General features: G+C 40.4%; 4 protein-coding genes, 1 long non-coding RNA gene, 1 other non-coding gene and 2 pseudogenes across 9 annotated transcripts; 7 read left to right on the top strand and 1 right to left on the bottom strand.

Annotated features, from left to right (window-relative positions):
• Positions 1 to 7709: 7709 nt before the first annotated feature.
• Positions 7710 to 24259, top strand: LOC139436752 (uncharacterized). The gene is made up of 3 exons (XM_071208841.1): positions 7710 to 8603; positions 23442 to 23481; positions 24137 to 24259. Exons 1-3 carry the CDS (start codon positions 7828 to 7830, stop codon positions 24170 to 24172), a joined length of 852 nt encoding a protein of 283 aa, XP_071064942.1. The 5' UTR covers positions 7710 to 7827; the 3' UTR covers positions 24173 to 24259.
• A 15724-nt stretch (positions 24260 to 39983) lies between these two features.
• Positions 39984 to 40091, top strand: LOC111763154 (U6 spliceosomal RNA). The gene has a single exon (XR_002796073.1). It is a non-coding gene; the product is annotated as a U6 spliceosomal RNA (small nuclear RNA).
• Positions 40092 to 56157: 16066 nt separating this feature from the next.
• On the top strand, positions 56158 to 56328 carry LOC111763153 (U2 spliceosomal RNA; annotated as a pseudogene).
• Positions 56329 to 88163: 31835 nt separating this feature from the next.
• LOC101438247 (uncharacterized) lies at positions 88164 to 106040 on the top strand. The gene is made up of 3 exons (XR_188023.3): positions 88164 to 88242; positions 104927 to 105013; positions 105828 to 106040. It is a non-coding gene; the product is annotated as an uncharacterized lncRNA (long non-coding RNA).
• A 43514-nt stretch (positions 106041 to 149554) lies between these two features.
• RTN4 (reticulon 4) lies at positions 149555 to 228146 on the top strand. 3 transcript variants are annotated; one of them, XM_071208846.1, is made up of 10 exons: positions 150473 to 150524; positions 151171 to 151267; positions 177004 to 177060; positions 177746 to 180163; positions 211708 to 211915; positions 217222 to 217360; positions 225879 to 225948; positions 226444 to 226490; positions 226717 to 226775; positions 227147 to 228146. In XM_071208846.1, the coding sequence occupies exons 3-10, from the start codon at positions 177045 to 177047 to the stop codon at positions 227187 to 227189; spliced, it is 3000 nt and encodes a 999-aa protein (XP_071064947.1). In that variant the 5' UTR covers positions 150473 to 150524; positions 151171 to 151267; positions 177004 to 177044; the 3' UTR covers positions 227190 to 228146. The 3 variants fall into 3 exon arrangements, with proteins under 3 accessions (XP_004454280.2, XP_071064946.1, XP_071064947.1); XM_004454223.5 differs by lacking the exons at positions 150473 to 150524; positions 151171 to 151267 and adding an exon at positions 149555 to 150404; XM_071208845.1 differs by lacking the exon at positions 151171 to 151267 and having other exon boundaries at positions 150451 to 150717.
• Positions 228147 to 228318: 172 nt separating this feature from the next.
• On the bottom strand, positions 228319 to 527592 carry EML6 (EMAP like 6). 2 transcript variants are annotated; one of them, XM_058278574.2, is made up of 42 exons: positions 527363 to 527592; positions 384693 to 384852; positions 380271 to 380369; positions 377171 to 377239; positions 368700 to 368885; positions 365453 to 365588; positions 341202 to 341403; positions 338298 to 338435; positions 336393 to 336649; positions 334834 to 335046; positions 329213 to 329380; positions 327741 to 327847; positions 324877 to 324995; positions 322709 to 322895; positions 320253 to 320358; positions 312802 to 312895; positions 303051 to 303151; positions 301548 to 301750; positions 299622 to 299733; positions 299243 to 299370; positions 294648 to 294789; positions 292043 to 292195; positions 291742 to 291873; positions 284306 to 284394; positions 278316 to 278492; positions 271070 to 271271; positions 270823 to 270949; positions 248560 to 248638; positions 246307 to 246436; positions 244638 to 244736; positions 243981 to 244001; positions 243457 to 243630; positions 239527 to 239735; positions 238539 to 238696; positions 237786 to 237900; positions 236595 to 236783; positions 235277 to 235449; positions 234685 to 234847; positions 232965 to 233068; positions 232183 to 232336; positions 231685 to 231785; positions 228319 to 230156 (listed from the first exon to the last, which is right to left on the bottom strand). In XM_058278574.2, the coding sequence occupies exons 1-42, from the start codon at positions 527557 to 527559 to the stop codon at positions 230132 to 230134; spliced, it is 5898 nt and encodes a 1965-aa protein (XP_058134557.1). In that variant the 5' UTR covers positions 527560 to 527592; the 3' UTR covers positions 228319 to 230131. The 2 variants fall into 2 exon arrangements, with proteins under 2 accessions (XP_058134557.1, XP_058134558.1); XM_058278575.2 differs by lacking the exon at positions 243981 to 244001.
• LOC139436796 (succinate--CoA ligase [ADP-forming] subunit beta, mitochondrial-like) lies at positions 517260 to 518648 on the top strand (annotated as a pseudogene).
• Positions 527593 to 547095: 19503 nt separating the features above from the next.
• LOC101440826 (ubiquitin-conjugating enzyme E2 N-like) lies at positions 547096 to 547649 on the top strand. Its single transcript, XM_012523587.4, has one exon. The coding sequence runs from the start codon at positions 547103 to 547105 to the stop codon at positions 547559 to 547561; it is 459 nt and encodes a 152-aa protein (XP_012379041.1). The 5' UTR covers positions 547096 to 547102; the 3' UTR covers positions 547562 to 547649.
• The last annotated feature ends 23125 nt before the right edge of the window (positions 547650 to 570774 follow it).

The following is a 570774-nucleotide window of genomic DNA, read 5'->3' as shown; positions in this document are numbered from 1 at the left end:
TTGAACCTTTAATTCAAGGTCATTTTCTAGTTGCATCATCAGCTGGTACTTGGTAGTGATCCCTCAGTGCCAGAGAGGCTCATCCCCGGGTGTCATGTCCCACACTGGGGGGAATGCATTGCATTTACATGTTGAGTTTGGCTTCGAGACTGGCCACATTTGAGTAACATGAAGGCTGTCAGGAGGAAACTCCTAGGCACAGTGCTGCTCTAGGCCTTGTTCTTATTTCAGGCGTATAGGCTCACAAGCATAGTCATTAGTACCAGGGGCTCACTGTTGGACCCTCATTCCTTCCTGGTCCTTACTGTTGCACCTGGGGGACTGCCGCTGCTCCCCTAGGGACCACGACAGAGCACCCCCGGCCAGGAACCCAGTAGCCCCTCAGCTGTTGTTTTTATTGTTGCCACTATGAGTATATCCAAACATTACCATGCACCCTGGACATATGCCCTGTATAACTCCCTGTCAACCATATATCACCTGTCAGTAACATCCTATACCAGTATTCCTCCGCTGCCATTGATGAACCACTCTGTGATCCAAAACTTCCTGAAAAGTGAAGCCCAATATAATGTCAGGATCCCTTACTAGTAAAATGGAATATAGCAATGGGTTTAAAGGTTAGATATAGAATACGTATTGATTTGGAAAAATTCTACATCCTATCTTTTTCTTTTCTTTCTTCCTAATTATTGAGCTTCTCTTCACAAGAGCCTTAGATCACAGTAATTCATATATACAATATACAGTACTCCCACACATCCACCATAAAACCTTTTCCCTTCCACAGCAATATTCTTATAACTTATTCATATCATATTTACTTAAACTGATGTACAGACTCTGAGACAATAGCTTTCAAACAAGGTGACATCTGTGCTTACATTGTGGTCCATACTTTAGGATATACAGTTTTCTAAATTTTTAGTTATCCTATGTTTTACATTATGGTTTACATTATTAGTCTGTCATACCCTATATGTTTTTGGTATAATATTACATGTTTTATATCCATATTTGTGTACTCTGGCGGAACTCCTCTCTTACCCCCACATTTACCTTGGTTCCATCCATTCAACATTCATTTTCCCCTCCCCTTGGGGCCTACAGTGACAGCCAATCTCCATTTCCTGAGGAGCCACGTCCAGAGATACTTGCAACAGTGTTCAGGGCCTGACTTGCTCAACTGCCCTAATGCCCTGGGAGCCATCCTTTCTCTCGAGAGATACAGTTCCCTCTTTTTTGATGGCATTAGTCCTCCCCAGGATGTGGGTCCAACCTCACTCTCACTACTTGGGTCTCTATCCAATGGTACAACCCACCCTGGCAAAATAAGCATTGAGACATTCCCCAGGAGTCCGTCCCATGTCAGACCATCCCCTCTGAGCATCCTAAACAGGTAACCCTCTTAATTATATTTTGATACGGTTTTCTCAGCATTTTACTCTCAACCAACACCTGACACTCTCCTATGTTCGTATGCTGCCCCTCCCTCCCCCCAATTTTTGAGGCACTATTACCCATCCGCCCATCCCCATCCCCCCTCAAACCCGCAAAGCCCCACCCAAAGGCAACCCCTTGCCCCCATTTTATCTCTTTTTTGTGCTCATACTTACTGCCAGCTCATCATAGATTCCACCCCTGCAGACGTCGGCTCACATCCTTCCTCCACCCCCCGATTTCCTATAAGCCTATCTTCCAGTCTCTAGCTCTCTGAGGCAGCTTGCTTATTTCATATCATTGAGGTCATGTAGTATTTGTCGTTCAATGCCTGGGTTGCTTCACTCAGCATAAGGTTCTCAAGATTCATCCATGTTATCATGTGTGTTTGTAGTGTATTTGTTCTTAAAGCTGAGTAGTATTCCATTGTATGTATATACCACATTTTATTGATCCACTCATCTGTTGATGGGCATTTGGGTTGATTTCAGCTTTTGGCGATAGTGAACAATGCTGCTATGAACATTGGTGTGCATGTATCGGTTTGTGTCCTTGTTTTCAGTTCTGCTGGGTATATACCAAGCAGTGGTATTGCTGGGTCATATGGCAAATCTATGGTTAGTTTTTTGAGGAACCGCCAAACTGTCCTCCAGAATGGTTGTATCCTTCTGCATTCCCACCAGCAGTGGATGAGTGTTCCCATTTCTTCACATCCTCTCCAGCATTTGTATTCTTCTGTTTTTTTTCATAGCTGCCAATCTTATGGGAGTAAGATGGTATCTCATTGTAGTTTTGATTTGTATTTCCCTGATAGCTAGAGAATTTGGAGCATTTTTTCATGTGCTTTTTAGCCATTTGTATTTCTTCTTTGGAGAAGTGTCTGTTTAAATCTTTTTCCCATTTTTTAAATGGGTTGTTTATCTTTTTGTTTTCAAGATATATGAGTTCTTTATATATGCAAGTTATAAGTCTCTTATCAGATATATGGTTGCCAAATATTTTCTCCCATTGTGTGGGATCCTTTTTACTTTCTTGACAAACTCCTTTGAGGTGCAGAAGGCTTTAATTTTGAGGAAGTCCCATTTATCTATTAGTTCTTTTGCTGCTCGTGCTTTTGGTGTGATATTCATGAAGCCATTTCCTATTACAAGGTCCTGTAGATGTTTCCCTACACTGCTTTCCAAGGTCTTTATGGTCTTGGCTCTTATACTAGGTCTTTGATCCATGTTGAGTTGATCTTTGTATAAGGTGTGAGATGGTAATCCTCTTTCATTCTTCTACATATGGCTATCCAGTTCTCCAGGCACCATTTGTTGAATAGGCCATTCTCTCCCAGTTGAGAGGGTTTGGTGGCTTTATCGAATATTATATGGCTATATATATGAGGTTCTTTCAATTCAGAACTTTCAATTCAATTCCATTGGTCTGTGTGTCTCTTCTTATGCCAATACCATGCTGTTTTCACTACTGTAGCTTTGTAGTATGTTTTGAAGTCAGGTAGTGTGATTCCTCCAATTTCGTTTTTCTTTTTCAATATGTCTTTGGCTATTCGGGGCCTCTTTCCTTTCCAAATAAATTTCATAGTTAGTTTTTCTAGTTCCTTAAAGAAGGCTGTGTTGATTTTTATTGGGATTGCATTGAATGTGTAGATCAGTTTTGGTAGGATAGACATCTTAATAATATTTAGTCTTCCTATCCATGAACAAGGAATATTCTTCCATTTATTTAGGTCTTCTTTGATTTCCTTGAACAGTCTTGTATAGTTCTCAGTGTATACGTTTTTTACATCTTTAGTTAAATTTATTCCTAAATATTTGATTTTTTATTTACTATTATGAATGGTATTTGTTTCTTGATTTCCTCCTGATCTTGCTCATTATTGGTGTACAGAAATGCTACTGATTTTTGTGCATTGATCTTATAACCTGCGACTTTACTAAACTCATATATGAGTTCTAGAAGCTTTGTTGTAGATCTCTCAGGGTTTTCTATGTATAGGATCATGTCATCTGCAAATAATGAAATTTTGACTTCTTCCTTTCCAATTTGAATGCATTTTATCTCTGGTTCTTGTCTCAGTGCTCGAGCAAGTACTTCTAAGACAATGTTAAATAGAAGGGGAGACAATGGGCATCCTTGTCTTCTTCCTGACTTTAGAGGGAAGGATTTTAGGATTTCTCCATTGTAAACCATGTTGGCTGTAAGTTTTTCATATATACTTTTTATCATGTTCAAAAAATTTCCTTGTATTCCAATCTTTTGGAGTGTTTTTATCAAGAAAGGTGCTGTATTTTGTCAAATGCTTTTTCTGCATCTATAGATATAATCATGTGATTTTTTTTCTTTAATCTGTTTATGTGGTGTACTACATTGATTGATTTTCTTATGTTGAACCATCCTTGCATACCTGGAATGAATCCCACTTGGTCGTGGTGTATAATTCGTTTAATGTGTTGTTGAATATGATTAGCAAATATTTTGTTAAGTATTTTTGTGTCTAGGTTCATTAGAGAAATTGGTCTGTAATTTTCCTTTCTTGTGGTGTCTTTGTTTGGCTTTGGTACTAGGGTAATGTTGGCATCATAGAAGGAGTTAAGCAATGTTCCTTCTGTTTCGATGTTTTGGAAGAGTTTCAGCAGGACTGGTGTTAGTTCTTTCAGGAATGTTTTGTAGAATTCACCTGTGAAGCCGTCTGGCCCTGGGCTCCTCTTAGTTGGGAGATTTTTAATGATGGATTCTATCTCTTTACTTGTGATTGGTTTGTTGAGATCATCAGTTTCTTCTTTCGTCAATATGGGCTGCTTATGTGTTTCTGGGAATTTGTCCATTTCCTCAGAATTGTCATTTTTGTTGGAATATAGTTTTTCAAAGTATCCTCTTATGATAGTCTTTATTTCTGTGGGGTCAGTGGTGATATCTCCTTTCTCCTTTCTTATTTTGTGTATTTGCATCTTCTCTCTTTTTTTCTTTGTTAGTCTCGCTAAAGGTTTGTCAATTTTGTTGATCTTCTCAAAAAACCAGCTCTTGGTCTTGTTTATCTTTTCAAGTGCTTTCTTATTTTCTATTTCATTTAGTTCTGCTCTTATCTTTGTTATTTCCTTCCTTCTTCTTCCTGTTGGATTACTTTGTTGTTTTTTTTCCTAATTCCTCCAAATGTGCAGTTAGTTCTTCAATTTTTGCTTTCTTCTTTTTTGATAAATGAATTTATGGCTATAAATTTTCCTCTCAGTACTGCTTTTGCTACATCCCATAAATTTTGGTATGTTGTGTTATCATTATCATTTGTTTCAAGGTAGTTGTTGATTTCTTTTGAGATTTCCTCTTTGACCCACTGTTTTTCTAAGAGTGTGCTGTTTAATTTCCAAATCATGGTGTGAAATCTGGGCCTCTGACCCTTGCAAATTTCCAGCTTCACTCCACTGTGGTCAGAGATATTATTTTGTATGAATTCGATCTTTCTGAATTCATTAAGCCTTTCTTTGTGGCCTAGCATATGTTCTATCTTGGAGAATGATCCATGTGTGCTTGAGAAAAATGTATATCCTGCTGTGTTTGGGTGTAATGATCTATATATGTCTATTAGATCCAGCTCTTCTAATATACTGTTCAAATGTTTTGTTTCTTTAGTGATTCTCTTTTGAGATGTTCTGTCCAGAGTTGATAGTGGTGTATTAAAATCCCCCACTATAATTGTAGACACATCTATTCTTTCACTTAGTTTTTCCAGCGTTTGCCTCACGTATTTAGAGGCGCCCTTGTTAGGACCATAAATATTTATGATTGTTCGATCTTCTTGACAGATTGTCCCTTTCACTAAAATATAGTATCCTTCTTTGTCTCTCACGATTGTTTTGCATTTAAAGTCTATTTTGTCTGATATTAATATAGCTACTCCTGCCTTTTTTTGGTTATTGTTTGCTTGTATGATTGTTTTCCAACCATTCACTTTCAACCTCCATGAGTCTCTGGGTCTAAGATGTGTCTCTTGTAGATAGCATATAGATGGGTCATATTTCCTTATCCAATGTCCCAGTCTGAATCTTTTGATAGGTGAGTTTAATCCATTGACATTCAGTGTTATTACTTTCTAGGAATTATTTTTGTTAGCCATATTTTGATTGGACTTGTGTTTGTCATATTTTGTTTGCTTCCCCCCCCTTCTCTTTTTGTCTTTTTTGTTGCTCTTACACTCTCCTCCAACACTGCCTTTCCTGTTTTTTCCTTTCTTCCTGTAGAACTCCCTTTAGAATTTCTTGAAGGGGAGATTTCTTGTTGGCATACTCTTTCAGTTTCTGTTTATCTGTGAATATTTTGAACTCTCCATCATTTTTGAATGCTAGTTTAGCTGGATAGAGTATTCTTGGTTGGAAATTTTTTTCCTTTAGTACTTTGACTATATCATACCACTGCCTTCTTGCCTCCATGCTTTCAGATGAGAAATCAGCACTTAATCTTATGGAGCTTCCCTTGTATGTGATGGTTTTCTTTTCTCTTGCTGCTTTTAGAATTTTCTCTTTGTCTTGAGCATTGGATAATTTGACAAGTATATATCTTGGGGTGGACCTGTTGGGATTTATGATGATTGGGGTGTGCTGTGCTTCTTGGATATGTACTTCTGTCTCTTTCAGTAGATTTGGGAAGTTTTCAGCCATTATTTCCTGCAACACTCCTTCTGACCCCTTTCCCTTCTCTTCTCCTTCTGGAATGCCTATAATACATATGTTTGAGCGTTTTGCATTATCATTCAGGTCCCTAAGTCCTAGCTGGATTTTTTCTATCTTTTTATCGATCAATTCTAGTATCTGTTTGATTTCCGATGTACTATCTTCCACATCACTAATTCTCTGCTCTGCCTCTTCTAGTCTGCTGATATTTGCTGCAAGTGTATTTTTGATTTCTTGAACTGTGGTGTTCATTCCCATCATATCTGTTCTCTTTTTGTGTATGTCTGCAATTTCCCCTCCAAGTGTTGTCTTCATGTTGTTAACCTCTTCCCTTACTTCATTAAATTTGTCGGTGATAAATGTTCTGAGATCTTTCATTACTTGTGCGAAGTTCTGCTCCCCTTCCTGATTTTTAGTTTGTTCATTGGATTCAGCCATGTTTTCCTGATTACTGGTTTGGTTTGTAGATTTTTGTTGCTGTCTGGTCATCATTTTATCTTGACGGATTTAATCAGTTCCTTAGCTTCTTTGTCTAGTCTTGGGGATTAATTAGCTGTTGTTTTTGCGTAAGTGTTATATCTTCTCTTTGTCACTTTGTTCTTCTTATTCTAATTTCTTATTGCTGGTTGAGTTCACTTTAAAGGAAAGTATTAGAGCCAGGGAAAGGCAATTATGTAAGCAAGGAAAAAGTGTAAAGTAGTATTGGTGATAAATGTTAACAGAGCAACAGTATGAGATCTGGGAGGATGGATATTAGATTCATGTAAGTTGTGTAGAGTTATAGCAGTAGGTATAGTACCTATAATGAGGTAGTCAACTGAATATGGGAGGAATATGGTATGAATTAAAAAGCTAGTATTTTCGTGAGAGAGGGAAAGAGAAAAGAAAGGTAATAGTTTCAAGAGTGGATAACAGACAGAAAACAAAACAAAGGTATTAGAAATTAAGAGTTAGACACTTTGTGGATCAAAGAAAGGGAGGTGGAATATAGGAGAGACAGTAGATGATGGAGGATATCAAGATGTAGGGGAAAGGGGATAGTGTAGGTAGCCAAAATCAATTCACACAGAAATGAGGCAGTGGAGGATGAGGAAACCCAGCAAATGTGAGGTGTTCCCTGCAGCACCTATTGTATAATTAAGATAAAATAAAATAAGGAAATGAGGGACAAGAGAGAGAGAAAAACAGAAAAAAGAAGAAGAAAGGAAGAAAGAAAAAGGGGGTGGTAAAGGGTGGGGAACAGGTAGGGAAAAGAAAAAAAAGATATACACCAACCACAACAGCAACAACAACAACAACAACAACAAAACCCTAAATAACTGAAGGAAAAAAAAAGACTTTGGGGGATACACTGGGAGAAAAGACTAGGGGATAATGCAATGTTAGCAATCAGGACATTTAAAAAATAAAAAAGATAAAATGAAAATAAAAACAAAACAAAACAAAAAAGAAAAAACGCAAACGTTGAGGGCTAGGACATTCAAGGATCTCAGATGGACCTCAGGGCGTGATGGATTCAGGGATGGAAAGTCTGAGATATTGAAGACTCAAGAGGTGTGAGTCTCTGGGTTTTGGGCCACCAGGGTTTAGGGGACTCAGACCTGGCAACCTCAAATCTGGTCAACAGGGAGCCTGGGAGCACTGCAGTGTAACACAGCCTTCAGGGATCCCTGCAGCTGGGTGCCAGCCCTATGGGGGAAGTCAGATCCGCAAACTCTATCTTATGTGTCTGAACCCTGCAATTCACTCACTCACTGGGGTCTATTCTGTGGATGTATCATCAGTTTGGCTTCAGGACACCTCCCACCCTGTAAGCCCCCAGAACGGCCACCTGAGGGTGCCTCTACACTGTAGCCAATTTAATGACGCAGATCAGAAGCCAGGCCCGGGGGTGGGGCTCCAGCAGGAAACGCCAACAACAGAGTCCAAAACCGAAATTCCCAAGCTTCACAAAATATTCCCCCAATCGGCTTCCAGATGTGTCGTTTCCACCCCCCCCCCCAATACACACACCCTGAAACAGCCTCCCGGTTACGCCCTTTATTGCCAGCAATCTAAGTCTGCTGCAGATCGGCAGCTGGGCTTGGGGGGGGCAGGGCTCCAGGTGGAAGCGCTATTACTTGTGTCCGCAATCAAAAATTCCCTGCTTCGCCGCAAAACCCTGTTTGTCTCCCCAAATTGGTCTGCAAAGACGTCCCGTCCTGTCAACCCCCTAACAGCCCGCCCAGGGCTCGCAAATTCCCCAGTACTGCAGAGCCTCCAAAAAGCGCAGCCGCAGCGCCGGTTCCGCGGCTCCACCCACCCCAGGAGGGAGCGTCGCATGCAGCTCTCACCTCCATGCAATAGAGTTTCAATTATATCTTATAGACTAATCCTTTCCATTACCTTCCCACCAAATCGATGTCCAGACACCTCCTGCCCTGCAAAAATCCTGAAACAGCCTGGTCCCGGAGAACCTCCAACGCTGCCCAGCCGCTTCTTTGCAGGAGAGACCATCAGGTAAGCTCCCTCAGCCACCATCTTGCCCCGCCCTCCCTAGTTGCTGTTTTAAGTGAAAATTTTTTCTGACTTCCTCTTCAGATTGTGCATCAGTAGTGTATAGAAACACTACAGCTTTTGTGTATTAATCTTGTATCCCACCACTTTGCTGAATTCTACTAGTTATGGTAGCTTTGTTGTGTGTTTTCAGGATTTTTTAGATATAGGATCATATCATCAGTGAATGGAGCAAGTTTTACTTCTTCCTTTCCTATTTGGATGCCTTTTATTTCCTTCTTCTTTTTTTTTAAAGATTTATTTATTCCCTGCCCCCACCCCCTGCCATTGTTTTCGCTTGTTTTCTGTTCTCTCTGTCTGTTTGTTGTGGGCTTTCTATCTCTGCTCATCTTCTTTTTTTAGGAGGTACTGGGAACTGAACCCAGGACCTCCCATGTGGGAGGGAGGCATCCAACCACTTGAGCCACATCTGCTCCCTGCTTGTTGTGTCTCTCATTATGCCTTTTCGTTGTGTCTCCTTGTCACATCAGTTTATTGCATCAGCTTGCCATGCCAGCCCATCACATCAGCTCACACTGTCTTGCTCATCTTCTTTAGGAGGCACCAGGAACTGAACCTCGGACCTCCCATATGGGAGGTGGGCACCTAACTGTTGGAACCACATCCACTCCACTATTTCTTTATCTAGCCTAATTGCTCTAGCTGGAACTTCTATCACAAAATTGAATAACAGTGGTGACAGTTGGCATCCTGGTCTTGTTCCCTATCTCAGTGGGAAAGCTTTCAGTCTTTCACCGTTAAGTACAATGCTGGCTGTGGGGTTTTCATATATTGAGAAAGCTTCCTACTGTTCCTATTTCTTGGAGTGTTTTTATCAAGAAAGGATGCTAAAGGGAAAAGGATGTGGCTCAATCAATTGGGCTCCCATATACCATATAGGAGGTTCAGGCTTTGATGCCTCCTGGTGAGGGCAAGCTGGCACACACAGTGAGCTGGCCCATGTGGAATGCTGGCCCATATGGGAATGTGACCCTGCACAGGAGAGCCATGCTGTGTGGGAATGCTGCCTCACATGGGGTGTGGGGGGGTAGAAGTAAATAAAAATAAATCTTAAAAAAAAAAAAAAGGATTATGTATTTTGTCAAATGCCATTTCTGCATCAATTGAGAGGATCATGTGATTTTTCTTCTTCAATTTATTAATGTGATTTATTACATTAATTGATTTTCTTATGTTGAACCACCCTTGCATACCTGGAATAAAACCCACTTGATTGTGGTGTATAATTCTTTTAACGAGGTTTTGGATTCAGTTTGCAAGTATTTTGTTGAGGATTTTTGCCTCTATATTCATTAGATAAATTGTCCATAATTTTCTTTTTTCATATTATCTTCATTTGGCTTTGGTTTTAGGGTGATGTTGGCTTCATAGAATGAATTAGGCAGTGTTTCTTCCTTTTCAGTTTTTTGGAAGAGCTTGAGCAAGATTGGTATTAGATCATCTTTGAATGATTGGTAGAACACACCTATGAAGCCATCTGGTCCTGGGCTTTTCATTTTGGGGAATTTTTTATGACTGTTTCAGTCTCTTTCCTCATGACTTGTTTGTTGAGATCTTCTATTTCTTCTAGGGTCAGTGTAGGTTGTTCATGTATTTCTAGGAATTTGCCCATTTTTTTCTAGGTTGTCTAGTTTGTTGGTGTACAGATGTTCATAGGATCCTCTTATGATCTCTCTTATTTCTGCAGTCAGTGGTAATGTCCTTGCTCTCATTTCTGATTTTATTTGCTTCTTCTCTCTCTTTTTCTTTTCATTCTAGCTAAGGCTTTGTTGATTTTTTTGATCTCCTCAAAGAAACAACTTTTGGTTTTGTTGATTTTCTTTATTCTTTTTTTTGTTCTCAATTTCATTCATTTCTGCTCTGATCTTTATTATTTCTTTCCTTCAACTTGGTTTGGGATTAGTTTGCTGTTCTTTTTCTAGTTCCTCCAGGTGTGCAGTTAGTTATGTCTTTGATTTTAGCTCTTTTTTTTAAAATGTAAGCTTTGAGGGCTATAGATTTCTCTCTCAGGACTGCTTTTATTGTATCCCATAGATTTTGATGTGTTGTGTTCTTATTTTCATTCATCTGGAGATACTTACTGATTTCTCTTGCAATTTCATCTTTGATTCACTGGGTTTTTAAGAGTGTGTTATTTAATCTTCATGTGTTTGTGAATTTTCTCTTTTTCATCTGTTATTGATCTCCAGTTTCATTCCATTATGATAAGAGACAGTGCTTTGTATAATTTCAGTCTTTAAAAATTTGCTGAGACCTCTCTTGTGCCCCAACTTATGGTCTGCTCTGGAAAAGGATCCATGAGTACTTGAAAAGAATGTGTATCCTGCTGTTTGGTGGTATAGTGCTCTGTAAATGTTTGTTAGGTCTAATTCATTTATCAAATTCAATCTTTCTGTTTCCTTATTTATCCTCCGTCCAGATGTTCTATCCAGTGCTGAGAGTGATATATGGAAATCTCCAACTATTACTGCAAAGCTGTTTATTTCTCCTTTAGTTTTGCCAGTGTGTGCCTCATGTATCTTGGGGGTACCCAGATTAGGTGCATGAATACTTATTATAGTTATATCTTCTTGGTGAATTACCCCTTTTATCTGTGTCTTTTGATTGGGGAGTTCAGTCCATTAATGTTCAATGTTATTTTTGTAAAGGCAATACTTACTTTGTCCCTTTTATCCTTTGGCTTTCCATTATCATATCGTGCTATTGTCTGTCTTTTTACCCTTTAAATTACCACTACAGATAACTTTCATTTCTACACTCTTCTCCAGGTCTCTTGCCCTTGTATTTTCTTTTTGGGCTATAGCACTCCCTTTAGTATCTCTTGTAAATTTGGCCTTTTGGTAACAAACTCTCTTAGTTTTTGTCTGTGAAGAGTTTGAACTTACTCTCATTTTGAAGGGCAGTTTTTCTGGATAAAGAATTCTTGACTGGCAGTTTTTCTTTTTCAATACCTTTAATACCTCATACCACTTTCTTCTCCCATCCATGGTTTCTGATGAGAGATTGGCACTTAATCTTATTGAGGTTCTTAAGTCTTGTGTCTCATCAGGAGTTTTGGTTTTGCCTTTACTGGGCCATCTCTTTCTGTTTCTTAGTATATTAGTCTGCCAAAGGGGTGCTGATGCCAAGTACCAGAGAGTTATTGGCTTTTATAAAGGGTATTTATTTGGGATAAAAGCTAACAGTTACAAGACTCTAAAGAGTCCAACTCAAGGTAGCTTTCTCACCAAGGTCAGTTGCCACGTGTTGAAGCAAAATGGTCACTGATCTCTGCAAGGGTTCAGCCTTCCCCTCTGGGCTTTCTTCCTCTCAGCTTCAGGCTGGTATAGGGCTTGTCTCTCAGGGCTACGTCTCTCTCCTGGCATAGGGCTCATTTCTTTTCAGGCCTTCTCTGTCAGTCTTGACTCTCTTCCCAAGGTCAGCTGGAGACTATCAGGTGAATGGTTTATCTCTCCCCAGGACACCAGGATCAAAAATGACAGAGCTCTCTCTCTTCCTCTCTGTCTTCTTGTGTGAGTGTCCATTTATATTGGCCTGCCAAGGGGGCAGGGACTCAACCTGATTTACACCTTACTTACATAGCCCAATCAGAAGCCCTAGATGGATTGTATCAAGTAAACTTAATCAGAGGCCCCTCATTGAATTTAATACAATCAAAGGGTATCACACCCAGAGGAATAGATTCGTTTACAAACATAATCTTTTCCTTTTGGGGATTCACAAAAATAATCTCAAACTGTCACACTTAGTATGGCTTGTAATTTTTTGCTGATATCTAGGCATCTGAATATGTTGGTAAATTTACTCTGATGGTTGATTTCTCTCTCTTGCCTAGTGATTTTGTTTCATGGTTCTTCTTTGATTTTTTTGCTTCAAGTTTTTTTTTTAAGATTTATTTTATTTATTTATTCTGTCCCCATTGTTTATGCTCACTCTCTGCTCTCTGTGTCCATTTGCTGTGTGTTCTCTGTGTCTGCTTATCTTCTCTTTAGGAGGCACTGGGAACTGAAACCTGGACCTCCTGTGTGGGAGAGGGGTGCTCAATCACTTGAGCCACCTCAGCTCCCTGTTTTGTTGTATCTCTCATTGTTTTTCCTCTTTGTGTCTCTTTGTTGTGTCATCTTGTTCCATCAGCTTGCTGTGCATGCCTGTCATACCAGCTTGCTGTCTTGCTCATCTTCTCCAGGAGGCATCAGGATCTGAACCTGGGACCTCTCATTTGGTAGGCAGGAACTCAGTCACTTGAGCCATGTCCCTCGACTTATTTTTAAGTCTTTAAAATTGCCTAGCTTAAGTTATCAGATAGGGCCAGGGACTCCCTAATGGGGTGCAGATCCCATCGAAGGGTCTGAGATGAGAGACCCCTAAAAGCACTTTTTCTTCCTGCAGTTTCCTGGCCAGCCAGCAGATGGTGCTCATCAGTGAATTTTTCCACAGAGGTGTCTCTTTCAACTTCCACTTCCCTGTGATTCTGGTCTGGTTAGAGCCAAGATTCAAAATGGGCTCTGCTGGCCAAACTCAATGAAGAGAAATCACTCTTTGCCCTCCACCACACCCCCCATCTGCCCAGGAAGAAGATGTCTGTTCCCTTCTCATTGGCTGCTGTGAGCTGTGGGTTTTATCCAGGTTGTTTGCCTTGAGGGTGGGGGATGGGTGCTGTTCCCAGCTCTGGTGCTAGAAACTCAGTTTTTGTTTCTGCTTCTTTGTCTATCTCTTGCCCTCCTGGAGGATGCACAGCACTCTCCTGGTCTGCAGATTCCCAAAGCAACTCACTTGGCCAGGTTTTTACCCTTCCTCCATTGTTTCTATGAGAGTTGAACTCTGTCTACCTACTCCAATGCCATTTTCCCAGAAGTCCTCAGCCTTTATTTTAAAGATTTGAAAAACACTGCTACTCTCAGTGTTCTCAGGGCCTATCATCACCACTCATTATCTTCTGGCCATAGGATGGATTGGTGGCGAAGCTGTGAAAACCAACCTGTAATGAATATCACTTGGTCTTACATTCACTTTCAATTTCCTCACAGGAATATTAGCAGTAAAAATCTGAAGAGATTGTAATTGGGAACTGAATGATCAGTTGAGGTGCACAAGGCCCTGGTCGTGAAGGGAGCTGCCTCCAGCCATCCTCAGGATCTCTCCACCCAGCCTAATTTTTAAACATCAGCATCAACGACACATACTGAATACCTATTTTGTGTAGTTTCTGCTGACCACAACTTTAATCGGAACACACAGCATTTAAAAAAAAAATTCCTGCAATAATTCTTTGGTATTCTCTAATATCCGGTCCATATTCAAATTACACCAGTTGTTTTTTTTAAAGATTTATTTATTTAATTTCTCTCCCCTTCCCCCCCCCACCCCAGTTGTCTGTTCTCTGTGTCTATTTGCTGCATCTTCTTTGTCCGCTTCTGTTGTTGTCAGCGGCATGGGAATCTGTGTTTCTTTTTGTTGCATCATCTTGTGGTATCAGCTCTCCGTGTGTGTGGCACCATTCCTGGGCAGGCTGTACTTTCTTTAGTGCTGGGCGGCTCTCCGTATGGGGCGCACTCCTTGCGTGTGGGGCTCCCCTATGTGGGGGACACTCCTGCGTGGTAGGGCACTCACTGCGCGCATCAGCATTGCGCATAGACCAGCTCCACACGGGTCAAGGAGGCCCGGGGTTTGAACCGCGGACCTCCCATGTGATAGGCAGACGCCCTAACCACTGGGCCAAGTCTGCCGCCAACACCAGTTGTTTTAAAATGCTGTTTTGTAGTTTGAGTTTTTCTAATTAGAATCTAAACAAGGTTCACATGTTCTATTTGGTTGCTGTGTCTCTTATCTAGAACATAACTCCTCTCCTCTCCTTTTTTATTTTCTTGCCATTGACTCATTGGTTGGGGTTGGTTGCTTTAGGGAATGTTCCATACTCTGGATTTGCCCAGTTGTTTCCTTATGGTATTGCTTAAAATTTTCTTCTATTTTCCATATTTCCTATAAATGGAAGTTAGCTCTAAAGATTTGACTAGATTTTGATTAAACTATTTTGGCAAGTATGCTTTATAGGTGATGAGCACTTCACATTCCATTATATTATGAGGCCCAAAATGTTTGGATATTTCATCTTATTGCTTTTTGAGATAAAATTCAATATCCTTAACATGACCCAAGAAACCCTGCATAATCAGGATTCCAGCTACTTCCCTGGACTCATCTCCCACATTGTTCCTCACTTTCTTTGAACAAGACACTTGCCTTCTCTCTACTCCTCTCATAATGGACTTTAAAACATGCTATTTTTTCTGCTTGGAAGTCTCATCCCTTTCCTTTTTGTCTAGTTAATAACTCTTGTTCCTTCAGATCTCAGCTTAGTTAAAACATCCTCAGGTTATTATAAAGAGGTTGTGGTGTCTGCCTTGGCTACAAGTATATGTTCTCTCTCAGACCACTCACTCTGGGGAAGGCCAGCTGCCATGTCATGAGGCAGCCTCGTGGAGAGGTGCAAATGACAAGGAACTAAGGGAAACTTCCAGTCAATAGCCAGTGCAGAACAGAAGCCCTCAGTCCAACAGCACACAAGGAGCAGAGGCCCATATCATTGAGCTTGGCCCCATATTATCTCCCAGCTGAGTCTTTGGGGATGACAGCTTCACTGCAGCCTCATGAGAGACCTTGAGTCAGATGCACTTAGCTAAGCAGGGCCCAGATTCCAGACCTACAGAAAATGTGAGATAATACATATTTTTTTTTCTCCCCTTCCCTGCCACCCCTGCCCCCAGTTGTCTGCTCTTTGTGTCCATTCACTGTGTGTTCTTCTGTGTCCACTTGTATGCTTGTCAGCAGCACCTGGAATCTGTGTTTCTTTTTGTTGCATCATCTTGCTGCATCAGCTCTCGGTGTGTGCAGCACCATTCCTGGGTAGGCTGCCTTTTTTCACGCTGGGTGGCTCTCCTTACGGGGCTCACTTCTTGCGCGTGGGGCTCCCGTATGCGAGGGACACCCCTGCATGGCAGGACACTCCTTGCGTGCATCAGCACTGCGTGTGGTAGGCCAGCTCACCACACGGGTCAGGAGGCCCTGGGTTTAAACCCTGGACCTCCCATGTGGTAGGCGACACTCTATCTGTTAAGTCAAATCCGCTTCCCATATTTGTTGTTTTAAGCCATTGAAATTTACTCAGAGAAGTAAAATTTACACAATTTCTGTAGTTACTTCAGATACTTCCTTAATTATGCCAGTTTTCCCTTTCAAAGGCTGTCCTTTATTGTAGTTATCATCATTGTAGTCAGGGGCAGGACCTTTTGCTGAGGGCAGATCTTTTGAGTGTGTGGGGGAACAGGAGAGGGTTGCTATTTTATCACCAAAATCAAATATAGCACCTGGTATAAAGAAAATGTTCAATAAATAGTTGTTGAATGAGTAAATACCAGGTTGGCCCTGGTATCTTTCTATTTAAAGTCAGTTTTGTAAATTACCTTTATTCTTGCTTGATATTGATAAATAAACATATCTATACACAATTATATTATACATTTTGATAAATGCACAAATTATAATTTTAGAGCTCAAAGGCTTTTCACAAAGTGAACACATCTGTGTAACCAACCCCCAGGCAACACTGCTGGGATCCTGGAAACCTCCTCCTAATCGCGACTCCACTCCTCCCAAGGTAGCCACTCTCCTGACTTTTCATACCATACATGTGTCTGGCTTCTTTTGTGTTGTATTATTTTTGCGAGATTCTTCCGTGTTGTGTGTAGTTGTAGTTGTTCTTTCTCATTGCTGTGAATTATTCCAGTCCTACTAGAGATGGACATTTAAGTTGTTTCCAGGTTGGGACAAATACAAATAAGGCGTCCATGAATATTCTTGTACATGTCTTGTACATGAGCATATGTCTGCATTCCTGTTAGACTCCGGCTTTATTTTTTGGGTTGTATATCCAGAGGTGATATTTTTTGGGGTGTATATCCAGAGGTTATAAATTTATTAATTTTTTGGGGTGTATATCCAAAGGTTATAAATCAAACACTAATGTAATGATAACCCTGATAATTATAGCTGTAATTCATAGTTACATTAGTTATAATTTTCAGGGTTATCATTACATTAGTGTTTGATTTATAACATCATTCTCCTTTGATAGCTATAATGAGATAGCTGTAATAGGAATTCTGCATTGGATTATAATAGCCAAAATTAGCCATATTTTTATTTCCAAACTCATGGCTTTTCATTTTCATATGAGGCACCTTTTTGCTTCCCACATATGAAGGAAAAAAGAAAAAACAAACATTATTTTTAGCACTTTCTATGTTCCAGGCACTGGACTAGCCATTTTAATGTACATTCTTATTAATTGCTTACAACAATTCAGTGAAGTAGATTTTATCTCCATTTTTATAGGTGAAGAAAAAGGAGTTCAGAAGGTAAAGTAACAAGATCCTGTAGCAAGGGCTGTGATGATCTAAGGTCCTTTGACTTCAAGTTAGGTGTTCTTCCTTTTGTACCAGTGGATGAGAGGAAAAGGATTCTTTCAGTATCTGAAAGGTTTAATTGTATTAGTTATGTTTTTGTTTGAATTATTATAGTTAAACATTTATCTGAATGAATTTCCATTGATTTTATTCATTTGGAAATATTTAGAGGTGTTCTGAAACAGAAATTTAATCTAACGCAAACTTTTCCCTAACATTTAAGATTTTTGCTAAATCCTGGGTTATTTAAGAAATGACCATTATAATCAATCACTTTTTAAACCTAAAATGTGAAAAATTACAACTTTTTAAGTGCCTGTTGGATTGCTAAAGCATAACTTAAGTTAAAAATCAAAGTATATTCCCCTTTGGTTATTTTGTAAAATTTTTTCCATTTTATAGAAAACTTACAAATTTCTTCCACTGCTTCTTGGAAAACAGCATTTAGCAAAGTTAACCCACTATAGCTTATGAAGTTGTCAATTTGCTAGTAGTTAGGATTTGCTGTGTTCTTGAATAAAAAAATACATTATAAAGATATTTCTTATGTAGATATTTCCTTTTGTTTTTTGTTTTTGTTTTTGTTTTTAATTGTCAATTTTCTGCATGTACCCTTGTGGTGACTTACAGCTATGTATCCCAGTAAAACATGTTCTTAAACTTAATTCATTCCTGTGGGTATGGACTTGTTGTAAATAAGATCTCTTCAAGGCTTTTCTTCGTTCATTTATGGTGTAGCCCAAATGGGGTTGGGCTTTAGTCCAGATTACTGGAGTCCTTTATAAGTAGGGTGAAAGTCAGACAGAGAGAAAGCCAGAAGGACCAGCCAGAAGCTGGAAGTCACTGGAACCTGAAAAGGAAAGAAGCCAGGAGAAGCCGTCACGTGCATTTCCATGTGACTGAAAAGCCTAGGACCAAGGATAACTGACAGCCAGCCCCAGAATGCCACAGTCTTTTGGGGGAAAGCATCACCTTGATGATGCCTTGATCTGAACTTCCCCTAGCCTCAAAAACATGAACCACTAAATTCCCATTCTTTGTACCAACCAATTGCATGGTATTGCTTCAGCAACTAGGAAACTAAACCCTCTGTACCTTGAGTATCTGTGTCAATCTCTCTTTCATTTTCTTTTCCTAGTCTTCAAACTCCAGTATCTAGAGACCAAGCAGCTACTGTAAATGAGTGAACTGTATCCCAGTCAGGCACAGTGAAATCTGGAGACTTTTTGAAGGAAACAATTGTGATCAGTTCCAGCCAGTTTTTATCATTCAGGTTTATGGGCTTGGTATTACTCTATCAGAAGTTGAAAACTTAAGATTTGATGTGTGTAATCCAGTATGGAGGCCATATTGATTTCTAATGAGGAACTGGAAAGTGGCATGAATGTAATTTTTGTGTAGAAAGAGAAAAAGATACATCATTTTCCCGTAATTTTGACACCTTTTTTTTTCTCTCTCTAAATAATTATAAATAATTAATCTTTCAGTATCCTTCCCCAACTGTATTGCCATAAGGATGGTTAAGAAGCAGTAGTAAAATTTTTAAAAAGAAACTTCTAAGATGGATTTTGAAGATTTCTCTACATGAATCTTTGTCTCTATTCAGTTGGCTTTTTAGTGAAAATTCCATGTTGGCTGTAGTGGTTGCCATTATCATATTGTATCACCAAACTGCATGCAGGAATAATGAACACCAACTACTTTCAGTCCTCCATTGATTGCATAACTCTACCCTCAAGTTCCTATGTGCATTGTGTTAGGATCACTGAGGAGGATTGGCCTTCCCTCAAGGAACAGTTATATGGGAAGCAGACTTGGCCCAGTGGTTAGGGCATCCGTCTACCACATGGGAGGTCTGTGGTTCAAATCCCGGGCCTCCTTGACTCGTGTGCAGCTGGCCCATGCACAGTGCTGATGCGCGCACAGAGTACCATGTCACGCAGGGGTGTCCCTGCGTAGGGGAGCCCCACGCATAAGGAGAGCCACCCAGCGTGAAAGAAAGTTCAGCCTGCCCAGGAATGGTACCGCGCACATGGAGAGCTGACATAAGATGACGCAACAAAAAAAGAAACACAGATTCCCATGCCGCTGACAACAGAAGCGATCAAAGAAGAACACGCAGCAAGTAGACACAGAGAACAGACAACTGGGGGGGAAGGGGAGAGAAATAAAATAAATAAATCTTAAAAAAAAAAAAGTCTCAAATAAAAATTAAAAAAAAAAAAGGAACAGTTATATGAGCTAGATTCTGTTATCTTGTTTTCTTGGGTCAGATCATAAAAATGTTGTTGTAAGTAGGGCCTGCTTCAATTGGACTTGTGCTTACCATGGAGTGCATGCCACCCTCCAGCTCTTTGGTTGTTTACAGATTAAGATGTCTAATAATAATAAATCCCTATCCATTTCCTCACATTTCTGCTGTCACCACATACATGCTTACAAATTTTGAAAGGACAAAATCAGTGTGAGAATGTGTATTTGGGAAACAGTTCCCACCAGTGGGACTGAATCACCAAAGATCTCTGCCAAGTCACTTAAAGATCTAGGTGTTTATGGGTTAACCATTACAGGTTTTGAACCTGCAGTCCATGATGGATCCCAAGAGCAGTTTGTAAAGTCGGCCATAGCATGCTATTTTTGCCCAGCCTCTCTGAGGTGAGCAATTTTATTGATCAGTTCCTGAACACAACAACCAGAGACAATTGTGTACTAACACAAGGATCAATAATGAGGGTGGGGAAAACATTGGCAGAGAGATTCCAGGAGCATTGCCTTTTTCCAGATTGTAGTTCAAAGATCTTGCTTGCAAAGAATCCAAAGATTGGTAAGTGTTAACGTTGGTATCAGAGAATGTGATTCTCCCTGTCTTTCTGAGGGCATAAGGTCAGGGGATTGATTGCTAGGGTTGTTTCCTCTTTCCTTTACCCAGGTTGTTCCTTTTGGAGATGGAGAAAACTCCTTTATGCTTTTTGTGAATATAATTTTTCTCCAAGGTTCTCCTACTCTATGGTTTTTGCCTTTCCAGGTCTCAAATGAACATGGTGATTCTTTTTCTAATCTAAGAGATGATCTCCTATGGTTTTTGCCTTTCCAGGTCTCAAATGAACATGGTGATTCTTTTTCTAATCTAAGAGATGGTCTCCAAACTGAACATCTCCCTAAGGAAGGAGAGATCTTGAGGAGCTCATATTATCAGTTGTAGGTACTAGAAAAAGGCACTTATGTTAAACCAAGCGATGTATAAATTCAACATCCATAGGATTACAGCTACCTTCACACTGTGATACTTGAAAAATCGATCATAAAGTGAACATTTTGTAAATGGTATTTTGTTTTTGTTTTTTAAATTCTTTTTTATATAAATAAAATCTTACAACCAAGTTATAGTATCATTTAATAGTCATTTCGAAGTAATCTTCTTGGGAATGGTCTATGAAATGAATCACCAACTCCTAATTTGTCTGCCGGGTAAATGTTAAGGAATGTCTTTATAACCAAAGCAATAGCAGACACTACAAATACTTCAGTTATACTCAGATCTGCCTAAATGCTCATTAGAGCGTTGGAACTAGTTTTGAGGCTTCATATTAAGAAAAATTATTAAAAATTTTTGACATGTATAGATAATGAGGACAAAAAAGTTGAACAGGTTTGTTCAATTTGAGAAGGAAAGAACAAAGTACAATCACATCTCTGCTTTTGAGTGTGCAAAGACCCTCACATTGAGGAGACAATTAGCTTGTCATCTACCTGATATAAAGGACTAAAGAAATAATTTTTATTTGAGACAGAATAATTTGCTAAGTGTGAATTTTGTGAAGGCTGATAATGGGTGACTCAGGAAGGTTGTAGAAGGAGTGCTCTGAAGGCCATAAAAAAAAACTAGTTGTCCTTTGATATAATTATTGTAGCTTCTGGGTGTTAGAAGAGGAGTCCTTAAGAAAGATCCTCTGGGAAGTGGATGTGGCTCAACTGATAGAGTGTCTGTCTACCAAATGGAGGGTCCAGGGTTTGATCCCCAGGGCCTCCTGACCGTGTGGTAAGCAGGCCCATGTGCAGTGCTGCCATGTGCAAGGAGTGCCATGCCATGCAGAGGCACCCCTACATAGGGGTGCCCCGCACAAGGTGTGTGCTGTACAAGGAGAGCTGCCCCACGTGAAAAAAGCACAGCCCGCCCAGGAGTGGTGCTGCCCATACACAGCGCTGATGCAGCAAGGTGACGCAACAGAAAAGAGATACAGATTCCCAGTGCCGTCTGATAATGCAAGCGGATGCAGAAGAACACACAGCGAATGGACACAGAAAGCAGACAACGGATGGGTCGGGGGGGCAGGGGGGGAGAGAAGGGGAGAGAAATAAATAAAATAAAAAGAAAGATCCTTGAATCAAAGTCCCCTTTCAATGAGAGGAGGAGTGGGCATCACCATCCCAGAATCCTCAGGATTGGGGAATAAAATATGTACTAGAGTAGACTTACTGGTATTCTACTATAGACTTATTGGTATTCTAGCAATGGGAGAAATTATATCATTGATGTGGAGACAGTGGCCACTGGAGGTGCTCAGGGCAGGGAGAGGGGGAAAGAGGTATAATATGTGGGCATTTTCAGGACTTGGAATTGTCCTGAATGACATTGCAATGACAGATGCAGGCCATTATATCTTTTGCCACAACCTACAGAATTGAGTGGGAGAGAGTGTAAACTGTAATGTAGACAATAATCCATGCTATGTGGAAATGCCCCAAAATGTGTTCATCAGTTGCAATGAATGTACCACATTAATGAAAGAAGTTGTTAATGTGGGGAAAAGTGGGAGGTGTAGGGAGTGGGACATATGGGAATCCATTATATTTTTTTATGTAACATTTTAAGTAATCTAAGTATCTTTTAAAAATAAATTTAAAAATATATTTTTAAAAAAAGATCCTTGAATTGACCTTTCGGTCAAGCTCATGCAATACCTGAAATTACTTAATTCAATAATCATTTACTGATCACCCTCCAAGAGACGAATTAAACATCCATAAACCTTGCAGTCTAGAAGGAAAGATAATACCGTGATACCAAGTGATAAGAGAAAAGAATCATACACAGTACAAAGAGTCTTTGGTTAGGATTTACTAGACTACAGTGCCAACTTGATTCAGTAGGTGGCAGCAGAGGTGCCAGCAAGACCATTCAGCTCTGCTTCTGCTATTTGAATTGTTTTTATGGAGAAGAGGTGACACTGGGAGACACAAAAGGACAAATATTATATGATTTCACTGATGTGAAATAATTACAGTAAGCAATCCATAGAAACTTGAATATGGGTATCTAGAGGTGTTGTGGTGGGGACAAGGAATGCTTAATGTAATGCTTAATTTAATGCTTAAAGTTTATGGAGTTTCTATTTGAGGTGATGAAAAAGTTGTGGTAATGGATGGTGGTGATGGTTGCACAACACTGAGTGTAATTAACAGCACTGAATATATTTGAATGTGATTAAAAGGGGGAAATTTTAGGTGTATTGTTGTAGAATTTGAGAGAGGTTCAATTATTTGCGTACAGAAAAGCCAGGACTCAGGGATGATTTTGAGAAGGAAAAATGGTTTATTGACGGCTTGCAGGACTCAGGAGCTTCCTGTTGCAAACCCGAGCCCCGAACAAGAATTTTGAGTTCCTTTATACAGAGGAAGGGCTGAATCATTCTTTGTTTCAGTGCTCAATAGGTTTGAATTAGCATATATATCTTCCACATCCTAGGTAAGCTTTTAGCATGGACTTCATACATTCTAGATAAGCTTTTAGCACATTTGTTTTGCATTTTCCCTGAATATTTAAAGTTTATAGAGTTTGCATTGATAAACTGTTTGCTGGGACTGGAGTCGTTGCCATGGTTATCAAGGGCAGGGCTGCAGCCTCTCACCATCCCACACCCACAAGTCAGGACAGACGTCTTAGGTTAAGGTTATCTGCAGAGACAAAGAGCCTCCCACCCATAGCCCACATCAGTATATATTACTAGAATAAAAATTTAAAAGACAAAAACCATAGGACTGTATAATACAAACAGGGAACCTGAATGTCAATCATGTGCTATAGTTAATAGTACAATTATAATAATATTATTTCATCAGTTGTTAGTACCACGCTAATGTAAGGTGTTAATAATGGGGAATGGGGAGTGTTATATGGGAACTTGGTATTTTCTGCATGATGTTTCTATAAACCTACAACTTTTTTTTTTAAAGATTTATTTTTATTTATTTCCTCCCCTAGCCCTTGCCCCTTATTTGCGCTCGCTGTTCACTCATTATGTTTTCGTCTTCTTTTTAGGAGGCACCGAGAACTGATCCCAGGACCTCCCATGTGGGAGGTAGGCACCCAAAGGCTTGAGCTACTTCCACCCCCACTTGTTGTGTCTCTCATTGTGTTTCCTTGTTGTGTCTCTTCATTGTGTCATCTCGTTGCATCATCTTGTTGTGTCACCTTGCCACACCAGCCCCTCGTGTCAGCTCACTGTCTTGCTTATCTACTTTTAAGTGGCATCAAGAACAGAACCTGAGACCTCCCATGTGGTAGGCAGGCTCCCAACTGCTTGAGTCACATCCCATCCCTACAACGTCTTTGATTAAAAAAAAAAACAAGTGAGGCTTGCTGGTCCAGTTGTTGCTAGTCATATTTTAAAATACAACATTCTTGTTGAAAAGGTTGAAGACCATCATGGCAAGATTTATATTCTTAGGAAGATGGCCCTTTAAAGAAAAAGTTACTCTACATTAAAATGATTTAAAATACTAGAACTTTTTCTTTTTGAACTTCCTTTTGAGTGGAGGAATGAGGGTGGGGTGAGCAGGCTGAGTCAGTACTGAGGGACCAGGGCTTTGTTTCTGGACAGAGAATTTCTTTTCAAGGCACTTCAAAGGCCCTATTGTAGTAAGATCCTGCCTGCTCCTTATGCAGCGATCCCACACTGTTAGATGCTTAGCCACCTCGTGGCTTGGCTGACTTTTCTGTTTGTGTTGTTTCAGGCTGAAGCACAGGCGGACGCAAGAAGCTGTTGCTAATGCCATAATTGTACTTTAATTCTGCAATATCCAGTCTTTCTTCAGGAAAGTGAGAAATGCATACATAAAAATATCCCGAGCTAATCAGTTGAGTGCCAGATTGTGGGGAGTCTGTTTTCCAAAAATCGCTGAGATGGTTCAAAAAGTAATTGAAGAGGGTACCTGGTTATTCCTACACAGTGTCCAATTTCTGGCTCAAAGTGGGAAAATGACATTAGTACAGAGTTGAAAGCAAGAGGCATTCAGAACATGCCTCTGATTTAAGAAGTAATTCTGAAAAGTTCTTATTTTCTGAACAGGTCTGATAGTTCACTGATTCCCACATAACACCGGACTTTTGACAAAAGTCCAAGAGCCAAGGTCAAGCCTGCCCTTTCACCTCATAGTTGGAGTTTCACTTGTCCTCTTTCTTTCTCATCATTTCCTCCAGTAAAAACAAGACTGCAAGCATGTCAGCGGTGTTGAATATCTAGAGGAGGAAAAACAACAGTGTCTGAAGCTTCCAGAAGAGGTGAACATATTTAGGAGGACATGGAATTATGTGTAAATCAAAGTTTCTCAGCCTTAGCACTACTGACGTTTTGGACCAGATGATTCAGTTGTAGGGGGCTGTCTCGTGGATTGTAGACTATTCAGAAGCATCCCTGGCCTCTACCTACTAGACGCCAGCAGCATCCCCTCCTTTCCACCCCCAAGTCCTGTCAATCAAAAATGTCTCCAGACATTTTCAAATGTACCCTGTGGGCAAAATCATCCTTGGTTGAAAAATATACTGGTACAAGTTTTCTTGCTGGGCACAAAACTCTACCAGTCCAGGCCACTATTAAAAAGTTAGAAAAGTAAGTGTCGAAGAGGATGTGGAGAGACAGAAATGCTTACTCACTGTTGGTGGGAATGTAGAATGGTGCAGCCACTGTGGAGAATTGTCTGGCAGTTCCTAAGGAAGTTGAATATTGACTTGCCATGTTACCTGGCAATACCATTACTAGATATATACCCAGAAGAACTGAGAGCAGTGACGAACAGACATCTGTACACCAATATTCATGATATTATTCATGATAGCTGAAAGGTGAAAACAACCAAGGTGTCCATCAACTGAAGAATGGATAAACATACTGTGGTGTATATACGCCATGGAATATTAGGCAGCTGTAAGAAGAAATGAAGTTGTGAAGCATATGACAACATGGATGAACTTGGAGAGCATTATGTTGAGTGAAGCAAGTCAGACACAGAAGGGCAAAAACTGTATAATTGTGCCATTATGAACTAAATGTATGGTGTAAACTCATGGAGTTAATAATTAGAATTTAGGTCACCAGAAAATAGAATGAGGGTAGAGAATGGGAAGCTGAGGATTAATCTATACAGAATTGGTAAAAAGGTTGTTTGTAAATCTTAAATGAATAGAAATGGTGAAAGCACATCATAGTGTTTGTAACTAACAGAGCTATTAGATATGTATGACAATGGTTGAAAGAGTAAGTCTAAGGTCATATATATTACTAGAAGGAAAGCTAAAAAGTGTAACATGAGACTGTAGAGCATAGCAAAACATCATGTAAAATATGAATATGAGTGATATTGTATATATAAGACTTTTTATAAAATATAAATACAAATAAGCTAGAGAGACAGAAACAAAATAACAGCTATATACAGCAGGGGAAGCATAGAGAGATTGAAAAGTGAGGGAAGTGGACTTGGCCCAATGGATAGGGCGTCTGCCTACCACATGAGAGGTCCGTGGTTCAAACCCTGGGCCTCCTTGATCCGTGTGCAGCTGGCCCACGCACAGTGCTGATGCGCGCAAGGAGTGCTGTGCCACGCAGGGGTGCCCCCCACGTAGTGGAGCTCCATGCGCAAGGAATGTGCCCTGTAAGGAGAGCCGCCCAGCGCAAAAGAAAGTGCAGCCCGCCCAGGAATGGTGCCGCACACACAGAGAGCTGACACAACCCGATGTCGCAACAAAAAGAAACGCAGATTCCCGATGCTATTGATAAGGATAGAAGTGGTCACAGAAGAATACACAGCAAATGAACACAGAGAGCAGACAACTTGGGGGAGAGGAGAGAAAAATAAAAATTAAAAAAAAAAAGTGATAACTTTTGTTTATTATTATTATTATTATTATTATTATTGGAATCATGAAAATGCTGTAAAAATGATTGAAGTGATGAATGCGCAATCATGTGAATACTGAATACTACTGATTTTACACTTCGGATGGATTGTATGCTTTATCAATACGTATCAATAAAATTGATTTGTTAAAAACAAAAACAAAAAAACCTCTACCAGTCCACAGTTAAATGTAATTGTTGGGTGGTTCTTCTGCCAAGAGAGTCAAAGATAGTAAAATAAGTGAATGTACCTCCTTTATTTCTTGCTCCTTACTCATTGTAGAGGTTTGAAATTGTGTGTACCCCAGGAAGTCAAGTTCTTAAAACTAATCCATTCCCATGAGTGTACATCTATTGTAAGTAGGACTTTTTGAGTAGGTTACTTTAGTTAAGGCATGGCCCAGAGTAGGTCTTCTTACTGGATTCCTTCATAATATGGAGAGAGAAAAAGAGAAAGCCACAGAAGCAAGAGGCTTAAAGCAATGAAACCCAGAAGAGAAGGGAGAGATCAGCAGATGCTGCCATGTGCCTTGCCTTGTGACAGAGGAGTCCAGGATCGCTGGTAGAAGGTCTTCTGGAAGAAAACACTGTCCTGATGATACCTTGATTTGGACATTTTCACTTTCTCAAAACTGTAATTTTTTAGACTAATAAATTCCTGTTGTTAAAAGCCAACCCATTTTATGATATCTCCTTTGAGTAACATAGGAAACTAAAGCACTGATTATTCACTATGCAGATCCAGAAAGCTAAGTGCAGGGAAACAAACAAAATAGGGTTTATCTCACTTTCAACTCATCTCATAACTCAGGAGTCTAAGTATCTCAGGGATTCTTTTTTTAAAGATTTATTTATTTATTATTTCTCTCCTCTTCCTCCCCACCCCGGTTGTCTGTTCTCTGTGTCTATTTGCTGCATCTTCTTTGTCCGCTTCTGTTGTCAGCGGCACAGGAATCTGTGTTTCTTTTTGTTGTGTCATCTTGTTGTGTCAGCTCTCCATGTGGCACCATTCCTGGGCAGGCTGCACTTCTTTCACATGGGACAGCTCTCCTTGCAGGGTTCACTCCTTGTGTGTGGGGCTCCCCTACGCGGGGGACACCCCTGCATGGCACGGCACTCCTTGCGCACATCAGCACTGCGCGTGGGCCAGCTCCACATGGGTCAAGGAGGCCTGGGATTTGAACTGGACCTCCCATGTGGCAGGCGGACACCCTAACCACTGGGCCAAGTCCGCCGCCTTCTCAGGGATTCTTGACAAGAAAGAGCCAATGCACTGAGGTTTCTCTCCTTGGGATAAGCATATCAGTCCCAAACATGAACAGCCTGCCTATAGCCAAGCTCTGCAGAACACCCCCTTGCTCTCTGAAATCCAGTTTTCCTGATTACCATGCAGCCTCAGATTTAACCTTTCTTCCCACCTCCTGATGCCTTCCTAGGTCTTCATTTAGAAATCTCTTCAGGGTCTCCAGGCTCTGGGAATGCCTGCTTTGAAGAGTGGAAACCAAGGGAAGTGCCCTTGGTGGCTTGTAGGTGATTTGTTATTGCACATGATGCCATTTGCCACAGAAGATAATAAAGTTGGCTCTAGTTGGTGAGAAATTGAAATAGCCATTAAAGTGACCAACACTAGGAAATGGACTTGGCCTAGTGGTTAGGGCGTCCATCTACCACATGGGAGGTCCGCGCTTCAAACCCCAGGCCTCCTTGACCCGTGTGGAGCTGGCCCATGCGCAGCGCTGATGCGTGCAAGGAGTACCGTGCCACGCAAGGGTGTCCCCCGCGTAGGGGAGCCCCACGCGCAAGGAGTGCGCCCGTAAGGAGAGCCGCCCAGCGCGAAAGAAAGTGCAGCCTGCCTCAGGAATGGCACTGCCCACACTTCCCGTGCTGCTGAGGACAACAGAAGCGGACAAAGAAACAAGACGCAGCAAATAGACACAGAGAACAGACAACCGGGAAAGGGGGCAGAAATTAAAAATAAATAAATAAATAAATCTTAAACTGACCAACACTAAAACCAGGGTTTTAAAAGAGGCTCTTTTTTTGCCTTTACAGAAAACCACAGAGATGATAATAGGATTGAAAACATGACCTTTTAAAGAAAGGCCAGTGAAAAGTCACCTTAAAAAAAAGATTGAAGAGGAATCATAAAGGGTCACTAAACAGAAACTTAGAGATGTATTCTGTCTCCACTTAAGATAACAAAAGTAAGTTCACATGGGGCATGAGGAATTTAAGTTATTACAGGAGAATGTTTCTAATAGTTAGGGTTTATCAACTTTCAAGGGGTGTCACTGCCACTACCAAGGGAAGTTTTGGAATCTTCTTTAAAGGTCTTTAAGAACTGACTGAGGGAAGCGGATTTGGCTCAACTGATAGAACATCTGCCTACCACATGGGAGGTCCAGGGTTCAAACCCAGGGCCTCCTAACCCACGTGGTGAGCTGGCCCATGCAGTGCTGATGTGCTCAAGGAGTGCTGTGCCACGCAGGGGTGTCCCCAGCATAGGGGAGCCCCACATGCAAGGAGTGCGCCCCGCAAAGAGAGCCGCCCAACGTGAAAAAAGTGCAGCCTGCCCAGGAGTGGTGCGGCGCACACAAAGAGCTGACACAGCTAGATGACGCAACAATAAGAGACACAGATTCCTGGTGCCGCTGACAAGAATATAAGTTGACACAGAAGAACACACAGTGAATGAACATAGAGCGCAGACAATGGGGGGGGGGGGAAGGGGAGAGAAATAAAGAATTGACTAAACTTGTATCAGTCTGGCTGGTTAAGGTGGGATATGGACGAGCAAGGGAAGGAATGGCCTTTCAGTTCTACTGTCCTGGCCTTGGATGGCCCAATACACACATGGTGGCTGGCAGTGAGGTGACATCCCATCACCTAGACAGAGCTTTAACTTCATTCTCTAAATCAGAACTCAGCAATGTTCTGTACGAGTTATCAGACCAGGTTCAGTGGATGGAGGTCTTCTCTCTGTCTTCAGTGGAGCTCTGCACATTCACTCAGACAAGCAGTGTTACAGGTTGGGTTTCTCCAGAAGCTGACTCTGAGATGGAGATTTGTATGCAGACTGTTTATTAAGGAGTGCTTTTGGTATCAATACTGTGGAAGGCAGGGCAAGGAAGCACATTTTCACAGAGGGGAAAAAGCTGTGAAGCAGTCATAAGAAAACTCTCAGCTGACCCTATGGAAAGTTCTCAAGTGGGGATGCCCCTCAGAGGTGCAAGGGGGCCAGGCCTTTATACTCCTATGGGTGAATCATTGGATGAGGGCTGCCACCAGAAGGAGGTGGCACAGTTTTCTTCAGCCAGGGCACTTTGTGAAGAATGACCTTCTTCCAACAGCATGCCTACCATCTGGGGGAATAAGTGCATCACATTTAAAAGGGGATCTGGGTGGTGCATCATGTCTACCACAAGCAGCTTCCCCTGTCTTCTACTTGTGTCTAAGGCTTCTCTTCATTTATTTACAGAAGCATTTTCCCTCTTCCAGGAACATATTTCCCTTCCCCTTGTTCTCATTCAACCCCTTGCCATCCTAGTACGCAGGGTAAATGCCGTCACAGATTGTTTGTTCTGAAATTTATTCTTTCCTTCCTCTCTCCCTCCCTCCCTTCCTCACTTCCCTCCTTCAACTCTCATCAGGCAGTTTCATCTGCTTCCAATTTGAGCCTCGTGACAACCAAGCTAGATGGCAAGCTAAATGTCAAGCTGATTTCTTCCTCTTCGGAGTTTTTCCATTATTCCCTTAGTGGGTATGTATTCCCCCTCTGCCCTGTGCAAATACATTGTGGATGAATTCCCAGGGCAGCAGCGCAGCAGACAGAACATTGGACTGGAGCCTGGTTTAGCTCAGTCACCAGCTTGTGGGACTTTGAACAAAGCCTCTTTCCAATCTTAGCTCTCTAAAAGAGGTTGGGGGTTCTTAAAATGGAAAGGGGATATTAGACTAAATGATCTCCACCATCACTTCTAACATTCAATAACTTTTTGATTTGAAGGAATTTTGCAAAAGGAAATAGAGGGCTAGTGATTTAGGGAACAAAAAGGGATGCCAGAGTCCCTGTTTGGTCTTTGCTTCCTGTCTCACCCGTACAGTCTACCCAAGTCTCCTTCCCCAAATAAATTACTTATGGCATGTCCTAAAGTGTTTGGGGGAGTGGAGATTTAGAATATAATGTTTTGGAAACAAGACTGAATTGAAAGTGCAAAGTTCTTAGCAGCCCTTCTTGCAGCTGCACAGAACCCCTGTGTGTGAGGGTTTCCCATGAGGTGAGTGAGGGTGAATCAGGACCTGTGTTGGGCTGCAGTTTGGGAGGCCTTGGAAATGCCCAGGGAGGCCCACAGCAGCAAGCAAGATTTGTTTCATGCTACTGGCACTGCTCCTCTTTTCTTAATGTAAATGGACTTAGCCGGGAAGTGGATGTGGCTCAAGGGATAAGGCCTCTGCCCACCATATGGGAGGACCCAGGTTCGATCTCTGGGGCTTCCTGGTGAAAAAGAAGAGAAAAATACCTGCACAGCCAGCCAGTGCCCACGTGGAGAGCCAAGGGCCCACACAGTGAGCCAGTGCCCACGTGGCAGGCCCATGCCTACATGTTGAGCCAAGTGCCCACATGGTGAGCCAATGCCCGCGCAAGGGAGTCAAGCATCAGGATGATGACACAACAAAAGAGAGAAGAAGGGGAGGGTCAAGGTGAAGCGCAGCAGAGACCAGGAAGTGAGGTGGCGCAATGGACAGGGAACCTCTCTTCCCATCAGAGGTCCCCAGGATCAAATCCCGGGGAATCCTAGAGAAGAAAGATGAGAAGACAAAAAAAAAAGAGAGAGAGAAATAGATACAGAAGTCACACAGCAAATGGACACAGACAGCAAAAACAGCAGGGCGGGGGCGGGGAGGGGGGGAGGGGACGGGGGAGGAGGTGATGCGTAGGGGAGGGGGAGAGGGAGGAAAAAAATAAAACATTAAAAAATTTAAAAAATTAAATGGACTTAACCATCACTCTATCACTGAGGGATGAATGGTATATTCTTTTTTTTTTTTTTTTTATGAGACTGAACCAGAATCAACACTGGTCCTGGAAAAGAACGCAGCTCCGGGGAGACCAGGTAAAATCCTGTCAAATTGCCCTTTACTTTCCATTCACTAATGACTGGACTGTGGTAAATGAGATGCATAGAGTAAACACAACACAGAGGGTGGAAGCCTTAGAGAAAAGGCCTGTAGAAATGTGAACCTGAATGTTCAGAACACTGAGCTGAGCTTATTTGCATAGTAACTCAGGCACGGTTATTTATTGATGAAGCACATTTCCTCTGAGGTGTGGAAAATAGGCTAACTGGGAATCTGATGCCTGCTCTGAAATGCTCATGGTCAGGAGACCGAGCCCAGGGGGACTGTCCTGTCCCCCTGCCCCCTCCCCCATGTGCCGCTAATTCCCTGAAGGTCTGTTTATTTGTCTTCCCTCTCCACTAGACCGTAAGGTCATGGAGAGCAGGGACAATGGCTGGTCCATTGTCTCGGCTGTGCCTAGTGTAACACCTGGCACGAGGTGGGCCTTCAGTAAACGGGGGTGTTGAACAAGTGGGGTTCAAAGTAACCTGCTGCGGGACTTGGCAGTGAAGGGGGCAGCTACCTGCACATTGGAGGGAGGTAAATATAAAAGCAGAGAGGCCTTGAATTTCCCAAACTAGACACCCACCCTGAAGTGAGAGGAGGAAGAGGACGAAGACGTGTCAGAGACTGAGGGGCAGAAGAGCACCGTTTGAAGAAGGGGTCGGCCCTAAGCCTACCGCGGGAGAGAATCACAAGCTTGACGATCTTCCAAGGGCTTAGGTTTGACTGCTCCAGAATGAGGCAAAAACTAAATAAAAAAGGAATGCCTACCCCAAACAGCAATTCCCCCAGACTCTTAGTGGTGCCCTAGTTACACAGCAGAAAGAACAAAGAAGTGATTTAAGCATCTTGAAATTGAAATAGCTATTGCCAAACACCAGAGGATCAGCAGAATCATTAGATTCCAGAAAATGCAGGGCCTCTGAGGCCTCTGTATTCTTCCATCCTGATGTCAGATTGCTGGCAGCCCACGCCGAGCTGCTTGATAGAATGTGCAGCTAGGCCACTGCCTTGGGAGGATGAGGGGAGGAAGGCAGGGCAAGGGCGCCTGCCTGCATGCGGAAGCTCTGCACTGAAGGTGCCGAAGCCAGCCGAGCACACTGGGTCTTTCTGTTCCCAGGGATAAGTGGAGACGAGGCCGGCCCTTTCAGCTCGTTAGGCACAGGCGTGGATGTCTCTGATTATATCTGTCAGGGGCCTGGCAGAAAACAGAATTTATCCCCAATGGTTCAAATGGAGAGGCTTTAATAGAAGGATTATTAACAGAGATGTGGACGGGGTTAAGGGAACAAACAAGGAATGCTGAGGTACCCAGAGACTTGCATCAGTGGGAAGCCATCAGCTCCTGAGGCACAAAGGGCAAAGGGAGGAAGGAAATCGTGTCACCTGAACCAGAGAGAACTGGGGCCATGTAGCAAGGGCCTCCATGGGATCTGTAATGGCACAGGAACACTTCTACTGTGACTGCCGCCAGGAGGGAGGGGGGAAGAAACTCCGGCCAGCAAGGGCGCCCCAGATGACACATTCCTCGGGGTCAGCCTCCTGGGGGCTGAGAGCACGTGGAGGTGGGTCAAATGGAAGATAATCAGTATTCTGACAACTAACATGATGCCACACACCATATAGCTTTTTATGCATTTCTACTTTTTGGGAGGTACCAGGGATGGAAACCGGGACCTTGTGCATGGGAAGCAGGTGCTTGACTACTTGAGCTACATCCACTCCCTGTAGCTTTTGTTTGTTGAGGTCCCAGGAGCCTGGGATGGAACCCAGGACCTCGTACAAGGGAAGCCAGTGTTCAACCAGTGAGCCACATTGGCTCGCCCTCTATAGCTTTTTATATGTTATCTCATTTAATCCTCGAAATTACTCTGTCAAGCAGGTTGCGCCACGAGTCCCTAGAATACTAGAGGCTAATGAGCAGGGTGCACACGCGTGCTCTGATGGCATGCTCAAGCTTACGCGCCGACCAGAGGGCGAGTTTGTGGAAACCCGTCATCAGAAGAGGAGATGAGAGTCAGCTAGAAAGAGTCACTGGGACACTGACCACGAGCACTTTGTCCACTTCCTTAAGGCTTTATAACTTTCCCGTGTCGGTGCCCTGAACGTTGCCCAGTAGTAGGGAGCTTGTTCTCTGCTCAGCAGGCAGTCTTGTGGAGACAAAGCCTGTGGGGTTCTGTGGAAAGTGAGGGTGTCATGCAGCCAGAAGAGCAGGCTGAAGTCCCTGGTGCCATCACTGAGGAAGGAAAGGGAAGCAGAAAGTCCAGGAGCCAGATGTGCCTGAGAAGGCCGAGTGGGCTGGGTAGAATGGATGTGTGGCCTCTCCTTTGTGTCTCTGGCTCCTTGGAGGTACGAGTCTCATTTTGGTTGTTCTCTTTCCCTGACAGAGGGGCTGGGGGGAAGGGGTCCTCTGCGGCTCATGTAAAAGCTGGAGTGAGTGACCCGGCAGCCTTTGGGGGGTGGAGGCGGCAGACACTGCCCTCGGGTCTCCTTTACTGTAAGGTAATCCAGGCAAGAGCTGCCATTTGATCTGAAAGGCAAGGTCTTATCACCATATAAATATTTCACCGTTCGAGTCCCCACTGAGCAGAGGCATGGACAGGACTTTGGTGCATGCCCGAGTCTCCTGCCCTGGCTGCCAGATCTCCAGTGGCTCCTGCCTGGGAAGGGGGCGGAGGAGAGCCTGCGGCTGAGCCTCTGGAAGAGGTGGGAGAGAGGCAGAGCAGGAGGCTGCTGCAGCCGCTCCCTTCCAGTGACCTCCTCAGACATGCTGACTCACTCGGCCAAGGCACCTCTCTGCAAAATGGAAATGATTTCCTAGCCCATCTCTACCTCCCTTTTCTCACTGCAAAGAGCAAATGCGATAACACGTGAAAGCAATTTGAAAGGCCAAAATGACACACTAAACGTGCCAATGATTCCTACTGACCCTGACCGTGTCTTTTCAGAACAAGGGGCCTCAACCACAGTTGTGCTGCTTTTCTTCTTTCATTTATTCGTTTAACAGATACTTATTAGGCACCTGCCATGTGCCAGCAGCTTATTTTCTGCCTTGTGGACTGGCAGGGTTCTTTGTATATTCTTCTCTTCTTACAAGGCCTGTCCTTTAAGGGTTTTGTTTTAACCTCTACTCTCTAGGGTTGGCAGGGAAAATGAAAGGAAGTTGAATGCTTGTCGGGGGTGAGGAGGAATATATTGGCTGAAATGGGATTTCAACACCCCTGCTCACCAGCCCCAGCCTTATTGACATTCTGCCTTTTTGCCTAAGGAGTTGCAGGCTGGGCCCTCAGCGGCCCTGCAGGGTGCCATGGCAACCAGACAAGGCAGCCCCCGGGGAGCTCGCGTCAGGGTGGGCCTTGAAGCTTGTCATCTGCGGGCTTAGCAGAAAAGAAACCTTTTCCCATTTCGTGAGGTGGAGGAGAAGGGGAAAGAGGGGTGGGGGCAGTGGATGCCCCAGCTGGCAGCTGGGATGTATTCAGCAGAGCGACCTTCTCACTTGAGGGAGCCCCTGCTGGCTGGCAGCTGGGAGGCCTGGCTGCAGCACAGAGAAAGGGACAAATTGCCTGGCTCAGGCTGGTAAATGCTGGGGCACCCTCTCAGGACATCGGTCTCAGAGAAGGAGGCCCAGAAGCAGAGGGGTCAGGAATCCCTGCCTGTCCTCAGGGGGACCCTCCTGAGCTGATCCTAGACCCTGGCCCGATGGCGTGGGGCCCACGGCCTCTGGGTTTGCAGAATTGGTTGCTCCTTTCTTGAGCATTTACTAGCATTCATTTAGTAGGACATGTTGATGGGCATCTCATATGCCTGGATTATTTTATAAAACCAGCCCTGGTCCAGAATAAATTTATCTGCAAAGTATCATTGACTGCACCAAGCCCAAACAGAGTCCTTGCTGAAATAGAAAAGGAAAAGAAATATGGAAAAGAGTCTTGGAAACTTGGTGACCCCTGGTAGCTTTACAGTATGCTCCAACTCAAGGATCGCAGGGAAGGGGGTCACGGCGGGCGAGCTGACAGAGGCAAAACCCTTTATCGGGCCAGTCCCACCACTGTATACTTCCTGGCCAAAGGCCAGGGAACCAGAAAAGTCCAAAATATTTGGTAGTAGACTCCAGTCTGCTAGGAGTTGTGTTTATGCCTCTGCATCTCTCTTCTGTTATTCTTGCTTGTCATCCCCAAAACAACTTCTTTAAAGGAGTCCAGCTTCCGCATTTGCCTCATCTAGCCTCAGACCAAAGTAGCAGCTGCAGGCACAGCCCGAGACTGCGGAGCGGTGACCCCAAGTTAGGGCAGTCATTGCCGGAGGCAGAGGATGGTGAAGCTGCAACGCCCTCCTCCTCACCTCTGTCATTACCCAATCAGGGCCTTGATGGTGATGGTGGCTGATGGTCCTGCAGGGGATTGCTCTTCTTTGCTCTTCTCTTTGCACAGCTGCTTTAGGACTTTATAAAGAACTTCCCAGAGCTCTGGTGATTTTTCTGTCTTTATTTCTCAGACCCGAATCACTATTTTGGATTAGAAAGTTCACTTATTTGTGCTGCAGGGGAGGAAGGAGAGTGGTAGCTGCCAGACTCCTTGGGAGGAAGGGGTTGGCTGTTTTCATAGGTGCTGCGTTGGCTGCCGGTTCAGTATTGATTTTTAGATTGCTCTTGGTGATTACACTGCATTATGCTGCACTGGCCCAGGGCCTGTGCGGAGATTTTAACTTGAAATGTCTCCTGAAAAACCTCTCTCCTTTGACCGCCCTCATCAGGTCTGAAGGGGCCTACGACTTGCCATCCATATACTTCTTACTGTCTAGTTTGTAAAGATCTGAGAAGAGCAGGCGCGCATACTCTTAATTTGCTGGACACAGCAGTTTGGCTTCAGCTCTTGACAATGCTGTAGTCTTTAGGGAATGTATAGTGGGAGAGGCAGTCCAGGAACGGTCTTAAAGAAAAATAGCATCTGAAACCGGCAGAGGAAACCTATAAAACACCCAGGGGTGAGAAGAAATATACTGTATTTGGAAATAGAAATAAGAGTCAAGAGCCAGGTTTTCTTTGGCAAAATTAGCACCTCCTGCATACTGTTGGGGGTATTAGATGGACGCTGTGATGATTAAAGGAAAGGGGTTGCATGCAGGGGTGTATTTCTTTTTTCCACATTTCTAAAAATGCTGTGACAATCTCCCCTCTGTACCCCTACACCACCACCATCCTCAGGGCAATTTGTGCACTCTTGAGGAACACAGATTTGTAAAGGTCTCAGAAAAGTGCTGTGTATGCAGTAATGCTATGGAAGTGCTTGACAAAGAAATCATAGCTGAACTGAGGGCCAAAAATGGGGCTGAAGGAGCCATAAACAGGGATGTGCAACTGGAGTAGAGAAAAATATATTTGGGGATTTAGGGAAAGTTTTAACTGATGGTACAGAATAAGGTCCATGAGGGGCTAAGGTTACATGAGAATTCATGAACTGCTGCTGGCGGGGGAGGTGCACACAGTTTTAGTTGAATGCCCCTGTGCTTCATATGTATTATCTGATTCAATTGCCACAAAATTCTATGAAGTAGCTGTCACTTGTTTTTTTTTAACAGATGAGGGCATTGCTCAGGGTGACACAGCTATTGCCAGGACCCCTCCTTCCTCTCTAAGGAGAGAATTTGGGCCTGTTCACCCCCAGATATCTGTGAAGGGAATGGCCAGCACACCTCAACCCCTGCTCCAGTGGGCTCAGGGCCAGGCTGTGGGGCGCTGTCCAGGGGCCTCACTCTGTCGTGGTCTCAGAGGGGCGGAGGTCACCCTCTCCTTGGAGCCCTCGTGAATTCTCTAAAGCTGCCCCGGACTGCTTACTGTTCAGGGACAGGTTGGCCAGAGGCCCAGGCTCTGCTGTGTGACAAATTTCCTAAAATTGGAAGCCTCCTGACTCACCAGTCTCTCCCTTGAAGCTAGGTGGGCCTTCCTTGGTTTAAATCTCCATAGATTTGTTTCACCAGAAGCTTTGGCACGACCTGTTGAGCCTGGGGGTTAATGAGGAGAATAGGGCAGTCTGGGGGGTTGGAGAAGTCTTGTGCTCTCACTTCCTAATTAAGAAGGATGGAAGAAGCCCAAGGGCCTGCGCTGACTGCCCAGCTGAGTCCCTCTTCCTCCTGCAGGGGCCCAAGGCTGTGTGGTGCACGGCCTAGCTCTAGGCCTAGCTTTGGAGGCGCTAAATTCAAGTCCTGGTTATGCCTTTTTTCTAGCCAGAAGGACCTGGAGCGAATCTTGGTTTTCTCGTCTGTGTAAGGCATGTAATAGGCCCTGCTGTGCCTGCTCTATAGAGGCCAGGCTGGGTCCACTGCACTCCTAGAGCCCACAGGAGGCAAGCTTTTGGTAGCTCCAAGGTCATACCCATGCGGGGCCTGGAGCAGGAAGGCTGAGCCCAGGAGGGCCAGTCTGGGGAGAGAGCTTCTTCTCTGAGGTTGTGACTGCGTCAGCCTCCTTCTCTCTGAATCCTGACACTCTTTCCCGTACATGGTAAAAATAACCACACACCATCTTGGTTTTGCAGTTTGGATTTTGTCTGTCTGCTTTAATTTGCTCTTCTGCCTGATGGGCTTTTTTTCTCCTTCCACACTTAGTTGATCTGAAATTAGATTTCGCTTAATGGAACAGAAGTTCTCATTCTTTAATTTATGAGGCTTTTTCTTTATATTGTTTTTGTTTGTAAAGATTTATTTATTTATTTCTCTCCCCACCCACCCTCCATTATCTGCTCTCTGTGTGTTCTTCTGTGTCTGCTTGCATTCTCATCAGGTGGCACCGGGATGTGTCTCTTTTGTGTGTGTGTGTGTGTATGTGTGTGTGTGTGTGATCTTGCTGCATCAGCTCTCTGTGTGTGTGGCGCCACTCCTGGGCGGGCTGTGTTTTTTGTGCAGGGTGGCTCTCCTTGCGGAGCGCACTCCTTCCATGTGGGGCTCCCCTATGCAGTAGGCACCCCTGTGAGGCATGGCACTCCTTGCGCGTGGCAGCACTGTGCGTGGGCCAGCTCACCACACGGGTCAGGAGGCCCTGGGTACTGAACCCTGGACCTCCTGCATGGTAGGCGGATGCTCTATCAGTTGAGCCACATCTGCTTCCCTATATTGTTTTGAATTTACTGTTTAGAATTCACCTGATGGACTTAGCATTCCAATATCACATGTGTTAGAGGGAGAGGCCACAGGAAGAACTAGGGTAGGACAGTAACTTCCCCTTCCCCTCTGTGTGATTCTCCCTTGAAAAATGGTAAGTATGGAGGAGTGGCAGATCCAACTTCACAGGTGAGGTCATGTTAAGACCATGCCCATTCTTTGTTGAGTGCTACAGTTGTGAGTTTGGTGGGACTTGGACTGGGTCATAAACGTGGGCCTGGGGTGGGGCCCTGGCCACTCTGCTCATAGCAGAGCAGAATAATCAAGAGGGCACAGTTGGGTCCCTTTCCCTACATGAGCAGGGATCTGGAGGAAGGCCTGTTGGAGGGCTCTGTTCCTCTCCTGGCATGTTGGCTTTGAGTGTCTTTGATGGTATGGCACTTTGATATTATTTATAAATCCCAAAAAGAGACATTGATTATGGTTGTAAACTGGTCTGTTCCACTGGGAATGATTACTTTGATTGTATTAGATTCGGCTGAGACATCTGATTAAATTATGTGAAGATTAGGGCTTTAATTCAACCATGTCCTTAGAGTGCCTGCCCCCTTGGTGGACTGATAAAACAGACTCTAACATGGAAGTAGACACGCAGAGAAGAGGAACACAGAGGAAGAGAGACAGCCCATTAGGCATGGCAGAAGCCCCCGGAAGAGAGATGAGCCTGATAGTCTATAGCTGACCTTGTAAAGAGAACAGAGCAGCTGAGTTTGGAAAGAAATGAGCCTGGGGGATAGAGATGAGCCTAATGCCAGCCTACAGCTGAGATTGAAAGAAGCTGGGCCCATGGAGCCTTACGAGGAAGAGGAAGTCTGGATCCTCGCAAACATTGCCTGCCATCTTGCATCAACACATGGCTAATGACTTTGGGTAAGAAAGTACCTCTTATGGTATTACTTGGACTCTTGATGGCCTTGTAACTGTAAGATTTTACCCCAAATAAATACCCTTTATAAAAGCCAATAGATTTCTGATACTTTGTATCAGCACCCCTTTAGCTGACTAATACAGACGGGTAGAAAAAGAGATAATGATGGGAAGCAGAAGACAAAGGTAGAATGGCTAAACCAAGAGGAGTCCCAGTCACCATTGCTAAACTCTGGAAGTGGAGTCTTACCCAGAGCCCATTGGAGCAGAGCAATGAAATCCGCAGTGTCAACCTTGGAGGCTGGAGCCTGTGCTTATTCCTCACTGAGAGACACAAAGAGCAGGTGAAGTCCCTATACCTGAGGAACTCCAGATCTCCCAGAGAGATTAAAGCAATAGTACAAGCAAGAAAGTAATGGGGACTGTTACGAAACAACTGGGTGAGTGGGTGGGTATACATGAGTGGGTGTAAGGCTGAGAGTCTACCTGGGTTTGCTGTGCCCTTCTCAGCTGAGAGAGAGGAGTGGATTAAGAATATGCTTGTTACGCTCCCTTCATTAGCACATATGCTAAAATTGGAACGATAGAGAAGATTAGCATGGCCCCTGCGCAGCAATTATGACATGTAAATCCTCAAAGCATTCCATGTAAACCAAAACCCAAACCAAATAAAACAAGAATATGCTCGCCATTTGACTTCCAGTCTACTAACGCTCTCCAGGGTACCATTCCCTCTCACCCGGAATCTTTGAACAACTTGCAAAACCTGGCAGAGCCTCCGTCCTCAAAACTCCAGAAAGCAGTTAAAGGGTTGTAGTACCTGGGTGACTGCAGAATCAAGAAAACACAGCTTTCCACAACAGTAGAAGATCCTGGCCCACTTGCTGGCGCCTCCCCCCCCTTCCAGGTGTGGTGTGGAGCTGGCCTGTGCTCCCACGGTGGGTCCCTGGCCCTGTTCCCAGAGTAACCCCTATGCACACACCAACCCTAGGGGGCGGGGAAATCTGTATGGCTCCTCTGCTCCCTATGAAATAGACTTCCCTCTCTCCTCCAGGGTACTCTACTGTGTCTTACGAGGATGTGTACAGTACTTCAGTCTAATTGAGGAGGCAGGACCTAGAAACAGATATATATATTTAAAGGTGTGTTTATTGCCAAGAAGAGAACAAACTGGGTTCTGCAAGAGCTTGGAAGACTTGATTCTGGTCCTGAGAAAGTGTCAAGAGTTGCATAAGAGGAAAGGGGCAGGGAGTGCAAGGCTTCAGCAAGGGCTCAATGATTAATGATTTCAGTGAGCTATGAGCACACTGGTTTGCTAAAAATATGTATTGAGCACCTCCCACATGTGAGGCACATGCAGATACAGAAAAAAAAAAAAGGAAACAAGTGGTCTTTGTCCTCAAGAATTCTGTAGGTCTCTGACTCTCATATGCCCCCATCAGCACAGAAAAGCCTGGAGGCAGAAGTCTAAGGAATAAGGCTGGAGGCAAGAGTTAAAGGGGCAGGAAAGCCTCAGATTTGGATGACTAAACATGTGTGCTCAGGACATAATCTTAGTTAAGCTGCAGGTTATGTTTAAAGCAAACATTTATAAAGGGGATTGGTGTGTGGAATGTGTGGGGAAAGCGAGCAGTTCTGTGTTACAGAGCTTCCAAAATGCTTCAGTGGAATTAACCAGCAAAAGTGAAAAGGAAGGAAATCAGGGGTCAAGCACAAAAGCATTTTCATTGTCATTTCTCCAGGCTGATGCTCTTGATGTTACTTTGCTCTCGTCTTGGTGAGCATGTCGGCAAAGTCTTCAAGGACCTGGAGACCTGTACACGCTGGTGGATGCCTTGGCTTTTTGAACTTGTGAAAAGATGCTTTGGTTTCTTCTTCCTGAATACAGAGGAGTGCATGGGGTCATTGAAATAGAGAAAACAGCTGAAAAGGCTCTGAGTCATTTTAGCAGCAAAAATTACTGCGTCAGATACCTTTGGCCCTTACATTTGCCTTCCTGAGCATGCCCTGAATACAGCTCAATTCTAATGGGCTCTCTAAAGGAAATTAATCTGAATTTGCATTCATTTACGTTTCATCACTTGAATGTACAATTTTTAAAAAAAGATTTATTTATTTTGTATTTATTTCTCTCCCTTCCTCCCCCCCTCACCCCATCCCAGTTGTCTGCTCTCTGTGTCCATTCGCTGTATGTTCTTTTGTGTCTGCTTCTATTCTTGTCAGCGGCCTGGGAATCTGTATCTCTTTTTGTTGCGTCATCTTGCTGTGTCTGCTCTCCATATGTGCAGCGCCACTCCTGGGCAGGCTGGACTTTCTTTTGTGCTGGGCAGCTCTCCTTACGGGGCGCACTCCTTGCGCGTGGGGCTCCCCCCGGGGGACACCCCTGCGTGGCACGGCACTCCTTGCGCGCATCAGCACTGCACGTGGGCCAGCTCCACACGGATCAAGGAGGCCCGGGGTTTGAACTGTGGACCTCCCATGTGGTAGGCTGACGCTCTATCCATTGAGCCAAGTCCGCTTCCCTGAAGGTACAGTTTTTAAAATAGCACGACCTGAACTGAATGTAGGAGTGCCAATGATGGGCATTCATCCATTCAACGGGTATTTTTGTCCCTATTATGTTGAAGGCACTCTGCTAGGCACAAACCAAATGCCTATTTACAAAAGCCTCTCTTGCACTACCCTAAACTCGCAGGATCAGGGCACTAGCTGACTAAATAAATAGAGTTCCAGACTGGTTCTTCTAGTGGAAGATGGACATAGCGGGAAGCACACAGAGAGAACGGTGTCTTCCGTGGTCGCTGGAAGCACCTTTACGGGCTACCAAGTTTCTGAAGAAAAGGCCCTGTCCAGGGGTGGGTACTCAGGAGGCATTAGACCAAGAGGGCTGGGAAAATAGTCTCTGAAGTGGGGAACAAAAGGCAGTGTGAAGTCCTACAAAGTGGTAGAAAGTGGCTCACCTCAAATGAAGTGAGTCTCCTTTATGCCACAAGCAGAGGGGCTCTGCCTACCCTGGACCCCAGCCCAGCAAACCTACCCTGAATTAGTCTGCTGGGTGCACAGGCATGTTCCCAAGGGAGGGTGAGCTTGGTAGGAGCGCCAGGATTGGAGAGACAGCTGCCTGGAGGAGGCATGCTCCCCTGGGGGGCAGTGGGGCCTCTGCCCGCAGCGTCTAGAAGGCCCTGGGGAGGAAGGTGTGCCTGTGGGACTCAATCTGGGCTCCTCTGGCCCCTCGGTGGACCAGCTATAACCAAGAGAGGACGTGGGAAGCAGTACGGGGTGGGGAGGGGTGGGGAGGGGTGGGGAGGGCAGCCTGGGCTGCCAGAGGCCTGCCTGGGGCTAGGCAAGGGAACATCCAGATTGCCAGAAACCTAGGAATGGCCCCTGCAGGACTGAAGCTTTTGTCCTTGAGGTGTTTCTACTATCAGTCATTTGTTAAAACAGTTTGAGTGGTAAGTGTGGAGACTGTGATGCCTCTGGGCTTTATTCTGGGTGGTGCCTCTGACTCACTTGGAAAACCTTCATCTTTTGTACCTCAGTTTCTCCCACCTACAAAAACAGGATGAAACTTGCCTGCTCCAGGTCACAAGAGTGTGGGAAACTTGCTTAGAGGGAATAAAGAATATTTAGATACTCTCAACACTTTTGAGGAGAACAGGATTTTGATCTGATCAACATGTTCTGTTGGGGGTGTGGGGCTCATGGTTGTCTGAAAAATCTTCCTTTGAAGGGGAAGCCCATTTCATTGTTTGTGCCAATGTGTCTCTCTTCCTACTTGCCTTCTAATCTTTCCCACATAGTAACTGCCCCCATATGGTGGTTTATCAGTTACTACTAATAATAATTACTTCTGGGGAGTGGATGTAGCTCAAGTGGTTGAGCACCAGCTTCCCGTGTAGGAGGTCCCACATTCGATCCCCAGTATCTTCTGAAAACAAATAAATGGAAAAACCAACTCTCATTGGAGAGCAGATGTAGCTCAGTGGTTGAGCATCCACTTCCCATGTATGAAGTCCTAGGTTCAATTCCCCGTACCTCCTAAAAAAGAAAAAAATAGCTACTATCAGTCACTGATAAACTTTTTAGGTGCCTAGGGCTTTGCTGGATATATTACCGCTAACCTTAAAGAAGGCAGGAAAGATAGGTGTTGTTAGTCGCCCTTTATACTCGTGGACACAGAGACTTAGGGGAGTTAGTGGGAAGGCTCCCACTAATAAGGGGTCTCCACTCAGGTCCACCAGTTCCAAAGCCCTTGACACTGCACTGGCTGGCTCCTGACCATTCTCCTCAGATTTCTGAGGGCAAATGGATGGTATCTGCCCAGAGGAAGCAGCTTCTAGCAGAAAAGCTGACTGCAGAGCGTTTGGTGCTGAGCGCAGGTGCTGGCAGCTCTGAGGCCCAACCCCAGGACGTTTGCTCAGGCTGGTTGTGGCGGGCCCAGCCTTTCCTTTCCTTTCCTGTGCCTTGGGCTGAAATGCCACATGAAACTGAACCCACCCCAACATTTTGCTGGTTCCCAGCAGTGTGGAGGACAACGAAGCTCAGGAAGGAAGGAATTTTTGTCTGGGGCATGTTCTCGCCTTCAGACACATCAAACACCCAGATCCCTCTTCTCTCTTGCACTTTGAGGAGGCAGCAAGACCTCCACATTCCGCCCTGGTCCCTTTTTTAGAGGAATAAAGGCAGGTGGTCTCACGGGGCACTGAAGATTGGCTCTCTCTGGCTCCTTCCAGAAGGTACAGATTTCTGGCAACACCACTCACCAGGAGGATGGTAACTTTGCCCTAGTTCATTTTATTGCTTTGTGCTTAGCCTTTTTAAGATACCTTCAGACAATGGGTGTGGCAGCTGAGTTGAAACCTGTCGTAATTATGCAGCAGATCTCACTTTAGGAGTGTTGTTACTTGCTTAATGATAGCAGCTTGCAAAACAGTTTCCATGGCTCTCAGCACAGCCCAGCCAGGCCTGCTGTTGTCATACATCTGCTCCTGAAGAGCCCGTGCCATTTGAAAATGCAAGCACAATTATCCTAGTGCTCTCTGTCCTTCAAATGTCATTGTCTAGTGATCAGTATTGATTTTGGTAACTCCTTCAGTTGTTGGGCTATCAGCAACCCCTTTGGGGGATTGGGGCCTTTGACACTTGAGTAGCAGGGGCTGGTTTTATTGAAGCATTGCCAGGTCAAGAATTCCCCAGGGCCTCTCCGTAGCTCTGCAGAGGAGTTTTTGTACACAATGTCCAGAAGACTTGTGAAATCTCTGTATTATGTAATCACCACCAATCCTGCATATTTAAGAGTTAGTTTATTTTTCCATCTGTCATAACCACCACCTTGATGCTTAGTTATTTCGGCAAGGATGTGCAATAAGGCAGAAATTCAGAGCCAGTTCTTATATGCAATAACATCCTAATTGTGCAACTTTCTGACACACACAGGAATGAATTCTGAATAGTATATTATCTAGTATCTGATATTACCCCTTGAAGCAAAAAAATTTAAAGATTTGAAACTTTCGCAACATATCCTTGGTTTCTTAAATGTTAAATATTTAATGTAATATAACTTTTGTTTTAATGGCTTGGCACAATCAATACCTGAGATTGGACGAAGCTGCTGAAACTCAAATAAAGTCACGAGGTAGCTGAGATACATGGTGTTAACCCTTTGTCCCTTCACTAGCTATCTCCAAATGACTGTATGGTTAGCGGCCTTTATTTCCTGGGGCCTTTGGCATTTTTCACTTCCATTTCTCGTTGCTGCCAAGTGTTCCATTGCTTCTAATCTTCAGCCTCATTTCTTTTACACAGATGGAGAGAGGGCTTGAAGATGGCCTCGCTCTCCTTGAGAAGTTAAGCACCTGGGTTTTGTGACAGCAGCCAGTTGCTCAGAGGTCCTCTTCGTTTACTCCAGAATTCTCAGCTTTGTCCGAGATGGTGGAGTGTGGTTAAAGACAGAGCTAGAGCCTCCGAGGTCCATGCTGTTACTAGAGTTGACATTGAACACAGCCTGTTGCTGACTCATGATATGCATGAGAAGGCTCATGGAGCAAACTAAGCTTTTCTCTCTCCAGGGAAATGTGACCTGTTTTGCCTTCCGTCCTATCTCTTGGGTGGGCAGGAGATGCCAACATGATACCATAGCAAAGAACCAGCCACCCTAAAGTTGAATCTCTGACCTAAGCACTCCTGGGGGTCCTTTGGTAACCCTCAGCACACATGTAATTTCTTGTTTAGTGCCCATCTCCCCTGCTAGGCTGTGAACCAAGACAATAGGGACCACGTCTGTTCCCACTGTATCCCCAGCATGGTGCCTGCCACAGGTGGACACTGAGGAATAGGTGTTACAGCAAGTTACATCATTGGCTCTCTCATCTGAACTGCAGAATATTTAGTGGGCAGAGATAATTTTAGAACTAGGTGTTTGAGTTTGAAGAGAAGTTTTCAGGGTAGCAAAATTTGTGCCCTTTCTTGCAAGGCTGAAGGGACAGTCTGTACCACTTTCTGTTTTCTAGTCTGTGATTTCAGTCCAATCAGCAAGTATCTACCCTTTGCTCAGGAGGTTGTTGTGAGCGGGGAGGCCCATTGTGAGATTTCAAACTTGTGAAGAACAAGCTTATACTCTAGGTAGGGAGACAACAGCCATCCCATATATTAAGTATGTTAAGTGCTCTGAAGGCTTGTGGGATTCAGAGCAGACAGAGAGCTGGATGGAGGCCAGAGCAGCCCATGAAGGCTCCCTGCCCTGAGCCACATGGGGCCTGCTGGGGCTTTTGAAGGATGGGCAGGACCTGGATAAGTGTGCTTAATGAGGGGAAGGGCACAAGCAAGAGCATGGAGGTAGGGACAAGGAAGGTGTGGCCATAGCTCTTTTTTAGCAGCAAGTTAGGCATGAACTACTAAATGAGCAGGAGCCGTGCTGTGATCAGTTTAGAATTTGTGTAGGAGGATACTATGTAAATGGTCTCCTCCTTGGATCTGTGAGAAATATTAACCAGTTAAATATCATTGGGAAGCCCCACTGGATGGGGCGTCCACCTACCACATGGGAGCTCCGCGGTTCAAACCCCCGGCCTCCTTGACCCGTGTGCAGCTGGCCCATGTGCAGTGCTGATGCGAGCAAGGAGTGCCGTGCCACGCAGGGTGTCTCCCGCGTAGGGGAGCCCCACTCACAAGGAGTGCGCCCCGTAAGGAGAGCTGCCCAGCGCGAAAGAAAGTATAGGCTGCCCAGGAATGGCGCCGCACACACGGAGAGCTGGCACAACAAGATGACACAACCAAGGGAGGCGCAGATTCCCGGTGCCGCTGATAAGGATAGAAGTGGTCACAGAAGAACACACAGCGAATGGACACAAGAGCAGACAACTGGGGGTGGCGGGGGGGAAACGGGAGAGAAAAAAATCTTAAAAAAAAATCATCATTCAGCATTTACTGATTCTAAGTTTCATAAAGATTCTGAGGTGGGTAAGTTTCAAGCTTTCAGTAGCTACGAACACTTTCACTCATCCTGATTCACTCAGAGGAGCAGAATTACTTATTCATGTTGAGACTTCTTTTGATTTGACTGAATATATCCCTCCTCTCAATTGTCAAATTAGTAATGTTTCATTCATCCTTCCTACCACCTACCCAATCCATTCATCCAACCAATCTTCCATCCATCCATAAACTCATTCTTTGTTGTGCACCTGCCATGGCAAGGACTGTGCTAGGTTCAAGGGAAACCAACAAGAGGAGCAAGAGCTTCATATCCTCGTGGAACTCACAGTTTAGATTCTAGAAGGAATGTGACTGCTCTAAGCACACACTTTCAGGAGTCAATTGGGGAGCTTGCCAAAGCAAAGCAAGTGGTACCACCTTTGTCTTCCCTCACCTTCTCAGGCTGTTCTGTTGTGACTCCTTTTCCTTTTCATGAGCTTGTTCATTTTAACCAAATTTAATCTGCGTAAAGACCTTAGAGGAGAATAAGGACAACAAATCTCAGAAGATGCCCTTATTTGCCTCTTCCATTACCAGGGTGGTCTGGACCCCCGGTCTGCCACTGAACTGGACCTCTGATGTATCTTCCAAAGGATCCCTCAACTAACTGCTAAGATTAGGGCCCCACAGTGGATCCTACATTGTGATATTTGGGTCACATAGCCTCTTACCTCCTGCCTATCTGAAGGACAAAGTCATTTGTACAGAAATTCCAGATCATTTTCTTACATGTTTTAACTGAAACTTCTCAATCCTAAGCATCTCATTTTCCCATGTCTCCTATCTCATTTTTCCATGTCATTGTTTCCTTCTTCCAGTCCCAGTATACCAATTCTCTTCACATGCCCTTTCCCACCCTGCCATTCTCAGGCTTCCAGCCTTCCTTTCCCCCTCACTCCTATTGCCTCTCTTAACGTGTACTATCCAGGTAGAAGCCTGTTCACCTTTCCTTCTACTCACTTTTCCATACAAACTAACTTGCTCTATGGCTTTTCACTTCTGGGCTTTGCTTTGCATTTTCTGAGATGAAAGTAAATTATCTGATATATTTATTTGCTTGTCAAATATTTACCTTCTATGGTCCAAGTGCTGTGATAGGCATCTCAGAGAGGCAATGTAATGAAGATTCACCTCTGTAGGAACTGTAGGACATCAGAACAGACCACCAGCAAATATCTTTTCCTGAGATTCTTCTATGACAAAGGAACTTTGGGAATTAAGTTGACTTCAGAATTATAAAAATTTACTTTATATCCATAATTATAAATTAAGAGAGGAGATAATGGATGACCCTAACACCCTTGGTGGAGAAGGAACTTATTTTGAGGTAGGATAAAATGTACATTCCTATACATCCTGACCTTGGACCAAGCTCATGGTTGGTGGGAGTAAGGTAGTAGAAGGTATCATAAAATACCCCCCCTTTTTTTTAATCACCCCTTCATTGTTTGCTCTCTGTGTCCATTCGCTGTGTGTTCTTCTGTATCTGCTTGTCCTCTCTTTAGGCGGCCCCAGGAACCAATCCCACGACCTTCCAGAATAGGGGAGAGATGCTCAGTCTCCTGGACCACCTCACCTCCTTTGTCTGCTGCGCTTCCCATTGTCTCTCCTCTGTCTCTCTTTTTGTTATGTCATCTTGCTGCGCCAGCTCTCTGCTCGGGCCAGTTTGCTGTGTGGGCCAGCACTCCTGTGTGGGCCAGCACTCCACATGGGCCAGCTCTCTGCATGTGTCAGCTCACCACATGGGACAGCTTGCCTTTACCAGGAGGCCTCAGGATATGAACCTTGGACCTCCCATATGGTAGACGGGAGCCCAATTACTTAAGTCACATCCACCTCCTGCAATACCCTCTTGCCTAACTCTGGAAATATCTTACTTGTAGATAGAGCTGTAAACAAAGATTTTCAGATTTCCTTGGGAGGTGGGAGGAGTCTTATAAGAACTGTAATCACTGATGAAAAGACCTTCTGTGATGGGAGATGGAACAAAATCTGAGAGTGGACACATGGTGAGCAACAGGGTAAGGAGAGGTAGGATCCCAGTCCCTTGCTACCCACAGCAATGAGCTCTGTTGGTTTCTACTTCTCATCACTGGTAGCAGCCAAGAATTATAGAGGAGGATCTTCATCCTCCTGAGCAATAGAGCCATGGAACATGTTCGGGAATGGTGGGTACCCAATGGGGAGCTTGGGCTTCCAGGAATGACTTTGGGTGGAGAATCAAGAATCAAAGATATTGCAGTTTTACCCTTAATTGTTTCCTGAGGTTTAAGGGCCATAGAAAATAAGAATTAAGTAAAGAAGAACAAGCTATGGCCATTGCCCTAAGAGTCTGATGGGGTATTCGGGAAAACCAACACTTACATGCACAAATCAAGGGAGTGAACCAAGTTGGGGTGGTTAGTAGAAAGTGTTGAACGTGTGCTAAATATGGGACTGGCCAACCTGGTTAAATCCTTCTCTTACAAATTTCTTCCCATAAGTAGCTTCTCACAAAAGTATGGGCTCTTTGAATTGGTCAATTAAAGATGGTAAATGCACAGCTCTGATCACCTCAGTTTACTCTGGAAAATTGTCAGTGGCTGCTGGATGAATACAGCAGTGGTTTTCACAAGCATCATCATCACATGGGAACTTGGTAGAAGTGCAAATTCTTGGGCCCACCCCAGACTAGTGAATCAGAAACTCTGGGGTGGGCAATCAGTGCTTAATAACAAGCCCTTGAACGATTCTGATGCTCACTTAAGTCTGAGAAACACTGAATGACAGCAGTAAGTGTTCTCAGGTGTTGTCAGATCAAAGCCACCTGTCCAACCTGCTCCCTTGTGCACACCATGTGCTCTGGTTAAACAGAAGAGGTCCTTCATTTTTCATGCCTTCCTGTCTTTACTCAAACTGCTCCCTCTACCTGGAATGTTCTCTCCTTGCTTACCCCATATCTGTCTGCCCAAATCTTTACCTAAAAGCTTTGCTTTACCTTAAATCCAGCAGAAATGTTTCTGATGAAGGATGCTTTTTCAGTTTCAGAAGCAAATATGGCCATCTCCAATTATGCACTAAAACCCCAGCAACACTGAGGGTTTCTCCAGGTGACAGTTGGCAAGCACCCTCTAATCAGCACATAGGTTAACGTTTGCATGTTGTTTCCCTTCAGGGAGCCACTAAAGGCAAGTGTTGTGACAGAAGAGAGAATGATTCAGTCCAGGCCTGATGGGAAAACAGGATATAAAATCCAACACCACTAATGGGAGCAAGGAACAATAATGACAACCTATATTTAAATAACATGAGTCTTGATAATTATCTCCTGCAGTATCTATCCTCCCAAGCCAAATACATCCTCAGGATGTGAAACTCGTTCTAATAGGTAAGTGCTGGAAAATACTGGTAGGCTCATAAAAGGCAAATACTACAACTACATGATGTTCTGAGCAACTTCTTCACATTGGCCAGGTTCCATTTACCAAAATGATCGCTGTCATCACAACGACTCTAAACAAATTTTAACTAATGGTCCTAAACTCTTAGTTTCTGGTAGGGCAATGATCAAAGTGGTGTCTACCAATGTAAGCCCCACCCTCTTCGAGGTGTCACATATTAGGTCTGCAGTCATTTGGGTTTGAAATTACAAGCATCACCACTTACTAGTTTTGCAGTTGTGGGAGAAATCAGGCAACCTCTTATTGCACAGATAGATGATAATGACTAATGTGTTTTGTTTTCTTTCTGTTGTGGAGATTAAACTGGATCATGGATCCTTCTGTAAATGGTAATGATTAGTGTAAATATTAGTTATTATTATTATGTGATCAGCTGCTCCCAGCTGCCTACCTGAAAGCTAGAGCTCACTGTTTCTGTTAACAAACTGAAAAATCATTCTTCTTATATGTATGCAAAAAAATACTCAGTTATGGAGAAACAGGCTATCATTTTGAAAAAGTGGAGTTGGCAACATATTTGTTAAAAACTTGGACAAATCAGGAGAGGAAGTGACTCAAGCAGTTGAGTGCCCACCTCCCACATGTGAGGTCCTGGATTTGGTTCCTGGTGCCTCCTAAAGAAAAAAAAAATTGGCAAAGTCTATTGATAATGAAAAAAAATACTGAGTCTTGGCTCGTGATCCTGGATGGCTGGGGTTTGGTCGATAACCATGGCACTGGTTCTTAGTGAGATGTGATTACAATGCAGAAGGATTTGGAAAGAGCAAATTGGGTTTGGGGCACTTCTTTTCCCAGTGAGGTCCTCAGGCTTGTCTCTTTGCTCTTCCTTTTGGAGGGACCATAGAGGTGAGCTAGTCTAGCCGTTCATGTCTCTAGAGTTGGGTGCATCATTGTCTTAACAGCTCATTCCATTGTTAGATATTTTGAGTTGTTGGGATATTCTTTCAACTTTTGAGCCAAACTCTGCTTCCATTTTACTTTCAACTATGGGTCTTAGTGCTCTCGTCTGACACATCACAAAGAAAGCCACTTCTTTTTTGATATGGCAAGTCTTCCTGATGAAATAATATACAGCTAGCATTCTCTCGTGGGGTCTTCTCTGAATTAAATCTCGCCCAGTCTTGTAACTGTCCTTTGTTGATGTGGTTTCCAGAACCTCCTCACAGTCCTGCCTCTCTCCTCTGTATGAGGAGCATGAATGTTTATAATGTGGCCATTAGAGTAATAATAAATGGGAAGCCAGCAAATAGACCTTTGGTGGTATTGCAATAAGGCAGACTTTCTTGGACTGCTGCCCCCCACACTGTGCCCGTACCGCAGCATGCCACAACAAGATTCAAAATGGTACCCTGCAGTAACTGAACTTCCAACCTTGCAAGGTGCCAAGGAAATCAACGCAGCGACTTTGGGCTACAGGACCAACTGGATGCTGTTTCTGTTATGTAGAGTGAATTCACTTGGTACAACAGGGGCTCTTAAAAAGGAGTCTGTGAGCTTGAATTGAAATTCAAAAAAACTTGATTCTCATGGGGAAGTGTTGGTGCAGGTGTGATATATTTATTAAATAATACACAGTATGTGTGGACTTAGTAAGGGGTCCATGGTTTTCACCTGACTGGCAAAGGGGTCCATGGAACAAAAAAGGTTAAGAAACCCTGAATGGTCCCTGCTGATAATCTCTTTTCTAAAGTGGAAGAATCCTTCCTACTAATTCTATAGAAATATTGAAGCAGCAGACAGGATAGGAAGTTGGATGTGATGATCAAGTACACATATAGACAGATTGAAGTTCAGATATGGCTCTGCCACTTTGGCAACTTACTTTGTTTCCGAGTCTTCATTTTCTCCTCTATAAAATGAGAATGATCATTCCTACTTCACGAAGTTGATGTGAGAGCTAAATGGTATTTCCAAAATAGAGCCCAAATCACAGCAGATGCGCATGAGTGGACTCTGTGGGTCTTGGCATGTGGACTTTTGGTCAGGGGTTTTGCCCTCCTCTTCCCAGAGCAGTCCAGGTGAAGTGTCTGATGTGGTGATAAGAGCACTGAGGAGTAGGGAAGCGGACTTGGCCCAATGGATAGGGCGTCCGCCTACCACATAGGAGGTCCACAGTTCAAACCCCAGGCCTCCCTGATCTGTGTGGAGCTGGCCCATGCACAGTGCTGATGCGTGCAAGGAGTGCTGTGCCACGTGGGGGTGTCCCCCACGTTGGGGAGCCCCACGTGCAAGGAGTGTGCCCTGTAAGGAGAGCTGCCCAGCGCGAATGATACGCCTGCCCAGGAATGGTGCTGCACACAGGGAGAGCTGACACAACAAGATGATGCAACAAAAAGAAGCACAGATTCCCTGTGCCGCTGATAATGATAGAAGCGGTCACAGAAGAACACACAGCGAATGGACACAGAGAGTAGACAACAGGGGGGTTGGGGGGGAAGGGGAGAGAAATAAATTAAAAAAAGAAAAAGAGCACTAAGGAGTCTAAAGCAGGGGTGGGCAGACTCTTTTTTTTTTTGTAAAAGGCCAGACTGAATTTCTTTACATTTAAATTTTAATAGCCACATGTGTCTGGTGGCTACTGTCCTGAACAAAGCAACCTTAGAGTATGTGAATTAGAATTGTGGCAAATAATGCTGAACCCAGTCTGTGGACTGAGTGACAGAATAACAGGCAACAGGAAAACGTTTCAAATTTTCCAGCAGGAGAATATTAAAAACAGAAATGTGGAGAAGACCAAGATGACCGACAGCTGACCCCCTTGTGCAGGCTGGACAGGTATTTCAATTTTGTGGGCCGTACAGTCCCTACCACAACCACTCAGCTCTGCCCATCTCACAGTGCAAAACCAGTGTCAGGCAATAAGGAAATGAAAGTGTGGCGGTGTTCCAGGAAGGTTTTATTTACAAAGTCTTGTTTTCTATCTTAGCCCTTGGGCCTTGCTTCAGTTGCACATATCTTTCCCGCTTACAAAGAGCTTCTCTCCCTCCAGGAGAGGCTCTAGGGTCCCCTCAGGGTTCATCTGGACACATAGCCCCAAAACCTGTCCAAAGATTTGCTGCAAATACACGTGGTCTCTGGAGGGGCAGGGGCCGCCCTCCTCGGTCCTTGAGAAAGAGTGCGCCTGCGCGTGCTTGGTGAACCCTGCAGGGGAGACCCCTTGGTGGTTTCATCGTCACTGGGGGCAAAGTCCCCGGGTCCTGGGCTTCCGTTTTAATCATCTGTTAGGGGTTCAGAATCACCTGTTGTATACTTCCAGGACATTTCATACCTTTGCTTGGCAGGATTTAGCTCCACTCTAATTATTTGTATAAAATCCATTTAATCTCTCCCTTTCCCTATAACACCCCCACTCCCTGAATGAAAGCTCCATGAAGGCAAGGCTGGGTGTGAGTTGCTGTCTGTCCATGGTGGTATCCCTGGCATCTAGCAGTGACTGACACCCAGTATACACTCAACAGTTTCCTGCTAAATGAATGACTGTGCTTGAAGGCATCCACAGAACTTTTTCAGAACTCATTTGCCAGACTTCCTCTTTCTAACACTGTGGGAAAATTTTGCCTTTCAATGGTTAATGAATTCCAGGCTGAAAAACAAGTTGAGTTTTATAGGCGTGGCCTTGACCTAAGGCCCACCATCGCTGCCTCAGACGTTCTCTTGGTAATTCTCGCTGACACCCCTGCTCTGTTTATTTACTCCAGTTGGCAAGAGCTGCTTGGAGGAATGTGAACTTAAGAGCTTAACTTTTCCATTGAAATTTCAGGCTGGTGATTCATTCTTCCTTCTCTTCCTTAGAGAAAGGAAATTTTAGAAGTTTTGTACCTGGTTGATCTTTTCCTGACCCTTAAATTGGATTTTGTTAACTAAGAGTTTGAGTGCATGCTTTCCCTCTTCCTTCTGTTTTCCTTCTGTAAACATCAACAGCTGCAGAAGAAAGTTAAGTGCTGAATCCTGTGCAGACACACTGGTCCAGGAAGGGCAATCCCTGGGCAGTCTCAGGGGGTGAGTGACCTCCACAAAGAGGGCAGGAAAAGACCCAGGCCATTGGGCCACGGGCCGGCTTCCAGGGGCTCCACTCAGGAAGCTGCCTTCCTCATACCCCAAGGAGGGTCAAAAGCTCTGGGTTATCCTTAGGTCACCCAGCAGGGTGGGTGGGGATGGGGAGAAATTGATGACTTGATTTTTTCCCTGTGACGTTGTCATTCTAGCCACCTGGTACCCCTGTGGGCCTGAGTGGAGGGTGGACCCCAAGCTAGTGCCCCTTCCAGGACCCCCACTGCCCTTGCCACCAAATTCAGCTGGATAGCTCCGGTCCCCACTTTGCCTATGAATTCTCAAAGGTTTGAATAGAGGCTCAGTGTGGTTTTCTCATCTTCTCTCCTCCTCTTTGTTTGAGTAATATAGTGCGTTAAATAGTGGCCCCCAAAAAAGATGTGTCCAAGTCCTAACCTTTGGAAACTGTGAAGGTGACCTTATTTGGGAAAAGGGTCTTTGCAGATGTAATTAAGTTAAAGATCTCAGGATGAGACGGTCCTGGATTTAGGGCTTCTTTATAAGAAGAGGAGGGGAGCAGATGGGGCTCAGCCCATTGGGCACTCACCTTTCATGTGGGAGGTCCCAGATTCAGTTCCCGGTGCCTCAGGCAGACAAACAAACCATCTGGGGGATGGGGGCAATGAATTTTTTAATAAAGTAAATAAAAATAAATAAATTAAAAAATTTATTTTAAAGCTTCACACACACAAAAAAAGTCAGGTTTATCAGAATAGGAGAGGACACACAGACACAGAAGGACACACAGACACTGAAGAAAAGGCCATGTGAAGATCGAGGCAGAAATTGGAGGACAGTCCTAAGCCAAGCAGCCCTGAGGACTGCCAGCAGCCACCAAAAGCTAGGAAGGAGACAGGCAGCAGATTCTCCCTCAGGGCCTGCAGAGGGAGCCAACCCTACCAACCCCTAAGCTGTAAGAGAATGCACTTCTGTCATTTTAAGGCACCCAGATCATGGGAATTTGTACAGCGGCCCTAGGAAGCTAGTACAGGTGGGGATGTGAGTACAGTTTGTAAAAAGACTTTACGACCTGACTTATCATGCCCACATGATTATCTTTCCAACAGCATTGTCTTGGCTGATGCAGCCAGAGCTTGGAATTGCTGGGGCAACAGAGCTGGGTCCGGTGCTGGGCCTCTCCTGGGGTCTCTTCCCTAAAGCCAGGGCTGTCTGTGACAGACAGCACCTCTCAGGCTTAGCAACTGGGAAGACGTGAAAAGAACCACTTGGCCTTGTGACCTTCCAGCTGGGCAGGGAGGGGTAGAAAGGGCAGCTGGTCATGGGACACCCCACTTCTTTGCCTCTTAGCACATGAGCAGCCAATGGAAAGTGCTCCTGTTCACAACAGCAGCAGCCACTTAGACTACACACACAGTCCATCTTTCTAAATGATGGAATCTTCTCTAAAGGAGCAAAGTAAAGCAACCTTCAAAATTAGAAACCAGGAAATCCTTCTACCCTCTCTGCCCTCTTTGGTCTTTCAGTTTCCCAGGCAGCAGCTCTTTCTCCTGACTTTAGAGCAGTGTGGCTGGAAGCATAGACCAGGTGAAGCAGACACTGAGTACTGGGACATGCAGGCGAGAGCCTCTGGGGAAAGACCAAGGGTCAAGGAGGGAAATGGCTTGCTCTGGCTGCTTTTGGCTACTATAATTTCAAAAGGTTGGAAGTTCATTTTGATGTTAATGTGCACAAATCTTAATTTGTACTACTGATTGAAAAAAACAACGCAGTTGCTTCATTTAACAATAAAGAGACTGCTTCTTCATCTTTTGGCTGAGATTAAGTGTAGTATTTGTTATTGTCTACTTTATATCTGACATGCTTTCTCTGTGAAGATTGTATATTAAATTGATTTTTGAAACAAAAAAAAACAATAAAGAGATTATTCTTGGCATTCATTAGATGGTGCAGGGCTATAGCCTCCAATAAGACATTGCTGTTAATACATTTATGCCACTTATAATTGCTTTCATATATCTCATTTCATTTGAGCTTCCCAATGGCCCATGCAATAAGTAGAGCAGGGAGTATTATCCCATTTTAAAATGAGAAAACAGAGGCCCATGAGGCTAAGGGCATGTAGATGAACAGAGGGGAAACAGGAGGGAATTCCAAGCTTGGGGAGGAGATTGTGAGGGTTGTGTGGGGCGTGTGAAGGAGTCTGGAATAGTAAAGGAGTCCTCGAGCCTGGATGGCTGAGCAGTGGGGAGAGCACTATCATTCAAAGCAGTTTCTGGAGAGGCCCGGATGACTAGGGAGGCCAACCAGGAGGCAAGAGAACCAGGGACACCTGTGACCTGGAGCCTGAACATCCAACGAGAGGTGAATTGGGGTAAAGCTGTGTCTCCTCGCCCTCACGACAGCCTGACAGGGTGGTGCTTCCTGACAATACAGTGAATGAATCATCCTCTACTCTAAAGAGGAGAGGCTGGCATGGTAGCAAGCACTGCATCAGGGCCTGGCTGTTGAAAAGCCTCCCCCCACACACACACAAGGTGGCACTTTGGGAAGGTGGCCCCATTGGGCAGTGGCAGGCCAGGGCTGGCAGGTGTGCCCTCTGGGTTGTTATTCCCATGGGTGGTGAGAGGAGAAAGTTGGCGCCTCCCGCATCCCCATCGGGAGGGCTGTCCTTCACTGGTCTGACACATCACATTTGCTTTTTCATTTACCCACATAAAGTGAATCCCCCCAACAATCCTCTCCCCAGAGCCTCATCAGTTAGAACTGCTTTTGTCCTCAGCATCCCTTTGTCGACCAGTTTGGAAATTCGTTAGAAGGGAGAAGAAAGGGAAGTTGTCTTCGCAGGCAGTGGCCTGGAGAGCTGGCTGCTAATGAAGGAGCCATGAATGGGGCGATTGTGCTGCTGTTTATATAGTTTTTATTTTAATTTGCATCCGTACCAGGCTCGGATCCCAAGATTCATTTGGCTGTGTTTGGAGCTTTTATCTCCTTCCGTGCAGCCAAACCTGCCAGCTTATCATTTGTCTCGAGGAAATTAATGTGGATTCCCCCACCCCCCTTGCTTTTATCATGTGCTATTGAATTGTTTATACACCCAGGGAAAGAAAGAAAGACTCCGCAGCAGAACCACAGAAGGTTTCTTTCCTCACGTTGTTCGATCAACTGAGACTTAACTGTCTCATTAAAAGGCACCTAGAGCCAAGGTCTCAAAGAGCAAGGCCTGGGGTTGAGGCAAGGAGATGGGACACGGCACGACAGATCTGAAATGAGTCTCTTCCCTTTAGGAAGAAGTTAGAGAAACCGCACTCCGTGTCCTCTTTTCCTCTGCATAAGACGCATAGTCCTCATACATCATCTACTTTTCCTGAACACATCAGTGAAATTTGACTCAAAAACAAGGACACCAGCTTTACTGCCTTACTTCAGGATCTGCCTTACTTCAGGATCTGAAATAAGTTCCAGTTCCTCAGCTTGGCATTTAAGGTTCCACACAACTTAGTCCTTTTCTGTTACTGCCACTGGCTCAGGAGAATTCTCTGCTCCAGTTCATCTACTTCCTGTGCCTGTGGGTCTCCCCACCTGCGAGCCCCCATGTCCCTGCTCGGGCCATGACTCCTGAGCTGGACTGCCCTCACCAGCCTCCATTCAGTCCACGCCTGCCTTCCGGTCTCAGCTCGGCCACCGTTGTCTACTCAAAATGGGGCCCCAGTCCAGCTGTGTTGGCTCCACCTGGGAGGCTGTAAGAAATGCAGCATCCGAGCACCATCTCAGACCTGCGAGTCAGAGTCTGCGTTTTAACAAGCCCGCTGGGTAATTCCTGTGCACAGCGAAGTTTAGGGAGCCCTGATCCAGATTCCTACGACATGTATTAAGTGGTACCCCCCCACCTGGTGGTGATCGAGTTACTCTCACATGTCTTCATGCCAGTGGACCTTGTTTCCCCGGGAAGAGTGTCAACACCTGAAGATAAGGACAGAAGACTGAAGTTGATTTATAGTGTTTTTCGTAGCTCTAGGATGGTGCTGAGTAGACCATATGACCTGTAATTCCTGTGCAGATTTACCCTGTGATGTCACATGTTTGTTGTTCTTTGCAAATGTTTGATGTCCTTTTATGTATGCTTGTTCTATCTTCTCCATCTTAATTTTTAATGCATTAAGGGCAGGAACCCCCAGCTTTTTTTTTTTTTTTTTCTATCTCCACACGACTTTCTCCCTCTTGACAAAATAAGCCTCCAGTACTTTTCAGAGTAGAGAATAGAAGAGTAGCTATTTTATGTAGAGAGATCACCTCTCTCCCTCTTTCTGCACTGGGTTGAGTCAGAAATCCTGGTAGGTAAGGATTGTCTTTGGGGCTCTTCTCTCTTCCCTCTACATATTCTCCTTATCTCAGCTTTTCCAAGGCAATTACTGCCCACATCAGGTTACTCTCAATCTCTATTTCTAGCACTCAAGTTCCAAAAACGTAAAGGAGTCACGGCTCAGTGGGTGTGAAGTGGGTGTGAAGTGGGCTTGAGGCACACAGTGTGCCTCCGGGTGCCGGGGGAGGTGCTTGTGGGTCTAAAGGCCTGGGGAGGACTTCTGGAGAAGGGTGCCGGCCACCTTTGCCTGCAAGGGGAGGGCGGTTTGTGTTCAGTCTAGGCCAGGCCTGGTGGAGATGGACAGCCAGCGCGCTATTGCACTGTGTGTATTGGGAGGTGCAGGGGGCAGGGTGAGGGGGCGAGAAGGGTGATTGGACGCTGGCTAGCCCAGCTTCTCCTGGAGCTCTGTGCACCATGCAAAGGAAGCGAGATTTCATTCTAGAGGTGATGGGGACCACAGGGGCCAGTGAGCTGCTAGGAGATGGGTAAGGAGTTTAAAGCTCCCTGTGCCCCGAGCCGACTGGCATCCCTGGAAGCCATGGGTGACCCTGGAGTCATGCTCTACCCCAAGCCCCACGTCCGGTTTCGGTTGTCACTGTTTCTCACCCAGTCTGCTCTGAATCTCCAGGATTTAGGCTCTGCTGTCCATTTCCGCCGGCATTGCCTGGGTACTCATCACTCTTGCATGCACTCCCCATCCCCCAAGGCCCTGCTAAAGTGCACTCTGGTCTGTTCCCTGTTCCCTAGTATCATGGCTTCGAGGACAAGGTCTCACTCCCTGGGATCACCCTGACAAGCGCTGCAGTCCGGCCGGAGCCCCGTCTCTAGCCTGCTCTCCCGCACCCCAACCTCATGCCCTCCTCTGGCTCTCAGTTCCCACTTCTTGGAAACTGACTTGCTCTGTGAACTTCCAGTGTTTTCTCCAGCACTTAGAAATTCTCTGCCTAGTGAATCCTACTCAGTCTTCAAGACCTGGTTCAATTATCTTCTCCAGGAAACCTGCCCTAACTCCCTAGACAGAACTAAGTGCTTCCTGCCCGTCCAGGCCAGGAGCCTTTATGCATCTCTCACTGGCTTCCCCATTGAATTCTACATGGTCATTTATGCTTCTGCCTCCCCAGCCAGGCTGCCAGTCCTTAAGGCTGTACCTGGGGAATGGTAGGTCTGAGGAAAACAATGGGGGTATCAAGCACTTCCCTGGCCCTTCACCTCTGTAAAAACAGCTTCCTGCCCTGAACCTGACTCAGAGTACCAGTTTATTGAATTAAACTCAATTAAGTAGGTGGGCAGCCATGCCAGAAAAGTGGAAATCTAGGCATGCACTGTCCAATAGAAATATTAAAATGTGAGCCATATATGTAATTTATTTATTTATTTTTGGAATCTTTTTTTTTTTCCTCTCCCCCTCCCCAGTTGTCTGCTCTCTGTGTCCATTCACTGTGTGTTCATCTCTGTGTTTCTTTTTGTTGTGTCATCTTTCTGTGTCAGGTCTCCATGTGCGTGGCGCCATTCTTCGGCAGGCTGCACTTTCTTTCCCGCTGGGCGGCTCTCCTAACGGGGTGCACTCCTTGCATGTGGGGCTTCCCTACGTGGGGGACACCCCTGCGTGGCAGGGCACTCCTTGCGCGCATCAACATTGAGCATGGGCCAGCTCCACATTGGTCAAGGAGGCCTAGGGTTTGAACCGTGGACCTCCCATGTGGTAGGTGGACGCCCTATCCATTGGGCCAAGCCTGCTTCCCCATATATGTCATTTAAAATCTTCTAGTAGCCATGTTTTTAAAAAGTTAAAACAGGTAAATAAATGTTCACAGCAGCTTTATTTGCAATAGCACAAACCTGGAAACAACCCAAATGTCCGTCAAGAGATGAATAGATAAAAAACTGATGTAGTCATAGAGTAGATTACCACTCAATGATAAAAAGGAATAAACTACTGGTACATGCAACAAGATGAATCTACAAAGCAGTAAAAATATGTATATATATACTGTTTGATTCTACTTATATAAAATTGTAGAAAAATGAAAACTATTGTACAGCGACAGAAAGCAGACCATGGATTTCCTAGGGTTGGGGAGGGTAGCCTGGGAGAAGTAGGAAGGAGAAATTACAAAGGGGCATGACAAAACTTTTGGGGGTAATGAATATATTTAGTATCTTGAATGTGGCGATGGTTTCACAGGTATATACATATTTCAAAACCTATCAAACTGTAAATTTAAATATGTGTGGTTTATTTTACGTCAATTATACTTCAATAAAGCAGTAAAAAATGAAACAGGAAAAATTAATTTTGATAATATACTTAAGTCATATAGTCAAAATATTAAGATTTCAATGTATAATCAATATAAAATTATTAATAAGATATTTTACATTCATATTTTTGTATTAAGTCTTTGAAACTTACTCACTTTAGACTCACACGTTTCAAGTGCTTAAAAGTCACGCATGATTAGTGGTTACTGTATTGGACAGCAAAGCTCTAGACCAGGGGTTCCTAACCTTTTTTGTTCCTCGGACCCCTTACTAAGTCCACATATACTGTTTCTTATTTAATAAACATATCACACCCACACCAACACGTCCCCTCAAGCATGTGTTTTTGAACGTCAATTCAAGCTCATGGAGCCTTGTTAAGAACTCCTCCTTTAAGAGAACACCCCATTTCCCGTTTTGCAGTAGGGAGCAAACTCCCGCTTTGACTGTGTGCAGCGAGTTGGTACTGGGGTTAGGAGGTGGGGCCACCCCAAGCCAAGAAGGGCACCCACTGGGTACACGTCAGTCAGCCTCGGAGAGATGAGTGAGCCTGGGACCTGTATCTGGACTTTGGACCTGGGAGAATTCTGTCACAGAGTAGCCTCTCCAGGTTAAGGAGCTGCCCTCCCACCCTCTCAGCTCCCGCTGAGAGGAGCCCCTTCTCGTCGTGTGGGATGGAGGGAATGGGAGCTGCTGACGGTGGCATCAGCAGCCGGTAGTCGCCGGGTCTTGGGGGTTGTGGATCTTGAGAGCCATCTGTGGTTCTGCCACTAAACCAGCTCAGGAACCCTAACCGAGTTACCCATCTTCTCAGGGTCTTACTTTTCCCATCTGTAAAATGAAAGAATTGGGAGAGACAACCTCAAAGGCCCTGAAACTGCAGCTTTGTGAGGACCTGTGATTCCCACGGCATTAACTGAGCACGCACCGGTGCCAGCACAGTCCTGTGTGAGGAGGTTACAAGAAACACAGTTTTGCCTGTATTCATGGAAAGTGTATCTGGAGCACTCTGTATTGTTTGCAATTTTTTACAAATACTTGTTACTTTTGCAAGCAAAACAAGGTAGGGGGAGGGAACGAATAAACTATAAAAAAGTGAGGAGAGGAAAAACTACCCCCCGGGGCGATTATTACATTGATTTTTAAGTTTTTATTTGGAAGTTTCATGCATATACAAAAGTAGAGACGATAGTAGGAGGAACCCCGTGACCGTGGGCCAGCTTCAACAATGAGCATTCTGCCGTTCTTGTTTCCTCCATGTCTCCCCACCTCCACTGTGTTTTGCTGGAGGTTTTTAAAGCAAATTCCTGCGGTAATATAGCCTTCATCCCATAAGTACTTAAGTAGGTATCTCTAAGAGATAAGGACTTTGGGCAACACATAACACCATTCACCAAGGCCAACCCAATAAACAGTAATTTTTAAAATGTGCTATAATGTATCCAAGTTTCCTGATTGACTTAAAAAATATCTTGTTACCATTGGTTTATTTGAATCAGCAAAAGAAGACTTGGGGCTTTTAAACAACGACGCCCCAGGGAATGGGGAGGTATTGCCTAAGGGGGACGGGGCTAGGGGTTTCGGTTTGGGTGATGAAAACGTTCTGGAACTAGATAACAGTGACGGTTGCCCCACATTGTGAGTGTACTCAACGCCAGTGAGCTGTCCGCTTTAGAGTGGTAAATTTTATGTTTTACGTATTTTACCACAATCAACAAAGGTGCTGGGAAAAGTTGCTGTGGTTGTGGGCGTGAGCTGTGCTGCCTGCAGGTCATTTCCCGGGGGCGAGCCTGGGCCTGCTTTGTCGTGTATGCCAAGCTCCAGGACGCCAGAGGGCGAGGAGCAGCGGGGAGGAGGTGGAACCGAGGCCAGCTGCCAGCAGCCGAGGGGAAGGGACCCCCCCAACACACACCCCTCAAGATTCTTAAGGGAACGGGCTGCTTCAGAAATGCAGGCATCACCTCTGCTCTCCCCACCCCGTCTCTGCACCTTCCTCTGGGCAGGAACACAACACCCAGCACTTTCGCAATTGAATCTTAAGAGGAAGCTGCTGCTCTGGGGGGCTCAGGATGTCCTCAGGGACTAACAGGGGCCTGGGAGGCAGGTGGTGGGCGGGGGGAGCCTGTGTATTTGGCAAAGGGAGGCCTGCCTTTCTGCGCCCCTGCATCGTGGGAGAACAAAGAAGCCATGGACTACGTAAAAGGGGATGGCTGGGCAGAGGAGGGACGGGGGCTGGCAAAGTTCAAACCTGCACCCTGGTCAATAGACATACAATCCTGTATGTTTATTAGTATGCATTTATAATTTTTATCTATCATACTTCCATAAAAGATCGTGGGGGCTTTGGATAAAGAAAATAATAGACACATTTGTCATTAGAATAGGTTAAAGATTTGGCACATGGGCTGTCCTTTGCTCAGACTCACAGTCTTTTCTATAATAATATAACTTATTTAAAAGGCCTGCACATTGACTAATACAGGCTTTCTATTTTTAAACCATGTAGTGCCTCAAATTAGAGTAAGGATCAAAATAAACAAACACGGAGTACAAGTTTAAATAACATATCTTGTTTAGCTATTATAATCTTTCTTAGCTATATATTTTCTAAAAATCATGAACTATTTCAAAATAGAAGCAGTATTATTAGTCTCTCTACAAAAGGTAAAGTATTATAATGAATATCATTGTCCCCATCATCCAGCTTAAGAATTGGTACATTATAAATACAAATTGAAACCTCCTAAATGGTCCTTCCCACTCATTCCTCACCCCCCCATGTTTATCTCTTCTCTAGATGCCTTTGTATTTATACTAATTGGTTTAAGTTCATAAATAATATAAAGTCTTGTTTTATATATTTTAAAACTAGCTAAAAAATAGCATCTTATAATATGTAGGTGAAAAATGTTTTTCTTTCTACAAGTATTTATTCAGTGAGGACCCAGCACATTTGTGAGGCTCCTGGACATCTCTGTTCCAACCTACTAGTCAGAAGAATGGTGTTAAATACTTTCTTAATACCTCCCTGCTGTTGCTCTTATTTTTCTCTGTCCTGGCTAACTTTTTTCTCCAAGAGATATAGGGATTGAACCCACAACCTTGTATGTGGGAAGCAGATGCTCAACCACTGAGCTACATCTGCTCCCCAATGATAGTTGTTTTTTTCCGTTTGTTTGTTTGTTTTTAGGAGGTACTGGGGATTGAACCTGGGATCTCGTACATGGGGAGCAGTGCTCAACCACTTGAGCTACATTGCTCCCCCCCTTTTTTTAATGATTGATTTTTTATTTATTTCTCTCCCATTCCCCCCATTGTCTGTTCTCTGTGTCTATTCGCTGTGTGTTCTTTTGCATCCGCTTGCATTATCTGGTGGCACCGCGAAACTGCGTCTCTTTTTGTTGCGTCATCCTGCTGCGTCAGCTCTCTGCGTGTGTGGCACCACTCCTGGGTGGGCTGTGCTTTTTTCCACATGGGGCTGCTCTCCTTGTGGGGCACACTCCTTGTGCATGGGACTCCCCTACGCGGGGGACACCCCTGCGGGGCACAGCACTCCTTGCATGCAGCAGCACTGCGCATTGTCCAGCTCACCACACGGGTCAGGAGGCCCTGGGGATCAAACCCTAGACTGTCCATGTTGTAGATGGACGTTTTAGCAGTTGAGCCACGTCCGCTTCCCCCGCTAACCTTTTTGAGCTTTTATAAACCACCTCCTTCTAGGTGGTTCTGGAATCACCCAGACATGGACTGAATACTTTCTGTGTTACTTAGCTCTGTGAGTTCAGGGAAATTACTTTACCTCTCTGAGCTTCCATTTCCTCTTCTAAATAGAGAATAGCAGCATTCACCTCAGAGTCCTGGGATCTAAAGAAGACCATGCATGACAGGGACTTAGCTCTGGACCTGCCAGACAGTAAAATTTGGATAAATCAAAGATTTTCAGAGCACTATGTCCTGGTGAATTATTCCTTCATTTACCGATCTGACGTCTCGAAGGTATCAGATTCTTTTTTTCCCCCTTTTTCCTTTTCCCTAGAATGATTTAAACTGTCATATAAAAGTTAAGGTCTAAACAAGACTATTGAGGGAAGCGGACTTGGCCCAGTGGTTAGGGCGTCCGTCTACCACATGGGAGGTCCACAGTTCAAACCCCGGGCCTCCTTGACCCGTGTGGAGCTGGCCCATGCGCAATGCTGATGCATGCAGGGAGTGCGGTGCCACGCAGCGGTGGCCCCCGCGTAGGGGAGGCCCATGCACAAGAAGGGCGCCCCCTAAGGAGAGCCGCCCAGTGCAAAAGAAAGTACAGCCTGCCCAGGAATGGCGCCGCCCACACAGAGAGCTGATGCAGCAAGATGACACAACAAAAAGAAACACAGATTCCCGTGCCACTGACAACAACAGAAGCAGACAAAGAAGACGCAGCAAATAGACACAGAGAACAGACAATCGGGCCAGGGGGTGGGGGGGTGGGGGGGCGGGGGGGGGGGCGGGAGAAATAAATAAATAAATATTTTTTTAAAGAAAAGACTATTCAGGTTTCTTGACAGCTTGTGGGGAAAGAGCACATATGTCCTTTGTAAATTGGGATGGCATGAGAATAAATATTTCCATGCTGGTAACCATGGGTCCTTAACAGGCTCAGTGATTCGGGATGATGGTGGCAGCTGACACCCTACAGCAGGGGGCCTTAACACAGGGTCTGTGAGCTTGCATTAAAATTCAAAAAGACATTATTCTTGTGGGGATGTGTTGCTGCAGGTATGATATATTTATTAAATAATACACAGTGTAGTGTGGACTTAGTCAGAGGTCTGTGGTTCTCAACTGACTGGCAAAGGGGTCCATGGAACAAAAAAGTTTAAGAAGCCCTGGCCAGGGAAGTGGACTTGGCCCAGTGGTTAGGGCGTCCGTCTACCACATGGGAGGTCCACGGTTCAAACCTCGGGCCTCCTTGGCCCGTGTGCAGCTGGCCCATGCGCAGTGCTGATGCGCGCAAGGAGTGCTGATGCGCGCAAGGGGTGCCCCCTCACCCCCCCCAGCCCCCCCCCCCCTGTAGGGGAGCCCCATGTGCAGGGAGTGCGCTCTCCATAAAGAGAGCTGCCCAGCGTGAAAGAAAGTGCAGCCTGCCCAGGAATGCCGCCACACACACAGAGAGCTGACACAGCAAGATGACGCAACAAAAAGAGACACAGATTGCCATGCTGCTGACAACAACAGAAGTGGACAAAGAAGAACACACAGCAAATGGACACAGAGAACAGACAAGGGGGAGGGGATGGGGAGAGGAATAAATAAAATAAATCTTTAAAAAAAAAAAAGCCTAGCCGACAGCATGTGGACACTACACACAAGGGCTTGACCTAACGGGCTGACAGGATGAGAGCGGGAGTGGCCAGTGGGCCCAATGCCAGACAGCTGAGATGTTAGCAGCAGCACAAACTCAGTGTTCCTCTTTTCCGTCTCTTTACTTTCCAAGCAATGGACCTATTGTCCTGTGAATTACGCTCTTAGTTGATAATATAAAATATATAAACATACCATTATAACAAAATAGTATAAACTGAAATGAGATCATTGCAAGGACATTTAAACTCAAAACACCACTTTATATCTGTGGTTAAAGCATTTCCCCCTCAATAATTTATATATATTATTCTTCAAGCAAGGCTAAAGAGGGAGTTGCCACATGTGTGCCTGGGATGGAAAGCCTTGCCTTGGGTGTTCAATTCCATGCTTCCATTGTAGAGCGTTCAGTTTCTCCACCTGTAAAATGGAGACAAAAACTGTGTTCTCATTCCTCACTTTCTCCATCCCCACAGATGACTGCTCGCTGAGCTCCACATACGGATACATGGAGCACTTCCCAGATGCCAGTTTAGGGCCTCGGGGCTCACTCCCCCAGCTGCACCCATTCTAGTGGCTGAGGGCTCACAGCTGAGTCCTTCCCAGATCTCGTCCTCAGCTGAGGAGAATTGCTTTGGCGAAACTTATACACCCGTCCCCAGAGGCAGCCTGCATCGGGAACAGGTCGGTGTGGGGGTACAAAGGCTCAGCCCCTTGCCTTGACTTGGGGCCGCTCTGAAGGACGTCCTCAGCTCCAGAGCTGCCCTTGGGATCTGCTGAGGCCTTTGTTGTGACTGCCTGAGGCCCAGCTTCTCCCTCTGCCCAGTCCTGCGTTCTTCATTCCACCAGAGGTGTTGTTCCCACGAGCCCTGCTCAGTAAACCTGCAGTTCAGTCTCAGAGTCTGTTTCCCAGGGGATCTGAACTGAAGAGCAGCGGAAAATAGAATAACCTCTGTCAATTCTTGAAACTTATTAGAAGTAGGAATCCTCGTATACCAAGTAACTGACATGTTCCTTTCCAAGTCTACTTTTAAAAACTAATTTAAGGAATACAAAAGCAGAGAGAGAGACTGGCCTTATTCAAACAAATAAACATTGTTGAATCAAATTAGGAAAAGGAGAGAAGAGGCATGAAGGGGTTTCCAGGAAACGTCCAGGCAAGAGGGGTGACAGAAACTCAGAGAACCAGTTCAGCTTCTGGCTTGGGGCTCATTGCCCTGTGACCCCCTCCCCAGACCCTGGTCAGGCCACTCGGATTCGAGGAAGGGAAGGCAGAGCAAATATTCTGGTGTTTTTGTTTTTTGTTGTTTGTTTTTAATTTTTAAAATTAAAATTAATAGATCACAAGGAATGTTATATTAAAAAACATTTTAAAAAACATGAGGTTCCCATATAACCCACTCCCCACCACATCATTTTTCTAAATTGTATTTTTTTAAGATATTTACATCACAAAAAAACTGTTACACTAAAAAATATAAGAGGTTCCTGTATACCCCCCACCCCTCCAGCCCACTCCTCCCACACCAACAACCTCCCTCATCACTGCGGCACCCTCATCGCACTGGTGAACACATTTTGGGGCACTGCCGCACTACACAGATACGCTCTTCTTATAAAAATGTCAACCAGTAGACCAGTCAAAGCAAAATCCCTCCACTGCTGTGTCCCCAAGACCACTTCCTTCCTCAGAGAACACCATTACTGTCAGTTTGATGTGCATTTTTCCAGATATATTTCTATACATTTTTATACATATAAGCACATACAGAAATGTGGAGAAAGGAGAGTTAAAATATAAATAGATTATACCATGCATATTGTTAAACAATTTGATTTTTCCTCTTAATATGCCTTGGAAATCTTTTTCATGTCAGTGCTTTACTATATAACCTGTTTTTTTTTTAACTGCTTTGTAATGTTCCGTACTATGACTTCCATACTTTATGAAACCATGCCTCTACTAAAGGATGTTGAGATTGTTTCCAATTTTAGGCTTTTACAAGCAGTGTTGCAATTAACATTTTTTGCACATATTTCATGCACACACGCAGTTGTTTCTTAGGTTGGATGATGGGAGTGGAGGGCTGCAACACAGACTACATATGTTTTAAAATTTGACACAACATAATTATTCTCAAAAAAGGTTTATACATGTTTTCACTCCCAATACTGTATTTTAGTTTTTTTTTAAAGAATTATTTTATTTACTTCTCCCCCCCCACCCCCGTTTGGTTGTGATTGCTGTCTGCTTTCTGTGTCTGTTTGTTGTGTGCTGTGTCTACTTGTCTTCTTAGGAGGCACAGGGAAATGAACCCAGGACCTTCCATGTAGGAGGGATGCATCCAATCACTTGAGCCACATCTGCTTCATGCTTGTAGTGTCTCTCAGTCTCTCATTGTGTTTGCTCGTTGCATCGTCTTTGTTCCGTCATCTTGTTGTGTCAGCTTACCATGCCAGCCCATCACAGCAGCTCACTGCCTTGCTCCTCCTTTTTAGGAGGCACTGGGAACCAAACCTGGGACCTCCCATGTGGTAGGTAGGCACCCAACTGTTTGAGCCACATCTGCTTTCCATTTTTAGTCTTTTTAATGTTTACTAATCTGATGAGCAACCAATATTTCAGTATTTTAATTGTATTTCTCTGCCTAGAGTGAGACTTGCATATTTCCATTTTCCTTTGCTGCTGGCCATTTGTATTTCTTTTACTCTAAATTGCTTCTTTATACCCTTTGCTGCCTCCTCCCTAAAGTTGTTGGTTTTTCTCTTACTGATTTGTTGGAATGGTTGATATATTGAATATTATTCCTTTGGCAGTTAGATAAACTGCAGGATAATTTCTTTTAATCTATCGTTTTGTTTATAATATCTTTTATTGTTCCGAATTTTGAGTTATAATGTTGCCAGGTGTTCCATCTTTTCTCTTTACGGTTTTTGGGTTATTGTGCCTTCCTTTGGAGGGCTTTACTCCATGGTTCTAAACATATGAAAAGCATTTATTAAAGTTGCATTGAGTCCAGACCATCCTGGGCCCAGAATCTGCTTCATCTATGGCTTCAAGAGAAAAGCCTGTGTTGGGTAGGTGGGCTCTGGGGGCGTAGAAACCACATTTTCTTCTTATTGAGGAGAGCAGGGAAATTGGAGGATTAGCTGCATAGACGGTCACTGCTGCCATGAAGAGAGTCTCTAGGCAGAGGGCTTCAAGCTGCTGGAGAAGCCCACCCCTTCCCAGAAAGATGCAAAAAGTGCAGGCGGAAAAAAGTGCTGTTTAAAGTACTAAAATAGACTGCATAATTTATAGTAGTGGGGGACTGCGTTTATGCTCTCCCGTTAAAAAAAAAAGTACTAAAATAGAAAACATTTTCCTTTAAAAAGTACTTTGTTACTTATAAATATGTAATACGGATAATAGTGATACATGAGTAACAACATAACCTTACAAGTTCCAAACATTAATAATACTTTTTGCATCATAATCTTATGTAATACAATAAATAATAATTCTTTATTAATGTCTTATCTTGAGCATACATTTTTCCTGGCTTTTTTTTTTTGGGGGGGGGAGGTTAACATATTTTATTTTATTTTTATTATCAAATCAATTTTATTGGTATTATTAAAAAATCATAAATCCATTAAAATATATAATAATGATATTCAGTATATTCACATAGTTTTGCATTCTCCAATTAAATAATTTTACATCATTTTCATTATTCCAGTAAAATGTTTTTCTTTTTTTTATGTTTTTTTGAAGATACACAGATCATAAAAAATGCTACATTAAAAACTATAAGAGACCCAGCCCTCCCAGTTGGGGCAGACCAGTTTATTCAACAAATGGTGTTGGGAGAACTGGATATCCATAGCCAAAAGAAAGAAAGAAGACCCCTACCTCACAACTTATACAAAAATTAACTGAAAATGGATCAAAGACCTAAATATAAAAGGAAGTACAATAAAGCTCCTAGAAGAAAATGTAGGAAAACATCTTTAAGACCTGGTGGTAGGTGGTGATTCTTAAACCTTACACCAAAAGCACGAGCAACAAAAGAAAATATGGATAAAAGGGACCTCCTCAAACTTAAACATTTCTGTGATTCAAAGGACTTCATCAAGAAGGTGAAAAGGCAGTCTACTCGATGGGAGAAAATATTTGGAAACCACTTATCCAATAAGGTTTTGATTTCCTTTCTATATAAAGAGATCATACAACTCAACAATAAAAGAACAAGCAATCCAATTTAAAAATGGGCAAAAGATTTAAATAGACATTTCTCCAAAGAGGAAATACATATGGCCAAAAAGCACATGAAAAAAATGTTCCATATCACTAGCTATTAGGGAAATGCAAATTAAAACAACAATGAAGTATCATCTAACACCACATAGAATGGCCATTGTTAAAAAAAAGACAACAATAAGTGCTGGAGAGGATGTGGAGATGTAGGCACACTCCTTCACTGTTGGTGGGATTGTAAAATGGTGCAGCCTCTGTGGAAGACAGTTTGGCGGTTCCTCAGGAAGCTAAATATAGAACTGCCATATGATCCAACAATTCCTCTAGCAGGAATATATCCAGAAGAACTAATAACTATTATGCAAACAGACATCTGCACACCAATGTTCATAGCGATGTTGTTCACAATTGCCAAAAGATGAAAACAACCCAAGTGTCCATCCACCAATGAATGGATAAACAAAATGTGGTATATACATATGATGGAATACTATGCTGCAATAAGAAGAAATGAAATTGGGACATATGTGGTAACATGGATGAGTCTTGAAGTCATGATACTAAGCATAGTAAGCCAGACACAAAAGGACAAATATTGCATGGTCCCATTAATATGAACTAAATACAGATAAACACATTGAATTAAAACCTAGAATATAGGTTATAAGGAGATAATAGGAGGGATGAGAAGAACTATGGATACTTTTATGTACATAGAAGTTTTAATTAATTTGACTGTAAAAGTGTGGAGATGGATAGAGTTGATAGTAACACATTATAGTGAGTAACAACTGGTTTATAAATGAGATTGTGACTGAAAAAGGTAGTCTGGGGAAGTAAATGTCAGTAGAAAGTAAGCTAAAGAATAATCTAGGGACTGAATAACACAGTGAACCCAGAGGCGGTTAAGAATTGTGGTTAAGGGTACAAATGCAAGAGAGTCTTTATGTTAGCTAGAGCAGATGTACATCACTATTACAGGGTGATGGAAATATGGAGAAACATGGGAAAACTACAATTGTTGTGACCTGTAGACTGTGGTTAACAGCAATACTCTAATATTCTTGCATTAATGCCAAGCTATACTGATAAAGGAGGTGTATGGAAAAAGTGTGCCAAATGTATGCTATGGACCATGATTGCTGGTAATAGTCTGATGATATTATCTCATAATCTGTAACAAATGTTCCACCAGGGTGTGGAGTTGTATGGGAAATCTACACATCTGTATGGTTGTTTTGCAAGTTCACAATAGCTGTAAAAAAAAATACATTAAAAAAATAGTATGGGTTGGGGGAAAAATACACCAAATATAACATAAGGAATATAGATGGTAGTAATATTTTGACAATGCTCTTGTACAGTTTGTAACAAATGTTTCACACCACTGCAAAGAATTGGTGGAGGGGTGATGTATGAGACCCCTGTGTGATTTTATGTATGTTTATTTTGTAAGTTCACAATCTTTACTACACACTTATTGTTTATGTATGTTCATGTATGAATGATATACTTCAATAAAAAAATTTAAAAACCTATAAGAGGTTCCCACCTGCCGTCGGGCTGGAGGGCTTAGCCTCGCTCAGGCCCAAGAGTCGGGGGGGGGGCTCGCTCCTGCCGAACCGCCGGCGGGGGGTACTCCCGAAGGGAGCACCGGTTCTCCAGGCGTGGGGGACGCGCGGTTTGGGAAAAAACCACGGAGACCGCTTGAGCGCAAGAACAGGTCTGCTTTATTATGGAAGTGCACTAGGTTATATAGGGTTGAGAGGGAGGAGTAAGATGGAGGGAGGGCTAGCTACGGGGCAGTAGTGGACAGGCTGAAGCTGATGGACAGCCCCGAGGTAAGCAGTTACCGGGGAAGAGGGCAGATTGTACGTTGGCAATATGGGCGGGACTGGCGGGAAAGATAGCGACGGCTGGAAAGGGGAGGAGGGGTGGCGAGAGGCAGCAACACCCCCCCCACCCCACCCCCACTCCTCCCACATCAGCAACCTCCTTCATCACTGTGTCACATCCATTGCATTTGGTGAATACACCCTGGAGCACTGCTGCACCACATGGACCATAGTTCACATTGTAGTTCACACTCGGCCCCAGTACATCCAGTGGGTTATGGCAGGGTATGCAGTGTCCAGTATCTGTCCCTGCAATATCATTTAGGACAATCCAAGTCCTGAAAATGCCCCCATATCACATCTCTTCTTCCTTCTTGCCTTCAGCAACTACCATGGCCACTTTCTCCACATCAATTTCTTCCATTACTAGTGTTGCTGCTCCTACTCTGTGGTTCATTGGACTTGCCTAGGTCAGCTAACAGGGAGGTGAAGATGCTCATCCACCATAACAGGGAACTGAGAGTGCCTACAACTCCAAGCAGGAGAATCTCATCCATCAACCATGTGGGATCTAAGCCCCCTCTCAATATAAAGGTGGAGTGGACATCACCATCCCAGGGTTCCCAGGATGGAGGAATAAGATATGGATTAGAGTGGACTTACTGGTATTCCTGGCTTGTTTTTTCACTAGTTCATTTATTTGGCTATCAAAATGTATAGTTTTGGCAACTTCATTTTCAATCGATATAATTGAGAATGATATGTCTATTGGCAAATGCAAGATCTCAAATAAGTTTTGATAGTTTTTAATTTTAAGAAGAGTCTTTCAGCTGATGCAAATTCTACTGGAGCTGATAAGAGTATTTTACAGACTGGGACAACACCAAGGTAAATTTCTGATAAATTATTTCAAAGTATATTTTTCAGTAGCACTAGATGATTCTCATGAAACAACTTTTCTAAAAATAATTTAACTCTTCCTACAAATCAGTTTCATGTAAGTTTGAATTTAATTTTAATTGTAAGGTTTTACAATGGCATTTTAATGTTTCCTGACATTTCCTATAACCTGTTGGAGTCGTACAAGAAATCAAAAGTTTGGCTTCATGATTCGGAAGTGGCTCAAGTGATAGGGGCTCTGCCTACCATATGGGAGAACCCAAATTCAATCCCTGGGACCTCCTGGTGAAAAAGAAGAATAGAAAGCATGCCTGCATGGTGAGCCAGTGTCCACACAGTGAGCCAAGTGCCCGCGCAAGTGTCTGTGTGGTGAGCCAAGTGCCCACATGAGTGCCCGCATGATGAGCCAGTGCCTGCGCAAATGAGTCACACAGCAAGATGATGATGCATCAAAAAAGAGATGAAGGGGAGAGTCAAGGTGAAGCACAGCAGAGACCAGGAACTGAGGTAGCACAATTGAAGGGAATCTCTCTCCACATCAGAGGTCCTTAGGATTTAATCCAGGTGAATCCTAGAGGAGAAAGATGAGAAGAAAAAAAAAAAAAAAGAGAGAACTAGATACAGAATATCACACAGTGAATAGACACAAACAGTAAAAACAACAAGGGCGCAGGGAGGGGAAAGTCTTTTTTAAAAAAAGTGGCTTCATGATTTATATATAATTCAAAATACCTGTTGTACATTCTTTGCTGTATTGTCCATTATGAGGAAAAAATAGTTTTGAAATTCTTGTTCATAATAGATGTATCCAAAGTAACATGTGAAAATAGTGTCCTTTCTGTTGAATTTAATTTCTTAGAATTTAATTTCTATTTCTGAGTCTGTGGCTATTTGCTGCTGTGCTTTTCAAAACCAGAGATTTAAAATTCTTAGAATTCTAATAACTCTCAGATATGTTTTATTGCAAAGTCCAAAAGTACCTTTTTGTTTTTTTATAAATTACTGACAAAGTTTACTGCCTGAGCATTGGCAGTTCCTGTCCCAGCATTCAGTGGTCATCTGTGCAGATGTCTCAGGGCTCTGGGGATGGACGGGCCAGTGGCCTCCGGGCATTGCCTCCAAGTGGAGCCCTCTTCTCACCGGCCATGTGCGCGTGCAGCGGGGCTCAACATATCCCCTCTGCTCCCACGTGTGCTCCATTGTCCCATCGGACTTCCCGTACAAAACACGGGTTCAGCGGCAGTGACTGTAGAGCATGAAACCAGATGTGAAGCGCCTGCTTAGAGTTAGAGTCTGTGAGACCGCACAGGTGGTACGTCCGTGAGACTGGCCAGGTCCAGGGCACGAGTTCAAGCCTTGGTAGGGAAGCAGTAGTGTCTTTGTACTGCAAGTCAGAAAGTGCCTTCAATCAGGAGACTGGAACATCAAAATGAGGAGCACGTTGGAAAACCAGAAACCCAGCACACCGCAGTTGTCCAACATGCTGATAAATGTTTTTTTTTTTTTTTTAATATTTATTTATTATTATTATTTTTTAATTACATTAAAAAATATATATGAGGTCCCATTCAACCCCACCGCCCCCGCCCCCCACTGATAAATGGTTTGAAGGACTTATTTTCCCAGGGGAGAGAGGAAACCACAATTGAGTCACTAATGTCACTTACCCCCATCCCAAGGTCTGTTGTCTTGGGCCTAGTGAGAGGTCAGCTGAGCCTATGGGGTGATTGTGCCAGGTGTAGAGGTAGCAGGTCTCCACTGAACCTTAGCCATGGTCATGGCACCTACCCTGTCTGCTGAACAGCGTTGGGGAGCAGCAGGCAGCGTCCCGAGGGCAAGGAGATGAGTTAACACCGCTTGGAGAAATAGGAGACGGAGAAAACCAGCCCTGGCCTCATGTCTAGGCACGATGACGGGTGTTTGATTTGGCCCTCGAACACATGCTCTCTTTGGAATGACACTCCAGGGCTCTGAAGAGGAATGTGCGACTTATCTCCTCATAGGAATCCAAATATAAGACATGTTCAGTAGTTGAGCTGCTGCCTTGGGAAGTTTTTTTAAGCTCTTTTCTCATCGCAAAATCATTTTTAGAGAGAAGTTGACTTGGAAAATAAGGATAAGTACAAATAACAAATCCCACCTAGCGGAAATAATCACTGTTAAGACTTTGGCACAGCTCTTTCAGTCTCTCTTTTCCTTGTTCATTCTAGTTTTTTTTTCTGTATGCATTTCAGAAATAATGTAAATACAGGAAAGTATAGGGAATAACAACACACATCGCTGTACCCAATACCATTGTGAATAAATATTTACGTTTTGTCATATTTGCTTCAGGTGATTTTATATGAAAGAAATAAAAAGTTACTGATAAAGCTGATGTTTCCTTTGAACCCTACTCCAGTCGTATTCTCCTTTTCCTAGATGCAAACTCCTATCATGAATTTATGTATCCTTTCCAAACATATTTTTATAAATTTACTACACATGTGTATTCATAGAGTATTTTGTGAGGAATTAAAGACTTACCTAAATTGTACCATGTTGTACATATTTCCTGGAATGTTTTTTCTTCACTTGTTTTTAAGATTTATTCAAGTTGATGTATCTATATATAGATCTAATGAACTAATTTTAGTTGCTGAATAGCAGGGATCAGCAAACGATGGCCTGTGGGTATATCCAGACTGTGAGAAAATCTGGCTCTGTTTTTTTACAGCTAAGAATAATTTTTTACATTTTTTAAAGGGTTGTTAAAAATTAAAATTTTTTTTTTAAAAAAGAATATACAATACAGACAAATGCAGCCCACCTAGCCTAAAATATTTACAATCTGACTGCAAAAAGTTTACTCACCCTCTGCTGTCTAGTATTCCTTTTTGGATTATATAACTCTTCATCCCCCCCCTTAATGGACAGGTTGCTTCTGATGTTTTACAAACAAGACTGCTCTGAAGACCCTCAGACATGTCTTCCTATGCACACATGCAAGAACTTCTTCAGAACAAACAGAATTGCTGAGTTGAGCGATGTGTGCATTTCCTGTTTTACTGCCAAATTCTTCTCCACAATTCCTATTTGAATTCAGACTCCAACCAGTGGTAAATGAAAGGTCTAATTTTTTCCAAAGTTTAATCAACATTTAATTTTATCAGATCTTCAATTATTGCCAATCTAATGGAGGTGAGTGACTCATTGTTTTTGTTTATGTCTCCCTGTTTAGTAGGGAGGTTGGGCAGCTTTTCCTAAATGTATTGGCCTTTCAAGTTCCTTCAATTGTAAATTGTCTGTTTCCTTTACCCTCTCTTTCTACTGGGATTTATCTTTTTATTATTGAAGGAATTCTTTATATATTGTGAATTCTAATAGTTTTTGAAGCATATATGTTCCTACTCCAGTTTATTGTTTGCTTTTTTTTTTTTTTTCTTATAAGGAGGTACTGGGGATTGAACCTGGGACTTTGTACATACAAAGCAGGCACTCAACTGCTGAGCTACACTGGCTCCAAAATTGCTTACTTTTTAAACTTTGTTTATGGTAACTTTTGATGTATGGAGTTTTTATTTTTGTTGTAGTCAAATGTCAATCTTTTTGCATATAGTTTAAGCTTTTTGAATCTTATCTAAGAAAATCTTCCTTATCTTGAAATCATAAAGATAGTATCCTATATTATGATTTAAAGTTTTAAGTTTCCATTTTTTATACATAGGTATTTCCATCTAGAATTTGCTTTGCTGTATAGTGAGGGATTAAATTCTATTATTTTCTATCCGGAATGCCAAAAACTCCAACATCATTTATTGAAGTTCTTCCTTTCCTAACTAATTTATCATTCATTCATTCATCTACTTATGTATTCATTCATTTATTCAATAAAAATGTATTGCTCTTTGCTGTGCCGAGTGCTGTTCTAGGCACTATTGATAAAGTAGTAGGGGGCAAACAAAAGCCTTCTATACTCCAGGAGCATACATTCTAGTAGGAGAGACAAAGTATACAGTGTGTCAGGTGGTGATACTGTCTATGAAGAGAAATCAAGCAGGAATTATGGAGGAATGTTGCTATTTTAAATAGGGTGGCCCAGGAAGATGTCACTGATCAGGTGACTTGGAACATTGAAGGATTTTTGAATAGAGGTGGGGCATAATCTGACTTACATTTTTTTTTTAAGATTTATTTATTTATTTAATTCACCCCCCTCCCCCAGTTGTCTGTTCTCTGTGTCTATTTGCTGCGTCTTGTTTCTTTGTCCGCTTCTGTTGTTGTCAGCAGCACAGGAGGTGTGGGCGGTGCCATTCCTGGGCAGGCTGCACCTTCTTTCTCGCTGGTCGGCTCTCCTTGCGGGGCGCACTCCTTGCGTGTGGGGCTCCCCTACACGGGGGACACCCCTGCCTGGCAGGGCACTCCTTGCGCGCATCAGCACGGCACATGGGCCAGCACCACACGGGTCAAGGAGGCCCGGGGTTTGAACCCGGGACCTCCCATGTGGTAGACGGACATCCTAACCACTGAGCCAAGTCTGTTTCCCATTTGACTTACATTTTTAAAGATTCACACTAGATGCTGTGCTAAAGGAAATCAGTGAAACTTCTCATCACTTCACTTTTTCCTGCCTCCTCTTAGATTTTATGAGGCTGTTTTACAATGCCACAAAGGGCTGGGCTTCTTTGGGGAGGGGCTCATTGTCACAGGAAGGGTAATAATAATGGCAGATGATAATAGCATGATGATTATATTGATCTCAATGGATAAAGAAGGCTGTCATAGTACCCAGAGAATACTGGATACTTTGATGGATACGCTATGCTTATAATGATCTTTTCCCAAGGTTTTCTGTTCAGGAGACTGTTATGGAATAGAACACCAGTCAGATGGGTAGATATTAGTTAAGTTTAATTAGCTGAAGGAGAAAGAGCAGTGATGGCCTTAGGCTGCCTTCTCTTGAGACCCTAGTATCTTGAACAGTATCTTTTAGCGACAGTTTCCACCTCAAGGTAATTCCTGGTAGTGGATTTAGATTTCCCCTGCTATTGTACACTTGGCTCCCTGAATTTCTCCTATAAAATACTCATCAGGGAAGTGGACTTGGCCCAATGGATAGGGCATCTGCTTACCACATGTGAAGTCCACAGTTCCAACCCTGGGCCTCCTTGACCCGTGTGGAGCTGGCCCATGCGCAGTGCTGATGTGCGCAAGAAGTGCCCTGCCACGCAGGGGTGTCCCTCGTGTAGGGGAGCCCCACGCACAAGGAGTGCGCCCCGCAAGGAGAGCCGACCAGCGAGAAAGAAGGTGCAGCCTGCCCAGGAATGGCGCCGCACACATGGAAAGCTGACACAACAAGATGACGCAACAAAAAGAAACACAGATTCCCAGTGTCGCTGATAAGGATAGAAGCAGTCACAGAAGAACACACAGTGAATGGACACAGAGAGCAGACAACTGGGTGAGAGGCGGGGAAGGGGAGAGAAATAAATTTAAAAAATAAAACTTAAAACAAAATAAAATAAAATACTCATCAAATGATAATATTTACTTACAGGTAATTTCTAGCAGACTATTAACTCAGTGAAAGCAGGGATCGAATCAGTCTGGTTCACTGTTCTTTTCCTAGCGCTATATACATTTTGTTTGTCTGAGAAGGTGGATGATAAGTATTTGGTGAACAAAGAAATGAATGAATCCATGCAAGAAAAGCAATCTCGTCTGGAGCTAGTGTGTGGGATTCACAGTGGTTCTGGGTCTTCAAGTTGAATTTGTTGGCAAGGCATCGCATGCTGCACTTTTCTGGGGAGGAGTTTGGTTGGGTGACTCCATGGGAATTTCCCCAACTATCCTGGTGGCCTCCCGGGTTTCCTTGTTGGCCGAATGGAGACTCTGGGGACCCCCCTAGTTGGATGTAATGCCTGGAGCTGCCACTGCCTGCAGCTACGTGGGCGTGATCTGGAGACACACGCCTCTCTTAATCTCTGCGCCAGGCTGCTGACAATAAACAAACTTTCTTCCCAGCAGCTGTTGACAGTTGCCTCCCACACAGCCCACCCAGCCCTGCCCTGGGATGGCACGGCTCCCTCCCAGTTGCCCTAATAATAACAGCACTATCGCCTTAGCCAGAGCCCTGAGGGCTTCACTCAGATAGACATTTTTCACTTGCCTTGGAATGGGAGTCAGAGAGAGCACAGAAACACCGAAACCACTTTTAGGCATGTCTCTTCCAGTGAATTAGCTCAGGTTCAAGCTCTTTAATTTCTCTTGCTCATCTGGCTGCCGGGCAGTGGAAACGGGACAAGCCAGCGGTGGAGTAGGGGAGGCCCGGGGGCGGGCTCCAGGCAGCCGAGGAAGGCCCCTGGCGCCTGGGCTCTGGTTTCTCGGGGGCTCCCGCTGCCCACCCAGCAGTGACCTCCTGTCTGCGCCCACCCTGGTGAGCCGGGTCGGGGAAGGCCTGCTAAGGGGAACAGGACGGGCCGCCTCGCTCCTGAGAACCTTCTCGTCCTCGTGCCTCCGCCCCCGCCCGGGGTCGCTTCCCCCGGCTCTCGGCTGTGCTGCTCAGCCAAGCGCTGCCAGGCCAGGCCTGGGCGCCCCACGTAGGAGCGGGAATCACGCCTCACCCCGCCTCCGGGCGCCACGCCGGGCTGCGCCTCAACAGCCGCGCTGCGGGTTTCCTAGCCGCCCGCAGTGCTTGCACTGCCCCCTCCCCGGGTGTCAGGTCTTGAGAAGCAAACAGGCGCCCTGAGACTCCTATTCGCCGGCCACCAGCCTAGGAGAAAAGAGAAGCCGGAGCCGTCGGTGACCTGACTTCCACGCCCCTGCCTAATTCCTGGTTGGCAACACCGCCTTGTCATCTTCTCACCAGCCCTTGTGCCATGAGGCAGGAGGCAGCTGTGGAATCCACACGCCCCGGATCTTAGTCGTGCTCCACCTGCCGAGCAGTGAGCTGCCCAGGGAGAGTCCTGGGGCGGTGTTGACGTCTCTCCTTAGCTTTTTTTTTTTTTTCCCCCTTGTAAAGTGTCCACAGTTTTCACTCTGGCTAAATGAGACCCGGAGGCCAGCTGGTCACTTTGCCCAGAGGCTGCAGGAGTCACTGTAACTAGACTGCCCTGAGTTCTGTGAAGAAAAGGGCTCCAGCAATCTAAGGCGCTATTATATTTATTCCCACTTTAAGGCTTTTATACTCCTATCCAGCAAGTCTGTGTCCCTTAGTTGAGGGACTAGTCAGCCAGCTATTACACATGGACTCTGTTCTTTTAGTCAAGGCTTTGCTGAAAGCTTTGCAGATGGAGTCCTTTAAAACTGCAGCTTGCCTGACACTTTAAGAAATTCGTCATAGCCATCATCAGCCTGGCACTATTGAGACTATTACTGTCATGCACGGAGGCACAGATGATTGCCCCCAGTGTAGAAAATAAAACTTTATATTGGGTAATCACAGAAGACTTGACTGCAATTCACCACGAATGTATTTTGATGAATAAGGCAACAATTCATTTTAAAAAATTAGGTCAGGGTGCTTTTAGGGAAGTAAAAAAAAAAAAAAAAAAAAAATTCAGGAATCCTCTGCCTGTATAAAAATTGAGCAGTCCACCTAGACTCCAGACTCTGCACCCCCCACCCCCCTTGCCTTTCTAGTCCAAGTTTCTCTCGGGACAGCTGAGGAAGGAGCCCCAGGCAGCATCCCTCGGAATCTTTCCTCTGACATTTCTTTGTCTTCTCTCCACACAAAGCAGCCTCCCTAGCACCTCCGCTTCTAATTTTAGCCTCTGTTTTGCATTTTGTGTAGCATGCAAGAAATATAAAGCAGAACTTAGGAGAGCGCTCAGGTTGTTTGCCTCCTGATAAATTGGCAGGGACCTGTGTTTTCCTTGCTGAGGGCTGATAGTGATCAGCCTGGCAGGAGCAGCAGCCCCATATGGACATCACTAACCTTACTCCGGGCTTTGCGGAAAGTCCAACTTGACACAAGTATTTGATATTTTTGAGTGAGTGCATGTGTGTTTGTATGTGTTTGGGGGGTGGGGGATTGTTCCACAAAGACTCCTGAACTAGAGTCAATAATCTGTCAGGTCTAGAAGCTGGGTGGAGCTGCTTTACCATCTAGGCAGCGGACAATATTCCACGGATTACATCCTGTGGATGTTTTAAAGGTGGGGCAAAACTTTGGGGGCAGACCAGGTGAGTGCTAGTCAAAGTGTGTCGTCATCAGCATCACCTGGGGGCTCGGTAGGAATGGAGACTTTTAGGTTCCACACTTCCTACCAACTGAGTCCCAATCTCCAGCTGAGGCTCAGGAAGTGGTGTTCTAACACAGTCTCCAGGTGGCCCTTGGGCAGGCAAATCACTAGTTTGCAAATCACCAGACCAGAGAGATGATCTCTCAAAGTCTTTCCAGCCCAAGAGTTGGTTAGCTCCTATGCCTTTTTCTCTGTCTTTTCAAGGGCAGTTGCTGCAAATTTCATTAGTGAAACAAAACCAACAAAAACCAGACTTTTTATTCTTGTGACATATAACACATAGAGAAAAGTATATAAGTGAATTATATAAAGGTAACCTTGTATCATTTTCTCCAGGGCAAGAGTCAGGACACTGCCAACACCCCTGAAACCCCCTTCCTCACCCTCAAAAGTAGCCACTGTTCTGACTTCTCTGGTAATCACTTCCTTTCTCACCTTTATATTTTTACCATCTGAGAATGCTTCACTAAATAGCATGGGGTGGTTTTGCCTGCTTTTGATCTTCATCTAAATGGCATCACAGTATATAATCCTTTCTGTTGGATTTCTTTTGCTCGACATTTTGTCTGTGTGATTTTACTGTTTTCAATGCATCAATTCTTGCCCTTTATAGAGCTCCCATGCCTTCTCATTGTCTGAGTCCACAGCAATACCTCAGAAAGGCATAGATTTTTCCTCTCAAATGCAGCAAACTAAATTAATTTGGTTACTGAGAATTTCATGGAGGTCTAAGGTACTGGTTCTGCTGGTCTTTCCCCCTGGATTCTTGCTTTCCAGAGAGGCCAAGAGCAAAGCCATGGCCACTTAGCAGCTATATGACCTTGAACGTCCTCATCTTAGAAATGGAGATTATCATAGCACATACCCCATAGGGTTATTTTGATGATTAATTAAGAAATGCTTAAAAACTGCTTACGTAGCATCTGGTTAATTTAGTGAGGGCTTCCATTGAGCCAAATGCTGTAATCCTATATAACTGGCCCTATTCTTATGCTCAATTTCACACAAGGAAACTGAGGCATTGAGAAACTTGCCCTGGATTCTGTGGCTAGCTGGTGCTGGAGCTGGGATTTAAACCTAGACATCTACCACCAGAGTCTTTGCCAGAGATTTTGCTCTTAATCACCCTGTTGTATCACTTAATAACTGTTAGCTATTTTTAATATCATTTTATGTCTGGGCTTTGGCTTGATGAGTTTCTCCCATGATCCATTTCAAATCTCTCATATGGCTCCTAGCAAAGTCAGGCTAGTATCAGCTCCCCATCCCTGATCAGTCGGATGAAACAGTTAGAAATGAGGCTGCGCTTGGGACTCGAGAATGGGCCCATCTCCTTGTTATGTGATCCTCTTTAGGAGTTGTCCCTCACTACAGAAGCTGGTGACAACGAAGGCTGAGGCTGCCATGTTTGATTGGCCTGCAGAGGGTCTGTGCTGTCACTTTACAGAGTACTTTTTTTTTTAAATGATTTATTTATTTATTTCTCTCCCCTTCCCCCGACCCTGGTTGTCTGTTCTCTGTGTCTATTTGCTGCGTCTTCTTTGTCCTATTCTGTTGTTGTCAGCGGCACAGGAATCTGTGTTGCTTTTTGTTGCGTCATCTTGCTGTGTCAGCTCTCCGTGTGTGCGGCACCATTCCTGGGCAGGCTGCACTTTCTTTTGCGCTGGGCGGCTCTCCTTACGGGAGGCACTCCTTGCACATGGGGCTCCCCTGCGCGGGGCGGAACTCCTTGCGCGCATCAGCACTGCTCATGGGCCAGCTCCACATGGGTCAGGAGGCCAGGGGTTTGAACCGGGGACGTCCCCTGTGGTAGACGGGCGCCCTAACCACTGGGCCAAGTCTGCCGCCCAGAGTACTACCTGAATCCAGAGCCTCATGCCTCACTGAGTTGGGATTCTGCAGCAGTGAGCAGTCGAAACAGTTCAAAGGTTGGGAAATGGTCCCAAGAGGACGCTTAAAGGGTAGTTTGGTAGCAGCATCGTAGTGATTCTAACTTTGACTGAGACATGAAGGTTGACAGCTTTCCCTGCTCACATGGGATAGAAAAAGAAGCGGTTTATGATTCTGTAAGAGGAATGAACTTTACAGAACGTTTTTCTCCTGTTGGTGACTGGGTGGTCTTACTGCAACAGGCGAGCAGCCTGGGCCTTCCTGGGCAGGAGCACCAGCTGCTTGAGACAAGGGCTGGGCCTCTTTCCCCTCCTCTCCCACAATTTTGTGATAAGGACCTTACGGTAATTTGTTACAGTAGCCAGAGAAAACAAATATTCAGTTTAACCCACATAGAAAGAATATAATTTGGAAAATCATATGGATTGAGGTGGGGTGGGGTGGTGGGAGTGGGGGTGTGATTTCCTCTCCCCAGCCCTGGCTCCTATATCCTGAGTTCATAAGTAGAGATGAATTAGTGTGACGTGAACAGTGGTAGCTGGGAATAAGTCTCTCTCCTTCTTAAGCCCTCTTGCATGCTCTCTGACAGCTAGTTAAGCTCTGATGTCCCCTGGGGTTGACAGGCAAGTGGGGGTTGCTGCTCCTCACCTGTCACCCCCACCCTCCCCCGTGCCTGTGCGATCTGAGGAGGTGCTGAGGAGAAGCAGGGTAGGTGGGGTGGCTTTCCAAAGGCAAACACAAGGCAGCCTGAGGGCTTGATCACTTTCTGGAGTTGCCTTAATCAGGAGAAATCAATCATGGCCTGGACTTAGGGGCCTCCTTACCATCTTCCAGCTCCAGCCCATGAGTAGAAAAGAGAGTTTCTCCCCGTGCTGACTCATGTTTCAAGCTGCAAAGTGGAGCTGCAGCTTAATTCACAGGAAGAACAAACCAGTATAACCATGTGCAAAAGACCCGTCAAAGTCTCCAGATGAAAAGGGGACATCACAAAATGTTCTAAGTGTACCTGTCTTATTATAGAATCATGGAAAAACAGATAATTCCAAACCACTGACTGGAAAAGAGAAATCCAGCTGTATTTTTCTAGAAACTGTATATTTAGTACTTTCAAAAGAAAACAAAACTTTCAACAAGAAAATCGTTTGATTCCCCCCCCTCCCCATTTACAAAAGTTACATTGATTTAGAGTCACAATCAGGTGACTGACTCAATGAGGCTCAAGACCACAAAGAAACCATTCCTACTTCACTCCATTCTGAGTCCCAGGGCCGGGACCCAGATTGGCAGGTGCTGTCTGGGGCCCGTTCATAGGTCTACAAGTTAGGTCACCCTCAGCAGGTCCTTGATGTTGAAGTCATCTGGAACTCCTTTGAGTACTTGGTGTTTTAGTCTACTAGACTGCCAAATTCAATATACCAGAAATGGGTTGGCTTTTACAATGGGGATTTGAACCTGACAAGCTTACAGTTCTGAGGCCATGAAAATGTCCAAATTAAGGCCCTATGCTTTTTTCATCAGCTGCCGGTGACTTCTCTGTCACATGGCAAGGCAGGTGGCAGCATTTTCTGGTCTCTCCCTACTCTTCTGGGTTTCATTGCTTTCAGCTTTTTGCTTCCATAGTTTTCTCTCTCTTTCCATATTCATCCTGTTTATAAAGAACTCCAGTCAGAAGATTAATTCTCACCCTGGGCCATGCCTTACTTGAAATAAACTGACCAAAAGAGCCTTCTTACAATCGGTTTAAGCCCACCGAAAAGGCTTAGCTTTAAGAACATACTTTTCTGGGGTCCATACAGCATCAAACCATCACACTTGGTTAACCAGATTCATCAAGAAGCAGCCTAGAATATTGTCAGCTGACACCTCTGCAGACAGGGCATCCTCCGCACCCTGTGCCCCCATGCTCAGGGCATACTGGATGGAGCCGATGGCCAACATCTTGAAGGCCATTTCATGGGCTCAGTAGACCAAATGAGAGGAGTTGCTTGCGTAACCGACCTTGTGCTCAGGGCCCAGGTTCAGGGGCTGATACTCTGTTTTGCCCAAGGAGCGGCAGCTGAGAGTGTTCCCAGGGGCAGAACAGGCTTTGTGTTAGGCACCAGGCCACTAGGTAGGAGGCTCCTTGGCCTTTTGAGGCAGGCTGGACAGTCACCAGCCCCAGTCGCTTTGGGCTGGGGGTCTGCAGCATGATGTCACTTCTGCTTCACCTTTCTATAGGGAAGTAGGTACTCCTGGCAGCTCCCAGGCTGGGTTGGGGACAGCAGAGGTGGTGAAATCAGAGTGACAAGCCAACTTAACTGAAGTTGGGGCCCATGGATCTTGCAGATCAGGGGTGAGAAGTCATCTGCTGGTGGGAACTGTAGCAATTCCCCTCAGAGTAGCTGCCATCATCACCCCTGCCTCTCTTGCCCACTGTAGACAGACTGACAGAAGCTTCCCAGAGGAGGGCTGAGCATTCAGGGGCTGCTAAATGAGGGGTCAGGTAGCCACAGCCTCATCTGAGTAGCTACTCAGTTGTCAGTGAGTATCGGTGAGGCTTACGTTCAATTCCACACTGGCCCAAAGTGCCCAGGATGATAGACACCCCAGTACTATGGCCCTGAGGGATCCTCTTCTCTATAGGTAAGCAATGTTCTGACCAATGAAGAAGAAAACACATCTTCTCCCACCTCAAGGAGTCTTGGATGAAACCACTAGCTGTCCTCCCAGAAGAAAGGAGGGGGCTCATTTGGTTGAGCCTCTTATTTTTCTAGGTACAACACAGGGCATGGCCTTTCCTGCTGCGTCAGATAACACTCTTCCTTGTGCTCACTCTAGCCCTGAGATTTCCTCTGGGCTCTGGAAACACAGCTGTGACCAGAGTCTCCTGTCTATGGACCATCCCATCTATGGACCATCATGTCTATAGCAGTTTGATATTATTAATAAATTCCAAAAAGAAATATTGCATTATGTTTGTAAACTGGCCCTTTCCTCTGGGCATATTAGAGTGTTTTGGATTCAGATTTACTTGATTAAATAATGATTAAGTCTTTCCTGGGGCCACATCAGTAGGGTGTTGAGTCCCTGCCCTTTGGTGCATGGGGACTCACAGATAAAAGGCATGGCAAAGAACAGAGTTGGAGTTTTGATGTTGGAGTTTTGATGTTGGAGTTAGTTTTGAGCTGGAGCCCAGGAAGTGAACACAGAGGAGAAGAAGAAAAAGGAATAGAGACAGCTCCTTAGACATGGCAGAAGCCCTGGAGAGACAGAGCTGTTTTCCTGAAAGTCTAAAACTGGCCGTGTGGAGAGGCCAAGCCTAGAGAGCTCCATAATCTACGGCTGACCTTGTGGAGAAAACAGAGAAGCTGAGCCCAGAGAGAGGCAAGCCTAGGGAAGAGAGGAACCCAGAAAGCCTGAACCCTGGCAGATGTCGGCAGCTGTCTTGCTCCAACACAAGACAAAAGACTTTAGTGAGGGAAGTAACTTACACTTTATGGCCTAGTAACTGTAAGCTTCTACCCCAAATCAATACCCTTTGTAAAAACCAACCAAATTTTGCTATTTTGAATCAGTACCCCTTGGGCTGACTAATACATCGTCTATGAACCATCCCGTCTGTGGACCATTTGCTGAGCTCCTGGCTGCCCATGTTGTTCTGGCTGCAAGTTTTCAGTCGATGGCTGGTTCTCATGTGTCTAGAGACCAATTTCCATTTCTAGCTTTCTGCTATTTTATTGTTCCTCAAACTCCTTTTTAGGGTTAGCAGAAGAAATAAAACGAAGAAGCCAGACCAGTGAGCAGCTCTGATGAACTCTGTAGCAGAGGGAACCTTCAATTCCAGCATTAAATGAAAGTCGAGGATTATCTGTTCTTTTAATTACGCTTGCTGCTTCAATCCCCATTTACTCAGTTATAGGCATGCAGGCCTCTTTCCAAACCTCCAGGGTTTATCTGCTTGGAAATTTGTTTTCATAAAGACAGTCCAAACAGCACGACTGGGCTGGGAGCCAGGGGCAGCGTGGATGGTGCAGAGAACAGTGGGGTCAGGCTCCGGAAGGGCCTCTGGGGGCTGGGGCAGCTGCAGCCCCGGCAGCCTGGCTCCAAGTTGATTGGAGGAGTGGTGCCTGGGGAGATGCTACTCTAGGAAAAGTTCAGAGGTCGGTTTGGGGCTTCCCATCCCTTCCCCTGTCTGTGCTTAGATTTAGAAGATACTGGTATGGGTCGTGCAGCATTTCTAAAGGCCTAGACCTTTACCCCACAGGTCTGGCCTCAAATCCTGCTTCATCACCGTGTGACTTTAGGCTCTGTGCTCCCAGATTCCTCACTTGCCAAATGAGGATTTTGCTGTCTACCTCCAAGAAGTGGTGGTGGCGGCAGCTGCTGTGGTGACTGGGACAGTTATGCCGAGCACATAGCATATAACGAGCCTTTAGTCAGTGGTGGCTTTATTAGTATTATTTGTCACCTTCACCATCATCATAGCCCAATACACAGAAGCAAGCCAAAGTGGGTCTGATGGAACCCTGGGCTGGCTCACCCACAGGGCAGTTCCTCCGCCCCTGCCTCTGAGTTCGTTCCGGGAAGGGCACACTCTTCTTTGATGTCAGCTGCACTTAAGCAGAAGGTCCTGCCCTAGAGTTCATTTCCTTTTGAATCACACCATTGGATCAGGGGTCCCTGAGGCCGGTTGCCATCAGCTGCTGCTGGTAGAGCAGTTGTGAGAGCAACTCGCTGAGTCATACTGCAGGGTCGGCTGGTGGAGACTCAGCCAAAAGGCAGTTACTCAGACAAAAGGCAGGCAGCAGCCGGGAAGAGGAATGGCCACGGTGTACCGAACATATCTGTGAGTGGATTTTAGTGAACGCCTGGGTTTTATTTGGGTGGAGGAAGAGTGAGGTGGCTGTAAACATATAAGCGCTTACCACCCACCTGCCCTGAGAATGGGGCTTTGATTTCTTAAAAATAGATTTAATTTCCATTTTCAAGTTTCTACCTCTTTAAGTGTTTTTTTTTCCAGTTTTTTCTTTTCCTCCCCCTCTCCCAGCCTGCTGTTTTTGCTGTCTGTGTCTATTCACTGTGTGATCTTCTGTATTTGTTTCTCTTTTTTGTTTTCTCATCTTTCTCCTCCAGGATTCATGAGGATTCCATCCTGGGAACACCTGATGTGGAGAGAGATTCCCTGTCAATTGTGCCACCTCAGTTCCTCGTCTCTGCTACACTTCACCTTGACTCTCCCCTTGGTCTCTCTTTTGTTGGGTCATCATCTTGCTGTGTGACTCACTTGCCCAGGCACTGGCTCACTGTGTGGGCAATTGACTTGCCGTGCACGCACTTGGCTTGCCACGTGGGCACTGGCTCACTGCATAGGCACTGGCTCACCACACAGGCACTTATGTGGGCACTCGGCTCACCGCATGGACACTTGGCTCACCAGGCAGCACTCAGCTCACTAGACAGGCACTCGCATGGGCACTCGGTTCACCACCCACTTGGCTTGCCACGTGGGCACTCAGTTCACCACCCAGTTGGTTCGCCACTTGGGCACTTGGCTCACCATGCTCTTGGCTCACCACATGAGCTCTTTGCTCACCGCATGGGCTCTTGGCTCACTGTGCGGGCTCTCGGATAGCCACGTGGGCATTGGCTTGCCACACAGGCACGCTTTCTCTTCTTCTTTTTCACCAGGAGGCCCGAGGGGTCAAACCTGGGTCCTCCCATATGGTAGGCAGAGGCCCTATCACCTGAGCCACATCTGCTTCCCTGGGCTTTGATTTTTGAGCTCTACCCAAGCTACCCAGTGGGGACTTCCTCCTCTTAAACAGCTTCAGACTCTCTCCTGAGTGGTTCCTTGCAGGGAGTCCCTGACACCCGTGGAGGATGGGAGGTGGCTGTGGAAGGGAAAGCCTCAGCACCTAACTCAGGTGGGCCAGGGTGGTGGAGCCATCCCTGCTCCACTCCTCCCGCCCCCTTCTAGGAGTCAGGGGAACAAGAGTGCAGGGTTGCGCCAGGTGCCACAAAAGGAAGTGCCTTGCCCTAGGGGCTGTGAGAGGAGATGACTCTCTTTTCCACAGTTTCTATGGATATTTAGTTGTTTCTGTTAATACCACTGTCTAATAAAGCCTAGGATTTGATGATGCCTTTAAAAACAGCTTCATCATTGTCCCTGAACTCTCTGTTTCAAAATTTTTAACCTCACATCAGGTTAAAGTGAAGTGGCTTATTTCATGTAAGTATTGCAATGATCCTCCCTTGAAAAATTATTGGGCAATAAAAAGCAACTTTGCAACTTGCAAATTTCCCAAGGAATTTATAAGGCGAGCAAGTAAGAAGCAAGATGATTATTTATTTATAATTATAATCTGCATCTTTCCTGATTTGAGATTGACTTCAGATTTTATTTCTGGAATGAATATATTTGGCACTTATTTAAAGAAAGAGATGATAATGGTGAAAAGGGATTCAAATGAATATATATGTGTCCCGAGATAGATTGACATTGGTCTGCATTATTGATAAGTAATTACGAAATGTTTGGGAACATTGTTTTCTTTATCAGCAAGAATTTTTTGAGCCTTTATTGGTTCCACTATATCATACAATATTCCTTTTTGTTCTGTTATGTATATTATTGTAACCTTGAGTAAATATTGTAAGAAAATGGAAGGTGAGAAGGGATTCTGATGGTGATCTGACCCATCCCCCTGCCTCAATTTATAGCCACAATCGTGCTTTATATTGATGAGACAAACCTTCTGACATTGAGATTCCAGAATTTGTTGTTGTTGTTATCTGTTCTATTTAATATCCCTCCCATACCCAGTTTTCCTTTAAAAATAACTAGAACCCCTTATAAGTATAACCTCAATATCTTACTCTTTAATGAAGAGGAGAACAGTTGTTCCCCAGGAAATAAATAATATCCCTCCGCAGGGCTAGTATTTTTATTTGGGAAATTCCTCAGACTCCTCTTTCTTTGGCTGGGAGATTCTTATTTTCAAATATTTATAGAATATTTACTTAGTCTCCACCTGGGAGATCCTGTGTACTGCAGGGGCTCAGGCCATAACATGCTCTGAGTCACTACCTGTGTGCTGTTTTGTTCCCCTACCAACCCTTAATGTAGTACCTACAAAATAACACCCTTTTTCTCCAGAGCAAAATCTCCATCCTGCTCAATTTCTTCCTTTTCTGAAAGGTGTTTCAGGGGAGCTAGTGTGGCTTAGCGGTTGAGCACCAGCTTCCCACATGTGAGGTCCTGGGTTCAATCCCCGGCCCCAGTTACCTTAAAAAGAAGGTGTTTCAGCCCAATAGTTGTTGAATATCCATAATAAATAACTTTAGAGAGAAAAAACTCTGGGATAAAAGTTCTTATTAAAACTGAGGTTTTCAGGAAGTGGATGTGGCTCAAGTGATTAGGCCTCTACCTACCATATGGGTCCCAGGTTTGATTCCTGGGACCTCCTGGTGAAAAAGAAGGGAAAGCATTGCCTGCATGGTGAGCCAGTGCCCAGGCAGTGAGCCAAGTGCCCACGTGGTGAGCCAAATGCTCACGTGAGTGCCCACATGGTGAGCCAGTGCCCGTGCAAGTGAGTCATGCATCAGGATGATGACACAACAAAAGAGAGACGAAGGGCAGCGTCAAGGTGAGGCACAGCAGAGACCAGGAACTGAGGTGGTGCAATTGACAGGGAACTTCTCTCTACATCAGAGGTCCCCAGGATGGAATCCTGATGAATCCTAGAGGAGAAAGATGAGAAGAGAAAACAAAATAAAAGAGAAACAGATACAGAAGATCACACAGTGAATGGACATAGACAGCAAAGACAACAGGGCGAGGGCAGGGGTGAAGGCTGGGATGGGGGAGGGGAAAAATAAATAAATAAATCTTTAAAAAAAAACCTGAGTTATTTGGGAATAGATGTGGCTCAAGCAGTTAAATGCCTGCCTGAACCACAAGCCACATCAGCTTTGCTGAGTTGGTTTTTTCATTTGTTTTGCTTATTTTTTTTTTTTTTTTTCCCCTTGGACGCGTGGAGAACCAAACCCAGGACCTCCCATGTGGGAAGCAGGTGCTCAACTGCTTGAGCCACACACACTGCCAGGTATTTGCTTTTTAAAAGCACAGTTGATGGGAGCAGATGTAGCTCAGTGGTGAGTGCCTGCTTCCACATATGAGGTCCAGGGTTCAATCCCCAATGCCTCCTAAAAAAAAATCCTTAAAAGCAGAGTTGATACCAGAAGTTATCAGTGGAACAGGAATAGAAGCCACATTTGAGTCACCCTGAACAATTTATAAGCATTGCTGACACTTCCCTAACTTTCCATCTATTACTGAAGGGCTCCCGCTATGCAGGACCTTCTCCCAGGCTGGCAGACATCAGTGATTTGTTGGGTTTTGCATTATGAGTTATGATTTTGGACACATTTAGTTCTATTTAGTGCATTTTTATAGGAATTTAACACACTTTTAGAGTATAGCTGTGATGTTCTTTTTTTTCCAGGATTTTTTTCACAGTATCAGGAGCTTATAACTCTTTTAAGAGATGATGGCCGAAACATTTCACAAGTGAGTGTGTTTAAAAACAAAACAATAGTTCAATCCATAGATTTAAAACCACTCCACTTCTCATAATCCAGAAATGGTCCTTGGAGCAGTAGCAGCTGAGCCTGTAGTCACTGGAAAATGCTGTGGACTTCCAAGAGCTTCTAGGCCTTGACCTTCTCTTTCCCACAGAGTTTTCTTAGCGACGTGTTTAGCACAGAGCTCCAGGAAGTAAGCTGAGAGGAATGTTACTGTTGAAAGTTCCTATAGAGGCGAGCAGGTATAGCTCAGGGGTTGAGCCACCCAGGTTCAAATTCCCCGTCCCTCCTAAAAAAAAAAAGTTCCTGTAGATTCTCTATTGTAACTGTTTTCTGGGATTTTAGATATAGAAGTTGGTCTATGACCTCATCTTTATTTTTTTTGTGCAGGGTTCAGGGCAATAAGAGAGGAGAGGCAGGTGAGGATAGAGCCAAGGCCTAAGGGTTCTTTATTTCCAAATCTAGTCAACTTTTGTCATCATCTCCTCCCCGGTCCCTTTACTGGAACTGGAGTCATTCTTACTAGCACTTCCCCTTAAATTACTGTAAGAGATTCCCAACCCTAAGGCTAGCAAGGGGCCAATAAATCCCTAAAAAAATCCTCCATTCTCAATTTATCACTCACCTTTGGAGGAATTCCCGGCTCCTGCCCCACACCACAGCCCGCCTTACCCGCCTCCCTCTCCTCCCAGGCAGGAGATATGCACTCCAGTTGCTAAGTGCTCTGTAGCTTAGAATTTGGCCAATATTTTTGAATGCTTAATCACACTTCCCCAAAGCTGAATTTAACACAATAGGAAAAGTGTGTTTTCTAGTGAAAGCTGAGTCTCTAAGGTAGCCGAGGGCACCAGGAGGCTGTTCAGAATTTAGTACGTTTACTGGCACCCTATATGGCTTTTCCTGAGTCTCTTGGAAATAGCTCACAATTTCTGTTTTATAAGTATAATTGGGCAAAGGTGAGAAATCCTGCTTTGGGGTGGCTGTCCAGGGAGTGGCCTGTACTTTCCTGAAGCTCATGGCTAGGAGGCTGCCGGGAGCCCCAAGCCTGCAGGATGCCCTGGGCGCTCTCGACCTACCCAGAGCCTGGCGGGCATCTCTGCTCACGCTTGTGTGTACTCAGCCTGACATGCGTGACCTCGTTCTATAAATACCAGCCTGTTCAAGAGAGAGCTGCCTTGATCTCGCGTTCGCGGACACTACAAAATCCCCAGTCGCACAAGGCAGGCAGCCCTCGCGGCTCTGCCCTCCCTCGGCAAGAGGAACAGAGGCGCGGGCGGGGGCTGGGGCCGCCACTCGCCCTTTCTGTCTGCACACGTGGGAGGCCCTGAATGTGGCTCTCAAGGAGGTTAGAGTGTGGTTACAGAAGAAGAGCTATGCAGGATAATAACAGGAGAAAGAAAATCATGGGGAGGGGCCGTGAGCAAGGGCTCTCCTAACGGAGGGATCCAGAAAGCCTGGTGGAGCCCTGTGCGTTTGAGCTGAGATGGAAGATTCCGGAGGATTTGAACACAGGAAAATAGATGAACTATTTAGAAAAATGTTACTTGGATACCTAGCTTACACACCAAACTAAACTCCAAATTCTAACCAATTAACACAAACTACAACCTCAAATGAAGTAGAAAATAAAATTGGGTTTTTGTTACATTGAAATGGGGAAGTTCATTCTAACTGTAAGAAAAAATGAATAAGACAAAAGAAATGACTGTTTTTACTACAGTAACATTAACAATCATAAACGTCATACACAAAACGGAAGAGCAAGGGAGAATGGGGAAATATTTGTTACTAATATAAAAGGTAAATACCAATATAAAGAACTCTTATAAAACCAGTTAGAAAAATAAATATCCTAATAGAAAAATGGGCAAAAGGCAATGAGCAATTCACAAAAGAAATGTAAATGGCTTGTTAACACAGAAATATTCCACGTGAGTAGCAATCAAAGAATTTTTAGTGAAAACAATTATCTAGGCAAAGGTGTTTTTTGTTTGTTTGTTTGTTTTTTTAATGATTACCCCCTGATGTCCAGCAAGAGAAATAAGGAGGGCTGGACATCTCTTTCATTCAGAGCTCCCTTTTAAAACTCATCGTTTCTTCAATGTTTTATAAACTTGGTTTGAAAATGTGCTTTAGGATAATTTCTAGGATTAATGAACAGGTTCATTTTTTTTCAAAGCAACCTTATTAAGTTTTGCTTTTCAAATCTCTTGGATTCCCTTCCATCCTCCCTTCTCTAGAACCAGAACTAAAGAAAAGAAGCCGATTTTGAGCAGTTAGTGTATGTCTAGAGCAGGGGTTGTAAATCTGCAGCCACCCGTCAACAGCAGCCCTGCCACCATTTTTTGTAAGGTCTACCAGCAAAGAATGGATTTTGCATTTTTAAATGACTGAAAAAAATCAAAAGAAGGATACTACTTTGTGACATATGAACATAATATGACATTCAAATTTCAATGTCCATCAATGAAGCTTTAATGGAATACAGTCATGCCCATTTGTTTATTGCTGTCCAGAGCTGCTTTTGCACTACAGCACTTGGAGACCTTTAGCCAACATACCAAAAGTATTTACTATCAGGCCCTTCACAGCAAAAATTTGTTGACCCCTGGTCTGGGGTAATAGTGGATACAGTGTCTTCAAAGAATTTTAGTTCTACAAATACAAATTCAGATTGATTTCCCTTGACACTTCTATCCTCCTTTCCCTTTTACCCTAAATCTTCATCTCTTTCCCAAAAAGGACTAAAAATGTGGGCATTTTGACTGAAGGTTATGTAATAATACTATCTTGTCTCTAAGGAAGTTGGTGTTAGTGACTTGTAAAATAGACTTGCTAACTTTATCATTCAAAATAAGACCAGACAAGTGCAATGAATGTCCCATGATGATGGAGGAGGTTGTTGTTATGGGAGGAGTGGGGTGAGGGGTGTGGGGGGGTATTTGGAGACCTCATATTTTTTTAATGTAGCATTAAAAAATAAATACAAAGAAATTATAAATAAATAAATAAAAACAACAACAAAAACCAAAATAAGACCAGACCTTTTTTTTTTACCCCCCCCTTGTGACTTTTATTTGTGTGCTGTCTACTCTCTGTGTCCATTTGCTGTATTTATTTCTTTTTATTACCCCTCCATTCACTGTGGGCTCTTCTTTTTTTTTTTTTTTTAAGTTTTAAAAAATTTATTTCTCTCCCCTTTCCCCTGCCCCAGTTGTCTGTTCTCTGTGTCCATTTGCTGCATCTTCTTCTTTGTCTGCTTCCGTTGTTGTCAGCGGCATGGGAATCTGTATTTCTTTTTGTTGTGTCATCTTGCTGCTTCAGTTCTCCGTGTGTGCGGCACCATTCCTGGGCAGGCTGCACTTTCTTTCGCACTGGACGGCTCTCCTTACGGGGTGCACTCCTTGCGCGTGGGGCTCCCCTATGCAGGGACTCCCCTGCATGGCAGCGCACTCCTTGCGTGCATCAGCACTATGCGTGGGCCAGCTCTACATGGGTCAAGGAGGCCAGGGTTTTGAACCGGACCTCCCATGTGGTAGACGGACGCCCTATCTACTGGGCCAAGTCCACTTCCCACTGTGGGCTCTTCTGTGTTCTCACTCGTCTCCCTTTCTCTTGCGTCACCTTGCTGAGTCAGCTCTCTGTGGCATCTATGGGCAGGGCTGTGCTCTGTGGTGCTTGCAGACAAGCCTGCCTTCACAAGGAGGCCTTGGGAAGTGAACCGAGGGCGTGAACTGAGGGCCTCCCATGTGGTAGATGGGAGCTCATCTGATTGAGCCACAGCTGCAGCACACTTTTTTAAATAAAATGTCTTTAGGATCCAGACATCATAACTAAAACTGAAATTCTGTAGGAAACAATAATAAACTTTCTCATCTACGCTTTCTTTTTTTTTTATTTTACATTTTATTTAGGGGTGTCAGGATATATATCCAAGGTGAATGAAAATTTGGTAAAATTTAAAAATGCTGATGAAATAGACAATAGTTTCATTTATGAAGTCACTTAGCTCTTATCAAAGGAAAATTCGTGTTAGTAATGAAAATTTGAACAGAAGCAAAATTAAATTATTCAATTATTATTTAATCCCATGCAGTAATTCTTCTAATAAACTGTTGATATACTCCAGGTTATACATAGGGCTGGTTTATATCATAAAGTGAGGAAAGAAACCGGATCATCATATAATTAGCATTTATACACCTAGAACATTGTCTGTATGAGAAATATATATTTAATGAATGATGTTTGTTTTAAAGAAAAAAATTTAAATTCTATTTAGTTTTGTGTATTTAAAAATATACTTAAATCATTTTTGATTCAATGAGGACTGGGTACACTGATTTTCAGTGTCACTTATTGTATTCATAACTTCTATATTCATAGAAACTAATATACAACTCACTAGAGAAGCTTCCATGAGAAATATCACTAAAATTATTACAATTGATTATGTACTCTTTCACTATTCTGAACAAATTATAATGCTGATTTTCCAAAAAGTATATATTTTCTGATTGCAAAGTAATACATATTCTGAAGAAATTCAGAGACTATAGAAATATATAGTAAAAGTTAATTATGGAGAAACAGATGTGGCTCAAGCGACTGTGCTCCCGCCTACCACAAGGGAGGGCCGTGGATAGGTTCCCAGTGCCTCCTAAAGAAGACAGCAAGCTGGAGCGACAGGCAGGCATGGCAAGCTGACACAGCAAGATGATGCAACAAAGAGACACAAGAAGAAAAACATAATGAGAGACCCAACAAAGGAGGGAGCATAGGTTCCTGGAGCCTCCTAAAGAAGATGAGCAAGACAGCAGGCTTACATGATGGGAAGGTGCAGCAGGCTAATGCAGCAAGATGATGCAACAAAGAAACACAAGAAGAAAAACATAATGAGAGACACAATAAAAGCAGGGAATGGAAATGGCTTAAGTGATTAGGCGCTTCCCTGCCACATGGGACATCCCAGGTTCAGTTCTTGGTGCCTCCTAAAGAACCAAGGAGGAAGAATAGACACAGCAAGTACAAACAACAGGGGGTGGGAAGAAATAAATAAGATAAATCTTAAATGAAGAAAAGTCAATTATAATTTTACCTCTGGAAATGATCCCTATTAACAAACTGGGCTATATTTTTACAAACTTTTTTCTATGCATGTTCTAACTTGTATAATAATTATTATTTTACTAAATAATGATCCTGCCATACATACTGTTTTTAAATTTGCTTTCGTTCTCTCAAAATCAATTTTTTTTAAGCTTTTAAAATTGAAGTTTATCAATCATACATGAATATCCATAAACAATAAGTGTATAGTAAAAGTTGTGAACTAACAAAACAAACATGCATATCATCACATGGGGCTCCCATACATCACCCCACCACCAACACCTTGCATTGTTGCGAAACAATTGTTACGAACTATGAAAGAGCAACGTCAAAACATTATTACTACCTGTAGCCAATATTTTACATTTGGTACATTTTTCTCCCAACTCACTCGGTTATTGACACCCTGTATTAGTATGATATACTTGTTATAGTTCATGAGAAAAAGTTCTCATATTTGTTCATTTAACCACAGTCCATCTGGCACCGGATTCATTGTATTATACAGTCCCATGCTTTGTACAAATCATTCAAAGTGTACACTCGGTGTCTCTAATTTGCATCACAGAGTTGTGCTGTCATCACCTCAGTCAATTTTAGAATCCCATAACCCCTTGTACCCCTTTACTGTTGTCCCTTGGAATTGATATATCTTCTTGCTATTGCTGCAAAAATATTACAGTATTACTGTTAACTATAATCTGTGAGTTACATTAGTTGTAATTTTCCTGTGTATCACCATATTCTTAACGCTCAAACTTTTCATCGTATGAATATAACATTATTTATCCATTCTCTTCCTTAAGGACAAACATTTAGATGACTATTATTAAAGTGCCTTAAGTGTCATTAAGTGTGAGTCATCTTAATGACAATTACTTAAGAAGAAAACAAACAATAAATCCCAAGAGTGCTGTCGACACATAAAGAAAATGAAAAGCAAAACAAGTGAGTCGAACATTTTGATTAAGCAGTGGTACACTTAGTGCACCCTGGGAATTTCTAGCCCAGGAGCTACAGACAACTCTTCATCGCTGATGCAAGGACCGTGCAACTGTAATCCGTGATACAAGTATGTCAAAATGCAAGTGAATGCCTTTGTTTTAAAGAACTCATGGCATAAGCACTTTAAAGACTGTTCCTATTAGAGCTCTGCAGGCTTTTCAGGTTTAGAGAGAAAGTACCTTGAGGCTTTGTTGGAATCTAATGACCACTAAGGAAGCCGCCCTCAGTGGTCATTAGAGCTGCTGCTTTCTTCTCAGAATCTTAATTCTAGGCTAGTTCAGTGACAACAGCCCTGAAATTTCTGAATTCCTCAAACCTGAAGAAAGAGTTATGTTGCAAAGGACTGAATGGATCAAGATATGATGACATTGATGGGCTTCCCAACAGGACCTGCGCTAAGACTGGTGTGATCAGGGTTATGTCTTGCAGCTCTACCAGTCTGCTTAGCAAGGGAGCTAGAAGGCGTTGAGGAATGCCACCCCAATAGTACCTGTGTTCAACTAGGAGAGAATGTACCTTGGCAGCGACCCCCATACAAAGACCTTAATTCCCTGGGTGGACCACACCCTGCCAGGCTACTGCCAATATGCCCCCTTTCCAGACAAATATAAAAAAGCAGGAAGTATGCTGGAACTTGGTGACCTATGCATGCCATTAGCTTTGTTCAATTTGGATTGCTTTAAAGGAAATGTTCTAATATGTATGAATGTTGCATCGTTTAGAGCAGCACATTAGCTGGACAAGTGTTCTAAGTGGAACTTTAGAATCACTTTTTAAAATAAACCAATGTGTCACTGGATATGAGTAAAATGTGAGTCTGTGTTGCCTGTCAGATGACACAGGGTGAGTAGACAACAATGACAAGGCTGGAAAGAGACTAGTAATAAGAATAATAATAGCCAACACTTACATGCCTAAGTGCCAGGCCCTGTTCTAAACACCTCATGGGAACTACCTCAGTTAAATCTCACCAGAACCATAAGTTGAGGTGCTGTTGTTTTCGTTTTACAACTGAGGAAACTAAGGCACAGATAAATCAATTAACTGGCCCGATGTGATGTATCTAATAAGTAGTTGAGCTGCTCAAACCCAGGCAGTCTGCCTCCAGCGCCTACACTCCTAGCCCCTAATAGGACTGTGAAACCCAGAACCTCTAATTCAGTGTCTAACCAACCCAGGAGCAGTGAGCACCCTGGCAACTCAAACCAAGGTCTTGAAATACTATTACCCATGAAAATGAACCATGATCTTTGAGAAAATGCTGATTCCAGGTCTGGGGCAGCAAATGTGCAAGAGAAGCCTGAAACATCTTGTCAAATAGATAGCAAAGAAGCTATCAAAGACTATTAGGATTGTTCCAAAGAACTTGAGAGCCAACTTAAAGAAGCTCCCACTGGCCAAAGATGTGACAGTTTGGGCATCATCAGGGGTAACAACTGCAATGGATTGACACATTAGATAGGCTTAAATTTATGGTTTCTTAATGATGCTTTAAAAAAAAGAAGTGGTCTCATTCCAAAGATCATTGGGAAGAAGTTCATTGTTTGAAAACCAGTAAAAAAAATTCTAGCAGTTATTCTGCCTTTCTATATGAACTGTATCCCTGAGTGGCTAAATAGTACATGAAGTATTCCATAAGTATTCCTGCTGCTAAATGAAGAATGAATGATCATTCTGCAACCCAAATGAACTAATGGACCTAGACATTGAGCATCAGTGGTTACGAACTTAACAGAAAGAGGGACAACCCAATGAGATGGGCCTCCTGATGGAAGGAGGAAGAATACACCACCATCCAGGAAGAAGTCTTGCCAAAAAGGCAAACCTGAATCTCATGAGGCTTCTAATTGCAATTATTAATTTCAGAAAAGACAGGGGACAGAGGGAATTACTCTGTGGGAATGTAAACAGGAAAAAAAACAAAACAAAAACAAAAAAACCCCGACCAGATTGTGGGAAACCCTATAGGAAAAATGACCCAATTTCCTCAATAAATGATATGCAAGGGAGGAAAAAAGGAGGGTGAAAGCTATGAATTAAAAGATATGTAAAGGACACATCAGAAATGTTAGCTTGTATATATGTTATTAGAATAAAAATTTTAAAAATCCATGGAACTGCATAACACAGACCCCTAAGTTAAACCATGGCCTGTAGTTAATAGTACAATTATAAAAATATGCTTTCATCAATTGTAAAAATGTTCCACACCAATGCAAGGTGTTAATAACAGGGTAGTATATGGGAATCTTGTATTTTATGCATGATTGCTCAGTGTAAACCCAAAATTTCTCTAATAAAAAAGACATATCAAGCTATTACAATGTGCAGACCTTAACTGGATTTTAACTTTTTTTTAACTGTAAAAAAGTTTACACTGGGGAAGCGGATTTGGCCCAACAGATAGGGCATCCACCTACCACATGGGAGGTTGAAGGTTCAAATCCAGAGCCTCCTGACCTGTGTGGTGAGCTGGCCCATGTACAAGGAGTGCGCCCCGTAAGGAGAGCTGCCCAGTGGGAAAAAAGTGCAGCCTGCCCAGGAATGGCGCCACACACCATGGAGAGCTGACACAGCAAGATGACGCAAGAAAAACGAGACACAGATTCTGGGTGCTGCTGACAAGAATACAAACGGACACAGAGGAACACAGAGCGAATGGACACAGAGAGCAGACAACTGGGGGGCGGGGCAGGGAAAGGGAGAAAAATAAATTAAAAAAAAAAAACTACTTTACACTGATGGGAAAAATGATCATTTGAATGCTGACTAGATGTTTAATAATGTTAAGAAATTGCTAACTTTTTAGGTGGGTAATATTATGAATAATTTTTAAAATTCTCTCTTTTTCAGATGAAATGATATACTGTCTGGGATTTGCCTCAAAATAATATGTAAAGTAGGGGGTAGAGATGGAACGAAGTTGGCCCTGAGTTGAGAATTATTGAAGTTGTGGGATGAGTATATGGAGGTTTAGTACTATTATTTCTACCCTTGTATATTAGAAAATTGCCATATAACGAAGCTTTTTTTAAAAATTAAATACCTAATTTTGAGGTTTCACAAGTTTTTTCTGATCAAAGAATACATGAGTAATTGGGTTTATGACACTTTAGCTACTATGATGTAATGCACCTTATTCTATCACCCATGACTTTAATATATGCGCTTTCTGTGCTTGCTATGTTATGCAATGGCACGAAAAGATGCATATGAGTAGCTATTCTTAAAATAAAATATGAGAACCTGAGATAGACTTAGGAAGACAAAATATCATCAGCAAATAATTTATATAGCTTAGAATTTATAGTTACTCTTTGAGTTGGCTCAGTTATACTCGTAAACACTAGAATTATAAGTCCAAATTAATGAATTATCCTTAAATCTTCACTAAAAGGAAACAAACATTTATTGAGCATCTACTCTATGGTAGGTGCTGGGAATCTAAACAGGAGAAAAAGGAAAATGGGAAAATGCCAAAGCTAATCCAAAATGATAGGAGATGTGTTTGAGGAGAGCACAAAGGCAAACTGTAGCACAGCCCTGAGGTTAATTCCTTCTGGGCTAGTGAGAGTTGAGGAAGATGGTCTTTGATAAGATTCTGTTAGGCAGAAAAAGGAATTGGAGAAAAGGCCATCTCAGGCATACAGGCCCTGCTGTGTCATCCTTGGACCTTCAGATTCCACCTGTTTCCAGAGGGGTTTCATTTTTCATGTGTTCACCTACATGTTGAAGACTCAGAAATCCTTATCTCCAGCCCTTACCTCTGTCCTGAGCTCCAGAGTTGTAGGTCCAAATGTCTAACCTTCATTATGGATTTTACCTCTAATTCAACAGGTCCAAAAATCAAATGCAATATCTTTGCCCCTCTTCTTATTTCTTCCATATTCCCAATAGCCACAGAGGTAGGTACTCAACACCCCAACCTTCGAAGACTTGACAGCCCTGGGTCCCGCACCTCCACACCTGACAATCTGCCTCCTGAGTGTCTCCTAAAGTTGCCACCGCCTCCTTTTTTTCACCAACAGTGGTAAGTCATGTTGACTTACCCTTTTAGGGTGTAATGAGAATGGAACTTTACCTCTGTGGTCTTCCTCCCTAAAATCCATCACCCCAGTCTGATCCATGAGAAAACATCAGACAAATCCCAGCTAAGGGATGCTCTACAAAATGCCTGACTAATACCCCTCCAAACTGTCAAGGTCATCAAAAACAAAGTCTGAAAAACTGTCACAGCCAAGAGGAGCCAAAGGAAACATGATGACTAAATATATAATGGACATTAGGTAAAAACTAAGGAAATGTAAATGAAGTATGCACTTTGGTTAATAATAACACATTAACGCTGGCTCACTAAGTATAACAAAATACCATATTAATGTAAGATATTAATTAACAAAAATTAATCTAAAATATGGCCTGGAGGTAGATGATAATGTGATTAACTAAAATAGGAACTACCAGGGGAGAATATGCGTAGAATAGGCAATCATTATGAAATTATTGTTATTTCAGTAGTATTCAAATTTTAAAGCTCTTCTTGTGAATTTTCTTACTAGTATACCTTACTTTCACTTCTGGGTGTTAATACTCAACTCTCCCTCAAGTCCACTCCATGCTTTGCTTGACCCAATTCAGGCAACTACCAGTTCTTAAATAGGGGTGATGCTTGCACCCCAGTTCCCTGTACCTGGAAGGCTGTTCCCAGTTGGTTCCTTTTTGTCACTCAGCTCAGATGTGCCCTCCCCAGAAAACCTCCCTTGACTACCAAATCTGAAGTGGCCCTTCTCCAATCACCCTATATCACATGGCCCTGCTCTTTCTTCACGACTCTCATCACTATCCAAAATGTGCGTTGTTTACTCCCTTGTTCATTGTCTGTGGCCGATTCCCCCCAACTAGAAGCTAAGTTGCACAAAAGCAGAATCTCATCCAATTTATTCACTGTTCTAGTCACAGCACCAGGATGGTGCTTGGAACACTGGAGATGCTCCGGAGATATCTGCTAAATGAATTCATGTAAAACACCATTATAGGGAGATAATGCAGAACTGGTGTAGGGTTTTTGTTTGGGGTTATGGAAAAGTTCTAGTAGCAGGTGATGTGAGGATAGCGCAACATTGTGAATGTGATTAATCCCACTGAATTCTATGTTTGGGAGTAGTTGAGATGAAGTTGTATGTTGTATATATGCTTCCATAATTAAAATAAAAAAGAGGCTAAAACCAAAACAAGTCTAGATCATCATCTGTCTTTTACACACACACTGAGGGCTATTAGAACTCTGTAAGCAACATTAAATTGATAAAGGAAAATGTGAATTATTCAATCATTGAGATTAGAAGCTAAAAGTCAAACAAAAAGGTTACACACCTTGGGAAAATGTCTATGAAGTGAAAAGTGGTTAAGTGCAGAACATTTCAATGAGGTTATATAAAGGGACAAAAATAACTACTTTGGAATAATGAAACTTTCCTCTTGACTTTCTCTAGGGCATCTGCCAACTCTAGTGAGACTGTTTTTTTCCAAGGATGCCCCAAAACCCAAACCTGAAAAGGGTATCTGTGTGTATATGTGGTCCATTTTTACCCAAATTAGAAGTAATAGTTGAATGGCAGAACTTTGAGTGAGGTTTTAACTGGATGGCAATTTGGCTTGGCATTTGGTAGATGGGAAACAGGAAACAAGTGAAACCAGATACATTCGTTCTATAAATTTTTACTTAGTGCTATTCTGTGTCAGGCACTCTTTTCCCCTCATGGAACTTATTTTCTAATGGGGTGGGGTGGGAGGGAAATGAAAAACGTGATCAAGTAACAAAAAACTACAACAAAGAAATAAAACAAGGTAAAGGATAGTGAGTGACTAGGGGTAGAAGTTTGGGGACTGGACAGCCAGGCAAAAATTTAGGGGAGAAGTATTCTAATCAGAAGAATAGCGATTACAAAGGCACAAGAAGTTCCATGGGGAAGGGGGTGTGGAGAAAGGTGTCTAGTGTGGTTGGTGCCCTATGAATAGGGGGAAGATGGAAGGAAACAAAGTCAGAGAGGTAAGCAGGACCCAGGTCATGTGGGATCTGAAGGCCATGAAGAGGACTTTGGATTGCAATGGAAAACTATGGATAGTTTTAAACAGTGGAGTGATACCCAATTCATACTTGTACACATGCACACCCATGCATACATGCCCACACACACACCTATCTAGATGTTACATCTACGCAGAAAAAAGACCATTGGGGACCAAAGTAGAGGCAGGGCTACTGGTTAGGAGATTCTTGCATAGTCCAGTTGAGTGATAGTGATAGCAACTTGACTGGGATCAGTTGGAGAAGGTGAGAACTGCCTGGGCTTGAGGTATGTTTTGGAGGTTGGAACTGAGAAGTCCTGCTGATATGAGAGAAAGAGAGGAATCAGGGAGGACTCATAGGTTTGCAGGTTGAGCAACTGCGTGAGTATTGGTTGTTAACTGAGGTGAGTAGCATTTTAGAGGGTGCAGTCAAGAGTTTGGTTTTGACCATTTTTAATTGGAGTTACTAATTAGACAACTAAGAGGAGAGATTAAGTAGGAAATTGGGCCCAAGGTCAGTGCTGGAGAGGTCTTTGGCAATCACCAGGATGTAGATGGCAACTGCAGGCTTCCTGTCCCAGGAAGGGCTTAAAACCCTACTCCACATTTAATGGAACTCCAAAGACCTCTTGATTTTGGTGTAATTCAGGTGGACAGAGAAAAGGAAGGCACTTACATTCTCATTGTCGTTTCTAGTTCCAAGCTTCCACCTCTGCTGAATTTGTGCAGTTGATGGACTATCCCTTCTTCTTCTTCTGCAGCACTGTACTCCAGAGAAGGAACCAAGCTGCTTCCAGTCAAGTTACCGCATGGCAGGGGATTGTGTTAAAGATTTGCTGGAGGCAGAGGTAAGCGTGTGTGTTGGGGTATGGGGGTGGGGATGATACTATAGCAATACAAATAATTTTAAATGGAATATTTGCCCTCCCTGTGTTTAAAATGCCTTGAGCTGCTCTACTCAAAGGCTATTTGGACTATTCCTCTGGCCTAATCATCCCCCACATTACTGGCCACTGGGCCACTGAGGAATTCAGCTCTTTCCAACCCTATTTCATACAACCCTAAAACAACTTCAGACCCAATTTTACAAATTCAAATCTGCCAAGGGCTCAGCTCTACAAATAAAAGCCTTTCATTGAACAAATCTTCTCTCCTTCAAAAATATTTACTGTTTGTAAAAACTCAGGCTTTCTCAACTTTAACAATCCCTGAAGAGCCTTGACCCCTGGTACCTACTTGGACATTCAGACAGCTTCTCAGCGTAGGGAGCAGGGAAGGGAGCTCAGTCTAGCCGCCCACTCCCCATCACTGTTCTTGGTAATGGGGAAAGTATCACAAGCCCCATGTGTACCAGGAGGCAACTTTTTACTCTGTACCTGGAGAGGCCAGTGTGGCAAGAAAGAGAATAAACCCCCTTCCCTCAGCGCCAGGAAAGACCCCAGTACCTTGCACAAGAGCAGTCACCAGTGGAAAACAATTTTGCAGAATGGCCTTTGTGCTGATTTGAGTCTTATAAGGACTCCAGAAAATCAGGTTCTTAAAGTGAACCCATCCCTGTGCCTGTAAACCCATTGATTAGATCACTTCGGTTAAGGGCTTTGATTAGAATGTGGGACCCAGGGTGGGTCTTAATCCTCTTCCTGGAATTCTTTATACACCGAGGACTAAGAAGCTGCAGACATACAGGAAAAAGCCCTCAGAGACAGAAAGAAGCCAGAGGAGACAAGCTGACACCACCTTTATGCCTTGCCATGTGCTGATCATCCTCATATGAGCTCGGGAAGAAAGTGAGCCTAGAGAAGGCAGAGACCATCAGAGCCACCATTACATCTTGCCACGTGGCAGGAGTCCAGGATCACCAGCAGCTGACCTGTGGTGAGACAGCATCTCTGATGATGCCTTGATTTTGGACATTTTCATAGCCTCAGAACTGTAAGTTTTAACCTAATAAAACTCCTTTATAAAAGCCAATACATTTCTGGTATATTGCTCCCAGCAGCCTTTAGCAAACTAAAACAAGCTTACTTTAGAGGAGAGTTTGTTCCTCAAGCACTTCTGCTTTTCACAGATTTAGGAACTGACAACTAGAAACAGAAATAGCTAAAGCACTAGACATACAGTTGATAACATTTACTTGGTTGAAGCAGAACATCTCTGTTCTTCAGACACTGAATTTTAAGCACACACAGACAGAGACTGAGATTTTTCTGCAATTGGTATATCATTTAATGGAGATAATGCTAGAAAGTGACCCATAGGATGGTACAGCACAGTGAACCCTAATGTAAACTATGGACTACAGTTCCTAACATAGTTACAATAATATTCTTTCATCAATTGTAACAAAGCAGCCATACTAATGCCAAGTATTTAATAATAGGGAAAATCATGAGTATGAGGGGGGTATATGGAAACTCTGTATTTTGCACATGATTTTTCTGTAAACCTACAACTCTAAAAAAACACAAAACAATTTATAGAATATTTTCAGTATGGTACCATTTATATGAAGTTTTAAAAACATGCAAAGCAATGCCATATATTTTTATGGATATATCCATATATTGTAAAAGCAAAAAATTGAAAAGATAATAACAAGTGCTAATAAGTGTACGGAGTAACTGGAAATCTTATAAACAGTTGGTAGTTGTGCAAACTGGTACAACCACTTTGGAAAACTAGGAGTTCTCCAAAATTGAATGTATGTAGACCTCATGACCCAGAAATTCCACTTCTAGGTATATTCTGAACAGAAATGCCTACATAGATGTGCCACAACTCACATATACAAATGTTCATAGCAGCATTGTTGACAGAAGCCCAAATTGGAAACAATTCAGATTGTTGGTTGGAAAATTGAAGGAAAAAATCGTGTGGTCCATTCCTACAATGGAATCTGTACAGAGTATTAATATCATAATCAATGTTGAGCAAAAGAAGCCAGACACCAAAAAGCGTGTACAGTTCAATTCCACTTATATATATATATAAAGTTGAAAAGCAGGAGCAGTTGGTTGATGGCAATGGACATCTGGGTGGTGGTGACCTCTGTGGGGAAGATGGTGGCTGGGACAGGGTCCCCTGATTTTGGTGGCAATTACATGGGGATATTAATTTTGTGACAATTCATTGAGTGTAAACTTACGATCTGAGTAGCATGCTATACTTCAATAAAAAAATTTTAAGATTTATTTATTCATTTCTCCCCCATCCCTCATTGTTTTTGTGCTTGCTGTCTGCTCTCTGTTCATCTTTTTTTCTAAAGAGGCACCAGGAACCATATCTGGGACCTCTCATGTAGGAGGGAAGCACCCAATCACTTGAGCTACCTCTGCTCTCTGCTTGTTGTGTCTCTTATTGTGTTTCCTCATTGCATCATCTTGCTGCGTCATCTTGTTGTGTCAGCTCACCACACCAGCCCATTGTCTCACTCATCTTCTTTTTTTTTTTTTTTTTTTTTAATTTTTTTATTTTTTATTGACTTTGTAATAATATTACATTAAAAATATATATGTGAGGTCCCATTCAACCCCACCCCCCCCACCCCCCCTCTCCCCCCCCCCCCCAACAACACTCGTTCCCATCATCATGACACATCCATTGGATTTGGTAAGTACATCTTTGGGCACCTCTGCACCTCATATACATTGGTTCACATCATGGCCCATACTCTCCTCTATTCCATCATGTAGGCCCTGTGAGGATTTACAATGTCCGGTGATTACCTCTGAAGCACCATCCAGGGCAGCTCCATGTCCCGAAGACGCCTCCACCTCTCATCTCTTCCTGCCTTTCCCCATACCCTTTGTCCATTATGTCCACTTTTCCCAATCCAATGCCACCTCTTCTATGTGGACACTGGATTGGTTGTGTCCATTGCACCTTTATGTCAAGAGGAGGCTCAGATTCCACCTGGATGCTGGATGCAATCCTCCCATTTTCAGTTGTAATCACTCTAGGCTCCATGGTGTGGTGGTTGTCCTTCACCTCCATCTTAGCTGTCACTCATCTTCTTTAGGAGGCACTGGGAACTGAACTTGGCACCTCCTGTGTGGTAGGTAGGCACCCAACTCCCTGAGCCACATCCGCTTCCCTTCAATAAAATTTTTACTTAAAAATAGCAACAATAGCAACAAACAATCCTATTTGTGGACAGTGATAAATTCCTGAATTTGTTATTCCAGCTTTAATCTCTAATCCTGGGGAATCTGTATGCTTTCAATGCAGATGAATTGGGAAATAATAAAACAGCTGTATCCTTGAAAACCTGTGACACTTGAGTCCATGGCATTTGTTTGAGGAACAAGGGCTTGAAGTCAGCAAAGCTTACTCTTCTTGGTTCTGCCAGATATTAGCTCTGCAATCTTCCATGTGCATCGTATCCTCTCTGGCCTTATATTTGGTCAGATGGTGTTGTGGATTGACTAGTGTCCTTCAAAAAGAGATGTCGAAGTTCTAATACCTAGTTCTTGAGAACGTGACCTTATTTGGAAAAAGAGTCATTACCGATGGATTTAGGGAAGTTAAAATGAGGTCATGCTGGAGTAGGGTGGTTCTCATGACTGATGTACTTATAAGAAGGAGAGAGGAGACAGACAGAGGGGAGAACACCATGGATTGCCAGAAAGCCACTGCCAGAAGCGAGGAGAGCAGCATGGGTCAATGTCTTCCCTACAGAATTCAAAGGAAGCAGGACCCTGCCGACACCTTGATTTTAGACTTCTGGTCCTCAGACGTGTGAGACAATAACTTTCTGCTGTTTTAAACCTCCCAGTTTGTGGTTCTTTCTTATAACAACCCTAGGAAACTAAAACAAAAGGAGACCACAATAATGGGGTGTTGTTGGGGAGTGGAAGTGGCTAAAGCAGTTGAGCGCCTGCTTCCTGCGTGGGAGGTCCTGGGTTTGGTTCCTGGTGCCTCCTAAAAACAAAAACAAACGACATACAAACAAATGGAAAAAACATTTCAGGGGAGCCAGTGTGGCTCAGTGATTGAGCACCAGCTTCCCAATGAGGTCCTGGGTTCAATCCATGGCCCTAGTAACACCCCCCCCCCAAAAAAAGGCTTATTGTGAAGATTATACAAGGAGCATGCATGAAAATATTTTGTAAACCATAAGGAGCTACAAATTTAGTTTATTATGGGCCAACAAATCTGCAGTGAGATGCTATTTGGGTCTCAAAATGCCTACTGTTAGGCAGGGCTAGGGCCTTTTGTAATATGCATCAAGTGGTGGAGAAAGTCTGGGCAGGATCCCCAGTTACAAATTCTTTTTTTTCTTTCTGTGTTGATTGAGGTAGTGTTAGGTGAAGAAAAAAGAATAGAAGTTTGAAGGGAAAGGAGAATCTAGTGCCCATTTTAAAAAGTGAATTCTGCAGGTTTGGGTGGACTCTTTTTTTCTGGATTACATTTAAAGCATTTGTCCTTTCACTATTCCTTTTAATTTTGTCTAGTTTAAATGTAAGATGGAAGAAGGTTTTCATATTAAAAAGCATGCATACATACATATTTATATACATATGTATTTCCTTCTAGTATATATGAATTTTTGGCATAGTTTATATCATACTGCATATACAGATACGAATCTCACTTTTGTTTGTTATATTTATACACAGGCATTTTTCTGTGTTGTGACAAGCTGTCATAGACACCACTTTTAACAATCACATATTTAACCCACTGATACTAATTTATTTACTCATTCTTCTACTGTTGATATTTAATGGTTGTCGAGGTGGTTGTTTTAAATAAATAATGTAGCAAGTTTTAGTGGGCAGAACACAAAATTTGGAGACCTGTAGACCTAGATTTGAATCTCAGAACCACTATTCCCTAGCTGTGAGACCTAGAGCAAGTTACTCAGCCACTAGAGTGAGAAACATGGGTGATTGTTCTTAGATGTATAGACTGAGATGATCCAGGGAGATAACACATACAAATTGCCTAGTAGAGAACCTGACACAGGGTGGGCATTCAGTAATGGTAAATATAAAATTTCCAGTCCATAGTAAAATTCCCAGGGGCAAGCAATGATTTATTATTTCCCAGGCCTAACCCAGTTCATGATGCAGTTTTCAGTACAGCATGTATTTGCTGCACTGTTGATGACTTTAATGAGCTTTGCTGAAATTAACGATTGTTTTGTTTAATGGAATTACTGTGTCAAAGGGCAGAGACAGGAAATACTCTTGAAACATGTCATAGTTTGGGCTTCTGAAAGGTTTATATCCGTTTAAGAGGTTTTTATGCAACCAGGGAGTGCATTTATGCATTAAAGCAGCTGGCTTCATCTGCCATGAATCATGACTGTCGCAACCAGGGGGCTTGGCTTTGAGGCCGGCTGGCACCAACGCCGTTCTGTCCTGTGGGGAGGGGAACAGACACCAGCCAGGGGTGAGTGAAACTGAGTCAGTCATGAGACCTGAGACGGGGCTTGCTAGGGCAGCCAGACGGGATTGGTTGCCTGTTTGAAGGCCATATTTGGGAGGGCAGTGGCTTGGTTTTGGTGGTTGCTCCTGATTGGGCTGTTCTTGAATCCCTGACTTTTTGAGGATACATATATCTCCATTAACTTTTTAAAAAGCTTTTTAATTTGAAATAATTTCAAATCTACAGGAAAGTTGCAAAAATTCCATTAATATTTTAAGTCTGATGTGACTTCCAAGTATGTCAAATAATCGAAGTGATTATTTATTTGTTTGTTTGCTTATAGGAGGTACCAGGGATTGAACTCAGGACCTTATACATGGAAAGCAGGTGCTCAACCACTGAGCTATATCCACTCCCCAGTGAGAGTAGTTTTTGTTTTGATTTTAGGAGGTACCAGATATTGAACTACATCAACTCCCCTATATTTTTGTTTTGTTTTGTTTTAACAGAAAACCAAAAAACACAAAGGCATCAAGTGACCACACAGCTCCATCAGCCGGTCCTGTGCTCTATACCAAGAAATTGTAGAGCCAGTGAGAAATAGTCTCAAAAGTTTGAGGTGCTTAATAGATAGAAATGATTGTACAATTATGTTCAATGATGACACCAATTTATGAAATTCAATTTATGCCTCTACCAAGTAATGTACCCATCTACTGGGAAGAATAAAATGGCTGTAGTTTTTAAAGCAGCATGAGGAAAAGGCAGAGTGAAAGTGTGTGGAGGCTTCCTTTTCCTGAAACTTGATAAAATTGAATGTGCAGTCTTGATTAGCTGAAAGGCAGAGGGGCACACCAATTTTCTCTATCCCTGGGATGAAATACACAAACCCTTATTTGAACCTTGGATTTGCTTTGTCAGTAAGCCATTAGTATGATAATCAGAAGTGTCTAATATTCAAAATGTTATTTGTGCATTTATATGCTGTTTTGCAAATAATCCATTTAAATTCGACAAAGTGAGTTTTGGGTTGATTTTCTTGTATGTAGCAGTTCAAAAGAGGGTGAAGATAGTGTGTCCTTTTGTGAGATCTGAATATAGAAAAAAAAAGTCTAATGTCACTTCTTTTGAAAAGACATTTTTTTTTCTTTTTAAGACCTAAAGATTTTCAAAAGATAAAACGTTGCATATTCTCTATGTAGTGTAAATTAGTTAAAATCAGTTTAAATTAAGCCTGACTAAAGAGATCCTGTCAACAGCACAATTTATGCTTATGTGTTATGTGTATATGAATATACAAAAACACTTCAATATATTGGCTATTTATAAAATACAGAAGAAGAGCCGTATGTCCAATAAGCTAAAAAAGATAGGATCTTTTAAAAGAAGATTAAAAAAGAAAAACTTTTCCTGGTAGAAAGGTAGTTTCAAAATACTTGATTTTTCCTACCCTTTCCTCAGTTCGCTCATCACTGAAAACTTCTCAAAGAGGAGTATGAGCATAATCATGCTGAAATAAGACAAGCTCTATTCTTGGTATGAATAATATTGAGGAATGTGATATTAAAAGAAGGCATTAAAGAAGGGTATGAAAACTATAAGTCTGACATAGGAGATGGAGAAAAATATTATGATGGGTATGAAATATGTCAGGAGAATCACGTTAACTAGTAGGGATTTGCTGTTTAGACACTTTTTGTTGTTGTTGTTATCTGTGTCCATTCACTGTGTGATCTTCTGTATCTATTTCTATTTGTCTTCTCTTCTCATTTTTACTCCTCTGGGATTCACCAGAATTTGATTCTGGGGACTCTGATATGGAGAGAGGTTCCCTGTCACCTGCGCCATCTCAATTCCTGGTCTTTGCTGCGCTTAACCTTGACTCTCCCCTTTGTCTCTCTTTTGTTGTGTCATCATCTTGCCACATGACTCACTTGTGTGGGGACTGGCTCACCATGCGGGCACTCAGCTCGCCACGCAGGCACTGGGTCACTCTGTAGGCACGCTTTCTCTTTTTTTCCTTTTTTACCAGGAGGCCCTAGGGATTGAACCTGGGTCCTCCCATATGGTAGGGAGAAGCCCTCTCACTTGAGCCACATCCACTTCCCTCTTTAGACACTTTTGACACTCTTTCATTGTGAAATGAACTTTGGCTCAGCATCTCTACTCACCCAATGTGACTGGAAATCCAGTTTCAGTCATTTTGCAATAGTCCCTTCCTTTTCCTTTGAGATTAAACAAAAATAATGTTTAAAAAATAATGTTTTATTAAACCAAAATAAGCAAATGTTTACATAGAAGTCACTCTGTGCCAAGTGCTATCCCAGCATACTAATTCATCTTATTATCACAGTAATTTTATGAGGAAGTTCATATTATTTTACCCATTTTAAAATTGAGGAAACCATGGTACAGAGAGGAGCTTGCACTAGATCACCTGGCTGGTAAGGGGCCAGGATCTGGACCCAGGCAATCCGATTTGGGAGCCTGTGTTCTTAACCTCTGTTTTGTCCATATTGCTGGAAAACTGGCACAGGGCTATTGGCCCCTCCAGTCCTAGGCACCATCCCTCTGCAGTAGAGTCCAGAGCTATTGTTCTATGATCTGAGACCCAAAGTCAAAAACCGGTAGCCTGTGGTCAGATCTGATCTGCAGACATGTTTTGTTCAATGAGTACAGTGTTTTATACCACTGAATTAATTGCCAACATTTAAGATACAGAGATTTCATATTAAATGGTCAAGATTCCCAGCTATTGTTGAAAGCTCAGAAGATTCAGGAACACTGCCAACATCCCAGTGAACCATGTCTGGAGCTCATTTTCCTCTGCTCTTTTGCACAGGCATTTGCTCTCAGTTGTCCTCCTTGCTTTTATACTCAGTCTCTTCATTCTTCTAGGTTTACCTGACGGTCTCATTGTAAGTAGATTTGAAAAAAACAAATGAAAAACAAAGCTTTCTTACCTCTCCTCTGAGGCAAAGAAGCCTAGGTTTCCAGGATACCTGTCTGCCCTCCCAAGAGGTGAAAGAAGAGATACCACTTGTTCCTTACTGATTAATCAACCACCCAGACACAATTTCTCGCTGGCATTGAGAATTGAAGACTTGGCAATATCTTTGTCTCTTCCCTTTGTCTCTTCCTTACAGATCAATCAGCAGCCAAATTCTAGATTCTGCCACTGACTCTTGTGCCCACAACCTCCCTGTAGTCTCCATGCCAACCTCAAAGACACCACATTAACCCAGGCTCTCCCTGCCTCTTTCCTGGACTGTCCTAATTTGTAACAGGTTTACTTGTTCCATTTATCTTTTCTAATCTGTTTTCTATTTCCAATCTCTCATCCTTATTCCCAGTGGTCAGATGAACTCAACTTCTCTTTTCCCCAATACCTGCCCTGGGTTTTTCTACTTCCATGATCATTCCATTCTCTCAGTCTAAATTCCCTACCTTTCACCCCTTCCATGTGTCCAATTTCTATCTCTTTTTCAGTTGTCTCAGATTTTATTAATATTTTCTCCACAAATCTTTCCATGGTCCCAACTGTAAGTAATTTCTCCCTCCTTTGTATTCCCACAGCGCTTTACATTTACCTCCTTTAAAGCAATGACTACTTTTACTTTGTGTTTACAAATATTTCTTTCATACTAGACAGTAAATCTTTTAAAAGTAGTATCCAATTTTGAGTTATTTTTTGCATGCTCACAACTTCTAGCAAGTTTTTTGGCAGGTTCTCAATATTTGTTGAAGAAAAGAAAGAAGACAAGTTGAAGACTTCTACAAAGTAGAAAAGCATTTAATAATAGAAAATGTTTCTTTTTTATTAGTTTTCTTTCCTCTGTAATATAAAAGAACTGGGATATCATTTCTAAATCTACGCTATTCAGTTTAAGAATGCTATGAAAAAACCATTTCCTTTTTTTTCAAAGATTTATTTTTATTTATCCTACTCCCCCACCCCGTTATTTGTGGTTGTTGTGTGCTCTCTGTGTCTGCTTGTCTTCTCTTTAAGAAGCACCAGGAACCAAATCTGGGACCTCCAACGTGGGAGAGAGGCGTTCAATCACTTGAGCCACCTCCGCTCCCTGCTTTGTTGTGTCTCTCATTATCATTACTCCTTGTGTCTTCTTGTTGAGTCAGCTCGCTATGCCAGCCCATTGAGCCAGCTCTCTGTCTTGCTTGTCTTCTCCAGGAGGCCTCAGGAACCGAACCTGGGACCTCCCATGTGGTAAGCGGGAACTCAATCACTTGAGCCACATCTGCTTCCTAAAACCATTATTTCTATATTGGTGTTTCATTATTCATTATTTTATGACATTTATCCATGAGCTAACTTTATAGTCACTGCCAATATCTTCACAATATCCCACAAAGCAAGTGAATTACTGAAGCGCATCACCTTTGAGAACATGAGTAGCTGAGAGAGGGATTTAAAACTTACATCAAGGGTAGACTGTGCTTCCTTAGATGCCACCTAATTTCATTGATTGGGTTAGGTATGTGAGCCATTTTTTGGATATGCTGTGGCTTTGGTTGAACTTGAGACTTAGCTTAATCCTGTGGTGTGAACGGGGTGGGTGGCCCCAGGGCAGTCTGGCAATGGGGGTGGCGCCAGAGACTGAGGCCCAGGCCCAGAATGAAGGAACCCGACAGGTTCTTTGCCTTTAAGTGAAGAAAACTGTGCTTTTTCTCTAAAGTTCTTTTTAGTTTTCAACATCCGTGACTAGACCATTAGATTATAATTTTTGGTGCTTAGAAACAACATATATACCCAGAAAGCTAGTGATGAGAACAATCTGAAGACAAATGGGGGTTCTGGGGACTATTTTTACGTGGCACCTGATAGATCCCTGAAATTTTGCACACTGACATAATGATATAACGACATACATTGTTATGTACTAGCATTTCTGTTGCAATCCCTAGAATTCTTCCTGGTAGATACTTACGCAGTCATCAGTCATTCCATTAAGTATGCAAATTCCCTTTTCTCCTTCTACTTTCACTCCTGTGGACAACACACGGAAGTTAAACTACTGTTGCTATTTCTTCTAATAGTCACAATCAAATGTTTTGCTACTGCATATTTTACATTGTTTATAAAACTTTGTAAATATTAATAGTAAAATACGGTAGGACTCAGATCAGATGATAAAATTAATATTCTTGGTTGTTTGATATTTATGGAAATAAATAAATAATGAGATTGAGTTGAAAGTTATCCTCAGCAGGAAATATAAATGTCATCTAAGCTTACACATAGCAATGAATTCTATTTAAAAATGGTTTCTGCAAGAAACACGGCTAGTTAGAACTGACTTGTTTTTTTTGTTGTTGTATAATATGTATAGTAAAACTTTTCTTTATAATTTATTTTGAAATATGTAAAACTTAGCCTGGTCTCTTCAGAGAATTGCCTAATAAAATTGCAGAAATAAATAATTGTATAGTGAAATGGAAAATAGAAGAGACATTTGAATAAGATTAAGAAAAAAAAGTTAGGAATAGCAACTGAAGATTGTAAAGTGGATAGAGGTGCAAAATGAGCACTTTAACAATTTCTCTTTTGATTGACTGAAATAAATGTGGCACATTTAAAGATGTATGGAGCACAAACAGTAATACTGAAAAAGAAGACAAAGAATGGTTATAATTATGATCTTTATATTTAGATTTTCCAAATGTGAAAATCATATAAACATTCCTTTAGATTATTTCAAAAATTAGAATGTATATCAACTATCTTTCGACACATGCTCAAACCCTAAGTGGTACAGCAATATACCAGAAAAGTAATATGGTACCATGATAATTAAAGAAAAGGAATTTCTAAAAACAAAACAAAACACAAACCTCATTATCAAAGATGAAAGCTTAAAAAGTGTACACCTCTTGATCTAGAAACTTCATAGCCAAGAATGTTTCCTAAGGAAATACTTATAGATACACATAATGCATTTCTTTGGCAGTATTTACTCCAACTTTATCTGCAATTATAAAGAGGAAAGAAAGATTAGAAACAACTCACATTTCCATCAAGAAAGGATAATTTACATAAATTATGGTACACCCATACAACAGATTCTGTGCCCATACCAATTTCTATACTCAGAGCAATAATGATATGGGGTAGTACTGGGGGCCATTTAGTGATGGAAGCTGAGAGAGAAAGAGAGTGAATATTTCTTTCTTTTCTTTTTTTACTTAGGTACCAGGGCTGGGGATTGAACCTGGGGTCTCGTCTGTAGGAAGCTGCCACTTAACCTCTCAGCCACATCAGCTTCCCTGAGTTGGTTTTTATGTTTGTTTACTTGTTGTTGGTTTTTAAGAGGTAGCAGGAACTGAACCCAGGACCTCCCCTGTGGGAGGTAGGTGCTCAACCACTTGAGCCACATCTGTTCCCAGACAGTGAATATTTTTACTTGTACTCTGGAAAGTCCTCCCTGTTCTTGGCACCTCTTTCTTTTGGACCCTAAAATCCTCAAGATAATCAGTCACTATAATGCCCCTATGTCACAAAGCAATTTGGACTCAGCTATTGTAAACAGTTTATGATTTTTATAACTTCTTCTCTTTCTTCACTAATAAATCCATAGACTCTCTAAAAGATTCTGGTTGGTTGGTTGGTTATGGCAGCAGTGCAGGAGACTGCAGTGAGGAGTATGTGCTATGATGTAAAAAGAGATGATCTATAAATTGGATGTCAGGAGTCAGTGATTGCCTGTAGTATTTTCATAGAAGCAGAATCACATTTGTTCTCTGTACTAGCAGTAGCAAATGGTTCCACTCCTACACTGGCAAGACATATGACATTTGGTTAAAGTAGAAAAGGGCATCAAACACTGTAAAGTCACTTGTTAGTGTACTTCTGGGTTTTTAAAAAATATATATTTATTTATTTACTACCCCCAACCCCGCCCCGTCTATTTGCTGTGTCTTCTTTGTCCGCTTCTGTTGTTGTCAGCAGCACAGGAATCTGTGTCTCTCTTTGTTGCGTCATCTTGTTGTGTCAGCTCTCCATGTGTGTGGCACCATTCCTGGGCAGGCTGCATTTTCTTTCCCGCTGGGCGGCTCTCCTTATGGGGCGCACTCCTTGTGCGTGGGGCTCCCCTATGCGGGGGACACCCCTGCGTGGCCTGTCACTCCTTGCGCGCATCAGCACTGTGCATGGGCCAGCTGCACACGGGTCAAGGAGGTCCGGGGTTTGAACCGCGGACCTCCCATGTGGTAGATGGACGCCCTAACCACTGGGCCAAGTCTGCCGCCCCTTCTGGGTTTTTTTGTTGTTGCTTTTTCTTTTCCCAAAGGCTGTGTTGGCGTAATTATGTGTGGTTATATTTTCTCTTACCTTTTCAAAACACTTTCACATCTCCTTTCATTGTAACCTTATAATCACCTTGTCGAGAAAGTAGACAAGGTCCTATTGCTCCCATTTGAGAAATGATGAAACAGAGACACTAGGAGTTCATTGCAGAGTAGTAATAAATCCCAGGGTGACTGACTGTGAGCTGGACATTTTATCTTCTAGATCACAAGCAGGATCTCCATGATAGCCAGTAAATTATTACTGTCAAAGCTAGGCAGAATTTGAAACCATTCCCAGGAACTCAACCTGGGCTTGGAGTTTTAAAGTTCCATTAAAAAAAAAAAATCACAGCTGCTGTTTGTCCTTGAAAGGAGCAGAGAGTTTTATATGCTGAAATAATAATGCATCTAGGCCAGTGGTTTTCAGCCATGGGCAATTTTGCCCCTTCCCCTCTGTCGGGGACATGTGGCGTTGTCTGGAAACAGTTTTGGTTGGGGACAGTGTTGGTCGAGGGGGCTACAGGCATCTAGTGGGTGACGCCAGAGATGCTGCTGAACACCCTACAATGCGCAGCCGGCCTCCCACAGCAACTGCATGAAATCCCAGTCACGCTGAGGTGGAGACATCCTGCTCAAGGCAGCCTTTCTGCTGCTTTGCCTTGGTTAATGGTCATTGGCACACTTGCAATTAATCATACGTACAGTCTGTGCCGTTGGAATTACATGAACTACAATACGTGAAGCATCTGAATAAGGGAGCAGGATCATGTGTCGCCTCTCTTCCCCATATGTGGTGTTTCCTCTTAATTCTTCCTTCTGTCGCTCAGTCCCTGCTCCCCAGTTATCGCCTCCTCCCCTGGCCGTGATCTGGCTTCATTCATTGTCCTGTTTTCCTTTTAACCTTTTCCTCTTCTCAAACTGACACAGCTCAGCTCCAGCCTGGTTCCTTTGTCTTGCTCTCTGACCTGGAACGCTGAGCCCGGCGGGCCGAGGCTGCCTGATGGGTGGAGCTGCAGGCCCTTGGGCGTCTCCGGAAGTGTCCTTGGGGCTCTCTTGGGGACTGCCTATCGCAAAGAGTCAGCTGTTATTTTTGGAAGAATGGTTGGGTGGAGGCGGCAGGACCCTGCCCTGCATGCCTTAGAGAAATCCCATGTGCTGCTTTTCCTTGAAGTAAGCTTCTCTACTTCTGGAAGGAGGATAAATCATTACCCTCTACGATGGCCAGCCTGTTATAACTGTTTAGCAGCAGTGAATTCTGTGGATAGTAGTCTCTGGTCTTGCAGATATATTCATTTGTCTCTTAGATAACGGGCAGAGTTGAATGTATTAGGAGGAGCTCTTAGAATCTTGGAGGGACTTTATGAATTTCCGTGGGGAGGGAAGAACAGAGGACCGAGTAGTTTGGGTATTTTATTTTCCAGAAGAATGCTGACATGGATAAGAGCATTCTCTGCATCTCAGTGATAAACATTAGTACTATATATCCTAAATAATTGATTTCTTGGACGTGATTGGGCTAACCATGACTATTATAATCATTCTAATTAGGGTCTGCTGTGACTTAGGTGAACTTGAACATCTTCAGTTGAATACTCATCCAGATCTGCAGTTCTCACTGTGTGTTCTGCAGAGTCCTGGGTGCCCCCAGGACTCTTAGAAATAAGAGTCCTCAAGGTCCAAGCGTTCTTCATAATGATAGTAAGAGAGTATTTGCCTTTTTTTCTGTTTCTGTGCCACTTTTCTCACTAATTTTGCAATGATGGTGGAAAAGCAAGGGCAGTTATAACTGCCTTGGCATATATCAAAGCCCTGGCACTAAAATGTACTAGAACTCACTACCACACACCTATAGCAAAAAGAAAAGTCAACGTCACTTAAAAAAGTTCCTGATGAAGTAGTGCAGATTACTAATTAAATCTTGGCCCTTGAGTACCCTTCTCTTTTAATATTCTGTGTGACAAAATGGGAAGTCCACTGTTGCTGCGTACCAAAGTACAAAAGTATGGTGGTTTTCTTGAGGAAAAACATTTTTGCAATTGTTTGAGCTGCAAGCCAAACTACCCTCTTTTTTTCTTGTCTTCAGAGAGCACCATTTTTACTTGAAAGAACATGTTGGAGAAAATACGGCTCTTACTGGGACACGGAGACTGACCATAAGCTAAGAATTTACTGAGAAGCTCTCCCAATGGAGAGGGTCTGAAGAACAGACTTCAGTTCCTCCACCAGCATGGCGGGGGTCTAAAGAGAGACTCAGCCCACTTCTGGAAGGGGGGACTTGAATTTATACAGAACTTTCCCAGGTGGAGAAATGATAGTTAGTGGGAGGGGGGCTGAGGGTCCAGGTGAGATAGTGGGAGGGGGTTGACGGAGTTTATGATTTCTTGGAATTCTGCAGGAGCAGATGTTTCTTTTCATCTGTAGGGATTAAATGATATGTAAATAGTGAAGGTTTCCATCTCAGTTTCCCTCTGATATGCAGGTAGAGGTAGTAAAGATCTCCATCTCCTTCTGATATGGAGATGGTGAAGATTTCTATCTCCCTTTATTCTGGTCTATGGGAAAGTGCCATGCCATGTCCTCAGACACAGGGGAGGGGGTTTGCGTTTTCCCAATGCTTATCAGGGGAAACTGAGGTACACTTGTTAATTATTGCAAACCTCTAACAGAACATCTGACAGATACACTATGGTTATTCAAATTTGGGTGTTGGGCAGGAGGTTTCTCAAAAATGAATGAAGCAAATATTATCATTTCAAGGAAAAAACCTCACAGTATTTGTTGCTAAAGATAAAATTTGAGTTTTCAAGCAAAAAATAGAATTTTGGAGAACTTGTGTCTGCCACTGTGAGCTTGACAGCTTCCCAGTACTAAAATACTTTTCAGATTAGATGAGTGATGATATTAATGAATGAAACTTTTTAGTATTGTGTAATGAAATTAGCCAACATTTGGGTGAACTGAATAACTTGGTGTACTATATTTTCAATAAGATCAATGAATGACATTACCAAATCATGCATGGATAAAAGGTCCATTCAGAGTGGAAAATAAACCAAGGGATTTAAATGTGAAAAATGGGAATAGTTTTGATATGGTATCAAATTCCACATTGCAAGTGACTTTTAGGAACCTACCATGTACTGGATTTTGATATAGTATCAAGTAACAATAGCAATAATCATCTGAAAAGGCTATTTATATACTCTTACTTTTTCCAACTATATATCTGTGTAAGGATAAATTTTCTTCATATATGTCAACTAAACATATTACAACAAATTTAATCCAGAAGCAGATATGATAATCCAAATGTTTTGTTATAAACTGGACTTCAGAGAAATTTGTAAAAATGTAAAACAATTCCTCTTTTCACTAATTATTCTATTTTAGAAAATATGGCCATTTATCAAAAAATGTTATTTATATATACATATTTATACATATGATGGACCTATCAATGTTATTTTTAATAAATAAAATATTTTTACATTTCTTAGTTTTAATTTGTAGTATAGTAAATATTAATAGCTAAGTATAAAAGGATCCTGAGATCAAAAGGTTTGAGAACTTACTGATTTAGAAGATAATCATAAATTGCAATATAGGTACTGCAAACTTGATCTCTTCAAAGCAAATATGGGATATGCTCTTTCCTCATTGAAAAACATTAATGATTACATTTGGTTGGTGCTTTGTACTTTTCAAACACTTTTATATGCATCAGCAACTTGAGCAACCTATAGGTCATGTGTTATTTTCTCTTTATTACACTAAAGAAAATTGAAATCCAGAGCAATCAAGCAGCTTGACCTAGGCCAGAGAACCCGTGACAATGCTGGGATCTGACCCAAGATTTTCCAATTTCCAATTTTACCATATCTCTGTAATACGCCTTCATACATTTTGAAACAATTGGAAATTAAGTGGTATGTGAGCAGTTCAAATTATAAACAATTTTAGAAAACGGTTTACTAAGTTACTTTTGGATAATAAACATTTAAAATCAAGTATAGACTCACATCATATTGGGTTTGAGTTTTGCTGTTCATGTTGAATATGCAAATTATTTAAAATTGAATTAGTAATGTCTAAATGAATACTTTTATATAACCTCATTATGACTTCATTTTATTAGGCTGAACTGTCTGAAACTGTCAAGATTCTATCATTTTTTTGATCTACAAAAACTACAATTTCATTTGGCTCAATCCAATACAATTAAAAAAAAAACACAGAAAAGATTAATGGACTCTATTAATTTACGTTAAAATTTATATAAACAGTTTGGAAAGATAAACCAAAAAATACAAGTCCTTGTGCAAATCCCAACTCTTAGTATCAAACTTGTGAAGTAACTACTATTAACAATTTCCTGTCTATCCATCCAGTTTGTGCATTCACACACAATTCATATATGAATTAAAACACACACATACAGTAATTATACAAAACAAATTACTTTGCAAAATTTCCTCTTTCCCTTAATATGTTTGGATACCATTTCATTCAATTTATATAGTTCTATTCTTTTTGTTGTTCCATAAGTCTGTTATAGGATATACCATAGTTTATTACTGAATTAAAATAATTCATTAGAGTACAACACACATGTAATAAAGTACATGAATCTTAAACTTTAATTCTTTTCAACATGTGTGTATATGTGTCCATGCATATATTTCTACACATGTATGTACTTGAGTAATCACCATCCAGATCAAGGTATATGTTGCTGCCTTTCTCCACCCCTCCTCCCCTTCCAGCCCCCACCGTCCTTCCCGCCAGTCCCGCCCATATTGCCAACCCACAATCTGCCCTCTTCCCCAGTAACTGCAGGTCTATCCATCAGCTTCAGCCTGTCCACAGCCGCCCCTTAGCCAGCCCTCCCTTCATCACGCCCCTCCCTCTACCCAACCCTATATAGCTAAGTGTACTTCCGCAATAAAGCAGACCTGTTCCTGCGCTCAGGCGGTCTCCGTGGTTCCTTTCTAACCACGCGTCCCCCACGCCTGGAAGAACTGGTGCTCCTTTCAGGAGTACCTCCCGCCGGTGGATAGGCAGGAGCGAGCCCCCCCTGACTCTTGGGCATAAGCGAGGCCGAGCCCTCGTACGAGACAACAGGTATAGAACATTTTTAGTATCTTAGAAGGCTCTATCAAGCCGCTTCCCAGTCAATAACATTCCTCCTCACTCAGCAACCATTGTTTTGATTTCTGTCACCACAGATCAGTGTAGCCTGTTCTTGAACTTCATGTGAATGGAATCATACTATATGCATTCCTTGTGCTTTCTTTCCTTTGCTCATTATCAGTTCTCTGAGATTGGTTCATATTGTGAGCAGCAGTAGCTTGTTCTTTATTTATTTTTTGCTGTGTAGTATTCCATCACAGAAATTTACTTATCCACTTTACTGTTGATAGACATTAAGTTTTATTTTTAAAGTTTTTAGGAATTAGTAACATAATCATTATGAATAAAACTACAATGAACATTCTTTACGTGACTTTGGTGGACATATCTATTCATTTCAATTGATACATTCTTCCCTGATTTCATTTTGGTTTAAATGTGAGAATATGCATTTAAAGGCAACATTTACAAAGAAAATAGAAAATACCTATCACACCAGCAAATAGTGCTGGAAGGCAGGTGGGAAACTACAGAAGTTATGAGGGAGATTTAAGAAAATATCTTTTAGTTTTAGAAATGTAAAGAAAATGTGGTATAAATAAAAATGAATGCTCTATTAAAATGATATTTATATTAGCTGGATATTAATGAAGCAGTGTATTCTTCTATGCAGAAACTCTGGATTGGGAAGACATTCTATGATTAAGAGAGCCACCAGTGTCTTTTTTTAGGCTAAAGATACCAAACAATAGTATCCTGGCTAAACTTATCTCTTTGATTTCATTTGCATTCTTTCCATCTTATGGTTACTGACTTATTTTGAGTATACTATTTAAATTCATATACTATACTAGATACATTCTAAGTAGAAAAATTAAAGCTGTTAACCAATAATAGATTAATATTATTCTAATTTGGTTGAGTAACTTCAGATAAGTGATTCTTAGTAAAGAAAGAAAATTATATTAAGAAATAATTTCTGTATTTATGTAAATGAGGCTTTCATTTTCAATTATGTTTTACTTAAGGAATTTTATATTAAATAATTAATTGAATTTCTTACTAAAGATTAATCAGAAAACCCTTTTATGTCTCTCTTATGAGCATCTTTTAAGTTAATTAGTGCACTTTTCCAGTCTTAGTATTTTGTCCTAGGAATCAAGTTTATTCTTTGATGATTTAAGATTTTTTGTTACCACTTTAAAGATCAATGATCATTGCAACAGTGTTGTAGATGGTCTATATCCAGGATGCCTCTGGAAGCTACCTTTAACAATGTATTTCTACTATCATGTGTTTTCTTACCATTTACAACTTTTTTCTAACTGTAGACTACTAAAAAATATAGTTATTTGAGAGTTCTAGTTAGGTGATTAATCAATATTTTACCTAATTCAGATCTTTAAAATCAGATATTAATTAAAATTTCATGTAGCACATCATAAATAAAATAAAATTTGAAAGTACTATATCACTTCATTTTACCAAAATGGCACTCAGTGGTAATTCTTAGCAAATTATTTTTTTGTTTAAATTTTTAAACTAAAGAACATGTTCTTAACATTGAAACCATTCTGACATTATTACAACTGTTTCTTTTTTGAAAATAATGTTATTTTATTTTTTAAAAGCTACTTAGATTACATAAATATTACACAGAAAATACAGGGATTTGCATATGCCCCACTCGCCACACCTCCCACGCCCTTCCACATGAACAACATCCTTTTCGTTAGTGGGGCACATTCATTGCAATTGATAAACACATCCTGGGACATTGCCAGGGGGCATGGACCATAGTTCACATTGTAGTTTACACTCTCTCTCACACAATTCTGCATGTTATGGAAAGATATAAAATGGCCTATATTTATTATTGCAATGTCATTCAGGACAATTCCCAAGTCCCGAAAGAGCCCCCTTGTTATACCTCTTTTCCCCTCTCCCTGCTCCCATAGTCTTCAGTGGCCACTGCCTCCACATCAATGTTGTAATTTCTTCCACTGCTAGAATCACAATAAGTCTATAGTAGAATACCAGTAAGTCCACTCTAGTCCATAGTTCATTCCCCAATCCTTAGGATTCTGGGGTGGTGATGGCCACTCCACCTCTGATTGAGACGGGGCTTTGATTCCATACAGCCGATGGATGGGACTCTCTTGCTTGCTGTTGCAGGCTCTCTCATTTCCTTGGTATGGTGATTGTCAATCCTCACCTCCTTATTAGTTGGCCTGGGTGAGTCCAATAAACTGGAGAGTAGGTGTTGCAACTCCACTAAGGCTCAGGGCCAGCCGCCACGTGGACAGCCCAAAGATTCCAGTCTCTTGGTGCCACAAACTCCAGCCCCAAGTACAGGTTTAAATAGAAGGGACAGATGAGCCATGTGTAGGGAAGCCATAACTGAGTCCAGCTCTGTTACTCTCAGGAGCACAAACTCCAAAGTAGGGACCACTGGCAAAGCACCAAACTCTGGAGCTATCTGCCCTGACCATAGGACCTGAGTGTCTCCAGAGCCCTCAGGAGCCCCACTATATGGGGTAGTATCCACTTTGGCAGTTTATGAGATCCTACTGAGATGTGTATAAGTGTTACCTCTGGGATGATCTCATGACTCACTTTGAAGTCTCTCAGCCATATAAACTCGTTTGTCTTTACCTTTTCCCCCTTTTATTTGAGGTCTTTTCCAGTTACATTGCTAGTTGGTGCTTGGTAGTAATCCTTCCTATTACCACTGTTTCTAAACACAAATACAATTCTATTTTTTCATTGCTCTAAACGATTATTAATAAACTTTAAATGATTGGAAATGGGGTTATTAGTGTGGTTTCTTTCTTTTGAATAAGTATTGAATGCCCAAAGTGTGTGTGTGTGTGTGTGTGTGTTTGCCGTAAACAATGGGAATTTAGTTCTTGGCTCACAGTTTCAGAGGCCAGAAGTCCAAATCAAGGCCTTGGCAAGAACATGCTTGTCTCCCAGGGTTGGCAAACAATCTGGTGCTGGCTGCTGGCAATCTCCGGGGTCCCTTGGTTTGGATCTCTGCCTCCGGATGTCCTTTCCAGCATCTGTGACTTCCGGTACTCTTTATAAAGCCTCCAGTCATCTAGATTAAGGCCCAGCCCTTCAGTTGGACCACACCTTAACCAAAAATAACATTTACAAGAGGTCCTATGTGGGTTCACACCCACAGGAGAGCAGATTATGATTAGGAACATGTTTTCTTCTAGTACATAATAATCTACCACAGAGGAAGTAAATGACGGGCAGGAGTGAACCATCTACTCCTTCATTCAGCACATGCAACAAGCACAAACTAGGTGTCAACGCAAGGGATGCAGCCACAGAGAAAGCCGAAGGGGTCTCTCATCTGGTGGAAATGGTGCTCCAGCCATAATGCCTTCCTTCTCTTCCTCATAGAGCCCATAGGCTCTGATGGCTCCTTCTACTTTAGCCTCCAGCCACTCTGGAATCCTGGTTGTCCCTTACTCACAGCAGGCCCTTTCCTGCTGCAGGACCTTGGCAGAGGTGCTTTCTCTGCCTGCAACAGTCTGCCCCTGGAAATCTTCCTTCAGGACCTGTGCACTTGCGGTTCCAGCTGCCTGGGATGCCCTCACCCCACTCCCATGCCGTGTTCATAGGCAGGCTTCTTCCCAGCTGCCAGTCCCTCCTGCTACTCCCTATCACACACTGCCCTTGTTTGTAGCCGGTATCATCAACGGAATTTTACTTCCCAAAGTATATTTTTTATTTATTTGTAAAGATTTATTTTTTATTTCTTTCTCTCCCCTTCCCCCCCCTCCCCCCCCCCCGCCCCAGTTGTCTGCTCTCTGTGTCCATTCGCTGTGTGTTCTTCTGTGATCCCTTTTATCCTTATCAGCGGCACTGGGAATCTGTGTATCGTTTCGTTGCGTCATCTTGTTGTGTCAGCTCTCCATGTATGTGCGGTGCCATTCCTGGGCAGGCTGCGCTTTCTTTCGCGCTGGGCAGTTCTCCTTACAGGGCGCACTCCTTGTGCATGGGGCTCCCCTACGTGGGGACACCCCTATGTGGCAGGGCACTCCTTGAGTGCATCAGTCCTGCACGTGGGCCAGCTCCACACAGGTCAAGGAGGCCCGGGGTTTGAAGCACGGACCTCCCATGTGGTAGATGGACGCCGTAACCACTGGGCCAAGTCCGCTTCCCCCAAAGTATATTTTTAAAATAAAGTATCACCTATGGTGATTTCTAAGTGAGGAATTATTTAAAGTGCTAGAAACCATACTTGAAACCTCCTCTTCAACATCAGGAACTCAACGTGTCTAAAATGAAACCCAGACCCCTGCCCCTTTCTGTTGTCACTCTCCACTCGCCACGTCCCACCTGATCGTCTCAGTCTTCCTCACTACAGGGAGGCACACCCACCTACCCACTTGGTTAAGCCAGAATCCCAAGCTTTATCTCTGATTCCTCTCTCTTCCCATTCATCAGCACATTCTGTCAATTCTCCCTCCTAATGGTATCTCATTTGTTCTCTCCCCATCCCCACTGCAACCACAGTAGCCAGGCCTCTATCTTCTCTTGCCCAGACAGCCACAAAACCTCCTTCCTGGTGACAGTTCTTGTATTTTATACTCCTTCTATCTGTTCTCCACACACCAGAGTAATCTTTTAAAAACATAAACCAGATAGTGTTATTCCTTTACAACCCTTACAATTACATTTCAAAAAAAATTCATTAATTACCGTGGCTGGCTAATCCTGTACGATGTGGTTCTGCTAATCTCTCCTTCACCGTTCGGTGCCCTTAAGCTCTAGCTACATGGCCTCCTTATAATTCCTGATTATGCCAAGCCAGGTCTTTCTTACCTTACCACTTTCTATGTGCAGTTTCCTCTGCTTAGAATATATTCACATGGTTTGTTTTTTCTTAGCATTCAACGTTCAATTTAATTTTTTTTTTAGGAGGTATGGGGGATTGAACCCAGGAGCTTGTACATGGGAAGCAGGAGCTCAACCACTGAACTACATCTATTGCCAGATTTTCTCTATGTTCTTGGCTATGTTTCAAAAAAGAATTGAAGTACATGCCAGTTTAGTTAGGCCAGTAGTTTATTAAGAAAATGGGAGAAGAGAAAGAAAATAACAGATTATAGGTCCCAGGTATACTTGTGGGCTGGTCCAGGCAAAGAGAGGAAAACAGGTGAAAAAAGGGCCAAAAAAGGGCTGATTTACAGATTATAAATCCCCATTAGACATTACAAATTCCCCTTACAGATTACAACTCCTCAGGTATACTCGTATGCTGGCCCAGACAGAGAAAGGACAAAACAGGATAAAAAAAAAAGGGATGGTTTAACTTCTGTGCTTGCTTTTTAAACCATTAATTACCTCTCTCCTTGTTAATGTTTGGGGAAGGAGTCCCAGCTGTTTGCAGTTTTGATTGGTTACCCCACCCATCACTTCTCCTGGAGGAGCCCAATGGCAAGTCCCCTTGAGAATATCTGGGGCTTTTCCTTGATCCTGGACAATAACCCGTTCCAAATGGGGATTTCTCTCAAGGTTCTTCCAGCAGCCATCTTGTGGGGGGTCCTTCCCTTGGGGAGGGTCCCCATGGGCATGTGTTTCATAGCCACGGTTTTCTGCCAGGTCCCAGATTTGTCTTTTCATTTCCTAAACTAGCCTGGTACCCATCTGCTCCCCAATGAGAGTTGGATTTTTCGTTTGTTTGTTTTTCTGGAGATACTGGGGGATCGAACCCGGGAACTCATACATGGAAAGCAGGTGCTCAACAACTTAAGCTACATCTGTCCCCCTCCACGTTCAATTTAAACGTAACTGCCTCAGAGAGGCCTTCCTTCATTTTCTGCCTTAAGTAGCCCACAATCTTCTATTCCTGTACTCTATTTTTAAAAAATACTAGCATTTACCAAATATTGTAATTATATATTTGCTCATTTTCTTGTTTATATTCTTTCCCATAGAAAAAAAGCTAGGAATTCCTTCAACTGCCAAAAACCAAAAATACAGTGGCTGAAAAAAGACATTAGTTCATTTTTCTCTTATCTGAAAAGGTTTGGAGGTAGGTAGACCAGGGTTAGTAGACCAGCTTCAAGATCATTGGAGACATGGGTTCCTTGTGTCTACCTACTCCACCAATCAGCCTGTGGCTTCCACCTAACCTTTCAATTAATTAGTTGCTTAAGCTCAGGCCATCATGCTTTTCATCTACCCCGCAGGAAACAGGAAGGTAAATGTAGTCTTTATTCAAGGTGGGGATGAGGGAAGTTATGTACATGTTTAAAAATTCTGTGTTCCCTAATGAATTGATTGATCCACAGAGGATTATCCATTGGTATTAAAACCATTATGTGGGGAAGTGGATATTGCTCAAGCGATTGGGCTCCCGTCTACCATACGGGACGCCCTGGGTTCAATTCCCGGGGCCTCCTGGTGAAGGCAAGCTGGCCCACACCCACCAAGAGCTGAAAGCCTGAGCCACAGAGAGCTGGTGCAGCAAGATGACACACCAAAGGGAGATGCAGAGGAGAAACAATAAGAGATGCAGCAGACCAGGGAGATGAGGTGGTTCAAGCAGTTGAACACCTCTTTCCCACACTGGAAGTCCCAGAATCGGTTCCTGGTGCCTCTTAAAAAGAAAAGACAAGAAGAAAAGACAAACAGGACATGGAAAGAACACACAGCAAGTGGACACAGAGAGCAGACAGTGAGCTCAAACAACACGGGTGGGAGGGGGGTAAATAAATAAATCTTTAAAACAAAACAAAACAGAAGAACCATTAGGTAAATGGCTGAGAACAGAACATTCAGAAGGTGCCAAAGAAACTCTGCACATATTACTTTTTGATCATGAGGAGAAAAAAGTAGCTTCATAAGTGCAGGAGTCAGGATGTCATAACCTTAATCCAGTGGTCAAATTTAGCATCATTAATGGTGATGCAAATAAATACTCTGTGTTTCCTAATGTGACGTGATGTGAGGTATACCATACTATTCTTGCCAAAAATATGGAATTTGAATTTAATTGGACCTTTAGCTCTAACTTCCAGTTTTACAGGAATTACAAGGGATAAGGAAAGAAACTAAACATTACCTTGAGGAGGCAATCAGATATTCTACAGGACAATTGATCCTATCTCTTTAACATTCAGTATCATGAATAAAGGGACTGCTCTATTTTCTGTCTCTACTCAATTTATTTATTTATTTTTTAAAAATTTATTAATTTTATTTCAAATTCACAAAAATAAAAGAACAGAAAAAGGCAGGTCAACAATTTATGGAAACATTACTCCTTAAAAAGTTCTTTTTCAGGAACTTTTATCTCATCAAATTCCAGTTGCTAACTCAGTTGTTCCTCTAGTGTTCAGAGAGATACACAGCTGAACGTAGATTAGCTAAATGACATAGTCAAGGTCTCCTTATTAATGGGAAAAAACAATCATATTCAGATCTCACAAACCAAACCCCATATTACCCGTATTCTTTTTTTTTTTTTTTTTTTTAATATTGAGAAGACATAACAACCAAGTGTGATTTGTGGTCCTTAGTTGGATCCTAGTTTGGACAAACTATTCATAAAAGACATTGCATGGGGAAGCAGATGTTGCTCAAGCAATTGGGCTCCCATCTACCATATCGGAGGGCCAGGGTTCGATTCCCAGGGTCTCCTAGTGAAGGCAAGCTGGCCTGTGTGGAGTACTGGCCCACGCAGAGTGCTGGCCTGCACAGAGAGCTGGTGCAGCAAGATGAAGCAAAAATAGACACAGAGGAGAGACAATAAGAGATGCTGCAGACCAGGGAGCTGAAGTGGCATGAGATATTGAGGGTCTCTCTCCCACTCCAGAAGGTCCCAAGATCAGTTCTGGATGATACCTAAAGGGAAGACAAGCAGACACAGAAGAGCATACAGCAAATGGACACAAAGAGCTGACAGCGAGCGCAAAACAACAGGGCAGAAATAAATAAATCTTTTTTTAAAAAAGACATTGTGTGGACAACTGGGGAAATTTCAATATGAATGTGTATAATGACATGCTATTAAGAAATTTATTTTTATAATAATATTGTTGTGATTATGTTGTTTTGGCTGGGTAGGAAAATGTTCTTATTTTTAAAAGATACGTATTAAAATTTAAGGGAAGAATGTCACATGATTTCTTAATATTCTTCAGCACAACAAATTGGGAGTCTAATTGTATGGAAGAGAGGTATGAAGGATGTTGGAGGCCAACATGAAGTCTTTGACACACTCCACCACTAGAACGTAAGCTGAGTGAGAGCAGGGACTGTGTCTATTTTGCTCAATCAGTGCCTAGCACTCCATATATACTTGTTAAATGAATAAATATATGAGAATGAGAAGGGAATGTAGAAGTTACCCATGACTTCCACTGACATTGAGAATTCAGCAGACATCACTCAAGAGATTATTGCATTTGAAATAGGTGCAAATGAACTATAACAATCATGCACTGTAATTATGACCTAAAGAAGAAGAAAACTAAGAAACTGCAAAGAAACAAATTAAAGGTAGAAAACATTAAAATAGTAAGATAATAATTAGCAGGGTTCTGTTATTAATTTTGCTGCCTCATACCCATTCCTTTTGGAGTTCAGAGCATTGAATTGACCTTTTATAATAAGGGAAAAATAACCAAATATAAAAACTAAATTTTGTGTTTTTTAGGATATTGTTAGAAATATCAGTCACTTTCTTTCTCCTCCTCACTCCCCATCTTTTTTCTTCTCCTACTGTAAGATACTTTATTCCAAGTAAATATTTTTTTAAAAGGAAAAAAAAAAAGATACTTTCTTCTACTACTTATAAGATAACAAGGCATCCATTTGCTGACTATAGTTCCAACCTATAGCCAAAAGCATTCCACAAGGAAAGTTTTCTCTTTGCCAACATCTCAAATTAATCAAAAAGCATTAATTAAATCCTATTGTATGTGTTAAGTACTTTTAAAAAAAGAGGGGTGGGAAGCAGCTATGGCTCAAGCAATTGAGCTCCCATTTACTATATGGAGGACCCGGGTCCAAACCCAGGGACCTCCTGTGGAAAATAAAAAGGAAAAGAAAGAAAACCAGTTAAGCATAAATCATAGACCTTGTCCTCCAGAGTCGAGATCAACACATACAAAACAAAAATAAATATCCCAGTAATACATTATCTTTCTATGGTGCTTTACATTTACAAAGAGTTTTGATCACAAAGTTTCATTTTTTTCCCTTGCAGTAGACATGGTACAGTATCAATAGATGATTTGTCTTGCTCAAGGTCATCTCCATTCTTAGACATCAGTCTGGTGTTAGAACCCACGTGTTCTGACTCCTTGTCCTATGCTCTTTATACATTGCACTACCTTCTGAGAAGCAAAACTTAAACCAGTATTACATTTTTGATTGTAGAGTGTGCAAGGACAACTAACTGAGCTATCATGTGATAGGCTGAAATAAACCTTGGTTGCAAGGATGGTTTCTAAGACTTTCTGTCATTTTGGTTATTTTTTCCCATTTCTCTTAGTAACCAAGAAGTACTATTAATACTTTATTTTTCCTCTTCCTTCCTCTGAGCTCTAGCAGCAGCAGATCCAGTATAAGCTTCTGATCAACAAGGGGGAAAGAAAATCTCCAAATATCCCCAGTCGCACTTAACACTGTAAGAGGTGGTTTGGGATTCTTCTTCGAGAACCTCTTCTCAAATTTCACGTACAGAGCAGGAGCTGTGAAAAGCATAGACAAGGCTGAAAGTGGCTGGTGAGCTGGCATGTATACCATGGAAATTCTGTATGGTAAAAAGTGAATCTGATACTGTGTGTACATTTAACATTATCACCACCCACGCATTCAGTTAAAAGCTGTTCATAGCTGAGTAGAAACCCCTGATTCCCTCCTACGTCACATCTCAGCTTAGTTTTGGTGTAAGCCATGGGCAGCTTCATCGAGAATATTTGTATCCTTTACCCCAGACAAGCATGCCAATAGTGTAACACTTGTAGAATCTATAAAGTAGATTAATTTATAATATTTCATAATAAGTAAATAATTTTTAAAATCATGAAAAATATTTTCTCTGACTCTTCCCTCACTTTATTCCCTATATAACCCTAATCAGTTCCTGAGGCCCATCCATTTTTTAAACATTTATTTTTATTTATTACCCCTCCTTGCTGTTTGTGCTCACTGTTTGCTCTCTGCTCATCTTTTTTTTTTTAGGAGGCCAGGACCTCCCATGTGGGAGGGAGGCACCCAATCACTTGATCCACCTCTGTTCCCTGCTCATTGTGTCTCTCATTGTGTTTCCTCGCTGTGTCATCTTGTTGCGTCAGCTTGCCATGGCAGCCTGTTGCCGCAGTTCCCTGTCTTGCTGGTCTTCTTTAGGAGGTACTGGGAACCAAACATGGGACCTTTCATGTGGTAGGGGGGGCCCAGCTGCTTGAGCCACATCCACTTCCCATCCCCTCTTTTTTAAAGTAGTGTAGTACTTTGTCAGAATTGTCCATGGATTTTATTTCCTGAAATTCTTATATTACTGCATAAGATATCCTCAATAATATTTGTGAACTCAAACTAACCTGTGCAGAGGACTTCTGTTTGCCAGACACTGTTGTATTTTATATGATTATTTGCTAATCCTCAAAACAACCCTATGAGGTGACCACTATCATTATTCTGTTTTACAGATGCGGAATGAGCCACAGAGAAGATAACTGCTCAAAGACACAAAGCTAATAAGTAGCAGTATGAGGATTAAGACCTAAGAAGTTTGACTCCATAATCTATGGTTTTAATTCTGTGTGTTCCCTGTGTCACAGGGAAGGCACTTCAAAATGGTGATTATCAAAATTTTTAGCATATGTTTTAGAATATGTGATATTGGCATACTTGATGGATTGACAAACCTACTGATGAGGCGTCTTTGCAAGGACACAGAGCTGAGGGTGTCAGTTTCATTATCTCCCTAGTCAATTCTTTAGGGTTTTTCTTTAATGAATGCCACCTTTCTCATGAGTATTAGATTTTGGAACTATCCAAACATCCACTCATGAATAAAAAATTTAAGAGGATATAGCTCCAAACGGACATACTATTTTTTTTCCCTTCCCTGCTATTATTAGTATAGTATTAGTACTCATTTGAATGCCCCTAAACTGCTAGGCAGTTGTCACCATGCTAGATATAATGGTAGAGCTCTGCTTGGAACTGGCAAAGGAGATGAAAATAAACTTGATAACTAACCTTGGATGAGATTTCAGAATGGGCTAGAACAAGATGGGTCATGGCTTTGGAGAAGTCTTGATCTAAGTATGGAGAGTGATTACGAACAGCCTGTAAAGCTTTGAAGATACAGCATAACCCAGTAAAGCAAAAGTCAGAAAAGACGGCCTTGAAGTAGTGTCATGCTTGAATCTTAATCTAACAGTTAACAGCCCTCAGAGCCTGTGACTCCCTAAAAATTCTGTTACAGACATTTCCAGTAAAATACATAGTGTGTGATTGTTGGGCAGCATTAGGGATGTGCCTGAGGTTAGTGCTCATGGTAAAGTCAGACTGGTCAACACGCTTGTGAGCTTTTCTCTAGTCATATTCAGCTATGATGGTGCAAGAAGAGAGAAAGCAGAGTTGGCTATAAGTGCGGTTGTGGTTTCACCAAGCTAGATAGGGGCAAGTGAGTTGAGGATGTTTGGTTGTCTCAACCATTTGTCCTTTGCATTTTCCAGAAACATCTTGCCAAGTTCCAAGTAAAACTCTTTTGAATTTTATTTCAATTCCCTTGATCATATTGATCAATTTGGGAATAATCATCTCATTTATGATGATTAGTCTTCTTATCCCTAAAAGTATATCTCTATTTCTTTAGTCTTCATCTTTCAGTAAAGCTTAGTTTTCTCTGAAAAATGAAATTATGTTCAGATACTGAACAGACATGAAAAAATGATGAGTCTCTTACATTCCTTGTTCAGTGTTTTCATATATAAAATTGTCTTGTGAAAATTTTACATTTAGGTTTCATCATAAAGTTCTGAAATAAATTATTACTGCTGTCAAATTCTTAATTTGACACGCATCCTTTTTAGTAAATAGCAAATGCTATTACTTGGCTCCCTAATTAGAAATAGTTCTCTTGTAGCTGTTTTCCTTTGAGTCTTTGTCCCATGAGTAGGCTGTCTTGTCGCAGTCGAGGATATTGTATATTTCTTCCCTGGAAAAATATGCCTTTTCTTTCTTTATCAGCTTAATTACCTTATACTACAAAAAAAAAAAAAAAAAGATTGCCTAAGTGTTATAAATCATCACGCATTCTTATAATTAATTACTCAAGTTCACACCTCTGATTTTGATGATTACAGATCTTTAGAAATCCAACCATTTGGTTAAAATGCCATTTCTCTTTCCATGGGTTTTAAGGGGTGTTTGTGTAATATTTGGGCATATATCTAATTATTTGCTGAGAGGTGCCATGTAAGTTTTTAGGAATATAGGTATATTCATTAAGAAATGTAACTTAACTGATTCAACTCTTTTATTTGAAGTAGGAAAAGAGACAAATTAAATAATATACTATTAAAATATCTGTGGTGATAAAGTTGTGTATGTCAACCAGGCATTTTGGAGAATTCTTCATCTCTGGCTTCAATGAAAGCTCTGCAGGCAATATTATTTATTTTCTTATTAAGAGATTTGGCTGAGTCACTGACTTTAATATAGTTTTCTTGAATATATTGCCAAGTCTATTCAGCTTTCCATATAGTTTTCATTTTTGCTTTAGAAGTGAGAAAGTCAGAGAAAGAAGCTCATCTAAGTTAACATGCTATGTGACTATCTTCTTTCCTTTCCCTTTATTTTGTAATTTGAAATGTGTAAAAGGAAACCATCTTCTTTCAAGAAGGGCTCTAAAGAAGCTCATTACATTTAAAAAAATAATTTAAAAAATATAATTTAAAAGATACTTAGATTATACAAAATGTTACACACAAAAATATAAGGGATTCCCATTGGCCCCACTTCCCCACATTAACAACTTCTTTCATTAGTGTGGTATATTCATTGCAATTGATGAACACATCTGGAGCACTGCCACTAAGCATGGATTATAGTTTACCTTGTAGTTTACACTCTCTCCCACTCAATTCTGTAGGTTAGGCAGGATATATCATAGCCTGTATCAATCATTGCAACGCCATTCAGGACAATTCCAAGTCCCAAAAATGCCCCCATATTACACTTCTTTTTCCCTCTCCCTGCCTTCAGCACCTCCTGTGACCACTGTCTCCACATCAATGATATAATTTCTTTAATTGCTAGAATACCAGTAAGTCTACAGTAGAATATCAGTAAGTCCATTCTAGTCCAATTTATTCCCCAATCCTGAGGATTCTGAGATGGTGATACTCACTCCACCTCTAATTGAGAGGGGCCTTGATCCCATATGGCTGATGGGATCCCATATGACTCTCTTGCTTGCAGATGTAGACTCTCTCAGTTCCTTAGTATGGTTGATAGACCATCCTCACCTTCTTGTTAGTTGTTCTGGGTGAGTCCAATGAACTGCAGGTGTTGCAATTCTGCTGAGGTTCAGGGCCCAGCTGGCACATAGCCAGCCCAAAGATTCAAGTCTCTTGGACATACAGCTACCAACTCCAGCACCAACCATAGGTGCAAATAGAAGGGACAGTAGAGGCATGTGGAGAGAAGTCACATCTGAGTCCAACTCTGTCACACTCAGGAGCACAAACTCTGAAGTAGAGCTGACTGGTGAAGCACCAAACTCCAGAGAAGCTCATTACATTTATAAGGCATTTAGAATGCCACAATAAATCTGCCAGTACCATCTCTAATCCAGAGCATAGTTGCAACTGCCCTACTGTAAATTATATTTTTCTGCTTATCCCAGTTGTGTTGGTGCTAAAGAAGCAAAAGGTTAAAGGCAAAAAAATAAAGGTAATGATCTTGAAGGTAGCTCAGATCTAAGGACTTGAACAGTTAACTAGTTTAAACTTCTGATTTACAGATGAGGATATTGTGGCCCAGAGGTTACTAAAGGGCATCAAGCAAGGTCATGAAAAAATTGGAACTAGAATTTTGGTCCACCGATTCATAATTCTATAGTCTTTCTTCCATATCTTATTCAAAGAGTTGTATAAAAGATGTATGGCAGGCATTGAATTGTACACTTTAAGTGCATGAATTGTATAATATATGGACTTTATCTCATAAAGCCTTAGAAAAAAATGAATGGCTGGTTTTAGAGGAACAACAATGAAAGTACAATGTACTTACAAAATAAAATATTTACTTAAAATAGTAGATTTTCTTTTCTTTTTTTTGAAATTGCAAAAAAGTACACAGTCACCTGGAAACAGCAATTTGTACCAGTTCTAAGATCTAAATATCTACTTAGTCTAGGTTTCAATTTTATTTTCAGCACTATGAATATCATAGAAATAGAGGGAAATTTAGAGAAGGAAAATTGCTAAAAGAACTAACCTTGGAACATTTTTTGACACTTAAGAAATTCTGCACACATTTAGACGACTGAGTTAAAGTGTAAACTCTTAAATAATGCCCTGCCATGGATCATTGAGTTCTAGTCTGTAAATTCACTTTTCTAGAGGACAGATTAGAGTAACAGGAAACAGTGTTTCTCTTTTTTGGGCTTTCTCATTAAAGACACACATATTCCTTGGCAGTTTTGGCTTTTTAGGAATATCACATAAACAGAGTCATATAGTAGGTAGACTTCTGTGCCTTGCTTCTTTGACTTTACAGAATGCTTTTGAGTTTTACCCATGTTGTCATGTTTGTCAATAGTTTGTTCCTCTTTATTGCTTTTTATTTCATAACCACAGTATGTTTCTGTTCATCAGTTGATGGAACTCTTCGGTTATTTCCAGTTTTGTACACAAATGTTTCTATTTCTCTTGGATAAATAGTAAAGTAGAATTGCTGGGTCAATGGTTAGTGAATGTTTACCTTTATAAGAAACTGCCAAATGATTTTCCAAAGTTGTCATAACATTTTATTCTTAGAACAGCATCATCAGAGTTCAATTGCTTTATGTCCTTGCGGAGATCTATTCTAGGTTTTCTTCAAGAAATTTTATAGCGTCGGCAGTTATATTTTGGTCCATGGTCTATTTTGAGTTACTTTTTATATAGTACGTGAGGTAAGGATCAAAGTACTTTTTTTTTTTTTGTAAATGCATGCCTACTTGTTCCAGCACCATTTGTTGAAAACCCTGTCTTTCCCCCCATTGAGATACCTTGGCAACTTTGTTAAAAATTGACCATATATGTGTGGGTCTATATCTGGACTCTGTTCTTCTACTTTCTGCTTTTCATATTTGTCTACCTTTATGCCAATACTATATTTTGATTATTATAGCTTTATAATAAATCTTGAAATCAAGTTTAAGTCCTTCAACTTTGTTCATTTTAATTTTTTTCAAAGTAGTTTTTGCTCTTCTAAATCATATGAATTGTAGAATCAGATTTTCAATTTTGAAAAAAGTACCTACTGGGATTTTTTATTGAAATTACATTGAATGTACAGATCAATTTGGGGAGTCTTGGCATCTTAAAAATCGAGTCTTTCGATCCATACATATAGTACATCTCTCTATTTATTTAGGTCTTCTTTAATTTCTCTCAGGAATGTTTGTGGTTTTCAGTGTAATGGTCTTATGCATGTTTTGTTAAATCATTCCTGACATATGTCATGTTTTCTGATGTTTTTGTAAATGGTATTTTTTTTAACAAATGAATTTTATCGATTCATATTAATAGAGCATAAATGCATCCAAAGTGTACAATCAATGGTATTCAATATAATCATATGATTGTGCATCCATCACTTCAATCATTTTTAGAGCATTTGCATCATTCCAATAATAATAATAATAAAAAACAAAATCAACCAACCAAACAAACTCATCAGCTCTCAATCTCTCTGTGCTTCTCCTGCCATACCATAGCTATTTTTCTGTTTCTTTCTCTCTAGTTTATTGTATTTATAATATGTAAAAACAGTCTAACATATGCAATATCACCCATATTTGTATTTTACATGAGGTTTCACTGTCATACAGTCCCTTGTTGCATTTTTAGCTTTCCTTTTAGTAATATACATGTCCCTAGACTTTCCCTTTCAGTCACTGTCATACCTGAATAATAACTCTGCTAGTCACAAAAACTATGATGTGCTCTCACCATTTCCATTCCTTTCTAAAGATTTACAAACAACCTTTAAACCAATTCTGCACAGATTAACCCTCACTTTCCATTCTCTATCTTCATTCTATTTTCTGGTGACCTGTATCCTAAATATTAATTCCATGAGTTTACACAATATATTTAGTTCATAATAGCACAATCATACAGAATTTATCCTTTTGTGTCTGGCTTGCTTCGCTCAACATTATGTCCTCCAGGTTCATCCATGAGCTTCATTACTTCATTTCTTCTTTTTTTTAAAGATTTAGTTTTTATTTATTTTTCTTCCCTCCCCCCGCCTCCTCCCCCCCATCCACTGTTGTCTGCTCTCTGTGTCCATTCGCTGTGTGTTCTTCTGTGTCTGCCTGCATTCTTGTCAGCGGTACTGGGAATCTTTGTCTTTTTTTGTTGGTCACATTGCTGCGTCAGCTCTCCATGTGTGCGGTGCCACTCATGAGTAGGCTGCATTTTTTTCACATGGGGTGACTCTCCTTGCAGGGTGCAATCCTTGTGTGTGGAGCTCCCCTACTCAGGGGACACCCCTGCGTGGCACAGCACTCCTTGAGCACATAAGCACTGCACGTGGGCCAGGTCACCACCTGGGTCAGGAGGCCCTGGGTTTGAACCTTGGACTTCCTATATAGTAGGTGGACCCTCAATCAGTTGAGCCAAATCCACTTCCCACTTCATTTCTTCTTACTGCTGCATAATATTCCATTGTGTGCATTCATTTTACAATTTATCCATTCATCAGTTGATGGACACCTGGGTTGTTTCCAACTTTTGACTATTGTGAATAATGCTGCTATGAACATTGGTGTGAAGATGTCTGCTTGTGTCACTGCTCTCAGTTCTTCTGGGTATATACTCAGCTATGGTATTGGAGGGTCACATGGCAAGTCTATATTCATCTTCCTTAGGAACTGTCAAACAGCCCTCCACAGTGGCTCTACCATTCTACATTCTCATCAACAGAGAATAAGCATTCCTATCTCTCCACATTATCTCGAACACTTACAGTTTCCTGACTTTTTAATAGGAGCCAGTTTAAAACTTGTGAAATGATATCTCATTGTAGTTTGGATTTGCATTTCCCTAATAGCTAGTGATGTTGAACATTTTTCATGTGTTTCTTTGCCATTTGTATTTCTTCTTTGGACAATTGTCTTTTCAAGTCTTTTGCCCATTTTTAAAATTAGGTAATTTGTCTTTTTAGTGTTGAGTTGTATCTCTTTATATATTATGGATATTAAACATTTATCGAATATGTGATTGCCAAATATATTCTCTCACTGAGTCAGCTGCCTTTTCACCCTTTTGACAAAGTCCTTTGAGGTGCAAAAGTGTTTAATTTTGAGGAAGTCCTATTTATCTATTTTTTCTTTTGTTGCTCATGCTTTGGGTTTAAGAGTTAAGGAACTACACCTACCACAAGATCTTGATGATTTTTTTTTTCTTTTTAAACTTCAATCCACAATTATTAGCAGCTACTAGGTTTCTTTTTTTCTTTTTCTTTTTTCTATTTCCCAGAAGGTTGGCTCTTCAACTTTATCTCCCAAGTCTTTTATTGTTAAAAATTGAAATTGGTTTTAAACTTATGAACACTTTGTTGTTCTCTGAGATTTTGCATTTCAAATACTTCTGGTCTTGTTTCATGGAAGCAATATCTTTTTTGTGTGTGTTCTAATAAAACCTTCATTTATGGATGCTGACATTTGCATTTCATATCGTTTTTGTGAACCATAAAATATCAATATCGTCTTTTATCTTTCTTTGGATATTGATTATAATTTTTCAAGTTTTCTTCTGTTCTTTGTGTTGTCTCTGTTCCCTCATGGTTTCTTTTCCTGTTTGCATTGATTTCTGTCTTTCATTTGAGGTTTTTGTTAATTGTCTGTTGGCTCTTGCTTTTTGTTTCATGTTTAAAAGTGAGGAACTATTAAAAGCTGACTACCTGCCTACCACATTTGAGGTCCTAGGTTTGGTTCCTGGTTCCTCCTAGAGAAAACAAGTGAGCGAGTGAGCTGGCACAGCAAGCTGGTGCAATAAGATGATGCAACAAGGTGACACAACTAGAAACACAAGGAGGAAACACATGAGAGACACAACAAAGCAGGAAGCAGAGGCAGCTCAATTACATGCCTCCCTCCCCCCCCAGGAGGTCCCAGGTTCGGTTCTTGATGCCTCCTAAAAGGAAGATGACAACAAACAGATATGGTAAATGCAAACAATGAGGGTTGGAGAGAAATAAATCTAAAAAAAAAAAAAAGCTGACTGGGGAGAAGGGGACACATTAGTCAGCATCACTGAAGCGTGAGTAGGCATTTTTACTGGGGTACTCCAAATGCCATTATTTTGAGGAATTTTCTCTGGAGCCATTTTGATGCTTCACAAAATAATTCTCCATTTTCCTCTCTAGGGGAGTATTGAATGGTGGGGGCTGGGGACCAAGGGCAGTAAAGGAGGGGTGGCAGGGGTACGTATAAGCCTTGCTCCAGGCTTTCTGGGAACAGTGTAGGGGCATGGAAACCAAGGATCCCACTTTTACTTAACTCACTTGTTTTCCATCTTGGTACTTCCAAGGGCTGAGCCTTTTAGGAGTTGTGTGGCACAAAATGACTTGCTTCTAGTTTATTGCCTCTTGGGAGGTTTTTAGGTTGTAATTTCATCCACTCTGCTAAATCAGTCATTGGTCCTCCATCCGCCTTTTGTTTTAAAAAATGTGTTGAAATATTTTATCCACTGTTGTCTCCTCTCTTATTCTCTTGGCCTTTGTTGCTAATACCATTTTTATTGCTTTATTGGCATTTTAATGTGGTTGGGGAATGAAGAGGAAATGAATACATGATATGCCATGTTTAACTCATTAGAGTAAAGAGCATTTATTATTCATAGATGATTAAAAATCATCTGACAGGAAAAATTTCCATCCAGGATGTTAAATATAACTAAATAAAATGGAAATGGGGAAGTGGATTTGGCCCAATGGATAGGGCGTCTACCTACTACATGGGAGGTCCAAGGTTCAAACCCAGGGCCTCCTGATCCGTGTGACGAGCTGGCCCACGCACAGTGCTGATGTACGCAAGGAGTGCCATGCCACGCAGGGGCGTCCCCCGTGTAGGGGAGTCCCCATGTGCAAGGAGTACGCCCTGTAAGGAGAGCCACCCAGCACGAAAAATGTGCAGCCTGCCCAGGAATGACGTTGCACACATGAAGAGCTGATGCAGCAAGATGACGCAACAAAACAAGACACAGATTCCGGGTGCTGCTGCCACAAGTGGACACAGAAGAATGCACAGCAAATGGACACAGAGAGCAGACAACTGGGGTAGGGGGTGGGGTGGTGGGCAGGGAAGGAAAGAGAAATAAATAAAAAGTAAATCTTTAAAAAAAATGAAAATAATAGGTCATGATAATTTTTTAGTGATAAAACAAAACGAATTAAAAAAAGAACACACAAGCAGACAGTTTACTATAGCAATTCCAATGATGAGTGTGTCCTGGGTTCTATGGAAAAATAAAACAAACTGAATATGAGCAATATAGATCCGTTGATTTTTTAAAAATAACTTATAATTCATAAATACAAGTAGTACACAAATCGTTTATTGTCTAATAATATAATTTAATGGTGCTTGCTTAATCTTATTGCTTTTCTTTCACCCATTCCCGTTCTCTTTAGCTCTTTAGTATCTTCATTAGTGATGAGTTATAGGAAGAGGCAAAATTCCATTAGGCAATTCTACTACTTATTATCAGCTAAGAGACTGGAGTTAGTAAGGGTTTAAGGATTATCTGTGGGCTGAATTATCTGTGCTGTTTCTATTACCATAGATTGCATAGTGTTAGCTATAATTAGACTGAGCACTTACAGGAATACTATTTTGAGGTTTGAGTTTAATATTTAAGGTGCATGGAGAAGAGAAAAAAACTAAAGACTTGTACCTAACAAGAAAAGCTAAAGGAAGTTTTTTTTTTCTATTTTTATTATTTTTTTTGTTTCTTTTTTAAACTTTTTCAGTTTTTATTGTTTCTTTTGTGTTCTTTTTTTTTTTTTTTTCCGCTAAAGGAAGTTTTGTTTTGTTTGGTTTTTCTTGGAAAAGGAAAGGTTAAGTAGAGATAACTTTCAAGTATTTCCAGAATTGCTATCCATTGATGTTCCCCAGGGTTACATAATAGGCCTTCTTTGGGTAGCAGACAGTACCCATCAATCTACTTGCCCATCCCTTCTCACCACTCCACTGTTTTCCCTAACCTTGCCCCATGAAACTTCATGAATAGGTTTAGGTACCTGCTCTCCAGCCTAGATCTCTATCTTAAGCTCCAACCCTGGTTTTCCAGCAGCTTCTTGATTATTTCTATTAGGAATAGAATTATTTCTATGACAATGTTCTGCAGTCAATTCATGTTCAAGGCATCTAAACCTCAGGTCATTACATTCCCCCCAGCATCACTCACCTAACCCGTTCTCCTTCTCCTGACTTTTTTGATAATGGCAGCACCAATTTACCTTGTTAATTAAGTTTAAACTATAGAATCACCTTTTCCCCCCCTCCTTTTCCATTAGCCCTTCCATTCCATTAGCCATTAAATTCTATCACTTGTTTTTCAATTTTATCTTCTCAATTTCCAGTGCTATTCATTTAGACTCTCATCAACTTTTGCCTGAACTATAGCAATAATTTTGTTTCACTTTAACCATAGTAGCTGTAATAAAGTTTTTGGGCAAAGAGTACCTAAAATTTTGTAATTGCATCTTAAATATTCTCCATTTCCTTACTCTAGCATCCATAATCCATCCTCTATCCATGTTAGTTTTCTAAATTTCTAATCGGATCATCCACCCATTCTGCTCAAAGACCTTTAGTAACTCTTAACTAATAGAATAATGCTTCAGTTCTTTAGCATGGCATTTGAGGCCCTTCACAGCCTTTACTCAGCTTACTCTTCTGGTCTTACCTATTTTAGCTATAGCAGTTAATTTTCTATGCCTTTAATCTCTGCTGGAATTTTACTCCTCTCTACCTCTGTGAATGTCATTCCTTCTTCTTTGGATGTCTCTCCTTCTTTCCCTACCTTTAAAAAGATCAGTACTGCTTCCTTTTATGAAGTCATTCTCAGGTCCTGCTGGAATATGTGTGTGGTATTCATGTGTGTATATTTACATCTACATCTGTAGATACAGGTATTCCTATGTAAATTAGACTAAATTTTTTGACATTAGGAAATGTGTTTTATTCACTCTTATAACCAGAGCCTAGATGCTCAATAGATGTTAGGTGAATACATAAATGTTTATTCTAAAGATAGTGACCACATGGTTTCTCTCTTTACTGAAGATAAAAGATAAATTATACTTCAATCTTTAGGCATTAGGAAGAATGGGTTATATACTAGAAAGAATTATTTAGGTAATTTTTGGACACTTCTCCATAGTTTTGTGTGTGTGAAGACTGATCTTTTTGTACAGAATGCTTTAGGAATTGCTGTACTTGGATTTGTGCTGCTAGGTCAAAACTGATTTTTTTAAATTAGAGAACTGAGCATTTTTAAGATTAATTTTCTGCTGGATCAAAGTGATGTTTCTGTTATATCAAAATAAATTTCACCAGTGAAATGAAGCATATTGAAATAGTATAAGGAATGGAGTATTAATTCAGAGGACACAAGAAGACTAAAGGAGAAAGATCAGGTTCAATTTCAATTATGCTTTTCAATGGTCTATTAAGTGATTTCTTTTTAGGACTTAAACATTTTGTTTTAGATCCAATACTAATTGTCAGTGCTTAACTAGCATGGCTGAAGAAGTTGATCTTATCATATTTATATTTCTATTTTTTTTAGAGAATGAATTTAGTGTAAATCACGATATTAACCAGAACCATGAACTGCGTTTCACAAAAAAACACATTTCATGAAACTTAAAATCACAGCTAACTAACTGGAAAATGACCTTATACGGAAGGTTCAATGCGGAGCGGCAGAATATCCATGTCTACATAAAATACCATGACTTTAAAATGCTGTTTGACCTAAAGTAAGGGGGAAATGGAAAGGAGAAATGAGTTTATATGGCTACGAGTTTCTAAAAAAGAGTCTGGAGGCTGGCAGAAGGATTGCCCTCATGCACAACTGAGCAGAGTCAGAGAGACAGATAAAGCAGATACAACCCCCAGATATTGGTTCCTGTGAGGGCTAAAGAGACCCATGGGAGTTATGGTCATGGCCGATGGGGTTAACTACCAGGTCAGATGGCCCCTCTTTGGAAATGGTGTTTATGTGTGATGAATCTGGACTCAGATGGGATCTCCCTTCATAAGACTTTCATGCTAATGTGCTGGAGGTGCAGTTAATGTTGGGGTTTAAGATATATTTAGGGGATTTGAATCTCTGGACTGACAATGTGATAGCCAGGTCCTGAGCCTCAACAGACTCCAGCACCTACAATCTGATCTATTGGACTTACCACACTCAGCTAAGATGGAGTTGAAGAAGGACAACCACCACACCATGGAGCCTAGAGTGATTACAACTGAAAATGGGAGGATTGCATCCAGCATCCATGTGGAATCTGAGCCTCCTCTTGACATAGAGGTGCAATGGACACAACCAATCCAATGTCCACATAGAAGAGGTGGCATTAGATTGGGAAAAGTGGACATGGTGGACGATGGGAATGGGGAAAGGCAGGAAGAGATGAGAGGTGGAGGCGTCTTTGGGACATGGAGCTGCCCTGGATGGTGCTTCAGAGGTAATCACCGGACATTGTAAATCCTCACAGGGCCCACTGGATGGAATGGAGGAGAGTATGGGCCATGATGTGGACCATTGACTATGAGGTGCAGAGGTACCCAAAGATGTACTTACCAAATCCAATGGATGTGTCATGATGATGGGAACGAGTGTTGTTGGGGGGGGAGAGGGGGGGGTGGGGGGTGGGGCTGAATGGGACCTCACATATATATTTTTAATGTAATATTATTACAAAGTCAATAAAAAAAAAAAAAGAAATGTTTAAAATAAACATCAGTCCCATAAGAGGAAAGCTTGCAAAAAAAAAAAAAAAAATTCCCAGCTAACTGGTAGGGAAAACAAAATAGCGAGCTGTTAGTTGTGCACCTTTGTGCTTAAGAGTACCCAAATTATGTTCCAGTCTTTTTCCTAAATAAAAGAATTGAATATAATTCAATGATTCTCTTGAACCTAGGCAAGTCATTTTCAGTAGGCAAAAAATCTATGGTTCATGCTTGTTTCAAAGTTGGTCTGGAATTCAATTCCCATCTTTCTCTATGATTGCTGAATCCACTGTGGAGTCCACATTTCAATGTGTGAAGACAAGAGCATTCCCATTCCATGTAAGGACAATTAACCTGTTCTACATATACCAGATTAGCTATCAGTTCAGCATTTTCTGCAAAGTAAAATCCTTTAGAAATGGAATAAATGGGCTATTTCTCTAAGTAGTGAGTCTCCTTTTACTGAAAACGTTCAAGCACATTTGTGTCTGTTTTGTTCAGTGGTGTATCCTGAGGGCCTTGAACAGTGCCTGACACATGGTAAACATGAAATAAGTGTCTTGTATGAATGAATCAAGCATAAAATGGAAACACAAATGGATGATGTTTTAACTAGCTTTTGCTGTATAAGTAGCCAGCCTGAAAGATAGTAGCTTAAAACAATGATTCATTATTTTTTCATGATTCTGTGGGTTGGCTGCAGGATCTTAGATAGCCTCACATTCTGGGACCTCTGCTGAATGGCCAGGTCAGTAGGCCTGTCTCTCCTTGTGGTCTCTCCCAGGCTTCCAGAATGAGTAGCCCCGGCTTTTTCCCAAGGCCTCAGCGTCCCAAGGGGACGCTGGAAGCTGTAAAGCCTCTAGCTGTTAGGTGTGGAACTCACTCCCAGGGCATTTTATTGGTCAAGTAAGCCAACAATGCCAATTCAGAGATCAAAATAGACAATCCCTGTTGATGAGAGTTGCCGCAAAGAGATTGTGACCATTTTTAATCTACTACAGATGACCAGCTTTAAAAAATTTCTTCAGGGAATTCTTGTAATGGGAGAGAGGTCGTTTAAACTGACCTCAAGGAGTCCTTACATCTCTGAGATTCTATGATTCTACCAGGCTGAATGGATCTTGTGCAATATTCCAAGAATGGTTACTAATCAGTGGATGTCTGGAGAATTTAATCACATACACTTCTGGAGAAATAATTTCAAAGATAATTCACTGAATAATTATTTTCAAACCATTAACATGACCTAGAATTTCTATTCTTATTCTTAATATTCCAAATGTCCATTAGAATTCTCTTGTAATGAACTCTTTATAATCCTGGTATAGCAACCACATTCTCCTTTCTTTATGCTTTGCTAACCAATCTGGAAACACTGGGTAAACACCTCACTCTTATACATCCATCAAATACTTGATTTTTTAAAGGGTCATTTAGAGGAATAATACAAAATTTTAGTTTTCCTCCTGTATCAGAGAGTGTTTATACCATTGCCTCAGAGACTATCTGAATGCAGAAATATATAAGCAATTTACAGGTGACATACGGAAACCCTGTGAAGCTTCTTCCCATTTAGGTGTTTCAGAATAATCATAGCAGGAAAAGCAATATGGGGATAGCTCAAATTAACAGAAAAAATTCATACCATAAAAATGATATACTTTTATCTGTGTGCATTTAGTTGAAAATCATATATATTTTTGACCAATACTTGAAACATGACTACTTTAGAGGTATATTTTAGTTATTACATGAGTTTCGTTTTAAAATTTTAATTTGGCATTCATTTATTAGCAAAATAAGCCTACTCTTTCCAATTCCTTTAAAGAAAAGCTCAAAACATTGAATCATTTTGTAGAAATAAAGCCAATTCATCTTTGTGGAATTAATGTGCTACATCTTGTTAATTAACCTGATCAGGTAACATTGCCAGGAAATCCTCTCCTACCTCTCCTTTTCAATACCCTATTTTGGCCTATGTTAAAAAAATTAATTAATTGGAGTTAGGAATTTGTTGAAATAACCAGTGTTCGCCATGAATCTAGACTAGAGTTGTTCAATCAAAATATGTGAGCCATATTTAAAATTTTCTAGTATCTGCATTACAAAAGTAAAAAACAAATGAAGTTAATGTTCTACTTACTCCAATATCCAAAATAAAATGTTTTAACATATAACCTTATATAAAAATTTGAGATATTCTACATTCTTTTCGTTTGGTAGTAATTCTTTGAAACCAACTGTGCATTTTACACTTATAGCACATCTCAATTTGGACTAGCCATACTTCAAGTGCTCAGTAGCTTCAAGTAGCCAGCTACTGGATACTGGACAGCGCAGCAACTACTAGGCTGTGAACACCTTGAAAGCAGATGATCTTCCCCTCCAGGGCCTATCTAGGCCTAGAAAGATAAAAGAGCTTTCTAAATCTCGGATAATGATTCTTATGTTCAGCAAGAATTTTCTTTAAACTCTCCATTCTCATTCCCGCATATCAAAAGAATGAGTATTGGGCTTTCTGGCTCGCAGAAAGCCTGCATTATCTGCAAAGTTGACTTAGGAGCCTAAGGTGACTGAAAATGTAATGTTAACCAAATTTGTCCTCCAAAGCATCTTTCTGGTCTCCACTTTCCTTCTATCCCCTCTCCCTCCCTCTCTCTGGGTCACTTATCCTCCCGCCTGTGAGAATCCAGCAGCAGAGAGAGCCTAAAACGTTTTTTGAAGGAAACAGTCGGTCCTGGGTCCCCAGCTCGTCTTTCCCAGCTGTTTTGCCTACCTCATGCTGGCGCCTGCAGTTTACACTGGGAGTGATCTTAAAACTACCAAAATTTTGAGGTGGCTTGGGAATTTGGGTTTGAAAAGGCACAGTCTTGTATTTCAATCTCTTAATGTATACTTAAATTATAAAGGTCTTCACCGTCCCGTTACTACCTGTCCCCACTCTGGGTTTTTCCTTTCCTGGTAGGAAAGTTTCCACTCCGCCTGTCTCCACCCCTCACCCCCCGATAACGCCCTTCCGGTGGCGCTCCAGGAACCTCTCCAACCCCTCACAATCCGCAGCCCTCTCTCCTAGCGGTCGACTCCAACGACAAAACTGACCTCGAACTGCCCGGCCAAGGCCGAGACCCCACCCGGACCCACATCCACCCGAGGCGGAGGGTGGGGCTTCCAGTTCCGAAGTCCCGTCCACCGAACCCAGCCCCAGCCCGTAAGAGAGAGGAAGTGCAGTAAACCCCGCCTCCCCTCAGCCCTTTCCCTTTCCGTTGGTACGGCTGGTTGTCATCCTCTCCCTCGCGTAGCCGATTGGCTCCCTCCCTCCCGCGCCAGGCAGGGCCTCTCGGACCGAGGAGCGTGAGTCACGCCAAACTGGGCGGGGAGTCAGCTGGCCTCTCTCCGTCGTCGTCTGTCTGGGCGGCGGCGGCTGCAAGTGGGGACGGGGCGGGTGGCGCATCACGGGCGCGGAGGCAGGAGGAGCAGCCTCATTGTTCCGGGAGCCGTCGCCACTGCAGGTCCGTCGGCTCGGTCTGCCCGGCCCCTCTCAGCCCTTCCCAACCCCCACAACCGCCCGCAGCTGTGAGAGAGAAGCGGCTCGCGTAGCAGCTGCAGCAGCATCCGCGACCCGCCGGCCATGGAAGACCTGGACCAGTCGCCGCTGGTCTCGTCCTCGGACAGCCCGCCGCGGCCTCAGCCCCAGTTCAAGTACCAGTTTGTGAGGGAGCCCGAGGAAGAGGAAGACGAGGAGGAGGAAGACGAGGAGGACGAGGACGAGGACCTCGAGGAGCTGGAGGTGCTGGAGAGGAAGCCCGCCGCCGCCCTGTCTGCGGCCCCAGTGCCCGCAGCCCCCCTGTCGACGGCCCCAGTGCCCGCCGACCCCGCTCCCCTTCTGGACTTAGGAAGTGACTTCGTTCCCCCGGCGCCCCGGGGACCCCTGCCGGCAGCGCCCCTCACCGCCCCGGAGCGGCAGCCGACCCGGGACCCGAGCCCCGCGGCGTCCACTGTGCCCGCGCCGTCCCCGCCCACCGCTGCCGCAGCTTCGCCCTCCAAGCTCCCCGAGGACGACGAGCCCCCGGCCCGGCCTCCGCCTCCTCCCCCGGCCCCCTTGAGCCCCGAGGCCGAGCCCGCGTGGACCCCTCCCGCCTCGGCCCCCGCCGCACCCCCGTCCACTCCGGCCGCGCCCAAGCGGAGGAGCTCCGCGGGCTCCGTGGGTGAGTGCCGCGCGCTCCCGCCCCGCGCCGCGCGCCCCTCCCTCTTTTGTGTGCGGCGCTGAAAGCTCGGGCCCTGCCCCTCCCCTCCGCCCCGAGGGGGCTTTGTCTGCTGTCGCGGGGGTGAGGGCGCTTCCCCACCCCGAGGGAGGCGCGGGGAGAAGGGTGGGGTGGACCGGGGAGACCGCGCTTGTTCTTTTTTGTTAGTCTCGGTTTCGGGGAACACGTGCATCCCCACAGGCTCCCGCTGTTCCTCCCTCGGGTCCCCCTTCCACTGCCTCCCGGTGGTCGGCCCGGGACCCGTAGCTGGCGCTGGGTGTGTATCGAAGAACTGGGATTCTGTGTTCTTTGGGCTGGCTGGGTTTCTCGTTAAGGAGGGCCCGGCCTTGGCGCCCTAAGCGTTTAGGAGGGGCTTTTGTCTGCCCTTCTGGGTTGCTCGTCTAGGGAAAGGTGCGCTTTCACTGCCCTTTCATTGTAGTTCAGCCCTGAATCCCTGCCTGCTCCCTCCTGGGTGGGGGTGGCCCCTATACGCTTCACTTCCCCCGCCCCATTTGCGCCTGGGGGAGCTGGCCCCCTGGCCGCCGTCCACAGTGACCCAGCCGCAGTGAAGGGAGAGCGCCTCCAGTGGTGTGGCGTGTGGAGAATTGTGGCCAAGTCCTGCCACCGCCCAGATTACCCGGGTTGGGATGTGGCGACTCCCCACAAGCTGAAGCAAGCCAGGGAAGCAGGATCTGGGCATTGTGTTCCATGGGGGCGCGGTTCTGCTTAGGTCTTCAACTGCAGGGTTACAGGAATTAACTGTTAGGCGTGAAGGGGTTCAGCTTCTTAATGCATCTTAATTGAATCTTGGAGAAAACAAAGAAACGGTAAGATGGTTGACATTCTTAAAGAAGAGCAAACCTGTGGATTCCTTGCTGGGAAATCGGCCAGTTGAACTTGTGACATATTAACCGTGAGACTTGGTGAAATGTTTTGAGACAGACGTTTTCATATATTGGTTAGACATACTATTTTCTTAGAAGTGTGCTTTAGGTCTACAGAGACAAATCTATGGTTTGGAAAATGATTTTCGAATCTGTTCATTCACATGACTATCTGATTTTATGGTTTTCAGGAACGTTTTTATTACTTTTCATCTTGGGAAATATTTATTTTAGAAGAGAAGAAATTTTAGAGATTGAGAAATTTTTAGATGCATTCATTAGTAACTCTGCTTTTGGGACAGACCCCATTAATCAGTAGGACCTTTCTTTATAGGTCAGGAATCAGGTAACCTGCTGAGAAATGCTCATAGCCTTGTAGAATTTTAGAGTGCTTTGTTTTCTGGAAAAAGAAAATCAGCCTGAGAACATATTATTTTATTTCCTTCATTGGTGCTCTACAAAGGGGAAATAAACTAATTGTGATGACACTTCTGAATAACATTTTGATACTGACATATCACAAAGCACTGCTCAAAACATTTATCAATACACAAAAGGTCTTAGACGATGCAGAGGAACTCAGCCATTTCTTTTTTTTGTATGAAAAAGACTCCTATAAGGGAAAGTGAGGTGTGGTAGAAAAATGTAAAGTAATAAGAAATGTGCAAAAAGGAAATTGAAATTAGCGATTGACAAAAACATGTTAACTTGTTTTGGGTCCCTGCATGGGAACAGTAGGGATTCAGGAGGTGACAGCATTCTCTTGGCATCTTGACTGTTGGAATCCTAAATTTAGAAGATAAAGGAGAGAGAATTTTGCCTATTCAGGGATCTTGTTTTTACATAGCTTCTAATTCTTTACGTATTGGAAAGTATTAGTTCCTTCGGTAAACTAGGAACATTGCAGTTATGGTCATGGGTCATGGATAATTAAAACCATTTCTTTCGAGTCCAGGTTTGTTAAGTTTGTTCATTCAGCAAATTACTGTTTACCTACTAAGAGATACACACTGTTCTAGGCTCTAAGGGTATAGCAGTAAACAAGACACATGTACGTGTATGCCCTATTTTGGGGGTACAAATAGTAAGTACATAAATAAATAAGCAACTCAGAATAGTGGTAAGTGCTATGAGGAAAGTAAATGGTGATGGAGAATGATTGAGATGTGTGGGAGCTCTTTTAGATAGGCTGACACTGAGAAAGTCCTTTTTGAGGGGGTGGGATTTGAGCTGCAGAGATCAAAAATGTTCCAAGCAGCAGCTTAGGCTAAGTAAGGCCCTGACACAGGAATGATCTGATTGCATGTTTGAGATTCTGGAGGGTGACTATTGAGAAAAACTAGGGAGAAAGTGGTATAAGATGAGGGTGAAGAAGAGGTGGACTTCCCCCAACCATTTGGCGTCTCTAACAGGCCATGGTAAGAAGAGTTTTTTGTGTTTTTGTTTTTTCCCCCCAATATAGTTTCAGAAATATGTCCTCAAAGATTTTTATTGTCATTTTAGAGCTAAAATATAATATTGAAGATTTAGTGTGAGAGAACCAAATGAGTAAAGACAAAGGAAGTGAGAAATGTGCAGAGTGTGGTCAGGGACATAGATCAGCTTAGCTGGAAGAGGATTTATGTTACTGAGTATAGTAGCTTCCTGACATTTATGCATTTAACATTACTGCTTACACTGTGTTATCGTAAGCTTTAATTTCCATCATGTGGTAAATTGTAATTTTGCTGCTTCCAGTGTGCCTGGAGCATCCCCATTGCATTGCAGTAATTGAAGTGAGACTAAAATCTCTCAGTTGATGACCCCATGGAGAAATGTGAAAAGATGAACCTAACCTAGGCTTTGAGGAGGTGCAGAGAAATTCTGGATAGAAATTGATTTGAGGAAAGTGTAAACATTACCATTAAAAATTACTTTGATCTGCTCCCTGGGCGAGTTCCAAACCAGTGTTAAGACTGAAAATTTGTGGTGGGTCTGGATTCTCAAGAGTGTTGAATGCCAAATTCAGGAATTTGGATTTTATCATCCAGCTTTTAATCCATGTTCTGTTCACAGTTGACCTTTTGTAGTAGGAAACGTTTTTATTTTTTCCAAGATATAGTTTAATTCTGTAGTTTTCACCCCTCTCCTGAATTACTGCTTTAGGTATTGGGAAGTCTATGAAAATGAATTGAACTGAGGCATGACATGATAAAAGCAGTGTTAGAAAAACGAATTGGTGACAGTATTCAAGATAAGATGGAAAGAAAACCAGATGAACTATTTAGAAAACTTTTGCCATAGGTCTTAGATAAAGAGGGCTTTGAACTATTTAATTCACTACTAGTTCATTCCGTGAAAATGGAATAGAAGGGAGGAATATAAGCATGATTAATTGGCTGTGGATCTCTATTTTTATAGTTAGGTTACAAAGAGGCTTTATGAAAGAAGAATTGATAGCACCTGGAGGCTATGGCTATAAACACAAGAAAAGAATGTTAGTGTTTATTAAATCAGTTTCAGAAACTCCAAAATTGCTAATTGCAATGGAAATTTGTATAGAATTGGATATTGCTTATAAGTGTAGATTATGGCTTGGGGCTTAAAAATTATTAGTTTTTTCCCCCTAATAAAGGCATTTATCATTCATATTGGCATAGGGGTACATACTAGAAATTTTAAAAGATTTTTTTTTCCCCTTTAAACATTTATTTTTATTTCTCTCCCCTTCCCTCCCCCACCACCCCAGTTGTCTGTCCTCTGTGTCTGTTTGCTGTGTGTTCTTTGTCTGCTTCTGTTGTCAGCAGCTGGGGAATCTGTGTTTTTTTTTTATTGCATCATCTTGTTGTGTCAGCTCTCCGTGTGGGCGGTGCCATTCTTAGGCAGGCTGCGCTTTCTTTCGCGCTGGGCGGCTCTCCTTAGGGGGTGCATTCCTCGTGCGCGTGGGGCTCCCCTATGCGGGGGCACCCCTGCGTGGCAGGGCACTTCTTGCGTGCATAAACACTGCGCATGGGCCCGCTCCACATGGGTCAAGGAGGTCCGGGTTTGAACTGCGGACCTCCCACGTTGTAGATGGACGCCCTAACCACTGGGCCAAGTCTGCTTCCCTAAAAGATTTTGCGTGGTACATAGTTTAAATCTTAAGTATCAGTTCTTAATATAAAGCCTGAGTGATATGACACTCCCAGGAAGTAGACACCTCTAAAGAAAGGAATGTCACACCAAATGTATTCCCCACTACCCTTTCATTTTTTTTCATTTTTATCTAGAAAAGGATAGTAAGGAATTGACGTGAATTTAGAGATTCTAAATAATTTCTCTTATTCAGTCATTTCTGATTTTCTGAGTAGGAAAAATTGGGAAACAAGCTCTGTGTTCCTTATGGACAAAGTGAATTGTTTCAGATAGGCTCCTAGGAAACTCAGCCTTAAATTTGTGGCCCTTTTTTGTAACTCGCAAGCTTCCTCAAATCCTTTTTAAAAAGAGGCAATGAATGTATGTGGAAACTTTTGATAAAAATCTAACCATGTAGAACAGGCTATATCACTGTAATCTTAGACCATTTCCTCTATTTCACTTCTACTACATCAAAATTTTTCACCTCCCAAGGGAGAAAACCCTAAATACCATCCAGTTACTGAATCCAGCCCAGATTCTATTATTTCCACCACATCTGGATATGAATCCCTATGAATTGACCATTTATTGATAAACAAGGTATTTGCTCCTCCCACACCAATAACGGAATGATTGGTGGAGCAGGGACAACATAGCTGGGGGGAAAAAAAAGAAGCTAGGAGAATATGTATCATAGTAATGGCACACTTCACCACCACTATCCAATTGGCAGAAAAGGAACAACAGAAGAACAGAGAAACGGTGTATTAGACAACTAGAAGTCAAATTTAAAGATATTACTGTATTAGATAGATATAAAATATTTCTTAAAAAGGAGAATATCTGTTGTCCAATGATTGACTGTTTTATGTGTAATTATTTTCACAGCTACCTGAAAGTAATTTATTTGAAACACTGCTAATTCAGGACCCCAATTTAAATGGCGTATTTTTAAAGGTACTTTATTGGCCCAGGATAAAGGGATCAACAAAATGAATAATGATTTTTCTCCTGATCCTTCCCTGGAACCTCTAGTTAGATGGAAGTATTGCATATATACTATATTTATAGCATATTCTTTGGGCCTTTTTATTCCTGTTTATAAATACAGACTTTGGAAGGGTCAGTCTGGGGGTGATGGCATCAGGGATGGGAACTGTAAACAAAACAACTTGATAAAAATTTTGTTAGATTCTTTTGCATATGTAGAGATGGGTTATGAAAATTAGAATTTAGAATTCAAGTAATTATTTCATTTTATATTTTATAGGCCATATATGCTACATCTGCTATAAGGATTAGGGCTTTAAGACAACATTTTTGAACAAGCACTGAAAAATTGCCACCCATCGACATTCTTTCTCAATGACATGGTTTTGTTCCAACCAATATTTTATTATCTATCTCCCTTATTAACATTTTGTTAATGAAATTTTTAAAGTTTATTTTTTTAATTAGAGAAGTATGAGCTTAGAAAACAGTCATATATAATGTGCAGAATTACCATACATTACCTGTCCACCAGTACCTTACATTGTTGTGGAACATTTGTTACAGAGTATGAAAAACATGGTAAGACTATTACCGATAACTGTGGTCCATAGTGTAAAAACTTAGTATATTTTTTCCATACATACCTTTTTGTTAATGAAGTTTATGTTGGAGGAGTTTAGTATTAATAGAATCAGACATGAATATTTGAAGGGTTGTGGGTAAAATTGGCTAAATTGCTTCAATATAGTAGGAATTTAATATGCTTACATTACCTTATCTATATTTTGGAAGAGATTTAAAATTTACTTTTGCCTGTTATCATGGAAAGTTTCCAAAACATAATCAAAGGAAAACAATAGTGTATGAATCCTTGCTTAATCAACACTGAGCCCCAGCAGCCATCAACCCATGACCAATCCTGCCAAACCCATACCCTCATAAAGATTTCATTATGTGTCTTGGGAACTGTAGGTACTCCTTTTTAAAACATTACCACAATATCCTTAATTAAATATTTCTTTAAAATATTTAACAATAGTTAATATCAAATGTTCATATTTCCAATTAGTGTCATAGAGAGTTGGGTTTTTTTTTTTTTTACACACAAAAATTGAGAGTCCAAATAAGGTCCATGTATTATGGAAGATTTGTGTTTCGTTTTGTTTTTAATTTTTAAAAATATCTGTTAATCTGTCTATGGCAGGGGTTCTTAACCTTTTTTATTACATGGACACCTTTGCCAGTCAGGTAAAAACCATGGACCCCTTACTAAGTCTCCTCTGTACTGTGTATTATTTAATAAATATATCACACTTGCACTAACACGTCCCTACAAGAATAATGTTTTTAATTTCAGTTCAAGCTCACGAACCCATTGTTAAGAACCCCTGGTCTATGGGTTCTTCCTTGTTTGCTCTTGCTGAAATTTGTTGGTTGAAGAGTACCCATAGATTCTTTTTATTCATATCATTTACATACAGTGAAATGTGTAGATCCTAGATCCTAAGTGTTAACTGTTTTATGTTTTGACAAATGCATATACTCATTTAACCCACCCCACACCCCTGTCAAGAAATAGAACCTTTTCATCATCCTAGGAAGATCTCTTGGGTCTTTAATCCTTCAATTCCTGCCCTGTAACCCTCTACCAAACCCCCTCCCACGCAACCACTGTTCTGGTTTCTTTCACCCTAGATTATTTTTGCCTCTTATAGAGCATTTTGTGTCTTCCTACTTGCATTCAAACAGTGTTTTTGAGATTTATCAATTGTGTTATAAGAATCAAAATTTTTTTCCTTTTTGTTGATAAAATATTCCCTGATATGAATATACCACAATTTAGTTTTTTGTTCATTTATATGTAGACATTTGGATTATTTGTAGTTTTGGTTATTATGAATAAAAGTACTGTGAACATTCTTGTATAAGCCTTTATGTGGACATATTTTTTCATTTTTCACTTGGGTAAATGCCTAAAGAGTGGAATTACTGGGTCATAGGGTAGGGTATGTATTTAACTTTAAAAGAAATGGCTAAACTCTTCTCTGAAGTGGTTCTGCTTCTACCAGGAATTTATGAGAGTTCTGGTAGGCCCTCATTTTCAGCAACATTTGATGTCATCAGTTTTAAAATTTTAGCTATTTTAAGGGGCTTGCAATTGTTTCTCATTGGCTACTTGTTTTCTTTTGTGATGTGTCTGTTCAAATCATTTGCCCATTTTTAAATTGGATTGCATGCCTTATTGATTTATAGGAGTTTTTTATATATTCTGGATCTAGTCTTGTTAGATACATGTATTATGAATATATTCATCTAGTCTGTAGCTTGCCTATTAATATTATTTATGGTTTCTTTTGATGCATATAGGTTTTTAATTGTCAGGAAGTTCTACCTTACCAATCTTCTTTTGTGGTTGGTATTTTCTGTATCCTGTCTTAAGACATCTCTGCTTCATGGTTATGGAGACATTCTGTGTTTTCTTCTGGAAGCTTTGTAGCTTTAGCTTTTATGTTTAAATCTATGATCCATCTTGCATTAATTTTTTTTCATTTAAAAAAATTATTGAATTATATCACTTACACATAAACATATGTAAACAATCAGTGTATAATAATAGTTGTGAACTTAACATATACAGCATCATACAGGGCTCATAACCTACCACCAATATCTTGCATTGTTGTTAAACATTGTAAACTAATGATTACAGAACATTGTCAAAATACCTTACTACTAGCCAAAGTATTTTCCCCCAACCCACCCTGTTATTATGATCTTTATATCGCTTATATATGAACATACATAAACAATAAGTATATACTAAAAGTTGTGGACTTATAAAGCAAACATGTATAACATTATACAGGGGTCCCATACATCAACCCTCCACCAACACTTTGCATTGTCATGAGACATTTGTTACAGATTATGAAAGAATATTGTCAAACTCTTACTACTAATTACAGTACTTATCTTACATTTGGTGTATTTTTCCTTCAACATACCCTATTATTATTTATTTATTTATTTTTTAATGACAGGAGTTGTAAACATATAAAACAATGATGCACATGTGCAGAATTCCCAAACAACATCCATCTATCAGCATACCACAGTGGGGGAACATTGGTTACAGATAAAATAATATCATCTGATTGTTACCATGTCTGTAGTGTACATTTGGTGCACATTCTCCACCCTAACTCATTATCAACACAGTACATCTTTGGCATAGATGCAAGCATATTACATTATTACTGCTAACCACAGTCCATGGGTCACTCCAGTTGTATTTTTCCCATGCTTCTCCACATTCCCACTGCCCTACAGTAGTGATGTACCATTTGCTCTAGCTCACAAAGGCACTCTTGCATCTGTACCATCAACCACAGTTCTCATATACCTCTTGGTTTACTGTGCTGTTCAATTCCTAGATTATTCTCTAGCATTCTGTCAGTTGGCATTTGCATACCTAGACTACCATTTTCAGCCACATCCCCATTTATAAAGTAACTGTTAATCACTATTTGTTACCATCCACTCTATGCACTTCCACACTTTTACACTAAAGCTAATAAAAACTTCTCCATACATTAAACATCAGTAGCCCATCTCAGTCCTCCTCTTATTTCCTTTAAGAATCCACCACCTACCACCAGGGCTTGAAGCTATTTTCCTACAGTTTCTTCTAGAAGCTTTATTGTTCTTGCCTTTATATTTAGGTTTTTGATCCATTTTGAGTTAATTTTTGGATAAGGTGTGAGATAGGGGTGCTCTTTCCTCCTTTTTGCTATGGATATCCAGTTCTTTCAGCACCATTTGTTGAATGGACTGTTCTGCCTGAGCTGTGTGAGTTTGACAGGCTAGTCAAAAATCACTTGGCCATACATGTGAGGGTCTTTTTCTGAAACATCATTTTGGTTCCATTGGTCTATGTGTCTGTCTGTATGCCAGTACCATACTGTTTTACTACTGTAGTTAGGTAATATAATTTAAAGTCTAGAGAGTTTGCTTTTCCTTTTTAAGATGTTTCTGACTATTCAGGACCCCTTACTCTTTCAAATAAATGTGATAATTATGTTTTCAATTTTAAAAAATGCTGGTGGAATTTTTATCAGGATTGCATTGAATCTGTATATCATTTAGAGTAGAATTGACATCTTTATGATATTTAGTCTTTCAATTCATGAGCATGGAATGTTCTTCCAGTTATTTAGGCTGTTTTTTTTTTTTTTTTTTTTTAAAGATTTATTTTTATTTATTTCTCTCCTCTTCCCCCCCACCCCCCACCTCAGTTGTCTGTCCAATTGCTTTGTGTTCTTCTGTGTTCGCTTCAATTCTTGTCAGTGGCAACGGGAATATGTGTCTCTTTGTTGTGTTGTCTTGCTGCATCAGCTTTCCGTGTGTGTGGTGCCACTCCTGGGCAGGCTGAACTTCCTTTTGTGGTGGGTGGCTCTCTTTACGGGGCCCACTCCTTGTGCATGGGGCTTCCCTACGCCAGGGTCACCCCTGCATGGCACAGCACTCCTTGTGCGCATCAGCACTGTGCGTGGGCCAGGTACACACAGGTTAAGGAGGCCCTGGATTTCAACCATAGACCTCCCATGTGGTAGGCGGATACTCTATCCATTGAGCCAAGTTCGCTTCCCTAGGCCTTTTTTGATTTCTTTTAACATTGAGTTGCAGTATTCGGAATACAGGTGCTTTACATCATTGGTTAAGTTTATTCCTATTTGAGTTTTATCTGTCATATTTTATTTTCACCACTCTTTTGACCCTTTTGGTTACTTTTTGATACAGTTTTCATTTCTAGACTCTCTTCCAGGCCTCTCTCTCCTGTCTTCTTTTTAGGCTCTAGCACACCCTTTAACATTTTCCTGAAAATATGGTCTCTTGGTTAGAAATTCTCTCTTTTTCTATTTATCTGTGAATATTCTAAACTTGTCCTCACTTTTTAAAGAAGATCTTGCTGGATAGAAGATTCTTGGCTGGAAGTTTTTCTCTTATAGTATCTTAAATGTATCATACCACTGTCTTCTTGCCTCCATCGTTTCTGGTAAGAAATCAGCACTTAATCTTATTGGGTAACCCTTATACATTATGCATTGCTTTTCTCTTGCTGTTTTCAGAATTCTCTTTGTCCTTGGCATTTGACATTCTGATGAGTATGTGTCTTGGAGTTGGTCTATTCGGACTTTTTCTGATGGGAGTATGTTGTGCTTCTTGGACATGGATATCTGTGTCCTTCAGTGGGGTTGGGGAATTTTCTACCATTATTTCTTCAAATACTCATTTTGCCTCTTTTCCCTTCTCCTTCTGGGACACCCATGACATATATGTTTGCATGTCTTTTGCTGTCTTTAAGTTCCCTGAGAACTTGTTCAATTTTTTCCATTCTTATCTGTTCTTTTTTTATGTTCACATTCAGAGGGCATTTCTTCAGCCTCACCAATCCTTTCTTCTGCCTCCTCAAATCTGCTATTATATGATTCCAGTGTTTTTAAAATTTCATTTATTGTGCCTTTCATTCTATTATTCAGTCTGTGCCAGCCAAATGTACCTGTAGTTACCTGGATAGGCTGGTACAGGACCCTCACCAGAGGCTGGGATGAAGCTTAGTCTAGGGCTGCAGGCCGATCTGGATGAAAGAAACTGATTCCTACCGTTGTTGTGATTTTTGGTCCTGGCTTCCCTTCAGGCTGGGGATGGAGTCAATATGGTGGCTACTGACCTCTTTCGGACTTGGACAGATTCACACTCTCATTCCTAGGGTTATTCCTTAGCCAGCCGAGTCTGCTAATCAGTAGCCAAAATCAGTGGCCAACTGTCTCCTCCTTCCCTGTTTTTGGGAAATGGAGCTCCAGTTCCAGCCCAGACTAGCTTCTGGAGCAGCTTGTACTGCCAAAGTAGGACAATCACTGGCCTCCACGGCTTTGCCAGTAATTTCCTGGAGAGACTGGTGCTGGTGCCCCAGCTTTCTCCCTCCCAGATGTGGGGCTGCCTGGGGCTTAGGCTAGACCTGCAATCTGATCTGGATGGAAAGAAGCCAGTCCCTATCAGCACTGTGATTTTTCATTCTGTCCCGCTTGCCCTTGTTCCAGGCACAGAGTTAAGATGGCGTCTCCGGGCCTCTTTCTGGCTTGGACAGGCTCAAACTTTAGCTGTTCTTGAGATTATACTTTAGCCTGCTGTATTTATTTATTCCGCAGTAGTCGAAGTTGGTGCCCGACTGTCTCTTCCTCCCCCGTTTTTGGGAAGTAGAGCTTTTTTTTTTTTTTTTTTTAAATGAAGATCGTGAAGATATTGACTGCCTTTATCTTCACAGAGATTTTTTTTTTTTTTAAGATTTATTTTATTTCTCCTCCTCCCTCACTCCCCATGTTTCCCCTGTTGTCTGCTCTCTCTCTCTGTCCCTTTGCTAGGTGTTCTTCTGTGTTTGCTTATATTCTCATTAGGTGGCTTTGGAAACCGATACTGGGGCCTTCTGGAGTGGGAGAGAGGCAATCATTCTCTTGCGCTACCTCAGTTCCCCTGTTCTGCTACGTATTCTTATTTTCTCTCCTCTGTGTCTCTTGCTGTGTCATCTTGTCACACCAGCTCTCTGTGTCGGCTGGCACTCCTGTGTGAGGCGGCTTTCCCGCGCAGGGCAGCTCTCCTGCGTGGGCTGCATTCCCACATGGGTCAGCACTCTGCGTGGGCCAGCTTGCCCTCACTAGGAGGCCCTGGGCATTGAACCTTGGGCCTCCTGTATGATAGACCGGAGCCCAGTTGGTTGACCCACATCGTTTCCCATTGGAAAGTGGAGCTTTCAATTCCAGCCGCGGAACAGCTCCAGAGGCAGCTTGTGCCTCCACTGGAGGATGGGAACTGGCCTCTGTGGCATGGAGAGATCTACTTATGAATCTTCTCTGCAGATGGGTAGTCTCCTCCCTCCATTCCTTCAAGGATGTGGCAGGATGCTCTTTTGGTCTCCTGGAGTCCCCATACAGGTACTTCAGCCAGCTCCAGATAGCTCTGGGTGTTTACTGATTGCCCTGTAGCAGGAGCTTGACTGTAGGAGCTTCTTACTCTGCCACCATCTTGCTGGTTCTCCATCTTGCATCAATTTTATGTATGGTATTAGTCCAGATTTACTTCTTCCATTTAGAGATCCAGTTGTCCCAGCACAAGTTTTTTGGAAGAATTTTTCTTTCCCTATTGAATTGCTTTGGTGCCTTTGTCGAAAATCAATTAACTATATTAGTATATCTGCTTATGTACTTCTATTTTGTTTATTGATCTCTATGTCGTTCCTTATGGCAAAACCATACTGTTTGAGTACTGTAGCTGTACATTAAATCTTAAAATCAAGTAGCGTGACTCCAAGTTTTATCTTCTTTTTCAAAATCATTTTGCCTCTTCTAAGTCTTTTGCATTTCCATATGTTTTATAATCAGCTTGTTAATATCTATAAACTCTCTGCTGGGAATTTGATGGGTATTGCATTGACTCTATAGATCAATATAGGAAGCATTAACATCTTAGGGCCTGAAATTTTACCCTACTTGCAAGCTAACAAGTTAGTGTGCCATAGTTTCATAAATGCTGGTAGAAGGCGCAACTTGCTTGGGCCAGAGACAAAGGACATTATTGCCAGCTGCAATGCCAGTAGCCAGAGTGCCCATTCCCCCACAAAGGTGGCCAGGTAAATATCCGGTCTGCATTTGCAGTGAGTTGCATTGCAGGAGAGAAATTCAAGAGTTCATGAACCCTGAATCTTCCTTATGGTATAATAAGCATGCCTGTCTATTGTTCTAGAGGGAAGCACTATCTCTATTTTCCAAGGCATCTTTGAAACGTGGGAACAAAAGTAGTCATTGCCTTTGCTTACAGGATGTGGGAATGTCTCCTGACTCTTAACAGTGTTATGTCTTCCAATCCATGGATTGTGATACAGCTTTCCATTGTTTAGGTCTTTTAATTTCTCTCACTTTGGTAGTTTTCATTGTAGAGTTTTTGTACATTTTTTTTTCGTTAAAATTTACCTCAATTGTGTGGAAATATAATTTGATTTTTGTTTACTGTCTTTGTGTCCATCCTGCAATCTTGCTAATTTGACATACTAGCTTTGCTAGGGTTTTTATTTTTATTTAATCTTTAGGATTTTCTAATTACACAGTCCTGTTTTCTGTAAGTTAAAATAGTTTTACTTTTCCCCTGTGATCTTTATGCTATAGATAGCTGTGAAAGTGGATTCCTTGCCTTATTATGGATCTTGTGTAATAAATATATTTAGTCTTTCATCAAGTTTGTTGTTAGCTGTATGTTTTCCCTAGGTGCCCTGAACCTTAGATTGCAAAAGTTTCCTTCTATTCCTAGTTTACTGAGAATTTTTATGATAGAGGTTGTTGAATTTTGTCAAATGCCTTTTTTTAAAACGTTAAAATGTTACATTCAAAAAATATAAGTGGTTCCCATATACCCCCCACCCCTCTCACCCCACTCCTCCCACATTAACAACTTCTTTCATCATTGTGGGACATTCTTACTGATATTGTACTATGGAACTATTGTGATTAGTAATGGAAGAAATTGTAGCATTGATGTGGAGAAAGTGGCCACAGTAGCTGCTGAGGGTAGGGAGCAGAAGGAGAGAGATGATGTGGGGCCATTTTCAAATGCCTTTTTGGTATCTATTGAGATTATTATAATATGTTTTTCTTTGAGGCTGTTAATGTGGTGAATTTCATTGTTTGAATTTGATTTTTGAGCCAATCTTGTATTCCTGGGATAAACCGCATTTGGTGATGATTATGCTTTTTAAGAATTGCTGGGTCTAATTTGCTAATATTTTGTTTAAGATTTTTGAATGCATGCTGTGAGGGATAGACTGTAAATTTTTCTTGTAAATCAGACAAGGGTCTGATTTTGGTACCAATGCATATGTCTATAAAAAGTTCTGGGAATTGTTCATTCTTCCTTTATATCCTGAAAGAGTTTGTATACATTTGGTACTATTTCTTCCTTAGATGTTTTATAGAATTCACTAGTGAAGCCATCTGGGCCTGGAGTTTTCTTTGTGGAGAAGTTTTAAATTACAAATATACTTTAGATGATATAGAGCTATTCAGATTTTCTGTTTCTGCTTATATAACTTTTGGAATTGTATGTTTCAAGGAATTTGTCCACTAATCTAAGTTGTTGAATTTTGTGGCGTTAAGTTGTTCATAATATTCTCTTATGTTTTTAATTTAGGACCTGTAGCGATATTCCCTCTTTTGTTTTAATACTTGTTTCTCTCTCTCTTTTTCCCCCCTTGGTCATTTTGGGAAACTGTCAATTCTGTTGATCTTTTCAAGGAACCAACTTTTTGTTTGTTGATTTTTCTCTATTTTTATCCATTTTCTGTAGTTATTGTTCATTGATTTCTGCTCTTATTTTTTAAGTCATTTTTAAATTTATTTGAGTTTGCTTTTCTTTTTTTAGTTTCTTAGGTAGAAACTATGAAGTTTGATTTTAAGCTGTCTAAAAGCATTAAAAAATATAAATTTCTCTCAATTGCTTTAGCTATATCCCATAAATTATCATTTTTGTTTGATTCAAAATATTCCTTAATTTTTCCTTTATCTTCTTTGATAATTTTCAAACATTTGGAAATTTTCTAGATATTTTTGTGTTGCTGATTTTGATTTAATTCACTTTTGCCAAACAACAAACACTGCCTGATTTCAGTCCTTTTGAATTTATTGAGACTTGTTTTAAAGTGCAAAAAGTGGTTTGTCTTGGTGAATGGTCCCTGTGTACTTGGAAAGAATGTGTATTGTATTGTTGTTTTCTATAAAACCTGATTAAGTTTCGTTCATTGCAGATGTTCAGTTCATCTATAACATTATTGTGGTTCTATTCTATAAATTAACTGAGTTGGGTGTTAAAATTTTGAAATAAAATTTTCGGATTTTTGGATCTCCCTTTAGGTTTTGCTTTATGTATTTTGATATAGCTTTAGTGTTGCTATGTGTGTTTAGTGTTAGGACTGTTGAATGACATTTGATCATTGTCAAATGTCCCTCCTTATCTCTTTCCTTTTAGTCCTTTTTGCTTGACATTAATATAGTCACTCCAGATTTCATAGGGTAAGCCCTTGGATGGCATATCGTTTACTTTTTACCCTATCTGTGTTATTATATTTAAAGTGTTTGTCTCAAATAGTATATACTATACTAGGATTTTTATCTAGTCTGAAAATTTCTGCCTTTTAATTGGGCATTTTCCTATTGACAATTTTTGTAATTATTAATATGGTTGGTTTGAGTCTTTGTTTTCTCTTTGTCCTATGTACTTTAAAAAAATGTTCTCCTTTCCTGTCTTCTTTTGGATTGAGTATTTTTTAAATATTCAGATTGATCTCCTCTGGGTTTTTAGTGATACTTCATTTTATTTTAGTTTTTTAAAATCAATTTTACTGAAACATATTCATAAACCATACAGTCCATCCAAAGTGTTCAGTCTGTGCCATTGGTATAATTACCGAGTTGTGCATTTATTACTTCCATCAATATTACAGCATTTTACGTATTCCAAATAATAATAATAAAAAGCAACAAAGAAAATCTACTCCTTAGTAGTCATCTCTCAATATCTCTATCCTTCCCTTTCCATACGTAACTGCTGATCCCATTTTATCATTTTATTTTTTTAAGAGGTTGCTCTGAGGATTACGGAATGCATTCTTTTTCTACACCCCCCCCTCCCTGAAATGGCTCCCTTGTCTGTTTTGCTTGTTGTTTTTTCTTATCTGTTTGTTTTTTCTTTAGGAGTCAGGGGGAACCAAACCTGGGCCCTCCTTTGTGGGAGGCGGTCACTCAACTGCTTGAACCATAGCCACTCCCCCCAAGAATGCATTCTTTTTTTTTTAAGATGTATTTTATTTATCCACCCCCCCGCCCCTTGCTGCTTGCTTGCTGTCTGCTCTCTGTGTCCATTCACTGCACGTTCTTCTGTGTCTGCTTGTCTCCCCTTGTTGCATCATATTGCTCTGCCAGCTCTCCCTGGGCATGGGCCTTCAGCTCTCTGTGGGCGCAGGCCAGCTTGCCTCCACAAGGAAGCCCTGGAAACTGAACCCAGGGCCTCCCATATGGTAGAGGGGAGCCTAATCAGTTGAGGCACATCTCATTCCCAAAGAATGCATTCTTAACTGGTCATGATCTACAGAGAATTAATGCCTGTAATATAAGGGCTTTTCACATGTAATATAGCAACATTATACTTCCATATATGCTACCCATCCTTTATACTTAAGTTGTTATCTATTTTGCTTCTTTATATACATATAAACGCCACAGTATATTATAATACTCTTCAAATAATCATTTATTCTTTAATGAAATTAAGATGAGAAAAAATGTTTTATATTTATTATATTTTTACCATTTCTGCCTTTGTTGATTTTTTCATGGAAATCCAAGTTTTCATCTGTATCATTTTTCTTCAGTCTGAAGATCTTCATTTAACGTTTCTCTCAGTTGAAGAAACTTGATTTACCATTTTTTGGTAGTGCAGTTCTGTTGGTGATTTATTTATCTGAAAACGTCTTTACTCATCTTAATTTTTGCAGGATATTTGCGGTGAATTTATTATTATAGGTTGTCAGTTTTTCATCACTTCAAAGATATTCCATTATCTTTTGGATTACAGTGTTTCTGATGTCAGGTCACTTTTTTCCAGCTTTGTTACATTCTGATCAGAGAAGGTGCTTTATGTAATTGAGTCTTAAACGTATTGAGAGCTATGTTGTGGCCCAACATGTGTGTCCTGGAGAAAAATCCATGAGCACTGAGAAGAATGTATAACCTGCTGATTTGGGGTATTCTGTTTATGTCTCTCAGGTCCAGCTTGTTAATCATATCGTTCAGGTTCTCTGTTTCCTTGTTGATCGTCTGTCTAGTTCTGTCCATTTATGAGAGTGGCATGTTGGCATCTCCAAACATTATTGTAGAGACGTTTATTTCTCCTTTCAGTTTTGCCAGAGTTTGCCTCGTGTATTTGGGGCACCTTGGTTAGATGCATAGATGCTTGTGACTGTTATTTTTCCTGGTGGATTGTTCCTTTTATTACTATATAATGGCCTTCTGCATCTCATCACTTTTTTTGCATTTAAAGTCTGTTTGTCTGATACCAGTATAGCTATCCCTGCTCTCTTTTGGTTACTATTTGTGTGAAATACCTTTTTCCAACCTTTCACTTTCAGTGTTTTTACATCCTTGGTTCTAAGGTGAGTCTTCTGCAGACAGCATATAGATGGCTCATGTTTTCTTATCCATTCTGTCAGCCTATGTCTTTTGATTGGAGAGTTTAATCCATTAACATTTAGTGTTACTATGATAAAGGCATTACTTCAACCATTTTATCCTCTGGCCTTCATATGTTGTATTTTAATTCAGTCTTTTTACCTTTTCTGATAGTCTTCACTTTTACACTGTCCTCTAAGACTCTCCCTCATGTCTTTTCTGGCTGTAGAACTTCTTTTAGAGTTTCCTGTGAACTGGATTCTTGTTTATGAAGTCTCTTAGTTTCTTATTATCTGTGAATATTTAAAATTCACTGTCATATTGAAAGAGTTTTGCTGGATTTGTTCCTTTGCCTGAGTCATGTCCTTCTTTTGCTTATTATGGCTTATGATTTTTTGCTGATTCTTAGGCATCTGAACATGATGCTGAGTTTGCTCTGATGGTCAGTTTCTCTCGCCTAGGGATTTACTGTTAAGTAGCTATGTGCTACCACTCTTTTTTTTCTTTTTTAAGATTTATTTTTTATTTATTTCTCTCCCCTTATCCCTTCCCCCCCGTTGTCTCTTCTCTGTGTCCATTCGCTGTGTGTTCTTCTGTGACCGCTTTTATCCTTATCAGCGGTATCAGAAATCTGTGTATCTTTTTGTTGAGTTATCTTGTGTCAGCTCTCCAAGTATGCGGCACCTTTCCTGGGCAGGCTGCACTTTCTCTCGCTGGGCGGCTCTTATGGGGCACATTCCTTGCGCGTGGGGCTCCCTTATGCGGGGGACACCCCTGCGTGGCATGGGACTCCTTGCGCGCATCAACACTGAGCTTGGGCCAGCTCCACACGGGTCAAGGAGGCCTGGGGTTCGAACCGCGGACCTCCCATGTAGTAGGCGGACACCCTATCCATTGGGCCAAGTCTGCTTCCCTACCACTGTTTTTTGACTCTTGGTTCAATTTGTTATAGAGTTGCCCCTTTTAACTGCTTAAACCAGGGCTAAGGACCTAGTCATGGGGTGCAGGCCAGTTTCCAACTTCCTTGGTGAGGGGCGTAGTAAAGGCACCTGATCGCCTCTATTATTTTTCCTTTCTTTCCATGCACTTTTCTGGTCTGCCAGCAGATGGTGCTCTTTCTCAGACTCCAGCTCAGACCCCAGGTGCTAGCGGGTACTGCTTGAATGCATTCAGTATAACCTGCAGGTGGTGCAGAAGCAGTGTCCTCAGGGCTAGTCAAGCCTCACAAACTAACTTTCTCAGAAGCTGTTCCCCTTTTTCTGCCTCCTCAGCAACCTGCCTCGGGCAGGTTGGGGAGGGTGTTTGAGAAGGCAAATTATCTTTAGCTCCCTGTAGACTTTCAGGGCAAACAGTTATGGCCTCTCCAGCCTGGAAGTGTGCAACCCCTCCAGTGCAGCAGACCATATTTGCTGGCCAAAATCTGAATTTGCTTTAGGACTCCTGCAGTCCCTTCAATCTGCAGCCCCTGCAATACACAGCTGCTGTGGTCTACAGACTGCTGTTTGTTCCAAGGATGGCGAGATGGGCACTAGCTGCTGCTACTGAAACTTTACTCATGGAATTTTTCAGCCAGCTGAGACTCCTTTCCTTTGCTTCTCTCTGTTTTGGATGGTGTCTCACCTTCCTCTGGTGTCCTGAACCCTAGAGCAGCCTTCAGCTATTTTTTTCTGGGAGAGAAGTGATCCCTCTCTGCCTCTGTAATCTTCCATCTTACCAGAAGTTCCAAGTCAGGTATTTTGGTGGTTGTTTACCTACTTTTTTTCTCTGACAGTTTATAAGATTTTCTATATCTTTGGTTTTCAACTATTTGACCTATAGTGTGCCTAGGTATATTTTCTTGGTGTTTATCCTGTTTGGGGTTCATTGAGCTTCTTTTTTTTTTTTTTTTAAAAGATTTATTTATTTATTTAATTCCCCCCCTTTCCCCGGTTGTCTGTTCTCTGTGTCTATTTGCTGCGTCTTGTTTCTTTTGTCCGCTTCTGTTGTTGTCAGCGGCACAGGAAGTGTGGGCGGTGCCATTCCTGGGCAGACTGCACTTTCTTTCGTGCTGGGCGGCTTTCCTTACGGGTGCACTCCTTGCGCGTGGGGCTCCCCTATGCGGGGGACACCCCTGCGTGGCAGGGCACTCCTTGCACGCATCAGCACTGCGCATGGGCCAGCTGCACACGGGTCAAGGAGGCCCGGGGCTTGAACCACGGACCTCCCATGTGGTAGACGGATGCTCTAACCACTGGGCCAAGTTCGTTTTTTTTTTTTTTTTTTAAGATTTATTTTTATGTATTTAATTCCCCTCCCCTCCCCCGGTTGTCTGTTTTCTGTGTCTTTTTGCTGCGTTTTGTTTCTTTGTCTGCTTCTGTTGTCAGCGGCACGGAAGTGTGGGCGGCGCCATTTCTCGGCAGGCTGCTCCCTCCTTCGCGCTGGGTGGCTCTCCTTATGGGTGCACTCCTTGCGCGTGGGGCTCCCCTACGCGGGGGACACCCCTGGTGGCACGGCACTTCTTGCGCGCATCAGCACTGTGCATGAGCCAGCTCCACACGGGTCAAGGAGGTCCGGGGCTTGAACCGCGGGCCTCCCATGTGGTAGACGGACGCCCTCACCACTGGGCCAAAGTCCGTTTCCCCCTCATTGAGCTTCTTGATCTGAGTTGGTATTTTCCAAATTTTAGGCTGTTATAGATAGCTCCAAATTTTTTTCTGCTTTAGTCACTGTTGCCTTTTCTTAGGACTCTAGTTAACATATATTTTTTACAGATTTATTTTATTTATTTTTCCCCATCCCCCACCCTCATTGTTTGAGGTTGCTGTCTGCTTTCTGTGTCCATTTGTTGTGTGCTCCTGTGTCTGCTCATCTTCTTTTAAGGAAGCACTGGGAACTGAACCTGGAACTTCCCATGTGGGAGAGAGGCACTCAATTGCTTAAGCCTCCTCAGCTCCCTGGTTTGTTGTGTCTCTCATTGTTTTTTTCCTCTTTGTGTGTCTTTGTTACATCATCTTGTTGTGTCAGTGCTCCTTTCCAGGAGGCACTGGGAACTGAACCCAGGACTTCCCGCGTGATAGGCAGAAGCCCAATTGCTTGAGCCACATCCGCTTCCCTAGTTACATATATTTTGACTACTTGAGACTGTCACAGGTCACTGAAGCTTAAAAAATTTTTTTTTCCTAGCATTTTTTCCTCCTGGTACACATCAGTTTGGATGGTTTATTTTTTATTTTTAAAGAAGTTTTAGATTACATAAATGTTACATTAAAAATATAGGGGATTCCCATATATTGCCAATCCCCGTTCCCCACTTTTCCCATTAACATCTTTCATGAATGTGGTACATTTGTTACAATTGATGAACACATATTGAAGCATTGTTACTAACCATGGTCTGTAGTTTACATTATAATTTATACTTTGCATTACACAGTTTTATAGGTTTTGTTAAAATGTATAATGGCCTGTAACTGTCATTGCAGTGTCATGCAAGATAATTCACTGTCCCCAAAATGCCTCATGTTACACCTATTCTTCCTTCTTCTCCCCTCAGAACTTCTGGTGGCCACTGCCTTTATGATATAATAAGTTCTTCCATTCCTGGAATAATAACAAGTATACTTTAGTCTATAGTTGCATTTCCCCCTTAAACATGTTTGTTCATTCCTTAGTCTTGAGGATTTGGGGATGGTGATTCCCACTCTGTTTCTGATTGAGAGGGGGCTTTGATCCCAGGGGGAAGATTGTTATCCTTTCTTAAAATCTATTTTTCCTTCTGCATTGTCCAGTCTTCTATTGAATTTTCTTTAGTTAATGTAATTTTCAGTTCTAGAATTTCCATTTGTTTCTTTTTTATTTCTCAAGCAAGAGTCCCTGTCTGTGCACTCATTATGTCGTCTTTTTCTATACATAAACATTTTAATACCTTATTTTAGTTTACATTTTATTGTTTGTTAACCCAGCATCTCCATTACTTCTGAGTTTGTTTATATTGCTGTTTGTTACTATTATTTACGGGTCATATTGAGGCAGGTTAGTTTAAGAAGAGGGAAGGCAAGTCTTAGAGCTGGCGGAAAAACGTGGCCATGGAACCCTGCCCGGAAACTCCTTGAGGGAAAGACCACCACCAAGAATAAAGCCAGAAAGGTCCCGTGAGATCCCTCCACAAGATCCCATCTGGAATGAGATTCTGTCCCGGGTTGGGGAAGCCTGGGATATTCTCAACGGGCCTCACCATTGGACCCCTCCCCCAACATCAGGAAAGGGAGGAGCAAATAATAGCTTAAGGTAGCCCACAAGCCCAAAATGCTCTCTCTGCCTAGAAGAGCCCTTATCTAAATGTCTAGATGCATAATCCTTTTCTCTTCTCCCATTTCTCAATAAACTACTGGCCTAACCAAACTGGCATGCTCTTAAATTCTTTTATGTAACATAGACAAGCACCTAGAGGAATCCATCATCCCCTGACTTCAATATTTTCTTCTTTGCATGCCCAGTTTTCATTTTATATTGGATGTGTGGGTGCAGTGTTGTTAGTTTTGTTCTGGCAGGCAGTTAATTTGCTGGCAAATCAGTTTGAGCCTTTAGAGTCTAGATTTTAAAGTTAGGGTGGGTCTAGAATAGGGATTAGCAATCTTTTTCTTAAAGGACCAAATAGTAAATATTTTAGGCTGTGGACCATTCAGCTTCTCTTTACTACTCATCTCTGCCCTTGTCCTGCGAATGGGTGTGGCTGTGTTCAGCTAAAACTTTGACCCACCAACAGAAGTTTGCTGATCCTTGGTCTTGAGTATTCCTTACTCTAGGGTTAGTGTAGTTCTACTCTTAGGGTGTGACCTTCCTGAATTGTCATTTGTATGGTGGGGTGTTCAGCAGTTCCGCTCCACTCAGGCGGGTTAAAACCCTTAAGTCTTTGAGCATTAAATATCCATGCAGTTCATAGCTCTCCCATTTGTTCATCTGTTGGCCTTGCTAAATCTTTTGCTGTGTATTTAACCATAGATTTAAAGGGGATCCCTGTCCAGATTTCTGGAGCTCCTGCTCTGTGTAGTTTTCTGTTACCCTGCCTTGCAAATTCCAGACAACTCAGAACTAGGAACATTATAGGCTGCCTCCTCCCCTCAGCTGGAGTCCAGTGCTCCAGGTGGGCCCTTCCTCCCAGTGCTGTAGACCAGAAAGTGCCTGCAGGCAGGAAACCATGGCATTCACCTGCTCTCAGGAATCATACTCCTCTGACGCCTGTTTCCTAATGTCTCTAGACAGCTACTTCATATATTTTGTCCAGTTTCATGGTTTTTTTATATTGGAAAGTTTAGTCTGATGTAATTACTTGCAGAGCCAGAAGTAGAAATCCTTCATTAGGTTTTAAAGTAAAATTTACTTTCCTTGATTTATAATTAGATGTGATTTTCTGCTGGCCAGTAACATTTTTGGTTGATAAAGAGTTTTTCAAATGAACATGTCAAGGAGATTACTCAGCATAGGAGTGTGTTGACATTGGAGAGATTGTGATAGCATATACATTTTTGAATTTGCTTGTAATTGCAGGCTTAAAAATTGATACACCACTTTTACTTAAAAAAAATCTCTTTAGTGAACTTTAATTTTGAAACCAAGTCTTGTGTGATATAAGTAATTAGAATTCAAAGCACGTTAGATAGAGGAAGTTGTAATTTAAATTTACACCCTTGGGTCCAGGCTTAGGTGAGGAAGTAAATCCAGTGTTAGGGCCAACATGAGGAATAGATCATTTGGAAAAAGTCGTTTTGTGGAAGAAACTCATACTTCACACTCGTTACACAGTTTAATGATTCTGTTCATTTTACTGAGGGTGGTAAAGAATTAAGTCAATATCTGATTATAGTGACAGTTAAATTTTAATTTTCTGTTAGCTATGTGACTTTGAATAAGTTACTTCTCTGAGCTTAGGTAACTGGAAATGTGGCAGAGTATTAAAGGAAAGATGAGTGTTTTAGAAAGAAAGCTAGCTTGAATATGGTGAATTTGAGGTTTAGTAGATGTCAGCATTCAGATATGCAGGATGAGAAGCATTGGGCACGGTTAGGAAGCGTTATGTTTGGTTAGTATAGATGACATTTGAGGGGTTGTTAAGGAGAGTTTAGACAGTTAAATTGGGACCAAATAAGGAAGGGAATTATTTATCAGTCTATGAGTTTTAGGTATAATTCGGCGGGTAATTGGGGGCTTTTTAAATGTTTTGGGTAAGGGAATATATAGAATTGTTCATTTAGGAATATTAATTTGATGGCAGTAGAGTGAAGAGACTTACTGGAAAAGTTTTGGCTTTTCCTTTGCCTATTATTTACTGAAAACTTTGTTTTGGTACTAAGCTGCTATGCTTTTAGTTATTGTGGACATAATTAAATCTTCAGTATTTATTATATATTTTAGCTACACAATATATAATAGCACAAAAGAGAATGATGAACATTTACATTTCATTCATTAGCTTAGAATTTGGCACTATTAGATCTTAGAAAGAGGGGGTTTATGTGTACTTTTTTGTAAACTCGATAATATAACTGCATGTGTAAACACTTTTTTGTTTCATATAGTATCCCTGAGATAAAGTAGTTTATTCATTTGTGAATGCCAGGGTCTTTTACAGAAAAATACTAATCTAAGATCAGTATTTTTTTTAAAAACAAGAAATAAATTTCAGGTGTCTTTAGCTTTAAAATTTCAAAGCTTATGGTATATACTAAGTGTTTAAATCATAATTTCTTTTAACATCTTCAGTTGTACTTACCAGTCATTTAAAAATTCTAAATGCATATGTAAAGTTCAGAAAAAGGGTTGCAGAGTGCTTAAAGAAAAGAGCATGGATTTATGAAGTCTAGTTTCAGATCTCAGGTTCTTATCTTTATGGTTAAAGCATATTGAGAGGTAGACTTTTTAAATCCTGGCCTTCTGTCTCTGGCCTCCTAGTTCTGAGATGTTTGTAGGGCAAGTTGTTGTTATTTTTTTCTTTACTTCTCCTTCCCTCACAACATTTTGAGGTAGGTGTTATTGTTATATTTATTTTAGAAATGAGGAAATGAACTTTTCTCAGAGACATATAGTTGTAAGTGACAGATCTGGAATTTGAATCTAGGCACTTTGGTTCCATGATCCATTATTGTTTTAGTAGCGATCTGAGCAGTTCTTCCTGAAGGTCTAAATGGTAGTGACTTCTGGATTTTTCTCTAGGTGCTTTTAGAAATATATAGAAAGATTTTGTGGTTAACTGTGGAATGAATCCTTTTTTACAAAATGAAGAAAATTTTTTTTTTTTTTAGAATCAGTTTGTAAACTCTCACTTGCCCCAAGTGCAGGAAATACAGTTTTAAGTATAGGAGAGATTCTGGTACTAAATAGGAATAAGGATGCATTTTTAAAAATACTTTACATTTTTGGCACAATTTTAGATGTCCTTCCCCAGCTAATTTTAACAGTAATACATGTTTCTAGTTTCTAGTTCATTTTCCAAGTAGACTGGCCTCTGAATTTTTGGCCTTTAACTATTATCTACATGAAAAAGAACCATTTTGTCTTAACTTGCTCAGTTTTATAAAGCTTTTAATTAATTTTTACCTGAAAAGAATTTTTCTCATTTTACATATGGGGAAACTAAGAACACATAGCAAGCCATATTTAAAAAGTGTGTACACAGAAGAGTATACTTTGAAATTCTGTGAAGTCTTACTGTCTTTCTGGTTTAGAGGGGTAGCCCATCTGACTTAATATTCTAGGTCATAGGAATCCCTTTTAAACGTATCATGGATTTCCTCTCATCCACCCTATCCAAGAATTTGTAAGTATGAGTATCATGCCCAAAATGGATTTATCTAAAATTTATATGACATTGGAATTTAGCGCTCCTCTTCAGTATGGACAAGTCCATATTTATGATTGCTACATCTCGTTGCTTTTTATCTATTTTACTCAGCCCTGTCTAGCTTGTCCTTGCATACAGAAGTGTCCAAATTTTTTTATTTCAGATTGTTTTTTACTAGAGGCTTTCTCTAGTCTAAACCACAGTTGCTCAGCATCTTCCAACTGCAGGTAGCAAATGATACTGTACAAGGTTATTCTACTAGTATACAGCATATAGTACTTAAGAAAATGGGCTCTGGATTTGAGTTTGAATTGCCTGAGACCCCACCTGCTAGTTTTTTATACTTGAGTGACTCAGGTATTTTTTGTTTGTTTGTTTTTGTATCTGTTAAATAAGGAATATTGACAATACTTATAAGAAATAGGTTGGAAGGCATAAAATGAATTCTTGGCATGTAAAGCAGTTATTATAAAATGCTATATTCTATAGCAAGCCCTCAATGTTAATTTTAAACAGAACATATCTTCATTTATTTATTTATTTATTTATTTATTTAATTCCCCCCCCCTCCCCTGGCTGTCTGTTCCTGGTGTCCATTGCTGCGTCTTGTTTCCCCGTCCGCTTCTGTTGTCGTCAGCGGCACGGGAAGCGAGGGCGGCGCCATTCCTGGGCAGGCTGCTCCTTCTTTTCACGCTGGGCGGCTCTCCCCACGGGCGCACTCCCCGCGCGTGGGACTCCCCCACGCGGGGGACACCCCCGCGTGCACCAGCACCGCGCATGGCCAGCTCCACACGGGTCAAGGAGGCCCGGGGTTTGAACCGCGGACCTCCCATATGGTAGACGGACGCCCCAACCACAGGGCCAAAGTCCGTCTCCCTAGAACATACATTCTTAATGATAGTCTTTTCTTAGTATTATGGACTCCCTTTGGCATTTGGACAATGGCATATAGGACTTAAGTCTTTAAAGAACAATGTACAATGACTATTAGAATCTTTTTAAGGCTGGACAACCTGGAGTGTAAGGGAAAAACATTTACTTTCTTGAAAGCTTTCTTCTGAAATGAGCATATGCCAATTAAAAAAAGTTAAATAAAAGTAGTTATTAATTTTGTTCAAATTCATCTTCTTAATTTTTGGCTTGAATAAACAAGACAAACCTCTCTGAAAATGTGAGTAAAAGCTTTGGATGCATTATTGTAAATGGGAAGAAGAGTATCTTGTAGCCATATTTGGTTTATGAAGTTTCTTTAATATAGACATGTTGCTTACCTTTTGAAAATGATTAGGTTCTATGGATAGCATTTAGTTAACTATATAATACATATGATGGCAATCTGGATTAATAGTACTACCTTTTCTAACTGCCTTTCATCTTGGCTTTTTCTCTATAGGTAAAGTTCTGTGTTAACTCATTACAAACTGAACCCCTGCTTGTTCCTCTTATCTTTAGTCTCCTTCCAACTCTGTCTTTATTTCTGCTGAGGTTATATTCTATTTGTTTTTCAGATGAGACACTTTTTGCTCTTCCTGCTACATCTGAGCCTGTGATGCACTCCTCTGCAGGCAAGTTCTTTCTGCTAGTCTTTTATCCTCTCTGTATTCTAATTTTGACTCTTTACTTTTGTTAACTCTGCAGATTAGCTTGTTTACTAAAAATTAGCATGGTTCCAAGAATGTTTGTGTACTGAAAAACTTTAAATTTGTATTTTATGTGCTATGTCCAAAGAAGAAATGGGCAGAGCTTGATTATTAATTGGCAATATGTAAGGAATTCTTGGGCCCTTGGTTTACAATTACATACTGACCATTCCTTTTTTTCCCCTGAATACAGTTTACTTGCTTATAGCTCAAAGGCTTTTATTTAAATAAATGCCAGTCTATGGCATTTAATTACCCAATATTCTTTCTTTAACTTACTGTCAGTTAATCTCTTCTTAAATCCTCTTCCCTTTCTCTAATATTAAAGTAGCTTTTCTCAGTTGATAACACTTGAGATTTTTCTCAAAGACTTGATTTATGTCTTTACAAAGCTTATAATTGCCTTTGTAGTCATACACGTTTTATTGACATTTTAATTCTTTCAGTAATGATTTCAAATCTACTCAATTACTTTTTATTAGTTAGGTGCTGTTAACATTTCATTTTAGTTAAGAGTATTTACTAACACTATTTTGTATCTGTCATAAAACTTGCATTAACTCTGAGAATACTGGGATTCTCTAACTTTCCTTTCTGTCCATGGTCACAGAAAAAATTATGGACTTGAAGGAGCAGTCAGGTAACACTGTTTCGGCTGGTCAAGAAGATTTCCCATCTGTTCTGCTTGAAACTGCTGCTTCTCTTCCTTCTCTATCTCCTCTCTCAACTGCTTCTTTTAAAGAAAATGAATATCTTGGTAATTTACCAGCAGTATTACCCACCAAAGGAGCATTTCAAGAAACTTCAAATGAAGCTTCTAAAGAGTTCTCAGAGAAGGCAGAAAATCCATTCGTAGGTAGAGATTTAACAGAGTTTTCAGAATTGGAATATTCAGAAATGGGATCATCATTCATTGGCTCTCCAAAAGCAGAATCTGCCATAATAGTAGCAAACCCTAAGGCAGAAATAATTGTGAAGAATAAAGATGAAGAGGCTGTAGGTAGCAATAACATCCTTTGTAATCAACAAGAGCTACCTATAGGTCTCACTAAATTGGTTAAACAAGAGGACAAAGTAATGTCTCCAGAAAAAGCAAAGGACAGTTTTAATGAAAAGGGAGTTGCAGTTGTTTTAAAAGAAGCTCCTATGAGAGAGGAATATGCAGACTTTAAACCATTTGAGCGAGTTTGGGAAGTAAAAGACACTTCCAATGATGATAGACTTGTGGTGGCTGCTGGAGGTAACATAGAGAGCCAGTTGGAAAGCAAAGTGGATAAGAAATATTTTGCAGATAGCCTTGAGCAAACAAACCTTGAAAAAGATAGTGAAAGCAGTAATGATGATATTTCTTTTCCCAGTTCACCAGAGGCTATAAAAGATGGTTCAGAAGCATATATTACATGTGCTCGCTTTAATCCAACAGCATCTGAGAGCATTGCAACAAATATGTTTCCTTTGCTGGAAGATCATACGTCAGAAAATAAGACAGATGAAAAAAAAATAGAAGAAAAAAAGGCCCAAATTGTGACAGAGAAGAATATCAGCATCAAAACATTAAACCCTTTCCTTGTAGCAACACAGGATTCTGAGACAGATTATGTCACAACAGACCATTTATCAAAAGTGACTGAGGAAACAGTGGCAAACATGCCTGAAGGTCTAACCCCAGATTTAGTACAGGAAGCATGTGAAAGTGAGTTGAATGAAACTACAGGCACAAAGGTAGCTTATGAAACAAAAATGGACCTAGTCCAAACATCAGAAGCTATGCAGGAGTCACTATACCCTGTAGCACAGCTTTGCCCATCATTTGAAGAATCTGAAGCTACACCTTCACCAGTTTTGCCTGACATTGTTATGGAAGCACCATTAAATTCTGTACTTCCTGGTGCTGGTACTTCTGCAGTGCAGCCCAGTTCATCACCAGTAGAAATTCCTCCTTCAGTAAATTATGAAAACATACAACTTGAATCTGAAAATCCCCCACCATATGAAGAGGCCATGAGTATATCACTAAAAAAAGTATCAGGAATAAAGGAAGAAATTAAAGAGCCTGAAAGTACAAATGCAGCTGTTCAAGAAACAGAAGCCTCTTACATATCTATTGCATGTGATTTAATTAAAGAAACAAAGCTCTCTACTGAACCAGCTCCAGATTTCTCTAATTATTCAGAAGTAGCAAAAGTTGCACAGCCAGTGCCTGATCATTCTGAGGTAGCTGAAGATTCCTCACCTGATTCTGAGCCAGTTGACTTATTTAGTGATGATTCAATACCTGAAGTTCCTCAAAGACAAGATGAAGCTGTGATGCTTGTGAAAGAAAATCTCACTGAAACTTCACCTGAGTCAGTAATAGAATGTAAAAGTCAGGAACAATTCAGTGGTTCACCACCTGAGGGGGGAAAGCTGTATTTGGAATCTTTTCAGCCTAAATTAGATACCATAAAAGGTATCATAACACCTGATGAAATTTCAACCTTAAACAAAAAGGAGAAAATTCCTTTGCAGATGGAGGAGCTCAGTACTGCAGTTTATTCAAATGAAGGCTTATCTGTTTCTGAGGAAGCAAAAATAAGAGAAAGTGAAACATTTTCAGATTCATCTCCAATTGAGATTATAGATGAGTTCCCTACATTTGTCGCTAATATAGCTGATTCTTCTCCTAATTTGGCCAGGCAATACACGGGCCTAGAAGTATCCCAGAGAAGTGAAATTGCTCACGCCCAGGATGGAGCTGAGTCATTGCCTTGCTCAGAATTACCCCATGACTTAGCTGTCAAGAATGTACAACCTAAAGATGAAGATAAAATCCCCATCTCAGATGGATTCTCCAGAGATGGGTCTGATACAGCAAAGGTACCTTTCCTGCCTGTAGGTATTTCTCCTTTGGCTGCTCAAACAGAGATAGAAAGTATAGTCAAACCTAAAGTTGTTGTGCAAGAAGCAGAGAAAAAATGCCCTTCTGATACAGAGAAAGAGAACAGACCACCATCTGCTCTATTTTCAACAGAGCTGAGTAAAACTTCAGGTAATTAATACCTTGTTTTGTGCTTTCTAATCTCCTTTTGACTTATGAAACATTCTACTACATTTTGTGTAATATATTACTTTTACGGTTTCTAATTGTTACATTGATACGAATTCTTTCCACTGTCTCAGTGGAAGGTTTTAGTGCTTTTTTCTACCCCTCTTGCACTCTTATTCCTAACTTTTATATACAATTATTCGTTGTTTCCTTTTTTATCATACCATCAAACTAGAAAATGTTTTTAATTGGAATTGGCTTCATTGTCTGTTTCTTTTCTTTTTTTGCTTCAGTGTTTCTTGATAGCAAGAAATACTTCTTGATTATTAAATATTAAGAAATACTTAATACTTCTTGATTACAAGAAGTATTAAAACTATTTTCAGATGTGTTTTTGTTTTCTCAAATTATTTTTAATTTTTAAAGAAAGAACATTTCTGTAACATTTTTTCTCATACTTTAATATAGTGCAGTATTTTCCAGGGATAAGTATAAGTTTAGGCATATTTAGTAGACATTTTGTTTAAAAACGTAATTGAGATGTGCTATTATGAATTCTTTGAAAAATGCTAATTCTATTTTTTCTTTTGACTACGTTTCCTGCATACTTGATCTGCACGTTTTTTTATTTAGCATTCTAATTTAGCTGTATTTGCTATAAAAATATGTAGTGATTACTGTGTATTTACTGGATATATTTATTATCTGTTAAGAGATGGGTAGCACTGGTGACAGGGAGACTGATTTTGAGATTGTTACTGTAATCTAAGAAAGAAGAGATTAAGGCAGTGAATGGGGTGAACATGGAGACAGGACTTGGTGTTTGGTTGGATATGGAAATGAAGAATAAGGGGAGGAGTCAAAGATGATTGATTCCAGATAACCCAGGTTCCTGGCCCGTGGTAGGACAAACTAAGATAAGGAACATTAGAGTTTGAGAAGTGAAGATAAAGAATTCAGGTTTGAACATGATATTGTACTATGAGATATCCAAGACATTTTTTTAAAGTAATAACTTCAAACTTAATAGTTGCAAAAATAAAAATTATTTGAAGAATGTCTTGTGTACTCTAGATTAACCTGATAAACGTTTTACCCCATTTAATTTTTCATTTATGTGATCTTTCTTTCTGTAGACAACTGTATATGGATTCATAAATTATCCTTTTTTTTCCTGAGTCATTTGAGAGTAAGTTGCATACATTCTGGCCATTTACCCCTAAATAGTTCAGATATGAATTTCCTATCATAACCTCAATACAGCTAACTTTATAAATTTACATTGATACAATACTGTTTGCTAATCTACCATCCATATTTCAGTTTTGTTAGTTGATCTAATCAGGTCCTTTCGAACATATTTTCCCCATCCTAGTACAACATATACTCTGGGGTCAGGTATTATATTTAATTGTGTCTCTTGCTTTTTTAACCTGAAACATTTTCACAGTCTATCTTTTATGACATTAAATATTTGAAGAGCACAGATGCTCCCTCTACCTCCTTTTTAAAAAACAGAACAATCCTTATTTTGGGTTTTGGGTTTGTCTGATGATTAGATAGAGGTTACGAAATCATGGCCAAAATACTGTGTAGGTGATAATAGTGCCCTTTTTGTGGTATCACATCTGGAGGTACCCTCTGTCCGTCAGTCTCTCACTGGTGATGTAAGTTTTGATCATCTGACTTTCTAAGAAGAGTTGAAGATTTGTTTAAAAATCCTTCCCACCCCAAGGCTGAATTTACATAGTCAAAATAGTCGAATAACCTTGATGACAAGTTATTTCAGTTAGTTTCTTCTTTTCTCTTATTCCCTCTCCAGCCTTCAGTGAGGTTATAATATTTATTGGAAATACTGTTAGGTTTATGTTTCAGTTTAATCTCAGTTTTAGGTTTCTTCCCATTTAGGAGTTTTAAAAGAAGACACATATATAAGAGAAGTTGTAGGTTAACAGAAAAATCATGCAGAAAACGGAGAGTTCCCTTATACCCCTCCCTCCACAGTTTTCCCTATTATTAACACTTTGCCTTGGTGTGGTACTTCTGTTACAATTAATGAAAGAATATTATGATTGCACTGTTAACTATAGTGCATAGTTTAAATTAGGGTTCACTGTTAGGAGGTTTTTTAATTGAAAATTTTGAAAGGCTGAGAGAGAAGTAACTGAATTCTCCTTTTATGCAGAAAAGGAAGACTCATTTATAGAAAATCTGAGTACACTGTTATGTATTTATCTCATTTCATCCTCATGATAGTCTCTGAGAGAATGAACCATTTTATAGATGATGAAACCTAAGTTCAGCGATGTTAAGTAACTTTCCTAAGGTTATATAGCTAATTATGTAATCAGAACAGTGCTTTTGAGCTATGTTCCAGACATTGGGCTCAGTATCTTTATATTATCTCATCCAATTTTATAAGGAAGGTTTTATATCTAACAGATGAGGAACTGGCATTCTAACCCATGTTTTGTCCTTTGTCAGTTGTTCCCCCCATTTTAGAATGAGACTTTATTCTAAATTGAGCATACAACCAAGGTGCTTCTGCTTTAGTTACATATCTGTTTTGTTGGGACCATTAACCAATGATGAAATTTTTTGAAAAATAAAAGTCTGGAAAGTTGGTTACCATCCACATTTTCTCACCTTGTCTTCCATATGTAGAGATATCAGAAATAGGGTAGAATTCTTTTGCTATCATGTGGAGACTGAATAACCTATTTTGGTGGACAACGTTTATGTTTTTGGTGGCCATTGGTAAAAGTGCTAATGTCTTCCATCTAAACTACTAAGATCTTGCCTTACTGATAGTGATGGCTTAATATATATATTTTGGTTGCTAGGTTTGCCACTAATGCACAGAATATTTTCATTTTATAGTTAGAGATTATTTCTTTTGACCTGTTGGAACTTCCAGTGAGTAAAGTACAAGCCAGTCACAGGTTGATTATTTATTCATTATACTTAAACTATGTGATACCCAAGTTTAACCAAGTTGCATTTTCATAATAAAGCAGTCTATAAATGGTCCTTTTATCTAGGTAAAGAATTGGAAATTGTACCTTGCAAATTTATATATGCTTCTTAAATGTTTTGAAGAATTTTTTTATATTATATATGACTTAAAACATTTTTCTTATATTAAAAATTTTTACTTTATAGCATTTGAGCTTTCTGACTAAAGGATTGTAGATACTAAAGCTTGGTGTTTTGGTTACAATATATTTTTAGTGAGCATATTTAGAACACTTTTTGACAATTATTTGTTGGACTCATTATGACAGTGAGCAATTATCTGATAAAAGTACAAAATTTAAGTACCCCCAAAAATCAATCTCATAAAAAGTTGAGTAATACCTTTACCTGGCAGGCTATTATTAAATGTATACAGTGTAGCTGGATTAAAACTTTATTGTTGTTAATAAGGAAATTGATTATGTTTACTCAAATGGGATGTTGTCAGATCAGTGAAAATTTATAATTAAGTGCTTACTTTGGGCTCAATACAGATTAAAAATAAATATGAAATATGTATCATAGAAGACATATACTGTTAATAATAACAGATGGTTGAAAGAACTTCATTTTAGAACCTGAGTCTTATTACAGGCTTTATCATTTATTAGCTCTGTGACCTTTGGCAAATTTTTAAATCTGTCTGAGCATCATTTTAGTACTGAGACTTTTTCTCAAGATCTGTTAACCGTTAGTGAAGTCAGGATAACAGTACGGAAAGCATTTTGAAACAATATATTCTCATTTGAGAAATGAGAAACACAGAAAAACACTGAGATGAAAAAACTTCATTTGTTAATCATTTTGCCCAGACATAATCATTGTTAATATTTTAAAATATATTCTAGTTTGTTTTCTGAGCATATGTGTACTTTATGAATACAGTAAAAAATGTCATCACATTGGGTCTATACGCTTTTAAATTTAGCACTATCTTATGTAATGCAAACATTTCTGTGTCTTTAAATATTTTTCATTGACATGTTTTTTTATTGCTTAGTGTTCTGTGGTATGGATATATTATAATTTAACCATTCAGTTCTCTCTCATTGGACACTTAGGTTGTTTCTCACTTTTTAAAATCTTTAAAATAATGCTTTTGGTTAACCTCATCATATTTAAATGTTTTGCATATATCTGAATTATTCTTTTCCGTAAATTACTAGAAGTAGAAATTGAGTCATTGGGTATGAGTATTTTTGAGTGTCAGCAAAAATGAGTGACCAGTGAAGTTGTACCGATTTGTATTCCCATACATGAAAGAAAACACCAGTTTCTCTACCATCTCCATCCCTTGATACTATTTATATTTTTGGAGAAATTATTTTTACATTGTACAAAATTTAAAAAGTACAATGACGGTGAGTCTTTTTCCTGCCTTGATTTTTAGCCACCTAGTGTTCCTTCCCAGAGTCACCCACCATAACTTACTTTGTATGTATTCTTTCGGACATACTCTGTATTAAAACCCTTTACAAGTTTGATAGGTGAAAATGGTAACTTGCTGTTTTCTTTGATTACTAGTGACTATTAACATGTTCCATATATATTTTTTGTCATTTTTTGCAGTTCTTTTATGAATTGCCTGTTCATACTCTTTGCTCATTTTTAAATTTAGGTATTCACCTTTTCCAAACTGATTTTATGAGTTTTCTATTTATTAAAGATGTAAATTCTTGCAGTGTGTTACATCCCCCCCCCCACGGTTTTCTAAAAGTTTTTTGTTTTATTTAACATATTTTAGTCGACATTTTCAGTCTTCACATAGAAAAATTTATAAAGTTTTATTCTTATATATAGTTTCATTTTTACGTTTAATTTTGATCTATTTAAAATTGATTTTAGATTCTGGTCAGAGATCATTTTATTCCAAATGTCTTTTTGATGGTGGTGGTGGTGATGGTGTGGGATTGTTTTCCAAGTCTCATCATACTCTAATCTTGTTTTTTAGTAATCAGGGTACGATTTTAGGGAAGAGCCAGAAAATTAAGAACAAACAGCCTTTGCCAGATTTTCAAAGATTGGGAATCCAACCATACACTATGGGTGTTGGTGCCACCTAGTGTTGTATGTGGAGCACTATAATTAATTGACGGTATGGGCAGAGAATTTAATGAATTGTAGGCATTTGTTTCTCACTAACAAATGATGACTTTTAAACACCTGCTGAATAAAGAAATGCTTAAGTCATGCTATTGATGATATGAACATTACCATATGACTTGAAAGATACTCCCAAACCTATGTACTTAAGTGAAAACCTAAAACATTTTAAAAGGTCTGTTCAAAGCCTAATGAGTATTAATGTTGAATTATGAATTTTAAAATGTTTACAATCTTTTGAATATATATATTTTTTAGATTTTAATGCAAGGGGTCAGCATTATTTAGCTCTGTTGAATAGTGTACTTTTACTTTCTTTCCCAATATATTTTAATACTCATTTCTAGCAGCTTATTGAAGTTGTTTATAGACTTTAAAATGTCCATTATTTTTTGCCATTTTAATCTGTTATCATTCATTTTCTAGACTAAAGTCATTTTCCATGCCTTAAGTTTAATTCAGTAGTTAATGTTGAAGTGCTATAATCTAGTCCATAGAGGGCATTATATTACAGCATATGATAGGGTTTTAAAATTGTTTAATACCTTTCAGTAATGAGATGTATGTTCAGTTTTATACTTTTGTGTAGCTTAAATAAATTTTGAAATAAGTTTTGAAATAACTAGTTACAATTATTTTTTTATTGAAAAAAATAGAGGAATGCAGGAAAATAGAAAATATTTTCTCTATCAAGAATAGTATACAAGTAGTAGTCCCAAACCCAAAGAGAAGAGCAAAAACTTGAGTTTTTCTTGGGTTCAGAAGTAGAGGAAAGAAGGAAATGGAAAACGAGGAATATCTTAAGAGAGCTGGTAGGGGCCTACACGCTGGTAGGGGCCTACATGCTACTGCCTATTCTAAAATAACTTTCTCTGCTATCTGAAGCCTTGCCATTTAGATATGAGTGCACGCACACACACACACAGTTTCTGAGAGGTAGGAATTTATGTAATTATGCAATTTTCCTAATAATGAGATAAATACATTAGTATACAGTCTTAGTTTGCCAGGGCTGCCATGACAGATACCTCACAGTGAGTTGGGTCAATAAATAGGACTTTATTGTATCTCACAGATGTGGAGGCCTGAAGGACAATATCAAGATATTGACAGGGCTTGCTTTCTCCGAGCCTGCAGCATTCTGGCAGTCTGTATCATGTGATCTCTCTCCCCTTATGTCTGCTTCTTTTATTTTTACTAACTTCTGATTTATTTTGACTGACTGTATCTGGATATCCTTTGCTTTTAAGTACTCCAGTCTTAATCCAGGGTGAATTAAGGCCCCTGATTTGAGTTTGGCCACATCTAAATAGGATCTTCAGAGAATCCTATTCACAAATGAGTCCACACCATAACTGATATCACCTTCAAGTTCCTATTTACAAGTAGATTCACACCCACAGCACTTGGGACAAGGACTTGAATATGTCTTTTGTGTGTGTGTGTGTGTGGGGGGACACATGAATGTGTCTCAAATGTGTACTAAGAAAATGAGTTTTGATTTGGGATGTGAAGAGAAAAAAAGAGTTTAGATGACTTTAAGAACATGGTACCCTTTGGAAAAGAGTTCAGGACATGTTTGGGGAGGTTTTTGCCATTGGGTTTCATTTTGCTTAGGGGATAGAATCTGGGAATAGGACATTGAAAAGTGGGAAATTGCCAGACATGAACTTTTAACAGTTTATTTCAGAAGTTCTGTACAAGGCTGATTTTAAGTTTAGGCAAAGGGGACTTCCTACACCATCCCCACTCCTCCTTGCAGGCATGTGAGTGTACGCACATACACACACACAAATACAACAGAACTTAGAATTCAGACCGCATTTTTACTTACTGCATCATAAATGAAGAAGGCTTCTGTGACCTCTCCTTCGGAAGCCTTTGGGTCATTTATAGCATCGTCTTTTAAAGCAAAATAGATGTCTTTCCCAAATAAAATGCCATTTTGGAAGTTGGAACATATCTGCTGTATTTGAAAATTGTTCTGGAAAGAATTTTTCTTTTTTTTCTGCACAAAGTGTTAAGTATTTGAAAGAAAAAATAAGTGAATATAAGTTTTTAACAAATCGATGTCCTTTGATACATTAAGTTGGTATTTAATATGAACTAGCATCTATAAACCACGCATACATACATTTTCTCAGCTGGAGAATAATAGAACTGTACTGGAAAGCACAATATGTGTGTGTTTAGAATTGAATGGCTTAATATATGAACTTTCTTAGATTTGTCTTACATGGCTTGTTACAGTTTGGCTGCTATTTTTAGCATAATAACATTAAATAGCTAGTGCTTGTAGTACCCCTTTTTTTTGCCAGGCACTGTGCTATGGCCTTTTGCATTACACTTACTTACATGATCCTCACAATAAACATAGTCCATATGGCTTTACATTCTTAACAAATTTGTCTCATACCAAATTTTCAAATTTAAAGCACTTTCTTTTGGCTTAGATTATCAAACTTAAAACAACTCTATTTTTAAAACTTTATAAGGAGTAGGCAAAATGTCAGCTGATTTCCATGAGCTAGTTTTTCCCATAAACATAGTAGTCTAAATTGCAAAGACCGTAAAAATTAAAAGAGTTGGATGTTACTATGTAAAGTAGAAATGCTAGCTTAACTTCAAGGTTCCTGTTTTTGGGTTTTTAATCTGCCAAGGGAGCTATCAATTAATGCTTAGGTGAGTGGTATGTTTAGATAATTAGGTTTTCTTGCCACTCTCAGACTATATTGTTATTTTTAACTAGTTAAATGAAACTAAGTACCACAGAAGATGTGAGTAGAATAATTGCTAAATACCTTTGTCTCAAAAAAATTTTTCTTAATTACTCCTATTAGTAGTAATCTCTGACTTAAAGATAGTGGGTACTGTTCTTGAGTAAATTTATTTTAATGGTAAAGTATTTATTGGCTTTCGGTTTTAAGGGTTTCATTATTAGGAAATACTGTCTTTGAAATTTGGTACTTACTGAATAGTTTGGAATTCCGAACTATTGCTTGGAAAGGCCAGACATTTTCAACTATGATGACTTGATGACAGGATTCGCAAGTACCACATTATATAAGGGTTCAGTGAATAAAACGTTAAATATTGTTCTTCAGCTGGAAACACTGGACTTTTCCTTCTAATCTTTTGGCTTTATGTAAGCGAGGTGTTAGGAAGACGGGGTAAGAAATGAGTCACTGGTATTCAAACCACTGGTGATATTAAGGATTTTGCAGCCCACACAGTTTTAAAGCAAGTTCCAGATAATATTCTGATTTCAGTGTAACTATACAATCTTAAGAAGTATATACTTTTGTACATAGGGTATATACCCCATATTACCTAGTCATATTGTGTATTTTTAGATATTTCAACTGATTTGTCATTATTTATTGCCTTTTCTAGATGTTTCTTAGATGTTAGTATCAGGTAAACCAGTTATGGAACATTAGTAAAGACATGATTTTCTGTAGTGGAATGAATGCCAAAAGCTTATTTTAGAAATGCTGTACATATATTTATTTTTGTACTTATCAGTAAAAATTTAATTTGCTCTTATATCATTTTCCTAAGACAAGTAATATAATTAGCCATGAATATTTCTTCCCAAGCCAAGCACCTATTAATGGTACCTGTGCTGGTGTCTAATAAATGTATTTATTGAGTGGGAATAGGTAATGATTATGAAAAAGTATGTATTTGTAAGTCTCTGAATTTCCATAATTATAAAAAAAGAACATTGCACTAGAAGAAAAGATTGCCAAAATTGAATAAAAACATTTTCTTTTGACTTTGTGATTCTTCTCTTACACCCTCATAAGGGTACAAACTGCTGAATGCTTAAAACCTCCGTAAACTTAGAAGTAAGAGGAGACTCAGCATCTTGAAATTTAAACCATAACCCCTCTTTGGATCAGTTCATTTTAATCTTATCAGGTAACCACTGATTTTAGAGTTTTAAATGAAACGAGAAACCAGCAGCATAATGCAACTATTGGTCACCCCTCCCCCCCCAAAAAAAACCAAAAAACTGCACAAGGTTTTAAGTGCATTTTAAGTATATTCAGTGCAGCACTGTTGAAAGAACAACCCTCTTTTTCTTTCTTTTGGTAGTCTCTTACCCCTACAAATTTAGCTTCATTTGGTATAAGCAGCAAGCAAATAACTAGAACAATAAACAGAATGAAGGCATTAGTCCCTGAGTATTAGTAGCCTAGTTACAGATTGCACTGCGTCAGACTGCTCCACACCCAGAGCAGGTCAGGTGACTTCAGTCCTGCTGCAGTTGTATAGCAGAGGAGACTGCAGACTTCGGTTGAGGAAACAAGATTATTTCATGTCTCAGGGTGTAGCTTTTTGCAGTTATAGCTTTTCTGTTGGTATGCATAATTGATAATTACAGCTCCAGTACAGATCGTGACGAGATGGATGGTCAGAAGAAAAATTGGAAGGACAAGGGTATATTTGCTTTTTAATCTTCTATTTCTTATTTTTGTATGTGACCAGTAATACCTTACACTGAAAAAAGTTTTGTAATTTTTATATATTGTGGACTGAAAATGAAGGATATGAAAGACTTAAGAATAAAGGATTAAAACAGCTATGCATATGTTTTTACATTTGGCTGTGTACTAGAGAATGGTATGCTATTCGGTTTCACTGGAATCTTTGTAGTCCTATGGTTGTTTAAGGTTCAGTTCTTTAATCTTGCACATTGTATCAGGGTAGTTCTAATTTATTTCATTTGTTGTTCACTTTGGTGTGTGAAGTCTTAGCTATTTTTGTCTTCCATATTGACATATTTTCTGTGACTAAGTATTAAAAAAGCTGATACGGTGTAGTTGAAATTCTCTCCAAAGGTTTGTAGGTAGCAAGACACTGCATTTGCGTGCAGTAAGTCTGTTTCTTTTTCTTTTAAAATCTGACTGGAGCCTTAAAAATGATTACCAGACACCTTTTAATCAGATTATATTTTTGTATATTTTACAATCGTTAAAATGTATACATAGTTGTTTTAAATGCATGTCTACATTTAAGTAGATAACCTCTGTCCTTGTAATAACCAATCAGTGATCTTGATCCCTTTTCCTCCCCCTTGAGAGCCCAGGTTTTTTCAAGTCTCAGTGGATCATTCATTGTGTAAGAGCTTAAGCCCATAAGTGGTAAAATATTGGTTGTCATGAATATTTTAAAGATATGTATTATGTTGATAGTTAAATGTATCACTTAAAAAAAAAAGAAGGTGGTAGGCTATATGTCTGACCATTTAAGTAAATAGTCATAAAAATGATTAGCTGTTTTTAAGAAGTCCTGATAGACATTCTACATAAGCAAAAACTTTTCTGGATATAACCAAGTTTTATAATTCTGTTTAAATGCCATTTCCTATTAAAGCAAATTGTTAGCAGGATTAATGTTAATGTTTCTAAAAACAATATACTGAGCTAATTACAATAATTTTCACAGCATTCTTTCAAGAATGCTCAATAAAGAAAGGTGAGTTTTATATTGAGTTCATATTGAAACATTGGAAAGGTTTTTTTTAAAGATTTATTTATTTATCCCCCCCCCCTCGGTTGTCTGTCTCTGTGTTTGTCCGCTGGGTCTTCTTTGTCCGCTTCTGTTGTCGTCAGCGGCACAGGAGAGGTTTTATAGTTACAATTTAAAGAATAGGAAACAATTGAGTTTTGGATTGTTACCCTCATGGTTCCTTTACTAGGAATTTAATGAAGAGAAAGATTTTTATTTCTTCATCTTTCTAGTTATTTGTCTTACAAAATAAAAGGTAAACTGATTTCGCTGTCATTTTTTATCAGTAGGAATGAATAGTAATAACAATACAATAAATATAGAGTTTAAAAATAGGTAAAAAGTCATAGGTGAAAAGTCAGATCAGGGCCCACTGTTCAACTATTAAGGTTGTGTATTAATAATTTAAATCTTAGACCATTTAATACGTTCTTTGATGGATTAATTTAGGGATATTTTAACAAAAGACAAATTAAAATCCAGTATAATACATATTAGACCAGAGATTTATTTTTATTGATTATTATTAGGTGCTAAATATAAAATCAGATCTTCTCTTGACTATCTCTGGGAAACCTCACTTTGTAAGTAAGTGGAATAGTCCAGTATTTTTAGTACTTGTTGTTAGTTTTCCTATTCAGTAAGACTGACTTTACCTATTTTTCTAATTCATTGGTAAAGTTGTATTTTAGTATTTTCTTTATCAGCACCTAATTCTAATATAGATTATAGAGTAAATTTTAAATTGGGAACTGAGAAGTAGAAGCGGAATGAGATTTTCTCATTTTCTGATGAGACATGAGAGGAAAGTACCCAATCTAGGTTCTGCATAGATTAAAAAAAAATACTTAGGCCCATACATTTTCTACTGCCTTCTCTTCCCCTATTTTAAGTACCATAGTTAGAAAACAACTAATGATGGTGAAGTATAACAGAAGTGAGAGATGTTCTTAATTCAATGTTAAGAAAAAAGTATTATTTTACTGATTAACTGGTATTTTTACTGATTAACTGATATTTAAGGGATTTTATTTCTTTCAGGCTAAGACCAATATTAATTCCTATTCTTTATATATTCTTCATCTTGGATTTTCTGTTGTTGCTATGTGATTGAAGATAATATTTGTCCATAGCAGAGATGCTTATAATAAATGAAACCTATCTAGTATTTGATTATTGGGGTTCTATGGAGAGCATTAATTCAAAGAGTCAAAAGATTGTGAAGAGCTAAAATAGGAATTTGTGGGTTTGGGGTTTAGCTCAGGGTGGGAGCATGGTGTAACCACTGAACAGGTTTAAACTGCGGCAGTGAGTAGAGCTTTCAGAGTAGAAAAGAATGCTTATATAGGACAATAGTTGGAAGATAAGATTGGTTTAGTTAAAGGAGTAGAAGATGTAGAAGATATAGGTCAGGTTTCCTCAAACTTCCCTGAAGATGAGAAATCATTTAGTGCTTCTGAAAAATAGATTCCTGGTCTCCTATGCAGACATACCACATCAGGGTTTATATTGGAGGGGCCTGGCAATCTGTATATTAAGCATCCTATTAAAATTGGGCAAATTCCACAAACATGGATCCAGGTTTTTAGCTTGGTTCTGGTACTGTTTTGATTTTGGCCAGAGTGAGAAATTTATATTTTTGGGTCCTTAGTTTCCTCCTTTGTATAATTTCTAGGCTACCGTCCAGCTTTAAGGTTCTCCAGTTTTATGAAAAGATACCTTGGGCCAGATTGCAGAAGACATTGGATTTTGGACTTTTATCGTAAAGGAAATAAAAAGCGTTTGGAAGTTTTCAGGTAGAAGGTGATAAAACAGTAGCAGTGTTTGAAAGATTCATTTGTGGGCACTAAGAAAAATTGGAAGAGATAGAATGTAGAGGCAGACCAGTTAGGATGATTGTAGTTGTGTCCTCCTGTAAAGCAAATAGTTCCTTAACTTGGCCTGAAATAGGAATGAAAAGGAAGTGGCAGATTTAATAAACTCAAGAAAGGAATTACTTAGCATTTGGCATAGATTTGGTGAAGGGTGAAGGAGGGTCTTAAAGGACAAGATGAAGTTTCAGGCCAGAGCGAAGCTTTGACATTGATAGTACTATAATACTGGCAGAAACAGCTGAAGTAGATGGAAAAGATCCCAAGTTAGGTTTTAGACACTTTAAATTTGAAGTGATAGAACTTCTCTGAAACTCAGAGAAATGATAGGTTTAGTAAGAAAGAATTGGGAATTCAGTGCAGTGTGAGACAGATGAATATTGTGAGGAAATTTGCATAGAAAAACTGAAGACTTCAGGAAGGAAAGCCTAAAACTTACATTTTGGGGGTATGAGGCACCAGAAAGAAGATCCAGAAGTTATAGTAAGAGCAGTAGAAGAAGCAGGATAGTATAATTTCACTGATAATAAGTTAAGGAAGAAGAGAATTTTCAAGAAGGAATAGATGGTTAATTGCTACATAGAGGCCAGTTAATATGGAGACTGAAAAACGGTTGTGGACCCTGTTGGAAATTTTGAGTACATGCAAAACTGTCCCTTAATTATTGTTATTGTTTCTTTAATTTGGAAGTTAATATGTCATAGGTGACCATAGAGAGGTGTTTCTATAAGATAGGGACAGAACTGTTCCTAGCATTAACATTTAATTTGATGTTCCTCAAGACAAGCTGGCTTTGGGTAATTTCTGGAGCATAATTCTTGCAGAGATTTTTTAGGGCTTCCTGATCTTTACCTGTGATAAGCCACTTTCAATTTCTTTGTAAAAGATTACTGAGTTTGTGGGTATAGGTATATGCATATATATTTAAGTAGGAAGGAAGAGGGATTTTGCTGCTTCAAATGCCTTCCTTCCCTCTGGGAATACCAGAAAATGCCCGAGAAGGGAACTTTGGCATTAACCAATTGTGAGATCTACTGATTGGAGGAAGACCCTTGCTTTCAATTTTAAACCATCTGAAGCCCACCCTATGTTTAGACGTAAATTAGATATTCTAAATCTTGGTTTAATAGTGTTACAGAAAATATTTGTTGTAAGAAATTTAGAAGATATATATATATAAAGTGTGTAGGCATGTAGAAAAATAGAAATTACTCTCACCTCACAGAGAATGGCTTTGGTGTATTTTTTTTTATTGAAGTATATCATTCATACCTGAACATACATGAACAATAAGTGTATAGTAAAAGTTGTGAACTTAACGAAACAAACGTGTAACCTCATACACAGACCCTGTACATTAACCCATCACCAACACCTATCATTGTTGTGAGACATTTGTTACAAATTATGAAAGAATATCATCAAAATCTTACTATTAACTGTAGTCCATATCTTATATTTGGTATATTCCCCCCCCCCCAACCCACCTATTATTTTTTAAACACTTTTTATTACAGAAGTTGTAAACTTAATCACGCAAATGTGTAGAATTTGCATTTAACACCCCTTCACCAACACTCCACACTGTGGTGGAATATTTGTTACAGTTTATGAGATAATAACATCAGACTATTACTAACAACCATGGTCCATAGCATATATTTGGCATCCTTTTTCCATATTCCCCCATCATCAACACAGTACATCAATGGCATAGATGCATGAATATTACAGTATTGCTGTTGACCACAGTTCATAGATCACACCAGTTGTATTTTTCTCATGTTTCTCCACTTTCCCACCAGGCTTTGGTGTATATTTTTAATGATGTGCGTGTGTGTGGCCATTAAATACTCTACATTGTTTTTTAATGGTTACATTATTCTAGTGTGTATACTATTAATCCAATGTAGTTAAATATTCAAGTTATTCCTAAAGTTTTTGCAATTGTAAACTGTTAAAATGAATATAATTGAATTCAAATCTGTGTTCTTAGCATATAATTGAATTCAAATCTGTTTTCTTAGCTGTGACTCTTTTCAGGTTGCTGGTTTATAATATTTAGGCTTTTGGTGTATTGCAGAATATCTCTCCAGAAAGATTGTACAGATTTTTATTTTGATCAGTGACAGTAATGATGACAATATCCTCTGTTTTCTTTCTTTACCCAAGTTGGAGACTACTAATCCCTCACTAGGACTCCAACTGTTCTTTCTACTAGGTCCCATTTGTCACAGTCAAATCTTCCTGAAGTGTGGCTCTAACATCATGGCTAGAGGATTTCCTTTTACTTTCCAGACTAAGTTTATAGTCTGTCTTGGACATTTAAAAGCCATTCCATGACCTTGTCCCAACCTTTATAATTTCAATATTCCCTCTCTCCATCCAACTTTAAGGACTTGTTCCTGAAACATGCCCTGTTATTTACCTTTGCCCTTCTTTTTCTCACTGCCTAGAATGCCCTTTCTTCCCATATCATTTTGCCCAAGTCTGTGGCGTTCACTAATCCTTCCAGGTGGAGGAAATCCCGTGCTCCTCAGAAATCCCATTCTCTTAGTTTTCACTTTGTGCCTTCTATTACAGATGTATATCTTGGTTCTTTTTTTAGCCCTTAAATTCCATAAAGATAGGAACAGTGGTAGTTGCATCTTTGGGTCTTCTTGTGGCTCTGCACAGCTTCTAAATAAGTGAGAGGTTGAGAGCTCTGATGTTCGGTCACACTCCTGGCCTTGAACCCCATGGATACATTTTTGGAAAAATGTAAAATACTTCCGTAAGTGGGAAAAACTAGGAAAGCTATGATTTACCTTCATCCTTTTTAAAGGAAGAATTATGTAACTTTTAAGCAACTTTTTGTTTTTTATTATATTTTTGTATTTTTTAAAAGGTACTTAGATCACACAAAATGTTACACAAAAAATGTAAGGGACTCCTATGTACACACTCCGCATTCCTCCCACCCCTCTCCACATTAATAACTTCTTTCATTAGTATGGTATATCCATTTCAATTGATGAACACATTTTGGAGCATTGCCACTAAGCACGGATCATAGTTTTTTGCATAGTAGTTTACACTCTTTCCCACTCAACTCTGCAGGCCATAGCAGGACATATAATGGCCTGTATTCGTCACATTAAGCAAATTTTTTTAATTCAAAAATTTAGATTATAACTAAAGACATCTTATTAGTCAATTATTCTAATTTTCTCATTTTACAGATAAGGATACCACGAATTCTTGAGATAAAATTACTTGTTCATGACCACACAGCTGATGGCATGGGGTCTTATTTTCATCTAACAATTTATATTTGTACTTGAACAACTGAAGATAGAAAAAAAATAAAACGAAAATGATTCATGTTTTGATATTTTGTTTATGCTTATTCTAACTTTAGTATCTTGTTGAATGTGGTATGCATTTCTTTCTGTATGGGCTGTCTATTCATAGAAGTTTGGCGCGCTAGCCATGCGTGGATGAAGAGAGATGTGTGTGGTTGGTTGGTTAGTATTGTTAAAGGTTAAATCTAGTGGGAACTCCTTGGGCCAGACTATAATTTTTTTCTTCTTAAGGATTAGATTACATGCTTGGATGTAGGAAAAATGTTAAGCAGAGTATGGGTGTCCCCTGGATACCCCTTTTATTTATTCACTTGATCTCATCTCTTGCTAGAATTTGGGCTAAAGGATGTTACTTGTTCAATTAAAGGATCATTGGTTGCTTAGGAGTAAATGTCTCTCCTTGCATTCTGTAGGCAGTGTTGTGAGCCAAATTTTCTGTTTCCCTGTTTCACTATGGAACTTGCTGACTTATATATGTATAATCTGCATGACTTCCAAATTTTAAAAATCTAATTTAGGCACTTGTGTAAGGTATAGACAAATACTTTTGTGTTATCTACCCCCATCTTAAATTTATTGTATATAGCATTTATTTGTATTTATTCTATGTAACATTTACTTAAGGAGCACAAAGCACTTTAAATATAAAAATTTATCAAAAACTAATGTCATTTAGGAATTTCTACGCTCATATTTGGTTCATCTGACTGCAAACTTGCTAAAACTGATTTTCCATAAGAATGTAAGGAATTGCAGCTGATCTTTGGTGTATGCATACATTTTCAAATTTTTTTTCCACCTAAATCTTCTAAAATCATTTTGAATAGGTTATTCTCATCCCGGTATGACTACTGTAGCTTGTTTCATTTGTTTGCAATATTGGACATTTATTCAGTGAGCATTTATATTGAGTGTGTATGATGGATATGTGCGGTTCTGAAACTATAACGATAACTAGTTGACCTACTTGTGAAGTTCATTTTATTTTTCTAGATTTGTAATATGCTTTGAGCTCACCACCCCCCAACCCCCTGTATATTAAGCTCTGTCAAGTTTCTAGAGTTAAGGAACAGGATGTTTTCCATTTAGTTTTCATTACTAGAAAATAGGGTTTTGAATAGTGATTTCCTTTTTCTAAGACTTGGTGTTATTTCTTTTAATGCTTGGATGCCAACAAGAGGTAAAATTTAAACTATTGTAAGTTATACATAGAACCAGTGTATTTTATAATTTTATATGTCTGTATAGAAGTTTTGATCAGTTTCAGTAATTTAAAATAGCCATGTGCTTATGAAATATTAGAAATATAGAATTTCTAAAGGAAGAGAACTTATTGATATAAATGATAACACTCTTTACAACAGGAGATTTTAAAGCTTTATGCAGGTAGGGAGGTTTGGAATATGTATTCACAAAATGCTTAGAAGATATTTATTTAGCTTCATATTTGAGAAAATAAAATGAGAACTGTATTGATTTTCCTGTGAAGGGAGAATTTTTCATATGGTTAAGCAAAATTGGAAGCAGGAAATTAGAATTATTTTGTGTTCTCTTTTCCTTCTAATAAAGCTGGAAAGAGTATGGGATTAAAGGAAGTACTGGAAGCTCCATGAACTGATTAAGTACAATTGGTGAATTTAGTTAATTTATAAATGAGCCATGTGTGGTTGTGGGGGGCTTAATTCTTCTCTATCTCAGAAATTTGATTATCTTTAGAAGGCAGCAACCATAGTTGGTCTTTACTCTCCTATAATACAGGGTTCAAACATGTTCTACTTGAAGGTACTTAGTATAGTAAGAAAAAGACCACTATAAAAATTAAACCCAAATTTCATAGCAAATACTGTAGGGAAAAAGATTTACAACTTTATCTTGAGGAAAAAAAACCAACAATTATGAAAAGTTTATTTTAGTTTATATTCTTACTATTTAGGTTGCAGTCACAGCTATGCATAAGTTCTTAGAATGAGCCCAGTATGAATCAAGTTTTGGGACCTTTTGGGGGTGTGATTTTTGCCACAAAATTGTATGGTAGGGCAGAATGGCACTTTTCACTTCATGGTTGACTTTCACAGTGGGTCATATATACTGCCCCTTTACAAAAAATGTTCACGTGTTTAATTGACTTTATTAAGAGCTTCTATTCATTAATTTGTTTTTTTTTAAGGAGGTACTGGTAATTATTGAACCCAGGACTCTCATATGTGGGAAGCAGGCACTCAACCACTGAGCTCCATTCGTTCCCCAATAAGAGTTGGTTTTTTCATTTGTTTGTTTTTAGGAGGTACCTGGGGATCGGACCTTGGACCTCGTACATAGGAAGCAAGTGCTCAGCTACTTGAGCTATATTTACTCCCCTCTCTTAGTATTTTGAGGTCAGATATTCTGCTTTGAAGTGCCTATTGGATTGTCACCTTTTTTGAAGCAATTCTTCAACATTACTCTCATCAGCCATATCATTTTGCATTGCTGTTGATTTGGGTTGTCGTATCTGGCAAGACATTTAGGTGGTAATCCTGGAGGATGAAGTTAAACAGGATATTGAACTTAGATTAATTTCTAAGTGGTTGGTTGATTAGTGGATATTTTCTAATTTATGATTTGTTTTCCTTTGCAACTGCATAAATGTAGGAACTTATTTAACTGTTAAACTTGGGTAAAAGAATCCCACTATACTTCTCAAATACTGTTGGTTACTAGAGAACTAGAAATAATTAAAAACAAAAAATAGAAACCACCTTTCAATCCTAGTGTGTGGGGAAAGGAGTATGTGTGTGAAAATTCACTCATTGTTGAAAACAGTTGTCAGGGATACTATTCAAGTTCTAACCCTGTTGTGTACAGTATTAGTTTTTGTGAAGTGAAATTGGACACTGACTTAATTTTACTCCTTAATGTTTGGCATCTTTTTACTAGGGCTTATTTTTTTTTGAAATGGCATTTCTGTTTTTCAGTTGCCTAACTTGTTCAAATCTATTGATTAACTCACCTCTCTTTTATGTATTTCCTTTCTTTTGGTTAGTTTAATAGTTTCAATTTTATTTTAAAGTTGGGCACAATTTAGATTGTTTCTAGGAAAAAATTTGCAATTTAAACAAAACCTGACTTATTTTGTTATTGAATCTCAATTACTGGAATTTATTGGTCTGTGTATAACTGTTCATATTGTAAGTTGCTTTTCTCTTTTAAATTATTGAAACTGAGGTTGAAACACTATTTGGCACCCTCAAGTAGCATAAAAAGTATACTTGAGTATTGATATGTTCACTTAAATACAAGATGTGGTATGATGGAAAGAGGAGACCTTATGGTCAGACCTGAGTTTCCATTCGTTATGATGCACAATTTATTGGATATTACTGCCAAGCCTCAGTTCTCATCTATAAAATGAGAACTGAAGCTCATAAGGGATAGTAAATACCTATGTACTTATTATGATTAGAGATAATATAAAGTACTCAGCACAGTGACTGGCTCAGAATAGAGGATTACTAAATTATTCTAGAAAATGTGATTATAGAAATTATGCTAATTTTATGTGAAATATTTTTCCTTGGTGTGTGGGGTTGAAATTGGCCAAAGCACTGTAGTATTATCAGAAGTAAGGCGGGAAAGAGTGTTAAAAGAACTTTGCTATGTATCTTTCAAAAACTCTAATTAGTGGAAGAGAAGATAGTGGAGAGGTGCTGGTTTGCCAAGTATTTAGGTGAGATACTTAGTAGCAGTATGAGGTGCACATCAGCTTGAGACTTGCTATCTGAAACCAAGTTACAGGCCTTTCAGATGAAAATTGAATTCACGTTTTAAAAACCAGGGCTTAGTTAAGAATTGCACTTTGATTGTCCTGCTTAACCTTATCTCTAGAAGTGTTACCTTTGCCCTGTCACCAAGTATTTCCATGAATGAAATCACTTTTCAGCTTCAAGTAACTTGTTAGGTAATTGTCATTAATCTAATTTTCCACACGAGGAATATGGAGAGGTTAAAGGCCATACTCAGGGTTATACTGATGGTAAATTGAATGAACAAGTAGGACTCAGGTTCCTCTTAACTGTCTTTGCCAAACGAAGTAAGCTCCTGCTCTGCACAGATCTTTTTCTGATTCTAGACCTGTCATTTATTGGCAAGGTGAATGCTTAATATATGAAGATGAAAGCTGCTTTGTGGTGCTGAGTAGTTAGCTCTGCATACTAGTCACTTTTCCTGACAGATGGGAAGAATTATGATTAAGAATTGTGGTTCTTAATACATCCATAATTATTCATTAAAACTACAATTAAAGTTGTATAAAGTACTTGACTTAAATTTTAATATCATCTTAATATATGTATATTCATTTGTTTATTAATTTTCTGTCATTGCCTTTTTTCATTCTTCACCCAACTTTTTAAAGAGAACTTCATATTTGCCCTTACTTCAAAAATAGGTATTTTCCTGCCAGTCGCTCCCCATCCCCTAGTATTTTTAGGACCAGCTAGTTCGGATTTTTCTCTTTCCAAGCAAGAGACTTAAAATTGAAACCTGATTTTAGGTTATTCAAAGACGAGCTTTAGTAAGAATTTGATTTGAGGGGAAATGTAATTGGATTCCTTCTGCATGTAAGGCATACCAGCTGACCCTATTTTTAGCTACAGCAGATGACAGTTTGTGATTACCAAATGTAGGCAACTCTTATTCTGCAATAGGCAAGAAGTTTTTATTTTGAAGAAAAAATTGCAATGCGCTGTTATTTTTTTAATTAAAATTTTAGTTTGACAAACCTCTTTTCCCTGTGTATTGCACAAAACAAAATCAAAATAAAGATTTTCCACATTTTTATTTTGAAAACACAAAAGGACTGCACAAAAGACAAGGACTGCAGGAAGAAATTATGTTTTTTTTCTCAATTAGTTTGTTGAAATTCATCAGCATTATTTTAGGAATCATAAGCATTTTTCACTGTTAAAAGAATGAAGGCATTGTTAAATCTTAAATTTTTTTTAAAAGACGATGTTTCATAAACATTTTATATGAGTAAAGTTGAGGCCACACAGTGATTAACACTTTATTCTGCACTTTTTAGAAGGAGACTTGAGAAGCTATGAAAGATTAAACTTTCCTGTACAAACTCTTAATTTTTTATTATTATCATTTTATTTTTTATTTATTTTATTATTTTATTTTATTTATATTATTTTATTTATTATTATTTATTTTATTATTATTAGGAGGTACCAGGGATTGAACCCAGGATCTCATACATGGGAAGCAGGTGCTCAACCACTTGAACTATAATACATCTGCTTCCCCAAACCCTTTATCTTAATTTTAGTTTCTTAAGGATGGAAAAGGTCATTAAACTCGTCACTTACAAACAGAACTAATAAAGTGATTACAGAGGAATCTAAAATGAGCATTTTGGTGTCCTTATAGTTCTTATTGTAGCCGTCTTTTTTTTTTTTTTTAACTTGAAAATATTATAGCCTTTAATTAAAATGTTTCTATTCCTAAAAATAATGTGGCTGTTGTTCAGACAGTATAGCAGACATTAATGAAGCAAGTAATGGGAATATAAAGATGAAAGGATTATACTTATTCTTTAGGGCCTTGTTAGGGGAGAAAAACCTGCAAAAAACAATTTTTGTTGTTTTATAAATTATCTGAAGACAGTGCTGTTTGTTATTTAATAAATGTAGACATCTGAAAACAGTTTGAATAAACTAAATGTTAAGTCCAAAGAATAGAAATATTTTTCAAATAAAATAATTAGAATTAGTGCATGTTTTAAACCTGCATAAAGTATGTGTTCATTCTAAATTAGTCAACAATATTTGTTAAATATTCAGTTACTTTAGGTGTTGTGCTCAGCTCTGGAGATACGGTAGTTAATGAGACAGACTTAGTCCCCTCCCTTGTGGCGCTTACAACATAGCAGAGAAAAACAGATGTTAAAACAAGAATATTTTCATCACTCCCTAAAGAACCACCATACCCATTTGTAGTCACACCTTATTCCTCTCTTCTCCCAGCCTCTGGCAACCTAATCTACTTTTTCTCTATAGATTTTCCCATTTTAGACGTTTCATATGAACAGAAGCATAGAATATATGACCTTTTGTATCTGGTTTCTTTCACTTACCGTAATGTTTTCATGGTTCATCCATGTTGTATGTATGTATGACCCAATAATCCTTGTATGGATATACTGTATTTAGTTTTTTGTTTTTCTTTTTCAAAGATTTATTCCCCCTCCCCCCCCCCCCCACCCCTCCCCGTTGTCTGCTCTCTCTGTCCATGTGACTGCTTCTGTCCTTATCAGCGGCATTGGGAATCTGTGGTTCTTTTTGTTGCGGCAGCTCTCCGTGTGTGTAGTGCCATTCTTGGGCACGCTGCACTTTCACTTGCGCTGGGCGGCTCTCCTTATGGGGCGCAGTCCTTGTGCGTGGGGCTCCCCTACGCCAGGGACACCCCTGCATGGCACGGCACTCCTTGCACGCATCAGCACTGCGCATGGGCCAGCTCCACACGGGTCAAGGAGGCCCGGGGTTTGAACCGCGGACCTCCCATGTGGTAGGTGGACGCCCTATCCATTGGGCCAAGTCCGCTTCCTCCATATTTAGTTTTATCTGTTCATCAGTTTATGGACATTTAGGTTGTTTCCTCTCTTTGGCTATTATGAATAATGCTGCGGTGACCATTTGTGTACAAGTTATGTGTGGATATAGATTCCTGGATCATAGGTAAAACTTTTTGAGGAACTGCAAAATTGTGTCCCTCAGTGATTACATTTTATCTTCCACCTGCTATGTATAAAGATTCCAGTCCTTGCTACAAATTTGCCAACAATTGTTATTGTCCATCTTTTTATTGTAACTATAGTTGTGGGTATGAAGTAGTATCTCGTTATTTTGACTTTTATTTCCCTAATGACTAACAGTGTTGAACATCTTTTTATGTACTTATTGGCCGTTTGTATATCTTTTATTAAAATCTTTGCCCTTTTTTTTTAAAGATTTATTTTTTAAAATTTATTTCTCTCCCCTCCCCCCTGCCCAGTTGTCTGTTCTTTGTGTTCATTTGCTGTGTGTTCTTCTGTGTCCGCTTCTATTCCTGTCAGTGGCACCGGGAATCTGTGTCTCTCTTTGTTGCGTCATCTTGCTGTGTCAGCTCTCCGTGTTTGTGGCGCCATTCCTAGGCAGGCTGCACTTTCTTTCACGCTGGTTGGCTCTCCTTACAGGGCACACCCCTTGCGCGTGGGGCTCCCCTACATGGGGACACTTCTGCGTGGCATGGCACTCCTTGCGCACATCAACACTGTGTGTAGGCCAGCTCCACAAGGGTCAAGGAGGCCTGGGGTTTGAACCGCCGACCTCCCATGTGGTAGGCGGACGCCCTATCTGTTGGGCCAAGTCTGCTTCCCTTCCTTTGCCCATTCTTTAATTGGGCTATTTGTCTTTTTCTTGTGGAGTTGTAAGGGTTCTTTATATATTCTGGATGCAAGTCCCTTATGTATTTGATTAGCAAATATAGTCTTCAATTCTGTGGGTTGTCTTTTCACTTTCTTGATGATACTCTTTGAAGTGCAAGTGTTTCATTTTGATAAAGTCTAATTTATCTTTTTTTTTTTCTTTCTTTTAAGAACTTTAACAGTTTTAGCTCTTACATTTAGGTCTTTGATCCATTCTGAGTTAATTTTTGTTTATGGTATAAGGTTAAAGGTCCAGTTTCATTCTTGTGCCTATGAATAATATCCAGTTGTCCCAGTACTTTTGTTGAAAAGACTATTCTTTCTCTATTGAATTGCCTGGGAACCCTTGACAAAAATCATTTGACCATAAATGTAAGGGTTTATTTCTGGACTCTCAATTTTATTCCATTGATCTGTGTATCTTTTTGCCACTACCACACACTGTAGCTTTGTAGTAAGATTTGAAATTGGGAAGTGTGAGCCTTCTAACTTGGTTCTTATTTTTCAAGATTGTTCTGGCTCTTCTGGATTCCTTGCATTTCCATATGAATTTATGGTTAGCCTATCAGTTTCTGCAAAACAGACAGGTGAGATTTTGATAGGGATTGCATTGAAGCTCTAGATTAGTTTGGAGAGTATTGCCATCTTACCAGTAAGTTTTCAAACCCATGAACATGGAATGTTTTTCCATTTATTTAGGTTTAATTTCTTTCAACTATGTTTTCTAGTTTTTCTGTTTATAAGTCTTACATTTCACTTGTTAACTATGTTTTCTAGTTTTTCTGTTTATAAGTCTTACATTTCACTTGTTAACTTTATTCCAAAATATTTTGTTCTTTTTGATGCTATTGTAAATAAAATTGTTTTCTAAAATTCATATCCAGATTGTTCATGGCTGGTATGTAGAAATCCAATTGATTTTTTTGCATATAGTATTAATCTTGTATCCTGTAACCTTGCTGAACTCATTTATTCTAGATGTTTTTTTTGTGTGTAGATTTCTTAAGGTTTTCTATATACAGATCATATTATCTGTGATTAGAGATAGTTAATTTCTTCCTTTCCAATCTGGATGCCTTTGATTTCTCTTTGTTGCCTGATTGCCCTGCCTAGTGTGTACTACTGTAGTACAATGTCACATAGAAGTGGTGATAGTGTATTTATCCTTCTGTTATTCCTCAATTTTTTGTCTTGATATAGGGTGTTGAATTTTGTCAGATACTTTTTCTGTCTATTGCGATCATGTGGCTTTGTCCTTTATTCTATTTATATGGTGTATTACATTGATTGAGCTTTTTTGTATGTTGAACCAGTCTTGCATTCCTGAAAGAAATCCTACTTGATCATGATGTATATATATAGTCCTGTTCCTGGATTCAGTTTGCTAATATTTTATAAAGGATCATTATATCTATATTCTTACTAGATATTGGTCTGCAGTTTTCTTACGATATCTTTTCCTGGTTTGATAGTAGGGTTGAGCAAACATTTAAATTAACTAATGGGTAGTTACCTCTTGATGAACATTAAAAGAGACAGTATTTGAATATTTCTTAAGAGAAAAGGGTTTTAATAAAATTTTATTACCCCACCCATGAGATTCAAAGATCCTAGATAAACTTAATCTTCTAAAAGTTTTTTTTATTAAAACCAGGTGAAAGAATCTCTGAGAAACTAGAAATATTATTGGCTGATGACAGTGTAGACAACAACCCTGTTTGCTAGAAACTAATATTTTTTCCATCTTTGTAGTTTGACTGACATTTTCTTAAACTTCTTTACTTTACAAAAAGCTTGCTTTGCACAGTGACTTTGCAAGCAGTATAAATTCCCTCTCAGATCTTCCTATTCTAGGTTATATTAATTTTGTCTTATGTGATTGTCAGTGCCTCGTTTTCTTATCTCTTGGTTCTTTTCCCCTCCTTCAGTGTCTGATGGTGATGGCGGCCCTACCATAGCATCCCCAGGGCTTTTCTGAACTGGTTTCTCATGGTATCTGCTTTGAGTACCCTTATGTAGCTCTTAACATATATGTACATATACATACACATACAATGTGTATGGGCTTGCATATGTAATTTTCAGAGCTCTTCTGTAATATTTATTGAAAAGTCATAGGAACCATATGATAGAAGGGAAGGAAGCAGTAGGTTAAGGTTTTTACTGTACTTTTATGTAGTTAAATTTATTTTAAGCGAATTGGTCACTGAGTATTGCTGGTCCTTAAACATGACTATTCCAGTATGATCAACTTTGGGAAAATTGACTTGATTCAACCCAAAGTAACAGCATTATCTATTAGTTATATTCTGTTAGAGAGTTTCTCTTTCCAATGAAAAGCCTATTTGTAAAATCAAATTCAAATTATATCATTGTTTTATGATACTGAACAGGAATAAAAGAGTGATTTTATTTTTTTCTGATTATAGTAACATATGCTTGCTATTGGTGGGAGACAATTTCAGATGATACAAAAAGGAATAAAGCATCAGGTTAAACTCATCAATAATTCCTCTACCCAGAGATGAACAATGTGTAATCTTTTTAGACTTGATAATTAGACATAATTTTTTAAAAAATGTGATTATACTATATTAGTGTTTTTGTACCATCAACATCCTGTTTTCATTGATCAGTATGGACATTTCTGTGAAAATACAGCTTGTATTAGTCAGCCAAAGGGGTGCTGATGCAAAATACCCAGAAATTGGTTGGTTTTATAAAGGGTATTTATTTGGGGCAGGAGCTGACAGTTACCAGGCCATAAAGCATAAGTTACTTCCCTCACCTAAGTCTATTTCCTCATGTTGGAGCAAGATGGCTGCTGACATCTGCGAGGGTTCAGGCTTCCTGGATTTCTCTCTTACCAGGACTTGCTTCTCTCTGGGTTCAGGGTTCCTTTCTTCTCAGGGCTTGCTTCTTTCTGGGCTCAGGGTTCCTCTCTTCCTGGGGCTTGCTTGTTTCCTCTGTGAGCTTACTTCCCAGGGCTCCAGCTTAAGGCTTCAGCATCAAATTCCAACATCAAAACTCCAACATCAAAAACCGGCAGCTCTATCCTTTGCCATGTCTTTTATCTGTGAGACCTACCCCTTGACTCAACACCTTAATGATGTGGCCCAATCAAATCCCTAATCATAACTTAATCATGCCCAGGTACAGAGCAGATTACAAACATAATCCAGTATCTATTTTTGGAATTCAATAACCATATCAGACTGTTACACAGCTTTATGCCACTGTCTTTAATGGCCACATAATATTCTTTTGCCTAGATGTACCCTAATTTTATTTAATCAGATTCATGTGGTTTTTAAAAGACCTTTTCAACAACCTAATTACAGTTTTCTACTCTAAGAAAATACCTGTCAAATATACTGGATAATAGTTCTTTTCTCCTTTTTGGATCTAACTGTCGGTGAAATATTCACATTAAAATTCATTTGCCCCTTGTTAATTTGTTAATTTCACTTGAAGACACTTTCTTCTTGATCTTTGATTCATCTCACATGTAATAATCTACCTTTGCTCTGCCTATTTGTTACGCATGCAAATGTGTAACATTTTGAAGCTCTTTAAAGTGTAGAGCCATCATCTGGCACCATACTTGGAGAATGAATTTTATTGATAGGAAACCTGTGTTCAAATCGTGTTCTGCTACTTAGTAATATGATCTGGATCAAGTCATGTAAAACTTTCTTTTCTGAAAACCTACCTTTCATTGGGTTTTTTAAAGATTTATTTTATTTATTTCTGCCTCCCCCCCTCCCCCCGCCCCCATTGTCTGCTTGCACCCTTGGTGGCAGCGGGAAACTGCATCTCTTTTTTGTTGCGTCATCTTGCTGCGTCAGCTCTCCATGTGTGTGGCACCACTCCTGGGCAGGCTGTACTTTTTTCATGCAGGGTGGCTCTCCTTACAGGGTGTACTCCTTGCATGTGGGGCACCCCCATGCAGGGGCGCACCTGCATGGCACAGCACTCCTTGCGCACGGCAGCTGTGTGCATGGGCCAGCTCACCACACAGGTCAGGAGGCCCTGGGTATCGAACCCTGGACTCTCCCAAATGGTAGGCTGACACTTTGTCAGTTGAGCCACGTCTCCTTCCCTCATTGGGTTTTTAATAGTTGAAGGATACAGTGTGCGGGTTCCAAATAGTATTTAGCATAGTGTAAGTACCCAGTAACTGTTTTGTTTCATCTTTTTTTTCTTTTTTGAAATAATCCCCCAACCCCCCATGACTCCCTGTTTGTCTCTGCTCGTTGTGTCCATTCATTGTCTGCTTCTACTTTAGGAGGCACCAGAACCAAACCTGAGATCTCCTGTGTGGGAGGCAGGTGCTCAGTCACTTGAGCCACATCCGCTCCCTACTCATTGTGTCTGTTCATTATATCTGCTGTCTTCTTTAGGACGCACCGGGAACCAAACCTGGGACCTCCACTGTGGGAGGTGGGCACTCAACTTTTTGAGTCACATCCATTCCCCTCATCAAGTTTTACAGAGTAGTTTTTAATAATGGTAAGGAATAATGAAGACATCTGCACTTGTTTTAGCACTTTGAGAATTAGACGTTTCTATGAGGGAGTTTATGTTTATATAAAAAATATACTGGAGGTGTACCTTATGTGCTCATTGTTATAGGCTATCAACTTTTGTTTAACCTGTAATGGTGAAAAATTTTTAAAACCCTTTCCCACATGATTTATAAAGTAATGTTTGCAGTATAACCCAGGAGTATAGTTTATTAACTTTAAAAGTTAGAAATTTCCTTTTCTTCCTTCTTTATATATTCACTATTTAAACATCTACATGAAAGAGTTGATGGTGATTGTGGTGGTATTAATAATAACAAAAAAGAGCCCTGACATTTACTAAGAACTTGTATGCTAAGTGCTTTATATTAATTACCTCACTTAGTCTAACATCTCAGTGAAATCATTCCTATTACATACACATTTTATAAAGAAAATGAAATTTTAGAGGGTCTTAGTGGTTTTTCTGAGATCACATAGCTAGTAAGTTATGGAGCCGTAGTTTAGTTCATCCAACTCCAGAGTGAATTGTTTGATATCTTATATAAAAGCCACTTATGTGGAGGCTGGAAGGAGCCTCACAGGAAAGAGTTATCTTACTATGGGTTATTTATATTGTAGTTTCCCCTACCATCTCACTGTACCCATTAAAGCATAACATAAATTAAAAGAACCCTTGGTAGCAGAAAGAGACTTAAAACTAGGCCTGCATCTTTAGCTTTTTTAGATCCCACCTGTTCTTCAAGACCCAGCTCAGTTTGTCTCTTTTACAAACCTCTCTCCACATCAGAGGTCTCCAGGATCAAATCCAGGTGAATCCTAGAGGAGAAAGGTGAGATGAGAAGACAAAAAGAGAAATAGAGAGAGATGATCACACAGCGAATGGACACAGCCAAAACAGCATGGCAGGGGAAGGGCAGGAGAAGGGAAAAAACATAAAGCTGTAAATCATATATAAAGTGTTAAATTAATAGCATTCAAACCATATCATATTTAGGAGAATGGAACAGATGTTTGATCCCCACTGTGTGACAGGCACTGTGTGATGGGTACTTAAAACATTTTAAATCAATACTCATATGATGTATTCTAACAGGAATTAAAGTTTCCTAATAATTTCTAGCATTTTACTGTTCACACACACAGTTTTCTACACAGAAGAATCCTTAACCATAAAGGAAAGTCATTAATATCTCAGGGGATCTGGGAGTCAAGACCAAATTAGCTAATAGAAATGTCATTTTCTTTGAAGTCACTTTGAAAAGTAACAGGGATTTTAAATCCTACTTAAGAGTATACCCATGTTTACTTTACTATAAAAATGTTTTTCTTCCCATTGTTGGATTCCAGAGCCTTTTGCAGAGTTCTTCTTGGGTAGTGCATAACTGGATCTGGAAACCATAGACCTGTGGTTATTTGATTCTCATGGAGTCCTCTGACCATAGAATGAGAGCACGTTTGCTAACTTGGGTTTTGTTTGACTACTTAATATTAATAAACATTATACAACAGTGCGACACATTTAGTTTTCCTTTTTCCTCTGATGCTAAATTTTTATATCATAATTATCTACTCTTAGAGGAAGGTAACGTTCCAGGTAATCTGAAGGCAATTTCCCTGTCTTCGGTTTTATAGGAAATTTTTGTTTCAGAAATGGCCAGCTTAGGTTATGGTTTTGTTGAATTTCTCAGAGCTTTCTTAAAAGGAGAGTTAGAACACTTATATGTACTTGCTAAGAAAATTCTAATTTCTCAACATATTTTGAATTAGTGGTTTTCTATAGATGAATATATTTTTTGTGTCACAGAAGTATCTTCATTTAGTGACTATGTGTTGAGTAAGGTTTGTTTTTATCATTTGAATATATAGCATGCTTTGTATGAAGACAAAAACCTGCAAGATTTTTTTAAAGTACCCTTTTGCTTTGGATTGAAAGCCTACTGGTCTTGGATAGTAAATAATCTTATATAGCCAGAATGATTCGGACATGTAAGAGATAGATTTTTTTTTTTTTTAATTTTTTTATTTTTTATTGACTTTGTAATAATATTACATTAAAAATATATATGTGAGGTCCCATTCAACCCCATCCCCCCACCCCCCCTCTCCCCCCCCCCTCTCCCCCCCCCCCAACAACACTCGTTCCCATCATCATGACACATCCATTGGATTTGGTAAGTACATCTTTGGGCACCTCTGCACCTCATATACATTGGTTCACATCATGGCCCATACTCTCCTCTATTCCATCAAGTGGGCCCTGTGAGGATTTACAATGTCCGGTGATTACCTCTGAAGCACCATCCAGGGCAGCTCCATGTCCCAAAGACGCCTCCACCTCTCATCTCTTCCTGCCTTTCCCCATACCCTTTGTCCATTATGTCCACTTTTCCCAATCCAATGCCACCTCTTCTATGTGGACATTGGATTGGTTGTGTCCATTGCACCTCTATGTCAAGAGGACGGTCAGATTCCACCTGGATGCTGGATGCAATCCTCCCATTTTCAGTTGTAATCACTCTAGGCTCCATGGTGTGGTGGTTGTCCTTCTTCAACTCCATCTTAGCTGAGTGTGGTAAGTCCAATAGATCAGATTGTAGGTGCTGGAGTCTGTTGAGGCTCAGGACCTGGCTATCACATTGTCAGTCCAGAGATTCAAATCCCCTAAATATATCTTAAACCCCAACATTAACTGCACCTCCAGCACATTAGCATGAAAGTCTTATGAAGGGAGATCCCATCTGAGTCCAGATTCATCACACATAAACACCATTTCCAAAGAGGGGCCATCTGCCCTGGTAGTTAACCCCATCGGCCATGACCATAACTCCCATGGGTCTCTTTAGCCCTCAAAGGAACCAATATCTGGGGGTTGTATCTGCTTTATCTGTCTCTCTGACTCTGCTCAGTTGTGCATGAGGGCAAACCTTTTGCCAGCCTCCAGACTCTTTTTTAGAAACTCGTAGCCATATAAACTCATTTCTCCTTTCCATTTCCCCCTTACTTTAGGTCAAACAGCATTTCAAAGTCATGGTATTTTATGTAGACATGGATATTCTGCTGATCCGCATTGAACCTTCCGTATAAGGTCATTTTCCAGTTGCATCATCAGTTGGTAGTTGATAGTGGTCCCTCGTTGCCAGGGAGGCTCATCCCCGGGTGTCATGTCCCGCGCTGGGGGGAAGGCATTGCATTTACATGCTGAGTTTGGCTTCGAGACTGGCCACATTTGAGTAACATGAAGGCTGACAGAAGGAAATTCCCAGGCACAAAATTGCTCTAGGCCTTGTTCTTATTTTGGGTTTATCAGCTCACAAGCATAGTCATTAGCATCTGGGGCTCACTGTTGAACCCTCACTCCCTCCCGGTCCCCACCACTGTACCTGGGAGACTGTCGCTGCTCCCCTAGGGACCACGACAGAGCACCACTGGCCAGGAACCCAGTACCCCCCCTACTGTGGTTTTTAATTGTTGCCACTATGAGTATAAAGAGATAGATTTGAGTGAAAAACACTCTATGGTTAAAAATAGAAATGGATCGAGGTAATATAGTAATATGTAACTTGAGATAGGTTTAAACTCTTTCTTATAAAATTAGTTTTTCTTGAATATTTTAGGTTTTGATTTTTACCTTATTAAGTGACCTTTTAATTTTTGTAGATGGAGCAAATCCTACAAATGAATGAAATCATGTTCTAATTTCAGGTATCTTCTCACTTTTCAGTTGTTGACCTCCTCTACTGGAGAGACATTAAGAAGACAGGGGTAGTGTTTGGTGCCAGCTTGTTCCTGCTGCTTTCATTGACAGTGTTCAGCATCGTGAGCGTAATGGCCTACATCGCCTTGGCCCTGCTTTCTGTGACCATTATCTTTCGGATATATAAGGGTGTCATCCAGGCGATCCAGAAATCAGATGAAGGCCACCCATTCAGGTGAGATGTCTGGACACAAGGTACACATTGGCAACAGTGTAAACAGAGTTTGAACTGAGACTTAATTCTTCTATGTGTAGAGTTACAGGCCTGTGTTTTTTACTGTTTCAAGATAATTGCACATTTGTTGCTAAAAAGCTATACCAAAAGTATCTGCTTTTTGAGATTTCCTAAAGGCTCATGATGGCACAGACTTGGTTTATGTATTTGTTAGTAAAATTAATTTCTTAAAAGTAGGTGTTATCTAATTTTGCTTTAATGAAAGTTATCTTTTGAACATGGTTAGTATTGGTAGGTTTATATTCTCTTCTGCTTAGTAATTATATATTGATAGCATAAACTATCTGATATTAGAAAGACCTTTCTTTCTAATAGCATGTTTATGGTTTCCTGTCATGCTTTTCCTTCATGCCTATTTCTTTTACCATTTCATGTATTATCCTTTAGAGAGCTTATTTCAGTATCTCCCAGTCTCTTGACTGTCATTTTCTGCCCTTATTTTACAGATATGCTTTAGCATTATCTTTTTAGTTACTTTTATTTAGTTTTTGTTTGTTCTTCTTTAAAGAAAGGTTTTTGTTGTTTTTTTGTTTCGTTATCTAGTTACTAATAGGACACATCTCACCTTGGGTCTTTTGTCCTCATTTCATAACGTATTTTTGTTTCCCACTTTAAAAAATTAAGATATAATTCACATACTATAAAATTCCACGTCTTAAAGTTATGCAACCATCACCACCATCTAACTCGAGAACACTTTCATTACCCACAAAAGAAACTTTTGTACCCCTTAATAGTCACTCTCTGTCCAGTCACCCTGAGCCCAGTCCCTGACTACCACTAATGCATTAGGTCTTTAAATGAACTTTTTCCTCAGTAGCACCACTATCAACCCAGTTTTCTGATCTTGATGTTACCTATGTTCCTTTCCATCTCATGTAAAGAAAATCACTAAATTCTTTTGTTTCCCACTGCCGCCTTAGTCTAGACCACAGATCAGTAAACTATAGCCAGTGGGCCAAATCCAGTTTGCCACCTGCTTTTTTGTTTTTTTTAAGGCAATTTTATTGAGAGATATATTCACATACCATAGAATCCATCTAAAGTGTACATTCAGTGGCTTTTGATATAATCACAGAGTTGTGCATTCATCACTGCAATCAATTTTAGAACATTTTCATTACTCCAAAAAAAAAAACCCCACTTACCCTTTACTAGTTACCTTTCAATCCCCCTCTCCTTCCCTTGCCATACATAACTGAATCCACATCAGGGTTTACCATGCCTCTAGCTTTCCTTCTAGTGTCATACATGACCCTAAACTTCCCCTTCAACCACAATCACACCCACATATCAGCACTGTTAATTACACTCACTATAATATGCTACCATCACTTCTATCCATTTCCAAACATTTACAATCAACCTTACTACAAATTCGGCACAAATCAAGTATCAGCTCCCTATTCTATGCCCTCATTCTATCTTACAGTGATCTGTATTCTAGCTATTAACTTTGTGAGTTTGCTCATATTTAGTTCATACAGTATTTGTCCTTTTATGTATGACTGACTTTACTCAATATAATGCCCTCAAGATTCTTCCATGTTGTTGCATGCATCAAGACTTCATTTCTTCTTACAGCTGAATAAAATTCCATTGTATGTATATGCCATATTTTGTTTATCCATACATTGGTTGATGGGTACTTGGGTTGTTTCCATCTTTTCTGCCACTTTTTTTTTTTTTTTTAAGTTACTGGGGTGGGGGATTAAACCCAGGACCTTGCATGCCTTGCATATGGGAAGCTGGTGCTCAAACACTGAGTCACATCAGCACCCCTGAGTTGGTTATTTTGTTTGCTTGTTGTTTGTTTGTTTTTTGCGTGGCATTGGGAACTGAACCTGGGACCTCCCATGTAGGAAGCAGACACTCAACTGCTTGAGCCACATCCGTTCCCCTGCCACTTGCTTTCGTAAACAAATTTTATTAGAACAGCCACTTATTTAGCTGCTTTCACACTGTAATAGCAGGTTGAATAGTTGTGACAGAGTCTATATGGATTTCAAAGTCTAAAATATTTACTTTCTGCCCTTTGACTGAAAAAGTTTGCCTACCACTGGTATAGATTCTAATCATAAGGACTTTCATTTATTACGAAATAGGGTTTTGATTACCTCATATTATTTCAGCTTTTACATATATTTTGAGATGAGTTTAGAAAAATACTACTTTTGTCATTACTTTTATGCACAGGAGCTCTCTGTTCATTATAGGAGGAAAGCTAAATAACTTTGTCTTACCTCCCGTTTAATCCATCAAGAGTCTTGTGCCTATTCTGTGCTGCTTTTCTCAGCTCCACAGATGTGTTGTGTTTTTTTTTATTGTATTTGTGTTTGATTCAAGACCCAGCTCTTACAAGGCAGCTTCTCTGATCTGACACTGGCTTAATGTGATCTGAGAATTCCTTTCCTTTTGCACTAACTTTGACTTTGAAATATTCTTTAATTTTTTTTTTACATGGACACTCTATTTGTCTAAATAGATTGTGATCATTTAAAACTAATTTGGTGAGGCAAGTATCTTCTTGTGCATGAATGACTATGTGCTTACCTAGAACACTAATACTAGTGGGTAAACTTGATCCTCTGATCTTCACAATAAGAGACCTACTAAATTATTGTGTTTATTATAAACATTGGTGATTTGTTTCTCTAGCTTTCTTTACATATCAGTGAAATTGCATTAGTTTGGTAGAGTGACCACATTTATTGATGGTCTGGTCTTTTATGTACATACTTAATTTTTATGACATGTGTATGAGCTAGGTGGTATTACTACATTTTATAGCTGGTAGGGAGAACATATCTAGAATTCAGTAACTTGAAATTGCATCTTTAAATTGGCAAAGCCATATCATGCCACAAATTTTTAAAAATGTATGATTAATTAAGTTGAAATTCATAAAAACCATCAAGCCAGAGTTTCTGTATTATCTAGACATCATTTAATTTTAGAGCAGACTTTTGGAAGAGACTAATGACTTCTTTATTCTTTACTTCCTTCTTGGAAACACTTTATTCTGAAGTCCTTGTTGGCATTAGGAAGCAAATGCCAGTTTAAGCTTACTAAGACAGTTGTCCTAGTTCCCCAGTCATACTAGGGAAAATGTATCATACAGTTTTTATCTAATTCCTGGGGTCACTGGAAAAGAATGATGAACATTGCTGGCATTGCATTAATATCACATATGCCAGTTGGATTAATATAAATATCCATAGGATATCATTGGTGGAGAATGCCATCTTTGTGCCTACTGGTCAGGCATCTTGACTTCAAGAACTAGCAGTGGTGATCTGAGGAAGGAAGCGAAATACCAAATAAGGTTCTATCAGAGAAACGCCTGTGCCTTAAGCAATTGAGCTCCCATTTACCATGTGGAGGACCCGAGTTCAATCTCTGAGAATTCCTGGTGAAAAAAAAGAAAAAGTTGTCCCAGACCTGTGCAGTGTGATGCACCAAAATGATGTTGACACAGCCAGATTAAAAAAAAAAAAAAAGTTCCATCAGCTACTTTTCTCGGTTTCTCAAAGCTGCATAATTAAAAATATTGAATAGATGTGAATCTTTGAGCATTTTTTTTTAACGTGATTTTAACAATTTGGTATTGGGTAGTTAATATAACAACGGTCTAATAAGTGTGCTAGACTGTTGTACTAGTAAGGCTATATTCCTGGTCCTTAGTAGTTTACACACTAGTAGGAAAAGTATAGAAGTATACACATGTCTGTATTCAGGGTTGGGTATGATGATTGTTGTAAGAACAATACAAAAGGAAGTGTTGCTAGAGATACCCAGAGTAAGAGATTACATTGTATGTTAGGAAAGAGAGAGGGAGATCAGAAGAGATTTCATGATGGGTGGTATTTGAGATGAAGCTGACTAACTGGATAAGCTGTCTCCAGTGGTGGGAGGAGTGCATGTGGACTGGGAAAACAGCCTGGTGAACAAAGGTGTTAAGGTTAAGATGTGTTTGGTGACTTGCTGATTTCTGGCTGCTGAATAGTGGGAAATAAGGTTGGCATGATTTGGGAGGGCTCTCTCGTTGAAGAATTGGAACCATATTAGAGCATTTAGGAAGGACTTTTTCTCTAACTTACTGTGTTGGAACCATGACCCAGAGAAATGTAATGTGTTTTGCAAGGTTGTATAGCTGAGTAGTGGCAGGTCTTCTAACTCCTACCCGAATTTCAACTTAGATACCCCTAAGCAGACTAATCTGATACTGGGTGAGGAATGGATCAGGGCACAAGCTGGTTTGAAGACTGATAGAATATTCCAGCTTGTAGGTAATGAAGGCTTCAACTAGAATGATGACAGTGTGAGTAAAGCTGAGAAGCATATTTGGGACATATTGTAGAGGTAGAGATTTGAGACAAGGAGTTGTTGAAGAGGACTGTTATTTCCAGTCTAAGTAACTGTGGAGTGGTCCACAGACATCGGAAGTAATGAGGAGGGACTGAGTAATGGACTATGTCAATAGCTATGAGAGAACTCTTGCCATTTCTGGTTTGGTTCTCCTCTGCCCAAAAAAAAAAAAGGTTTATTTGAAACAATAACTAATGAAACAATTTCTTGCATTCTTGCGGGCTTGGTTTTTTTCCCAGTTAAAATTGTCATCCGAAATTTAACAAATTGCAGTCATCTCAGTATAGATCACGGTATCTAAAATGGACAATATTCTGTTTTACTGGGATTGCCACTATATGACAGCCACTTTACAATCTGATGTTAGACATACTGGTTGGTTTCCCCTAAAGATTAGGTTTAGAAAGTGTAAGATTTGGGAATATAACAACTTGAGGAGACTCCATGATAACTTAAAGAGAAAAATTCAGATCTTTTATATTGCGTGCTTCTTTGTGCCATGATTGTGTTGTGCACTTTACTCATTGAATTCTCATGAAAATTTCCATTTTATAAATGAGGAAATCGATTTAGAGGGAACACTAAATAATTTCCCCAAAGGGTACACAGCCAGGTAAGATGCAAAGCTTAAAAGATTGAAGCTCAAATCAGTCTGCCTCAAAGCCAGTGTGCTTTTTTCCCATGCTAGTCTGCTGACATTGCCTATGAATAAAGTACCTCTTGCTTGGGGAATTTCTGCATTGTGCTTAACTTGGAAACAGTAGGCTCTTATAGTGTAAACTTACTAATCGCTTCATTTTATAGATAAGTAATTGCTGATTGACATTTAGGAAAAACCTCTCCAATCAATGATGATTTTGATGTATTTTGTTTTCTAGGGCCTATTTGGAATCTGAAGTTGCCATATCTGAGGAGTTGGTTCAGAAATACAGTAATTCTGCTCTTGGTCATGTGAACTGCACTATGAAAGAACTTAGACGCCTCTTTTTAGTTGATGATCTAGTTGATTCTCTGAAGGTAAGTTTATTTTGCTTTTCATTTTTGACATACTCAGAATTTAACATCAAAAGAGTTGTATAAAATTAAATTTTAATATTCAAATAAATGATAACAATGAAATCAGATTACTATAAATTTGTGTTTCAAAAATTTGGAACTCAATAATCAAATTTTTTTTAAAGATTTATTTTTTCTCCCCCCCCCCCAGTTGTCTGCTCTCTCTGTCCATTCGCTGTATGTTCTTCTGTGACTGCTTTGATCCTTATCAGCAGCACCAGGAATCTGTGTTTTTTTTTTTTGTTGCGTCATCTTGTTGTGTCAGCTCTCTGTGCATGCAGCGCCATTCCTGGGTGGGCTGCACTTTCTTTTGCGCTGGGCGGCTCTCCTTATGGGGTGCACTCCTTGCGCGTGGGGCTCCCCTACGTGGGGTGTCCAACACCCCTACGTGGCAGGGCACTCCTTTTGCGCATCAGCACTGCACATGGGCCAGCTCCATATGGGTCAAGGAGGCCCGGGGTTTGAACCACGGACCTCCCATGTGGTAGGTGGACACCCTATCCATTGAGCCAAGTCCACTTCCTAATAATCAAATATTTAGGATGGAAGAAAATGCTATTCTTTTATAAAGGAAAATAGTTATAAATTCATACTTCTGAAAAGCATAAAGATTGAAAGTGAGAGAAAATAAAATGGAATTTTGACAGTAAGAATAGAGATTATCTAATGGATTTAATACCAGATGTGATTTAATCTGCTATGCTTTGTTTTTAGAGTCTAGTGCTTAATTTCTTAGTTTGTATATAATTAATACACAAATATAAGCTATTTTATATCTTGGACTCTTATAGTGTTTGTTCTGGAAAAGCTTTAATACTCTGAAAAATCTCAACTAATCTTTTAAAGCTTTCTTTAGTTCTTGGATCTTGCTCTGTTGCAGCTGTTAATCTCACCTTGCAAATAAACTCCCCAAATTTAGACTGACTGAAGCCAAGCATTAAGCCAAGGCATGTAATTTGAGCCCCAAACACTGGAACTTTAGTGCTTTTCTTTTACATAGCACTTGTGCATTTGTGTTTTATATGCTATTGCCTATGACTCTGCTTAATACAAAGAGACTTGTTTCCTTTCTAAGCTTGGGTAGAAATGTGGTATGATAATTCTAATTTTTGTTTTCCAAGAGATGTGTGCTATTTGCTATTTATTGTGTAAGCCACAGATATGAGGATATCATGGCAATAAGATGAGAGTAAGTGAAGTAGAACTTTGTACACATGGGTCCTAGAAGAAACAAGTTCATATCTATTGAAGTGATACACACAAAGTCCATGACTGCTCAGGTAGAACATAGTGAAAAACCATTGAGAAGCTGGTGCTAGTGCAGCTCAGGATGGAGAACAGATGGGTGGGTATTGATTGGGAAGAAATGCTATCTATAAATAGTGACACAAAACTTCACACAGCAAAGGGCCATCTCTGAATTTATTAGTCAGTGATGGGAAGGTGGGAGGGTGTGAGTTCAAAGGCATGGACCATGTTGGGGAGAGAGAATCATTGTTTTTACAGACTCAACAAAAGTGGCTACAGATATAAACCAAAAGTCACTCTTCTTGTTTGTACAGTATAGGAGTGAAGGCAACTGTATGTCTCTTAAAAGTTCTCTTGGGAGAAGAAACATTCTTGAAGAGATTGGTTTTAAAAACAAAATTAATTTGGCCTGAGAATGATTTGTTATGTTCCAGTTTTACAAGCTTGAGATTAAAGTTTCCACTTGACTTTAATCAAAAGATAGTTTTTTGTCTTTTTGTTTTACCCCATCCATACGCAGTCCTATCTGAAGACAGTTATGTAGGGATAGAAATATTTGTCAAGGGCTAAAGGAGCATGAAAATTTCAGGGGAGGTCTGATTGGATATGTAAGAAAACGTTAGCTCTCTGTTTTGCAGAGATATTGAAAAACAGGATAGGAAATTTTATGAATAAACTACTTTTATGAGATAAGAATTTGTTTGCTGTTAATATTTTTCTAATTTCTTTTGAAAATTACCTTAGATTTTTTCTTTAAAGCAGTGATGTTATTTGTGGGGAAGTTAGAATAAATGAATGAGAGAAACTGAACTTCATGAATTCTTGCCTTTTTTTTTTTTTTAAAGATACATAGATCACAAAAACTGTTACCCCACAACACCCCCACCCCCACACCTCCCACATCAGCAACCTCTTTAATCATTGTGGCACATTCATTGCATTTGGTGAAAACATTTTGGAGCACTGCTGGAGTGCATGGATTATAGTTTACATTGTAGTAAACAACCCCCAGTCCATTCGATGGGTTGTGGCAGGATATATAATGTCCAGCATCTGTCCCTGTAATATCATTTCAGACAACTCAAAGTCCTGAAAGCCCCCACATCATTGAGCGACTTTCCTAATTTGAAAGTTACAGAAGGTGACACAATGAGATTTACTTTTGTAAACACTTCATTTTTAGGAAGTTTTTAAAACATTTTTGTTTTTCAATATTTTTTTAAAAAAAGAAAGGTGCATTAGAATTATAATTTGCTAGAATTTTCTCCCTAAATATTAAGTTTACATTTGAAAAGAAAAATAATGAAAAGAAAAAAGTAACTTACCTGATTGACTCTCCCAGATGTCAGTTCATTCAAGCCTGGCTCTAAATAAATAAGTCGCTTCAAACATGTTAACATATAAAATGAATTTTGCATTTAGGTCTCAAATATCTGTTGATAGTAAGAAGCAGACAAATTTGGCAGAGTATCTGTCTTTTTCTCTCCATGGCAAGGTGTTGGATATGAAGCACTTGGTAATTCAGGTGTTCACTCTGTTAACACCCTTCAAAGGTCTTCCTTGATAAACCTTTGGTCCTGCTACAAAGGAACTTAGTTAAACCTTTCCTTAATGTCATTGTATGTAAGTAGAACAGAGTCCATCTGTTTGTTTCCACTGGATAAGGGAACTATATAAATAAAGAATAATTGCTTGAAATGTCTTACTAAAAAAAAAGCTGATAAGAATTTTTAAATAACTCTTGGTTCTTTATAAAATGATTGGTCATATCCTCTTTCTAGAGAGAGTTCCTTGAGCATTTGCTTCCTATTTATGACACTTTCATCCTTCACAATTGTAATTTATATGGAGAGTATTGAAAATAGAAAATGAGGTGGCGGACTTGGCCCAGTGGTTAGGGCGTCTGTCTAACACACGGGAGGTCCACCGTTCAAACCCCGGGCTTCCTTGACCCGTGTGGAGCTGGCCCATGAGCAGTGCTGATGCGCGCAAGGAGTGCCGTGCCACGTGGGGGTGTCTGCCGCGTAGGGAAGCCCCATATGCAAGGAGTGCGCCCCGAAAGGAGAGCCACCCAGCGTGAAAGAAAGTGCAGCCTGCCCAGAAATGGTGCCGCACACACGGAGAGCTGACACAACAAGATGACGCAGCAAAAAGAAACATAGATTCCCGTGCTGCTGACAACAACAGAAGCGGGCAAAGAAGACGACGCAGCAAATAGACACAGAGAGCAGACAACTGGGGTGGGGGGGGAGGCGCCGGAAGGGGAGAGAAATAAATAAATAAATCTTTTTTTTAAAAAATGATCTTCTTTTTAACCACAGCAACTGGTAAGAGAAGTCATTCCCTCAAAAAATATTCTTTCAGTTCTGATTCCTTTTAAGATTTTTTCAGCATAAAGGAAAAGTCAGTTTGCTCTGTTAGATGGATTTTTCTTTTCTTCCTCTTATTCAGATTTTAAGTCTGTGGAAAGTTTGCTAATAGCTCTATTCTCTCCAATTTTTAGATGAATCTGTGATCTTGTTAAATAACACTGAGTTTTAAACAATTTATAGAAACTAGATTTTGATTGGAGTTACTTTGCTTTTGTATGATTCATAGCAAGGAATATTGTAATCTGAAGAAAATACAGTGAAATATTACTCATGATTTTTTGTCAAGGAAATGGACATATATTGAGCTTTGAGGCTTAAAAATTAATATTTTTTAACAGTTTTTAAAACAGTTTTGTCTGTTACCTGTCTTCTTCTGCAACATGTATTTGGTGCCATCATATATATATAATCTACATTTCTAGATTCTGAGCCATAAGTACACTGGTAAAAGGAAGTTGAGAGAGCTATGTGTTTATCCCTTTTCTTGAGGAGTCTAGTGTATGTTAGTTTATTAAAATCTGAGAAGTCCCATGGAAGGAGACTGAAGTAACTTTATTCAACCCAATGATATTTGTCAACCTTGTTTTAAATAACATCTACTGACCTACAAAACTAGTGTATTAGGGAGAACACTAGAAAGACTTAAAGTAGTGACTCTAGTTTTAAAACAGAGGTTCTCAATCTTGCCTGCACATTGGAATCACCTGAGGATCAGTAAAACTTACCAATAACCTCTTGGGGGTGAATGGGGATGGGGGAGTCCATCCCTCAAAATTTTGATTTTTTTTTCTGGGGTACTACCTGAAGAACCACTGTTTTTAAAAGTTGTGTCATTATGCTATAAACCCTGGGCTATAGTTTTTTTTTTCCCCCTCCTGATTATAAAAGAAACACATATGACAGACCCTGCTGGGCTCAGATTTGAGGATTCCTGAATAACATTTTAGCTTTATTATTAGAGGTTCCTGCCTTTCAAAATCCCAAATCTCAAGAAGACTAACAATTTTTCTTACTAAATAGAGGTTATTTTCCTGCAGTATGCCTTTGAGGTGATAGAGATTCTGTGACAGTAGTTCTGTAACTTTCAGTGAAAGATTTTTATATTAAAATTGTAAGATGTCTAACTGTATTTCCTTGAACACCAGGGAGGCATAATATTCCAGAACACAATTTCAAATTTGAAAGTGAACAAAACAGGCAAGACCTACAGAAATAGCTGACCCAAAAGAGCATTAAAATCTAGCCCATAGGCTCTTCTGCATTTAACATAAACACTGTCACAGTTTCCTTTCACGTTTCTTTGACTCACAGAGAAAGAAGGGAAATAGGCTGGAGAAAATGTAGACTACAGTTAGTAGATACTAATAATTCTAGAGGCATCAGTAAAGGTCAAATGATTTCCATTGTTTAGGAATGCAGAAAAGTTTTGAAATCGTCAGAGTTGCTGAAGCAATTTTTGAAATGCTAAGTGTCCCTCTCTGTTTTCCTTCACAAAGCCCCCCTCCCCAAATAAGACATTATCTAATACACATCTCCACAGCTGGTTAATAAGATGTGTGATAAATTTAAATTTAGTTCCCTGCTTCCCATGGAAAAAAGACAAAACATGCCCTTGCCCTCTTCAGTAAGTATTGATTAAACCTTTCATTACACTTTGATCCTTTCTTCCTATCCTCATTACTGCCCAAGGGAGCAGGGAGCAGTGAGCTTTGACTTACACAGTTAGTATGCAGTGGCTTTAATGTTGCAAAGTAAGTATTTGCCATGGAATAGCATACATAGAATTTTAGTTCTATGGGAACTGCCCATTGGCTTCTTGAAAGTAGTGTTGATGTCCTTTCTTCTTCCTCAGGATACCTACTGGATAATGTACACATTTGTGACAACTTCTCATTAATAATAGTTGCTCTTTTGGTGGCTTTCCAGGATAGCAGAGCAGGCTCTAGAGTCAGATAAACCGGAGATCAATCACTTGCTAGTTGTGTGACCTCTAGTCTGGCAACTTATTTAATCTTTATATGTCTTGGTTTCCTCTTCTATAGCAATGCTAATGGTAGTTAAGTTTAGGTGTTATTGAGAATTAACTGGCTGAGTACATATAAAGCACGACAACTGTCATATAGTAAATGTTCAAAAAAAGCTGTTACAGTTGTTATTTAACAGTTCCAGTAATTGTGCAATTGTTATAATAAAATGCTGGTTCTTACTGCAGCCTCTTTCTTTTCTGATGGTATGTTTTGTTTTGGTTTGGTTTTTGAAATCCTTACCTAGCACTTTGGTTTTGGGCCCCCAATGTGTTAACTTTTCTCCAAACTTAGCTACAACATTTATAAATTCTGTGTCAGCACATAAAAGTGTGAATTTTTAATTTTCCTTTAAAATGGGAAAATTTGGCAATGTTGACCTGGAATACTTGCCTGCTAACAGTCTGTGGAGCTGGTTTGTGGGTGCCTTTTTGAGAGGATATATATATCTCTTTGCCCCTAGCCACCCTCTGTCATGCATTTATGTCACCTGCCTGGTCCCACCGACCTTGTGGCTTCCTTCTCTATTCTTTTTGCTTTTGGATAGCCTGGCTTTTGCAAAGTGTATTTTCCAAGACACAAGTGACATCTGAGTCCCTTCAGTGGTCCAGGTGTGAATTCTTGGGCTTCTCTCCTTGTGGATTTGGAGTGCTGCATTGTCAGTGACTGTGTAGTGACCAAATTAGGGCTGTTTTTGTTTTTGTTTTCTAAAGCTATATGTTAATGTCTGAATTCTTTCCTGGTAAGGTTGTTTATATTGCTAAAGCAATTTCTTGTACAGGAAAAGGTTAACTCTTTTCCTTTAGACATGTGGATGATGATGGATGAAAATAGCTTTGTTGCTCTATAGTAAACTGCTCAAGTGTAGAAGTTATATTTAGCTTTTGCAATAGGAGTCTATAAAACTATATGCGGGACAAGACTTGCTAACTGGAATCATGCTTCAGACCTTTCCACCAGTGGTTCCTTCTATGTTGCTAAGAACAAGGCATTTAGATTTTGATTTTCAGTTGACAGGTGTTAAGGATGCCTGACATTTATTCACTTGAACATTAGTTCAGTTGTAGGGCTAACCAGAGTGTTGCTATTTGTGGACCTGACAGTTGGTAGAAGAATCCAATGTGTCCTAACCAAAGTGCTTGTTAGAGTTTGAATACCTTAGTACTTAGTACCAAGCTCACAGACTTTCAGTCAGATTTTGAATGAATACATGAAAGATCAAGAGCAAGCAACCTATTGCCCATTTGAACTGTGGCCTGTTTTTTGTATAGCCTGGGAGCTAAGAATGGATCTTACATTTTTAAAGGGTAGTGTAAAACAAATATAAGGTAGAGAGGCCCTGTGTGGCCCACAGAACCTAAAATATTTACTCTTGGCCCTTAAAAAGTTTGCCAGTCCCTGCTTTAGATAATTGAGGTGCTTACTCCACTCTGCTCTCCTCCTTTTCGATGATAGGCACCTAAATAATCAGCATAGATCACTGTAGGTGACATCATAGTGATATGTTTGTTACCTGTAAATAGGGTAGAGCCGTTGTGGACATATGAAGGCTTTGAATAGCAGACAGAGGAATTGCTGCTGATGTGTATTAAAATCCAGGCTGATTTTGTGCTTTTAAGCATTAAAGAACTGTTTTGAACATAATTCATTGAGCCTTTATACTATGTGATGTCTAGAAGTTTTAGAACAGGAAGAAACCTTAGAAATCCTCTTGTTCAGCCATCTCATGCATAAGCAAAAGTGTAGAGGGGAAATAAGGACTTTCCTAAAATAAAATCACATTTTAGAAGCAAAGCCTTTCCCAAATTATTTCGAGGCCAGGAGTACTCAAATAGGAGAGTTTGTCTGTTCCCTGTGGTTCCCTGCCCAAGGAGGAGACAGTGAAATCTATAGTTGCTGTAATCTGACTACAAAACCTCTATTCTTTCATGCCTGCATCTGCTATGGTAATGATAAGTGTATCAATCTCTTAAGGTTATTAAAAAGATTAAATTTAGAGTTCATATTTGTAAAGTATTTAAAACCACACCTGGCACATAATCATGAAATTAGTGGTTTAAGTACATAAAGAACACAGTGGCTAAAGAATAATAATCGTCAGATTTATTACACAGGTATAAAAGTTTGAGGAGTCTGTTATTCCTGGGGTTTATTGAGGATATTAAAACATGTATCACAGTGCTTCTAATTGTTAAAATGGTAGACGTGATGTTTTTGGTATCTGAAACCTAGATTCTCTGCTCTTGTTACTGCTTGTCCAGATGTCTAAGATTTTAATCCCTGAATGATTTATTTAACCCATATATATTTTCAAGTACTTGTACTTTTAAATCAGGGGTCCATGAGCTTGAATTGAAATTCAAAAAAAACATTATTCTTGTGGGGATGTGTTGGTACAGGTGTGATATGTTTATTAGATAATACACAGTATGATGTGGACTTAGTAAGGGGTCCATGAAACAAAAAAGTTAAGAACTCCTGTTTTAAATCAGTCTTTTAAAACTAATTATCATAATACCTTTTCATTCGGCCCTTTTTAGAGCTAAATGATATCAGAGCTGGAGAGGGATAAGGTATACTTTTGGAACTTCTTTTTGATATCAGAGAAAACAATCAGTAACTTGGTGGTGTTAGAGAAAACATCAAATTTATCATGTTTTAATTTAGGGTTCTTAAATTTTGAATTGAGCCTGTGGCTTAGAAATGATACATATTATATAACTGTACCATGACTCCAAGATATGTATGCCTCTAGTAGATAGGCTAGTTTTATTTGAAAGCTTAATTAAGAAACTTAAATTTTATTTTTAATAGGCTAATGTTGTTTTCTTGCAGTTTGCTGTGTTGATGTGGGTATTTACCTATGTTGGTGCCTTGTTCAATGGTCTGACACTGCTGATTTTGGGTAAGTCTACAAAACCAATGGAGTGAAAAATTGCAGAAAAAGATTATATGCAAGGAGATTAGAGGGATTTGAGTGGTAAATATTCTTCTGTTGTAAGAAAAGTAGAGGATGGAAGTTTGAGGTTGTGATTTCTCTGAATTAAATTGCTGATACTGATAGACACTTGGTTTATCGAAATCCTACTTTAGTTCCTGAAGACTGCTTCAACTAACAGGGATAAGCTAACAGGGATAAACCAGATAAACTGTCACTTTGTCTGATAATGTTAGTCATGAATTTAACCAGGTGCCTATACTTTATACAATCTGTGTGTTGTGATTTGAAGTCAGGAATGGTTCCTGCAGCCTTAAGTGGTTAATCCATTCTTCTGGAATGACTCCTCATAGCAGATGGAGCCAGTAGATCTTGTTTGGTGTTGGTAGTTTGATGGTTTTAGTGTTTGTTCCTAAAACTTATCAGTTTTTTTCCCCCCATCTATTTGTTTCCTTTTTTCAGCTCTGATTTCACTCTTCAGTGTTCCTGTTATTTATGAACGGCATCAGGTAATTTCTTTTAATTTTTTAAATTTATATATATATTTTTAGGCAATTTCTTAACTACAGATTTTAGAATACAGCGCTTACTCTGTGGGGTTTACAGTTGTGTCAGTGCCAGTTTCCAAAGCCTTATAAAAATGAGAAATGTGATGATGTGGTGGAACATAGTAATTGGTTCCTAAGATTCTTTTTACCAGTAATATTCCAATAACTTTTTTTACTTCTCTTTCAGGCTCAGATAGATCATTATCTAGGACTTGTGAATAAGAATGTTAAAGATGCTTTGGCTAAGTAAGTATTTAAAATCTGCAACATTTTTTTCTGAAGGATAAGGTCTGCAGGACTTAGAGAACAATATCATATTTTCTTATTACAGGCATAATGAGTAGCAGCTCTTTATCAGACTGTGACATCAGAGTTGCCAGAAGGCTTTTTTCTGTCATGTAGACCATTAATTTCTAGGTTTACTGCATGTATTTAAGGCTTTGTTTAAATCTAATTTGTGAAGCCAAGGTGGCAAATTATGTGTAGTTTGACAACTTTAGTATTTCATTTCTTGTATAAACTGAGGAGTTTGCACATAGTTATTGAAGGATGGCATTTTATGAAGCAGAAAACAAAAATACTTACATTGACATTTTCTCCCTCCTTTTCATTTGTAGAATCCAAGCAAAAATCCCTGGATTAAAGCGCAAAGCTGAATGAAAAAGCCCAAAATAATTAATAGGAATTCATCTTAAAGGGGGATATTCATTTGATTACATGGGGGAGGGTCAGGGAAGAATGAAGCCTTGACATTGCAGTGCAGTTTCATAGATCTTTATTTTTAGCAATGCAGTGTTTGAGGAAAAATTACCTGTCTTGACTGCCATGTGTTCATCATCGTAAGTATTGTAAGCTGCTATGTATGGATTTAAACCATTATCATACTTGTTTTTCCTGTGTGAGGCACTGGCAAATAAAAAATGATCTGAGAAAGCTGTATATTACACTTCATTGCAAGTAGTCTTGCTGTATTTTGGGAGATTACAGAGAAGGTGGTGATGAAAAAAATAACCCTTTTCACAGTTTGTGCACTATGTATGGTCTGTGTAGAACGATGCAGATTTTCTGAAATGCAATGTTTAGATGAGATCATACCACTAAAGCAGGAATGAAAAATCTGCCTTTCCTGGTATGTTCTAGGTGTATGTGAATTTTACTATTATATTAATTGCCAATATAAGTAAATATAGAGTATATATCTATCTATAGTGTTTCACAAAGCTTAGACCTTTACCTTCCAGCTGCCCCACAGTGCTTGGATATTTCAGAGAGTTGTTGGGTATATGTGTATAGTTTCAGAGCACATAAGCTAGCAAAAAAAAAAATGTATTTCTAGGAGCACTATCCTGTTTTCAACATGAAGCAATGCCATGCACATAGAACTCAACATAAACTTCATTGCGCAAACTTACTGTAGTTAATTTTGTCACGAACTCTGAATTTATGGACTGAGTCAAATGCTTCCAAAAACGTTGTTTGCAAATATCAAACATTGTTGTGTAAGAAATTATAAATTGAAGATTTATACAATTGTGGTTTAAGCTGTACTGAACTAAATCTGTGGAATGCATTGTGAACTGTAAAAGCAAAGTATCAATAAAGCTTATAGACTTAAAATATGTTCGGTATTTTGATTTCATGAAATTAGCAGATTAGAACTACACATAAAGGGTCTATTTTGCTTTAACCAGTCAGTGGTGGTTTGTACTTCTAGGAAGGTTTTCAGCTCTTGTGTAAACTGTGTTTCCTTTGGAAAGAAAAGTTGAAAAATTTTTGACACATACCAAAATCTTTTTAAGTTATGTATTTTGCTTACACCTTGATAACGGAAAATAAACTCATGCACCAATATTAACATATACTAGAATACAGTGCAGGATTTATGAACATACATAAAATCATACCATATAAATGTTTATAAATATCATTTAAAACATTTTCCTGACACAGACACTTTTGCTCTTTAAATACAGTTGTACATACACCATTGCTTAATTTATTGTACTTCCACATGGTTATTTCAATGCAAGATCCAGTGAGTATGAAAGGTCAGTAGTACAGCATAGGCAGACATGGTAACAGGAAACAGAATTAGGACTGCATAGGGACTCTTACTGTGGGCCAACAGCCTATCAGTAGACTAATGTAAGGCATTAATAAATTGGCATAAAAAATAGCTTAATGAGTGATCTAATCCATTTAGAATGTGAAGCACTTCTGTGGTACATGTTAACCTATTCTTTAATTGAAATGCTTCATTTCACCTTTTCTCTAGGCTGACACCTGCAAATAGCTAATAACATCCAGAATTTTAGTTGAGTGACTGGAAGGACTCATTGGTTTATCTGTGCTAAGCATCACCAGTCCCTCACCAACCTTCCTTCAGTGTGTGCTGTCGGCCCCGTCCTGTGATAGGCTAAGTGTGATGTGTGATTGAGGTGGTTGAAGGAGGTCCAAGTCACTCACATTCTATCATACAGCAAAGTCTGAGGAACTCTATAAATTGTTTTATAATTTTGATATATCCAAAATTGCTTGGTCTTAAGAATTTGTTCTGCAGATTTTTAAAAAAATTCAAACTATAAATTCACCTGATGCAAATCAATGGAGTCAAATCAGCCCCACTCTAGGGACGGTAAACCACGGTATAGCCTCAATAAAGCACATCCTCCTGGATTCAACTTGCACACTTCTCGCCCCCCACCCCCCATCACCATTTTGTAGTAGTTTGTTTTGTTGGAATTCTGTTCTGGATTTTGCAGATTTGGCACTAAACTTAATGAAAAGCCAATCTAGCCTCCTCTTCCTGAACTTAAGTTCCTTTGCTGCTTACCTTCCTATACTTGCGATTTCCCAAGCAGGTAAACTGTCCTTCATTTAGGAAGCCTTGACATAAACACAGGACATGGGTGATAGACTATATCTGCTAGGGTCCTGTAGCCCTCTTCAATTTTGAAGTTTTAGCACCATATATAGAAAGCAGATAATTTGTGGAAGGTGAGACAGCAGCCCACACAACTGGAAACTTTGAAAGGCACTTAATGGATATAAAACTCTGCAAATGAAACATTAAAAAATTAAGTTTCTCAACTTGTTTATACATGGCTCATTTGGTTTTTGAAAGCTAAATGTGGAGAATGGAGCTATCAATAGTACTTCAGTGATTTTTAATTTAGGCTGTCTTTTTAACTTATTTGTAAAAAGATGAACATTCTTAAGGAAATAGAAACATAAAACATCTTTTGTAAAAGTTTTTGATGGAAATTAAAAGCTACATAGTGTTAGGATAACTGAGGCTTTAAATTTTGTCAGTGGGCTACATTATCAGATAAGATTTTTTGTCAGTGTAGTTAGTATGTATAGTCTCAGGAACAGAGGCAAGCAGTCTTAACATTTTAGAACTTGACCTTTCTTCTTGGCATCACAGTTTTGGAGATTCCAGATTATGGGAGTAGTCATAGAACTTCACTAGCATTTTGAGCTTGCGCGTCAGGCAGTATCGCAGGCATTTCCCAGCAGCTAGTGGCAAGGAGGCACCTGGTCACTGCCTCATACGTAGGTGCTGGGTGGTAGCAGCAGCAATAATGTAAGGTTTCTGGCATTTACAGACATCGCCACACAAAGACACTATAAAAGACAGACCAAACAGTCATTTTGCGTGGCTGGACATCATACTTTTTGTCAAGTGCAAAAAAAACAATCTTGCCACTTTCTCAAGAATCAAGCACAGGTGATATATGGAACATTATGACTTCAAAAAGCAAACCCATGATCTTGCCACCAAGTTAATGTCTACTGCTATCTGGGTTTTTCGTTTTGCTGTCGTTGCTTTGGTTCTTTGAGCAGCCTGAGCATATGTCCTGAATGTGGTCAGTGAGGATTTTTGGCAACCTGCCTTCACATACTCTTTCTTGTTAATACTGAAAAGGCTTTATCAACTCCACTTGAATAGAAGAGCCTTTTGTAGTGTTTAGCATCAGAGCCAGGGATCAGACTACACTCTTTTGCCTACAAAGGCCTAGGGGCCCTGTATTTTTCAGGTTTCTTCTAAACCTGTTAGAATAATCTGAAGCTACCTCTTATCTCTTGTACTGGGCCTGGTTTTGCTTATGTCTCTTATCCCTAACTTGTTCACAGTTTGGCTGGTGCTGCTTTGAGTGGGTGTTTATGCTGTGCAGGGCACTGCTTTGGTACTGTGTTGACGGCTTGAGGTGTCCAGCAATTGGCACAGCAGGCCAGAGGTGAGCGCCCCCATCAAAGCATCCTTGGGGCCTTTTTTTACACAGTGCTTTTGGGTTGGAAGTGGGTTGAAAGTCTGTACAGGTATCTTTTTTACAACCTAATTCAGGACACCAAAAATTATCAAAAATTATCTGAATGCATGTATTAGTTCATCCCCCTGCATACCCCTCCCCCAAGTTCTTGCTTGGGCTGAACAGAAACCGATATTCCTGCTGCAACAAAGCCCTACAGTGAACTACGTCAGAAGTAGAGATGTTGAATGAGTTAGAATGACCTAATCTTGTTCCTCCACATTCCAAATAAGAAACGCCCTTGGTGGTAGGACAGAAGAGAGCTGACTGCTCAGAAATGCTGGAGATTGGCTTCATCTCTAGAGCAGGCTGATAGAAGTTCTGTAAAGTAGGGGTAGGAGTTGACCTCTTTGTTTCTCAGGGTGATTGAAGATTATTTTTGATATTTTTAAACCTCTCTTGAATGTGCATTAGTCTTCCATCTTAAGAACTCTGGTGGTGATCAGTTGGGAGTTCGTAGAAGGACATACAGATCAAGACCATTCTAACTGCTTGATTATGAGCAGGTCCTCTTTGTACCAGTAGCTACTACTGACATCAGCCGACTGGGGTGTCTCAGCCTCTGCCTGCCCTCTCCTGGCCATGCTCAGAGTAACTCTTCATCTCTAGTTGGGACATAGGCCCACTGATATCTGGGTTCTGGCATCTCCAGAGATGAAATAACTCACACTTGGCAGGCCTTTCTTTATTTGGACACAGTGAATTCCCAGTCTCCTATCTCGGGCAGCCCCTCGCTGTTTCCCCTGGAGGGGCTGTCACGGGGACCCTCAAGGAGGGGTTGGGGAGGGGGGCAGAGAGAAAGCCAAGGCCTAGGGAATCAGAGCCATAGGAAACATCGGTACCTGCAGTCGTCTCCTCCAGTGCTGACCACATACTTGTCATCATGAGAGAAACGGATGTTTGTCACATGAGCTGAGTGACCAAAGTATCGCTTATGTTTAGCCTGTGAGTATAAGTGAATGGAGACAACTATGAGGCCCTAGTCTTCTGAGCAACCACAGACCACTTCTCAGACTCAGCACCCCCCCCCCCCAAACCTTCCTTTTCTCATGGGATTTCCATTAGGTCTGGAAGTCCCTATTGGCCAGCCTTTCACTGGTCCCCCCTACCCCTCTTCTCTCATTCTTTGTTTTATTCACCCTCTGTCTCCTTTCCCCCATCTTCCAGGATTTCTCTCCATGTGGAGATGGAAGAGGTAGTCATTGGCAGTTCTCCACAGAATGGGGGCAGGATTGCTCTGTATCTCAGAAAAGGCCAACTAGATGTGGCAACTCTCCTCAGATAGCAGAAGAATAAAGCAAACAGAGGCAGTGCAGGAGGTTACTAGAAAACAGACTCACAAATTTTTCTGTGCATGGAAAATCAAAGAGCTTCACCAGCCCAAAGTCATCTCCTGTGGCAATGTTCAGGCCAGCATGGGTCACACATGCACAGTTGACGTCAGCCTTGTCTGCATTTCTTGGCCAGATTCCAATGACTTCGTCTCCTAGAATGCTTTTCCAACAGGGAAGAAGTGTTAGAAGGGAAAGGTGGGAAAAGGCCTGCCTGCAGCCCATCGTCTCCCAGGGATCAGAGAGGGAGAGAGTGATAGTTTGCATTGTCATGTGATTTTTTTGTTCCTGTACCCTCATCCCATCTCTTACTGTTCTCCTCTCCTATACCCAAAAAGGAAATGTCCCGCCATCCTTGGTTCTCCCCCTCTCCTTTAGTACCTCTGAGTATATGTATGTTTGGGAGAGGAGGAAGGGGGGGCTTCTTCACGCTTATAGATGGAATGAAGCTGGTTGTAAGGGCCTCTTCCCTGGAATTGGCAAGGCATCATTTCTTATCCTGCTAAATGGTGGTCCTAGCCCCCATTCACTTCCCCAGGTGACTGAGGAGGTGGGAGATGGTTTCCTTCTGAACTTGCTAGATGGGGTTGGGGACTTGCAGAATAGATTACACAAAGAGAGGGATCTTGCATATCAAAAGCCAAGGTCAGATTAAAGCCAGATGGACCAAGACACCTCCCATCCCCAAAAGGAAAGATGGCACCATCTCTGAGCTTTGACATTTGTTCTCTGGGTACACACAAACTTGGAGGCTGAGCCTGGGACCTCAGCAAGTGTTTTCCTCTAGTCACCTTGTCCAGGAGGCCCAGGTGATCTTCTCAATGACCATGGCATCGGTTACCTGCTTCCCCAGGGGGACCTCATGCACCTGGCGCTTGTAGGCTCCTGTTGACACCTGAAAGTGAAGGGTGACTCAATGTTTACCACCTTTCTTTCTCAGTCCAAAGGGGTCCCCTTTTGGTTTGCCATTTCCCAGAATACTGGCCCAGCCTCTACCCCCAGGGCTTTCCTCCAAACCCAAACTTGCTCCAGACTGCAAAGCCTGAGGCCAGCCCATGGCCAGGGTTCTGATACAAGGCTTAGAAGAACCCATTCGTAGAACAGTTCACATGAGCAAGGCATTTTTCCATCTATGTCTTGCTGTTCTCCGAAATCTAAGGCAGTGGTTCTCAAAGTAGTCCTCTGACCAGCACCATCAGCATCATCTGGGGACTTGTTAGAAATACCAATTCCTGGGCCCCACCCACTCCAGCCCGTCAAATCAGAAACAGAATGGAGCTGGAAATCTGTATCAACAAGCTCCAAAGGTGACTGATAACACACTCAAATTTGGGACCCACTGTTCTCAGGGAACTAAGATCCTTTGATAGAGAGATAAGACAAGTTTTCTCATGGACAACAGGTGATGTAGGTAATTTTTGAAACATCCAGAATTTTTTTCTCTGGGAGTCTTATAGGGGAACCTGTCCACTTCCTGCTGACAAGGACAGCTACCAGAAATATCTACATCTCTGGCCTCTCCCTTCTTGAAGATTCCTCTGCCTAGTCACCCTGGCTTTTCTTCTGGTTACCAAATGAGATCTTTTCTACTTCAGGGCTTTAAGCAGATGGGCTGAAATGATGTTCCTTGCCCCGCTTTGTTGGCTGACTCCTACACATCCTTCAGACCTCAGCTTAAATGTCACTTGCTCAGAGAGGAAGTGAATCTAAATTCAGCGCCTTATTAACATGCTCTTGAAGCACCCTGTACTTTTCCTTTGCAACACTTAAAGTTTGTAATTATATGTATATATTGCGATTATCTCTTTAATGGTTGTCCTTCCTGTACAGTGAAAGCTCCAAGAGAACAGGAACTGTGTCTATTTCTGTCCATCCAAAAGCTTAGCATAGTGCCAGGTTCAGTAACTATTTGATAAGTGGATAGATGAATGAGTGAATGAATGAATGCTGTCCTCCCCTCTTTCACAATGGCTCTCCAAGTCCAGGCCAGCTCACAAATACATAGTTTGTGCAGAGTGCTGGAAGAACAGTTTTTCTATTTTTAGTCTAAGTCTCTGGGCTTTTATCCCTCGCTATTTGTACGTTCCCTCATGACCCTCTGAGGAGCTCTAGCTCCAGGTCCATTGTTTAGAGTCTAGTTGTCAGGTGTGGAGAGGCCAGAAACAAAATGAACAAGTATAAGAAGTGACTCAAGGCTAAGGTACCCCTAGAGAACTAGAAATTAGAAAACTTTGGGGGGGAGTGCATGAGGGGAGGATTAAGATGATTAGGGTTTTTGTTTCCTGCTTTTTTTTACTGAAGAATAACTTTACTATTTTAAATTCTGTTTCTTCAGCTTTCTCAAATTCTCCAAGCCTGTTTCTTCATTTATTAGATAGGGAAAAGTAGCAATACTTGAAGGGTTTCTGTGAAAAAGTAAATTATCACAGTGCCAAAATGCAAGCACTCAATTAATATAAGCTATTGTTGTTACTATTGGTAGTCCCAGATATCAGTAAATGTGAAACATACCTGGATGTGTTTGCTATCTGCAGAAAAATCCATCTGGATGACAAAGCTTGGGATATCTTTGCAGTAGCCAATGCGGTTCAGGCTCGTGCCCTGGGTGAGGTCATAGAAGTCAACTGTGTGTTCAGAAGAACCAACAGCCAAGAATCTGTTGTCTGGGCTGATTCTAGGAAAAGCAGTCCAAGAGCATGGTCCATGAGGACGGCTGTTTGCAGCTAATCTTGAGTATAAAATCAAGCACAGGGTCTGCTGTGGGACAGGACTCCAAAGGCAATGAGATCACACCTGGTGACTCACGTGGTTCACGTCTCCCTACAGTCCATAGAATTCAAAAATTTCTCTGGCATCAAATCCCATGAGTAAGGAAATGAGTATGCAGCCTTTTCTAGAATGGCATTTTACGTAGCCCATACTTGTATGGATATTAGAAAAGACTTATTTGAAAAGGCATGTTCAGTGTGTGAGAGGGTATACTTTCCTGGTTGGCTGGTGGAAAGTGGTCCTCTGACTGCTGGGCCCCTCATTCTGCAAGGGGAGCCACTGGTCAGGAGAATGCCTGCCTTTTTCCTCCCTGCCCAGACCACCTGGAACGTACCTTATATCTTGGATGGCAGATTTCCGGTCTCGCTTTTTCCCCCAAACTTTCAAGCTGTTCACCAACAAGATGACAAACTCTCCATTCCTCATGCCAATGGCCACCATCTCCCCGTCAGGACTGTAAGCTGCACACCTGGCTGCGTGGCCCAAGTTCACCTTGCTGAGCAGCTTCTATATTGGAACAAAGCAAGAGCACCTGAGACCTTGGCGCCTCAGCCTGTCTCCAGGGGAAATCGTGCCTGCAGGCTAGGGCTGGCAGGCTGCCTACGCTACTCCCATCAGCCACCAAACTTCTCGCTTTCCCTTCCAGTAAATGTCCCTGAGCAGCTGAGCTGGATAGTGTTTTGATTAGAGCAGCTTGGGGGATGACATGGCTGGCGTTTGGCAACTTTTTCTGTAAAGGGTCAGGTAGTAAATATTTTAGGCTTTGCAGGCCACAGGGTCTTTGCTGCAGCTACTCAACTCTGCTGCTATGGCATGAAAGCAGCCTTATACAATAGTTAAATAAATAAGGATGGCTTAATTTATAGAAGCAGTCAGTTGGCCAGATACAGCGTCTTGTTTAGAGGAGTTTGAGTTTCAGTTTCTGTCAGCTCAAATGCTGAATCGTGGCTTGCTATCTAGGCATATTTGGGGAATTTTCTTCTTTCCTTCCCCATTTATAAAGAAAATATTAATATTGGCCTTGCAAGGTCGTTGGGAATTAGTGAGAGTGTCTAGGAAGCCCCTAGTCTGCAGTAGGTATTCAGCAAATGATAGATAGCTGTTAACAATAAACAATGAATAATTATAAAACTAAGAAGTGTAACTACCATGCTGATGCTTTTGCATATCTGTTCTTTGATCCTTACCCTAAAAACTGAACTATTTACTAGCTATTTTGAAATGACGCCAAGTTTTTAAATTGTAACATACATGTTTTAATAGCTGGCGAGGCTTGGCAACATTTTTTTCTCCTCCCAGATTATTCTTTGCTATTGCATATTTTTACCCCAGATAAACTTTAAGGTTGTTTTGCCAAGCTCAAAGAGAAATCTTGCTTTTGACTGAAATTACATCAACCCGTTTGGGAACTTTTGGCATTTAAAATCTTTTTTAGTCTTCCTATCCTGGAACATGATTTGTCTGAGTTTTGTGGCTTCTTTCATTATAGCTTATGACAAAAGAATGATCGTTCTTGGTTAAATTATTTCTGTACTATAAATATATATTTAGATGGGTCTATGTATCTACATTGGGTGGATGTGAATGGGACTTCCTTTATTATTAAATTTCCTATCTTCATTGCTAGTGACTGGGCAGAGCCGGCCACTCACCTTGTCAGCCAGGTCCCAGATCCGGGCTGTGCCATCATTGCTGGCAGAGATGAAGATGTCCTTGGAAGGGTGTGTGGCCAGGCCCCAGATCTCACCTTCCATGTGCCCATCAATCAGGATGTTTGAAGCAGCATTTTTTTCACCAACTTCAATTATTTCTCCATCTTTGGTTCCCACTAAAATTTTTCCCTGTTAAAATAAAAAAAACTATTAGAGCAACTTGGGAAAATGCCTTCATTGGCACTGGTATTAAAATTGGAAGAGCTGAGGATTGTTTTATTGTTAAAAATGAAATCACTGATCCTCAGATGATCTCCACTTTCTTACCTTGCCCTTCTCCATCAACTAACTACCTTTGCTGAGAGTGTCAGCACAGAGGTGTCCATCCAGCTTTGAGCATTCCTAGTGACTTCAGGTTCACACAGAGCAAGGCAGACACTTATTTTTTCTTTTTCAGGTATGGGGGGCCAGGGATTGAACCCGGGACCTTCTATGTGGGAAGCCAGTGCTCGACCACTGAGCCATGTCAGCTCCCTTGAGTTGTTTTTTTTCGTTTGTTTTGCTTGTTGTTCTGCCCCCTGGCCCCAGTCCCAGGAGGCACCAGGAACCAAACCCAGAACTTCTCTTGTGGAAGGTGGGTGCTCAACTGCTTGAGCCACATCTGCTCCCCAGACATATTTTCAAAAGGCTCCCTACATGTTTTTGATATGCAGCCAAGGTATGACTTAAAAACCAACAGCTTTGAGTCAGACTGTTTGGTGACCCTTACTTTCCCCTTTACTGGCCATGTAATCTTGGGCAAGTTATTTAATAGCTCTAGGCCAATGCTAATATTATCTATAATGATAGTAGTTAGCATCTTTTGAATGCACAATGCAAAGTGCAATGTATAATGCACGCGATCCTCGATCCTCTCAACTGTACACAGAAAGGTTACGTGGCACACCAAGGTCACAGCCCTGTACTGGTGAGGTCACAGTTTGGACTCAGGTCTGACTCCACCAATCTACCCTCAGGCCTTGGAGGCTTGTTATAAGGATTTCACAAACCAGCAGTCCTAGGGAGAGTGCCTGGCTGGAAAGGTGCTGAGCACACCTTCTCTTGCCCCTCCCCCCACCTTCCCAGACCCAGCCTGGGGGGCGGCCCGGCCCCACTTCTGCCTGGGGCTGCTGCGCAGGCGTCTGCGCTTACCTTGCCACGGCACACGGAGCGAACGCACTCCACCAGCTGTCCTGTCTCCAGCTGGAAGGCCCGGCAGCGCTTCATCTCCTGGTCCCACAGCTTTACAGCACCTCCTTCCTTGGTCCTAAAGGAGATCACGAGCATGCAGCATGTTAGCCCGCATCCTAGGGCCTCCCTAAGACCCTCCACTCCCTCTGCTCCCAGTCATCTCATCCAGGCAGGACGGACCCCTCCAGAGTGGCCCCATCTTAACCCCTGTTGATGAGCGATCACACACCCCCGAATGCAGATTTCCTAAAATGCCTCCAAATGCTACTATCTCGGGAGGAAAGAGAATGGTAATGAATGGTAATCTAGAAAAGCTGACTGTTTTTGTTTTATCAAAACGCAAAGGGAAATGTTTCTTCTGTCTTTATGCTTCATTTCCGTACCTTTCATGTCCCTGCTGAAACTTCTGCCCTCTTCTCCTCTCTCTCCTCTCTCCCAAAGAGCTACTGAGAGCAACATTTCGTGAACAGCAAAGTCATTCTGCTTTAGTCAAGAATACGTTTCGGGTTTTTAACTACCATTAAACCAACTCTACTTCTGCCTCTTTTTAAATTTTTAATCATGGGCCCTCTTGGAGAGGTCGTAGACTGACTTCCTAATGCACACACTGTAGGAGAAGGAAACTGCATTTTCTCTAAACTGGAGATTTCTTTTGTCAGTCTCTCTCAAGACAATAACAGAGGCTGAGTTCTTCCCAGAAGAGGGTCAGCTTACGGTCTCTCTTTTCCACCGGTCACTATCAGCCCATCGCGCAGGGTCGTGTACATGGTGAAGACAGGGCCTGTGTGGGCCTTGGCCACCAGCCGGATCAGGAAGTGCTCCTTCCAGACGTAGACGTCCCCATTGATGGCGCCCGTGAACGTGAGGTTGTTCTGTAAACAAAGGGGCATCTTCCACTGCAGGAACACTCAAGCAGCGCTCAAAGGGACCCCTCCCGCAGACCCACTGCTGCTAGCAAACCAGAGGGAATAGGGCAAGAAAATTCTAGGACACAGGCAGTTTGCTCCTGTGTGCTAAGAATGACAGTAAAACTTGCAGAACTACTACAAAGAGGGTATAATAAGGAAATCCTGGCTTTGAAATTCACTCTATATTGCTTGTTTTGGCGTTTTTACATCTGCATGGAGCCTGGATCCCTGTGTACTCCAGTGACAGCAGGGGAAGGGGCGGCACTCCAGCCTGGGAGGGAGACTTCCTATGAAGTGGATAAATCCACGCCTGGAGGGCCCGGAGGTAACTGTACGCCAAAATGTTTGCAAATAGGGGATTTTTTGTTTTTGTTTCTGTTTTTGTCTGAGGGTACTGCACAACCCCCTTAAGGGTGGTATTTGGGGATGGGCTTTGTGGCACAAGAGGGCAGGGAAGAAAGGGGCTCGAAGTGGTGGGAATCGTCCCAGCCTGCTCAGCAGCTGCTGGACCCACAGCTCTGGGAGGGTTTGCATCTGTCTCTTGAATGAGGAACCTCCCCCCTGGGTGGGGTGTTCTACATTTTCTCAGGAACACTTTGAGGGGGAAAAAAAAGCGGAGGATGGGGGAGACATCCATCTGTGCTAAGGGAAAGGAGTAGCGGTTGCAAATAAGCTAACAGAGGAGATGATATAGAAATGGCCCTCTTGGTTTCTGTAGCTTCTTTTGCCCCACCCCAGTGTTCATGCCCAGGGGTCAGGGCCCCCCCTCTTGGGAAGCATCTGCTGGAACTCACAGCACCGAAGGCCACAGAGAGCATCGTCTGCATCTTGGCAGCCTCCATGGACCCGATGACCCCTTTCTTATAAAGCAGAGCGCTGCCTGCCAGGGTCCAGAACTTCATATGTTTGACCCCAACAGACACGAACTGCGTGTCTGAGTCGGGGCGAAACTCCACCACAAATATGCGCTCCAGGTGCCCTCCTCGGCTGGCAACCTTGGTACCTGTGTGGGTGAGAGGGTCTGGTGAGGCTGGGGGGGGGGGCGAGGCTGGGTGAGGGGTGAGGTGGGGGTGAGGCGGGGGTGAGGGGTAAGGGGAAGAGGAGGGGGTGAGGGGGCGAGGCTGGGGGGGGGGTTAGGAGGAGGGTGGGGGGGGTAAGGGGGGCCCTCTGCTGGGGAAACTGCAGCTGAGAGCGCCTTTCCATTCCAGCAGCCCAGCACTCTTTCGTGCTCCTCCTTTTGGTTTGGCAGCACCCCCACCTTCAGACACCACCCCCACCTTCAGACACCACCCCCAAGGTGAGACAGAGTGTTGGGAATTTCCAGAGCTGCAGGTGCTGCTAACTACCCCCCAACCCATGCTCAGCCAGGCATTCCATGGACACGAAAGGAAAGGATGGTCCCAGAGCGGGACGCTTCCAGACCAGAGGAAAGGGCAAGTGGCTGAAGGGCACCCCCATCTCTCCACCTCCACACTCCAAGTTACCACAGGACTCATCCCACCGGAAGCGGAACCCTCCCCGAACATCACCAGGGACTCACACTCCTTTAGACAGTTTTCCATTTTTGATTTCTTGACAAGATTCCCTGCTTTTATTTTCTTTAAAAAAAAAAAATTCCCCCTATTCCTTTGCATTTTGTGGTATTTAGTTAAAAAATATTTACCTTTCATATAATTACTTGCTTTTTTTCTCAGCCCCATTTATTAACATTTTTGCCATCTCCTTTTCAATCAAATCCCAACTCCACCATTTACCTGTGGAAAAACTCTGGACAAGTTTTATAAACCTCCTTGTCCTCAGGTTCCTCCTCTATAATTTGGGGATAAAAATAGTTCCTGTTTTATAAGCCGAGGTGGACTGTGAGACAATAAATTTCTGTTGTTTAAGCCAACCAGTTTGGGGTATTTGTCATAGTTGCCCTGGCAAACTAAGAGATAAACCGTTGCGAGGATTAAAAGAATTGATGTAAGTGAATCCTTTAGAACAATGCTGAATGCAGTAAGAATTCTCTCATCAGTCTTTGGCTTCTTTTTAAATCTCTATGCTTCTAGTCATTTTAAAACTCATCTATTTTTATCTCATTATTTCCAGCCCTTAAGTTTTAAATTTTTATTTTACATTTCTATTAGCCTTCCTTTCAACTTTCTTTTACTTACTCTTAATGTTTGAGTTCTAATTTCCTCTTAATTGTCTCCACTCTATTTATTCAACTATATTTTTTTCTTTTCTGCACCTTCATCACTTACTTTACATTTATGTTTTTATAATGGCTTTCTAGTAGAGGGAAGTTCTTAGCCCAGCTGGCCTCAGACGCGCCCTAAAGGAATCCCTTTCCAGGGAGGCTGGGGAGACCCCCAGGTTACCTCCGCTGGCTGGGATCCTCTCTCTGTAGATAGAGAACTTGACTTACTGTAACGGCTATCTACAGTTCAGAGATTTTAAATCCATAGTCTCCAAGGACACCACGGAAAGAGGTAAAAGACAAACTGCACATTGGGAGAAAACATTTGCAACATTTACAGGAGGTAAAGGGTTAATTTTTATAATAATAAATAAAGAACTACAAATCATAAATAAAAGACAAACACCCTCCTCCCCAGCAGAAAAAGGATTTGAACAGGTGAATTACAGGAAAAAAAAAGGTTATAAACAGCCAACAAAGAGATGGAAAGTGGCTCAATCTCACTAGTCAAGGGGGAAATGCAAAATAAAATAACAGCATGATAAACATTTCTTCTAAGCAACTTGTTTTTTCCTTGTTTTAATCAAAGAAGTGTCTGGGACCTAACAAAATGTATTTTATATAATAAGTTAGTTTTTCACAACATTTTAATTTGTTCATTCTTAAACACACACAGGAGTGACACAAAATGATCCTCTAACAAAGGAGGGGTAAATAATATGTTCTCTACTGATGATAAAAATGTGTATAGGGAGCAGTTAGAGCTCAGTTGTTGAGAACCTGCTTCCCACATACAAGGTCCTGGGTTCAATCTCTGGTACCTCCTTAAAAAAATTATATAAACCTCCTGCAAACATATATTTTTTATCTGTAAGTCAGACTTGAATGAAGGAAAAACCACACTGGAGAAATAAGGGAGGAGAGACATCTCTTCCTTATTTCTCTGGTGTGGTTGAGAAGAGGTGGTTGGTGACAGGCTGTTAAATGTTCGTACTGACTCAGAACCCTTCTGTATAGACATAGCACTGGCTTCAACAGTGACAATGGGAAAAAGTTACCCATTTCCTCTTCTCCCTGGAAGCTTGTCTAAAAGCCCTGCCTCTGCTAATCCTTGGGAGGCCAGAAGGGGCCCAGGATGAGCAAGAGCAGGGTCGGGCAGGAGCAAGCGCTGCCCAGAGGGGCAGATGGAGAAAGTGAGGAGAGTAAGCTTGAGCGAAAAAGACAAGGCTGTGCTGGGAGGGCTGCTAGGAGAACTCTCCCAAGGAGCCAGGAATGGACTTGGTTTTGGCTACTGTGGGGAACAGGCCTAGTATTGCAGGAGAAAGATATCATGAAGCAACTTATGCCCTACATAAGAAAGGACTTTATAGTAAGAGCTTTCCAGCAGTGGGCGGAGGGGCCCTGTGAAGTGATGAGGGCTGCCTCCTGAAAGTTTTCAGGCAAAGGATGGAGCTCAGCTTGGAGGAGTTGCTCCATGGGATGGGTCCTGATTGCACAGGATGACTTCTCTAGTCCTTCTAATGCTAAGATGATTCTATCATTTAGGAGCTTCTAATAAACTGGCCTCTTGTTATCACAGGGAATGAAAATGCATCCCCAAGACATCAATCATGGGCCTTTTAGAAACAAGAAAATAAGAAAATGGTTTCCTAGAAATACTCTGGATACAGCTACCTCCTAATGGAATGCAATAAATGCATCTCATCAGAAAAGTCTGGGATACCAACCTCTTTTTCTTCTGTGGGGGGCTCAGGAGAGATTGGAACTTTCCTCCCAGTGGGCTCACCTCTTTACAGCCCCCTCTCACTGCTCCCTCCATGGGAAGAGGTAGAGGGACTCTAGAGACCCTAGATTGGAGAAGTGCCAGCTCTGTGCATGCCTGGCTCAGCGTGCCCCAGATACAGGCTGCGGCCAGACCTCATTAATGTTCTAACTAATTGGATCTTCTTTTATCAGAGCAGTACCAGGCCTGAGAATATACTTGGAAGGTCATAAATCTATGATTCTAAGATGACCATAAATTTAGTATCTCTCTGTCTCTCTCTCTCTTTCTCTCTGTGTATATGTTGGGGGAGGATAAGAAAGAAATTCTGCTACATTAAATGTAAACCTTGATCATAAGATGAATCTCAATTTCAGAAAAGTTAAAATGTAAAAAGAAAACATGTGCTTTTGACCCTATGGTGGTAAACCTTGTCCCAATTCCTATACTAAGTTGTCCAAAGGGATAAGGCTATAGTCACCAGAAGGAACACCAAGGACAAGGAAGGTTAGGCAGCAAGGGGGTGAGGGCAGAAATGGAGGGGCTGCTGCCTTCTGAGTAGGGAGGCTGCCGACATGGGGCACTTTCCCAAAGGGCCTAAAGACCCCTCGCTGACCGCCCAGGGCCTCCCTGACAGCCTTCTCCTGGCCATGGGGCAGCACCTGAGGAATGGCTTCCCAGGACCCAGGAGCCCTGGTGGACTTGGGGGGGGCAGATCCGGTTCAAGTCCAGGCCGGGCCGCAAGCCAGCCCCTGCCCAGGAAAGCCCAGCTCCATTTACCTTCCTGCCAGCGCCAGACAGTGATGGTGTGCTCGGGGTCCACTCCTACCGACACCAGGAGCTTCCCCGTGGCGCTGAAGTTGACGTAATTCACCCCCTTTGAGTGGAAGCACCGCAGCATGGAGAGGGTGTGTTTGGCCATGGCGTCCCAAACGTGGATTGATGGTGTTGTTCCTGAGCGCGGGGGAGGCATGACAAAGAGCTGAGGCTGAAGAACCGCCAAGCAGTGGCAAAACTTATGTACATTTAAAACCTTTTAAAGAAAAGGTCTTGGGGCAATTACAGATACTGGGCATAACGGGGTCTGGCCACAGGTAAAAGACCGTGGGAAACATCTGCTGTCCTTTTGCAGGAAGACGTTATATCCAACACACACACATGTGCAGGCTTTTATACAAAGGAAACTGGAGGTCAATGATTTGTATCTGCAATTCAACCAGATACAACCAGCAAACATGATATACATTGACATGATTTTGTTTTGCTGTGCAGATTCAAACTACTCACGGATGAAACAGCCTTACCTGGGGTTTCCGTAATATCACCTGCATTGGGTGGGCAATGGCAATGAGAAAGCGTCAAGGGAAAACAATAGCTAAAATAAGTTATGTTTCTAATAGTGAAGCACTCAACACCAGCATCAGAAAATTCCAAATTAAATTTTAAAAATGGGCATGGGTTCAATGAAAACAAGCAGGAAGATATGTTTATAAAAATTGCTTTTGAGATGACAAAGAAAAAAAAAAAAGCCTTTCGCAAATGTGAATCTGTTCACATTTGTCATTGGCAGTTTCCTAGGGTAACAGAGGAGCCAGGCGCACACATTCAGGGGAGGTTCAGAAAGCCCCGTTACACAGTGTCAAATCATCATGTTCTCCTTGCCAGTGCAATCACCAGGCCTTCCGATGTGGGGCTCTTCATTGACAACTAGCGTCTGAGAGATTATTCCCACAAGTCCACAGAGGGCCATCCATTTATTTGGATTGTCAGGCTCTCGTCTGACTTTTACATTCCATCCATCAGAATCACCGCTCACTGCACGCGTCCACTCAGGCAACACAGATACCTTCAGGACTCAAACATGAACAGCGACCCACCCACTTCCTCTCCCAGTAATTACTAATAAGTCCATGTTCTTGCTCATCTGGGAGAACCGCTGAGCTGCTTCAAGACACCCCTACCTATCTGGCTGGTGGCCACCACATTTCTGTACTTGGGGTGCTGGTTCACCGTGAGGCAGAGGATGTCGTCCGTGTGCTCCAGGTAGAAGCTCTGGCTCCCTAGGAGAGAGGGGTCATGGAGGGTGGAGAGTGGAACCCAAACACTGCTCAGGGCAACCCCAAAGCTTCATGTGGAGTCCTCAGAAATATGGGTGCTTAAAGCCCTAAACTGTCACTTTCAGAATGATCCTGGGGGAGGTGGGAGATCATTTTTCAAAATTTCCAAATTTTGAAAATTTTGTAAATGGGAGTTTACAATTTCTGGAAAGGGAGAAGAATTTCTGGTGTCAGGGTGTAGTACACATAGACTCTATTTCAACCCTTCCGGTTGTCTTAGGTAGGTCCAAAGTACAGTCCAAGTGCAGGGGCTTGGAGCCCCAAATGAAGAAGTCGAGATTTCCTGCCCTCCCCGCCCCTGCACTCCCCAAGGCAGAGGGCTAATGGTTCCTCAGTACTGGTCTCTGGGCAGGGTGGGGGTAGAGGGCCTGGAGATGATGCTCTAATGGGCAAAATGGCACACTGACTCCTCAGAAAGGGAAGACTGCAGAATAGGAAATTGGTCTACTTGGGGGAAGTCCCTTTCAATCATTTACCAAAGTGCCAATCTACTTGTGGCCTGGAGGGAACAGGTGAGAGCATCACCCTCAAGGACCTAACTCCTGTAGGTTAGAGACAGTGAAAGAAAGCACAAGAAATATCACCATAGATTGCAGCAAGCAGGTGTGCTGACTTCCAAAGGGCCCCTGAAATCCCACCCATATGCCCAAGAACTGAGAGGTGAACAACAGTGTTGATACACAAGGGAAGAGCACATTGCTACAAAAACTGAAAATAGGTAGCTAGAGATTTGAGGAAATGCACAGAAAATGTCAAGTCTCCTTCTCTCCCTAAAATACACAAATCAGTATATGCCCGGTGGTTTCACTGTCAGCATCTATGCTTGAATAACTATACACAGTTGAGAAGGAGAATAAAAATTTGAAAAAAAGTTTAAGATAAGAAGAAAATAAGACCATATGTTAATGTATTTAAACCTGGTAGTGAAGATATGGATGTCTATTAATTTCTGAATGTTTCTTTTTGCTTGAAAGTCTTGTTTTAAATGTAAGTTGTTCTATGGTTAAGGGACATTTGGAGTATTTTTATTGTTTAATTGTTGCCATTCTCATAAAAATGGCTAAATAATCAAGACAAATCAAGCTTAAAAATTAAGGTGGTGAAAAAGATGATTATTGGTAAATATTAATCAGAATAAATGGTTCCCTTATGCTCTGTTCTTGATAACGGTCTCTTGGGAATTTCTCTACTCCCCACACCCTTTTTCTAGTCTTTCCCATCCCTCTCGGCCCCAGAGGAGCTGAGGTGAACATGAAACTCTCAATGGCACTCTCTTCCAAGGTCTACAACAAGATGAGGTCGCACAGAGGCCAGAGAGAATGAAGGTTTTGATTCTTTGAACGTGGGTCTGAGCATTTCCTAGAGCTAAATGGTTGAGTCTGGAACTGAGTAGAATGGCCCCAAAGGGAAGGGAAATACTTAAGCTTTGGGGCAGCTGACGAGTGGGACAGTAAACTAAAGGTCTAAAGATCGAAAGCTGCACTGGGCAGCTGGTTCCCTTGCCCACTGTTACCTGTGGAGAGGTTCTGAACGACGCCCGCGGCTGCTGTGTGGAAGATGATGTCGGCGCCTTCGTTAAGGTAATGGAGGTTATTGCGACAGTCAAATCCTCTGTAGCCAAACACATGGTCTAAAGCCAGCTCCTGCATTGACACACAAGACAGAGCAGGCCCTCAGAAGAACCACGGCGGGGGTGAAAACCAGCGTAGGGTCAACAGCTCCGTGTGCCGATGGAACTATTCGGCTGTTGGTACTAAAAACATTTCGTTCTTGACCAGATAAGGATAAAATAAAACCCTTTTTTTTAGTTCCTGAAATGCTAGGGGTAACATTGCTAGATCCCAGAATTATAGTGAGTTTCCTGAAGTCATTTACTTCTTGAGTCCTCAGGAATCAGTGTTCTGATTTGATGCCCTATAAAGGTTACTTGGAAGTTTTATGCCTGTGCCTTGGCAAGCACTCTTTAGGTGAGCTGAATAGTGGCTCAGAGATTTGCTCTGATAGACTCCCATACATGCAACTGGGACCAGCAGAGCAGAAAACTGAGGCAAATGCCACACTTACTTACCCTAAAAAGTTTCTACAAATTTCCCTTTCTTTTTTTTTAAACAGCTAGATACTGTTCTGGGTTTCCAGTTCATTCTTCCTGTCTCATCTTTCATGACAAAGAGCAGTGGCTGATCCAATCAATTCTTTATTCACCAGACATGTGCTGGGCACCTACTCTGGGCCACGGGCATGCTTGCTGGTGGGCTAGAAGGTGTGGGTCTGCATTCTCTAGTTTTTTTGATTCTACCCTTTTTTCCCTCCAAAGCACAGCAGTGGGCTATATCGAGAAACCCACCTAAAATATCACTCCTCCTCCTTATAGGAAAGCATTCGGTTCTCTCATTGTCTGTGGGATGAACCCACACTCCTAGCACCTTCCACACCTTTGACTCCACCTCAGCACTCCTTGGTTGGCTACTAGGTCCCCATGTATAGATATGTAGATAGCTTCCCTTTCTGTATGGTTTTGCTCTTTTTATCTCACTCATCTGCAAAGCCCTTCTCCTTTCAACTTAGTGTTTGCTGGCAGAAGAGGGGAGCCATCTTGGCATAAGACGGCTTTGCAGCTCCTGTCTTACCTGACACTTGGGTATTTCTTGACCTGTGCTGTGTTCCATGATAAATCCTCCTAATACATCCCTCCATTCCAATAAATAAAACCTTTGAAGATGGGTTTCCAGCCTCAGTGAGCTTACAGTCTAGTGGGGTTGACAGACGAGTAAGAAATAATGGCAGTAGAGTATGTGACAAGGAGTCTTGGGGCAGGGGGAGGCGGGAGGGTTTAGAAAGAGGAGCATCAAGGAAGCTTGCACAGAGAAGAGGTTGGAAGGGCCAGGGTGGGGAAGGGGGAGGAGGGCCTTCTGGGCAGAAGCAGGAGCTTGGAATTCCAAGGTAGATTCAGAGAACACTAAGTGGTGGGCTTGAGGGTGGAGATTGGAGTTGCAGGGGAGAATTGTAGGAGATGAGCTTGGAAGGTGGCTCTGGGTAAGGCTGTGAAGTCATGAACTTGAATCCTCTTGGTGATGTGGGAGTCTCCTGGGTCTTAAGGCTGGGGGCAACAGGGCATGTGTCAGGGAGGGAAGGGAGAGTCAGAGGGCAGGAAGAACAGGTAGGGCACTGCTCTTTGAAAACAGGTTTACCAGAGCTCAACCACAGAGTTCAAACCTGTCTCCACTTATTGGCTTGATGAACTGGGCACAAGACCCAACAAGCCACTTAACTTCCCCAAGCCACAGTGTAAAATGGAAACAATGATAGTGCTGACCTCAGAGCTTGTAAAGAATTGTGTGAAACACTTCACGGGAAGTACGGAGCCCAGCACCTGGCTCACCATGAGTGCTCAAGCAGCATTCTAGACGGTGTATAAACATTCTTTCTCTCCTCTTTCTTGTCCATGTAAGGCATGCCGAGGGCCCAAGTGGTACAGGGTATAGGGAAAAGAGGCCAGGTCTGAGGGATATGTCAGTTAGTGCCAATAAGACCCAGTGGAAGGGCTGGGGCGTGGGGAGGAAGGAAGAGGAGGGACATGACCCAGTGGATGAGGTTCTGCTGATGGGGGACACAGTGCTATATGGAAGGAAGAGGGGACAAGAAAGAGCCCACGGATCCATTTGGGCTGACTTGAAGGTATCTGTGGGACATCCAGATGGTGATGTCTGCTAGGCAGATATTAGAACACTGACATAAGATTAAGGGCAAAATAGTTTAACCTCCTCACCTCAACCAGTTTCTTTTTTTTGGTGATGTTGTTCTTCTGGAGTTTCTCAGGCTGGGGAGCTGCTCGGCTAACGGGTGGTCTGGAACAGAGGGCAGCCGGAAGCACGGGGTTGAATAGAAGGCAGCAAGGTGGCTTGCCTGGCACTTTCCACTAAGGCCAGTGCCAGGCTCCAGTCTCTCTTCTTCCCAATCCAGAGGACCCTCCATCTGGGTTTGTCTGTCCCACCAACCCCAGACAAAGCAGCTTCTGACACGAAGGTGCTGCATGACCAGGCCTGGACCGCCAGGCCCCGAGTCGGGCTTCCCAGTCCCTCCATTCCTCCCTCCACCCAGCAGGGACCTGGGGTCCAGGAGGAAGAACGCAAGTGCCAGTGGGGCTCAGTTAAAAACTGGAGGCGAAGAGGCCACAACTGCCTGAGCCCACTGACCTCTTCTGTCAGGATGTGGAAACTGTTTGGGTGTGGTGCGGGCTGGGGTCTACAAGCCAGGCCTTGGGACAGGCCCTGGCGGCTGCACACAGAGTGCTGAGGTCAGTCTCACCACACACCAGGGCAAGTAGGAAGCGAGGGGTAAAGACAGGAGAAGCAGCGCTCCCCCTCGCCCTTGTACCTCAGGGCAGCCGTCTACATTCCGCACTGAAGGTTGTTTTCCCCTTATCCATTTTGGGGATTTGGGTCCCCCAAATTTAATTAAGAGCTTTTATATGGGGCTGAACCCTTTGGGCTCCTATATAAACAGGTCAATTCTTGGTAAGGTGGGGTTCTTGTAAACGGGACTTCTCTAAAGCCGGGGGTGGGTGGCAGGAGACATACGCCAGCTCCAACCGTGTGTTCCAAATCCATTAGTTATTGCTCTTGGGTATGCAAAGAGAAAGGATTACCTTGATCCCCTTGTAAGCAGCAAACAAAGCCAAGTAAGAAACTTAGTACAGTTTAGAGTAGCATTAGCAACCACCTGATTCATGCACAAGCATTTTCCAAGTGAACAGACATTCCTGAGTGTCACAAACCATGCTTCCCGAGCATGCCAGCGAAGAACTAAAACAGAAATGAAAGAGTGCACCAGTCTACAAATTCAGAAAGCTCATACCCTGGCGTCTCTGGGCAAACTCTGCACTAAAGCGCCTACGGAATAGGGAGAAAAAAGGAAGCCTTGTCAATGCTTCCCGCCCACTCTCCGGGACTTGACAAATGTGCCTGGGGACTCTGCTCGTTTTGGAGTGTGCTGGGCAGAAACTTGTCAGTAAAACAATAACATCCTCCTGAATGTCACTGGGAGTTAGGCACAGTGGATGCTTTGTTTCCAAATCAAGTTCAACTCGTAATTTAGCCTAATAATTCCTAGAGTTTCTTGCTAGGTAACTGGCCTGCTGGAATGGCTTGCATTTTTGTGCTGGGGAAAAACAAGGTACCTTTATTTTCTCAAAAACTCTTCAATCAAAACATGTTATATAATCATAAGTGATAATTGGACCAAATGGTATTACAATCACCACCAAAGAATGTGCAGAGAACACACTGCTGCAAAATGACCCCCTGGCTGATGTCATCGCTGCCAAACTGAGCAAAAGTGGAAGGTTGGGCATGCCAGGTCTCACAATTAGACACTTCCTTCACATTAATTACCACTTCCCAAGACATCTGCTCTTTCTTCTGTTTTAGTGGGACTTTCAAATGAAATCCATGGGTTTCTTCCTTTACCAAAAAATGTTTAATTGTATGACAAAAGCAAGCCAGGGTCTGTGACAGGAGCAAGGGGACACTAGAGCTATGGCATGGTTCATAGGCATAATTTGAGATTGAATACAGGGCTCATTTCTGGGGCACAGACAGGTTGTATAATATGTAATATATTATACAGTGTATAGAGAGTATGCATATACGCACAAATGCTGTGTATTTATATATACATGAGACTGTATATATATACACGTAGAAGCAGTCCAATGCTTTTTTTTTTCACCTTGATTTTCAGTAAAAAAAAAAACAACTGAAAAGTAAAGCAAACTCCAAATGTTTCTTATTTCACAAGCTTATGTTTACAGCTGTATTGCTTCAAAACGGAAGGTGAGAGGGGCAATGGGAAGAAACCTGCATTGTGGCAAATTCAGCGCATTGTAGTATTGCCCCTCAGTGGCTGTGGATTCTGCATGAACACTTAGAGCTGAAAGCTCACTGAACACCTGTGCTTTTCCAGAGTTGTGTGAATACTTACTTGACAATTCCCTGCCTCCAAAGGAAAGCAAGTTAAAACACAATACAAGTATTAAAGGCTTCTTTCCAGGTATCCATAAACAGTGCTCTTAACATCCAATGTAGGAGAAGGTGCCAAAACCTTTAAACACAGCCAAACACTGGAGGTTTAGCCTTTTCCAGTGGATCTAGATCCTGCCAGATTCAGATTCCATCGGACATGTGACTCTGAACAGCTCTGCTGAGGTTGGAAAGAGCAGAGTGCCTGAGGACATCCACTTGCTTTTCAGTCCAATAAGCTCTTTATGACTGGTTGCTCCTGGCTGGCACACAGGATGGGAGAGCCAGGAAAGCAGTACGTGCCGTAGCGGATTGGCAGGGAAACCAGGAAGGTTAAGAGCTGGAAGGTGAGGGCACCGGGAAGGGAGGCAGGAAGAGCAGAGGCACAGAGGGTCTTGTAGGGCAGGCAGGGCTCTGAAGTGACTCAGGGAAACAAAGGAGAAAGAGAGCTTAAAGAAATTTAAGGCGGGAGCCTGGCAAGAGAGCAAACAAATTGGGTAATCAGGAAAGAGGATGAGCTCTGTAGAGAACAGGAGAGAAGCTCTGTCCAGGAATGGGGTGGGATGGGGGCACAGAGGAAACCCAAAGAGAGGCCCATGGACTTGGGCATGTGACTTGCTGTAGAGGAACGAGGCAGCCCTGTTCTTGCCCACTGTTAGAAGGTGCAGGTTGCTGGAGATCCAGCCCACACCCATGGTAGAGTCATGACCTCGTGACCCCAGGAACCCTGCTGAAAGAGATGGCATATTCTGTGGGCAAGGCAGGACCTTGGGCAAAGCAATTCCAGCTACAATTCCATCATCTGGCAGCAGAGCTGCTAAAGAGAAAGCTGAGACTCACTTGGATATGTGTGGAGAGTTTCTCTGACACAGGCTCTTACCTCACAAAGGCCCTTCAAGAGCGTTGGTCCCTCCTTATCTCCTCCCTGGTGCTGGACTGGCAAAGTGAGGGATGGAGCCAAGCACACCTAGACCTGAGAGGTGTAGGAGATGGTTCCCAACCCAGATGAGCACAACGTGAGGGCCAGCTGGGAGTGAGGCTCAGAGAGCCTGAGAGAAACAAAGTCCTTCCAATCAGTCTGTATAAAGAGAGGTATGGGAAACTCAGCTCTATTAGCCAAGAAACGCAAGTTTGAAATTGATTTTATTTTATTTTTATTTTTTAAAAATTTATTTATTTATTTCTCTCCCCTCCCTCCTCTGCCCCAGTTGTCTGTTCTCTGTATCTATTTGCTGTGTCGTCATCTTTTGTCCACTTCTGTTGTTGTCAGCAGCACGGGAATCTGTGTTTCTTTTTGTTGTGTCATCTTGTTGTGTCACCTCTCCATGTGTGCAGCACCATTCCTGCGCAGGCTGCACTTTCTTTTGTGCTGGGCAGCTCTCCTTACAGGGTGTACTCCTTGCGCATGGGGCTCCCCTACGTGCACATCAGCACTGCGCATGGGCCAGCTGCACACGGGTCAAGGAAGCCCGGGGTTTGAACCGCGGACCTCCCATGTGGTAGACGGATGCCCTAACCACTGGGCCAAGTCTGCTTCCCTGAAATTGATTTTAGTGTTGCTAGTCAGTCCATGTTCAGTGGCCTTGGAGGATTCTTCAGTTCCTAAAATGTGCCATAAAATGCTCTTTCAAAATGTCTTGTGGAAAACCAACTACTCTTGATCCTGGCTTCAGGTAGGAATCAGTATATGACCTAAAAACCATTTAAGAACCATTTAAGTCCTTCAACAAGTTCTATCACGACAAGGATGGGTCAGGGGGTCTGTGAACCCCTGGACACTGATACAAAACTATATCTGCATCTATGCATTTTTCTGGGGCAAGGAGGCATCATTTATCATGTTTGCAAAGATAACTGTGATTAAAGAGAGAGAGAAAGAGAATGATTAAGAACTACCGCTCTTGGATGAGCCCAGGTTTAAGAAAAGTCTCAAAAGCCATGGGGCTCTCTGTTACCTCAACAAAAGGAACCAGGTTCTGTTAAATGTTTTCCTTTGGCTTCCAGAACTATTTGCAGGGCTTCTTGGTGGTTAGTGGAGTTGAGAGAAGGCAGGCAGGAAAACCAGGGATGCTCTGAGAGAAGTCTGCCATCTTGAAATGCTCTTGACTGAGGCCCATATAACAGCCTTATTATTTTTAAAATGGGAATATAGTATCAGACATGATCATTTTAGGTGAGTATAAAATTATTTGGGTAAAAGATGGAGGGTATGAAGGGTAGAATGGAGGGAACTAAGAGTGAAGAAGGGCAGACTACTGAAGAAGCTACTGCAATAATCCAAGGATAGGGTAATGAAGATCTGGACTAATGCAGTGGTTGTGGGGATAAAAACAAGTGCACACTTAAAAGAAATATTGGGGAAGTGGACTTCACAGGACTTGCAATTGATTGGCTTGAGGAAGTGAAGGGGGAAGAGCAATCCAAGTTGACCATCAGTTTTTTGGCTTGAGTGTCTGGGTGGATGGCAGTACCCCTGACAGAGAGAGAAGAAGACAATTCATGGGGCAAGGTGATGAATGCAGTTTTGGCATGTGGAGCTCTAGACATCTGTTAGATGGCTATACTACTTGGTAGTTCAGCTGAGAAACTGGAGTTGGAGATATGACCCTGGGAATCATCAGCCAATGGGTGGGATGTATGAGATCAATCAGGATGAGAGTGTAGAATGAAATCCTGAGACCTAAAGTATGTGAGGGGGTATGGTCAGAGAGTATGAGGAAAGCCAGGCAAAATTGTTTCAAAAAGGTGACTGAGAGATGCCTAAAACTGCAATGTCCCATATGTTAGTCACTGACCATATGTGGTTATTGAGCACGTGAAGTGTGGCTAGTTCAAATTAAGATATGCTATAGTTGTAAAATACTCATTGAATTTTGAAGAAGCAAAAATAATTTTTAAAAAGGATGTAAAATAACTCAGTGATGGGAAGTGGATTTGGCCCAATGGATAGGGCATCTGCCTACCACATGGGAGGTCCAAGGTTCAAACCCAGGGCCTCCTAACCCGTGTGATGAGCTGGCCCACGTGCAGTGCTGATGTGCCATGCCATGCAGGGGTGTCCCCTGTGTAGGGGAGCCCCACGCACAAGGAGTGCACCCCATAAGAACAGCCACCCATGTGAAAAAAGCGCAGCATGCTAAGGTGGGGCACCACACATGTGGAGAGCTGACACAGCAAGATGACGCAACAGAAAAACACAGATGCCGGGTGCTGCTGACAAGAATGCAAGCGGATGCAGAAGAACACACAGTGATTGGACACAGAGAGCAGACAATGGGGAGGAGGGGGGAAGGGGAGAGAAATAAACTAAAAAAAAAAAACAAAAACACAATGATTTTTATGTTGAAATAATATTTTAGACATACTGGGTTAAACAAAACATTATTAAAGTTATTTTACCATCTCTCTTAACTTTTTTAAAGTGGCTATTAGAAAAATTAAATATCACATATGTGGCTTGCATTGTATTTCTTTTGGACAGCAGTACTCTAGAAGAAACAAGTTCTTCCTTCTAGCCAGACCAAGATAGAAAATAATCTATTGAGTTTGAGAATTAGGAAGTTGCCATGTCAACAGAATGGTGAGGGCAGAAGATAAATGGGGTAGGCTAAAGAATGAATCTGAAAACGGGAAGCCTGGATGACAAGGGAAAGAGGCAGGATGAGGGCAGGAATATGTGAATGAGTGTGGATTAGTGAAAGGATTTGTTTTTCCTGAGTAGGGATAGGGGTGGGAGAGACTGGAATACGTTTCTTGGCTGAGGACACGGATTCAGCTACGGGGGAGAGATTAGACACCTGGAGAGGGGGAAGGTAATGAAGGAATACAGTTGGATAGAAGGTCAGGCAGGGTCCAAGCACAAGCTGAAGGACCAATTTTCAATAGGAGGAGGGACTCATTCCTCTGAGAAGAGACGGAAGGTGAGAATAGTTTATGTGGAATGGGGGGATGGGAAAAAAGGCAGAGGAGTGAGAAAGAAGTGCCAGGATGGAGTTAGTGCCTGATGGCTTCAATTTTCTCAGTGGAGAAGGTTAGAAGAGCCATCTGCCAAGAGTGCAGGGAGTAGGAGTTGGGGAGAAGGTTGAGAAGGGGGCAAAGCTTGGCTGACAGCTGAGAAGGTGGCAGAGGAAATTGACCAATGACAAGAATAAGGACTAAGAATTAGAGAAGAGGGCCTAAGTGCAGTTGGCAGCCGACTTTCCATGGCACCAACATGATGTTTTCCCCAGCAGCACTTACACTGGAGAGGTAGATTATAGGAGGAATACAGGGTTGAAGGTATAAGGGACTGGGAGAGAGTTCAGGCAAGCAACAAAGCAAGGCCAGGAGTGGGGTTATGAACCTGGAAACAGTGGACATTGAGACATCTAGGCACCTGCTGTCATGAGGATGAAGTGCAGGTGTTTTGGGAGTGAGAAATCTAGAGGAGGGAAGGTTAAGTCACTGAGGGAGAGAGGAGTTTCGGATGATCAGGTGACCTGGAGCGGGTTGACAGTTGACTGTTTGCCAGATTCAGAGACAAGAAGTTGATAAACGCCTGGAACAAGTTGAGGTAGAAAATGGCAGAGCATGCTGTAAACGTCAAAGGAGTGCGGTGAGGCTGGTTAAAGAGCACGGTCCACACACATTACACACACGCACAGCAGCACCCTGCTCCTTCACACCAAGAGCCCCCTAAACCTCACGCTTCAAGGCACACGGATCACGTATTCGGACAACTGCTTCTGCAAATACCTCCCCAAATACCACATTGTGACCACACAGCAGCAGAAAGAGGAGGGTAAACACCCCTGGCAGCATCCATTCCCTCCAAATGGAGTATCTGGGGGATTTTCAGAGATGTCATTAAAATGAACAGATCCAACTCTGCAACAGTCTTCTCAGAATGATGTATGCACCCTTTCAATAGAACATTGCTTACCTATTTGTGATGCATTCCTTTATCTCCATAAGTGAGGAGGTGTCTGTCAGCTGGTTACACTGTAGGAGTGTGATTTCCTAGGTGTATTAATCTTATTTTTTAATCAATAGTTTTATAGCACTTTATCTCTGGATTTTTATGCCCTGGCACACTCTGTGATAAAAGGAAACAAACTATTCTATAATGAATGTCAGGTTTAATTCCTAAAATTATCAGTTATATAGAAGTCATCATTGCCTTTAAATAATACAGGAAAATCAAGAGATTTGAATAAGGAAAATTATCTAATAACTAAAGGTAGCATTAAATTCCTTCCTCTATGAAATCAACTAAGTATTGAGCTTTTAGCAGTGTTAACTACCTAGACAATGAGCCTTTGAAATGATTAATTTCAGCATTTTGAGTTTAATAGATGTCCTCCAGTCCTCCTTCCATCTGTCTAAAGAACAGGAATCTAGCTACATTCTACTTACTTAATTAAAGCAGCTCAGATTGCAGAACTCTCACAGATTTAAGGGGCAGAAGGAAGAAGGATCATTTAGCTGAAAGAGAAATGCTCTGGAATGGCCAAGAAGCTCCTTGCCTGGCTGCCCCCCACGTGGGCAATCATTCTCCCACTGCAGGGTTGGAGCTTAGCTTTTAGGCAACATATATGCAACAGAAGTCTCTGTACTAACTCTTGGGCTTTTCCCAGTCACTCCATCATCACAAATAGGACAGAAGTGCAGAATGAGAGGCTCCCCTCTATATGTTAGACCAAGTTTAAAGATTTAGCAGTTTTGAAAGATCTCAGTCTGGTAAATTTGGCAGTGCTTGGGTAGCAGGACTGTCAGTTCTTAACAATTCTTATGATACAAACCCACAAAGCAGCTATTTGTTGATCAATGATGACAAAAGGCCTCTGTCAGGCCCATGGAGCAGAGGCCAAGGCCAGGAGGGCAGGGCCATGGAGGGGAGCACTGTCCCTCTTCTCATGCTCCTCATGTCTCAGCCTACCTTGAAACTGGATTCACTGATTAAATAAAGCATAGTGAAAAATTGGGGGCAAGTTCTCCCAAAAGATTTCTGCCCCCAAAATAGCACAAAAGGTTAGAGGAAAACTGGGGTTACCTACATACAGTGGATAGTGTTAATGCAGGGAAATCTGCCTAAATCTTTTTTACTTTTTAAACATTTTTCCACTTGTGAACATTCTTTGTTTCAGTGGAAATCCACTAAAAAACAAACTTTACATGTAAAATAGATGTGAGGCCTACAAATGATAATTTTTGTTTTTCATTTCCTTTTGCCTAGGTTCATCCATTTAAACCAAATAAACATTTTGATTTCCTATGAACAGATGGTGTGAAGATGAAAAAACATTTAACTCTGAGCAGTCACATGGCCTGTCAGGGCATCATCGGATTCCCCATGGGTCACATCATTTTCTACAAAGACCAGACTACCCATAGGTGGTTACAAAAATGAAGGTGAAAGTATGACAACCTTCTCTTCTTTGGTCTCTGACAAAGAATGGACTAGCAGACCATTCTGAGAACAGATTAATTCATTTAAATATTAAGAGAAGCAGTCTACGAAAATTTATCCTAAATTTTAAAAAAAAGCACAACACAAAAAATCTGGACCCGGTAAGGAGAGACTTTATACAGAAGGATTACTGCAAAGGGGGAACGTGGTTATTGCGTTATGCAGAAGGGACTATTGCAACAGGTAGAATGCTCTGACCATAGATAGGTCTGCAAGTGTCTCAAAAGTTAGGCAAAATGGTTTTTCTTTAGTAGAAAGGAAAGAACTGGGTGTAGGGGGGTGGGATGAAAGGTTGGTGTAATCAGATAATAGATTTGAGACTATTTTATGCTGAAGCAGCCTATTTTCTGGGGGCACACTTAAAGTTTAAGGTCTGGAGGAAGGAGAGAAGCTTAACAAACGTTTGCTTAACAAGAATTTTGTTCTGATAAATTAGTGGGGATAGGCAGTTCAGCTAATTGTTTATAAAGCAAAGAATGGGGGTGTGGAGAGTCTGTGTCTGGCCTTGTCATAGGTAAACAACAGGCATCCGTGAGTCTTATCTACATCACATGGGGAAAGGTGCTTCTTTGCAGTATGTGGTTTTATAGAATATAAAGGGTGGGGAATTTCTCAACCTTTGCTGTTTTCCAGGATCACAAGTCTTGAGCAAAACTTAATATTGTTGATCCATTCTACTCATTCAACAAATATTCGTTTAATATGGACTATGTATGAGACACTGTGTCAGGCATATAGTGCTAACCATGGAAGACACAGTGCCAACCTGTAGAGAACTGAGAGTCTTGCAGACAATGTTTACAATCCAGTGGAACTTGAAATATCTTGATGCCATAGACCCATAAAAGAAGGTTATTAATTTGGGACCAAAAAAAAACACAAAAGAAATAAAATCACCTGCAACATTTCTTTACAGATTCATGGTGCACAGCTTTTCTATAAGACTTCTTTTTGCTTAAGTTCATTAATCTATTCAAATAGATTCAGAAAGGATATTAGGTATTAGAAGAAGATAAATTTTAGGGTCTTACCCATTCAGCCCTAAGCATAGGAAAAGGTTGGAACACCCTAGTGCTAGGGTGGAATTTGAGGTCATTTGGTAATAGCACCCATCAGTTCATAGATGAGGTTACCCCATCATTTAGAAAAAGCTCAGAATCTGCTTCTAATCTTGGTTTGGTAAAAATTAAAATGATTCCTTGGTTTCCTAGGAAACAGATGGCATAGAATGAGAGTGAATATGTGCCAGAAGGACTAAAATATTAATGTAAGAGTAGTCACAGACTCCTTCTTTGTACTCTCCTGCTACGGATAATTCTGGCACCTCAGTGTTTCTTCATGCTGGGCAGTGGAGATGGAATGGCAAGTGAAGTTGTTTTGTGGGGGAAGGCAACTTGTAGAATGGAAACTGCTCCTTTCTTTTTCCTTATCCTCCCTATGGAGGGTTGGGAGAGGGATTCCATCCCCCCAAATACAAGTCTGAAGGTACCTAAACCAGCCTTCCCCCACAACCAGGGATCATCTCTTGTCTGAAAGTTTTAGCTCTTGCTGTTGCTGGGGAGTGGAGGAAGGTCAGGAGAGAGCTAGCAGAGCCCAAGAAGGGCACTGCAGTGAGGGGGAAGAAAAGAACCACCCTCTTCTAGAAATGTAGTATCATGATTTGTCTGCAGATTACAGATGAGGGTTGTTGAGGGATAATGAGATGCTGACAGTTAGGGATCAGCCAAATGGGGGGGGGGGGAGGTTTTCAAGGGGCCACTAGTGTTGGAAAATGAGCCCCTGGTCTGGAGACTACTGGAGTCACCTCTCATACATCCACGTGGACGGAAACTTAGAGCAGATATAGCTGAGACATGTGTCAAAATCAGGGATCTGATTTCCTAGATCCCTCTAAACATGTACTGTCACTCACTCCCTGTCAGACAAAGACTGAGATGCAGCCTGGGAGCAAGGGCCTTGCCACGCCAGGCTGTTGTTTGAAATTATCAAAAGGCAGACGCCAGACAGTGACTGAAAACTGAGGGCCAGAAGGACGGCCAGGGGTGCCAAATGCTAAGAGGAAAAATTTTCTGGGCTCAATTATGGTTTTGGAGACAAGATCTCAACAACATCTCAGACTTTGATCTTTAATCAATGCAGACTAGTAGCTAGAAATAATCATAAATCTTATTAAGTTGTTAAGGATTTTATTTATTCATCAGCAAATATTTCCTGAGTGCACTATTCTCAATTCTAGAGATAAAGTAATGCATAAACAAATTTTTTTTGCTTTCAAAGAGTTGACATCTTAGTGGTCTGTGTGGATTTATGAGAAACTGAAATCTGGCAAACTAAAAGAGCTAATGATTGTTCAACTCTTAAGGCAAACTTCAGGCTCTAACCAACAAAAGTAACATAATAAAGAAGTGACGCTCCCATAAAGGTCATCCTCCTCATTGCCAATATCATATTTGGCAAGAGAGGGCAAGGACAAACAAAGAAGATCTCAAAGAACAGAGTAGGGGAAGCTAGAGGGATGACCAAGAAACATCTTCCACTTGCTGGAGAGAACCGTAGGCAGCCTGAAGCCTGCGCCTGCAAAAGCATGCTCCTAGTGAAGCCAAAGTCACTTTTCCCTAATATCGTGGTAAACATATTGGAGTGTGTTAGAACTGTTTTGGATTAGTTATGCATACCTCCTGAGCTGGTCGGTGTGTAGTCAGTCTCCTAAACATTTGGGTGTGTGTTCACAGAAGACATAAGAGGTAGAAAAGTATAGAATAAAACCTCAGGAAAATGATAATGGAAGCCTCTTATGCCTGGAAATAGCTTCATAAGCATTGCTGTATGTCTCATTGGGGCACTCTGGGGACTTGGGAAGCCCTAACACTGCCTGAAGAAATGCTGCTAGCTCTACCTTATGTAACCATCTCTATAGCGTTCCATATCTTCTAGAATTAAAGAAACTTTATAGTCTCTAACTTTTGTTACATTGCCACCTTTCTATCATTCACATCTCTGTCCTTTGTGATGACGAAGCAGATCGGTGTCAGAATTGGGATTAATGCAAAAGACCCCCTCAAGCCCTTACCAGAATGAAACCAGCTGGATACTTCTTGGGGTTTTAGACATAAGAGGAAATCTAAAGGGAACTTTCAGACCCAAGAGGAAATCTAAATGGAGCTGCATTTTGCTTTGACTCTCATTGAGCCAACTCATCTTGTAGAAATCAGATTTCAGAACTGAAAGACAAAGGGAATTAAAAGATGCTGAAAGTTTTAAGTGTTGGGGAGGTAATGGTAGTAATATCAAAGTTGATATGAAATTCTATCATTAACTGACCTTTGTTTAAAAAAAAAATTGGCCAAGAAGGAGACTGATTTCAAGTTCAAAATTTTAACTGTAAATAATTCTACTTTACTAAGTATTTCCCCTTACAGACATTTGGGTCTTACAACTCTGCCATTTAGAATGAAATTTTAAAGATGGTGTTCAGAGGACAGAAATTAAAAAATGATTATCTAATTGGATTAGGGGCCCCCTCAGTGGAAAATAAGTAGCATTTAAGAAACAAAGCTTTACTGATGATAAATATGAATAAAAAGCAATTGCTTCACAAAACTTCTTTCTAAAAGATGAGATGACTGTGTTACCTAACCAAGTTAAACTGCTAAATATCTCATCTAAGTATATATAAGTTGGTAGCTAAAACTATAAATTTCATAGTTATTCATAATATTTAAGTAAACTACATTAAACTGGTGCTAAGACAATACAATCTAAGTTTTAAAAACTAACTTTTCTATTTCAGATTTTTTAAAAGGGAAAGTTGACCTCCCTGGCCTGAGGTAAGCGGGAGAGGTTGGCAGTGAGTCCAAGGCATTTCTGAGGAAGGGAAAATTATGCTTTATGTCACTTGGAATTTTTATTTATGGCCATAAGTTATACAACTTCTGACGTGAGAAGATGGGAGATGGGAAGAGGTTAAACCTTTCCTTTCTTTAGTAAAAGGTGGAAAACGCTTTAACAAATAAAATAATGCTATAAAAGATGGTTTGGACACAGATTACATTAGATCCCATATTCTTTTATTCATCCCTGGATAGATAGCCAAACGCTACAAGCTTCAGCAATTGTCCATAAAGGATCTTGAAAAAATATAGACTATAGGTGCTTTGGAGAAACAATGCTGGTGTGAACTGTTGGATCCACTTATAAGAATGAAGGTTAGCAAATATTAAAGGCCAATTTCCATGAAAATAGTTCAATTTGTATTTATTCTATATCTTGTCATCCTAAAGTCTGAATGTAGGGTTCTATACCAAATGTATCAAGTAAAAATCTCTATTATTACAGCACCCATTCAGATGGCCAATTAAGCAGTTAGGTGATGGGGAGGTGGGGATGCCTGTGACAAACAGTAGACATTTAAAAGTTTAAAAATAAATTACTAAAAAAGAAACCAAAAAAATAAAATAAATAAATAAATAAATTACTGAACCTGGCCCCACCAGGTGTCAGTAGGAAAATAAATGCCTGGTTAGGTTCATTTGGACTTGAGTCAAGTCATATCCCTTGGGGACATTTTTAGACCCTATCTATAAATTATCAATAAAATGTTTTTGTGATCCATTCTGGTGATCATGCAGTTACCACAAAATTGGGGTTGCATGATAATCTGATCTATACAGAAATTTGGATGTGGGCACTAAATATTTCTATATTAGTAACTTTCTAACCTCCAGTTTCTATGGTGTTTTTTTTTTTAATTGCGAAAATTAAGACCTCTGGAAATGGGCCAAAGATGTTTAAACATTATTTAAATATATATTTTGGAATCTCAAAATGTAATCTGAATATAATTACAATTTTCAAAGTCATAATCCTAAGTATACTGTTTTTATAAGTTGATTCCTATGGCATCCCCAAGCAGTGTTATAAAAACTATGACCCACTGGAATTGTTCCACTTAAATTACATAAAGTTTTAAAAGTCTTTAATGATTCTTGAAATTGACTTGGTTGTATTTACTGGCATCCTTAATTGATTTTTTTAAACGAGATTCTGGGAATTGGACCTGAGACCTCCTACATGGGAAGGAGGTGCTCAACCACAGAGCTACATCTGCTCCCCTTTAATTGATTCTTAAAAATTTATATGGAGATGTTACTGGGTAATAAATATCTTTATATATACAAAAGTGTTTACAAATGATAATAATAGACTGAGGTTCTCTTCTGCAATAATAACACTAGTTTTTTCATTAGAAAAAAATTGGAAGGCGAATGAGCTGGATATTTTCCATGTGCTCCTCTAGATCTACTCTCCACCCTTTTCCATCCTACTCTGTGCCTGGACAGGATGGCCTTCATAGACTATATCAATAGGTTCTCTTGACCTTTAGCTTCTGACTAGCTTTGGCTAAAGGGAGGTACCAAAAGATCAGAGGGTGAGAGGAAAATGTGGTGGTGGCATTTATTCCCTTGATATCACCTTGCTGGAATTCAGGTGGGCTACCTTCAACCTTCTTCCTCAGCTTGTCAGGCTGCCCTCTCCTACAGCTACATTCTCCAGGTCTGGTGAGACTTTTGTCCCAAAGCCCCTTCAGGCCTGGTAATGGCTCGCAGGTTTTGCTGTTCCCAAGGTGCTTCTCCATCTCTCCTTGCTCTTCTTAACCCTGCCCACACCTCCACTAAAAGTCCCATTATTAGCTCCCCTCAATTACCCTCTTTCAGAGTACTCTCTTTTTACTACTAGGCTATATCTGACATAGATAGTTAAGGTCAAACTTCCCTTTCTACCAATTTCATGAGACTGTATTTAAAATACTAGATGTCGTAATTTTTTGTTTTTTATAATCCAATTTTAGGGAAATTGAACCAAGAAAAGAAAAAGAAAGATTTAAAAAGTTTTGGACAACACTATATAATACAGTATTTAGAAATTTAATGTTACAACATATAAAACGGAATGTCAAAGAGATAAAATGGCTCAGATTAAACAAGGCAAAAAAAAAAAAAGGACCAAAATTTAAAATATCAGCATGATCTTTAAAAAAAGTATAATTTTTCTACAATTACTTAAGCAATGTCTATTAATGTGAAACAAACTAAGACATGCTTATAGAGCCCAGATTCCATCTTTGGGATAGGAAAACTAAAGATGAGTGTGGAAGATTTTGTTAAAAACAATGTTGATTGGGAACGGATGTGGCTCAAGCAATTGGGCTCCCATCCACCATCTAGGAAGTCCAGGGTTCGATTCTCTGGGCCTCCTGATGAAGGCAAGTTGGCCCACATGGACAGCTGACCCACGCAGAGTGCTGGCTGGCATGGGAGTGTTAGCCAGAGTGGAGACCTGGCACAGCTAGATGATGCAACAAAAAGAGACACAGAGAGCTGAGGTGGTGAAGGAGATTAAGCACCTCTCTCCCACTCAAGAAGATCCCAGATCAGTTCCAGGTGACGTCTAAAGAGAAGACAAGCAGATACAGAAGAGCACACAGCGAATGGACACAGAGGGCAGACAATGGTGATGGGGGAGGGGCAATAAATAAATCAATAAATCTTTAAAAAAAAAACCAATGTTGATTTTAGAGGCACATGAAGATATTGCTAAAAAAAAAAAGGCATATGCCAACCCAAAGAAATGTCTCCTAAAGACCAAAATAGTGACAACTTAAAACATGAAACAACAATAATGAGAAAATTATTAATTAAAATCAGTTGAGGGAAGTGCACATGGCTCAATTGATAGAGTGTGTGCCCACCATATGGAGGGTCCAGGGTTCTATACTCAGGGCCTCCTGACCTGTGTGGTGAGCTGGCCCACACGCAGTGATGTTACGTGCAAGGAGTGCCGTGCCACACAGGGGCACCCCTGCGTAGGGGAGCCCCATGTGCAAGGAGTGTGCCCCACAAGGAGCGCCACCGTGTGTGAAAAAAGCACAGCCCAGGAGTGGCACCACATACACAGAGATGATGCAGCAAGATGACACAACAAAAAAGAGACCCAGTTTCCCAGTGCCACCTGATAATACAAGTGGACGCAGAACACACAGTGAATGGACACAGCAGAAAATGGGGGGTGGGGGGTGGGGTGGCAAGGGGAGAGAAATAAATAAATAAAATAAATCTTTAAAAAAATAAAATAAAATCAGTTGTATCTTAAAAAAAAGGCTATATTAATAAACTTAAAAAAAAAAGGGATATCAACAGTAGTCCATTACTTGGTGCTCACCCAAAAATGAGAGTAGGAAGAGTAACAAATGATTTTTTGAATTAAAAAAGAAAGACACAAATTTGTTTAATTGATATACTTTCCCTTTCTTAAAAATTCAAGTAGTTATAAGTCTGGAACAGAAAAAATATTTTTTCTGGAATTTAGAATGACCTGAAACTTGGCCTCCCAGGATATGTTTTTAAAAGTTGAGCTTCCCCTTCTCCAGTCTCCTACCTTCTCTACACTGTCATCTGCATTTGGGGTGTGGGTGAGCAGAGTTTCCTGAAGAGTCAGGGAGGAGTTCACAGGAAAGGCGCGGGATATGACTCCCACGAGAATGACCAAAAAACTTCTCATGCCTGGCAAAATCCTTACTCCACAGGGGTCTTGCTTATGTCCCTAGAGAAATTTGGGGAACTTGGGAGGGTATACCTCTAAGTTACCTCCTGTCTAGTTCTACCTCCTACTTTATCTTTTCACCTCCATATGTGTCTGCATCTTTTGTCATAACATAACCTCCACATCCTCTGACTGTTGGCACCCTTCCAACATTCATATCACTGTCTAGTTGTGCAAAACACATGCCCCATGAGAGAAGCAGTCCTGGATAGTCCTTTCAGCAGAGTATAACGTGACTGTTGCATTTTGTGTCTCATTCTCCTTCCTTCAAAGTAGTGATTTAAACATTATAATTTTTGTTCTGTCCCCTCTTTGCCACTATCTGGCTTGCTCTGGTGGTTCATGTTGTCATTAGCCATAGGACTGTGGGAGCTTTTTCTGGACCTGGGTGAGAAGACTTCACGACATCCTGAGACCCTGGACTTGGGGCTGGATGCAGTAACTGGTTGAGACTTTGGGATGTCTCTGGTGAGGAGGTCATCTCATACGTGGGCAAGTTAAAAAATGAAGCCAGTTTTGAAAGTGTAGGTATGACAAGAAAAGAGTAGAATGTAGTGGACATTTGATATTTTGAGTCTATCCAGAAACCAATCACTCTAATTCTCATAACAGCTCTGGAATTTTGTTTGGGGATCCATCTCTCCCCCAATTCTTAGTCCATGTGGCTGTGGTGGATGATGCTAGTCTCTGGGTGGCATGTGACTTACTTAGGAATAGCCAATCAGAGGCTCAGATTTCCCAGGTCATAGTGATTGGTTCAGGGGCAGTCATGTGACCCACCAGAGCCAATGAAGCATCACAAGACCTTTATGGGGACTTATGAATCAGAGGCAGTTCTTCCCTTCTGTTTTTGTACTGCAGAGGCTGTAAGGTCTAGACCAGGGGTTCTTAACCTTTTTTGTTCCACGGACCCCTTTGCCAGTCAGGTGAAAACCACAGGCCCCTTACTAAGTCCACACTATACTGTGTATTATTTAATAAATATATCATACCCGCACAAACACATCCCCACAAGAATAATGTTTTTTTTGAAATTCAATTCAAGCTCATGGACCACCAGTTAAGAACCCCTGGTCTAGGGGAACTGCAACCATCTTGCTACACGAAAAACTGCAACCACTCAGAAGCAGCACAACTAGAGAGAACAGAGTCCTGGTGGCAAGATTTAAGTTCCTATGTCAAGTGACACCTGAAGTTGCCCTCTCCCAGCATTTTCATTTTCAGGTGTGTAAGCCAATAAATTCTCTTTTGCTTAGACCAGTTTGGGTTGGCTGACCCCTTTGAAAGTCCTGCCTTAGAAACCAAGAAACAATATATAAACTGTGTGATATTTATAATAAGGTGAAAGGAATTCCTTTATTTACAGGCAACTTTAGTGATTTGGAACTGAAGAAACTTCAGGGATTTTATAACTGTTAAGTTTGGGAGGAGAATTCTGTTTTAGCCCGGAGTCAAAATAGAGGATTTTGGTACCAACCCTTTTGCTGTGCTGACAATCAGCAATTCGTAATTTAACTTGCTCTGAAAAACCATGATTTACCCTCTTCCCTTCTTTTTAAAAGTTTTTTTTCCCCAAAGGAACTTAACATTTTAAATTATCTATTAAATAATTAGGTTTGCAGATGGACAAAACAGATATTACGTTCTGAGAAAACACGGTAAAGTAAGAGATGAGGTCAAAAGTTGAGGGCAAGGGACCTTGTCAGGCTGGAGTCGGGGCTTGAGAGAGGGGTTCTGGAAAGGGTGCCCTAGACCAGCCTTAGCTGCATGTCAGCAGGGGATGGAGGAAAGCCCAGTGGGGCAGCACTGAGTGTCCAGATGAGGTCTGAAAGCCTGGATTTCCAGAATCTGAAAAGTCTCCATGACTTTCCTCAGTCACATGCCACACATGGCAAGTGAGTGCAGAATTACCCAAAGGCTCACCCGAGGTTGGCAACTGGCTAGACAAGTGTGGCTGGGTCAAGGAGGCACATCATCCTGGCAGGCTAGGGCAAAGCTGAAGCGGGCAGGAAGGCTACTGGATGGCCACCAGCCAGGTACTATACATTTGGAATATACAGCCCAGTATTCTGAGAGCAACTTTAAAATTTCTCTCATCTTTCTAACCCCTCGAAAGATTAAAACTGGGGAAAGGATGTAGCTCAGTGGTTGAGTGCCTGCCTCCCACATACGAGGTCCCAGGTTCAATCCCTGGAAAGATAAGAACTCACAGTGTGTTTGATATTGTACAAAGAAGCATGACCCAAAGTCAAACTGCTATTTTAAATTCAAAATACTGAATCTAATTAGAAATAGCCTATAATTATTTTAAAAATTAGGAATTAGGAACTCAGTTGCTTAAAAAATGATGGATGCATAATATGCAGCTGCTTCAAGGCATTTTTTTCTCAATGTGACATGTTGACCTTATCTCACAATTTCTAACTGCTTTTTGAGAAGGTGCAAAGGGATTTAAACTGGAGATAGAGCTGCCTGAAACATTGGTAAGTGGCAAAACAGGTCCCTGCACTGAGTGGTGTTTTGAGTTTACCTGGTGACCCTCAAGTATTTGTCTCCCATTAGATAAGAATTTTTGATGCATGTCTTGGCCCTGGTGTTTGGAAAAGACACCCAGGTATATGTAGATATGCATAGGAGGGGACGATGAAGGGAAGGTCAAAGAGAGCTCAAATCAGCAGGGTTTGAAGTAGTCAGAGGGAGCAATGCCAGACTCTATGACTGACAGTCCGAATATTCCCAGGGAGAAGCTGAGCCCTGCCTAGCACCATGGTCCTGTGTCCAAGGTACCCAGCATTTCTGGTTCTGTCCCTCTCTCATTCTCAGGGCATCTGAGTCCTTGGAGCAGACTTTGTACCCCAGCTGAGCACTAAGGTTTGGCTGCCGGACTTTGTCATGAGTTCCCCAACCCCCAACTTTTCATTTCTTATCCTTCTTTCTCACAGATTCTCTGAATGCCTTGTCTTGCTTGGCACCCCTTTCTCCCTTCTGCAATTTAGAAGGTACCTAGGGTCCTATTTCGGAGGTTCGGGTAACCCTAAAGTCATGGACAAGGATTGACCCAGATGCTTGTTCTTGGTTCTGATCATGATTTGCCCCCATGGAGCTGAGATATGAGACTCCACTTACCCCTCCTTACTAACTTGTCTCTTCCTGGTGTGGGCCTGCTTTGCTCCCAGCATGCTGTGCAGCTGGCATTGTGCTCTCTGGTTACAGCCCTTTCTGGGAGCTAACACTGTCAAGGCTTTTTAAGTCTTCAAGGAAGTTGCTTTCTATAGAAGAGGCTTGATTATTCCTCTGGACCCTATATTTATCTTAAAATTGTCTTTTTTTTTTCCACTACATGTTTTCTTAACAACATCCTGGTGTGAATTATTTTTTTAAAATGCCAGTGAAATGTCTACCACTTTATCTCATAATACTAAGACTTACTTTTTTCTTTTTGTAAAAAGCACCATAATTTATGCTCCCCAGTGTGACAGAGTTAGACTCAGCAGTGGTTTCCCTATGCAAGACCCTTCTGTCCTTCTGCTCGAACCTCTAATTAGTAATAGCATTGGTAAGTGTACATCCAAGAGACTTAAATCTTTGGACTGTCCATGTGCCAACTGAGCCCCAAATCTCAATGGAGTTGCAACACCTACTCTCCAGTTCAATGGACTCACCCAGGACAACTAATGAGGAGGAGATGATTGACAAACAATATATCAAGGAACCAAGAGTGCCTACAGCTGCAAGCAAGAGAGTCCCATCTATCGGATGTAAGGGATCGAAGCCCCCCTCAAGTAATGGTGGAGTGGGCATCATCATCCCAGAGTCCTCAGGATTGGGAAACAAACTACAGACTAAAATAAACTTACTAGTCTTCTACTATAGACTACCTGTGATTCTAACAATGGAAGAAATACCATTGTGGAGGCAGTGACCCATAGATGTTCCGGGGTTAGGGAGAGAGAAAAACAGGTGCAATAGGGGGCCATTTTCAGGACTTGAGAATCACCTGATTGATATTACAATGACAGATACAGGCCATTATATATCTGGGCCATAATGTACAGAGTTGAATAGGAGAGAGTGTAAACTATAATGTAAACTATAATCCATGTTTAGTGGCAATACTCCAAAATGTGCTTATTAATTGCAATGAATGTACCACACTAATGAAAGATGTTGCTAATGTGGGAAAATGCAGAGGTGTGGGAAGCGGGGCATATGGGAATCCCCTATATATTCTCTGCAACATTTATGTAATTGAAGTATTTTTTGAAAAATAAAAAAAGAAGGAAAAAAAAGCAATCATAAAAAGTCAATCCTGTATATGTTAATGTACTAATACAAAACATTTCTAACCTGGCAAGATCAATAAAATGAGGTAGCTTCAAAAATTCTGAATTTTAATACAGAAAATTTTTCTTACAGTCCTCTCTGCTCCCAGCTGTCATGTTTGGGAACTAGGAATTTGGTTGGATGGCTGTTTCTTAGCAGCCCATCCTGATCTCAACATGATGCACCACTCCACTGTGGAAATCAGCCAGGAACAACCTTGGAATAATAGTCAAGTCAACTCATTTCATGACATTATGTGAAAACTGAAAAGTTCGGTAATATTTTATCTGGAAGAATGTTTAATTTAGGCCAAAAGATTGTGAGAGTGGATTAGTTAGGAGAGAAGCCTATTCTTGTACTTTTTTGCATATGGTTCTTTTTTCCCCTCTTAATTCTTAGAATTAGGTCCTTTCAAATTTTCTTCCCTCCATGAAAAAACCCATACTGCAAGCAGAACAAACCATATACTTCACAGACCATTGCGGATAAATCTCTATAAATTTTTTTAAATAAAAAGAAACTTGCACTTTCATATTAACATCTAATGAAGATGAGAGGGAGGAATAAGGGAATCTTCCCCATCAGATGCAATCCTCTTGCCAGTAGCACACCCACCATTTTATCACATTTATTTTAACATCTGGCACTAAACTGGGGTGGGAAGGAAAATGATACTTTATTCTTTGATTCTAAATTTCAACTTAACAGTAGGAGGTTATGGATCAGATTTATTAAATAGTTATTATTAAGCAGAAAGCCAGGAAAAATACAAAATGCAAAAAAACAAAAACAAAAAATCATCCAAAACTTGCAGTCTCATCAATTATACATAATGGGAGCCATACACTTTTGAGCCCACTGCAAAGTGAAGAGCCCACAGAAAAAAATCTAAAACATCATTGAGGTCCAAGAAATTCTCTTTAGCTATAAGAGGTTTTATTCAATATTTATCCTCCTTTAGTATGAACATGGTAAAGTGATTATAGTAATTATGAGCTCTTTGGGTTTTTTAAAAGAAATGTTAAAGTGTTTACCAATTTATCTTCTCAATAACACATCAGCAAGATCTAAAGTAATATCAGAAACCTTCTTTCAATACAGAGTATTCAAGGCAACAAAATCGAATTGGTTAGGCCTGGAATCACCAATCGCCCATGAATAAATTTGGGCAGGTTAAAGACACGGTAAGACAAGGTACACTAAAAACACAACCTAGTGCACAGGCTCTGGTTAGAATGGAAGTTTGCTTTGCACAGCCCCACAAATATTCCTCCACGACCTTAGAAGCCTGTGCTTCTGCCCTCCCTCCCTCCCTGACCAGCAGGCTCTCCTGCCTGCTGACAAGCACACTCAGGACAGCTTGGGGGCTATGCTGACATCCTCTCTGAGCAAGGCAGAACCAAATCCAACAAAATCTCCTGTCCCATTCAAGTCAAATTCCACAACCAACATCCACAACGTGTCGCACACTGAGGGCAGGGGGCAATTGTACTCCGCTTTAGCCTGTGTGCGGCTTAAGACTCGACATAAACAGAGAAGACTTGCTTAAGGAGCAGCTTTGGGGACAAAGAGAATGCACTCTGGTTTAGATAGCTTCTTGCCCTCGGATATAAGAATGCCAATAAACCTCTCAACACCATACCTTTCTTCCATAGAAACTTCTTTCAGCTGCTGGTGTGGCTTGGTGCCTTCCATTTCCCTGATGCTGACGGCATAGATCTTGGTGGTGTAATCAATGGCCTTTTCTCTAGCAACGTCACTGTCATAGCCTCAAGCAACAGAAAGAGACAGGAGAGTGGAGTTGGTTTGAAGTGGCACAGGAGGGGAGTGGGGAGAAGGTGGGAGGAGGTGCAGTTGGAGTGAGAGGCACTTGGTGGCTTGGAGCTCACCTCCATCCTCTTCTGCGTCCGTGTCCGACTCCTCGCTGTCCACCAGCTTGCTCTCCTGTGTCCCCACAAACTCCCTGGTCCAGATCATCAAGGCTGTGTCAGCGCCCCCTACCGTGAGCAGCACAGAGTCGTTGTGCAGCCATCGGACGTTGGTGACATGCGCGCTATGCCCCACGTACTTCTTGAATCTGGCATGCTGACCCTGGAAGGCAAGAAACCGGCTGTCACCCCGCCTGCTGCTCGTTATTCCTGTCCCTGGACTATTTCTTCCATGCTGTTTTCTAGGGTGGCTTCTCATGGATACAAATAATTTCACTTCTGCAGCAATTTCCCCATATTTCTCTAGAAAGGAAGCTCCAGGAGAGCAGGGCCTGGTTCTCTTTTTTCCTAAAACAGTGCTTATGCATAACAGTTCCTCAGTAAATACTTTTTGAAGAAATGAATGAAATGTGAGACCATGAAAGCTATTTCTGGGAGCCTAAGGTAGGGTAAAAAGCTTGTTCCTGTTTCTCTCAAGAGTGACATCCCCAAGGTCCTCTGTGTAAACTCCTGACTGGGAGTCTGGCTGACACGTGAGGACAAAAGCCTCTTCCCGGTCATTCCCCATGGTGGCTTTTGTGCTGCAGCCCAGGCTAGGAAAGGAGAATGAGGGACCTCTTATAATCCTGGAGCCTCGGGTATGATTTAAAGCAAACACAACAGGATCTGCCAGAGACAATGGAAATAATCTCTCACTAGAAATATGCACTTTTTTTTTTTTTAAGTACTGGGGCCGAGGATTGAACCCGGGATCTTGTTCGTGGGAATCCGGCGCTCAACCACTAAGCCACATCTGCTTCCCTGAGTTGGTTTTCTTGTGCGTTTGCTTGTCCTTAGGAGGCACCAGGAACTGAACCTGGGACCTCCCATGTGAGAAGCAGGTGCTCAACTGCTTGAGCCACAACCGTATCCCTGCAATCGATTTGAAAAGGAAGTAAGCTCCTTTTCAACAAGCACAACCAAGAAGTAAAACTCAATTTACTGGTGATCACTGAAAGCTTTTCAGAGTGGTGTGCCCAGGCCAGCAGGCGTTTATCCCCATGTGAGCCAGTCATAACCGCAGGGCAGTCCCGACCAGCGGTGGGAGCAGCTGGCAGCAAGCACCAGTTTCCAGTTTGGGCTCATGAGCTACAGCCTGGCCTGGCAAAAACTGCTTTAGTGGGAGTCACTTAAAGAGGTAATTTTCCATCCTCTCTGTGACTCCCAGGGAATACCTTAAGCAATGTGGGGAGCTGCATGAACTCGCTGAAGTCATGCGTGGGCCGTCGGTGTCCAGGTGAAAACTTTGTTAAGTAATTGACAAGAGGCTTCCTGAGGGTTTTCTACTGTCATGGAGAAGTGAAACTGGTGCTTACATGTGGCAGGAAAGAGGTGCGGGAGAGTGAGTGACTTTGAAACGTTCCTGGTCACGGGCAACTGACCCCTACCTGACAGCACGGTGGGACCGCCCACTCAGCGGAGGACTGGAGCCTAGAAAGACTGCTGAGGCCAACATGCAGGCAGCGTTTCAGGAAGCCCTCCAGAGTCTCTGGTGCTCAAGTAAGTGGCAGAGCAAAACGAGGATTTCTGCGGGAGGCCTCAGAGGACTTTACGACAACATGAGACCAAGAAGGCGTGGAAACCACGAGGACAGCCATGGTGTCCTGTAACAGGGTGCCCTGCTGGCCTTCCTGCTGAAGGTGGACCCCACCTACTATTTCTACTACGAGAGCAAGCTGGCTTCTGTAGAGAAGGAGAAAATAAACGAGTTGAAAAAGGCTTCGCTCTACCCAGGGCTTCTAGACAGGCTGGAAAAGAGAATCTAAAGAAAGGTTCAGGGGAAAAAAAATTCAAAGAGGCAGAATGAATTTAGGATCAGGTTGCAGAGGGAAAGAAAGTGACACAGAGGAGAAAGGGAACTATTCTGGGCTATTGAAGTTACTTAACACAGCTGAGGTCCTTCCAGCAGAGGGTGAGTCAAGATTCTTAGAATAGGAAACAAAATCACTGCTCCAAAGAATAGAGAGAATCACAGGTACTAGAAAGTGCCAGGAAACCAGCTGCTGGTTTCCTGGAGGAGGAGGCTGGCAGGGATGTTTGGTGGTTCCCCTTGGGGCCTATGGAAGTTGCCTAATGCTGCCCTGGCAACCAAACCAGGCAATTCTGTTGTACCCATTAGGACTCACTAATTCACCACAGCTCTCCTCTTTCACCCAGCCGGGAAAGAATGGATGACAGAGCCAGAAGAATCTGGAACGTGTAGCTAGAGTGGTTATTAACCCCTCTTAAGTGAGAGACTGCTGAGAATATGATGAAAGCTATGTACCCTCTCCCCACATTCAAAACATTCCACACAGTTTCTCTGTAAAATTTTTTATACGAGGTATTTCTACCAAGACTCCTTCTCTAGAGCCTTTGAAGTTCAAGTAAAGGACTTGAAGGCATGGAATTTATTTTTATTTTTTTAAAAGATTTATTTATTTCTCCCCACCCCTAATGGTTAGCGCTCACTATCTGTTTGTCTTCCTTTCAGGAGGCACTGGGAACAGAACTTGGGACCTCCCATGTGGAAGGGAGGTACCTAACCATTTGAGCCACCTCTGCTCCCTGCATTGTTGGGCCTCTCATTATGTTTTCCTCCTTGTGTCTCTTGTTGCGTTATCTTGTTGCATCAGTTCACCACATCAGCCCATCATGTCTCCTTGCTGTCTCGCTTGTCTTTTTTAGGAGGCACTGGAAACTGAACCCAGGACCTCCCATGTGGTAGGCAGGAGCTCAATTGCTTGAGCCACATCTGCTTCCCTATTTTTCTTTATTTTTTAAGTGTAAATGGCATGGCAGTATTTTAACCTCTCTTTCTAGTGAAAAGCAAAGGTTTGGAAGGGAAGGGAGGCTATGGGAAGCAATTGGTAGCTATAGAGATGATGTCGAAGAACAGAACTTTGCTTTTTGGTTTGTGGTTTAAGGTACTGGAAAACTGGGTGGGCTCTGGCAAAGGGCAGAGTTTATCTCATGGTGGCTAGGAACAGTGTGATTGTAAGGAGATGACATCATTGAGAAGGCTTTAAACTATAAAACTGAACATTATAAGGACATGTTTGTCATGGGAAGAAAAATGCCTGGAAGAGATAACCTAGTAATTTATGGGAAAGGAGAAGGAAAAGGGTCAAGAACAAGACGTATGATTCTAGATGTCTTACAAATGGATCTTGAATTCTAGACATAGAGCTGAGTGGTGATAATAAGATGTCATAGATATCTTCAAGACTTGATGACATGGAACTCAGTGCTAGAATGCAGCATTGGGATGGTGGGCTTTGCTCAGGAGACCCAGAGCAGTGGGAGGAATGACGTACAGTTAGGAATAGTCATCTCCATGGGGTCCATGTTTGGGGGAGGGCAAGTATGCTGGAAAAATCAGATAAAAAATCAAGAGTGGGAAGAGAAGTTGATGCTGTCAGAGTTTGCACTGGTCTGTGGTTTTCTAATATTTTTAAGCTATGAAATGATTTCTTCAATCAAAATCTTACATAGTAAAATTCAAAAATAAACACTTTACAAGTAAAGATAAACAAATGGCTAATAAGCACATGAAAAAATGCTTAGTATCATTAGTCATCAGGGAAAAGAAAAGTAAAAACACGTAATAGCTCTAGCTACTCCCCAGGACAGCAAAAATTTATGTGATAGTTCTATCTACTCCCCAGGACAGCTAAAATGTACAAGTCTGACAACCCTGAATGTTGGCAACTGGAACTCTGTTACATTTTTGGTGGGAATGCAAATGGGATAACTACTTTGGAAAAAGATCTGGCAGTTTCTTAAAAAGTTAAACATATACTTTCCTCTCTGACCTAGAAATTCCAGTCCTATATATTTGCTTGAAAGAAATAAAGTATATGCCCACAAAAACTTGTACAAAAACATCCATAGCAGCTTTTCTGTAACCCCAAACTGTTGTATTCACAAATGGAATTCCACTCAGCTTTAAAAAGGAACTGACTACTGATATACACAACAACACGGATGGATCTCAGAAACAGGACGTGTGCGAAAGAAGCCAGACACAAAAGAGTATCTACTTTATGATTTCATTTATGCGAAGTTCTGGAAGAAAACAAATCTATGATGAAAAACATTGGAATGATGAGATGAGTGGGGACTGACCCGGAAGGGACATGGAGAAACTTCCTGGGAATGTGGGTTACACATGGGAATGTGGGTTACATAAGTATGCAAGTGTCAAAACTCATCAAATAGAATGCATAAATTTGTGCATTTCACTGTGTATAAATTTTACTTTGAAAAAAAAAAAAAGACCATTGTGGAGCAGGTGTAGCTTAGTGACTAAGCACACATTTCACATGTATGAGATTCCGGTTTAATCCCCGGTACCTCCTAAAAAAACAAAACAAAACAAGAAAACCCCATAAGCAAATGTTGAACTGTAGGTGATGATGTCTACTTTGAAACATTTAGGGGTAAGTATTCTGGGGTCTACAATTAACTTTGTTTTTTTTTAGGAAGCATTGGGGGTTTGAACTCAGGACCTCATACATGGGAAACAGGCACTCAACCAACTGAGCTACATCTGCTCTCCTACAATTTACTTTTAATTATAGAATCTAGGTGGTGGCTTTCTAGGAGTTCATTGTATCATTCTTTCACCTCCTCTGTTTGCTCAAACATTTTCATAAAGAAATCTTACATAGAAGCTCAATGCATAAACTACAAAATATAGAGCAACTCTGGTTTAAGAAGGCATGGGGTCCCAGAGTGCTTCTACTTGACCCGGCTTTCCTCCTTGGGATGGCCTGAAGCACTTCTCTAGAACTCCTGTGAGTCTAGGGAACACAGATGGAAATTCCTGCTGTGGACAGCTGCGCTGGTCAGGCTGGTGGTATGGATGATAAAGTCCCAGAACCGAGAATAAAACTGGCACAGGGGCAAAATGCAATAGTCTTAGAGTAGTTCCAACTACTAAATATCTGTGGAAACCTGTCTTCTAAAATCAGAGCATCCCTAACTTCTTGGCTTGTCCTCCTACCAATTTCATTTCAAAGAAGTAGAAGCAGCAACAAGGAAATCTGCTACTTAGAACTGAATTCTGATCAAATCAGATGGGCTGGTAAAGGAGGAGAAGTGATGGATCCTTGGGAGAAGGTCACCAGTTTTTCTCAGAATTTGGGATGGACAGTGCAGGGAACACTGAACATAGTTAGATGTGTGCCTTAGGAAAGATTCCCAAAATGATAACCTGGCATGATATTAACTAATGAGGCCTCTGAAGAAGAAAAGAGAAAGGTCTATAAAGAAACAAAAGTGGCCTCAGAGGGACTAGTGTGTTCAGGTTTTAAAACTAGTGGGTTTTAAATATACTTGTTCAAATGACAGAAGGATGAATACATAACCCTAAGTATAATTTCAGGAATGCTAAAGTAAAAAACTAGGACTACTGAGAAGAATTTTAAGGATATATAGGGATAGGAGAGACATAGAGAAAAGTTAGGAACACCTCTTGGATCACATGGTTTAATAGAACAAAAAGTAGATACACTTAAACTCCTCTGTCAAAGAGAATGTTCTTCGAAGTAGAAAGGACAAAAGGAGCTAATTTACATGAATACAAGTGCCTTCAAATGTGACCACGGAAATAATGTAACAGCTGAGGGGTTTAGAAAACAGGAGATAGGGCATCAAATATACAAATGTTCCTATATCCAAAAGGAAAAACAAGTAGACTGGTAAATATTGATTCATGAGGTGATGTAATTCCAGGAAAATTCTAGGATAAATTATTACACAGAAGGTCGATAAGCATTTAGAAGTAGTGATTACTAGGTGGTAACAGGTTCATTGTGAACTAATCGCATATCTTTTAAATGTTAGGTGTACTAGAGATTAGGGATGTCAGAGATACAAGTTGCCAAGTCTTTAACGGTGATTGGACCAGGTACGGAAATGTGAGCTGCATGATTGCAGAGGCAGATAGATTTAAATGTTATTCATTGAAGAACTGTAATTAAATACATGGATTAATATTAATAAATGGAATGTCAAATTGAATGGAGAGAGGTACACCCTGGTGGTGGTTTTGGTTGTTCTATTTTTTCCCCCTACTCTCAGTGATTTAGAACTTACGCTTGTGAAATCAAAGAATGACATGATGCTCAATGGGAAAGTAAATACTTTGAAGAGGTATTTAAACAATATCAGCAGGTTGGGAAAATGAGATCAAATAAACAAGATAAAATTTATTTGTACAAATATAAAATTTGCACTCAAATTTTATAAAATCAATTTTATAACTGCATAATGGGAATAGGAGATAACCTGAACATTTCTGGGAACAATATCTATGATTCAATTATGTAATAAGGCAGCCAAAAGAGTTGATGCAATTTTAGTTGAATACAAACGCAAGATCAAAAACAAGAAGGTAACAGTCCTACTGTACTCTGAGGTACAGATTCTATTTGAAGTGCTGAATTCAGTTTTAGATAAGACAATTTAACATGGCATTTATAGGGGAACCTCATATTTTTTAATGTAACATTTTGTGTGTTTTATGTATCTTTAAAAAAAAGACAATAAAATTTTGATTAATAAAAAAGATGGAATTTATAAAATGGAATGTGCTCAGAGGGAGGGGCAAATGGTAAAGAATCAGGAAACCATGGCTGAAGGAGTAGAGTGTTTAGGCTGGAGAAAACAAGACTTCATGAGTCAAACACAACCTTCTTATATATAAAAGTCTGTTACAGGACAGGGACTTTTCAATGATGTTTCAGAAGGCATAACTATGATTAAAGAGATACGACTTCAGCTTAAGATAGAGCAAAACATTTTAACATTTAGAGCTGATTAAAAATGGATTGGGCTGCTTTATGAGGCAGTAAGTTCCCCCTCACTGGAAGTCTGAGAGTACAAGTTAGAAGGGCTCTAGTCTGAATTGTTGTAAAGAAGATTCTGACTTTGTAGTTTGTGAGATGCTGGATTAGATGGCTGCTAAAGACCCTTCAAGGAGGAATTTTGTGCCATGAGGAATCTGATTCAAATTTGTCAACATGAAGTCAGGGAGATTTTTATATAGCATAAATAACAGTGATGCTATAAATAATATTATTGATTGATATCCTTGCAAAATTTTAAAATCCACTTAGATATAATAGATTATGGATTATTAATGGGACCTGAGCAAGTATATACAATAAACATGCAAAATTACCTTGACAGGATATGAAAATAGCTTAACGAAACCAAAATCATCTCCAGTGGCTAAGAGGGAACAGTCTTTGGTGAGACTGGCAGCATTTACATCGGTCACATCACTGTGTGCTGGCCAGATACCCTCACAGGTGGGGCCCAGGACACAGGTCCACGAGTCCCACTCTATCTTCTCAATCTTAAAAAAAGAAAGAAAGAAAATTAATATATTTTTGAACAATAGAGATTTTTAAATTAAGAGAAATAGAGATTTTAAATTAAAAGAAACAATGGAAGGCTGAGGAGTTCTCAATAATGACTTTGTAACAGCAAGTTATGTGTGTTGTATGCTAAGGCAGAATGATATCTGCCTCAATAAAGCAATACTGTAGTGAAATATCCAGATAGTTTTCTCTAGATATAATGAACATTTCAGAATTCTGACAATAATAAAATAAAGTTTTTTCAGTTCTAACCTAGATATTTATCATTTTATAACCCATAAGTTAGATCAGAGTTTCTCAACCTTGGCCCTATTGACATTTTGGGCCAGTTAATTATTTGTCGTGGGGGGACTTCCCTTTGTATTGTAGGATGTTTAGAGCAACCTGGCCTCTACTCACGAGATACCAGGAGCAACCCTTCTAGTCATGACAACCAAAAGTGTCCTCAGACAATGCCATATGTCCCCCAGGGGACAAAATTGTCCCCAGTTGAGAATCACTGATGGATCAAAGGGATGGCCATTAGGAAACTCTTTATTTTAAAAAGTTGCAAGGCAGACAAGCATTTACTATCCAGAATAAAGATTGATGACTCAACAAAAAAACCTCAATTTTAAAATGGGCAAAGGATTTGAATGGACGTCTCTCTCTCTCTCTCCAAAGAAGATAAACAAATGGCCAATAAACACATGAAAGGGTGCTCAACATCATCAGCCATTAGAGAAATGCAAATCAAAACTACGACGACATACCACTTCATGTCCACTTGAATAGCTATTATTTTAAACAAATAGACAAAAACAGAAAGTAAAAGTTGGCAAGGATGTGGAGAAATAGGAACTCTTATATATTGTTGGTGGGAATGTGAATGGTAAGGCCACTGTGGAAAAGAGTTTGGGAGTTCCTCAGAAAGCTGAATACAGAATTAGCACAGGACTCGCAACTCCACTTCGAACGTATATATTAAAAAGAATTGAAAACAGGGACCCCAAACAGATATTTGTATACAAATGTTCATAGCGGCCTTATTCATAATAGCCAAAAGGTAGAAAAAGCCCAAGCATCCATCAACAGATAATGAATAAAGAGCATGTGGTATATACATGCAATGGAATACTATTCAGCCATAAAAAGATATGAAATGCTAGTGCCTGCTACAACATGGATGAACCTTGAAGACAGCATGTTGGATGAAACAAGTTACACACAGAAGGACAAATGCTGTATGACTTCTCTTATATGAAATACTTAGAATAAACAAACTCATAGTGACAAAAGAGCAAAATAGTTGTCACCAGGGGCTGGGAGAAGGGGGAAATGGGGAGTTACTGCTTTGTGTGTACAAGTTTATTTGGATTGATGAGGAAATAAGTAGTGGTGAAAGTTATACAACAGGGAATTGGATGTGGCTCAAGCCGTTGGGTGCCTGCCTAACACACGGGAGGTCCCAGGTTCAGTTCCTGGTGCCTCCTAAAGAAGACAAGCAAGAAAGTGAGCTGAAATGATGGGCTGGCATGGCGAGGTGACACAATGAGAAGGCAATGAGGAAACACAATAAAAGACACAAGAAGCAGGGAGCAGATGTGGCTCAAGTGATTGGGCGCCTCCCTCCCACACGAGAGATCCCAGGTTTGGTTCCCAGTGATTCCTAAAAAGAAGATGAGCACACAACGAACAGACATGGAGATCAGACAGAAGCACAAACAACAAGGGGATGTGTGAAATAAATAAATCTTAAAAAAAAAAAAGTTATACAACACTGTCAATATATTTAAATGTCACAGAATTGTATACTTAAAAATGGTTAAACGATTTTTGTGTCATGTATATTTTACCACAAAAAAAATGAAAAAAGTTATAAGACAATTAAAAAATAATAATTAATTCCTCTGAGGAGCAAGTAATAAGACTGTGGCTTTTCAATCACTGACTCCCTCCAGGTTCCACGTTCCTTTTCTGAGACCTTCCATCCCACTCCAAAGCTGCCCTGGGCTTTTAAGGGCAGGAAAGGGGGTGAGTTGGTATTTTGCTCACTCTGACAGAACCCCTAACAGAACATCCTTGGTCAGATCTGGACACGGTGCTCTCCTGGGGAAGCAAATGTCTAACTTGTTGGAAGTCACAACAACTGCATTTAAAACAGAGCACTATGAATGATCGCTGTTACTCACAAAACCTAACAGGGTTAAATAACCTTGTTACATACACTAGTCCTCGAAGGGGCTGTCTCCTCAGGCAGATAGGTCATTTCTCACCTCCATTTTGCAGAGAAGGCCTGAAGCCCACAGGTTAAGTCATTTCAATCCCTGCCCACTTGGGAAGAAGAGGGGAATCTGAATGGGAGAGTTTGCTCCTTTATCTACACCATGCTGTGGCAGATGGAATTTGAAGGGCATTTTAAGATTTATCATATTTAACAATTTTCTAGGTAAGCTTTGCATTAGTTTCACCATAGCTGTTTCTTGAAAAAAAAAAATCCTTTTAAAAAGGAGACTTTCAAAGTCCTCCATTGAAAGGACTGATGATATTGGCGACTGAAATAATGGGCCACCTCTTTGTTGCTCTTTGTACTGGTGACACTAGGGCTGGTAGGACGAGGAAACATCTGTTGGAGGGAATCCCCAACTAATAGCAATGGAATCAGTCTCTGGAATTAGAAATGTGCAGCCCCAGGTGACAAGTTAACTCTTTAGAGCAAGAGCATGCCATCTTGGAAAGACTTACAAAGAGAATTTCCCTCCCATGCATATTCTTTTTGTTCTTTCAATTGTGCTAACATATATAGAGCATAAACCTTGCCATTCTAACCATTTTTAAGTATATGTTTCAGTTATATTAAATATTTTTACAATGTGTAATGCAACCATTACCACCATCCATTACTAAAACTTTGTTATCATCCCAAACAGAAACTCTCTACCTTTAAACAATAACTCCCTTCCCTTACCCCAATGCTACCCCAGCCGCTGGTAACCACTAACCTGCTTTCTGTCTCAAAGCTTTTGCTTATTCTTGATATTCCATATAAGTGGAATATGCAATATTTGTCCTTTTGCGTCAAGCGTTTTCAATGTTCATCTATGTTGTAGTATGTAACAACACTGCCTTTCTTTCTATGGCTGAGTGATACTCCACTGCATGTATAGACCACATGTTGCTTATCCATTCATCTGTTGATGGACACTTGATTGTCTCTACCAATTGGCTATTGTGAATAATGCTGTTATGAACATCAGTGTACAAATTTAGATTTGAGTCCCAGTTTTCAATTCTTTGGGTACATATTGAAGAGTGGAATTGCTGGTTCATTTGAAATTCTATGTTTTACTTTGTGAGGAACCACCAAACTGTTTCCTATAGAAGCTTGCTGATATATTCCTATCAGTAATGCATGAGAGTTCCAATTTCTCCATATCCTGGTCAACACTTGTTATTTTCTTTTTTTGTTTTTTGTTTTTATAATAACCATCTTAGTTGGTATGAAGTGGTATCTCATTGTGATTTTGATTTGTATTTCTTTAATGGCCAATGATGTTGAGAATCTTTTCAGATGTTTGTTGGCCATTTGAATATTTTCTTTGGGGAAATATCTATTCAAGTCCTTTGCCCATTTTTAATTGGGTTATCTTTTTGTTGGTGGGTTTTAAGAGTTCTTTATATATTCTGGATATTAAACCCTTGACCAATATATGATTTCCAAATATTTACACCCATTCTACAGGTTGTCTTTTCACTTTCTTGATAATGCCTTGTGATGCACAAATGTTTTACATTTTAATAAAGTCCAATTTATCTTTTCATTTTGTTGTGTGTGCTTTTGGTGTCATTTCTAGCACGCATATTCTTTTATGTAATAATTATGCACCTGTTCCAAGTTGGTCTCGCTTCCTCCACCATTTGGTTAAATTGCATTTTACTTCATTATAGTCATTTTGGGGCACTAAAACAGGAAGGGGAAAATACAGGTGAAGTAATGTAAAGTGATGCTGAAACATACAGGAGAAATCAGAGGCCACTTTGTCTAGGTTGTGGAGTCACATGGACCCATCTAGATGGGGATCACAGCTCCATTGTTCTCTTACTCTCTTGGAGCCTTAATTCCTTTACCTTTAAAAATGAGATTGACAACTACCATGCAAGGCTGTTGTGAAGATTAAAAATAGGTATATAAAATGCCTGACACATTCAACAAATATTCAGTGAATGAATGATATAATTAAAAATATGCCTTTACTCAAAGCTATAAAAGTTTCTCTACAAAAATAAAGAGAAGACTGATCAGAGAGAAATAAATGGGAACTAGGGAGTGAGACCAACTGGTCAGTAAACAATTTCCATTAGTACAACACCATCATCTATAAAACTTTAAGCTTCTTAAATTACTGCACATACATCACCTTTACAAACATTGAAACATTATGCACATGCACGTGGCCAAATGTCTCTGGGAGCACTCATAATACTGGGATAGTTTTAACTGGCAAACTGAAGCTAGGGGAGAGGGTGACTCTATTTTCTTCCAATAAACTGTCAGTTGAGGGCTCATCCCCTAGAGGCATATTCTTAACGTCTTTTCCTCTAAAGAAACAATATTTCTTTTTCTCTCTTCAAAGGTCACATAGCAAATGATGAGTCAGATTGTCTCCAAGGACCAAAAAGACTTCCTTAGGCCTTAGTCAGGCAATTTCCCTGCTTTGGTCATCCCAGGTCAGAATGTGGAAGCACTGTGCCTAGCCTGGAAGAGGGCCTGGCTCACAAAGGGACTTAGCTTTGATGAAACCATTAATTCATGGATTCAAAAATTTTATCTAGGCTCTGATTTTAACAATTTAAATATTATGTATGTGCCTCAGGACATGAGGAAACCATGGATAAAAACAGTTTGGGGGAAGCAGATGTGGCTCAACTGGATAGAGCGTCCGCCTACCATATAGGAGGTCCAGGGTTCGATACACAGGGCCTCCTAGCCCATGTGGTAAGCTGGCCCATGTGCAGTGCTGCCATGAGCAATGAGTGCTGTGCCACGCAGGGGTGCCCCCCATGTAGGGGTGCCCCACATGCAAGGAATGTGCCCACAAGGAGAGTGGCCCCATGTGCAAAAAGTGTGGCCTGCCCAAAAGTGGCACTGTACACATGGAGAGCTGACGCAGCAAGATGATGCAACAAAAGGAGACACAGATTCCCGGTGCTGCCTGACAAGAATACAAGTGGACACAGAAGAACACACAGCAAATGAACAGAGAGAGCAGACAACTGGGGTGGGGGCATGCGGGGGAGCGGGGGGGGGGGGGGGGCGGTGGGAAGGGGAAATAAATAAAATAAATCTTTTAAAAAACCAAAAACCAAAACAGTTTAATATATTAGGATGGCCAGATTGTTGATAGTTTTTGTTTGGAAAAACAATTTCTTTTGTAGAATTTCAAATAATAAACTCTGAGAACCTATGTTTCAAAAATTTATATTCACAAAGAGCTTTGCATAAAAAGCCATGGTGAGCGGGAAAAATAATATGTAGCATTTGAATTCTTAGCTTAGTCATTGTCTTTAGGCAGAGAAAAATTAAGCAGAACGCCAACTAGATATCACTACATCAGTGTCATAGTAAATCCATAGATCCTCAGAAATTAGGAAACCAGATTCAGCAATCAGATTTAAGAAATGATCAAGCTTAGCTTAAAGGTACATGAAATATAACCCACATTAATGGTTAAAAGCTGAAATGTTTTATTAAAATGCACTTACTAAATCTTCATGAAATAGTAAAAAACGCTTTGTGTATGTTGATTACCTCTGAAGGTCTTATTATATGCCGTTTGCCTCTTGGAGCTTCAAAAAAGAGCTGTTCTTTGGCACCCGAATTAACTTGCAATAATTTTCCTGTTCATGATAGAATGAAGTAGAAAATTAAACTCCGAAGTTACCTTTTTATTACAAAAAATATATATCATTAAATGATATAACCATTATAATAACTATATTATAAAATGATAAGCATGGCTACAACTATTAATATTTTGATTTATATATCATGATTCAATATATATTGAATTATTCTGAAAGGCATGTTAAGGCAATTACATGAGATGTTACAAACTCCAAAGCTATGATGTTTTAGAATGTGGACCTCATAAAAGCTTACCTTGACCATCCTTAAATAAAGAGATGAATCAAGTTGCTGTGTGTTTTATTCTATCCATTGTACTGAAAGTAGCTGCAGTTTCCCAAAGTCTGATAAAGTTTATTTCTTGCTTTTTTCCCCCTATTGACTCCTAGCACACAGATGAAGTAAAAGCAAACTGCTTTGGCAAGAATTATGTATCAGAAGAAAGATCCATGTTGTGAACATTCTTATTTACTCAAGACCGAATGCTAAATTTGACCTTTAAAGTTGATAAATAGAAAGATAAGGACACAAATGCTCATTCCATTTTACTATAAAAATTTCAAAGAATTACAAGACTTTCCCCAAATAAATGTTGAATAAAAATAACCTTTTAGTCTGATGTAAAATTACCATTTTAGTGGATGAAAGGGAAAATATAAGGTCATGTATATTACTAGAAGGAAAGTGAAGCAGTTTGATCTTATTTATGAATTCCAAAAAAGATACTGTTTGTAAACTGGTCTGTTCCTCTGGGCGTGATACCCTTTGATTGTATTAAATTCAAAGGTTTTATGTTTATGTGATTAAATCAAGATTAGGGCTTCGATTTGACTACCTCAGTTGGGCATGACTCAAGGTCAAGTCCCCACCCCTTTGGGGGGCTGTTAGAAACACTCACTCAAGAAGACACACAGAAGATAAACATAGGAATAGAGAACTTTGTCAGCTTTGATCCTGCAGCCCCAAGAAGAGATGAGCTATTTGCCTGATAGATTGCAGCTGGGGAGAACAGAGCAGCTGAGCTGAGGAATCCCAGAAAGTAACAAATCTTATCCCAGCCCACAAGTGAGATCAGAAGAAGGGTGGGCGGTGCATGAAGCCTTAAGAGGAAGAAGGAAGGCGAGACCAGGCCCGCCATCTTATTTCAACACGTGGCAACTGACTTGGATGAGGAAGTACCTCTTAAGGTACCTTGAGTTGGACTCTTTAGGGCCTTCTAACTGTAAGCTTTTACCCCAAATACACACCTTTTTAAAAAGCCAACAGATTTCTGGTACTTTACATCAGCACCCCTTTTGATGAATAATACAGAAAGCTAAAAACTATAACATGGGACTATATAAGACAATAAAACCTCATGTAAAACATGAATATGGGTGACATTGCATATATAAGACTTTTTATAAAATATAAATACAAATATACTAGAAAGAAGGGGAAAAAAATATCAGCTATGTATGACAGGGGAAGCATCCAGAGATTGAGAAGTGATGAGTTTTGTTTTTGTTTATATTAATATTGGAATTATGAAGGTGCTCTAAGAATGAATTAAGTGATGAATGCACAAATATGCAATTATACCAAATACCATTAACTGTACAATTTGGATGGATTTATGATTTATTAATATGTATCAATAAAATTGATTTGTTAAAAAAAGTATCATCTTAGATTGATTTTGATTAATGTTGTTAAAGACTCATTACATTTCCTAGTCCCCTCCTATCATGGCAACAATCCTTCAGGACTTGAAATTTAAATGACTCAAGGTGGATACATTCTGGTATTTTTTCATCATTTTTAAATTATGGAACAACTTCAAACATAAATGAGAGAAAGTAGAAGAGCATAAAGAATCCCTTTGTGCCCACTGTCCAGCCTCAGTTTTAATACCTAGCTAACCCTGACTCATGAACCCGCACCTAATCCAGATTATTTGGAAGCAAATCTCAAATCTAATACTTTATCTGTAAATAATTTAGTATACATATCTCTAAAGGATAAAGGTCTCTCCCCATGCCTACTCTTTACATATAAATATATATATAACTACATACATCTAATAATCCTGAAATGCCCTTCTTGGAAAAATAATACCAAAATAACAACTATGTGGCTGGTGTATCACATTCAATAGCTTTAAGGTTTAAATGAGCATCTCCGAGGTCTGAAATCAAACTTGCCTAACCTTAAGGAGATCCCAGTCCAGTTTGAAGTGACAAATTAAAAACTAGGCCCTCTCATTTCTTAACTGAAAACCTAAATCATTTCTCATTTGGTGAGTTATAGCACAGTGATACATGGGCTTTGCTTTTTGCTCTAAGGAGCATGTAAATTTGGAAAAAGACACATTTTCCTGACTTTATGGCTGAATGTGCACAAATGAGAAAAGGAAAAAGGGAGCTAAATTAACTTTGGCTATATAGCATTATAAGAAAATCAATACTTTTCCAATGAAATCAATATATCTGCAAAGTAATTCTACTTTTAGGACCCTCAGGAGTGACTGAAAATTACAAACGATGTGGAAAAAGGATCAAAAGATTCAAGGAAAACATCCATTGAATATGACTGATTTTAGGTGATTCTCGACCATGAGATGATACTAAGAGAACTAGGATTATAATTCAAACAACTCACTTAACACCACAGTTTAAAGAATTGTATTCACTTAAAAAAATACAAACAAAAACTATGAAAATAGTGAGGTACTTTATGACTACAATAATATTACAAAATGTAAACATGTAGAAGGCACCAGAAGTGCTGCACAGTGTCCCCAGCTTGCAGGGCACCTACCTAGCCCATGCCCCATCCCTGAGAACTGCCCCCCCATCAAGGGCTGCACCTTGTGGTCACGTTTGCACTCCAAAGGTGGACACTGACCCAGGAGGAACTCAGCTGGAATAGGGCTGGGCGATCAAATTCTCTCCTGGGAACCTGGAATCTAGGAGGCGGAGAGAATCACAGGGTGTGTGGCTTGGATGAGATATGTACTTTGGGGTGAGGGTAGTATTTCTGGGACAGCTGAGATTCGGCCATATGAGAATGAATTGGGGGAAAACCTGCCTGTGCAGAGAGAGGGGCAAAGAGCAGACACCAGACAAGGAAGAGAAGTGGAGGCAGAGAGTGGGAGAGAGTGGGAGAGGAACTGCCTGCTGGGTTTCTGAGTGTTTTCCAGTTCGTTCCTCAAGCTGGCTCCTCTGGAGGTGCTACTTCCTGCTCTTGAATTCCTGTATCTCTCTGTACATCTATATCTACCCCTCGGTCTCTTTCCAATAAGCTCATCCTTTATGATTATTATTATTTTAAAATTTATTTTTCTTCATTTTCTTTTAAATGTTACATTAAAAAAATATGAAGTCCCCATATACCCCCCACCCCCTCACCCTTTATGATTATTTATTGAACTTAAGCAGGTTTGAGTGGGTTTCTGTTCCTTGCTACCAAGCAAAAATGAAGAAATAAAAATCTACTCGTGTCAGGGTGGTGGAAATATGGATGTTTTCTCCCCCAAACTGTCTTTTCAGCTGTTATTACACCGTCATTTTTTTTTAAGTGTAGAGTGATTTAGGTCACTGTTCATTTTTTCCCCTGCCTGCGGTTCAAAATATATAATGTCCAAAATTTTCTAAGGAGAAGAGCAAAACGTCTGTATAATCCATATATAATTGCTCCTGAATAACAGTAGCCTTTCAAAATCATTACATTTTTCTTCACTAGAAATGTCTCCTCACACAGAATAAGACTTGAAAGAGCCAGATGTCCTCATTACTAAGCAGATACGGAAAATCACACATCTTGCAGGTACATAAAGCTTTATATTCCACAAAGTGATTTCACATACACATCTCAGTTGATATATAATTTACAAGCTAGAGTAATTCCAAAATTGGTACTAAATTTTACCAAACATATCAGATGGTTTGCAATAAAGCTGGAATGAAATGTCCTATTATAACCCAAACAATTAGTTGGTTAAAAGCTCTTACTGTTCTGCGATCTCTAGGAAAGAACTAATAGCAGCTGGAAAATACCCTTCCATGTTTTCTCTCCCTTCCCCTGCCCCTCCCTTTCTCTCCCTCTCTCCCTCTCTCCCTTCTCAAGCATTCTACGCAGGAGCTTCCATTCAGGGATGGCTGGGGTTCCTGCAAAAGGCGATGTTCTCTTCGGTTTTCCCAGGAGCTGCAGTTGCTATGGGCACGCGAGGCTGGCAGCTGGGTCATTCCCCACCCCCGAATAGCCAGCTGGCTCTGGCAGATGCGTTCAATATTTTTGACACGATCAAAGGAATAAAACAGATCCCTGCTCCTAAATTCAGCTCCCTACCTGCCAGGTTTTAGGGGCCCTTGCTGTGAAAAGCCAGGCTGATCTCTAAGGCAGCATATACCTGAGGTCAGGCATTTTGGGAAGTGGGATATTAGGAGCACCAGAATATCTGTATGACTCACATCTCATAGCTAATGAAACTGGAGTTAAGCCAGGGAAGATTCATGGGCACACCTGCTCTTATTCTCTAGATGATACAAGCCTTCCCTTAAAATCAAAAGTATTCTATTTTAGTCTCCTTCTGAAAGGAACCACAGAAATCACGTGGCCCAACCCAGTCAGCTGACTGAACGGGCCACTGAGAAGAGGTGAGATGGGTTTTTCAAAGCTCCAAATAGGGGGCTAGAGGCTCCTCCCATGCCCTGAGCGCTAGTTGGACCACTGAGGCAGGCCTCAGGCAGAATTATGGAAATCCTGAGGGCTGCTTCTCTCCTCACAAAGTGATGACTCCACCTTGAAGGTCTTTATTCAGTCCTTTCCCCAGGCGCCTCCATGGAGGAGCCCACTGACCCTGACCGAGGTTTTGCTCTGTCTGGGATTTAGTCCTTTATACATTCCTAGCATCCAACACGGGGCCTACGCATTTGCTGAAGAAAAAAATCCTCCCTATCAAAATTACTTTTCCCGTGTCTCATTTTCTTTTGGCCTTCTCTCCCTAACATGTAAATTATCATGGGTTTTAACCCCTACCTGTCATGGCTACGGGGGGATTTCATGTACTGTGTCAGGTTTCGAGTGTGCGGTAGATTCCAAATAAAACTCACCTTACTCTATTGTACCTACACAGGAGGCTGAACCTGACTGGTCTAAACCTTTCTCCCAAAGGAGCCTATCTAGGTCTGTTGGCTAGAGAATAAATAGGAGAAAATCTCTCTTTCTCTCCCTTTCTCTCTGCCCCCCTCCCTCCCTTACATTTTTAAAAACAAAGCAAAGAACATAAAAGAAAGCATTCAAGAAGCAGCTGCTTCTATCTACACCCCCCACCCCCGCCCAGCCTCACTGGCTTCTAGAATCTCATGAGGTCGGTGTCCCACTTGATGGTGAACACCATTCAGTATCATGTCGGGCACTGCCTTGACATCAAAGTGAGAGAAACTTATCTGCTCTCTCTCGGCCCTTGTTAAGACTTATATGTCTTACAATAAATCACATGCTTTCTTCCCACAGGTTGTGCTGTAGAAACCCCCTGCAGGTTGTAAAGCCTAAATAAAAACCAAATCCCAGGTAAGCAAGGAGAGTCACAACTGAATACCTACCTGGCAGAAAGGTCACCCACCCCCAGTCTATGGCCACTACTTCAAGAATTCCTTGAAATGAGATACTCTGGCATCTCTTCTAACCTCTTTTTGGTTAAGCCCCTCATCATCTCTCTTCTGTTTTATTTCAGTGGCTCCCCAGCTCCAGGCTCACTCACCCTCCCCAAGGTGGTGGGGCACCCCTGTGCTAAATCCTCTGGAGTTAACTAATGCCCACAGGATCAAGTCCAGTTTTAAACTTCCTAGTAGGACACACACGTTCCTTCACATGGGTCTCCGGCCTGCCTCTCCACAATCGTCCCCTTTGCCCGCTTCCACACTCAGTCCCTCAGCACCACCCACTATTTCTTAATCACCCCACATTCTTCCTGGTCTTTGCATCCCCTGTTCCTTTTGCCTGGACTGTTCATCCTCGACTTCATCTGGTGAATTTCTGCTCATCTTTTAAGATCCATCTCAAAGCTCACCCCTATGAAGGCTTCCCCACTCCCCTGGGAGCCTTCTCCTCAGAGCACACATTTGGCCTGGTGGTTTCCTACCACAGCAGACTTCAACTGCCCTGAAAGCAGCGACCCTGCCTATCCCTAAATGCCTGCTCTGGACTCTGATGTCAGCCAAGGACTGAACAGGGCCCCAGACTACAGCACATGGTTCTACCGGGTTCTTTTTTTTTTTTAAGATTTGTTTTTTAAATTTATTTAATTCCCCTCCCCTCCCCCCGTTGTCTGTTCTCTGTGTCTATTTGCTGTGTCTTGTTTCTTTGTCGGCTTCTGTTGTCAGCGGCACGGGAAGTGTGGGTGGCGCCATTCGTGGCAGGTTGCACTTTCTTTCACGCTGGGCGCCTCTCCTTGCGGGGCACACTCCTTGCGCATGGGGCTCCCCTATGCGGGGACACCCCTGTGTGGCAGGGCACTCCTTGCGCGCATCAGCACTGTGCATGGGCCAGCTCCACACGGGTCAAGGAGGCCCGGGGTTTGAACCGCAGACCTCCCATGTGACTACCGGGTTCTTAATACTGACCTGGCCCCTCCTGAGTCCTCACTCAGGGCTTCCCCTAAGACTCAACATTTCTTACTGTCATGCCCTACCCCATTGTGTGCCTTTGTATTATTTAATTATGAGTATGTCTTCATCACTAAATTACAAATGGTGAGAAGGAAAGGTGTCTTACTCACTTTTGGGTCTCCCACATTTCCTGTCTTAAGACTTCACATATGGTAGAATCTAAAATTATTTAACAAATAAATGAGCAAATCCCCATGGCGTCTGTGGGCATGACTTGGAGGAGGAAAGGGAGAGGTTGGGAATTTTGGAGAGTAGAGAATCTTTAGGTGAACAGAATACAGCTCTCTTTCCCCTACAAGGATGGAAATTGCTTGAGACCTCTTGTATAGTTCCCTATGATGTAGAGTTTAGGTAGGAAAAGGGAAAGCAGAAAGGGGAAGAGGCAGGGCAAGGACATAGAATGCTGAGCTCAAAGGTGAGGCAATGATTACTATGGTAACAGAAGGCATCAGATATCTTCAATAGTCTAAATCCTCAATGGCTTGAATTAATAATAATAAAATATGGAAAAATACCCAAATGTTAACAGCAGTCGTCACTGGTTTGTAAAATTACAGCCATTTATATTCTTGGTCCCCCACCCCCTAATTTCTCTAAACTGCAACTGCCACTCTCTCTGGAAAGAATACAGGAATTGACACATTTTTTAAAAAACAAAAATTATATTAAAAAAACCACAATATACTTTACCTCTTGAGTCCCAGTCAATATGTGTAACATAGCTGGAAGCACCCTTACAGATGCCAACTCTTTTGCTTGTAAGTACATTGTAAATATCCACAAAGTTATCATGGGATGCCACAGCAAGATATTTTCCTGTATCTATAAAGAAAAATATTTAGTTAACACCAAAAGATTCCATATGGTTTTATCTGAGGAACTTAATATTTTTAAATGAGGAGAAGGTCAGTGAAATATTTAAAATTGTTTCTGCTTGTATTTTTTATTCCAAGACTGTGGAATTTTAAAAAGAAAATTCTGCCACCTTCACCTTTTGAAAATTTAATATCAGAGATCATTTCTTTTCTGTGATGGAAGGAGACCATGTCTTCAACAGTGTCAGCATTCACGACAAGGAAACTCCCATCATTCAAACCTACTGCTAAGGCTTTCCCATCGGGAGAGAAGGCACAGCATCTTCCACCTACAAAATAATTTGCAGAGTTTTATTATCCAGGACTTTACTGTCAACCAAACCAAATGAAGAGAAGGAGAGATTAGCATAGGAACATATGGCTATACCTTTCACATATGAGAAGAACTAAAACCTCATAATTTAAAATACATCTTCCCCCTAAACCCAAGGAAAATGATAATGTCCAAAATATGTTTTCAATTTCTATTGGGTTTATCCATTCACTTCTTAGCTCTGAATCCTTGGGGTTTTCAGAAGGCAAGTGGAGCGCATGGAGAAAGGGGTGAAGGATCAATATAACAGGCATCTTTGCTTTCAAGGAAAGAGGTGCTATTTAAAAAGAAGGGTTCTGTAATACAATTTCCAGAAACCATTTTTTTCCATGACTTCTATACAAAATTTTCTGGAGAGAACACAGTAGTTCTACTCATAGTTATTCCAATTCTCTGACACATGGATCATAATGCATAACCCTGGAGACGAAAGGTGCTGTTCATGGAAAGAACGGAATAGGGACAACATTCAATCACCGCATGAGCAGTGGTCTCTACTGCTTTGCAGGGGCATGAGGAGCCATTTCTGAATGAAGAGTAAGAACTTTGTGCGGACATGTTTAATAGGAATCTTATTTAAGAATATGCTTTTTACGCCTCAATTTCTGCTGTCAAGACATGGTTAAGCACAGCCCAGGGATGGGACAGTAATGCAATTTTGTGCTAAGACATTATAGACCACTAAGCTTTTTTTAATGAAAACTTCTTCAGTGTTTATGGTATGTGGAATGTGCTTTTTTTTAAAATTTTAATTAATTTTTAAATTATTGTCTTCTTTTTTTTAAAGATCAATAGCTCACACAAAATGGAATGTGCTTTTCATACCAGTAACTTTAAACTGGCTTATCTAAATTATATCTTCACTCATTCATTCACTCAGCAAACCTTTATTTACCTACTATGAGTTAGACCTGGTGCTAATGCTGAGAGAATAAAAAGACGAACCTGTTCTTGAGGTTACAGTAGCCATATAGTTTATTGGCCAAACCAGGGCAATTTTGAGAGCAAAAGAAAGAACTATTAATAACTGCCTCTGGGCCACAGCCATAAACCAGGATGTGGTCATGCTATCTAAGTTATGTCAGTAGTTGTTCTTGTGAGCTAATTTTTAACCTAGTGATTAAAGTCCATTGCCTGCATTTGAGTCTTTTACAATGAGGAGTTGGTCTATCGTTTCCCCAGTATAAATTAGGCCCAAATGACTCAAACTTGTAGTGTATAAGAGCTCTGGAGTCAGAGCTAGTTTGAATCCTGGCTCTATCAAGTATGAAGGCCAGGAAGTCCAGTGTAAAAAGAAGCAAAATGGTGGAGGGAGGCAGTGTCACGCAGTGGCCACAGCTGTGTTCTCTGGAGCCACAAAGCTTGGCTGTAAATTTGGTTCCATAGTTGCTAACTGTGCCACTTTGGGCAAGCTACTTAAATTCCCTGTGCCTTAGTTCCTTACCTGTAGGTGGTAATAATAAGCACCTTACTCATTGGGTTGCATGAAGACTAGCATGAAGGAGGGAAGACAAGGAGGTATTTATTGCCCCAGCTACTGCCCTGTGGGATCGCTGCATGCTGGCTGAGATTCTTGGCTGAAGGTCACAGTTCCTGTTGGGCTACCATCTCACACAGCTCTCACTTTGAAGATGCTAGCAAGTGCTTCCTCTTCTTGCCTCTTCAGGTCCAGGGCTGGTAATGGTACTGCCAGTTACTAGCTGTACAGCGCTGCACTATCCCTGCCATTTCCCTACATCCTACCTACCCCTTTATAAAGAATCCCCTTTTTAGACTCTCTTCAAGCTACCCAATTTGAATGGGTCATCTGTTTCTGGGACTCTGTTCAAATCTTGTCCATCTCTGACACTACAAATGAGACTATTCATCTTGGTATCCCTGGTGCCCCATACATAGAAGCTACTCAATAAATGTTTTCTGAATTTATCTCTTGATATACCACTTAATTCTAGTGCTTATAGGTGTTGAACACATATTTACTCATTTCTTGATATTAAATATTTATTTTGTTTCTATATAGCTGACCTTTGATTTTCAGCAATAAAATAAGTCCTGGAGACTGAAAAACATAAAGATACACAGCATTCTCTATAAGCTGATATGTTTCAACTTACTCCCACATGTCTCAGTGAGAAAAAGAAGGGCACGTTGCCACAGGTGGTAAACATCTGTTGAGTGTAAGGAAAATGAACAGCTGGGGAACCACTGGATCAGACCATCCTTCTAGAATAAGCTACTTTGTTATAACTCTGTAGCAACAAACAATGAATTGCCATTGTCTAGTGTACTTTTTTTATGGCCTGCATGGAACAGGCAGGCTTAGGAAATATTGGTTAATGAATCAATGAATCCAACACACCCTGTTACTCGTAAATACTTTTACAGATGCATAGGCTGATATCATTTACCTTTTTTGAGTTTCCGTACTGCCAGCATGCGGTGCTGGGAAGATAATTCCCAGATCCGAAGTGTTTTATCATCACTTACTGTGGCACAGATGGGCAGGAGAGGGTGCGCTGCCAGACCCCAAACTTCTCCTTCCATGTGCCCCTGTGGGAGAAGAAACAGGGCAACATAAGCTTGATTCATGCTTCTTGGCTAGAACTTCTTCAGCCTGGTGCAGTCCACTCAGCCCGAGAATATACCAAACAGGTGCAAATGTGAATAAACACAGACTGGGCTTCCTTGGGCCAAGCAATTGCACTGAATAACTTTTCATTTGAACTTGATCTAAAGCTGGGCCTACACAATGGCACAGCATTTGTCGGAAAGTTAATCATGGGTTCTTTGCTTATAGTTTCATTTATATGATGCCAAACATAATGAAATGCTTCATTTATTCTGTTTGTCACAGAAAAACAACAACAACCTGTCTATATGCATCTCCTAAACAGCTTGATTACAATGATATAAACTACCTCCTTCAATAAAACCACATTCTAAAAGATACAGATGCCACTATCTTTGTGGAATTAGACAGCAATATTTTGGTTAATTTAATGTAATTTTAGTCATTTGAATGCACAGCATTTAGCAGAGCAGAAATGCAAAAAGCGAAATTTTCCTTTCAAGTATGCTGGGTATAGGTCTGGTTCAACATTTGTTTATAAATTAGTCTAGCCATGTGTGAACAGTGAAAGGTGCTTACTATGCATTGAAATAATTCCACATAACTACATCTTATCACAAACACACTTAACTGCCTTAGAATATTAACTGAGAGAAAACCATATTTTTGTAAATGAACAATTATCAGGGAGAAAATGAATTTGATTCCCACAATTTATCACCCATCAAAGCAGTATAAAGAATAGATTAGTGGAAACACACCAGATTAATTGCTCACCAGAGTTCGTTTTTATTGGCTAATTATAAAAAGGCTCTGCTTAGTAAAACCAAAAGGGAGACCATATATAGGCCTATGAAAGGTATTTGTAGCTGGAACAGGTGGCTTTCCAAAGAGAAAGTGGATGATTTGGATTGAACTGGGAAGCTGTGAGAGCAAAACAGTAATTTGGCAGAAAATGGAAAGTTCCAGATATTGTTGACATTCAAATACCAGAGAAAATGAGGGGTCAAATGGTATAGACATTATTTTTAAAGTTTTGGATTGGGGAGTGCCCTACGTCCTTAGCTTCCTCACTCTTCTCTTTAGAAGCCCCTGGCCCCAGGGTCATGGTCAGAAGATGGATCTAGTGTCAACCCCCTTCCTCCAGCCTGGCCCTGCTGGGAGCTTTTATAGACTGGGCATCTTGGGAACATTTTTCCTGTGAACAGGGTTCAGGGGCTCTGAGACCCATGCAAACCTCTGCCTCATACACGAATTTCAAAACTATATTTCCTTAATCTAATCTGATTATTGAGTTACTACACAACACAGGAATGGGCAGTGAGCCACGCAGGCTGGAAGTACACTGAATGGCATGTAGGTCACTCATACAGCCCACAACAAACAACTGCATAACTGAGAGTTGTTTATATTCAAAGTACACACAACAGGAACTTTCATAGCCCACCCTGTGCCTTTTTCTCCCCTCTCTCAACCTAGCTTCCTTTTACTTAAAAAACAAGCAATCTATTCCACGTGCGACTGGACTGCCATGCCACCAAAAGGGGGAAAGTGGTACTGACAGCTTCCCGACAGCAGGGTCTTAACCACATGCTGCCTCTACTCGTCCCTAACTTTCTCTGGCTTCCTTTTCCCTCAGGATAGGACAGTGACCCTGAGCACCCAGAAAGCACAGACTCTACCATGCTCAGCACCTAGCAGAGGGCAGGCCTCAGCAGGGCGCAACAAACACTGACTGAGTTGAATTGCTGAGTTCTGCCCAGGAGGACAGAGAGAAGAAAGAGATAGTGAGAAAAAGAGGAATGGTACAAGTGAAAGGTGAGGAAATGGTGGCAACAGACTTGCTTGTCTCCAGCTCCACCAGCTCTACCACCCGCCCCGAAGCTGCTGCACAGCTTTCCTGCAGTAATGTCCACACATCGGAGGCATTTGGAGTAGTGGAAAAACAGGTTCTGGTATCTGACAAACCTTGGTTTGGATCTCAGTTCTGCCTGTTATTAGCCAATGGCTGTGGGCAATTGACTGAGCTTTGATCCCCTAATCTATAATACAGTTTCAACTGAGCAAGTCTGTTGTAGAGGTGACAGTCAAACTTGGTACAACAGAATGGCCTGACACAGAGCAGGTACTCAATAAGTGGAAGCTGTGGTTGTTTTTTATTAGAACAATGGAAGCAAATACAGGAAAGAATAGAATTGTAGAGAACCTAAAAGTGAAAAAGCCTTTATTTTCAAGTTTAAAACACATTTAAACAAAATTAGCTTGATTCTATATGATACTTTTTAAAATTAGATATCTTGGCAGTTAAATCTCATACTATTGGGAAGAAGTTGTGGCTCAACTGATAGAGCATCCAACTACCATATGGGAGGTCCAGAGTTCAAACCCAGGGCCTCCTGACCCATGTGGTAAGCTGGCCTGCGCGCAGTGCTGCTGCACACAAGGAGTGCCATGCCATGCAGGGGTGCCCCCCAAGTAAGGTGCCCCACGCACAAGGAATGCACCCCGCAAGGAGAGCTGCCCCATGCGGAAAAAGCACAGTCTGCCCAGGAGTGGCACCACACACACGGAGAGCTGACACAGCAAGGTGATGCAACAAAGAGACACAGATTCCTGGTACCACCTGAAAAGAAGAATGCAAGTGGACACAGAACACACAGTGAAAAGACAAAGAGAGCAGACAATGGGGGGCGGGGGGTGAGGGATGGAGAAGGGGGGAGAGAAGTAAAAAAATTAAAAACTAAATCTCATACTATTATTTAAATCATATTATAGTTTGAAGTCATATAAAAACTTTAGCAACATAAAATGTATAGAAACAATTTCAAATCTCAAACACTGGGGGATTAAAAAGAAATCAACACTTGCTTTTCAATAAAAGTCAGGAAGATGTTGTGGCCAGAAAGAAATTAGGTTGGAAGGAAACAACTAAAGTAAGAACAGCTAGAGAACACACCTCAAGGATGAATCTCCACCATGGTTCTCCATCCTGGCTGCCTGGCAGAATCAGCTATCAAGACTTTTGAGTGTTGTTTTAAATACAGATTTTTTGTTTATAATCACAGATTCGGATTCGGGGTACTCAGGGTGGGGCTTGAGCACATGCATTTTAAAACCTTGCAGTGTCCCGAGCCATGACATGTGTGCCATATCTGTTCCCAGGGAAACAAAGCAGAGGGAGCTTCTTGGGGGGATTTTGAGTCCATCCCTAATATAGGGAGGCTGCAGGCATGGATCAGGTCAGGGGAAGGAGGTGACACCCCCCTACTGGACCACAAAAGTCCTGAAGCTCATATAATCCATGCATATTCTTTTCCTTCCAACTTCTGAACACAACCCTCGCCCCTCACCACGGTTCCTTCTGTCTATAAGGAAGGTTTGTATAATGTTAGAAGAGATTTTTACACTTCTTTGCTATCTGAAGACGCTGATGGTGTTTATTTTAATCAGGTTTTACCAAAACAGAATTCTTGAAGGGTAGGGAGTACGTAATGTGTTTTTGTGAATCAAGGCTGAGACTAGAGTGAGGCACAAATTCTCAGGAGGCACTCGCTTTCAGGGTCATGCCAATACTGGTATGTTTGACGTGTAGGGAACAGATAACTTGTCTTTTTAATTTTACAGATTGATAGGTCCAGAGGAATTACACTCAAGGAGCCTTATCTGCACCTAGATCTGATTTAGATTATGAGATTCTGGACTTTGAGCAGATATTGGATGAGGCTTTTTGGGGACCATGGGAGGAGAGAATGTATTTTGTATGTGATAAGGACATGAATCACTGGGGGCCAGAGGGTGGACTGTGGTGGACAGACCCAGGACGTGACCTCAGCGATCCTGCTGGTATTCACATCCCTGCACAATCACTTCCCCTTGAGTGTGGCATGACAGTGCCTTGCTTCTAACCAACAGAAAGTGGCAACAGTAAAAGTGATTACATGTATGTGATAACATAATTACGTTACATAAGATTCTCTCTCATTTGCAGGCTTTGAGTAAGGAAGCAGCCATGCTGGGGAGCCCCACGTGGCAAAGACAGCGACCTCTAGCTGACAGTCAGTCAGAAATGTAAGACTCCAGTCCTATAACTGCCATGAACTGGATCCTACCAACTTGAATGAGCTTAGAAGCAGATCCTTCCAGAATCTAGCCTCAGATGAGAATGCAGCCCTGGCTAATGCCTTGACTGCAGCTTTGTGGAACCCTACAAAGAGGACCTAGCTAAGCTGTGCCCAGAGTCCCGACCCACAGAAATTGTGAGATAATAAGTGTGTGTTGTTTTAAGCTGTTACACAACAATAGGTCACTAATGCAGCACTTGCATCACCCTGAGGGTGAGTGGCTCCCTAAATTTTGTACCCTAAGTGCTTCCCTTGCCTCACCTTAGTCCTAACCCCTATGAATTGTGGTTTAGAATGTGTACAAACACAATACCTGAACAAGCAGAGTCATCGGCCCACTCTTATCAATTTCTAGAATCTCTCCATTTTTTGTTCCCACCAAGATATGTCCATGTCCCAAAGTAATGGCACGAATTGAAGGATTATCTTCCAAAAGCAAGCCTGAGGGAGAAAACATTATATTTAATAGAACAAAAAATAAAAAGGCTATGACTATTGATTTTAATTATTTTTATTAAGTTCCAAACTACTAGGTACTAGGCAATCATCCTTGCCTTTTCTACCAGGGACTGAGAGCGCTGAGTGTGGAATAATAAAGTAATTGATTTGGAACTGATTTTCCAGGAAATTTAGTACTATCTTCTCCATTCCTATGAACAGAAATATTTCTATTGCATATTCTGGAGTGGCACCTTTTGAGCTAGTTGACAATGCTGCTCTTTTAATGGCATAGGTCTTCAAGCATCTTTCAAACATATCATCCCAGAGTTCCACGATGCCATCCTTTCCACCTGTCACAAAACCCTATGAAGGCACAAACGTGAAGTATTATATATGCATCAAAATGACCAACTACCCACCCAACCCCAACATGGCTCCCCCTTGGGTGAGGCAGCTCTGTGTGTGTTTTCTTCCTAAGTATACAACACATACAATATTTTCTGGAAGCATCCCTGCCCCGCTTCCCTAACAGGCTAAAGTGCATCCTCATTGTGCATCTGTTGCACTTTCCTCAGATCATGGACAGTTGTTTCTGTGTCCAATCCCCAGGCTAGAATAGGAGTTCCCTTGGGGCAGGACCAGTCCCATTCATCTCTGACTACCAATGCCTAGCAGAGTTTCTAGAATCTCATATGCTCCTAGGGAATGGATCTGAATTAACAACACAAACAATTTTTAAAAGATTGACAGTTACTCCCAGGAGAAATCAACATTATTTATTAAGGGTAACTTAGGTACCTCATGTAAGGTTAAGTTTCCTGTTATTTTGTTCAATAGGCATCAATATCTACAATAGTTAAAGTTCAGATCAATTTTTACAAAATATGGAGAGTAAAAAACTTAACATATTGGATTTTTTTTTTTTTTTTTTTTTTTTTACTAAACAATGATCTTTATTTTTTGTGTAAGCTTATGTGATTTCTTGGATTTACTAGTTTTCCTTTTTTGGCAAATTCTCATACTTACCAACTGTTCCTATTCAGAAAAGTCATTTTTTTAAACAAAAAGTCTGAATAATTCATGATGCTTTCTTAGAAACTTTTAATGTAATGCAGTTCAATTAAATTCACAAAAAATAATATTCTGAAATGTATTATATTAAGTACCTTCATTCTCATTATAGAATTTGCACCTAGGGAGATTCAAACTCTAAATAAAATTAAAATACAGCATGTGTATATTATGATATTCTTGTCTTTTTCCATGACTTTGCAACTTAACTTCCCAAGCAATGAAAGAGTCTAAACAAATTATTTCACATCAACTTCTGGGCTTTCCTAACACTTGCAGTCTAACCCAAACAAATTTGCCAACAAAAATCAACTTAGCCACTAAAATAGTCATCATAGTTCATCTAACAACACCCTACTTTTGTGATGGGATCAACACATTGCCTGGGGGCAGGTAAATGAAAAAATGAGCTGGGTGTGCCGGGTGGCTCAGACTGGGCACAAATGAACTGGCCACCAGCAAACTGGTAGTGATTGCGAAGTCTGTATTCACCGGCAGATTGATTGAGGGAATGTTTCAAAAGCACTGGAGGTGATTTTTGTATAGCAGCACTGTAAGTCAGGTGGGCAGCTGGACAGATTGGGACAAAGATGAGCTCAAGTGGAATTATAGCTGGTGGAAAGACTTCACTCTGGTGGTCTTGTTAAAGTTGAACCTGTCTACACAGGAGCACAAAAGTTATGAACATAATGTTTGGTCAAATTGGTGTGTGGGATAATAATCTAACTACTTGGTACTTTCAGGTTTCTGCCTGTTGTGCCACTGATGAAGAAGACAATGCTCAAATATTTTTTAGGACTCTGGGGCTACATTTATCCACACACTTCTGACAGGGCTCTTAGTTGTGAGAACCAGAAAGAGCAAGTGTGAAAAAAGTGGCAAGAAATTGCCCAAAGAACAATATTTATAAACGAGAGAGGAATTACCAGGATATATACTTGTGCTCCCCTTCCCCCTTCTCTAGGCTGGTGGTTCATGACAGCTACTTCCTAACCCAGATAGTACTCTCTTTTGGAGGCAGGCAACCTCTTGGTGCGCCTTCCTAAGAGTACCTTAGAGTTTTAAAAAGATGATGAGGAAAATGAGTTCTGAAAGATATACCACACCTTATCCAATGCATACATAGCAAACACAGGCCCGTCATGAGCTTTCACTGTCTTCAGGAGCAGAATATCTTTCCAAATATAAATATCTCCAGTAGCTGCTCCTGAGAACACTAGATCTTCCATTCGCCCATATGAAACACACATCATTGTTTCCAATTTTCCGGCACTTCCAAAAATTCCTCTTTTAGAAGTGAAGCCCCCACCTAGAGTAGCCCAAGAATATTCATTATTTTTAAAACAATTGGTACCTTATATGAGCATATAGAATGACTTTTTTTTCCCATGAAAAAAACCCAGCATGTCTACATTAAGATTTTACAAAAGATGTATAAAAATGGTAGAAAACATCATAGCCAAAATGATTATCAAGAGGGCTTCTCATTCATTCATTCAATGTTTATTGAATCTCGACTTTGTGGTAGGCACAGTACTCAATGCTGGGGAGATAAAGATGTAAAGAAAAACTTCCTGCCTTCAAGGAACATAGGGTCTAGGTGGCGAGAGGACTCAGTATTCATCACAGTCCAGTTGGACATGCATCTAACGAAGGTTCAGAGCAAGCTGTGTACTGTCCAAAGGAGGAGGTTGTGACTAAGTGCCTGGGTAGCTAGGAAATGTGTCACAAAGGCTGACCAAAAAGAATAAAAACTGTACTGACCGTGAATGCACATACTACACATGTTCTGCCCCCATTTGGAGGCGTGTCAGTAAGAAAAAATAATCATTGTTTGGAAAGGGAAGGATACTGGGACAAACTGACAGATTTTATTCTTAGATGTCCATATTCTCCTATACTCCCTGGCTGCCACTGAGAAACTCACATCCATTCATGACATCTCTGCAAAGGCTGGCTCTCCAGACAGGTTGGGTGCCATTATTCTGTTTTGTAAAACAGAAAATGCTGGCATGGTAGTAGCTTATTCATATTTTGTCTAGTGTAAGATTTAGCTGGGTACCAAAGCTGATACTAAGAATTCAGAGACAATTGCAATAATAGATTTCACTTATTAATAAGAATAAGATATGTTTCCATGTTTTTTTATACTTATTTACTCATCATTATTATCAACATTATAGCCACAAATATCCATTAGTCACCTACAATAAGCAAACGGTCTGGGTTTAATTCATGTGCTAAATTCAGTGATAAAATAAAGGAACCTTCAAAACTTTGGAAGTTTTATTCACCCAACCAAAGTGATTAACTTATTTCCTGCTCACTAGTTCAATATAATTACAGCTTTCAGAACAGGTGACTAAATAGAAAAGTAATTATTTCCACAGCAGAATATTTTCCAAAGCTTTCTAGACATTGATGAATATGCATGGCATCACATAGGGTGTTCTAAGTTTCACAGCGTAGACATTAAGCAATCCAAAATGAATTTGGGAGGAAATCCCTTTTAGGCACATTGTAACTGTATATTGCAGAGACAGCCAGCTAGTGGCTGAGCTGGGGTGAAACTCTGTGATCATATAAAAGATAAACCCAAACAACAGTACCTGCTTGCTGCCAGAATTTGATGTGCTTCATCCCAACCGTAACTAGTTTGTCAACGTAGTGTGGGTTACACTTTACCACAAATATCTTATCTTTATGCCCTCTGAAAGAGACAAATAGCGAGAATTCCTACTCTGCATGGAAGCAGTGATACAGAGTTTTATTGAAAGCATACATTTGATCTAACTTTCATTAAGCACAACCAAGAGAATACCTAAGTTATAAGAGAATTTAAAATACACATGGGGTCTACACTAAAATAATGACCTTTGACTTTCTTTGCAGGTTTCAGCCATCTCTTCTTACTCTAATATTGCTACCAATGTCTACTTAGGTATGCTTTAAATAAATTAATAGAAATATTTTAAATGGATCAGAATAGGACTGTGAGAAATTCCAAGGGTACATAGATCTTGTACAGAAGGAGGGAGAGGACACTACATGGATATTAATGAGAAGCTGCAAATGTAACACTCTTGCTGTGCAGGAAACCACTTTTGATTTCAGTTAGACATGTATTCACTGGAAATCGAAGCCCCTCACCCCTAGCCATGGAGAGACAAAGGACATCACATACTGATCCAAGGCACTGGAGAATCCCGTGCATTCAGAAATGTAAGGTTTATATCACCCAAAGGGCAGAACCAGAAATATAAAAGTGAGGACTGGTTGTAGACTTTGAGCTGAGGATCTGACATTCCACAGGCCTGGGACATTTCTGCTTTAGAGTCCAGAGACATTACAATAGAATCTAAGAATTTCCTGATCTCAGTGGACTATCAGATGGTCTTCGCTGGTATACAATTTTCATTATGTAAAAGAAAAGCAATTAACAAAACTACTATAGACCAATCTCTCTTATGAATGTAGATACAAAAATTTTAAATAAAATATTAGCTTATAGAACCCAAGAGGGCATTAAAAAACAATGGAAGAGTACTTTGCTATTAGGGAATTAAATAATACAATTCATAATATTAATAGGAATAAGAAGAAAAATCATATTATAGTTTTAAGAGAGGTTAAAAAGGCATTTGACAAAAATCTTACACTCATTCATGATTTTTAAAAAACCATTCAATACCCAGTGAAACAGGAGCTAACGGGTCCTTCAGATAGTTTGCTTAGATGTTCACATTTCCCTGCACTCCCTGACTATCACTGAGAAACCTAAATTCCTTCAAGAAAACTGAACACTGTCTTCAGACATGTGTGCCTTTATCCTTTCTTTAAATACAAAATGTAGGAACCATAGCTTATTCATGGTGCATGTGTGCATATGTGCATGCATTTGTATGTGTGTATGTGTGTGTGTGTCAACCCAGAAGTCAGCTTTTCACTTAATGGTAGTCCCAAAGTCAGAAACAAGACTATTTTCCACTATCATTTAACCCTGTATTGAACATATTAACCAATGCAATTAGATAAGATGAAAAAATTACAGGCATAAGGGCTGAAACAGAAGCCGTAAAACTATTTCCATTTGTACACGATATAACTGTATGCCTAGAAAAGCTAAAATGAAATAATGTAAAAAAACACATGGTAATTTGGTAGAGAACAGTATATAAAATTAACATAAAGAATCAATGGGGGAAGTGGATGTGGCTCAAGTGATTGGGTTCCCATCTACCATATGGGAGGTCTATGGTTCAATTCTCAGGGCCTCCTGGTGAAGGCAAGCTGCTGGCCCATGCACAAGCTGGCCTGAGCAGAGAGCTGACCCACATGGAGCGCTGGCCTGCACATGAGTACTGGCCCACACAGGAGTGCTGGCCTGAGCAGAGATCTGGTGCAGAAAGATGACACAACAAAAAGAGACAAAGAGAAGAGACAATAAGAGACACAGCAGACCAGGGAGCAGGTGCTGCAAGAAATTGAGTGCCTCTCTCCCACTCAGGAAGGTCCCAGGATCAGTCCCCAGTGCTGTCTAAAGAGAAGACAAGCTGACACAAAAGAATGCTCAGTGAATGGACAGAGAGAGCAGACAATGGTAGTGCTGGTGGTGGGGGGAATAAATAAATAAATCTTAAAAGAGGAGAAAAGAATCAATGGCCTTCATATATGCAACAATCAGTTAGAAGATATAACAAAAGAGAGGACTCTATTTATAAGCAAAAACAAAAATGTCAAGGCAAAAACCTAACAAGTAATTTGCAAAGTTTATGTGAGGAAAACAAACAAACCAAAACCCTAGAACTTAAGTAAATGAAAACATATACCATGTTCTTGGTTAGTAAGACTCAATATGAAGATGTTAATTTTTCCTGACTTAATTTATAGATTCAACATGATTCCAATGAAAAGGTCATCAGTGTTTTCTTTTTCTAAATCTGAAGCATGATACCTTGATTTAAAAGTTCTTATGGGAAGTGGATGTGGCTCAAGCAATTGGGATCCCATCTACCAGGTAGGATGTCCAGGGTTCAGTACCCAGGGCCTCCTGGTTAGCGCAGGCTGGCCTGTGTGGCGAGTTGGCCCACGCAGAGTGCTGCTCTGTGCAAGGAGCATTGCCCCGTGCAGGGAGGGCTGCCCTGTGTGGAGAGCTGACGCAGTGGGATGGTGCAGCAAGAAGAGACACAGGGGAGAGACAATGGGAGATGTGGCAGACCGGAGAGCTGAGGTGACATGGGAGAGTGATCACCTCTCTTCTGCTCTGGAGGGCCCCAGGATTGGTTCCTGGAGCCACCTAATGAGAATACAAACAGACCCAGAAGAATGCATGGCAGGTGAACACAGAGAGCAGACAATGGAGGGAAGGGGGAGAAATAAATAAATCTTAAAAAAAAAATTCTTTGGAAGAATAAACAAGCAAGAATGACTAGGAAAGATGAGCAAAGTGGAGGCCCACTTCCCCAAGATATAAAACAATTTATAAAGTTCCATAATTAAAACAGTGTGGTATTGATGCACAAATTTGCTGACAAACCAGTGGCAGAATAGAAAATCTAGAAAGAGATCCAAATGAATATAAATATACACTATATAATAAAGACAGGGTCTCAAATCAGTGGGAAAAAGAGAAACTTTAAAAATAAATGGTATAGAAATGTAATGAATGTGCCACAATGATGAAAGAGTTTGTTGATATGGGAGGAGGGGGTGGGGTGGGGTGTGGGGTATATGGGAACCTCTTATATTTTTTAATGTAACATTTTTTTTGTGATCTATGTATCTTTTTAAAAAAAGACAATTAAATTAAAAAAATTTAAAAAGTAAAGAAAATAAAAAATAAATGGTATGGAAGCAGATGTGGCTCAAACAGTTGGGTACCTGTCTCCTACATGCGAGGTGTTGGGTTTGGTTCATAGTGCCTCCTAAAAAAGATGAGCTGATGTGGCGAGCTGACATAATAAGCTGACACTAAGAGCTGATGTCATGAGCAGGGAGTAGATGTGGTTCAAGCAGTTGGGCACCTGCCTCCCAGATGGGAGGTCATGGATTCAGTTTCTGGTGCCTCCTAAATAAGATGAGCAGACACAACAAGCAGACAGATGAGGGAACCTTCTTGGAGTGGGGTAGGGAATGGTGTTTGGGATACCTGGATGGCCATATGAAAAAAGGACAAAATTGGATCTATTTCTCATTTTAGACACCAGGATAAATTGCAAATGGTTTAGAGATCAAAATATAAAAGATGAATCTCCTAAGAATAAAAGAAGTTTATTTCCTTTTAACTTGAGATTGGATAAAACTTTCCTAACTATGACTCAAAACCCTGAAATGGTTAAAGAAAAGACTGATAAATGTAACCACATAAAAATAAAACCTTTGCATGATGAAAGACTTCATGGCAAATTCAAAAGACAAATGACAAACTGGGAAATATCTGCTAGTTTTAGACAAAAGACAAATAATGCTAAAATTTAAATAATTGTGTGAATTTTATCTTAGAGAAATCAGATAGTTTATGAAGGGAAATTCATATTTATAGAAGAAATCTAGTTAATATGAAGACTGCTAGAATTAGAAAATTACCATTTACAAACCCAAATTAATTGATTTAGGCCATAGTCGTCAATGGATGCTACAACCATCAAATAACATATTGATAGGAAGGTTTGTAATGGGACAAGCCCATAATACCTGAACCTACCAAACATTGTGAATATCACTAAGAGTGGGACAACCACACATTTTGCACAGTGATGTAAAATATGGTTGGTGCTAGGAGAGGTGGGGAAAGTCCCATAGCCAACATTGTTTAGAATTAGAAGTTCATGTGATAATAAAAAGCAGAATGACCTTTAGCTGGTTTTATTATTGTTTTTCTAATTCTCTACAGATAAAACATGCCTTAGCATTTGTACCAGGAAATCCTACTCCCATTTTTCCCTGTCTCATGTTTTCACTGATTAAGTCTCATGGTGTGATACAACAGGAAGTCACCTATGAAGTACTCTTGTCTAAAAAATTATACATGAGAGAAAACATTTGCAAATCATGTATCTGATAAGGAATTTGTGCCCAGAATACATAAAAAGCCATTACAACTCAATAATAAAAAGATATAATTTTTAAAATGGGCAAAAGATTTGAATAGATATTTCTCCAAAGAAGATATAAAAATGGCCAATAAGCACATGAAAAAATGTTCAATATTATTAACCATTGGGGAAATGCAAATCAAAACCACAATGTCCCTTATAATTTTAAGTAACATTTTCTGTTATCTAAATATCTTTTAAAAATAAATAATAAACATATTTTTAAAATAAACAGAAAAACCACAGTGGATACCACTTTATACTCATGGGGACAGCTAGAATAAAAAAGATGGAAAATAACAAGTGCTGTCAAAGATGAGGAGAAATTGGAACATTCAGACACTGTTGCTGAAATGTAAAATGATATAGCTGCTTTGGAAAACAATTTAGCTGTTTCCCAAAATGTTAAACACAGAATTTTATGTTTTACTACATAACTCAGCAATTCTATTTCCAGGTATATATCCAAGAGAAATGAAAACATATGGCCTTGCATAAACTTGTACACTTGTACAAAATATTCACAGCAGCATAATTCATAATAGCCAAAAAGTAGAAACAACTCAAATGTACATCAACTGATGAATGGATAAACAGAATGTGGTATATCCATACAATGGAATATTATTCAACCATAAAAAATGAACTGATACATGCTACAACATGGATGAACCTTGAAAACATTAAGTGAAAGAAGCCAGTCACAAAGGACCTCATGTTGTATGGTTTCATTTATATGAAATGTCCAGAACAAGCAAATCTACAGAGACAGAAAGTAGACTAGTCTTTGCCCAGGTTTGGGAGTGTTGGGGGCTTGGAGGAAAGTGGAGAGGGACTGCTAAGAGGATTGGGGTTTCTTTTCAGGTGAAAAAATACCCTGGAATTAGTGATGATGGTTGCATAATTCTGTAAATACACTTTAAACCACTGAATTGTATACTTTATAGGGGTGAATTGTATGGTATGTGAATTACTTTTCCATGAAGACCTTTAAAAAAAATGAACATGAATCTAATCAAACCTGTGGATCTAACATTACCAGGGGAATGCAGGAAATGTTTCTACAAGGAAGTAAATACAGAACGTAAAACATTCTGCAACTCAAACCACCATGTTCCTTGAATGCATCCATGGCACAAAAATGGAGGGAAGGGGGACTGCTATAGAATCAGAGGGTCCTACAGCCATTTGCAATGCTTGAGCTTTGTTTGGAACCTGATTTGAGGAGAGCGATTCTCATCTTTGAAACAACCAGAAATGGTTGATTATGAATTGGGTAATAGATGATAGAAATAAATTGCTGTTGCTGTTTTTAAAATATATACGCCTTTCCTGTTCTTGAATTTGCTTAAAATACTCCAGAAAAAAAAAAAAAAAAAAAAAGGAAAAAAGAAAAGAAATGGGGGAGGAGAGTCTGTTTGATTTGTGGGATGTTGATAATGGTTGCAGCTATATAATGGGTACATCCTACTAGTCCCTACACTTCTATGTAACTTCTAAATTTTCCACAAGAAAAGTTGAAAGAAAAGAACAAAATTCAGCATTTCTGGATCCATTATGGCTACATGAATGAGGACACTGAGGTAAGAAGCAGGGAGAAAAGACTGAATTGATTTTTGTGCTTCTCTTTGACAGAGCCAAGATGCATTACTAGACGTATCACAACTGGGGCAGAGAGTAAGTTTAGATAAAAAGAAAGAGAAATTCTGCTTAGCACAAACAGGGAGAAATGAACCAGATAACCATAAAATAAGCTTCCAAATATTTCTTAATGGATAGAAAACCCCCACAGAATCTAAATCATTAATATAGATTTTAGAGGGAAGAGGATAGAGAAAACCAAAATGAAACTTGAAAATAAATAACAAATTACATTTCCTAGAGAGAAACGAACATTGTTCTATTAGTGTCTCTCTATAAAATGTCAAACATCTCGACAGTCAGAAAAATATTTTTCAGTTCCTCCTGGGTAACTTGGAATCCAAGTTTTCATTCAGAATCCTTTCATTTGAGTCCTACGTGTGGTTTTGTTTTCTCTTTTTATGAAGGAAGCCCATCATAGGAAGACTGAATGAATATTTGACTTATACCCCATCTCCAAAAACAGATTTTAAATGGCTTACTTGGATGTATAGAATAATCTAGATAACACAAATTGGATGACACTGAGATGATATATGGGTGAGTGAAATAAAAAAGGCAGTTACAGAGCAGTATATACAGTTAAATCCCATCTATGAATAAAGACACTAGAAGATTATGTCCTAAATATATACTAAAAAATGTTAACCATGGCTATGTCTGGGTAGTGAAATTAGGGATGGTTTTCACTTTCTTCTTGGTGCTTTTCAGAGCTTTCTAATTTTTCTATAATGGTCATGTATTATTTTGAAAACAAAAGAATAATAAATGTTATTTTCAAGAAGAGATGGAATTTTTTTAAAAGGAGGTGAAAAAAATTTGCCAATTCGTTTTCCCAGGAGACTGTCATATTCACTAAATGTATGTAAGGGTAGGGACCTAAAATAGATGAAGCAGTGAAGAAACCAGTACAGAAATGCATTCTCTGAAGTTCTATATACCTGCAATAGGTGGGCCAACATTTTGTCCTAAGCTTTCCACTGGCTGTCTGAATTAACACTGGAGGTGTTCTTGTTAGGCACCTTGATGATTGTTACTTTTTGCCTAAGACACCCCTATTCAAACTTCTGAGCTGAAACACATCAATAGTAATTAGTCCTTTACATCATAGTCACGTTTTACAGTGCAATACAAATCTAAGTAAAGGCCCTTAGAGGCACCTGATTAATTATCTCATTATTCTACCTTGATTGATACTGATGTCAGGCCATTTAAATACTGCCTGTAAGAGGCAGACCTTGGTTTTTAATGGTATATTAAATTGTATATTGGAATAAAGACAAAAAATTTAAAAACAAACAAACAAAAAAATTGTATATTGGACGATTACTGTATAGTTTTAACAGCCAAAGTAAGAGAGGAAGAAAAAGTTCAGAAAATACAATTGTAATAGAGGCGACTGAAATCATTCATAGAAAATGGAAATGATAAAAAGAAATTCCTCAAATAGATTAAATTAGATCTCACAGAGATCTTGTTACTAGATCTTTATATTCCAATTCTGAATTTCTCTAATTTTTCTGAGCGGATAAAGAATGGATTCATCTCAACATTTTCACAAAGGAGGGGACGGTCATACTTTTAGAGTGCAGCACTGTACACTGGACATACTTTAGCCCTGGGCCCAGCTGCAATGTCAGTGACGCCATCACAGCGACTGACTGTGCTTCTTCCCCCCACAGAAATCTCCCATCCTGGGAGACAGCACTGCTGTAGAACAACCACCCCTGAGGAGAAGCAGGGCTTACTGCCGGTTGGAAGCAGATTTATTGTTAAGTCTTGCTAGCAGCACCACTGGCAATGTCTGAGCCCCGGAAGTGTAAAGCAAGGCGTGTCATTCAATCAGCCATTCTCCGAGAGTAAATTAGGCCCTCTCAGGAGCTAAAAAGACTTCCGGAAGCCAGTAAGATACCATTTAGTAAATTATCACTGCTTTTTCTCTGTCACTTCTTTTCATGCCCCTCTTTTAAAAATTTCTATCTACTTAAACACCCTAATCTTAGTGCCACAAATAGAATTTTTATTTTCTTGCCTATTTATTATTTTTCCATCTAGTGTTCTCCCCAAGAACTTTAACAGTCCTTGACATTCTTCCTTAGAAAGAGCATTGGTTAATGCCACATTTGCAAAAATGCTCTCTGACGGTGATTCTGCAGGTATCCTGTTTTGGGAATATGACATAGGGTTTGGGAGCAATTTCAAATATAAATTGTGTAATATTATGGTGTTAAGTTGTTTATGTTAATTAAAAATTAAATAGGAGAAATAACAGTGCCCAGCAAGTGTATTAAATATATGCATTTTTCATATTAAGAAATGTTTCTTCCATTTCTGTTATTGTTTCTGGTAAACAACTGGTGAGCCACCCATAGCTACAGAGGATTTCTAGCAGGAAAGTTATATTCTTATTGTTTTTGAGATACAGACAAGAGCCTTCCCTGAAATTATCTGTAAATACAGCTGGTATGTTATCAGAGATATTAGGCTGAAATTCAGAATATTAAGCTAGGGAGAAAGCAGAGTATGCTCAGGAGCTGAATCCCAGTTCTTGAGGGGAATGCTACAGCAATCAGAAATACTAAAAGGAGAGATCAAAAGAAAAATCACTTGGGCAGGGAGATTTATGAGCTGTCATTTGCTGCCAAGAATTCCATCTCAGTAGCAGTGACAAGAAGAGCTGCTTTCCCCGCCCCCACGACAGTAGGCTGGAGTCTTCAAGGCGCTATCTTCTCCTCAGTCTCCAGCAATTTACAGCTCTTCATTCATTAAATCAAATTGTCAAAAATTTTTTTCCTATATAATATTGTGGGGGAAATATTAATGTATAAAGTGAGCGCTGGGGTTCAAAGTCATTAACTTCAACATGTATTGCGAGATAGAAAAGAAGCTGGTTAATGAGGGGAAGATCTAGTAGAGAAGTAAATGGACACCGTGCCTTAGGCAACAGATTGTATGGCTGGGCCTTGGCTGCCAACTATTTTTGACCTATGACCACGTTGGGCACACAGCTAAGCTGACTGTAAGTAGGAGTGGAAAGTAATGTTCAGACTTAGCGCTGATTCAGCAGGGAGCAAGGCTGGGGTAAGGGAGGACAGGTGGTCTATAAACAGCAGTCGATCTTGAAAAGTCTATTTATAAGTTGGGGAGATTAGGGAAACAATTTGCCTGCTTTGAAAGCAAGTGGCAGATGCACACGATGGGGTCTCCTTTCTAGCATGCTGCTGCCCCATGACAAATGGTGCTTCTGACTCCAGTGACATTGACCCTTCACCAGAGGCTAAGGCGATGGAAAAACAAGGGGGCAAGACACACGCCTCAGAAAAGTGGCTTTTTATCACTGGTAAAAAGCTTTGATATAGATAGTACATATATTACTAAAAGCAAAGTGATGAATAATTGTCTGGAAAGGATTTCAGAAATTTCCATGTCTCTGCAACAAACATTAACTGCTCTAAGTCAGGTCTGGCACTATGAAATATTACAACATGTTTTCACTTAGGTGTTAAGCTTTCTACGTAAATTTCATCTGAGTTTGACAATGAAATGGTGTAAGAAAGTGAAAACCATAAACCTTTACTGAACATTTACAGCAACAGGACACATTAAGGTTTCTACAGCTTCTTACCTTGTTGTGGCTATCTTTTCTCCCTTTTTCCAGTCCCAAAATACGATACTGTGAAAATCATCTAAACCAATGGACACCAGAAATTTTCCATCGGCTGTATGGAAATAACACAAATGTCAAGTAACTCATTTCTTCAGTGACAAATGAGAACGCTATGTACACTCAAAAGAGGAACAAGAAACTGACCATAAGATTCTTTAGGCTCAAATATTTTAGAAATATCATATACAAAAGGCATTTTATTGAATGGCATGCAGGCCTCAGAGTGGGCTGTTAAAGAAACCCAGCACTAGAGTCTGAGGTGCAGGACTATGAGGGAGCCCTCAGGTGAGTCACTAAAACCATGGTTATTTTGTGGCAGACAAATCTCATGACACTTACTGGAAGAGCTATTTGGCTTTGTGACCCTATGTCTATTTTCAGGACTAAAAAAATTGGGTTCAGTTTAATCCTCTAAGATAAGAGCATTATAGAAACTTTCAAAAGATGATTGTACAATTAAATAAGGAATTTTTAACCCCCCTATTTCAAAAGTAGTATACTTGTTATAGAACATTTAAAAAATATAAAGAAAAGAATATTTTAAAACACCCAAATATCTGAGCCTACATTTGCTATATATATCCACCAGATTTATTTTTCTGAACATAAATTTGCTTTTGAAAAACAAAACAGGGTCATACTTAACAATCTATCATCTAATCTTTTTTTCACTTATATTTTCCTCAGTAAATATTCTTTTACAATATTATCAATGATGGGAAATGGATGTGGCTCAAACAATTGGGCTCCTGTCTACCATACAGGAGGTCCAGGGTTCAATGCCCAAGGCCTCCTGGTGAGGGTGAGTTGGCCCACACCGAGGGCTGGTCCATGCAGGGGTGCTGGCCTGAGCAGAGAGCTAGCTCGGTGAGATGATGCAACAAAAAGAGACACAGAGGAGAGACAATAAGAGACACAGTAGACCAGGTAGCTGAGGTGGTACAAGAGACTGAGTATCTCTCTCCCACTCAGGAAGGTCCCAGGATCAGTTCCCAGTGCTGCCTAAAGAGAAGACAAGCAGACACAGAAGAATACATAGCGAATGGACACAGAGAGCAGACAGCGAGCACAAAATGGGGTCGGGGGCGGGGAGGGGGTAAATAATTAAATCTTTAAAAAAATATATCAATGACTTCTATAATTTTTTCATCCATTTCTCTACTATCAGACATTTAGATGGTCTTCAAAGAAATTAAAAATATATATTGCATGCCATACAAAATTTGAAATGAAAACAATTATAATAATATGCCTCATCCTTTCAAAACATAAGAAGAGGTATGTCAATCAGTCTTTGCTGCCTCCTTACACACCCAGATTTAAAGAAGCATCTCTGGGGAAACGGACTTGGCCCAGTGGTTAGGGCGTCCGTCTACCACACGGGAGGTCTGCAGTTCAAACCCCGGGCCTCCTTGACCTGTGTGCAGCTGGCCCATGCGCAGTGCTGATGCGCGCAAGGAGTGCCCTGCCACGTAGGGGTGTCCCCGCGTGCGTAGGGGAGCCCCACGCGCAAGGACTGCGCCCCGTAAGGAGAGCCGCCCAGCGTGAAAAGAAAGTGCAGCCTGCCCAGGAATGGTGCCGCCCACACTTCCCGTGCCGCTGACAACAGCAGAAGCGGACAAAGAAACAAGACGCAGCAAACAGACACAGAGAACAGACAACTGGGGGAGTGGGGGAAATTAAAGAAATAAATAAATCTTTAAAAATAAATAAATAAATAAAGAAGCATCTCTAGTCAGTAATTCTACCCTAGCTGCACAGTTGCTAGGAGACAGGCTGTGAGCATGTTCGTCTGTCAGTTCAGTGGGGTCTCTGCTCTGATTATGAAGGGCCATCCATGAAGGTAAAGAAACACAAGAATGTGATAAACTGCTCCCCCAAGCCCACTTGGGCTCTCAAATGCTGCTTTCAAAGGCAGACCTGAGATAGACATCAAATTAGGGTTGCCAGATGAAAGAAAGCCCAGTTAAATGGGAATTTCAGAAAAGCAAAAAATAGTTTCATAGTACAAGTGTGACCCGAGCAATATTTGTACATATACTGCATGCTTATACTAAAAATTATTCATTGTTTATTTGAAATTCAATATAACTAGGCCTCCTGTATTTTTATTTGTGAAATCTGGCAACCTTACCCCAAATGCTCACTGATGCCCAATGCTGAGTGCCCTAACTTGGTACAGAGATCCTCCCCAACTGGCTGGGAAAGGTGGTCTGTTCCTTTCCTGGAGGAAGGAAGGGAGAAAGGGAAAGGAGTAACCTGGTTTAAAGCAAATCCTTCCCAATCCTCAGTTATTACTGAGTATGAGTCAACAATTTGCAAGTTGGTAACCCTTTTAGGCTACTGGGTTACAGTATTAGATGAAGACATTAACACTTTCCTAGAGGGTTAAATCACCACCAGGCAATTATTGTAAAGAAATCATATCTTTTGAGAATCACAATTAATGATAGCGATTATGCTTAAATGTTACCAAACTTTAAATTGGGCAGTCTCTTTTTTGTGTGTGTGTGTGTGCATTTGGGAGAATGGACTGGTAATGCCTTCCTATTTATTACCAAAATGATTTCTTTTACATATCTCTTGTTTTGGACTGGTTATGTTTCTATATTAATATGATTCTGTACTTGGTGATTTTATTTTTATTGGTGTTTTCTCTCTTTCTTTTTAGAAAACAAGCCCTTTCCAGGCAGTAATGATACCATGTTTACTTTGTGATGCTCCCATTGAGCTGGTTTTCAGTGGATGTTGAAGATCCATTGAGGAGGAGGAGGAAGATAAAGATGGAATATCCCTATGGATGGTATGAAGGGAAAAGGAATGCACTATCTGATAAAGCTATAAAAATTCTAACTAAATTTTTAAATTTTATTTAATTTTACTTATCAGTCCTTTCTAAAACACTACACACACATGCAATGTCTCTTTTTTGCATTCATTAATCCTCTATTTTATATTTGCTTTGGAATTGACATAGCTATATTAGTATGTCCTTCTTGGAATGTAAGCATCCACACATTTTTAAAATGATAGTTTTTAAAGTTTTGCATTTTAAAGAAAGACCTTAGAGTATACGGATTTTTTTTTTTTTTTTTTTTGCTTCTTTACACTAGAATTTCTGCACAGTCCCATCAGCTTGTTCTCACAATTAGACCATCTTTCTGCTCCCAGTAAGAGTGACTGTGAGTAGCAAAGGAAGAGGAAGTACAAAACTAGGGGCACCTTAGCAACCATAATGCTTCCTAGGGATGGTGACTTTTTCTTGAATTCCACAGATATACACTATTTCTGCATGTCACACCTTTTGGAAATGTAATTGGGAACATTTTAATTTTTTCCCAGTTTTCATTTCCCCTATAGAGAAGCTTGACCTCAATTTGGAAAAGTCATTGTTTCCTGACCAATTAGGTGGACTTTCTGATTTTCAGTTGTTTAGAATCTAGGTAATGTCCTTTTAAATCTTTCCAGTCACAGTGTATATTAATAATGGATGTTTTGTGACATAGTACAGAAATAATTCTAAGGCATTTAATGTCAACAGTAAAGGGCAAATTAGAAAGAGAAAATTTTTACTCAGGCAATTACTGATCCCCTATTCAGGGTTCATAAAAAATGAATAGGTTTTCTGAGTTAAACACATTAATCAAGTTAGTCTTAGAGGTGCCCTTGTGGAAATTAGTATAATTCCATCAAGGTTTTTAAGAAACAAGTAGGTAATATTTAGATCAGAAAATATTTATATGGCTGAACTTTTCTCTATTTATGTGGAAGCAATTTCCTTACTGCAAGCACAAACAAAAAGATGACTCCATTTTCACAAAGTTAAAGTACTGGTCAATTAAGTGAGATAATATAAATCCATTCCTTCTTGTCTGCATAATCCAGAGTTATGGCTCATGTTGTGAGAAATGTTTTTGATTAGCAATCTTCTTTTTGCTTTTAGAAAAGTGGCAGGAATAGATTGATACAAATCCCTATATATAATTGTTTTTTTGTTGTCTAATTTGCACATCATTCGTCTACTTTATATTTCCAGGATAATTTCTATGTCTCTAATAAGAGGTAAGTGTACTATTAGTAGGAGTCCATGATGCTCCCCCACAGTGAGTGGATTCTTAGGAGACAGGTGGGCCTGGGGCTGCTGAGGGACACAGACGGGGTGCTGAGGAACACCAACTAGAGAGCAGCCAGCCCCTGTTTAGAGGGTTGAACAGGGAGCTCGAAACGGGGATTTTGTCTTAAATATACTCACTTTTCTATCAGTTTCCAATTGGAAGCTATAGTAAAATAGCTCCTGCTGCTACTTTAGATAAGCGAGTGCTTCAGGGCTGTTCTGGACACGGATCTATTTTCTTTGGGGCCTGTTCCACGGGGCAGCCTCCACACACCACCACACCCACTCCTCATTTATACTGGAGAACGAGAGGGACAGCTGGAGGGAGTGGGGAGGTAGGCAAGCATGACGAGTGGTACAGCTATGATTCTCCTGGGCAAAGTTCCCACGGAACTCATGGGGGGGCAGGAGCAGAGAAGGCACGAGCCCCTGGGACAGACTGCTCCCAGCACACCTCCTGCCAGCTCAGCAGCCCTCGCTGAGTGGCTAAACCCCTGGACGAAGGGCTGGGAGTCCTGACTTCTAGCCCTGGATCTGCCATTGTGACTTTAAATCCGGAACATACCATTGTTCTTGGTCTATAAAGCAGTGCAGAGGTTTGTCTAAGACCAGTTATTGTATTATTAAAGTACTATGAATAGAAATTAAGCAAAAGTGGCCTCAGCTCACACCTTCAGGACACACCATAGGGACCACAAAGATAATCAACCATCACAACTCATCTGTATGGATTCATGTCAAACACAATAGATTTTAGTGACAGTTTTCCATAAAAGGTCCTTAATCTTAATGTTTTCTAAAACTATCAGCTAGATTCCTGAGATAAAATGTAATTTTCCACAATCAAAAAATAACATATTTAGCTGAAATGGACTCTTTCCTAGTGATTGTTATCTGAAGGATAGAGAATGTATTAAAACTGAAATGCCCTTCTTATACAGAAAATACCTCACATCTGAGAACTTCTTTATTTGCCCAAGATGGAAATGGAAAGCAATAACAGAATCAGCTTCCCCACCTCTTCCTAAAGTATCTGTTTTTACCATCCCAGCAATGATCCGAAGGGCTGTCTTGCCTGGGAAAGATTTCTATACTCACTTAACTAAAAAGCCCAGAAGAGATGTGAGCTCTCTGGAATGCAGAGAATAGATTATTGGATACCAATTTATTGCTACCAGCTTCTCTCCTAATTAATGCTTTTGCCTAACACTCTGCCAATCCATTCCTCTAAAAGTATTTAAATAACATGAGTTAATTCTTTGGATTCTTCTAAATTTGAAAACCATTTTATATTTGGATATTTATATTTATATATTTCTATTTTACCCTGCCACACTATTTACATGCTGAAATACATATAAAGATTTTCAGCCAAAATCAGGGAATAGATGCTATCTTGGGTTTTATATTTTCTCTTTTTCTTAGCTTGATACATAGAGATGTGTAGGAAATACTCATACTCCATATACTTGTGATTTTGAATTAAAGCTTTACTATACATTACCTAATTGTTTGCTAGAATTATTGACTCAATTGTCAATGTCCCCCAAAATATGGGTATATTGGATTCTCCATAATCCTGTAAACATTTAGGTTTTATTATTTCTATTTATTTTTGCTACTTTAATGACTTTCTTACCACTCTTCTAAAACATACATATTAATATAATTTCTACATTAAGTATCCTTACACGTATTTGTTAGCAAATGTAATTTTAAGAAAAGAGTATTTCAGCCACTGAGTGGAACAATGAAAAAAAAAAAGCCCAAATGAAATGCATCGACATCTTTGGGACAGAACCATATTTGAGCTTAAAACATAGTTTCCTTTTAAACTTACTGCTTTATCAAGACACATGGCCACCTTTTTAAACATTACATGAACTTTAGGACCTTGCATTCACTGTTTATCGGGCTTCCAACTCGCACATGCTAAGACAAGCAGTTCTCTGTCTCTTGACACTAGCGCCTTCTCCTACCCCCGTCCCCACCAGGGTAAGGTTTGTACTTTTAGTGTTGGTTATTACTAATTCAATACCTTTTAACACGTATATAACAACTCACATTTGCACAGTAATTTACAGTATGTGAGAATGTGCATGTTACCGAAAAATAAACAAATAAAACCTGCACCATGTTATCTTGATCAGGGAATAGATAAAGGCAATTTTCACCTAAGCATGGATTACAACGGGAAATTCTTGTAGTAACAGAGAGAGGCGAGACATAGTGCATTAAGCAAAGCCTCATTCATTCATTCAACAGTCTGTGAGTAGCTTCCATGTGCACAGCACTTAGTCCGTGCAGCAGGGAACACAGATGGGCTCTACTGCCCACCAAGGTTACTGAATGTGAGGGCATATGAGCTGATGACAAAACTCTAGTACCATATGGGCTCTTACCGGTACCATGACGCAATGATAATAAGGGATGAAGGGAGGCAGAAGAAGGGGAAGTATAAGAGGGAAGGACATATGAGAGAGACTGGAGTTGTAGAGTCATGGGGTTTAGTGATACTATTATACTCACTGCACAAATTAAACATGTATATGGAATTTAGAAAAAGGAAGTTATAGAATCTGCTCTCTGCAGAAAGTTTAGGACTCTTCTTTCTGCAGATCTAATTCCCAAAGTGTGGATTATTAAATATTTCTAGGAGAAACACCTTTTGTGATAGGTCCTCACTCTCAACTTCTAGCTTAAACTTCTAGCTTAAAGAAACAGCCTTCCTCTAAAGAAAATGATGTCCATCAGCTAGCATTTTTTTAGTGTTGGGTTCTAATTTTAAGTTAGGGAGTTGAACACTTTGGTTCTATTTTTCAATATGAAATTTATTTTCAAACACCAATGTTGTCAAGCGACCCTTCACAGAGACTGTGGCTTTCCCTCTGGTTGTTTATATTTTAAATTGGAAGTGATGTGCTTCCACTTATTTGGAGAGATGAAAATTGATGTTCTGAGTCACTGGTAGACATTTGCAACTAAGTCTTTCAACAGCAACAGCTGCTCTGGATTTCAAATTGCTCAAGCAAATGCAGAACTCAGTGTGAGCTCTGGTAATGACTTGGGAAGAGGAAATGAGGAGGATGAGGAAAGGAGATATAATTGAAAGGCCACATTTTTTAATGAGACGGTCACATACGTAATTGCCAGTCTAAGATTGGGAAGCTGACATACACAGAACTTACCTCATTACAAACAGAACTCAGCAAAACACGAGCAAGTTAAAAGGACAAAAACCCTAACTAAAGGCAGAGCCATCTGTCAATGACTCCAGCGAAAAGGAAGAGCATACCTGAAAAATCAAGTGCACACACTCCTCTCTGATGTTGTCCTTTCAATAATGATAAACATTTTAGAGTTTGGGTGTCCCACACATGAATAGCAGCATCTCTTCCAACCTTAAATAACAGAGTGAGTGTTATTCAACACATATAAATATAATGAGGATGCTTTTGTTCCTTAGAATCAAGCACTGCACAGAATCAAACACACATTATTTGGAGAGCAGGAAGAGCCCTCAAACCATTTAATTCAACTCCATTATTTTCCAGATGAGGGAACTGAGGCACAAAGAGCATGGCTGCCAGTTAAGGGACTTTTAAGACTAATTCAAACATCTACTGAGCTTTGTTTTTGTCTGTTATTTCTACCTTTCCATTCCCCGCCTTCTCAACTCCAACATGATTTCACTTCTCAGGCAAGAAAGCCACCCGTATGTGTCATAGCATCATCTGCAGAGTTCTTGTCTCCATGTCAATTATTTTACCCAACTCAGGAGGGCCTGGCCCTACTCCTCCCCCAAGGAAATGACAGTTTTATGGCTTAACTATCTGTCAAAAAGGTGGATTCTTCTCAAAGGGCACTCTACCACACTAATTCTGGACAATATGGAAAATCATAATAGCAAATGGTTCTTCTCATTTAGAGAACACATAGGAAAAAGTCATTGGGCATGATGCCTCTACCAGGGATATAAAGCCATGTGCAAACTGAGTGGAGCCTGGCCAATCCCTGTGCAGGTCCATGGAGGCCCAGCTACCCTTGGAGTGGCTTTGGCATACTGGTTTGTCATCAGTTTGCCTTTCATCAATTATGGCATACAGTACAGTGTCTCCTCAGGTGTTTATGCAAAGAAACACTCTCTAGTTTTTCTTTCAAAGGAAGGTTATTAAATAGCCATTAACCAAGCATTATTTGCTTTTAAGAAAGACAAAAAAATAAGGGCAAGTGAAAAGGCTAAGTGATGATCAATTACACATAAAACTACATGGTCTAATTTGCTGTAGAGTGGCAGAAAACCAGTGTATTAGCCAGTGGCACTTACCTTTTGGGGGACTATAATCCTTTTACAAATGTATATAAGCTATGAACCCTTCTACCTCAAAATGCACATTTCTGGGAGTTGGCTTCCTTTATGCCATTGATTTCATCCATTGATCCCACATACCTCAGATTATAAACCCCATTCAAAGGCTTCTACCACCTGTATGTTGCATCCCAGAAAGAGTCAGGGTTTAGTTGTGTCATGTTAACCTATGAACCTCATGCTAAAACAGTTTTTCTTGTATTTTGCCACACAGATATTGAGCATGATTTGAAGTACTACATGCAGTTAAAAAACCCACGATACGGAAGCGGACTTGGCCCAGTGGTTAGGGCGTCCGTCTACCACACGGTTCAAACCGTGGGCCTCCTTGACCCATGTGGAGCTGGCCCATGCGCAACGCTGATGTGCACAAGGAGTACAAAGGTGTCTCTGCGTAGGGGAGTCCCACAGGCAAGGAGTGCACCCCGTAAGGAGAGCTGCCCAGCACGAAAGAAAGTGCAGCCTGCCTAAGAATGGCGCCCCTCACACAGAGAGCTGACACAACAAGATGACACAACAAAAAGAAAGACAGATTCCCGTGCCGCGGACAAAGAAGACAACGCAGCAAATAGACACAGAGAACAGACAACTGGGGTGGCTGGGCGGTGGGGGTGGGGGTGGGGAGAAATAAATAAATAAATCTTAAAAAAAAAATCCATGATAAAATGGAAAAAATTATAAGAAAACAGTATAAAGTTGAAAAAAAGTTTTGCAAATAAGAAAATAAACCTGAGTTTAACAGATTCTTTCTTCACTAACAAGGTCTTTATCCCTTTCTTCTTATCATCTCCAAATGACTGAGCAGAGGGTCTCTACTCTGTATTGGGTAGTTTTTAAATTATAGACTCAATCTAAAGTCTAGACATTCCTAAAAGTGTTCAAATAAAATTTAGTTTCTTTTCAAGGCTAAAATATAAGATAATAAAATAGTCAAAATTCACATGACTTTAGTTTTTACAAAAATACTGTACACTAGATGCTATATTTGTATTTTAAAAAATGGTTCATTCAATAAACATTTACTGAGTACCTAGGATGCATGAAGCAATGGTTTTAGAGTGATTTGGAAAATATATAAAGACTTGCATTACTTTAATTTTAGCTAGTTCCATTTACAGATCTCATCATTTCAAGATAAGAATTCTTCCGGTTTCCCAATAGTGCTAGAAGACATTGGTTCATTCTCCCATCATGAAACAATCCAGTATTCACTGAATCTTCAGCTTCCTGCCTCACCTTTACTTCTACTGAGTCTTCTTAAATTTCTAATATGTAAACTGGATTAAAAATTAAATGCTCCCTGCTTTCTCTTTGGCTATGCCAAGAGAGATACATACCTGCCCAGTGGCCACGTGATCCTTGTAGGAGAGAGAGAAACATACCTGTCCGGTGGCCACGTAATCCTTTACTGGATGGATGGTCAGGCTAAGAATGTCATCATCGTGCCCCAGGTACAGCCTCTGGGAGTGTTGCTGCCTGTTGTACACAACAGCAACTGCGGCAATGTGGTAGACTACTTCTCCAGCTTGTGTGTAGAACAGATTGTTTCTACAGTCGTAGCCTCTATAACTGAAGCACAGGTCCATGAAACACAGCAGTTGAAAAGAGAGAGAATGAGTAGAGAGGGAATGAAGCTACCATGTTGACATGGAAGTGCACAGGTCAAACCTAAGACTCTCCATAGTCACCTAGAACAGGGATCTTCTCCAAGCCACAAGGACCTCGGAGGGCATGTGCTGCATCTCCACGGGGCACACAACACTGATAATTTTAACAGACTCTGTTTCCAGCTCCTCAACTACTCCTACATGCCCCGTCTTAAAAACCATCAGTCAGAACTTTCTGTGATGAGGTACTGGTTCTCCTTTTCCACTGCTCTTTTCACAATCACTTCCTCCCACTTTAGGAAGGCATTCCTCTTTGCCTGGAATCTTACTGTAGTGTATTACCCTGGGTTGTAAAACTGTCCAGGTTCAAAACAGAGGGACAGTTCAAAACACAAGTATGGATACTGAAAGTGAAAAACTCTAATGGTTGGGTAAGGAATCCTTTGCAAATCAGTAATTTCCAATTCTTTGCCTTTAATAAAACTGGAAACTTAATTATCCAGTTGATAGATTATTAAACTATCTTTTTTTGATTATATCAAAGTCAAAATGTGTTTTCTTTTGGTCTGTAACTCAGAAGGAGTTTGAATAATTGCATAATATTGCTATAACAAAACTGATTCCATTCTCAGGTACTAACTTATGGGAATACTCTTTCTCAGTGCTTTCATCTATAAAAAAATGGAAAATGGGAATAGACATGATGCTAAATTCTGCCACATTCTAGCAATAGTAATACTCATTAAAAAAAATCCACTTTATTAAAAGAATTTCCAAGAAAATTTTTCTATGGTTAATAATTGTTTATCCAAATTTATAATATATTTATGTTGATTTGGTCAATTGTGTGCTACTAATAAATTGTCACAAAGATTTGATCTACAAATATAGTGCAAGCCACATAGGTAATTTAAATTTTTCTATTGTCACATTAAAAAAAGAAATAAATGAAACTTACTTTAATAACATTTTAACACAAGATATCTAAAATATGTTCATTTCAATAAGTAATCAATGGAAAACATTTTAATGAGATACTTTATATTCTTTTTTTCACTCTAAGTCTTCAAGATTTGGCATGCATTTTATACCAACAGGATATATTAATTCGGACTAAGCACATTTGTATGTACAACAGTTACTGTATTGGACAGTGCAGAGTTAGAGCCTTACAGCCACAAATTTAACCTGAACTTAGAGACATATTTTTACTTGCAGAAGGTATGGTAGGGTGATCAATAGAAGATTTTGCAGCAAAAATAATTATGTTAGGGTAACACTCTGTAAGAGAAGTATAATGAAAATACAAGTTCAAGGTTGATGATGTAAAATGACCTACTGTTATAAAAGTGCTTAGTCATGTATTTTTTAAATGGATGATAGTGGGAATCAAATCTCTATGGCATTTAGGTTCAACTGAATCCATTTAAATGACTGATGCAAGGATTTATCATATACCAGATATTATGTACTTTGCAATAAATTAAACTTTTGGTGAAAACTTTTAGATGTCAACATAAAATGTGCAAGCATGTATATGATTTTATAAAATTCAAAATTATTTTTGGCATATGTGAGCAAAAATTTTGAAGAAAGCTAGAGAACAGAGCAAGGTTTGGAGGGAAAGACGAAGCAGAGATGGTGAGAATGGAATGAGATAGCAAAGCCACGAGCAGCAGTACCATATATATCAGGGAAGTACATGAAATATGAAAAATCTAGAAACAATCACAGTGTGACAGCCACAGAGCATTCATTGAGAAAGCTGGGTGGAGAATCACAGTTAAAATATTAACTGCAGATAAGTAAGTGCACACTGGAGAGAAGCGCCAGCCTGCAGGCCAAGTACCAGAGGAGGCAACCACATTGGCCCGGCGACGGGGCTGGTGGCAAGGTGGGCTCAGTCAGAGAAGACGTGCGAGGTCCTGGGGCAGGCCACCCACCCGTGTATGAACTGGAGTTTCAAGCTGTCCTCAGGAGCCTTTTCTCGTTTGAGGAAGGGCACTGCCTGGTTTTTCTCTTTACTTTGTTGCTTTAGCTGAGGTAGATCTTCTTTGTAAACCTTAAAAGAACAACGGAAACAGTTAGAGACTCCTTTCTTCAGGTTTCAAAAACACCAATATCTTTTTTTTTTTTAATCTCTCTCCCCTCCCCCCCAGTTGTCTGCTCTCTGTGTCCATTCGCTGTCGGTTCTTCTGTGACTGCTTCTATCCTTATCAGCGGCACCAGGAATCTGAGTTTCTTTTTGTTGTGTTATCTTGTTGTGTTAGCTCTCCGTGTGGGCAGCGCCATTCTTGGGCAGGTTGCACTTTCTTTCGTGCTGGGTGGCTCTCCTTCAGGGGTGTACTCCTACTCAGGGGACACCCCTGCGTGGCACGGCACTCCTTGAACGCATCAGAACTGCACATGGGCCAGCTCCACACAGGTCAAGGAGGCCGGGGGTTTGAAATGTGGGCCTCCTATGTGGTAGGTGCACGCCCTATCCATTGGGCCAAGTCCACTTCCCAAAAAAAACACACCAATATCTTGGCATTTCCAGAAAATCTTTCATTGCTTTAGTATGTTTTTGAGAACGTAAGACAAGGGATTGAATTTTACTTTCTTCTAGTGAGCAAAACTCACATCAAACATCTCTTAAATCTTGGGATTTCAAATAATTTTCTTCTTTTATAAAATTTGCTATTATGTTTCTTAGGTAATTTATATCCAGAAAACATGACATTAAGTTGCTGGTAAAAAAGGAAATTATTTAAATTATCAATAAAAATATAAACAAATATTTTGTTATAGTTTATTTGAAGGCAAGACATCTCTTGATGATTCTGACATTTGTAAAATGTGAAGCTCATGAATAGTGATGATTTTTTCTAGAACTGCTCTTTGGAATTATCTTCCTTTCATTGTCTCATGTGTCTTGATGGAAGCTTGGAATATCATTGCTGATTGAGAGGACATTTCCTACAATTTAATTTAAATGTACATAAAAATCAGTCTTTTGCATACCATATATTTATGCCCTATCAGGAGATGACAGTTTAACACACTGAAATACAATTTATTAATAATTTCTCATCTCCACGAAGGAAAGTTTTTATTTGATCAAACTATAGTACTAAAAAATCATGAAACATCATTATACTAAGGTCCTTGTTTAGGATTTGACATCTATATGTATACCTACATAGACACATATATCTCAATCATTTACTTGACAGCACTGGATTCTAGCCTCAGCATTTCTACTGTTATTTGAACTGGTCTTATAATTTCTGTGGGCCTCCTAGTCCCATCTGAGAGTGGGTGCCTGAGAAGGGGTAACAATCCCCTCAAGAATAACTCAGGAGTATATGAAAAGTTTTGAGTTAAGTCATCAGAGAGAACAGATTCCTTTATTAATATGATTTTATTAATGAAAAACTTTCCAATTAAAGAAACTTGCTATTTCCTCCCTAAATTTTGTTTTGCTTAGATTGTGTTTCTCCTTGCTATCAGGGTAAAAAATAATTATGTCAGTGTAGAAATGATATTTCCAAATTAACAATTTCCTTCCAAGGTATTATTTTTAGTAGCTGTATTAAATAATATATTGTATCAATAAACAGTCAAGCTAATTTAGCCACAAAATTGATGCAAATCATCAGTGTGACTACTTTTGTACTAGTCCCATTTTCTAAATACTGAATCAATGAGTAACAAGTATGGGCTGAAAAAAAATGTAATCACCTGAAAAGCAGTAAATTCAGTGTTTTCATATAGAGGCAAAGCCAAACGGTGCATACAGCATGTGCTTTGGAGAGAAATCCAGATCTGCATTCTTTTTGTAATACTGCAGGCTGCGTGGATATGGGCACAGTATTTAACCTCTCAGAGTTATTAGGGGCTGGACTGTGTGCAACTGCAGGATCTGGCCCATAGAGACACAATACACAGTAGCTGCCATAGGCCAACACTGCAAGTCTACATGGGCAACACTGACAGTTGATGTGTCTGAATTCTGAAACCCTGTCACCCGGTGCCCATGAACAGAATCTGCTTTACATAGCTATGTTAAATGACAAGGAAGAAAACACAACCCCTGTTGTTACTGCAATAACTATGCAATATGTGTCGATTCCTCTGAACAATTGCTCTCTTTTTCTCACACAATTTTTTTTTTAAGGTGCTATTGGGGATCGAACCTGAGACCTCGTATATGGGAAGCAGGCACTCAACTACTTACTTGTGCTATATCCACTCCCTCACATTCACAAATGCTAAAATGAAAAGTGCTTTTTAAAAAATTGAACCCAGTTTGTATGTAATTGCTCAGCTTTTCCACTAGAGATGATTTCTGACTGAAGAGATAGTGTACAATGTATTGAGGATTTAATTAAATGGATAGTGGTCATGAGAAGTTTAGAGAGAAACCAGAGAATAGCTCACAGGCAAACTATCATGTCTCCCAGTTCTAGTCTATCTGTCTTATAAAAAAACAAAGAGTATGTGTTTTAATGATCTGCTAAGAAAATGAAAAATCTTGTCACTTACTTGCACAAGATAACTGCAAAAAGTTTAGAAGCTCTAGCGAGGCAGAAACCCCCCAAAATGTCACTGGTTCAGTTTTGAAACCCTGCTACTTTATTTAAAAATTGAAGGCAAATGCTTTATTTTTAACCTGTATTTAAAAGCAGAAACGGACAATTTTCTTTATTTTTCTATTGATATTCCTCTGTAAAAGTAGCAGCCATTTTTAGTGTAATGTCCAAATCTAATAAGATACCTAGGTGGCTGGGTTATGACCCATTTGCTTTATTCCCCTGTTACTGACCTGGCGATCATAATTGATTTGAGTTTCTTGCTCAATATCAGAGTCCAACTCTGGCACATCAGATAAATCTGAATCAGATTCTTCACTGTAGGAATCAGTGCCACCTTCTGCAGAAACACAACCCAAAAGAAATAAGCAAAAATTCTGTGCCCCAATAGCATTTCAGGCTAAAAATAAGTATTTTTTCTATCCTATCAAAGTAAACAAAAAATAAACAACATTGGGTTTTTCATTTAATACTGATTCTTAAAACATCTTTTGTTCTCCCCCTTTCATCTTTTGGTTAAAGTTGAGCCCATTCTCAACGCTGTTCAGGAACATTAACAGACAAGGACAATTTCCCCCCAATGGACTGAACTTATTTCCATATTTCAAAATAGATAACAGATACCTAGGTTTTAAACTTTGCTTTGAAAAATGTAAAAAGGGCAAGTTTTACCAAAATGAAGTTTAAGGCAAGAGGAAATCCAATTCCTCTTTAGCCTTTTAACATGCCACCAAATGCTAGTAATTGTCATGGTCCAAACCTCTGTAGAACCTGCCCTATTAAAAACATTTACTCATGTAGTTTTTCATTTTATCACCTGATCATTCCCACAGACATCACAATGGATGTACATAAAAAGAATGCATATCCATTGATCTAGAACATGGGCCCAATCGTGGACCATTCTTGGAACTCCATTCTGGAGGCAACTTCCATTCCAAAGGCCACCCTGTCATGCTGCAGCCTGACCAACAGATTGACTGTCTCTTGCAGTAGTCCTAAGGGGGCCAAAATGTATACTTTCAGGATATCTTCAAAGGTGAATTCTTAATTTAGGTTGTACCTTTAATTTGTAGCTGGTAGAAACCAAATCCTTTTGAAGGAAATCAGCCAACTGACTCATATTAATTAGTCTCAAAAGGTTTTCTTTTCTTCTTTTAAAATTCACCCCTGCCCCCTACCATGCTGTGTGTGTGCTGGCTTGGAGTTACGTAACCCCAGAAAAACACGTTCTTAATCTCAATTCATTCCTGTGGGTGTGAATCCTCCATAAACAGGACCTTTGGATGGGGTTACTTCAGTTGAGGTGTGGCCCAACTGGATCAGGATGGGTCTCAATCCCATTACTGAAGGCCTTATAAAGAAGGCCACAGACAGAGAAGCCATGGAGAGCCCCTAGAAGGTATTGCCATGTGCTAGGAAAGCCAGGAACCCCAAAGATTGTTGGCCAGTGAGAAGACATAGATCCTGGGAGGAAGCATGACTTGTAGCCTCTGAAACTGTGAGCTGTAAGTTCCTGTTATTAAGCCAACCTATTGTATGACATTTTTTTCACAGCTAGGAAACTAAAACACTGGTTTTACTTTTGTAGGAATGAATTTTTCAAAACTGCTTTAATTCTTTGCCTCCAGAATAGATGCTAAAGCATTCTTTGAAATTTTTATAGAAAAATAAACAGAGGTTGAACAATTATTATTGACTTTACCCTGGGGTGTGGTTTCTAGCATGCCGTTAGTGACACCTTCTGGAATAAATCTCCACTGGAAAACTGAGTGGTCAGCCCCTCCTGTACTTAATACCCACTGAAAGTCATGGGACCAGCGGACGTTTGTAACGTGTGCAGAATGGCCCACATATTTTCTAAATTTGGCTCCTGAAAAGATATTTTTGAAGAGAAAACTAGTTATGCCAAAAATAGCATTCATTCTATTTCATCTCTTTTCATGTTGAGGAATAAAATCTTTACATTAGAAAGCAATCTTCAGTCTTATACATCATAGTAAATAAGGCAAGTGCGCTGAAAGATTCCTCAATGATCCCAGTATGGATAAAGCTAAAAACAGGTCTTAAAATCTTTAGGACTGAACCTTTTCCAAACAACACCCACTGCTTCACTGCTTCTGAAAATAAATGCTAAAGAACAAACGTTTTACACGTTCATATTTGAATACAACATAAAACAGGCAGGACTTTAAAATAGGGAAACAGAAAATTCTAAGGGGAAAAATTGTCGAATTATTGTTTGGGGTCCTGTAGAGGTAGAACTGGGAGGATGATTTCTTTTTTCTCCCTTAAAGTGACTGCTTTATTCAGTAAACACCACCCTGCAGGGAATGGATGCAAAAGGAAAAGCTATTTGGAGTTATATTTGTGGTTGAACATCCCATTCAAGTTGTCAGTGCAGTGTGGCACACAGCCGAATACAGGCAGAGTCAGAAGCAGGGTCCACCTCCTGGAGGCTCACGTGCCAAAGTCTATGAGAGATTAAAGCAGAGTTCTTAACCTTTTTTGTTCCGCAGACCCCTTTGCCAGTTGGGTGAAAACCATGGACCCCTTACTAAGGCCACACTCTACTGCACAATATTTAATGAATATATCATACCTGCACCAACACATCTCCACAAAATTAATTTTTTTAAAAATTCAATTCAAGGTCACAGACTCCTGGTTAAGAACCCCCGGATTAAAGGGAGCCACAAAGCACTTCATTTCCCCCTTCAAAGGCACTTAGACTTCTTAACAGTTTCTCTAAATGAAATTCTTTTCATGCAGTGGGAAAAGGCCATCTGTTCAGCTACTACATGTTTAAAATTCAAATACCCACTAGAGAGATGATGATTTAAATATGAGGTGAAAATGGCTGTTACGTGACTTTCCTGAGTGTGCTCTGACCAGGGAAAGGCCCTATTACATCAGGGCCACCAAAAAGATTCAGGGACACTGCCATAGAGGAGGAAGGAAAGATGCCTTGGCTCCCAGAAAGCAACCTTGCCTGTTTCAAAGGGTTGGCTACATGAGTGTTGGTAATAAAGTCAAGCTTATTCCAACTGGTCAGTTAGAAATGCTAGATGATGATAATTCAGTAATTGGGGAATAGGGTATACGCTATCTACGTGTCCTATAGCTCCTATAGTTTCAGATATCCTTTGCTGTCCCTGACCTTTATACCCTCTTCAGAGTATTTGACTTGTCTTTCTGTAGTTGTTTAAGAACACATCCATGATTTCTTTGAAAACTTGAAACAAACTGACATGGCAGAAGAAAGGTGTGTGACATCCAAGAGTAAGTATACTAATAAAGGGACTGTAGGTTCCTCCTTGTGTGCTCTCTCTCTCACTCCCTGATCTTTCACTCTGGGGAATCTACCATGCTGTAAGGACACCGAAGCAACCTATGGAGAGGCTCACATGGAGAGGAACTGAGGCCTCCTGCCAAGAGCCAAGTGAGGGAACCATCTTGAACATGAATCTTCTGCTTCTCAATCTAGACTGTAGATAACTCCAGCCTTAACTGACATCTTGGCTGTAATCTTATGAAAGACCTTGAACTAGAACCATTCAGCTAAGCTGCCGCTGAATCTGTGACTCCCAGAATCCGTAGAGAATAAATATTTGTTGTTTTAAGCTGCTAAACTTTGGGGATATTTGTTATGCAATGATAGATATCTAGCACATCCTTGGCAAGCTGGAACTAGGACCTGAAAAAGCTTTAGAGTCATTAACATTTAGGCCTTAAAGCTATGATCTTTTCTCCTGCCCTCACTTTCCCTCACTTACTCTGTTCTAGGCACATGGGGCTCTTCGCTATTTCTTAAGCATTCCAGGCATTCTTCTGCCTTTATACTTGCTGTTCCCTCTGCCTGGAAGGCCCTTTTCCTGAATAACTTAATGGCTGGTGCCTTCACCTCCTTCAGGTTTCTAGTCAAGGCCCTTCCTTGACCACCCTATTTAACACAGCAACGTTATGCTGCCCGCCTCAGCACTGTCTACACCCCTTGTTGGCTTTATATTTCTCCATAGTACTTCTCACCATCCAATTGTCCCTCTTTTCTTGTTTATTGACTGTTTGTCCCTCCATTCTCAGGATGTTTTATTCATTAACATATCTCCAGGCCCTAGAACATCACTCAACAAATATTTGTTGACTAAATGAATGCCATTAATTACTGCCAAGGCTTTCCTTAGGACACTGAGTAATTAGTAACTTCACAAGGCCTCCCTTTGTTCTCTGCACTACAGAGAAGGCTAAGGCCTCGGCCCTCATCTCTTCTCTATTGACCTTCTCTCCCATGGCTTTCAATAAGGTCATTGTGCCAGTGATGGTCAAACGTCCACCCACAGCCCTGAACTCTCCCTGGAGTGCTGACAATACTTGTGCCTTGTCCACTTGGATGTCTAACAGGTGCCTCAAACCTGTCACAAACGAAACAGACTGAGGAGTTCCCCTTCTCCTCGCTCTCCTACTTACCTTCGTAAAATACCCACCCACAGACAAAATCTTTTCCTTTCTTATTTCCCTATCTCTGTAAGTGAATGGCACTCGACCCCACTGCTCAAGACCAAAACTTAGGAGTCATCCTTGATTCTGCTCTTTACCTCTATTCAAACATCTGACCCACCAGCATGACATTCTGTTCTACTTTGAAACCGTTTCCTGAACCTAACACACTTCTCTTCAAGTCTCTTCTTAACACCTTGGCCCAAGACACATCATCTCACACCTGGACTCATGCAATAATCTCTCTGCTTGAAGCCTCAGCTTCCCCAACCCATTCCCCCATTCCATACAGCATCAACGTAGTCTTTTAAAAACATACAATGGTCATGTAACAACCCCCCTCCCCCCATTTAAAACTCTCAATAGTTTTCCATTGCCCTTAGAATAAGGTCCAAACTAGCAGTGGCTTACAAAGCCAGTCGTGCCGTGATCTCTGTCCCTTCTCCAGTCTCACAGTCCACAACTTTCCCACTCATTCATTACGCTCAGGCTACACAGGCCCTTCTGCTCCTGCACTGCAATGAACTCATTCGGGCTATACTGAAGGCCAATGTTTACTCTTCCAAGGTCCAGGGCTCTGCAACTCAAGTCTTAAAACATCCAGGTCTCCTCCTCTGGGAGGAAGTTGTTCTAGGCCTTGTATACGTGTGTGTCTGGAAAGGATTCATGGATGGGAGCACAGGGGTAAAATATGCAGATCCTCAGCCACTGAGATTCCCCCTTGGGGTAAGGGTGGATATCAGGGGAATTAAGGCATGGCAAATGTCAATGAGCAAGGCTTTGGATTTTACCTCATGGGAGAGTCTGTGGGGTGAGGGTCAAACAGGATGTAGTCTAAGTGGCATCGGAGAAAGCTGTCAGTATTGATCCTAATTATTTTAAGATTTGGAAACTATCAAAATGAGGAATGCAAATTGGTTTGGCTATGAAAAAAATAAAAGTGGTTGTAGTCATTTTCATTAACTACATAACATTTATGTCTAATCACTGTGCATAGACTACTACACGTATATAATCATAAATGTGTCAGATCAACTGACACATTGATTGTGGGTTTTATTTAATCACAATGAAAATTATAATATTTGTTCATTCTCCACATTTACTCATGGTCATCAGCCCTGCTCATATTTGGGTATTAACATACTCAAAAGTTAGGGAGCACTGGTACCCTGGGTTATGCAGAGACAAGCTCCACTGACTCTTGTTATTCCCATCAACAATTCTCACTCTGTTTTATAAACTTGCCTACCAATAATTTTGGTATAAAAAGGCCACACAAGCTTGAATATCACTGAGGAAAACTGCAGTATTTACAAATCCAGTGTCATGTAAAGTAGAACAAGTCAATTTATTCTGGGGATGTGGATACTTTTACAGATATCTCAGGTGGGTTTTACCACCAGCCACTCTGGCTCTTTCCCTCTCCTTGTTCTGATGACCTCTGGGTTCCCCTGCTTCGTTTTCACAGAAGGGTACACCACTCCTGTGTTCTCATCAACAAACCCAAGGCCCATAATTCCATTACAATTTTCTAGACCCAAGTCCCACCCTACAAGGCTGTGTGATACATAGGAGATACCAACTCTCACTGAGTTAACTTTATTCTCAAGTTATGACACTTGAGACCAGGAATACTGCTTCTGACTCCAATAATGTTTCCTCTGAGTTCTGAACTCCCAGATTGCCTTCTGGTTGCCTAACTTGACTTGTGCAAATACATTACTCGATCCAACAAGATATGCCCTATTAGTCTAAAGACCCATTAGGGAGAGAGAAGAGTTTTGAATTTGGCACAGTGAGGTAATTCTGTGCCTCAAGCATCTTAAATTGATGGCCATTTTGTCAAATTTAAGTGATAGTGGTTTTGCTACACATTTTATGTTCAATTTTATACTGCAATTGTCACTGCTTTAAAACTGCCAGATAACTGAAAATGACTTTTTGATTACATTTTCAATCCCTTCCCTTGCTTAATCTAAAAATCGCTCAAGTGAAAGAGTTTTTAGGCAGCAGCATGTCCCTACTGATTACTTTTCTAAGATCAGATATTCACAGTGACTCAGATCACAGTCCAGGAGTCTCAGGAAAACCTGTCTATGGGTTCTGCCTAAACTTGCAAAGGAAGGAGACAATGGGATCATTACATGGTTAATTAAGTCAAATTCTTCAAAACCTGTAGCCACCTGTAAGTGAAATATCAGGGTTTTAACGACAATGAAACAAAACAAAACTACAATAAAGTGTGGCGATGGGGAGGGCTGTTTTAAATCAAACTTCTCTCTCAAAAATTTTAACCAGTCATGTTAATCTGGCTTGCAAAATTACTGTTATGACAAGGGGTCCACAAACTGTATTATCACTGGAATAATCACTTAAAGATTTTATTTGAAATTATGTCTGAAAGGATTCATTTTTACTTTTCTATGCATAAGCACAACTAGCTGTGAAGCTCAAAAGAATTTTAATTAGAATACTTTATGTAATATTACATTATAATTTAAATTATGAATATTTATGTATATAAATATAAATAAAATTAAATAAGGCTTATTTGGAAAGTGAAACATGAAATGAGGTTTATGACTCATGAAGTGGTGAATGATAACCCTATTAATACTTAAATTTTAAAAACCATATATAGTTTAGGGTATTCAAAATAGAAGAAATCAATACCACATTCTACTTAAAAATTTAAAGAGTAAATATGAATATCCATGATATAGTTAAAGTCTGAAGGAAGAGACAACAAGAAAATAAGCCTTAATTATACTGCATATATTTTCTAGATTAAATCTTTATTCAATGAAACATCTCTTTTGGTGTTACCTTTCTTGAGACAAGGAAACTTAAACAATTTAACCAGTCCAAAATCATCTCCAGACACCAGCACTGAGCTGTTGTAATTTGCATCCACTGAGTTGACGTCGGTGACATCAGTGTATTTTGGCCAAATTCCACTGACTTCTGGACCTTTCACACAGGTCCAGGAGGCCCAGGGAATCCCTTTGATTTCTTCTTTACTTGTTAGAGGCTTCCCAGCTGAAAATAAATAAATGTTAATAAAACACTACATTTAAGTAAAAAGCACGCCCCAATCTATTTCATTCATTTTTCTCCTCTGATAGAGGCCTAGAAGTTCCAGTTTTTAAAAAACTCTATAAAAATTTAAAAATTCCATAAACCAAGGAAATGACAGACTTTAATCTCTTTACCTAGTTTGACTCTTCCCCCTCCCCAAAGCATGGTCTAACGAAAGCAAATACTCTAAACTCAGACACAAGGAAAAAGAAAATAGTCTTTGTACTAAATGCAATGTCTCAAACTACTAATATTTACTTGACCTTTATTATTTAGATACAGGCATTATTATGCTTTGTATTATTAATGAAATGACTTTTATTAAATTATATATTATATTTAATTACATTTGCCATATTTTAAAATACTTGACTAAGTTTATTCTAAACTATTTTTCACAATTCAAGGATGCTTAGAAAGTGATTTTTAAAAATTCATGCTCAATACATTAGTGAAAAATTAACAGATTAGGTATATATCATTTTGTATATATCATTCTGCAACTTTCTTTTGTTTGCTACATTTTTGAGATCTAACCATGTTGACAGTAGCTCTAGCTTAAGTTCAAATAGCTCTGGTTTAAGTTATAAGTGCTATACATTACTCCATTACATGACTGCTCTGCATTTAATTAAGCTATCCTCTTGCTGAAAAACATTTAGACCCTAGGTCTCATTTCCAGCAATTACAAACTATGCTACAATGAACATTCTTGTGCACAGACCCTTGTGCGTGCTCCTGCTGGCAGCCTACATGGTTTCCATTTCCTCTTTTCTCACTATTTAATATTAGCAGACATTTGCCAGTCTAAATAGGGTAAAAGGGCGTCATTTCCCTGATTGTTGCTTCAATCATATGTTGGTCATGTGAGCTTTGCCCATTTTTTTCTGGTTTGCTTTTTTTCCCCTTTACTTACTTCTGGGCATTCTTTATATATATATATATATATATATATATATATATATATATATATATATATATATTTATGTGTGTGTGTATATATATATATATATATATATATATATATATATTCTAGATATTAGTCCTTTGTCTGTTATAAAAACTGCAAATATTTATGCCCAGTCTGTGACATGTTTTCCTTTTATTTATGGTCTCTTTTGTGCATTTTTAAAAATTTATTTTAAAGTGTCCCAATGTATGTATTAATCTTTGCATTGAGGGTTGGTGATTTTGAGGTCTTGTTTCAGAAAACATTCCTTGTGCTGAGGTCATACATTTTCATGTATTTTCTTCATGTGGTCCAAAACTTTTGCTTTTCACAAGCATCCATTGCCTACATGACTTACATGGCATTTTGTAGAACAGTCGCTCTCCTGCACCATCATTAGTTTGCAAGTATTTACTATCCAAAGACCAGTCAATATGAGTAATGAAACTAAGGGATTTGTTGCATTCTCCAATTTTCTTATACCGCTGGGCAACGGCATAGACATCTACTGGGCCATCATTGGATCCCACTGCAAGGTAAGAACCATCTGGAGAAAATTTCATTTCATGAATGACTTCTTTTCGATCTTTGATATGAACCACTTCTGTCATATCTCTGTAAAAATATAAAGTAAAGTGATAAGCAGCAAAATCTAGAAGTAGAAAACCCATGCCAAGCTTTAAAGTATCTATGTGTCAGAAAAAAAACATTTTGAAAGGGAGAGAAAACCTATAGGAATTAAAGAATTAACTTTTGAGGAAAGATGTAAAGTGATTTTACTTAAAATTTATAGCCAATTTAGGTAAATTAAGAAATAATTTTAAAATTTTGAGCTTCCAAAGTAGAAACAAAAGATACTCTAAAACAAAAATGCATATTTGCTTAATCGTTCAACTAGGCATTATTTGGAATTTGTAAAATTGTTTTAAAAATATGCCATGGGAAAAGGTAAACTATACCAAAGTTAGCAATAATAATCACCATCTCACTTATAATTTCAGAACTAGAAACCAGTGGCTGTTAAGCCTGATGCTTACTGTTGCAAAAAGAATAAATCAGAAAAGCAGAAGAGTGTAATAAATTATTTAATTTTCATTCTGAGAAGTCAATGATAAATACAATGAATCACCTGAATATTTTTTATCCTTTCTGGTCAGATTTTCATAAGAATTTCTGCTCTTACCTGAGAATTTAGGAAAGTTGTTTTTTCTACTACTACAAGACAGGATTATGACTGGCAGGTCCCCTGAGTCACGACAGATGCTTTCATCAACTCTCAAACAAACTGGATGCATAAAAAATGCCAAATATTTGCTTCTACATAATAATTTTTCACACCTACTATCATTCATGAATAGCACTATATTTTATGTCATGCTATCGAGGTGAGTGAGAATAACTTTTGCTTGAGAAATCCAGCAAAAAGGAAATCTGACGATTAACCCTATCACCCTTTCACACACCACTGAGAATAAATGTTGCACACCAATTCTGTAATGAGTTACGTGTGGTTGGTAATGAGAATTTAGTACAATAAACTGTGCCAAGAGCACTTTTCAACACCGCATAGAACGTTCTACAGGTAAAACACGCAGCATTTAATCTCCTGCTGCATTTCCTTTCTGTAATCACAAAATGTGTAAATCAAGAGAACAGCAAATGCCTTCAGAAGATGCATAAGGGTGGGTCATCATTTTTGCCCTGTAAAATAATACAGAATATTAAATTGGAAATAATCCATTTATTGTAGATTATGGGTAGAAATCTTTTATTCAAGTTTACCTCTAAAAATCTGGTGCTATTGGAAGCTGCTTTCTTTTTACTTCTTTTCTTGGTTACTTCAAGCCCACAATCTCTTATCCAAAAAAAACCCCTTGGGGACAGATATGCTTGGTGATTCATTATTCAATGGTTTTTAGAAAGATTCATATACCGAATTTTACTTAACATCCCCAATGGGGACTGGGGCAACTCTCTGTATTAAACCCATTAATATTTTTGCAGCAAAACACATGATTATTCCTACAATCAACAGTCTTGCATCAGTTTATTGGGTCAGGCTGTGATGCCAAATAATTACTAAAGAGCTCTGGATTTTCAGTGTCTTGGATTTCTGAATTACAGATGGGAGATTGTGGACTTGGGGTATTCTTATCTGAAGGAGTAAATTCATTTTCTTAAGATCATGGCATACATTATGACCAGGAGAATCTTAATTTTAACAGAGGGCACCCATAATGCCATTTTCAATATAGGTACATGCCTGACTCGGAGAACAATGAAAGAGCCGTCCTTCATGCCAAGGGCTAACTGAGTGCCGTCGGGACTGAAAGCAACACTGCGAACCGCTTCCTCCATGTTACAGCGGGCGATGAGGGCGTGGTCGGCCAGGCTCCACAGCCTAAGTGCAAGCACAAAGTCAGAAACAAACTTCTCACAGCCAGGGGCCGCCCGAGGAAGACCACGCTGTGATAACAAGACACGACACAGTCCTTTCACACCAGCGTCCTTCATCACCACCTGTCAGGGAAGCTGGGAAGCCGTTTAGTCCATCTTTGGGTCATATTCACCATTTGAAATATCCAGTAAGAAATATAACATGAGAAAACATTTCAACGATTTTGAGATTCACAGAATGATGACATTTTAAACACTACTTCCAATAAAATCTTACATTTGACATGGTTCTTTATACCAATGGTTGTTAATAATACTTGCAGGGTAAGAAGTACTGCTAGATGTTTTGGTTGTTAGTGGTTTTTAAAAATATATTACTACATGCGTGGTTGAAACCCCACCCCCCTCAAATTCATGTCCATTCAGAGCCTCAGAATTGGCAAAATGAAGATGAAGCCATACTAGATTCCAATATGACTGGTGGCTTTGTAAGAAGAGGGAAACTTGGACACAAAGTCACAGGCACAGAGAAATGGCAGGCATGTAGAGACAGAGACGAGAGGTGATGCTGCCACAAGCCAAGGCATGCCAGGGCCACCCAAAGCAGTAAAGGCAAGCAGAGTCCTCCCCTAGAGGCTTTGCAGGGAACATGGCCTGCGGACTCCTGGCTTTCAGGTTTCTGGCCTCCAAACTTCGAGAATATGTTTGTTGTTTTAAACCACTGAATTTGAGGTAATTTGTAACAGCAGCCACAGCAAACTAGTAATAGTGTTATTTAAGCTCAGAGTGATTGAAATGCACACTACCTTTGTTGGACTTCTAGAAGGAAAATGTGTTTGAGATGGAGAAGAGGGAATGATACCTGTCTCCAGGATGGTTCCAAAGTTGGGGTAAACAGCCAGGTGTTGTCATTACCCATAAGCATCCCAGGGCTGGGCTCTATAGGAACCCCATCTCCGATGCGCCCCTCTTGGTGGGTCAGTTACTTCACACTGCTCCTGGCTAATAAGCGTGGAGAACAGGGGGCAAGTGCCACTAAGGTGGAGCTTTTAGTGCCTGGGCTTCAGGTGTTCCCAGCTCCAGGAACCTACACTGAGAGAGCCTGAACTCATCAAGGTACAAAGGAGGGTTTCCAGGTTAGCTCCATTGTGGTATCTGACCTCTACCTGTTAGCACTCTTCTGAAAATTCTTAACAGACAAACGACAATACCTGCAAGGGATCCCAAGAATCCTGAGTCCTGCGATGGAGGGGCAAGAAGTCTCATGCGCGGTGCAGGTTTTCTAAACGCCTCTGCCATCACGAGGGACGAGGCCCACCCCTGACAGTGCAGACCTGCACAGCGAGTAGCTCGCTGAGCCCTTCGCAGCCTGTGCTGTTCAACCTAAAGCTTGTGGCACTCTCTCCATACCTCGTCCATTATTCATAGCCCTTTGCTATTTTTAGCCTACTATTTTAAGGAATGTAAGTGCTGTTTTACTAGCATCAAGAAACCATCACTGCTCAAGATGTGACAACTTATACCCTTCCTAAATTTCAACACTCAGTGTAAAAATATATTTAAAAAGTTAGTCAGATTAATGGGTCAAGGGACTAAGACAGATTGTGGCAGCCAGGGCTCCTCAGGGATGCTTGCAATTTTGAGACTCAGCACAGTTCTTAAAATCCAAAAGTCAGGGATTTTCTAGATGTGGTTTCTTTCTTGATGGATATGGATCAAATTTCATGGGTGTATGAATAAACATAAGGCCACTACTTTGGGTGCTCTTGGAAAAGTTTGAGTAAAGAAGGGAAGAGGAAGAGATGAGAAGGAAGTGCATAAAGGGAAGCAAAAGCCAAACAAACATTTATGTCACAAGAGAGCAGAACTGTAGATGTTTTTACTGGTTTTGAGACTGATAAGCCTTTAGGGTTTCGTAGTGACTGAAAAATGGATTAAAGGAGTGCACTGGTTGTACCTTGATTAGATTTACAAACATGCACAATGGGGAGGGAAGCAGTAATTAATCAATTTATCAAGCAGTCACTTCCTCTTCCTCTCACACTATCTCTTTTTGACCTGTTTGGTGTTGAGCACATTTGAAGTTCAGTAATAAATACTCAAATACTGAATTGTAAGTTTTCATAACAAACTTTTAAACCATATGATCATTCAATATGGACACATATTCATTTGGCCATTTTACCCAGTTTTGTGCAAAGAACAAAAAATGATCCATAGCAAGACCCCTTGAAGCCCTAATGAAAATTGTACATTTTCTCAGGAACCAGCACTCTCCTTTGAGTTGATGACAATGTTCAAACTTGCATCTGAGAATTTACAAAGAAATAATTATTTACTCATGTGCTATAGACAACTTTGAAAATAAGAATTTCAGTCTCAGTGATGATGAACGAGGGTCTCTGCCTCAACTGTAAAACCACTGAGACGCCCCCTGTAGAGAGAGAGGACCAAAGGTGTGAGGAAGTATGGCCTTATCCCAAACGAGTGAACTGAACTCGCATCTTCAACTAGAAACAGATACCAAGTGGTATCAGCATATTTTCACTTCTAATAATATTCCCATGCCTAAGATGGAGAAAAATAACAACAAAATGCCATGAGACAGCTGCTGCTGAGCCGAATGTCTTAGCATTCCAATTGGGAATTGTGTGGTTGTGCACTAGGGTTTATCCTTCCCTTAAGGAAGAAGTAAATTTGGACCAAAAAAAAAGTAGTCTGCTTTCTCCAGGAAGTCAGGGAGGTGACAGTGGCCACGTGAGGGCCTTACCTGACAGAGCGGTCGTCGCTGCCTGTCACAGCCAGCGGCTTCTTGGGGTGCAAGGCCAGAGCCCAGAGCTCACCCTCACAATGACCCTGCAGGATCAGCATAGGCTTGTCTCGTTCTCGCACGATGACTTCAAATATCTCACTGTCCTGGGTCCCTGCTAGAAGGCGGTCTGCTTTCCAGCACACGCTCCGGATAGAGAGGCCTAAAAATAGGCAAATAGTTAAATAAATAAAATACAAGCACATCTTAACACCATTTACCAATAAAAGGAAAATGTGTAAAGTAAATACCCTTTTACTAAAGTAACATCTAATGAACACATCATAAAAATTCCTGGCAATTCCACACACTATTCTCTGCTATTTACCTCTTCCTGGCACATGTTGGACATTCCCCCTCCCCTTGTGATCTGTTTTGCCAAAAAGTAACCTACTCTTTCTGGTCTCACATAGGATAGTTATTATCTTTATATCAGGATATATTTTAAACACTGTATTTTAAAATGAATGTAAGAGGAGAAATTGGCCTTCATGAAAATCTAACCCTCTCGAAAGTAACCTCCAACAATCACTTCAATCTTTAGGGTGTTAACAATGTATTTAAATTACACGTGGGTGATACCACTGAACAGTTAATTACCATATTAGGCAAGTTTAGCACGTATTTTATGAGAACCTTGACTCATTCTGCTGGATAAACAGATGTACTATGTCCCAGAAATATGCAAATGAAACTATAATTTCAGTCTCAAAATACCATCAAACATTTGTCAGTGAAGATGTTTTTCTTCACAGAATTATCAATTTATATACAAGTCCAACCTTCTAGTTCCACAGGATTTCATTCTCACGAGGTGGGTCTTCGCTAGCCCGCCTGAGCTGTAAACTCTTGGACTTGTTGCGCTCTGTTCCTTAATGGTTGGCTGAAAGCCTGTTATTTATTTACTTACACAGGAAATTTTTCATGTCTAAATTAGAAATTCAGAAACGATTCCACTTTCGTCTATTTTAAAACAAGGTAAGGGCGTGACAAGCTTTGCGAGCCGAGCTGCCTCCCAGCAGGCTTTGCGCCTGTGGTGCCGAGCGCGGGAAGCGCGAGGACCTGGGCTCGACCTGTCCACGCCTGCTGGGGAGCCGCTCAGGAGAGCGCCCCCTCCTCTCGAGGGTTCAGTTTCCCCCTATAAAACGTAGACAGTAATTATGGTGACGGTGTATTTATCATCCAAATTGGGACACCTCCGGAAGTAAAAAGGGGCACTAAAAATAATTTTTTGAAATACTTATATTCTGAACAGTATTCATTATGTTGAAAGGTTTATTAAATAGCTATTTATTAATAGTTCTATAGTTCAAATACAAAATGCTAACACTTCATTATAAAATGAAAACTCCATGTCAAATACAAAGTCTGATGGGATGCTGGGACAACAGGGATCAGTGGGGGCACACGGACACCCTGACTGTAACCCCCATCTTAAACCTCCTCACTGTTGCCTTGGAAGACGAAAATGAGAAAATGCATTCCTTCATGAAAAAAAAAGTTTTTTTTAAGGCACGAGACTATTTTTACACAAGATAACTCTCCTTTGCTTTGCTCTAAACGCACTGTTCTATGTCTTGAAATGGAAGGAAGATGCACACAGGCGGCTCCACTATTCCTGCCTTGAGTAGGGATACCTTGGCAACAGCTAGTTCAGGGTCAATCACTCAAAATCCTTGACTACAAATAACATATTCCTGCTTCCTTCCTTGCTTTTTTTTTTAAGCTTCTACAGGGAGTTGACAGACAGGGGTAATTAGTTGCCTCTTCAGCAGGCTTTGCATCATGTATAATTTTATTACAGAAAGGGTGTAACACTTTGCTATTCAGACTGCAGGAAGTAAAAAGAAAGTAATTATATTCCAACATCAGCAAAAAATACACATTTGTTATATTTACATTGTATGCTTTTTCTTACTAGAATGGCAAGTCCATGCAGACAAGAATTTTAGCTGTTTTGTTCACTGCTGTATTCTCAGGACCTAAAATAATGCCTGGCATATCATAGTCAATAAAAACTGAATGAATGAAATAAAATAAAATATCAATATCACAAACATTTCTTGAATGCCTGTAGATACCAAGAAATAAAAGATGCTTCTTTGTCCTCAATGAGGAGAACATTCAAGAAGGAGAGATATAGTCATTCACTCAAAAATTTTTATCAAGCACCTCTTATGTGCCCAACACTAGAGTTATAACTGTGAATAAGTCCGGCTCCTGCCCTCTTGCAGTTTACAGTCTAAAGGAGGAGCCAGATCTTTGTGAGTAGACATCTATGCAGCTGTAAATCATATATGTAATACACATATATATTACTTTATATCTCAGCAGTGTCATATTTTAGCTGTTACCTATTTAATCCAGTCTTTTTTTTTTAGATTTTTTATTTATTTCTCTCCCCTTCTCTGCCCTCCCCCCGCCCCCCGCCCTGCCCCATTGTCTGCTCTCGTGTCCCTTTTTTGTGTGTTCTTCTGTGTCTGCTTGCATTCTCAGTGGCACCGGGAATCTGTGTTTCTTTTTGTTGTGTCATCCTTCTGCATCAGCTCTGTGTGTGTGTGCAGTACCACTCATGAGTGGGTTGTGCTTTTTTCTTTTTTGGTTGGGGTGGCTCTCCTTGTGGGATGCACTCCTTGCGTGTGGGGCTCCCTGATGCGGGGGACACCCCGGGTGGCATGGCACTCCCTGTGCATCAGCACTGCACATGGGCCAGCTCACCATACAGGTCAGGACGCCCTGGGTTTGAACCCTGGACCTCCTATGTGGTAGGCAATCGCTCTATCAGTTGAGCCACATACATTTCCAAATCCATAGTCTCTCTCTCTCTTTTTTTTTAAAGATTGATTTATTTTCTCTACCATTCCCCCCCCCCCGCCCCCCGCCCCCCGTTGTCTGTTCTCTGTGTCTATTTGCTGCATCTTCTTTGTCCGTTTCTGTTGTTGTCAGAGGCACGGGAATTTGTGTTTCTTTTCATTGCGTCATCTTGTTGTGTCAGCTCTCCGTGTGTTCGGCGCCATTCCTGAGCAGGCTGCACTTTCTTTTCGTGCTGGGCAGCTCTCCTTACGGGGCGCACTCCTTACACGGGGACACCCCTGCATGGCAGGGCACTCCTTGTGCACATCAGCACTATGCATGGGCCAGCTCCACACGGGTCAAGGAGGCCCGGGGTTTGAACTGCAGACCTCCCATGTGGTAGACGGACGCCCTATCCACTGGCCCAAGTCCACTGCCCATAGTCTCTTTATAATACTGATTGTTTTAAAGACTCTGCCCTTTCCAGACAGGCCTGGAATCTGTAGTTCCACCATAAGCATGAGCATCCCGATTCTCCCCATATCTTCCAACAGTGTGTTCAGGGCAAATGGCTTGAAAACAGAAACTTCTCCCAAGGATCCAGTGTACAAACACTTATTCTCTCTACCATTCCTGCTTCTTTTTACCCTCTTGTTTTTTGAAAAAGTTAGAAAGTTACAAATAATATAACAAACCCAGAACTAATGACTGCTAGCACTTTTCCAAATATTTGCTTTGTCTATCTTTTTTTTTTTTTTAGAGGCATAGGAACCACCTTTCAACTTGGCCAAGACTGATGAGTCAGTTACATCCCAGAGCACCCAGCATTTTCAGAGTTCTTGGGTTCCTCCCAGGAGCCCCAGGGACTCCAGGAAGAAGTTGGGGAAATGGGAGGCCAGGGGGCAGGGGTTTGCAGACACCACTCCTGCTTTACACTCAGCATCTCCCAGGCTGTGTTTTATAGATTTCATTAGGAAAAAAAAGTTCCACTGAACTAAACAATATACAGAGGAAGCCCTTATACAGCAAAGGCAATGAGGGTGAACTGATAGGGATTATTTCTGGGTGAATAGTGGGAGGGGGAGGGGAGTAAGAATGCGTGAAAGAGCTGTTACATTTTCATTGTTTTAACCTAAGCTTAATAAGGTGTGAACAATATCTGTCTGGCTCTCCATAAACACTCAGTTCTTCAAACATAAATTGTATTTTGTCACATTGGACAAATCAACCCCAGGGATCTAGCCACAAAGTGAGAGATTTGACACTGGCAAATTCTCTTCCAAGTCAACCATTTTAAATAGGAATTACTTCCTGAAGACATATCAATAGGTAGAGAAACTGTAATCAAGTTTCTTAATAATGTCCCATTTTCAACATCTCTAAATTGAATTGCTCTTCTGCATACAGGAATGGTAGAGAGAATCACCTGGTCTTTGCTGGGATGAGCTGGAGAGGCCCTGGTGAGTGGCAGATTCCCAGTGAGGTTCTGACGGCATTCCTTTTCTCTTGTCTGAGACTTGGTTTTAACTACTCTGTCACAAATGCAGAGAGCAGAAGTATAACCTTGATTTCCTAGCTGGGGTTGCTGAGGCGGCCATTGCTCTGGGACATAATTAAGCTGGCTCTGCTGCTATATCTTCTATCCTGGGAGTTGGAAAAATATAAGGTCTTATTTAAAACTGGGTATAAATCTATTAGTGAACAGGCAGGTAAAAGCCTAATTGTTTAGAACCACAGAAATGCTTTTTCTGGAAAAATGAACACTGCAGATGCCTTTGGTAGTATGAATCGAAGGCATTTCACTGAATTGATGAAGTGTCCACATTTTGGACACCGTGGCCTTCTCGGCCACGCCCCGATGAGGAATGTGGCACTCTGGCTTGTACTTGGTAAAAACAGCCAGCAGATGGCAGTGGAGAGCAAGAACACATTCAAACTTAAAAACCCTCTAAGGCTAAGACCAAACTTTTATAGCCCGTTAGCCCTTGTTTTATATTCAGACTAGAGAGTAGAAACTCAACAACATCCTTCTAATCATCATTGTTACAGTCCCAAAATCTGGGCATGGGTAGGTCTAGTCCATTAGTATCAAAACAGACCTCCTCATGAAAGGGCATGGTTAAGTACACAGACTGGATTTCTATCCCAGCCCCACTCCCTCCTAGCAGTCTGACAAGGCAAGCTATTTAATTTTTCAAATCTTCAGTTTCCCCATCTGTAAAGCAGAGATAATATGAGCACTTGCACTTCGTAGCGTTCTGTGAGGATTCAATGCAATAACGTATTCAGATACTCCACCCAGTGCCTGGCGCGCAGGACATTAACAAATACGGGCTATTTTAACGAGCAGGTTTTGTGCTTTGTTGGGTCTTTTTTACTAGGTTCACATCTCAATGAGGTCAGACTCCAGGTAGCCACTGTGGCAGGTCAGCTTGAGAATCTGCACAGATACTGTCCTATATGCCTTCTTGTGAGTCTCCCAGTTACTTCCTTGAGTTATAACTTATTTGTTGCTGCTGTTTCTTGTGATCATTTTGAAGTGCTAGCACTACAAACTCTCAGAAGGAAAGGCTATGGCCCCATATACAAAGATGGAACTATTCTGGCACTAAAACGGCCTTTTCCCCAAATACTCTCTGGGTCATAAGAGGGATATTTTTAAAGGAAAAGAGTGAGTCTGAACACATTTACTGACAAGAGTGCATAATAACTTAGCCATAAGTAGCACTAAAAGTCATTGTTTTAATCAGCCAAAGGGGTGCTGATGCAAAATACCAGAAATCTCCTGGGCATAATAAAGGGTATTTATTTGGGGTAGGAGCTTACAGATACCAGGCCATAAAGCATAAGTTACTTCCCTCACCAATGTCTATTTTCATGTGTTGGAGCAAGATGGCTGCCAACGACTGTGAGAGTTCAGGCTTTCTGGGTTCCTCTGGGCTCAGCTCCTCTGTTTCCTCCACAAGGTCAGCTGTAGACAGTGAGGCTCTCTAGGCTTTGCCTCTCTCCACAAGGTCAACTGTAGACTACGAGGCTCTCTAGGCTTTGCCTCTTTCCACAAAGTCAGCTGTAGAATATTAGGTGAATGGCTCTAGCTCTCTCCCTGGGGCTCCAGTTTCAGCATCAAACTCCAACATCAAAACTCTAACATTAAAAGCCTTTGCATCAAAAGCTCCAACTCTGTCCTTCACCATGCCTTTTATCTGTGAGTCACCACCCACCAAGGGGTGGGGACTCAACGCCCTAATGATGTGGCCCAATCAAAGCCCTAACCATAACTCAATCATGCCAATATCTATTTTTTAAATTCATAACTATATGAAACTGCTACAGTAATTTTATCCTTTAAGCCCAGAAATTCTGCTTTCTAGGAGTTTATTCTGGGAAAATAATTTGAAATTTCAAGGAAGCTCTTATACAAAAAATATTCAAAATAGCAAAACCTAAATGCCTAAGAGAGGAAAATTTCTGCTCATATTATCATATTATTTGTACAATAAGATCATTAAAATCATGGTTAAAAATTCAAAGCAAATGGGAAAAACAAAAACAGGATAAAATAGTCTCCTTGGCTTAATCTCAGAGATTTTTTTAAAGAAAAAAAGCCAAGAAAATATACCAACATCTTAAAGATTATTGACTGTAAACTGATCAAAGAACCCACTTTGGAAATACATGAAATATATGTATATATCTAGTGGGGATTAATAAATTACTAAATCATTCAAATCTGTTAATGAGTTCACAGGAGCTTTCAGAATCTGCTGATTGAGGAAATATATAAATATTTTATATCATTTATACATTGTTGATAAAAAGAAAGTTCTTGGTACATATGTGTCATGTTCCCTGCCCAGAACCCATAGTACACTTGAGGGCACATGAAAATATTTTCATTTATTTTAAAATCAGAATAGTAAAAAAAAGAATGCTTAGGATAGAGGAAATGTTTTAATATATTAATATTTTCATTATTATACCAATGCAGTTGTAGAATATATTTTTAAATATTTTTTTATGGAAGAAGGGGCCCACAAAAGTCCTACATGGCCCTAATTGAAGCCTTTTCTCTCCATCCAAACTGCTGTTGTCTTAAGTTTGCACCTCAGAGTTTGTCCTGTGGATTACTGCACCAGCCTTCTAATTATTCTCCCATCCTTGACCTTGCCAGGGCATCTCCCACATTGCTTCTGAAGATTTCCCTAATGCCTATAGGAAAAAGTTAATGTTCATTAACAAGCTCTTTAGCAAGGCCCTCTACAACCTGACCCCTGAATTATCTGTGGTTGTGGCTCTGCCCACTTGAAATCCTGCTTCCCACTATACCAACTGCTCGCAGCTGTCCAAATAGGATCTTATTCCCCATCTCTGGACCCTTGCTGACTCAGCTCAGTCGGCCGGGAACACCCTCCCACCCTGCCCACTTAAAAATCCTGTGCATCTTTCAAGAGACAAGTCAGGCTTCAGCTCCATGAAGCCTTTCCTGTCCCTGGGTCCCCCAAAATTATCCTTGCTTCATTGCTCCCAATGCCCTCCAGTCACCTAAACTCTTTTTATCCACTTAATTACATACAGCTTAGTTTGGATTCTTTCAGAAGTAGACATTTCTTTCAGAGGCCATTCCAGAAAGTACCAGTGGAGAAGCAGAGCAGTGAGACAGGGAAAGGAAGTGAGCTGCCAAGTGCACCTTAGGGAGCAGGTGACAACTGTGGGCAACTGAGGCTCAGTCCTGCCCTGGAGCCCTGGGGGACATCCCTCAGGGCTACTTCACTGCCAGGCTGGGAAATTCCCTCCCTGCTGAAGACAACCCCCGGGGCATTAGCTCCCTGGCACTTGTGGCTTGCCTGCATGGGTCAAGAGACTGTCACCACTTGAGGGGAAGGATATTTTTTTGTTCAGTGCTGTACCAGAGCTTAGCACAGTGCCCAGCACGAGACCCTAAACATTTTTTCTTCATGTAAAGAAAATTCTTGAAGTATATCATTCATACATGAACATCCATAAACAATAAGTGTAAGGTAAAAGTTGTAAACCTACAAAACAAACATGCATATCATACAGGGCTCCCATACATCACCCCACCACCAACACCTTGCATTGCTGCAAACATTTGTTACAAACTATAAAAGAGCATCCTCAAAATAGGACTATTAACTATAATCAACATCTTATATTTGGTGTATTTTTCACCCAATCTACCTGATTATTAACATCCCGTATTAGTATTATATATTTGATATTGTTGATGAGAGAACATTCTCATATTTGTCCTGTTAACTACAGTCCATCTTCCACTGTGCAATTCCCTGTTATACAGTCACATGCCTTGTACAATCCATTCCAAGTGTACACTCAGTGGCTCTAATTTTCATCACAGAATTGTCCTTTCATCACCTCAGTCAATTTTAGAATGCTTTTATTACTCTGAAAGGAAAAATTCCATACCTCTTATACCTCCCTATTCTTGTCCCTTAGAATTGATACATCTTTTTTGCCATTGCTGCAAAACTATTACACTATTACTTTTAACTATTGTCCATAAGCTATATTAGTTATAATTTTCCCATGTATCACCAAAATCTTAACACTTTGTAAAAGAACATTCTTATTTTTATACTATTTACCACAATCTTCATCCACCACTGAAATCAGTTATACATTCCCTACACTATGTCAATATGTCAATAGACATTTATGTTCACAGATTGCCCCTTTCAGCCACAATCACATTTATAAATCAGCAGTACTCACTATAATGTGGTTTCATCAACTCTATTCATTTCCACACTTTTACAATAAACCTTATTAATAATGCTACATACATTAAACAATAGCTCCCATTCTCAAGCCACATTCTATCTCCTAGTAATCCATACTCTTGAGTTTACCTCCATGGGTTTACTCACTGTATTTAGTTCATGTTAGTGAGACCATACAATACTTGTCCTTTTGTGTCTGGCTTATTTCATTCAACACAATGTCCTCAGGATTCATCCATGATGTCTTATGCATCCCAATTTCATTTCTTCTTCTTACACCTGAATAGTATTTCATTGTATGCATATACTACATTTTGTTTATGCATTCAACGGTTGATGGACATGGGCTGGTTCCAAATTTTAGCAATTGTGAATAATGCTGCTATGAACATCAGTGTGCAAATGTCAGTTCACACGCTTGCTTTCAATTCTTCTAAGTATACCCCTAGTAATGGGATTGCTGGATTATATGGTAGTTCTATATTCAGCTTCTTGAGGTGCCATCAAATTGTCTTCCACAGAGGCTGCACTACTCTACATTTCCAGCAACAGCGAAGCAGTGTTTCTATTTCTCCACATCCTTTCCAGCACTTGTAGTTTACTATTTTTCAAATAAGGGGCATTCTATAAGGTGTGAAATGGTATTTCACTATAGTTTTGATCTGTATTTCTCTGCTAGTGATGCTGAACATTTTTTCATGTGCTTTTTTAGCCATTTGTATTTCTTCTTTGAAAAAATGTCTCAAGTCTTTTGCCCATTTTTAAGTTGGTTGCTTGTCTTTTTATGTTAAGTTGTATGAGCTCTTTATATAACATGGATATCAAACCCTTATTGGATTTGTGGTTTTCCCAAATATTTTCCCCAATTGAGTAGGCTGCCTTTTAAGTTTCTTGACAAAGTCTTTTGAAGGAAAAAATGTTTAGTTTTTTTCTTCTGTTTCTTGTGCTTTGGGTGTAAGGTTTAAGAAACTACTGCCTACCAAAAGAGCTTGAAGATGTTTCCCTACATTTTCTTTTAGGAGTTTTATGGCTGTAGCTCTTGTATTTAGGTCCTTGATCCATTATGAGTTAATTTTTGTAAAAGGTGTGAGATAGGGGGTTCTCTTTCTTTCTTATGGATTTGGCTATCCAGTTTTCCCAGCACCATTTGTTGAATAGACTGTTCTGGCCCAGTTAGGAGGGCTTGATATGTCAAAAATCACTCGACTGTAGATATGAGGGTCTATTTCTCAGTTCTTGAATTGCTTCTATTAGCCAATCTGTCTGACTTTATGCCAGTATCATTCTGTTTTTAGCACTGGAGCTAAGTAATATACTTTAAAGTCTGGAAGTGAGAGTCCTCCAACTTCATTCTTTTAAAAGACATTTTTGGCTATTTGGAGCCCCTTCCCTTTCCAAATAAAGTTGATAATTAGGTTTTCCATTTGTGCAAAAGAGGCTGTTGTGATTTTTATTGGGATTGTGTTGAGTCTGTAAATCAGTTTGGGTAGAACTGACACCTTAACTGATATTTAATTTTCCAGTCCATGAACACAGAATGTCCTTCCATTTCTTTAGGTCTTCTTTCGTTGTTTTGTTTTTTTAAAGCAATGTTTCACAGTTTTCTGCATGTAGGTCCTTTATGTCCTGGTTAAGTTTACTCCTAAATATTTGATACTCTTGTTACTATAGATGGATTTTTTTCTGATTTCCTCCTCAGATTGCTCATCACTAGCGCATAGAAACGTTATGGATTTTTGCATATTAATCTTGTATCCCGCCACTTTGCTGAACTTTTCTATTAGTTCTAGTAGCTTTGTTGTGAAATTTTCAGGATTTTCTAGACATAGGATTATATCATCAGTAAATAGTGAAGGTTTTACTTCTTCCTTTCCTATTTGCTTGCCTTTTATTTCTTTATCTAGCCTAATTGTTCTGGCTAGAATTTCTAACACAGTACCGAGTAACAGTGGTCACACTGAACATTCTTGTCTCGTCCCTGATCTCCATGGGAAAGCTTTAGTCTTTCAGTTGAGTACAATGCTAGCTGTAGGTTTTTCATATACACACTTAACCATATTGGGAAAGCTTCCTTCTATTCCTACCTTTTAGATTGCTTTAATCAAGAAAGGATGCTGTATTTTGTCAATCGCCTTTTCTATATCAATTGACAGAGTCATGTGATTATTTTTCTTCGGTTTATTAATGTGGTTTATTATAGTAATTGATTTTCTTGTGTGTGAACCACAACTGCATACCTGGGATAAAGCCCACTTGATTGTGGTGTATAATTCTTTTAATGTGCTTTTGGATTCAGTTTGCAAGTATTTTGTTGAGGATTTTTGCACTATTTTCATTAGGGGAATTTGTAATTTTATTTTACTATCTTTATCTGGTTTTAGTATTAGGGTGATGTTGGTTTCATAGAGTGAGTTTGGTAGTGTTCTTTCCTGTTCAATTTTTTGGAAGAGCTTGAGCAAGACTGTATTAGACTGTCTTTGAGAGATTGGTAGAATTCACCTGTGCAGTCACCTGGTCCTGGACTTTTCACCTTTGGGACGTTTTTGATGACTGTTTCAATCTCTTTACTTGTGACTGGTTTGTTGAGGTCTTTTATTTCTTTTAGTGTCAGAGTAGATCATTCGTGTGTTTCTAGGAATTTGTCCATCTCATCTACATTGTCTAGTTTTTTCACACACAGTTGTTCACAGGATCCTCTTATGATCTTATTTCTGTGTAACGTCCCCCCTCTCATTTCTTATTTTGTCTATAGCATCATTTCTTTTCCTTTGTCAGTCTAGCTAAGGGTTTGTCTATTTTGTTGGATCTTCTCAAAGAATCAACTTTTGGTTTTGTTGATTCTATTGTTTTCTTTGTTCTTGATTTATTACTGCTCTGATCTTTACTAATTCTTTCCTTTGGCTTGGTTTGAGATTAGTTTACTGTTCTTCTAGTTCCTCCAGGTGTGCTATTTGTTCTTCAGTTTTAACTTCCTTCTTTTTTTAATGTAAGCACTGAGGGGTATAAATATCCCTTGCAGCACTGCCTTTGTCGTTTTGATATGTTGTGTTTGATAGGTTTTGATATGTTGTGTTCTCATTTTCATTCATCTCAAGATATTTACTGAATTCTCTTGCAATTTCTTCAATTCACTGATTATTTAAGAGTGTGTTAATTTCCATATTTTAATTTACCCCTTTTCCATCCATTATTGATTTCCTGCTTCATTCTGTTTTGATCAGAGAAAGTGTTTTGTATAATACAATTTCAATCTTTTAAAATTTGTTGACCCTACATATGGTCTATCCTGGATAAGGATCCATGAGCACTTGGAAAGAATGTATAGCCTGCTGTTTTGGGGTGTAGTGTTCTACAAATGTCTGTCAGGTCAAGTTCATTTATATTATTCAAGCTGTTTCTTTATCCTCTTTCCAGATGTTCTATCCAATACTGAGAGTGGTGCACTGAAGTCTCCAACTATTATTGTAGAGGCATCTATTTCTCCCTTCAGTTTTGCTAGTGTGTGCCTCATGTATCTTGGGGCACTCAGGTTTGGTGAATAAATATTTAGTATAGCTATTTCTTCTTGGTGAATTGTCCCTTTTACTAATATATAGTGACTTTCATCCCTTATAACAGTTTTGCATTTAAAATCTATTTTGTCCTATATTAGTATTGCTACTACAGCTCTTTTTTGATTACTACTTGGATACTTTTTTTCCCAACCTTTCACTTTCAACCTTACATCTGAGGTGAGTCTCTTGTAGATAGCACCTGTATGGCTCCTCTTTTTTTATCCCTTCTATTAGTCTATGTTTTTTGATTGGGGAGTTCAAGCTATTAACATTCAATGTCATTACTGTAAAGAATTATTTACTTCATCCACATTATGCTTTGGCTTTCCATTATCACATCTTACCATTGTCTGTGTTCTTTACACTTTAATTTACCCTTCCAAATAATCTTCATTTCTACACTCTTCTCCAAGTTTCTTGTCCTTGTTATTTTCCTTTCAGGCTGGGCAATAGCACTCCCTTTAATATCTCTTATAATTCTGGTCTTTTGGTAACATAGTCTATCAGTTTTTGTTTTTCTGTGAAGATGTTAAACTCACCCTCATTTCTGAAGGACAGTTTTGCTAGATACAAAATTCGTGGCTGGCAGCTTTTCTCTTTCAGTGCCTTAAATACATCATACCACTTTCTTCTCACCTCCATGGTTTCTGATGAGAGATTGGCACTTAGTCTTAATGAGGTTACCTTGTGAAGCAGTTTGGTATTATTTATGAATTCCAAAATAGATATTGGCTTATGTTTGTAAACTGATCTGTATCTGGACATGACTAAATTATGATTAGGGCTTTGATTGGGCCACGTCAGTAGGATTCACAGAGAAAACTAGAGGCAGAACATAGGAGTTAGCTGGAGTTTTGGTATGGGAGTTTTTGAACTGGAGCCCAAGAAGTAAGCACACAGAGGAGCTGAGTAGCTGAGCCCAGAGAGAATCAAGCCCCAGAGAGAGAGACAGAGCCAATTGCCGGACCTTGTGGAAAGGCAAAGCCTAAAGAGTCTCATAGTCTACAGCTGACCTTGTGGAGAAAAACAGGAGCTGAGCCCAGAGAGAAATGAGCCCCGGGAAGAGAGGAAGCCTGAACCCTGGCAGACACTGGAAGCCATCTTGCTTCAATATGTGATAGACTTTGGTGAAGGAAGTAACTTACACTTTATGGCCTGGTAACTGTAAGCCTCTACCCCCAATAAATACCCTTTATAAAAACCAACTGATTTCTGGTATTTTGCATCAGCACTCCTTTGGCTGTTTAATATACCTTGTAAGTGATGAACTGCTTTTCTCTGGCTGCTTTCAGAATCTTCTCTTTATCTTTGGTATTTGTCATTCACAATAGTATGCATCTTGAAGTAGGTCTATTCAGATTTATTCTGTTTGGGATACATTGTCTTTTTTGGATATTGATATTTATGTCTTTCTAAGTGTTGGGAAATTTTTGATCATTGTTTACTCAAATATCCTTTCTGCCCCTTTTCTGTTCTTTTCTTCTGGGACACCAATAATGCAGGTTAGTGTGCCTCACATTGTCATTCAATTCCCTGTGACCCTGTGCTATTTTTTCCATTTTTTCTCAGTTTTCCTGTCTTTTCAAGTTCAGGTGCTCAGTCCTCCAATTCACTAATTCTGTCCTCCACCAATTCAAATCTGCTGATTCTAATGTATTTTTATTCTCATTCATTCTTTCATTCCCATAAGGTCTGTTCTTTTCTTTGCAGGCTTTCAAAATCTTTATGTTGACCCAGTATCTTCTTAATACCCTTATCTCGTTAGTCAGATTTTCCTTCAACTTCTTGAATTGATTTAGGAGATTAGTAAGATTGTTATTGATTTAGTTTTCTTAAACCCTGTCTCACCAGGATTTTTGCTTTATTCCTTGGGCTGGTTCCATCTCTTCCTGATTCTTAGTATGGTTTTACGTTTTCATTGATGTTTAGGCATCTGAATACGTTGGTAAATTTACTCTGATAGCCAATTTCTCTCTTGCCTCATGATTTTGTTTCATAGTTCTTTGATTTTTTCTTTCACTTATTCTAAGTCTTCAAATTGCCCAGCTTAAGTTATCAAAACAGGGCCAGGAACTCACTAATGGGGTGCAAGACCAGATCAAGGGGTCTGGGCCATGAGAGACGCAATGAAGTGTTTTTTCTCCTTGCAATTTCCCAGCTGGTCACCAGATGGAGTTCATAATGAATATATATTTTTTAAAGATTTATTTTTATTTATTTCTCCCCAGCCCCTCATGTTTGCATATGCTGTTCATTGTGTGCTTGTCTTCCTTTTAGAAGGTGCTGGGAACCGAACCCAGAAACTCCCATGTGAGGGAGGCAGCTAGTCACTTGAACCACCTATGCTCCCTGCTTTGTTGCATCTCTTATTATGTTTTCCCTTCTTGTATCTCTTGTTGTGTCATCTTGTTGCATCAGCTTGCCACACCAGCCCATTGCATCAGCTTGCTGTCTTGCTTGTCTTAAGAGGCACCAGGAACTGAACCCAGGAGTCCCATGTGGTAGGTGGGAGCTCTCTTGCTCGAGCCACATCCATTTCCCTCATCATGAATATTTTTAAGGAGGTGTCTCTTTCACCATCCACTTGCCTGTGATTCTGGTCTGGCCAGAGCTGATATCCACTGGCCAAACTCTCTGAAGAGAAACCATTCTCCACCCTCTGCCACATCCTCCCTCTTCCTAGGGAGGAAGATGACTGTTCCCCTCACAGCTGGCTGCAGTGAGCCATGGGTTTTATCCAGGCTGTTCACCTTCGGGGGTGAGGTGGGTGCTGTTTCCAGCTGTGGGTGCTAGTAATACACAGTTTACACTTTGGCCTCTTCGTCTCTCTGTCCCTTGCCCTCCTAGAGGATTTATGGCACTGTCCTGGTCTGCAGCTCCTTCAGACAGCCTTCTGCCCCTCCTCTATTGTTTTTGTGAAAGAGTTGAGCCCTGACTACCTACTCCAATGCCATCTTCCCAGAATTCAGACTCTCACTAATTTCTGATGAATGAATAAGTGAACACTCAGGTAGGTGACAAAAAAATATCCTAGAAGTAACATAAAGTACAGCTTCTGGGTATTTGGCCTTTAACGATGCTCAGCAATCCCAATAGAAAGCCATCAGAGAGGGATCATAACACAGTATCTAGAGCTCTGTAGGAGTCACAAGTCCCCAGTCTCAACCCAACTCTGCCATGGAAATCTGCCCTTTCCAGATCACGAAGTCATTTGTGACAAATGAGGCATTGGGTAAGCACTTCATAAACCATGAAGAACTCTGAGAATATAAGGTGCCATCAGTAATCCAAAGAGTAATCAGGACCCACCAACTGGCCAGTTGCCAAGGCACAGCCTCTGCACCAGCTTTTCCTGCTTGACCACTTGCTGGGGTCAGCCACAGAGAGGGAGAGGGGTGGGCAAGTGCAGCGTAAGGGAGAGGGGTGAAGCAGGGATGATTATGGCAGGGAAAGGGTGGCACTTGACAGTGTAATCAGATCTGGGACTCCAAGGCCTGACAAATGGTAAAAGGCCAAGAGCACTCCTTCCCAACCCTCAATGTGCCTCAGAATCTATGTAGAACATGTTGAAAAAAATCAGATGCCTGAACCCCACCAAGAGACTCACTCTCAATTGGTCTGGAGTGTCGTAATTATTTTTAGCTCCTTAGGTGACTTGCAGCACATCTAGGATTGAGAACTATTTACCTAGCAAGCTGTCCAGCTAGTGTGTCTCTGACTTTAGTCAGAAGGTCACAAATTCAGATTTCCAGGTGGCATCACTAGGTGATGGTAATGCAATGGTTTCTTGGCCACATGTTGGAAAACTTCCTTGCAGATTAGAAAGCCTGGGACCTGCCCTTAGTGGCAGATGACAAAAGAAAATGTAACTTTGGGAATGCAATTCTGAGTTAAACACACAAACCATGTGTGGTGGTTTGGAGCTGCATATACCCCAGAAAAACATATTCTTAAACTTAACCCATTCATGTGGGTGTGAACCCATTGTAAGTAGGACCATTTGATAAGGTTACTTCAGTTAAGGTATGTTCCACCTCAATCAGGGTGGGTCTGAATCCTATTACTAGAGTCCTTTATAACTGGAATAAAATTCAGACACAGGAAAAGAAAGCCTCAGAAGCAAGAAGTTGAAGGTCAAGAGAAACCAGAAAAGAAGATATGCAGGAGAGGCCACCATGAGCATCGCCGTGTTACAGAGGAGCCCGGGACCAAGGATCACCAGCAGCCAGCTTAGAACACCAGTCTTCAGAAAAAAAAATTGCCTTGATGATGCCTAAATATGGAGTTTCTCTTAGCCTCAAAACTATGAGCTAGTAAATTCCCATTGTTTAAGCTAATCTATTCCAAGGTATTTGCGTGGGTAGCCCAGGAAACAAGAACACTATGTGAGTGAACAGTAATGACTCTCACCAACATGGACCAGATCTTCATCCAGGCGCCCACTGAATGCTCACAATCAGGGAGGGAGGTATTATCTTTATCCCCAGAGACAGTGCCAGACTCTAGAGGATACCAGTAAAGATCTGCTGAATAAATGAAGAAATTAAGGTACAGGAAAGTTATATTACTTGCCCAAAGTCATACGGCCAGCAAGTAATGAAGATTCAGGCAGCTGCAGTCTGGAGTACATACACTTCCCAGAAAAATATTTCCCATCCCTGTGAACTTGGGCCCAGTACATGGTACAAAAGATTAAACTAGACAAGGTGGTAGCTATTTCTTATAAACACCTAGCCTTATTACAGATGCAATTCTGTATTGTATGTATAAGGATAGCCTGATGGGAGCAGGGAGGGTAAAAAGGTAGTAATAAAAGAAGATTTCACTTAGATGATGAGAAAGAGTGTGCTGATGGAGGATGTGGGCACCATATAACCCCCTCTATTAGTCAGGGTTCTCTATGGAAACAGAATCAACAGGAGATATCTGTCAGTAGTATGAGATTTTATAAGATTCTCTCACGTGACCGTGGGGATGCACAGGTCCAGGTTCCCCAGGCAGGCTGTGAACCAGGGGCTCTGATGAAAGTCCATTGAAGGTCCTTGATGAGTTTCTAGGAGATGTTGGCTGTCCAAAGAGGAGCTGGGAAATTCTTCCTGAATGCTGGAATCACTTCCCCTTCTAAGGCATTCAACTGATTGGATAAAACGTCATTGCTCAGGGTAATCTCCCTGATTGATTGCAGATGTAATCAGCCATCTGTGCAGTAAACTCACTGATGACTAAAGCCCATAAATGTTCTTGTATTACAACTAGCCCAGTGCTTGCTTGACCTAACAACTGGGCACAATCACCTGGTCAGGATCACACATTAGCCTAACTATCACACACCCCTTCTTCCCCTCAGGAGGGAATGGACAAGGCCACCTAGGGAGGCTGGAGCCTGGACCTAGTGGCTCCTGGCCTTACCAACATTTCTGGTTCCCAAGAAGTGAAGCTGAGGGCAGAGCTTCCGGACCTAATAGAAACAAGAGGGAAGGAAGACATGCATCTCCCAGGGATTCATCCGCACAGATGACTAGGGGACAGGACCAGCCTCATGATTTGCAGGGTTCAGTACAAAATGAAAATGAGGGGCTCTTTGTTCAAAAATTAAGTATTTCAAGGTGGTGACAGCAGAGCATTAAACTGGGGCCCCTGTGAGAGCAGACTTCTGAATAATTGCTCAGGTTACAGCCTATGGAGCAGGCCCTGCCTGGGGACCCCCCAGGGTTGTTTGAGGATAAAATGGGATCTGTATGTGGAGGGCCAGTGTTCAGTACTGGGAGCTGCTGTGAACAGCTCTGGTGCCTTTCCACGGGCAGAGCAGGACCTGGTCCTAACGATCTGCAGGTCATCAGCAGCATGTGCTGCCTGTGGCCTGCTGACCCTATTTACAAGGTGTTTCTGCCTGAAAATTTCCAGTGGAATTCATATTGAATGTTACACTTTAAAACACCCCTGGTTACTTCAAAACCCACTCCATAGGGTCCTAAATCCTACAGCCACAAGAACTCCAAAAGATCCACAGAGCCTAAGGGCACTTTACAAGAATCAAACCCACCACCAAACCCAGCACCTCCCACCCCAGGAAAGAAGACCCAGGTTGGTTTTCACATGAGGCTGCTCAGAAAGAGCATTTACAGAGGAGTTACTGTAAGGTCGAACCAGATGTCAGCTCTCTGCTGGTCCCTACCATGTTCCTTGTGGAGTCTGGACAAGCAACACCGCCTGTGTCTCCTCACCTCAACCCTTACTCTCCCCAGCTCCTGCACACCTTCCTCTGCAGCCTTCACTTTCTCAGCAGAACCAACCAGGTGTGCGAGAGACTCAGGAGGGCATGGCCCCAAGCAAAATGGCAGGCAGGACAGGGAGAGGGCCCGCAGAGGTGCTGGGGAGTGGGCAGGGGAATAACGAAGCACCCCGAGCCACCAGGGGAACAATCAATGTGCCTGATTTGCTTCTTGTGTAAACAAGGGGGCGCCTACATTTGACACTTGTCATTTGGGGTCAGATACTTTTGTGGTGGGGAGCTGTCCTGAGCAGGGTAGGTGCTTAGCAGCACCCCTGGCCTCTACTGGATGCCAGCAGCACTCCCACCCCCAGGCGTGATGACCGAAAGTGCCTCCAGACATTGCCAACTGTCCCTGGGGGGCACAATCACCCTCCATTGAGAACCGCTGGACTGCATGACCCTCTGCGTCCTCTGAGGAAGAAAAGCAGCTTTGAGGGGAAGGAACAGGGGAAGAGTAGCCTGGTGCCCCATCCAGTCCTGCCCACCCAGTCTGCTCTCTGCTCGAGCAGGGAGCCACCACACCACTCACCTCTGTAAACCTGGCCCAGGACCTCTTAGCGCTGGCCCTTGGGGGGATCAAGCTTGAACGCAGTGGCTTGGCACAAAGTAATGGAATTAGCCATCCCTCCCTCCACCACCTCCTCACTCAACCTCCCACCCAAGGCTCTGAACTCCAGGCAACGATGAGTTCTTCATCCATCCATTCGACATCTGTTTTCAGGGCGCCTGCTTGTGTCTGGCCCTGTTCAAAGCACTTGGGATATGTCAGCAAAGACATCCCATCCCTTGTGGAAACAGACAATAGCCATAAACATAATAAACAGGTAAATTAAACTCCCTGTCACAAGGTGACAAGTCAAAGGGGATGAGGAGTACCCAGGCGTGCTGCAGGTGGAGCCAGTGGCAATTTAAACAAGGCTACCAGGGCAGGCTTCCTAGGAGCTTGAAGGAGGGGCGGGAAGGAGCTGCACAGACTCCTGGGGAGAGGGGCAGGCGGGGGGAGCAGCCGCTGAGGGAGGGCCTGGAGGGTGGCAGGGAGCCCAGCCAGAGGAGAATCAGCCAGAGCAGCGCCAGGAGAGGAGATCTGAGGGCCACAGGCTGCTGGGCCAGCCTAAGAACTTGAACTGGAGAGAAATGAGGGATCAATGCAGGCTTTTGAGGGAAGGAGCCATGTGATCCAGCTCAAGTAAATTTCAAACACTCCCTCTAGCAGCTGTGCTGAGGACAAGGGCGGCAACAGGGAGGCAAGTTAGGAAGCGACTGCAGTAATCTACGTGGAGGCGGTGGAGACAGTGAGTCTAAGAAGAGATCTCTGCCTGAGAATTGTGCATCCTGGGGACCCTGGCTCCACGCCGAGGGTTAGGCTGCTCGACCTAATGCAGGCTATTTCTGGACTTGAAGTTTATAGTTCTTTGGACATATGGACAATTCAGCAAATGTACTGGTGGTTAAAGAAACATATACACGATTTCCCGCCCCCCAAGAAACCAAATCGATAAAAACTGATGCCCAAAGCATGCTTTTTAGTGCTGCCCATCCAGTTCCTAAGCACATATCCGGTGCTTAGTTAATGCTTAACACATATTTATTAAATGGATAAATAAATGAATAATACATCCTACACTGTGTGAATAATTACTGTATTCCTTTAGACATAATCATTTAAAACTATTAACCATAAGTGTTTTATCACCATAGATAGACTTCATTTTGGTTGATTTGCTTTAAGAATTATTTTTGGCTTTTCTTGCCACCACTGTAAGTACTTAAGCTTCATTATTTTACCCAGACCATAATGTTGCTTAAAAAATGATCAGATTCAAATGCACTGTGAATAGGTTTGGTGTGAGCTCTGAGTTGGAGCCCTAATCCCACAGCTAGCTCCATGTGGGTGACCCTGAGCCTCGGTCTACTCATCCGTAAGGCAAGAGTTCCACTTGCTCACATCCAATGTCTCTTTTAGCTTAAAAGTCCCAGAATTTGATATCAGCTAAAAAGTGTACTAGAGGTCCACCATGCCATTTATCCAAAATCCTTGGGGTCGGGTGCATTTTGAAAATCAGAAGATTTTGGATTTTAGACCTAACAATATGTGAAATGTCTGATGGGGTCTGGGACAGCACTCTGAAATCAAACATCTTGATATTTCTGCAGCAAAACGTATATAAACAGACATAAATAGGCTCGTATCAGTGCAGGTCAGGTTTGGTTGCCAAATTAGTTTGTTTTTTAAAAATCTCTTGGCTTTCCAAGCTTTGTGGCTTTTAGAATTGCAGGTAAGAGACTGTGGGCCTGGATGAAGTCTGTTGTTGGTTTATATCATCATGTTCAGTTGTCACTAGAGAAAACGCCTTTGCACACTCACTGGTCAGCAACAACCTGGCAACTCACAAATGATACCCAAGTCACTGGAGTACTAAAACCTGGCAATTGCCCTGACTCAAGAATGGTTCCCATTCCTGTGTGAAGGCCGTGCTCTTTGACTCAGCCTTGGGGAGGGCGGAGGTGCCCAGAGAGCCAAATCAGCTCTGGCTCTACCGATTCCTGTTGATGTGAGCACGACCCATCTCAGGCTGGATCACCCTTAATCTAAAGCAGGGCTAATTGTTTTCACTGGAAGTCAAATGCCTTAATTAGCTTAAGCTTGACTACAAAAATGTAAGAGAATTGATTAAACAGTATCTATAATAAAGCTATATTTCAATTTTTTTCTGAGCTTGCTATGTTCATCTCAAAACTGTTGTCTCTCTCAATGTTCAATAGTTAATAATTAGTAGAAGATGCAAGCGTATGCAAATCTTATTGAATAAAACAACTTGGGAATTGCCAGAATCATTTTGTAAACCTTTTAGAGGAAGGCTCCAGGCTCTAGAGGTCTTTACAGGTAGCATACTAAGGAAGTGTGATCTTTATAGACTTTGGTTCCCAAATGCCAGGAAGTAACAGTTTTTAAAGTTTAAATAATATTTTTAAATTTAAGGAACACAGAAAATGATCGGTGCCGTGTCATGGAAATTAGGACATGGCCATGATTAATTCTCTTGTTAAATCTGTTGAGAAAAGCTGTTTGGGTAAATGAGAAATTGTTACATTTCCATGGAAATGAATTTAAAAGTCACTGTTACACAAACAGCAAAAGTACGGAAGATAGCTAATTTATACCAAGAAATTCTTTTAAGAGTAAAACCATTCATACATTTAACTTCACAACCAAACTGAGAGCATGGACATTCTATAGTCAAGCATGTGGGTATCTGGTGAGACTGATTAAAGATGGAAAGTGACCCTGGTTCAGGAGTTGGTCACGGACTTAGCTGTGTGCAATCAATACAGCCCTTCAGTTGTATCGATGTTCTTTCAGAAACTGTTCCCGGACTCTCCTTTGAGAGCCAAGGTTAAGGGCTGGATATCAGGGAGAAAAGCATAGCAGGATAAATATGGCTTCTGCCCTGTTCCTTACACCTTAAAATTTATACCTTAAATATAAGGCATGACCTTTTATTTGTAATTGGCAAAATAGTTGTTAAATATACATGCCAGGGACTTAAATCTTTGGTCTGTTCATACACCGGTTGAGTCCTGAATCTCAGCAGAGTTGCAACACCTACTCACTGGACTCACCCAGGACAAAAACGAAAGGATGATGATGGACAACACCCATTCTAAAAAAACAGAGTATCTTATAACTGCAAGCAAGACAGTTCCATCCATCTGCCCCATGGGATCTAAGCCCCATCTCAATTAGAGGTGGAGTGGACATCACCATCCCCAAATCCTCTAGACTGAGGAATGAACACACATAAGGGGGGATTGTATCTATGGACTAAAGTAGACCTCTTATTATTCTTGCAATGGAAAAACTTGTATCACTGGTATAATGGCAGTGGCCACCAGAGGTTCTAAGGGGAGGGAGAAGGAAGAATAGGTATAACATGGGGACATTTGGCAGGGGGGGGGGGCATTGGAATTGTCCTGCATGATATTGCAATGACAGATACAGGTCATTATACATTTTGTCAAAACCCTATAAAATTGTGCGAGACAAAGTGTAAACTATAGTGTAAACTAGAGTCCATGGTTAGTAGCAATGCCTCAATAAGCATTCATCAATTGTAACAAATGTACCACACTAATGAAGGATGTTGTTAATGTGGGAAAGTGTGGAGGGGGAAAGGATGGAGTATATGGGAATCCCCCTATATTTCTAATGTGTCATTTACGTAATCTAAATTTTCTTTAAAAATTAAAGAATTAAAAAAAACAAATAGAAGGCATTGGCAAGCTGGATGAAGTCACTGCTAAAAAAAAGCTGTCATTTCTGGTTGATGCTCCCCAACACAAGGCCAGTCTATGGTCAATAATCTCATTACTGATTATAATAGGATGTTTTTTATACCCAGTTTACCTTGAAGTTCACCAAAAAGTTTCATGATTTAAGATCGGACATTTATGGCTGCTTTCCAACCCTGTTACCTTGCTCTCCTGGTTGCTTGTTTGCTTGTATCTGTTTTTTCAGGATAGTTACATTGGCCCACACTGTACAGCAGAGAAGTTAAGGACCTTGACCATCTCCTAGTTGATGCATTGAAATGGACACCTGGTTCTACAACTTCTCTTGCTCACCCCTGTGCCTGGTGTTCAGAAATGTAAATACAACAGGAACCCGAGCTTCCATAAGAAGATAGTCCCACCCCTAGATTGGCTGACTGGAGATAGCCTTTTTTTCAATTTAACAAATATATAGAGAAAATGAACTCTGTATTCATATAGGAAGTATAGTATCCAACTCAATTCTCTCATGCTCAATCTTTAAAAAAATTTGGCTGACAACAGTGCTATTTAAGGAAGAGCCTGAAGATGATATGCAGTCCATGCATTCTCTCGGCCCTCTGAAGTCTACCCCAGGCCAGCAGACAGCTGGCCACAAGACGTGGCCAGTGGAAGAGCTGTGTGGCCACGTGACCATCAGCCCACATCCAGGGCTTCATGACACATGACCCAAAGAGTAACGGATCACTTCAAGTCCTTGAGCACTGGGAGCCTCATGTCACAGGGGCCTCTCCAGGAAGACTGTTGGGAAATTTCTCTCTCATCTCAACACTGACTGATTCCCCTTCACTGGCTTACAGACGCTGTGACTGGTAAACCCTCCCTCACTGGCTAGAGACCCTTATGTGGTGCACTTGTAGCGAAGGACAGAACCTCCCACATGCTGTAGTGTACTGACATCCCTTGTAGCATCATCTTTTCTTTCCTATTTACATTTTCCACTTTAATCTCTCTGAGCCTCAAATTCTTTGTTAGTAAAAAAGGGATAATAGGTCTATCATGAGAATTTAAAAAGATGTATATACACTGCTTTTATTCCCTAGTGTTCACAATAAATAAGTTGTAATAAAAACTAATATTTATTGAGTGCTCACATGTACCACAAGTTACTCTAAGCATTCTGCAAATATATTTAATCCTCATACAACTCTATGAGGCTAGAGTATTAAGAAATTTAACCAAGGTCTCAAAGCTATCTTAGGTAGAAATTTGGATTTGAATCCTTGCCCCCTTACCCTGAGCCCATATTTTGAACTACTATTACTATGGTTGCTATTACTCTAAAAACTATTTTTAAAAAATAATTATCCTGGTCTCATTTTTCCTATTCATTTATTCTTAACATACTTTTAATCTTGTATTATATTTTGTATATATTTCTGGAAGCTGCCTGAAATCCTTTATGGAACAAGGTGGGGTACAAAGGCAACAATATATAATAAATATAGATCTTTGCATTGCACTTAACACTCTTGGAGTTTTGAGTATTAAGACATATATTACCTTTATATCCTTGTTCTGTCTCCCTGAGATCAATTTTGGTTATTGGTTTGAAATCAGTGTCCCATAATCGTATACATCCATCTCGCCCACCAGTGGCAAAACCTTCTTCACAGGCATACATGCTAAAGATTCCAGCCTGTTAATTAAAAGCAGATAAAACTCAATATTGCAATCATTCTAAATAACCCTTACAGTTGAATCCTGATGATTAAAAAACAAAACAAAGCCAAAAAAACTCCACAAAAGTACAAAACAAAACCTTATTCTCTATTGAAATCCTGGCAATAGACCAAGTAATCATTTATAATATCCTTCATCTCAGCTAGATTAAAAATAATGACAATAACCTCCAAAGCAAACTAATTCAAGTGCTCCTTTACAATTACTAACTAATGGAAGACTGGGAAAAAACATTCAGGAATACATTTATTAAAGCAGATACAGAAAATTGTAAATTACTTTATGTGTCATCTGACCCTAATAAGGAAAATTAAGACAAAAACAGAGCTCCCTCATGTAAGTTGCTGTCCAAGATAATCAAAGACAAATGAACTAGGAACATAAACATGTTTACAGGTACAAAGTTGCTTGACATGCATCTCAACTAGCTGAAGTGGCATCACCTGAATATAAATGAAAGTGTAAACTGAATTTGTATTGTTTTGTTAAGCATATCATTTAAAGATGCATAAAACAACTGAAATAATTTCATAACTTAAAGATGCTCTTTCACAGGAAAATACTCTCTTTGGTGGGTTTGAAGGTGCTCCAAGAGAAGCGGATGTGGCTCAAGTGATTGGGCTCCCATCTACCATGTAGGAGGTCCAGGGATTAATTCCTGGGGCCTCCTGATGAAGGCAAGCTGGCCCACATGGCAAGCTGACCCAAGTGGAGAGCTGACCCATGCAGGAGTGCTGGTGCAGCAAGATGACACAGCAAAAAGAGACACAGAGGAAAGAATAAGAGACTCAGCAGACCAGGGAGCTGAGGTGGTGCAAGAGATTGAGCACCTCTCTCCTACTCTGGAAGGTCCCAGGGTTGGTTCTCAGAGCTGCCTAAAAGAGAAGACAAGCAGACACAGGAGAACACACAGTGACTAGATACAGAAAGCAGACAGCAAGTGTAAAACAATGACGGGGGAATAAATAAATCTTAAAAAAATACGCTATAAGAGTAGAATGCTGATATAAGATCAGCATAAAAATGCCAGCTGAAGATGCAACTAGAAAATGACCTTGAATTAAAGGTTCAATGCAGTTCAGCAGAATAGCCCTGTCTACATATAATAACATGACTTTAAAATGCTGTTTGACCTAATGTAAGGGGGAAATGGAAAGGAGAAATGGGTTTATATGGCTACGAGTCTCTAAAAAGAGTAGGAGGTTGTCAGAAGGATTGCCCTTATGCACACCTGAGCAGAGTCTCAGAGACAGATAAAGTAGATACAACCCCAGGTATTGGTTCTTTTGAGGGATAAAGAGACTCACGGGTTCTATGGTCATGGCAGATGGGGTTCACTGCCATGTCAGATGGCCCTTCTTTGGAGCTGGTGTTTCTGCGTGATGGAACTGGACTCAGATGGGATCTCTTTTCACAAGACTTTCATGCTACTTTACTGGAATTGTAGTTGGTGTTGGGGTTTAAGATATATTTAGGGGATTTGAATCTCTGGACTGACAATATGATAGCCAGGCCCTGAGCCTCAACAGACATCAACTCCTACACTCTGATTTATTGGACTTACCCCACTCAGCTAACATGGAGTTGAAGAAGGTCAACCACCACACCATGGAGCCTAGAGTGCCTACAACTGAAAGCAGGAGGATTGCATCCAGTATCCATGCGGAATCTAAGCCCCCAATTGACATAGATGTGCAATGGACACAACCAATCCAATGTCCACAGAGAAAATGTGGCATTGGTGTGGGAAGGGCGGCCATGGTGGCTGCTGGGTGCGGGGAATGGGAGGAAGAGATGAGATGGGGAGGCGTTTTCGGGACTTGGAGTTGTCCAGGGTGGTGCTTCACGGACAACTACAGGACATTGTAGATCCCCCCAGGGCCCACTGGATGAAATGTGGGAGAATGTGGGCTATGATGTGGACCATTGACTATGGGGTGCAGCGATGCCCAGAGATGTACTTACCAGGTGCAATGGATGTGTCATGATGATGGGAGAGAGTGTTGCTGTGGGGGGTGTGGGGGGTGGGGGCAGTGGGGTTGAATGGGACTTCATATTTTTTTAATGTAATATATTTTTTTAAATGAATAAAAAAATAAAATAAAATAAATCAGCATAAATGAGAAATTAGGTTACTGAGTCAGCTGCTTTTATGAATGAGTACAAACCTAAGTTCTTCCTTGTTTTAAGAGCTACTTCATGATTAGTGAATCAGGAAAATTGGCCTTCAACATAGAAGGTAATGAAAATCTGAAATTTCATATATTTTTTACTAAGAGTTGATTAAATTTTTCTTCACATGAAGAATAATGGGAAATGAGCTTGGAGGCAATAAGATAAAGGTGTACCAAATTTCCAATAAGATTTTATCAAACTTCTCTTTATTGTAATAGGCTTTACCACCTTTCCCCTCTTCTCTGGACATTTCCATGTTATCTGTAGCTATGGCAATGGGACTATTTTTATATATGTCAAAAGAGAGCAGAGTGGTAAGAAGTTTGACCTTCTTAAGAGCAGACCATCAAAAGAGAGAACTTGATCATTGGGTTCCGTTGGCATTTTCAGAGCCAATGACACACTCTGATGTGGAGGAGACATTCTGAGGAAAAACGTCCCTGCCACCAGCATAAAAGTGATAGTAGACTACACCTTTCCTATTCAAACTGTGGTCTAAGGCCAGGCAAGAGCAATCACAGGCCAAACCTGCTGAGTCAGAATCTGCATTTTAACAAGATCCCCAGGAGATTCGCAGGCACATTCAAGTTTGAGAAGTGCTGGTCTAGAAGATGAAACTGATGATGAAATGGTTCTAGTCTTCTGTCAAGCTATTGCTGATGAACAACAAGACTGATTTAGCTAATCAATAATTAGGTGAAGGCTGATTAAGTTGCTATGCTTTTGAAATATATTTTTCTTTTAGATGAACAAAAATAATTGGTGCTATCTCTTTGAGTTTTTAGGGAATAGTCAGCAGTCCTCTGGTCCTAAAGCAGCAGGGAAAAAAACACAGGCATTTGTAATCTTAATTTAGTAAATCATCTTCAAATTTCCACATCATAATGCTTACACTGTGTGCTCCTTGAATAGTGCGGACTAAATTGAGCCCTTTCCAGACGTAGATATCGCCATTTAAAGCACCAGAGTAGGTGATGTCTTCTTTGGCACATGCAAGGCAAAGGATGGTCTGAAGATCCCCCGTTTTGCCAAATATCCCTCTCTTTGCAGTCAGGGCATTTCCACATAGTGTCCAAAACTAGAAAGTAAATGGTAAAATAAATACATCCAAAAACACAAAAAGCGTTTTCTGATGCATCATATTATTGGTATCATTTGCTTATGTTTCAGTATATTTTACACAATATAAACTGTTATATATGAATTATGCACAAATAATTTAACTTGTTTCACTGTGAGAGAGAACCATAAAACATTTTAGCCAACTACTAGCAGCATAAAAACCTACACCATATTTTTTAACCTTCAAAGTTTCAGAATTTCAAAACTTTGCTTATTTGTTCCATGGTGATTGAATAGAAAATGACAATGTTCTCAGAGCTGGAATAAAGTAAATAAATCATCACACTTGTGTTTAACTTTCGTCAAATTATAAAACTAATATAGGGGAAGCGGATGTGGCTCAACTGATAGAGCATCCATCTACTACATGGAGGGTCCAGGGTTTGATCCCCAGGGCCTCCTGGCCTGTGTGGTGAGCTGGCCTATGCACAGTGCTGCTGTGAGCAAGGAGTACTGTGCCATGCAGGGGCGCCCCCACGTAGGAGTGCCCCACAGGCAAGGAGTGCACCCCACAAGGAGAGCAGCCCTGCACGAAAAAAAAAAAGCACAGCCCTCCCAGGAGTGGTACCGCACGCACAGAGAGCTGATGCAGCAAAGATCACGCAACAAAAAAGAGATGCAGTTTCCCTGTGCTGCCGGATAATGCAAGCAGATGCAGAAGGACACACAGCAAGTGGACACAGAAAGCAGACGGGGGGGGGGGGGGGGGGGGAGAAATAAATAAATAATAAATCTTAAAAATAAATAAATAAAACCAATATAGGCTCATTGCAGAGAAGTCTAAAAACACACAAGTGCATAAAAAAGAAAACTGAAATTATACACAGTCTATTGTTAGTTAACATGTGGATAAATCTTCAAGGCATTTTTAAAATTAATTAATTAATTAATCACATTCAGAAAATATGAGGTCCCATATACCCCACACCCCCCTCACCCCACTCCTCCCCCCATAACAACAATCTCCTGGAAATAATTCTTTCTAAGAAAGTTATAAATTTTCACTGTAGGAATGTTACTCAGAAATATGTTTCTAAATATGAGTTATATTTCCGTAACCCAAATATTTTCAGTGTTAGTTAGATAATTTATCCTGTGGAAGACCATATCCATGGAACCTGAACCACTTTATAAGGCAGCAGCAGGGAGACTCCCAAGGTTGTGTAGAAAAAAATATTTTTGCTTTGATAAAGTTTTTGTAAATACATGAACTGGGATAACCTCACTGTCACTTATGCAGCCCTCACAGTTTATAAAGGTTCTTCACATATTAAGTTATTTGATTCTCATTATACTCTTGAGAACTAGGCAAGGGTCGATTTTATGCCCCCTTGGAAGTAGGAAAGGCGGCATGAGTGACCCATGCCAGGTGAGGGTCTACTAGAGGGTTATATTTTTAAAAATACTGGAATCTTGATCTTTGCCTTGAGATGTTTAAATTTAATGGGGAAGGAACACAAAACAGTGTGAAACAATTTTTAGACAGTATATTCAGACTATACATAGTGGAAAGGAAATTCAAAGGCAGAGAAGCACACTGAATTACCTGGAATGAACACATGGAGGATTTGGATTAGTGATGAGGAAGAAACTGCACCTGTTTCCGAAGAGACTTCACCAAATCCAGGCCCCAGGATTGTGTGGGGAGAAATCAGTGACAACCCTAACATTTTGTGGCTCCAGAAAAGGAAAGACCACCCTTTCAGAGTAGTTGGGTATTTTTTTATAGAAGCAGTTCTGGGATGGTTGTGCCACCAAGGAAGGCCAGGATGCAGGCAGGGGACTTCTGTGCCGGGCTGAGAGGCTGAGAGGCAGATGGGCTACCACACGCAGGCACCTCTTCTCACAAAGGAGGGAAGCACCAACTCTGGTGACTTGTCTCTTTGGGTGTTATTATTTTTATGAGAATAAACAGATCTGGGGAAAAGCCAGGTATAAGCTATGTAAAACCTTTAACATTTAAGGTTTGACTGAACGTGAATGAACTTGAACGTAAACAACCCTTGATTACACAAAAATGCCCAAGAACTTGCTGTTCTTTGGTGATACTTAAGGCAGACATTTTTCTTTCCCACTAAGTCTCCCCATGTATGAAGATTAGAAGGAAAGTAATTATTTTGACTTTTAAGTTGGGCGTGCACCTCTGACCTGAGTTATTTAAACATTTCTAAAGGGACAACCACAAAAAAGAGAATGAGCAGTATCCTCAGACCTCATCAACACAAAAGTTTTCTGACAAAATCACTCAGATGGTAAAATGGCTTCATGAAATATTTCAAATAGAGAAATGATTCTCCAAAATGGAATATAAAGTATAATGTCAGGATAGTTGCCAAGTTTTTAGCAGAAACCTTGATATTCCTGAAATGTTTTCTCTTCTTGAGAACCACTTTCTGTTTGGAAAATTCCAGTGTCAGTTTAGGATAGCAAGGCATCGCTGACTCCACATCAAGTAAAGGGACAATGTTTATCTTCTTCAATTTCCATTCACAGATTGTAATGCAAATTTGGTTAGAACTGGCAGGTACCTGGGAATCTGGTTCCAGGTAATTTCCAAGGTCCCTTCTGTCTCCAACTAGAGACTGGAGAGGGCTCACAATATCCATAAAGCTGGTAAGCTTATTTGCTGTAAAACCAATGAAGCAGAATGATGCACACCTGTTACTGTTTTTCAGGCATTCATTTCGAAGTATAGCCTGCCTATTTGCTAAACATTAGAGATTTGGAAAACAAGTTACAAAACTTTTACCTAACAATATTTTATTGGTATGCACAGATTTTTGCATTCAACATGTGGCTGGACTCTTCAATTTGATATTAAGGCAGGTTTTGAAAAAAAAAGGTGGGGATACTAGAATTGGATATAGAAAGTAGAGGGCAAAATATAATTTGTTGAAAGCTACTGAAATTTGTTGTGAATATTTTTCCAAACAACAACAAAAAAAGGATGGCAGATCTTTCCATTTAAGGTAAAGATTCTGTTTTTGCTTAGAAAAAATGCATAAGTCTGCTAAAACACAGTTAAATTTAATAGGATAATCAGCTTAATGTTTTCAGATGAAGTTCCAGGGTTTTCTGTGGTTTCACTTTTCGAATTAGCTGATTAAATGTCAGCATTAAGAGTGATGTCATCAACATGGTGAAGTAAGACATCGCCTGAAAAAAATCTTCACAGAGATTCAGCAAATATAAGGATAAATTCCATTTCCTTAGCACACCACAGAGACAGGAGGAGGACTCCACAAATGCTGAATTGAAGGAGGAGACAAATACTAGGTAGGAAACTCCTGGCCTGGATTGGCGGGTCTCTCCCCTTCCCCTCACTTGGCCTGGCACAGTTTGGAATTTTCCAGAGGCAGTGGCTAGGGTCCCTTCCACCAGGGACACAGACTATAGAGGAATTCACAGCAGTGAGTCAGAACTCCATACATATCCTGGCACAGGGACCCAAGTCTACAGAGACCACAGGCAGACCACTACCTGCTGAGGAATGCTGCACACAAAAGGGCCTCAGGGGGGTGGAGTGGGGGTGGGGGAGAGAAACCACTGTAGAATGGCTGCCAAGGGCTGCACTCACTCAAGCCAGTTACTGTGGGCAGGATTCCCTACATGCAAGAGAATTTTATGGAGTGATCCACTTTTCTGGATTGACCCCATCTGGTTCCTATGGTGGGATACCCTAACAAGGCAGAAAACAGAGGCAGAAGAGCCTCATAGAGAAAAAATATTTTTTTTAAAAAAAGGAGGTTAAACTGAAGTGGTGTAAGACTATAGGAAAATGGGACATTGAGCAATAGAGAGAATTTAAACAAATATAGGAGCTGGGAGGAAAACTCAGCACAAAATAAACAACAGGTCAAGATTGCTGGAGAAGGAAAAAAGGAAAAGAAGCTTTTTCCTGGAGGTGAAACAATTACACAAAAGTGCAATCTTTAAAATTGTGCCATATATCCAGGGCAAGAATCAGACAAAGAAAAAAATCTGATCAGTTAAACTTGGACTATTCTAAAGATTCAGGATAAGTTGGACCAAGCATCAAAGAAGAACCTTAACATAAAATTAATGAACAATAAAAGCCTAGACAGGAAGAGGTGACTCAGTCAAGGGAACAATTTAAAAATTCAGAGACAAAGGATTTGGAACAACTAAAGAAGTTCAAACAAATCTTCTATATCAATTCAAGGAGGTGAAGGAAAATATACATAAAGAGATAAAGAGTATTAAGAAGATGGGAAATGGACTTTGGCCCAGTGGTTAGGGCGTCCGTCTACCATATGGGAGGTCCGCGGTTCAAACCCCGGGCCTCCTTGACCCGTGTGGAGCTGGCCAGGCACAGTGCTGATGCATGCAAGGAGTGCCGGTGCCACGCAACGGTGTCCCCTGCGTGGGGGAGCCCCACGCGCAAGGAGTGCGCCCGTGAGGAAAGCCGCCCAGCGTGAAAAGAAAGAGCAGCTTGCCCAGGAATGGCGCCGCCCACACTTCCCATGCTGCTGACAACAACAGAGGCGGACAAAGAAACAAGACGCAGCAAATAGACACCAAGAACAGACAACCAGGGGAGGGGGGAATTAAATAAATAAATAAATCTTTAAAAAAAAAAAAAAAGAGTATTAAGAAGAAATGTATGGGCAAAAAGAAGAATTTGAAAGTGTTGGGAGAAACATAATAGAAATTATGGGGATGAAAGGCACAATAGTAGACATTAAAAATACACTAGAGGCACACAACAACAGATTTGAACAGGCAGAAGAAAGAATCAGCAAACTAGAAGATAGGGCAATCAAAATTATACAGTCAGGAGAACAGAGAAAAAAATAGAAAAAAATTGAGCAGTGCTCAGGGATTTAAGTGACAGCACGAAGAACACAAACAAATGCATCATGGGTGTTCCATAAGGAGAAGAGAAGGGAAAAGGGGCAAAAAGAAGTGAGGAAATAATGGCTGAAAGTTCCCCAACTCTTATGAAGACATAAATATACATGCCCAAAATGCACAACATATACCAGAGAAATCCTAATAGACCTACCCCAGGATACATACTAACCATAATGTCAAATGCCAAAGATAAAGAGAGAATTCTGAAAGCAAGAGAAAAGTGACAAGGGATCCTCATAAAAAGATCAAATACAAGGGAGCCTCAATAAGAATAAGTACCAGCTTCTCATCAGAAACCACCGAGGTGAGAAGGCAGTAGTATCATATATTTAAGGCAGTGAAAGAGAAAAATTGCCAGCTCCCAATTCTTCATCCAGCAAAATTGTCCTTCAAAATAGAGGGAGAGTTTAAAATATTCACAGATAAACAGAAACTAAGAGCTTGTCAACAAAAGGCCTACCTTACAAGAATTACAAAAGGGAGCTCTGCAGGTAGAAAGGAAAAGACAGAAAAGAGTGACATGGAGTAGTATGAAAAAATGAAGATTCAGAGAATATTTATACTACTGAAGCTAAGCCAGTATCTTTTCTAATTAGTAGGTTATAGATGTAGGCTGTGCAATACAAACCCCAAGTAACCACAAAAAAAGTATTTTAAAAATACAGAAACAGAAATGAGAAAGGGATCAGTCAGATATATCACAAGCCCCAAGGTGTCAGCACAGTTTCTAATACCTTTGAGTAGTGGAACTTATTTCTAATTTTTCTTTTTTTTTTCCCCCATTATTTTTTATTTTGGAAATACCACGTCATTGTAAAAGAATTTAAAACTAAAGAAAATAATTTTTTAAAAATTTAAATCATCCATCAACTTACTACCCAGAGATAACTGTTTAAGATTTGGGATATCCTTATAATTTATTTCTTATGCAAAAATATTATTTTAAAGTAAAAAAAAAAAAGAAAGAAAGAAATCAAAGCCCCAAATCAACTTCTCCCAGTAGTAGGCACTGTGAACTTCCCCACTTAAGAGATCTTGAACATTTCCCAACATCATTAAACATTCATCTAAAACATGAATTATATAGACTGCACAATATTTTATCATATGAATATATTTTTAATTTAACTGTCTGGGGTATTTAGGTAGTTTCAGATTTTGTTTGGATTGGTTTTATTTGCTGTTGATAAATTATCCAGCAGTGAATAAGCAGTTGGTTCACACCCCTGACAATTTCCTTGGGATAAATTCCAAGATACGCAATTACAGGATCAAAGAGGATCAACATCTGTTTTTTTTTTAGGATTTGTTTGTTTGTTTATTTATTTCTCTAGCCTTACCCCTACCCCCCCAACCCCCCGGCAGTTGTCTTCGTTCTGTATCCATTCACTGTGTGAATTCTTCTGTGTCTGCTTATATTCTTGTCAGAGGCACTGGGAATTTGTGTCTCTTTTTGTTGCATCATCATACTGTGTCAGCCCTCTGTGTGTGCGGGGCCACTCCTGGGCAGGCTGCACTTTTTTTGTGCTGGGCAGCTATTCTTACGGGGTGCACTCTTTGCACGTGGGGCTCTCCTATGCGAGGGACACTCCTCTGTAGCATGGCACTCCTTGCATGCATCAGCACTACATGTGGGCCAGCTCATCACACGGGTCAGGAGGCCCCAGGTTTGAATCCTGGACCTCCCATGTGGTAGGCAGATGCTCTATCCATCGAGCCAAATACACTTCCCAGGATCAACAACTTTAAGGCTATTGATAGATACTGCCAAATTTTGGGACTGGAAGATCATATATCCATTTATCACACCACAAGCAGGGTTTGCAAGGGCTCATTCACTAAAACCTGGTTAGCATTGCATATATTTAATCATGTTTTGATAAATAAAAAATGTATTGTTATTTTAAAATTTGTATTTCTTGATTATAATAAGATTGAATATTTTCTTATCTCTATTGGCCAACAATGTTTCTATTTTTGTCTAATGTCTATTTATATTCTTTGCCCATCCTACACTATTTCTTATGCTTATTGCTTGTATTTTTCTGTTTGTGGTTTATCTCTTAATTTTGTTTATTGAGGAGGTATATATCACATTTTAATATTTATGAAGTTGAATCTATCAATCTTACCCTTTATGATTTTTTTCTTTGCTTTTACATTTAGAAAGGTCTTTCCCCATATTGAAAACAGATGAACATTTATCTATACAGTCCTCTAATTACCGTGTAATATTTTTACATTTAACTCTTTAACCCACACAGAATTTATTTTAGAATATGGTATGATATAAGTACATAACTTTTCCCTCCAAAGAGGTAAAAAATTGTTCTGAGTTGTCATATATATTAAGGTCTGTTTCTCAGCTTTCTTTTTAAAAAATATATTGGTTTACTTATTCTTATCCCAGTCCAATACCATTTTAATATTGTAATACTCACACATTTATTAATGCACTGTAACTTACATTATCTACAAACTTTATAGACAGAAGATCCTGGTTCTGTCACCCTCTGCTTGACTCTGGGCAAGTTATTCTGAATTTCTTCCTCTCCAAAAAAACATATGGGATCACTGCCTCCTGAATTTAAGAGAGTTATATGACACAGAGTATGGAACCAGTAGGGGCACAACCAGTGTTAATTTCTATCCCCCTTCCTAAGATCACAAAAATAGTGGGAGATAAGACTTAAACTCAGTCTCCGGCTCCCAATGTTAAACTGTGTCCAAGGGTCCAGGAGAAATTTTTGTGACATCAGAGCAAAGAATGTTGACAGTGTTAATTCTACCACCTGCGTAACAAAACAGAAATAAGCAAACGTCTGCCTAGGTCAGAGGCAGGTCCTCGGCTACTAATAGTAGCTCAGGCTATGTAGTCTAGAGGAAGACAGGCGTGATGTTGAAAAACCAGTGGCCCAGGTTGGTTTGTATTGTGGATCCTTCTGTCTCCACGTTGAATACAACCTTTCTTCTGAGAGAACATGCGAAAATGCCAAAATAAGTTTTGACATGCAATATAAATATAAAATTCCTCATAATGTAAAAATAAGTCAAAATTAAAATAAAAACTGTGTTAAAACATGCAATCCTATGAGTACTATGAGTTTGCAGTTTAGTATTTAATTAACAAATTTTCCTTTTCAGCTGCCTGTTGAGCCCTTGACTTGTTAGTAGTTACTTTTCATTTCAGAAAGGGAGGTCATCACCAGATGTGAGAGCTTCAGGGTAAGAGGAAGGGCAACAGGGTTCTAAATTTAAGGGAAAAAAAATTTAAGCAGTTTCTCTACACCAAATTATCTAAATGAAGACCAAAATTCTTTTCACACAAGGCACCAAAATGGAAAAAAAAAAAAAGAATGACTTTACCTTTATATGTTTTACTCCACAGCTAACCACTCTATTTGGCTGATATGGATCCCAGGAAATATCAAAAATCTGTTAAAAAAGTAAAAATTACTGTATTTGTCATTCAGGTATTTTGCCCAGGCACCATGCAATTACAAAGACTCTATTCTAACACTTAGAATACAAGAGCTGCACAGAAGGTAAAATGGAGGATTTGTTTCTGGGAATGATGAGTTAGGAACACCTAACTCATGCTTCATTTACTGTTTCTTGTCTACTTACCCTAGGTTTGAGTAGAGAGGTATTTAACCATAATCATTAGGAACAAACTGGTGTCATATTTTTAATTTTGTCCATCTGGGATAAACAAATTTTTATGACTAAGGATAATTTCTGATTAAATATTTTATAACTCTCAACATGGTACTAAAACACTTTGGAGATACTTTTTGGTAAAAATGCAAAGAATTATAAAATGTTTCATTTTAACCAGTAAAATGTTTAATTGTCAACCACAGTTCAACATAGCCAACAGATTCTGGTAATCATAGAGGCACAGGGGCATTTATCTGACACTGATTTAGCCCAACTAAAACAGTTTGTTAGGCCATGTTTTAATTTGACCAAAATACTATTATATTAATATCTGAAAACATATTTGCTAACTCAACTTCTCATTCTATAAGATAGCTCTATTTCCATTTGGGAGACAGGGAATAGAAGATTCTGTGTCAAACTTGAGAGTCAAATTCACCCATAGCTAATGTTTAAAATGCATATTCCCAGTGTGCACCTGAGAGATTCTGATTTTGTGGTTCTGAAACCGGGTCCAGGAATCTGCATTATTAAACAAACCCCAGGAGGTTCTGATGCAGAGAGTCCATGGACCGTATTCTGTAAAGAGCTGATAGATATGGAAGAACCATCATCAAGGCCACAGTCTGGACCAAAGAAAGAAACTGGTTGCTAACTCTTCTTCACAAAGAAAGCAGCAAATACAACATGCTCATCAGGGACTGAGCCTGGACCACTAACCTGTGGTTGGATAGAAAGGAACAATTATGCACCACAGAAAAAGCGTGCGTTTTTTCCCCACAGAAAGAAGGGTTGAGTCAGATAGCCAGTTCCAAGCACCAAGTACCAATTGGACCCAAATACCCATTTTAGCTATGCTTCCTCAGGCAAGTCGTAGCATCTCTAACTTTAACCTTCTTTTCTCTAAAATGAGTGACACCACCTCAGTTTTGTCAGGAGGTCAATTAAGATAATGTATGTGAAATCATTTTGCAGGCTATAAAGCCCTCTAATACACAAATGTAAGGGATTAAGTATTTTGGCAATTTAAATAATCTTGAAGATAATCATTTGTCCTTAAGCAGTCAGAACTAATTCATATTGGCATCAGTAATAAAAACAAAACTATGTGTAATACAGATTGTGGCGTCTGGGAGAACAGTATCCTAAAAGAACAGTATTTCACTAAAATATTGTAGGCTCTTAAAATTAGAGACTTCTCACTAGAGTAGATTGCACTTTTATAATCTATCCCAACTAGAATATGTACAATACATTAACAAAGCAACAGGACAAAATCATTGAAATCAGATAGGCAGGTCACATGATATTCAGTAGGAATTTAATAGCAACAACAACGCAACCCTTTTTATAACTAAGATGATTGCATTAGGCCATTTTCTAAATTAGGGTGTCTTCCTGGTTGAAAGTGTTCATAATTTAACTTTTCTACATTTTGCCAGGCAACAGGTCCCAAATTTTGACATGTAGTATACTAATTCAGATCAGGCTATATAGAAATGATTCAGAAATAGGAGTAGGAATTACAGAATAATGTAGACAAAAATATTATATATGTGAGTTTGTTCTCAGTAGACTTAGTATGGCATCTCAATCGTGTATACTGGGTCTCAAGTTCATCTTTTGGGTCACTGGAAATTCACACATTGATCCAGTCCAACCTAATTTACTTTATAGGTATGATGAGATCACAGCATAATCAGAAATAACAATATCTAAAACTCAGGCATCACAAATGTTTTCAACCTAAATAGTTCACAAAGTACTAAGTTAATACCAGTAAATTAGAAACCTTGGGTATAGAGCCCAAGTGGTGGTGGCTATAAAATCTCCCTGTGGGACTTTTATGTGCAGCCAGAGGTGGGAGAAGGGGACGCACTGAACCATAGCGGACCAGCCTTTTCCAATACTGAAGTTCTATGGCTGGTCACTTGCGGACTTTCTGAGTACTTGAGAATTTGCCCAAATGTGCAGTGACAACTGTGGGGTCCCCTTGCAATCACAATCCACCATAAATGAATGTGCCATTCATGTAAAAATTTTGTGTAAAGTTCATACAAAGCCTGAAACAGTGAATTTAATGCTGAATTAGGGTCTCATTCTACATAGATATTTATATAGTGCAGAAATATGAAACAACCAAGAATCAATGTAAGACAGCCATTCAAATTCACCTTCCTTTTAAGCTGAATGAGACAATAAAGCAGTCAAAATATTTCAATTACATAAGACACTGGAGAAACAGATTTCTGACCATATTCATATGCCTGTTTCATTCCCTACCTTGCCAGCTATGAGTACATGGGAATTATCTTTTCTGATCACACTGATTTCAATGTAAATAATAAGCAGGCCACAGTTTACATTCAAGTTTCTCAAATACAAAGAGTCACAAAGCTGACTTTACATTAATTTGAAATTGAATGCACACTCTTATAAACTATATTTTATGAACATTTTCTAACAACTCTTTCCATTTCTAAAATAACACATCTAAATTATACTATAATTTCAAATTCAATTCTATTTTGATTTTGTGAAGCTAAGTGACAGTATTAAAAATTTGCTTTGCCTCTGAAGAGCAATAACAATTCAAATAAAGCATTTGATCGCTAGAAGAGGACTACCAGCACAGTTAGCTATCAACTGCAAATTAATAAAAGAAATAGTAAGTTTCTAAATTGAATATTTAGGAAATACCTATACATGGCAAATTTACCTTAACATTTTTTTAAAGTCTGAGAAACAATATCACAATTCCCCCAATGCAGTGAAATTTGTGTGGCTTGACACAAGGTCGTCTTACCCGGTCAGAATGGCCAGTGGCTGAGGCCAGCAGTTTTCCCTTCCTCCAGTCCCAAATGCAGACTGTGTTTTTGGCATCCAATCCCACAGAGGCTAAACGCTAAGAATAAGAACAACAATATAATACCAGAAAGTGATAGGGAGATTTCCTATTATTCACACCTTCTTGCCTTCTTTAGCTAGTAGTTATTGATTACATACTATGTGCCAGGCTATGAATTTCTTACTAACGAAGTGATTTCTCAAAATCTGTCTTAAACCCCAAATTAGAGATATCACAGTAGATGACTCCATTAGTATATGATGAAATTTCAAAAACTCTAAAAGCTATAGCCCACTCACCCGTCTTAAAATATAGGAGAGGTAAGTGCCAAATCTCAGGAAGCCTCTGATAAAATCAGTGGAAATCACAGGAGCAAACTTGAAATCAAGGTTTTAAATTTTTAACTTAAATTTAATTTAAAATTGTAATGTGAGATTTAAGAGTCTAGAATTCTATAGTCTAAAAGTCTTTCCACACCACTAAAATTAAAGGGTTTGACAAAAACAGAAAAGAAATCATGTAAATGAACATTTACTTTCCCTTAAATTTTCTGTAATTTTACAAAAGGTAACTAAAGAAGGACATACAGGGCAGCGGACTTGGCCCAGTGGTTAGGGTGTTCGTCTACCACATGGGAGGTCCACGGTTCAAACCCTGGGCCTCCTTGACCCGTGTGGAGCTGGTCCACGCGCAGTGCTGATGCACGCAAGGAGTGCCCTGCCACACAGGGGTGTCCCCCGCATAGGGGAGCCCCACGCACAAGGAGTGCACCCCGTAAGGAGAGCCACCCAGCACAAAAGAAAGTGCAGCCTGCCCAGGAATGGTGCCGCACACACAGAGAGCTGACACAACAAGATGACGCAACAAAAAGAAACACAGATTCCTGTGCCACTGACAACAACAGAAGTGGACAAAGAAGACACAGCAAATAGACACAGAGAACAGACAGTGGGGGTGGGAGGGGGAGGGGAGAGATAAATAAATAAATCTTTAAAAAAAAAAAAAAGGACATATAATTTTAGTAAAACTAATCGGGCACTTCATCTCCTGCCTAATGTCTTTGAGTTCAGATCAGAACTTGTCCTCAAACAGAAAAAAATTCAACACATATGATTATATACTAAATTAAAAGTGTTAAAAACAAATATTAGGAACTCCAAAATTGGAGATTATTTAACAGGATACCATTTATAAAGAGACTGGACTGGGGGTAAGTAGATTTGGCTTCTCTTTTGACTTTATGAGTAGCCAGACATGAGACTCTGGGAAAATTAATATCCTTAAAATCAGTTTTCTCACCTGTAAAGTGGGTCTAAAAATATCTATTCTGTCTACCTTGTAAGTATTGTGGTATGGATCAAGTGAAGCAATCTAAACTTAAAAAAAGAGTATCTGAATTTAAGTTATCTCACCATATAGGTTTGAGTGTGTGTTTCTGTGTACACAGTACATACATGTGCTATGTGTAGGGCATGATAGCCTCATGTGGCTAAATGTATATATTTGCTATTATGCAGGTAGTATTCAGATTCCTTCACTAAAGATGACTTCCATTAGGAATATTTAGAGTAAAAACATATAGATGGAGATTCAAAACTGTGCCCTTATTAAAAGGAGTCTTTATTGTAATTTTAATTAAAGATTCCAGCAATGGAAATGATTAAAACACATAGTTATATTTTCATCTGAAAGTATTTCCATATAAGAAATTTCGAAATGAGTGAATTCCATTCAACTTTTTCTTTCTTTTTTAATAGAAAAAGCAGCTAATACAACATGGGCACTAAAGTAAAACACATACTTCTTGATTGAGGGAAAGCCAAAGGAAATCTATTTTGTTCATTTATGGTAACAGGCCCCATAGTCATCCAAAAAGGATTTCTGTTGCCTTTAATTTATTATAAGATGATGGGCCATTTTTCATTTCCTGAATATCACTCAATTCCAGGGAACTCTGCCCTGAGAATAAGGCAAACCTGAAATTATCAACAAACCATGAAATCCATGGCAAACGAAAAGGAGGTAGTATTTCTCAAGTGACAGTAAAGAGCCATGCAGTTCACCCCCATCCTGCGTCTTCAAAGTGGAACCTAAAAGAGAATAGCTAGGATTCTGACACAAAACAACATGGGCAAAGAACTGAAAATTAAAGCTGGATTTCCCTCTGCTGAATTACATTTTCCTGTAACATATCAGAACAATTTTTAAAAAGAATGTGTACTAGAACAAAATCAGCTTAAAGAATGTGCATATGCATCTAAATGCACATATAAGCTTACATTTACATTTGTTCATGCATATGCATTCTGACATATTCAATTTCATCAAGAACTTGGAAGACTGAACAAATGCCATTATCCAGCTGTTTCTATTTAGACATATATATGCGCAATCCTAACTAAACTAGAGGAGATTGCAGGGTGATAAGATCAAAAACATATATACCAGAGGTTTATATTTATATATGTAGTGAATCTGGTTCTAGCTAGAAAATCAAACAGTTAACAATCATTATGCTCTCAAAATGGGAGAATACACCAAGTAAATGTTAACTGTTTAAAAACACATACAAAACTAGGTAGCTTAAACCAAGTCAACTCCTATAAGTCACTGAATTTCCCAAAAACTCTCAGTTCAGTCAAATCTGCAGGAATAATTTCACAGATCTTTCCAAGGCACCAACTTACAGAATTAACCCTGAAATTTCCCCAAAACTGGATTGAAGGTATTAACTGGCAGAAATATGGACGGTGAAAGAGACCGAGGAAGAGTAGTGTGGAACACGAAGACCAGTCAAAGAAAGGCAGGGCCCTAGTGAGGAGTGAATCAGGTGGGGGACTGGAGTGATCTCTCTCTGTTTCCACTCCCTATTCTATAACACATGAACATATCTTTTTTGCCAAGTATTTCTGGAAGTCAAAAGAAGGAGAGAAAACTTTGTTAGGGGTTGGGAAGGCTTCATGAAGACCTTTGAAGTGTTTTCAAAGAATGAGTCTCTTCAAAGGGCAGAGAGGAGAGTAGGGCACTTCAGATGGAGAAGATAGCAGGAGAATGGGCACCAAGGGGCAAGAGCCCAAGGGCTGATGGGAGAACTCACTATGCTGTTCCGTCAGACTTTTAGGGGGTAGTGGGTATAAGGAGAGAAAAGCTGTTCAGCCCAGAACGCCTAGCTACAAAGTGTGGGCTTCATTCAATGGGTACCCCAGGCGTTTTTTGTTTTTAGAAAGTGCCTTGACACTTTTTTCAGTTGGTGAAATATATTAAGAAGAAAATGACTGTGGAGAGACCAGTTAAGAAGTTGAGTTACTTAACTAAGGCATGGGACTAATTTGGAACTTAAAGGCTGGTGACAGAGAAAATGGAAAGGAGAGGATGAATGTTAGAGTTATTGTAAAGAAAATAATAAATGAACAGGAGTTGGTGTCTGCTTAAATTGGGAGGGATGGGGAGAAGAAGGAGTGAGAAGTGACCTCAAGGGAAAAAGTCAAAGAAAATAGTCTCAGTGAATTATTACAAGGTAATATTCTTTTCTGAAAGCAAGGAGTACCAGGAAAATGGTCAAGGTTAATAATGGTTGTCAGTGGAATTGCTAAGCAATGGCTGACCTGGTCAGCATTTGTTTATGACTTCCCTTACAGTGGCTTTTTAACCAAATGGTTGAAACTGGGGAAACCAAAAGTGAGGCCTATCCAGAGCTGGGTGCTTATCCTTCAAGCTTGGAAAAAGGTCAAGTAGGAGGGAAATTCTAGGAGGCCGATAAAGGGGAGCCAGCCAGGACGGACAGACAATCTGAGCCTATAGGTTGTTTGTATGATAATTTGAGGTGACGTGTAAGAAATCATTTTTAAAAAACTGGATAACAGTTTTTAAAAAATAGTAAAAGAGGAAATGGATATGGCTCAAGCAATTGGGCTTCCACTTACCATATAGGAGGTCCAGGGTTCAATGCCCAAGACCACCTGGTGAAGGCAAGCTGGTCCATGCACCAAGCTGGCCCACGCAGAATGCCAGTCTACGCGGGAGTGCTGCCCCACATAGGAGTGCCACCCTATGGAGGAGTGTCAGCCCATATGTGGAGAGCTGGTGCAGCAAGATGACACAACAAGAGACACAGAGGAAAGACAATAAGAAGACGTAGCAGAACAGGGAGCTGGGGTGGCGCAAGAGAATGAGCACCTCTCTCCCACTCTGTAAGGTCCCAGGATCAATTCCCAGAGCCACCTAATGAGAATACAAGCAGACACAGAAAGAACACAGAGCGAATGGACACGGAGAGCAGACAACAGGGGGGTTGGGGGGGTGGGGAGGAGAAATAAAATAAATAAATCTTTAAAAAACAAAATAAAATGAAATGATATAAAAATAGAAAAAGATACACACCTGTCCATCTGAGTCGAAAGCCAGGCAGGCGACTCCATGTGTATGGACATCTTTAAGAATAGACACCGTTTGCACGTTATAGGAGTCCCATATGCATATATATGGTTCCTTCCCAACTTGGCCAGTTGCAACAAGAGTTTTATCTGGATGTAAGGCAAGGCTGAAAAAGAAAAAAGATCTCTTTTCACATCTTCCAGCTAAGCAAAGTTAACAAAAACATCGATCATATTATATGCAAATTTATTTCTCATTTTAATGATCTAAACAATATCATCTCAAGTGTAAGAACTTCACTTGTCCTCAAAGTAATTATCTGATTGGTCTAAATTGAAATGTTCACATTTGGCAAAGAAAGGTTTAGCAGAGTTTAACATTAAGAACATTTTGTTAGCTCTTATTCACTTATCTTGAAAATCAGACATTATTATAATTCTGATTAGAAAATCTTTGTTATGATTCTATAATTGCTTTATCTGATGATATTTACTTATTAAATGTGAAAATATTACTCAGGTTTCAAACTAGCTTTTGGCTTTAATTTGAGGGAAAAAAATGCTTTTGCTAGGAGAAAGTTCTCTTCTCTGCTTATAGAAGCTTCGGATACTACCCTCATTAGGATTTCAGAGCATGGAGGTGTCCCCAAGACGAGTGCTGCTTCTCTGTCTGCTGCCATAGATAATGCATCTTAAATGAAACTTTCTATTTTACATAAAATCACTGTTACACTTAGAGGACTGTTAATTACTATGCTTGTGGTTTGTGTAGCAATTTTCCTCTGTAGTCCAAGCAAAATAAAACAGTGTCAAATATCAACCAGTATCTCAAGCAGTCTGTAGCAGTCAAGAGATAGAATTGTTATTATTCCTAGATGAGAACTCACTCTAATGTTTCAAATCCATTGTGTAAAGAAGTTGTGCTTTGTTAAAGATAGGTGTTAGGAGTCTAAAAGAAATGAGCACATTACCTAAGTGAAAAACTAGTAGATGACTCTGTTTACACAGTAAATAGAAGTAGAACTTTTTATTTCCTTTTTAATTTCCAGCAGGGTATTAATAAAAGTATATGCTCTGGAATCAGACAACTGGATTTATACAATGGCATCTTAGTAGTTTTAGTTCCCTGGACACATTACTTGATCTGATTTGCATCACTTTCCTCATCTATAAAATGGGGATAATATATAAAAATAGCTAATATATTGAATATAGAGCATTTTAGCACAGTGAAAGTACTCAATTCAAGTTTTATCATCATCATCTCTCAACAAGCAGCATATAGATACTACCAACATATACATGTCTGTGTGGATACAGTTTGCCTTTGAAAAACACAAACTACTTTAAATAACAGTGCTTGTTGGAAACATATCTTCAGGAATATTTATAAGAAAGTGATATAAAAAGATAACACATATAAAAAGGAATCTTTTTTTTTTACAATAGGTAAGTGCTACAGGCTTTCAAACTTTTTAAGGTATGGAACACTTTTCAGCATTCAGAGTTAGTGTAGAAGTTAGAAATAACGAAAAAAATATCAAAGGACCCTTCCAATCTCAGTTTTGCTGGGATATACCTGGTATTTGATGATATCTTGATGTCTAAAATTGCAAGAAGATTATGGAATGCCATGCTTGTCTCATTAATCTAAGTGGGCAGAAGTAGTCTATGGAAACTCTATCCATGACAGATTGGTATATAAACTCATTCATTCATTCAACAAACCTTTTTTAAGGACCTATGATACTTCAGGTATAGTGCTATAGATACATAAATAGAAAATACTCTGTCCCTCCTTCAAGGAACAATCCTTAAGAGGAAGAACAGACAGGTGAAAAAACAGTGACCAAATATCAAGATGTGTACACAGCGAAAGATGGGAATGGAGTGGCTGTCTGCCTAGGATGACATGAGGTCATGTGACCAACAAGATACCAAAGACAATGCTCACAGTTAAAGTCTTCCAGAGGAAGGCAGAAAAGGAGATGGCTCAGGCAGGCAAGGGCAGCTCACGAAAGCCTTTTTAACCAGGCTAAGAAGTTGGGGCACTGCTAACAAGTTTTGGCAGGACACGATATGACCAGTTTTATATTTTATAAGCTGTATTTTCTATATACTTACATATTTTATAAGATTTTATATTTTAAGCACAGTGGAAAGGAGCGATCCCTGAGGACTACAAGAGCTGACAGGAAGGCCAGGTGGGCGACAGGGTGGGCTTGAGGTAGGGCAGGCGGACAGGGAATGGAGAGCATGTGTCAAGGGAAATTTAAGGCAAAGAAGGAAAGGCTGTGGAGGGTGGAAACTAAGGAAAGGCTTGGGCTTTTCTGTCAAAATTGACAAAAAGCTTTTGGCTTGACCACTGGGTTTATAACTCACAGGTTGACAGCATTAGAGCTTGAGGCCTGAGAGCCTTATCCAGGAAAAAGATGACTTCGCTCTTAGTGAGGAATCTTTACTGGGGAAACCAAGGAGCCTCCTCAGGTTAGCGCCAGGCCTGGAGTCCTGAGGGCCTCCTGTCTGTTCCACAGGGCAAGGCCTGGCTTTGCATCACTCTAACCCCCGTTGCTGGAACACATGGCAGAATAAGCATTAATAAAATGCTTGCTGAAGAGGGAGTGAACAAAGCTAACAATGATAAGCTGGCCGCCACACCGCCTCTTTCCCCATTGCTTTAGGCAACAGGTTCTACCCACGGACTGCAAAATAAAAGAGAATGACCATATTTTCTCTGGATGATCAGAGACACCTTCAGGAGACATAAACTCTTTTGATGTGATTGCAGCTTCTGTTCTAAAATGCTTGAGATTCTTGGTAGATTTCCAAGATTCTGAGGCACCCAATACAAAAAAAAAAACCAAAACTGCTGTTCAACTCAGCCATTTTTGCTCAATTTCATAATTCCTGATTTTTCTCAGATAATTCCTTGTGTGAGGAGGTAAATGAAATAAGCAGCTTTAAACAAATCTTCAAAGAGGCCTTCAAAATAATTTATCAATCCAATTTGCTCAATTAGCGGCATCGCACCAAATCATACCATTGTGGATTTGAAATATTTCTTCTGTATTTTTCTTGTATTGGTCTTTTCATGCACATTAAAGCCTATGAATTTATTACATTTATAACAGAAGTTCACATTGGAATTCCATTTTTCTTTCTTGCCAGAGTTCCTTTATGCTGTTCCTTAAATCATCTCTTCCCAGCCTGCCATACCCAGTGTATGCAGGTTCCTCCTTTGCCATTTGAGTACATTAGGAAAGTTAGCTTTTCTCCTTTATAAGCCAAAGTCCCTCTGACCTCACTTCTCTGGCTTGCATGCAACATGATTACTTAGAGTGACTCATCTTGTTACTATTTATCCACATCCACCTCAAGAATAGGAAGCCTGGAGAACAACCCTTATTAAATTTGCCGTTTGTTATTTTCCCACTGCCTTTCCAGAAACCTACTTTTTCCATGTGGGTGACAGACGAATAGCATCCCTGTATCTTCCACAGCATATCCAAGTGGCATTTAATTTTATTTTATATTTGTCTATCATTCCAACAGCATTTTTTTTTTTTTTTTTTTTTTGAGTTACCAGGGGCCAGGGATTGACTTTAGGACCTCATAAATTGGAAACAGGCACTCAACGGCCAAGCCACATCAGCTTTCCTGACTTGGTTTTCTCATTTGACTTTTGCTTGTTTTCATTTTTGCTTTTTCAGGAGGCCCCTGAAACTGAACCCAGGACCTCCCATGTGGGAGGTGGGAGCTCAACGGTTTGAGGCACCATCACTTTTTAAACCTCGTAAAAGAAAAAATACTCAAACTTTAATTACTGAATTTGAAAGAGCATAATATAAGGTATCAATAATGGTGGCATTGCAGAAACATCTATTAATAAAGAACGTTTTAAGCCACCATTAAGGTATCCCCTTCTTCCCACATCTTTGCATTTAGGAATTCAAGAATTTCATGAAGAGTCATTCTGAGCAAACTCTGCTTTGACCTAATCTCAAAACATCTTTGGAATTTTAGTTCTGAAGCATTTTAAGTGACAGGAGCATATATATGTATCTATGTATTTTCCTCATATAAAACTAAATCCATCTCTTACTGCATTCTTCAAAATTGCTCTTTGGTCCTTCCACAGAGGGGACATGAGTCTAAGAAGCCACCCTTAGAGCAAATCCTGTAGACCAACCAGCAGATTGGAGATGGTTGGGGCTCCTTATGCAAATAAGGTGATGGAAAGAATTATGCCCCCTGAATTCCTGGGCTGCCTATAAGATATCATCAGAAATAGCCAAGTATTTTATTCCTCTATAGAGGAAATTACAGAAGTGTTCTCACCATTTCACAAACTATTTCACCACATCATATGTTGTGAGTCTTTCTGTGACTGGAAGTACTGGCACTATTTACTTATATTTTAAGTCCCTCTGCCAGTTGAGTGCCAATAAATCCAACTCTCTTTGCTTTTCTAAGAAAACTTGCACTTTGCAGATTTTGCAAATTATTACAGCTATAACAGCAATATCACAATATTAAAGCTTTTAAAATCAACTCCCTTTTGCTGGGGTCTCAATTCAATGGAAGTTTCGTTGCATGCATGGAAAGGATTGGTGCCTTTTTATTTTCCCTTTGGTACTCAATTTATTGTATTATACACATGACAACAACAAGAAAGGGATCAAGCGTTTAAAGAACTACTTTTCTCTGTGTTTATATAAACCTAGTTCCATTAGGAAATCCCATCTTCTGTTACCATAGCAATAGAAAGCACCTTAGGGCAGGATTCTCATCACCCTATCTGGGAGAAGAAATTGATTTGTTTTTCTAGCATGCCAGGAGAGCAAAAGCATGTCTTCCTGAGATCAGATGAGATAAAGAACATTTCCAAATAGGTTGTGTAGAGAAGATGGGAATAATAGAGTCACAGAAAGAGGTAGCCATGTTTACGAGGTTAAACAAAAAACTGCTAGTCAACAATATTCATCATTCCTGATTCCTCAAGGCAAAGAACTATATTTGAATACTTGTTCCAAGTACAGCATTTAAAATTTTTTATGATTCTGACTTTACTTTTTAAAGTCTTATTTCATTTGTGCCCAGGCTGTGCCAGTGATTCTCTCAGTAATTCTTTGTAAGTCAGTATCTTTTAATGTCTCATCAGGCAAGCATGAAAGCTTTCTCCCTCCCTGTCCTGAAGATAACCTTAAGAAAAGTTTTCCACTTTTGGAGGCAAAGGTGCACCAAGATGATTAGGCTGGACTGCCTGAGAGCAGAGAGAAGGCTGCTTTCTGGGCTGAAGGGAGAGTGGCCCAACCTTGGTGGATGATCTCCTGAGAGGCAGGAAAGGAAAGGAAGGTTTTATTTAAATACGGGACCTCAGAGGAGAATGGCTATGAGGGCTAGAAGTCAAGTTCTCCAGTCCTGGTCCCCTAGGGCTCCACTTGGCCCAAGTACCACCACCAGGACCCATGATCACATCTATCAGCACGAAGATGGCGCTGCCTTCCAGGTAGATCTAGGCTGGATGAATGGGAGCCACAAGCAAGGTGGGCAGAAAACCAAGCCTGTCGCCCTTTTCCTGGACTGTGTAAGCGCCAGGGCTAAATGGAGGTCTCTCAAATTGGACTTTGAATCAACGTTGGTGAGTGGGGCATCTAATGAAAATCAACGTGATTTAGAAAAATGAAGATATGCAACATTGTACATGCTAAGTGTTGCCATATCTGCAAGGTATGAAACTATATTCTATCAAATACCACACCAAAGAGAGTGGTTAAGTGCATAGAGGTTTGACTGGCTGGGATCAAAGCATGAGCAAATGTTAAAATTTAGCAATCTTGAGAACCAGTTGTTAAACTCAGCCATTGTTGAAAATTAAGTTACATAAATTTACAATCAAACATTCTATTAAAGAGAAACTCATCACTTCCAAATTATTCTTATACATTTTACTATTATCTACACTCTTGAGATTATTTATGCATATCATAGCTATAAGATGGAAGTACTTTAGAGTGGTGTGCACATCTCTTCACAATTGTTTTCAATGACATCACATTGGTGGCTTTAAATCAGCCATGGTGAGAGTATCTACATCACGGAAATCCACAAATAATATAAATCAGGACTTGATTTACTTTGTTGACTGTCAAGACTTAAGAAACAGATGGGTAAAATGTTAATGTAGGAAAACTTAAAGGTTTAAAAATTTATTGAAGCATATCACTCACACATGAACATACTAAACAGTAAGTGTATAGTAATAGTTGTGAACTTACAAAACAAATATATATAACATCATACAAGGCTCTCATACCCTACCCTACCACCAATACCTTATATTGTTGTTAAATATTTTTGACTAATGATTAAAGAGCATCCTCAAAATATTACTAACGAAAGTATTTTCCCCTACCCACTCTATTATTTTATATCATTTATATATGAAAATACATAAGCAATAAGTGTATAGTAAAAATTGTTAACTTATAAATCAAACATGCATAACCATACAGGGATCACATACATCAACCCTCGACCAACACCTTGCATTGTCATGAGACATTTGTTACAAATTATGAAAAAATACTGTCAAAATCTTACTACTAATTATAATCCTTATGTTACATTTGGTGTATTTTTCCCCAACCCACGCTATTATTTTTTTAAAATATATTTTTATGACAGAAGTTGTAAACTTACAAAACAATATTGTACATGTGAAGAATTCCCAAACAACACCCCTCTATCAACACACCACACTGTGCTGGAACATTTGTTACAGACTAAGAGATAATATCATCCAATTATTTCCAGGTCCACAGTGCACATTTGGCACACATTTTCCATTACGCCCCCATTATCAACCTAGTACAGTACATCTTTGCCATAGATGCATAAATATTACATTATTACTGCTAACCAAAGTCCATACGTCATTCCAGTTGTATTTTCCCATGAAACTTAAAAGCTTTTTAATGCAAAAAATTAAAGTCCTCTAGCATTCAAAGATAATTATATAGTTCAGCAAAGAAGTCACTTACATCATTGGCAAATGATTATAATTCCGATATACATCTTTACTGTTTCACTCTTAGAGCAGTTTGATATTGTTTATGAATTCCAAAAATAGATATTGAATTGTGTTTGTAAACTGGTCTGTTCCGCTGGGCATATTAGATTGTATTAACTTCAGAGGTTTCACTTTGGCTTGATTAAATTTTGATTAGGGCTGTGATTGGGCCATGTCAGTAGGAGGCTCCCAAGGGGGCGGGGACTCACAGAGAAAATGACATGGCAGAGGAGAGAGTTGGAGTTTTGATGCTGTAATCCCCAAAGTAAATACACAGGAGAGGAACACAGAGGAATAGAGATGCTCCAAATATATGGCAGAGGTGCTGGGAAGAGAGAGAACCTGACAGTCTATTCTAACCTTGTAGAGATAAAAGAGCAGCTAAGCCGGGGAAGAAATGAGCCTTGGGGAGAATGACAAGCCTTATAACAGCCTACAGCTGAGACCAGAGGAAGCTGGGACCATGAAGCCTGAAAAATAAGGCTAAACCCTCACAGAGACAGCAGCCATCTTGTTCCAACATGTGTCAACAGAGTTTGATGAGGAAGTAACTTACACTTTATAGCCTTGTGACTGTAAGCTTCTACCCCAAATAAATACCCTTTATAATGCCAACAGATTCCTGGTACTTTACACTTGGCTGACTAATGCAAGCTGCTTCTATTTCACGAATGTAAATGAAAAAACTCAACCAATATTCACGTCAGAACCATACCCATTCATCAATGATGTGAGGAACTTCTTATCTGAATCAGATAGTAATCATGCATATATTCCTCATCTGATTTTGTCAAATCATGAATTGCAACCACTGACTGATAACAGCTACAAGAGTTCAGCAAAAATCAAAGCAGTCTATGAAAATCAATTGGTTATATGAAATTTATAAGGAACATTATATATTCTATTATTTGTCAATTGTGTGCTACACATCCTTTATATCAATAAAATAAAATTATGAACATGTATGAAGACTTTTTTTCTCTTTGGGAGCTGGTTGTTAAACTTTTACAAGTATTAAAAAGTATACCACTGAAGTGTGCCACCTCTACTTACTGACAAATATAGTTTTTTATAAATCACCATAGGCAAGTTACTCAGCTTCTCTATGTCTCTGTTTCTCATTCATAAATTAAGAATAATGAGAGTGCCTACCTCAAAGAGGGCAGCTATTACTGAGAAGATTTAATAAATGCTAAAACAGTGATTAAAATCATAGTTGCTTAAAATATAGTAAGTACAATATAGATGTTCGCTTATTATTATTAATTAACCACCATATGATAAATTCTATTCAAAACAAATGCACATGAAATCTACCTCTGCTCCCCAGGAATTTACATTCTGAAGCCAAGGAGGCTCATGAGCAATCCTTATAAAGAGAGCTGTTATGAGCTATTCCTCAAAATATTAGTAAGGCTACTCTCAGAGTTAAGCTGGTAAAAACCACTTAAAAGAGTTGAGACTGGTTATATGTAGAGGCCATACTAAGAAGAAGTCCAAGAATAAGGAGCAGGACTTGGAAATCTAATCCAGTAATGACTGACAGTGAGAGCATCTAGACCAAACAGATTAAATCAATAAAAATGAAAGTAAGCCTTTATAAAAAGGGGTAAGAAATAAGCCAGTATAATATTGGCATCAGGATAGTCATATAGATCAATGGAAAAGAACTGAGTTCAGAAATAAAGCCACATATACATCGCCTATTGATTTCCAAAGAAGGTGTTAAGATAATTCAATTGGGAAAGGACAGTCTTTTCAACAAATGGTGTTGGAATATCTGGACATCCACACAGAGAAAAGTGAACCTCAACCCTTACTTCTCACTATACACAAAAATTATCTCAAATGTACCAGAGACCCAAATAAACCTATACAACTGATAGAAGAAACCACAGGAAGAAACTTTTGTGGCCTTTTAAAAGACACTAAAAGCATGGAATATAAAAGAAAAAAAATGATACATTGGATTTCAAAATCAAAAGCTTTGTCCTTTGAAAGAAAGAAAATTTTTTAAGAAGATGAAAAGGCAAGTCACAGATGAGAAAAGAGCTACAATAAATACATCTGACAAAGGACTTGACAAAGGATTTGTACCAAGAATATATAAAGAACATTTGCAATTACAATTCAATAACAAGACAAACAATGCAATTTAAAATATGGTCAAGACAAACATACACTTTACCAAGGAAAAGATAAAGTCGGCAAGGTGCTCAACCTCAGTCATTAGGTAATACAAATTAAAACCATAAGGAGGTATCTCTACACACCCACTAAGACAACTAAATGTAAGAATGATAATACTAAGTGCTGCTGAGGATGTAGAGAAACTGGAATGCTTATACAAGTTGACAGGAATGTACAAAGATAAATCACTTTGGAAAATAGTTTGGTAGTTTCTTAACAAAGTTAAACATATACTTACAATATGACCTAGTAATCCCACTAAGTATTTACGCAAGAGAAATAAAAAGATATGTCCATACAAAGACTTGTACACAAATGTTCACAGCAGCTTGGTTTATTATATCCCAAAATAGGGAATAATACAAATGCTCATCAATAGGTTAATGGGTAAACAAATTGTGGTATTTTCATATAATGAAATTGTTCTTAGCAATGAAAAGTATCAACCAACATATACAACATCATGGATGAATCTCAAAAACATGGTGAGTGAAAGAAACCTGGAATATTCAGTGGAATAAGCAGGTCACTAATATCTTGATAACACAAAGTTGGGAGTCAAGTAATGCTCTCTACAGTTGATGTCCCAAAAATTAAAGGTATAAAAATAAAAATATAACTTTACAGTTACAAAGGTAAGTGTTAGGGGAACTGAAAACAAATAATTTTTGGGGGAGGAGAAGGAAAGAGATGTGAAAATGGTATATTTAAGCTAAATCCCCATGTATCTTAAAAGGAAGTCAATCATGTTTAAAGTGGATAAATCAAGAAACAGCAATTAACTACATTATTTTGAGAGATGGAGGTAACCACCAGAAAGAACAATAATCAGAGTTAAGAAGTGTCCTTTTGGAAAATGAATTGGGGATGGGGAAGAGTAGGGAAAAGGCAGTAGCTTTTCATTATAAAGTCCCCTGTGATTGTTGATTTGTGTATCGTATTTGCTTTGATACAAATATCAAAGTTAAGAAGAAAACAAAAATTGGTCAAGGACAAATAAAAATTGATAAACTTACACACATAAAAGCCACCTGGGAGTTAAAAAGTCTTTCACAGGCAAGAAATAGGAAGGGATGTCTAATGACTATGTCAGATTTATCAGCCTCCAGATGTTCTCATCTGAATAACTGTCACCGTTAAAATGAATTTGGTCACCATGACTAGTCTCACAAATCATTCTATGCAAAAGGAGAAATACAGCCCAAGACTATAACAACAATTTGCTAATGAGAAGGATCACTAATGAGAGAGGTCCATGTAAAACCCAGCCTTCTAGAGCTCTCATCTCTTTTTTCCTCTTAAGCAAAGGCATGACTCAAGCATTGAGGGTTATATCTGGCATAAGTCCTGTTAATTCAGCATAATTAAATATGCCAGTCATGTGTTTCAGTAAGGTCTGATTAAATACTTTAGAGAAGCCATTAGTGAATCCATCTGGTCTAGTGGCTTTGCCAGATGGTAAAATGTTACTACCTCTATCTGTTCTGCTCTTGGAATATTATACCTCTATAGTAGAAGAGCATGTAGTCATTTTCAGGGTAAAACTTAATTTGATAGTTTACATTACCAAGGGATTTGGAAAGTGGAAAGCAAGTCTAACAATTGGGTTACATCATACCAACTAAGCTACAAGATTCCAAGGCTATATTCAGTGACCTATCATTCTGCTGCTGAATTCATATTGCTTTCATCATTTCCAATTCCCTCAGAAAGTTCTACATCGAACATTTCATGAAATTAAGACTTCAAGATAAGAACCCTGGAAGGACTTCTTCCACATGTATGGTCACTTAAATGGAAGAGTGGCCAATTTTGCTTTTTCAAAATTAGACAGTTCCACAGCTTTATGAGAGTGGGGTTAAATGACAATCTTAAAGTTGTTTGGTTCTTTGACTATAAAGAATGAATCTTTGACTTAACTCCTTAAACAGTTGGGTCAAAAAGCAAGACATTCTCCATATCATTGACAATGACAAGTTGAATGCAATTACTTCACCAGCTGGTATTTAAGGTAAATGCTTAAACCCAAATGATAACTGAGAATTTAAAGCTGCTAAAGGAGGGTCTGGGTGGCTTGAAAAGGGTGTGAGGCAGAAAGAACTCCTAGAAAAGATCACAACATCTTATTGCCACCCACAACTCTCAACTATGTTGGCTTCCCAGGCTAAGCATTAGGTTGAGCTGAAGCCCCACTCTTCCTTAATAAAGTCAGATTTGCATATTTAATTGACTGGCTTAGTTGACTGTGATCAAACACAATTTATATTCACAAAACTGTTTCTTCCAACGCCACCCCCTGATCATCTGGGAACTATGGATGCCACACTACAGCAACTCTCACACTTAGAGCTTTGGATTTTATTTTGCTCCTGGTTACTAGCACTTCCTTCATTTGCTTCCCCTCATTTTTCTTTTGTTCCTCTTCTGTCTTCCCTCCTGTGCTGGGCTCAAGCTGTAAATACACCCCAAAAGCCATATTCTTAAATTTAATCCATTCCTGTGAGTTTGAACCCATTATAAGTACTTTTGATGATGTTACTTCAGTTAAGAAATTGTGGCCCACTTCAATCAGGCTGGGTCTTAATCCTATTACTAGAGTCCCTTTTAAGTGGAATGAAATTCGGGCAGACAGAAAGAGACAGAATGCAAGAGAATGGATACTGAGGGAACTCAGAAGAGAAGGGAAAGACCAGGAGATGCTACCACATGCACTGCCATGTGACAAAGGAGAGAAGGATCACAGGTCTTTGGAAAGAAAGCATCATTTTGATGACAACTTTATTTGGACTTTTAGTCTCAAATCCATAAGCTAATAAATTCCCATTGTTTAACTCAACCCATTTCATGGTATTTGCCTGAGTGGCCCAGGAAACTAAAACACCTCCAAGTTTTGCTCTGCATTTACAGTGGTGTAATATAGTTTATTCAACATTTCTACATGTATGGAGAAGAGGAGAGAAGGTGGACATGGATATCTATTACCTCAGTATTTCATGTTGCCTAAAGTGGAAATCCTTGACTGACTCTTGTCCACCATCCTCAATGCTGAACAATTTGGATTCTGTCACTGTGGTACTATCACTGTGATTTTGGGATAAATGACTAAAGCCTTTCTTTAAATTACATACATGTAAGAGCATGTGTATGTTGCCAATAAATAGAGAGATGACTGCAGACCACCACCACCACTGCAGACACCTTGAGTACAATGTGGCCAATAGCCTGGGAAGATCAAAATGGGGTCCAGGGTCACCCATCTTTGAACTACCTATGCCCTCTGGTAAAGCAAGGATCTTTGTAACCAGGAGGATCAGGCAAAAGGGGCCAGGTGAGCAAACTGGTTTTTTCATGTAGGTCTGAAGTACAGTGAGGAAGAGATGATTTCTGTAAGAAGTGCTGAGCAAGTGCCTTTTTTAGAAAACAAGTGTGAAGGATACTATCAAAATTCCTGATTCTCAGATTAGTTCCAGCTGGGACTTTGTCGTTTTCAGAGAAGAAGAGAACTCTGAAGATGTCTGGGTTCTCAAAAGATTGACATCCAATCTCTGAAATGTCTCCTAAGCTGCCCCTTCCTTTGCTGACTTTTTGACTGCTTGATCTATTGACTACAGAGAGAGGTGTGCTACTATCTTCCAGTGTGATTCTGAGTGGGTCAACTTCTCGGTGTAGTTCTGCTGACTTTTGCTATATATATATATTTTAGGTTATGTTACTAGGTACATAAAAATGTAGACATCTTTTTTTATGCCTGGAAAGTAACTATATCACCATCAAGTTACTCTCTTCATTTTGCTCTAAAGTCTATTTCATCACATATTAACTGGGCTATACCAGCTTCCTTTTGGCTAGAATTTACCTGTCATTTCTTTCCTATCTTTACTTTCCACTTTTCTGTCTTCTTAAATTTTAGGGGTTCTTAACTTGTGAAAAGCATATAGGTGAATTTTTTTTTTAAATCTCAACTGAAAATATGAACCTATTAACTGGAGAGTTCAGGCTATTTATATTTATTGTAATTTTTGAAATGTTTGGATTTATTTCTACCACTTACATTATATATTATTTATCCTGTTTTTCTTTTCTAGTTTCTTTCTTATTACGGGATTTTTTTTTCATAAAATTTTTCCACTCAATTAGTCTGAAAGTTGTCATTTTTTTTCTATTCCCTTAGTGATTACTCTAGAAATGTTAACATGTTCTTTGAAAATCTGGTTGATATATATCTGTACTTTACTCCTTAACCATGTAAGAGCTTGAGAACACTTAAGCCTTTCTTTTCTGACCTACATGCTATTTCTACCATTACTTTAGTTCTGTCTTTTTAAAATACAAGTTTGAGGCATGATTATTACTGTTTCATGTAACTTTTTTTTTTTTTGTTATCCACATATTTACCAATTACTTTGCTGTCATTCTTCTTGTCTCTCAGACTTTTACCTGGGATCATTGTCCTTTCGCCTGAGTTATACCCTTCATATACTTTTAGGAGAGGTCTGAAAAATCCTTGTTTACCTGAAATATTCTTTATTTTGCCCCTGTTCTTTTTTTTTTTTTTAGATTTATTTATTTATTTCTCTCCCCTTCCCCCCTCACCCCAGTTGTCTGTTCTCTGTGTCTATTTGCTGCATCTTCTTTGTCCGCTTCTGTTGTTGTCAGCGGCACAGGAATCTGTGTTTCTTTTTGTTGCATCATCTTGTTGTGTCAGCTCTCCGTGTGTGTGGCGCCATTCCTGGGCAGGCTGCACTTTCTTTCCCGCTGGGCGGCTCTCCTTATGGGGCGCACTCCTTGCGCGTGGGGCTCCCCTATGCAGGGGACACCCCTGCATGGCAGGGCACTTCTTGCGTGCATTAGCACTGCGCATGGGCCAGCTGCACATGGGTCAAGGAGGCCCAGGGTTTGAACCGCAGACCTCCCATGTGGTAGACGGACGCCCTAACCACTGGGCCAAGTCCGCCGCCCTGTCCCTGTTCTTGAAATACGGTTTCACTAGATACATAATTCTAATATACTTTAAGCCTCTGTGTCCTAGACAATTTATTCAGATATGCCTTCCAGTTCAGAAAGTCTTTCTTCAACTATTTTAATCTGCAGTTTATCATAAAGCTCAGGTTGGTTCTTTTTTATTTATTTTTTAGTGTCTTCCTCCTAATTCATATTTAATCCATTTTATTTCTTTAAATGTATGAATCATACTTATTTCCAGTATCTCAAGTCTTTATGGGCCTGATTTTGTTGTCTTTTTTCCTGCTCCTATATGTGTTGTAATTTTTTTTCTTGTAAACTCATGTTCCTTAGAATTTTATCTGTAGGAATTCTTTGAGATTCAGTGTAAAAGTACATTCCTCCAGAGGATTTGCATTCCCTTCTCTGGGTACCTGGGGGTATCATTGTCCTAGGATCATTGAATGAGGTTTTGTGGGACCATACAGGTAGCGTGATTTGGGCTGCAAACCTATTATCACAGCCAGCTTGTGATTATGAGTTTCCAGGTGAGAGATCATAACCCCCACTTTTTTGCTATCCTCTTATGCATGAGAAGTTATTTTTCCCCTACTTCAGAATTACAATATGGGCTGGTGTCAGTGGGGTAACAGCTATACTAACAACTACTATTAGACACCTTGTTTTATCTCCTGTCATCTACAACCCATGAGGTCATCCAAACGGAAGCTCAAGGATCCCAGAGTTTAGCACATGTACCAAAGCAAAGATCGTTTTGAATATTGGCTGATTTTTCTGGATTTCAACTTTCATTTCATCTTTGGACGGTAAGGATTCCCTGCCTTATCAGCTCAGAAATGAATTTAAAATATATTTTAAATATTAAAATATTTCATCCAGCATTTTTAGTTGTTTTCAGTGGGAGAATTGTTTAGGTTATGTGACCTTGCATACTACTAAAAGTGTCCCTTCCTTTGCAATCCCACCACCACTATTGTAGTTTAGGCTTCTAAACACTAAGAATAGTGTTTAGAATTCATTTTGTTTATAATCCCTTTACTGTGTTTATCACAGTCTACCTAGAAATGACCCATTTTGAATAAGTTTTTTCTCATGTTGAGAGTTCTGTAAGGACAGTCTATCATTTTGCAATGCCACCATCCACCCACCCAGCTACCCACAATACACACTCAAAACCATCCTCATCTGTACCCTCACCCACCCACACTGATTTACACACTCATATTTATACACACTTTCAATTACACATGCTTCATAGTACTGCACTTTTGACATGAGGAAACATTTGGCACATGCCTAGTTGAATCAGATAATTTCATATCTTTTACTTCTGGTATCTAATTTATATTTAGATCTTTGTTAGAATTCTGATGTCTTGATTTGGTCATCACTGGGGCTCTTGTTCTTAATACATGTAATAATTTCACTGATTTCAGCTTTTGATCTATTATTAGCTGTTAATTTATACAATGGGTAAGAAGTTGGACTTTGGAGCCCTGCAGATCTGTGTTTGGTTTGAATCTCCACTCTACCATTTACTGACTATGGGAAGTTCAGAAATTAACTTCTCTCTCTGGACCTCAATTTTCTCATCCGTCAAATGGTACAATATAAATGTAAACACATAGCAGAGTCTGGGACACAGTGAATACTCAATAAATAGTAGCTATAAGTGACAAGGAGCTTTACCACAACTAAAATGATTACCAAATATAATAAATTTAAAAACTTAAACATACGAGCTAAGGTACTATTTTTATTTTAGAAGTGGGAAATAAAAACAGAAATAATTATCTTTTACTTATTTCCTTCTTTGGGGGGGATTGTTAATTCTAAATCTGCTATCAGTATTTTAAAAGAATGTTAGATACCAAAAAAAAAAAAATGTTGTTAGCTATAAGAGAGCAGGGATGGGGAGCGGATGTAGCTCAAGTGGTTTAGCACCTGCTTCCCATATATGAGGTCCCAGGTTCGATCTCTATTACCTCCTAAAAACAAAACAGATGAAAAAACAAACTCTCATTGGGAGCAGATGTAGCCCAGTGGTTAAGTGCCTGCTTCCCATGTACAAGGTCCTGAGTTCAATCTCCAGTTTCTCCTTAAAAATAAAATAGGGCAGAGATTTTAGTCTGATTTTTTCCTCAATGACACCAAGACCACAACCATGCCAGGCACATGGTAGACATTTTATAAATACATATTGATGAGTAGATAAGTAAACTTACATAAGATATTTGAATAGGAGTAAAATGAACTAAAGAACCCATTAAAATAATATTATGATCACCCCTCATGCACATAATTCCCATCATAAACTCTGCAGACAAGATCATTTTTAAAAAATGCTTTTGTGCTCAATGTTGTTTTCCAAAAACTATGTATTTAAATTTTTGCATAAAGTTCAAAATCCAATTTTTAAAAGTGCCATTCTAAGAAGCGATGGCATAACATTTTAATTCAGAAGGTCTCACATTCTTCTAACTAAATTGGGTACAAAATAAAAAATAACTAGGCTTATTATACTGGTTTTGAAATACTGCAAACTAGATTCCTTGCAATAGTTTGTACAGCAAAAATTTCAAATGGAAGCAAAGAAGGCTTTTCAAAAGTCAAGTACACTGCAAGCAAGCCTAATTCAAGGTCACTGATTTTCCTTTGTATTTTAGTTCAGCACAAATGGTTTCACAGGAAAACAGAGCTTTATCCATATTCTACTACTCCCCAAAAAGACAAGTGCCCCTATCAGAGAAGAGGCAGGGAATCTGGTACAACCCCTGACATCATGCTAGGGAGAGTCAAGTATGAATACCCCCCACTGTAAAACAAGTATCCCTCAAGTGATGGTAATTCATGTCAGCATCACTTTAGAGCCCAGGCTGACCTAGCCCATTCAAATTACTTCATATTCTCGGATATGTCATAGGAAATGCTTTTAAAAACTAATGAGAAACTTTTCAAGAGCTAAATAAATTCAAGGAAATAGTACAAGAAGGATAAGTCCATTCCAGTCACTTAACCCTTAATGAAATGGGGGAAGGGAACTAAATCTTAAGGGGAGCCCTCTGTTTGCCAGCTCCTGCTCCAGAGGCTTTGTACACGTGATCAAATTTAATCCCCAGAAGGGGTCTAGCTGGGCTGGAGTTGAGGATACAACAAGCCTACCATGTAGAGGTAAATGAATGCCCTCATCCTCCCCTTACCACCTCACAGGTCTGTTTTCATACATTAACTTACCTGAGGGTTACAAAGCTGCTGGGGGACCAAGATGTTTCATCTGTCGACCCATCCAAGTACCTGATATACTGGGGGTTAGAGTAGGGGGTACAAGGAACACAGGCCTTGGCGAGGAACAACAGAACCCATGGGAGAATTTACCATCCTGAAGGGCAGAGTTACATACTTGCACCCACTCTTAATCTATGCTAGTTTCAAGAAAAACAATTAAAGCACCCATGTGATAGGGGATTGCTGCAGACAGTGATTATTTTAGGACATGTTGGAAGCTGAAAAATGTCCACATATTTAAGACAAGTACTCGAAAAAATCTGGCTAAAATGTACCCCTTAATTCAATCCTCATTTTGATGGAATAGTGGACAATGCTATTAACATCTAAGGACTGGGCTATCTGATCCTTTCAGAAAGGCATCTCATCTATTCTGACACACCCAGATCAAATATGAAGACACCAAGACATGGAATAGTTGGTGCCAGGCCCAGAATCTCCCAGGTAGTACCAGAGTTAATAAAATCCATGTCTCAACCTCTAGACCTTCGCTGTCACTCGCACATTACACTAAAAGGGCTGGATATGAAATGAGAAACATGTTCTCTGGAGAAAGGTCCCACATAAATAACCAGGTTGTGAGCAGCAATACTTCACCATAACCTTGAAAGATAGTTGTGATTCCCACTTTACAGCTGGGGAAACTGAGGCTCAGAACACTAGGTAACTTGCCTAAGCTCAGTCTATAGATGAAAGTTATCCAAATGTCACTAACAGAAATTTGAAAAAATAAATAGATGCCTTGCTCAAATTCTCTAGGCTAAAATAAACTAGCATTTTGACCCCAGAAGGAAAGAAACAATTAAGTCCTCACTATGTGCCAATCAGTTTGCTAGACATTTTCACACCCACAGTCCTTTTTAATAATTTCTACAATACTGTGAGGTGGGTATTATTATCTCTGTTCTACAGCTGAATAAGCTGAAGGTCAGAGAGCTCTTATTAGTGAGAAGTTGAGAAAGGATTCAAATTGAGATTTGGGCCTGATTCTGAAAACTTAGAGCAAATTAAATGTACCTCTCTCATGTCAGCTTCTTTTTAGCAAACTTTGTAAAGGGAAAGACACTAAATATTTTAGTACTTGAGGTTCATACTGTCTCTGACACAACCATTCAACTCTGTTGTTGTAGTGCAAAAGTACTCAGACAACATATAAATAAATGATGATGCACGTCTGTGTTTCAGTAAAACTTTGTTTATGGGGGGAAATTTTAAATTTCATATAATTTTCATGAGTCACAAGCTATATTATTCTTTGTACCTTTTTTTCATTTAAAATGAAAATTTCATTTAAAATAAACTTAAATTATAAAAGTCATTCTCAGCTCATACAAAAACAGGTGATGGGATGGATTTGGCCTGTGGTCATAGTTTGCCGATCCCTACATTATACTACATTTCATATATTACATACCTGATGCCAACAATCAATTGAAAAGTCATCTTAATCCAGTTTGTTACCTCCTTGATTTTGACACTGAATACATGGCTTATAAAGATAATAGGTTTTTGCTTTTTTATTATAAAATATTTGAAACACAGAAATATAAATATACACACATGTATGTAATGTGCATATCTAGGCATAAAGAAACATAAAATAAAGCCCCATGGACCCATCACCTAAGTTTAAGAAGATATTTCCAATCAATGACATTCTTGCATGCATCTCCCCAGTCACATCCTCCTCCTTCCTCCCCTTCAAGACACCATATCATGAATTTTACATTTATATTCCCTAGTACTTTTGTTTTATTGTGTATGTATGTAGGTAGGTAGGTAGATAGGTAGGTTTGGCTTCATTTAAATGGTGTATTACTACATGTATTCTTCAAGGACTTGCTTTCTTTTATTCAACATTATGTTGTAAGATTGCATTTTTGTTTGGTGTGACTTTATCAAAACTACAGAAAAAAGAAAGAAAGTGATCAATATGTCTATCAGTAGGAGAATGGATAATGACATGTAATATTATACAGGAGAGAATTTAAATGAAAGAGGCAATATTGTTTCTAACTAAAAATATAAATTGTTTCTAATAAAGAATCTATTGATGTTTAAAAATAAATACCAAAATCCTTTGAACACAAATATTTTTTTCTGGAGAGTATATATATCACAAATATCTATATATCTATACACATAGGTTTCATTAATGAAGAGCGAGAGAGAAGCTTCAAGAAAATTCCTATGGAGAGTGTAATGCTGGGAGTGGGGGCTTGGGAGATTTTCATTCTGAATGTTTTTCCTTCCTGGATAAATGGACTCACACGGCTGTGCTATGGAAACCAATATCTAGCTACTTGGAAGGTACATCAGCAATCACAGACATGACTGAGAAAGTCAAGTGATATAAACTGGTCTTTTCACATCAGTAAAATGAATGGTTCTATTAGTGCTATTGAAACTGCTTATTTATCTAATTAAAGTAACTTGGGTCCTTTGCCTTTATTTATTTAAAAAAAATTACCTCTATAAATTAATGTTAAACTAACATCTCACTAATACCTAAGAAAAATGTATCTGTACAACAATGCTTCACCAATTCCATACTAATGACTTAAATTTCACTGCAAATCACTGATTGACTTATGAATAGAAAATGTGCTTAAAAATAAAAAGAGAATGAAATATGACAGATATATCTTATAACTTCATGAAAAATATTTTAGGATAAAGCTAAACTTCAAGTGCCTTTCTAGAACATGTCTGCCAATGTTAAAAAGCACCAAGCTGACATTCCCCATTGTTACTGCCAATGAAGTAACCTAACTTTGTGACAGAGTTAACGTATCTCCATGGCTTCATCCTGCAGCTTATCCTCTCTTCCTCAAACATCTTCCATCTAAGATCCTGAAGTCAGGTATTTACTCCAACATGTAGTTTTTAAAAAATAACACTCACTCCTTGCTCTCATTGGCTTTCTCCAGTGTTCCAGGAAATTCAAGTAAAATTATTTTGAGCACCTATTAAGTACAGAGGCATTAGATGTGAGCATGGGTATAAAATAGTTGTTTTAAAGGCACTTATAACCCAGTGAGGAAAAAGACATGCATATAAACAAGTTAGGTTATGCTGCAGTAACCAAGAACTCCCAAACCTCAGTGACTTGAAACCACAACCAATATATTCCTTCCTCATACAACCAGTCCACTGTGGATTGGCAAAGGGCTCTCTCTGGAACCCAGATGGGTAGGACAGGCACAATCTTGAACATGGCAGAGGAAAAAATGAGCATGCTGAAGTATGCACTAGTTTTAAAAGCTTAAGCAGGGGAGCAGATGTGGCTCAAGCAGTTGAGCACCTGCTTCCCACGTGGGAGATCCCAGATTCGGTTCCGGTGCTCCCTAAAAACAAACAAACAAGCAAATAAAGGAAAAAGTAAAATAAACAACTCAGGGGAGCCGATGTGGTTGAGTGGTTGAGCCCCAGCTTCCCACCATACGAGGTCCTAGGTTCACTTCCCAGCCCCTAGTACCTCAAATAAATACATATATCATAGTACAAAACAGAAATATAACCATTTTGTTGATTTTTATCACTCAATTTGTTGATAGAAGGTAGTTAAAACTCGCGCCTCACTAGCTACAGCAAGTCACATGGCCATGTCTAACTCTAAGCAAGCTGAGAAGTGTGATTCTACCGTGTGCCAGGAAAGAGAGCACACTGGAATATTTGTGAATAGCTTTCCTGACAACATAAGAATGAATTATTGTACAATAAAAGGAAGAAGAAAGTTCTGAATAGTGCTAGAGAATAAAAGAATGATTAGAAGAATGACTAAATTGACTGGGTTACAGGGTCTTCAAGAAGACCTAGAAGGATAGTGCTAGGTGAAGGATGTGTGGCAGAAGACAACCTAGGTGGAGGAGCAGGATAAGCAAAGGTGCTGAGGCATGCAACTGCAGGGGATGTCCAGGAAATGGGAACCAGGAGTTTAGAGAAAGTCCAGAAGGACATAAGACAGAGAGGAAGTGTATTAGTCAGCCAAACCGGTTCTGATGCAAAATACCAGAAATCGCTTGGTTTTATAAAGGCTATTTATTTGGGGGTAGGAGCTTACAGATACCAGGCCATAAAGCGTAAGTTACTTCCTTCACCAAAGTCTATTTGGAGCAAGATGGCTGCTGACGTCTGCAAGGGTTCAGGCTTCCTCGGTTCCTATGTTGCTGGGGCTTGCTTTACTCTGGCTTCAAGGTTCCTTCCTTCCTGGGGCTGGCTTCTCTTTCCTCTGTGTGCTGACTTCCCAGAGCTTCAGTTTAAGTCTTCAGCATCAAACTCCAGAATCAAAACTTCACCATTAAAAGCCCTCACCTCTGTTCTTCACCATGCCTTTTTATCTTTGAGTCCCCACCCACCACTCAATCAAGCCTAGGTACAGATCAGATTACAAGCATAATCCAATATTTCTTTTTGGAATTCATCAATTGAATCAAACTGCTACAGGAAGGTAAATAGTAATTTGAAGTCAAACAATGCAGAGCTGTAAATACCATATTAACAAATTTCAATTTAAAGAGCAGGAGGTCATATCAAATTTTTTTGTATGCATTAGTAACATTTAAACAGCTTGATAATGTTTTGAGCAATGTCATCTGCATTTAATCCTCACACCAAACTTTACAAGATTCAATGTTGCTACATCCACTGTAAATATGAGTAATTTAGGCTTAGGTCACAGTACAGGGAAGGTATGGGCTTAATTCAAATCTCAAGCTCTGTTCACTAAGTCACATTATCAAGTGTTACAGATTGAGTCCTATCTCTCACATTCAAGTCCTAACCTTCAGACCTGTGGATATGAATCCATTTGTAAATAGGATCATTAAAGATGTTATTTGTTAAGGGGAGGCTAAATTGAATCAGGGTGAACTTCAATCCAGTATGACTAGGGTCCTTTTAAGCAAAGGAAATTTGGACAGGTAGTGGGAGACAACCAGGTCCACGTGACAAAAGCAGATAATGAATTGTGGATTGCCAGCAAGCTATCGCCAGAATGTTATGGCCTTCAGAGAAAGCATGGTCCTACTGACAAATCGATTTTGTAGTCAAAACTCTGAGTCTCCAAAACTCTGAGACCATAAATTCCTGTTGTTTAAGCCAACTAGTCTGTGATACACGTTGTCACAGCCCTGACAAACTAAGACGCCAAGACATGATCCAAACAGTGTTTTATTATTCACTCATTCTTTCTGCCACTCATTCAACAAATACTTACTGAATGCTACTAGGGTAGGTGCTGGGGATATACTGATAAATAAAGACAATCTACAATCCTAGGTGGTTTAAAGTATGCTTGAGGAGACAAGCAAATAGCATGAGTTCTGTGAAGCATGTATTATTTAGAGTAAGCAGAGCAGAGGGAAGGAATGGACAGAACATGCTGAGACATTCCAGGAAGTTATTGGGAAGCCACTGAACCACAGCAGTGTAAGAAGGTATGCAAAAGAGAGGATGGGTAGGGAGGAAAACTAAGGAGATGGGGTCGTTCCACTGACAGGATGGGAGGCAGGACTAGGAAGGAACCCTGGAAGAGAATCCAGTGGGGAGAAAAGATGAACTGTTGGCTTGCTGAGGGCAGGGACCATGTCTTTTGTGCTCACAGTGCCTGCTGAGTAATTGCTCAATTAACAAATACTTCTATTTTAGATGTGTTGAGTTTTAGGCAGTAGATGCTATTGGGAATTAAATCATGTACCCCACAAAAGATATCTTCAAGTCTTAACCTGTGCTCTTGTGGGTGTGAAGCCATTTGTGAAAGAACCTTTGAAAATATTTTTAGTTAAGGTATGACCAGATTGAATGAGGGTAGGCCTTAATCCAATATGACTGAAGTCCTTATAAGGCAGAGGAAATCCTAACACATCAGTCATAGAAAGCCAGGAGTCAGTAGAAGCCAGACGTCAATGGAAACCAGAAACACAGACACACCATGTGACAGTGGGTTTCCAGAATATGACAGACTGCAAGAGAAAGCAAGCCCAGCCAATACCTTGACGTTGGACTTCAAGTCATCCAAACCATAAGACAATACACTCCGGTTCATTAAGCCAACCCATTGTACGGCGTTTGTCATAGCAGACCTGGAAAACTAAGACAAATGCATAGCAAGGGTAGGAAATTTCACTCTAATGTTCTAGAGAGAGGTCAGTATTGGAGACATGGATTTGGAATTTACACAATGAAGGTTACCTTCATGCCAAAGTCAAAGGACATGTCTTCATTCTCATCAACCTTGCCTTCCTGACTGTAGCACTAAGTGACCTCAATGTCTCTGGGCTTGCTTCTCTCCTTTTGGTCATCCTTAAAATATTTCTTCAGTTATTCCACATTAAATATTTTCCTCCTGATTGTAGGTAACCCTCAGGTCTTTCAAGCCATATACTTTCACTACACATTGAGGCATTCAGAGTGTGTCCTTTCTCATTAATTCAGGAAGACTATAATATGTTATGAAATGAAAATGGTGTCTTTTTCCTCCACTAATGAACATTTATGGACTAAAAATTCTCACCAATTAACTCAGGGTTATTATCATCTCAAATGTTTATGAACATGTGTTTACTGAAATAGTGAATTTGATAAAACTAATTAAGAGTTAAATAATGCTTGGAGAGATTTTATTACATTAACAAAACCTACATAAAATGCAATTTATGAACAGGCATTTATCACCCATTAAAAATCCCCAAGAGAGAGTTTTATATCACATAATAAAGGAAACTAAAATAAGCCATATTTTATTATCTCTTTTGGATACAGAGACTAGATAGAGGCTTATACATCTGAATATATTCACAGAGAGTAAATTCCAACGTAAATGAAAAAATTATACAGAATCAATCTAAATAATGTTAAATATTTGCCATATTGTTTCAATTTTATCAAGGAACACTATTAGATTTCAAAATTCTAAGGTTGTGTAAACCATTTGCAACAAGTCGTTTCTTGGGATATGGCAAAACATTGCCATTTACTTGAAGCAAGAAAGGCTGTGGGGCAGAAGGGTGTGGGTCAGCCTTGGACTTTCACTGGGATGTGGAGCCCAGACAAGCAGGCAGGGAAAAGGAAACTGAGGTTCCCTTCCCTGATTGTTGCTTCCTGGCAGGTGGGAAGATGGATGAAGAACAGCCAGGCATGAAAATCCAGAATCAAGGAGGAGTGTCAGGGCTGAGGAAGAACAATCTGTGTTTAGCAAGGTACAAGGCAAGGCTCAGAAGCAAGGCTCTAGAATCAGGGACAGTGGCTAGTAAGGACATGACTAAGTCCTCAGTTCTCCACAGACCTGATTGGCCTTAGGGAACTTCAAAATGGAGTGCACAGTAGTAATCCCAATTGAGCAATGCATAGGCCTATGGTCAGCATGGAGACACCAAGTCCCAAGACCCTGAGCAGGATGTTTTGGAAGAGAAAAAGGAGGGGATCAAAGAGCTTGGGGAGAGGGCTAGAACAGCCAACACACTTCCCATCTCTATCACCATCTCAGGAGCTAAACCAGATCAAAATGTGCAGATAGAGAATGCAGTGCATTCAGATATGCACTGTGACCTGGGTGCTGCAAAGGCTGGGAGGAAGGAATTGCTGACAGAACTCACAGAATGATGGCTTCCAGATTATTGATTGGCACAATAATTACCTTAAAAAAGCAAACTCAAGATATTTGTTTAAACAAACATTCATGATGATAGCAAGGATTAATCATTTCTTACACTGATTCACATAGAATCCTTATTACATATAAAGTCTAATATTGGGCCAAATTTCTTATTCACTGCATTTTTCCCAAAGTTCACTTTCATTCATGGTTACACATTTGTAGAAAAAGAAAACATGTAGGAATACTGCATAATTATCATGGAGAATTTTTTTTTCACTTATTACAATTTCATCTTTACATATGAAAGAAAAGTCTACCTTTTCTTTCTGGTAGACAAATCCATCAGAAAACCAAAGATCTTTCCACCAAGCTGTAAATTTTCAGAGCTACCTAAATGTTAAATCCTGGCAAGCAAAAATAATGAAAAATGTAGGAATACATTGCCCTTCAAATGGTTTCTTTGAATTACACCAATCAGTGGGAAGGAAGTGATAAAGATAAAAGCAGAAATCAATGAAAGATTTGACAGAGATAAAACAACACAGAAAATTAACAAAACAAGAAGTCGATTCTTTGAAAAGTTTAATAAAAATGACATCATGAGCAATGCTTTGAGAGAGAAAGAACAGAAATTACATCAAGAATGAAAGAAGGAGGCCCCACACTCATCAAGATGGCCAAGTGAGATCCTTCAGGGCGCCCAAAGAAGTTTTGAACAACCAGCAAGAACTAGCAGAAACATCTTTCGCAAAGTTCCAGCAAACAGTTAAAGGACTGCAATACCAATCAAGAAAAAGGCTAACTTAAAAAGCCTTAGGATCTCCTGGAGTCCTGGCTGGTCCCTGTCCCACTCCTCACTGACTTGTTGCAAAACCCACCACAGTCAGAGTGTGATCCCTGGTCCTCATTCCAGAGGGAGCAGAGTAACCTTCACGTACATGCTGGGAACCATGTATGTCTGGCTCAATCTGTCTGGTGATGGCCTGAGGGACCTGCTGACCTAGAACTTGCCCTGTGTATAGAAAGCAGTTTACAGAACTCCCTACAGAAAACTGTGGGAGAGCAGTCAAGTTCTGTTGCCTGGGGCAAGGGACTGCTGGCTATAGCCTACACAGTACAGTGCAGGAACAATAATAAACTGTTTCCTAGGCAACAGGGACATTCAGAATCAGGTAAACATGGCCATACCTAAGACAAAATGCATGTGCAGAGAGGACCAGGGAGGACACTACACTTTGGTCTGGTTCTATTTCCTAAGCTGTCTGTATGGATAAGCCCTGAAGGAGAGCACTCCACACAGGTCAATCTGCAAAGACTAGGAAAGGTGTTTTCTCATTTCCTTTTGTTGTTGTTGTTACCTTCTGGCACTTTAAGGAAAGTTCTGTCATAAAACTAGTTAGATACAAGCTTAAGGAAGAGATGCCTCAGAGTCTAAATTCCAGCAACTACACAACAAAATATCAAAATGTCCAGATTTCAACAAAAAAGTCACAAAACATACAAAGAAATAGGAAGTGGTTGCCCAAAGGAGAAGATTAAAGCATTAGGAACCATCAATGAAGAGGATCAGAACTGGGTCAAAGACTTTTAAAAAGTGATCCTAAATATGCTGAAAAAAAAAAATAAAGTAAAACATGGACAAAGAACTAAAGGAAATTAGAAAAATGATAAACACAAAGAGCATCGATAGAGAAATGGAAATTATGAAAAGGAACCCAACAGAGCTTAAGACCACAGTAACAGAAATTTTAAATTCCCTGGAGAGATTTTTTTTCTCTCCCCTTCCCCTCTCCTTGTCTGCTCTCTGTGTCCATTTGCTGTGTGTTCTTCTGTGCCCTTTTGCATTCTTGTCATGCGGCACGAGGAAACTGTGTCACTTTTGTTGTTGTTGTTGTGTCATCCTGCTGTGTCAGTTCTCTGTGTGTGCGTGCCACTCCTGGGTGGGCTGTGTTTTTTTTGCATGAGGCGGCTCTCCTTGCAGGGCACACTCTTTGTGTGTGGGGCTCCCCTACAAAGGGGACACCCCTGTGTGGCATAGCACTCCTTGAGCACGGAAGCACTGCACATTGGTCAGCTGACCACATGGGTCAGGAGGCCCTGGGTTTCAACCCTGGACCCTCCATATGGTAGGCAGGCACTCTGTCAGTTGAGCCACAACTGCTTCCTTTCCTGGAGAGATTCAACAGCAAATTGGAGCTAGCATAAGGAAGAAGCAGAGAACTTGAAGATAAGGCAATGGAAATCATCCATTTTGAGGAGCAGGAAAGGGAAAGAATGAAGAAAGGTCAACATATCCTGAGGAACCTGTGGGACACCATTAGTGGTATCAACAAACACACTGTGGGAGTCCAAGAAGGATGAAAAAGAGAAAAAGCAGAGAGAATATTCAAGGAAATAATGGCTAAAAAATCCAAAATTTTTAAAAGACATGAATAAACATAGCCAAGACACTCAAAAAACTCCAAACAGTATTTTACCCAGAGAGACACATGCTGGCTGTAGGATATTATAAACAAACAGTTGAAGGGAAAAGATACAGAATCCTGAAAGCTACAAGAAAGAAGCATCATGCCATGTACAACAGTACTTCAAATACATTAAGTGCCAATTTACCATTAGAAACCATGGAGGCAAGAAGGCAATGGGAAGACATCTTTAATGTCCTGAAAGCAATAAAACTGCCAACCAAGAATTCTATATCCAGCAAAACTCTTTCAGAAATGAGGGAAGGATTAAGACCTTCCCAGATGAACAAAGCTGAGGGAGTTAATCACCAATATATCAACCCTACGAGAGACGCTAAAGAGATTTCTGCAGATTAAAGGAAAGGACAATAGACAATAGGTCAGAGACACATCAAATGAAGATCTCTGGTGAGGGTAATGACATGGGTAAATATAAAGGCCACTACTGTTGTATATATGGCTTGTAACTTCACTTTTTACTTCCAACAGGATCTAAAATGCGAATGCATAAAAGGTAATGAAAAATCAGTGGTTTGGGACTAATAATGTATAAACATGTAATGTGTGACAAGAACTACATAAAAGTGGGGGCATAAAGGGGCATGCGAACATAGGTTATGTATATTATTGAAGTTAAGTTGGTATCAAAGAGAACAAACATAACTTAAGATATTAAATTTAATCCCAACGGTAACTACAAAAAAAGCATCAGAGATTATGCAAAGTCAGAGACAGAAGTTAGAGCACAGGTTGCCAGTGGCAGGGGGCAGGAGGAACAGGGAGTCTGTGCAGAATGGGTGTAGAGATTTTTGGGAGGGAGAGATGAGGGAGGGGAGGGGAAGGAGGAGGGACAACTAAAGAGATAACAATTAAATGTAATACATGATCCTGGATTGGATCTAGCAAGGGAGGAGAAAAGGTTCAGAGGGATATTATTGGAACATATGAAAAAATTGGAATGAAAGGCTGTAAACATATCAATGTTAAATTTCTTGAACTTGATAACTGTACCTAAGGTAGTTATATAAGTGAATATCCTTACTCCTAAGAAATGTACATGGCAGCAATAAGTATTCAAGGAGCATGATGTATACACCCTATGCTCAAGGGTTCAGAGAATGAACTGTTATAGACAGATATGGCAAAACTTACCTATTAAGTTTGATAGTAGTTCAAAATAAAAGGTAAAAAAAGCCCCCAACAACAAAAAGAGTGAAAGGGATATTACTACAGATTCCACAGGCATTAAAAAGAATATGAAAATGTTAAATTCAACATTTTGTCAATAAATTTGATAACTTAGATGAAATGGACAAATTCCTTGAAAGACATAAATCGCTAGAGTTCAAGCACATATACAATATTTCCAGAAAATCTGAATAGTCCTATAGCTCTCAAACTGAATTCATAATCAAAAAACGTTCCACATGTGGGTGCCAATTCTACTGGGGAGAAGGGAAAAACAAAAAACTTCCCACAAAGCAAACTTTAAACCCAGATGGTTTCATTGGTGAATTGTAACAAATATTGATCAATTCAATGAAATCCCAATTAAAATTTCAAAAGGATTTTTATTTAAATTGATAAGCTGATTCAGACTGTATATGGAAATGCAAAGTTCTAGAATAGCCAAAACTACCTTTTAAAAAAAAACCAGAGGACTCACACACCAATTTCAGGATTTACTATAAAACTACAATAATTAAGGGAATGACATCAACCTGGTGACATAAGACATCCTCTGGAAAAGTCTCCCCTCAGAAACACCTAATAAAAGGGCAAATCCCCCTTGCTTGGGACTCTGAAGGACAAGAGAGACTACTGAATTGAGGGAGAAGGAAAAAAACACCAAAAAATTTTAAGAGATCCATAACCCAGACATGCCAGTCCAGGCCCATCCACTTTACACGGTCCTGTGCAGTGGTGTCCTGCAGCAGATGTGGACCGTAAAGCCACTCACAGCATCAAGTCACAACCCCATGCATATCCAAGCACAGGGACCCAAGGCTGCAGACACGTGGGGGTAGGGGAAGAACCCAAGAGGCTGACTAGCACATACTAAAAGGCCACCAGGAATTAAGAGAGACTGTGGCAGAACTCTTGGCAAGAAGTTCACACACTCAGCCCAGTCTCTGACTACTGGAATACCTAAATGAAAATGGACCTTTCTGGATTAACCCTATGGCTCCCCAGCGTGGATACCCTAATAGGGAAGTTACTAGAGGCAGAAAATCTCATGGGAAAAAAGAGGGGGAAACTGAACTACTGTATGGCAGGATGGGTTCCAGAACTGGAAAGTATAATAAAAAGGGGGCACTAAGTGAGGGAAAGAAGTTAAACAAATCCTAGAAGTTGGGGAGAAAATTTTGCACAAAAACAAACCAAGCAGATAAAGATCCCTGGAGAAGGAATAGATGAAGGAAGTTTTCTCCTGAAGATGAAACAATTGTACATAAAAGGGCAATCTTAAAAGTTGTACCATATATCCAGGACAAGAATCAGGTGCAGAAGAATTAAGAAAATCTGAACAGTTAAATATGGGCTACCCTAAAGGTCCAGTACAAGTTGGACCAAGTAAACAGGAACCTTAACACAAAGCCAATGAGCAATAAAAACCAAGTGCAAGATGGAGAAACTGGCCTTCAGAGTTAGCAAATAAAAATAATTGGGTACCTAGATATCAGTAAAAAGTTACAAGCCATACTAAGAAACAGGAAAATATGGCTCAATCAAGGGAACAAATTTAAAACGTCAAATGATAAACAGACTTTAGAATAGCTAATCAAAGAAGTTCAAATAAAGCTGCTAAATCAATTCAAGTAGATGGAGGAAAACATAAAGATATAAACTAAGGGTGGATAAAGAGCTAAAGGATATTGAGAAGACAATGTGTGAGCATTAAGAAGAATTTGAATGTTTAAAAAGAAATAGAGAAAAGTATAGAAAAAGTTGAGCAGTGTCTGAGGGACTGAGTGATAGCATGAAGCATACCAATAGATGCAAAATGGGTGTCTGAGAAGGAGAAGAGAAGAGAAAGGGAGCAGAAAGAATATTTGAGGAAATAATGTCTGAAAATTTCCCAGGTCTTATGAAAGACAAATCTACATAACCAAGAAGCACAACATACTCCTGACAGGATAAACCTTAATAGACCTATACTGAGACACATACTAATCACACTGTCAAATGCCAAAAATAGAGAACTCTGAAAGCAGCAAAAGAAAAGTGATTCGTCACATACAAGGGATCCTCAATAAGACTAGGTGCCAATGTCTCATCAGAAACCATGAAGGCTAGAAGGTTTGAAAGAGAAAAAATACCAGCCAAAAATTCTTTATCTGGAAACACTGTCCTTCAAAAATGAGGAAGAGTTTAAAATATTCACAGATAAACAGAAACTTAGAGAGTCCATCACCAAAAGACCTACCCTGCAAGAATTACTAAAGGGAGCCCTTCAAAGTTGAAAGGAAAAGAAAAGAGAGAGTGGCTTAGAACAGTGTGAAGAAGTGAAGATCTTCAGTAAAGGTAACTAAATGGATAAATGCAAAACCCAATACTACTATACTCATGATACGTAACACTACTCTTTTATTCTTATGGGTTAGGATAAAATTGAATACGAAACAATCATATTTCCTGATAATGGACAGGCAAAATAAAAAGAGACAATGTGGGGGAAAAGAACAATATAGAGAGGGGAAATTGAGGGATATGAGAGCAGAGAACATGTATTCTTTTGAAGTTAAATTAGCATTTTTTCAGTTTGGTAGATTATAGACTTAGGTTGTGTAATACAAACCCCAGGGTAACCACAAAAAAAGTATTTTTAAAATATGCAGAAACAGAAATGAGAGCTACATTAAATTAAATTAAACAAAGCACTTTCTCTAACCACAGTGGAATGAAGCTGGATATCAAGAAAAGGTGGAGAACTACAAAATCCATAAATAAAAAGAAGTTAAATAAGACACTCTTAACCAATGGGTCAAAGAAGAAATCACAAGGGAAATCAGTATCTTGAGAACATATATCAAAACTTATGGAATGCAGCCCTATTTGCTTATATTAAAAAAAGAAAAAAGAACACTAATCCAAGACCTAATTGCATACCTGGAGGAAAAAAGAAAAAGAAGAGTAAACTAAACACCAAAGCAAGAAATAAAGATTAGAGTGGAAATGAAATTGAGAATAAAAAACCGAATGCATTAACAAAACCAAAAGTTGATTCTCTGAGAAGATCCATAAAATTAACAAAACTTTAGCTAGACTGACCAAAAAAAAAAAAGAGAGAGAAAGCAAATAAATAAAATCAGAAATGAGATTGGGGGGGACACATTATTACTGACCTCACAAAAATAAAAAGGAGATGAACAACTGTATACCAACCAATTAGATAACCTAGATGAAATGGACAAATTCCTAGAAACACACAAACAACTTATACTGACTCTAAAACAAAACAAAACAAAAAAAATGACAATCTATAAATCACAAGTAAAGAGATTGAATCAATCATCAAAAATTCCCAAAGAAAAGCCCAGGATGAGATGGCATCAGAGGCAAATTCTACCAAAAATGCCAAGAAGAATTAATACCAATCCACATGATCATCTCAATTGATAAAGAAAAGGCATTTGACAAAATCCGTCATTCTCCTTCATCCAAACACATAGAAAAAGAGGAATAGATGGAAACTTCCTCGACATGATCAAGGGCATATATGGAAAACCCATTGCTAATATCATTCTTTTTGGTGGAAGACTAAAAGCTTTTCCTCTAAGGTCTAGAACAAGATAAGGATACCCACTGTTATTCAACATTGTGCTAGAAGTTCTAGCTAGAACAGTTAGACAAGAAAAAGAAATAGAAGGCACCTAAATTGGAAAGGAAGAGGTAAAATTTTCACTATTTGCAGACAACATGATCCTATATATATAAAGTCCCCCAAAATAGCCAATAAAGCTCCTAAAGCTAATAAAGAATTCAGCTAAGTGGCAGGGTACAAGATCAATGTGCAAAAACCAGTAATGTTTCTATAATGACAGTAAAGAAAAATCTGAGGAAGAAATCAAGAAAAAAAATCAATATATAGGAATAAATTTACCAAAGATGGAAAGGACTTGTACACAGAAAACTACAAAACATTGCTAAAAGAAATCAAAGAAGACCTAAATAAATGGAAGGACATTCTATGTTCATGGATTGAAAGACTAAATATTGTTAAGATGTCAGTTCTAACCAAATTGATTTACAGATTCAATTCAATCCCAATCAAAATCCCTATACTTTTTGTCTAATGTTTATGTAAATCTAAAACTTTCCTAAAATAAAGTATATATTACTAAAAAAAAATTCAAATAGCAATCTTTGCATAAATGGAAAAGCCAGCTATCAAATTTATTTGGATGGCTAAGGGGCCTAAAATGGGCAAAAACATCTTGAAAAAGAAGAATGAAGTTTGAGGACTTACACTTCCTGACTTTAAAACGTATTACAAAGATACAGTGGTCAAAACAGCATGGTACTAATATATTAGGCTTCATTTTTGAAGAAGTTTTGGACCACAAAGAGGTTCAACTATGACAGGGGAGGAACACTGGTGTGGGGTGTTATTGATGGGGGGCACATGGTAGGGAGGGAGTTCTCCAGGGCATGTATACAGGGTACATAAAAATGTTTGGGTATTTTTATAGTAGTTACAGCTAAAAATGACAAGTGAGGGAGTGCTGAGTTCTTAGCCAGGGAGCTCTATCACATTCCCCAATGTAGCAGCAACAATCCCCCAAGTGCAATGGCAAAGACCAATAAAGAAGGATGGTTCAACAATGAGCCCTTGATACTGATGACTATGCTTATGATCTGTACACCTGAAATATGAACTAGGCCTAGAGCTGCAGGGTGCCTAGTAGTTACCTCCTGAGAGCCTCCATGTTGCTCAAATATGGCCACTCTCTAAGCCAAACTCAGCATGTAAATGCATTACCTTCCCCCCAGCATGGGACATGACTCCCAGAGATGAGCCTCCCTGGCACCGAGGGATTACTACCAAACACCAGCTGATGATGTAACTAGAAAAAGACCTTGAATAAAAGGGTCAACTCAGACTAGCAGACTATCTCAGCCTACATGGAATATCAGGTGTTAAAAACTGCTTTTGACCTTGAATAAAAGGGAGAAATGGAAAGGACAAATGAGTATATATGGCTATGAGTCTCCAAAAAAGAGTTAGGAGGTCATTAGAAGGGTCGCACTTATGCATGCCTCAGCAGGGTCCCAGGGATAGCCAAAGTTGAAACAACCCTAGGTAATGGGTCTCCTGAAGGCTACGGAGACACACAGGTTTTATGGTCATGGCAGATGGCTCTGGAGTTAGTGCCATGTCAGTTGGCCCTACTTGGGAGTTTGTGTTCCTGAGTGTGATGGAGCTGGTCTCAGATGTGACTTTCTATACATGCCTCTTCTGTCACTTTTACTTGACTTGTGGTTGGCCCTGGGATTGGTGTATACTCAGGAGACCTGAATCTCTGGACTGTCCATGTGACAGCCAAGTCCTAAGCATCAGCAGACTTGCAATTCCTACCCTCTGGATTACCAGACTTACCCAGGCCAGCGAACAGGGAGGTGAAGGTCATCCACAACACCAGGGAGCCAAGAGTGCCTACAACTGCAAGCAGGAAAACTACATCCATCATCCATGTGGAATCTAAGCCCCTCTCGATATAGAGGTGGAGTGGACATAACCATCCCAGGGTCCAAAGGATGTAGGAATAGAGTATGGATTAGAGTGGACTTACTGATATTCTATTCTGGAACTACTGTGATTAGTAATGGAAGAAATTGTAGCATTGATGTGGAGAAAGTGGCCATGGTAGCTGCTGAGGGTAGGGAGAGGGAAGAAGAGATATGATGTGGGGGCATTTTCAGGACTTGGAATTGCCCTGGGTGGTACTGCAGGGACAGATGCTGGACATTGTATGTTCTGTCATGGCTCACTGGGTGGACTGGGGGAGAGTGTAAACTACAATGTAAACCATTATCCATGTGGTGCAGGAGTGCTCCAAAATGTATTCACCAAATGCAATGAATGTCCCATGATGATGAAAGAGGTTGTTGATGTGGGAGGAGTGGGGCAAAGGTGGTAGGGTTATATGGAGACCTCTCATATTTTTTGAATGTAACATTTAAAAGAAAAAACAAAGAGAGAGGGGGGGAAAAAAACCCCAGCATGGTACTGACACAGGAATAGATATATATACCAATGGAATCAAATTGAGAGTCCAGATATAAACCCTCACATCTATGGCCAATTGAGTCTTGACAAAGGTGCCAAGTCCTCTAAATTCTCAATTGGGAAAAATAGTCTCTTCAAGAAATGGTGCTGGGAGAACTGGATATCCATATGCAAAAGATTGAAGGGGTACCATATCTCACACCATATGCAAAAAATTAACACAAAATGGATTAAAGACCTAAATAAAAGAACCAGGATTATAAAACTCCTGGAAGAAATCATAGGGAAGCATCTTCAGGATCTTGTATTAGGCAATGATATCTTAGACTTTACACCCAAAGCAAAAGAAATGAAAGAAAAAAAACATAGATAAATGGGAACTCCTCAAAATTAAAAATGTTTATACCTCAAAGTAATTTATCATTGAAGTGAAAAGAGAATCTACTCAATGAGAGAAAATATTTGGAAACCACATATCCAATAAGGCTTTACTATCCAGAATATATAAAGGAAACATACACTAAACAATAAAAAGACAAACAACCCAATTAACAAATGGGCAAAAGACTTGAGTAGGCATTTCTCCAAAAAGTTATACAAATGGCTAAAAACCACATGAAAAGACATTCAACATCATTAACTATCACAAAAATGCAAATAAAAACATGATACCATTTCACATCCATTAGAATGGCTATTTTTTTTTTTAATTGAAAAGTACGAGTGTTGGAGCGGATTTAGAGAAATAAGAACACTCATTCATTGCTGGTAGAAATGTAAAATGGTGCAGCTGCTGTGAAGACAGTTTGGTAGTTTCTCAGAAAGCTAAATATGGAATTACCAAATGACCCACAATCCCACCTCTAAGTATATACCTAAAAGAATTGAAAGCAGGGACTTGAACAGATATTTGCACACCAATGTTCATAATGACACTATTCACAACTGGCAAAAGATAGAAGCAACCATCTTTTGGTTGTCCATCAACCAATGTATGGTTAAACAAAACATGATAAATACATACATCATTCTTTTTTACAGCTGAATAATATTCTGAAGTTCTGATACATGCAGCTACATAGATGAACCTTGAAAACATCGTTGAGTCAAATAAGCTAGACATAAAAGGACAAGTACTGAATGACCATTGATATGAAATAATTAGAAGCAGCAAACTCATTGAGTCAGAATCCAGAGCATAAGTTACCAAAGGCCAGTGTGGGGGTAGGAAATTGGGAATTAATGCTTAAGTTGTACAGTTTCTCTTTGGGTTGTCTGTAAAGTTTTGGTAATGGATGGTGTTGATGGTAGCACAAAATTATGTGTGTAATTAGCAGCACTGAATTATATATGTGAATGAGGTTAAAAGGGGAAATTTAGGCTGCATATGTGTTACTAGGATAAAATTTTTTTAAAAACAGAACTGTACAAACAGTGAATCCTGTTGTAAATAGTGGACTATGATTAATAGTACAATTATAAAAATGTTCTTTCATGAACTGTAACAAATATATCACACTGAAGCAAAGTGTTAATAGTAGGGTGGTTATGGGAACTCTGTATTTTATGTATTTTATGCATGACTTTTCTGTAAGCCTACAACTTCTGTAGTAATTTTTAAAAAACTACAGTAATTAAGACAACATGAAATTGGCATGAGGATAAACAGATCAATGGAACAGAATAAAGAATTCAGAAATAGACCCCCTAATAGTTTGTTGACTTTTTACAAAAGCTCCAAAGTAAAGTATAAAGGAAATTTTTAAAAAAGATTTTATTTATTTTCCCCCCATCTCCTACCCCCACCCTGCTATTTTTTTTCCCACCCTGCTATTTTTGCTGTCTGTGTCCGTTCACTATGTGATCTTCTGTATCTGTTTCTCTTTTTGTCTTCTCTTCTCATTTTTTCTCCTCTAGAATCCACTAGGATTCGATCGTGGGGACCTCTGATGTGAAGAGAGGTTCTCTGTCAGCTGCACCACCTCAGTTCCTGGTTTCTGCTGCACTTCATCTTGATTCTCCCCTTGTCTCTCTTTTGCTGTGTCATCATCTTGCTGCGTGACTCACTTGCGTGGGCACTGGCTCACTGCGCAGGCACTAGCTCACCATGCAGTCATGCTTTCTCTTCTTTTTCACCAGGAGGCCCCAGGGATCAAACCCAGGTCCTCCCATATGGTAGGTGGAGGCCCTATCACTTGGGCCACATCCACTTTCCAGAAATTCTTTTCCATAAGTGTGATAGAATAACTGAATAAACACACGGGAAAATGTGAACTTCAATCCCTACATCATACCAAAAAATTTTGAAATGCATTATAAATCAAAAGGTAAAAAAAAAAAGACAAAACCAGAACTCTCCAGAAGAAAATATAAGAAATTATCCTCACAACTTTGTGTAGGCAAAAATTTCTTAGAGAGGATATAAAAAGAGCAAAATGCAAAAGAAAAAAAATGATAAATTACACTTCATGATAACTAAAACCTTCTTTCATCAAAAGACTCTGTTAAGAATATGAGAAGGGGAATAAGTCACAGATAGGGAGAAAATATTACCGACATATATTATATATTTGACATTGCACTTGTATTCAAAATATATAGAGAATTCTTACAAATCAATAAAGAACCCAATTTAAAACTGTAAAATAGGAAGACACTTCACAAAAGAAAATATATAAATATACAATGAGCACATGCATTACTTATCAGGGAAAAGCAAATTAAAATCACAATATGATACCTTTTCATATCTAGTACTAGACTGAAGTTAAAAAGACTGGCAACACCTAATATTGGTGAAGATGTAGAGCAACTGCAAATCTCAAACATTGCTGATGGGAGTATAAAAGGGTCTATTTTGGAAAAACGTTGGCAATACCTTATAAATTTAAGCATACATCTAACCTGTAACTCTACAGCAATTCCACCATTAGGTATTTACCAAATAGAAATTAATATATATATCCATAATCTACAAAATTGTACATATTAGCTTTATTCATAATAAACTCAAGCTGGAAGAAACCCAAACTTCCATCAACAGAGTAGATAAGCAAACTGTGGTATAGGGAAGCGGATTTGGCTCAACAGATAGAGCATCCACCTACCACATGGGAGGTCCAGGGTTCAAAACCAGGGCCTCCTGACCCATGTGGTGAGCTGGCCCATGTGTAGTGCTGATGTGCACAAGGAGTACCGTGCCACGCAGGGGTGTCCCCCATGTAGGGGAGCCCCACGCTCAAGGAGTACGCCCCGTAAGGAGAGCCGCCCCACTCAAAAAAAAAAGAGCGGCCTGCCCAGGAGTGGTGCTGCACACACAGAGAGCTGATGCAACAAGATGACGCAACAAAAAGAGACACAGATTCCTGGTGCCGCAGACACAGAGGAACACACGGTGAATGGACACAGAGAGGCAACAACTGAAGGGGAGGCGGGGGGGGGGGGAAGGGGAGAGAAATAAATTTAAAAAATAAATCTTTAAAAAAAACCTGTGATATAATCTTACAGTGGAATACTACTCAACAATTCAAAAAAAAAAAAAAGAATAAACTACTGATAGACACAACAACATGGATAAATCTCCAAACAATGGTTGAGAAAAAAAACCCAGGTGTAAAGGGGGACAGAGTGTATGAATCCATTTAAGGGAAGTTAAAAATTAGGAAAAACTAATCTGATGATAAAAATCAAGTAAGTGGTTGCTTCAGCAGAGGCACTGACTCTAAGGGGGCACAAGGGATGGCTTCTAGGATAACAGAAATGTTCTACATCTTAATTAGATTGTTGGTTATAAAGGTGTGTATATGTGTCAAAGTTCATCAATTGTATACTTAATGTCAACAGTATTTTAAAAATGATTGGGAAAACGGACTTGGCCCAGTGGTTAGGGCATCCGTCTACCACATGGGAGGTCCGCGGTTCAAACCCCGGGCCTCCTTGACCCGTGTGGAGCTGGCCCATGCGCAGTGCTGATGCACGCAGGAGTGCCGTGCCACACAGGGGTGTCCTGGCGTAGGGGAGCCCCACCCGCAAGGAGTGTGCTCCATAAGGAGAGCCGCCCAGCGCGAAAGAAAGTGCAGCCTGCCCAGGAATGGCGCCGCCCACACTTCCCGTGCCGCTGACGACAACAGAAGCAGACAAAGAAACAAGATGCAGCAAGCAGACACAGAGAACAGACAACCAGGGGAGGGGGGAATTAAATAAATAAATAAAGCTTTTTTTAAAAAAATTAATTAATTAATTAAAAATGATAAAGCATAAATGGCTCTGACAAAAGGATGAAAGAACAACAGACCAGGAAATACATTAGGGAGCACATGCAGCATGATGACAATCTCTATACACCATTTATAACATTGTGAGTAGGAACATGGCAAATGGAAATCCTCTCGACAAAATTTTATACACTTACATGTGCAAATGACCGCTGAAAGTTTTAAACAACTCATTATGAGATTCATTTGCCCATTCAAAAAGTGCCAATTCAGAGCCTCTTGTGCACCTAGCTCAGGAATAAGACTAGCTCGCCCTTCTGCTTTCTTTGTACCAGTTTTCTTTTAAGCACTCGTTTGTACCAATCTCCTTAGTTCAACCCCATGAGGAGGTTTTCATTCCCTCTTTACACATGGAGAACCTCAAGTACAGAGGTAAAGGAACTTGCTCCAGGTCCCATCACTAGTAAGAGGTGATAGAATTTGTACTCCAGTGTCAGGTTCTAGAGCTTGTGCTCATCACGGCCATGCGGTCCTCCTCTCCACAACAGAGCCACCCTAAAACCACTTGCTTCCCACAGATCATTCCTATCAACAGTCTGAAAATGACGATGATGATGGTGGCGGTGATAATAGCACCATTTATTAAGCATCTACTACATCAGGCATTATGTTAACCACTTTATTTAAACCTAATCCTCACAACAATCAAAACAAAAACAGCTGTTATTATCCCAACTTTACGAATGAGAAAACTGAGGCTGAGGGAAAATAAGGGGCTTGTCCAAGGTCACACCATGTCTCAGTAGCAAGGTCAGGATTTGAACCCAGGCCTGCCTGATTCCAGAGTCAACTGTAATAAGCAGATGGACCAGGTAATAGGATACAGAAAAATCACTAAAATGTGTAAAGCATTTACAATTTACAAAATTCTTTCCACACATACATATGCAAATAACATGAGTTATTCGGGGTGAAAATGTGTTTGATTGCCTTTATTTGATATTCTCATTTTTTGATAACTTTGTGCATTACTATAAAGATCAATGCTATGTTTTGCCTTAAAATGACAAATATTTTTAAAGCACTAGTCCCTCAGAAAGAAAGGGTGAGTACTCATAAAAATCAAGAAAAATGAAGACCCCAAGGTACTTATAAAAGGGCATGATGGGGGAAGCGGATTTGGCCCAATGGATAGGGCATCCGCCTACCACATGGGAGGTCCACAGTTCAAACCCCGGGCCTCCTTGACCTGTGTGGGGCTGGCCCATGAGCAGAGCTGATGCGTGCAAGGAGTGCCGTGCCACGCTGGGGTGTCCCCCGCATAGGGGAGCCCCACGTGTAAGGAGTGTGCCCCATAAGGAGAGCCGCCCAGCACGAAAGAAAGTGGGGCCTGACCAAGAATGGCACTGCATACACGGAGAGCTGACACAGCAAGATGACGCAACAAAAAGAAACACAGATTCTTGGTGCCACTGATAAGAATAGAAGTGGTCACAGAAGAACACACAGCGAATTGACACAGAGAGCAGACAACTGGGGGGGGTAAGAAATAAACAAATCTTTGAAAAAAAAGGGCATGATGGGGAGCATATGTAGCTCAAGTGGTTGAGCAACTGCTTCCCACATACGAGGTCCCGGGTTCGATCCTCTGTACCTTCTAAAAAAACAACCAAACAAACAAAAAAGGACATGGTCCCCACTAATCAAGTCAACACCATCCCACCTGAACTACTCCCCAGTGGAATAAAGCACCTTCACTTTCATTAATATTACTCCAGGCCCATATTGTTCAAACTTTTTTTTAAAGATATATTTTGTTTGTTTATTCCCCACTCCCCATTGTTTGTGTTCACTGTCTGCTCATTGTGTTAGTCATTTTTTTTTAGGAGGCACAGGAAACTGAACCTGGGATCTCCCATGTGGGAGAGAGGTGCCCAGTGACTTGAGCCACCTCCACTCGAAAAACACTTCCCAAGACAACCACGTTCAAGGTTATCAAAGATGACTATGATCACAAATCCTTGAAACAGTCACTAAGAAACTTCAGAACACTGATAACCAGCCTCTAGAACAAGTGCAAAAACATTCTAAGTCACTAAATGATTTCCTGTAAACTTAAATATCTCAATTCTGGTTTCATTACATAAACAAGGCACCTCAAATCTATTAGCTGTATTACGTGATATACAAATATTGATTTTAAATGACTGAAAAGATATTTTCAGAGGGCAGGGAAATCAAATAAATGCCATTCTGTTCCAGAAAGTCAAGTGTAGTAAAAATGTAGAAAATTTAACTCAGAATCTGAAGTTTACGGCTTTTTTTATCTGGTTTATATTTGTACCAAACCTTTAAAAAAATTTTTTTTTTACACAGGTGTTAACTAACTTTTGACTAAAGAGCTTACAAAGATTTTCCCAAAATTTGCCCTCTACATTCCATTTAATGGATTCCTCCTAAAAATCAAGTAAGGGTATGTATACTCTTGCATACGTGTGTGTGTGTGTCCTCGTCTACCAGGGCTGCTACGACAAAGCCCACACACTGGCTGGCTCAAACAAGAATTTGTCTTACAGTTTAGAAGGATAGAAGTCCAAAATCAGGGTATCACCAGTTCATGCTTTCTCCCGGAGTCTGTAGTGATCTGGCACTGGCTCAACCTCTGCCTCCTCCACAAGAGGATCTATCTCTTTCCATCTCCTCCTCTGGTTTCTACTTCCATGTCCAATTTCCTTTGCTTACAAGGACCTCAGCCATACTGGATTAAGATTCAGCCTCATTCTGTCTGTATCTAATAACATGCTCAAAGATCCTCTTTACAAACGGGTTCACACCTACAGGATGGAGATTAGAACTTGAACATGTCTTGTGTGGGGGATACGGGAGACACGATTCTATCCCCAACAGTAGCATGTGTGTGTGTGCGTACACCTCACAGAAACACACATTTTCTAAGGAGGCAATTTAAAACATGATTACTCACATTATTAAGGTAAGGTTAGAGAGAATCCCCATGTCAAACCATATTCATTTCTCTCTTCTTGGAACCCCTTCAGTTGTTCTATATTGCAGTCCCTTGCTACTCCAAGTGTGGTCCTCCAAACAGCAGCAGGGGAGCTTATTAGAAATGCAGAGTCTCAGGACCCCCTTGGGCCTCAAGATCAGAGCTCACTTTTTATAAAGATTCCCCATGTCACTCTGTACTCTGGTCACAGACTGAGCAGCACTGATTTGAGTCACTCCTGCACTTAATCCTAAATGGCCCGATGGCTGCTCTGAAATGGTTTAAGCATTCACTTCATGCCACCACAACAAAACTGGAGTTTTCTTTTTATTTTTTATTTTTTTTTAAAGATTTATTTATTTATTTAATTTCCCCCCCTCCCCTGGTTGTCTGTTCTTGGTGTCTATTTGCTGCGTCTTGTTTCTTTGTCCGCTTCTGTTGTCGTCAGCGGCACGGGAAGTGTGGGCGGCGCCATTCCTGGGCAGGCTGCACTTTCTTTTCACGCTGGGCGGCTTTCCTCACGGGCGCACTCCTTGCGCGTGGGGCTCCCGCACGCGGGGGACACCCCTGCGTGGCACGGCACTCCTTGCGCGCATCAGCACTGCGCATGGCCAGCTCCACACGGGTCAAGGAGGCCCGGGGTTTGAACCGTGGACCTCCCATATGGTAGACGGACGCCCTAACCACTGGGCCAAAGTCCATTTCCCAAAACTGGAGTTTTCTGTTAAGTAGGGCTTTTGTCAATTTCAAAAGCCTTTACTGGGTGCCTAGTCTGCTAAAATCCATTACTCTGTCTTTTGGTGTTTAACTCATGATAGCCACTTAAACATGTGTGTGTACATTTGTGCATGTTTAATATATTCAATTTTCATTACAAAATGATTTAAATTTCCTTTAAATTTGTGACCTCTTAAAGCATATTTATGATAGGATTAGATTTACAAAAACCCACAAAAAACAAAACATTCAATATACTCAATGCTCTTCAAAAAGACAAATTACATACATGTGAATTCTACTTGAAGTGGGACTATTTCTCCTTTAAGAAGTAGATTTTCTAAAGAAATAGGTCATTTAACTTCTTTATGTGCCCATGTGTTACATTAAGTGTAATAAGTAAGGATTGAATAGAATAGGGAAATTCAGGAGAAGATTTTTTCTCTCTCAGTCATTTTTAGAAGCCATTAATCAGACTGATTCCCAAGAGAATTTCTTCTGGTTAAGAGGGAAGGGGGAAAGATGGGGAAGAGGGGAGAGGTATCTCATACATATATGAAATCCCAGAGATTTTATTTATATACTAGATGGGTTTTGCATCATATCTTTTTTTCTCTTTCAGAATCTTTTGAAATCCTTGTCTCCCTAAACTTCCTCATAGAGAAATATTTTATAATATAATTTTATCTAGTGCACAATGTTTTTAATAAATTAAAAAAATGAAAGCATCTGCATCTAGGTTTCAGAGCTGGCGTTTAAATGTTAACAGTGGCAGCCTACTGACAAGTATTTCCATGAAGTAGAAAACATGCAAATTCTTCAAAGCAGCTCCTTTTTATACCAAATAAGTAACATTTGTCTTAAATTCTTAAGATGAACCTCCCTAACCTGCTCTTCTGTGGCTCATCACTTTTTTCATCAGAGATCAGGGAACCTGGCTCACTCAACTACCAAGTATTGAACGTAGGGATATTATGACAGAGGCTGGATTCTAAAGTATGAAATCCCATAACTCACCCTCAGGGACAGTACAGTGCATGCGGTTTTGTGTACGTGACTCTATGGCACTGAGGCTCATTCAGGAAACTAGATTCCCTCAGGAGCGAATGCAGGGAGCTTTTCAGATCATACATGAGATAAATGTATGCCTGAGACTCACCACATTCTGTGCCCTCACTAAGCTTGCAGCTGAAGGAGAACTCACCTGTAAAAATAACTGACAATGTCAAGTGGTAAAGAATAGATTAATAAATTCTGAAGTAAAGGCCATAAATAAAGAAAGGAATTTAAAGAAAAGTAGGCAAGGGGGAGCTGTGTGGTCAGAGTAGAGTCAACAAACGATTCCTCCTTAACAGGATCAGTATTCTGAAAAGGTTTATTTGCTGTCATATAAACAAGGTAGCAGAACCTACTGAAGCTGCAAATTCATCTCTAATGGCTCTCCTTCAGGCATTTACTAAACACAACAAATATTACACTTGTCACATAAGAATGCTTAGAACCTTTTTAGTCTGGAGTTAATCCCTGGGCTCTCCCTAAACATTTATAAATCACTGAGGCTTTATTCCACTTAAAGGAAAGGAGGGCAATATACAGGGGCTGTTGGGCAGTAAGCAGCTTTTATGGAGACGTCAAGCAAATGGGATCTTAGGGGGCATCTGGACCAGCCAGCTGAGGCAACCCAGAAGGGCTTAGTGGAAGGGCTTAGAATAAAGGGGGATGAGTGACCCTTGCCTACCCCCACCCCACACATACTCACAGATCTTTCTGCCAAAGAGGATTGAGTACTGATGTTTTAGTAATAAAATCATTTGGTCAGCAAGTGGTCAAATTAAGACTTTTGCTACCCAAAATTTGCAATCTATATGCATAATGTACAGTTAGGATCTTTGAAAACAGAGAGGTGATCTATGACAGTGACTTGGTGTCTTTAATATACTAATATATTTAAGTGATCGGAAGTAACGTGGTTTTGAGTGAAGATGGATGGGCAGCACAGCCTAACGGCACAGCCTAGAAGTAAAAAGGCCTGGCTTAAAATCACAGCTCCCTGCATTGTGTGATCAAGCAGCAGGGTCAGCTACATAATCTCTACTAGCTTTTTGGTTTACCTATGAAATGTGGGAAATGACAGTACTTACAGGGATGTGAGATTCATATGTGATAAGGCAAGTGCTTAGTGCATTGACTGGTAAGTAGGAAGCTTTCGGTAAGGATCAGCTATTTTATTCATGTTGACTGGACCAGACAAGTCAAGGGAGCTGACCAGAGACCAACAAGGGAAACCACTGAGGAGGACTGCTCCAACCACTGTTAAGAAAAGACTATTCTCTCAGTGGAGAGAAGAAACTGTCTCTTGGCAGGTTATTGAGGGTACGGACAAGGGGAGGAGAATTGACCTAAACTGGAGCTACAGCCATCACATCTGCATTCCAGGCAGCAGGAAGCAGGAGGGGTGAAGATCCCCCCTTGGCTCCCTACTCTAGCTCAGTCAGCTCCCCTTAAACGCTTTCCTGGAAACCCACACACCACCTCCACATGTGTGGTCACCCAGACACATCTGACTCCAATGAAGGTTAGGAAATGTTGTCTTTTAGGGGCCTATTGATTCTGAGGAAAACTGGAGTTTTGTTGCTAGGGCAGAAGGGGAGAATTGATATTTGGTAGACAACTGGCAATCTCTTCCGCAGCCTATACCCACAGCCTGTGTTGGGTATGTGTGAGGAAGTTCAACAGGATTTAGGGTTTATAGTAATAATTTTTCTCCCTTGAATTGCACAGAAATTACATATGTAATGAAAATGTTCTTTGAGATGCAGGTCTTCAAAAGCAGTTTTTTTGTATGAGAGGACTAAAAATCAACTTATAAATAATTACCTTGTACCTTTAGAAAACAGGGTCAATCTGTTTTATTACTTGGTTCATTTCCCGTTTTGCCCCACTGAAAGATCAAATATTTTAAACTAACATTTTAAAATTATTTCTATCTTGAGTGATTTCCCCCCTTTTTATAACCCTGTATTTACTTCAGTTGTCTGGTAACAAAAGAAATGACTACATCCAATAAGCTTTGTGTTCTAATAATATGCCTTTAAAAAATAAATCCTAAATTTCAATCTCCTCAAATAGAGTGTATGTTCCTTGTGAACGATGTCTTATACTTCTATAATATCAATTCTATTTTATTACAAAGTGCCTAACAGAGTATTAAGTATAAAAAGCTCAAAAAGCATTTGCTATTTTTTCCAGATATTTTTTCCCCTTCCCCTCCCCCGCCCTGTGTTTTTGCTGTCTGTGTCCTTTTTGCCATGTGATCTTCTGTATCTATTTCTCTTTTTGTCTTCTCATCTTTCTCCGCTAGGATTCAATCCTGGGACCTCTGAAGTGGAGAGAGGTTCCCTGTTAGCTGCGCCACCTCAGTTCCTTATCGCTGCTGTGCTTCACCTTGACTCTCTCCTTTGTCTCTCTTTTGTTGCGTCATCATCACGCTGCGTGACTCGCGCACTGGCTCTCCACATGGGCACTAGGGCGCTCGGCTTGCTGCGTGGACACTCGGCTCACCACGCAGGCACTCACCTGGGCACTCAGCTCACCACATGGGCACTTGGCTTGCCACATGGGCACTTGCGTGGGCACTGGCCTGCCACATAGGCATTAGCTCACCACTCGGTCACTCACATGGGTATTCGGCTTGCCACGTGGGCACTCGTGAGCGCTCAGCTCACCACACAGGCACCCAGCTTGCTACACAGGCACTGGCTTGCCGCACAGGCATGCTTTTTCTTCTTTTTCACCAGGAGGCTCCAGGGATCAAACCAGGGTCCTCCCAAATGGTAGGCAGAGGCTTTATCACTTGAGCCACATCCACTTCCTCAGATATTTTTAATAATAACTTTTCTCATTTTTAATTTACTTCATACAGGAAAATTCACCCTTTTTAGTGTATACTTCTGGGAGTTAACAAACACACATAGTCATGTAGTCATCACCACCACCACAAACAAAATATACAGCAGTTTCTTCACTGAAAAAAAAATCCTGTTTCCCTTTGTATTTGGTAATTACAGATAAAGCCATTATAAACATTTGCACACAAGTTTGTGGACACAAGTTTTCATTTCACTTGGGTAAATACCTAGGAGTAGGATCACTGGATCACCAAGTACTTATTCAAATCAATAAAGATAGCCCAACTATCCAGTTTTTATCAAGTATTTTGACAGTTATCCCCAAAGATCTATACAATAACACTAAAAAGAGAAACTGGCACCAATACTATGGGAGATAGGCTAAATTGGCTAGAAGCAAAGGGACAAATTACGAAGATCCATTTTTCATTCTGCCCCACACAATAAAAAAAGAGGAAATATTAGATAAAAGGCCAAAGACACATATGGTTTTAAGATGAATATTTTCCCATTGCTGCTGTAATTTATATGCCCTTCAATTATTCCACTTACAATCACATTTTTGAACTTTAAAAAGATTGTTGAAGAGAATGGAATGACTTTGGAATGTCCTTCTGCATTTTCAGGTCTGCTCACATGGAAGGCTGTAAAGAATAGCTTGCTGTAATAAATGTTATGATACACTTCAGTGAGATCTGGTGGGATTTTCTGAGTCAAACAAATCATATTATTCCTTCACTGAATCAGAACTAAAAGGAAATTCAAATATAATCTAACCCAGTCCTCTGAATTCAGAGATAATTTGAAAACCAAAGCTAGACAGGAGAAAGTAATTATTTAAGGATTCAAGCTACTTTGTGGTAGAATCCAGAGCTAGACTTCATGAAGGGCTGGCAAGCAGAGGGGTGGACATTACTGAACCTCCGGCATAGTTATGTTATATAATTCTTCAATTCTCAATGATTCTGGCACGCAGGCTAACATCAGGGTCATGATAGAGAGGAACAAAAGGGTTATCTGTATAGCCTTTAGTTTGTCTGTGGTAAATATTTTATTACAGTATCTCAGCAATTTTCCTTCTAATTATAGAATGCACTGACTGGAACTAGAAGTAGAGATAAATCAATCAACTGCAGGGTTTATAGAGGAGAACATCAATGATGGGGAATTGTGTATCATTGGTACAAAGAGGAGCAACACTGACTTTCTTTTAATTTTGAAGGTTCACTGATTCCAGTAAAAATTTAGGACATATTCTTAGATCTTGGCAAAACACTAGTGAAATCCATAACTCAAGAGAATGTGGGTGCCTCCCCAATAAACTATCCTGAAAGGAAACTAGGAAAAGACCCACTGAATGAACACATCAGTGGGACTATAATTGTGCCATTACTTCCTACACAGACATTTACTTATCACACCCTCTGTGTTCCCAAACACAACTAAGAAGGAAGAAGTAAAGTTGAAGACTTTATGCCCCACTCTGAACTTCTCGACACCTATTATATTTTTGTAATCTTTATTCAAAGAAATGCTGGTAGTAATGCAGTAACTTAGGCCCGCTACTATGCTTATGTTTTAAATTTTAAATTATAATTGTATGATTTTGCTTTTATGAACTGAATTAAATGAGCAAACCCATGGAATTACTAGCTAAAATACAAATCACCAGAAAATATAATGAGATTAGAGAATGAAAAGCTGAGGCTTAATCTGTGCAGAATTGGTAAAAAAGTTGTTTGTAAATGTCTGGAAATGAATAGAAATGATAAAAGCACATCACAGTGTTTGTAAGCAACAGCGCTAATATATGGGTATGATAGTGATTGAAAGGGAAAGCCTATGGTCATGTATATCACCAGAAGGAAAGCTAAACAATGAAACATGGGACTGTACAGCTTAGCGAACCTGCTTGTGAAAAATGAGTATAACCGTAAGTGCATATATAAGAATGTTTTCCTCTGAAATAGAATAAATGTATGTTAAGGTTACAAGATATTAATATCAAAGTGATATTTGGGAAAAAATACAACCAAAGCAAACTATAGACAACAGTGTAAAGTAATATATTAATAACCTTCCATCAGTGGTAAAAAAGGAAGTATACTAAATGAAAGAAACTATACAAAAATACATATTGTTTGACTCCATCTATACAAAATATAAACAAAAATAAATTATAGGGAAGCGGACTTGGCCCAGTGGTTAGGGCATCCGTCTACCACATGGGAGGTCCAGGGTTCAAACTCCAGGCCTCCTTGACCCGTGTGGAGCTGGCCCACGCGCAGTGCTGATGTGTGCAAGGAGTGCCGTGCCATGCAGGGGTGTCCCCGCGCTGGGGGGCCCCACGTGCAACGAGTGCGCCCCATAAGGAGAGCTGCCCAGTGTGAAAGAAAGTGCAGCCTGCCAAGGAATGGCACCACACACACGGAGAGTTGACACAACAAGATGATGCAACAAAAAGAAACACAGATTCCCATGCCACTGACAACAGAAACGGACAAAGATCATGCAGCAAAAAGACACAGAGAACAGACAACTGGGGCAGGAGGGAGAAGGGGATAGAAATAAATAAATAAATAAATCTTTAAAAATAAATAAATAAATTAGAGAGACAGAAATAGATTAGCAGTTACATACGGAAGGAAAAGAAAAGAAAGGTTGAGAGATGCCTACTAAGGGGAAGGGTTTTGTTTTTTGGGGTTTTTTGCTTATTTGGTTTTGGGGGTTTTGTTGCTGTTGTTTTTCCTTTCATTTCTCTTTTTTTGTGGAGTAATGAAAATGCTCTTACATTGATAAAGTGATTAATACACAACTCTGTTATTATACCAAAAGCTATTCATTGTACCCTTAGATTGACTGTATGGGTTATAAATATGTTTCAATAAAATTGACTTAAAAAATAAAAAATAAATGATAAACACCCATCACATATTTTGGGATTCTGACATTCACATGATTAATCAATGATGGGAAAGACTGGTGAAACAGATTTTTAAAATATAACCAATTTTGATTTTGCTTTCCAAGTCTATTAGAACTCAAGTTCTTGGCTCCCAAATGGTCACATTTGAATACCATCATGATGTAAGTCAAGAATAGGCCCTCTAGCCTTGAAATGGGTGGTGACAGCAAAGAGCACAAATGGTGGTATGAACATAGATGGAATGTATAGCATGTGAATATTATTTATATAGCCCATTCCAAAATATTACATGCTTAGAAATTTCTTCTATGATTCATAGAACAAGTCATGGTGAAGGTGCTTCCCCGTAACAGTACACTTATAATTATCTAAATAGTCTTTAGACACAATATAAAATTTTTCACCTAATTCATTAATATATCAATGACAGTAAAATATATACATATATGGAGAAAAGTGGGAGATATAATATTAACTGGGTGAATTATCATTATACACATGTCAAATTATTAAGTTGGTGTTAGAGGCTTGCCATAATTAACAAACTTTAGCTCAGTTTCTCTAATATGCATTGGGGAAAGGCTAACCCCATCCCCATAAGTCTATGTGTCTAAGGGCACGACACTTCCCACAGGTTAAACAAAGAAACCATGTAGAGATGGGAGTAAAGGGAAATGGAGACCTTCCCTACCTGCATATCAGAGGGAGATAAAGAAACCCTTTAATTCCCACAGATCAAAGCAACATCTGCTCCTGCAGCACTCCAAGAAACCATAACTCCCTAACCCACTATCTTCTAGTCACTATCAGGGAAAACTTTCACCTCTAGGGCTTCCTATTGGACCCTGTACCTCACTCAGACCCTCAACGCCCTCCCCCCAACTATTATTTCCCCGCCTAGGAAAGCTCTGTATAAATTCAAATCCCCCAGTTCCATGAGTGGGCTGAAGTCTCTCTTCAGACCCCCACCATGCTGGTGAGGGGACTGAAGTCTGTTCTTCAGACCCCTTCCATTGGGAGAGCTTCTCAAAAAACTCTCTGTCTGTGGTCATATAGGACTCTGTGTCCCAGTAAGTGCCGCTTTTCTCCAACAGTTGGTTTTTAACTGGCTTATTAGAAATAACTACCCACTTGCCAGTCTTCAGTATAAAAATTACTAGTAATGAATTAATTTTAAGATAAAATTATCTATTCAATATCTTGGGAAGACATTCTTCCAATAAATATATATTGAATATTGACTATTCTATGTCTCCCTCTAATTAGACATCATAGTATTCAGGTTACCTTTACATTTTTCATCACTTAAAAATAATACAACAGTATAGTTTTGCAAAAATGAGGTGGTGTAATACACACACACATATATACTGACATGAAGCTGATTCTAACTTAAAAATGTCTGAGAGAGAGGGATGTCTATCAAAAATTGTAGATATTCTATGTTCTAGAGTTCTCTTTGTATTTACTGACTGAATATCTAGGCAAAAGAAAGTACCGATAACGGAAAAAGCATATATGTTGGAATTGTACAGCTGAGTTAAAATTCCTTCTCTACTACTGATTAATTATAAGTCCATGTTTCTGAGTCTTAGTTTGCTCATCTGTGAAATGGGAGTAATACCTGCTACCCTTCAGGTTGTCAGGAGGACTGAATTAAATAAGGTATAATCTGCAAACCACCTAAAAAAGTACCAGGCACCTAATAGGGAGAGAGCAGAAAAAACAAAGAAAATACTAAAGGAGGGCTAGTTACATACAGTCCACGTCTACTTTAGTCAAAACACATTACTTCTACAGTTCACTATTAGCATCTGCTAAATACAAATTTGTTATTCTACCTTGTTTAAGTATTTTCCAAAAGCTATTTATTAGAAGACAACTGCAGGGCTGAGAGAACAAAACATAGGAATGAGGAAATAACAGGTGACAGATATAATTTTAAAATGCAAAAAGTTAAAACAACCTGCCTAGTTGTATTAAGAAATGTAAGCAAGTGGCCAAGAGGGAAGAAAAGGCCTGGTTTTAGCATTAAGCTTAGAGAACTGCAATGGCCATTTTTGGTTGCCTCTCTTCTTCTCATAACTCACTGTCAGTTTTTCTCAATGCCAGCACTGTGTGTATAATTTAGAGGGTGACTGTCAACATTCCATTTATCTGCAACCTTTGGTTATCTGTCCCTTCTTTACCAGATGCCAGCCAGATTATACACAACTGTGAAAGGCTACAGTGACTTCATGACCCCAAAACAACCAAAAATAAATGATAGGGGGGAAGCCAAGATGATGGCAGAGTAAGGAGCTCCTGGAGTGAGCTCGTGATACAGGGCAGTTGGTGGTCACCCAGAGTTACCTACAGCACCTGTTTAGGGGACCCAGGAGACCAGAGGAGTATCTTGCAACATCCTTGAGAATGTAGAAGGAGGAGACTGCACATCTGTACAGAGGATTCGTGAGTAGATGCCTCCATACGGCAGAGGTTGGTGCCCATGACACAAGCTGCCCTGGGACCTATTCCTGTGACTGAAATTGGAAACTCCATTTCCCAAAAAGGGGGAAAAAGACATGGTGTGGCACAGACTTCAGCTACTGATTAGTGGATTTGGCAGGCTGAAGTATAATCCTAGGAACAACTAAACTTTGAGCCTGTCCAGGTCAGAGGGAAGCTGGTGGCCACCATCTTGACTTCACCCTGGGCATGAGGGGAAGAGGGGCTGATTGAAATTCACAGTGCTGGTAAGGTCTGGCTTCTTTCCACCCAGGTCAGATTGCAGGTCTAACCTAAACCCCAGCCCCACCTCTGGCAGGGAGGAAGCTGGGGAGACCTGTATCACTTCTGCAAGTCACGCTGCAGAGGCTGGTGCCCATCCTACTCTAGCAAATGCAAGCTGCCTCAAGAGCTATTCTGTGGCTGGAGTTAAAAGCTCCATTTCCCATAAACAGTGGAGGTAGAGACAGTTATCCACTGACCTCAGCTACTGATTAGTGGACTTGGCTGGTTAAAGTATAATTCTAGAGACAGCTGGGGTCTGAGCCTGTCCAAGGGGGAGAGAGTCTGGTAGCCACCATTTTGACTCCACCCCCAGCATGAGGAGAAGCCTGGCTGACTGAAAATCCAGTGAAGCTAAGGACTGGCTTTTTTTCCCCAAGATCTGACTGCAGCCCTAGCCTAGGCTCCAGCCCCACCTCCAGCAGAGAGGAAGCTGGCAGGACCTGCACCAGACTCTGGAGGCAACTGCAAATGCTTTCTGCTGGCACAGACTGAATACTTGATCACCTGGAGCTGCATACCCATACCCCAATAGAATAGGAAAGGTGCTGGGTATCCTTGGCCTCTCTGGGCAATGGTAGTAGTTTCCAGCTCACACAAACTAGTTTGTTGAGTGCCTTCGAGCCCATCTCCACTTCTGTCCCCCATAAGATAGGAGGAGCTGGTGCTCCCTCAGCCTCTCAGGGAAACTTCAGGCCATTTTGGACTGCACAAGCCTGACCATTGGGCACCTGTGGCTCCACTTCCGCCCCCAGTAGGACAAGAGACAGACTGTGTTTGCCCAGCCTCTATAGATAACTGCAGGTGCTTTTGGCCTACACAGCCTGGACTGCAGGGTACTTGTGGATCCATCCTCACCCCACCAATATTAAAAGAGGGGGCTGGTCCTTCCATAGCCTTTATGGGCAATTGCAGACCTTCGACCTGCATGGACTGGACTATTGGATACCTATGAATCCACCCCCATCCCCAATAGGATAGGAGGGGTCTGGTGTCTCCACAACCTCTCTGGACAATGGTGGGTACTTTTGGCCAACATGAACTGAACTGTAGGATGCCTGTGGATCCAACCCCACACCGTAATTGGATAGGAGGGGGATGGTGCTTCCTCAGCCTCTCTGGGCAACGGTGGGTACTTTCAGCCTACAGGGACTGAACTGTTGAGCATTGGTGGTTCCATTCTCAGCCCCTAAAAGGCAGAAGGGGCAGTACCCCCTCAGTCTCTCAGGGCAACTGCAGGTGTATCTAGCCCACAGAGATTAGATTGTTGGGCAATCCAGAGGGTCCATTCCCAACTCCAGCAGGGAGAGGGTCGGTGCTATGTCAGTTTACCTGAACAACTGTGGTCATTTGGACCTACATGGCATAGACTGCTGCCCACAACTATACCTCCATTCCTGCCAAGGTAGAGGAGGAAGGGGTGGGAAGCTTCATCAGTTTCTCTGGGCAACTACAGACAGTCTTGATGTGCCCAACTTCGATTATTATACAAGGCTGCAGCTCTGCCCCTACCACTGACAGAGGAGAAAGGTGGGAGAAGCTTCATCAATTCCTGGAGCAATGCGGGCAGCTTTAGCCTCCAAAGCTTACAGCACAAACTACATTCTTGGCTCCTACTATACAACCAGCAAGGGAGAAAAGACAAGAAATCCCTATACTAAAGGGAGAAGCTGCACCCAGAATAAATACATCTAGCAAGCCAGATGCAAAAACACCAACAAAAAATTGCAATCCACACAAAGAAACAGGAAAATATGGCCCAGTTAAAGAAGCAAGATAAGACTGCAGATGACATAAAGGAGTTAAGACAACTAATCACAGATGTTCAAACAAGTCTTCTTTAATAAATTCAATGAGATGGCTAAAGAGGCTAAAGAGATTAAGGATATTAAGAAGACATTGGATGGGCACAAAGAAGAATTTGAAAGCATACATAGGGCGGTGGACTTGGCCCAGTGGTTAGGGCATCCATCTACTACATGGGAGGTCCGCAGTTCAAACCCTGAGCCTCCTTGACCCGTGTGGAGCTGGCCCACACGCAGTGCTGATGTGCGCAAGGAGTGCCGTGCCACGTAGGGGTGTCCTTGCGTAGGGGAGCCCCATGCGCAAGGAGTGCACCCCATAAGGAGAGCCGCCCAGTGCGAAAGGAAGTTCAGCCTGCCCAGGAATGGTACTGCACACATGGAGAGCTGACACAAGATGATACAACAAAAAGAAAACACGGATTCCCATGCCGCTGACAATTATAGACGTAGACAAAGTAGACGCAGCAAATAGATACAGAGAACAGACAACTGAGGGGGGGGGGGAGAGGGGAGGGGGGGAGAGAGAGAGAATACATAGAAAAATAACCGACCTTATGAGAAAGAAAGGTGCAATAAATGAAATAAAAAATACACTGGAGGCATATAACAACAGATTTGAGGAAGCAGAAGAAAGGATCAATGAGGTCGAAGACATGGCCTCTGAAAGCAAACATACAAAAGAACAGATGAAGAAAACAATGGGAAAAAATGAATATGGTCTCAGGGAGCTAAATGACAGTAAGAGATGTGCAAACATATGTGTCATGGGTGTCCCAGAAGGAGAAGAGAAGGGAAAAGAGACAGAAGGAATATTTGAAGAAATAATGGTGGGAAATTTCCCAACCCTACTGAAGGACATAGATAACCATGTCCAAGAAACACAATATACTCCCATCCGAAAAAATCCAAATAGACCAACTCTGAGACACATGCTAATCAACATGTCAAATGCCAAAGACAAAGAGATTTCTGAGAGCAGCAAGAGAAAAGCAATGCAAAACACGTAAGGGATACTCAACAAGATTAAATGCCAATTTCTCATCAGGAACAATGGAGGCAAGAAGGCAGTGGTATGATATAATTAAGATACCGCAAGAGAAAAACTGCCAGCCAGGAATTTTATACCCAGCAAGATTATCTTTTAAAAATAAGGGTGAGATTAGAATATTCACAGATAAACAGAAACTGAGAGAGCTTTAAATACCAGCTTTGCAGGAAATACTAAAGGGAGTGTTACAGCCTGAAAAGAAAAGACAGGAGAGAGAGGCTTGGAAGAGAGTGTAGAAATGACTGTATCAGTAACAGTAAATAAAAGCATCAAAAATAAAATGACAGATAAAATTCAAAGATCAAAATGGATGAAATCATAACTGCCTTTACAGTAATAACACTGAATGTTAATGGATTAAAATCCAGTCAAAAGACACAGATTGGCAGAATGGATAAGAAAATATAAGCCATCTATATATTGTCTGCAAGAGACTCACCTTAGACCCAAGGACACCAATAGACTGAAAGTGGAAGGTTGGAAAAAGATATTCCATGCATGCCATAACCAAAAAAGAAAAAAAAAAAGTTGGGGTAGCTATATTTACATCAGATGATATAGACTTTAAAAGCAAAACTGTTATTACAGACAACGAAGGACATTACATATTATTAAAAGGGATGATTCACCAGGAAGAAAAAAGTCATAAATACATATGTACCTAACCAGGATGTCCCAAGATACATGAGGCAAACAATGGCAAAACAAAAGGGAGAAATAGACATCTCTACATAATAGTTAGAGATTTCAATACACCATTCTCAGCATTGGATAGAACATCTGGGCAGAGGATCAATAAAGAAACAGAGAGCTTGAATAATACAATAAATGGACTAAACCTAATAGACATATACAGAACACTGCACCCCAAAACAGCAGCATATACATTCTTTTCAAGTGCTCATGGATCATTCTCCAGGATAGACCATATGTTGAGTCATAAAGCAGATCTCAATAAACTCAACAAAATCAAAATTATACGAAGCACTTTATCTGATCATAATGGAATAAAGTTGGAAATCAGGGAAGTGGACTTGGCCCAATGGATAGGGCATCCACCTACCACATGGGAGGTCTGCGGTTCAAACCCCGGGCCTCCTTGACCTGTGTGGAGCTGTCCCATGCACAGTGCTGATGCACACAAGGAGTGCCGTGCCACGCAGGGGTGTCTCCAGTGTAGGGGAACCCCACGCGCAAGGAGTGTGCCCCATAAGGAGAGCCGCCCAGTGTGAAAGAAAGTGCAGCCTGCCCAAAAATGGCGCTGCACACACAGAGAGCTGACACAACAAGATGACGCAACAAAAAGAAACAAGGATTCCTGGTGCCGCTGATAAGGATAGAAGCCATCACAGAAGAACACACAGCGAATGGACAGAGAGAGCAGACAACTGGGGGGGGGGGTGCAGGGAAGGAGAGAGAAATAAATTTAAAATAATAATAATAATAATAAATGTAAAAAAAGCTGGAAATCAACAACTTGCAGAAAAGGGGGAAATTCACACATATATGTAAACAACACACTCTTAAATATCAATCAGTGGGTCAAAGAAGAAATTTCAAGAGAAATCAATATCTAAAGACAAATGACAATGAGAATACAACATATCAGAACTTCTGGGATGCCACGAAGACAATGTTGAGAGGAAAATTTATAGCCCTTAATGCTTACATTAAAAAAGAAGAAAGAGCTAAAAATCAGTGACCTAACTACACAGCTGGAGAAACTAGAAAAAGAAGAGCAAACTAATCCCAAAGCAAGTAGGAATGAAATAACAAAGATCAGAGCAGAAATGAATGAAATCGAGAACAAAAAAGCAACAGAAAGAATTAACAAAACCAAAAGTTGGTCCTTCAAAATTAACAAAATTGGCAAACCCTTAGCTAGAATGACTAAGAAAAAAAGAGAGAAGATGCAAATAAATGAAATAAAAAATGAAAAGGGGCACATTACTACTGACACCACAGAAATAAGAGTGATCATAAGAGGATACTATGAATAACTTTATGCCAAAAAACTAGACAATGTAGATGAAGTGGAAAAATTCTTAAGAATGTACAAACAACCTACGCTGACCCTCGAAGAAACAGAAGACCTCAACAAATCAATCACAAGTAAAGCAATAATCAGCAAACATCTCCCCAGAATGAAAAGCCCAGGACCAGAAGGTTTCATAGGTGAGTTCTACCAAGCATTCAAAGAAGTTTTACTATCAATCTTACTCAAGCTCTTCCAAAAAACTGAACAAGAAGGAACACTACCAAACTCATATCACCCTAATATCAAAGCCAGATAAAAATATTACAAAAAAAAGAAAATTACAGACCCATTTCTGTAAGAATACAGATGCAAAAATCCTTAATAAAATACTTGCTAATCAAATCCAATAACACATTAAAAGAATTATTCATTATGATCAAGTGGGTTTTATACCAGACATTCAAGGCTGGTTCAACACAAGAAAATCAATCAGCATAATACATCACATTAATAAATCAAAGAAGGAAAATCACACGGTCTTATCAATTGATGCAGAAAGGGCAACTGACAAAATACAGCATCCCTTCTTCATGAAAATACTACAGAAATAGGAATTAAAGGAAACTTTCTCAACATGATAAAGGCCATATATGAAAACCCACAGCTAACATTGTACTCAATGATGAAAGACTGAGAGCTTTCTCATTGAGATCAGGGACAAGACAAGGATGCCCACTGTCACCACTGTTGTTCAATATAGTGCTAGAGGTTCTAGCTAGAGCAATCAGGCAAGAAAAAGAAATAAAATGCATCCAAATTGGAAAGGAAGAATTAAAACTTTCACTATTCACAGATGATATGATTGTATATCTAGAAAGTCCAAAAAAATCTACAACAAAGCTGCTAGAGCTAATAAATTATTTCAGTAGAGTGTCAGGATACAAGATCAAAATGCAAAAATCAGTGTTGTTTCCACACACTAGTAATGCAGAATCTGAGGAGAAAGTCAAGAAAAATATTCCATTCACAATAGCAACTAAAAAAAAATCAAATATTTAGGAATAAACTTAACCAAGGATGCAAATCACTTGTATTCAGAAAACTACAACACCTTGCTGAAAGAAATAAACACCTAAATAATTGGAAGAACATTCCAAGCTCATGGATTGGAAGATTAAATATCATTAAGATGTCATTTCTACCTAAATTGATATAAATACTCAATGTAATCCCAATAAAAATTCCACTAGCATTTTTTAAACAAATGGAAAACACAATTATCAAATTTATTGGGAAGGATAAGAGACCCCCAAAAAGACAGAAACATCTTAAAAAGGAAAAGTGAAGTTGTAGGACTCTTACTTCCAGACTTTAAATCATATTACCTAGCTACAGTGGTAAAAAAACAGCATGGTATTGGCATAAAGATAGACATATAGACCAATGGAGCCAAATTGGTGGTTCAGAAATAGACCCTCACATCCATGGTCAAGTGATTTTTGACAAGGCTGTCAAACCTACCCAGCTGGGACAGAACAATTTATTCAACAAATGGTGCTGGGAGAACTGGAATCCATAACCAAAAGAAAGAAAGAAGACCCCCTATCTCACACCTTATACAAAAATTAACTCAAAATGGAGCAAATACCTACATATAAAAAGGAAGTACAATAAAGTTCCTACAAGAAAATGTAGGGAAACATCTTCAATACCTGGTGGTAGGTGGTGGATTCTTAAACCTTACACCAAAAGAAAACATGGATAAATGGGACTTCCTCAAACTTAAACACTTCTGTGATTCAAAGGACTTCATCAAGAAGGTGAAAAGGCAGCCCACACGATGGGAGAAAATATTTGGAAACCACTTATCTGATAAGGGTTTGATTTCCATTCTATATAAAGAGATCATGCAACTCAATAAAAGAGCAAGCAATCCAATTTAAAAATGGGCAAAAGATTTAAATAGACATTTCTCCAAAGAGGAAATATAAATGACCAAAAAGCACATGAAAAATGTTCCATATCATTAGCTATTAGGGAAATGCAAATTAAAACAACAATGAGATATTATCTAACACCACGTAAAATGGCCATTATTAAAAAACAGGCAACAATAAGTGCTGGAAAGGATGTGGAGAAATAGGAACACTCCTTCACTGTTGGTGGGAGTGTAAAATGGTGCAGCCTCTGTGGAAGACAGTTTGGCAGTTCCTCAGGAAGCTAAATATAGAACTGCCATATGATCCAGCAATTCCTCTACTAGGAATATATACAGAAGAACTAAAAACTATGACATGAACAGACTACTACACACTGTTGTTCATAGTGGCTTTATTCACAATTGCCAAAAGATGGAAACAATCCAAGTTTCCATCCACCAATGAATGGATAAACAAAATGTGGTATATACATACGATGGAATACTATGCTGCAGTAAGAAGAAATGAAATTGAGACACATGTGATAACATAGATGAATCTTGAAGACATTACACTAAGCAAAGGAAGCCAGACACAAAAGGACAAATATTGCACGGTCTCATGAATATGAACTAAAAACAAAGAAAAAACACATGGAGTTAAAACCTAGAGTATAGGTTATTGGGAGATAAGAGGAGGGTTGAAAAGAACTACTGATGCTTAATGTATGTAGAATTTTTAATTAACTTGACTGGAAAAGTGTGGAAATGGATAGAGTTGATGGTAACACATTATAGTGAGTAGCAACTGGTTTATCAATGGGATTGTGGCTGAAAAGGGTAGTCTGGGGAAATAAATATCAATAGAAAGAAAGCTAAAGAAAAGTCTAGGGAATGAATAATACAGTGAACCCAGAGGTGGATGAGGATTGTGATTGAGGGTACAAATGAAGAGAGTCCTTCTGTGAGCTAGAGAAGATATAAATCACTATTGCAGGGTGGTGGGAATATGGAGAAGCATGGGAAAACTACAATTGGTATGATCTATAGACTGTGGTTAACAGGAATACTATAAATTCTTGCATCAATGCCAAAGATGTACTGTGTTGATAATGGGGATGTATGGAAAAAGTGTGCCAAATGTACACTACGGACCATGGTTGGTGGTAATAGTCTGATGATATTATCTCATAATCTGTAACAAATGTTCCATCATGGTGTGGTGTTGGTGAAGGGGTGTTGTATGTGAAATCTACACATCTGTATGATTGTTTTGCAAGTTCACAACCTCTGTAATAAAAATATATATACTTTTTAAAAGTGTGGGTTGGGGGAAAAATACACCAAATATAAGATAAGGATTATAGTCGGTAGTAATATTTTGATGATGTTCTTGCATAGTTTGTAACAAATGTTTCACAACAATGCAAACTGATGGTGGGGGGTGAAGTATGAGACCCCTGTATGATGTTATGTATGTTTATTTTGTAAGTTCACAATCTTTGCTATACATTTATTATTTATGCACATTCAGTATGAATGATATACTTCAATAAAAAATATATTTAAAAATAAATAAATAAGATTGTATGATAGGTTGAATTATGTATCTCAGAAAAAAAAATATTCTTAATTTTCACCCCATTCAGGTGGGTGTGAACCCATTGTTTAAATAGGACCTCTTAAGGATGTTATTTCATATTAAGTATGACCCAGCTGAATGTGATTGGGTCTTAATGTGGTTTGTCAGAGTCCTTACAAAGCAGAAGAAATTCAGCAAGAGAGAGAAAGCATCCTGGTGAGGAGCCAGAAGCTAGAAGTCAACAATACCCAGAAGAGAAAGAAAAGGATGTTGTCATGTGATGGGAGAGCCAAGGAACCCCACACTAATAACCAGCCAGAATGCTACTGACTCCAGGTGAAAGCAAGCCTTCCTGCCTCCGAAACTGTGAGTCAATACAGCCCCACTGTTAGGCCAACCCATTGTGTGGCATCTGTCATAGCAGCCTGGAAACTGACAGAAGTGAGTTAGGCGATATCTAAAGAGTGAAGGATCTAAATGTACACTAGTCATCAGAAAAGAAAAAAAAAGCCTGGCTGTAACAACCAAACATTTCCTTGATGGGGTATATTAAGGCCAAGAAATATTTAAATTGAATATAAATCCTTCTTCATACTATAAGGAACTCTGTGGGTTAACGATCTTCACCCTGCATTCATTGGAATGGGTACTTTAATATGGAAAAGGATGAAATCAGAAGCTGACTCAATTGTGTATTTATTTGAAAGTTTTCAGACAGCATTAGTTGCCATTCAGAACAACTTTCACTTTTATTGGCTATGTGATAAATGGAGACTAACACATTTTTCGTTATGGAATTATTAAAACTTAGAGAGAAAGAAATTTTTAACTTCTGAAACAGATGTTTTGAAAAGTTCAGAATTGTTTAAAAAGCCTTAAATTAATGTTCATTACCATTTCACCACAAAACGAGTGCAGAAATAACAGCTTTCAGAATTTCCAATAATGTGACTAATCTACCAGTCTGGTAGGCCATGAATTAGTAAAGTCATCCAAATAATCAGATAAGTTATTTTAAAATGTTGAGTATTTGATTATTTTACTAAATTTCAAGGACAATTGACCACATTACATTTAAATACACAAGCTTAGCAAACATTCTTCTGTAAATTCTGATTTAAGAAGCATCAAAAAAGCTCGCCAGGCCAAAAGCCATATCCACACACATGGTTCTATTTTTTTTTTTTTTTAAGATTTATTTATTTATTTAATTCCCCCCCTTCCCCGGTTGTCTGTTCTCTGTGTCTATTCGCTGCATCTTGTTTCTTTGTCTGCTTCTGTTGTCGTCAGCGACAGGGAAGTGTGGGCGGCGCCATTCCTGGGCAGGCTGCACTTTCTGTCACGCTGGACAGCTCTCCTTACGGGTGCACACATGATTCTAAATCCCTCATTAGCAAGTTGCTCTACCTACTTAAAGATTGCATTCAACCCACATTCATTAATCATTGGATGATTATTTACTATTTAGATCTACTATGTGCTACATACTTTACACATGTAATCTCATTTAATCCTCAAAAATAATCCATGGAATAATTCCTTCTTACAACAGACTCAGAGAGGTTACCCAACTGGAGCAATGTCACACAGTTGGTAAGTGGCAGAGTCAGGATTCAGACTCAGATCTGTATGAGTTCAAGGACTTTTCAACAAGCCTATCTTCTTCTGGCTTCCTTCTAAAATAGAAATACTTTTAAAACACACAGAAAAATAACCTCTGATATCCAGGTACAAATTTAAGTTTCATTCATTTATCTCTTTAATTCACAGGGTTCAGACTAAAGAAAAATGAAGTTTTGAACATAAAGGTTAGGATATTGATGGAGAAATGGGAATATTTGGTCAATTTGAGCACTACCAGCCCCTAAACAACCCCCTCCTTGCATTCTTTGACCCCATCTCATCACATTGCATCACTCCTTGGAGTACCCCTGAGCCTTCCTAGAGACCTCCCTGCCTTGTTTCAAGATAACACATTTATCTTTCAAGGAAACCCAAGTTTTCTCATGTCCTACCTGTACTTGCTCTGTCTCCAGATCTACAGTCAGAGTTAGATCCCAGCTGCATGGGGGCCAAATAAAGAATTAAGTCAGGGAGAAGGCTTACGCACCAAAAACTTAAGATCAGAATATACTCAGGGAATTGGAGTATGGATTTGGAGAAAGGGAGGAACAAGATTTTAACTCAGGCTTTATAAACTGTCTTAACAGAGCTTCTGGATTCAATATGGAAGTTGGAGCAACTGGAGTAGCTCTGATTGTTTGCTTCATTTCTCAGTTGAAATCTGAACTCAGTGGTGCCCTACACTATTTGCCAGAAATTAATCCAATGACTTTGGGAATGTGTATTATGGGTTTTACCTTGTATGAACTGATTGTCTATCCCCTAACTATGTCCTCTTAGAGGACCTAGCAGACTCTCGCTTCAACACAACATGCTATAAGTTCTGGGGGGAGCAGCGTCTGTGGTGGGTACGGGAGCGGTGTGGCTGGGCACTGTTCTTGGCTACATGGTCTCAAAGTCCAACTCTCTAGCTCTCCCAGAGATCCGGCGAACATCTCAGTACTCTTAAATAAATTACTTTTCTACACATACTATCTAGAGTAGATTCTGCTTGCTGCCAAGAACTCACACTTCTGCCCAAAGCATTTTCAGCTGCCCTAGAGTGTTTAAGGGAAGATCAGCCTAAAAGGTCTCTTTTAAGACCGAACAGAGAGAGATCTTCTAGGGAAGGAGAATTTTAGGGAGTAAGCTATCCCAGCCAAGCTTGGGATATCTCAATTTGATTATAAAAGCAGAAGGCTCCTTGACAACTCAGTTTACTCTTTTACTGCAGGACTCTGGACAGCCATTTTACCTCCTCTTTCTCACTCCTAACCACACCCTAATCCTACCTTCTTCCAACATTCCCTTCTGCCTGTTCCGAAAAACAATCCAACTCCCCTATCTTTACTGATGCTCCTGGTCACCACCACCATGGCTTCTTTCTGGGAACAAATGACCTAGGAGTGAATACAACATGTTTTATAAGACCAAGGTTCCACTGACATCCATCCATGCTCTTCATTAACTACTGTGAAAGATAGAGGATTTTATTAACTAGAACCTCTGCTCTCCTTCTGAGAGAAAAGCAGTTCAAGCTGGAGACCAGATTATACCTCCCAGGGGGCCTTACCCAACAGGGAGGATCATGAAGCTGTAGAGAGTCTCATGTGAGAGGAGGTAGAAATTAAGGGGAAAGGGAAGGAGGGAAGGAGGAAAGGAGTGAAGGAAGATGAAAATGAAATGAATGGATATAAATGGTGAACAAAAAATAGCAAGATATTTAGAGAAGAACTTTGGGTAGATGGGTGAATGAGCTGGGATTTTAGGATGTTTAGCTCAATTGTATGCTGTGTAAAATCCTATGTAACCTCTTTAAGGAAAAGTGACTAGGATTTACTTTATTCTTAAAGACTTCTGGAGTTGGATTTGTTTTGGAAGGTCATTGATGGGTAAGAAATTTAGACAGACCTAGAAGTAGAGGTTGGTTGCAATTCCAAGAATTAGTCTCAATTTACACCTCCAATAGCTTATTTTTTACAAATGACACAACTACGAATTCATCCTATCCTACAATTTAATCATCTTAAACATGATGATTCAAAATGAGCAATTGAGGTAAAAATCAATATAAAATCATAGAACTCCCCTGAAGAAACTTGTCATTCTTTTATAACTGAGTTTGTAAAGTGGCATTAAACTTGCATTTATGGCATTAGTGTCTCACTTTATGAAAAACAAGGCAATTAAGAATTGAACTTGGAAAGCAGATGTGGCTTGACCAGTTGAGCACCTGCCTACCACATGGGAGGTCCCAGGGTTGGGTTCTGGTGCCTCCTAAAAGAAGACGAGCAGATGTCCCCACCACAACAAACTAGATGCCACCCCCACTGCAATGAGCAGATGCCACAAGCAAGGAGATGCCACAGCCCACAGGGAGAGAATGTGACTCAGGCCTTTGGGCATTCGCCTGTCATGTGGGAGGCCCCAGGCTCACTTCCTGATGCCTCCTGGAGAAGCCAAGCAAACAATGAGCAGACAGATGAGAAAACCATGTGGGGGAATGGGGAATAAAAGAAAAATAAAGTTAAAAAAGAATTGAACTTGCGTTTCAAACAAACCAGGCTAACCTTTTCATCCAACCTAAGGTACACGTTAGTGACACCTGGTACAGTGCTCTCCCAAAGGTAAATTCTTGCCCTGCCCACCAAGTTAAGTTTCATCTTCCTTTCTCATTTGGAACAAGGAAAGCTGATATGGCAATGGCTCTCCAAGTCATGGATGACTAGACCTTAATCCCTCATTTTTTTAAGGAAAGCTACTAACTTTGACAGAAGAGTGAAAATGGGTTTTGTCTATAAGATGCAAAATCATCTTGTTCTCTTCTGTCTGAATATACAAAAACTATAATAGAGCTAAAATAATGAAAAAGACCAGGATTCTGATTTACCAGGAAACAGCAAAAGGGTTCCAAAAGCAATGTTGAACTTTATAATAAGCTGACATAGTAGCCTCTGTGTGTTACAATCACACCCACCAGAACAAATATAGAGCAAGGGAAAACAAGGAGAGCCCATAAACAGCCCTGCTAGAGACCTATACATAGAAACTAATATTTTACAAATTTTCATTCCCATGGCAAGAAACAAGGAAGGATTGTTTTGAACATTCTGTTTGGCTGGGGGAGTTAAAAAACAAAACAAAACAAAATACCCGCTCACTAAAATGAACAGCATAGGAATCACTAAAATTGAAAAAAAAAAAAATACAATTCAACTTATCAAAAAGCTGGCAAGAATGCAGAATATCAAATATGTATAGGGACAATACTTCTGCAGTATTGAAGCAACAAACACCAAAAAAGTTTTGCTAATTTCAAAAATAAACACATTGAAACTCTTAGACAATAGAAAGTAAAACCAAAATTAAAAGGACAAGAGACTGATGGAAATATTCGCATTTCATGTAACTAGTGTCAAAATCTCTAGTACAGGTCAACATGGCAACATAAGACATCCCCTGGAAAAGTTTCTCCTCAGAAATAATAGACAAATCACACTTGCTTGGAACATCGGAGGACAACAGAAACTAGGGAAGGATTCCACAAATTGAAGGAAAAAAAAAACATTAAGAAAGGGTAGGAGATCTATGATTCAGACTACTACCCCTCACTTGGTCCCATGCAACTGAAGAGTCATTTAGAAGCAACTGAACCCAGTGACCTCCAGCAGTGGCTGCAAACCACAGAGCCGCTCACAGCAGTGAGTCAAAGCCCCATGCAAATCCAGACATGGGGACTCAACACTGCAGTCTCAGGACTGAACCCAGTGGCTGGCCAGTGCATGGGTACAGAATGGTCCTCAGGGAAACAAAAGAGACCTGTAGCAGGACTGCTGGCAAGAAGCACAGAAACCCAACCCAGTCTCTGCTGAAGCAGCTAAATGAAAACAGGGCTTTACAAATGTTGAACCCATTTGGCTTGCTGGGGTGGAATACTCTAATGGGAAGTTACCAGAGGCAGGAAAGCCTAAAGAGCAAAAAAGGGGAAGGGGGATAAACTGAACTGCAAAGCAGGATGTATCCCAGGACTGAAAAGTATAATGGAAAGGGGGCACTAAGTGAGGAAGAACAGATGAGCGAATCATAAGAGCCGGGGAGAAAATTCTGCACACAAACAAACAGAACAGATCAGGATTGCAAGAGAAGGAACAGAGGAAAGGAAGCTTTCCCCAGGAGATGAAATAATTGCACATAAATGAAAATCTTAAAAGTTGAACTGTACATCCAGGACAAGAAACAGGTACAGAAGATTTGAGAAAATTTTAAAACACTAACTGTTAGATGTCGGGGTGAAACAATTGGGATGTGGAGACCAGCGATTGCAGGCAAGGATTTATTGAGAAAATCCAACAGTTAGGAGACTGAAGATAGAAAGTTCAGCCCACCCTGGCAGAGGCAGTTGTGATTTTATACAGTACATCCTTAGGTGGGAACATGCTTAGTTAGTGGGAGGGGGGTTGGGCTTAGGTAAGACCCGAGGGCCTATAGGGATGGCTAGGGGGTGGTGGGCTAGGGGTAGTGAACTTTAGAGGTGAGGGGGTGGGGGGGGGGGGGGGGGAATCATGTGGCTTCTTTTTCTATTCTTGTGAGGAAATGAACTGTATCTGGACATATAGGTCCAGGACGGGGGCTGTTCTATGTCACCGAGATGCAGTTTCTAGTGAGTAATTGGTTGGTCACCCTTTCACAATGAGGTAGGTTTAATAAGAAACTTGCAGCTTTTGCAAGTTGTGGCTGTTATGGGGGCTAGGGATGGGGCCTAGTCCCGTCACTAAAAGTTTAGTATAAGTTGCCTCAATTGTCAATGAAGAGCATCAACACATAGCCAATCTACAATAAAACCTAGGGCAAGAGGGAAAAAAATCTTCAGAGTTAGCAGCCAGGAATGCTTTATCCAGCAAAACTGACCATCAAAAATGAGGTAGAATTTAAAACATTCACAGATAAACAGAAACATACTTGCAAGAATTGCTAAAGGGAGCTGTAGCAGTTTGATATGGTTATGAATTCCAAAAATAGATAGTGGATTATGTTTGTAATCTGGTCTGTACCTGGGCATGATCAAGTTATGATTAGGGCTTTGACTGGGCCACATCGTTAGGGCACTGAGTTCCCACCCACCAAGGGGTGAGGACTCAGATAAAAGACATGGCAAAGGACAGAGTTGAGGGTTTTTGATGTTGGAGTTTTGTTGTTGGAGTTTGATGCTGAAGTTTTAAGCTGGAGCCCTGGGAAGTGAGCTCACAGAGGAAACAGAAGCAAGCCCCAGGAAGAGAGGAACCCTGAGCCCAGGAAGAAGCAAGCCCTGGGAAGAGAGGAACCCTGAATCTAGAGAGAAGCAAGACCCTGGAAGAGAGGAACCCAGGAAGGCTGAACCCTTGCAGACGTCAGCAGCCATCTTGCTCCAACACGTGAAAATGAACTTTGGTGAGGGAAGTAAGTTATGTCTATGGCCTGGTATCTGTAAATTCCTACCCCAAATAAATACCCTTCATAAAAACAAACCAATTTCTGGTTTTTTGCATCAGCACCCCTCTGACTAATACAGGAGCCCTTCAGGTTAAAAGAAAAAGACAGGAGAGAGAGGTTTGTAGCAGTATGAAGTATAGACCTTCAGTAAAGGTAACTAAATTGGTAAATGCAAAACCCAAAAGCACTGTATCCTCAACATATAACTCTGTTCTTTAATTGCTATTAAAGTTAGAATACAACTGAATAAGGAATAATTATATTTCCCAATAATGACACAAAAATATAAAGAGGAAATACAGGACAAAAACAACTTTAAGAGGAGAAATGGAGGGATATGGGAGCAGAGAATACGTATGCTGTTGAAGTTAAGCTGGTATGTGTTACAGTTTGAAGTTATTTTATGAATCCCAAAAAGAGAAAGATTGTGTTTTTAAATTCATCTATTCCTATGGGTGTGATACCCTTTGATGGCATTAAATTCAGGTTAGGATCCTTTGATTAAATTACCTGATAAGACCGCTTTAGGGCTTTGGATTGGACTATATCAGTGAGGCATGAGCCAGGTTGGGTCTCCACCCTCTGGCTGGGTCTGATAAAAATGAAGACACAGAGAGAGTCAGACACAGACACAGGAAAAGGAAGCTGCCATATTTGATCCTGCCATGTGAGAGAAAGAAGAGCCTCAAATAGCTGAGGCCCCGGGAGAAATGAGCTATATGACTGATAGCTTATAGCTGAACTCAGGAAAAAAGCGGTGCTGCCAAGACTGAGAGAAGAGGCCCAGTAAGAGACAAACCCTATGCTGGATTTGCCTACATCTGCAGAAAGGCAGAAACCTTGGCAGAGATCAGTAGCCATCTTCCTTCACCACGTGGCAACTGACTTTGCTGTTAAAGCATCTTTCATTGTACCTTTAGTTGGACTTTTCACAGCTTTGGAACTATAAGCTTTTTCTCAAGTAAATCCCCATTATAAAAGCCAACCTTCTTCCAGTACTTTGTATCTACAGTCCTTTGAAAAACTAAAGCAGTATCTTTTCAAATTAGTAGGCTATAGACTTGGGTGTTGTGTAATACAAACTCCAGGATAACCACAAAGAAAGTATTTTTAAAATATACAGAAACAAATGAAAAAGGGATCAGATACATCACAAAAGATCAACTATACAAAAAAGGAGGCTACAATAAAGGAAAACAGAGACAAAAAAAGATAAGACATAAAAAACAAAGGACAAGATAGCTGAAGTACATACTGCTTTTACAGTAATAGCATTGAATATTAATGGATTAAACTCCCAAGTCAAAAGACACATTGAAAGAATGGATAAAAAAGCATGACCCAACTGTCTATTGTTTGAGACTCACCTTAGACTAAATGACACAAATAGGTAGAAAGTCAAAGGATGGAGAAAGATAATACAGGCAAATAGTAACCAAAAGAGAGTAGGAGTAGCTATATTAATATTGGACAAAATAGACAAAGTGAAAAGCTGTTATGAGACTAAAGACATGATATATTAATAAATGGGGCAATCCACCAGGAAGAAATAACAATCATAAATATTTTTGCACCTAAGTGCAGTGCCCCTAAATACATAAGGCAAACACTGCCAAAACTGAAAGAAGAAATAAACACCTCTAGAAATATTGTTGGAAACTTCAGTACACCACTTATATCAATACATAGAACATACAGAATATCAACAAGGAGAATGGGAACTTGAATAAAACAATAAATAGACTAGACTTAACACACGCAAAACATTATATCCCAAAACAGAAGGATACACATTTTTCTCAATTTACATGGACCCTTTTGGGATAGACCACATGTTGGATCACAAAACAATTCTCAATAAATTGAACAAGATTGAATTATACAGAGAATCTTCCCTAACAACAATGGAATGGACCTGGAAATCAGTAACAGGGCAGAGACAGGAAAATCCACAAATATAGGGAAATTAAATAACAATCAATGGGTCAAAAGCAAAATCATTAAATATGTTGAGAGGAATTAAAACAAGACCACCACATATCAAAACCTTGGGATACAGCAAAGGCAGTGCTCAGAGGGAAATGTACAGCCTTAAATCCTTACATTAAAAAAAGAAACCTCAAATCAAAGAACTGTACATCTGGGTAAATAGAAAAAGAACAGCAAACTAAACCCAAAGCAAGCAAAAGGAAAGAAATAAAGAGAAGCAAAAATAAACAGAAAATGAAAAACAATAGAGAACATTGCCAAAACCAAAAGTTTATATAAATGGCTAGCCATGACAAAGGACTCTGGAAATAAAAGCTCTGAAGATGGTGATAGTGTTGGATAAGCAATTCATCCAAAGAGACAAGAGTAGTAAAATCAACACAGGGCAGGTACTTATTAATGTATTTCCTACCAATAAAATCAAAGCATCTTTACATGTCATTTTACTCTCCTGAGCTGCAAAAATATGTAACACCCATTGTTGGCAAAGTATATTCCCTATGGTTGGTATAATAAAGTATTATAATTTTGGAAATACAGTAATATGTAGCAAAAACTTGATTCATACTTACACTCTTTAACTCAGTAATTCTAATTTGAGAAGCAGAAAACTTTACCATAAGGTCAAGTAATTAAGAGATATCCAATGGATATATTTTAGTTGGCTCTAGAAGCAAGAACAGGCCCTATAAAAGTAACAGTGAAGCCTTGAATAAGATCAAGAAAAACTAAGATAATTTTCAAAAAATCATATTTCTTTTAGATACCTTAACAAATGTTTCTAATATTTGAAAATATTATGACAATTATTCTAAAATCTAATTTTCATCATGCTTCAAGACAAGTTTGACTTTAAAAACACAAAATAATATATTTTTTCCGTTTTTTAAATGTTAAATTAAAACAAATGAGGTCCCCATATACTCCCCACCCCCCTCACCCCACTCCTTCCACATCAATGACCTCTTTCATCATCATGGCACATTCACTGCATTTGGTGAATACACTTTGGAGCACTGCTGCACTACATGGATAATGGTTTACATTGTAGTTTACACTCTCCCCCAGTCCACCCAGGGGGCCATGGCAGGACATACAATGTCCAGCATCTGTCCCTGTAATACCACCCAGGACAACTCAAGTCCTGAAAATGCCCCACATCATATCTCTTCTTCCCTCTCCCTATCCTCAGCTATCAAAAAATCAGAAGACACAAGTGTTGGAAAGGTTGTGAAGGAATAGGAACACTCATCCACTGCTGGTGGGAATGCAGAAGTATCCAGCCATTCTGGAGGACAGTTTGGTGGTTTTTCGAAATAATATTTTAAAGCTTTTGTTTTTTATTAGGGACTGGAACTAACCCATTTCAATAAGATTAACAATTAAGAAAAATTTTATATTTGAAGCAAAATTCAACATATGTGCAGAAAGATACTTATTAGGCGGTAAAGAAACTTAGAATATAACTTGGTGAGAGAATAAACATATAAAAAATTTTGTTTTATGTCCAATTTCTATATAATATAGAACTCAACTTGGTTGACACAGAAGATGTAAAACTATTACATGAAATGTGTATATAAGTAGCAAAGCTAATACAAATCAGTTTAAAAATTAATTTAAGACATATTTGTAAATTTATACATATACTTCACTGTAGCACTTGTAAGATTTTAGTATTAAATAGAAGCTTTAAAACATATTTAGGGTTCCCTAACTTCAATAATTTATCAATACTGTCTAGATACAATTATATTTCAAAATTTTCAATAATTTGAAGTGGAGGAAACAGCAACAATTTGGACAAGTATCTCAGACCCACATTAGATAGTTCAAATATTCTGACATATTTCAGTTCCTATGTGAGTCAATTATATGAAAATGAAAATGTTCCCATCTCACAGCCACAAGCTATATCGTCTTACCTACACCACCTTTTTCAATTCTTATGCCATTCACTGGTCACAAAAGGGTCTGGACAAGAATGTGAATGGATGGCTGACTCAGTGCAAATCTCTCATCACTACCAGAAAAATTCCTCAACACATATGCCAGTCCTGCCACTTACTAGTTGTGTGTCATTGGGTAAGATAACCTTTGTGTGGCTCATATGAAAAATGGGGATAATAATATGTATATCTAGCTGAGTTACTGGGATAATTTGAGTAGTGTTTAAAGTTCTTAGACTACTGCCAGGCACATATTTAAGGGTTCAATCGAGGTAAACTGTAGTTATTTTTATTATTCAATAGTATATCCTCATACACAGAAAGTCTCATATAGTACTATCTTTTAAATTTTATATACAAACACATGATCCCATAGCTAATAATTCCTTTCCTACTGCCTAAATAACAATAAATAAGGACAAGATTTTAACTTTCATAATGAAATAGCATGTCAAATACTTAGTGGCAAGAATGAATCATCTATCATATTCTAGCAATGATTCCAATATTCATAAAATGCAAATATCATTCACATGACACAAAATGAAGGTTATTCTTAAGTACCATTCTTTTGCCATCTTTTTTAATGATGGGTGATTATTCAGATCATCCTTCCATATTTACAGCCAGGCTGCAATATTCCAATAGAAAACTGGGTAGTAAGTACATTTAAGGTACTCCCCTAAAAGATTACAGTTATTATACCTCATCTTAAAGAATGATGTAACTATTGTATATTTGTTCTTTAATCTTTAATACTCCAGATTTCCAATATTAAAGACAGTTTACATACTGATGACTGTACTTTTGAACCTTTACTTTTGAAATTGAAACTTAGCTTAGTATTATAAGGTGCCTGAGAGTTACCTCCTGAGAGCCTCCCTGTTACTCGAATGTGGCCTCTCTCCAAGCCAAACTCAGCCTATAAATGCATTACCTTCCCCACAGCATAGGACCTGACTCCCAGGGATCAAACTCCCTGGCACCAAAAGATTACCAACCACCAACTAGCAATGCAACTGGAAAAAGACACTGGCCAAAAGGGGGAAAGGGTAAAGACAAATGAGTTTATATGGCTAAGAGTCTTCAAAGTGAGTCAGGAGGTCATTCCAGAGTTCATGCTTATGCATATCTCAGGAGCATCTCATTGACTGCCACCATAAACATTACCTCAAATAGCAGAGACATCCAGGCACTATAGGCGGGAAAGACAGCTCAGGAGTTTGATGCCATGCCAGTAGGCCCTACTTGGGAACTTATGCTCCCCATTGTGACAGAGTTGGATTCAGTTGTGGTTTCTCTACACGTGGCTCTTCTGCCCCTTCTATTTGAACTTATTATTAGTGCTACAGTTGATAAGTGTCTGTCCAAGAGACTTACATTTTTGAGCTGTCCAGTGCCAGCTGGGTCCTGAATCTCAACAGAGTTGCAACACCTACTCTCCACTTCATTGGACTCACCCAGGACAACTAAAAAGGAGATGATGATGGACAACAACATACCAAGGAATGGAGAGAGTCTGCAACTGCAAGCAAGATAGTCCCATCCATCTACTCCATGGGATCTAAGCCCCCTCTCAATTAGAGGTGGAGTGGACATTACCATCCCAGAATCCTCAGGATTGGGGAATGAAAGATGGGCTGGAGTAGACTCACTGGTATTCTAGTACAGACTTTCTGTGATTCTAGCAATGGAATAACTTTTATCATTGATGTGGAGGCAGTGGCCACTGGAGGTTCTGAGGAGAGGGAGAGGGAAAAACAAGTGTAATATGGGGACATTTTTTGTACTTGGGAATTGTCCTGAATGACATTGTAATGACAGATACAAGTTATTATATATCTTGTCATAACTTACAAAATTGTGTGGAAGAGTGTGTAAACTGCAATGTAAACTATAACCCATACTCAATGGCAATGCTCCAAAATGTGTTCATCAATTATAACAAACGTACCACACTAATGAAGAATGTTGTTAATGTGGGAAAATGTGGGAGGGGTGGGAAGTGGGGCATATGGGAATCCCTTATAATTTTTATGTAACACTTATGTTACATAAAAAGTATATTTTTTAAAAATATTTTCCTTATTTGCTGGGCAATGAATAGAATGGAGAGTACAGGAAGAAATAAGAGGCTTTATGAGCCACTCACCCCAGGACAGTCCCTGCTGGAAGGCAGACACATACAAGGACAGCACCACATGACAAAGTCAATTATTTTCCCAGACTGCAATCATCATTTTTGTAAATGCATTCCAAAAGTGATATTAAATCACTCTGGTATTTAAAAAGTTTCTGATTTGGGTAGTTTTTTTATTTAAGAGGGGGGATGGTATTTGAGGATTTTTTTTTTAATTAGAGAAATTGTGAGTTTACAAACCAGTCATGCATAAAATACAGGATTCCCATACACCACCCCACCACCAATACCTTCTATTGCTGTAGAACATCGTTACCATTGATAGCAATTTTTAAAAATAACTATAGTACTATTTAACAATATTTACCTCTGTTACAATTGATGAAAGGTTAAAATAGTTCTATTGTCCATTATTTACATTAGGTGTATATTTTTTCCTGTTTGCCACCCTATTATTACCATCTTGTATTAGGATCATACATTTGTTGTAATTCATGAAAGAACATTCTTATACTTGGAATATTAACTATAGTCCTTCCTCTACAATAGGGTTTGCTGTCATCCTTCAGTTTTTATTTTAGTAACACATATGTCCTAAAGTTTCCCCTTTTAACCGTATTCACCTATAGAGCTCGGTGCTGTTGAGTACACTCATAATAATGCACCATCCTCACCACCATCCATTTCCAAACCTTACCATCAGCCTATATAGAAAATCTGTACAAGGTAAGCAACAACTCCACATTCCCTAATCCCAATCTATCTTCTGGTAATTTATATTCCAGATTCTAACTCCATGAGTTTGCCTCTTATATTTAGTTCCTTACAGGGAAATCATACAATACTTGTCTTTTTGTGTCTGGCTTATTTCTTTCAACATAATGTCCTCAAGGTCTATCCATGTTGTCACATGCATAGGATTTCATTCCTTTTTATAATGAATAATATCCCATCATATATATACATCAGTTTTGTCTATCCATTCATCAACAGATGGACACTTGGGTTGCTTCCATCTTTTGGCAATTGTGAATAATGCTGCCATGAATATCATTGTGCAAATGTCTGTTTGAGTCCCTGCTTTCAGTTCTTCTGGGTATAAACCTAGTACCAGGACACCAAATCATATGGTAATTCTATATAAAACTTCATGAGAAACCATCAAACAGTCTTCCACAGTGGCTGCAGCATTTTACATTCCCACCAGCAATGAATGAGTGTTCCTCTTTCTCCACATCCTCCACAACACTTGTAGTTTTCTAATATTTTTTTTTACTAGTGATCATTCTAGTAGGTATGAAATGATATTTCATTGTGGGTTTGAGTTGTATTTCCCTAATAGCTAATGATGTTGAGCATCTTTTCATGTGCTCTTTAGCCATTTGTATTTCCTCTTTGGAGAAATGTCTCTTCAAGTCTTTTGACCATTTGTTAATCAGATTATTATTTTTCACTTGAAGGATTTCTTTATATATTCTGGATATTAAATCCTTATTGGATCTGGTTTCCAAATATTTTCTCCCATTGAGAAGGTTGTCTTTTCATTTTCGTGACAAAGTCCTTTGATGCACAAAAGTTATTTTGAGGATTCCCATTTATCTATTTTTTTTTCGTTTGTTGCTTGTGCTTTGGGTAAAATTGAAGATATCATTGCCTAACACAAGATCCTGAAGAAGAATCCCTATGATTTCTTCTAGGAGTTTCATAGTCCTGGTTCTTTTATTGAGGTCTTGATCCATTTTGAGTTAATTTTTGTATGTGGTGAGAGAGAGAGGTCCTCTTTCTTTCATTTGCATATAGATACTCAGTTCTCCCAGCACCATATGTTGAAGAGACTATTCTCCCCCCATTTCTTTTTCTTGCCTAACTGCTCTGACTAGAACTTCTAGCACAATATTCAATAACAGTGGTAATATTGAACATCACTATCTTGTTCCAGATCTTAGAGGGAAAGTTTTCAGTCTTTCACTATTGAGTGTGATGTTAGTTGTGGGTTTTCCACATATGCACTTTATCATGTTGAAGAAGTTTCATTCTATTCCTATTTTTCAAAGTGTTTTTAATCAAGAAAATACACTGAATTTTGTTAAATGCCTTTTCTACATCAATAGAGATGATCATATGTGTTTTTTTTCCCTTTCAATTTGTTAATATGGTGTATTATATTAGTTGAGTCTCTTATGTTGAACCACCCTTGCGTACCTGGGATAAAACCCACTTGATCATGGTTTCTATTAATAATTCTTTTAACATACTGTTGGATTAAATTTGCAAGTATTTCATTGAGGATTTTTGCATCTATAGTCAATAGGGAAATTGGTCTGTAATTTTATTTTCTTGTATCTTTATCAGGCTTTGGTATTTTGGCTTCATAGAATGAGTTAGGTAGTGTTCCCTCCTCTCCATTTTTGGAAGAGTTTGAGCAGGATTAGTATTAATTCTTCTTGGAATGACTGGTAGAATTCACCTATGAAGACATCTGGTCCTGGGCTTTTCTTTGTTGGGAAGAAAACAACACAGATGACTGATTCAATCTTTTTACTTATAATTGGTCTGTTGAGGTATTCGATTTCTTCTAGAGGCAGTATAGGTTGTTCCTGTGTTTCTAAGAGTTTGTCTATTTCATCTATCTGGTTAGCATACAGGTGTTCATAGTTTCCTCTTATCCTTTTCATTTCTGTGAGGTCAGTAGTAATGTCTCCCCTCTCATTTCTGATTTATTTTCATCTTCTGTGGTTTTTTTCCTTCATCAGTCTAGCTAAGGGTTTGTCAATTTTATTGATCTTCTCAAAGAACCAACACTGCTTTGTTAAACTTCTCTATTTTTTTTTAACATTCTCAATTTCTTTTCTTTCTGCTCTAATCTTTATTTTTTTCCTTCTACTTGCCTTGGGATTAGTTTGCTATTCTTTTTCTAGTTCTTCCAGGTGTGCAGTTAGGTTTTTTTATTTTAGCTTTCTTCTTTTTTAATGTAAGCATTCAGGGTTACAAACTTCCCTTTTAGCACTACCTTCACTGAATCCCATAAGTTTTGATATATTGTGTTCTTGTTTTCATTCATCTTGATATATTTACTGATTTCTCTTCCAATTTCTTCAACACACTGATTATTTAAAAGTGTGTAGTTTAACTCTTCCATATATTTATAGAATTTTACAATTCTCTGCCTGTTATTGATTTCCAGCTTCATTCCGCCATGGTCTGAGAAAGCACATTGTATAAAAAGACTAGCTTATTGCATTATTATTTGTAATACAGAAAAAATTTAAACTGCTAAATGTGTCTCTGTTGGTTAAATGTATATGTTGGCATTTACATAGCTGAATGCCTGCCTGTAAGGATAACACTAAATGGCTAATAGTAGTGACCTGCAGAAAATAGGATTAGGAAGTGGGACTGTGTCTCACTCCACATTGTACATTTATGTACTATATGAAGAGTTTTACAATTATCTTGTTCCATTTTTCAAACTTTTCTAACAATATTTTTTAAAGATATTCTAAAACAAAGAGTTAGTGCCACATCAGAGAGAGTTATGAGGAAATGAGATGTCAAAATCTTAGATTCTCTTCTCATTTCTACCACTGACAAGTTTATGGGACAGTGACAAGAATGGCTTTTCTCTTCCTGTTGGCACTTTCCTTCAAAATATCAATTTGATTTCATTAATACTGTACTTAAATACAATTCTGAAGCTCTCATTTCTTGGGGGAAAGTATTAAGTATTAATTCATCATTATGGGAAGTAAATGTGGCTCAACTGACAGAGCATCCACCTACCATATGGGCCTGTTGTGGTGAGCTGGCCCAAGCGTGGCGCTGCTGGAGACAAGGCACGCTGTGCCATGCAGGGGTGTCCCCCATGTAGCGGAGCCCCATGCACAAGGAGTGAGCCCTGCACTGAGCTGCCCTGCACAAAAAAAAGCCCACCCAGGAGTAGCGCTGCACACATGGAGAGCTGACGCAGCAAGATGACGCAAGAAAAAGAGACACAGATTCCTGATGCCACACAGAATGTAAGAGGACATAGAAGAACACACAGCGAATGAACACAGAGAGCAGACAGCGGGGGGGGGGGCAGAGAAAGAAATAATAAAATACATATTTTTTAAAAATTCATCATTATTATCATAATTATAAAGAGTATAAGAAAAATATTTTATGTTTAGCATATATTAATTTTAACAATGTACTTTTAAAAAATGCACTTCTAAGTACAGTTTGCTTCTTATTCTTCTTTCTCATTTGAAGAAAAATGTGGACCTGACTTAGTGCATGGATTGAGCATTTTAAGCAGAATGATAAAGCAGATTATCATAATCATCATTTGGAAATGTAGTAGACTTTTAGAGACCAGAATTATAGTTCAGCTCCAAATCAGGGGCAGAGGGCAAGAAGGTATGGGAGAAGAACTCTCTCATCTTCCCAGATAGGGAAGAAAATTGTCATATGGCCCCTCTTACCTCTCCATTCCTCTTTTCCAAATCCCTTTCTTTAGCAAAAACTTCAGAGCCTTCTTCAGTATTATCTTTTTGCATTTAATCAGCATTACTGGAATCTAGTACAAATCTTTCACCTATCATTTTAACTCTGTATTTACACACTCTGACATAATCCCAAACAAACCAAACATTTGGAGGTTCACAGGTACATGTAAGTGGAAAATAACTCTTACTCCAATATGTCAAAATGACCCCAGATATAGAAAAAGTAGATTTCAATCAAGGTAATATTTCTAATCTTCAAATGTTTCAGTGATAAACACCTTGATTATCTTTTTCCACTTTAATTTAGATATTAAGTCTAATTTAAAATTCTTTTTTCTGTACAAGCTTAGATTTGAAGAGAGAACCACTATCATTTGTACACATGTAAATATTTCCTAATAAATTAAATTCATTTTTTAAAGTATATTTTGAAGGCGGTAGAAATCTGCTATAAATAAGATTATAAAATAATTTATTTCAAATCACTTTCTTTACTTTAGAAAATGTGGGTACTTTCAAATGCTCATTAATATAACATTTCATGCCAATAAATTTACTAGTATGAAAAGGGCTTCTCCCATCAATGGAAACATTGAGCTGAAGACAGTTCCTCACTGTCAGGGTACAGAAAAGGTCCTAGTGCTCCCCAATCTCTCCCCAAAGGCCAATTACAACATACAGAAAGCACTTTAAGGTTATCCCAAGGCAATAATTACGTTTCTAGTTTCCAGAATTTTTTCCACACTGTCAATATCACACTGCAGTCTTGTCCCATAAGAAATTACTGAAAAAGGGTGCTAGAGGGTGACCAAAACTGAAGTGTTACCAGATTTCGTCTAGGTTCTTGACTATGCTGCAGAAATGAATTTCAAGAACACGTCAGGTGAGTTAGGCCAGTAACTTATTAAGGTAGAGAGGGACAAGATAGGGGAGAAAATAACAGATCATGGGTCCCAGATAGAGAGGAAGAGGCTGAAAAGTGATAAAGAGGGCTGATTTATAGACTACAGTTTTCCATTGTTGATTATAAATGCCCAGGTTTTACTTGCACGGCAACCATGGCAGGGGAAAAAACGGCAAGAAGGCAGGAGCAGGCATCCAAAGGCAAAAGAGCGCGTTCAAGCCTTGCGCCTGCTTTTTAAAACATTAATTATTCTGCCGCTTTGCTAATAGCAGGGGAGGAGTTCCAGCTGTTTGCTGTTTTGATTGATTACCCCACCTATCAATCCCTTAGGAGGGCCCACTGATAAAGTCCTTGAGGAATATCCGGGGCTTCTCCTAGCTTCCAGAGGAAGTCTTGTTCTGAGTGGCAGAATCTTGGGTAGGGTCTTCCAGCAGTCATCTTCGGATTACTGATGTCTACGTGGACTCTCTGCCAGGGTCCAGATCCATCTACTAATTCCCTATCTTACTAGACAGCTTCAGAAGTATATCTTAAATACAGAAAGTGAACGACTCAAATTTACACGAGGCCCAAAGCAAAACATCCACAATCTAAAAATGGGCATAAGAGTTCAAACTCAGAGTCAAACAAATATAGGAAATAGGAACAGTCTTGAAGTCACCAGGATAATCAATTAAGTGGTCTACTGCAGAACAGCTGGGCCAGTTATGGGCTCTTTCCATTACCCAATGTCACATCTCTAACCCCCTCCCCTCAGAATAACTGGCTGACAGTGAAAAGGCATTTGGCTCTATGCTAAAGCCTTAGGAAGTGTCAAATGAAGTGTCTTTGGGGCTGAGACTTCCCTTCTATTAGTTTGAGGTCAGTGAGAGGCAGGTAAGAGTCTGTGTTAAGTCCAGGCCTCCACAGGCTGGGTATGCAGGTGGGCCGCAGCTATGCCCAGGGGCTAAGCCAGCCTTACTTCGGCAATTTTGTGAAAACACTCCAATGAAAGAGGATAAAACAAGGGAGAACTGACAAATAAAATCAAAGGTGGTTTTCTTAAATAACCAATAAAGCAGACAAGCCTTTGGCAATCTTGATTGAGACCAATGAAAGAAAACAAAAATCAAAAATAAGCAATATTTGGAATGACAAAGGGGACACAAATATAGATACAAAGAAGATTTTTAGAAGTCTGCTATTTATAAGAGTTGAAAATCTAGATAAATGTAAGCTTTTTTAGAAAATGTAAATTATAGAAATTGACCCAAGGAAAGGAAAATAATTGAATAGACCTGTAGAGTGGATTGTTACAACAGTGCCTTGTAGAAATTAGAGCAAATGATCCCTTTAGTGCACAAAACAAAGAGCCCAGAAAGGGCAAATAATCTCCTTATCATTTACCCAGCACAAAGAGTCCAAAAGAGCAACAGATCCCATCACACCCGATCTCCAGGGATGGCTGAAAACTGCTCCTGGTCAGGTGGCCAGACAGCAGGCTCCACTTTGCTTTGGAGAGAGAACACACTGTACTGCCTGGGTGGGTTTCCATCCACCTGGGCGGTGGGGGTGGCGCCTACTGTTGAGAATTCCTGTTCTGATAAGCATCTGGGGCTACCTGTTCCTGATTTCAAGGTTTGAGGCCTGGCCTGGCCCTTTGGTTAGATTTAACAACATCTCCCCCAGGTTGTGCAATGGCAAACCATAGGCCCGCTTCATACATGTCTGCAGTTTTCCCTAGAGAAGGAGGTGGGTAGGTGAGAGCTGAGATAGGGCGGCTTAACAGATGTCTGTGATTTCCCTAACAAGACCAGTAAAGTTTAAGAGAATTATAAAGACAATCAAACTCCTACCCAACATCAAGGTACCCAGCTCAGGCAGTCATACAGGCAAATTCTACCAAACCAGATTAAACAAGATTTAAAATGTTTTCCAATCACAGAAATAGGTCGATAGCTTTCCAGTTCCTTCTATGAGACTGGCAGAACCCTTCCTCCAAAGCTGGGTAAGTACTTCAGAGAACTACAGACCATTCTCACTTGCTAATACTAAATAAAATACAAAAAGAGTAAATTGAATCTTAAGAATAGTGTATTAGAAGAATAATATTATTACAACCAAGAAAGGTTGTCATAGTGCAAAGATAGTTCAACATTAGTGTCCCATGATGTTGGAGGAGGTTGTTGTTGTGGGAGGAGTGGGGTGAGGCGGGTGAGGGGGTATATGGGGACCTCATATTTTTCAAATGTAACATTAAAAAATAAAGACAAAAAAACTTTCTTCTTTATTAGCATTATTTATTATAATAACATTTAAAGAAGAAAACCCTACCATTTTTATTGTACCTTCTGGTGGAATGAGCTTAGTTACAGGCTCTACACCCCATGAGGGCAGGATCCCTGACTGTCTTTTTTTTTTTTTTTTAAGATTTATTTTTATTTATTTAATTCCCCTCCCCCAGTTGTCTGTTTTTTGTTTTTTTTTTCTGTGTCCTTTTGCTGCGTCTTGTTTCTTTGTCCGCTTCTGTTGTCGTCAGGGGCACGGGAAGTGTGGGCGGCGCCATTCCTCGGCAGGCTGCTCCCTCCTTCGCGCTGGGCGGCTCTCCCTATGGGTGCACGCCTTGCGCGTGGGGCTCCCCTCCGCGGGGGACACCCCTGTGTGGCAGGGCACTCCTTGTGCGCATCAGCACTGCGCATGGCCAGCTCCACACGGGTCAAGGAGGCCGGGGGCTTGAACCACGGACCTCCCATGTGGTAGACCGATGCCCTAACCACTGGGCCAAAGTCAGTTTCCCCTGACTGTCTTATCCATTACTCTATTCCCAGCAACTAGCACAGTCACTCCTTCACTTAGAAGTATTCACTGAGTGCCTGCTTGGTACCAGCACCCTTCTGGAGTTAACCGATCTTCTAATCTGGTCAGGGAGAGAGAAAATGAACAATAAGCAAATAGCACAATTTCAGGTAGTAACAATGTTACCAGATTTTGTCTAGGTTCTTGGCTATGCTGCAAAAATGAATTTCAAGAGCATGCCGGGTGAGTGAGGCCAGTAATTTATTCAGGTAGGGAGGGAAGAGAATGGGAGAAAATAACAGAGCAGGGGTCCCAGGTAGAGAGGAAGGGGCTGAAAAGGGATAAAGAGGGCTGATTTACAAGCTACAATTTCCCATCATAGCTTTTAAGTCCCCAGGTTTACTTGCATGGCCACGTGGCAGAGGAAAAATGGCGAGAGCGGTACACAGAGAGCAGGGAACAGGTCCAGAGGCAGGAGAGCAGGGCGAGAGCGCACTCAGGCCTCTGCCAGGCTTTTAAACTGTTAATTCTTCCACCCCTTTGCTAATCGCAGGGGAGGGGCTCCAGCTGTTTGCTGTTTGAATTGATTACCCCTCCCATCAATCCCCTAGTGAGGACCCAATGATAAAGTCCCTAGGGAACATCCGGGGCTTTTCTTTGCATCCAGAAGAAGTCTTTGTTGCGGACAGCAGAATCCTGGGGGTGGGGGGTCTTCCGTCCACGTGGACTCTGCCAGGATCCAACTCCATCTATTGTTCCCTATCTTACTAGCCTGCTTCAATAAGTGGTATGAAGAAAAATGAAGTAGGGTGAGAGAGGTAGGATGTCCAGGGGGTGCCATTTGGATAGAAGGGGCCAGGAAAGTCTTCTCTGATGAGGTGATGGGGCACAGAGTTCTAAATGAAGTGTAGAAGTGAGCCAAGCACAAATGTGGGGGAAGAGCGTTCCAGGTACTGAGAAGAACAAGTGCAAAAGCCCTAAGTCAGGAACTTGCTTGGTTTGAGAAACAGAAAAGAGGCCAGTGTGGCTACAGCAAAATGACTGGAATCAAAATGAGGTCAGAGGAGTGGCTAGGGGCCAGATCATGCAGGGTCTGGCAAGGATGGCAAGGACTTGGCATTTTACAGTAAGCATACTGGGAAGCTACTGGAGGACTAAGGGTAAGGGAGCAATAAAATGGATTAAAATTTCTTAAAGGATCCCTCTGGGTGCTCTAAGGGGAATGAACTGTGGAGGTGGCAAAATGGAAACAGGGACACCAGTAAGGAGACCAAGGAAAGGCACAGGGGAGAAAGGGCGGCTTGGATTTTAGGTGGGTCCGTGCCACCCACAAAGAACGTGCTCTGTAAGGAGGGGGTTTTTTATGAATTTTTTTTTCATTTCTTGATCCTTTTTTCATGAAATCTCTATATGTCACAGTGTTAACAGAAGAAATGAAATAATAACAGAATCTCCCACACAGAAAGCATGTTCTGCATTTTCACTTTGTTGTAAACTAATGGCAAAAGCAATGTCAACACTATCTTTTCTAATGTAACTAGAAGAGATGGGCTTGACCAAACATCGACTAAAGAGGTATAGAAATTAAAGATGTATGACAAAATATTTCCTAAATTTGATCATTAGGGTAGGGGTGGCCAACTCTTTTAGTCCCACAAAATGCTCTGGGAAAAAAAAATCCTGTTAAAAAAGCACTGAGCAATGGTAATACCACAGCTAAGACTGACTGGGTGCCTACCATAAGCCAGGCCCTCCATAAAAGTCTTTTATTTTCTTTGACCTTCTCAACCTCTCTACAATGTAGTATAGCACAGATGCCCCCAATTCTCCCTGCGAGCCACGCAGAGCCTCATTCCACTGCTGATAGTGTTGTCAGTCCTTTCAGGGCAGTTGTCTTGCCCAAGGTCCCCTTCCCAGGTCAGCAATTACCAAGAGACTGCTCAGTGCAGGAATACGAAGGCCTGGCCATCGCAGCTCCAGAGCGTCCTGTGGGGGCTGCTGAGGCTGTCACCAGGCCTGCACCGCAGCTTGACATCTCCTTCTGTCCTCCCTCTCATAGCTTTTGATCCCAAGAGCACTCCTTAATAAACATCCTAAAGCTAAATTTTATTTCAGAGTTTGCTTCCTGGGGAACCCAGCGTACCACACTCCTCTTCTTTCTCAAGAATAGAGCTTCCAAATATCAGCCAAGCAGGTGAACAAATGCCAAGAATAAAGACTGCATTCCTTAGAGCTAGTCAGATGCAGCCCTGTCACCAAGCTCTGGCCAATCTGATGAAAATGGGGGAACTGTGTGCAACTTCCAGGAACTGTTCTTAATTAAAGGGAGGAGAAGTGCTTTCTCTGTGCCCCCTCCTCCTTCCTGCTGGCTGGAATGCAGACACGAAGGCTAGAGAAGTAGCAGCCATCGTTCGGGTGCTAGCTAAGCATAAGGAGTTGCCTCTGGGAGATAATTTTGCTTAGGAGAAGTGTAAATTATCATTCATCTCTTCTGAATGCAGAACAAAGAGATACGGATGTTCAAATAAAGTATCTAGACCTTAGGTTCTCTGTAAAAAAAAAAAAATAGGTCTCAATTGCAAATATTGTAGGAGGTTAGAGAAGAGAGGATAGAAAGCTATAGCTCCTTCTATAGAGATCTGAAAGATTATACAATGGGAAATGGGAAATAATTAGCTAGTGATGTTTGGCCTACAGATAAAGATGTAGACAACTGATGAGCTCCTGAGCCTGCAATTACTTTCCAAATATGAGCAATGCCTTTTCTGTCGGGCAATGAGGGGAGGAAATCTTGGCCCTTCGGCTTTATCGTACTGAGGGGTGAGGAGTGGTGGTCATCCCCTGCTCTACTGGCCTGACCAGGCTGTTAGCCCAGGAGAGGGGTAAGCACCTGAGGATGCTGACAGAAGAGAGGTGGGCGCACGAGAAGCTCTTGAGGAAAGCAGTTCTGAAGCTTGTCTGAAGCATCTGGTCCCGGCTTCAAGCTACATACTAAGCCTCATTCCCAAGTGGTACCTTCTGAGCCTAAAGGACTAAGGTCACCTACTGTTACTTTAGTTCCTATTGAGAGAAAATATTTCTCCTCACGTAGCCAGGAAACTTCAACGGCAATGCCTCAGGGGAGACGCTCAGCCTCTAACCCGATAGCTAGCTCAGCCAGGGCACCCACATGCTGACCCTTCCCGGGATCATCAAGGGACCATCTACCCTCCTGAGCATCTGGGCCTCGTTCTCCTTGGTTCAGTGACATGGGGACAGTGGAGCAGCCATGCAGCACCTAAGCTCGCAGCTCATTGAGCCAACAAAATATTGAAAATACCACTTCCAAGACATAGCACTTGGTTAAATTAATCCAGAAGAGTACAGCTGGATTCTGCAGATGTCATCACCTTTACTACCCAGCAGTTAAAGCTGAAATAACTGATGAAACAGGAGATGGGCAGCATGCTGGGGATTGGGTGTGGGGGGTGTGGGGGGTGACTTCTGAAGTCCAGAAGACGTGGATGTGGAGTCCAGCTCTGCTGCTTACCAGCTCTATGACCTGGCTTACCAGCAAGCCTCTTGACCCCTCCCATCGAAATTAAATTAATACTATTACCTACACTGCAGAGCTGCCGTAATGAACAGTATCAGGGAATTTTCATAAGACATCCAGCATGTCATAGGTACTCAGTACGTATTCACCTTTATCATAAGAAAAAGGTAAGCTTGAGTTCAGGGAAAATTTTATCTTGGAATAAAATTATCAAATCTCCTTAAAGGAAAAAACACCTAGTTAAAATTAAAATTGAATGAGCCTCATCATATTAAATGTTTTTTAATTTCCACAGTGGAGGATGAAATGCTTTCCATAAAATGGTAACCGTTTTGTAAAATCGGAAGCATTTTGTTCTCAGCCTGGTGAAATCCATCAGGGTCCACGTCTATTGTCACCTATTTCCTAAGTCTTGCGCAAACCAGACAAAATTAGTCATCTCTCCATCCACGTTTCCATAGCACTTCACTCACATTGCTAACAAAGTCACTTTAAGCTTAGTTTTACGGGAAACTATTTCTCCCATTATATTGGAAGCTCTTTGATGACAAGAGCCATAAGTTATTTATCCTTCATCCTAATTGCCTAGCATAATACCTGACACAGAGTAAGAATTCCATAAATATTTGGCAAAATTACACAGAATTTAACAAATAACCTGGCTTCTATGGATTTCATGAAAACTGTTCTCAGTTCCATAATCCTGATGGCAGCTGTGATCCTGGAGCATAGAGCACTTCAGAGACTACTTAGTGCCAGTACATTTCGCTGGAGAAAATGCCATTTTAATGAGAGACTGCCAATTTAGTTTATATAGCCCACAGGGTCCTGGTTAATATTGAGTTGGAGAGATTCCATTTTTCATTACAAATCTGAAATTAATTCAATTTTCAGCTTTGCTGCCTAGTCAAGTTAATTCTAATCCTCATCTTGAAGAGGTAACACAAATGAAACCATCGGAGTAGGAAAAGAGGCTGCAGCTTTGCTGCCCAGTAGTCATTTTATGCCTCAAAGAAACTGTTGACAATACATCAGTCAACAGATTTTTGGACAACTGTGAGGAACATCAGCCCCAACAATGTGTGTGTCCGTGTGTGTACACACATACACATATATTGTCCATACACACATGTATGTGATGCCTACCATTTTCCAGAAAGCATTTTGTAGCAGACATTATCAGGATTCATTTTCAAAACAGGCATTTCACTGCCAGAATTTCCTGCATATGCATTCACTTATGCAATTAGCAACCGAAATGCAGCTGATAAACAGTTGTTGAAGACTAGTAGGGGCAGAAAAGCTCTATAATTTAAAGACTGACATTTGAATCACTGCTGACAGAGCCAGAGAAATCAACAATTAATCTATCACCTCTGGGATGATGAGGAAATGCTTACCAAGGGCATTAAGGTGGCATGGTGACCCAGAGGATGACACGAATGAACATGATTAGAAAGAAAGGGTTGAAACAGAAATCCAATGGATACTCAATCTAGATAGCTCAGGTTACGACTTACAGAGAAGACCCAGTGAGAAGGTAGTGCTGGCTAACACAAACTGTAATTATAACTGCAAAAGTTTGTAGCATGTCATTAAGATGAACTGCACAGTAAAGCATATAGGCTAGAGTACAGGACTCAGTTTTTCCTGACTAACTCTTTCGTCATCTCCACAAAACTCCAAGTTATAGGAATCTCTTTAGCAATAGGTAAGGGGAGTTAGGGAATCCATTTTTGAAGTCATTACCTGGGTGCTTAGATTAGTTTAACCCAGCAAGTAGCACAGAATGGTCCCTTAACACATGGCCCACACTCCACATAAATACTGTGAGGGAATAAATGATTTGGTGATAAGAGAAAGCATGTAGAAACGTATGAAGGACTGAATCAGGAAGACCATGCAGAGCTGAGCAGGAGACAGACAGGAAACAGAGAGAAAGAGCAATAAACAGGATGGCCAGGCTGACCTCAAAATGAAAGCAGGCCATCATGTTGTCAGAGAGCTGCCTGGGAGGTAAGTCATCCTGAATCATGGTGACCATTGTTTATTCACTCAACAAACATCAACAAGTGCCTAACAAGTACAAGGAACTGTTCCATGTGCCAAGACATGAATGGAAACAAAACAGACATGATCCTTGCCCACGAGAAGTTTACATTCTAGTAGGCAAGTGAGGAGGGTGATTACAATGAACATACACACCACAAAGAAAGTAAAATAAACTAATGGCATAAATAGTGATTTGGTCAGGAAAGGCTTCTATGAAAGATTAAATTGGACTGAAACCTGAATGAGAAGGAACCAGTCATGCAAAGAGCCAGGCTGAGGAAACAGCAAATACAAAGGCCCAGGCACAGTTAAGTTGGGTGGGTCTGAGACCAACAAAGTCGGAGACTGGCCAGAACCCAGCAAATCAGAGAGCAGCAGAAGAGGCTAAGAAGAGAGCCCGACAGTCATGCAAGGAGTTTGGATTTTTTTTTTCTTACTGCAGTACAATGTTATAAGCAGATTTTGAGCAGGAAAGTGACTTTTTAAAAGTTTTCTGATTGCTATATAAAAAATGGGCTGCTGAGAGATGGGGTTCAGGGAGACTTGTTAGAAGGTTAATGAAAAGTTCAGGCCAGAGGTGGTGGTGCCTTAGACTAGAGAGGTAGCAGTGGAGAGAACAGATAAGGATATAATTTGGAGACAATGTTGGCAAGACTTGCTGGGAAGAAGGAAAGGCTGGGAATGGAAAGAATCAAAGATGATTCCTGGGTTTTGAACCTGAGCAAGTGGGTGGGTGGTAGTGTCATTTACTGAGAGAAGCAGGTTGAAGGTGGAATGGGAGTGGGGTTGGTTAAAGGCTCTGTTTTGACCATGTTGAGGTTAGCATGCCTATCACATCCCCAGATGAAGGGGTCAAGGGGGTGGTTAGATACATGAGTCTTGAGGTTAGTGGAGGAATTAGTACTCAAGATATAAACATGGGGGAAGTGGATTTGCCCAATGGATAGGGCGTCTGCCTACCACATGGGAGTCCAAGGTTCAAACCCACGGCCTCCTGACCCATGTGTTGAGCTGGTCCACATGCAGTGCTAATGCATGCAAGAAGTGCCCTGCCACACAAGGGTGTCCCCCGCATAGGGGAGCCCCACGTTCAAGGAGTGTACCCCAAAAGGAGAGCCGCCCAGTGCGAAAAAAGTGCAGCCTGCCCAGAAACGGTGCCGCACACACAGAGAGCTGACACAGCAAGATGACACAACAAAAAGAGACAGATTCTGGGTACCACTGACAAGAATACAAGCACACACAGAAGAACACACAGCGAATGGACACAGAGAGCAGACAAGTGGGGGGGGGGGAGGAGAGAAATAAATTAAAAAATAATAAATCTTTAAAACAAAAAAATCCTTTCCTAGCTTCTTAGCTGCCCAGTTTCCAGCTTGAAGCTTAAACCAACATGGCCAAAATCTTACGTGAACAAAGTCCCAAGCTGCTCTTACTAACAAGAAAGCTTGTCCCAACCCCAGCTCTGTCACACAGAAGCCAAGAATCCTAAGGTAGCCATGTGAGCCCTGTTCATACAAAACCCTCCCATATCTTTTCAAGTAATGCTAAAATTCTGAAAGTCATCATTATGCATATGTGTTGGTACTACGTAGATATGAATATAAGGTATTCTGACTGGCCAATAAATCATAGATTTGGATTTACAATTTTTTATGATTTTCATCTATATAGAAGTCAATATCCTATTATTTTCTTTTAAAAAGGAATAATTTTGAGTAGAACTAGTCATATACATTAATATACATTGACCTAGAAAAGTTTCAGAGCTGTAAGAATCCTTAGAGAAGATCTAATCTCTCTCTTGACTAATAAGAAAACCAACTCAGAGGAGCTAGTGGCCTGCCCAAGATCACACAAAAAGCTGACAGATGTCGGACCAGAATCTGGTCTTCTGATTCTTAGCCCCTCCACCACGGTGCCTGTCGCCAACAAAGCAAATTACCATGGACAGGCCATGGAGAGACATGCAGGCAAGTTGACCGTATGATAACAAAGGATTATCTACCAGATGTAAACAAACTAGTTACAAGTGTTGTCAGTCACCTTAAAAACTTTAAAACATGAAGCCAAAGCATTGCTAAACCAGTTTGATTCTCTGAAAGATCAAAGAATCAGCACAAAAATGTTTTTCCGATCCATTTAGAAACTATGATGAGAATGAGAACTGAAACAGAATACCACCCATCAGGAAGTGATCTTCAGACACCATCTCTTCCCAGTGCTACCTTTCAGTAGGCCCCCACCTGAACCACAGTAAAAAGTCACCTAGAAGACAATGCCACACTCTGCAGAACCTAAGGATGACTATGCAAAGAATATTTCCATGCAGATGCCTGCAAGCGAAATTTAAAATTAAAATTATTTCTTCCAATATTTTTTCAAAAGTTAAAATCAATGAAATCATCTATGTGTGTGTATATATATATATATTCATATGTACATATATATCCTCTTTTCATATAAACCAATTCATTACTACACTGGTCCAGTGTAATAAATATGTATTTATGGCTCAATAAATATGTACTGTACACATCTGAATTGAAATAAGCAAAGTAGAAATAAAATAACCTCCATCTGAAATCTTTCTAGACTGTAGGCTAAAACTATAAGCTTGGGTTTTTTAAAGTAAATAAAATATACCACCTAGTCTTGATAAAAAAACACCTATTTAACATGTTATATATTTTTACCTAAAATATTATACTTTATCACCATATAAGACTACAGAACCATCTCTGTGGATGATCTGGGAAAATCTTCAGTTCTTTTGCATTGATGCAGCATCCTGAGGAGAAACTGTCATGTTAATACTGAGTTAAATTGTGTTTATGCTGCACCAGTTAATACTCTGTCAAGACAACAGTGTCAAAAGAATAGTCAAAATGGTTGGATCCTTCTGCATTCCCACCAGCAGTGGATGAGTGTTCCCCTTTCTTCACATCCTCTCCAGCACTTGTATTCTTCTGTTTTTTTCATAGCTGCCAATCTTATGGGTGTAAGATGGTATCTCATTGTGGTTTTGATTTGCATTTCCCTGATAGCTAGAGATTTGGAACATTTTTTCATGTGCTTTTTTGCCATTTGTATTTCTTCTTTGGAGAAGTGTCTGTTTAAGTCTTTTTCCCATTTTTTAAATGGGTTGTTTATCTTTTTATTTTCAAGATATAGGAGTTCTTTATATATGCAAGTTATAAGTTTCTTATCAGATATATGGTTGCCAAATATTTTCTCCCACTGTGTGGGCTCCCTTTTTACTTTCTTGACAAACTCCTTTGAGGTGCAGAAGGCTTTAATTTTGAGGAAGTCCCATTTATCTATTTGTTCTTTTGCTGCTCGTGCTTTTGGTGAGATATTCATAAATCCATTTCCTATTACAAGGTCCTGTAGATGTTTCCCTACACTGCTTTCTAAGGTTTTTATGGTCTTGGCTCTTATATTTAGGTCTTTGATCCATCTTGAGTTGATCTTTGTATAAGGTGTGAGATGGTAATCCTCTTTCATTCTTCTACATATGGCTATCCAGTTCACATGCACAACTGAGCAGAGTCTGAGAGACAGATAAAGCAGATACAACCCCCAGATATTGGTTCCTTTGAGGGCTAAAGAGACCCATGGGAGTTATGGTCATGGCCGATGGGGTTAACTACCAGGTCAGATGGCCCCTCTTTGGAAATGGTGTTTATGTGTGATGAATCTGGACTTAGATGGGATCTCTCTTCATAAGACTTTCATGCTAATGTGCTGGAGGTGCAGTTAGTGTTGGGGTTTAAGATATATTTAGGGGATTTGAATCTCTGGACTGACAATGTGATAGCCAGGTCCTGAGCCTCAACAGACTCCAGCACCTACAATCTGATTTATTGGACTTACCACACTCAGCTAAGATGGAGTTGAAGAAGGACAACCACCACACCATGGAGCCTAGAGTGATTACAACTGAAAGTGGGAGGATTGCATCCAGCATCCATGTGGAATCTGAGCCTCCCCTTGACATAGAGGTGCAATGGACACAACCAATCCAATGTCCACATAGAAGAGGTGGCATTGGATTGGGAAAAGTGGACATGGTGGCTGATGGGTATGGGGAAATACAGGAAGAGATGAGAGGTGGAGGCGTCTTTGGGACATGGAGCTGCCCTGGATGGTGCTTCAGGGGCAATCACCGGACATTGTAAATCCTCACAGGGCCCACTGGATGGAATGGGGGAGAGTATGGGCCATGATGTGGACCACTGACCATGAGGTGCAGAGGTGCCCAAAGATGTACTTACCAAATGCAAAAAAAAAAAGAATAGTCAAGATGCTTCAAATTCTCCACAAAACCTACCTTGATTACCCCACTAAAGGAGACTAATTTTGACAAAAAACACTAGACATTATGTGTTTTTCCTAAAATGATGCAAAAATATCCTATTCTTTAAAATGCTATTTATTAAGATCCACTTTTAGCTATAATTACAAATAGAGGATATATTATCATTAAAAAGTATTTATCATGTGGTTAATTGAAATAAATACCTGGTACTGCATAAATAGAATAAGGCATAGTTTTCACTTCTAATTAATTTTTTTATTTCTCTCCCCCCACCGCCCCCGCCCCAGTTGTCTGTTCTCTCTGTCCATTTGCTGCGTGTTTTGTCCGCTTCTGTTGTTGTCAGCAGCACGGGGATCTGTGTTTCTTTTTGTTGTGTCATCTTGTGTGTTAGCTCTCCATGTGTGCGGTGCGACTCCTGGGCAGGCTGGACTTCCTTTTGTGCTGGGTGGCTCTCCTTATGGGGCGCACTCCCCTATGGGGGGACACCCCTGCGTGGCACGGCACTCCTTGCGCGCATCAGCACTGTGTGTGGGCCAGCTCCACACAGGTCGAGGCAGCCCAGGGTTTGAACTGTGGACCTCTCATGTGGTAGGCGGACACCCTATCCACTGGACCGAGTCTGCTTCCCTAGTTTTCACTTTTAGAAACTTCTACCTAAGAGAATTCTGAAGCCAATCAAAGGTCATCTATATTCAAAATTAAAACAGAAATTAGAAAATCACCATTTGCCCACCATTATCAAGATAACTGATTCTCAAATTTGTGGATGAAAGTTTGATAAGAAACAGATATTTACGTAGTCTCAAAGTATACTCCTACAAAAATTCTCATTAATTACAAAGGAAAAATAGTAAATTCATAGTAGAGAAATCTGGTAGAAGCCCCCTTAACCAAGTGACCAAAGTTAATAAGACAAGTAATAAGACAAATCAACATCAGGTGCCTCCTGATATTAGGTACTGAGAAGAATACATCACTTACATTCTGGTTAAAAATTCATAACCCAAATCAAGAGAAAACATCAGAAAAACCCATATCTACAAAATAATTGGCCTGTAGGCTTCAAAAATATCCAGGTTATGAAAGACAAAAACTGAGGAAATGTTCTAGCTAAAAGGAGACTAAAGAGACTTGAAAAATAAATCTAATATGTGATCTGGGATTTTCTTCTCTAATGGACATTATTGGGACAATTGCTCAATTACAAATCAGGTCTATAGTTTAGATAATAGTACTCTTTTAATGTTAATTTACTGATTTTAAGAATTGTGTTGTGGTTAAGCAACAGAATTCCAAACATTGAAGAATTTATGGGTAAAGAAACATCAAGTCTGCAACTTACCTTCAAATGGCTCAAGAAAAACAAAATGTATCTAAATAATATACATGTGTATATGCACATACATATGCACATATGTGCTTAAAGAGAGACTGAGAAAATATTAAAGGAAACATGGTAAAAAAATTAACATTTGAGGAATCTATATGAAGAATATATGGGCATTCTATTAGTACTAGTTCTGGAACTTTTATATAAGTCTGAAATTATTTCAAAATAAAAAGTAAAAGAAAAAAGAAAAAGAAAGCAGAATTATGTAGATAAGCAATCAAAAAAATACTAAGAATTAAAAAATAATAATTGGCAATTTAGGAAGTACTTATTATGTGACAGAAATAATGTTTGGTGATATAGGGATAACAGTAAGAAATATGTTTGCGATTCCTTTTGCCCTTAAGCTTGTAGAAGGAAGAGGACAAATATAATACAACAATCAGAGAACAAGACCAAAGAACAGATAAATAATTAAATGCTAAAGATTATATGTGTGCATAATTAATTCATTGTAACAATTTTGAGCCATTATTTAAGAAGATTTAAAATAAAGATAAGTTATACCAAAAATATAAGCTCTATTGCATTTCTGTTCCTACAAATTCCCTTGGAAATAGTTTGTAAGGATCTGCTTATGAGTTCACATGCAAGAATTTAGAGGCTGAATATAATAAAATAGTTATTGTTTCTAAAACTTCTACAATCACTTGATTTGAAAAGTAGGCAATTTTTCCCTCCATAGAAGATATCCAGAAAATATACTCTTATAAAAATATGGAAAATAGTGAAAAAGATTCTAATGAATGAGAGAGAGAGAGAGAGAAGAAACAAACACCAAAATAAAAACATTAATTAACTATTTATATATGTGACTTACACCACTACTCAAGTGTCAAAAATTCGAGATGAAGAAAACCTACTAAAAGCTTTAATGGAAGTGTTCCTGGATGAAATTTAGCATAAGCAATTTAGTAAACAGTACAGGCTAAATAGGAGGGTCTGGCATCTCCTAGGCTCATGCTCTGAATAGAATTGACCTTGGCCTTTTCCTGCCATACCTCCCCAATCTGGCCAAGGTATTATATAAATAGTCACTGTGCTGATAAGATAGATGATGTTCTTAAAAATCAAATTCACCTTTCAAACTAGTTGTGTATTTACTGATGGGAGCACAGTACAATTTTATATCTCTCAGAGTTAAAGCCCGAGGATATTACTTTAGCCATTAAATAACTAAGCACTAAAATAAGTGATGCAAATCAGGCTGCATAAGCAACAAGAGGCAAACAAGTGCCATTTAAGGTTAGTGCACCTTGGATTCTTTATGAGGTGGACTGCCCCAGGGTTTCACCAGTAATAGAGACAAGCACTTTATTTAAGCTTACTTTGGGCAATCAGATGTTGAGTTAGTCATCAGTTGAATTTTTTTTTCTTTTGGGCTAATCTCATTAATTCCATATTTATTTTTATTGGTTCTAATTTTAATTTTCTGATTTCATATGTGACTAATAATACTTCCACGATGTCCACTTTATGCCAGTTTGTTTTATGGTAGGAAATGATATGAACTCAATCTAATTTTACATGCAGACACACATGCAGCACACACGGTTGCTCTCTACAATATTTCTAAAATGGCATAATAAACAGAAGTAGACAGATTGGGGTTTGGATTATGACCTTGTCCAAGGTTACGGAAATTCTCAACTGTTTTTGCCAATCTAAAGAAAATAAAACATTGGCTAGAATGCAAGAAAATAAGATCAAATGAGAGAACACCAGAGACTAGTGTGTGCCTGAGACTACTCCCATGTCTATATTGCTGCCCCATCCATGGGCAAAAACTCTAAGAGAGGGCACAGCACCACCAAGAGAGGTTTGGGAGGCCTCCAGGGCTGGGGATTCTGAACCTTACTCCTAGTTTCACCCTGACAGGGCAGGGAGCCTGAAGATAGTATCTAAACCAATGTCCCCTGGTGTCATGCAGAGAAAGTACCACCACCTTCCTGAGCCCCCCAGGTCTGCTGAGGTTTTTTCCCATAGAACTTACTGACATTCCCAATCTATACTCAATCATTTTGAACTGCATTCACTCTTTTAGGTTCCTGGTAAAGGGAGAAAAACGATTTCCCTTCCAAATTGTGACAGATTGAAGCTTTTTGTGCATCCCAGAAAAGATCATTTTTCTTGAAGCTAACCCATTCCTGTGGGTGTGGGACCCTTTGATTGAATTGGATTCAGTTAGGGACCTTTGATTGGAATACCTGAGGCATGATCCAGGGTGGGTCTTGGTCCTCTTGCTGGAGTCCTTTATAAATGGAGGACTAAAAGCAGAGACACACAGAGAAAAAGCTGCAGAGACAGAGAGAAGGAATCCAGGAGCTCAGAGAGAAACACGAGAAAAAGGAGCCATGGACAGAGCAGCCAGAAGCTGAAGCAATGAGTTCCAGAAGAGGGAGATGCCTCCAAGTGTCTTAACATCTGAGATAGGGATCCAGGATCAACAGCAGTTGACTGTCAGTGAGACAGCATCTCTGATGATGCCATTTTTTTTTTTTTAGAATTATTTATTTATTTATTTCTCTCCCCTTCCCCCTACCCCACCCCAGTTGTCTGTTCTCTATTTGCTGTGTGTTCTTTGTCCGATTCTGTGGTTGTCAGCAGCATGGGAATCTGTGTTTCTTTTTGTTGCATCATCTGATGATGCCTTGATGTGGACATTTTCATTGCCTCAGAAATGTAAGCTTTTAACCTAATAAATTCCCCTTGTAAAAGCCAACCCATTTCTGATACATGGCTCCCAACAACTTTCATCAAACTAAAATATGTATTTTTTCAGTGACCCAGAAGACAGATGTTTACGTTCTCCAACCACCTACCCATCTAATAAACAAGTTTTGACACAAGCACCACGTTTAATTTAAATGTTTAAAATATTACAATCATAATTTTTACCAATATTCTTTAAAGTCAGATTACTAACTTAAAATAAAAAGAGCTTGCAATACTTCTCTGAATATATCTTTTTTTGAAATCTTGTTAGGCTACATATGGGTATGGGAAAATACAGGAAGAGATGAGAGGTGGAGGCGTCTTTGGGACATGGAGTTGTCCTGGATGGTGCTTCAGGGGCAATCACCGGACATTGTAAATCCTCACAGGGCCCACTGGATGGAATGGGGGAGAGTATGGGCCATGATGTGGACCATTGACCATGAGGTGCAGAGGTGCCCAAAGATGTACTTACCAAATGCAATGGATGTGTCATGATGATGGGAACGAGTGTTGCTGGGGGGGGGGAGAGGTGGGGTGGGGGGGTGGGGTTGAATGGACCTCATATATATATTTTTAATGTAATATTATTACAAAGTCAATTTAAAAAATTTTCTAAAAAAAAAAAAAAAAATTAAATTAGGGAAACGGACTTGGCCCAGGGGTTAGGGCATCCGTCTACCACATGGGAGGTCCGCGGTTCAAACCCCGGGCCTCCTTGACCCATGTGGAGCTGGCCCATGCCATGTGCAGTGCTGATGAGCGCAAGGAGTGCCATGCCACGCAGGGGTGTCCCCCGCGTAGGGGAGCCCCACGTGCAAGGAGTGCGCCCGTGAGGAGAGCCGCCCAGCACGAAAGAAAGTGCAGCCTGCCCAGGAAGGGTGCTACCCACACTTCCCGTGCCGCTGACGACAACAGAAGCGGACAAAGAAACAAGACACAGCAAATAAACACAGAGAACAGACAACCGGGGGAGGGGGGGGAATTAAATAAATAAATAAAATCTTAAAAAAAAAATTTTTTTAATTAAATCAACAAGGAGGGAGGAACCCTAAAACTGAAAGCAAATCAAAATAATGAACCTAGCTTTATTTAAAATTAAAAATATATATACACTCAATAAAAAAAAATAATCCAAGTAATTTTTGAACATAGAACTTTGAGTATTAATTCTCAGTCTAAAGTTAAAGAAAAGAACTGCAAGTAAACCTTGAACTCTTTTCAGTACATTTGTTTTTCATAGTCACTGAGTATAGGAATCCTGAAATTATTTTATGTGTACTGTAACACTCATCCAATGAGTAAATGTTTTGTTATTTCTGTGTGCACAGCTTCTTCTCACTGTGGAAGAAGGAGATAAAATAAGGAAAGAGGAAAGGCAAGGAAGGAATCAGGTTGGGGAGCTATGTTAGAATTGGGGGTGGGTACATCAGTATAAACTCATGATTTTTAAACATGTCTTCTTTAGTTCTATTTATGAGTGTGTGTAGGTACATGTAATTCCAAGTTCTGCCTTCCGGAAAGGCCAAGAAGCAATGACATTCTAGTATAACAATGATCACAGATTTTGATTTTTAAATACCAGTCCCCACTAAAAGAACCAGAGCTCCTTGGAGAAATGGTTGATTCTGGGGCTGGAGCAGAGAAAATATAACTAATTGTACCAAAGTGCTAAAAAAAAAAAAAAAAAAAAAAAGAGGGTAAGGGCACATCAAAAGAGTACAGCTTTTCAAAGGGTCTCACACTGGCCCTTCCAAATTGGGATAAATTTGAACATCAAAATAAATAAGGCAGGAAGAGGCTTATTATGGCAGAAGTCCAATTCATAAATAGAGAATAATAGTTTAAAAATCAGCCTTAGAAAAATCAATCATAGCAAAAAAAATACAAATATATATATATAATAAAGATAATATAGATTCGGACATAAATTAGCAATGACTACTAAATTTAAGGATGGAGAAGCTCGATGAGGAAAAGTTATTAATACAGTCTCAAAGAATATCCCCACGAATTACTTATTAATTATAGAAGGAAAACTAGTAACTATACAGTGAAGAAAGCAGATAGTACCTTAGGCAAATGAGCAAATTTAACAGCACCAATAATAGTTGAATAGACATCTTGTACCATCCAGTGTAATGCTTTGAGAAGGGTACACTTCTGAGGTACTCTTGCCAAAAATGCATACTCTGAACATTGCCATGGGGAAACATCAGATAAACCCAAGCTGAGGGACATTCTATAATACAACAGGCCTGTAATCTTTAAAAATGTCAATGTCATAAAAGACAAAGAAAGGCTGAGGCATTTTTCCAGATTAAAAGAGACTAGAGACTGATGATATTATCTCATAATCTGTAACAAATGTTCCACCAGGGTGTGGAGTTGTATGGGAAATCTACACATCTGTATGGTTGTTTTGCAAGTTTACAATACATGTAACAAAAATACATTTTAAAAAAATACTATGGGTTGGGGGAAAAATACACCAAACGTAAGATAAGGAATATAGTTGGTAATAATATTTTGACAATGCTCCTTTAGAGTTTGTAACAAACGTTTCACACCAATGCAGAGTTGGTGGAGGGGTGATGTATGGGACCCCTGCTTGATGTTACATATGTTTACTTTGTAAGTTTGCAATCTTTACTATACACTTATTGTTTATGTGTGTTCGTGTATGAATGATATACTTCAATTAAAAAAAAAACATTAAAAAAAAAAAGGGAGAGAGAGACTAGAGAGAACTGATAACTAAGTGCAATACACAATCCTGGGCTGGATCCTGTACTGGAAAGAAAATTGTCCAAAAGGCAATTACTGGGACAACTGACTACATTAGAATAAAGACTAGATAATATCACTATGTCGATATTAAACTTCATTAATTTTAATAACTACTGTGGTTATGTAAGATATTATCCTTTGTTCTTAAAAAATTATATACTTTAGTATTGAGGGTAAAGAGGACTAATGTATATACCCTATATTCAAATGATTCAGGAAAAAAACAATATTAACATGTTTCTAAAGAGGGAGAATGAAAAGGCAAATGTGTCAAAATATCAGAAACAAATAAAATCCGTGTGCTATTCTTGCAACTTTTAGGTAAATTTGGTAACATTTTTTAAAAAAGGTTAAAAAAGAGTTTATATTTTGAATTTAAAGAACAGGAACCAAAAATGGGCATTTTTTTTTTTGCCACTTTAAATGTCTCCATACTATAATTCAGATAAAGTCAAGCTATATCCACAAATTTATGTTAATGATTTATGTTTATGAAAGAAGCACTTTCAATGTGATTCATAAAATGTCTACTCTTGTGACTTTGCGGTTTCTAAAATGACGAACCAAATATTTGATACTTTAATTACATGCATATAATAAAGCATTCTTTAGATAAACTAGCAAACTCTTCTGAAAATGGAAAATACCTTATTCTATTCTAATTAGTAATTATGGGAAGCGGACGTGGCTGAACTGATGGAGTGTCCATCTACCATATGGGAAGTCCAGGGTTTGAACACAGGGACTCCTGACCCATGTGGTAAGATGGCCCACGCGCAGCGCTGCCGCTCAAGGAGTGCTGTCCCCCGCGTAGGGGAGCCCCATGCACAAGGAGTGCACCCCGCATTGAGCCATCCTGTGCAAAAAAAACGCAGCCCGACAAGGAGTGGCGCCGCACACAGAGAGCTGACGCAGCAAGATGACACAACAAAAAGAGACACAGATTCTTGGTGCCGCTGAGAATGCAAGCAGACACAGAACAACACACAGTGAATGGACACAAGAGAGCAAACGGGGAGGGGATAAATAATTTTTTAAATTAGTAATTATAAACATGGAAATACCAAAATTTGTTTAATCCCTGATATGTCCCTCAAGATTAATGAAACAGGCAGCCCAAATTATGTGGGTTTTTTTGGTTAAGATTTATTTATTTTTAAAATTTCTCTTTCCTTCCCCCTCCCCCAGTTGTCTGCTTTCTGTGTCCATTTGCTGTGTGATCTTCTGTGTCTGCTTGTATTCTTGTCAGCAGCACTGGGAATCTATCTCTTTTTGTTGCATCATCTTGCTTCATCAGCTCTCTGTGTGTGTGGTGCCACTCCTGGGCAGGCTGCACTTTTTTTGCACTGGGTGGCTCTCCTTATGAGGCTCACTCCTTATGCGTGGGGCTCCCCTACTCGGGGGACACCACTGTGTGGCACGGCACTCCTTGCGTGCATCAGCACTGCGCATGGGCCAGCTCAGTACACAGGTCAGGAGGCCCTAGTTTTGAACCTTGGACCTCCCATGTGGTAGACGTCTGATCCGTTGGGCCAAATCTGCTTCCCCAAATTATGCTTTATTTTTAAATTACACACTCATTAAAAGCAAAGCAGAGCTCAAAGATTATTTACTGCTCTACTTTTTTATTGTTTTTCCACAAAACAATGCAAAACTCAAGTTTATAAAATTGAACAAGTCCACTCTACAAACTGGGAATATTATGACATTTGTAATCCATTTAAAATCATATTCTCAGAGGAAATAACTGTGTGGTAACCAATTTCTAAACTGTGATGAGACGCACTGTCAGTCAGCTGCATCACTATTCAGAATAAAGTAGGAATTAACATCATAAAGCAGGGAGGATGAAAATCTAGAGTTTAAATATGCTTTGGGCTTAACTTCGCTAGCATAAACCTCAAAGACACTGATTACTGAACTCAGCATTTCCCAGATTAATAAAAGCATCACTGATCACCATTCGTGATCCTCATCCTTTCTCTATTCTGGAGGTTTGTATTTCTAGGCTCCCCCAGACAGAGGGTAACCTCCATTCCTTCCATCTGTCCCAGATTCTTCTTCTAGTAAACATCCTCCATTAATTTCAAAGTAGTAGAGGGGAAAAAAACAGGTCTCAACGGCAACCCCATAAGGCCATCAGAAATCCTCTGAACTCTAGGAAAAGAGCAGCAGTTAACTGTCAAGGTTTGCTCATATGAGGAAAAGAAGAAATACTCACAATCTTACTTCCTCATATAAAAAAGGAAATCCAGACAGAATCACAGTAGGCAAAAAAAAAAAAATGGTGTCATTTATTTGCACTATCACATCTGGGTGTGGGAAAGCAGGGACTCTCAAAACCTGCTACCTCTTGGGAGTGCAATTTCACAGAATATATTAATGCTCAAAGTGGGCATTCCCAACATCTGCCAAGGTCTACACATGTACACAAATATTCACTGGAACACTGTTTGAAAGCAAAAGATGGCGAGGAACCTAAAAGTCTATCATTTGGGGAATTTAGGTAAAAACAAAGACAAATCACATATGCAAGGCAATACTCTGTGTGTTCTTGGGTAGATATGTGAATATAAAGATCTGAAAAGATACACATCAAATCCATAGCAGAGATTAGCAGTAGAAAGAGACAGGAATGGGAACTAAAGTTTTACCTGGGATGCTCTAAAGTTTAAAGGAAAATGTAGTACTTAAGTAATTAAAATGAACTTCCAAAGACTTAAAAAAGAAAAAAAGTTAAATGCCAAGTAAATTTAAGACAGAGATCAATTTGAATAAAAAATTACAGAAACTGAGAAATACAAAGTCTATAATTGAATTACTAACATTTATAACACATGAGAGCATTGGTCTAGAATCACGTTCTGAGTTTTGGTCGTGGTGTATATAATGAATCCTACTGACACATAGAGGGAGTTTGTTCTCTTATGTCCTCATCTACACACAAACATTAAACACATGTATGAACCATCCTACTACAAAAACTGTGAGGATGTAACTCTAGAGAGTTGAAAACTTCCAATATTTTTCAATAGGGGATATGGAAACAACTCTGAGTCTAAAGAAATCTATGAAAATTTAGGATGTCTACAAAGAGCACATGGAATATTGTCTTGCATGTGTGATATTTCTTTATTTTTATATAAATTTCCCAACTGATAGTTAGTAAAATGAAGGAACTCATTTCTTTTTAATAATTTCCACTGAAAGAGGATAGATACACTTATCTGTACTTTGTTCTGAACTTAATTAGTAAAATTTAAGGAACTCTTCTCTCATATATGTGCATCCATTTCTTTAAATGTGAAAGAAAAGAAAGTAGCAGTAGCAACAGACTAGCTAGGTATCTATGTTGGCAAATTTTATTTCTTCTATAAAGGGTCAGAGATTTATTATTCCATTTATTTCATATATTAGTTTAGAAGTTCTTTGGGGGGTTACATTGTAAAAGCTTAATGTTAAATGATACCTTTACTCTCTTCCCAGGAAGAACTTAGAACACTTTAGCTCCCATTTAGCCATCTTCCAATTAAATTCTGTTGTTGTTATACATGCTTAAAAATTAAAACATTTTAACACATATTTTAGTATTATTTTATACAATCAGTGTTCATTTATCCATGTATTTACCACTAGCCTTTGCTGCATCTCTGATTTTCCAATTGGGATCATTTTCCTTCTGCCTAAGTAATCCCCTCTAGTACTACTTCTACTGTAGATCAGCTAGCAAATTCTCTCCATTTTTGTTCATCCAAAAATATCTTGATTTTCCCATCTTTCTTCCATTGTTCCTGTTGAAAAGTTAGCTATGAGTTGAACTGTTCTCCTCTGAAGGTAATCTACCTTCTTTCTCTGACTGCTTTTCAGGTTTAATTTCATCATTGATTATCTGCAGTTTCACTATTAAATGTCTAGGAGTGAACTTCTTTTCAATTATTCTGATTGGGATTCTTTGGGCTTCTTAAATATGAGAGTTGATGTCTTCCATCAGTTTTGGAAATTTTTCTCTATTTTTTCTTCTGGGTCACCAAATGAATGTATAGTAGACATTTCTGCCTTTTTTTTTTTTTTTCTTGTCTTTTTTTTTTGTCTACTCATATGTCTGATTGTGGCTGGACATTGTATTTGAAAAGTCTCAGTCCCACTAATTACTCACTGTCTCATTACATCTTTGATGCTTTTTAGAAGATTTATTTTTTCTATACTTCATTCTACTTCTTTAGTTGGCTTCATTGGGAAAACACATCCAGATTACCTAGTCTGCTATTACTGGAAGCTTAAAACTAAGTTTACTCAAAAACAGTCAATGGGGAAACGGACTTTGGCCCAGTGGTTAGGGCGTCCGTCTACCATATGGGAGGTCCGCGGTTCAAACCCCGGGCCTCCTTGACCCGTGTGGAGCTGGCCATGCGCAGCGCTGATGCGCGCAAGGAGTGCCGTGCCACGCAAGGGTGTCCCCCGCGTGGGGAGCCCCACGCGCAAGGAGTGCGCCCATGAGGAGAGCCGCCCAGCGTGAAAAGAAAGAGCAGCCTGCCCAGGAATGGCACCACCCACACTTCCCGTGCCGCTGACGACAACAGAAGCGGACAAAGAAACAAGACGCAGCAAATAGACACCAAGAACAGACAACCAGGGGAGGGGGGGAAATTAATTAAATAAATAAATCTTTAAAAAAAAAAAAAACAGTCAATGAATTACTACAGTAATTAGCATTTGGATTTTATTTATTAAAATATATCCTATTTCAGAACAAATTCTGAATGACCTTTCCTGAAAATTCACCTAAAACACTGATGAGGAACATTTACTGATGTACATCCAACTTTTATTTAGATTTAAATGAGATGATACATGTAATATTTTTAAAAGAGTGCCTGGCACATAGTGCACACTCAGTAAATTATAATAATTATTATTATTGATATTTCCAAAATAAGTGAATCCTTACAGTATTCCACACAATCTTACAAAATCACCACTACTAATCTTCTTTCTAGCGTTAGTATAAAAAACACTCCAGAAAAAATAAAAACAAAACAAACAAACAAAAAAAAAACCTATTGAGCTGCAAAAAAAAAAAAAACAAAAACTCCAGAAAACCAAAGTCACTCCTTTAGCTACAAGAAATACCAGTCAAAGCCACTATAAACTGTGGGCCTAATTATCAGATATCCACATTAGAGTCCTATTTTTATTATTTATCCAATATGAACTTGCCATGTCTTACTACTTGAAAAGGGGGCACTCTAGATTCAGCAACAGATTGTTACATAGCTCTTCTATAGTCACACATTTCACATATGAAAAATGGAATTGAAAGCATTCACTTTATAGAAGCTGCTTTATTGCGTATATGAGAAAGCCACACAGATGGATGCCAAGCATTCCATCACATTTTTTCGTTTTCAAACATGTGATCCATTTACATATTATACTTGAAAGAGAGAACTGGCAGAATATCTATGGCTTGGAAAGGCAACTTATGGACACTAACTGATGAATGTGGTGGTGTGAAGTTATAAGTATCCCAGAAAAGCACGTTCTTTAATCTATTCCTGTGGTATGAACCCATTGTAAGTAGGACATTTTGATGAGGTTACTTCAGTTAATGTGTGCCCCACCTCAGTTAAGATGGGTCTTAATCCTATTACAGGAGTCCTTTATACGATCATAAAATTCAGACAGAGAGAAAGCCACAGGGAGCAAGAAGCTGAAATGGAACCTGGAAGATGAGGAAGAGACCAGAAGACACCACTATGTGTCTTGCCATGTGACTAGCTAAGGACCAAGGGTTGCAAGCAGCCAGACCCAGAATGCCGTAGTCTTGGGGAAAAAGCATCGCTTGATGACGTCTTGATTGGGAATTTTCCTGACCTCAGAACCACAAGCTAATAAATTCCCATTGTTTAAGCTGAACCATTTGATGGCATTAATATTTGCTTAAGCAGCCTAGGAAACTAAAACAGATTTTGGTACTGAGAGTGGGGTGCTGCTATTGCAAATACCAAAAATGTGGAAATAGCTTTGGAATTAGGTAATGGGTAGAGGCTGGAAGAATTTGTGAGGACTTTATAGAAAAAGCCTGGATTGCTTTGAAGAGGCAGTTTGTAAAAATATAGATACTAGAGTTATTTCCAATGAAGCCTTAGACAGAAATGATGAATGTGCTATTGGAAACTGGAGGAAAGGCAATCCTTGTTCTAAAGTGGCAGAGAACTTGGCAAAATTGAGTTCTGATGCTGGATAGAAGGCAGACTTAAGAGTGATGAACTTGGATATTTATCTGAGGAGATTTCCAAGCTAAGTGTGGAAAGGACTCCTTGCAGTTTAGAGTAAAATGTGAGAAGAAAGTGATTGGCTGAGAACTGAACTCCTGGGCATGAAAAGAAACCCACAAAAACCAGAAATTGATGGTTAAAGTCTGCAGAAAGCGAGTCCCTACAGAATAATGCTCCATGTGAGGGTTTAACTGAACATGGAACCAGTCAGACGTTTCAGGGGATGTCAGAATTGGAAATGCAGTTACCCAGGAAGGATTTGTGGAAAATTCTTCTGTCTGAAGGTTTAGAACCTGTGCTCTACATACAAAATCAGAAAGTTTTTTGCATAATCTCAAAGAACTTGGAACCACTGCCAGTCTGGACTAAAAGGGACAGATAAGAGACAGATTGAAGGAAAAATCACTTAAAGGGCAGAATCACAGAAGCTGAGGTCTGAACCAAAGATATCTTCTTGGGCCAAGAGAGCAGGCCTACATGGAAATCGGATTTGGCTCAACTGATAGAGCATCCGCCTACCACATGGAAGGTCCAGGGTTCAAACCCAGGGTCTCCTGACCTGTGTGGTGAGCTGGCCCACGCGCAGTGCTAATCTGCACAAGTAGTGCTGTGCCACACAGGGGTGTTCCCTGTGTAGGGGAGCCCCACGCATAAGGAGGGCACCCCGTAAGGAGAGCTGCCCCATGTGAAAAAAGTGCAACCTGCCCAGGAGTGGCACTGCACATACGGAGAGCTGATGCAGCAAGATGATGCAACAAGAGACAGTTTCCCAGTGCCGCTGACAAGAATACAAGTGGACACAGAAGAACACACAGCGAATGGACACAGAGAGCAGAGAACTGGGCGGGGGAGGGCGGGAAGGGGAGAGAAATAAATAAATCTAAAAAAAATAATATTTTTTAATGTGTATGGAAAGGGAGCATCTGCCCAGTTGTTTAGGAAGAATGCTGCCACCCCAATTCTTAGAGAAGGTAGAGCTTATTCCACAGGGATTGTGGAAAGCCTGGCCACCATTTCATGGTATTTGCTTAAGCAGCCTAGAAACTAAAACAACGAATCATCCACTAGAGAGTGGTATCCCTACATTACCCTACATTGCTCTATGAGGGAGTATCACTGGGGTGCAACAAAACCAAGACTGAGAACAATGCTCCCAGACTACTGTTTAATCCATCCTACAAAGACTCTTAAAATAAGATACAGCAGAAAATACTTACTCACACTTAGTTTGGGCCAGGTGAACAAGATAAACATGATCCTGACCTCCCAGAGTTTAGTCCAGTCATATTAAAGACAAAGACAAATAACTGAAGGACTATATTACAGAGCAATAAGCATTATGATAGAGGAAGTAAATTCAGGGAATGGGGGATCAGGAAAAGTATCCCAGAGGAAATCACTTTTTTTTTTTAAAGATTCATTTATTTATTTTTTCTCTCCCTCCCACCCCTCTACCCCCATTTTCTGCTCTCTGTGTCCATTCACTGTGTGTTCTGTGTCTGCTTGTATTCCCATTAGGCAGCTCCAGAAACTGATCCTGGAACCTTCTGGAATGGGAGAGAGGCGATCATTCTCTTGTGCCACCTCAGCTCCCTTTTCTGCTACATCTCTTATTGTGTCTCCTCTGTATCTCTTATTGTGTCATCTTCCTGGGTGAGCCCTCCACATCGGCAGGCACTCCCACATGGGCTGGCACTCCACGTGGGCCAGCTCGCTGTGCAGGCCAGCTTGCCTTCACTTGGAGGCCCTGGGCATCAAACTCTGGACCTCTTACATGGTAAACAGGATCCCAACTGCTTGAGCCACATCCATTTCCCAGAAAATCACTTCTAAAGTGAGATCTGAGAGAAGTGCAGAAGACAGCCAAGAAAAGATGAGAAAAGAATATTCCAGAAACCTGCTGTATAGCAGCCCCAAAATAAGAGAAACTATAAAGGATGTTCTGCCCAAACAGGAGCAAAACCTACTCTGTAGGCATGATTCCACAAGCAAGGTACACAGGACTCCCCCAAAAAACAATATTACATACAACAAAGGAAAACAAATCATCATTAGGAAGAGTCAGGAAACACAACAAACAAGAGAATTAGCACTCCTCCCCCAAGATATGTAAATATTAATAAGAGAACAATTTGAAATATTTTAAATATATTTAAAATAAATTTAAAAATTCTTTTAAAAAGGTTTAGATTCAGTTGGTAAGAATAATGTAGATAAAATCAAACAGAACTTGTAGAAATGAAAAATACAGTCATTGACATTCAAAACCCAATGCAAGGGGAGCGGATTTGGCTCAACTGATGGCGCATCCACCTACCACATGGAAGGTCCAGGGTTCAAACCCAGGGCCTCCTGACCCATGTGGTGAGCTGGCCCACACGCAGTGCTGATGCGTGCAAGGAATGCCATGCCACACAGGGTGTCCCCTGTGTAGGGGAGCCCCACGCACAAGGAGTGCACCCCATAAGGAGAGCTGCCCCACAGAAAATAAGTGCAGCCTGCCCAGGAGTGGTGTTGCATGCACAGAGAGCTGACACGGCAAGATGACACAACAAAAAAAAGAGACACAGATTCCCAATGTTGTTGAGAAGAATATAAGAGGACACAGAAGAACACACAGTGAATGGACACAGAAAGCAGACAACTGGGGTGGCAGGGGCAGGGGAGAGAAATAAATAAAAAATAAATTTTTTAAAAACCCAATGCAAGATTTGCAGTTTATCTATGCTTTTTCCCCAAACCAAACTAAAAACATAGTGATTGTAAAAAACAAAAACCAACAAAGACAAAGAAAACAGAAGAGGAAAAAATAGACAAGAGGAAAAAAGAGCTGGAAAGCAAGTAAGAGGTTATTGATTATAGTAGCCTGAAGGAAACTGAATTTCAAGCCTGGCAATGTAAGGATGGAAATGGGGAGGGGGAAGCAGAAAGAAGCAGACAGTTTACAGCCAGAAACCTGGGAAGGCCCAGGGCCTGGGTGACCAGATAATTAGGGTTAGGGTTAGGGTTAGGGTTAGGGTTAGGGTTAGGGTTAGGGTTAGGGTTAGGGTTAGGGTTAGGGTTAGGGCTAGGCAGGGTTTGAGGGTGGGAGTGAAATTAGGAGGACTTGTAGAGAGTTTGTATAAAGAGAAGATAGTCTACCAGATATCTTCTTCCCACCTCAGCACAAGTCTCAGGGTTTACTCTTTGGGAAGGCTGCCCAGCTGAATAGAGAATGAGGCACATTCAGGGCTTTAGGTCAATGTGTGAGTTCTGAATCATAAAGTCCCTTCCCTCTTGGCTCCAATAATACTCACAGGCAGGCATACACCATCCCCTGGCAAGAGTTTGGGGGGATTCCTTTCTGGGGAAACTGGCCAACAGAAGATAAACACCTATTAATTCTGATATTTTGGCAACCTCCAATGAAAAAGTTAGGTTACTGCCTCAGCACCCTACAGTGAAGCCCCTCGACAATCCCTTCCTCTCACACAGAACTTCTAATCAGCTTTTGGGGTCTTGCTTTTAAATACTAGCAAAATACCATACAATGGTTATTATTCCATTAAACAATGGAAATTTATTGGATCATAGTTTTGAGACTAGAAATCTATACTTGAGACATCAATGAGGCAATGTTTTTTCCCCACAGACTGTGGCATTCCAGGGCTTGTTACTGGCGATCCTCAATTGGGTTTTCTTTCACATTCTAATGCACACAGCAATCTTCTTTCTCTTCTGAGTTCCACTGATTTCCAGTTTCTGAATGTTCCCTGTGACTTCTCTCTCATGTCCAATTTCCTTTGTTCATAAAGACTTCAGCCATATTGGGAAAAGGCCACTCTGATTCAGTTTGGGCACACCTTAACTAATAACATCTTCAAAGGTCCTATTTACAATGATTCCATACCCACAGGACCCAGGGATTTGGACCCTAGCATGTCTTTTGTGAAGGATGTGATTCATTCCCCAACATCAACAGATAGTCAAAGGCTGTCCAACATTTGATGAAAGCCTTGAACCTAAAAATTGGCACAAACATAATTAATAGGGAAATAAAAGAATGCTGAGGTAATAGAAAAAATGGTAGAGGAAATTAAACAACATAATTAATACCCTCAGAGAAAGAAGAGAAAATACTGCATTATATTGAAACTAGAACAAGAACCTGTGAAAAGAAAGATTCAGTATTAAATTCTTTAAAACTCTCAGCTTTTCAAAATATAAAATACGATAATGGAAATTAAAATTTTTCAAAAGAAAGCCAAAACATCTGGAAAAAGAAGAACAAAGTAGAGGGCTCATACTTCCAGATTTCAAAATTTATTATAATGCTAATCAAAACAGCATGGTACTGGCACAAGGACAGACAAATAAACCAATGGAATATAATTGATAGCCCAGAAATAAACCCTCATATCTATGACCAATTGATTTATGAAAAGGGAGTTCGAGTCCACTCAATAGGGGAAACAGTTTCTTCAACAAACAGTACTGGGAAAACTGGATATCCACATGCAAAAGAAAAAAAGCAAACGCCTGCCTTACATCATATACAAAAATTAACACAAAATAGATCAACAACCTAAATAAAAGAGCTAAAACTATAAAACCTTTAGAAGAAAACATCGGGAAATATTTTTAAGACCTTATATTAGGCAATGGATTCTTAGACTCTATACCAAAAGCACAAGCAACAAAAGAAAAAGTAGATAAATCAGACTTCCTCAAAATAATAAACTTTTGTGCAACAAAGAACATTATATCAAGAAAGTGAAAAGACAACCAAGACAATGGTAAATATTTGGTGATAATATACCTGAGAAGTGTATAATAACCAGAATGTATAAAGAACTTTATGATACATCAGCAAAAAGACAAATACAAATTTTTTAAAAGGCAAAGGACTTGAATAGACATTTCTTCAAAGAAGGTATACAAATGGCCAAGAAGCACATGAAAATATGCTCAACATCATTAGCCACTGTATCAGCTTGACATTATTTATGAATTCCAAAAAGAAATATAGATTATATTTGTAAACCAGTGGGTTCCTCTGGCATATTTCTTTGATTGTATTAGATTCAGTTGAGATGTCTGATTAAATTATGTTAAGATTAGGGCTCTGATCCAACCATGTCATTAAAGTGCAACTCAGTGTCAACTGCCAGCCCCCTTGGGGATAAAACAGATGCTCAACAGAACTAAACACACAGAGAAGAAGAACACAGAGGAAGAGAGACAGCTCATTAGATGCGACAGTGGCCCTGGGAAGAGAAATGAGCATGAAGGTCTACAGCTGACCTTGTGAAGTGAACAGAGCAGTTTAGCCCGGAAAGAAACAAGCCCCAGGGAGTGAGATGGGCCTTATACGAGCCTAGAGCTGAGATTGGAAAAGGCTAGGCTCATGGAGCTTTAAGACGGAGAAGGAAGGCTGAACCTTTGCAGACATTGGCAGCCATTTTGCTCCAACACATGACAACAGACTTTGGTGAGGGAAGTAACTTGCACTTTATAGCCTGGTAACTATAAGTTTCTACCCCTCATAAATACCCTTTATAAAAGTCAACAGGTTTCTGGTACTTTGCATCAGCACCCCTTTGGCTGACTAATACAGCCATTAAGAAATGTAAATCAAAACCACAATGAGGTGCAACACCACACCCACCAGAATGGCTATTCCTTATGAAGCATTAAATAACATATGTTGTCAAGGATGCATAGAAATAGGAATCCTAATACATTTTTATTAGGAATGTAAAATGGTACAGCTTCTGTCCATAGGACACAGAAAGCACTAACCAGAAAATGAAAGATTGATAAATCAAACTTCACTAAATTAAGAACTTCTGCTCACCAAAAGGTGTTATAAAGAATGAAAATACAAGCTACAAAGTGGAGAAGATATTTGTAATATATATTTGACAAATGACTCATATCCAGAATATATAAATAACTTATATTTATCAGTAAGAAAAAGACAGCTCAGTTATCTCAAATGGCCAAAGACCTGAATAAGCGCTTCACAAAAGAGGATATACAAATAGTCAATAAACATATGAAAAGATGCTTGTATTAGTTTCCTATTGCTGCTGTAAAAGGAAATTACTACAGACTGGCTGGCTTAAAATACAAAACTGTTAGCTTACCTGTCTGTAGGTCAGAAGTTCAAAAGGGTTTCAATGGGCAAAAAACCAAGATGTTGGCATGGCTGCATTCTTCCAGAAGCTCCAGGGGAGAATCTGTTTCCTTGTCTTTTCCAGCTTCTAGCGGCTGCCCACATTCCTTGGTTTGTGGCTCCCTTCCATCTTCAAAGCCAGCAATTGTTAGTCAAATCTTTCTCACCCTGCATCACTTTTACTTTGGTTTCATCATGTCATCTTCTCTGACTCTCCTGCCTCCCTTTTTTACTCATAATAACCCTTATGATTACATTTGGCCCATCAGTATAATTCAGAATATTCTCTCCATTTTAAGATCCTTAACTTAATCACACCTGTAAAATCCCTTCTGCCATGTAAGGTAACATATTCATAAATTCCATGGATTAGGGTATCTTTGGAGGGCTATTATTTTGCCTATCACAGTGTTCAACTTTATTGATCATTAGAGAAAAGCAAATAAAAAGCACAATATGTTACTATAGTAGTAAATCAAGCACCACACCAAAGAATACATACTGTATGATTCAATATATATACAGTTCAGCAGTAGACAAAACTAAATGACAGGGGTGAGAATAATGATTATATTTGAAAAGACAGAATAACTGGGAGTTAGGAGGTAGGGTAATTGTGGGGTGTTGTAATATTCTATTTCTTTATCCATGTGTTAATTATAGGGGCATATTCACTTTGCTAAATTTCATCAAGCTGAATGCTGACAATTTGCACCCTTTTCTTTATATGTCATACTTCAATTAAAAAGGTTACAAAAACGTAAACAGGCTTGTTTTGATGTGCAACAACGGGTAAGTTTTTTTTCTTTCTAGTCTTATTTTTTAAATTTTGCTTAATGAGCATATATAGGTATTGTAGTGAAAAGAAAACAACTTTTAAAAAATAGCAGAACTGAGATTCTGTGAGGTTCCCAACAAATCTAAGTACAACGTGTAATTTAAACACAGTGTAACTGAAAAATGTTGGGTTGCTAGACATGCTGAAAATGATTACCTAGAATGAACTGTTCTTAAATTGAGGAAGAAAGAGTTTTGGAAGCCAAAATTACGAATGGAAGATGTTAGAGGTTATTTCCAAATGCTTAAGCATACAAAATAAAATCTTTTAAAGTATTCCAGATATAGCAGTTTGATATAGTTATGTATTCCAAAAATAGATATTGGATTATGTTTGTAATCTGGTCTGTACCTGGGCATGATTAAATTATGATTAGGGCTTTGACTGGGCCACGTCATTAGGGCATTGAGTCCCCACCCCTTGGTGGGCAGGGACTCACAAAGGACAGAGTTGAGGGGTTTTGATGTTGGAGTTTGATGCTGAAGCCAGCTGGAGTCCCAGAAAGTAAATACACAGGGGAAAGATAAGCCAGCCCCAGGAAGAGAGGAACCCTGAGCCCAGGAAGAAGCAAGCCCTGGGAAGGAAGAAACCTTGAACACAGAGAGAAGATCCTGGAAGGGAGGAACCCAGGAACCCCGAACCCTCGCAGACGTCAGCAGCCATCTTGCTCCAACATGTGGAAATAGGCTTTGGTGAGGGAAGTAACTTATGCTTTATGGCCTGGTATCTGTAAGCTCCTACCCCAAATAAATACCCTTCATAAAAACCAGCCAATTTCTGGTATTTTCCATCAGCACCCCTTTGGCTGACTAATATACCAAGTATCATTATGAAACTCAAAGTTCTATTGCCTTTATTTTTTGAAACTTGATTACAAAAGTGTCATCCTGTTTACGGTACTCTCTTACTGCTCTGGTTTTCAGAAAGCAAATGATGGTATTTTATTACTAGAAAGCAACAATAAAAAGCATAATAATTCTGTACAACAAACCTTGCATGGTCAACAAAGAAAATTTTAGACGACTATGGGCCAACTTGGAATAATATTTTCTGTATGGCCTAAAAAATAAATTTTAAACCAAAGCCCAGAAAATAGCCTCAGTGATTTTTAAAAAAATGAATCTAAAGTTTAATAAGGATTTGCAGGGGTGGGGGTGGGGGGGGTAATATATGGGATATTACAGTGTGCTGCAAAGCATTTGTCCTTTCTTTTGTAAATGTTTCTTTCCCTAAATGTAATCCTATTTTTTTTTTCTTTTCTAGAAGTAGCAGCTCTAATTTAATTCACTCTCTTCTACTCGGTTTGCATAAAATAACTAAAGTTTCTTGTGAACCTTCTGCTCAGTATTCTAAAGGGAATCTTCTATTCAGTACTTTCCACTTATATATACTCCTGCTAGGGCCCTCTACAGTAAAAACAAGCTCTTGCCAAATGCCCTCACCTTTGTATGTTTCTCAGAAATTAAACCAAGGAAATGATCCCTGCCTTCCACATCAGTAATCCAAGAAGCCAGACGTCATAGTTGCTATTTAACATACCTTATATCATTCATCCCATAGCCCAAGTAAGTTGTTTGTGTCATCATAAAAATGGCTCTGATTCTCAGCCTAAAAATATATTGGAGAGATGACCAACCTCCCCTTCAAAATGGTAACAAACAGGTTTCTATTGTTTGCCTGGACTCATGGGTTTTCCGAATGATTCTTCAAGTTCAATGTCCTATCACCTTAGAGCCTTCCTTGTGATTATCACTTTGAAAATATCTATTATTTTATTAAGCCCAATATTTCTTTCCCCTTCTGCTAATAACAATTTTCCCTCTTATTAGGAATTAACCTTTCCCATCCCACATGGCTCTGGGAAGACTGCTATTCATAATACCTTGCACTGGCTAAGCAACCATGATAGGCAATTCTTGGCCACAGTTATTGGTCCAACAGATGAGCATAAGATTCATGCCTTCTCTGTAATTTCATAAACTGATGTCGGAAAAGTACCTCTACTCCATGGTCACGAACCGAGAAACCTAAAGCCTTCCTTGACCATGGCATCTCCATTCTCCCCAGCTAGAAAGAAATCTATCAGCAGAAGGAATAGATGAGGCAAATGTCCAGAGAGAAATACAGCCAAGACAAGGAGAAAGGAAGGGTCTAAGAAAGTAATGACAGTATCATTTGAGCCCCTGTAGGCTCTAATGTTAGTACCAATCCAGAACATTCCAGTCACATGAACCACTGAATTCCCTTTTTTCCTCAAGCCAACTTGGACAGGTTCTGTTACCTAAATCAAAAGTCTTAAAACACTAAAAAACATTGCAGTGGTGGCCGTGCCAATGGCTAGCTGCCTTCACTGACATCTCATGGCTTGCCAGAGGTGCAAGTGCCTCACATTATCAACTGGTGCCTAAGTGGCCGTGGAGTCATTCTGAACGGCAGATTTCCAGATCTAAAACCTGAGTCCAGTTCCAGGATTTGAGGTTTATCAATCTCCATGTCACTTCTGATTTCTTTCTTGGGTACATCTAAAAGCCAGACACTAAGCTCTCAGGCTGTGCAGCGGGTCTAAGCAGAAGCTGTGTGCAGTGGACAGTCTTGAAGCTCATGATGGCAGGGCTCTCCTTGCTCTGTCCTGAAACATAGAGTGTTCCTATCCTAATGAAGGCCTATCAAGGCAAAGCAATTGATCTCCCTTTATTCATGAGACTGGTCATGGGGACTGTTACCTCTGCTTTCAGCAAATCCGTGAAAGTTGGTCTGCACCTAGCACCAAGCAGAAGTTCTTAGGAGAAGAGGCCTAGTTTTTTCAATACAGATCCCTCTAAGTGCCACAAGTTGATAGATACCCACATTCGACTCATGCTAATATTTTTCTTCAGGAAATACCCCTGATTCACCCCATCAGATGACAATAACTGAGAGAAAGAAACAGGCCAGGCACTTAAGCAAATACGGCAACTCAGGTTTAGAGTGAGAAAGACCTGAGTTTGATTTCCAGCTTGACAGTTATAAGCTGGGTATCTTTGGGAAAATTACTTAAATTCGCTAGGCCTAATTTATCTCAAGGATATTTTGAGGATTTAAAAAAGATAATGTATGCAAAATGCTCAGCCAAGTGCTTAGTACATAAAAACATGTTATTAACCAATTAGTTACTCATATAAAATATTAATTTTATCTCCTTTCTGCATCAACATCTGCTATTACTGGTAGAACTATTCTATGACAATATCATAAAATAAATCCTTATTTATGATAAGATTATGATGGTAATTAAATCATCACATATGCAATCATCAAGCTAAGGAGTCTCCAGCTAAAACAAGATACTTTATTGTTTAATATTTAATAAAATTTATTTTGTGAATCTCCATAGACTCACATCACCCTTAAAGGGATCAAACAAAAGAAGAAGAAACTTTATGTTTGCTTTCATTCAGAGATGCCTCACTTTCTCATGTTATTAAATTTCCATATTCATTCTGACTTCAGGGGAGTTAAAATCTATGTGATGCAAGATTAGCAGAAGTTGAAGGGGAACATTGGTACCTCCTCATGTACATTGGTACCTCTCTTTTTGGAAGGCTGTTTGTCAGTACCTATCATGATACAAACTATGCACATCCTTTGACCCTGGTCACTGATCATTCGACTTCTAGAAATATCTGCTGCACAAACACTCACACAGGTAACTCAAAGAAATCGTACAGAAGGATGACCGTTAAAGAATTGCTTGCCATAGTGAACAATCTAAGTTTCCACCAATAGAAATGCTAGGCACAAAACAGAGATTGAGTTCATGAACTAAAAGTCCAAGGGTTCTTCCCATAGCCACAACGGAGGTGAACGCTGGCCTCAGTCAATTCAAGTCAATAAAAACGTGTGGAGCGTCCTCCCCATGCCAGGCCACAACAATGGTGAAGACAGACTCCAGCCCTTCAGCCGGGAGGGTTAAACTCAAACCCAGATCCAGAGTCTCCCAATCCAGGTAAGTTCTTTTAATATTGTTCTCAATAACACTTCTAAATTAAACTGAAATTCATGTAAAAATCGTGCCCACAATCTTTCAAAAATGCGTGGAGTCCAACTTTTGTGTGAAAAGGAAATAAATCTTTACTGAGCGTTTCACTGAGATATAATCATAGTTTTGATAATTTCTTGTCATCTTGCTATTTATTTCTCCTGAGTTTTCTGTCAAATAACTATAATTTCTTTTTACTGTATTGCAAAAAATAAGTAAATAATTTTATTCTTTACAACTTTAGCAATTAGCTGAACTAAAAGGAATCAGTTTCCTCTAGAATTACTGGAACACCTTGCACATTTTACAGTGCAAGAAACCTGTAAATTTAGGAAACCTATAAATTACAAAAATTATAACCAGCCACAATATTAGAATGAGTAATAATGACTCAGTTCCATATTCTAAGTATTAATATAAAGTAATAATCCTAGATAAATTTCTATAATGTAGTCACAAATTTAAAAAATTAGGAATACAAAGAAATGTTTAATATTTTCCCACATATATTTCAATATTTTTTTCATAATTTCACATTTGTCAAGTATAAAAAACATGCCATAAAATCAATCATGCTAATTAGTATAATATTTTTGCGTAGGGCCAAAATATAACAAAGAGCCTGAAATAAATTTATTGAGTTCTAATTCCCTTTATAATTATGATTTTTCTTGCCATTTTATACTTAAGTGAGAATTAAGTTTATTATTTGTGGGCTTCAGACATACATTCTGGTTTCTCCCAGCCTAGTGGCATGTAAGAGTATAGCAGAAATATAGAGATAATGGTTTTGTTTTCTGTCATTTCATAAACATTTACATATTTAATTAGTTCCAGTATCAGGATTTTTGGAACCCTCAAAAAAGCCTTAGTATGAATTTAAAAAAAATTTTTTTTAAGTTTTAGTATCTCATTAGTAACCTCCCCTATTTTGAATTTCTGGGCTCTTATCCTATCGTAGCATATTTTCTAGCTATCTATATTCATTCGCCACCACCTAAGCATTAGGATAGTAGACCTTTTACCTTATTACCTGAAAAGCACACTTGGTATGAAAAGTTGCTTCCTGGAAAATGGACTTTGGCCCAGTGGTTAGGGTATCCGTCTACCACATGGGAGGTCCGCGGTTTAAACCCCGGGCCTCCTTGACCCGTGTGGAGCTGGCCCATGCGCAGTGCTGATGCGCGCAAGGAGTGCCCTGCCACGCAGGGGTGTCCCCCGCGTAGGGGAGCCCCACGCGCAAGGAGTGCACCAGTAAGGAGAGCCGCCCAGCGCGAAAGAAAGTGCAGCCTGCCCAGGAATGGCGCCGCCCACACTTCCCCTGCCGCTGACGACAACAGAAGCGGACAAAGAAACAAGATGCAGCAAAAAGGCACAGAAAACAGACTGCTGATGACAACAGAAGCGGACAAAGAAGCAAGATGCAGCAAAAAGACACAGAAAACAGACAACTGGGGGAGGGGAGGGGAATTAAATAAATAAAAATAAATCTTTAAAAAGGAAAAAAGAAAAAAAAGAAAAGTTGCTTCCTTTGTGGTTAAGAAAGGTCAAGTGCCCTGCTCTGAAAACATGAGTACCTCAGACTCTCGGGCCACTCATTGTACAGGGTGGTCTAGTTAGGAAAACAAATGAAGCATTTTACCTATCAGAGTGGTTAGTGGAGACATTTGGTGAAGTTCCACATGTCTAAAATTCCTTAATTATTATTTTTACTTTGGACACATTTATAAATATGTTGTATATCTCCTTGATGTTTAATAAATGCATTTTTTTAGTCTTATAGTTAAATTCTTATGAACACTTAAGGGCAAATGAGGATTTGTTTGCTTCAAATATGCATAGTCTGTAGAAAATGCAGTGTTTAGATCACAGTCCCTCCAAAATGAGTAGTCTTGGGAAAGGAACTTAGACGTCCAGTAACTGCCATTCAGTAACTGCTTCAGGGATGTCTAAGTAATTGCTTCCATATTGTGATCGCTCATGGTATGCTACTGCTCAATACTTCCATTGATTCATTGTTGGAAATATGATTTCGTCTTTTAGTGGCACCCAGGAGGAAAAATAGCCACTGAATTCATTTGAGATTTGAGAGAAACTCAGATGAAAATGAGGATACGTGTGGAATTAAATATACCTATAAATCATTCTCCACCTATAAAAATTGTCATATAAAATGACAGGCTGCTCTCGGGAAAAAAAAAAGCTCTAAATTATCTGAAATTCAAGACTATAATTAAGTCTTTGCAGTGTGACATACTGTAAGGATTAAAAACTAACAAAAAAATGTGTGTATAAGTCTTGAAAAGAAATAACAAATTACTATAAAACCAGATGAAATCACAAGCCTGTCCTAGGAAAACAATAAATGAATTTTCAAACCTCTGATTTGTTGCTTATTAAAACAGATATGCCCTCTTGGTTAATGACGGTTTGGAGAAGAAGAGATCCAGCTGATGGTTAACTTGTACCTTCATTCAGTCTTCCCTACTGAAACAGACAGCATCTACGGGGTGCTTAATCCCCCAAGATAGGTGCCTATGAGCACGATGACTATTAATTCCTCCAGATATCAGGGAATGTTTTGTCCATGTATTTGAAAATGTGGCACTAATTAGGCTACACTTGCCCCCACAACCTCATTCTTACTGCTCTAGCAATCTGAGTTTACCCTGACATGACTCTAATGAAACTGTTCTTCCCATGGCTTCTTTTGAGTCCCAAGTCTGGACCCATCTCTTTGCAGGGCTCCACAGCTGACCCCTCCACCCCCAGCCCCACCAACACTCCCAGAGACCTTTGCTCCTCCTTTGCTTCCAACACGCTGCACTCCCCCAGTTCTCCCCATCCTCCCTGAGCCTTCTCAGGCCCCTTCAGGGTATTCACCTCTCCTCATTACTCAAAGGTAAGGTGTATCCTTGGGCTCTGTCTTAAGCCCTTGTCCCTTCTCACTTCTTGGGTGATATCTCCTGTGATCCCACATATATGGCAATCACCATGTCTCTGGGCAGGCTCTGAATAAATTTCCGTGAGAGCCATCCTCACTCCCACCCATAAAAGAGACTAATTAATTGGAATCTCCATTTATCTACCTTTCTGAGGATCAGATAAGCAATTATGACTACCTACCCGCTCCCTCCTCAGGAAATTACTCTTAAAGGATTAGCTTGTCTCAAGGTTAATTTACTTCAAAACTGAATTCATTGTTCCTGTAACATCTTCCTTCCTCCTCAAAAAAAAAAAAAAGACAAACCAGCAGCACTAACTCATCCAGGCATCAGAAGTAGGGGAGTCCTCCTAACTCCTGTGTACCTGGAGAATATCTCTTCCAACATCACTCCTCTTGTGAAGCCACCCAAACTCCATGTGCAGGCGGCACCGCCTTCCCCCTGCACCGACACTGCCTTCATTCCCTCATTCTCTTATTGCGAGTGCCTCGCAGATAGGGATTGTGTGTGTCTGTGTGATTAGATATATCTATATTCCTATCAGAAATATATTGGAATATAAATGAACATATATGTACATGTACAGGTACATATATGACTTTCTATACACACACATATTCCCATCCCTCTATTTAGCACCTAGCACAGTGCTGGCACCTGAAAATCTCTCAGAAAGTAGTCGTCTAAAGGAATAGGTAAGGTCTGTTCTGAGAACTTCTAATTTCCAAGGACAAAATTCCAGCAGGCACCTCGAGGTCAGCACGTCTGAAACAGCACATCCCCACTACAGGCCCACTCCTCCCCCTGGGCTCTCCCCCAGCAGGGTCACCATCTCCCTCGTCACTCAGGGCGTCCTCGCCCCCACCCCATGTGCTTTTCCGGTTAACGCCCCCCTTGCCTGCCTCCACTATCTCCCTCCTGCCCTCACTCCCTCACCCTAGTCTACCTGATTCTGCCTACCTCCACCCCCAGTTTGGAAACCTCATCTGATCATGGTCACTAACCTGTTGAAATCTTTGATTGCCGCTCCTCTTTGCATTTGAATTATTGTTCAACCAAATGTCGAGAAATCACCTCCATGTTTCTGCAGATTTGTCCCTCAGAGTCACTTTGCCATCCAGGGACATTCCCCTGGGATTATGACCCTTTTTCTAGGCCCTTGACTGCTTGTGTGTGACAGATCATCAGCCATTACGGCTCCTTCTTCTTCCCTAAAAGACTCATAATATAATGCAGTCCCTCTAGCTCAGAAGGCCAAAATCTCAGCATGGCAATCTATACCATAATATTTTTCCAGATTTTTCTCTCACTATTCTCCACAGACCCCCATTATTCATTATTTAGTGAACGTACCCTGAACTGCCCACTGCACTGTCTTCACTGGAACGCTGACCTCTACCTGTAGTGCTTTCACCATTACATCTACCAGGTAAATTCCTAACATCTTTCTAGATACAATGCAAATGTTCTCTCCTCCAGAATGGGTTTTTTCAAAATCCCACTGGTAAAAACCACCTCCCTTCCTTCTATGCTCTAATACAGAGGTTTTCAAAAGTGATGCACAAGATGATCCTTTGGTGTAGGTAAGAACATATTAAAATTCATATTTATATTACTATTTTATACATGTTTTATAATACAATTTGCTAGGATGTTAGTAGATGCAAATAATTTATAAATAACTTATAAAGATAAAATGCAAATATTCATGTATTGGAAGGTGCTCAAAATTATTTTACCAAGAGAGGTATAGGGTCAACAAAGTTTGGCAATTCGCAGGCCTCCACAGAACAGCAAGAGCACAGCTTTGGAGTCAGAGAGAAATGGGTTCAAAGCTGGGTTACTAGATATGTGACTACACCTCTGAATTTTTGCAGGATTATAGGAGAAAATGTATAAAGGAAAATATTTGTATGTATGTATAAAATGTCTCACTCAAAGTCTATTGAGGTTTCTTTCTCTTTCATGTCATTCATTAACTCACTTTGCAAAGCCCTGTATGTGTTTTAATTGAATTATCACAATAATCCTTTGAAGTCAGTCTACTAGTCCACCATTTAAGAGGGGAAGAAACTGAGTCTGGCTGGGTGTGGTAGGCTGCCCATGGATACCAGATCCTAATCCTTTGAACTTGTAAATGGTACCTTATTTGGAAAAAGGGTCTTTGCAGATGTGATTAAAGGTCCTGAGATTCAGAGATTATCCTGGATTTTCTGGGCGGAACTAAATGCAATCACGTTCATTCTTAGAGAGGGAGGCAGGCATAGGTCTGATATACTGACGCAGAGAAGATAATGTGGAGACAGAAGCAGAGACTGGAGTGAGGAGGTGACAGGCCAAAGAATCCCGGCAGCCACCATGAGCTGAAAGGGGCAAGGAACAGGCTCTACCTAGAGCCTCGGAGGGAGGGCAGCCCTGCTGACACCTTGACGTCAGCCCCGTAAGACTCGTGGCCAACTTCTGGACCCTAGAATTACAGGAGAATACATTTGTGCTGTTTTAAGCCCATCTCAGGAAATTAATCCACTGGGCAACAATGTTCAATGGCAGATTCAGAGACAAGCCCAGATTTGACTGACTCTGAAGGCCTTGCTCTTTCCACTACCTAAAGTTTCTCTAGGATACAGAGGGTGGGTGGAGTGGGGAGACAAAAATGGAAAATCATGGCATAATAGGAAGAGCGCAATAAGAGACGAACAGAGAAACTGCCCTGGGGGTAGAGAACAAAGAGACGTTGATTCTGCCTCAAGAAAGTAAGGAGGGATTCCCAGAGACAGCGGTACTGGAGTTGTCCTGGCTGACACGAATCTGCCTCACAGAGAGACCAGGGGAGGCAACTTCAGGGTGGCAGGCAGTGACATAAGAGATGGAATGACTGCAAGGAGTATGAGGTAAAAAAATAAATAAAGACAAAGAAATTTAAGAAAAAAGAAGTATGGGGTGTTGAAAGCAAAGGTGGGAAAGGGTGGCAAAGGGTGGGAATGGAGTTGCAGTAGAGAGATGATGGCAAAAAGGTAGGCTGTGGCCATGCTGAAGGGTTTGGACCTCTATCCAGAGGCAATAATTTTGGGGCAGAGCAACAGGAGACCAACAGCATTATAGCAATAGAAATTTTAGGCTGGTCAGGTGAGATCTGACCTTTAAAATGCTAATCCCACTGGTAGCATAATACAGGGATTCCAGAATCCAGAATCACTTAGAGAACATGCTTTTGTTTTTCAAGACTTAGCTTGACTTTATCACATTACTGTGAAATTAACTTTGATCCTTTAGTTAAGGTCCTGTCTACCAGGTTTCTCCATTGTAGTTGTTTTTCCTTTGTAATTAATAAGTATCTTATAGCAAAGTACTCTGTTCCTATCACTTGCATCACTAAGTATGATATCCACTGATGACTTTCTAACTCCATCATTCCATCTATACATTAATAGTTAGCTTTCTATTCAAGAAAGAGTTTTTCCTTCTCCCCATTTTGTTTATTATTTTACTTATGTCCCTATGTGTGAATAAATTTTTATTTTATTCATCAAATTTATTATTGATCAAATTATAATCAGTGGATTGTAAGTCATGTTCAGATTGTCCCAGATGTGACCAGTGGAGGTCCCGTCAAGCTGACTCCTGTGCCATTTTTATACGGCCCCTTATTCTCTGAGCACTTCCATACTTTCTGGCACAAAAGAGATATTCCAGGTCCATCTTATACTTTCTAGGCCCCAAGTGTAGAATCAATTTTTTCTCTAAGGAGTTCTGGTCTCTTTTGTGGAGAATGGCATTAAGACACCAAAATCTGAGGGCTCATTGTATCTTTGCTATTGGTGTGTGTCATTGCTCAGAGCCTCTCAGTGGATAAAGTAAGGAAATAAGTGTGTATGTGAGGGAACACATTTATATACACCTATATTCCTATATAAAACTTGTAAAAATACAGATCTGTGCCACCACCCCCCTCCCCGAATTATGAACCAGAATCTTTAGGAGTGGGCTCACAAATGTGTATTTTTCAAAAGTTTAGCCAGGTTTGGGAATAGAGGATGGGCTAGGCGAGTGGGAGCAAAGGCAGGGAGACCAGCTCAAAGGCTGCTGTGGCTGTCCAGGGGACAGCTGATGGGGTGTGGCGAGGGAGGAAGCACGAAGCCAGAGGGGACAAGATCAAGGGTATGTGGGCCTGAATGCATGATGGAGGGGAATGCACATGAGAGAGGAACAGAGTGACCAGGCACCCAGTGTTTCCTGCCTGGAGAGCTGCCGTTTTTCGTGGCCTTCACAATGCCGTTTAAACTGTAAGCAGTGAGCACATGTCTGTTTAACTGAACTATCCTCTCACTTTTCTCCTATAGACTGTATAAAAATCCAAGGGACAGTCTGTGAAGAAAATAACAATAAAACATTCTATAATGGATACCTCTTCCACGATATTTTTGTCATAAGAACTAGAAACTGAGTTTTACTGAAGGTGAGAAAGCTGACTTGTGAATTCTTTGCCAGGCAAGGCTCTCAGGTAGAAAACGTGGCCCGGCCAAACAACGGCATTCATGTCTATCATGCAGAATAATAGACCTGGAAGGCCTTTTACCAAGAAGCAACGTCTGTAACAAAATCTTTTATTGTAGCTAGAGTCTGCTGGAGATTCATTAAGCTGAGAAGACTGCTTACTTCCACTGCAGCATAAAAATCACTGGAGCATGATCAAAATATATAAAAGACATGTAAGAAGAAAAGCAAAGCTAAAAGGATATGACCCTTGAACATTCTAAAACTCAGATAAAAGTACAATTCAGAGAAAAATAATCATTCCCGGTGTTTATGTAGTAAAAAGTACTCATCAGTGACCTCCTTTTTGCTAAATCCATCAGACACTTACCTTACTCCGTTCTTCCAATACTGCTGAAGGTCAACACCCTCTGCCCTTGGCTTCCAGGCCACCCCACTTTCCTGGTTTCCCTCCTACCTCTCTTAGAAGTTGATCTTCCTCAAAGTCTTGATCCTCACCTCTTCTCTTTTCTCCTTATGCACTTTGGGAATCTCACACAACCTACACAGGCTCTGCAACTCCCACAGCTCTCTACTGAGCCATAGACACACATATGTGTGTAATATTGTATCTTTATACTATATATATAATATCAGCTCTTGGTTGCCTCACAGACACCTCAATCTAAACATGTTCAAATAATCAAAGATGAACTCGTTGTTTCCCTCCCTTGAACCTGCTCCTCATTCTATTTCAGTTCCCAACAGTTGACTGTGCCAGAGACTTGACCATCACTTTACACCTTTCTTCTCCCTCACCACTAACATCTGATCAATCGTCAAGAAGCTAGACTCTCCAGGATAAATTCATGGATTTCCTTGAATACTACTATAATTATCTTACACCTAGATTGCTTCAGGTGCCTCCAGACTTTCTCTTCTCCAATCCACTATCCACACCACAGCCAGTCTCTCCATCCAGAGCCTAAACCTATGGTGTCCTTCTTCCCGAAAGCCTGGTTACCCCTCCTTCTCCCATGAATGGTTTAGCAGATGGTTCTTAGGCTTCCATACACCCTGGACTAACTCACTCCTATGAGAACAGAATTTTATTTATCTATTTACCATATTTTATTTATGAGTATCATCCCCTCATGTTTATAAGTTCCTTGAGAGAAAGAGATGCATATTGTTTACCGTTCGGTCCCCAACCCTGGCACAATGTATACTATACACTAAGCACTTAGGAAGTTTCACTGCAAGATATTTTGTTCCTCTAAGAGTTCTTAACCTGGTGTCAATGTACTCCTTAAAAGAATTCAGAGGCTGGGGGAAGCAGATGTAGCTCAAGTGATCAAGTACCTGCTTCCCATGCATGAGGTACTGAGCTCAACACCCAGTACCTCCCAAAAACAGAACAAACAAATGATAAAACCAGCTTTCATTGGGGAGCAGATGAATGTAGCTCAGTGGTTGAGCACCTGCTTCCCATGTAGGAAGTCCCAGGTTCAATCCCTGGTACCTCCCAAAAAAAAAAAAAAAATACAGGGAGTCATAAACTTGGATGGACAAAAATGACACATTATTTTCACTAACTTGAAGCAGAAATTTAGAGTGTAGGCAACACGCCACAAGAGAATTAGCAGCACCTGTGATCTTGTGACCACTAGAAATCACAGACATTTTCCTAGCACATTACAGTTGTTGCAGGTTTCTCATCACTACTTTGAAATAATGGTGCTTAGATCTGCTAGACTTTATAACTGTACATGTTAATATAATAAAGAAATGCATATAATACTACATCACATTGTAAAATACTTTCATAACTATAAACAAAATAAGTAGTTGTCTTTGTAATCGTCTATATGTATTTTATTTCATGCATTAGAAAACATTATTCTGTGATGATGGTAGGGTAAATATACATAATCACTTTAGAAAACTGTGTAACAGTGCCTAGCAGAGCTAGGCCCTATGACCCAGCAATACCACTCTGAAATTGCACATACATGTTCACGTGTTCTAGAATGTTTAAAGTAGCCAAAGAAACTGGAAACCAATGAAATGCCCATTGACAGGAGAATGGATAAATAAATTATGGTATTTCCATACAATGAAATATGGAAATGAAACTATATAAAGTACAACCTTAGGCAAAACTAATTCATGCCGTTAAAAGTCAGGACAGATGTTAACTTTGAAGGGGGGTTGTGACTGGAAGGGGCCCAAGAGGTGACTTCCGTGGCACTGGTGATGTTCCACCTGGGTGGGGGTGACACAGGTGTGTTTGGTTTGTGAGATCTGATCAAGTTGTATGCTCATGATAAGTGCGTTTTCTCTTTGTATCTTATACTTCAATAAAAAAGTTAAAACAGAACAAATATGCAGCCTATTATTCTGAGATGGAGTCCATAGGCTTCACAGCATGTCTAACAGGGCCCCAAAAAGAAGAATTTCTAAGAGAAATCAGAAGAATTTCTATGCAGAAATTTTGAGAGGATCATCTTAAAACAAAATTCAACTAGGACAGATTATTCATTTATTCATTCCACAAATACTAAAGGAAGCACCTTCTGCCTGCCAGGCATCGTTCTGGGTGCTGTGGGCAGGGCAGTGAGCAAAACTGTCAGGCCTCCTTAGAAATAAGGAGAAAAATAAAACAGGGATGAGGAGCGAGGAATGTATTAAGTCAGAGTCTGAACTGTATAAGGTGGTCAGGGAAGGCCTCGGTGAGAAGGTGGCATTAAGCAGAGACCTGACAGCTGTGAGGACAAGCCATGTAGATGCCTGTGGGAAGAAGGGACCAGGCGGAAGAAACAGCACATACAAAGGCCCTGAGGCGGGAGAGTGCTGGGTATTCAAAGCAGCAGCTAATAGGTCAAAGTGGCTGGAGAGAAAACTACTTTGGGATAACAGGAGGTCAGGTCCAGTAGGGGCTTAGAGGCCATTCTAAGGACTTTGACTTTTACTCTGAGCAAAGAGCTGACATGACCTGGCTTAGGCTGTAATCAGATCACTCTGGCTGCTGTGTTGTGAAGAGAATAGAAGGGCAAGGACGGAAGCAAAGAGGAGGTGGAAAGAGTGTGGGGATAAGAAGAGAAAGTGAGAGTAGATGCCCAGAGGGAAATGAACACGTACACACAGACACATTTTAACTTCTTATTTTGAAAAAGTTCAAACCTACAGAAAAGGTGCTAGAAATTGGACAATGAACTCCCAGAAACCCTTCACTTAAATTCAACTATTGTTAACATTTTGCCACACCTGCTTTACCTCTCTCCCTCCAGAAACACACACGCACAGCTGCTGCTGGTGCTGCTGTGGCTGTTATTAACAATTTGAGAACAATTTGTGGATACCATGAGTCCTCATTCCTCAATATTTCAGGACACTTCTCCCAAGAAAGCAAGTCCCTTCCATAACTGCACTGTGAGGATCAAATGCAAACAGTATTTAACACTAATACAATGCTACTGTCCAGTATATAGTCTCATATTCAAATTCTACCAATTGTCCCAATACTGTCCTTTATCACAATCCCTTCCCTCCTCAATCCAGAAACTAATCCAGGGTCATGCACTGCATTTAGGTAAAGACTCCTTTAATCTGGAACAATTCCTCAATCTGTTTTTGTCTTTTAGGAGAATAACATTTATTCTTAGGAAGCGGACTTAACCCAATGGATAGGGCGTCCGCCTACCACATGGGAGGTCCACGGTTCAAACCCCGGGCCTCCTTGACCCATGTGGAGCTGGCCCATGCGCGGGACTGATGCGCAGGAAGTGCCGTGCCACGCAGGGGTGTCTCCTGTGTAGGAGAGCCACACACGCAGGGTGGGCGCCCCGTAAGGAGAGCTGCCCAGCGTGAAGGAAGGTGCAGCTTGCCCAGGAGTGGAGCCGCACACGCGGAGAGCTGATGCAGCAAGATGACACAACAGAGGGAGACGCAGATTCCTGGTGCCGCTGATAAGGATAGAAGCAGTCACAGAAGAACACACAGCAAATGGACACAGAGAGCACACAACTGGGGGGTGGGGGAGGAGATAAAAAATAAAAAATAAAAAAAAATTTATTCTCATTTATTACTATATATATATATATATATATGTTTATTTTGCAAAGCACAGGCCACTTTTGCTGTAAAATGGCACTCAATTTTCATTTGTCTGTCTGTTTTCTCATGATTAAATTCCAGTCATGCATTTTTGGTAGGAATAACTAATAAGTGATGTTGAGAAGCCCCTATACGTAAGAGGTGGGCCAAGGAAGAAGAGACAGACAAAGACCGGTCAGGGAGGTAAGAAAAAACCAGGGGCATGCACCAAGGAAAGAAGAGGGAGGGTACTGAGTAAAGGGTGATCAACTGTACCCAATGCTGTTAAAACATTAAGCAGAATGCAGCCCCCTTTAGCCCTGGAGGTCACCGGAGACACTACGCAGACCAATTTCAGTGGTGGGGTTGGTGGAGCAGAAACCAGTTTATTAGGTTGAAAAGTGGATGAAAGAGGAAAGATTTGGAGGCAGTGAATGGTGCCAACTCAGAATCTCAGCACTTTAATTTAGAAGGGACCTTAGAAGGATCTGAGAGATCGCATACACTGTCCTCATTTCATTTTTAGATGAGGAAACTGAGGCCCAGAAAAGTTAAGGGTCATGCCCAAAGTCAGATGTTTGGTCAGAGGCAGAGCCAGTGCAGTGCTAAACCCCATGGGGCCCCATCACCAGTCGCAGTGCCATGCCACCTCTTCTGAGAAGACTGGCACTGGAGGAAAAGAGAAGAGGGGGAAGGAGTGTTGAGGAAAGGTTAATATAAAGTAGAAATCCTCTGCCTCCAAAGATCTTTCTAAAATGTACATTGGACCTTGGCTGGCCCTCACTGGTCCCCCATAACTTGTGGGATTTGCTAGTAAATCTTGAGCCCTCAGTGAGCCAGCCCCAACTTCATCTCCCATAACACCTTCCACACTCTCATCTTTCACTCTAGCAATACTGAATTACTTACTCTTTTTTCAGAAGATCCTTCTATTTTAAGTCCTTGAGACTTTGCACAAACTATTCCCTCCCTGATGTTTTCTTCTTCCCTAATTCCCCTTCCACCTGCTGACCAAACTTCCCTTCATCTTTCAAAAGTCACATCTTCCAGGTCTGCTTTTAAACCCTTAGTTCTGAATCTTTGGGTGAAATTCTTTCTAGACCAAGAAAAACTTAACATCTGGGTTTCATTTCCACCTTGCAAACATTCCATCACACTTTCAAAAGTTGCTTTAAAAGATCACTGTGTTTCCAAAATCTAAAGGGACCCAAATGAAGATTTTCTTTATAATATAGTCAAAAATTCCCAAGCACAAGTCATTGAGAAAGAATGTTTCATTCATTTTAAGATCCATGGACATATTTTTTTTTAAAACATATGTCTTCAATGGCTGTATTTTCCATGTAGACCAAGAGAGCAGTAGAAGGAAGATGCCAAATAAAAGTTGGTATCTGTCTCAGAGCAAAACAGTCATTGGTCATTGTCTGCCATCTGTGATAGGGTGAATTATATGTCCCCACGAAAGACATGTTCTTAATTTTAATCGACATCCCTGTGGGTGTGAACCCATTGTAAAGAGGACCTTTTGAAGATGTTATTTTTAAAGTGTGGCCCAGCTGAATCAGGGTGGGCCTTAATCCATATTACTGGAAGACTTACAAAGAGAAGAAACCAGAAGTCAGAAGACAGAGAAAGCCACAGGAGAAGGCAGAAGGCAGTGGAAACCAGATGAGCAGATACTAGGAGGAAAAGGTCATTATGTGATGGGAGGCAGAGATGCAAGCCAAGGAACACTGTATCAGTTGGCTGTGTAGGACCAAGCTGGTGTATACTGAGGGGCTACAATGGCTTTTTTGGGAGGTGGCTATGTGCAAAATGGATCTTTGAGTCAAAAAGCCAGTCTGCAGCCAGAGAAAATGAAAGCATGAGTTATCCAGAGGGAAAGAGACAAGTGAGACCCTGCGATATGTGGGGATACTTGCAAGAGAAAGAGGTAGGGACAGACTAGCTACCTGATGACCATGTGGTGCCTGAGAGACCCGCCATACTCCCTGTAATTGAGTTCTGGAAGATTTTCGTGTCATCCTATAATGGCCTCCTTTATTGTGCTTCTTTGAAAGCTTCAGTTTCTTGCAATGATCCCTAACTTAGAAGACATACCATCATTCATGGTCTTGTTTTATTCTTAAGCATATAGTCAATTCATCACAAGCAGAGAATAATATTCTAATGACATTAGTAAGGAGCTAAACTAAACAAGGAGGCCTGAACTGTGGGTAATTTCAATAGCTTTAGGATAATTTTTTGACCGGCCCAGTTATGTACCTACAAGTCCAAGGAGAGTTTCTTTCATCTCAAAGAGGTAGCGCTGGCCTGCTTCTCCCCTCCTCCTTGCTGGAAATGAAAGGAAATGGTGGAGAACTGATTGGCATTTGGCAGTTCAGGAATACCTCAACTTCTGGGTTGAGGTCCTCCAGGTGTCTGCCTTTCAGTGGCAGAAGAAAAAGAATGAACATATAAGTGGTAGAGGCCAAGCGGTATCTTCTCTGACCATTCCCTCTGCTTTCCATACCTTCTCACTCCAGCAACCTCAATAGACTTCTGTGGTTCCTCCAGCAGCAAGACCCAAGTCTACAAGTTCATATTTCAAAAACAAGAATCTGGGAAGTGGATTTGGCTCAATTGATAGGGCATCCACCTACCACATGGGAGGTCCAGGGTTCAAACCAGGGCCTCCTGACCCGTGTGGTGAGCTGGCCCATGCGCAGTGCTGAAGCTTGCAAGGAGTTTCGTGTTACACAGGGGTGTCCCCCATGTAGGGGAGCCCCAAGCACAAGGAGTGTGCCCTGCAAGGAGAGCCGCCCCGTGTGAGAAAAGCACAGCCTGCCCCAGAGTGGCACCACACACACAGAGAGCTGATGCAGTAAGATGATGCAACAAAAAGAGACACAGATTCCCGGTGCCACTGATAAGAAGGCAAGCAGACACAGAAGAACACACAGCAAATGGACACAGAGAACAGACAACTGGGATGGAAGGAGAAATAAAAAAAAATTTTTTTAATCAAAAAAAAAAAAACAGCAAGAATCGTGCAGGACATAATTGGGGGGAAAATAGTCTTTTCAACAAATAGTGTTGGGACAACTAGATATCCAGAAGCAAAAAAAAAAAAAAAAAATTTGGACCTCTACCTCACACACTATGCAAAAATTAACTCAAAATAGATTAAATACTTAAATATAAGAGCTAAATTTCTAAAACACTTAGAAGATGATATAGATATAAATCTAGTCATGCATAAACTTGTACATGACTATTCAGAGCTGCATTATTTACAACAGCCAAGTAGTAGAAACAACCCAAATGTCCATCAACCAATGAACAGGTAAACAAAATACGTTATAGCCATACCATGGAATGTTATTCAGCAATATAAAGAAATGAAGTACTGATGCATGATACAACCTGGGTGAACCTTCAAAACATTATGCTAAATCAAGGAAGCCAGTCACAAAGGCCACATATTTGTATGATTCCATCTATATAAAGTGCCCAGAAAAGGGAAATCTATAGAGACAGAAAGTGAATTTGTGGTTAGCTAGGGATGGGGCAGGGGTTGGGTTGGGAAGTGATGGCTAATAGAGTTGAGGTTTCTTTTGCAGAAATGAAAATGTTTTAAATTGCGGTTATAGACTCGCAGCTCTGTGAATATACCAAAAGCCATTAAATTGTACACGTTAAATGGGTGAATTGTGTAGCGTGTGAATTATATCTCAGGAACGGTGTTTAAAAAAAAAAAAAGCAAGAACCTTTGTGCGTAAACAAAGGCTACGTATAAACTGTTGCTGATCCCTAAACCAGCAGTTCGGCAGTTACTAAATACACTAAATACTGCACTGGCTTCTCAAAGTATAAATCATTCTATATTCCTTCTCTGTGCGTGTGTGTGTTTCTGTTTCTCTGTCTCTCTATCTCCCTCTCCTCCCCCCGCCTCCGCCCCCTTTTGTAGGATTTAATGGCATCTCTATGAAAGGATAGTTTCCAACTTCTAGGTTAATCTTTTAATGTTTTCTTCAGTTTTTGGGTTCCCAAATGCTCATCATCTTCTGTGTGGAAGGAATGGACCCCCTGCCAAATGAAAGCAAAGGCTTTGTACATCCGAGACAATTCAACAGGGCAACAATTGTCCTTTCAACAAATAATGTTGGATCATAAATATAAATATCCACATACAAACGAATGAAGTTGGACCCCTACTTCACACAACAATCAAACTTTAACTCAGTTAAGAGTTTCTAAGATCTAAGTTGAGTTAAACTATAAAAATGCCTTTGAAGAAAACATAGAAGTCAATCTTCATGACGTTGAATTAAGCACTGATTTCTTATAATTGACACCAAAAGTGTAAGTGACAAAGGAGAAACAGACAAATTGGACTTCATCAAAATTTACAACTTTTGGGAAACAGCTAGGGCTCAAGCAACTGACCTCCCATTTACCATATGGAGGACCTGAATTTAATCCAGGGAACTCCAGAAAAAAAAGAAGGTGTCCCAGACCAGCGCCAAGAGGCACAGGCCCCTCCACACACCCTGCCCCCGAAGTGAAGCGATGCACCAAAAAGAGGAGGAAGGAACCAGATAGAAAAAAAATTTTTTTTACCTTTTTTCCTTCAAAGGACACCATCAAGAAAGCAAAAGGACAACTTGCAGAGTGAGAGAAAATATTTGATACATATCAGATAAGGGATTTGCCTCTCGAATAAAGAACTCTTCGAGGTCAACAATTAAAAGACCAACAACCCAATTTAAAAATGAGAAAAGGACTTGAATAGATACTTCTCCAAAGATAGATAAATGGCCAATAAGTGTATGAAAAGATGGTCAACACCAGTAGCTATTAGGGAACTACAAAGTAAAACCGCTAGGTAAGACTTCTCACCCACTAGGATGATTATAATCAAATAGAAAATAACAGGCGCCTAGCGCCCAGGGGACACATCAGAAGCAGAAATGGCAGCCCTGTGATCTCCTGACGGCTCTTGGCTGCAGCTGCCCTGAGGAGCCACCAGCCCCAAATGATGCCCAGGTTCTAGAAGGTTCTGGATTGTTTAACAACGAGGGACTCCAAGTAAAGTAGCAATAGCAAAGGAGCCTCTCACTACGTGAATACCTGAGCACGGGATTGTTGCAAGAAGCTGGTGTGACCCTTCCCAATGAACAAGTGGCAAAGTCACCAGGCGAAGCTTATGCAATTGCCAAAAAAATTAGGCTCACAAGATGTTGTGATAAAGGCACAGGTTTTATCAGGTGGTAGTGGTAAAGGGACATTTGAAAGTGGCCTTAAAGATGGAGTGAAGGTAGTTTTTTCTCCTGAAGAAGCAAAGGCTGTTTCCTCACAAATGATTGGGGAAAAGCCGATTACCAAACAAATAGGAGAAAAGGGCAGGATATGCCATCAAGTATTGGTTTGTGGGTGAAGTTATCCCAGGAGAGAATACTACTTTGCAGTAACAATGGAAAGGTCATTTTAAGGTCCTGTCTTAATAGGAAGTTCTCAAGGTGATGTCAACATTGAAGATGTTGCTGCTGAGAGGGCTCCAGAGGGGATAAAGAACCTATTGATATTGTAAAGGCATCAAAAATGAACAAGCTGTGAGGCTTGCACAGGGGACTGGGTTTCCACCTATTGTGGATTCTGCAGGAGAAAACACAATCAAGCATTAAAACCTTTTTCTGAAATACCATGCAACCAGGACAGAAATAAATTCAATGGTAGAAGATGCAAATGGAGCTGAACATTGTATATTCATTAAAGAAAGTTTGCAAAGTGCCAAGAAATATCAACAGTACTGTGTATGGATGCAAAGATCAATTTTTATTCTAATTCAGCCTATCACCAAAAGAGAATCTTTGACTTAACGTGACTGTGCCCGGGAAGATAAAAGGGATAAAGATGCAGCTAAGGCAGATGTCAATGACATTGGCCTAGATGGAAATATAGGCTTTTGGCTACGGTCACAGTGAATACAATAAAACTTCATAGAGGGACTCCAGCCAACTTTCTTGATGGTGGTGGTACCACAGTTGAAGAAGTAATAAAAGCATGTAAACTTACCAACTCAGATAAAAAGGTACAGACTACTTTGGTCAACATTTCTGGAGGAATCATGCGATGTGATGTTATTGCACAGGATATAGTCATGGCAGTAAAGGAGCTGGAAATTAAAATACCTGTTGTGGTACGGTTACTAGGTACACGAGGTGATGATGTTAAGAGTCTGATAATGGACAGTGGACTTAAAATTCTTGCTTGTGATGACTTGGACAAAGCTGCTACAATGATTGTAGAGCTCTCTGAAATAGTGACCTTAGCCAAACAATCCCAGGTGGATGTGAAATTTCAGTTGCAAATCTGATCTGAGAACTCAGTGGATGGCTGAAGGTGTTAAATGTGCTATAATGGTTAAAAATAGTGTGTTCTGTATTATTGTTCCTTTTCTTTTTAGTGTGAGGAGCTTGTAATTACCATCTAGGCACAAACTTTGAAAAACATTTGATCTGAATTTAATTCTACTGTTCAGAGTGAACTATATGTGTAAAGACTGAATGATGCAGTTTTCTAGTTTCTTTTGTCACTCACAATATGCATGTTTATTATTTTTTAATACAAAGTTTTTCACTGATAAGAATTCTATGAATAAAATAAATATGAAGATAAAGCTTCATTCTTTAGTCTAAGATATAATCTAATAACTAGCTTTGGTAGTAGAGCAATGTATTAAAATAATGTTTTATGTAAGAAGTGTTTATCTTCAACACCAAATAAATATGAACTGCATCAATCATTATTTATAAACAGAGCTTTCAAATCCTCCCTAGAATATTCTTTTAAGTATTTCAATGAAGTTAATTAGTTGAACATCATTTTAATCACTACAAAACACTGATAACTGCAAGTCTTCATGATTCTGTGGTATTCTTAAGAAGCAGCTGTAGGTTTATATGAACTAAAGGCATATTTACTAAGGACTTGGCAGATAAAATAATGTCAATTTAGGTTAATAAAAATTTCCCAATTAAAAAAAAAAGAAACAAATGTTGGAGAGGATGTGGAGAAATCAAAATGCTCATAAATGGTTGGTGGGATTATAAAATATTGCAGCCACTTTGAAAAATATTTTGGTAATTTTTAAAAACTCTTAAACACAGTAACCATATGGCCTAGTAAATCCACTCCTAGGTTTATACCCACGAGAACTGAAACCATATGTCCACACGAAAGTTGTGGACACATTCTTCCACTGTCCACACCAACCCCAGAGACAGGCTTAACATCTTTTTTTTTGCCTTTTTTTTTTTCTGGTACCTCATATGTGGGAAGCCGGCACTCAGCCACTGAGGCACATTGGCTTCCCTGAGTTGGTTTTATCACTTGTCTTGCTTGTTGTTTTTGTTTTTTCAGGAAGTACCAGAAACCAAACCTGTGACTTCCCATGTGGGAGGCAGGTGCCCAACTGCTTGAGCCACATCTGTTCCTTCTTACCATCTTTTTATTTTTATTTATTTATTTTTCCAATTTATATTATGTTTATTTTTTTTTAATTACATTAAAAAAAATATGAGGTCCCATTCAACCCCACCGCCCCCGCCCCCCACTCCCCCCACAGCAACACTCTCTCCCATTATCATGACACATCCATTGCACCTGGTAAGTTCATCTGTGAGCATCACTGCACCCCATAGTCAGTGGTCCACATCATAGCCCAGACTCTCTCACGTTCCATCCAGTGGGCCCTGGGGGGATCTACAGTGTCCCGTAATTGTCCGTGAAGCACTATCCAGGACAACTCCATGTCCCGAAAATGCCTCCACATCTCATCTCTTCCTCCCGTTCCCCACACCCAGCAGGCCCCATGGCTACCGTTCCCACACCCATTCCACATTTTCTCTGTGGACATTGGATTGGTTGTGTCCATTGCACACCTATGTCAAGTGAGGGCTTAGATTCCACATGGGTACTGGATGCACTCCTCCTGCTTCCAGTTGTAGACACTCTAGGCTCCATGTTGTGGTGGTTGACCTTCTTCAACTCCATGTTAGCTGAGTGGAGTAAGTCCAATAAATCAAAGTGTAGGAGCTGAAGTCTGTTGAGGCTCTGGGCCTGGGTGTCATATTATCAGTCCAGAGATTCAAATCCCCTACATATATCTTAAACCCAGCACCAACTACAATTCCAATAAAGTAGCATGCAAGTCTTGTGAAAAGAGATCCCCTCTGAGTCCAATTCCATCACGCAGAAACACCAGCTCCAAAGAAGGGCCATCTGTCATGGCAGTGAACCCCTTCTGCCATGACCATACAACCCATGGGTCTCTTTATCCCTCAAAAGAACCAATACCTGGGGTTGTATCTACCTTATCTGTCTCTTAGACTCTGTTCAGTTGTACATAGGGGTATTCCTTCTGACAACCTCCAGACTCTTTTTTAGAGACTCACAGCCTTATAATCTCATTTCTCCTTTCCATTTCCCCCTTACATTAGGTCAAACAGCTTCCCGAAGTCATGCTATTATATGTAGACAGGTATATTCTGCTGTTCCGCATTGAATCTTTAATTCAAGGTCATTTTCTAGTTGCTTCTTCAGCTGGTATGTGGTAGTGATCCCTCGGTGCCAGGGAGGCTCATCCCTGGGTGTCGTGTCCCATGCTGGGGGGAATGCATCGCATCTACATGCTGAGTTTGGCTGTGAGAGTTCTTACCATCTTTTTAAACTTGTCCCAGTCAATGTCTACTAGGTTTTTTCTAGGGAAGAAAGCACACTAGCAGATGCCCAGGTAACTCATGTGTAAAATGTTGTCTGAGAAGCACAGCTTGCTCTAAAACGCTGTAATTGCCTCTCAGACCCACCTATACATGACAAACTTGAATTAAATGTACAAGAGAAGCCCTGCTGCTGAAGGTAGTCCACTAGCTACATATGCCTCCACAGGCTCCAATCAATTGGGAGAAGCATTGGTTTCAGAAGCAGAACAAGGAAGTCAGCATTCCCAGCGGCTTCCTTTTGCTTTCTTGGTTGCAAAAACATCACACGCATTTCAAAGGTGTTCAGATCCACATGCTTGGGAATAACAGAAGACCTATGGGAAGAGTATTTCACTTACCACAGTCTAATCTACATGTCTCACTGACCATAATTAGTGAGATTAATATCATTCTTCTAGGATAATATAGTGCAGAGCAATGTTTTCCAAGTAGTAACCCATTACATGGCAACCATATTTTCCAAATATAATGTGGCTGTATTTTCTGGATTACAAATTAAGACCTTTGGTATGACAATACCAAGTATACCCAAGGCAATAACTAAATGGAATATCTGTGACTCTCCTGGGAAACCTAGGACATATGGCACCAAAACCCACAAGGCATTAATGACCTGGATGAGAATGAGGATGACCGAGGTCTTTCCCTGATTATATACACCACAATTCTGGGCACACCAGTCCCTCCTTCCTGGAGGCTTTGCACATAACCTCTCCTCTGCCACCACATCTTGATCCTCTCTGCCCCCCTCTCATCCTTCACGCCCCAGCTTAAATGTCATTTCCCCAGAGAGCTGTTCTGGAAACCTTATTTACAGTAGCCCCCACACTCCCACCCAAGCCAGGTCCTCTCCATGATTATTTCCTTCTTGGCACTTATCACGATCTGCATTCATCTTGTTTTCTTGTCCATTATGTTGCCAGCCTCCCCCAGCAGAATGTGAGCTTCAAGGACACAGGAACTTTGCCATGTTCACGGCCACACTCCTGCACCTCGTACACAGTAAATATTAAATAAGTTTCTGATGGATAAACAAAAGAGAGAGAATAAAATACAGCCAACTTAGAGAATAAATAAATCTTTAAAGAAATCACCAGCAAATAGACTATAGTTTACTGATAATAACAAGATTATTTACGAATAGACCTTACGATTCCATCAAAACCTTTTGCTTTATGGCCTTGCCAATGAAGAGAGTAAGTGGACTCCAAAAAACAGTGAGATGGTCCCACTGAGTGACTTTGCTTCAATCTCTTTCCCTCTCAGAGGCACACCTATAAAATGAGAAGACTATCTCTCGGGACTGGGAGACTTCAATAAAATGACACAGATATAAAATTTCTGGTGCAGAACAGGCACTCAACTCACTACGGGTTTGATTCTTGATAGTTTCCTCCTATTTTCCTTATTCGACCCGGACACATCCCCAGTCCGTCATGTGAACCTACTTACCCGACACTGCCCAACCATGGCTGTAAGACACCTCCTCTTCAATTTCAACAAGTTCAGTGGTATTTGCAGCAACAGACTATTTTAGCTTTGTCACAACTTAGACTTTTTAAAAAATTGTTTTGTAATTATACATATCCAGTCAATCATTGCTTCAGGTCATTGTTTCAAAGCTAGTGATGTGCCTAAAATGAACCTGAATATTGTTCCATTTCTAGACTGAGTTCTAGCAATCTGCTTCAAAACTCTTGACTAAAGCACAAGATTTATAGCCCTAGAGATGATAAACAGAGTTACAAAGCCCTACAGGCTTACTAAATTCTGCTAAGGAACTAGGCACAATGGTAGGACCACAGTGCCAGAGAAAAATAAAAGAGGCCTTAAAGCAGTGAAGCAGTGGCTTGGGGCTTTGGAATCAGACCAACTTGGGTTCCAATTCCCATGTTAGTCTGCTAGCTGGTGACCTTGGGCAAGACCCTTACACCTTCTATATGCCTCGGTTTCCTCACCAGTGACCTGCGGCTGACAGTACCTTTTCACGGGGCTGTGGAGAGGATGACTGAGATAAGCCTGTACACACATTTAGCTCTGAGCCTGGCACTTGGAATATGTCATCTCTGGTTATGTTAAGATTCATTCTCAACCTCAAGGACCCTTACATATACACTTAGAAACAAAATATCCAGAATGAAAGAAGAGCACTAAACGCTATGCATTAAATGAGCAGCATTGATCATGAAGGATGCAAATCATCAGGAGTGCAAGGCACCCCGCTCCCCGAGGACGGTAAAAGGATACCACGGGAGCGGTGAGACAGAAGCATATGGAGCTATGCAGGACGTAGAAAAAACAGGCCCTCTCTGGTGGGCACTTACTGTTTGCCAAGCACAGTGGGGCACCTCTTAACTAATCACAACAAACCATAAGGTAGATACCTTTAAAGCCCCATTTTATAAATCAGAAGTGTTTTACTGTCGATGCAGCTGAGACTCACAGAGGCTCAGTAACTTGCCCAGGTCATTCAGCGGGTATGTGGCCCAACTGGATTCAGTCTTTCAGATCTTTTTGACCACAGGGTCTGTGCTCCCTGCCACTATGCCGTGGGGTCGAGGGAGGGAAGACAAATCACTGCAGTATGAAGCAGGGAAGCACAAGGCCATCTCACATGGCAAGGGTGAAACAAACGATTCATGATTTTTTAAAAAGGGAAAGCAAGAGTAGAAAGGTGGGCTAGGGCCAAGGAGAACGGAGGCTATGGAGTTCAGACTTCGGCCTATGGGCAATGAGAAATGATCCTTTGGTTTTTGGCTTTTAGTAGAAGTGGTATTAAATACGACTGCTACCACCACTAAGGACATTTACGGAGTAGCAGCCAAAGGCCAGCCGCCAGGCTCTATAAACCCTTTACATATATTACTCTGCAAACTAGGTGTCATCATCCCTATTTCACAAATAAGCAAGGTCCTGAGAGGTTACCCCTTTCACTCAGATGCTCTAGTAAACGGCAGAGGAGGGGGTCTCACCCCAGCGTATGTGAGGTCCAAGTCAGGGCTCCCTCCCCAAAAACAGTTTTGCAGAAAAACCTCCCTCGCCATAGGCCGAAAAATAAATAAATAAAGTAAGAGGAGAGAAGAAAACTGAGACAGGGAACTAGTTGGAAGCAAAATAGGGATGGAGAGTGAGGCAATTAAAAAAAAAAAAAAAAGGAGGAGACGGCAAATGTGCGCAGGACCTTTTCTTTCCTTTACTCTGCCACCTGAAGTAGAAACCAAGCTGGCAATTATTCCGGTCTCTAATAGTACCCTTGCACTGCTGCTAGCCCAACAGCAAACCTGGCTTCAAATATCTACTTGTCCCCTCATAGCGTTATCAGGGCTAAAATATGGCATCATCCTCTAATCTGTTACCTGTATTGAAGAGTAATCATTCAAGAGACTAAAACTAAGCCTTCACATCCAATAAATCGTATTATGCCTCACCCACTAACATTTTTTAAAATCTGACTTAAACACATAGCCTGTCAAAGCAGGAGGATACATATGCTGAGCTCTAATGAGCTCTGCCAAATCCTACTTTATTATTAATGTTCATCATGATCTCAGAGATCTCATGGTTTTATAAAATGTGTTTTCAATTTTTGTTAGGCTGCTTTCTAGTTAATATTCTAAGCAAGGGAACACAAAAATTAAAGCATTGGTAGTGTATGCATTATGAATATATCTTTCAAATGAATGTAAAAGCTAAGTACCAAGTGGACGATTACTTATAGTATTTGATGGAATAGAAAGTTAGAAGTTTTAATATTTATGTAATGATTCCAAAATATCCAAAGTATTTTCACACTAAAACCTTAGCTATGGTCTTCCTCATTCAATGAAAATCTTCAATGTTTCAAGTGGAAAAGCAGTTATCTACTGGGATACATAAAAATAAGGTAAAATTCTTGAAGATAAAAGAGTACAATTTTCCTGCCTAGATATACGGTTAAAACATAAATATTACCAACATTTTACAGTATTAATTGCAAACATCTAATATATTTCTGAAAATAAAATTATGAAAGAAATGGCACTTTTGAGCCTCACATACTAGGATAAATATAAATATGGTTTGTGCACTGCCATCAGAAAAAAGTATTTATATTAATAAAATTAAGCAAGTTAACAGCATAAGCATTCTAATTCTACAGCCCTAAATTGTACAAAGTACCGTGGTTTGTGATTTTTAATCCATTGGACTTTATTTTATTCCTCTGTGCAAATACATATGTGTATATTAAAGAACTCTGTTCACCTGTACATATTCAGACCCAACCAAGTATCATGGAGAATTTAGCAATAAAGTCCTTTCACTGAAGGCAGATTTTCTCCTATGTCATTACTCAGCATAAAGGGACAACTACCTTACTAAATAAGACTAGAAACTAAACTGTCTTTTTTTGTTGTTTCTTCTCATCAATGGAGGCTCCCTGCAATCCCAAGTATACAAATAACTTCATTCATCTTTTCTTAAATCTGAGTGTTTCTTTAAACCACCAAAGCCAGATAGCACATCCCCACTAGCCCAGATGCCTGTCATAACAAAGGTTTACTGCAACTCCACCCCTTTCCCACCTTCAGTTTCTACATTGCATTTATTTTTACCCCTATTAGAGAAAGAATTAGGATTTCAAATCGTCCAATGGTCCCATGAATTGTCACTTCAAATTATTTAACTGCAGGGAATTTTCTGTTTAATTGCCACTCTCTCCCTTCCCCCAAAGGACTACATCTTATTTTGATGTTGTAATGGAAAGCACTGCATTAAGGCAGACAGAGCAAAAACATAATGGGTCTAAATTTTTAAACATCTAACCTTTTCACAAGTCACTGTTAATCATTTGCACCTGTGACTTTAATAATCAAACTGGCAATTAGAGAAGCAAAATCTCCAGGACAGAACTAGGTAAAGATGCCTTAAACACAACTATTATTGTATCAGGGAGGGAAGAAAAGCTATTTTGTCATATGTGACATGAATAAGGTTTCGCATTTCAGTTCTCCAAATACTGAGAATAGTAGAGCTCCTAGTACTTAACATCTTCATCTTCTAAAGTCAAGGTTTAAAAATTTATCTTACTGTATCCTCAAACATTACGTTTTTGCCTTAATACAATTTTTCAATTGTAGGTCTCAGTTTTAAAAAAAGGATTGGAAATAGAAGCACAGCACTAGAAGGAAAAAAAACTAGTGTTTTCAATCATTCTCCCCACTGAGAAATTAGAACCACTGACATTTCACCAATCATTTATTTCTTTGAGAAAGGCAAACCTAGAGCAAAGTGACAATATTCTGAAAATATGATGAAAGTTGTTCTACATCACTCAAACCCACATTTGGAAGATATAAATACAGCCTCTTTCAGTTGTTGTCTGTCCTGGACAAGTCATCTTCCCTGTGGGCTGAGGTTCCGATATCATGGAAATCGTCCTTAACTGCCAAGGCTGTGAACGTATCTGGACCACACCTTGTTTGGTCAAACACAAGAAGCTGAGAAGGGCGGGAGGAAAACATGTCTGGTCCACAGATGAGAGGATACAGCCAAGAATTGAAATAAGCTCCCCGCTTCAAAGCAATGGGGAGGGTCTAAAATGGCTATTCATCCAAATGTGTTCTTCTACCAGTCGGGTCACCAGCAACTAGACAGATATTGGTTGTTTGTGGGCTGGCTGGTAGGATTTTGTGGCCCAGCAGTTGCCAGCCTTTTATACGTAACCTCCTTGATACTGTGGAAGCATCAATTTCATGTGTAAATATACTTTCTGGTATTAAAGCACTGCCAGGTGAAACACTGGAGAACAAACTCCCCATCCACTGCAGAAATACCCCAGATTCAAAACATCCTGGGATGAAGATTCCAAATGACCTGTAGCAAAACTGGAATTTTATTCAATCCTCTTGCTTCTGAGGAGCCTAGGAGGAACCTCCTAAAGACGATAACCACAGTTCAGGTTATTGGTCCAACATTTACTAGTTAGGGAGATAACGGGGAAGTGTTTGTTAGTTACCCAGGACCGTTCCACTTGTAGCAACAGCAAACACAAAAAAACATCGGGACACTCAACTCCTCAGAGATTTAAAAAGCCTTCGGGGAGGAAAATAAGGGAGGCATCTCCCCTACCTGCACCCCTCACCCTGTTTCTCCCTCATCCTTAGCATCAGCAGTCCTTCTGGCATTTCATGCAGTCCAAAGAGAGTCCTTTCTTTCCTGGGGCTTCCGAATCTGACCCGGGAAGGCCGGGTCCGTCACCCTTCTCCCCCCACCCCCTCCCCGCCCTTTGCAGCCAGCACACCCACCGCCTCCCCGCCGCGCCAGCCCACCCCCTTACCTGATAATGTCGTCGTTGTGCCCCAGGAAGAATTTCTGACTGTGCTCACGGGTGTTGTACACCACCCCGACCCCGGCCACAAAGTAGACCACCTCCTTGCCGGCCGTGTAGTACAGGTTGTTGCGGCACTGGTGCCCGCGGTACCCGTACACCCACTCCAGCCGGAGCTGGCAGCTGGGAGCCGTCCGATCCGCCATGATAAGCCGACCCCACTCGCCCCCCCGCCCCGGTCCCCCGCGCGCGGGTCCGCGGCCCCGGCGCGCCGGGTCTGTCCTCGCCAAGGCTCGGGCTGCGGCGGCCCTGCAAGGGCTCAGTGGGCAGCGCCCGGCGCTGATGTCCGCGGCGACGCACAAGCACAGCCCCGCGCGCCCGCCGCCACCATCATCCGCCGCCGCCGCCGCGGGAGACGAGCCGCCGCCGCCGGTGCGTGGCCGCCAGACCCCGCCGGGCGCCGGGTCTCCCTCTCTCGGCGCGAGGCGCCTTCGGGGGCGCCAGCACCCGTGCGCGCACACGCCTCACTGCACCTGCGGGCTTCGGTCCCCGGGAGAGCTTCTTGGGGGGGTCACCCCGCCTTTTGAGTCAAGGATCTGCATATCCAAACACTGATTACCCAGTTCGCGCACTGAAGTTTGCAGCGCGCGGGGGCCTCGCCAGCAGGCAGCGGGATTTATTGTGTGACAGCTTTGATTTTACTGAGAACTCGGGTAAGCTTTGCCATCACCGTCCTTGGATTCGAAACTGACGGTCTATATCCAGGATGCAAGAGAGAGGAAGAAAGAAACAGATTTTTGCATAAGTCACCTGGTTCAAGAAAATGGTCCCCAAACTAAACCAAGTTTTTAAAAATTAAGTCATTCCCTATGTTCCTCTCTAGATCCTAAATGATATGAAATGTGCCCCCAGTGCTGCTAGCTATTGGCTGCTGATGTGATTTAAAAGAATATTTGCTGTTTCTCCAAAAAGCCAAGGCGGATATACAATGGTCTTTTTTTTTTAAAGATGTTCCATTAGTTTTCGTGTAGGTTTAAAAAAATCATATCCTCCTCCTTCCTGGACCCTCTCTTCACCGAGAAATTCTTAAAGAATTTCGCTGTTTTCGCTAATCAGCAATTCTAATCTCAAGCTTCATAAAAGATTTTCTGAATCGGAGGAAACGAGGCACGAGTGCAGTTGAAGAGAGCGTACTACCTACAAACGCTCCCAGTGCGCGAGAAATTAAATAATTAACAAGTGGCAAAAAATCGCGTGCCTCTCCCCAGGAAGGTCTGCACTAGCCAGGGGCTCCCGCCGGCTCGCGAGTCCTGCCCATCGTGGGGAAGAGGAGCGCTCTCGGAACACTAGGGGACAGCGAACCCCCTACCCCCACCCCGGGCATTTGCCGTCGCGGGTCCCAGGGATGCCCACCCCCAAGGGACACCCTGGCCCGCGCGCACTGACGCCCCGGTCGTGTCTTGCGCTCCTCCCACCCCAGATGCAGCGTTGCCCGCTGAGCATCCCGCTCTCGCCGCCTCTAACCTCTTCTCCGAAAGGGCGCCGCCAGCGCTTCGCGGGTCGCGCACCGCCGGGCGAAATTCTCTGCCTGACCTCTCCTCCTCGCCTCCCGCCCCGGGGGTGGGCTTCGTCACTCGAGCGCGCGGGTGACTGGTTCTTCTCCAGCCGCGGCTCCAGGGGCGGGGCCACAGCGCCGCTTTCGGGAATCCTGGCGGCGGGTTACTAGGTGAGATCGCGGCGCTTGGAAACGGCGACGCCCCTACGGCTAGGGCCGCCCCTTTCCTCTAGCGGCCCAGGTTGCCCCTTTCCCCAAGCATTTTGGGAAGTGTAGTCCGCTCCGCGCTGACACGAGTGAAGAGTGCGCGGAGCGCTCGGAGCGGGACCACAAGTCCCAGGAATCCGCGCACCCGGAGGGGTCGCAAATCCGCGGTTACCGGCGTCGGCAGAGCCTGCGGGTCTCCGGGTGAGGGGGCGACGCCTCTCCAGGGACGACCGCTTGCCCGCGCCCGCGCGTCCTGGTAACCGAGGAGGGCATCTGTGTGCGTATGTCTCCGTGGAGAAGAGCGGTCGAGTTGGCGTGGAGACCGTCTCTACCGGCCAACCTGAGAATTTCTCCTGCACCAATTCCCCGAGGAGGACCGTGATCGACGTGCTCAGTTGGATGACGGGAGCTCAAGTTTGTTTCTTACCTCATTCAAGTTTAGGAAGACATTATACTGGTTTCTCTCATTCTGCCCAGTGTAAGAACCATTGCTTACCTCTTTCCTTCCCGTGATCTGCCTTCTAAGTTAAAGGCCTTGGGTATTTAAAGACAACAAGATTTTGCAAGTGGGAGGGTGCTCACGCAGGGAACAACTACCCTTGGCCCTCAGAGGAGATGTAAGGCAGAAGCAGGTGGCATTTCTCCGAAAACTGCCCGAATTGAACTATGAATCCCACTGTGTTCTGAAGTAGACTGTTTTCAAACTGGGGCCACAGCTGGCCTTTGGGAAGAGATTTCAAAATCCCACTGACTAAGAAGCTGCAAAAGGGTGTTGGATTGGACGTTTGGAATCTTCCTTTCCTTTCTATCTTCCCAACGTAATTGCTGGTGGAATTATTCCACTATCTCAAGCTTTAATACCAACATCTGACCTGGTATCCTCCAGAAGATTAGAAGTGTGAGATTGTGGATGAGCAGTTGCTGCCTGCAGCAGAGCCACCAACAGACTAATTGAAAGAGGATGTGAATTGGTCTCATTTTTCTTTTTAAGGAAACAAGAATCAACAAATTTGTGAGGTAGCACTTGCTAGGCAATAAGAACACTACCAAAAATAAAACACAGCCCGAAAAAGATTTGAGACATTAGCACATATATCGATGACCAGCAATTCCATGGCATAAAACAGTGCCAAGTGAATCATATAGAGACAATAAATCCTAGGATCTCAGAAGAGGAAGAACTTTTCCAGCTATAATAAGTCAGGCAAGGCTTCAGGGAGGAAATAGAAACTTATAGATAGAACTGAGATAAGTAAAGGTAAGTTGAAAGAGCATTATAGATGGTTCTATGGAATACGTGTAGAAAAACATAGATTTAGAGAACACTAACAAACTAACCCAGTTTGCAAGAGAGAATTCATGTCAGATAAGGAGGGAGAGATGAGGCCGAAAGGTTAGATGTGTATAGAGCTGATCCTGGAGGTTTGGACTATATCCTTAAATCAATGGAGAGCCATTAATTTTTTTTTTTTTTTGAAAGAGGGTAATAAAAAACAGAGTAGTAGTCAAGGTATTCAGGAAGGAAGGGACATATTCCAGAGAAAATATGACAAAAACATACTTTTTGTCAAAAGTATGTTGACAAAAAGAAATGGATGTAACATGACTTGTTCATTTCCTAAGTGATCTTTAATGTCATAACTACTGGCAATAATGTTATACCAGATTGTACCTTCAGTAAAGAAATGAAAGAATAAGACTGGTTCTGTCACTTACAATAACCTTAGGCAAATCACTAAATCCTCTGATTCTTAGCCTCTTCATTTAATAAAAGAATACTCATCTCACAGGATAATTGTGAGAATGAAGCAAAATAATATACTTATGGAAAAAGTTAATTTGTAAGGCATTATATAAATGTTAATTATTATTATATGAGTATATGTTAACAATTATACCTTTTTTTAAATTTGAAGGTAGCGTAAAATAAGGCTTGGTAATATCATTTGGAAATGAGCAGTCTAGTAAAGCAAGAATAAAACTGATATAAAACTATTGCATTGTGGAATTGGATTTGGCTCAATGGATAGAGCATCCGCCTACCACATGGGAGGTCTATGGTTCAAACCCAGGGCCTCCTGACGCATGTGGTGAGCTGGCCCATGCACAGTGCTGATACATGCAAGGAGTGCCGTGCCACTCAGGGGTGTCCCCTGCATAGGGGAACCCCACGTGCAAGGAGTACACCCCTCAAGGAGAGCCACCCAGCACGAAAAAAGCGCAGCCCGCCCACGAGTGGCACCGCACACACACAGAGCTGACACAGCAAGATGACGCAATAAAAAAGAGACAGACATTCCCCATGCCACTGACAGGAATACAAGTGGACACAGAAGAACACACAGTGAATGGACACAGAGAGCAGACAACAGAGGGGAGGGGAAAGAAATAAATAAAAAGTAAATCTTAAAAAAAAAACTATGTTGTAATAATAGTGCTTAACATGTTTTACCCCTGTAAATGATGCTTTACATGTATTAAATCATTTACTCCTAATCCCAAAAATAATCCTATGAAGTAATAGTCTTATTTCCTCATTTTACTGATGAGAAAATTAAGGCAAATTAAGTTTAAGTAGCTTGCCCAAGGACACAGTAGTAGTGACAGGGTTTGAATTTGAGCTCAGGCAGTCTGGTTCCAGAGACTGTGTTTTTAACTATTCAGAATGATGATGGAATGTTAGATGATAGATTAGGTTCATCTAGTGAGTGACTGAAAACCAAAAATAGCAATGATGTGAATTTTCTACATGAAAATTTTATTTCTCACAAAAGCCAGGAAGTGTAGTCCAAATATGGTATGATGGCACTGCTTAAAGAAATCCTTAAGTTAACAGGCTACTGCCAGGGGCTTGGGAAAGGGAGGCAAGTACTTTGAAAGAAGGAGACCCTCTATATTACCTTGGTTCTTCAGCAGAAATAGGAAGTTTCACCAGAGCTTGCCATTATCACAGTACCATGGAAAGGGCTCTGGACACTTCATAGGCTCTCGAGATCAAAGCCCGGCCCCCTACCGAGAGCTATATTCAGTCCTAATAGAGCTCACCCTTCTCCCTACTACTAGCAACCTCGGGCTACAGAAAAGTGGGCAAAAAGCAATACCTACCCACCAAACTGAAGTTTAGAAAAGATCAACTCATTCCCAGATAAAGTGGGAAGAATATCAAGAAGAATGAATATACAGTGTATCAGGATAAATGATCTACTGCCCCTGTCAAACTTGAGAAAGATAAAAAAGGGCATAGCAAAAGCAAAACAAAATTCTGGAAAATAGATCATATGCAAAAGATAGAGGAAGAAGTCAGCCTGGAAGAAAATTTAAGTCAAAGAAATTAGTTACTTTAGTTACAATATGAATTCATAATATCAGGAGCTTGAAGGTGGATGATAAAAATAAAATCCAAGCTAAGTAAATAATTCAAAAAAATAAAAACAATTAGAGATCTAATGTATAAATTTGAAACGATAGAAAAAAAATGGAAATCAAATTTCCAGCATGAAGGAAACACTGGAAATTACCACAAGTGACACAGAGGAAAAAGATAAGGGGAATAAAGTCAATAGATGATGATAGAAAACAAAGCTAACCCAACATCTAGGTCATTAAATTAGAGAAGCCAACAAATGGAACAGAGAAAAATATTTAGAAATAGAGGAATATAATAAAGAACTGAATCTGCACATTAAAGGGATACATTGTAAACTAGAAAAAAATGTATATAGACTCTTCATTGAGGCATATCATGACTAAATTATTTAACTTCAAGGATAAATAATGTTTTTTAAATCATTTGCCAGCTTTAGCAGGGGTTAGTACACCAACTCCTCTGCTAATTAGTAATTAAAGGGAAATATTTAAGAATTTACCCTCCCTTTTTGGAGGAACTGAAGTTTATCCCAGTTGATGAAGGAAAGCTATTTTACCTCAGAATGCTAGTTAATAAATGTAGAAAATAAACTCAAAGTAATTGATTCAGTCAAGGATCATCATTATATACTAAAATAATTAAATGAAAGGATATTCCCTTAATGCTAAAGAAATACCTCACAAATTTTGTTCTTTTAAAGGGAGATATCTGGAGGTCACCATCTCAATCAAATTAGCAAATGTAATACCACTATTAGAGGAACAGCCTCACATTACCTGATGTGACTCAGTCTGAAATAATTTCTGCCAAATAGTTGTAACCCAAGTCTAGTCAAACCTTCAGAACTATCTTTGAATTTACAGGAAAAAATGAGATAGGCAAACAAGTTATTTGACACCACAAGTGAACAATAAGGTAGAGCTAGAAGGTAGGGCAATATGCAGCACAACTGGTCTGGCTTCTTCAAAAAGTAAATAATGAAATAATGAAAAATAAAACAGCAAAATGTAGACTATTCTTGGTTAAAAGAGAATGCAGAGGGAAGTGGATGTGGCTCAAGTGATAGAGCTTCTGCCTACCATATGGAAGGAACTGTGTTTGATCCCTGGGGCCTCCTGGTGAAAAAGAAGAAGAGAAAGCATGCCCACATGGCAGGCCAGTGCCCACACGAGTGAGTTACACAGCAAGGTGATGACGCATCAAAAGAGAGACAAGGGGGAAACGGACTCGGCCCAGTGGTTAAGGCGTCGGTCTACCTATGGGAGGTCCGCGGTTCAAGCCCCAGGCCTCCTTGACCCGTGTGGAGCTGGCCCATACGCAGTGCTGATGCACGTGCAAGGAGTGCCCTGCCACGAAGGGGTGTTCCCTGCGTAGGGGAGCCCCACGCGCAGGGAGTGCGCCCCGTAAGGAGAGCCGCCCAGCGCGAAAGAAAGTGCAGCCTGCCCAGGAATGGCGCCGCCCACACTTCCCGTGCTGCTGACGACAACAGAAGCAGACAAAGAAACAAGAAGCAGCAAATAGACACAGAGAACAGAGAACAGAGAGCAGACAAGGGGGGAGGGGAGGGATTTAAATAAATAAATAAATCTTTAAAAACAAAAGAGAGACAAGGGGAGAGTCAAGGTGAAGTGCAGCAGAAACCAGGAACTGAGGTGGCCCAATTGACAGGGAACCTCTCTCCCCATCAGAAGTCTCCAGGATCGAATCCAGGTGAATCCTAGAGGAGAGAACATGAGATGAGAAGACAACACAGACAGCAAAAACAGCAGGGCAGGAGGAGGGGAAGAGGGGAAATAAATAAATATATCGATCTTAAAAAAATAAGAGAATGAAGACCTGTAACAACCAAATGCAATGTGTGAATCCTGATAGTTTGATTTTCAGAGGCTACGTAAGTGGGGAAGGGGAGCAATTGGAAACTTGAATATGGACTGTGGATGCTAAAGGATACTAGGGAATTACTGTTAATTTTCTTAGGTATGATAATATTCTACATAGGAGAAAGTCTTATTCTTAGAAATACATCCTGAAGTATTTAGGAGTAAAACATTATACCTGCAACATACCTTCAAATGATTCAGGAGGAAATGTATACACAAATTCATAGGGAGAGAGAACGCAAAGATGGCAAATTATGAGCAGTTGCTGGATCTGGATAATTTTCAATTGTTTTGGGTGTTTGTAATTTTTCATTACAAAAAGACTGGGGAAAGTTTTTCAGGGATCTAGAGAACAACAAAAATAGAGGGTTGGGGTGGCTATCATGCTAGCCGCCATCATCTGCATTCAGCCTTCAATTCCAGAAGAAAATGGAGCAGTGTTAAGTTCTGAGAGAGAAGGAAATTTAACATCAGAATTAATACAGCTAAACTGATGTTCAAGTATGAACACAATAGACAGGCATTCTTAAATACTGAAGAACATAAGGTCATTTTATAGCACTTAGGACAGTTACAATGAAATTTAACAGAAAATGACTGAAAACCACAAATAAAGAAGGTAGACATTTCTCTTTCACATAATATGTCTGGAGGTAGCAGTTAAGGCCATGTAAAGCAGCTTTAAGAAATTGCCACATACCCAGAATTCTCCTATCTTGTTGCTATAATATTTTCACTACATATCTGCCACTTCATGGTCCAAGCTGACTGCTCAAACTTCAGCATTTACATTTGCATTCCAGCTAGCAAGGAAAAGAAAATGGGCATACCTCTTCCCTTTAAGAATATTTTCTGTAAATTTCATGCAACACTTTTGCTTTTATCCCATTGGTCAGGACCTAGTTGCTGGGATGCATGTAACAACAAGGGAAACTGGAATTATACCCTATATTCCTGGGGGCACTGTGTACATTTAAAATCAGGAGTGTTTGTTGTTGTTTTTTTTTTAACTAAGAAAGGGGAAAGTAATGGTGTCAACCAGAAGTTTCTGCTACAATACTCATGAGCTTTTTTTGGAAAAAAAAACCAAAAAATTACTTGACAATGATATTCAGCCACCCAAGAAGTGAATCAAAAGAATTAAATGGAGAAGTCATGATAAAGAGTTGGAAAGTGACCACTGAATCCATTTAATGTGGAAGCAAATTATCTCTAAATTCATTCTTCAGTTTCACTTATTTATTTTTTTAATCAAGTAAAATTAAGTGAGTCTTCTTATTTTTCAAAAGTGGGTATAATAACTCATTCTCAAAATTATTTCTCTTCACTCTTTCTATCCATGCATCCAATTGTATGTATGCATAGAGCTATTGAAATATAATTCACCTCATTGTCTATGTAATGTAGCTAACCTCATTGTCTCTGGAACAGTGAGATTGGGGAATATTTGTTGCTTTCTCCTTTGTATCTTTTTGATAGTTTAAAATGTTTGGAATGAGCACATACCATTTTTATTAAAACAGTAAGTCACTGCTCTTAAAATCTCAATTGATGATATATTTTATTGAAATGATATTTGGAGTCATTAGTAGATACCCTTTGGTTGATTCATCTATACTTTGGCCAAATCAAGAATCTATTAGATCATTGAACAGAGTTAGGGTATATGAGGGCAACTGCTTAACCATAATTTTCCCAGTACAAAGCAAACCAGTTTGTTTGGAGCTAGAACGAGTGACCTTCAATCCACTAGCAGCACCATGTCTGAGATACAACTGAATTATTAAAAATTGACTATGATATTTCACCAGCTATCAACTATTGGGGTTATCATTCACAGTTTTAACCAAGAAAAAAAGACTTAAAAACAGCACATGAAAAGATGCTCAACTTCATTAGCCATTAGGGAACTACAAGTCAAAACTACAATTGAATATCATTTCACATCCACTTAATCAAAAAGACATGAGTGGTGCCAAAGATGTGGAAAAACTTGAACCCTCATATATTGCTGGTGGGAATGTAAGAGTACAACTGCTTTGAAAACAATCTGGCAGTTCCTCAAAAAGTTAAGCATAGTTACCATATGACCTAGCAATTCTACTTCCAGCTATGTACTCAAGAAAAATAACATCTGTCCATGCAAAACTTGTGCATGAATGTTCTTAGAAACATTATTCATAAGCACTCCACATGTCTGCTAACTGATGAATAGAATATGTGTAAATCCATACAATAGAATATCATTCTGCAATAAAAGGAATTAAGTCCTTATACATGCTATAATATAAAACCTTGAAAACAGTCTAAGTGAAAGAAGCCAGTCACAAAAGACCACATACTGTATGATGTCATTTCCAGATGAAATATCCAGAATAGGCAACTCTATATAGACAGAAAGCAGATTATTGATTAACAAGGGCTGGGGGTAAGAAAGTGGGGGAATGGGCTTTTCTGAGGAAGGCGATGAAAATGTTCTGAAATTAAATCGTATGGTGGTTGTACAACTCTGAATATACTAAAAACCATTAAATTTTATACTTTAAATGGGTAAGTTGTATGGTATGTAAATTATGTCTCAATAAAGTTTTAAAATAAAAATAAAAGCAATGTTTGACCATTTTATTTGATTATTACATGTTTATTTTCTGCATATCATACATAAATACATAAATTTCTACTATTTAGTTCCTGAAATGCCAGTCACTTTTAGAGCAGAAATGATTTCTTATTCATAGAGGGAAAGATGGATTTTTAAATTAAAGTTCATGGTTTTAATCTATCATCCAGAATTATTCCTGGGTTTAATATTTTTATAGAAATATTATACATTTTGGATAAATTATATGTCATGTTAAAAGATATAAAATGCTGTGGCTAATGGGAATGGTCATACATCAGTCATTTGTGGAAAAAGCAACTTTTTTTTTTTGCCTGCTACTTTTCAAACATTTGCAACAAAGGATAAACAGGCTCTATCTATTGAGGTGCAGTGGGCACTACAGTCCAAGAGAAGATCAAATCAGTGAAAAGTTTCCATGATTTTATTGAAGGTAGGGTTCCTCTGTATTCTCTATTCAATGGAGATAACATAAAAGAACCAGGTAGGATGAGAAAAGACTTCTTTAATCCATACTTGAGAAATACCTATTCTAAAAAAGCATTCCTAGTGTATTAGTCTGTGCTGAAGCAAAATACCAGAAATTGGTTGGTTTTTATAAAGAGTATTTGGGGTGGGAGCTTACAGATACCAGGCCATAACGCATAAGTTACTTCCCTTACCAAAGTCTAGTTTCACGTGTTGGAGCAAGATGGCTGCTGATGTCTGCTAGGGTTCAGGCTTCCTGGGTTCCTCCCTTCCAGAGTCTTGCTTCTCTCTAGGTTCAAGGTTCCTCTCTTCCTGGGGCTGGCTTCTCTTTCCTCTGTGAGCTTACTTCCAAAGACTCCAGCTTAAGGCCTCAGCATCAAACTCCAACATTAAAATTCCAACATCAAAAACACACAACTCTGTCCTTTGCCTTGGTGGGTGGGGACTCTAACACCCTAATGACATGGTCCAATCAAAGGCCTAATCATAACTTAATCATGCCCAGGTACAGACCAGATTGCAAATATAATCCAGTATCTATTTTTGGAATTCATATCCATATCAAACTGCTACACCTAGCTACCTAGAAAGAGCTTGTCTTTCAAATGTTAACAAACTATCTAGTCTAGTTTACCTGAAGACCAACTTGCAATGTAAGACATCTTCAACTTCAGCACATTATTTGCTATTTCTTAACCCAATCATTAATTCTTTATTTCTTCTCCTGGTAATAATTCAGTCACATTGTTCCTTCCTAATAAAGCCCCAAATGAAACACTTGTGTGAGATTCCCAATCTCAGAGAATGTCAAAAATTTGTCATACAACTAATAACTCATGATATATTTTCAATATGTGTTCTAGGTCATTTATGATAGTAGTAACATCTAGTTGTTAGATTTGAACCACTCAGTCTGACTTCATTACAATCCCCCTTTCTTAGATAACAAAATTTTTCCCGTGTTTGATAGTAAGAACCATCAGAGTTTCCTGTAGAAGGTGTTAATTTGTATTTCAAAACTTTAAAGATGTGCCGCAATCTCACTGTTAAGTAGGTTCCTATACCAGTTGTTATTAATTTTGTGTGCTGCCTTCAGATACATTTTCTGGAACATTGTTCAAGCTTTCACTGAAGGGGGAGTTGTGATAAACTCCACCTATGAATCATAGGATTCTGGAGCTGGAAGCTATCTTAGAGATACCTTAATTTTCCTACTAAAGGAGGATTAGTTGGTTACCAAGAATGAAGAGTGTTCATCACACCTACTTTATTGAGTGCTTGTATACTCAGACAGGTAATACCCGAGTACTGCTGTGGGGAGGGGTTAATAATGCTACACAGAAAGTACCATGGAATAGTGCAGTGGGGGAGTTCTTTCAGCTCAGACCAGCCTCTGGAGGCAAACTGCCTAAATTGTAATCCTTACCCTGTTATGTAGTAGTCTTGAAGCCTTGGGCAGGTTACCTAATCTCTCCAAGCCTCCGTTTCCTCATCTGTAAAATGGACATAATAGTACTGTTTTAGATGAATTATGTCCCCCCACAAAGACATACTCGAGTCCTAACCCCGATCCTGTGGATCTGAGCACATTTGTAAAAAGGGTCTTCAAAGATTCTATAGTTAAGAGGAGCCGAACTCTTACCTCGAAAAGTGGCAAAACAAATTAGAATCAGAGCTATTTACTCCAATGTTTGGCTCTTTTAAAAAGACTGTGCTAACCCTGTGAATATACTCAAACAACTGAATTGTACACTTTAGAATGTGATTTTTATAGTATGAATTATAGTTCAGCAAAAATTTCTATTAAGAGACTCTATTCATCCTCCAGGGTGTATATTTGTGGACTAAAGAAACTTGAATATTGATGTGAACCAAAGAGTACCAACTTTAGGTAACTGAGCTAAGAAAATTTGGATGGCAAATTTAGCTAGACCAGCAGTGAGACCTAACTTCCCTTTCTGAGCGGGGGACCCATGTGACCCCCCAGTTCACTCGCACAAGGCAGCCCCTATGGACTGAGCAGTGAATATTTTCTAGGTCCAAGTCTAAACATTTTGCAGACCACTCATTCAATTCTCACTGCAAACTTGCAAAATATTATCATCCATGTTTTATGAAAGAGGAAATAAAAGTTTTGATTAAAGAATGTGTCCAGGCGGCGGACTTGGCCCAGTGGTTAGGCCGTCCGTCTAACATATGGGAGGTCTGCGGTTCAAACCCCGGGCCTCCTTGACCCGTGTGGAGCTGGCCCATACGCAGTGCTGATGAGCGCAAGGAGTTCCCTGCCACACAGGGGTGTCCCCCGTGTAGGGGAGCCCTGTGCGCAAGGAGTGAGCCCCGTAAGGAGAGGCACCCAGCGCGACAGAAAGTGCAGCCTGCCCAGGAATGGTGCTGCACACATGGAGAGCTGACACAACAAGATGACGCAACAAAAAGAAACACAGATTCCCGTGCCGCGGACAAAGAAGACACAACAAATGGACACAGAGAACAGACAACTGGGGTGGGGGTGGGGGAAGGAGAGAGAAATAAATAAATAAATAAATAAATAAATCTAAAAAAAAAAAAAAAAAAATAGACTGTGTCCAGCTTCCCCTGGCCTGTAAATGAAGGCGTTGGGCTTCAAGCTTAGGCCTGACTCCAAAGTCCATGTTTGAACCAGCAGTCTTCACATTTACTAGTAAAATTTTTGAGTGAACACCCCAAAGTATGTGTAAATACATAACAAATTTTATACATGTACTATTGCATTAATATGTACCTTATGAATCACACAAGAAGACAAAGATATTTTAAAGATGCAATAAATAAAAATTCTAATATTTTCTTACCACAATTCAACCAATCACCTTTCACAACCTTTATAGAATTCCTACAGAGATTGCTGCCCTTATGCCAGACAAATGTATAGTTAATAGCACTCAAGATGTTAATTTTCCCTTGAAGGGTAAACATTTTAAAAGATTCTCAAGAGTAACACTTATTATAAGGTGAGATGTCCATAGTGGTTTTTCTAGTCCTGTAAAAACAAGGTGTGTTTTTTTGTTTTGTTTTTTAAATTCCTGGAGTTGGCTTACATTGAAGAAAGTTCATTTCATTCACTGATAAAACAGACTGGCTGGGCCTGACCAGAATTTTTTGTTTAATCTAGGTTATCTCTGAAGTTATACAGTAAGGGTTGATTTGTTGTGGAACATACGAAGGAAAGCCTTCACTTGGTGTTTACTGAGTACCTAAAATGGGTCAGAAACCCTGCTGGGTGCTGGAGACAATACAGTAAGCAAGACAGACAGGGTCTGAGCCCTCAGAGAGCTAACCCGAACACAGCTAATCCCATGCCACACCTCAAAGTTAAGTTACGCAGGAGGTGAGAGGGGATTCCCTGCCAACTGGAAGAACCTCAGAAGGAAATAAGACGCAGTTGTCCTCTCCTCTTTGAACATAAACCTTTAGAAAGTAGGGACCAAGCTTACAGGTGTATTTTACAAAAGAAATAGCTCAATAAATTAGAACTTGATGAAGACACCAAACTTCTAAAAAAAAAATCAACTTTTCTTATCTTAATCGTATCTTAATCATATGTATCGTATGTATCTTAATCGTATGTATCTTAATCATAGTCTAGTTTTTAGACTCTCTTGAAAGAATGGACTGTTTCCAAGTGCATGGTGGTAAACTGAATCATGTACCCCAACCTAGACATATTCTTGAAATGAACGCCCACATTTCTGTGGGTGTGAACCCATTGTACATAGGACCTCCTGAAGATGTTAGTTTTAGGTAAAGTATGTCCCAACTGAATAAGGGTGGGCCTTAATCTGGATTACTTGGAGGCCTTTTCATGAGGTCCTGGAAGTCACAAGAAAAGGAAAAGACATCCCCATGTGACTGGTGGCAATGGTAATACAAGCCAAGGAACCCCAAGGATTGCTGGTAGCCAGAACACTACAGATTTGGGGGAGAAAGCAAGCCTTGCTAATATCTCGATTTTGAACTTCTAGGTTCAAAATTATGAGCCAATAAATTCCCATTGTTTAAGCCAATCCATTGTGTGGGTTTGTCAGAGCAGTCTGGCAAATTAAGACATAGATTAAGAAATTTGTTTTTGAATTCTGCTTTTTTTTCTTTGAACATAATCTTTGGGAGAATCACGAAGGTGCTAAAATTGGATAGCGTAAGATAAAAAGAAGAGATTTTTGTATCTCTTCCTGAAGATGGCGACAAGAGACCAGCTTTTTAAAACAGAGACTCCCTCTACAAAGTGGCCAACTGAATCTACAAGAAAAATGTATAAATAGTTATCTAAAAGATTAGAATTCTCTAGACTTCTGTTAGTTGGAGGGGTGGATTATTTGGATAGTTTACTTGCCTTTTAATAGCAACAGCAAAAAAAAAAAAAAGGATATGAGTAGAATGAGGGAAATTAGGGTAGCAAATTATACAATGAGCTGGGTATGTCAACAGTTCTTCATGGTTCTTTCTTTGGTTGCTATGGTTACTCCTGGGCTTGTTTATTTCCTGCTCTTGTTTTACTACAGCTCAGAAACCAGTAGTATGGGGGGGGGGGGGCGGGTATGAGAGCCTCTTATATTATTAAATGTAACATGTTTTGTGATCTATGTACCTTCAAAAAAATACAATTAAAAAATAAATGATTAATTAATTTTTTTAAAAAAAGAAACCAGTGGTATGTTGGAGTGGCAGTCATACTTCCTGGTTCAAATCTCATCTCCACCATTTACTAACCATGTGACTCTGAACAAATTATTTAACATCTACCCCTGTGTCTTAGTTTTCTCACCTGTAAAATGGAGGTAATGGTGAACAAGAAAATAAATCTGTAAAGTACATAGAAAAGTGCCTGGCATCCAGCATGCATTCAGTCAATGGTAGCTCCCATCACCAAGCCACCACAATGGCTATAGCTACAAGCTCTAGGAAAAGTCATCAAAACATTTCTTTCAGCATATTTCTTAGGAAGAGGTACAGTTCTCAATATAGGCCAATCCCAGACAAGGGAAAAATAGTTTTCAGGCTAACCAGTATAATATCATTTGAATATTTCTGATTCATTTTTTAAAATGTCAGAGCGTTCAGTTTTTCATTTTGATGCAATCAAATGATTTGATCCATGAATCACTCTACCTGTTTTATTATTACCATTTAGAATCTTTATAGTTTTTGCTTGAACTAAAACTTACATAAAGCAAATTATCTAAATCTATTCAAAAGGCCACATTTTGACCAATCTATTTCTTCTTTTGAATAGATTTCTATGTACATTTGAAGCCCCAACCCATACTTCTATTGCAGCACTTATTCTATAAATATTAGAGGAAAAATAGAATAAAAATAAGCACTGTTTTCCAAAATACACATTTATGAGCCAGTTTAATCTAGTTGTACTTGTAGGCCATGCTTAATATTATTTTATTGCTATCCTCTTCTCATCCTTTTTTAACAATTTTATTTTGTGCAAGATTTAATAAAAATTTTTAAAAATCAGGAATGGTTTGTTTTCAACAGTTTTCAGGTTGTGATAGAGTTACCAGTTACCAGGGACCGGGCTCTAAGGCGTGTCAGTGGAACAAACACAGTCCCGTTGGGGTCAGGCCGGGACAGGCAGTCACGCCCCACATCTCCTCCTCTAGCTTCTTGGGAGGCTAGTGAGTCATCAGTGCTGTGATCCAAGGTAAAAAAAAACAGTGTCCTGGTGGCTTTTTCTCTGACCCATAGGAATTACATCTGTCTCTAGGCCTGGGCCTGCTGGGCCCCAAGCGCCCCCCACCCCAAAACCAGCGCCACCAGTCGCTAGAGTCCCATCCGCCACCCCGGCCTCCTTCTGCGCCACATACTCTCAGCCTTCCTTCTTGATATTGTCAATTATCTTAAGGTCTAAGCAGTTCTTTCAACATTCACCCCTTTTTAACTGTCATCAATTTTTAAAAACCATCTAAATAAGTCTCTATATTAGCAGCCAATATGCCTTCTCCGAGCTGGTATAGATTTAGTGTGTTGATTTGGTTGGTTTATTTTTCCACCTAATCGTTTCATTTATCTACAAAATCCCATTTTTCTTGCTAGCATCCCTTACCTAATTATTCATCCTTCAACCAGAGTTGTCTTTTGAATTTGAATGCTTTGCTTCCGATGGAATAATTTCTCATTTTGTTCTACCTCAAACTCTTCAGGAGTAAGGATGCCTCTATTGTAACAGTCATGTGGTCACACTCACGTGGCTCTGCTCTGGCTTGATGGCAGGGGCTGCAGAGAAATCTGGGGCCACCAGCCAAGAGCCTTCCAGGAACCCTGGATAAGGAAAATCAATCAGGGAAGCAGATGTGGCTCAAGTGACTAAGCTCCCAACTATCATATGGGCGGTCCAGGGTTTGATACCTGCGCCTCCTGGTGAAGGCAAGCTGCCTGTGCAGCGAGCTGGCCCACTCAGGAGTGCTGGCCCGTGCGGGAGTGCTGACCTACACAGAGTGCTGGCCCATGCTGAAAGCTGGTGCAGCAAGATGACTAACAAAAAGAGACACAGAGGAGAGGCAGTAAGATACACAGCAGACCAGGGAGCTGAGGTGGCACAAGAGATTGAGCACGTCCCACTCCAGAAAGCAGACAGCAAGTGCAAAACAATGGGGGGGGGGGGGGGAATAAATAAATAAGTCTTTTAAAAAAAAGGACCAATCAATAGGAAAAAAACTTAGGAAGTTAGGCTGTAAAATGGAACAATAATATTACCTGCCTGTTTTAATTTCCTGGCTGCTCAAGCAAATACCATGCAATGGGCTGGCTTAAACAATAGGAACTTATCCGCTTATGGTTTTGAGGCCAAATCAAGGTGCCATCAAAGCAATTTTTTCTTCCCAAAGACTGCCATTCTGTGGCTGGCTGCCTGTGATCCTTGGTCCTTAGCTTGTCACATGAGAAGGCTCATAGTGGCCTCTTCTGACTTCTGCCTTTTCTCCCAGTTTCTGTTGATTTTAGCTGTTGGCTGCTCCCTCTGTGGCTTTCTCGCTGTCTGAATTTCGTTCTGCTTATAAAGGACTCCAGTAAAAGGATTAATTCCCATCCCGATTGAGGTGGGCCACACCTTCACTGAAGTTACCACATCAAAAGGGCCTACTTACAATGGGTTCATATCCACAAGAACGGATTAAGTTTAGGAACATGCTTTTCTGGGTACAGATAATTCCAAACCACCACACTGCCTCACAGGCTTGTTGAAAGGACTAAAGGAATTAATGCACATAAAGACTTAGAACGGTGTCTGGCATCTTGAACTCAATAAATAATAGCTATAATTAACCACACTCTATACCCATCTGTTTTCTGTCTGGGACACCTCTCTTCTCCTGAGAAATGCTGTAATCCTGAGCTCAATTGGGAGGTGATGGGAAACGGACTTTGGCCCAGTGGTTAGGGCGTCCGTCTACCATATGGGAGGTCCGCGGTTCAAACCCCGGGCCTCCTTGACCCGTGTGGAGCTGGCCATGCGCAGTGCTGATGCGCGCAAGGAGTGCCCTGCCACGCAAGGGTGTCCCCCGCGTGGGGGAGCCCCACGCGCAAGGAGTGTGCCCGTGAGGAAAGCCGCCCAGCGTGAAAAGAAAGAGCAGCCTGCCCAGGCATGGCGCCGCCCACACTTCCCGTGCCGCTGACGACAACAGAAGCGGACAAAGAAACAAGACGCAGCAAATAGACACCAAGAACAGACAACCAGGGGAGGGGGGGAAATTAAATAAATAAATAAATAAATAAATAATTGGGAGGTGACATCTAAGAATCCTTCCTTTTGGCCATAGTGATTTGGTTAATGTGTGAGCAAGTAATCTAACCTGGGCCATCAGAGTCCACTTTTAGGGTTTGTCCAATTGGAATTGAAGGAAGAAGAGCAGTATCTCTCAATGGTAAGGTGATAAAAATTTCTGAGGTTATATACCCTGCTCCATGGAAGAAGCCAGACTGCAGGAAGAGAGGATCATGGCAGTGCAGAGGAGCAGAGGTGAGAGAAAGAAAAAAGAAAGGTCTTGGCAAGGCATTTGTTCCTGTGTTCCGTGGTGCCCGAGGCTCAGCTACACTTCTGCTCTTCTTCTTGTTTGGTTACATGAGTCAAAAGACTCCCCTTTTTGCCTAAGCTACTTCAAGTTGTGTTTCTGTCACTTGAAACTAAAAGAGTCAACTCTCACCTTTTGCTCATTAAAAAGGCATATCATTAAAGCTCATTATGAAACAATAGAAAGCCATGAAAAAAATTCACCTACAGGAAAAGAATGGACATTAACAAGGGACTGGGGGAAGCGGATGTGGCTCATCTGATAGAGTGTCTGCCCACCATGTGGAGGGTCCAGGGTTTGATACCCAGGGCCTCCTGACCTGTGTGGTAAGCTGGCCCATGTGCAGTGCTGCCACGTACAAGGAATGCCATGCCCCCTACACAGGGGTGTCCCACGCACAAGGAGTGCTCCCCGCATGAAAAAAAAAAGCGCAGCCCACCCAGGAGTGTCACTGCACACAGGGAGGGCTGACACAGCAAGATGACACAACAAAAAAGAGATGCAGTTTCCCAGTGCTGCCTGATAATGCAAGTGGACACAGAAGAACACACAGCAAATGAATACAGAAAGCAGACAATCGGGGGAAAGGGGAGAGAAATAAATAAAATAAATCTTTAACAAAAAAAAAAGGGACTGGTTGAATAAATGATGCTATATTAACATAGTGAGTACTATGTAACTATTAAAAGGTGAACAAATTCTCTAGGTACTGGTATGGAAAGGGCGCCTAGATATATTATTAAATGAAAAAATAACTTGCAGAACAGTTTGTGTATGGTGTGTGCTACCCTTTGTGCTAAGAGGGAGGGAAGAATCTAGATCGGTATTTGCATGTATACATACTGTTTTTAAAAATCTAAGAACAGGGAAGTGGATGGGGCTCAAGTGATTGAGCTCCAGCCTACCACATGGGGGTCCTGGCTTTGGTTTCCAGTGAAGAGAAGCAATACAACAAGCTGGCACAAAGGCAGGAGTGGTGAGCTGATGTAGCCAAATGACACAACAAGGAGACACAAAGAGAAAAGACTATGAGACAGAACAAAGCAGGGAGCCGAGGTGGCTCAAGTGATGGAGCAACTCTCTCTCACATGGGGGAGTCCCAGGTTCGGTTCATGGTGCCTCTTAAAGAGAAGACAAGCAGACACAGAGAGCACACAGTGAATGGACACAGAGAGCAGACAGCAAGTGCAAAACAATGAGGAGGGGTAATAAATAAATAAAAATAAATCTTAAAAAAAATTTTTTTAAACAGGAGTGGGAAGCCAGCACCTGAAAAATAAGCAAGAGAAGGAGATTTTTCACTCTACGCTGTTTTATACTTTCTTGTTTTAAAACCATGTGAATGTACTACTTACTCAAATTATTAAATAAGCTGGAAATGTGAACTAAACTATGAATACTGATTGTCTCTGGGTGGTAGGATTTCACTTTTTTTCTTTTTGGGATTTAAAAAAATTTTTTCCGCAAAAAATCCACATTTTATTTATATCACTTAAAATTCAATATTCACCACCATTCAATCCAAACACTGTTATTATTTTTCTATGCATAAGCTTTGTAATCACAAATACATACAATCTGGGGGATCTGACAAGATGGCCGGGCTGCCCCGCAGGATTATCAAGGAAACCCAGCATTTGCTGGCAGAACCAGTTCCCGGTATTAAAGCAGAACCAGATGAGAGCAACGCCCATTATTTTCATGTGGTCATTGCTGGCCCCCAAGATTCCCCCTTTGAGGGAGGGACTTTTAAACTTGAACTATTCCTTCCAGAAGAATACCCAATGGCAGCCCCTAAAGTACGTTTCATGACCAAAATTTATCACCCTAATGTAGACAAGTTGGGAAGAATATGTTTAGATATTTTGAAAGATAAGTGGTCTCCAGCACTGCAGATTCGCACAGTTCTGCTATCGATCCAGGCTTTGTTAAGTGCTCCCAATCCAGATGATCCATTAGCAAATGATGTAGCGGAGCAGTGGAAGAACAACGAAGCCCAAGCCATAGAAACAGCTAGAGCATGGACTAGGCTATATGCCATGAATAATATTTAAATCGATCTGATCATCAAGTGTGCATCTCCTTTTCTGCCAAGACTTCTTCCTTTTTTGTTTGCATTTAATGGACAGTCTTAGAAACATTACAGAATAAAAGCCCAGACATCTTCAGTCCTTTGGTGATTAAATGCACATTAGCAAAACAAAAAACAAAAAAAAAACACATACAATCTGGTATCCTGTATCTGTTTGTACGAAAGTTTCTAAAACTATTTCCCTTAGCTGAACACTTTTTTTTATTGTATCCTTTCATAAGTAGTGAGACAATAAATCTGTTTGTTCAAAAAGTTTTTAAATCTTTCAAGAAAGATTCTATAGTATTTTATCAGAAAATTTTTCAACCTATAACTTAGTTTGAGTAGAAATTGTTCCAAAAGGAACATGGTCTTATTTCCACTTTGTCAGGATTTCTTGATTCTCACTGTTTTAGCCTCCTGGGCTACTTAAAGCAAATGCTGTGAAATGGCTCAGCTTGAATAATGGGAATTTATTAGTTTACAGTTTTGAGGTCAAGAAAATATCTAAATCAAGGCATCATCTAGGTGACGCTTTCTTCTTGAAGACTGGCGCTGGCAATCCTTGGCTCCTTTGCCACACGGCAAGACACATGGCAGCATCTGGCAGTCTCTTCCTTCACTTCCAGGTCTCGTTGATTTCAGCTTCTTGCTTCTGTGGCTTTCTCACACTCTCTTTGTACCCATTCCCTTTATAAAGGACTCTGGTAAAAGGATTAAGTTCCATCCCGTCCTACCTTAACTGAAGTAGTCTCATCAAACGATTCTACTTACACTGGGTTTAAACCCACAGGAATGGATTTGATTTGAGAATGTGTATTTCTAGGAAAACCACACTCACTACCAGCGTTTTTGTTTGTTCATTTGTTTGGTTGTTTCTTGGTTGGTTTGTTGATTTTCTTCTTGAAGGTCATACCTCTCTCACACAAAAGTGTCCTATGGTACTTTAGTAATTTTGTTTCTTTTGTAAATAGGATCTTTATTTTATTCTTATATTTTTAATATTACATATATACATTTTTGTATTTTTATTGTATTTTCCTAACTGGTAATTGCTGACGTGGAGGAATACCAGTAATTGCATATTTACCTAGAATCCAACCCTTTTGGTGGCTCTGTTATATATTGGAAAACTGTTTCTGGTTGATTCTTTTAGATTTTCTAGAAATACAGGTTATCTTGACAAATTAGCCTGGAACTCTGTTTATTCATAGAGAAAAAAGTCATTAATAGTACCACCATGGCCAAAACAACTGGATGATTTCAATGTCTATTTTCTATCAATTTTAATGTTTTGTGGACATTGAAATTGTGTTTAGGGATGTTACCATGGCACTTTATAAAAATAGAAATGTGAATTGCAGGTACAATAACAGTTCTTGATTCAGATGTCAGCGATGTACCAACCTAACTCTCACAAACAGTCACAGAGAAGTGAGATTCCTTAAAATGGAATATAAATTGAAATCAGCAAAGTGATTGAATTAGTGGCTGCTTTTAATTACCTGCCCAGATGTCTCAGTCCATTCTATATTTAGTTGGCTCTTCCTTTTCACCTTTGTACAGATAAAAATTCCTAAAAGAATTGAAAAGACTGGTGTCATAGAGATTTCTCACTAGTGTTTCTATGGAAATACCCATATTCCTTCCTTTCATCTCAGCCAAGAAATGTGGGTCTTTCCTCCTCATCACAGTAAGTCTCCTCTAGACACACTTGGAGGTGGCCTGGTGTTCCCTTTGTTTTATCGCAGGAGCCAACATGGCTACCTGCACTGTCTCTGCTGGGAGAAGTCATGTTGCCCAAGCCCCAGATTACAAGGATGGACACTTTAGTCCAAAGAGAGGTCCTCAAAAAGAGAGGGAAACCAAGGAAGTCTCAGCATGGACTGATAGGTGTCTTAGGTCAAATAAAGGATGTCTTTTTCCATCCTCTGGGCACTGTATGTATGCTCCAGCACCTAAGGGTCATACTTTTCCTTCTGAGAGTGGCTGCAAAATCCTGCCTTCCAGTGTAAGGGTCTGGTTAAGGAGTTATCTAACTCATTTGAACCTCCATCCTCTGGACAAAGGAGAAGAGAAAGGAAATGCTGAACAGCAGTATTTGTTTGAATCTCCTGTTTCTGGGTCAAGGTAGGTAAGTAAATGAAAAGTCGAGATGGAGTAGCAACTTAGCAGAGGATGTTCATGTGGTGGACGTGAATTAGTAGATGGGAGAATTTCCACTGAGTTATGGCAATAAAATGCTTTGCATTTCAAGGCCATGCAGTTAGAAAGGCGCTGAGAGAACTTCTGGCCTGAGAAGCAGCTGGAAAATGATAGAAAAACATCACTTTTTTGCAATAGTAAGATCTCTGATAAGATCTGTGACCCCTGACAATCAGGGTCAGAACACCCAGAGGCACATCTCTCCAGAGAGAAGTCCACTCACGTCTGCATAGCTTAGGGGCTGGAAGGCCAAAGGACAGGTATTTGCTTGCTTTTCTTCTGTATTTTTCCTTTCTGACCCAGAAGCTTGGGTGCTTTAGAAGTCTCCCTTTGTCCTTCAGATGGCTGCTGGCTTTGTGGCTCATTCTGGTATGAAATCAGCATGAACGGCCACTCCCTGTTACCTGGGGAGAAGTGCGGAGCTCAAACCAGTATTCTGTCCTGGCAAGTCTGTTCTTCCGCCAGGGTTTGAGCAAACACTAAACACCCTGCATTTGGGGCTGCATGGACCCCTTCCACGAAGGGGATGCGCAGGCTCCACTTACACTGGGAGAGGCCTTGGTGGCCTTGTTCATCGTGACCCCCACAGTGTGACAGTGCTCAGCACCCTTAGGCAGTGCACGGGGAGTGTGTGGAATGAAAGCCTACACCAGGCTAAATTTCAGACTTTGAAAGTGCTCCTTTCTGCTCCACAAGACGGGGTTCCCTAAGAGGAAAAAGAGATTTTTTTCCTTCCACTTTCCTTTCCTTAGATACCTTTGAGTCTCTGCTGTCTTTGGTAACATTAAAAACATACTTTTTCTTGAGAAAATTGATCCCCTTGTTTTCTAACTCTGAGGGAAACCAAGGCTGTGCCTTAAGGGTGTCAATGTAACAGACATGGTAAATATTAATATTTGTTTACAGTCTTTGTTTAACGAACCATGCATTTAAGTGAAACAAACAAAAAGGAAATAGGTGTATGGACAAGTGATTTTGAGATTAAAGTAAGTCTTAAAATGTAAAAATTACCTAATTAGTTTAATTTCTTTGGAGAAGGAAGAATCCCAGGGATTTATTATACTTTGAATTGAACTTCACCAGAACTATTAAAAAGACGCTCGATTCTAGCAATTCTTTTAAAACTATAGATTGCAAATTATCCACATATACATTCCATTTTTTTCTTGTAGCATCTTTATTTATTTTTCTGTGAAGTTACAGGAAGTTAATAGATTGAGCTAATTGGTGGCATTTCCTCCCAATTAATGCTTTTAATACTAGCTAGGATTAATTTTTTCCTTCTTACTCAATCTCTGGTCTAGCAAATATATAATTATGAAGTCAAAAGTTCATTATGTTCATATTTTTACCAAAGTGACTTGAGACTTTAGGCCACTGTTTTTTACTTCAAAGGCCTGGGTGTACTACTTTGTTGAAAATGTTTTATGTACATTCACTGATGAAAAAATAGAAAGGTGGTCAGTAAAGCCTCCTTTAATTAAAAAAAAATTCGGGGTGCTGAAGGGCCTCAACTCTCTGCAGGCCTTGGGACCCCTCTAGCTGAGACAGAGCCTAGGAATTTGGCAGGGGGTGGGGGTGGGGGCGTAGAAGTAGGAGGTGGGGTAGGGTGGGGAAGAAGATGAATTTTTATCAGTTTTAGACTTTCATCTTTCATTAATTTGAACTTTAACTCACAAGGTCAAGATCACTTGATTTCAAAATTTAATTCCTTTGGACATTGCCATCTTTGGATTTTAATTTGCAAGTTGGTCTAATCTTCAAACTTTCATTTCTCCCTGAGACTGTAATAGGAGTTGGTGTATATTCTCATCTGGAGCCTCGTTATGATGTTTGCATTTTTTGCATCTTGTTATTGTTCCTCCCATTGTACAACCTCTGGAGGTAGACAAAATGCCTAGACCTAAATGGGGAATGGATATAGAGTAGAGAGGAAATTTTCAGTTTTGTATACAGTGAACTTGGAGCTGATTTAATTTATATGATGTTCTGACCCATTTCAGAGCCTTCTGGGGACAAGACCTAAACTGCCCAGATATTTTGTGAGGCCTGAGCTTATAAAATTTGTGGAACGAGAGCGGCTTAAGAAAAAAGAACATAAAACAATGAATACAAAATTAGGTTCAGGGCCTTGAAAGGGACCTGAGCAAGTGAGGGGTCATGAAGCTCCAGCCTCCTTACCGTGATAAATGCCCCTCTGCTGCCCACCAGTAGTCAGAGGGTACTCACAGGAACGGGGCTAGCCCTGGGCCTCACGAAGGCGGGAGCAGGGCTCTCCTGATGGGCTGCGGATCTCTCCCAGGAGGTCCACAGGCTTAATGGTTATTACAAACTCATCTAACATGATTTGGTTAGTTACAGTAAACTCCTTTGGTAAATATCTGTGGTCTCCATTGTAATCTCACTACCAGGTTATAATGAAAGTAACTCTTCAACTGAATTCTGCCATCCATATAAGTATTTATTAATAAGCAGACACAAAATCCTACAACTTGTTTTGGCAACCTGGTGAAGTACCAGATCCTTCTCATGCATGAAAGGTTAAGGATGCAAATATGACAATTTTCTGCTGGCAGGATAAAAGCAGACTCAGATTCAAGAATCTTCTCAGCCAATGTCTGAAAGGACAGTTTTGGAGTCAAGACTTGGAAGTAATTCCAAGGGGATGAGGCTATTAGGCAGCTTACTAAAAATTTTAATAGTAATTTTATTACTTTTACTGTATAGGGTTTTTTTTTTCCTTTTTGCAACTTTTTCTTTTGATATAATTTTAAACTTTAGAAACGTTTCAAGAATACAAAGAATTCCTATATTCCTTTTACCCAGATTCACAAATTGCTTACATTTTGTTCTACTTTATCGTTCTCTCTCTATGCATATTTTTCCTAGAACTATTTGAAAGCATGGTGAAAATATCTTGTCCTTTTCCCACTAAATATTTCAGTGTTTTTCCCGAGAACAAAGACATTCTCTTACATAAGATCAGATATGGCTCACGTGGTTGTGTGCCTGCTGTGGGAACACGGAGGTCCTGGGCTCAGTTGCTAGTGCCTCCTAAAAACAAACAAAAAACAAACAACAAGCAAACAAACAAAAAAGCCCGTAACAACCCAGAGGAGCTCTTGTGGCTCAGTGGTTGAGCGCCACCTCCTAAATACAAGGTCCCATATTCAATCTCTGGCCCTGGTACCTCAAAAAATAAAAAATAAAAATAAAAAAATAATTAAAGCAGTAGAATGAATAAGGAAAGCAATGATATATTTGACTATATGTAAATATTTAAATTTTCTCTTGGTAAAGCCAAACAGAAATTCAATCCAAGCGTACACACTCAAAAATATTTAATGCCATTAAACTTATAGCTCAATAAGAAAAACATTAACACCTAACTAGAAAATTGGCAAAGAACATAAACATAGTTTGCAAAAGAAGAAATCTAAATGGCCAATAAATATATGAAAAATGTTCAAGTTCATTAGAAGATATACGAAGATATGCAAACTAAAATGCCATTTCTTTTCACCTTTAAATGGGCAAAGAAAAAATGACAGTGCTCAGTCTTGGGGTATATGGTAGGAACAGGTCCTCCTGGAGAGTGCTGGTGGATGTGTAAATTATAATCATAATCTGGAAAGCATTTTGGAAATATGTGTGAAGGCTCCTAAAATTGTATACTCACTGAATTCTAGTTCCAGAAATCTATCATAAGTAAAGAGAAATGTGGTATTTATGTTTAAGCATATTAAACCATTGCATCATTTTAGTAGCAACATATGGCAAACATCTTAAATAGATAACGAAGGGGAAGTGGTTAAATGGGTTATATTCGTCCATATGACAGATAATTAGACAGTAATGACAGTCAAGTTTCCAAATAATATTAAATGATGTAGCAAAATTCTCACGACATATTAATTGAAAGATGGATTCCCACTTTATATATATTAGCCCTAATTTCATTAAAATTTATGTCCGTATAAGTAAGAAAAGAAATTGGAAGAAAATACATGAAATTTTTGTGAAAGCTATCTTTGGGGGATGGATACTGATAATTTAAAATTTTGGATTTATTTTTGTCCATATTCCTAATTTACTATAATGCATACATTGTACATTCATATACACAGAAAAAATTGAAAATTGTCACTTTAAAATTTTTGTGTAGTTTCATAATACAATATAATCACAATTCTAAAAATATGCCAAGAATAAAGATTAGTAGAGACTTTCAAATTTCATAGTGTTTCTGGATAATGAAGCAATGTTTTTTTTTCTCTCTCTCTCTTTTCTGCTTTTCGGTATTACTCTCAAATTTATATATATAACTGTCATAATAAATATACTTCATTTAATAATGGTAATTTTCCTTAAATGAAAACAATAAAAAAATACCACATGCCAAAACTGTCTTGACTTTACTTCAAAACTGGCTGACCCAATACACCACTCAACAAGAGGATCACTGTAACGGAAGTAAATCATTAATATTTGTCATAAGGACAATTCAATCTCTACCTCCTCTCATATACCAAAACAAATTTTAGCTACTTCAAAAGTAAAGTGGTAAACAATTTCTAAAGGCTAGAAAAATGTAACATATATTGATATAACTTATGGATGCTAGATGAGGATGTCCTCAGAGAAAAAATATATTTCATAAATAATATTTTAAAACAACATTTACAAGCCAAATATGATAAACCAATATAAAAAGGAAAAAAGACAAACAGCAAGTATATGCTTATAACATACTATGCATAACATATAAAGAATTGGTACAAATACTTTAGGTAAATAGACAAAAGAATACAAGACAGATAATCCAAAGAAATTGCAGATAGGGTTCACTGCCATGTCAGATGGCCCTTCTATGGAGCTGGTGTTTCTGCGTGATGAAACTGGACCCAGAGGGGATCTCTTTTCATAAGACTATCATGCTACTTTACTGGAATTGTAGTTGGTATTGGGGTTTAAGATATATTTAGGGGATTGAATCTTTTTACTGACAATATGATAGCCAGGCCCTGAGCCTCAATAGACTCCAGCTCCTACAATCTGAACTATTGGACTCACCTCACTCAGCTAAGATGGAGTTGAAGAAGGGCAACCAGCACACCATGGAGCCTAGAGTGCCTACAACTGAAAGCAGGAGGATTGCATCCAGTAACCATGTGGAATCTGAGCCTCCTCTTGACATAGAGGTGCAACGGACACAACCAATCCAAGGACCTCAGAGAAAAGGTGGCAATGGAGTGGGAAAAGTGGACATGGTGGCTGATGGGTATGGGGAATGGCAGGAAGAGATGAGATGTGGAGGCGCCTTTGGGACTTGGAGTTGCCCTGGATGGTGCTTCAGGGGCAATCACCGGACATTGTAAATCCTCCCAGGGCTCACTGGATGGAATGGGGGAGAGTGTGGGCCATGGTGTGGACCAATGACCATGAGGTGCAGAGATACCCAGAGATGTACTTACCAAATGCAATGGATGTGTCATGATGATGGGAGTGAGTGTTGCTGGGGGGGGGAGGGGAGGGGTGCAGTGGGGGTGGTGGGGTCGAATGGGACCTCATATTTTTTTAATGTAATATTTTTACAAAATCAATAAAAAATAAATAAAAATAAAAAAAAAAGAAGAAACATAAGGGAGTAAATTGCTAAAAGGAAAAATGAACACTCTTTTTAGCCACTGAGAAATCTAAAGTTAAAACAAAGGTGCAATTGCATGAGGTTCAATTAGCCAAACCTCGTTGTTGGCAGTTGGCAAGTCAGCACTCGCAGGGCTGAGGGGTTTCGGGTTGGGGGTGGTAATGGCTACGAGAAGGCTGGTGGTAGGGTTCTAGAAACACCACACGAGGCAGGAGAACTGAAGATTTTCCTGGTGCTGTCACCAGCCAGAGTGGAGACCTCTCTAAGGAGTGGGCAAACAGGCTGGCCCTGGGTAGTGTCAAAGCCAAATTAGCCAGGAAGCAAAGCTGGCGAAGGCTGGTGCCTGCCCATGCCTCTCTCCTGCTTCTATGGTCTCAGGTCTTTGCAGCCAGCTCTGTTCCTTGACACCCTTGCAGTCTGTACCCACCCATGTCTTGCGCTCATCCTGACAGGGATTATCTCTTGGCAGCCGTGCCCTGACCCAGCAGCTGTGACTTAGAATTAAGTTCCAGGGCCGAGGATTGAACCTCAGACCTCGTATGTGGCTTCAAGTTATGTCAGACTCTTACCTCAGGTATGGAACCTGATGCTCCACGTGACCATGGGGCCAGAGCCTTTTTTGCAACAGATTAGATCTGAGGCAGCAGGAGTGACCCTAGTGTTTTGGGTGCTCCTCAATCTGCCCGCCTACTCTCCAGGGTCCCCTGCAGTCTGGGACCAACTGGGGCTCTTACTTTGTGCCTGCCTTCCCAGCCCCAGGGCTGGATCTTGCTGCAGAACGTGTCGCTGGCCAGCGAGAAGTCAGCAGTGGATGGTGGGCACTGCTGACAACACCTGACTGTGACGTTAGGTTGCTACTTTGCACACCTGTCTCCTGGCACTGCCACCTGCCTGCACACAGCAGAGCCTTCTCACTCTCCTCACTCACTGTAATTGGATCTTCCCACAGTCAGCACAGTCCGACCTTGGATGAAGGAAGGAAGGTTTAGGGAGCTCTGACTCTGGAGTTCGGCACTGAGTTTTTCTTTTGTTTCTAATTGAGGTGTAAAATAACTACAGGTAAGGGCTTAAAGTAGACTAATCTTAAAGGAACAGCTAAATGATTTTTACACACACACATATTATTCACACCCATAAAACTACCACCCAGATCAGGAGATAAAACATCTCCAGCATTCTAGAAGGTTTCCTCGTGCCCCCTCCCAGTTAGTTCCTTTTGCTCAGAGGTAGCCACTATTTGACTCTATCACCACTGATTAGTTTTATAGCACTGAGTTCACTGGGAATGTTAAGAGGTCCAAAACAGAGCCCCTGTCCTCAGGAAACTGAGTTTTGAAGACAGGATAGGCACAAGGTATCGCAATGTGGTGCATGAGCAAGGACTACAAGAGAAACACAAGCAATAATTGCTAAGAGTCCATGAGAGGCATTGCTCAGCACACTGGATCTCAGGTGGGCAGAGGTCTTACCTGTGCAGGTGAGTGCTGAGCCCAGCCAAGTAGCCTGCCTTATATCTAACCTTGGTCAGAGGTTGGCACACAGCAGTTGCTCAATAAATATTTGCTGTGTCGGAGGATGGATAATTTCTTTTTCCCCAACCTCATCTTCCTTGAGGTTGGTATCTCCTAAGGCTTAAGGGGCTTCTTATGATATATCTCAAGGTGAGAAGGAGGTGACAGGAGGTGACTCTCTTGGGGCATAAGAAGGCAGAGGTAGGAAAACGAGGCCAACATTACAGAGTCAGGGGTCTGATTTATTTTGTTTTGTTTTTTTCAAATATTCCACTGGGGTGTGTCTTTGCCTCTTCTCCTCCATCTTTTGGTTCTGAAGCATATCCTCTTCCTCTCTAGAGAGAGAAACAGAGAATGAAATGCAGCTCATGCCCAAGACCAGGCAGGGGAGGAGGCAGGGCCTAGGAGGGCAGGGATAAAGGGGTTTAAGGATGGAGAGTTTATGGGGAGGAGGGACAGGCTAGCGGGCTGGAGGAAGAGCAGCTAGTGGGAGGACACGTCAGCTGACTGCGGAGGTGGCCATACAGGATGCCTATGAGCCTGGAACTGAAGTCTCGTGTGTGCTTGTGAGTAGAACTGGCAAATAATTTCACCAAGCCACAGGCTCTGCACCCCAATGTCCATCTTCCTATGGACCCTCTCTGGGCAGGATGATGTCTTAGTTTGCCAGCCTGCTATGAAAAATGCCACAAAAAAGTGTTGATATAAATAACAGGAATTTGTTGGCTCACAGTTATGAGGCTAGAAGTTCAAAATCAAGGTGTCAGCAGGGGGAGGCTTTCTCCCCCAAGGCTGGATGTTCTGGCGCTGGCTGTGGCAATCCTGGGGGTTCCTTGGCTTGCATCTCTGCTTCTGGTCATCACAGGGTCATGTCCTCTCTTTTCTCACTTCTGTGACTTCCAGTTCCTTTTTGACAAAAGGCCTCCACTAATCCAGGTTAAGACCCACCCTGCTTCAACTGGCCACACCTTAACATCTTAAGAGGTCCTATTTACAACCGGCTTACAGCTACAGGTTGCAGATTAAGATGAAGAGCATGTGTTTGTTGGGGTACAGAATCCAAACCACTACAGATGATATCGATTAAACATGAGACTAGGCACTAATCACAGGGCCTTTGAGATCCCACATACGTGATGACCCAGCAGACACACTTTCCCCACCACTCCTCGTATCCATGATAAAGGGCTAATGCTGGGATTACGTGGCGCTCCTGAATAGCTGTTGACTCACAGCTCAAGAGTTAAAACTATTTAAGAGAATCTAAGTTGCTGTTGTGTTGGAAGTTTTTAATGGAAGCTTTGAATGGATTATTTAAAACATTCTAACATTCTTGTACAAAGGATACACAAGGAATAAACAAGCATACTAGAAACAATTTCACTTCAAAATGAAAATCCTCCTGGGGAAAAATATCAGTGCTTACATTTTATTCATTTATTTTTTTGTCTTTTTTGGTGTATTGCTTCGCCACGCCCCACCTCGCAGGTCTGGGACACCTTTTTTCTTTTTTTACTGAGGTCCTGGGGGTCAGACTTGGGTCCTCCATATGGTAAATGGGAGCTCAATTGCTTGAATTAAAAAGTGATGATAAAAATTGTGATGCTAGTGGGGAATTAAAAAAAACCTTATACAATAGAACAAAGCTAAGAAACTAGAAATAGGCTCCCAGATACAGAAAATGGGAACATAGGGTAAATCAGTCAAATCAACAAGAACTGATTCAAATATAAACTTGTGAATAACTAATCATTCATTCATTCATTCATTCATTCATTCAATTAATGTTGAAAGAGTGCCTGCTGTGTGTTAGACCCAGGTGTTTGGCTAGGGACACGGGATTCGATGGTAAACAAAACAGATATGAACCTGTGTTCACCTTCTGTGGTTGCCATGAGAAATAAATGAAGTAATGGCAACTGTGCTGTGTTCAATAAGTGCTCAATTAAAAAATCATATATTAAAATTTTAATATAGGAAACAGGATAAGGAAAGATTGCTTAATAAACATTACTGGATTTTTAAAAAAACATAGGACTGTACAACAAACATAATGAACCCTATTGTAAATGATGGACTATAGTTGATAGTACAATTATAAAACTGTACTTTCATAAATTGTAACAAATGTACCACACTTTCTGCAAGGTGTTAATAATTGGGTGGTATATGGAAACTCTGTAAAAAAACCCAAAACTGTAATGGGATAGATAACTGGCTAGTAAGGAAATGATTAAGTTAGAAACACATATTATAAAGGGTACCAAAATAAATTCCAGAAGAGTATGTTTAAGTTTATATTAAATTATATATATTAAAAAGCATAAAAAACAGACTGATTTCTGAAAGAAAATTAATGTCCTCAGTTTTGAAGTAATAGTCATTAAGAAAAAAATAGATGGATTTTAATATTTAAACATTTTTAAATTCCATGTCAAAATGAAACAGCAGATAGGGAAAATATTTTCATTCTGTATAACAGATGAAATGTAAAAATCTAGAAAAGCACAGTTGCCAAAAGGTGGAAGGAACCCAAATGTCCATCAATGGATGAATGGCTAAACAAAACGTGGTATATGTCTACAATGGAGTATTATTCAGTAATAAAAAGGAATGAAGTCTGATACAAGCAACAACATGGCTCAACCTTGAAGACATCATGTTAAGCGAAATAGGCCAGACACAGAAGGACAGGTATTGTATGATCTCACTGATATGAAATCATTCGAATTCGTAGAGTCAGAAACTAGAATACAATACATGCTACCAAGGGCTGGGGTGGGGCTAGGGAATGGGGAGTTAATGCTTAATTGGCACAGAGTTTCTGTTTGGGTAATGGAAACATTTTGGTAATAAATAGTGGTGATGGTAGCCAAACATTGTGAATGTAATTAACACCATGGAATTACATTTGAATGTGGTTATAAGGGGGAAATTGTTGATTGCATGTATGTTACCAGGATAAAAAATTTAAAAAGCCGTAACACTGTTTCACACAGTGAACCTTAATGTAAACTGTGGGCTGTAGTTAATAGCATAATTATAATAGTATTGTGTCATCAGTTGTAACAAAGGTACCATGGTAGTGCAATGTATTAATAATAGGGAAAACTGTGTGTGTGAGAGGGGGCATGTGAGAACTCTGTGCTTTCTGTATGACTTTTCTGTGTATCTACTATTGCTCTAATAAAAACTTTGAATCTAGAGAAAGCATTTCAATTTATAACCAAACCGTAATACTCCAATAAATACGTAAATTAAGGATGCTGGAATGGATATTTCTTCTTCCCTCCCTCCCTTCTCTCTCTCTCTCTTCTTTTTTTTTTTTTTTTTGTTCAACTATGGTAGGCCCCCCAAAGACAAAGATGTCACATCCTATGCCCCACAACCTATGAATATATTACACTGCATGGCAAATTTAGGTTGCAGATGGAATAAGGATGCTAATCAACTGATCTTAAAATAAGGGGATTATCCTGGGTCCTTAAGATAAGCTCAGCGTAATAGCAAGGGTCCTTAAAACTGCACGAGGGAGGCAGGGGCCTGCGGGATGCCACGTGAGGCCTCGCCGCTGTTGCTGGTTTTGAGGATGGAGGGAGGGGCCACAGCATGGAATGCGGGCAGCCTCTAGAAACCAGAAACAGCACGGAGGTGATTCTCCCCTAGAATCTCCAAAAAGGAGCACAGCCCTGAGGACACCTCAATTTTAGCCCAGTGAGACCTCCACGTCAGACTAACCTACAGAACTGTAAGATAATAACTTGGTGTTTTTTAAGCCACCAAGTCTGAGGCAACTTGTTACAGCAGCAGAAAGAAACTAATACAGCCACCCAGTTTTTAACAGTCCTCCCTATGTTTGCAGAATCCGCCATCTCCTGTGGAAGAACTCTCCCTCTACGGACGACAAGGGAGCCTCTTCTCAGCCTTCATGGCAGCAGCAAGGGCACGGGCAAACAGACCCGGGTCTGCCAAGGGCACATACCTGACTTTGAATTAGAAGCTGGCCACGTGGAGGAGCAGAGCCGGCACAGACTCTGATCTGTGCTGGCAATAGCAGTGACGGCAGCAGCAGCGCGTGGTTTTCCAAGCCGCAGGGGCAGCTGTTCTGGCTGCAGGGGCTACGCGCAGCTGGGCGGCATGCCCGGTGGGCCACTTGGCCGTGTCCTTGCCCGGTGGGGAGCTCAGGGGGCCAGTCCTGCGGCAGGATGTTGGTCTCGCTCCAGATGGCTATGGAACCCCTAAGCCTAGGGCCGTGACCCTCCTGGAGATTCGGGGAGCCTTAATGAGTTCCTCTGCTGCTAAATTAGCAAAAGTTGGGTTTCGTGCCTTGCTCAAAAAAAGAACCCTCTGTGAATCAGATTTGAACAATTCACTCAAAGGGAAAAACAAATGTCAAACACAGGAGAAAAAGTTTAATCAAGCTAGTAGCCAAAGAAACTCAAGGCAAGCTTGACACTTACTAAAAATAGGAACAGTTGTTTTGTGGCACTTGTTTACAGTTGGTAATTAAATTTATATCCTTTGGGAGAACAAAATTAGGAATAATGAGCAAAAACTGTAGATGTTCTTACTTTTTGACCAGCAAGCCACAAGAAAATGTGATAGGGTAGTAATCATTTAATTATGAATCACTTATTTAATTATTAACATTATTTCTCATTTAAAATATTAAGTTATTTAATTAATATAATTCATTAGTGTGTGTTTGTAGGAGGGTGAGAGATTATTGATGTGGATGTAAAATGTGTAAAGCTGAAGGGATTAAGTCCCAATCCCAGATCCCTGAGATGAAAAATTACTGGCAGCTGTCAGGGTGGCCCAGGTCAAATCCCAGAGGCTGGGAAGGGAAACGCATCTCCTGAGAAAACATTTCCATCAAGGTGGAAAGAGAAGGGTTTAAAAGGTGAGCACCCTGTGCCGAGGCTAGAGATTAAAGGGGAATACAGTTGGCAAACAGGCAACCGGGGTGGGAAGTTTATGCCTCCAGAAAAGTGCACTTGGAAAGAGACAAAGGAGAGCTGGAAGCATAAGAACCCATGCCTGCTTGGTGGGGGGTGATCTTAGTGCTAAATACCCAGCCTTTGGGGAACGTTTTAATAATATCCGACATGACCCAGTAAGGCATCATCCTAATGGAAAACCACACATATTATAGCTCTTAGAAAGTATTTGTAGCAACATGGCAAAATGTGTTGTAAATTTCAGTGAAAATCCAGTAGAGAATAGGTACATATGACGTTTGCGTAGGATTTTATGCATGTAAAGCAGAGGAATTTTTGGAGAGTTAAAAAATATCATTAAGGACGTTTTTATTATACTGCCTTTCCTTTTAAAAATATTGAATCTCTTACACATCTTTCTGCCAAAATTAGATTTCTTCCCAGGCAGATTTTGAAATGTGAGTCACTGTAATCCATTTATTCATTCAGTAAATATAAATTGAACATCTACTGGGTGTTCACCCTTCCCCACTGGCCCCTTCTGAAAAATGAAGGTCTAACTACCAGCGTGGAAGAGAGCCTTGTTATTACAAATTTCCTTCCTGTCCTAATAATAGGGGACGGAACTGTCCCTCCATTTTTTACGTGGCATTTCAAGAGGAAATGATGGCCCGGCACTGTAGCTCAGCCTCCCATGCCAGTAAAAAGATCTTCTAGGCTCTGCTAGAAATATAAGGATGTGCGCTGATGGATGTGGAGGGAGCAGGAAAGCAGATGGGGAAAGCCTGCGGGAGGAGCAGGCTCGGGTACCCACGAGTGTCCAGGTCTCAGCAATGGGGCAGTTTGAGCCTGGAGGAGATGGAGCTACAGGTGTTGAGGTAAAGATGGCCAAGGAGAGAGATGCATAGACAGTGGGAAAGTCAGAAATCAGAGGAAAGAGAGACAACAGAAGTCAGAGCACAAACGGCCCGTGGTCAGTTCAGAGAGCGAGAATTAAAATCTGCTGTCTCGGCTGGGCCCACTGGGTCCTTTAGCTCGTCTTTGTATAGGCGGGCCTGCTCCCTTAGGCCAGGCATCCTTCAGCTGTGAAGGAGATTTTAGTAAACCTGTCTGTATTAGTTCCCTCGGGAGCCTGAAGAGAAATGGATTACCTCTGAGTTCTGGAGGCCAGAAGTCTGAAATCAGGGTGTCTGCAGGTCGTGCTCCCTCAGAAACCTAGAGGGAGAGTCCTCCCCGGCTGCTCGTGCTGGTGCTGCCGGCAATCCTCGGTGCTCTTAGCTTGGAGGCGCATCCCTCCAGGCTGAGCCTCCACCTTCACGCGGTCTGCTCCCTTGTGTGTCTCCGTCTCCATGTCTCTTCCTATAGTGACATGAGTCATATTGGATTAAGGGCCACCCTACTCCAGCATGACCTCCCATAACTAACTACATCTGCTTCCATAATGACCCTATTTCCACCTAATGTCAAATTCTGCGATACTGCGGGTTAGGACTTCAGCATATCTTTTTGGGAAGACAACACTCATAATACCATCCAAAGGCTGTGGGATGAGCCTTTAAAAAAAAACCCAACCACCACCGATAATGGGCATGGGTTTTATGATGAGCCATGATTCATGGTGCCACATTGCTGAGGTTTCAGAGTACCCAGAGAAATGGGGGGAACCTTCCACTCTTCCTTCCTTCCAATATTTATTGTGTCCCCACCATGTAGCTGATCTATATGTATCCCCAAAGGACTTCCGCACAGACTGACAGTCCAAATCTGGGTTGTCATAGGTTAGTAAAGGCTAGGGAATCAGGCATCAACCACCCTGCACACGCCTTCGAGAGCAGAACTTGGGGCCGGCACAAGTAAATTCTAGAGTAATGTGTGTGCTCAGACATTAGTGAAGAGCTGTGACCGTGAGAACCCTGGCTGAGCGGGCATGACACTTGCATTATAGTCCGTTCCCTAAAAATCCCACCATTAAGGAGACAGTGCCCACACACACCACCCCCTGGCTGGCACTGGTTCCATGATTGTTTTCCTCCCCACGGGGAAGTTAGGGAAAGAACTGAGGCAAGGAGTAGTCAAGGAGACTGAGTTTAGTCAGAGTGTGGTCTCTGGGGAGCTGTGGCAGAATTTGAATCCCTCGGCTGCTATTTACATGCTGGGTGTGGCCTCGGACGGACGCAGCTCTCTAAGCCATTGTTTCTTCCTCTGTACAACCAAGACAACCCTGACTCATAACGTGGCTGTGAGGGTTTGATGAGATAATGAAGTCAAGTGCTTCAACATGGCCTGGCACATTATTCCCAGGGTTAGCTATTCTTGTTAGCAAGATAAAATCATCCCATCTGGAGGAAAACGAACCAGTAAAACCAGTGGTTCTGAGTCCCATACCTAAATCACGGACTAGTTTTTTCCAACCAGTGTTCTGGCATGATCAGATCCAGCTTGCGCTCCTCATTTCTCAGCAAAGACCCCCTTCCCCTTTCCTCTGGGATGTGCTCACACTCACATCCTCTCAGCCAGCGTTGTGGGTGGTCATGGAGCACGCCACTGTGGTCGTGGGCCAACGACCTCCTCGTTAGCTCAGGACAGCAACACAGCGAGGTGGCGATGAGGCCGGGGCAGCTGGGTCCTGACGAAAGCTTCAGAGCACACGGATTCACTGTGGCCTCGTTTCCCCAGCTCTGCTTAGCTCCACTCCCCTCTCCCCCCTGCAGTGACTGCTCTGACCCCAGCTGTAACAATTCCCCAGGGATAGCAGCATCTATCTCACAGGGTCACTGTGAGGGTGAGATGAGCTGATGCGTGACCTACCCTGTGGCTCAGGACAGCACCTGGTGCATACAGTAAGTGCTCAGCAAATGCTGGATTTGTAACAGCCACTGCAAACCCCTCTGGGTCAGGCCCCAGGCCCTCCACCAGTCTCAGTTCCAACGACCTGAGCCACAAGGGGCGCCATTGACTTGTGTTTCCACTGCAGGATGGCGATCCCCCCCCCCCACAGGAGATGGAGAAAGGATGGAAATGCCAAATGTCACAGTTAAGGAAGATAACATAGCACAGGCTCATCTTTGCAAACTGTTCTCCTGTGGAATTCAAATTCTTTCCCTCCCCAACGAGGAATGTCAGATGTTCGCCTTCTCTCCTTTTCCAGAGGCAGCACTCCCTCCTGCCAGGCCCCACGCGGGGTCAGAGGGCTACTTCCCAGGGCCGGTCAGCACCGCCGCACCCCAGGATCCACCGCGCAGCTCTCAGGCACAGGGACCCACCCCGGGATCCACTGCACAGCTCTCAGGCACGGGGCCTGCCTTTGGCCGTTTAGTCATTAATCCTTGGGGTGATTTTACCTCCTGTTAGTGATGGACTTGGTCAGAAATATGGCGCTGGGTGAGGGGGCTGCACCCCACGCGTGCAGCCAGGCACCCAGGGAGGGTGCACACCCACTCTGATTGTGTCCGGGCCACTATCCCTTCCTGGGCACGAACTTGGGCCCTCGGGACTCCACAAGACACAGATCACTGGCACTGTTTGGGGGGCCTTATTGCAAAAGAAAAATTCCCAGGTCATTGGGCAGGCATTTGGTTAATCTACAAATGTCCCAGCACCCCCGCACCTGCTCCTTGCACTGCTGAAGGGAGCCCTGTGGCTGATGGGCTTGGACCCCAACGCCCTTCCTGTGCACCAACCTCGTGTCTGTTCTCTGAAGGCTGTGCCCCAACCTCGAGAAGAAAAACACGGGCGTGCACAATACGTACCAGGCCAGGGGACAACCTGGAAAACGTTAGCAAATGAGCCGTGCCAATGAGACCCTCCTGCCAGCCCTGGCAGCATATAACAGAGAAGGAACTGATTTATGGAGAACAGCATCCATCACCTCATTCAACCCTCTCTCAAGATTAGCGGCACTAACTACAGGGTGCGGAGAAGATTCAAGGGCCAGATCTTGATGCCCAACATTGGTTATGGGAGCAACAAGAAAACGAAGCACATGCCGCCCAGCGATTTCCAAAAGTTCTTGGTCCACAATGTCAAGGAGCTTGAAGTGCTGCTGATGTGCAACAAATCTTACTGTGCTGAGCTTGCTCCCGTTTCTTCCAAGAACTGCAAAGCCATCGTGGAAATAGCAGCCCAGCTGGCCATTAAGAATCACCAGTCCCAATGCCTGGCTGTGCAGCGAGGAAAATGAATAGACAGCTTATTTTCAAGTTTTATTTGTGTGAAATAAAACCATAAAAAGTAAAAAAGGAAACCAAAATAGATCAAGGCTCGGAGGTGGCAGACAGTAAGCTCTACACGGATAGCTGGCACGTAGTAGGTGCTTTGAGAGGTTGTGAGGTGTAATGGGGCTGCCCCAAACCAGTCTGGCCTCAGAGCCCAAGCTCTTTCCCCAGAGCCAAGCCTTATGAAGTAATCAAATCACACCGACCCAGGAGACCAGGGTCCTACATTCCGCGGTTGAATGTGAAAGGGGTGGGGTGGGGTGGGGTGGATCAGATGCTTGTGCTTTATGGCCATTTAAACTCCAGCCATAGGACATCCCACTAAGATGGACACCCCGAAAGGAGATTAAAACCTTGAGCGACTTTTTTCCTTACAAAATCCAAGTTTGAATAACAGCAACATTGGAAATAATTTCACTGCTGGCTCCCCGGGTTCGCCCTCCCAGCCCAGAATCTGGAATGCAGGATGCCGCACCCCGTGGAGAAAGTCCCTGCTGGCTTATAGAAGAGAAAATTCCCTTTCCCTTTAAGAGTTGGTTCCAGGAAACTCCACGCATGTCCCGCCTCCTCATCCCACTCCCAGACACAAAGTGTCCCCGAAGTGTGATAAATATCCAAAGGGACGTGTGAAGGCCAGTGGAAACCTGCGGCAGCCCACAGTCCTCTGTGCGCCGTGCCCCACCCTCGGGCAGCCTGTGCTGGGAGGAGTTCCTCAGACCTCTGCTCACCGGGCAGAGGAGGCCGCGGGGGGCCTTCCAGCGTCTGAGCTTCCCTGGAGTCCAATGCCAACGTGCCTTCCTCCTGCTGTGCAGCGGTCATAAGGAAAGCACACCCTGGGAGCTCGCAGGAGGGCTGCAAGAACAACTGAGGCAGCTCAGGCAGCCAACCCCAAGGGCCTTAAGCAGCCTGGGCTCCCTGTGAGCTTGTCCTCCAAGCTCTCCTGCAGAGAAAAGGGTCAAAATGAGGCGTGAATCCCAATAAACCTGAGCTCTATTTCATCCACTACCACTAATTCGCCCAACTCAGCTTCGTTCCTCAACATTAAGTGGAAAATACCCTAAATGGCATGTGAGAGAAGCATTGGTGTCTCACACATCTTGGTTCCTAATTTTACTTAAAGGGAAGTAGTAGGTCCCTCTGTTTCTACCTCCTGAAACCCTTCTTTTGAGAAGGTAGCTGAACTTTTATTAATACAAAAAAACATTCAAAGCTCCAAACAGGATGTAACCCTTTCTTTTCAGTCTGGCCAGTTGGATTTTTTCTCTTATAAGCTGAAAAACCTATTTTTTCCAAGGCGTCCTGCTTTGTTTACATGTGGTCTGCACCTCAGAAAAACTTTGAGACTCAAATTTATTTCTCCCTCAGGCCATCCGTAATCAGTTCTGAAAAAAACAAGAGAGCACTTCACTTTAAGCGCTTGACCCAGAGAACTGGCAAAAAAAAAAAAAAAGGCTAAAGTGTCAAGGAAGAGGAACTAATTAAAAAATACATACATACACACACACAATCTAGGCTACAAGCTTCAGACATCCAAAATGACTGGAAAACACTGACCTTTGGACTAGTGGTGAGCATTAAACATACAATTATTTGTAGAACTATGACAAAATGAGCATTCAGAGGGAGAGAGCAGCATAAGTAACAGCTATTTGTTGGAGCAGTGTAGGCACAGTAATGCTACCTAAAAGTGGTGGTAGGGGGATAAGAACGGGGAGAGCGGGCAGGTATCTTTTAAAGCTGTTCTCAGCACTCCTGGGGATTTCTTTATCCCAGAAAAACGAAGATTTATGTTCACACAAAATGCACACGTGAAAATTTACAGCTCTATTTGTAATAGCCCCAGACTGGAAACCCAGATGTCCTTCCATGAGTGAATGGTTAAACATACTGTGGCACATTCATGCCACGGAATATACTTCTCTGCGGGGCAAAGGAATGGACTACTGATACGTGCAATTGCCTGGATGAATCTCGAGAGGATTAGGCTGTGTGGATTATGCCCACTTAAAAATGTTACATACTGTATGATTCAATTTATTTAACATTCTGGAAATGACAAAATTACTGAAAAGGAGTATAGATTGGCGGCTGCCAGAGGCTGGAGGAGGTGGGGGTGGCTATCAAAGGGTGACACGAGGGATCCCTGGGTGACAGGGATGTTCTACATCTTAACTGCATCAATAGCAATATTCTGGTTGTGATTTGTACCACTGGGAGAAACTGGGTAAAGTGTATATGGAATTCTCTTTACAATTACATGTGAATCTTACAATCATCTCAAAACAAAAAGCTTAAGTAAAAAAAAAAAACTTGCTCTCAGTAATTATGATGGTGTTGTAATACTATTGCTATTCTAAGTTTGTGTGTAATGCTAAAGCAAATGAGTAATTATGGAATATTGTAATTCTACATCCTGTTTAAGACCCGATTCTGCTGTAATATAAACATGTTAAGAAAAAAATCCTGCAGTCCTAAATCTGAGTACTAGGACTCAGTTTTTTGTACTGGGACTTGAACCCAGGCCCTCATATACTGGGAAACACGGCCCCTTTATCTTTGGTGCTATCCACTGCTATGGCTTAGAAACAAGAGCCAACCCAGTAGCAATGCGCATTCCAGCACTAAGACTGTAGTCTTGAAACACCATTTTCCACTAAAAGAAACCAGGGTTTCTTGAGAGAAATGGCCAATTACAGGTCAGGGGTAAGAAACATATAGATGAGTCAGGAAGCATCTTGTCATGCCTAGTATCAGAGGTTACTAGGATTGTGACAAAATGATTCAGAAGCCAACTTGAAGAGGTTCCCACCAGCCAAAGATGGGGCATTAAAAACGCTTCAAAAAGGATTAATTTCACTTGAACAAAACCACATGTTTAAATCCATGAATTCATGACAACAAATGAATCACTTAATTTCAGAGGATGATAGGAACTCAAATTATCATCTTGAATATTGGTAAATAATGGGAAACACTCAAAGCATTTATCCCGCATTTCCTATATGAACTGTATCACTAGAGGAAGGGAAATATACCACAGCCCACTTGGCTAGGACACGATACTAAGGGGCCATCAATTGAAGATGTACCCCAACTTCAGAGATGTTAGATGTCACAAAATGTGACCTTTACTCAATCAAGGATGCCATTTCATATCCTGACAGTCTTATTTTACTGCTTTCCACTTTCCCCATTTCTAGAGAGAGAGGCAGGTGTTATCAGCCATTTTATATTACTAAACATTCGGGCAAAACAACAGATTATAGCAATAAAAAGGAACATACATAATACTCAAAATATAATGTAGCATTAAAAACAAAACCATTCACTCTTTCCCGACAGGATTGAAGATCATGACCCTACATGGCCTCTAACTTCTGGCAGTGACCATGTCTTTGTCAGGGTTTCTTAATCGAACCCATTGATATCATCTCCTGATGACCTAAAGGATGCAGTCTTCTCACACTGCTTCTCCCCCGATGCCCGTCATTTTATTTTCCAGTGTCACCAGATCCACAGCAAATGCAGGAGTGAGCGAGCGAGCAAGTAGCACCCAACCCAGGCTCTGTCATCAGGGGTCTGTGACGCTCTGAAATTACGTGCACAATTTCTAATCTAAATGTATTTTTAAAACAGAATTCTGGGATTACTGGTTAATCTTTTGAGTGTGGTCTTCCTGCCATTTGCAAGGCTTTGTCAAGAGAAAGCTATAGCTAATCGCAATTAACTCCAAGAGGCTTTTGCTTAACTCAACATTTTGGTTAGAGGTTCACGTGTTAAAGTTGAACTTGCTTTCAATCCCGAGTGAGGTCAAGGACAAGGGAGTGTTGTGGTGAGGTAAACGGTCTTCGGTGCATGCATGTGGGAGGAGGGGGAAGAGAGGACAGTGAGGTTCCGGTTCACCTAGAGGGGACTAACAAAGCTCCAGTGTCATTCAGTTGTAGAGCTCAGAAGTGATGTGACCTTAGGCCTGGGTATCGTGGAGTAACTTCCTGACAATTTATGCTAACATACATAGCTGACTGCTATTGCTGTACACTACAGGAAAACCCACGAGTGGAAGGGGTGTCCCCTTACCACAGGACAACCTGGAAGGTAGTGCTTATAAAGAATAGAACTGCGTACATGATGAATTACTGAGGTAAAATATTTTATTACTAGATATCGAAGAAGCATAAACCTTTAATATATTAGGACTGTGATAATCCCCTATCAAAATCGCAGGAGGCCAAAGTACTATCAGAATGCTAATTTGTGACCTCATTTACTTAAAAGGGTGCCACTTACTTTATGTGCACAATTACCATTGGTATTGTTACTGCACCAGTTGGAAATTTAAAAATTACCAACCACTGCCCCCCAAACCATACATTGCTGCTTCATCATCACCTGTTTTTTGCACAGCCCAAAAGCTAAGAATGGTTTTTACCTCTTTGAACGTTTGGAAAAAAACACATCAAGAGTATTTTGTGGCACATGAAACTAAATGAAATTCAAAGCTATGCCTGTAAATCAAGTTTTATTGTAATGTAACCACAATTGCCAGTTCATCTATTTGCCAACGGCTGCTTCTGCGCTACAATGGCAGAGCTGAGTAACCTAGACAGGGCCCGCACGGCCCGCAGACGCCACAGCGTTTACTATCTGGACCATTATGGAAAAAGCTCGCCGATCCCTGC

The sequence above is a fragment of the Dasypus novemcinctus genome, chromosome 17 (genome assembly GCF_030445035.2).
Source record: "Dasypus novemcinctus isolate mDasNov1 chromosome 17, mDasNov1.1.hap2, whole genome shotgun sequence".
Taxonomy (NCBI): Eukaryota; Metazoa; Chordata; class Mammalia; order Cingulata; family Dasypodidae; genus Dasypus; species Dasypus novemcinctus.
This window is presented reverse-complemented; position numbering and strand designations above follow the sequence as displayed.

Coding starts and splice junctions, on each gene's coding strand:
- LOC101440826 (XM_012523587.4), top strand. CDS start 547,103: ATGGCCGGGCTGCCCCGCAGGATTATCAAGGAAACCCAGCATTTGCTG.
- RTN4 (XM_004454223.5), top strand. CDS start 149,828: ATGGAAGACCTGGACCAGTCGCCGCTGGTCTCGTCCTCGGACAGCCCG. Junction 180,164..211,707: donor AGAGCTGAGTAAAACTTCAG/GTAATTAATACC, acceptor CTCACTTTTCAG/TTGTTGACCTCCTCTACTGG. Junction 225,949..226,443: donor TCTGACACTGCTGATTTTGG/GTAAGTCTACAA, acceptor TCCTTTTTTCAG/CTCTGATTTCACTCTTCAGT.
- LOC139436752 (XM_071208841.1), top strand. CDS start 7,828: ATGTGTCTGAACCCTGCAATTCACTCACTCACTGGGGTCTATTCTGTG. Junction 8,604..23,441: donor TTTGCAGGAGAGACCATCAG/GTAAGCTCCCTC, acceptor TCTTCTTTTTAG/GAGGCACCGAGAACTGATCC. Junction 23,482..24,136: donor CAGGACCTCCCATGTGGGAG/GTAGGCACCCAA, acceptor GTGTTGTTTCAG/GCTGAAGCACAGGCGGACGC.
- EML6 (XM_058278574.2), bottom strand. CDS start 527,559: ATGGCGGATCGGACGGCTCCCAGCTGCCAGCTCCGGCTGGAGTGGGTG. Junction 244,737..246,306: donor CGTTCAGAACCTCTCCACAG/GTAACAGTGGGC, acceptor CCTCTCTCCTAG/GGAGCCAGAGCTTCTACCTG. Junction 232,337..232,964: donor ACCTGGGCCTCCTGGACAAG/GTGACTAGAGGA, acceptor CTGTTGGAAAAG/CATTCTAGGAGACGAAGTCA.